Raw genomic sequence first — 567557 nt, forward strand, 5'->3', positions numbered from 1 at the left:
GTGTGACAACATGCTGCTGAGGCTGTCCTGTGGCCAAGGGATCTGTGCAGCATAGCATAGGTTTGATGGCCGTGCTGTACGTGCAGCACGGTGCAGTGCAGCCCTAAGAACTCGATGTTCAATATTTTTCTGGTCAGGACCAGTGTTCAGGTTTCCCTGTGAGAAGTGTGTGGTCCACTACACTGTCACAGCTGAGATGCTGTGGCCCAAATGCGCACTGCCAGGAGGACCTGGAGACCCATGGCTTGTCACAGAACCGTGATGTTTTTGTGACTTTTTTGGACCAGATGAGACGAGGTGGGACAGGTTGCTGAGCTGTGGTGCTGCAATGGAGGCATACAGGCTCTGCCCAGGGAGCAGCAGGGACGATGAGGAGTATCCCCCATGTATGAAAGGGAAGCTTGGATTTGTGGATGTCCTCTACGTGACAGACAACATGTTGGCCTAACTTTTGTCATTTAGGACCAGAGCAGGAGTCAGCAAGAGTGACCTTGTGTTTGCAGTTACAAGCTGCTTGCTCAGGGAGAGGAAACAGAAAAGGTCTTTTGTCATCAACCCCAGGAAGTCTCCAGGTTCATGAGCAGGTTCCTGTGGTGAACTTAAGTGCCCTGGCATTCCCTGGCAAAGCAAAGCAACAGGGTGCCAACAGCCTGAATCTGGCTTTTGGGACAACTTCTTCAGACAACTGCTAGGTGGGCCACCAAGGGTGATTCTCACCTGGACCTGATCCTGGCAAACAAGGAAAAGCTGGTTAAGGATGTGATGATATACAGTGTCAGCCTTGGCTGTCATGGCCATGAATTAGTGGGGGATGAGACACCAAAGGGCAGTGAGCAAGGCCAGCAGCAGAGCACAGACCTGGGACTCCAGAGGAGAAGACTTTGACACACTCAGGAGACTGAGACAAGTGGTGCCATGGGAAGCAGCTCTGAAGGGGGAAGCAGCATGGGAAATCTGATAGGCCATACAGGACAGCCTCCTGCAAGCACACAAAGGATCTCCCCAAATACCCATGAAGAGAAGCAACCATCTCAGGAGGCTGCTTGTGTGAACTGACTGAGCTCCAGGGCAAAATGGCAGCAGGCAGGAGGTGGAAGCAGGGAAAGCTGCCAACAGAATGTAGAAACCTTGTCCCAGGATGTAGGGTTGATGCCAAAGCCAAAGGTCCCATTGCCTTGAGAGATGCAGGGGAGGATAGAGGCAGCAAGATGAGCTGATACTGGTTCATTAACCGTAAAAGAATAGACAGGGATCATGTGGACCTGTTGCTGATTTTCCTAAGTTTAGGAAAAATAAGGCTGAGGAATTTAATGACTTCTCTGGCTGTGACATCTGCCAGGCCTTTGTGACTGTTGGCAGGACCCTGGAGGAAAAGAACCAGCAGTAAGTGGGGATCAAGTCAGAGGTTACTTGAGCAAACTCAGCCTTGAACAGCCCCTGGGAGCAGAGGGGAATCATCCAAGGCTGGAGAGGGAGCAAGCCAATTCCATAGCAAGGCTCACTCTGCACCTTTTTTGACAGATCATGAAGATCAGGACAAGTCCCTGATGGCTTCCAAAAAAGTTGACAGCTATCTTTCAACACAGGCCAGAGGATTACCAGGGGAGCAAAAGGCTGTTTAAGCTCCTATAGGAGAGCAGTGTGTCTCTGAGCATGTCCTCCTGGGTGATACTTCTGGGAAGATGAAGAGGAAGGTGACTGGGCATGGACAGCATGGATTTGTCCAGGGTGGATCACGAGAGACCAACCTCATGGCTTTCTAGGATGAAAGGGCTGGATTTCTGGATGAGGCTGGATGATCAGTGGTGTGTTTTATTATATGATTGCATATAGGACATCTGGAAGGATGGACGGAGGGAGGGAGGGAGGGATGGATGGATGGATGGATGGATGGATGAAGAGATGTGCAGAACTGGGACTGATGGTTCAGACTCAGAGGGTCATGAAATATGGCTCACGGTCTGCCTGGAGACCTGTAAGAAATGGGCACTTCAGAGGTGTGCATCTTGACTGCATGCCTCAGCCTGGGAGATGGGGATTGCCCTTGCTAGGGGGTGGCTCTGCCAATCCAGCCACATGGGTCTAGGTGGTGCAGACTCTACCTGAAGACATTCCTGTAACCCAAATACATTGGGGTGAATGCAGAATTGGCTATTCAAAATCAAGCATTTCTTACACTTGGTCTCTTTGCTTTGACACCTTCTCACTTTGACTACACTCCTGAAATCTCTCTAATTCACCACAGAAAAATTGAAGACTTGTATTGGGTCTGGCTGAGATGGACTTAATTCTCCCCATAGCAGCCCTCCTAGTGCTGTGCTCTGCATTGGTAGCTAGAAAGGTGTTGATAACACACCAGTGCTTTGGCTACTGCTGAGCAGTGCTGGCACAGCATCAAGGCTGTCTCTCCAACATTTTGCCCCCCCCTCAATGGCTGGCTGGGGCTGGGCAAGATCTTAGGAGGGGACATAACTAGGACAGCTGACCCAAAATAACCAAACAGATATTCCATATGATATGACGTTAGCTCGGCTATAAAAGCTGAGTAAAGGGAGATGGAAGGGGAACATTTTCGTCTTCTGGAGCAACCACTACACGTACTGAAGCCCTGCTTCCCAGGAAGTGGCCAGACATTGCCTGCTGATGGGAAGTAGAGAATAACATCAATTGTTTTACTTTGCTTTTGCACGCGAACTTTGCTTTCACTTTATTAAACCATCCTTATCTTGACCCACGGACCTTTTGTTATGTTTTCTCTCCCCTGTCCAGCTGAGGAGGGGGAACGATACAGTGGCTTTGGTGGGCACCTGGCGCCCAGCCAGGGTCAGCCTCCCACAAGACTAAAGGCAAATTATACCCAGACATGGCTCCTTGGGCTGTTTTGCATGTTAATGAGCCCTCTGGTGCCGAGTTCCTGAACTGCAGATCCTTAAAGACTGACCAAGCCTCTAGAGAAGTCCAAGTCAGAAGCAAACCTCCAGGTTTGTGAGGGTGTTAGCAGGCCCTGCTGAAGTCCGTCACTGAAGAGACCACGCAGGGAATGAGCAGACAAAGTTCTGCACGTGTGAGGTAGACGTTGACTCCCTGCCCTTGACCTGGGCTGCCTAGCCAAGCGGGCAGGGTATACCTGTCCTCCCTATTGGCAAGGGATTGGGAAAACATGGCTTCCCTAACCGCGCGGGTGGATTAGACCTAACCTCCCTAATCGCAAGAGCAGCGTAGACCTCGCCTCAAAACCGGCGCTGGTGGGGTAGACGTGGCCTCCCTAACTGTGCGGGTGGGGTTGACCTGGCCTCCCAAATGGCGCTGGTGCGGAGGAACTAGCCTCCCTGCTGGCGCCAGTGGGAAAGACCTGGCATCCCTAGTGGAGTACGCGGGCTAGACCAGGACACCATACAGGCAAGGGCGGGGTGGACCTGGACTCCCTGCCAGCGCCAGTCATGTAGACCTGGCCTCCCTACCTGTGCAGGCCGGGCAGACCAGGGCTCAGTAAATGCGCGGGCGGGCTAGTCCAGGCCTCCCTAACCGTGTGGAAGGTATAAACCTCGCCTCCTGACCAGCACCGGTCAGGTAGACCTGGCCTCCCTGCCTGCACGGGCCAGGTAGACCAGGCCTCCCTAACCGTGTGGGCGGGATAGACTGGGCCTCACTATCATCACCGGTGGGGTAGACCTGGCCTCCCTGCTGCACCGGTGGGGTAGACCTGGCCTCCCGAACGATGCCGGTAGGGTAGACCAGGCCTTCCTAACCACACGGGTCGGCTAGAGCTGGCCTCCCTGCCAGCACCAGCGGGGTAGACCTGGCCTCCCTAACCGAGTGGGCATGGTAGACCTGGTCAACCTACCCAAGCAGGCGGAGTAGACCAGGCCTCTCTAACCAAGCTGGCAGAGTAGACCTAGCCTCCATACCTGAGTGGCAGGGTAGACCAGGTCTCCCTAACCGCATGGGCGGGGCACGCCTGGCCTCCCCATCAGTACCGGTGGGTAGGCCTGGCCTCCCTAACCACGCTTAGCGGCGTAGACCTGGCCTCCCAACTGGTCGAGTGGGGTAGACCTGGCCTCCCTAACTGCGCGGGCGGGGTAGAGCTGGCCTCCCTACCAGCAAGGGCGGTATAGACGTGGCCTACCAAGCGGAGCGGGCAGGGTAGACCTGGCCTCCATACCTGAGTGGTGGGGTAGACCAGGCAAACCTAACTGCGTGGGCGTGGTAATCTTGGCCTCCCTAGTGGCAACGGTGGGGTAGACATGGTCTCACTACCCGCAGCATCTGGATAGACCAGGCCACTGTACTGGCAAAGGCGGGGTACACCTGACCTCCCTAATACCACGGGTGGGGTAGACCTGGCCTCCCTAGCCGAGCGGGCGGTGTAGACCAGGAGTCCCTACTGGCGAGAGTGGGGTAGACCTTGACTCCGTAACTACGCAGGCAGCACAGACCTGGCCTAACGAGTGGCACCAGTGGCGTAGACCTGGCCTTCCTAGCAGTGAGATCCGGGTACACCAGTCCTTCCTAAATGTGCGGGTGGGGTAGACCTGGCCTCCCTACTGACGCCCATGGGGTAGACCTGGACTCACTACCAGTGCTGGTAGGGTAGACCTGGCCTTTCTGCTGCACCAGTGGGGTAGACCTGGCCTCCCTGCTACACCGACAGGGTAGACCTGACCTCACTAACAGAGTGAGCAGGGTAGACCTGGCCTCCATACCTGAGTGTCGGGGTAGACCGGGCATACCTAACCGCGTGGGCGTGGTAAACTTGGCCTCCCTAGTGGCAACGGTGGGGTAGACATGGTCTCACTGCCCACAGCGTCTGGGTAGACCAGGCTGCCGGACCGGCAAACGCGGGGTACACCTGACCTCCCTAACACCACGGGTGGGGTAGACCTGGCCTCCCTAGCCGAGCAGGCAGTGTAGACCAGGAGTCCCTACCGGCAAGAGTGGGGTAGACCTTGACTCCCTAACTACGCAAGCGGCGTAGACCTGGCCTAACGAGCGGCACCAGTGGCGTAGACCAGGCCTCCCTACCGGCAAGTGCGAGGTAGACCTGGCCTCCCTATAGGCATCGGTGAGGTAGATGTGCACTAACTAGTCGTGAGGGCGGGGTAGACATGGCCTCCCCAACCATGCGGGCAAGGTAGACCTGGCCTCCCGACCTGCGCGAGTGGGGTAGACCTGGCATCCCTAAACGCACGGGAGGGGTAGATCTGGCCTCCGTAACCGCATGGGCGGGGTAGACCTGGCATCCAGACCGGTGTTGGTGGAGTAAATCTGGCCTCCGAACCCGCGCAGGCAAGGTAGATCATGCCTCCCTAACCGCGCGGGCGGGGTAGACGTAGTCTCCCTACCCAAGTGGGCAGGGTAGATTTGGCCTCCCAAACGGCATGGGCGGGGTACACCTGGACTCCCTACCAGTGCTAGTGATGTAGACATGGTCTTCCTACCTGAGCGGGCGGGTAGACCAGGCCTCCCTAGCCACGCGGGTGGGATAGACCAGGCCTCTACACCTGCAAGGGCAGGGTAGATCAGGCATCCCTGCCAGTGCTGTGGGGTAGACCTGGCCTCTCTACCACCGCGGGCCGGGATGATTAGGCCTCCCTAACCGCGTGGGTGGGGTGGACCTGGCCTCCCTACCCGAACGGGCACGGTAGACCTGGCCTCCCTAACCACGCAGGCAGGGTAGACCAGGCCTCCCTACCGGCACTGTTGGGGTAGACCTGGCCTCCCTATCAAGTGGGCTGAAAGACATGGACTCCCTGACCGCACGGGTGGGGTAGACATGGCCTGCCTACCCGCGCAGATATGGATGACCAGGCCTCCCTAACCACGCAGGTGGGGTAGACCAGGCCTCCCTAGCCACACGAGTGGGGTAGACCTGCCATCCAGATGGGAGCCAGTGGGGTAGACCGGGCCTCCCTAACCATGCAAGCAGGGTATACCTTGGGCCGCCCTACTGGCGGGGGCCGGGGAGACCAGGCCTCCCTAACAGGCTCCTAGCAGACCTACTGATCACTGTGCCCTGGTACACAGCCCCCTGGGGCAGAGGGACCCTGCTCTAAAGCACAGCTCGGGGGGGGGGTGCCCTGCACAAATGCCTTCACAACCCTGCAGCCGTCCCCAGAAAAAGGTAGCTGTCATGCCCTGTCCTTCTGAGGGTGCAGCAGGGAATTCCTGCTCTGGACTACATCCTTCTTGTCTACTGTAGAGAAACTGTGAGTTTTACTTACAGAGCTCACAAGCTGTGGATTGTGCCAGCTTTTGGAGATCCCTTCAGGATACTCTTGTGCATTGCCCTGCCGTCAGAGACCTACCATGTGAAGATCTGTCCTGCAACAAGCCCTCCTTTGTCCTCCAACTGCTGACTGCCTTTAACCTCCCTCTTCCTCACTTCTCTCCCCTTGGCGCCTGCAGGCAGTGCCCTCAGCCCTGCTGCGCTTTGCAGAGGAGCTGCTCCTGGGCAGAGCTGTCTCTCGGCAGTGCTGCCTGCTTGTAATGAGCTCGCTCCATCCCAGGAGCCCAGCCCAGCCCAGCAGCAGAGGACCAGCCCAAGGCAGCACTTTCCTCTGCCTGCTCTGGGCTCCCTGAAGATGTCTCTGGAGCTCTGGGGCTGACAGCTCCTGAAAGGCACCGGGTTCACCCCTGGGGAGCATGCTGCAAAATCACCTGAAGTAATCACCAACAGTAGAGAGAGAGATTGATTCCAGCAGCATGGTTTGCCCTGCCAGAGTGCGGTTCTCTGTGACAGGTGTCAACATTACCCTCTGGACATCGATATTCTTCACCCACAAGAAAAGGGACACACAGACAGGGCCACGGAGGGGCTTGGCTTCCCTTGTGCAGGCCAGGGATTCAGCTGAGGCAATGCAGGCTTCTCATCCTGACCAGGAAGCCCTTGGGTTGAAGCAGGACTCAGCTCCCTGCTTTGACTCCACAGTCCCAGCGGAGCTGGGAATCCTCCTGCTTCAGTTCAGGTGTGCACAAAAGAATTGCCAGTGTGTGAGCCCTGCTCTGAGCCCCTTACCTTAAGTCCGTGGGGACTCAGGTGCTCACATACAGATACTTTGTGATGACTGAGGTGCCAGAGGTGGCCCAAGCCATGTGCAAGTGTTTGCAAGCCCTGATGGAAAATCTCTGAGGATACCCACCTCCTCCCTGAGCATCAGCTGAGGGCCAGAGGGGGAATGGAGAGATCTTGGCCACCCACAATGACATCAGATGTTTAGGGCACCTGAACGTGCCTTGTAAAATATCTGAAAAGCCTCTAGTGCCATGCCAGGTGCCTGCGTGCCAAACACAACTCCACTCAGTAAGCAAACACAGCACCCAACGTCCAGGAAAGCCATGCCCTCTTAGAGCTGGTGGGGGGCAGACACCCCAGGGCCTCCCAAAGGGGTCCGGTGGCTATGTGCCACTACCTGAATGACAGCACCACGGCACTGATGCAAGGCCATGCCACCTACACCCGTGGTGATGCGGGGCTGGGAAGCAGATCCCAGCAGGGTGACCTCCCCTGTGCCTCTCTTCTCAGCCCTGGACTACCCTCCTCTCTCTGAACCTCTACTCACCTGCCTGATACTAAGAGGGAAGCTGATAATAATAGAATCAGAGACTCATAGGATCATAGAATCATAGAATGGTTTTGGTTGGAAAGGAACCTTTAAAGACCATCTAGTTCAAACCCCTTGCCGTGGGCAGGGACATCTTTCACTAGATCAGGTTGCTCAAAGCCCCATCCAACTTGACCCTGAACACTGACAATGATGGGGCATCCACAACTTCTCTGGGCAACCTGTCCCAATGTCTCACCACCCTCACCATAAAAATTTTCTTCTTACATCCAATCTACCCTCTTTAGTTTTGAAACCCTTACCCCTTGTCCTGTCACTACAGACCTTGGTAAAAAGTCTCTCTCCATCTTCTTAAAAGCCTCCTTTATATATTGTATGGCTGCACTAAGGTCTCCTGTCACAGATCCTGATTTAAAGTTCTGCCAAGCACACCAGTATGTCGCAGACAGGCGATTTAGACTGCTTAAAGAACCACTGCCAGAGGTATCAGCAAAAGTGGTTTTCTTGGAACTTAGCAAAGTTTGATGGCAAGGTTCACTCTATCAATTACTGCACAAAAGATATAAAAATGATTCAAAGTTACCAACACAGAATCAAACGTACCAATACAAAATCTGTATAGAGCACTATCATACAAGGTAATATGTGATATTGGTCATTTCCGAAAGATCTGCAGAAGGTAAGAAGCCTCTCAGCCTCAAGAACCTTGAGAGATGTCCCAGCTCAAGGGGAGATCCCTGCCGTGCAGCCAGCTGCTTAGCAGGGAGCGCTCAAAAAAGGCTCACTTAGGGTGTCATATTTATGGAATAAAGTGGTTGGCTTGCAGTCAAATTGCATGCAATGGAGAAGGTATGCATGAGACTCCTTGTACCCACAACTTTCTTTGTTCCTTGACAAACGAGCCTCGGAGGAACCACCTGCTAGTTGTGTGTTAATCGCATGCTTGCTGTTCCAGTTTCCAAGCCCATATGCATCAATGTTCACCATGTCACTCTCTTCCTGTGTGGGTTTCCAGAGATAGCTTGGAACTAGAGAGGTTCTTAGTCCTGTTATACCTAGGCCTCTACCTCCTTTGGACCCTGAACTGAACTACCACTAGTTTGGCCGAAGAGCCGAGTGCATCCATCCCAGGGACTCAGCTCCCTCCAACTCCTGCCGCAAACCAATGGGTGGTGGGAATCCTCTCGCCTCAGTTCAGGTGTGCACACAATACAGTCCTCTGGAGACTGGAAGAAATCACATGTCCCTCCTATCTCCAGGAAGGACCCAGGGAACTGCAGGCCAATCAGCCTTACTTCTCTCCCTGGGAAGGTAATGGAGTAGCTTAAGCCTGGAAATATTTCCAGGCACATTGTACTGGTTTTGGCTGGGGTGGAGTTGATTTTCTTCATGGGGCTCCCTATGGTGCTATGTCTGGGATCTGTGACCAAAAGAATGTTGTCAACACACCAATGTTATAGCTATTGCTGAACCATGTTTGCACAGCATCAAGGCCCTCTCTGTTCTCTCTCTTCCTCCCCAGCGAGTAAACTGTATTTCTTGGTGAGGGAAGAGCAGGCGATGTCATTTAGCCGGTCAAAGGTTTACACTGTCTATTGGTGTCCATGTCCATGTCTTGGTAGCGGGGGCGGGGTGTGCAGTGAAGGCCCCTGTGAGGAGAGACCAGGGGCTGCCCCATGCCCGACACATCTGGTTCCAGCTGGCTCCAAAATGCACCCACCACTGGCCAAAACCTGAGCCCATCAGCAAAGCTGGGAGAACCTCTGTAAAGGTATATTTAAGAAAGGACACAACTGCTAGAGTGGGAGAGGAGCGAGGAGAAAAAAGTGTGAGAAACAGCCCTGCAAACACCAAGGTCAGTGAAGAAGGAGGGAGAGGAAGTGCTCCAGGTGCCAGAGCAGATGGTCTCCTGCAGCCCATGGACAAGACCCCAGTGGAGAAGGTAATCCCTGCAGCTTGTGGATGACCCAACACTGGAGACATTGGATAATTCCTGAAAGAAGGGTGGCTTGAGGAGAGCCCAAGCTGGAGAGGTTTATGTCAAAGGACTGTAGCCCATAGGAGAGACTGCATGGGAAAAGTGTTAGAAGGAAGGAGCAGCAAAGAGGAACTGGTATGGACTGACCACAACCCCCCATTCCCCACCCCCTGCACTGCTCACAGGGGGAGGAGGTAGAAGAGCTGTGAGCTAAGGCGGGAAGTTGAGCAAGGGAGAAAAGGGTGGGGAGAGGCCTTCCTTGGGGAAGGAGATAAGGTCTGTCTTATCTCCACCAGCCCCACACTTCTTCCACCCTCAGCCTTTGCAACTGCACATGCCTGGTCTGCCCACGTAGCTTTGCCACTGTCACGTTTGTACGAGGCCCACGCACATCTTGGCACACCCAAGTGTAAGCTGGCCTCCACCAAACCTGGAGCCCAGCTGGCCTTGGAGACAGGGAGGGCCCAGGTCCCCCCTGCCCAGGGCTGGGCACAGCTTTTCCCTGGGAACCTCCCTGAGGAGCTCTCCTCCTGTCTGTCAGCCTGTGGCCTGGCACGGGTGGCACAGGGACAAGGGCTGCTGGGGCAGGGCTGAAGTAGCTCAGCTGGGAGAGCATTAGACTGAAGATCTAAAGCTCCCTGGTTCAACCCCGGGCTTCAGCAGTGATTTGCTCCCTTTCATTTTTGCAGAGCCCATCTGCTGCCTTCCAGCCTGCCCCAGCCCTGCTTGCTCCTTCATCCCTTGTCAGAGCACTGTCCCTGCCTTGTAGCTGCAGATCTGTGGCTAAGAAGGAGCCTTCCTCCAGCACCAACAGTCCCCAGCCTCCCCCTGGGCAGGACTCTCCATTCAGTGCTCCTCTGGGCTGCTCTCCAGCTGTCCCTCCTTCCCTGCTCCACACGGATTGGGATCTTTCCTCTGCGGGGTCTCTGCAAAGACCTCCTCTCTCTCCTGCTTGTCATTCTCGATGGTGCACAGGCTGCTCCCATCCTCATACACCTCCTCCACCTGGTCCTCAGTTCCCAGACCTGAGGCCATGTCGTGGTTTAACCCCAGCCAGCAACTAAGCACCACGCAGCCGCTCACTCACTCCCCCCCCACACCCAGTGGGATGGGGGAGAAAATCAGGAAAAGGAGTAAAACTCCTGGGTTGAGATAAGAACGGTTTAATAGAACAGAAAAGAAGAAACTAATAATGATAATGATAACACTAATAAAATGACAGCAGTAGTAATAAAAGGATTGAAATGTACAAATGATGCGCAGGGCAACTGCTCACCACCCTCCGACCGACACCCAACCAGTCCCCCAGCGGCGAAATCCCTGCCCCCCCACTTCCGAGTTCGTAAACGAGGTGGGACATCACATGGTATGGAATACACCGTTGGCCAGTTTGGGTCAGGTGCCCTGGCAGGGCATGAGAAGCTGAAAAATCCTTGGCTATAGTCTAAACACTACTGGGCAACTGAAAACATCAGTGTTATCAGCATTCTTCACATACTGAACTCAAAACATAGCACTGTACCAGCTACTAGGAAGACAGTTAATTCTATCCCAGCTGAAACCAGGACAGGCCACCATCCCCCCAGTCCCAGGGAGAGGCACTCCCTGGAGCTGAGGCCTCAATGGCAGCATCCTCCCTCCGGAGGTCTGTCACAGCGAGACCTCTGATGTGCCCAGGACATCTGACAAAGCTGTGCTGAGGATCAGCCACTGTAGAAACTCTTGAGCAGAGTTTCTTGGCCCCCGCTGCAATGACTGATGAAACACCGATGTGCTCCTCCCTGGGCATCAGCAGGGAGATACAGAGCACAGGGGGATCCCTCCGGGGCCACACATGAACATCACTCTGTATCAGTCCATGCCTGCTGCGAGGGCACAAGTTGGGACACAAATGCCAGCAGTGGCTCCCCTGCGGTCCAGCATGGAAGGTCACCAACTCTCACACCGTGTCTTCACAACAGCCCCAGCTCAACCACTCCACGTTATTTTTACTCTCCAAATTTACCCTCTTCTGCATGTCCTGGCATCACATACACTTCTGTGTTCTCCATCCCCCCAGCACCAGACCCAGGGCCCACAGCACAGTGTCTCAGTAGTCCCCAGTTCCCTTACTCAAACCTGCTCACCCACCAGACTGCATTCCCCAGCCCAGCTTCAGCCCCTCACAGCCCTCAGTCCCTGCCCAGAAAAAGAAAGAGCTGCTCATGCGCGCCAACAAGCTGCTGGGCTCCCCCCTTGCAACTTCTTGCTGCTACGGAACCCTGCTCGCCCATCAGGAACACAGTGATGGCTGCAACACAGGACATCCCTGTCTCCAGCTGATAGCATATTTCCATACATTCTGTATGGTATGTCTAAATGTTTTGATGGTTTTAATATTTTGTACCAGCCGTGGAAACTGGTTTGCTGCTAGGTGACTGTAAAAGTGAGATTTGGTAAATAAGTATTAGAAATCTTATACTAACACTATGATTGAAACAATAGCCAAAAGTAGAGCCAAGCAATTAACTAGTAGAGGTAGTTGCTCCTAAGTTTTGCAGTTCTTTGCTCTTAGGACTAGATGTTCCTGTACGCTACATGAGAACAATGTTGAGACTGACCACATGTGATTGAAGCTGCGTTAAGCTTCAAGATCAAAGAACAAAGACAAGAATAAAGACTTCAAGGACAGCCAGCAAGAACTTCAATGGGTCGGTGGTCGCAAAAGCAGCCCTTCGACTCAAATGGATCCTTCATTGAGCGTGATTGGATGCAGGCAGTACTAAGATAATCAGTTGCAAGCATTTTTATGTACGTGTATACTAATCTGATTACAATGCAATTAGTTATTCTAACTAACCTGTTAGTGCTGAAGCTGCGGCATGCATGCGAGGTGGAACTATCCCCCGTGCATCCAGCGCTGCAATAAAGAATGCCTGCTTTCTAAAACTCCAAAACGAGTCTTGGACGGTGTCTTCGACCGGCTTTTTGGTATCACTCACTAGAGCCCTGGTAAGAACCTCTTTCCTGCTGTGCCTTCAAAACACCGGCTGCCCCCATGGCTGGCACCGTCTGCCCCTCGCCTCTCCCAGCCTCCTGGGGGGACACTCCAGGTTGCCCTTATCTGGGGGCACATGGTGGGTGGGAAGGGGACACCCCAGGTGCCCGCGCTCCCTCAGCCACTCTGCTCATCATGGTGGTGCAGCCAGAGAGGACCCAGGCATCTGGGCACTGGCCAAGGAGACGGGACATGGACGCAGGCGCGCGCACACACACACACACACACGCAGAGTGTAGCTTTGCTGAAGGGGTTTATTGATCATGAGAGGGAAATGGCCCAGGGCTCCCAGGGGATCAGGTGGGGTCATCCAGGGATGATCATCTCCTCATGCCGCTGGAGGGGGACAGGACAGGGCTGTCACCATCACTTGAGGACCTGCAAGAGAGAGCCCAAATTGTGACACAGCCCCCCAGTGTCCCCTGGGACATGAGAGGGGCCTTGTCCCCACCACCTCTCTCTGCAGAGACCTGGGGAAGGAGAAGGGAATTGGAGCCCTCAGTCTACCCAGGACAGGACTTGGCTCACCTGAGATCCAGATGGCACCCAGAGCCCCCTACCCCAGGATGCCCTCTATCTCCCAGAAGCCTGCCCAGCCCTCACAGTGATCCGGGGGGGTCTGTATGGCACAGACCCCCTGCCTGGCCTGCACAGTGACCTTCTGGCTCCATGGAGCCCTCCTGCATGCAAGGAAAGGCATGGGGGCAGCTCTGTCCAGCTCACCCTGGGACATGCATCAGGGACAGTCCCCTCTCTTTCCTTCTGCCATACCCAAGGTCTGCCCACCCCAGAGGGCTCAGGGATCCCCCTGGGGCCCAGGATCCTTTGTGGGGCTGCAGACACCCTGATGTTGCTCACCTGGGCATTAGCAGCTACAGGCACGCTTCTCCGCTGCAGAAGAAGTCTTAGCTCCTTTTCGGTCAGAGGAGCCTGGGGAGAAAGGGAAGGTTAGGGACATGCTTGGGTGCACTGGGGTGTACTGGGAGGCAGGGGAAAGCAAAGCGATCCTTGGGGAAGGTGCCTCTGGGGAGAAATGGGCTACATGAGCTCGTATGGTGGTGCACAGAAAGCAGTGGGGGTGCTGGGGAGGGGGCCCACCTGGGTGTGTGGCTGTGTACTGGGGTGTGCTGGGTTGTAATGGGATGGATGGGAATGCAATGGGGGCCCTGGGGAAGGGGCCCTCCCTGGGAAAGCACTGTGGTGCAGGGGTGTTCTCTGGGGTTGCACTGGGGTTGTAGTGGGGTGTACTGGGGCACACTGGGATGCCCCGAAGTGTCGTGGCCATAGAGGGAGAAGGTCTGGGGCCAGCAGAAGTGGTCTAGTTCAGTTCAGTGAACCTTGTTCCTAAATCCGACTGACTCCTCTTGTAGAGAGAGCATGAAAGCTCACTGGGATGTCCCCAGTCCCAGCAGGGGATGGGAGCACCAAAGTGCCCTCCAGTTCCCCAGACTGGAGGCCCTCCAAGTCCTCCCCACTACTTACCCTCATCTCAACTTCTCCACTTCCTTCCAGGAGTGCCTAGGGAAGGAGAGCAAAGGAGTGATCTGGATTGGACCTTGATGGGGCTGTAGGTGGGGCACAGGTGTCCCCAGCCCCCCCCAGGACCATGGCTTCCCCCTGGTCTGAGTGGGAAAATCCCTTCTGCTCCCCCCAGCCCCATTCCCCCCGGGATACCTGTTCAGGCAGGGACCAGGGGTGGGGATGGAGACAAGGATAGTGTGGGGAATTCAGGGTCTCCAAAGAGGATGGGGGTGAGGTTGAGGGGGGGCCCCCAGACAGTGCACTGGGGTGAATTAGTGGACCCCAAGGGGCTGGGCTGGGGGTGCTGAAGGAGCAGGCCTGCGTGGGATTCAAGTGGAGGGGACACAGGGACTTCAAACGAGGTGGGTGGTGGGAGCAGAAGGAAGATGGCTGCAGAGGACAGAAACGAGGGGATTGGAAGAATGTTTGGCAGTGGGGGTTCAAGGAAGGGGGTCTGGGGACGATACCGCGGTGGACAGGATGAAAGGCAAAGGACTGAGGGGAAAGGCTGAAAGAAAGGCGTTGGGAACAATCAACGGGAGGGCGTTTGGGGACCCTAGATAGGACACAGAGGAGATCCCAGGGAGGAGATGTCTGAGGGCACCAAGAGGATGGGATGGGGAGGCCCAAAAGGGAGAGATGGGGGGGGCACCAAGTCAAGACACTGGTGGGGGTCCTCACAGGAGTTTGTGGTGAACCTTCCCAAGGAACTCGGGCTCTGGGCACAAGAAGATTAATTGCGGGGGAAGTGGAGGGAAGAGATGGAATTGTGGGAGGGAGAAAGCTGCATTGCCCAGGGCTGGAGGTGAGGGGAGCCTGGGGATGCTCCATGCTTGGGAAAGGGAGAGGCCAAGTCAAGGGGTTTTGTGCTCACCACGATAATTTTGTTCTGCAGGAGAGCTGATGTCCTGCAGCCAAGACCCCTCCCCAGCCTTGAGCCTCTCCCCGTGGCATTGAGGACTCACCTGAGCATCTTCTGGCATGCACAGCAGGATGGTGAAGAGCAGGGCCAGGCTGAGCACGGCGACCTTCATCTTCCTCTGTGGTGTGGCGAGTGCTGGGTGAAGCTGCAGAAGGTGAGGGGCAGATTTATCCCTCCCGGGACTCCTCCTTTCCCCCCTCCCTGAGAGCCCCCAGGGCAAAGCCAGGCTTGGCAGAGACACCAGCCCTGGCAAGGAGCCTGCCCCTGGCACAGAGTTGCCCCCACCTTCGGCACTGATCCAGCCACCTTCCCTGGCATCGGTCCGGCTTCCCGCATGGGGCAGCTGCATGTGGAAGGGCCCAGGCACCTGGGGGTGGTGAGGGGGGGGCAGCCAGTCAGCCTCTCACAGCCGGACACCCTACAGTGACAACCCACTGCTCCAGCGCAAAACCATCCTCCCAACAGCCCCCCAAAGCCAGATCTCCCCATCTCCCAGTGCCCCTCACCTCCCAGCACTGCCATCTCCCAGTGCCGCTCCCCTCCCAGGCCAGCCTTTCCCTCTGGGACTCCCCCAGAGATGAGGACAACCTCAAACCAGGGGTCTCTAGGAGTCATCTCTGACCCCTCTCCAGCCCCTTGGGTAAACAGGGGGCTGGGACTGACCCCTCTTCTTGGGGCACCAGGGACCCCGGGGTTTGGGAACACCAGGAGGCGGGAGGACAACTGGGGGCATGGGCAATGGGGACAGCCAGATGGCTGGGATCTTCAGTCACTGGAGGCAATGGGGAGCACTGGTGAATGTTGGGCACTGGGAGATGAGAGTGAGGCTTGGGGGAAGGGCTGGGGTGGTCACAGTGCCCAGCTCCAGCCCACCCCATTTCCCTTGCACTACAGGCCCCAAACTGGTCCAGTCCCCAGCCACGGCCCCCCCAGAGCAGAGATCAGACAGGACTAACGACCACCCTGGCCCTCACCCTGCCACTGCCTGGGGCCGCTGTGCCCACCAAGACCACCTGGGTCCCACTTCTGCAGAGTTGCCCGCAGCCGGTGGGTCCCAGTAACCCTGTCCCCAACAAGGCTCTGGCTCCAGACCTCTTCCTGGCTGGCACTTGGCCACAGCTCACCAAATGTCCCTTCAATGCCCTCATCCTTGGCCCAGGACAGTGCTGTCCCTGAGCAGGACGCGGCTGTCCAGAGGGACACAATGAAGCGGACGCTAATTGTGGGGACAGAGCTGCCCTGGCAAGAGGAGGGATGTTTGTCCCTGCAGCATCTCTGATAAGCCGTGTTTGCCCAGGGCCCGTGGCACCAGGAACCCGTTCTGCAAGCTTGGTCTTCACGAGAGTGCCCGATCAGGGAGACTCTGGTGGGGGTTAAAGCAGCCTGGACGCCTGGGCTCCCCTCCAGCCCCAGCAGCTGGCAGAGGTGGGCAGTGCTGGGGGACCGGGCAGGAGCAAGTCCTGGGGCACCCTGCACACCTGGGGCTCTCCTGCTGCCCTGGGGACAAGCTGGAGCCCAGAGGCAGGGGCATTCCCAGGGAACAGCCTGACCACCGGGGTGTTGCTCTCCTTTGGGAAAGCCTGGTGGCACAGCAGTCCTGCTGGAGTGGGGCTTAGAGCAGCCTGCGTGATGGAGCTGCCTCCGCAGGGGCACTGCATCCCTTTCCCTCTCTCCCCCTGCCTGCCCTGCAGCTATCCCTGGCTTTCCAGGGTGGCTCCTTCACAACACTCCTGTCCCAAACATCACCATCCTGGGGGCCCGGGGCAGCACCCTTTGCCCAGTGTGGGGTCGGGGCAGCGTGGGATTGTACGCAAGTGGTTCAGCTCTCCCCTCCGAGTGGGGAGAGCCAGTGGGTGAAGCTGCTGGCCTGGCTCGCACAAGCCGAGCAAGAACTTTTCCAGCAATCCGGAATTGATGGACCTGTCCTTTCCAGTCGTGACGCTCACACGATCTGCCATCACTGCTGTCTTCAAGGATGCAAGTGCCCCAAACAGCAGAGGGAATGGCTGGTACCTCTGTTAGCAGGGACATACTCATAATGAAGATGGGCATATTTTGGATCAACAGGCTCCGGCACCCCTGTTTTGCCTCCCTGTAGGTGCCCACAGCTATGAGAAGAGATAGATAACAGGAGAGATATTTATTTATGTCTGCATAATGAGAAGACCAGCATTTTTACTGGTGGTGTGAGCTAGCACTGGGAGGAGACAGGGCCAGTAAGTTCTCAACCGGGAGACGCAGCACATATTTACTTGTCTCTTTAGGTAGCTGATAGTCAGAAGTAACCACACGTAATGACCAGCAAACCCACTAGCCACACGGAGCAAGGGCAGCATTGAATGCATTGGACTCATTGCCCATCCAGAGTTCGTGGGACATCAACATTACGACAGCAGACCCATGAATACTTGGTAAGGCTGTCACGTTCCTCTGTAAACTCATCCTCTGTTTATTATGTGCCGCAGTAATTCAAGCACCCACACTGTGCTTCCCAATCACCATTCACTTCCAAAACCATCCAGCAGCCCACGTCACATGTCTCAGAGTTAAATAGTGCTCTATTTTAGTCCTCTGTCTATGAAGATGTGAGGAAAATCTGTTTCTATGAGACACAAGATGAGAATCAAAGGCTGGTGGTAAAAGTCTGGTTTAGGTTTTGAAGTCAGTGCGAGGTTTGACTGAGTTTCAGTGAAGCCAAGGTGTGACGGCCTTTGTTCCCATGATGATACAGACTCCTGTCACGGCTGCAAAGAAAGCCTGTCTGATTTTATCCACATGAAAAGAGGTAAATAAAAATACACTGATAAGTAGTGCATGAGAACTGTACATGGCTCAGATCCTTCATTGACAAGATGTGTCATTTTTTAAGGGTGATGGTTATATCTTTACGGGACACTAACTACAAATAAGAGATGTGTTGTGGATCAGTTGTGAAAAGACTTAAGGCAACTGACTTGAATATTTGCTTTGGAAAGTGCCCAAAGAGCAGGCAGTCAGTCACCTGGAGGATTTTCATTTTGACCGCTTCTGCTTTCTGCGCTATTTATTAGATAGCTAAGTTACACAGTGTTGAATTGGAGAGCATATTTAAGTATGCTGTGACGTTATTTGTATTCTGAAGTGATTTTGCAAAGAATCAATGAATTGTACGCACTGTTATAACTGAGGGATATTGACTTAGGAGAGGTCAAGGCTGCCTTTGAGCTAAATGCACAGCAGGTGGGCGGCATTTGATTGCCACTTAACATGAAAGGTACAATTCAGGAATAACCCATCTGCTGGTTTAATGGTCTCCAAAAAGACATGCTCATATTTTTGTAACACTAGCGTAATTAAAAAAGTAAAATGTCATGCGTTTGCCCGTTTGACAAAGAGATGGACAAGAGACTTTACAAGGTTGGTCTAAAGTGTAGCTACTCCTACTTGTGCTGTCTCCCTCCACCTTCTCCGAGCAGGGCTGAGAGCACTTCTGAATTTTCTCTGTTTTTTCTTGCAGTCTTTTCTGTGAGGCAGTGGAATTTTTACCACATTTATTTTCCCGATAAAGTTTTAGCATGGTTGTTCTCCTCAGGCTTTGAGCTGCAGTGAGGTATCCTGTTGTTGTACAGAGGGAAAGGGGACAAAAAGAAAAGTGCCTATACTACCTCTTCTTTGGTGGACACACTTGTTTTATCTGTTCATCTTGCATACGTGTATAGGGTTGAAGCCTCAGCATTCACCCCAGCTCTCCCCTCTACCATTTGCAGATGCATTTTCCCCAACCTCATTGTCGGAAACCCAGGGATGGAGGCAGGGATGGAGAGAGAATCCAACCGAGGCAGGTACAAAAGGGGAAGAGAAGGGATGGGGCTGGGGAAAGGAGAGGCAGAGGCAGTGCTGCAGCACTGGCAGGTGTGTTAGTGGCAACAGATGGAGAGTGGGCGTCCTGTTTTCCCCACCGTTACGTCTTGTGTCCCATCTCCCAGTACCCTCGAGGTTCCCAGTGGCCCTTAGTACCTGCGGAAGGTGGGGGGAAGGACAGGGCTCAGCAGGGCGTCTCTGTCCTGCTGTACTGCTTTTGGCTGGGGTAGAGTTAACAGCAGAGCTGACCAGAGCATATTAGGTGGAACTGATAACTGTGATTTCTGTTCAGCAGTTGCTGGTCATGGTATTGACTTAACTGTTGTCACCATTAGTTTATCTGATCCGTGCCATGCTCCTTTTTGCTGTACATGTTAAAGGTTGGGTTTGCCTTTTGCAGTTTGCTGTGGTCTGTAGCACTTGGTGGCGTTTTGCCTGGGGGTTTATTACAAAAGCACTGGCCTTGATCTTAATCAGGTATTTGAGCTCTGCACTGATGCCATTACTCTGAGAATCATCTCATGGAGACAATTAACAATTACACCATTTTCCTTTTCTCCTCTGAGAGTTTTTGGGGGAAGGAAACACAGAATGGCACCTTCACCACCACCTTCTGCGTGGCAGATGTTTTCTCCCTCGTTACAATAACTCTGCAGTATCTTGACCATCCTTGGGTAACCAAAATACTCCTTACTGGTACTTCTCAAGAGATTTTGTTCTGCTTTCTCTAGGGTTAACCAACTATTTAGGAATACCACCTAGGGATATACCCAAGGCAGTGTGGTTATGGGTGGCAAGGCATGCAGGGGAATACAGGCAGGTACCTAGGATGGTTGTCACCTCCAAGGGTCTGAGACTTCAACCCAGATGAGCGCGGGATCCTGATGAAGTGACAGAATGTTTGCAAAAAGGGTGCCCTGGTGCTGGCTATGCCAAAGAGACACAGCTTGTCGCGCTGCGCTGGGGCCTGCCCTTCGTCTACTGAGCACTATTCAACACTGTTCAGCACCCTCAAGGGGAAGAGAGGGTCTCTGGATTTAAAGACATACAAAGAGACACTGTGGCTGAACCAGAGACCCAGGCCTCAACTATGCCAGTCGCCCCTATAGGCAAGAAGGAACAATGGAAGCTGAGGTCAGCTTGGCAGATATGCAAACAGATTTCAGCCATCATCCAGGTGAACAAATTATCAGGTGGCTGCTCTGATGCTGGGATACTGGGGCCAAGGGTCAGGAATTAGAGGGTAAGGAAGCCCGGCAGCTGGGATCCCTTGCTAGGGCTAAGGCCGTTGACAAAGGGATTGGAAAAGGGGCAGCAGTCCTCAGCCTCTGGAGGCGAGTCCTGTCGAGTGTGAAGGACAGGTATCCCTTCAAGGAAGATCTTGCAAATTCCCAAAGAAGTGGACCACCACTGAGGGAGGTGTCCAGTATCTGAGGGAATTAGCCATGGTGGAGGTGCATTACAGCAACCTAGACAACAACCAGGCATCCAAAGACCTGAATGAAATCCAGTGCACGTGGTCCATGTGGCAAAAGTTTATATGAAATGCTCCGACGTCATATGCCAACACCCTGGCGATAATGAGCTGGAGAGACACGGAGGCACCAGCTATGGTTTGGGCAGACAACTCCGAGAATACAAAGATAACCTTGCTTCCTCCCTAGGGGCCTCTGTCTAGGCTCTGGAGAAACTGACCCCCAAATTGTCCGAGCAATCTGAGAAGGATAGCTCTTCCTCACCCACACCAACCAAGGTCCCAGCCATTAAGAGCCAGCCTTCTTCTGTTCAAGGGAGAGGGTACTGGTGGTGCACACCACGTGCAACCCTGTGGTTCTCCCTGCGTGACCGGGGGAAGGACATGAGGCAGTGGGATGGTGAACCTACCTGGAGACTAGAAACTCGGGTACAGAAACCGCAAGGAAAAACAACAGACAGAAGGCATCTATCCAGGAAAATTACTGCTCCAAGGTCTGTGGGTCAGCGTAGAAGGGCTGATCTAGCTTTTGACCTTGTTGAAGGGACTTGTGCTTTGCAGTTACAAAACCCAAGTGATGAAGACTCTGGCCAGGAAGAGAGGGGCCCTGCCTTTGGCCAGGCAGAGGAAAGGGACAGCCGGGTTTACTGGACTGTGTGGGTTTGATGGCCTGGCACATCAGCCCCACAGGAGTATAAAGCTCTAGTGGACACCAGTGCAGAGGCTACTCTAATGCCATCAGATTACAAAGGGGCGAAATCCATCTGCATTTCTGGAGTGATGGGAGGATCCCACAAAGTGTCTGTGTTGGGGGCTGAGGTAAGCCTACCTGGGAAAGGTATTGTGACTGGTCCAGAGGCTCCATGTATTCTTGGCAGAGACTACCTCAGGAGAGGGTACTTCAAAGGCCTAAAAGGGTACTGGTGGTCTTTGGGTATAGCTGCCTTGAGTCCAGAGAATATTAAGCAGCTGTTTACCTTGCCCAGTCCCTCAGCAGATCCTTCTGTTGTGGGGTTGCTGCAGGTTAAGGAACAGCAGGTGACATTTTCTCCCGTGACTGTGCACCAGGAACAGTATCGCACCAACTGAGACTCCCTGGTTCCCATCCATAAGCTGATTCAGCACCTGGAGAGTCAAGGAGTGGTCAGAAAGACTCACTCACCCTTTAATAAACCCATATGGCCACTCATTTCCAAAACAACCTCATAGACACCTTACCCCTCTTCCTTGACCATCACCAACAGGATGAGGAGTGCATATGTCCAGCTTGGACTTGGACCCCCTGCACTTACATTGCAGTGAGAGGCTCCTAAAAGAAACTGTGATTCATCTCTCTTGTCCGTAGGAGCAACAGCACAAATGTCTGTGCCCACTGGGCCTTCTTCTCCTGCCTTCCCAGCCAGGGCAGAGGCAGGTGGTTCTCACAAGCTGTACATCAAACAGGACTGGAAGGAGTCATGCCCACTTGCTCCCGTTGGCTAGCAAAGGAGCAAGGGAGGCCCCTGTGCACCTCCCATGCTGGAGAAGGGAATCCTCTCTGGAAGGCTCTGCTGCCTTCAGCTCCCCACAAGCCAGGCCCCTCTGCCTCAGAAGCTCTGAGGCTTTCTAATTCTATGTGAGTTGATGAAGATGCAGTCATCTGAAGGGAAGTGAGGTAAATGCCATTCCTGGGGACTTTCCTGCCCTGTTCACCAAAGTCTGAGATGTCCCTGGTTCAGTTGCCCTCCCTCGGTTTACATCATGTTCCTGGGGGTTCAGCACTGCCTGGAGCTGTTGACGCAGTCCCCACCACCTCAGAGCTTCCATCCCACCAGGGAGTCAATTATACTGTTTTTACTCTCTGCAAATCCTCAGGAGGGACACGCTGCAGCAGGAACCTTTAGAGTCTTGTTTCTGCTATAAACCCTGGGACACTTGAGAGAGCAGGGAGCCTTGAGGTGCTGCTGGAGACTCACCTTAGGAGCTTCTGGCAGAGGAGGGCAAGGGCAGAGTAAGGAATGAGCCCTGGTTCGGGGCTTGCAGTGCGGTCCAAGAAGTGAAGGACGTGGTAGGGAAGAGGCAGAAGGTAAGACCCTAACCTTGGACTTCATTGCCATGATCCATTCAGAGCAGATATCACTGCTTCATGATGAGGACTGTAGGTTTGTGTTGGATGTGCTGAGGGCGAGTGAATGCTGGGTCTTATTACTCAATCTGCTGGGTCTTTAAACGGAAGAAACGAGAGCATAGAGACCTGAGTCTCAGCCTTGTCCTTTCCTGCACGTCTTCTCACCCCAGCTCCCCACTTCTCCTAGACTCTCCTGAGCCCCTGGCGCTGCACAGTGAAATCCCAGGGAGAGCCCTGGGACACTCTCCCACCTTGGCTGGGCAGCGGGGGAGCATTTGGGCAGGCTGTGTGGGGCCAGATAGCCTGTGCCCTTCACTTCATCATTCACAGGGCTATTTCAATTGTCTCTTGGTTTGTTTTTCTTTTTTGTTGTGGCTGGCTTTTGCTTGCTTTCTCACTCTCAGAATGATGATGATGTAGGATTTGTTCTGCAATGCTCAGCTTTCTCAGTCCCATGCAGTGGAGATGGCTGGGGGTATACGTTATTCTGAGTAGCTTTTGGCAAACTCTCAGAAGAGTTCCTGTGATGATCAGCACCGGAAGAAACGCATTCCAGCCCAAGAGGTGGTTGTGAGACACTTGGAAGGAACTGCTCTTGCAGAGAGCTGTGTTTCTCGGGCATGAGCTTTCTCCAATCACGCGCTGAGGCATGTCCCTGACATTGTCTGTGCCCCTGACCCTGATGCTGTCCCACCTCACCCCCAGGCCTCCTGGGGAGGCCCTGCTCAGTGTCCTACTTTTTCACTTGTGCCCCACAAGCACAGCTGGCCATGCTGGGGTCCTGCTGCTGGGCTGGGATTTGCAAGCAGGCAGCCTCAAAGCCCTCAGGAACCACTGCTCAGGAGGGAAAAAATGGAAAGCAGCTTTCAATCACAGAATCATGGAGCAGCTCAGCTTGGCAGCCACCCCAGGATATCATCCAGTCCAACCGCCCCTTCTTGAAAGCAGGGTCAGCTAGAGCATGTGTCTCGGGACCATGTCCCGTCAAGTTTTTAATTCCCACAAGGATGGAGCCTCCGTAACCTCTCTGGGCAACCTGTTCCAGTGTTTGACCACCCTATCTTTAAATGGAATTTCCTGTATTTCCATGTGTCCTTTCTTCATGGCACCACTGAAAAAAGCCTGGGATTTTTCTCCTTAATCCTTCTCGTTACTCCTCCCTTCACAACTTCTCCCATGTGGCTTGGTTACCTCAGTTACCCCTTCCCTATCTTCTTTTTGGTCCTCTCCTGGTCACTTTTTATGCTGCATTTTGACCTACAAAGTGGGCTTTAGCATGCTCTCTGGCAGTTCCACAGCACAGTCCCTTGCTCGCCTGAAGCAGTAACTCCTCATCTGCCCTTTCCCAAGGGGCACCTCTGTGGTGGTGGGGAAGGAGTGGGGTGGGAATCCTTTCCTCCTCATGTGGGTGTTTCAGAGAGCTGTGACCACTCACCCTATGATGTGCCCATCCCTTGCTTTGGACGAAGGACAGCATCTGGCATGACATTACACACAATGGGGTTTTTTGGAGAGTGGGGTTTGTTTTTTATGGCACACTTTTTCTTTCCTGAGAGTGGAAGGGTGTAGATCCTCAACACCTGTTTCTTGTTTTCCAGGTCATACCCACAGGCATATGAAAGTTGTCTGTTTCTGTGTGAGCAAATGCACATCACAGATTTATCCTGCAATGAGAAAGAAGAACTTGCGTTGGGCAGCTTCCCTCTAGAGTCTGTGGTGGGTCTGCTGGGATGAGTGTTCTTAACCCATCAGGAAGAACATTTTTTTCTGCTTTCATTATGCAAGAAACACGTAAATCTAATGTGAAAAGAACAATGTCCTACACACAAAAAAATATTGAAGGTATATGCTGAAATGTGTTTCTTTCTTGTAGCCCCTCTTTGTGGCAACTGGGGAAATAAAAGACAAACAACATTGCATGGCTGAACGGGAAAATGACAACCGGACATCATCCACGGATTTTGTGCTGCTGGGAATAAGTGATGTCCCCATACTCCAGAACCTGCTCTTTCTTCTCTTGCTTATGGTCTACTCAGTCACCATGGTTGGGAACATCCTCATTGTTGTGCTAGTGGTGGCAGACCGGCATCTCCACACCCCCATGTACTTCTTCCTGGGCAATCTGTCCTCCTTAGAGACCTGCTACAGCTCCACCATCCTGCCACGGTTGCTGGCCAGCTTCTTGACTGGGGACAAGACCATCTCTGCACATGGCTGCATGGCTCAGTTCTACTTCTTTGCTTCCTTTGCAACTACCGAGTGTTACCTGCTGGCAGCCATGTCCTATGATCGGTACTTGGCCATATGCCAGCCCTTGCTCTATGCAAGCCTCATGACCTGGAAGGTCTCTTTCCATCTTGCAGCTGCATCTTGGCTAGGGGGTTCACTGCTGCTGCTGGTAGTCACAGTTGTCTTCTCCCAGTTGCAGTTCTGTGGCCCCAAGTCCATTGACCACTTCTTCTGTGAGTTTTCACCATTGCTGGAGCTTGCCTGCAGTAACACCAGGGTGTTCACGCTCGTTGTGTTCATCTTCGCCTTCCTGGACCTAATCTGTCCATTCCTGTTCACGTTGGCCTCCTACGTGTGCATCATAGCTGCCATCCTGAGGATCCCATCCAGCACGGGCAGACGGAAGGCCTTCTCTACCTGCTCCTCTCACCTCACCATTGTCACTGTTTTCTATGGCACCCTCTTTGTTGTCTACATGCTGCCCAGAACAGCCCCACTGAGGCAGCTCAACAAAGTCTTCTCCTTTTTCTACACTATCCTCACGCCCTTGGTCAATCCCCTCATCTACAGCCTGCGGAACAGGGAGGTCAGGGAGGCCCTCAGCAGAATGATCAGGAAAGCCACGACCTGCACCCACAGCTACGTTGGTGACACAGGCAAAAGACACTTCTTGTTCCTTTGAATAGGAAAGGTCTAGATACCAATGGGGTCTTCAGATGTGCACGCCACTGAGACTGTTTGTGAGGCAGCAAGGGGAAGAAAGCAGAAGGTCCTGGTAGAGAAATGTTGTTTAGAAAGCAATGCTGACAAGGTCATGGGTTTGCTTTTCCCGTGATAATAAACATCTTGGTAGGCTTACAAGTGGGAACTGTTGAAGTATCAAGGTTTTCTTTTCTGGAGGAGATAAGAAAGCGTACTTGGCCTCATACGAGAATATTTTCCAAGGGCCACCATGAGGGCATCTTTCTCACTGTGGGTTCTCAGGGTGGGAGTCATCTTCCCCTCTGGTACACATTTCAGGGGCATGAAGCTCACATGTCAGCCATGAATGAAGGTCTACTTTCACTGCACTGCCAAGGGAAAATGGGCCATTTCTATTGGGTGGCTCACGTAGGTAACACCCACACACCCCTCTTCCCTTGTCTGGCCAGGCCCTGTTGCAGGCATGCCTCAGAAACCAGCTGGAGACTGCAGCAGCTGAGCAGCTGAGTAAGAAGCCTTTGCTTCTCCTGCTGCGAGGGGAGGTGGAGAGGTTGGAGTAAGAGGAGCAGTTCCTCTTTCTGAGGACTACAACAAGATCCTCACCCAGATCTCCCTCCCCCCACCTTTCCCTCCCCTGTTCCCAGGGAAATGAGCAAGTCCCTGCTCCAGCCATGCTCCTCTGGCTCCAGATAAAGCTCCTCTTCTCTGTTCACCCTACGTCTTGGACAGAGACTGAGACACCCACTCCCTTGCCCCAGCCCCTTCACCCCTGGATCAGGCTTTCCAGCTCGGCCCTCCTTCCCCACTAGAAATCTTTGACCCAATGTACTGGATCTGGATGGGATGAAGTTATTTTTCATAGCAGCCCATAAGGTGCTGGGCTTTGGATTAGTGACAAAAACAGTGCTGATAACACATCAGTGATTTTGCTGTTGCTGAAAGGTGTCTGCACAGCATCAGGGTCTTCTCTGTTTCTCACTCTGACCCCCAGTGAATAGGCTGGGGGTGTGCAAGATATCGGGAGGGGACACAACCAGGAAAGGTGACTGGAACTGACCAAACAGATATTCCATGCCATATGGCATCATGCTCAGCAATAAAGATGGAGGGGAGGGTGTTTTCTGGGTGGGTGGCCACTGCTTGGGGACTGGCTGGGCATCAGTGTACTTGTGGAAGGTGGTGAGTGATTGCCTTTGCATCACTTATTATTTTGGGGGCTTGGGTTTTTTCTTTCTTCCTTCTTCCTCTTTCCTCCCCTTATTAAATTATTTTTATCTTCACCCATGACTTTCCTCACGTTCGCTCTTCCTATTCTCTGCCCCTATCCCACTGGGGTGTGGGGTGTGTGAGGCTTCACTGGCAGCCAGGGTCAACCCACTCCCCCCAGTCGATGCAGGGCCCAGGGCAGGGTTGGTCCTTGAGACCTGGTTCTCCTCAGGTCTCCATTTCTTCAGTGGTCTGTGAACCACTGTGAGCAGCGGGCCCACAATTTTTTGCCACCTTCTGGCTGACAACACACTTGCTGAAGCCCTTCTTGCACCATCTGCATCACACAAACAGTGTCCAGCCTGGGGGAAGCTCTGCTCTGCACATAGGGAGAGTAGAGGGACGAGGATCGGGGAAAGTTGGAAGAAGTCAGAGCAGCTCTTGAAAAGCCAAGGGGAACACATTGCTGAAGCTGGGGCTTGAACCTGTGGGTTGTCAGTCCAAGCCTCTCCCAGGTGAGCTACTTCAGCCCTGCCCCAGGAGCCCTTGCCCTGGTGCCAGCCCTTCCTGAGCGCAGCCTGGAGCGCAAGAGGTGTGCTCTGCAGGGAGGTACCTGTGACCAGTCCCAGCCCAACCCCACCGGTGGGACCTGCCTGCTCCCTGCCCAGGCCTGCCATCCTGGCTGTGCCAAGAGCCCATCCCTGGTCACCCCACCTCAGCCTGCGCCTGAAGGGCTTGCTCATCCCTCCAAGGGAGCTGGAGCTGCCTCGGGCTCAGGCCATCTTGCACACCTCTCTTGGGATTTTAAATGCCACCATCTCCTGTTCACTGCAGCCTCTGTGGAAGAGCTCATGTACCCATGGTCCCACAGTGCTTGTGGGTCTCTCTCAAATATTCGCTCCAGAAGGCAACAATGTCCAGCAGGGCCTCCTCCCACGTCAACCCCCTCACCTAGCTGAGTCCATTCCCAGAGGAAAAGACAAGTGGCGGGATCTGACTGTCCTCTTTGCAGTGCTGAGGCAGGCATTGGGAAAGCACCGTGCTTCCCCTTGCATCAGCACCTTCATCTGCCTCAGAGGTGAGTGCAAGCCAAGCAAACCCCCATGTGGAATTTGACTGGGATGGAAAGGGACAGGCACAACAAGGAAAAGGAAATGCAGATGAAGAAACAGAAAACTAAAAAGAAAATGGAAAGTTAAAAGGGGGCACACCCCTCCCCCACAACAAGGCTAGAAAAGGCATGTGCCATGGCCTGGGAAACTAAACCCCTCCAGGACAGCAGAGGACATAATGCAGGACAAAGAGGACAAAGGCTAGGATTTTTCTAGAAACTCATACATGGCATACAAGCACGAGATCTTGAATTCAGGATGGGAGGGGGATTGTCATCAAGGGGTTTGCTCTCGTGGGTGTTGTCAGAGGTGGGAGCATACCAGTGGCTCTCTGTTTTCTCCAAGAGCCCTGGCATTCCCTTCCTGCCTCTTCCCAGACCCCTGTCTCTCCCTGTCTGCTCTGGGAAGCCCAGCTCTGCCCCTCTTTACCTGCCTGTTCCATGCACCCTCTTCAGGAGCTTTTCTCCCACCAGCTTGTCACCAGGGCTGGGCATGCTGCTCTGTGAGGCTGTCTGTGTGCATGTGTGTGAACACATGTTTTTCCCGTACAAATTGTGTCTCTCCTCTCCACCCCCTCGCCCCTCAATAAAACCTTGTTGAAAGTGAACACCATTTGGCAAGGTGGGGTAGTTTGGACAACAGAGGGAATCAACCCCGGTCCCTCATACCCCACAGCCAAGCTGTGCAGATGTGACTGGCACCAATTTGGTTTCTTCTTTCTGTGGCCACCTCCCACTCCTTCCAGCTCACATTTGGCTTCTCCCCACATCTTCGTCTCATGGGCCATGTTGTGACAGGTGCTCACTCGTTCAGGAAAGCTCACCGCATGCACGGGCAATGGAAACACATCTGCTTTGGTCTGCAACAAGCTCTGCCTTTACCTGGGAGGCCTTTGTAAGAGCAGCAGCTGGTGTGCTGTGGCCGACCTCAGGGCTACTCTGATAGTTGGCGAGAGGGAAATGGAGCTCCCTGTTTTCAGGGACAGTGTTCTGCACGGGGACACTGCCAAGCCCCAAAGATGCAAGTACCCAACTGCTTCCAGTTTTTATGGCTGTGTTAGCAGCAATATCATCATGGCACTACTTCAGATTTTCCTGCTGAATCCATAGGACCAGCAATATTGAGGTCTGAGAGACTTTCCAGGATCCATCCCTGCCTGGGATCCTGGCCACATTTCCAGAATCCATCCTGAGAGCAGCAGGTCTGCAGTCGGGGACTCTCCCCTTGGATCGGGATGCCACCCTAGGTAACTCCTTGAGGTTGAGAGCCCTCATCTTATAGGTAAGTGATATGCTCATTTTGAGTCATTGTTTTTAAACCTTAAGAATTCTAAAGTCCGCTGTGTAGTACTAATTTCCCCTTACATCGTTGAGCTTGTGGTTCACTAATCGGAGTTCTAAGGAACTTTTTGATTGAAGAATAAATCTGATTTTTAACACCTGTTGGGTTTGATTGTGTGAGCCTCTGTAACACTCCCTCCAGTCCTGTTGGATGTGCAGTTTGTGAGAGCCACCTGCCTCTGCCCTGGCTGGGAAGGCAGGAGAAGGAAGCCCAGTGGGCACAGACATTTGTGCTGTTGCTCCTATAGACAAGAGAGATGAATCACAGTTTCTCTTAGGAGCCTTGCACTGCAATGTAAGTGCTGGGGGTCCTAGTCCAAGCTGGACATGTACACTCCTCATCCTGTCGGTGATGATCAAGGAAGAGGGGCAACTCTTTGCCAGCACAGTGTATGTCCTTTCTTTGGACATTGAATCCTTTTGGAATGTTTCTCTGCTCCACACAAATGTTGCAGGTACCCAAAGGCATCGGCAGCAGCTCCAGGAACCCACATCCAGGCTATCCCATCCCATTTCTGTTTGTTGACTCCGATCTGTATGGTGTTTACCCTCCACCCTTGCCCACTCATTCAGTTACCAATGAAGCCCTCCATGGGCTGCGTCAGCTCACTGCTTTGGCAACTTGACCACACAGGCTGCGCTCAGGTCATTGTGCACGGTGGCAATGGAGACAAGCTTCTTTCCTGCGTGTGCCTCCCACCCAGCTGTCTCATCTGGAGGAAAGTCCACCTGACGAGCTACAGGCCTGAGAAAGTGGCATCTGCTCCCACTGAACATACCAGGTCCTCTGACCATATGATATATGGAAAGGAGTAAAAGTTTTATTTAATCTCAGCTGTAATTTTTATTTAAGGTACTAATTTTAACTTGGGCACTAATTTAAGGTGCCACTTACATTCTTTGAATGTACCAGTATTCTTTGGCTGGCTATATCAAAAATATATGATGTTCTTTGAAATATTACAAGTATACTTGAAGTACTTTAATATCCTTGACATGTTATAGCAGAGCATACGTATACACACACACACACACACACACATAGATATAAAGAATATACACGGTTATGTTATATTCTTTGTTCTGTTCCCAGTCTCTAAATATTAACTGTCATTACCCCAGGCATCCCCAGCTGTCAGGAGGAAATACATGGACTGAAGCCAGCTCCAATCTGTCACACTCTTTCAACCTTCAACAATAGGACCCTTGCCTATTCTGTCACTGTTGAGGGAAGGGGATCAGGCCGAAGGCATACACCTAAGTCCATGGGGCCTGATGGGTTGTATCCACAGATGCCAAGGGAGCTGGCTGATGCCATTGCAAGGTCACTCTCAATTATCTTTGAACAGTCATGTCCAGTGGGAGAGGTTCCTGAAGACTGGAAGACAGTAAATGCCACTCTTGTCTTCACAAAGGGCAAAAAGGAAGATCCTGTGAACTACAGGCCAGTCAGGCTCACCTCCATCCCTAGAAGGCGATGGAGAAAATCCTCTCAGAAAGCATTTGCAACCATTTGAAGGACAAGAAGGTGATTTGAGTAGCCTTTTACGATGAGGTGGCTGGCTTGCTAGACAAGGGGGCAGCAGTGGATATTGTTCATCTCGACTTCAGTCAGGTCTTTGATCCTCACAGACAAGCTGACAAAGTATGGGTTAGATAAGTAGACAGTGTAGTGCACTGAAAGCTGGCTGAACAGCTGGACCCAGAGAACTGTGATGAGGAGCTAAAAGTCCAGCCAAGGGCGAGTCACTTGTCTTGTACCCAGGGCTTGATGTTTGGCATAATAATTTTTAGTTCTTTGTTCGTGGCCTGTGCTGCTTTAAGGTGGGATAGAGTTAATTTTCTTCACAGTAGCTTGTATGGGGCAATGTTTTGGATTTGCGAGGAAAACAGGGTTGGTAACACAGGGATGTTTCAGCTCCTGCTGAGCAGTGCTTACACAGAGTCAAGGCCTTTTCTGCTTCTCACCCCACCCCACCAGCGAGTAGGCTGGGGGTGCACAAGAAGTTGGCAGGGGCCACAGCTGGCCCCTGGGGACAGCTGACCCCAACTGGCCAAAGGGATATTGCAGGGATATTGCATACAGTATGACATCATGCTCAGCAATGAAAGTGGTGGGGAAGGAGGTTTGCCAGTGCTGCCATTTCTCAGGGACTGGCTAAGCATGGGTCAGTTGGTGTTGAGCAATTGAGGGTTTCTTTGCATCACTTGTTTGTCTTGGTTTTGATTCTTTTCCTGTTTTATTTTCTCTTTGTTTGGTTTGGTTTTGTTTCATTTTTAATTATTAAACTGTCTTTATCTCAACCCATGGGTTTTCCCACATTTACCTTTCCGATTCTCTCCCTTACCCCACTGGGTGGGGGAGTGAGAGAGCAGCTGTGTTGTGCTTGGCCTTTACCAGAGTTTAATCACGACAGTCTTTTTTAGTGCCCAACATGGGGCTCAAAGGATTTGAGATAATGACAGATTTGTCCAGAGCATATTAGAGAGAACTTATAATGGTATCTGTTAGACTGCTGCTGGTCATGATATTGCCTTACCTGTTCTCGATATTGGTTTACCTGATCTGTGCCATGCTCCCTTTTGTGCTAAAGACATGCTAAAGACTGGTTTTGGCTTTGCCAGTTTGCTGTGCTCTGTAGTGCCTGGTGATGCTCTGCTTGGGAGAACTATGATAAAAAACACTGGCCTTGAGCTTAATCTGGGATTTGGGCTCTGCATTGATGTCATCCCTCTACTTTGGGAACCATTTCATGGAGACAATTGACAGCTTCTTTTTTCCCTTTTCTCCACCAAAAGCCAATCAGTAGAAGAAACACAGAAAAGCACCTTCACCACCTCCTCCGGTGTGGTAGATATTTTCTCCCTTGCCTTCAGTACCTTGAATATCTTTGGGCAACCAAATACTCCTATTGGCACTTCTCAAGAATATTTTTTCAGCCTTCTCTGAGGTTAACCAACTACTTAGCACTGCCACGCATGGATACGCCCTGAGGCAGTGAGGTTATGGGTGGCAAGGCATGTGGGAGAATATGGGCAGGTACCTAGAGTGGTTGTCACCTCCAATGGTCTGGGACTTCAACCCAGACAAGTGCGGGATCCTGATGAAGTGACAGAATGTTTGCAAAAAGGGTGCCCTGGTGCTGGCTATGCCAAAGAGACACAGCTTGTCGCGCTGTGCTGGGGCTTGGCCTTCGCCTACTGAGCACTGTTCAGCACTGTTCAGCACTGTTCAGCACCCTCAAGGGGAAGAGAGGGTCTCTGGATCTAAAGACATACAAACAAAGACACTGTGGCTAACCCAGAGATTCAACCCTCAACCATATCAGTTGCTCCTATAGTCAAGAAGAAACAAGGGAAGCTGAGGTCAGCTTGTTTATTAAGGGAGGAAGAAGGTTCTCCTAAGAGGGAACAGGAGGCAGAATCAGAAGAGGCAGCCTGTTCTGCAGCTGAGCAGTCACAAGAGCAAGAGGGGGAGGAGAGTGAAATCATAAATGAGTCCGAAACCACCCGATCCCTACCCCTAAGTGAGCGGGGAGCTTTCAGCCATCATCCAGATGAACAAATTATCAGCTGGCTGCTCCAATGCTGGCATACTGGGGCCGATAGTCAGGAATTAGAGGATTAGGAAGCCTGGCAGTTGGGATCCCTTGCTAGGGCTAAGGCCATTGACAAAGGGATTGGAAAAGGGGCAGCAGTCCTCAGCCTCTGGAGGCGAGTCCTGTCAAGTGTGAAGCACAGGTATCCATTCAAGGAAGATCTTGGAAATTCCCAAGGGAAGTGGACCACAGTTGAGGGAGGTATCCAATATCTGAGGGAATTAGCTGTGGTGGAGGTGTTGTCCAGCAGCCTGGTGTACTGGGTTTATATGGCAAGGCTTTGGTAGCGGGGGAGGCTGCAGGGGCGGCCTCTGTCAGAAGGTACCAGAAGCTGCCCCCGGGTCTGACAGAGCCAGTTCCAGCCAGCTCCAGGATGGACCTGCCGCTGGCCAAAGCTGAGCCTGTGAGCGACGTTGTAGCACCTCTGTGATAACAGATTGAAGAAAAAGTAAAATACTGCTGTACAACAGCAGCTGGGAGAGATGAGATGATAGAATGTGTGAGAGAAGCAACTCTGCGGACACCAAGGTCAGTGAAGAAGGATGGGGAGGAGGTGCTCCAGGTGCCAAAGCACACGTTCCCCTGCAGCCCATGGTGAGGACCGTGGTGAAGCAGGCTGTTCCCCTGCATCCCATGGAGGACCCAATACCGGAGCAGGTGGATGTGCCCTGCAGCCCTGTGGAAAGAGCCTGCGCTGGAGCAGGTTTCTGGAAAGAATTGCAGCCCGTGGAGAGGAGTCCACAAAAGAGCAGGTTCTCTGGCAGCACCTGTGGCCCCCTGGAGAGGATCCCAGGCTAGAGCAGGTTCTCTGGCAGGACCCGTATCCCTGTGGGGGACCCACACTGGACAGACTGTTCCTGAAGGACTGCATCCCATGGAAAGGACCTATGCTGGGGCATTTAATGAAGAACTGCAGCCCCTGGACTTGGAGAAGTTCATGGAGAACTGTCTCCCATGGAAGGGATCCCACACTGGTGCAGGGGAAGAGCATGAGGAAGGAGTGGCAGAAACAAAGCCCTATGAAATGACCACAACCCCCATCCTCCACCCACCTGCATCGATCAGGGGGAGGAGGTAGAGACATCGGGAGTGAAGTTGATCCTGGGAAGAAGGGAGGGGTGGAGGGATGTGTTTTTATATTTTGTTCCTATTTCTCCCTAGACTACTATCCTGGTTTCAGCTGGGATAGAGTTAAGTTTCTTCCTAGTAGCTGGTATAGTGTTATCATTTTGCCCTTGAAACCATGGATCAATAAACCTTTCTGAGGTGCAGTATCTCGGGCCTTTTCCTGACACAAGGTTTGGAAAAACAGCCCTACCATCAGGCAGTGCACAGGGAAGATCCCTTTTCATTACAGGGATGCTACGAGGGAGTCAGCTTGGACCCAGTGTTACAAAGACAGATTTTTATATGATCTTCCAGGTGAGACAGAAGAAGTCCATGCTTCACATGAAGTACGGAAAGTCCAAGTATTGGTCTACGAACATGAAACCCCAAAGACCAATAACAAGAATGATAATAAAACAAAGCATGGGCCTAGTATGGCAGTCACTTGTGGAAAAAGACTGGAAGTTTACCGGTATTGAATAATGTCTGCGAAATCACTTTCCTCAGGGCATTTTTGAGCTCCCTGTTCCTCATGCTATAGATGAGAGGGTTCACAACTGGAGGCACCAGTGAGTACAGCACTGCCACCACCAGATCCAGGGATGGGGAGCAGATGGAGGGGGTGTTCACATAGGCAATCATGCCAGGGCTGACATACATGGAGACCACTCAGCCCACAAGTCAGCAGCCCTAGCCAAGAGAACAAGGACCTCAGTTCTGGGTCCCAGCCCTACCAAAGCCCTTGGCTTTCCCCACCACAGGCTGTCCTATACTGGCCTATGTCAGTGATCGTTTCTCTGCAGATTTTAACTCTCCACTCTGCAGATTTTAACTCTCCCCGGCACTGCTCCTCCCCAGGCCCTGAGGGCCTGCCCTGCCCACCCAGGGCTTGGCTGTGACGTGGGCAGGGCTGTGGGAGGGCTGTGTGGGCTGCCTCTGCTGAGCCCTTTCTTGGAGGAGAAGCAGGCAGCTGTGCTGGACCTGAGCCCAGGTCACTGCCCTGAATCCTAGACCCACCCCACCCACCATCCAGGGACAATGCTTGGCAGCAGAGTGTGCCTGGGAGGAGACCTCAGGGAAGGGATAGACAGCAGCAGCACGCTAAGGAATCCTTTCTGGTTGTACTGGGAGATGTGGTGTGAGGGTGCTGGCCTAGCCTAGTTGTCCTTTGGGATAAGAGCCTGTCCTGGTTTCAGCCAGGATGGAGTTAACTGTCTTCCTAGTAGCTGGTACAGTGCTATGTTTTGAGTTCAATATGTGAAGAATGTTGATAACACTGATGTTTTCAGTTGCCCAGTAGTGTTTAGACTATAGTCAAGGATTTTTCAGCTTCTCATGCCCAGCCAGGGCACCTGACCCAAATTGGCCAACGGTGTATTCCATACCATGGGACGTCCCATCTAGTTTAGGAACTGGGAAGGGGGGGGCAGGGATTCGCCGCTTGGGGACTGGCTGGGTGTCAGTCGGCGGGTGGTGAGCAATTGCCCTGCGCATCATTTGTACATTCCAATCCTTTTATTACTACTGCTGTCATTTTATTAGTGTTATCATTATCATTATTAGTTTCTTCTTTTCTGTTCTATTAAACCGTTCTTATCTCAACCCAGGAGTTTTACTCCTTTTCCTGATTTTCTCCCCCATCCCACTGGGTGTGGGGGGGGAGTGAGTGAGCGGCTGCGTGGTGCTTAGTTGCTGGCTGGGGTTAAACCACGACATGGCCTCAGGTCTGGGAACTGAGGACCAGGTGGAGGAGGTGTATGAGGATGGGAGCAGCCTGTGCACCATCGAGAATGACAAGCAGGAGAGAGAGGAGGTCTTTGCAGAGACCCCGCAGAGGAAAGATCCCAATCCGTGTGGAGCAGGGAAGGAGGGACAGCTGGAGAGCAGCCCAGAGGAGCGCTGAATGGAGAGTCCTGCCCAGGGGGAGGCTGGGGACTGTTGGTGCTGGAGGAAGGCTCCTTCTTAGCCACAGATCTGCAGCTACAAGGCAGGGACAGTGCTCTGAGACAAGGGGTGAAGGAGCAAGCAGGGCTGGGGCAGGCTGGAAGGCAGCAGATGGGCTCTGCAAAAATGAAAGGGAGCAAATCACTGCTGAAGCCCGGGGTTGAACCAGGGACCTTTAGATCTTCAGTCTAACGCTCTCCCAGCTGAGCTACTTCAGCCCTGCCCCAGCAGCCCTTGTCCCTGTGCCACCCGTGCCAGGCCACAGGCTGACAGACAGGAGGAGAGCTCCTCAGGGAGGTTCCCAGGGAAAAGCTGTGCCCAGCCCTGGGCAGGGGGGACCTGGGCCCTCCCTGTCTCCAAGGCCAGCTGGGCTCCAGGTTTGGTGGAGGCCAGCTTACACTTGGGTGTGCCAAGATGTGCGTGGGCCTCGTACAAACGTGACAGTGGCAAAGCTACGTGGGCAGACCAGGCATGTGCAGTTGCAAAGGCTGAGGGTGGAAGAAGTGTGGGGCTGGTGGAGATAAGACAGACCTTATCTCCTTCCCCAAGGAAGGCCTCTCCCCACCCTTTCCTCCCTTGCTCAACTTCCCGCCTTAGCTCACAGCTCTTCTACCTCCTCCCCCTGTGAGCAGTGCAGGGGGTAGGGAATGGGGGGTTGTGGTCAGTCCATACCAGTTCCTCTTTGCTGCTCCTTCCTTCTACCACTTTTCCCATGCGGTCCCTCCTATGGGCTACAGTCCTTTGACATAAACCTCTCCATCTTGGGCTCTCCGCAAGCCACCCTTCTTTCAGGAATTATCCAATGTCTCCAGTGTTGGGTCATCCACAGGCTGCAGGGATTACCTTCTCCACTGGGGTCTTGTCCATGGGCTGCAGGAGACCATCTGCTCTGGCACCTGGAGCACTTCCTCTCCCTCCTTCTTCACTGACCTTGGTGTTTGCAGGGCTGTTTCTCACACTTTTTTCTCCTCGCTCCTCTCCCACTCTAGCAGTTGTGTCCTTTCTTAAATATACCTTCACAGAGGTTCCCCCAGCTTTGCTGATGGGCTCAGGTTTTGGCCAGTGGTGGGTGCATTTTGGAGCCAGCTGGAACCAGATGTGTCTGGCATGGAGGCAGCCCCTGGTCTCTCCTCACAGGGGCCTTCACTGCACACCCCGCCCCCGCTACCAAGACATGGACATGGACACCAATAGACAGTGTAAACTTTGACTGGCTAAATGACATCCCCTGCTCTTCCCTCACCAAGAAATACAGTTTACTCGCTGGGGAGGAAGAGAGAGAACAGAGAGGGCCTTGATGCTGTGCAAACATGGTTCACCAATAGCTATAACATTGGTGTGTTGCCAACACAGTTTGGTCACAAATCCCACATCGTAGCACCACAGGGACCCCCATGAAGAAAATTAACTCCACCCCAGCCAAAACCAGTACAATGTGCCTGGAAATATTTCCAGGCTTAGCTACTCCATTACCTTCCCAGGGAGAGAGGTAAGGCTGATTGGCCTGCAGTTCCCTGGGTCCTTCTTGGAGATAGGAGGGACATGTGATTTCTTCCAGTCTCCAGAGGACTGTATTGTGTGCACACCTGAACTGAGGCGAGAGGATTCCCACCACCCATTGGTTTGCGGCAGGTGTGGGAGGGAGCTGAGTCCCTGGGATGGATGCACTCGGCTCTTCGGCCAAACTAGTGGTAATTCGGTTCAGGCTCCAAAGGAGGTAAAAGCCTAGGTATAACGCGGCAAGAACCTCTCTAGTTCTAAGCTGTTCTCTGGAAACCCACACAGGAAGAGAGTGACATGGTGAACATTGATGCATATGGGCTTGGAAACTGGAAGAGCAAGCATGCGATTAACCCATGAATAGCAGGTGTTTCCTCCAAGACTCGTTTGTCAAGGAACAAAGAAAGTTGTGGGTACAAGGAGTCTCATGCATACCTTCTCCATTGCATGTAATTTGACTGCGAGCCAACCACTTTATTCCATAAATATGACACCCTAAGTGAGCCTTCTTTGAGCACTCCCTGCTAAGCAGCTGGCTGCACGGCAGGGATCTCCCCTTGAGCTGGGACATCTCTCAAGGTTCTTGAGGCTGAGAGGCTTCTTACCTTCTGCAGATCTTTGGGAAATGACCAATATCACGTATTACCTTGTATGATAGTGCTCTATACAGATTTTGTATTGGTACCTTTGATTCTTTGAATCATTTTTATATCCTTTGTGCAGTAAGTGATAGAGTGAACCTTGCCATCAAACTTTGCTAAGTTCCAAGAAAACCACTTTTGCTGATACCTCTAGCAGTGGTTCTTTAAGCAGTCTAAATCACCTGTCTGCGACATACTGGTGTGCTTGGCAGAACTCTAAATCAGGATCTGTGACAGGAGACCTTAGTGCAGCCATACACTATATAAAGGAGGCTTTTAAGAAGATGGAGAGAGACTTTTTACCAAGGTCTGTAGTGACAGGACAAGGGGTAAGGGTTTCAAAACTAAAGAGGGTAGATTGGATGTAAGAAGAAAATTTTTATGGTGAGGGTGGTGAGACATTGGGACAGGTTGCCCAGAGAAGTTGTGGATGCCCCATCATTGTCAGTGTTCAGGGTCAAGTTGGATGGGGCTTTGAGCAACCTGATCTAGTGAAAGATGTCCCTGCCCACGGCAAGGGGTTTGAACTAGGTGGTCTTTAAAGGTTCCTTTCCAACCAAAACCATTCTATGATCCTATGAGTCTGTGATTATTATCAGCTTCTGTCTTCTTAGTATCAGGCAGGTGAGTAGAGCTTCAGAGAGAGGAGGGCAGTCCTGAGAACAGAGGCACAGGGGAGGTCACCCTGCTGGGATCTGCTTCCCAGCCCCGCATCACCACGGGTGTAGGTGGCATGGCCTTGCATCAGTGCCGTGGTGCTGTCATTCAGGTAGTGGCACATAGCCACCGGTCCCCTTTGGGAGGCCCTGGGGTGTCTGCCCCCCACCAGCTCTAAGAGGGCATGGCTTTCCTGGAGGTTGGGTGCTGTGTTTGCTTACTGAGTGGAGTTGTGTTTGGCATGCAGGCACCTGGCATGGCACTAGAGGTTTTTCAGATATTTTACAAGGCACGTTCAGGTGCCCTAAACATCTGATGTCATTGTGGGTGGCCAAGATCTCTCCATTCCCCCTCTGGCCCTCAGCTGATGCTCAGGGAGGAGGTGGGCATCCTCAGAGATTTTTCATCAGGGCTTGCAAACACTTGCACATGGCTTGGACCACCTCTGGCACCTCAGTCATCACAAAGTATCTGTATGTGAGCACCTGCGTCCCCACTGACTAAAGGTAAGGGGCTCAGAGCAGGGCTCACACACTGGCAACTCTTTTGTGCACACCTGAACTGAAGCAGGAGGATTCCCAGCTCCGCTGGGACTGTGGAGTCAAAGCAGGGAGCTGAGTCCTGCTTCAACCCAAGGCCTTCCTGGTCAGGATGAGAAGCCTGCATTGCCTCAGCTGAATCCCTGGCCTGCACAAGGGAAGCCAAGCCCCTCCCTGGCCCTGTCTGTGTGTCCTTTTTCTTGTGGGTGAAGAATATCGATGTCGAGAGGGGCACGTTGACACCTGTCACAGAGAACCGCACTCTGGCAGGGCAAACCATGATGCTGGAATCAATCTCTCTCTCTACTGTTGGTGATTAATTCAGGTGATTTTGCGGTATGTTCCCCAGGGGCGACCCCGGTGCCTTTCAGGAGCTGTCAGCCCCAGAGCTCCAGAGACATCTTCAGGGAGCCCAGAGCAGGCAGAGGAAATGGTGCCTTGGGCTGGTCCTCTGCTGCTGAGCTGGGCTGGGCTCCTCGGATGGAGTGAGTTCATTACAAGCAGGCAGCACTGCAGAGAGACAGCTCTATCCAGGAGCAGCTCCTCTGCAAAGTTCAGCAGGGCTGAGGGCACTGCCTGCAGGCACCGAGGGGAGAGGAGGGAAGGGAGAGGGAGGTTAAAGGCAGTCAGCAGTTGGAGGACAAAGGAGGGCTTGTTGCAGGACAGATCTTCACACGGTAGGTCTCTGACGGCAGGGCAATGCACAAGAGTATCCTGATGGGATCTCCAAAAGCTGGCACAATCCGCAGCTTATTAGCTCTGTAAGTAAAACTCACAGTTTCTCTACAGTGGACAAGAAGGATGTAGTCCAGAGCAGGAATTCCCTGCTGCACCATCAGAAGGAAAGTGCATGACAGCTACTTTTTTCTGGGGACGACTGCAGGGCTGTGAAGGCATTTGTGCAGGGCACCCCCCCCTGCCCCGAGCTGTGCTTTAGAGCAGGGTCCCTCTGCCCCAGGGGGCTGTGTACCAGGGCACAGTGATCAGTAGGTCTGCTAGGAGCCTGTTAAAGTGCATGGAGCCACTGCCCTGCCTATGGACAGCACCCCCTTTTCTGGACCCATCAGGGTTGTTCTGAGCTGCCCTTTTGCACCTGCAAAGAGGAACATGCACCCAGCCAGTGCTCTGCAAACAGACAGGTTTCTGTAGGTCCAAGATGGGTGTGCAAAGGTTGGGATGGGGTCTGTGAGTGCTGACAGGGAAAAGAAATGGGATAGGAAAACATCTGCCAGGAAAAGTCTCCAGGCAACAGGAATATGATCAGGGTATGAGAGGAAACAAAGCTCAGAAATGCTGTGGGAGACAGAATTCAGAAAACTCTGTATGATCTCCTCCAGTGCAGACCCATTCCTCTGAGCAAGCCCCTTTGGTTCCCCTCCTTCCCAGCAAAGCCTTTGCCCTCAGAGCTGGGGGGTCCAAGGCATGACCCATCTCCTCAGCAGCCAGAGCTCCAGCAGAGCCGTGGGTGCAGCTCTCCAGCCACGTGCCCATTTCCCTCTGCAGAGCTCAGGGCTGAGAGCATCTGTTGGTGTCTGGGAGGAGGTCTGAACAGCTGGGTAAGGGTAATGCTTCCTGACTGTCCGGCTGCCTCTATGCTTGCCTCTCTCAGCCATACCCTCACTGTATTTTCCCATGTTTCTCCAGTTGTTTGTGTTGATTTTAGTGTTATTTCATTCTTGCTGCCAGGCTCTCTGGGAATGGGAGTTTCAGCTGCAGAGTCACACTCTGACCTTGTGGGTCCTCCTATGCAGATGTGTTCCTGGAAATGAGGTGTCCCAGCTTTCACCTGTGGGGCTGTAGGCAATGCATTCTGTGGGGCTGGGGAATGAGCTGGTTTTCCCTGGATTAGATGTAATCATTAGGACATTGGCTTTAAGTCTTTGGAGTGGCTTTCCAAGCTGTGAGCTGTCCTTAAGCAAGGAAATCTTTCACATAGCATCTTTCTGTTATCTGAAAGCCCACAAAGACAGGTGCAGAGTTGCTATCTATAACTGAGGAAATGCTGTTGGGTTGATGAAATGAGCCGTGTGTGTCCTTTTGTAGAAAGAGGGTGCTGAGACCTTGAGAAAGGGTGAGACATTTAGTGGTCTGCAGTGGGTCCCTCTCCTTTCAGTAGTGTCTGGTGGCTTTTACTGGTACCACAGGAGTGTGATCACCCTCCATCTGAGAAAACTGCAAGCACAGGGCAGCTGGGAACAAGCCCAACCAGTTCCATTCACTCCTCACTAAGCCACAGTGAATCTCTCTGACTCTCATGTCTCATCTCATGATTTCTGATTTCAGAGAACACTCACATGGAAGGATGGGGGAAGTACTTACCCCCCCCCCCCAAACTTCTTTCTGCCACCCACATTCTTTAACACTGGGAGTGCAGATGCTGACAAGCCCTCCTGTGTTAGGAGTGATTTTATCTGACATATTCTGAATATCAAACCCAGCCCCCCTGCCACGTTCCCATCTACCCACTGCAGCGGGGCTGGGTCGACTCCTCAAGAGACAACGGGCAGAGGCCCTGCTCCAGCACACAGAGCCACAGAAAATGAAGCTGAAGAGCAGAGGCAGAATGAAAGATTCTCCTGAGGAAGCGAAAAGGGTGCATATGTGTCAGGGGGAGGGTGTATGAGACATATCTTTGGTTTTACTCAGAGATGTTTGTGGTAACTTGTCACTGCCTTTTCCTCCTTGGACAGTGCCCCGTGTCCAGAGGACGCATATGCCCAACAGCAGTTCCATGACTGAGTTCCTCCTCCTGGCATTTTCAGACAGACGGGAGCTGCAGCTGTTGCACTTCTGGCTCTTCCTGGGCATCTACCTGGCTGCCCTCCTGGGAAATGGCCTCGTCATCACCACTGTAGCCTGCGACCACCACCTCCACACACCCATGTACTTCTTCCTCCTCAACCTCTCCTTCCTCGACCTGGGTGCCATCTCCAACACTGTCCCCAAATCCATGGCCAATTCCCTGTGGGACACCAGGGCCATTTCCCACCCAGGATGTGCTGCACAGGTCTTTCTGTTAGTCTTTTTGATGTCAGCAGAGTGTTTCCTTCTCACTGTCATGGCCTATGACCGCTACGTTGCCATCTGCAAACCCCTGCACTATGGGACCCTCCTGGGCAGCAGAGCTTGTGTCCACATGGCAGCAGCTGCCTGGGGCTGTGGGTTTCTCCATGCTGCGCTGCACACTGCCAATACATTTTCACTACCCCTCTGCCAAGGCAATGCTGTGGACCAGTTCTTCTGTGAAATCCCCCAGATCCTCAAGCTCTCCTGCTCAGGTGCCTACCTCAGGGAAGTTGGGGTAATTGCAGTTGGTGTCTGTTTAGCATTTGGGTGTTTTGTTTTCATTGTACTGTCCTATGGGCAGATCTTCAGGGCTGTGCTGAGGATTCCCTCCGAGCAGGGACGGCACAAAGCCTTTTCCACGTGCCTCCCTCACCTGGTTGTGGTCTCCCTGTTTATCAGCACTGCCATATTTGTCTACCTGAAGCCCCCCTCCATCTCGTCCCCATACCTGGACCTCGTGCTGTCAGTTCTGTGCTCGGTGGTGCCTCCAGTTGTGAACCCCCTCATCTACAGCATGAGGAATCAGGACCTCAGAGATGGCATTAGGAAACTGATTACATGGGCTCCTATTTTGCACCGAGAAACTTCCCATCTCTCCACAAATGACTGCCAGGGTATTCCACACCAGTCCTGATTTTGTTGTTGTGGTAGTTGTTCTCTTTCTTCTTCTTCTTCTTCCTCTTCTTATCATTATTATTATTATAATTTTCTTTCTTAATTTATAATGTTCCTACAGTAATGTTTGTTTTCCTTTTACATCTAAAGAGGTATGAACCCCCTCTGTCTTACCTGGAGCCTCTATAAAGGTGTCTAATGCTTGTTGAGAGCTGAACACATTACAACTTCTGTGTAATAAAATGAGATCTCTTCTGTGCTGCGCATGAACACTGGGCTTGTCTTCCAATGCCAGAGTCAGGAGTTGCTCAGGGTTCTGCACGACTGCAGGAGCAAAAGCCTCTCAGTCACCTTGTGACCATGTAGAGATCAAGGATTGGATTTAGGGCTCACCTGTCAGTGTCTAGTGACAGTGGAGGCCATGGCTGGTCACTGAGTGACATACCCAAGGCTGTCACATGTCAGACAGGGCAGACAACGTCATTCTCAAGGGGAAACTGGAGCTGCCTGGAGATCCCCCAGGCTCTCCAGGGATAGAGTGTGCTTGAGATGGGCAGTGAATGGAGCCCCACAAAGTGAGAGAGCACCCAAGGTGGAGTCACCGAAGGTAAAGGGCCAAATTGGTGTATCCACAGGGAAACAAGGACTCTGCAATCCCAGAGGAGGCAGCAGGGACCCCACAGCATGGGTGAAGGAGTCTGGAGAGTGATCAGTGTCACCCCCATTCAGTGGAGGCCCACTCATCCCTAGTGTTGATGCAGAGGAAGGCTGTGGGTCACTCAGAATTGCTCTGTCATTGCTTGCAGGCACTTGGACGTGTCTCGGACACCCCGGCACTGCAAATGCAGCAGGCCACACAAAAGTGTGAGTAACTAACTGCCACCCTCCATCCCCACTGGTTAGAGAAGGAGCTCAGACCAGGTACTTGCATGCAGGAGCTTCTTTTGTGCACATCTGCACTGCAGCAAGAGGGTGGGTCTGTGGGGTGCATGGGGGAGCTGAATGCCCATCCCCTCCGAGGGTTTCTAACCAGAGGCTGGATATCTGCGCTGGCTCAGCGGAGTCACTGCCCTACAGAAGGGGAAATGGACCTCTTGCTGTCACTGCCTAGGGACAGAAATGGGGGTTAACAGAGGGGGAAATCTCCATCTCTTTTAGACACCTGCTCTCGGTGAAATCATGCTCTTGGAGTTAGCTCCCCTCCACTCTTTGGAGAGGGAATTCAAGGAAGCAGTGAGAAAATTGGTTTCAGAGCTATTTTTCATCTGGAATACCTTGCCCAGCCCTATGCAGTCATGGCACCCATGGTATCTAAGGGCAGGTCTGCAGTCTGCTTGGTTTTTCTTGTTGCTGTCTCTGTCACACTTGCAATCCTACAGAAATGTTTGGATTCATCCCAGCTCTGCTAATGGTGAAACCTGCTGTGTGTGACCTAGAAGCATTCTGTACATGCTTACAACACTATCACAGCTGGCTCACCAGTGCTATGTCTTTAAAAAGTGTCATCTCACCACCACAGAGACCTTCAGTGCAGGTCCTGAAGACCGAGCTATAATTCAAACGATCATGAAAGGACATTGTCAAATGTCAGTTCAAATGTGATTTTAGCAAAAGCCAGACACAGGAAACTATGAAGGCCAAGGGTTGAAAAAGAAGTGTGGGGCTGTAGGAAAGCGAGGTCTCAGAGAATGCAATGTCTGTGTTGGTTCCATGGCTCCCTTGCTTTACTCTTGCAGGAGCAAGACTCTTTTGGTCAAAGGGAGGAGATGACAGGCAGGGGGGAAGAAGACTTGAATACCTCCAAGAATAGGGAGGACACAGCCTCTTTTGGCAGCTGACTTCATGGTGAAAACACTTCTTGTTGCCTGGTGCCTTCTCTGCCCCAGGCTGAACAAGCTTTACTCCCTCAGTCTTGCCTTAGACGGCAAATGCTCCAGCCTGCCCCCAACCCAACAGTCTCATAGCCCTCTGCTGAGCCTGCTCCAGCTCATCAGTGTCTTGCCTACACCAGGATGGGGGATGGGGCGCAGGAGACCAAAGCTGGACACAGTGTTGTCTAGGTTGTCTAAGAAGCTCTGAGGAGAGAGAGATAAACACTTTCTCTCATCTTCTCGCTGTGTACCTCTTCATACAGCCCAGAATGCTGTTGGTTTTCTTGGCTGACAAGGCACACTGCTGGTTTACGTGCAGTTTGCCATCTACCAAGACCTCCAGGTCATTAATAAAGCTATCAAGCAGAAGAGCTCCCAGGACAGGACAGACCTTTGCAGTACTTCACTTGGTCCTGGCTCCAGGCAGAGTGCTACCTGTTCAGGAGGATGCCCTGTCCTCTCTCAGCAGCTGTGGATGAAGCCCCACAGATTTGTATGGGTCAAGTTCTCTCCTCGATCCTTGTGCACTGTTGGCATTTCCTCTCCTCCTTGTACAAATTTTGAAGAATTTAAAGGTATTTCATAAGAGGAGAGAGTCAGACCTGAAACTGAGAAGAAAACTACCTTGTCCAAAAAGCTGGAGCTTCCAGGAAGCTTCCAGTTTTAAGGAAATTTTTCAGGAATGGCCACCGGCTCAGTCATGAGGTACAGTTATTGTCTGCTGTACTGACCGAGCTTTGCTGGAGCTCCTTTCAGGTGTAGGGGGCTGGAGGCAAGGAGTTTTTCCTTTCCCCATGTCCTCCAGTCAGTTCGCGGTGGTGCATGGAGGGAGGACAAGAGATTGACACAAGAAAAGTTCACACCAGAGACAAGGGAAAGCTTTTTCCTCATGAGGACAGCCAAGCATAGGAAGTGGCTGCCCACAGAAATAATCCCATTTCCATTCTTGGAGGTTTTCAAGTCGTAACTTGGATCAAGTGCTGAGCAACCAGCTCCTAACCCAGAGTTGCCCCTGCTGAGCTGGAGACCTCCTGAGGTCCTTTCCAACCTGAGTGTACTGGTTTTGGCTGGGACAGAGTTACATTTCTTCACAGTAACTTGTATGGGGCTGTGTTTTGGATTTGTGCTGAAAACAGGGTTAATAACACACTGATGATGTAGTTATTGCTGAGCAGCCTTTGCACAGCATTAAGGCTTTTTCTGCTCCTCACGCTGCCCTGCCAGCGAGTAGGCTGTGGGTGCACAAGAAGTTGGGAGGGAACACAGCCGGGACAGCTGGCCCCAACTGACCAAAGGGATATTCCATACCATGTGATGTCATGCTCAGAAATAAAACTGGGGAGGTAGAGGTTGGAAGCAGCTGCTGTTGCTTGGGGATTGGCTGGGCATTGGTGAGCAATTGTCTTCTTTTGCATCACTTGTTTTTCTTGGGTTTTATTTTCCACTTTCTTTGAGGGGTTTTTTGGTTGTTTTTTTTTTCTTTTTTTTTTTAGCAAGTTCATCACCAAGCTTGTCATGTAGAGACAACAGCGTGGAGAGAGGGCAGAGGAAAAGTCCAGCATGCTGGTTGGTTGCTCCTTGTGAGGCCTTGTCAGCTGTAGCAAAGTGAGAGTCTGTCAGGACAATGGGCATCGTGAAGCCATCAAGTCAACCAGAGCATAGGGGAGGGCAGTGGAGATGCAGGTAATGGTGACATGATTGGGACCTCAGCTCTGTTAGGGGGCAGCGAGGGACAAGTGCTCTGGAAGGCAGAGCTAGCTGGGAAGTGAGGGGTATCCCCAGGTGAGCAGGGAGGGGGCCTCACCAGCCTGAGCTGCCACCAAGGGAGCAGGGCAGGCCAGGGGGCTGGCAGCTGGAGGCAGTTCAGAGTCCAGGTCATCTGGCGAGGTTCTGATGATGGAGCAGGTCCAGGGTCAAGCCAGGAAGTTGATGCACAGCTTGGGGTCAGGATGAGGCCTGGTAAGCGTTACCTGAGGGGTCAAGCACAGCCCAGAGCTGTCTCCTCTGCAGCAGGACCTCAAGTAGAGGAGCATATCGCCTGCATCTCTCCCCCATTGTGCACGTTCCCCTCTGCCGGAGAAAGGGGCTGAAAGAGACTGCCCTGTGATGCTGCTGCTGGCAGGATGTGGGGGCGGGATGTACTGCCACATCCTAACTGCGCAGGCAGGGTATACCTGGCCTCCCTACCGGCGCCGGTGGGGTAGACATGGCCTCCTTACCCAAGCGGGCGGGGTAGATTTGGCCTCCCTAACTGTGCAAGTGTCGTAGACCTGGCCTCCCTTACCGCGCGGCAGGGCTAGATCTGGCATCCCTGCCACCACCGACGGGGTAGACCTGGCCTCTCTAGCCAAGCGGGCGGTGTAGACCAGGACTCCCTACCGGCAAGGGCGGGGTAGACCTGGACTCCCTACCAGCAAGGGCGGGGTAGACCTGGCTTCCCTATCAGCTCCTGTGGTGTAGAGCTGGCCTCCCTAGCAGAGCGGGCAGGGAAGACCTGGTCCCCTACCTGAGCAGGTGGGCTAGATTTGGCCTTCGTACTGGCGCTGGTGGGGTATACATGGCATCCCTGCTGTACAGGCGGGGTACACCAGGCCTCCCTACCAGCAAGGGCAGGGTAGACGTGGCCTCTGTAACCATGTGGGCCAGGTAGACCTGGCCTCCTAAACGGTTCCGATGGGGTAGACCAGGCTTTCCTAACCAAGGAGGCAGGGTAGACCTGGCCTACGTACCGGCGCCGGCGGGGTAGGCCTGGCCTCCCTAGCCGAGCAGGTGGAGTAGACCAGGAGTCCCTACCGGCAAGAGTGGGGTAGACCATGACTCCCTAACTATACAAGCGGCATAGACCTGGCCTAACGAGCGGCGCCATTGGGGTAGACCAGGCCTCCCTGCAGGCGCCGGTGGTGTAGACAAGGCCTCCCTAACAGCATGGTTAGGATAGACCTGGCCTCTTTACCCACGTGGGCTGGGTAGACCAGGCCTCACTAACCGCACAGGTGGGTTAGACCTAGTCTCCCTACCAGAGTGGGCGGGGTAGATTTGGCCTCCCAAATGGCACGAGCAGGGTAGACCAGGCCTCCCTACACATACAGATGGGGTAGACCTGGCCTCCCTACCAGCAAGGGTGGGGTAGACATGGCCTCCCTAATTGCACAGGTGTGGTAGACTTGGCCTCCCTGCCAGCAAGGGCGGGGTAGACGTGGCCTCCCTAGCTGAGTGGACAGGGTATAACCAGTCTCCCTACAGGCAAGGGATGCATAGACCTGGCCTCCCTACCCGCACAGGAGGTGCAGACCATGCCTCCCTACCGGCAAGGGTGGGGTACACCTGGCCTCCCTAACTGTGTGGGTGTGGTAGACTTGGCCTCCCTAACCGCGAAGGTGGGGTAGACCTGAACTCTATACCTGCGCGGACCTGGTAGACCAGGCCTCCATAACCATGCGGGCGTGGTAGACCTGGCCTCCATACCAGCAAGGGCAGGGTAGACCTGGCCTCCAATATGCCTCCCAATCATGCAGTGCCCCTTGCTGTAGGCAAGATGGACCTTGCCATAATGCTGGCATTCAGGTGCTGGCAAAATGGCACCAGCCCTCTTGGAAGGTCATGGTGTGTTTTCCCACCTCCGTCTCCAGTGGAACATGGCTTTTCTGGACATCCTGTGACATATTTGCCAGCGCATGCAATTGCACTAGGTGCGCCAGGCATGGCACTAGAGGCCATTCTTATGCCATTTAGAAGAGAGCCTTGACATTATATCACTGCCTGCAATGCAGGGGTGTGCTCATGTCTGAGTTTTACAGTGAGCTGAGCAATAGTGAGTGCAGCGGGGGGTGCCTAGACAGGGGTCTGACCATCCTTCTGGTGCACGCTTCCTTTTGGTCAGCTGAAACACCAGTGGCTGCCATGGAAATGTGAGTCTAACTGACACTCAAGTGCCCTAAACTGTGGGTGTAATCTGAGGTCACCAAGGGACCCCTCTCCACAACCCCACAGCTGATACCCAGGCAGTTGTGGGTGTCCCAGGTATGCTCCACCAGAGCCTGAAGACACGTTTTTGTCTGCAAAACACAAGTTTTTGACCACTCCTGGCACCTCAAATGCTGCCAGGTGTTTGTGTGTGAGCAGCTGACAGCTACCCTGCATCCGCATGGATCCCATCAGGAGCTCACCCTGCAGGCACCTGTTTTGCACAAACTGCACTGGAGCAAGGTTGTAAAAGACCTTTAAGATCATTGAGTCTAACCATAAACCTAACCCTGCCAAGTCCACCACTAAACCATGGCCCTAAGTGCCACATCACATCTAGATGTGTTTTAAATAACTCCAAGGATGGTGAATCAACCACTTCCCCAGGCAGCCTATTCCAATGATTGATGGCTTTTTCAGTGAAGAAATTTTTCCTAGTATCCAGTCTCGGAATATTGATTTTTGTCAGGAGGTCCTTTCTCATCCATACCAGCCTCCTGCAAGATTGCTTGACTTCCTGCCTGTCTGGGTGTACTGTTCTGGTGCTTGAAGAGGACAGCCTTGACCATCAAAGAGCTCTCCCCTCTTCTCTGCAGGACCATATCCCATGGGATTCTGTAAAGGATGTCCCTTGGCAGACCAAAGCCTGCTCTCCTGAAGTCCTGCTCTTTGCCTCTCAGGAACCTCAACTCTACTTTCTCACCCCTGACTATTACACCCCTGACCAGCTCTTCCTTGTTTCCAAGGATGTCGTCCTGCAGGACACTCCCCTTCACTGGTTCCTCAGGCACCCTTGCCACGAGGATGCTGTCAATGAACTCCAAACACCTCCTGGATGGCTTTCACCTCGCTGTGTTGCTCCTTCAGCAAATTTCAGGGCAATTTCAGTCTGCCATGAGGAGCAGGGCCTGCAAACAGGAGGCTTCTTCCAGTTGTCTGAAGAAGGCCTCACCTGCTTTTCCTTCCTGTTCAGGAGGTCTGCAGCACACAGCCACCCACCACAATGTTGCTTATGTTGTTCTGGCCTCTCATGCAGACTGTCCAACTGTCCCTATTCAGCAGTGCTCCATGCACGCCTGCTGCTCTCTCACATAAAGGGCAACTTCCCTTCCATATCGAGACCGATGGCTTTATCAGTACCTGACCCCCCCAAACCCCTCACTTTCTCCAGGAGGTGGTTTGGGCCACAGTATCCATCCAGTAGCCAACTCACAGACTCTCAGGGCTCTCCAATATCCAGTCCAGGCTTATGGTCTCTAAAATAACTGGCTCTCAGGCCTCTTTTTATACTTGCTGCCTGCTTTGGTTTGATATTTGCTAGTGGTTTCCCCCACTGACATACACACCGACATCTCCTATTTTCCCCCACAACCACAGCAGGAAGCTGAGAGCACAGACCCCGGAAAGCACCTTTCCTCCCAAGTAGCCCCTGCCTTGATGTGCTTCTGGAAAAGTCCCCCTGGGCATGCCCTGGGGTGATCTGGAGCTGTGAGCAGCCCTGACCTATGCAGCACCCTCTCAACAGCAGAAAGACCCTGCCTTGCTCTGCCAGCAGGTTGCTCCGTCCACCCACAGCTTCTCCCCATGGAGCCATGGAGAGATCCCTGGGCAGGCTGAGTGCTGACCCTGGCAGGCGGCAGAGTCCCTGCCCCAGCACACAGCCCCCCACGGTGCAGGGACCCTGCTCAGAAGGACAGCCCTGGGCACCCCTGGCTGCACACCCACCTTCACACTCTGCAGCCATCCCCAGGAGAGGGCAGCCTCATGCCCTGTCCCTCTGAGGGTGCAGCAGGCAAGCCCTGCTCTGGAGCATGTCCTCCTCCACACTAAAGAAACCCTGAGCGCTGTCCTGCCATATCCTAGGCACTGCAGCAAGGTGTGCCATTTCTGGGAAACCTAAAGTGAAAATTCAGGTAGTGACTGCTCAGCAGTGGTAATTTGTGACCAAGGATTTATCTGGCATGGAGGGCAAGAAGTCCCAACTGCAGAAGGGTTTAAACTGGCTGGAAGCAGGAATGCCAGAGAGAGGAGGACTCCCTGTCAGGGAGTGGTTTCCCTTGGTGATGAGATAAGGAGCAGCCACAGTATTGTCTTGTAGCCATCCTGAAATGGGACGCTCAGGGGAAGAAGCTGAGCCTGGGAAAAAAAGGGGAAAGGGGAGGTGCTGTTGTAGTATTTAACTTTTCTTCTCGCTATCCAACTGCCCTGCCTGCAGGTGGGACAGAATTAATTTTCAAAGGAACCTGGGAGGGGGCACAGCCAGGACAGCTGATCTGTAGTAGCAAAGGAGCTATTCCATACCATGTGACATCATGCTCAGTATATAAATGGGGAATGGGCTGCGTGGGGGCCTCTCAGCTTTTGGTGGGGGAAGTGGCAGAGCATCAGGTTCCAGGTGGTGAGCAGTTGCACTGTGCATCACTCATATTAGTATATTCTTTTATTAGTTCCATTGTTGTTGTAACTACTCTATTTGTGTTGTCCCAGTAAATTGTCCTTATCTCAACCCACAAGATTCCATTTATTTTCTTTTCTCCTTTCTGATTCTCCTCCCAGTCCCACCGGAGGGGGGGCAGGAGGAGTGAGCGAGTGGCTGCGTGGTCCTTTGTTATCAGCTGGGCTGAAACCATGACACCAACCCTATTTGAATTGGTAATAAAATAAGTTAATTTTCCTCCTGTTGAGCCTGTTTTGCTCATGACTAATTGGGAAGTGATGTCCCTGATTTCAGAACAAGCAATTCAGCATTTTTTTCCTTTTTTCTCTTTCTGTACTGTTGAGGAGGAGGAGTGAGAGAGTGGCTGGCTAGGCATCTGGCCGCTGGGCATCTGGCTGCCAGCTAAGGTCAACCCACCACACAGTCTCCCAGATGGACAGCCTTAGCCATCTCCCCCCGCTCACATCTCTCCCAGCCCCGCTCTGCCATTTCTCTCCTCACCCCATCACTACCTCCCCCCGCCTCTGGGCTCTCTCCACCCCTTGCTGCTGGTGCCCCATGGCCAGGCACTCAATGGGGTGGTGCATCGGACAGGTGGCAGCACACGGTCTCATGCCCCCAACTCTGCCTGTGCCCCTCACTGACACCCTGCAGCCCTTCCCGGAGGTATCATCTCCCCCTGGGACCGCTGTGGAAAGACCAACCTCTGCGCCCAGCCCTGGTGCTTAGTGCTTGCCCAGCCAGGAGGGCCAGGAGAAGGCAGAGAAGGGCCCCCAGGATGATGCAGATGATGATGGGCACTGAGACTCTCCCGCTGCCACTCAGACGGCCCCGGGGGGAATCTGTGTGGGCAAGAATATGGAAAGGCCAGCACCAGGCCTGGGTGAGGTGGGAAAAGCACCATTCCTGACCCCCATCACACAAGGCAGAAGGGCGTGGAGGGCCCCAGGGATGAGCGATGGAGAAGCTTCTACCCCGATGAGTAAATGACAACCTTCCCTACCCCCCTCACCACCAGACCAGTGCCTTCTCCTGGGAGTTTCACACCCCAGCAAGGAGCCCCTTCCACCCAGCTGTGGGTCACAGTCTTGCCCTGGGGATACCCAGCCGCAGGGGCAAGACAAGTTACCTGCTCGGGGTGGGACTGCTGCTGTCCTGGGTGTAGCTGCAGAGGAGGAAAAGGAGAGCTGGGCTGAGAGGGTGGGTGTGCGGGTAGCGGGGAGCCTCTCCCCCAACACAGCGTGTGTGTGTCTGTGGATGTCCCTGACACATCCCACCCAAATTGCCTCTCCTGCGGTGCTAGAAAGAGAGGCTGGGATAGGGCTCAGTGCCTCTGCTGCGGGTGGCAGGCAGGATGGCACAGGCAGCCCAGGGGATATCCCTGGGGCTGCAGGGCCCCACGGACAAAGGCCAGAAGACATCCAGTTCCACCGAGGCTGCTCCCCACTTGGCACCAGGCTCCTGCACTCCGCAGAAATGTTCTTCCTCTTGGGAGGTCAGGGGCCATGCCAGGACCAAGGGCGCAAAAGGCTTTCCCCCTGAGAAAGGGGTCCCAGACCTGCCACTCACCTGAGCAGTTCACAGCAGCATCTTCCTTGTGCCGGCAAGCACCGCCATCCCCAGGCCGGGCCCAGCAGTCCTGCAGAGACGGCTCTGTCCCACGGCACTCCACCTGCTCCAGCCAGATGGGGCCCGTCCCCTCCCCAAACGCAGCCTCATGCAGGGCAGACACCGCGGGGCCACAGCCCAGCTGCCTGCACGCCACCTCGGCATCCCGCATGTCCCAGGAGTCGTCGCACACCGTCCCCCAAGAGCCACGGTGCCAGACCTCCACTCTGCCCGAGCACCTGTCCTCACCTCCCACGGCACGAATCTTCTCCCTGTCTGGAGAAGGCAAAGACCTCCCGTGGCACGGAGACAGCAGGCAGAGCCCTGCCAGACAAGAAGCATCCACAGACGAGCAGCTCCCTACCTGTGCACGTCGTGGAGTTGGGGCACGGGGACAACGGGATAGAGGGGGTTTCTGGGCGTCTCCCTGAAGAAGGAAACACTGTGGTGAAAGGGCTGGTTTGGGAGATCGTGCAGAAGAGAGCAGGGCTGAGCTCTGCTTGTGCCTCCCTCTGCCATCTCGATCACGGCAGCAACTGAACCCTGGTCATTGAGGGGACACGCACAGGACTGTGGGGGGACCCCGACTGCTCAGCCCCAAAAGGTCCCTGTTTAACAGAGCAGCAGGAGCGTGTCTGTGGAGGGGAGGCTCTCCTGAACCCTGTCTGGTCTCTTCTGAGACCTCACCTGGAGATGCTTCTGCCTCCCCAAGGTGCTGCTGGCAACTGCTGCTGGACGTGTGTGGCTTTGATCACTTTTCTGCCACCAGCAGCAGAAGGGACTGACATGGAAAGGAAAAGCCCCTCCAAGTTCCTCCTCTGCATTTGGTCATACCCAGCAGGGAACAAGAGCTGGGGTGATACTGGGGTGCCCAGGTGGCTCAGAGTTACCATTGCAGGTGATGTGGGTCTCCTCTCGCAGGTCTTCACATGACTGTGGGTTCCAGGGAGCAGAGGGACACTGCCAGAAGGAGCTGGTTTTCTCCCCGCACTGCACGTAATCCAGCCAGGTAGGGCCAGACACCCTTCCAAAAGGCAGCTGTGTTTCCAGGGATCCTCCATCCCCGCAGCCCAGCTCCTTGCATGCCGGAGACACCGTGGCGAGAGTCATCGAGTTGGAGCAAATGCTGCCCCATGTCCCATTGTAGAAAACCTGCAGGCGCCCGGAACAGCCATCACTGTTTTCCAGCCTCAGGGCCACCAACTCTGGGAGGAAAGGCACCAAGGGGGAACAGGCTGGTCTGGGGCAGTGCGAGCCAGGACACTTCTGCACCCCCCAGGCCCTTATCCGGGCAGGGCCAGGGCCAGCATGTCCCCCTTGCACCCAAGGGCAGAGAGAAGTCCCTGATGGACAGACACCCCTGCCCTTCCTGATAACCCTTGGGGACGACTGAGATCCCCAGGGACCCGCAGTGGGACTGACGGTACCCGTGCACGGGTGTCCACAGGACATGCTTGGGCAGGAGCTCAGAGGCAGCCAGGGACAGCCTTGGCCATGCCCGTCTCTCCTTGTGTCCTGGCCTCTGCAAAAGCCAGGCTCCCACTACAGGTCCCACCACAGACCTGAGCAGATGACTCCCGCGTCCTCTTTGTGCCCGCAGTTGTGCTGCCCCCAGGGCCTGGCAGGACAGTCCCAGAGAGCAGCTTCGGCCCCAGAGCAGTTCACGCCATCCAGCCAGATCTGCCCGGAGCCTGCCCCAAACTGAGCAGAGCCGGCTGCCTCCACTGCCCCTCCACAGCCCAGCTGGTGGCAAACGACGGCGGCATCAGACAGGTCCCAGCCATCGTCACAGACAGTCCCCCAGATGCCCTGGTAGTAGACCTCCACTCTCCCAGCACAGCGCCCAGACCCGTTCACCAGCCGGACCCTCTGGCTCCCTGTAGTGGGCAGAAACCCCAGTTGCTGTCAGGGGCCGGCTGCCCACCCACCCCATCACCTGGGGGGCCCGTGCAGCGCCGCTCACCCCAGCAAATGACTCCCACGTCCTCCGCAACCCCTGCTGCCGGTGCACTCTCGGGCAGGGAGGTGTTGCAGAGGGCCAGGTTGGCCTCGTGCCCTGCACACCGGACCCCTCGCAGCCCCACGGGACCCGTCCCTCGCTCAGGCTTCGGGGGGTTGTAGGCTGTCCCTGCCTCTCCGCACTGCAGCTGCCGGCACACCACGCTGGCCTCCTGCACGTCCCACTGGTCGTCCAGGACTCTGCCCCACGTCCCATTCTGGAAGATCTCCACTCGCCCGTCGCACCGGCTCCCTCCACCCACCAGCCGCAGGGATGCAAAGCCGGCTGAGCCTGGGGAGAGCAGAGATGCCACAGCTCCCTTTAGGGAGCAGGGCGAGGGGGGATTTTCTGACCAAACATGACAAGATTGAGCCTTTTGCTGATGAGAAGTGAGGGCAAAACCCGGGCCCTCTCTGCAGCTCACACCCAGGTCTGATTCTGTTGGGGGCACCCAGGCACCTGCTGCCTGGGTGGTGGGATGGGGCTCTGCAAAGCTCTCTCTGGGGATGGGATGCAGTTTTCTGCAGCCAGAAAGGTGGAGCACAGCCCTGCATCCCTGCTCTGGGCTTGTCCCACAGTAGGAGAATGGAGGAGCCCCGGCCTGGTGGTGGTGCTGGAGCCTAAGCCACTGCCCTGGGGGCAGATGCCTGCCTCCATTCAGCCCTCAGCTCTGCCAAAGTAGAGCGCTCACTCTGAGCAGGCAAAGCCCTCCAGATGGCTCAGGGGGAAGCCAGGGTTTCTCCAGGGAGAAATTCAGCCTGGTACTGCAGTGGGATCCCTGGTTTGGGTGGCCACATCACACACAAATGGCAAATGGAGTTAATGCAGCATTTTTCCAGCACTCACCTGAGCAAACAACAGCAGCGTTGTTCCCGTGGGAGCATGGTGAGGCTCCCAGGGTGATCACTGGGCACTGTCCCAGGTGGGCTTCTGTCCCGTCACAGTGGAATGAGTCTCTCCAGACAGGGCCAGTCCCTCTCCCAAAATGCTCTCCTTCAGGAATGGACTCAGCAAACCCACAGTTGAGTTGATGACAGAGAACGTGGGCATCCGAGAGATCCCAGTGGGAGGCACAGAGGGTCCCCCAGGTCTCTGACACCTGGACCTCTACCCTCCCTGCACACGCTGTGCTGCCGTTCACCAGCCTGAATCTTGTGTATTCTGGGGACAGAGGAGGAGGAGAGGGTGGATTGGTGCTCGTGTACCCGCAGTAGCAGGCAGAGAGTCCAGAGGGACAGCATGCCTTTCTTCTCCTTCTGCACTATTTTCATGCTGCAGACAATCCCATCATCCCTCCTGTCCTCACACCTGGCCCAGCACGGTCCTTGCTCTGTTCCCCAACCCCTGGCACAGCCCTGGTGTTCAACACCTCCCTGAGTCCTTACGTGTGCAGGTGACAACAGCGCTGTTCGCGTGGGTGCAGGGCTGCTCCCTGGAGGACCCTCTGCAGCAGAACATGAGGCGGGATTCATTCCCCACACACTGCAGCTCTCCATCCCAGATGGGACTGACCCCTTCTCCAGAGTGAGCTGGCCCAGCGACAGGCAGGGCCACGCCGCACTGCAAATCCCTGCAGACCACATCAGCAGCTTTGGGACTAAAATGTGAATCACAAACAGTTTTCCACTGGTCCCCGTCATGGATCTCCACACGTCCTGAGCAGTGGCTCTTCCCTTCCACCAGCCGGACAAATCCTGGAAAAAAAACATAAAACCTGGGAGTTCCCAGAGCCCTCTGACAGTGAAATGCCCATGCCCTACATCACCTCCCAGCAAGCTGTGACCAAACTCCGCATTGCACATCCCAGAGGAAGTTGTTGGGGGAGTGTTGCTGACACAGGCACATCCAGACCCCCACGCACCCCATCTCTACACCATCAGAGCACTTGAGGGTGCATGTCTGTCGCAGACTCACAGCCACAGGTACTGCTCAGACAAACTGCTGCACACAAGGTCCCCTGAGCAGCCTGGCATGGTCCCTCCAGCACTGCAGTAGTGTGAGCAGTTTGGATCCAGGAGAACTGGCCCAGATGATAATGACTGCTGCAGCCTGCTCAGCCCCTGTACAGCTTGGGGCCAGGCAGGACCATCACCCTGATGCAACCAGAAGCACCCTCTGATCCCAGGGGTGTTCCTGGGGTGTTGGAAGGTTCATTTTAGGTGGAAGATGTTACAGAGCACGGAAACGGGGCAGCTGCTATCATGCCTGGTGCCTGTGAACATCCCTCTGACGTCTGCTCGTGGGGAGGGTGTCCTCAGCCAGGGACACAGTGCTCTGCCTGGAGGTGTTCACAACCCAGATGGATGGCGAGACAGAGGGGCAGGAGACTCCCACTGGGCCCATGCCAGCTCTCAGAGAACAGCAGGCACAGAGGAGGGTCAGTAACTGCTGCCAAAGACCCTGTGTCATGGGGCAGTGTGGGGAACCATGGGCAGGCAGGAGGGCTTGGGCAGTGGGTCAGTGCTGCCTACGTGCGGCTATGCCCCTACAGGGCTGTCACAGCCCCAGGGATATATCCCAGTGCCAGCCTGTGACTGTGGTGATGCAGGAGGGAGCAGCCAGGGTCAAGCAGCTGCCAAGCCCCTAACCCTTGCAAATGCTGGTCCACACAGCCAAGCCCTGGGCACAGGCAGCGAAGGGCTTTGTGGCCACCCTGCTCCATTCCCCAGGGCCCAGCACTCATCCTCTCTGAAAAGCCCATTTGATTCAGGTGAGGTAACCATGTCTACAAAGGGGAATGACCCAGGAGGATCAGCCATCTCATGCCGTTCCTCCAAGGCGTGGAGTGCCGAGTAAGTGCCCCTGGGTGTTTCCAGCACAGGGACCCTCAGCATAGTTGGCTGCAAACTGGCAGAATGGGTGGAGATCGATGAAGCCCAATGGACACCCCAGGGAAGGGATGGAGGATTCATCTGCAGTCCAAGACACTGACTGAGGGTGACTGAGACACTCTGGCAAGGTCAGATCACCCTGGGGTAGGATCCCTCTGGGCCTTCCCCAAGGACTGGGGACATCAGCAATGACAGTCCCAGCTTGGCAGTTAGACAAGTATCGCCAGGCCCTGCTCTGGTGTCCACTTGTTGCTACCTGACGGCACAGCCACAGTCCCTTCCCCCATCCCAGATCCAGAGGTAGGCAGCAGGATGTCTCCTTACCTGAACACGTCACTCCAGCATCCTCACTGTGGTCACAGTAATTTTTACCCCATCCTCTGTGTCTGCAGTCAGACAGGGCAGACTCAGTGCCTTTACAGCCAACATCATCCATCCAAATGGGGCCAGGTCCTGCCCCAAAGTGTGCTTCCTTATGAGCTTCAACAGCAGACCCACAGCCCAGCTGCTTACAAACCACTGCCGCATTGTTCATGCTCCAGCCGTCATCACATACAGTCCCCCACTCATCATTGTGTTTCACCTCCACTCTTCCAGCACAGTGACTGCCACCATTCACCAGCCTCACCTCCACAGCACCTTCAAACACCAGCATGGGATGGGTCAGGAGAGTGCCAAACCCCAGCACTGCAGGTCTGGGGGAACCCCCTACCTGGGCCAAATCACATGTACTGGGGTTGGAGCCCTCTCCCCTCCAGGCTGTCCCCAGATCAGTGGAGGGGTCCCTTCTATCCCTACGGGCTGCACAAGGCTGTGGGTGCCCAGTTCCAGCCCAGCTGGGTCACTCACCATCCCACTGCACAAGGCAGCTCTTCCCACCCCAACAGCCACCTGCCCCCCACCCACACCCACCCACACACTGCCCAGCGCTGCACTGGGCACCCTCTACTCCCAAGCCCAGCACCCCCTCAACAGCTCCTTGTACCCAGGCCTGCAGCTTCCAGCACCAGCCTGCACCTGCCTCAGCATCATCCAAACCCACCCCCACCCCAGGGCTTTTCACGTTCCTCACCCCTGGTATCAGCCCAGTCCATGCCCTGGGCCAAGCTCCCCAGGAAGGATGTCTCTCTACTGTAGATGCCCCGGTCCCCTTCTCTCTGTGGAGTCCAAACCGCTCTCATGGGGTCAGGGGGCCCCTGAACCAAAGGGGCAGTGAGCAGCACACAAACCCTCCAAGGTACCCTAGAGCTCCGCAGTGCCCTGGGCATCTGTGGGTGCTGCCATCACCAGCTAGGCCACCACCAGCTCCAGAGGTACAGTGCTGGGGAACAGGGGATCCCAAAGGGGTACCCCAGGACAGGGTGTCTATAAATCGAGCCAGGAACAGGCTGCCCTGAACACTGGAGCCCTGGAAAAGGAGCTATTCTTGCCAACCCACCCAGATGGGCACAGGGAAAGGCACAGGGTCCATGGACCTGAGCACCTTCTGCCCCTCATCTCCGTAGCACCTGCAAAGAAACCCCATTCCCAGACAAATCCCAATGACCACACTGGTACCTGCTGGCCCTGGGCTGTGGGACAAGGGAGGCAGCACTTACCCCTGCACAGCTGTACCCAGAGGAGCAGCCACAGCACCTGAGGGGACAGGAGTCTCTCGGTGCCCATCCTGAGAGTCCTGCCCTGCCGGCGCAGCCCTGCTGCACCCCACTCCCTGTCACGGCTCCCGGGAACTCACAGGGACAACAGCAATGGGAGGGTTATATATCTCTGCAGATGCCAACCCAGCTACAGGAGGAGCCAATTGAAACAGCAGCACCTTTTTAGACATTATCGGGAACCATCTCCCCTCCGACACAGCCCAGCCCTCCAATGAAATTCTCCAGCGCCATTCATGACCATATATGAGAGATGGCTCCGCTACAGGTGTCACGTCACTGTGGTGGGGGGCTGTCACAAGACAGGGCCAGTTGGGGGGGGGGAACAGGTTTTTCACCCCCTGAACTGTGCCGTGTGGACTAGGAGCACTGAGCATCTCCTGCACTGGGCACATCCAAGAGCCCCAGGTGCGAGTGTCCAGCCACCCCTGTGCCATGGGAATCACAGGGCTGAGACTGCACCGGGGGCTGTGTCAGGAAGGGAAGGAAACAGCCCCTGACCCTGCTTCAGACCCCGCTCTGCTGGGAGCAGCAGCTGGGAAAGGTCCTTGGCCAGGGGAAGAGCTCCATTTCACGAGTGTCGACTCATTCGTCCCTCTCCGGAGAGCCCCATGGTGGGTCCCTTGCAGAAGCCGGAGACGGAGCTGGGACATGTCCCTGCCCAGCAGCAGACATGCAGCCCAGAGGCTCAAATGTGTCCCTGACTCTCGGCATGTCACCGAGGGGCCGTTATTCCCCGCGGGTGGCTCGGGAGCTGCAGCCTGCAGGTGCACAAACCACAGCCCACGTGACCTCGCAGAGCTCCCCGCGCTCCGGAGGAAGTCTGTGGTTTTCTCCTGGCGCCGTGCCCAGGCACATCCCTGCGGTGCCCCCGAGCTACCCCTACCCCGACTGCTCCAGCCAGGGCTGCAGGGGCTGCTCCTTCGGCCTCGCAGAGACGGGGCCGGGCGCATCCCGTCCCCTCTGATGCCCTTGTGACAGCACACGACCGCTCTGCACCGAGCCCTGCAGCCATGGGGTGCCATCGGTGACGTGAACACTGCCATCCTCCCACGGCCACCCTGCGTGCTCATGATTTATACTGACGGTCACTGCACACCCCTCCTACTGCCACCACTGCATGTGCCTGAGTTACAGTGCCACACGTGTGGGCGCGGTGGATGGACTTCTGCTAACGACGGTTCTTCTAAAATGCCGTGTTTCATTGTGGTCTGAATATTATTTTGGTGACACCAGAAGCACCTGCCCAAGCTATGTGCCAGGTCCTGACCTATCAGCTCTCCAGGCAGCAGTGACATCACAAGTTCATCCATACACAGCCACGTGCATACTCCTAGCCTATCTGCTACTCAGCCACAGGTGACGTCATACTGTCTGCATCTGACATGGGCCTGCTCCTGGCCTATCAGCTATTCAGACACCAATGACCTCAAAAACACCGACAGAAACTAGGGGCCTGCTCCTGCCCTATCAGCTACTCAGGCAGCAGTGACATTAGAAGCACCTACACGTGCCATTGGCCTACTCCAGGCCTATGAGCTACTCAGGCAGGAGTGACCTCATGAGCACAGACACAAGCCATGGGCCAGCTCCTGCTCTATCAGCTACTCAGGCACCAGTGACCTCAAAACAACCTACACATACCTGTCGCGGTTTAACCCCGGCTGGTAGCTAAGTTCCACACAGTCGCTTGCTCACTATTTCACTAAAAAAAAAGTTACTTCTATCCCAGCCAAAACCAGTACAATGCGAGATCCCTGCTCCTGCCCTATCAGCTTTATTAGTGTTATCTTTATCATTATTAGTTTCTTCTTTTCTGTTCTATTAAGCTGTTCTTATCTCAACCCACGAGTTTTACTTCTTTTCCTGAATTTTTCCCTCGTCCCACTGGGTGTGGGGGGGAGTGAGTGAGCGGCTGTGTGGTGCTTAGTTGCTGGCTGGGGTTAAACCACGACACTCCCTCTTACCTATCAGCTACTCAGGCACCAGTGAGCTGGCCACCACATAGCCACCTACTTGCTATCTGCTTGCCTGTGAGATGCAAAGGCACAAGTGACCTCGCAAGCTCTGACTCAAGCCACGCCCCTACTCTTGGCCTATCAGCTACTCAGGTATCAGTAATCTCACAACCACTTACACAAGCCACCTGCCAGCTCCCAGCCTATGATCTACTCAGGCACCACTGACCTTACAAGCCCATACCAACCTATTTTCTATGTGCTCGTCTGGTGGGGTCACCCCATGTGGCAGCCCCCACCCAGTCACTTGCTCACTCCCCACCAGGGGCATGGGGGAGGAAAGTGGAAGGACAAAAGTGAGAAAACAAATCTCATGGGTCAAGATAAAGACAGTTTAATAACTGGATTACCTCTTTTAATTTGAAGAACGCCCAGCACTCCCCTAGTTCTATTGCTGACTACAATGGCATATCGTGTGGAATATCCCTTTGGTCCGTTGGTGCCAGCTGTTCTGACTTTGTCCCCTCCCAGCTTCTTGCCACCCTCAGCCTCCTCGCTGTCAGGGCAGAGTGAGAAACAGAGAAGGCCTTGATGCTGTGCAAGCGCTGCTCAGCAGTAGCTACAATGTCAGTTATCAGTCAACACTCTTGAGCACCAAGGCAAAGCTCGGCACCACAGGGGCTGCTAACAAGAAAACTAACACCATTCCAGCCAGACTCAGTACAATCTTCACACCTTGTTCCCTCCCATTTACATCCTGCTCAGGTCCTACAGGATTCAATACATTTACATCCACCATCACCACCCCCTTCCCCATCCTTTGACAGGACGTACACACAGCATACTGGATTTGGCTGGTGTGGCTCAGGTGGACCTGCACAAGTGCCAGCACACTCCTGACCTCTCCCCTCTCTCAGTCAGCCAGAGCTGTTCGAAACATTCAATCAGGTTATCAGCCTAAGGACAAGGAAATGTGTATAGCACCAGTCTGCACCCCACAGTGCTCTTACAAGTAGCTGTGAGATCCCCCACAATCCCATGGGGAAAGGGAGTTCCCCACTACCACCCTCCCTCTCTGCTTGGAACCTCGAAAGCCACTTTGCAGTTCCTGGGCTCACTGGCTAGTTCCTCTCGTCCACATGGTCTCTTTTGAGATACTCTTTGGGTCTTTTCCGTATTGCCCCCAAGCATGTATTCTTCTGAAGTTGGCACTTTGTCCTGCTTTTCCATGTTTGCAGATGGCATTGCCTGTGTCTTGCAGCACTGAGGAAAGCTCAGAGTCTGCCCCAGTAACCCTGCATGGCCATCCTGCTGGGCTGGGCTGGGCTGTGGGGGCCTCCCAGGCTGGTTAACAGGATATCGGCGTAACCGTCAGCAGCATTCAGTCAGCGGTGAGGCCACCAGAGGCAACAGTAAGTTGGTGGCTAAGTGCTGGATTGAGGTGGACTGGGAGGTTCATGAGGCCCAGGACCCTCAGGGAAGAGTAGAGGGACCATCGAGAGCTGGCAGCTCTCACGAGAGAGTCTTACGCAGCGTGGGCGTTGCCAGGAGGGACCATGGGAGATTTAAACGTCCCTGAGGAGTGCCAGTGACCAGGACCACGGCGAACAGGGCGAGCAAACAGGGCGTGGCGCGTCAGAAAGGGAATGGCACCGCAGTTCGTGCAGGCAGGGCATGCAGGTAGGGCTTAGCCCCCCCCTCTTCCCAGCTCGAGAAGGCTACTCAAGCGGTGGGCATCGGCCCAGAGGGAGACCCAGGTATGGTTGCCACTCGGGTGAAAGCCATTGCTAGGAAAAATGTGGTGATGCAGACAGAGCTGCTGTGTAAACATGCATCTGTCCAGGTCTCTGGCTTCAGGGAGTGCCTGAGTCTATCACTGATGACGGATGGCAGCGGGGACAGCTCTTGTGTGAGGTGTGACCAGGTGGATGATCTGCTCAGCCTGGTGGTAGAGCTGAAGGAGGAAGTGGAAAGGTTGAGGAGTATCAGGGAGTGTGAGAGGGAGATGGATTGGTGGGCCCACACCCTACCATCCCTGAGGCAGAGGCAGCAGATGGAGGCTCCATAAAAAGCAGAGGTTTCCCTGCCCTCTTGCCACCAGGCAGGAGGGGACCTGGATACAGGATGCAGGGGAATGGATACAGGCAAATCCCCTCCCGGTCTCCCTCACCTTCCCAGTTGCTCCTACACAACAGGTATGGGGCTCTGGAACTTGAGGACCAGGTCAGTGAAGATCAGGGTGTCGATGAAGCCCTATCTAGGGAGGTGCCTAGGCTCAGTCGGGCAGCCCCACGCATTCTCACAGCCTCTGAAAAAAGAGAAAGGAGGGTAATTGCCATAGGCAACTCCCTTCTGAGGGGGACAGAGGGCCCAATATGCAGAGCTGACCCATCCCACAGGGAAGTCTGCTGCCTCCCTGGGGCCCGGGTAAAAGACATTACCAGGGAGATCCCTGGTCTGGTTTGGACCTCTGATTATTACCCATTGCTGGTTGTGCAGGTTGGCAGTGATGAGATTGCAGAGAAAAATCCAAAGGCAATCAAAAGGGATTTCAGGGCACTGGGGCAATTAGTGGAAGGATCGAGAGCACAGGTAGTGTTTTCCTACCTGTTTGTGTATTTTAAGAATCCTTGAGATTTAAAAGTGATGACTCAAAATGCGTCTATCACTCACCTCAAAGCTGAGGGCTCTCTCCCTTGAGGAGTTACCTCAGGCGGTGCCCCGACCCAAGGGGCAGTCCCCGACTGCAGACCTGCTGCTCCGAGGAGGACTGATTCCAACATGTCCTCCGGCGGGACCCTATTTATAGCCTTGTCGAATCCGACCTGTGGTCATTTAATCCCTGTTGGCCAAGAGGGTCACCTCAGTGTACCTGGCATGTCTTGATTGGCCAGTTCAAATTTCAACCTGCAGCCTCCAGGGTTTAGTTTGTTTGTTTTTTTTCCTTCCCTTTCTCCCTGCCTGGAGTAGTTTTGTTTTCTGCTTGCAGGATGGTGGGGGGGGAAGTGTACTGCCACAGGCATCCACAACTTCTGTGGGCAACCTGTTCCAGTGCCTCACCACCCTCCCAGTGAAGAAATTCTTCCTTACTTCTAATGTAAAACTACCCCCTTTCGGTTTAAAGCCATTACCCCTTGTCATGTCACTACATGTGCTTGTAAAAAGCCCCTGCCCAGCTTTCCTGTAGGCCCCTTTAAGTACTGGAAGGCTGCTATAAGGTCTCCCCAGAGCCTTCTCTTCTCCAGGATGAACAACCCCAACGCTCTCAGCATGTCTTCATAGGGGAGGTACTCAAGCCCTCTCATCATCTTCATGGCCCTCCTCCTGACTCACTCCAACAGGTCCATGTCCTTCTTGTGTTGGGGGCCCCAGAGATGAAGGTGGTTCTCCAGGTGGAGTCTCATGAGAGCTGGGTAGAGGAGGAGAATCACCTCCCTTGACCTGCTGCTTATGCTTCTTTTGATGCAGCTGAGGATATGGTTGGTTTCCTGGCCTGCAAGTGCACATGGCTGGGTTACGTTGAGCTCCTCATCAACCAGTACCCCCAAGTACTTCTCTGCAGGGTTTCTTTCAATCTAATCATTGCCAAACCTAGATTTATGCTTGGGATTGCCTTGACCCATGTGTAGCACCTTGCACTTGGCCTGTGTGAACTTCATGAGGTTCACACAGGCCCACTTCTCAAGCCTGTCAAGGTCCCTCTGGATGGCATCCCTTCCCTCCAGCATGGCAACTGCACCACACAGCTGGGTGTCATTGGCAAACTTGCTGAGGGTGCACTCAATCCCACTGTCCATGTAGCCAAGAAAGATATTAAACAGGGCCGGTTCCAATACCAGCCCCTGAGGAATGCCACTCGTCACTGCTCTCCACTTGGACATCCAGCCGTTCACCGCAACTCTTTGAGTGCGACCATCCTGCCAGTTCTTTATCCACCAAGTGGTCCGTCTGTCAAATACATGTTTCTCCAATTTAGAGACAAGGATGTCGTACGGGACAGTGTGTGTTTTGTTTTCATTTTGGTATCCTATGCATGGATCTTCAGGGCTGTGCTGAAGTTCCCTTCTGAGCAGGCACAAAGCCTTTTCCACTTGCCTCCCTCACCTGGCCATGGTCTTCCTGTTTATCAGCACTGCTGTGTTTGACTACCTGAAGCCCCCCTCCATCTCCTCCCCATCTCGGTACCTGGTGGAAGCAGTGCTATACCCAGTGGTTTCTTCAGCAGTGAAGCCCCTTATTTACAGCTTGAGGAACCAGGAGCTCAAGGATGCCCTTAAGAAAGTGATTTCATTCACATTTTGCAGTAGTAAGAATATTAACATCTCTCTCTGCAAATGATTCCCAGACTATCTGATTCGAGGGGTTTTTTGTTGCTTTTGTTTGTTTGTTTGTTGTGGCTTTTTGTGTTGCTTTTTTTTCTTTTTCTTTTTTAATGTCATTATAATTATCATTATTGCTGCTGTTATTTTTTATTCATGGTTTTTATGTGTCTACACAAATATTTGTATTTGCATCACTATATCTGAGTCATGTACCTACTTTGCCTGCATAAGTGCACCTGGTGCCCTTATCAAAGTATGTTTAACACTGGCTCAGAGTTAGCCTCTCTCGTAGCAGCTCTGTAATCAAATGGGATCTTCCTGGTGCTGTGCTTTCATGCCAGGCTCTTTCTCCAAAGAGGCCTGAGGAACTGCACCCCTGAAATTCCTCTTCCTCCATGTGTTCAGGACTAAAAAGGTTAGTGTCTGTTTGTGAGCTTTAACAGACACAGGACTGGATTTAGGAGTCACCGGTTGGTGTCTGATGACAGGCGAGATGGTGAGTGTAATTGAGGGATGTACCCAGGGCTTTCCACAGGTAACATTAAGGACACTCATCCTCTAGAAGGGGAATCTGGAGCTGCCTGGAGAGCACAGTGGTTCTTCAGGGACAGCATGTTCCCAGGGTTGAGTGGGTAGAGAAGAGCTCTGCATAGACGGGGTTTGGGGCCTGAAGAACAGGAAAAATGCAGACCTCCTCTGGGCACTCTCCAGTTCCTCCCCTCTGTCTACAGCAGGAATTCCCACCGAGGGACACACTAGTCTAGGTGTGGCCACACTGCGGCTCCCTGAAGGGGGATGAGAACTCCAGATGTCTGGAGTGGCCACGCTCCTCCTAATGCAGCCCCATATGCAGTTGATCTTGTTCATGGTGAGCATGCACCACTGGCTTGTATGGTGTCCCTTGTAGTGCGCAGGTCCTTCTCATGGGGGTCACTGCTCAGCCAGTGTGGACCCAGCCTGCCCTGATATCTGGGGTTACTCTTCCCCCTGACGTAGGACTGGCCACTTCTCCTTGAAAAACTTGAGAAGTTTCTGTTGGCCAAATCCCAGAGTTTCTCAAGGTCCCCCTGGAGTGAAGCTCCATTTTGCCAGCTGTTAATATTTGTGTGCAGATGGCTCACCCTGATTGTGGTGAGCCATCAACACAAGATCACAGCGTGAGAAGTTGCAGGACACTACAGCTACTAAAAGGAGGTACTGGGTTTGTACTGACCAATGTAGGAATCACCACAGCAACCATCTTAGAAACACCACACGAGGGTACAAAGCCAGAACAGCCAGGGCCAGAGGGGAAGGAGCAGAGTTGGGCTGTTTGTAGAGGAATGTGTGAGGATGATCAGAAGAGAACTTGGGAGGGAAAAGAAGGAAAAAGAAAACCAGAGGTTAAGCTCAGCTATGATGAGGCCTGCTTGGGGTTACCTGCCTAGCAGCCCTGCATCCATGACTTCAGTGGGACAAAAAAGCCACAGCTGATCACTCCAAACTTAAGTCTGCTTACTTCCATGGTCACAGGGAACCTGAGTGCTCTCCCTACCATCATCAAGGGAAGACGTGGTGGAGGAAAATGCACAATCGTTCGTCCTGGAAAGGATCTCGGGAGGTCTGTAAGCCAAGCAAAACCACTGTCAGTGGAGAAAAGAGAAACGAGGGCTGGGCTGTTTGTCTGCTAGTCTCTGTTAGTGGAAAACTTAGGCGTCTATAGACATACATAACAGTAGTGATCTCTCCAGGAGCTGATCTGAGGGTCTCCATTGAACCAGGAGCTGGCCTTGGGATCCCCTCATCCTTCCAGTTCCCCCACACACAAACACACACACACGGCTCTCTACAGCACAGAATCACAGAACCACTGAGGCTGGAAGGTAGCCAGCTTCCACCTTCTCTGTGCTTCCTCTTCATGCTTGATTTTTGTCTGAAGCTCCTTTCTCACCCACACCAGCCTCCTGCAATGTTGCTTGACTTCCTGCATGTCCCAGTGTACTGTTCTGGAGCTTGAAGAGGACAGCCTTGACCATCAAACAGCTCTTCCCTCTTCTCTGCAGGACCATATCCCATGGGATACTGTCAAGGATGTCCCTTGGCAGACCAAAGCCTGCTCTCCCAAAGTCCTGCTCTTTGTCTTGTTCCCTTTTCTCAGGAACCTCAGGTCTACTTTCTCACCCCAGACTGTCACACCCCTGACCAGCTCTTCCTTGTTTCCAAAGATGACGTCCTGCAGGACATTCCCCTTCACTGGCTCCTCAGGCACCCTTGCCAGGAGGATGCTGTCAATGAACTCCAAACACCTCCTGGATGGCTTTCACCTTGCTGTGTTGCCCGGAGCGTGGGCTACCCAGACAACCTGAGTTGTCATGCCCCTCAACTCAGCCCTGGTGTGACCCACACACATGGGTGTGTCCCAGGGTGATGCTCCCCGTTTTGGAGAAGTAGGGAGGAACCACAGAGTGTGGAGTGGAGGTCTGCCAAGGTGGGGTTTGGGACCCAGTGCACATGGCCTGTGTGGAGTGGCTGAGGGACCTGGAGTTCTTTGGCCCAGTGGTGTGGCAGCACCAGAGAGTGTAGGAGTAGCCTGAGTGTGCTACCAGGGTGGTTTCAGAGATGGTGGAGGTTTTCTTTGTAGTAAGAGACAGCATGAGAAAGAACTAGTGGCACAAAGGGAAGCTGAGGAGGCCCAGACTGAACACAAAGAAATGTCCCTCAAAGGGCAGTGCTGTGGTGTAAGAAGTCACCCAGAGGGAGACTGGATCAGCCCAAGGCTTTGTGTTTCAAGGAACAGCCAGTGAAAGTGGAGAGACATCAGTGAAGATACAGAAATGCTGGGCTGAGAGCCAGGTGGGAAATCAAGATGGGTGTCTGCAGCCTGAAGGGAAAGAGGTGCAGGCATTGGACAGTGTAGGGCAGGCTGCAATAGAGATGGCCAAGGGCTCTGGCAAGGCTGAATGGCCCAAAGTCTTTGTCCCCTTGGCTACGGCAGTTGCCTCTGCCACCGAGGCCTACCAGGAGGAACTATCTTGAGGCTCTGGACTGACAATGCTGAAAAGCTTTTTGATGTCACAAAATTGGATTTAATCTTAGAAGTGACTGAGTCCCTACTTACCCATTGCTGTAAGGCAGGAGTGACTCCTGCAGAGCCCACAGCAGAGCCCCCCTGCTCCCTGGAGCACCCTTAGCCAGCACCAGCCACAGCCCATGAAAGGGACCCGCCACAGGTCTTCCTGAAACAGGAGAGGCAATATCAGTGGGATTTCTGTGAGACATGCATCAGGTTTTGCTTAGAGAAGTCTCTTCAAACTTGTCACTGTCTTTTGCCTCTTGGACAGTCCCCCATGCCCAAAGGAAGTTAATGTCCAACTGCAGCTCCATCACTGAGTTCCTCCTCCCGGCATTTGCCAACATGCAGGAGCTGCAGCTCTTGCACTTCTGGCTCTTGCTGGGCATCTACCTGGCTGCCCTCCTGGGAAATGGCCTCATCATCATGCCACTGCCTGCGACCACCACCTACACACTCCCATGTTTTTCCTCCTCCTAAACCTCTGTTTTCTTTACCTGGGGTCCAACTTCAGTACGCTCCCCAATTCCCTCTACGCCAATGGCCTATTCCCATGGCCAATTCCCTCTAGGACATCAAAAGCCATCTCCTACTTGGGATGTGCTGCCCAGGTCGTTCTGTTAGTCTTTTTGATCTCAGCAGACTATTTCCTTCTCACTGTCATGGCCTATTGACCTGGTTTCAGCTGGGATAGAGTTGATTGTCTTCCTAGTAGCTGGTACGGTGCTATGTTTTGAGTTCACTATGCGGAGAATGTTGATAACACTGATGTTTGCAGTTGTTGCTCAGTAGTGTTTAGACTATAGTCAAGGATTTTTCAGCTTCTCAAGCCCAGCCAGTGAGAAAGCTGGAGGGGCACAAGAAGTTGGCACAAGACACAGCCAGGGCACCTGACCCAAACTGGCCAACGGTGTATTCCATACCGTGTGACGTCCCATCTAGTTTAGGAACTGGGGGGAGTGGGGGCGGGGAATCACCTCTCGGGGACTAGCTGCGTGGTGAGCAATCACACTGCTCATCATGTGTACATTCCAATCCTTTTATTACTACTGTTGTCATTTTATTAGTGTTATCATTATCATTATTAGTTTCTTCTTTTCTGTTCTATTAAATCATTCTTATCTCAACCCATGGGGTTTGCTTCTTTTCCCGCTTTTCTCCCCCATCCCACTGGGTGGCGGGGGAGTGAGTGAGCGGCTGCATGGTGTTCAGTTGCTGGCTGGGGTCAAACCATGACAGTCCATATTGGAGCCCAATGTGGGGCCCAAAGGGTTGAGATGATGACAAACCTGACCAGAGCTTGTTAAAACAAATTTGTTATAAGCATTCATTATATTGGTCTAATAGTCCCTGGTCATTATGTTGATTTATGTGTTCTTAGAGTTGTTGCTCTGGTTTAAAAGTTCTGTTATGTATCACCTCGCTTGCTGTATGTAGTCCCTCTTCTGCTGCTTATCATCCTTGGGAGGTAGATTAAGGTTTTTGCTTTGATGTATTGTATAACACTGGTTTATGGTATGGTGGAATCGATTGCCCCAGGGGTGGAAACACAGCCCCACCATTTGCCATGGACTAATCCAGACTGCACTGGAAAAAGGTGAAGCTCTGGAACATCTGCAATACATTGATGACATCATCGTATGGGGCAACACGGCAGAAGAAGTCTTTGAGAAAGGGAAGAAAATAATCCAAATCCTTCTGAATGCCGGTTTTGCCATAAAAGAAAGTAAGGTGAAGGGACCTGCACAGGAGATCCGGCTTTTAGGAATAAAATGATAAGATGGACGTCGTCAGATCTCAATGGACGTGATTAACAAAATAGCAGCTATGTCTCCACTGACTAATAAAAAGGAAACACAGGCCTTCTTAGGTGTTGTGGGGTTTTGGAGAATGCATATTCCAAATTACAATTTGATTGTAAGCCCTCTCTATCAAGTGACCCGGAAGAAGAAAGATTTTAGATGGGGTCCTGAACAACAACAAGACTTTGAACAAATTAAACGGGAGATTGTTCATGCAGTAGCCCTTCGGGCGGTGTTAAAAATGTGCTCTGTACTGCAGCTGGGGAGAATGGCCCTACCTGGAGCCTCTGGCAGAAAGTACCTGGGGAGACCCGAGGCCGACCCCTGGGGTTTTGGAGTCGGGGATATCAAGGATCCGAGCCTTGTTACACTCCAACTGAAAAAGAGATATTGGCGGCATATGAAGGAGTTCGAGCCGCCTCAGAAGTGGTTGGTACTGAGACACAGCTCCTCTTAGCACCCCAACTGCCAGTGCTGGGCTGGATGTTCAAAGGGAGGGTCTCCTCTACACATCACGCGACTGACGCCACATGGAGTAAGTGGATCGCACTGATCACACAACGGCCTCACAGAGGAAACCCCAGTTGCCCAGGAATTTTGGAAGTGATCACGGACTGGCCAGAAGGCAAAGATTTTGGAATGTCGCCAGAGGAGGAGGTGGCACGTGCTAAAGAGGCCCCACTGTATAATAAACTGCCAGAAAATGAGAGGCAAAATGCCCTGTTCACTGACAGATCCTGTCGCATTGGGGGAAAGCATCGAAGGTGGAAAGCTGCTGTATGGAGTCCTACATGACAAGTTGCAGAAACTGCTGAAGGAGAGGGTGAATTGAGTCAGTTTGCAGAGGTGAAAGCCATCCAGCTAGCACTAGACGTTGCTGAAAGAGAAGAGTGGCCAGTGCTTTATCTCTATCCTCACTCATGGATGGTGGCAAATGCCCTGTAGGGGTGGTTACAGCAATGGAAGCAGAGCAACTGGCAGCACAGAGGTAAACCCATTTGGGGTACCGCACTGTGGCAAGATATTGCATCCCGGCTAGAGAATCTGGTTGTGAAAGTAAGTCATGTAGATGCTCACGTACCCAAGGGTCGGGCCACTGAAGAACATCGGAACAACGAACAGGTGGATCAGGCTGCCAAGATTGAAGTGGCTCAGGTGGACCTGGACTGGCAACATAAGGGTGAGCTATTTATGGCTCGGTGGGCCCATGATACCTCAGGCCATCAGGGAAGAGATGCAACATAGAGATGGGCTCGTGACTGAGGGGTGGACTTGACCATGGACACTATTGCACAAGTTATCCATGAATGTGAAACATGTGCTGCAATTAAGCAAGCCAAGTGGTTAAAGCCGCTGTGGTATGGAGAGCGATGGCTGAAATAGAAATATGGGGAAGCCTAGCAGATTGACTATATCACACTCCCACAAACTCGCCAAGGCAAGCGCTATGTGCTTACAATGGTGGAAGCAACCACCAGGTGACTGGAAACACACCCGGAACACTCTCCTAGTGTTGCCTTGAAAAGCAGGTGTAGTGGCGACACGACACCCCAGAAAGAATTGAGTCAGACAATGGGACTCATTTCTGAAAACCTCATAGACACCTGGGCCGAAGAGCATGGCATTGAGTGGGTGTATCATATCCCCTATCATGCACCAGCCTCTGGGAAAATTGAGCAATACAATGGACTGTTAAAGACTACATTGAGAGCAATGGGGGGTGGAACCTTCAAACACTGGGATACACCTTTAGCAAAAGCCACCTTGGTTAGTCAACACCAGAGGATCTGCCAATTGGGGTGGCCCTGCCCAATCAGAAATTCTACATACTGTAGAAGGGGTTAAGTCCCTGTAGTGCACATGAAAAATATGTTAGGGAAGACAGTCTTGGATACTCCTGCCTCAGGCACTAGTAAACGCATTTGTGGGATTGCTTTTGCTCAAGGGCCTGGGTGCACTTGGTGGGTGATGCAAAAAGATGGGGAAGTCCAATGTGTGCCTCAAGGGGATTTGATTTTAGATGAGAATAGCCAGAATTAAACTGTATGATATTAGTTCCTGTATAACCCTGCTACTGTATGTTATCACTACTGTAATTGTTATATGCATGAATTGTTATATGCATATCTTATATATATGTTATATGCCACATGAGCCAGTGGGCCTCCCATTTCAAAAGGAGAGTGGGGAAACTGGAGAAGGTCCGGAGGAGGTCTACCAAGGTGGAGTGGAGGGGCTTAAGGCATGAGCTGTGAGGAGAGTCTGAGGGAACTCAGCCTCTCTAGCCTGCTGAAAGAGGCATGGGGCCACCTAAGAAGAGTCTACAGCTACCTGGAGAGATGATGGAGCCAAGCTCTCTTCTGCAGTGGCCAATGATATGACAGAGGCAACAGCCACAAATTGCCTCTTGGGAGCTTTAGGCTGAGCCTGAGGAATAAGAAAATGGACTAGGAGGAGTGTTGTTGTGATCTCCACCTTTGGAGGTCTTCCTTGCTCCTCAAAGTCACAGCCAGCCTGGAGGTTGGACTACAGACTCCCCAACACTCTCTTGCCCACCAACCCTTCCAGGAGCCTGTGCCTTGCCACACGCTCTACAAGAAGAGATAAAGTTGGAGGCAAGGGTCTCTACATCACACACTGATCAGAAAATTCAGGGTAGAAGGGAGCTCAGGTGGCCTGTAGTCCAATCCTCAGCTCCAAGCAGGGCCAGCCCTGAGGTCAGACCAGGTTGCTCAGTTAGTGTCGGCATCCACAGAGAGAGCTGACACATGAACCAGGCATCTAGGCCACCATTACAGAAATGGAGATGAGGCATTTGACCTGAGCACAGCTATGGGTATGCCACGCCTCCTGAGATTCCTGGGAACATCCACCTTCTTGTCCACAGGAGTGGGTTCCTTATGCAAGTCTCCTGGCATATCTGCAGAACAATGGGGTGCTTTAGTCTGCAAAGAGAATTGAAAGAAAGCCTGTGACTGGGGCACTATCAGCTTGCTTGCTACAAGAGAAGGAGATGGAGGGATCTCAGAGCTGCCAGGTTCCTGCTGAAGATTTAAGGCCTCTGAGATAGCAGCAGAAGATACTAGTTTTGAACTGGCACAGCCTTTAGATCATTTCACATGTGATGGCTCTGCTCCCCCATTTCAATCATTGGCACCTCGAAACCACCCCAGCTTTTCCTTCCTCTCCTCCCAAAACCTGACCAAGGGATGACAGGAAGAAAGGAAGCAGAAAGGCCCTAGGCCTCCATGACTCAGCTGGGCTCTGACACTTGGAGGGCCACAGGGTCCTTCCATTGTGCATCCCATAAAGATCAAGCTGGGAAGTGAGCCTGCAAGTCCGAATCAACAAGGTCCATGGACAGGCAGGGCTGTGTCTCTGGCTGTGTCTGGAGACCAGTAGCCCTACAGCATAGATCAAGCTGGGGCTGAAACTCAGGCCTAGGCTTCAATGGTCTCCTGGGCCCATGGACAGAGGTGTGGGTGGAGGCCGCAGGTGATGCTGCTCAGGGCCCTGACACTGCCATCCTAGACCCCACCTGCCAGTGCCCTCAATAGGCCAAATTCTCATTCCCTGATGGGCAGGGTCTGCTCTCTGCTACTCTCCTTCTTCCCATCCCTGGGGATCTGGGACACCCCAATTTCATGGTCACTATGGCCAAGGCTGACACCAGTCTTCACATCCCTGACCAGCTCTTCCTCTTCTGGGAGTTCCAGGTCCAGGTGAGCATCAGACTGGATGGCCTATTCAGAAGCTGAGCCACACAGAAGCTCCCACCTCATCAGTTGCCTGTCCCATAGAGAATGTCCACACTTATCTGAGCTGCCCTGACATCACACAAGGCATCCCCCACTTCTCACCTTCTGTGTCGGTCTCTCTTAAACATGTTGTGCCTCCATTCACCAAATAACCCGTGGGAGCTGTCCTTCCTCACCTCAGCTTATTCCACTCATGTCACAGCTCTGCCGTGCTATGCAGTGCTCCCGCTGTCCACACCCCAGGCGGTGGGATTTGATGCCCATGAGGACTGCAGCACCTCAGATGTGGCTCCAGGGCCAAGGGCAGGCTTGTAACAAGGAAAGCTTCTACCAAGTGATGGGAGCCCTTGTCTAGAAAGACTTGGCTTCTGAGCAGAGGCATGCTGGAGTAGATGGCAGGTGGCAACATCATGATGAATGAGGTTCCCATCAAGAGCAAAAGCTGCAGTCCCCAAGGCCAGAGAGAAAGAGGCCTGGGCTGTGCAGCCCTGGCAGGAGAGGGGTTTGCTGTCCCAGGTGACTCTGCAGCACTGTGGGACCTGTGTCAGAGGTGAAGCTCATCTTCAAGAAGGACAAGTCCCTGGGGGAGGACAGCCTGTGACCCAACCCCACTGTGGACGTCATGCTGGGGGTCGACCAGCTAGATAGCAGCTCCACAGGGAAGGACCCTGAGGTCCCAGAGGGCAAGCAGCTGAGCATGAGCGAGCAATGCACCCTCACGGCAAAGGCCAACAGCCTCCTGGGCTGCATTAGGAGAAGCCTTGCTGGCAGAGGGAGGGAGGTGATCCTTCCCCTCTACTCAGCACTGCTGAGGCCACAGCTGGAGTGCGGTGTCAAGTGCTGCGCTGCCCAGTGCATCATACTTGTTGACCTACTCAAGCAAGTGCAGCAAAGGGCCACAAAGCTGGTTTAAGGACTGGAGAATCCTTCAGAGGACAAAAGGCTGAGAGATGTGGGACTGTTCAGTCTGGAGAAGAAAAGTCTTGGAGGCATATTATTAATGTGTATAAAATTTCATCTGAACCCAAGAAAACACTGTTCCACTCTGTGAATGGTTAAACACTGGAAGAGGCTGCCTGGAGAGGTTGTGGAGTCCCCATCCACGCGGGTACTCCATACCCATGTAGATAAGGTGCTGAGAAACATACTCTAGCTGAGCCTTCCTCAGCTGAGGGGGTTGAACCGGATGGTCTCCAGCGGTACCTTCCAATCGCATCATGTCTGTGATTCTGTGAGTATAAAGGAGAAAGGTAAGACAGAAAGAAATGAACACCACATAGCCTTGACCACAAATATTGTAGGATCCCATGGAGGAGACCCAAGCTGGAACAGGGTAGAAGTGTGAGGAGGAAGGAGCAGCAGAGTAGTTCTGTACTGACTGTTAAATACCTCTTCACCATCTCCCATGCTCCTCATGGGGTTGTGATGAGTAGAATAATTTGGAGCAAGGAAATAATTTGAGCCTGGGTGTACGTGTGAGGGCAAAGGACTTGAATAATTTTGTCATTGTTTCTCACAATCCACACCTTTTTACTTGGCATAAATTAAATTGGTCTTCCCCAAGCCAAGGCTTCTTTGCCTGTGACAGTAATTAGTAAGTGATCTCCCTGTCTTTATTGTGACCCATGAGCTATTCCATCTTATTTTCTCCCTTGTCCTTTTGAGTTGGAGGTGTGACTGGGCAGCTGGGTGGATGTCTGGGTGTTGGGCAAGGCTAACCCTCTATAGGACGACCACCTCAGGACTGCTGTGTCTGGTATGGGGCTCACCAGCACAAGGAAGACCCCGACAGACTGGAGAGAGGGAAAGTTGCAGAGGCCAGAAGGATGGCTGGGGCCTGGAGCACATTGTCCGACCCAGTGTGGGTCGAGCAGTGGCCCCTATCGAAGCCTCGAATGGATGCTCTTCTTGAGCTAGTTGACCGCGAACTGCAGTGAGGTCACATAGAGCCTTCCACTAGCCCAGATGGCATCGCAGAGAGTGCGATTTGGTGCCTGTGTGGCTTTAACTGATGCCATCAGTCAGAGGCATCAGTCATCAGATGCCGTCAGAGATGCAAGGTCTGACCCTTCTCCACCCAAGAGCAGCTGCTGGCATTGCATGAACATGAAGCATGTCGCACAGGGGTTTTTACTCACTCCCTTGATACAATCAAAGAAAAGACTAAGAATTTTCAGAGTGTTCCTGGATACATCTTGTCTTCAAGGACAGCATTCTCCAAGCACAGCAATGGTCCATATCAAAACTCAGTAGAAACTCAGAAAGGAATTCAAGGGCACCAAGATGAACTTTTGGTACTTCAGGAAGTGTTAAAGAAGAAGAAAAAGAGATAAGGTAGGACCACTGCTGAAATGTGTAAAAGTAGGTGTAGATAGATCTGAGTTGCTCTACGTCACAGCCTCGGTTAATACCAGCCAGGTCTCCCAGGCCATTGAGCTGTGAGGCAGGACTCTGGAGGAGAACAACCAGCAGTTGACCGACAGCATCATTCATTCACACTGGAAGGGACCTTGGCAGGTGTCTTGACCAACCTCCTGCACAAAGCAGGGTCAGACCACGTCATTCAGGTCTTTATGTAAACATCTCTTCATCACTTTCCAGGATCAAGCCTTTGCATATTCTCTGGAAAACAGCTTCCAGCGCTTCACTCTCCTCGTGTTGGAAAAGTTTCTCCCTGTATGTGGCCTGACCATCTCTTTTTCCAGCCCATTGCCTCTTGTCCTTGTGTCTTGTACCACGGACATAAGCCTGACTCAGCCTTACTAGGACCAGTGCCATGATGCTTGCAGGTTCCCCCCTCACCTTCCTTTCTCCCAGCTGAACAAGCCCAGCTCTTTTAACTTCTTCTCACATGACAAGTGCTTCAGCCCTCGTCACCTTGGTGGCCCTCATCTGACCTGGATCCAGTTTGCCAGTGTCTCTTTGGCACTACAGGGGGCTCAAAGCCTCGGGAATTCTTCTGGATATGATGTAAAATGTTCTGAGGAGAGAGGGATAATCAATTTCCTTGGCTGTGCTGCTGCTCATGCAGCCCTTGATTCTGTTGGTCGTCTTTGCTGCTGGTTCATCTTTTGCCTCATGGCACCCAAGGACCACCAGAGCCTTTCCCACAGAGCTGCTGCCCAGCCATGCAGCCCCTTGCCTCCCTCATTGCAGGGGCTTGGTCTGCTTTAGGGGCAGGACTCTGGATTTGTCCTTACTGGATAGCACGCAGTTCTCTTTTGGCCCATCCCTCCAGAATGCCTATGTCCTTTGGGAAGGCAGCCCTGCCCTCCAGTGCAGTGTCTGCTCTCCTCAGTGTGGTGGTGTCCTGGTTTGGCTGGGATAGATTTCTTCTTCCTAGCAGCTGGTACAGTGTTATGTTTGGGCTTCAGTATGAGAAGAATGTTGATAAGCCACTGATGTTTTCAGCTATTGCTAAGTAATGTTTAGTCTAAAGTCAAGGATTTTTCAGCTTCTCAAGCCCAGCCAGCAAGAAGGCTGGAGTGGTGCAAGAAGTTGTGAGGGGACACAGCCAGGGCAGCTGACCCAAACTGGCCAAAGGGTTATTCCATACCATGTGACATCATGTCTAGTATATAAACTGGGATGAGTTGGCCTGGGTGGGTGTTATGGATGCAGGACTAACCAAATCCAGCAGGTGTTAAAACTCAGATTTATTCTTCAGCAAAATTTAGTTAGAAGTCCACATGCTCAATGATGTAAAGAGAATTAATACTACATGGCTGACTTAAGTATCGCCAAGATTTAAAGTGATGGCTCAAAATGCGCACCTAAAAGCTGAGGGCTCTCTCCCTTGAGGAGTTACCTCGGGCGGTGCCCTGACCCGAGAGGGAGTCCCCAACTGCTGACCTGCTGCCCCAAGGAGGACTGCCAACATGTCCTCTGGCAGGACTCTGTTTATACCGCTGTTGAATCTGACCTGTGGTCATTTAATTCTATTGGCTAGGAGGGTCACCTCAGTGTACCTGGCACATCTCGATTAGCCAGTTCAAATTTCAAACTGCAGCCTCCAGGGTTTCCTTCCCCTTCTCCCTTCCTGGAGTTTTGTTTCCTGCTGGCAGGATGGAGGGGAGGGATGTACTGCCACATCCTTAACCGCACGAGTGGGCTAGACCTGGCCTCCCTAACCGTGCGGGAGGGGTAGAGCTGGCTTCACTGCCGGTGCCGGTGGGGTAGAACTGGCCTCTCTAGCCTAGCGGGTGGGGTAGACCAGGTCTCACTACCGGCAAGAGCAAGGTAGATTTGGCCTCCCTACTGGCAAGGGTGTGGTAGACCTGGCCTCCCTGCCAGCGCTGGTGGGGTAGACATGGTCTCCCAACCTGAGTGGACAGGGTAGTCCTGGACTCCAGATTGATGCCGGTTGGGTAGACCTGGCCACCCTGCCAGCGTTGGTGGGGTAGACATTGTCTCCCTACCTGAGCTGGCGGGGTAGACCTGGCCTCCCTACCGGTGCCAATGGGGTAGATATGGTCTCCCTACCGGCTATGGCAGGGTACACCTGGCCTCCCTGCTGGCAAGGGTGGTGTAGACATGGCCTCCCTACTGGCATCGGTGGGGTAGACCAGGCCTCCCTAACCACGTGGGTGGGGTAGACCTGGCCTCTCTTCCAGCGCGGGCAGTTTAGACCTGGCCATTCTACCCGCGCGTGCAGAGCAGACCAGGCCTCCCTAACTGCGCGGGCGTGGTAGAACTGGCCTCCCTACTGGCAAGAGTGGGGTAGAACTGGACTTCCTGATGGCAATGTTGGTGTAGTCCTGGCCTTCCTATCTGCGTGGGAGCGGTAGACCTGGTCTCCCTACCCGACCGGGCAGGATAGACCTGGCCTCCTGACTGTGCCACTGGGGTACACCTGGTCTTTCTACCCGAGCGGGAGGGGTAGATTTGTCCTCCATGTCCACACGAGAAAGGTAGACCTGGCCTCCCTAACTGTGCGGGCATGGTAGACCTGGGATCCCGACTGGCACCGGTGTGGTAGACCTGGTCTCCCTATCCACACAGGTGGGGTAGACCTGGCCTCCCTGCTGCACTGGTGGGGTAGACCTAGCCTCCCTACCTGCACTGGCCGGCTACACCGAGCCTCCCTGCCGTGCTGGCAGGGTAGACCTGGCTGCGCTAGCTTAGTGGGCGGGGTAGACCAGGATACATACCAGCAAGGGCAGGGTAGACCTGGCCTCCTGAACAGCGCCAGTGGGGTAGACTGGGCCTCCCTACCCATGCGGGTGGGGTTGACCAGGCCTCCCTAACCCCATGGGTGGGGTAGACCTGGCCTCCCGAATGGTGCAGTTGAGGCAGACCTGGCCTTTCTAAATGCGCATGTGAGGTAGATCAGGACTCCCTGCTGGCACCGGCGGGGTAGACCTGGGCTCCCTAGCCAAGCGGGCGGGGTAGACCACGCCTCCCTATCGGCAAGGGAGGCGCTAAACATGTCCTCCTTAACCGTGCAGGCAGATTAGACCTGGCTTCCCTAACTGCGCGGGTGGGGTAGACCTGGTCTCCCTAACGAGCTGGCGGTCTAGATTTGGCCTCCCTACTGGCACCGGTGGGGTAGACCTAGCCTCCCTGCTGGTGCTGGCAGGGTAGACCTGGCCTCCCTAGCCTAGCAGAAAGGGTAGACCTGGCCTCCAGACTGGCGCCAGTTGGGTAGACGTGGCCTCACTAAGCATGTGAGTGGTGTAGACCTGGCCTTACTACCGGCAAGGGCAGGGTAGACATGGCCTGCCTAGCCGAGAGGACGAGGTAGAGCAGGACTCCATAAATGTGCGGGCGGGGTAGACCTGGCCTCCTGAAGGGCACCGGTGGGGTAGACCTGGCCTTTCTAAACGCACGTGTGAGGTAGACCTTGACTCCCTGCTGGCACCGGCGGGGTACACCTGGGCTGCCTAGCCAAGTGGGCAGGGTATACCTGACCTCCCTGTTGGCAAGGGAGTGGGAAAACGTGGCTTCCCTAACTGCGTGGGTGGATTAGACCTAGCCTCCTTATCCGTGAGAGCAGCGTAGACCTCGCCTCAAAACCGGCGCTGGTGGGGTAGACATTCCTCCCTAACTGTGCGGGCAGGGTTGACCTGGCCTCCCTGCCGGCGCCGGTGGTGTAGACCTGGCCTCCCTACCTGCGCGGGCTGGGTAGACCAGGGCTCAGTAAATGCGCGGGCAGGGTAGTCCAGGCCTCCCTAACCATGTGGAAGGTGTAAACCTAGCCTCCCGACCGGCACCGGTCAGGTAGACCAGGCCTCCCTACCAACGCTGGTGGGGTAGACCTGGCCTCCCTACTGCACTGATGGGGTAGACCAGGCCTCCCGAACGATGCTGGTAGAGTAGACCAGGCCTTCCTAACCGCACAGGTCGGCTAGACCTGGCCTCCCTGCTGGCACCGGCGGGATAGACCTGGCCTCCCTAACCGAGCGGGCAGGGTAGACCTGGCCTCCATACCTGGGCAGAGGGGTAGACCAGGTATCCCTAACCGCATGGGCAGGGCACGCCTGGCCTCCCCACCGGTACCAGTGGTAGGCCTGGCCTCCCTAACCACACTTAGCAGCGTAGACCTGGCCTCCCAACTTGCACGAGTGGGGTAGACCTGGCCTCCCTATCTGCGTGGGCGGGGTAGACCTGTCCTCCCTAACCACGCGGGCGGGTTAGGCCTGGCCTCCCTAACTGCGTGGGTGGGGTAGAGCTGGCCTCCCTACCGGCAAGGGCGGTATAGACGTGGCCTACCGAGCGGAGTGGGCCGGGTAGTCCATAACCACGCAGGCAGGGTAGAACTGGCCTCCCTACCAGTGCTGGTGTGGTAGATCAGGCCTCCCTATCCATGCGGGTGGGATACACCTGGCCTCTCTACTGGCGCCGGTGTGGTAGATCTGGCCTCCCTAAACGCATGAGTGGGGTAGATGTGACCTCCCTAACCTCACGGGCGGGGTAGATCTGGCCTCCCGACCAGCACCAGTGGGGTAGACCTGGCATTCCTAGCAGCGAGATCCGGGTAGACCAGTCCTTCCTAAATGTGCAGGCGGGGTAGACCTGGCCTCCCTACAGACACCCATGGGGTAGACCTGGACTCCCTACCGATGCTGGTAGGGTAGACCTGGCCTTCCTGCTGCACCAGTGGGGTAGACCTGGCCTCCCTGCTGCACCGGTGGGGTAGACCTGGCCTCCCCAACCATGCGGGCAGGTAGACCTGGCCTCCCGACCTGCACAGGCCGGGTAGACCTGGCATCCAGACTGGCGCTGGTGGAGTAAATCTGGCCTCCGAACCCACGCAGGCAAGGTAGATCACGCCCCCCTAACCACGTGGGCGGGGTATACATAGTCTCACTACCTGAGTGGGCAGGGTAGATTTGGCCTCCCAAATGGCACGAGCGGGGTGGACCTGGCCTCCCTACCAGCGCCAGTGATTTAGACATGGTCTCCCTACCTGAGCGGGCGGGTAGACCAGGCCTCCATACCGGCAAGGGCAGGGTAGACCAGGCCTCCCTGCCAGTGCTGTGGGGTAGACCTGGCCTCTCCACCAGCGCGGGCCAGGATAATTATGCCTCCCTAACAGTGTGGGTGGGGTGGACCTGGCCTCCCTCCCCGAACGGGTGCAGTAGACCTGGCCTCCCTAACCACGCAGGCTGGGTAGACCAGGCCTCCCTACCGGCGATGGTGGGGTAGACCTGGCCTCCATAAGCGTGTGTGGGGGGGGGGTAGACCTGGCCTCCCTACCAGCAAGGGCAGGGTAGACCTGGCCTCCCGACCACCACCAATATGCCTCCCAATCATGCAGTGCCCCTTGCTGTAGACAAGATGGACCTTGCCATAATGCTGGCATTCAGGTGCTGGCAAAATGGCGCCAGCCCTCTTGGAAGGTCATGGTGTGTTTTCCCACCTCCATCTCCAGTGGAACATGGCTTTCCTGGACATGCTGTGCCATATTTGCTAGCCACATGCCATTGCACTAGGTGCCCCAGGCACGGCACTAGTGGCCATTCTTAAGCCATTTAAAAGAGAGCCTTGACATTATATCACTGCCTGCAATGCAGGGGTGTGCTCATGTCTGAGTTTTGCAGTGAGCTGAGCAATACTGAGTGCAGCGGGGGGGTGCCTAGACAGGGGTCTGACCATCCTTCTGGTGCACGCTTCCTTTTGGTCAGCTGAAAGACCAGCAGCTGCAATAGAAATGTGAGTCTAACTGACATTCAGGTGCCCTAAACTGTGGGTGTAATCTGAGGTCACCAAGGGACCCCTCTCCACAATCCCACAGCTGATACTCAGGCAGTTGTGGGTATCGCAGGTATGCTCCACCAGAGCCTGAAGACACGTTTTTGTCTGCAAAACACAAGTTTTTGACCACCCCTGGCACCTCAAATGCTACCAGGTGTTTGTGTGTGAGCAGCTGACAGCCAGCCTGCATCGGCATGGATCCCAGCAGAAGCTCAGGGCAGGGGCTGGCCTGCAGGCACCTCTTTTGCACAAACTGCACTGGAGCAAGGTTGTGAAAGACCTTTAAGATCATTGAGTCTAACCATAAACCTAACACTGCCAAGTCTACCACTAAACCATAGCCCTAAGTGCCACATCTAGACGTGTTTTAAATAACGCCAAGGATGGTGAGTCAACCACTTCCCTGGGCAGCCTGTTCCCATGCTTGATGACCCTTTCGGTGAAGACATTTTTTCCTAATATCCAGTCTCGGAATATTGATTTTTGTCAGGAGGTCCTTTCTCATCCATACCAGCCTACTGCAAGATTGCTTGACTTCCTGCCTGTCTGGGTGTACTGTTCTGGTGCTTGAAGAGGACAGCCTTGACCATCAAAGAGCTCTCCCCTCTTCTCTGCAGGACCATATCCTATGGGATATTGTCAAGGATGTCCCTTGGTGGACCAAAGCCTGCTCTCCTGAAGTCCTGCTCTTTGCCTCTCAGGAACCTCAACTCTACTTTCTCACCCCTGACTATTACACCCCTGACCAGCTCTTCCTTGTTTCCAAGGATGACGTCCTGCAGGACACTCCCCTTCACTGGCTCCTCAGGCACCCTTGCCACGAGGATGCTGTCAATGAACTCCAAACACCTCCTGGATAGCTTTCACCTCGCTGTGTTGCCCCTTCAGCAAATCTCAGGGCAGTTTCGGTCTGCCATGAGGAGCAGGGCCTGCAAGCAGGAGGCTTCTTCCAGTTGTCTGAAGAAGGCCTCACCTGCTTTTCCTTCCTGTTCAGGAGGTCTGCAGCACTCAGCCACGCACCACAATGTTGCTTATGTTGTTCTGGCCTCTCATGCGGACTGTCCAACTGTCCCTATGCAGCAGTGCCCCATGCACGCCTGCTGCTCTCTCACATAAAGGGCAACTTCCCTTCCAGGTCCAGACCAATGGCTTTATCAGTACCTGACCTCCCCAAAATCGTCACTTTCTCCAGGAGGTGGTTTGGGCCACAGTATCCATCCAGCAGCCAACTCACAGACTCTCAGGGCTCTCCAATATCCACTCCAGGCTTATGGTCTCTAAAACAAATGGATCTCAGGCCTCTTTTTGTACTTGCTGCCTGCTTTGGTTTGATATTTGCTAGTGGTTTCCCCCACTGACATACACACCGACATCTCCTATTTTCCCCCACAACCACAGCAGGAAGCTTAGAGCACAGACCCTGGAAAGCACCTTTCCTCCCAAGTAGCCCCTGCCTTGATGTGCTTCTGGAAAAGTCCCCCTGGGCATGCCCTGGGGTGATCTGGAGCTGTGAGCAACCCTGACCTATGCAGCACCCTCTCAACAGCAGAAAGACCCTGCCTTGCTCTGCCGACAGGTTGCTCCGTCCACCCACAGCTTCTCCCCACGATGCCACGGGGATATCCCTGGGCAGGCTGAGTGCTGACCCTGGCAGGCGGCAGAGTCCCTGCCCCATCACACAACCCCCCACGGTGCAGGGACCCTGCTCAGAAGGACAGCCCTGGGCACCCCTGGCTGCACACCCACCTTCACAGCCCTGCAGCCATCCCCAGGAGAGGGCAGCCTCATGCCCTGTCCCTCTGAGGGTGCAGCAGGCAAGCCCTGCTCTGGAGCATGTCCTCCTCCACACTAAAGAAACCCTGAGTGCTGTCCTGCCAGATCCTAGACACTGCAGCAAGGTGTGCCATTTCTGGGAAACCTAAAGTGAAAAGTCAGGTAGTGACTGCTCAGCAGTGGTAATCTGTGACCAAGGATTTATCTGGCATGGAGGGCAAGAAGTCCCAACTGCAGAAGGGTTTAAACTGGCTGGAAGCAGGAATGCCAGAGAGAGGAGGACTCCCTGTCAGGGAGTGGTTTCCCTTGGTGATGAGATAAGGAGCAGCCACAGTATTGTCTTGTAGCCATTCTGAAATGGGAGGCTCAGGGGACACTTTGGGCAGCAGAGCTGGGCTGGGCAAGGGACCGAAAGCCAGGCTGAGGTGTTGTCCTGGTTTCAGCTGGGATAGAGTTAAGTGTCTTCCTAGTAGCTGGTACACTGCTATGTTTTTGAGTTTGGTATGAAAAAAATGTTGATAACACACTGATGTTTTCAGTTGTTGCTAAGGAATATTTAGTCTCAAGTCAAGAATTTTTCAGCTTCTCATGCCCAGCCAGCGAGAAAGCTGGAGGGGCACAAGAAGTTGGGAGAGGACACAGCCAGGGCAGCTGACCCAAAGTGGTCAAAAGGGTATTCCATACCATATGACGTCCCATCTAGAATATAAACTGCGGGGAATGGGGGTGGGGGATCACTGCTGGGGGACTAACTGGGCGTCGATCAGCGGGGTGGTGAGCATTTACATTGTGCATCATTTGTATATTCCAATCCTTTTATTATTACAATTATTGTCATTTTATTAGTGCTATTATTATCATTATTAGTTTCTTCCTTTCTGTTCTACTAAACTGTTCTTATCTCAACCCGCGGGTTTTACCTTTTTTCCCAATTCTCTCCCTGATCCCACTGGGTGGAGGGGGAGTCAGTGAGTGGCTGCGTGGTGCTTAGTTGCTGGCTGGGGTTAAACCGTGACAGGTGTCCTGTGCTGACCCTCACAGTATTGGTGCTGGTGCAAGTGTGTATGAGGAATCACCTTGGGACGCATCTTTGCAGCCGCCTTGTAGAACTGCTTACAGTACTAGGACTCTGCCCAAAGTAGTGTTCATTAAGTTATGTTTTTAATATACTCAAACAAAAACATGTCTTTAATTCACCTCAGGGGGTACACTAAAACTTCCCCAACTGTTCTTGACTTCTGTATATGTTCATCCTTCATGAAGAAAGGCTCAGGAACAACATCAATCAGAGACTGCTGATATCACTTCTTCTGTAAGCAGGAAAAATCGGAGCACTAGAAAAATCCTTCCTAATTGTTCTTTATTTTTGAAATCTTTTCACTTTGACTGCACTCCTGAAACTGCTCTCAATAACCACACAGGAACTGAGGAATTAAGAAAAATTTTGCCCAGAGACTTGGCTTGCTAGGGTGCTTTGCATATCAATGAGCCCTCTGGTGCCAAGTTCCTGAATTGCAGGTGCTGGGTGACTGAAGGAACCTCTGGAGAAGTAAAGGTCAGCAGCAAAGCTCCAAGACTCTGAGCGTGTTAGCGGGCTCCACTGAGGACCATCACTGAAAGACCAGCGAGGTAATGACCAGAAGAGGCGGCTGTCCCTGGGGGCTGGTGAAGGAGGAAATCAGAGGCACTGGTGAGAGGTGCAAAATATTGGGGGCGGGATGGGGACCCAGTCCGACCAAGGCCCTTGTTTGCCCCTGCCACCTACACTCTCCTATGCCTGTACTGTTTCCCTGCACATTTTAACCACTCCCTGCTTCCCTAACTCACTCTGATCCCCATGATGCCCCAAGCTTTACTGATGTCTCTCTGGCTGTTGCTTCAAACACAAATCAGTGGTTACTGTAGGATTGGCCAATGCCTGGGAGTTCCCCAAAACCTGTCCAGTTCTTCCAAAGCCTTGTGAATGCTCCTCTGTCATCCAAGATGTCCCAGCTCAAACCTCAAGTCCTCACTCCACATCCCAGCACTGAAAGGCATGTCCTCCTTCTCCTGCTGCCTCAAAATCAAAACTCCACCTATTTCACTTTAGAATCACACCTCCCTCCCAGTTCAGATCCTCTTTCTGCCTTTAACACACTCCCTGCTACACCCCACCCCACCCTCTCCCTGCAGTCCCGTGTGGCTCACAAACCCTTCCCTCCTCCCCCGCAGTGATGGGACTTAACTCCAGGAGCTTCATACCTCCTTCAGGATCCTGAGGCCCATCCAAGTTGGGGACTGAAGGAGAGGAAGAGAGCAAGGTCAGCTCGTGGGGCATGACTGGGCACAGCCACCCTCAGCAGTAAGGATTAACCGTCTCCTAGGCATGCACACAACATGGAAAAAATCTCTTTCATCGCTGACTTGCAGAAGAGGCGTCTTCCTTCCTGACATCTTCCCAGGACACACCTCCTGCTCTTCCCCATCCACAGACATCCACTGCTTGCCATTTCTGGGCTCATAGAGGGTTTCAGGATTTGCTAAAGCCATCAGCCACCTCCTTGTTTCTCACTGACATCCCTCGACCCTCTCTCTGAGCCCTACACACGGCCAACCACTGCTGTTCAGAGCCACTCACTCTTCAGCAAAGGACTTGAGATTCCTGCATATTCCTCGTGCTTAGTAACTATCTACCTGGCTCTCTCCAGAGCTCATGGCAAACATTGCTGTCTACAACAGGGCCCTTATGACCATCATTTATGAAATCACTGTCTTTTTAAGATCTTCTCTGCAGAAAGAGTAGCCACAGAAAAGCACCAAAGCCACCACAACACAGTGTGAGTGAAGTGCCAGCAAGAAGCAGCTGAGCAACACCCAAGGCTCTGGCTTCCTGGCAAGGAGTGTCTCCTGTTTGTCACCTTTCCTCATGAAAGGAGCAGGAAAACTGTCCATCCCATGGAGCTCTGCAGAAGGAAGATGGAGCTGTACGTTGTGTGAGGTGATACAAGCAGCATCAGCAGGTAGAAAAGACTTTTGTAGGAAAGGCTTTATGAGGGAGTACCCTGACTTCACCCAGATAAAATGGAGACCGGGCAGTGTGCTGACATGATGGTTAGAAGTGTCCTGGGGTAAAAGAATGTGGATGAGAGAAAGTGGGAGAGATTTGGTTTGCAGAGATTTGAGTCAGTACTTTGAGTGTCTTAGCAGCCTGACGTTTGGAGCTGAGGAAAAATACAGAAGATCTCAAGGATGTTTTGGAATTAGCGGTATAACAGTAATAACAGTAACAGGACAGTGCTGTAAGGGAACTCTTTTGTATGCATGATGAACTAAAGCTCTTTCATTTTGTTTTTACTTGACAATATAGGTACAAGTTCTTAGTGATTAGCCTCTGGCATGCAATTCTTTGAACAGTGCTTTTCCTCTCACTGCTAACTCTTTGCTATCATTTAAAGATTACACCTCTTAGACGGAATTACCCTTAAATCAGCACTGCTCCATTTATTTCTCATAATTTTCATCAGGATGGGGAGGTGGAATAGGGGAGTTGTTTTGGTTTTAGCCAAAGGCGGCCAAGGGACAGATCCCAGGTTAGTGAAAAGGCACAAAGGCAGGCAAAACCTGGATGTGGTGTGCACTGACACAACACTGTTACCTGCTGTTCCAGGCTCTGAAGTCCTAACTGTGCAGCAGGGAGCCTGGAAGCTCTGAGCTGCCTTCATCTCCCCTGCATTTCAGTATGTAAAATGAAGCTAGCCTACTCCTAAAGTTGGTTTTGATTCTCTCCGGAGCCTAAAGCACCACATGGGTCAAGAGATTGGCCAGGACACTTGAAGAGGAATCACACTTCTCTGGACAAAAGCTTAGGTGTTCCCAGGAATCTCAGGTGGCAGGGCATGCTGGTTCCTAGGTTCAAGGACCTGGACAACTGCCTTGTCTCCACATCTGTAATGGTGGCCTCCCACCAAAGGCTGGGCTATCACCAACACCAGGGTCAAGCTGGCTGTGGAGCTGAAACATGAAAACCTCCAAACATGGAAGTGAAAGATGCTTTCTGAATGTCCTGCTGCAGTGCAGCACCACCTGCCTTTTCCTTTTTTTCATAAGGCCCAGTGTGAAGCTGCCAGGAAGAAGTTTCTGCCTCTTGCCTCTGCCATAACATTTGGCACTGCAGAAGGGTTTGGCTTGACCATCTCTCCAGGTAGGGGTCACCTGCTTTTAGCCTGCCCTGTGCTTCCCCTGCAGCACACTGAGTAGGACTACTGCCCTCAACCTCTCCACACAGCTCATGTGCTTTAGGCCCCTCTCCCCAACATGACAGACCTCTTCTGGACCTTCTCCAGTTTCCCCATCCTCCTTTCAAAACGGGAAGCCCACTGGCTGCCATGGCATCCATCATAACCCCCATGCCCTTCTCCGCATGGATCTCCACATCCAGTCATGTCACATCCTGTCCTGATCCACAAGGTTTTTCTGCCCCAGTGCAGACCTTGCCCCCTTTCCCCTGTAAAACTTCTGGGGGTTTCTGTTGGCCAAATCCATAAGTGTGTCAAGGTCCCTCTAGGTTGAAACTCCAACAGATCAGCCTTTAAGTTTTGCGGGCCAGTGCATCAAAGAAAACAACAACATGGGGAACTGCAGCACAATACAAGTAATGAAAAAGAATGATGTGATTAACGGAGCTGCTACCCAAAGTTGAAAATACCACAGCAACCATCTCAGAAATAGGATACGAAACAAGAAATGCAAGACCAATGTGGAAAGGATTAAGAGGGTAGGCTGTTCTTTTTGGCAGGTTTTGCAACAGTAAAAGAGAAGAGCTTGGGTGGGGGGAGTAAAGAGAGAAACAAATGACATGGCCAAGGTAGTTTGGTGTCAACTGTGAAGCAGCTCTGCACCTGATGTGAATTATTTCTGTTTTGAGGGAGAACCTGAGAGATTTCCCCCATTTGAAAACATGAAGGGGAAGGAAGGACAGCATCAATTAGGATGGAAGGGACCTCAGGAGGTTTCTGGAAAAACCTGCTGCTCAAAGCAGGCCCAGACCAGATTACTCAGAGCTTTATCCAAAGACGCCTTGGTCACATTCTGGGATAGACCCCACACAATCTCCCTGGGAAACAGCTTCCAGCATTTGGCTATCCTCATGTTGAAAACACGTCTCCATACGTACACTAACCACCTTCTTTCAGCGCATTGCCTCTTGTCCTTGTGTCTCCTACCATGGACATGAGCCTGACTCAGTCTTCCTGGGAACACTGCAATGCTGCTACATGTTGTGCCCAAATTCTTCCTTTCTCCAGGCTGGACAAGCCCAGCCCCCTCCGCCTCTCCTCACAGGTAAAGTGTTCCTGCCTCAGACCATTATGGGGGCCATTTGCTAAAGTTGTTCCAGCTTGCCAACATCTTTCCTGTACTGGGACCTGAAAACTGGACAGTGTTAGGTATAATCTCTTCCCTCAATCACCTGGCCATGCTCCTGTTTGTATAGCACAGGGTCCTCCTGTCCTTCCTTGTTTCCAAGGCACACAGCTGCGTCCTGTCCATCTCACTGTCCACCAAGACCTTTCCAAAATGCCTCCTTCCAGTCAGGCAGCCCCCCACCCTTGCTATTGCCACATTTAGTCCCCTGCAAGGACAGAAACTGGCATCACTCCTTGCGGGATTTCCTGACTTTCATGCCAATGCATGCTCTCCTCTTCCTTGAAGCCTTTCCCTGAGCACAGGGGCCTGGAGACCATTTCAGGAAAGACTCAGGCACAGCAGGCATTCATTCCTTCAGCCCCAGCTGTGCCTGCTGTTATTAAATCACCTTCCCCATTCAGCAGCAGCCCTGCATTTTCATTATTCAGCCTTGGTCTCTCAGATGTGACCAAAGGTCTTCTGTTTGCTTTTGACTTCCCTTGCCACCAGCATCTCCAGGTGAGCTTTTCTTTTCCTACACACATACCTCCACAACAAAGGCAACAGAAATTCCTGCTTTGTACCTGTCCTTGATGACACCTCCTGGCAGCTTTTTCGTGGCCCTTGTCAGTGGCCTGTCCATGTGCTGTCCTAGCCCCATTGCCCAAACACGGTTCAACAGCTCCACTCTGCAGGCACAGCACGGGAAAGGGTACAGTCAGGGATGGGGAAAGTTCCCCCATTGTGATCCCAATGGCAGCCTTCAGATCACAGTTGCCCCATGACTTTCCTACTTCCCCAGTACCCAACGCATGACCTGCTGAAGCCTTGTCCCACGTTGGGCTTTGCAGACAGCTCTGCTCTAGGGTCTGCCAGGGTCTGTGGAGAGAGAGAGGTTGAGCAGGGCTGTCCATTTACAAAACCAGCCCTTGGCCCAGCAGGAAGGTGGAGATGGCCTCGAAGCAAATCTCACCCTTAAATATAGGGTAACCAGGAACCACTGGAAATGGCCAATGAGAGACACTGGGAGTGACGAAGACACTGAGCCACCTTCCTCATCTGTCCATGGCACTAGGGGCACAGACCGTCCTCCTCCTCTCCTCTGCACCTGCATGTCTTCACTATTTTCCACAAGCCCTAGCCCTGCATGGTCACACAGTAGAAGCTCTACACAGATTTTTTTTTCTCCCCTGGGCACTTTCTAGCACAGACCAGCTCCCCCTAAACACTTCCCAGTTCCCTTGACCTCCCTCCACCTCTCCTGCCCTCTCCCCAGCACAGCCCAGTCTGGCATGGCCCCACAGCAGTGCCCACCACAGGGTGTGGCAGAGCTCTGGGCACTCACCCCACAGCCCCAGACCCTCTGAAGGGCACAGCAGCTCCTCGGGGGTGGAGAGGGCTGAGCCCCAGGGGTGGGGGGCAGGTGTGGGGGCATCTGCGGCACAAGGCCTGAGGAGATCCCCTTGTATGATGGAAATGCTGCTATGGAGGCCAGCTCTGTCACACAAGTGCCCATTACCTGTCCTTGCCTATGGCCACAGCCCTTACACACACAAGGACTCTAACCAAGCTTGAAGAGCACTCAGGCCTTCCTCCAACCCAAGGGTTCAGAAGGAAAGCATGGAAGTGGGAAGAAAGCAGCTCAGGAAAGACCAAGCGTTGGTGATCCCTGGCACTGCTGCTGTGCTGGGACTCTTTTCTTCTTCCCATCTGCACACAGACAATGCTCCCTGCAGCTGCAGAGAAAGTCTTGGAGGAAGGATCTCAGAAGAACAAGTCATTGGAGGGCCCTTTATTTTGTTTAAACACACAGAAGGAACAGTTCCTCATTTCCACAACCTCCCGGCCACACAAAATCTGGATAGACTGTGAATTAGAAAGCTGAGGAATAAACACGTTTCTTTGTGGAAAGCATTCAGATAAGTAAAACAAAGCAAAAGAGCAATCAAAAATCACACTCAAACCCGAAAATCGCCCTATAAAAAATCACCAGTATGAATAAATCCATGCTGGCCATGCCCAGTCACCTTCCTCTTCATCTTCCCAGAAATATCATCCAGGAGGACATGCTCAGGGACACACTGCTCTCCTATAGGGGGTTAAACAGCCTTTTGCTCCCCTGGTAATCCTCTGGCCTGTGTTGGAAGACAGGTGTCAACTTTTTTGGAAGCCATCAGGGACTTGTCCTGATCTTCATGATCTGTCAAAAGTGATGCAGAGTGAGTCTTGCTATGAAATTGGCTTGCTCCCTCTCCAGCCTTGGATGATTCCCCTCCGCTCCCAGGGGCTGTTCAAGGCTGAGTGTACTCAAGTAACTTCTGACTTGATCCCCACTTACTGCTGGTTCTTTTCCTCCAGGGTCCTGTCGCCAGTCACAAAGGCCTGGCAGAAGGCACAGCCAAAGAAGTCATTAAGTTCCTCATCCTTACCTGCTCCTACACTTAGGAGGTTCAGCAGCAGGCCCACATGATCCCTGTCTATTCTTTTACGGTTAATGAACCAGTATCAGCGCACCTTGCTGCCTCTATCCTCCCCTGCATCTCTCAAGTCAATAGGACCTTTGGCTTTGGCATCACCCCTAGATCCTGGGACAAGGTTTCTACATTCTGTTGGCAGCTTTCCCTGCTTCCACCTCCTGCCTGCTGCCTTTTTGCCCTGGAGCTCAGTCGGTTCACACAAGCAGCCTCCTGAGATGGTTGCTTCTCTTCACAAGTATTTGGGGAGATCCTTCGTGTGCTTGCAGGAGGCTGTCCTGTAAGCCCTACCACATTTCCCATGCTGCTTCCCCCTTCAGAGCTGCTTCCCATGGCACCACTTGTCTCAGTCTCCTGAATGTGTCCAAGTCTTCTCCTCTAGAGTCCCCGGTCTGTGCTCTGCTGCTGGCCTTGCTCACTGCCCTTTGGTGTCTCATCCCCCACTAATTCATGGCCATGACAGCCAAGACTGACACTGAACATCATCACATCCTTAGCCAGCTGTTCCTTGTTGGCCACAATCAGGTCCAGGTAAGAATCACCCTTGGTGGCCCACCTGGCAGCTGTCTGAAGAAGTTGTCCCAACAGCCTTCAGGCTGTTGGCACCCTGTTGCTTTGCCTTGCCAGGGAATGCCAGGGCACTTAAGTTCACCACAGGAACCTGCTCATGAACCTGGAGACTTCCTGGGGTTGATGACAAAACACCTTTTCCATTTCCTTTCCCTGAGCAAGCAGTTTTTGTAACTGCAAACACAAGGTCACTCTTGCTGACTCCTGCTCTGATCCTAAATGACAAAAGCTAGTCCAACCTGTTGTCTGTCACAGAGAGGACCTCCACAAATCCAAGCTTCCCTTTCATACATGGAGGATACTCCTCATCATCCCTGCTGCTCCCTGGGCAGAGCCTGTATCCCTCCATTGCAGCACCACAGCTCAGCAACCTGTCCCACCACCTCTTGTTTAATCCAAAACTGTCAGATTTCTGTGACAAGCTATGGGTCTTCAGCTCCTCCTGGCAGTGCAGATTTGGGCCACAGCATTTCAGCTCTGACAGCGTTATGGAGCACAGACTTCTCAAAGGGAAACCTGAACACTGGTCCTAACCAGAAAAATATTGAACATCAAGTTCTTAGGGCTGCACTGCACCGTGCTGCACATACAGCACAGCCATCAAACCTGTTCTTTGCTGCACAGATCCCTTGGCCACAGGACAACCTCAGCAGCAGGTTGTCACACAAGAGCCTGCAGGCAGGTCCCACTCTGTACTGGACATTACGTCTCCTGCTTGGCCTTGACTCTATCTAACCGTGCAGCAAGATGTTCTCATGAAAACATTGTTTCTCTTTGACTGTTGAGATGATGAGTAGAGTTGTTTCTTTTGTAAGAAAACCCCACAGTAGCTTGAATGACCAAAACAGGAGACTGTCTTCTATGGATGGGGTCTGCATGCTTTGCTGCATTTGGGCCAAAGGCCTGTTCAATGCTACACCACCTGGGAGTCCCACCATCTAAAGGGACTGAAGATGATCTGCATGATTCTCTCCTTACAGTGTTAACGATGATGAACAAAATTTTAAAAGGTAGCTCACAGTGTCCGAATCCCTTTCTTACTGGGGTCATAACAGACCAGCACCTCCTAGAGAAGAAAACACTCTCTCAGCACCCTTGGATGCAGCCCCTGTGGTTCCCATAGACTGGTAAGGGTGTTGTTTCCTTGAGTAACCCCAGGCTTGATCCCCATCCACTGCTGGTTGTTCTCCTCCAGAGTCCTGCCTCACAGCTCAAAGGCCTGGGAGACCTGGCTGGTTTTAACCGAGGCTGTGACATAGAGTACCGCAGATCTATCTACACCTACTTTTACACAGTTCAGCAGTGGTCCTACCTTATCTCTTTTTCTTCTTTAACACTTCCTGAGGTACCAAAAGTTCATCTTGGTGCCCTTGAATTTCTTCCTGAGTTTCTACTGAGTTTTGATATGGACCATTTCTGTGCTTGGAAGATGCTATCCTTGAAGACAAGATGTATCCAGGAACACTCTGAAAATTCTTGGTCTTTTCATTGAGTGGATCATCAAGGGAGTGAGTAAAAACCCCTGTGCGACTTTGCTTCATGTTCAGGAAATGCCTGCATCTCTTGGGTAGGGAAGGGACAGACCTTGCCTCTCTGATGGCATCTGATGACTGATGCCTCTGTCTGATGGCATCAGTGAAAGGCACACAGGCACCAAATCGCACTCTCTGCAAAGCCGTCTGGAGTGTCTGTGATGTACCAGCCTGAATGGGAATTGCTTTCCTGTAGGTCCTGTGAGGTCCATGCCAGCCTTGGCATCTGGTGCAGTTCTGTGGTCCTGGATCTGGACATTAAATAGACTACCTGTCCTGAATTCTGTTAGGCAATGTGGGGACGAACATGGGACACATGCCATCATAGTCATTGGAGGTATGGTAAACTCAGCTGATGGAAAAGACAGAGACCCAGTTTTCACTATGCTACATGACTGCAATCATTCATATGAATACCTGTATAAACTGCCATGGAGATAAGGAGTAGGAAAAGGTTCTTTTGGCCTTTATTTGGGCATAAGCAGTCATGTCACTTGGCTAAAGGAATTTCCCACCAGGCTCATACATGATTCCCGAGATGTTGCCCTGTCCCTATGAACTTCTCCATTACAGTTTGCTGTTACCTACATGTATCTTGGACCACCTCTGGCAACTCAGATGTCACCAGGTATTTGCATCTGAGCACCTGACTCCTGCCTTCCATCTCCATTAATTCAGAAGGGAGCTGAGAGAAGGAGCTCCCATGCAGGTGCCTATTTTGTGCCCACCTGAAAAGAGTCAAGAGGAATCCCACCTCCTGTGGCTTTGTGGAGTGCATGGGAGAGAGCTGAGTCTCCTTCAAATGCCATGAATAGAAACGCAGATGAAACACCACCATTGACCAAGAGATCGCTTCTGCCTGTAGGTGTAAAGGAGATCCCTGCCTTTCACTGTCTGAGTATCATGTCTAAAAAACAACACAAAAAAAGTGGTACATTAAAAGTAACTCTGAGAGAAGGATTATATTTCTGGAAAGAAAAAAAAGGTCACATGTAGATGTAACTTTGTCTCTGAGTGGAAAACTTTATTTCATTAAAGAAGTGGCTCTCCCTAGCTGAGGGTGGGAACATCAGTGATTGCCTCAGCCTGTTTCCCAGCAGGTTCCCCTGGAGCCCCAGGGACACCTGGAGGGAGCCCAGAGGGAGCAGAGAAAGGGCTGCCTTGGCTGCTCCTCTGCTGCTGAGCTGGGCTGGGCTCCTGGGCTGGAGGGAGCTCATGGCAAGCAGGCAGCACTGCCGAGAGACAGCTCTGCCCAGGAGCAGCTCCTCTGCAAAGTGCAGCAGGGCTGAGGGCACTGCCTGCAGGCACCGAGCGGAGAGGAGTGATGCAGAGAGAGTTTAAAGGTGGTCTGGGGTGAGAGGATGCAGAGAGCTGACTCAAAGAGAATTCTTCACAGCCCTCTGCACAGTAAGTCTCTGGGTGCAGGGAAAAGCTGTGTGCTGGGGCAGGGACTCTGCCGCTGGTCAGGGTAAGGACTCAGCCTGCCTGGGGAACTGTAACAGCAGAGTGGGGAGAAGCTGTAGGTGGAAGAAACAGCTCGCAGCAGGGCAGGGTCCTTCTGCTGACAAGAAGGTGCTGTGTGGGTCAGGGCAGCTCACAGCTCCAGATCATCCCCAGGACATTTCCAAGGGCACTTTTCAAGAGGAAGATCAAAGCAGGGATTTCTATAAAGTTTAGGAGCTTTCCAGAGTCTGTGTTTTCTCTTCCCTAGTCTTGGGGAATTTTGGGGAGAAATGGAAAAGGAGCTGTCATGCTTGAACCAGTCCCTGAGACTCCTGAGCTGTAACTTGGAGTGATCAGTAATTCTGAGAGGAGCCTCCTGAAGTAGAGCACAGGGACTGAGAACAACTGCCTGGCTGTGCTGGTGTCTGGGAGGTGGCATGCACAGCTGGGTAAGGGTAACTCTTTCCTGAGACTGCCGCTGCATTTCCCCTTGCTTCTCTGAGCCAGTTGATCTCTGCTCTTTTCCTTGGTTCTCCACTTGTCTCTGTTACTGTCATTTTCTTGCTGCTGTCTGTTTCTCTGGGGATGGGAGTTTCAGCTGCAGAGTCACACACTGATCTTGTGGGTCCTCCCATGCAGGTGTGTCCATGGGAAAAAGTGTCCCAGCTTTCCTATCATCTGAGGGGTTATGCTCAATGGTGTCTGTGGGGCTGGGGAATGAGCTGATTCTCCCTTACAGAGATGCCATCACATCAGGTCACTTGGCTATCGCCTCCGAGTGTCCTTCCAAGCTGTTAGCTGCCCTGCAGGATGCAAACCTGTCTCACAGCAGCTTTCTGTTATCTGAAAGACCCATGGAGAAGCACAGAGATGCTAGGACTGAGGAAATGCTCTTGGGTTGGTGAAATGAGCCTGGTGTGTCCTTGGTTAGACGCAGGGTGCTGAGTCTTTGAGAAAGGGGGAGACATTTGGTGGTCTGCAGTGCATGTCTCTGCTCTCAGCAGTGCCTGGTGGCTTTTCAGAGTAAAACAGGGGAGCGTGATCACCCTCCATCCCAGAAAGGTGCAAGCACAGTGCAAGTGGGAACTAGACAGAAGGGCAGAGCAGGTCCCCCTCTCTCTGCACTAAGCCACAGGCAATCCTCTTGACTTGCCTGGCTCACACTGTTCTGCCGGAGTGAAGCAGAAATGCTGAAGGCTCCCGAGATCTAAGAAAACTCCCCAGGGGCCATGTGCGCATCTGTAAAAACCCCTAGAACTCTTAAATTACTTTAACCCACCTGATTCCTTAGCACTGGGAGTGCAGATTCTGACATGTCCTTGTGCATTAGGAGTGGTTTCAGCTGACAAAGTCAAACACCAGACTGGCCCCTGTCCGCACCGATCCCATGAACCCACTGCTGCAGAGCAGGGCTGGCTTTTCAAGAGCCCATGGTCAGAGGTCCAGCTCTTCATTGCACACTCAGCCAGCACCAAGCTGGGCTCCAGCCACAGACATAAAGGAAGGTCTCCTGGAAAAGGAAAAGTGTGTGTGTGTGTGAGAGTGGGAGGGTCTATGGGAAATGGCTTTGATATTGCTCAGAGAATAATGCCCTGACTCTTCAGTGTCTTTTTTCTACTTTGACAGCACCCCATTCCCAGAGGAAGAAAATGTCCAATGGAAGCTCCATCACCCAGTTCCTTATCCAGGCGTTTGCAGACACAAGGGAGCTGCAGCTCTTGCACTTCTGGCTCTTCCTGGGCATCTACCTGGCTGCCCTCCTGGGAAATGGCCTTGTCATCACTGCCATAGCCTGTGACCACCACCTCCACACACCCATGTACTTCTTCCTCCTCAACCTCTCCCTCCTTGACCTTGGCTCCATCTCCACCACTGTCCCCAAAGCCATGGCCAACTCCCTCTGGAACAACAGGGCCATCTCCTATGCAGGATGTGCTGCCCAGGTCTTTCTGTTTCTCTTTTTGATCTCAGCAGAGTATTTCGTTCTCACTGTCATGGCCTATGACCGCTACGTTGCCATCTGCAAACCCCTGCACTATGGGACCCTCCTGGGCAGCAGAGCTTGTGTCCACATGGCAGCAGCTGCCTGGGGCTGTGGGTTCCTCAATGCTGTGCTGCACACTGCCAATACTTTTTCACTACCCCTCTGCCAAGGCAATGTTGTGGACCAGTTCTTCTGTGAAATGCCCCAGATCCTCAAGCTCTCCTGCTCAGATGCCTACCTCAGGGAAGTTGGGGTACTTGCAGTTGGTGTCTGTTTAGCATTTGGATGTTTTGTTTTCATTGTGCTGTCCTATGTGCAGATCTTCAGGGCCGTGCTGAGGATCCCCTCCAAGCAGGGATTGCACAAAGCCTTTTCCACGTGCCTCCCTCACCTCACTGTGGTCTCCTTGTTTATAAGCACTGCCAGTTTTGCATACCTGAAGCCCCCCTCCATCTCCTCCCCATCCCTGGATCTGGTGGTGGCAGTTCTGTACTCGGTGGTGCCTCCAGCCGTGAACCCCCTCATTTACAGCATGAGAAACCACGAGATCAAAGGTTCCCTGAGAAAACTAATGACTGGATGCTTTTTAGAAGGAATAAACTGCCTGTTTTCTTCTGCATAGTACTTATATCACATTAGAGACCCAACCTGTCTTTTGGTTGTCTTTCTAAGGTGATTTTGGGTGTGGTTTTACTCCTTCTCTTTCACTTTGTTTTACTTATCTGAATGCTCTCCACAAAGAAATGTCTTTATTCCTCTGGTTTCTAATTCACAGTCTATCCAGCTTCTGTGTGCCCTGCAGGCTTTGCAAATGAGCTGTTCCTTCTGTGTGTTTAAAGAAAATAAGGGGCCCTCCAGTGACTTGGTTTTTTTGAGATCCTTCCTCCAAGACCTTCTCTGCAGCTGCAGGGAGCAGTGCCTGTGTGCAGAGGGGAAGAAGAAAAGAGTCCCGGCACAGCAGCAGTGCCAGAGATCACCAGCGCTTGGTCTTTCCTGAGCTGCTCTCTTCCCACTTCCATGCTTTCCTTCTGAACCCTTGGTTTGGTGGAAGGCCTGAGTGCTCTTCAAGCCTGGTTAGAGTCCTTGTGTGTGTAAGGGCTGTGGCCATAGGCAAGGACAGGTAATGGGCACTTGTGTGACAGAGCTGGTCTCCACTGCGGCATTTCCATCATACAAGGGGATCTCCTCAGGACTTGTGCCACAGATGCCCCCCACCCCTGGGGCTCACCCCTCTCCACCCCCAAGGAGCTGCTGTGCCCTTCAGAGGGTTTGGGGCTGTGGGGTTGTCACGGTCCACTTGGTGGACTTGTGATGGTTCGTTTGCTATGATCTTGAAAGTCCAAAATTAAGGTGACCAACACCAAAGAGGATAACAGTAATCACACAGTAAAACTTTATTGTATTGTCTGTGGGGAGGCAGGCGATAGTTAAAGATGTGTGAAAGAAAGGAGAAAAGTAAAGTAAAGTTTAGAGAGAGGAGAAAGAGAGGTTATAGCTACCACCGCTGATCTCAAGATGTCCTAATGGTCCCAGATCGAGCTGATGCTGTGTCATCAATCATCGTGGTCCTTGGTGGGGAAGCTTCAAACTTCCGTTGTTCAGAAGTCATCTTTTATGCTTACTAACACACCTTGCTCCACCTCTGCCTCAGGAGTCTCCACCCTTCTCAGAATACAATTATCATATCTCCTCCCTTCTCGAGCGAGGCTATCACGCAGGTGTGGGGTCAGTGTCTGAGGCATGGTAAGTCTTGGAGGCAGGCAGCCTTCCACCAGGAGGGCTGTTTTGGTATTATAATGAAGCAAAGTTTGTCTAAAGTTCATGATTTCTTCATCGATGTTATGGCAACGGTTGCAATCCATCCTTTTTGACAGTAGCTATGCAGTTATTTCTAACGGTTCCAGCCAGGTACCTTCCAGGAACCTTGTACCGCACGTTCCATCCTTGGGACCAGCCGCTGCACTCCAAACAGGCCGTTGTCAGGTAGCGTACTGTTCATGTTCCTGATGACAATGTTGAGACAATGCTGATTTTCTGACCGACTCTTACAGGGGAGAGTGCCCAGAGCTCTGCCGCACCCTGTGGTGGGCACTGCTGTGGGGCCATGCCAGACTGGGATGCACTGGGGAATGTTGAGGGGGGGTGGAGAGAGGTCAAGGGGAGTGGAGAGAGTTTAGAGGGAGCTGATCTGGGCTGGAAAGTGCCCAGGAGAGAAAAAAAACACCTGTGTAGAGCTTGTACTGTGTGACCATGCAGGGCAAGGAGTCACACTGGGTGTTTGTGGTGCTGAGTCAGGGCTTGTGGAAAACAGTGGAGACATGCAGGTGCAGAGGAGAAGAGGAGACTGGTCTGTGCCCCTGGTGCCATGGACAGATGAGGAAGGTGGCTCAGTGTCTTTGTCACTCCCAGTGCCTCTCATTGGCCATTTCCAGCACTTGCTGGTCACCCTAGGTTTATGGGTGAGTTTTGCTGTAGGGTTCAATTATATGGAACTTAGTTATCGGGCCTGAAAGTAGCTCATGGTCACAAGAGTGTTCCAGACATGGAACTTAGTTATCGGGCCTGAAAGTAGCTCATGATCACAAGAGTGTTCCAGACGCCTTTAGAAGGCCTTGAACAGAATAAACAAGAAGATAGAAAAAGAAAGATCCCAGTTAGAAAAACACAGGTGCACATTCCATGATAAAGGGAACTTGGCACAAACAACCTCAATTCAGGGCTTATCTCGACCAATTGGACTAAGACAAGTTTTGCATGCTCTAACTAACATAGCCAATTATGTCCTGTGTTTATGCGGGTCTACAGAGTGAGTATAACTAACTTTATCTTATGTTTATACGCGTGGACAGTATCGATGTAACCAATCACCACTTATGCTTGTGCACGTGGACACCAAATGCTTGCATGCAGCAGCCAATCAAAGCTTCTAAACAACTTAGAGAATTGTATAAGAATGATCAGCTAAGCTCAATAAAGTGGCGACTTTAATTATCATATTGGTGTTCTATCGTCTGGGCCCCACACGGAATAAACCGTAAACCCTACATTTGGTGACCTCAGCCGTGATCTGAAGAGGAACAAGAGGCAACGCTACTGAAAAGGCAGGGGAATTGCCACGGATTACAGTGGCTTGAAAGAAAGCGCCAGACTGCTCGAGAGAGGCAGGACTGCTCGAGAGAGGCAGGTAAATCGTAAGCTTACGTTGGTAAAAAGGGCGGCATGGGTATTGCAGCATGTCGTGGTTTAACCCCAGCCAGCAACTAAGCACCACGCAGCCGCTCACTCACTCCCCCCCCACACCCAGTGGGATGGGGGAGAAAATCAGGAAAAGAAGTAAAACTCCTGGGTTGAGATAAGAATGGTTTAATAGAACAGAAAAGAAGAAACTAATAATGATAATGATAACACTAATAAAATGACAGCAGTAGTAATAAAAGGATTGAAATGTACAAATGATGCGCAGGGCAATTGCTCACCACCCGCCGACCGACACCCAGCCAGTCCCCCAGCGGCGAATCCCTGCCCCCCCCTTCCCAGTTCCTAAACTAGATGGAACGTCACATGGTATGGAATACACCGTTGGCCAGTTTGGGTCAGGTGCCCTGGCTGGGCATGAGAAGCTGAAAAATCCTTGACTATAGTCTAAACACTACTGAGCAACAACTGAAAACATCAGTGTGTTATCAACGTTCTTCACATACTGAACACAAAACACAGCACTGCACCAGCTACTAGGAAGACAGTTAACTCTATCCCAGCTGAAACCAGGACAGTATCCACCCCTTATTCTATACCATTGACGTCATGCTCAGTTCCCATACCTTTAGTTACACTCTGAACAATCATCACCACCTTTCCATCTCTTTGAGACATATGAACAATGATGTATATATATATATATAAAAAAGTATATACACACAGAGATATCAGTTCTTTAGTTCATGGGTTATGTTCATAAAACGTTTGTTGAGTTCATTTAGTTTCCGACTCTGGGCTCCATCTGTCATACCAGTCTGTCTGGGCGGAAGGGATGGTACAAAGTCCTCTCAGTTGGTAGAGCAGAATTGGGCTTCTGTGCGGTGTGAGGAGCAGATGACATTTGACGCAGCAGGAGGATGGTGTGCACCGTTGGATTGTTGCATGCTGGAGTCAGTTCTGGTTCCACCTCTACGGCGCTTTGCTCAGTTTTATCACGGTTCTTTCTTGCTTGATCCAAGTGATTCTTACTATAGTACTATGGATATAGCATATAACAATTATAGTAATGATAACGTACAGTAGCAGGGTTATATAGCAACTAATATCACACAGTTTAATTCTGGCTATTTTCACCTAAAGTCAAATCCCCTTGAGGCACACATCGGACTTCTCCGTCTTTTCGCATCACCCACCAAGTGCACCCAGGCCCTTGAGCAAAAGCAATCCCACGAATGGGTTTACCTTTGCCTGAGGCAGGAGTAACCCAGACTGTTTTCCCTAACATGTTTTTCATGTGCACTACAGGGACTTTATCCCCTTCTACAGTATGTAAATATTCTGATTGGGCAGGGCCACTCCGACTGGCAGATCCTCTGGTGTTGACTAACCAGGTGGCTTTTGCTAAATGTGTATCCCAATGTTTGAAGGTTCCACCCCCCATTGCTCTCAATGTAGTCTTTAACAGTCCATTGTATCGCTCAATTTTCCCAGAGGCTGGTGCATGATAGGGGATATGATACACCCACACAATGCCATGCTCTTTGGCCCAGGTGTCTATAAGGTTGTTTCGGAAATGAGTCCCATTGTCTGACTCAATTCTTTCTGGGGTGCCATGTCGCCACAAGACCTGCTTCTCAAGGCCCAGGATAGTGTTCCGGGCAGTGGCATGGGGTACAGAGTATGTTTCCAGCCATCCGGTGGTTGCTTCCACCATTGTCAGCACATAGCGCTTGCCTTGGCGAGTTTGTGGGAGTGTGATAGAGTCAATCTGCCAGGCTTCCCCAAATTTATATTTCAGCCATCGCCCTCCATACCACAGGGGCTTTAACCGCTTGGCTTGCTTAATTGCAGCACATGTTTCACATTCATGGATAACCTGTGCGATAGCGTCCATGGTCAGGTCCACCCCTCAGTCTCGAGCCCATCTATATGTTGCACCTCTTCCCTGATGGCCTGAAGTATCATGGGCCCACCGAGCCATAAATAGCTCACCCTTATGTTGCCAGTCCAGGTCCACCTGAGCCACTTCAATCTTGGCAGCCTGATCCACCTGTTCGTTGTTTCGATGTTCTTCAGTGGCCCGACCCTTGGGTACGTGAGCATCTACATGACGTACTTTTACAACCAGATTCTCTAGCCAGGACGCAATATCTTGCCACAGTGCAGCAGCCCAAATTGGTTTACCTCTGCGCTGCCAGTTGCTCTGCTTCCATTGCTGTAACCACCCCCACAGGGCATTTGCCACCATCCATGAGTCAGTATAGAGATAAAGCACTGGCCACTCTTCTCTTTCAGCAACGTCTAATGCTAGCTGGATGGCTTTCACCTCTGCAAACTGACTCGATTCACCCTCTCCTTCAGCAGTTTCTGCAACTTGTCATGTAGGACTCCATACAGCAGCTTTCCACCTTCGATGTTTTCCCACAATGCGACAGGACCCATCAGTGAACAGGGCATATTGCCTCTCATTTTCTGGCAGTTTATTATGCAGCGGGGCTTCTTCAGCACGTGCCACCTCCTCCTCTGGCGACATTCCAAAATCTTTGCCTTCTGGCCAGTCCGTGATCACTTCTAAAATTCCTGGGCGACTGGGGTTTCCTATGCAAGCCCGTTGTGTGATCAGCACAATCCACTTACTCCACGTGGCGTCAGTCGCGTGATGTGTAGAGGAGACCCTCCCTTTGAACATCCAGCCCAGCACTGGCAGTTGGGGTGCTAAGAGGAGCTGTGTCTCAGTACCAACTACTTCTGAGGCGGCTCGAACTCCTTCATACGCTGCCAATATCTCTTTTTCAGTTGGAGTATAGTGAGCCTCGGATCCTCGATATCCTCGACTCCAAAAGCCCGGGGGTCAGCCTCGGGTCGCCCCAGGTGCTTTCTGCCAGAGGCTCCAGGTAGGGCCATTCTCCCCAGCTGCAATATAGAGCACGTTTTTAACATCTTGTCCTGTCCAGACTGGCCCAAGGGCTACGGCATGAACAATCTCCCGTTTAATTTGTTCAAAGGCTTGTTGTTGTTCAGGGCCCCATTTAAAATCATTCTTCTTCCGGGTCACTTGATAGAGAGGGCTTACAAACAAACTGTAATTTGGAATATGCATTCTCCAAAACCCCACGACACCTAAGAAGGCCTGTGTGTCCTTTTTATTAGTCGGGGGAGACATAGCTGCTATTTTATTAATCACATCCATTGGGATCTGACGACGTCCATCTTGCCATTTTATTCCCAGAAACTGGATCTCCTGTTCAGGTCCCTTGACCTTACTTTCTTTTATGGCAAAACCGGCATTCAGAAGGATTTGGATTATTTTCTTCCCTTTCTCAAAGACTTCTTCTGCCATGTTGCCCCATACGATGATGTCATCAATGTATTGCAGGTGTTCCGGAGCTTCACCTTTTTCCAGAGCAGTCTGGATCAGTCCATGGCAAATGGTGGGGCTGTGTTTCCACCCCTGGGGCAATCGATTCCAAGTGTACTGGACACCCCTCCAAGTAAAGGCAAATTGTGGACGACACTCTGCTGCCAGAGGGATTGAGAAAAACGCATTAGCAATGTCAATTGTGGCATACCACTTGGCTGCCTTTGACTCTAGTTCGTATTGAAGTTCTAGCATATCTGGAACGGCAGCACTCAGCGGTGGTGTAACTTCATTCAGGCCGCGATAGTCGACTGTTAGTCTCCACTCCCCATTAGACTTCTGCACTGGCCATATGGGACTGTTAAAGGGTGAGCGAGTTTTGCTGATCACTCCTTGGCTCTCCAGTTGGCGAATCAACTTGTGGAAGGGAATCAGAGAGTTTCGGTTGGTGCATATTGCTGCCGGTGCACCATCGTGGTAGCAATTGGCACTTGTTGTTCTTGAACCTTGAGCAACCCCACAATCGAAGGGTCTTGAGAGAGACCAGGCAGGGTAGAGAGCTGTTCAATGCCCTCCGTCTCCAAGGCAGCTATACCAAAAGCCCATCGATACCCCTTCAGGTCCTTAAAATACCCCCTCCTGAGGTAGTCTATGCCAAGGATACACGGAGCCTCTGGACCAGTCACAATGGGGTGTTTCTGCCATTCCTTTCCAGTTAGGCTTACTTCAGCTTCCAATACAGTTAACTCTTGGGATCCCCCTGTCACACCAGAAATACAAATGGATTCTGTCCCTTTATAACTTGATGGCATTAGAGTGCACTGTGCGCCGGTGTCTACTAGAGCCTTATACTCCTGTGGGTCTGACGTGCCAGGCCATCGAATCCACACAGTCCAATAGAACCAGTTATGCCTTTCCTCCACCTGGCTGGAGGCAGGGCCCCTCTAATTCTGGTCAGAGTATCCAGTATTCACTTCTCATAAAATTGGCTCAGAAGTTCCTTCAAGAGGATCGGAAATAAGATCAGCCCTTCTACTCTGTTTGGAAACTGGAGCGGCATTTTTCCTGGTAGAATCCCCTTTTGTGGTGGTTTTTCCTCGCAGCTCGCGTACCCGTGCATTTAGGACCGAGGTAGGTTTTCCGTCCCATTTCCTCATGTCCTCTCCCTGATCACATAGGTAAAACCACAGGGCACCTTGCGGTGTGTACCTTCTATATTCTCTCTCTTGGGCAGAGGAACGCTCGCTCCTAATAGCTGAGACATTGGTCCTTACACGTGTGGAGTAGGACATATCCTCTTTGAATTGCTGGAAATCCTCGGACAGCTTCTCCACAGCCGCAATGCAAGCTTGTAGGGAGGAGGAGAGATTTTCTTCGTATTGACGGAGTTGGCGAGCCACTTCCTCCACTGTCGGTGCCTCTTCATCCTTCTAGGCCATTATTGCCAATGCATTGGCATAGGACGATGGTGCGCTCCGTACAAACTTCCGCCACATGGGTCATGTGCATTGGACTTCGTCTGGATCTTTGGGTAATTGTGGGTTGTCCGGGTCATGATGAACCGTCTCTAGCACAGCTAATTCCCTCAGATATTGAATACCTTTTTCCATGGTGGTCCACTTGCTTGATTGACATATAACATCTTCCTTAAAGGGGTACCTTTCCTTCACACTTGACAGGAGTCGCCTCCAGAGGCTGATGGCTTGTGTCCCTCTTCCAATTGCCTTGTCAATGCCACCTTCCCTGGCAAGCGATCCCAGTTGCTTGGCTTCCCTACCTTCTAATTCCAAGCTATTAGCCCCATTGTCCCAGCATCGGAGGAGCCAGGTGATAATATGCTCACCTATACGGCGGCCAAAGTCTTTTCGCAAATCCCGCAGCTCACTCAAGGATAGGGACCAGGTTATTACCTCTGGTTCTGCCTCCTCCTCCGGTTCCCGTGATGACCCTGGTTCATCTTCATCCTTCGCTAAGCGAACTGATTTTTTTGTATATTTCTTTTTCTGTACGGGGGCAACTGATGCTGGTGCAGGTTGGTCCGCTGGTTCAGTTGCAGTATCGCTCACCAGGTTTTGGATAACCGCAGTGTCTGTCGATGAGGTTTGGGTAGCAGCAGTGCTCGTCGCTGGGGTTGGAGGGACTGCAGTGCCCGTCGCCGAGGTTTGGGTAGCTGCTGTGCTCCTTGCCGGGGCTGGAGGGGCTGCAGTGCCTGTTGTTGAGGTTTGGGTAGCCCGAGTTCTCATCGCCAGGGCTGGAGGGGTCATGGTGCCTGTCGCCAAGGTCTGGGTGCCTGCAATGCTCCTTGTCGGGGCTGGAGGGGCCGCAGCGCCTGTTGCCAAGGTTTGGGTGGCCGCGGTGCTCATAATATTGTTGTTAGGTCCAGAGACTTTCTCTTCCCCTTGAGGGTACTGAATGGTGTCAAACAGGGCTCGATAGGCATGGGCCAGGCCCCAGCACGTTGCAGTGATTTGTATCTCTCTGGAGCTGCCAGGGTGACAGCATACCTTTTCCAAATATTTTACTAGTTCTTCTGGATCCTGCACTTGTTCAGGGGTGAATTTCCAAAACATTGGAGGTGCCCACTTTTCCAGGTACCTGCCCATACTACCCCACACACCCTGCCACTCATAATTATCCAGCCTTGGGGCACACCTCTGGGTGATCTTCTTAAATAGCTGTTTAACCTTAAACGAGAGCTGAACCACATTCAGAAGTATGCTAATTCCTAGCAGTAGGGCTAGGACCGTGCTAGTCCCAACACTCCAGGAGTATTCAAATTTCTCAAAATTCTCAAACACCATTGTAACTGGACTGAAGGAGAAAGGAGAGGGGAAGAAAGGTACCCCACCCATAGACTGGTTTTCCATGGAGGAAAGGTAAATGGTATAATTATTAATAGTTTCCCACAAATGGCTCCTGCAGTATAAAGGTGACAATGCTAAGTGCAAATACCGGATTAATCCCACAGCTGATGACTTTATCATACCATAAACCAGAGTTATACCATACATCAAAGCGAAAACCTTAATCCACCTCCCACGGATGATAAGCAGTAGAAGAGGAACTACATACAGCAAGCGAGGAGATACATAACAGAGCCTTAAAAACCAGAGCAACAACTCTAATACATAAATCAACATAGTGAATGCTTAGAACAAATCTGTTTTAACGAGCTCTGGTCAGGTTTGTCGTTATCTCAACCCTTCGTGCCCCACGTTGGGCGCCAAAAGGACTGTCGTGGTTTAACCCCAGCCAGCAACTAAGCACCACGCAGCCGCTCACTCACTCCCCCCGCACCCAGTGGGATGGGGGAGAAAATCAGGAAAAGAAGTAAAACTCCTGGGTTGAGATAAGAACGGTTTAATAGAACAGAAAAGAAGAAACTAATCATGATAATGATAACACTAATAAAATGACAAAAGTAAGTAATAAAAGGATTGAAATGTACAAAGGATGCACAGGGCAATTGCTCACCACCCGCCGACCGACACCCACCCAGTCCCCGAGCGGCCAAAAACCCTCCCCCCCCCCCCCCCTTCCCAGTTCCTAAACTAGATGGGACGTCACATGGTATGGAATACACCGTTGGCCAATTTGGGTCAGGTGCCCTGGCTGGGCATGAGAAGCTGAAAAATCCCCAACCATAGTCTAAACACTACTGAGCAACAACTGAAAACATCAGTGTTATCAACATTCTTCACATACTGAACTCAAAACATAGCACTGTACCAGCTACTAGGAAGACAGTTAACTCCATCCTGGCTGAAACCAGGACAATGGGAAACCCACTGGCTTACATGGCATCCATCATAACCCCCATGCCCTTCTCCGCATGGAACTCCACAGCCAGTCAAGTCACATCCTGTCCTGATCCACGAGGTTTTTCTGCCCCAGTGCAGACCTTGCCCCCTTTCCCCTGTAAAACTTCTGGGGGTTTCTGTTGGCCAAATCCATAAGTGTGTCAAGGTCCCTCTAGGTTGAAACTCCAACAGATCAGCCTTTAAGTTTTGCGGGCCAGTGCATCAAAGAAGACAACAATATGGGGAATTGCCGCACAATACAATTAATGAAAAAGAATGATGTGATTAACGGAGCTGCTACCCAAAGTTGAAAACACCACAACAACCATCTCAGAAATAGGATACGAAACAAGAAATACAAGACCAATGTGGAAAGGATTAAGAGGGTAGGCTGTTCTTTTTGGCAGTTTTTGCAACAGTAAAAGAGAAGAACTTGGGTGGGGGGAGTAAAGAGAGAAGCAAATGACATGGCCAAGGTTGTTTGGTGTCAACTGTGAAGCAGCTCTGCACTTGATGCAAATTATTTCTGTGGTCAGGGAGAACCTGAGAGATTTCCCTCATTTGAAAACATGAAGGGGAAGGAAGGACAGCCTCTTTCAGCATGGAAGGGACCTCAGGAGGTTTGGGGAAAAAACTCCTGCTTAAAGCAGGCCCACACCAGATTACTCAGGGCTTTATCCAAAGACACCTTGGTCACTTTCTGGGATAGACCCCGCACAATCTCCCTGGGAAACAGCTTCCAGCATTTGACTATCCTCATGCTGGCAATGTATTTCTCTATATGTACACTAACCCCCTTCTTTGAGAGCCCATTGCCTCTTGTCCTTGTGTCTCCTACCATGGACATGAGCCTGACTCAGTCTTCCTGGGAACACTGCAATGCTGCTACATGTTTCGCCCAAGATCTTCCTTTCTCCAGGCTGGACAAGCCCAGCCCCCTCCGCCTCTCCTCACAGGTAAAGTGTTCCTGCCTCGGACCATTATGGGGGCCCTTTGCTAAACTGGCTCCACCTTGCCTACACATTTCCTGTACTGGGATCTGAAATCTGGACACAGTGTTCTGTATAATCTCTTCCCTCAGTCACCTGGCCGTGCTCCTGTTCGTACAGCCAACGGTGCAGCTGTCCTTCCTTGCTTCCAAGGCACACGGCTGCAACCTGTCCATCTCGCTGTCCACCAAGACCTTTCCAAAACACCTCCTTCCAGCCAGGCAGTACCCCGCCTGTGCCATTGCCAGGGTTAGTCTCCTGCAGAGACAGAAACTGGCATCACTCCTTGCGGGATTTCCTGACTTTCATGCCAATGCATGCTCTCCTCTTCCTTGAAGCCCTTCCCTGAGCACAGGGGCCTGGAGACCATTTCAGGAAAGACTCAGGCACAGCAGGCATTCATTCCTTCAGCCCCAGCTGTGCCTGCTGTTATCAAATCACCTTCCCCATTCAGCAGCAGCCCTGCATTTCTCTTGTTCAGCCTTGGTCTCTCCAGAAGTGACCGAAGGTCTTCTGTTTGCTTTTGACTTCCCTTGCAACCAGCATCTCCAGGTGAGCTTTTCTTTTCCTACACTCATGCCTCCACAACAAAGGCAACAGAAATTCCTGCTTTGCACCTGTCCTTGCTGACACCTCCTGGTCGCTGCTTCGTGGCCCTTGTCAGTGGCCTGTCTATGTGCTGTCCCAGCCCCATTGCCCAAACACGGTTCCACAGCCCCACTCTGCAGGCACAGCACGGGAAAGGGTACAGTCAGGGATGGGGAAAGTTCCCCCCATTGTGATCCCAATGGCAGCCTTCAGATCACAGTTCCCCCATGACCTTCCTACTTTTGCAGCTTCCCCAGCACCCAACCCATGCCCTGCTGAAACCTTGTCCCACATGGGGCTTTGCAGATAGCTCTGCTCCAGGATCTGCCAGGGTCTGCAGAGAGAGAGAGGTTGGGCAGAGCTGTCCATTTACAAAACCAGCCCTTGGCCCAGCAGGAAGGTGGAGATGGCCTCACAGCAAATCTCACCCTTAAATATAGGGTAACCAGGAAGCGCTGGAAATGGCCAATGAGAGACACTGGGAGTGACGAAGACACTGAGCCATCTTCCTCATCTGTCCATGGCACTAGGGGCACAGACCGTCCTCCTCCTCTCCTCTGCACCTGCATGTCTTCACTATTTTCCACAAGCCCTAGCCCTGCATGGTCACACAGTAGAAGCTCTACACAGATTTTTTTTTCTCCACTGGGCACTTTCATCACAGACCAGCTCCCCCTAAACACTTCCCAGTTCCCTTGAACTCTTTCCACCCCCCCTGTCATCGCCCCAGCACAGCCCAGTCTGGCATGGCCCCACAGCAGTGCCCACCACAGGGTGCGACAGAGCTCTGGGCACTCACCCCACAGCCCCAGACCCTCTGAAGGGCACAGCAGCTCCTCGGGGGTGGAGAGGGATGAGCCCCAGGGGTGGGAGGCATCTGCCGCACAAGGCCTGAGGAGATCCCCTTGTATGATGGAAATGCTGCTACGGAGGCCAGCTCTGTCACACAAGTGCCCATTGCCTGTCCTTGCCTGCAGCCACAGCCCTTACACACACAAGGACTCTAACCAAGCTTGAAGAGCACTCAGGCCTTCCTCCAACCCAAGGGTTCAGAAGAAAAGCATGGAAGTGGGAAGAGAGCAGCTCGGGAAAGACCAAGCGCTGGTGCTCCCTGGCACTGCTGCTCTGCTGGGACTCTTTTCTTCTTCCCCTCTGCACACAGGCACTGCTCCCTGCAGCTGCAGAGAAGGTCTTGGAGGAAGGATCTCAAAAAAAACAACTGACTGCAGGGCCCCTTATTTTGTTTAAACACACAGAGGGTATGGCTCCTCTTTTGCACAGCCTGCAGGGCACAGGAAGCCTGGATAGACTGTGAATTAGAAACTGGAGGAATAAAGACATTTCTTTGTGGAGAGCATTCAGATAAGTAAGATAAAGCAAAAGAGCAATCAAAACTCGCACTCAAAACCCAAAATCATCCTAAAAAACCCACCAGCATGGATAAATCCATGCTGGCCATGCCCAGTCACCTTCATCTTCCCAGAAATATCATGCAGGAGGACATGCTCAGGGACACACTGCTCTCCTATAGGAGGTCAAACAGCCTTTTCTTCCCCTGGTAATCCTCTGGTCTGTGTTGAAAGACAGCTGTCAACTCTTTTGGAAGCCATCAGGGACTTGTCCTGATCTTCATGATCTGTCAGAAGTGATGCAGGGTGAGTCTTGCTATGAAATTGGCTTGCTCCCTCCCCCGCCTTGGATGATTCCCCTCTGCTCCCAGGGGCTGTTCGAGGCTGAGTGTACTCAAGTAACCTCTGACTTGATCCCCACTTACTGCTGGTTCTTTTCCTCCAGGGTCCTGCCACCAGTCACAAAGGCCTGGCAGAAGGCGCAGCCAAAGAAGTCATTAAATTCCTCAGCCTTACCTGCTCCTACACTTAGGAGGTTCAGCAGCAGGCCCACATGATCCCTGTCTATTCTTTTATGCTAATGAACCCTGTCATTTCTTTTACGGTTAATGAACCAGTATCAGCTCATCTTGCTGCCTCTATCCTCCCCTGCAACTCTCAAGGCAATGGGACAATGGGGCTTTGGCATCTTCCCTACATCCTGGGACAAGGTTTCTACATTCTCTCTGCAGCTTTCCCTGCTCCCACCTCCTGCCTGCTGCCTTTTTGCCCTGGAGCTCAGTCAGTTCACACAAGCAGCCTCCTGAGATGGTTGCTTCTCTTCAAGGGTGTTTGGGGAGATCCTTCTTGTGCTTGCAGGAGGCTGTCCTGTATGGCCTATCAGATTTCCCATGCTGCTTCCCCCTTCAGAGCTGCTTCCCATGGCACCACTTGTCTCAGTCTCCTGAGTGTGACAAAGTCTTCTCCTCTGGAGTCCCAGGTCTGTGCTCTGCTGCTGGCCTTGCTCACTGCCCTTTGGTGTCTCATCCCCCACTAATTCATGGCCATGACAGCCAAGGCTGACACTGTACATCATCACATCCTTAACCAGCTTTTCCTTGTTTGCCAGGATCAGGTCCAGGTGAGAATCACCCTTGGTGGCCCACCTAGCAGTTGTCTGAAGAAGTTGTCCCAAGAGCCAGATTCAGGCTGTTGGCACCCTGTTGCTTTGCTTTGCCAGGGAATGCCAGGGCACTTAAGTTCACCATAGGAACCTGCTCATGAACCTGGAGACTTCCTGGGGTTGATGACAAAAGACCTTTTCTGTTTCCTCTCCCTGAGCAAGCAGCTTGTAACTGCAAACACAAGGTCACTCTTGCTGACTCCTGCTCTGGTCCTAAATGACAAAAGTTAGGCCAACATGTTGTCTGTCACGTAGAGGACGTCCACAAATCCAAGCTTCCCTTTCATACATGGGGGATACTCCTCATCGTCCCTGCTGCTCCCTGGGCAGAGCCTGTATGCCTCCATTGCAGCACCACAGCTCAGCAACCTGTCCCACCTCGTACCATCTGGTCCAAAAAAGTCACAAAAACATCACGGTTCTGTGACAAGCCATGGGTCTCCAGGTCCTCCTGGCAGTGCGCATTTGGGCCACAGCATCTCAGCTGTGACAGTGTAGTGGACCACACACTTCTCACAGGGAAACCTGAACACTGGTCCTGACCAGAAAAATATTGAACATCGAGTTCTTAGGGCTGCGCTGCACCGTGCTGCACGTACAGCACGGCCATCAAACCTATGCTATGCTGCACAGATCCCTTGGCCACAGGACAGCCTCAGCAGCAGGTTGTCACACAAGAGCCTGCAGGCAGGTCCCACTCTGTGCTGGACATTACGCCTCCTGCGTGGCCTTGCCTGTATCTAACCGTGCAGCAAGATGTTCTCATGAAAACATCGTTTCTGTTTCACTGTTGAGATGATGAGTTGTTTCTTTTGTAAGAAAATCCTATAGCAGCTTGAATGACCAAAACAGGAGACTGTCTTCTATGGATGGGGTCTGCATGCTTTGCTGCATTTGGGCCAAAGGCCCGCTCAATGCTACACCACCTGGGAGTCCCCCCATCTAAAGGGACCGAAGATGATCTGCATGATTCTCTCCTTAGAGTGTTAACGATGATGAACATAACTTTAAAAGGTAGTTCACAGTGTCCGAATCCCTTTCTTATTGGGGTCATAACAGACCAGCACCTCCTAGGGAAAAAAACACTCTCAGCACCTTTGGATGCAGCCCCTGTGGTTCCCATAGACTGGTAAGGGTGTAGTTTGCTTGAGTAACCCCATCCACTGCTGGTTGTTCTCCTCCAGAGTCCTGCCTCACAGCTCAAAGGCCTGGGAGATCTGCCTGGTAGTAACCGAGGCCATGACATAGAGTACCTCAGATCTATCTAGACCTAATCTTTCTCAATTCGCCAGTGGTCCTACCTTATCTTTTTTTCTCCTGTAACAGTTCCTGAAGTACCAAAAGTTCATCTTGGTGCCCTTGAATTCCTTTCTGAGTTTCTACTGAGTTTTGATATGGACCATTGGTGTGCTTGGAGAATGCTGTCCTTGAAGACAAGATGTATCCAGGAACACTCTGAAAATTCTTGGTCTTTCCGTTGATTGGATGATCAAGGGAGTGAGTAAAAACCCCTGTGCGACTTTGCTTCATGTTCATGCAATGCCAGCAGCTCCTGGGTGGGAAAGGGACAGACCTTGCCTGTCTGATGGCATCTGATGACTGATGCCTCTGTCTGATGGCATCAGTCAAGGGCACACAGGCACCAAATCGCACTCTCTGCGATGCCGTCTGGAGTGTCTGTGATGTACCACCCTGAATGGGAATTGCTTTCCTGTAGGTCCTGTGAGGTCCATGCCAGCCTTGACATCTGGTGCAGCTCTGTGGCCCAGGAGTTGGACATTAAATAGAGTACCTGTCCTGAATTCTGTTAGGCAATGTGGAGACGAACATGGGTCACATGCCGTTCTAGTCAGTGGAGGTATAGTAAATTCAGCTGATGGAAAAGAGGGAGACCCAGCTCTAGCTATGCTACATGACTGCAGTCATTCATATGAATACCTGTATAAACTGCCATGAAGAGAAGGAGTAGGAAAAGGTTCTTTTGGCCTTTATTTGGGCTTAAGCTGTCATGTCACTTGGCCATAGGAATTTCCCACCAGGCTCATACAGGATTCCTGAGATGTTGCCCTGTAGGGTTTAGGGTTTACTTCCGCGGGGTCCGGACGATAGAACACCAATATGATGATTAAAGTTGCCCCCTTTATTGAGCCTAGCTGATCATTCTTATACAATTCTCTAAGTTGTTTAGAAACTCTGATTGGTTGCTGCATGCAAGCATTTGGTGTCCACGCGCACGAGCATAAACTGTGATTGGTTACATCGGTACTGTCCATGCACACAAACGTAAGATAAAGTAAGTTATACCCGCTCTGTACACGCGCATAAACATAGGACATAATTGGCCATATTAATTAGAGCATGCAAGACTTGTCTTAGTCCAATTGGTCAAGATAAGCCCCTGAACTGAGGTTGTTTGTGCCAAGTTCCATTTATCGTGGAATACACATCTGTGTTCTTCTAATTGGCATCTTTCTTTTTTTGTCTTCTTGTTTATTCTGTTCAAGGCCTTCTAAAGGCTTCTGGAATGCTCCTGTGACTGTGAGCTACTTTCAGGCCCGATAACTAAGTTCCATATAATTGAACCCTACATTGCCCTGTCGCTATGAACTTCTCCATTACAGTTTGCTGTTACCTACATGTACCTTGGTCCAGCTCTGGCAACTCACATGTAACCAGGTATTTGTGACTGAACACCTGACTCCTGCCTTCCATCTCCATTAATTCAGAAGGGACCTGAGAGAAGGAGCTCACATGCAGGTGCCTATTTTGTGCCCACCTGAAAAGAGTCAAGAGGAATCCCACCTCCTGTGGCTTTGTGGAGTGCATGGGAGAGAGCTGAGTCTCCTCCAAATGCCATGAGTAGAAATGCAGATGAAACCCCTCCATTGACCAAGAGATCGCTTCTGCCTGTAGGTGTAAAGGAGATCCCTGCCTTTCACTGTCTGAGTATCATGTCTAAAAAATAACACAAAAAAAGTGGTACATTAAAAGTAACTCAGAGAGAAGGATTATATTTTTGGAAAGAAAAAAAATGTCACATGTAGATGTAGATTTTTCTCTGAGTGGAAAATTTTATTTCATTAAAGAAGTGGCTCTCTGCCGCTGAGGGAGGGAACATCAGTGATTGCCTCAGCCTGTTTCTCAGCAGGTTCCCCTGGAGCCCCAGGGACACCTGGAGGGAGCCCAGAGGGGGCAGAGAAAGGGCTGCCTTGGGCTGCTCCTCTGCTGCTGAGCTGGGCTGGGCTCCTGGGCTGGAGGGAGCTCATGGCAAGCAGGCAGCACTGCCGAGAGACAGCTCTGCCGAGGAGCAGCTCCTCTGCAAAGCGCAGCAGGGCCGAGGGCACTGCCTGCAGGCACCGAGCGGAGAGGAGTGATGCAGAGAGATTTTAAAGGCGGTCTGGGGTGAGAGGATGCAGAGAGCTGACTCAAAGAGAATTCTTCACAGCCCTCTGCACAGTAAGTCTCTGGGTGCAGGAAAAGCTGTGTGCTGGGGCAGGGACTCTGCCGCTGGTCAGGGTAAGGACTCAGCCTGCCTGGGGAACTGTAACAGCAGAGTGGGGAGAAGCTGTGGGTGGAAGAAACAGCTCGCAGCAGGGCAGGGTCCTTCTGCTGACAAGAAGGTGCTGTGTGGGTCAGGGCAGCTCACAGCTCCAGATCATCCCCAGGACATTTCCAAGGGCACTTTTCAAGGGGAAGGTCAAAGCAGGGTTTGCTATAAAGTTAAGGGGCTTTCCAGAGTCTGTGTTTTCTGTTTCCTAGTCTTGGGGAATTTGGGGGGAGAAATGCAGAAGGATGTGTCTTGCTTGAACCAGTCCCTGAGACTCCTGAGCTGTAACTTGGAGTGATCAGTAATTCTGAGAGGAGCCTCCTGAAGTAGAGCACAGGGACTGAGAACAACTGCCTGGCTGTGCTGGTGTCTGGGAGGTGGCATGCACAGCTGGGTGAGGGTAACTCTTTCCTGAGACTGCAGCTGCCTCTCCCCTTGCCTCTCTGAGCCAGTCAATCTCTGCTCTTTTCCTTGGTTCTCACTTGTCTGTGTTACTGTTATCTTGGTGCTGCTGTCATGTTCTCTGGGAATGGGAGTTTCAGCTGCAGAGTCACACACTGATCTTGTGGGTCCTCCCATGCAGGTGTGACCATGGGAACAAGTGTCCTAGCTTTCCTATCATCTGAGGGGTTATGCTCAATGGTGTCTGTGGGGCTGGGGAATGAGCTGATTCTCCCTTACAGAGATGCCATCACATCAGGTCACTTGGCTATCAGGTCCGAGTGTCCTTCCAAGCTGTTAGCTGCCCTGCAGGATGCAAACCTGTCTCAGAGCATCTTTCTGTTATCTGAAAGACCCATGGAGAAGCACAGAGATGCTAGGACTGAGGAAATGCTGTTGGTTGGTGAAATGAGTCCGGTGTGTTCTTGGCTAGAAGCAGGGTGCTGAGACTTTTAGAAAGGGAGAGACATTTGGTGGTCTGCAGTGGATGTCTCTGCTCTCAGCTGTGTCTGGTGGCTTTTCAGGGTAAAACAGGGGAGCGTGGTCACCCTCCGTCTCAGAAAGGTGCAAGCACAGTGCAAGTGGGAACTAGACAGAAGGACAGAGCAGCTCCCCCTCTCTCTGCACTAAGCCACAGGCAATCCTCTTGAGTTGCCTGGCTCACGTTGTTATCCCAGAGTGCAGCAGAAATGCTGAAGGATCTCGAGATCTTAGAAAACTCCCCAGGGGCAATGTTGGCAGCTGTAAAAAACCCTAGAATGCTTCAACTGCTTTTACCCTCGTGCTTCTTTAGCACTGGGAGTGCAGATGCTGACAAGCCCTTCCGCGCTAGGAGCGGTTTCAGCTGACAAAGTCAAACACCAGACTGGCCCCTGCCTGCAATGATCCCATGAACCCACTGCTGCAGAGCAGGGCTGGCTTTTCACGAGCCCATGGGCAGAGGTCCTGCTCTTCATTGCACACTCAGCCAGCACCAAGCAGGGCTCAAGCCACAGGCCTGAAGGAAGGTCTCCGGGAAAAGGAAAAGGGTCTGTGTGTGTGAGAGTGGGAGGGTCTATGGGAAATGGCTTTGATATTGCTCCGAGAATAATGCCCTGACTCTTCACTGTCTTTTTTCTACTTTGACAGCACCCCATTCCCAGAGGATGAAAATGTCCAACAGCAGCTCCATCACCCAGTTTCTCCTCCTGACATTTGCAGACAGACGGGAGCTGCAGCTCTTGCACTTCTGGCTCTTCCTGGGCATCTACCTGGCTTCTGTCCTAGGAAACGGCCTCATCATCACTGCCATAGCCTGTGACCACCACCTCCACACACCCATGTACTTCTTCCTCCTCAACCTCTCCCTCCTCGACTTGGGCTCCATCTCCACCACTGTCCCTAAAGCCATGGCCAACTCCCTCTGGAACAACAGGGCCATCTCCTATGCAGGATGTGCTGCCCAGGTCTTTCTGTTTGTCTTTTTGATCTCAGCAGAATATTTTCTTCTCACTGTCATGGCCTATGACCGCTACGTTGCCATCTGCAAACCCCTGCACTACGGGACCCTCCTGGGCAGCAGAGCTTGTGTCCACATGGCAGCAGCTGCCTGGGGCACTGGTTTCCTCAATGCTGTGCTGCACACTGCCAGTACATTTTCACTACCCCTCTGCCAAGGCAATGCTGTGGACCAGTTCTTCTGTGAAATCTCCCAGATCCTCAAGCTCTCCTGCTCAGATGCCTACCTCAGGGAAGTTGGGGTACTTGTGGTTAGTGCCTGTTTAGCATTTGGGTGTTTTGTTTTCATTGTGCTGTCCTATAGGCAGATCTTCAGGGCTGTGCTAAGGTTCCCTTCTGAGCAGGGACAGCACAAAGCCTTTTCCACGTGCCTCCCTCACCTGATTGTCGTCTCCTTGTTTTTAAGCACTGCCATGACTGCCTACCTGAAGCCCCCCTCCATCTCCTCCCCATCCCTGGACCTGCTGGTGGCAGTTCTGTACTCGATGGTGCCTCCAGCCGTGAACCCCGTCATCTACAGCATGAGAAGCCATGAGATCAAGGATGCCCTGAGAAAATTAATCACTGGATGCTTTTTAGAAGGAATAAACTGCCTCTTGTCTTCTGCATAGCAGAATGTCTTTTGCTGGTCTTTTTATGGTGATTTTGGGTGTGGTTTTATTCCTTCTCTTTCACTTTGTTTTACTTACCTGAATGCTTTCCACAAAGAAGTGTCTTTATTCCTCTGGTTTCTAATTCACAGTCTATCCAGCTTTTTTGTGCCCTGGAGGCTGTGCAAATGAGGAGCCATAAGCTCTGTGTGTTTAAACAAAATAAGGGGCCCCGCAGTGACTTGGTTTTCCAAGTTTCTTCCTCCAATACCTTCTTTGCAGCTGCAGGGAGCAGTGCCTGTGTGCAGAAGGGAGGAGGAAAAGAGTCCTGGCACAGCAGCACCAGGGATCAGCAGCGCTTGGTCTTTCCCGAGCTGCTCTCTTCCCACTTCCATGCTTTCCTTCTGAACACTTTGGTTGGTGGAAGGCCTGTGCAGGTTACAGTCCTGCTGTGTGTCAGGCCTGTGGCTGCAGGCAAGGACAGGCAATGGGCACTTGTGTGACAGAGCTGGCCTCCATAGCAGCATTTCCATCATACAAGGGGATCTCCTCAGGCCTTGTGCGGCAGATGCCTCCCACCCCTGGGGCTCAGCCCTCTCCACCCCTGAGGAGCTGCTGTGCCCTTCAGAGGGTCTGGGGCTGTGGGGTGAGTGCCCAGAGCTCTGCTGCACCCTGTGGTGGGCACTGCTGTGGGGCCATGCCAGACTGGGCTGCACTGGGGAGAGGGCAGGAGAGGTGGAGGGAGATCAGGGGAGGTGGGGTAAGTTTAGGGGGAGCTGGTCTGTGCTGGAAAGTGCCCAGGAGAGAAAAATATCAGTGTATAGCTTTTAGTGTGTGACCACGCAGGGCAAGGACTGACGCTGGGAGTTTGTGGTGCAGAGGCAGGGCTTGTGGCAAGCATGGAAGACATGCAGGTGCAGGGGAGAGGAGGATTCTGGTCTGTGCCCTTGTTGGTCAGACTGCGAAGGTGGGTCAGGGCCTTTGTCACCCTCAGCATCTCTCATTGGCCATTTCCAGCACTTGCTGGTCACCTCAGTTTTACAGGTGAGTTTTGCTGTGAGGCCACCTTCCTCTTCCTGCTGGGCCAAAGGCTGGTTTGGGGGAACAGACAGCCCTGCCCAGCTTCTCTCCTTCCCCAGACCCTGGCAGAACCTGGAGCAGAGCTGTCTGCAAAACCCCATGTAGGACAAGGCTGTGGCAGGGCAGGGTTTGGGTGCTGGGGAAGCTGCAAAAGTAGGAAGGTCATGGTGGAACTGTGATCTGAAGGCCATCTTTGCGATTGCAGTGGGGAAACGGCCCCACCCTTGACTCTCCCCTTTCCCATGCTGTGCCTGCAGAGTGGAGCCGTGGGACCGTGTGTGGGCAGTGGAGCTGGGCCTGCCCAGGGACAGGCCACTGACAGGGGCCTGAAGCAGCTGCCAGGAGGTGCCATCATGGACACTTGTTCCAAGAATTGTATACCAGAGGCTAATCCCTGAGAACTCATAGCTATTTTTGTCATGTAAAATGAAAAATGAGAGGGCTTTATTTCATCATCATGAGTACAGAATAGTTCCCTTGCAGCACTGTCCTGTTACTGTTATTACTGATAGTGCCACTAATTCCAAAACATCCTTGAGAGCTTCTATATTATTCCTCGGCTCCAAACCTCAGGCTGCTCAGACACAGAAAGTACCACCTCTAAATCTCTGCAAACTAAATCTTTTGCCCCAGGACACTTCTAGCCATCATATCAGCACACTGCCTGGTCTCCATTTTTTATCTGGGTGAAGTCAGGGTGCTCTCTCGCAAAGCCTTCCCTACAAAAGTCTTTTCTACCTGCTGATCCTGCTTGTATCACCTCACACAACATACAGCTCCATCTTCCTTCTGCAGAGCTCCATGGGATGGACAGTTTTCCTGCTCCTTTCATGAGAAAAGTTGAAAAACAGGAGACACTCCTTGCCAGGAAGCCAGAGACTTGGGTGTTGCTCAGCTGCTTCTTACTGGCACTTCATTCAGACTCTGTTGTGGTGTGTTTGGTGCTTTTCTGTGGCTACTCTTTCTGCAGAGAAGATCTTAAAAAGACAATGATTTCATACAAGATGGTCATAAAGGCCCTGTTGTAGACAGCAACGTTTGCCATGAGCTCTGGAGAGAGCCAGGAAGATAGTTAATAAGCACCAGGAATATGCAGGAATGTCAAGGTCTCTGCTGAAGAGTGAGTGGCTCTGAGCAGCAGTGATTGGCCGTGTGTAGGGCTCAGAGAGAGGGTCAAGGGATGTCAGTGAGAAACAAGGAGGTGGCTGATGGCTTTAGCAAATCCTGAAACTGTATCTGAGCCCAGAAATGGCAAGCAGTGGATGCCTGTGGATGGGGAAGAGGAGGAGGTGTGTCCTGGGAAGACGTCAGGAAGGAAGACACCTCTTCTGCAAGTCAGGGATGAAAGAGATTATTCTATGACAATGTGCATGCCTAGAAAATGGAGAAGGCCCACTGCTGAGGGTGGCTATCATGCCAAATGAACTGACCTTGCTCTTTTCCTGCTTCACTTCCCATACTTGGATGGACCTCAGGAACCATCTGTGAGTGTGGAGGATGCACAGACCTCCTGGGGTGAAGTTTCATCACTGCAGGGGAAGAGGGAAGGGTTTGTGAGACACGTTGTAGTGCAGGGAGAGAGCAGTGCATGTAAGAATTCAAGCGAGCCTGGGGCTCGAGGAGCACATCTTGGGTGCTAGAGGAACATAAACAAGGCTTTGAAAGAAGCCAGATGGGTTGCAGGGAACTCAGAGACATTGCCTAACCCTCAGAAAACTACAGCTTTTTGTTTGAAGAACAGTGAGGACAGAGAGTTATCAGTAAACGTTGGGATATCATGGGCTCAGAGTGAGTTGGGGAAGCAGGGTGGAGAGTTAAAATCTGCAGAGATACGATCACTGACATAGGCCAGTATAGGACAGCCTGTGGTGGGGAAAGCCAAGGGCTTTGGTAGGGCTGGGACCCAGAACTGAGGTCTTTGTTCTCTTGGCTAGAGCTGTTGTCTTGTGGGCTGAGTGGACTCCATGTATGTCAGCCCTGGCATGATTGCCTATGTGAATCCCCCCTCCATCTGCTCCCCCTCCCTGGATCTGGTGGTGGCAGTGCTGTGCTCACTGGTGCCTCCAGTTGTGAACCCTCTCATCTATAGCATGAGCAACAGGAAGCTCAAAAAAGCCCCGAGGAAAGTGATTTCATGGACATTTTTCAATACCGGTAAACTTCCAGTCTTTTTCGACAAGTGATTCCCATACTAGGCCCATGCTTTGTTGTATTATCATTGTTGTTATTGCTCTTTGGGGTTTCATGTTCATAGACCAATATTTGGACTTCCCATACTTCATGTGAAGCATGAACTTCCGCTGTCTCACCTGGAGGACCATATAAAAATGTGTCTTTGTAACACTGCGTCCAAGCTGACTCCCTCGTAGCATCTCTGTAATGAAAAGGGATCTTCCCTGTGCACTGCCGTATGGTAGGGCTATTTTTCCAAGCCTTGTGTCAGGAACAGGCCTGAGATACTGCACCTCAAAATGGTTTATTGATCCATGGTTTTAAGGGCAAAGAGCTCATTGTCATCTTGTGACCTGCTAGAGGGGTGGACTTAGGACTCACCTGTTGGTGCCTGGTGACAGTGGAGATGAGGAGTGGTCACTGAGGTACAAACCCAGTCCTTTCCCACATGTGACAGGGCAGAAGATGTCTTCCAGGAGGGGAATCTGTAGCTGTCTGGATATCCCAAGGGATCTCCATGGGCAGCGTGTGCCTGGGATGTGACTAGAGCTCCACAAAGTGAGAGATTGCCCAGGTGGACTTATGCAAAAGTGTTAATTCCAGGTATTGACAGGGAAAGGAGGACTCTGCAATCACAGGGCAGGCAGTGGGAACCCAGCTGGCATGGGGGAAGGGGGCTGGAGAGATGCAAGAGCTGGCTGAGGAGCTCCAGGGCCAGGACTGTCATGCTGCCCTGGGGCATGGGGCTGGTGGGGGCAGAGAAGGGGCAAATGCAGTCAGTGTTGGGGATCACCTATCATATGAACACAGAAGAGCCAGAGAGTGAGTGGCCATACAGCCCAACCCTGAGGAAGGACCTTTGCTGCATGGTCACCCCTGTCGTCCTCCAGGTCTCTAGGATACCCAGCTCTGCTGCCATTACTAATACAAAGGGAACCAGTTTCATACCAACACTCGTTACACATCAAGTCCCATAGCTCTTGCCACAGCCAGACTCTCAGCCAAGCCCATTCTCAGACACCTCCAGCTAGATCAGGTGCTTGTCTCCACAGATTTTGAAAATCTCCACTGATAGAGATCTCACCAGCTGGCCTGGGTCCTTGCTCCAGTGTTTGGCTCTGAGGCTTTTTTCCTAGCCATGGCTTTCTCAGCCTCTCCTTGTGCACAATGTGCTCCAGGCCCCAACCATCCTTCTGGCCTCTGCAACTTTCTCTCCAGTCTGTCAGGGTCTTCCTTGTGCTGGTAAGCCCCATACCAGACACAGCAGTCCTGAGGTGGTCATCCTGTAGTGGGTTAGCCTTGCCCAACACCCAGACACCCACCCGGCTGCCCACTCACACCTCCAACTCAAAAGGACAAAGGGAGAAAATAAGATGGAATAGCTCATGGGTCATAGTAAAGACAGGGAGATCACTTACTAATTACTGTCACAGGCAAAGAAGCCTTGGCTTGGGGAAGACCAATTTAATTTATGCCAAGTAAAAAAGGTGTGGATTGTGAGAAACAATGACAAAATTATTCAAGTCCATTGCCCTCACACTTTCCCCCAAGCTCAAATTACTCCCTTGCTCCAGGTTCTTCTACTTGGGAGATCCCAAGGTCGGGGTGAGGTGGGGAAACAGGAGGAGGCAGCTAAAGTCTGCAGGGAAACTGGCACAGGCATAGGACAGTGTAGGACTGTCTGTGGTGCAAACACGGCCTTTGTGCTGCTGCCTTCCTCCCTTTTGCCAACACAACTGAAGTCCTTGTCATCTCCACGGTGGCGGCTGTCTCTTCCACTGAAGCCCATGCAAGGACACCGGTTCCTTACAGCCCCAGGCCCTTGTTCCCTCCTCACCGACTCCCAAAACTGCCTGGGAGGTGTCCTACCACTGTCCTTCACTCGGCATCACACCCCCCACACACATCAAACTGCTTCCAAGAAGAGCTGTAAGCGTCCCATGAAGGAAAGGATCCCCCTTCCAGGGGGATGGGGCTCAGGGCTTGGCCATGCTGCTTGGTGAAACACATTTAGGGCTTTCACAGCCACCTCCACAACTGATCTTCCACCTGTAACCAGTGTCTCCGACTTCCTGTTTCACCAGCCCCCAGGGACAGTCTCCTTGTCTGGTCATTCCCTTCACGGTCTCTTCAGTGATGTTCCTCAGTGGCGCCCACTAACACCCTCCGAAACTTGGAAGTTTGCTGCTGGATTTTACTTCCTGAAAGGCTTGTTCAGTCTTTCAGGATCTGCAGTTCAGGAACTTGGCACCAGAGGGCTCATTAACATGCAAACTCCCTAACGAGCCAAGGCTCTGTGCATAGTTTTCCTTTAGGTCTTCAATTCTTATGTGGTTAATTAGAGAGATTTCAAGAGTGTAGCCAAAGTGGAAAGATTTTAATACTAAACAATAAGAAAGAATTCTTTTTCCCCCCTACTTTTCTTTATTTTTCTGCTCAGGCAGCATGTGATATCAGAAATCCTCAATTCATATTGATCCTCCTAATGGAGTTTGAATGATTACAAAAATCAAGACCCTTTCCGTCTTAACAATCTATGGTCATTCTTCATCCCTAGCCCCAGCCCCACCTTTTCCCTCAACCACCTGGCACTTACAGCAGCCTTGTTCAAATCTGAGCTTTCTTCACTGAAGTCTGTAGCTGCATGCTTCAGCCCGTGGGCACCAACTCCCTCCTGCTTGGAGACCGAGCTGCACACAGACACGCAGTGATGTAATACACTCAACGGCTGTATATTAAGTCCACGTTACCTCCTCTGAAGTCCACTTCCTACAGCAGATAGCCTTAGGCGAACAAAAACCACATTTTTGTGTAAGCAGAGATCCCAGGACCCCCCAAAACACTCCCTGCCCTGGACTCTGTCTGTCCATGTCCGCTCTTTGCACACAGCAAGTCACACATTGAAGTCACGAGCTCCCCTGATTGACAGAAGGGAAAAAAGAGACAAAGTGCATGAAATGCTCTCTTTTGAAGAGCCAAACAGGCACTAAGCCCAATGTATCTGGGACAGAGGAGCGTCTTCAAGCAGACTCTGCAATACCTAGACCCAGGCATTTTTCATTCCCTGCAGGGTAAAGTACCTGTGGCTCCATTTTCAGTGAAGGCAGGGATGAGAGTGATCCCCTCTAATGTTGGGCACCTTGGGTACTGTTGCCCAGGCTTCTTTTTCTACCCGTATTAGGTAGTCATCCATTATGGTCCAAAAACCCCCATGGCACTATGTCTAGTTGAGGCTTGACTATCTCCATTGTGGAGATCCCACAGCCTTCCTGGGTGCACGTTCCCAGTGCCAGACAGACCTTATAGTGCAGATTCTTTTGCTTTTAAGCCTAGTCAGAATTTCCCATGGCCCAACTTTTTCCCACGGCTTCTCATCCTCCCACTGTGCCCACCTGGGAAGAGTCTGACTCATCCTCATCTGCACCATCTCAAAAGCTAGCCAGAGACAGTGACAGTATCATCTTCCTTAGGCCAGCCTTGAATTTCTGACATCCTTCTCTTTGGCCCAGTGATATCGACCGGTCTTCAGCAGACTCCCCATTTCCAGCAGTTGGAGGTTGTTGCACTTGTGGGCCTAAACCCATGTCTATAACCGCCATGCTGATCCCCACCAGGTCCCACTCAAGCTTCAGGAGATAACTAGGGATGTCCTCACACCAGTGTATTGTCTGTACCGTTTCTGCAGTCACTCCATGGGGAATGGAGGTGAGCAGCTTTGATGCACATGTGCATCCACAGAGGCAGCTCCTCACACGCTCTTCTCTACAAAACAGACTGTGGCAGAGGGGCCTAGTTCTACCTTTAATTACTTATGAGATGCCCCCATCACCCTGGGAAGGTGTTTTCTGCAGGGGTAGAAATCATTTCCGTTGCTCTCAGTGAAAGTAGTGACCCATGGAGGTGTAATGACTGTCAGCTAAATGGCAGTCATACTTGTGAGTTACCCACCAAAAAAGAAACTGTACTGTGCTAAAAAAGGAGGAGTGCAGTTTCAAAGTGCAGATCTCCCTAAGTCCTCTGCCTTTCTTAGCCCAGATGTGGAGAAAGTGACAAAGGAGGTGTGATGCATAAGTATCCTGACTCGGATGACCAAACCAAGGACTCTCTGATACCACGACGGTATCACAGATATCCCAAAGGGAGAGCTGTGCCTTGCTGGAGGGCAACCTACAGCCTGGCAGGACTCCCGTTAGAGGACAATAACACAGTGTTGGTTTAAAGAAGACGTGGGACTCATAGCCATATGATGTAGGCTATAGACGTAGGCGCATGACGTACATTGCCTGGAGCCCCACAGGTTAGAAGGGGTCTTGGGCACCTCCATGCAGACACTTCCATGCCAGGACCAACAGGGTCAAGTGTCTGAAATGCAACTGAATGCCCCGTCCCAAGGAGCCTGGGAGCTAGAACAGGAGCAGCAGGCACAGATGGGGAAAACAAGGAGCAACAGTGTCATCCTCCTGCCGAGGGACAGACAGATGGGCAGCCAGGAGACCCTCCACCTTACCCAGCTGTGCACACCACCTTCCACAGCAGCATCACAGGGCAGTCTCTTTCAGCCCCTTTCTCCGGCAGAGGGGAACGTGCACAATGGGGGAGAGATGCAGGTGATATGCTCCTCTACTTGGGGTCCTGCTGCAGAGGAGACAGCTCTGGGCTGTGCTTGACCCCTCAAGTAACCCTTACCAGGCCTCATCCTGACCCCAACCTGTGCATCAACTTCCTGGCTTGACCCTGGACCTGTCCATCATCAGAACCTCGCCAGATGACCTGGACTCTGAACTGCCTCCAGCTGCCAGCCCCCTGGCCTGCCCTGCTCCCTTGGTGGCAGCTCAGGCTGGTGAGGCCCCCTCCCTGCTCACCTGGGGATACCCCTCACTTCCCAGCTAGCTCTGCCTTCCAGAGCACTTGTCCCTCGCTGCCCCCTAACAGAGCTGAGGTCCCGATCATGTCACCATTACCTGCATCTCCACTGCCCTCCCCTATGCTCTGGTTGACTTGATGGCTTCACGATGCCCATTGTCCTGACGGACTCTCACTTTGCTACAGCTGACAGGGCCTCACAAGGAACAACCCACCAGCATCCTGACCTTTCCCCCTGACCTCTCTCCATGCTCTTCTCTCTACTTGGCAAGCTTAGTGATGAACTTGCTGCAAAAAAAAAAAAATTGAAAAAAAAGAAAAAACAACCAAAAAAACCCTCAAAGGAAGAGGAAAATAAAACCCAAGAAAAAGAAGTGATGCGAAAGAAGACTATTGCTCACCACCAACCAATCAATGCCCAGCCAATCCCAAGCAACGGCAGCTGCTTCTGATCTCTACCTCCCCAGTTTTATTTCTGAGCATGACATCACATGGTATGCAATATCCCTTTGGTCAGTTGGGGCCAGCTGTCCCGGCTGTGTCCCCTCCCAAATTCTTCTGCACCCACAGCCTACTTGCTGGCAGGGCAGTGTGAGGAGCAGAAAAAGACTTAATGCTGTGCAAATGCTGCTCAGCAGTAACTACATCATCAGTGTGTTATTAACCCTGTTTTCAGCACAAATCCAAAACACAGCCCCATACAAGTTACTGTGAAGAAAAGTAACTCTGTCCCAGCCAAAACCAGTACACTCAGGTTGGAAAGGACCTCAGGAGGTCTCCAGCTCAGCAGGGGCAACTCTGGAGTAAGAGCTGGTTGCTCAGCACTTGATCCAAGTTACGACTTGAAAACCTCCAAGAATGGAAATGGGATTATTTCTGTGGGCAGCCACTTCCTGTGCTTGGCTGTCCTCATGAGGAAAAAGCTTTCCCTTGTCTCTAGTGTGAACTTTTCTTGTGTCAATCTCTTGTCCTCCCTCCATGCACCACCGTGAACTGACTGGAGGACATGGGGAAAGGAAAAACTCCTTGCCTCCAGCCCCCTACACCTGAAAGGAGCTCCAGCAAAGCTCGGTCAGTACAGCAGACAATAACTGTGCCTCATGACTGAGCCGGTGACCATTCCTGAAAAATTTCCTTCAAACTGGAAGCTTCCTGGAAGCTCCATATTTTTGCACAATGTAGTTTTCTTCTCAGTTTCAGGTCTGACTGTCTCCTCTTATGAAATACCTTTAAATTCTTCTTAACCTGGAAAGGAGGGGAAGAAATCCCTGCAGTGCACAAGGATCAAGGAGAGAACTTGACCCATACAAATCTGTGGGGCTTCATCCACAGCTGCTGAGAGAGGACAGGGCATCCTCCTGAACAGGTAACACTCTGCCTGGAGCCAGGAGCAAGTGAAGTTCTGCTAAGGTCTGTCCTGTCCAGGGAGCTCTTCTGCTTGATAGCTTTATTAATGACCTGGAGGTCTTGGTAGATGGCAAACTGCATGTGAACCAGCAGGGTGCCTTGTCAGCCAAGGCGGCCAACAGCATTCTGGGCTGTATGAAGAGGACCATAGCCAGAAGAGGAGGGAAGGTGTTTATCCCTCTCTCCTCAGAGCTTCTTAGACCACCTGGACAACACTGTGTCCAGCTTTGGTCTCTTGTGTCCCCTCACCCATCCTGGTGCAGACAAGACCCTGATGAGCTGGAGCAAGCTCAGCAGTGGGCTATGACAGGGTTGGGTTTGTTGGTTGCCATCTAAGGCAAGACTGAGTTAGCAAAGCTTGTTCAGCCTGGAGAAGAGAACGTACCAGGCGATAGGGAGAATTATTTTCACCATGAGGTCAGTTACCAAGAGATGCTGTGTCCTCCCTATTCTTGGAGGTATTCAAGTCTTCTTCCCCCCTGCCTGTCATCTCCTCCCTTTGACCAAAACAGTCTTGCTCCTGCAAGAGTAAAGCAAGAGAGCCATGGAACCAACACAGACTCTGCATGCCCTGAGACCTCGCTTCCCTACAGCGAAGAAGAGAGCTCTTTCATCAGCCCCACACTTCTTTTTCCACCCTCAGCCTTCGTAGTTGCATGTATCTGGCTTTTGCTAAGATCCCATTTGAACTGGAAGCCCGCAAGACTCCTGGAACTCCTAACATCAACCTGGCATTCACCACAATCCTGGGTCCCAGCTGGCCATGAAGGCGTCAGTCATCCAGCGCCTCAGGTGTGCTGCCCAGGGCAGGTTTTGTCACGCCACTGTCAGCCCCGCTGATGCTGTGCCCATGTCCCGTCCTTCTGCCACAGACTGCCCATGATCCCCAAACAGCCCCAGCTGCCTCGGGGGCTACGATGAAACATTTCAGGAGTGGGCTGAGGTGGGTTGGCAAGAGATGGACCCTTGGCGCTGCCTGGCTTGCAGCTCCCCCTGCCAGGGCTAGGAACAGTTTTTCCCAGGAACTTCCCTGAGGAACACGTCTTCTGTATCTCTCCATGCCCTTGCATGGCTGGCATGGGGACTAGGGCTCCTGGGGCAGAGCTGAAGAAGCTCAGCTGGGAGAGTGTTGGAGTGAAGACCTAAAGGTCCCTGGCTCAAGCCCAGGCTTTGACAATGTTTTCCCTCGGGCTTTTGCAGAGCCTCTTGCTCTTCTTCCAGCCTACCCCTGCCCTCCTGCCACTGCCTTCCTCATGCTCAGGGCAGAGTTTCCCCGGGGCTGGGCACAGCTTTTCCCTGGGGAGCTCCCTCCGGAGCTGCTCCTGGTGATCCTCCACCTCTACCCTGGCAGGAGCACCTGAGCTCAGGCTGCTGGGTGGATGTGCACAGGCAAGTGAAAGAGGGTCAGGCTGCCCAGGGGGAACGCAGAGACTGTGTCTGTGCATGCAGGGGTAGAGTCAGGGCAACTCTAGTTAGAGCTCAGCTGGAGCTGGAACCAGCAAGGGGTGGGTAGCCAGAACAGCTTCTTTAAGTCAGTCCATAGCAAAAGCTACGATAGGAGCTAAGGAAAATGTGTACCTGCTGCTCAGTGGGGCAGGGGACCTTGTAGCCAAGGGCATGTACAGACCTGAGGTATTCAGCACCTTTTTCCTCTGCCTGATGCTTCCCAGTTTCCCAAGCCTCCTAACAGAAACTGGGGGACCTGAGCACCCAGTCCCTGCCAACCCCAGCTGCATCTCACATGGGCATGAGGACACAGCCATCTTCCAGGACCTCTTGGATTTTAGTCCAGAAGACAAGCCATGCTGGGCTGGCCTTTTTTCCTTAGTCAAGAGGTATCCTCAGAGATTTTCCATCAGGACTTGCAAACACTTGCACATGGCTTGGGCCACCTCTGGCACCTCAGTCATCACAAAGTATCTGTATGTGAGCACCTGCGTCCCCACTGACTAAAGGTAAGGGGCTCAGAGAAGGGCTCACACACTGGCAACTCTTTTGTGCACACCTGAACTGAAGCAGGAGGATTCCCAGCTCCGCTGGGTCTGTGGAGTCAAAGCGGGGAGCTGAGTCCTGCTTCAACCCAAGGGCTTCCTGGTCAGGATGAGAAGCCTGCATTGCCTCAGCTGAATCCCTGGCCTGCACAAGGGAAGCCAAGCCCCTCCCTGGCCCTGTCTGTGTGTCCTTTTTCTTGTGGGTGAAGAATATCGATGTCGAGAGGGGCACGTTGACACCTGTCACAGAGAACCGCACTCTGGCAGGGCAAACCATGTTGCTGGAATCAATCTCTCTCTCTACTGTTGGTGATTAATTCAGGTGATTTTGCGGTATGTTCCCCAGGGGCGACCCCGGTGCCTTTCAGGAGCTGTCAGCCCCAGAGCTCCAGAGACATCTTCAGGGATCCCAGAGCAGGCAGAGGAAAGTGCTGCCTTGGGCTGGTCCTCTGCTGCTGGGCTCAACGAGTGAGCACCTGTCACAACATGGCCCATGAGACGAAGATGTGGGGAGAAGCCAAATGTGAGCTGGAAGGAGTGGGAGGTGGCCACAGAAAGAAGAAACCAAATTGGTGCCAGTCACATCTGCACAGCTTGGCTGTGGGGTATGAGGGACCGGGGTTGATTCCCTCTGTTGTCCAAACTACCCCACCTTGCCAAATGGTGTTCACTTTCAATAAGGTTTTATTGAGGGGCGAGGGGGTGGAGAGGAGAGACACAATTTGTACGGGAAAAACATGTGTTCACACACATGCACACAGACAGCCTCACAGAGCAGCATGCCCAGCCCTGGTGACAACCTGGTGGGAGAAAAGCTCCTGAAGAGGGTGCATGGAACAGGCAGGTAAAGAGGGGCAGAGCTGGGCTTCCCAGAGCAGACAGGGAGAGACAGGGGTCTGGGAAGAGGCAGGAAGGGAATGCCAGGGCTCTTGGAGAAAACAGAGAGCCACTGGTATGCTCCCACCTCTGACAACACCCACGAGAGCAATCCCCTTGATGACAATCCCCCTCCCATCCTGAATTCAAGATCTCGTGCTTGTATGCCATGTATGAGTTTCTAGAAAAATCCTAGCCTTTGTCCTCTTTGTCCTGCATTATGTCCTCTGCTGTCCTGGAGGGGTTTAGTTTCCCAGGCCATGGCACATGCCTTTTCTAGCCTTGTTGTGGGGGAGGGGTGTTCCCCCTTTTAACTTTCCATTTTCTTTTTAGTTTTCTGTTTCTTCATCTGCATTTCCTTTTCCTTGTTGTGCCTGTCCCTTTCCATCCCAGTCAAATTCCACATGGGGGTTTGCTTGGCTTGCACTCACCTCTGAGGCAGATGAAGGTGCTGATGCAAGGGGAAGCACGGTGCTTTCCCAATGCCTGCCTCAGCACTGCAAAGAGGACAGTCAGATCCCGCCACTTGTCTCTTCCTCTGGGAATGGACTCAGCTAGGTGAGAGGGTTGACGTGGGAGGAGGCCCTGCTGGACATTGTTGCCTTCTGGAGCGAATATTTGAGAGAGACCCACAAGCACTGTGGGACCATGGGTACATGAGCTCTTCCACAGAGGCTGCAGTGAACAGGAGATGGTGGCATTTAAAATCCCAAGAGAGGTGTGCAAGATGGCCTGAGCCCGAGGCAGCTCCAGCTCCCTTGGAGGGATGAGCAAGCCCTTCAGGCGCAGGCTGAGGTGGGGTGACCAGGGATGGGCTCTTGGCACAGCCAGGATGGCAGGCCTGGGCAGGGAGCAGGCAGGTCCCACCGGTGGGGTTGGGCTGGGACTGGTCACAGGTACCTCCCTGCAGAGCACACCTCTTGCGCTCCAGGCTGCGCTCAGGAAGGGCTGGCACCAGGGCAAGGGCTCCTGGGGCAGGGCTGAAGTAGCTCACCTGGGAGAGGCTTGGACTGACAACCCACAGGTTCAAGCCCCAGCTTCAGCAATGTGTTCCCCTTGGCTTTTCAAGAGCTGCTCTGACTTCTTCCAACTTTCCCCGATCCTCGTCCCTCTACTCTCCCTATGTGCAGAGCAGAGCTTCCCCCAGGCTGGACACTGTTTGTGTGATGCAGATGGTGCAAGAAGGGCTTCAGCAAGTGTGTTGTCAGCCAGAAGGTGGCAAAAAATTGTGGGCCCGCTGCTCACAGTGGTTCACAGACCACTGAAGAAATGGAGACCTGAGGAGAACCAGGTCGCAAGGACCAACCCTGCCCTGGGCCCTGCATCGACTGGGGGGAGTGGGTTGACCCTGGCTGCCAGTGAAGCCTCACACACCCCACACCCCAGTGGGATAGGGGCAGAGAATAGGAAGAGCAAACGTGAGGAAAGTCATGGGTGAAGATAAAAATAATTTAATAAGGGGAGGAAAGAGGAAGAAGGAAGAAAGAAAAAACCCAACCCCCCAAAATAATAAGTGATGCAAAGGCAATCACTCACCACCTTCCACAAGTACACTGATGCCCAGCCAGTCCCCAGGCAGTGGCCACCCACCCAGAAAACACCCTCCCCTCCATCTTTATTGCTGAGCATGATGCCATATGGCATGGAATATCTGTTTGGTCAGTTCCAGTCACCTTTCCTGGTTGTGTCCCCTCCCGATATCTTGCACACCCCCAGCCTATTCACTGGGGGTCAGAGTGAGAAACAGAGAAGACCCTGATGCTGTGCAGACACCTTTCAGCAACAGCAAAATCACTGATGTGTTATCAGCACTGTTTTTGTCACTAATCCAAAGCCCAGCACCTTATGGGCTGCTATGAAAAATAACTTCATCCCATCCAGATCCAGTACATTGGGTCAAAGATTTCTAGTGGGGAAGGAGGGCCGAGCTGGAAAGCCTGATCCAGGGGTGAAGGGGCTGGGGCAAGGGAGTGGGTGTCTCAGTCTCTGTCCAAGACGTAGGGTGAACAGAGAAGAGGAGCTTTATCTGGAGCCAGAGGAGCATGGCTGGAGCAGGGACTTGCTCATTTCCCTGGGAACAGGGGAGGGAAAGGTGGGGGGAGGGAGATCTGGGTGAGGATCTTGTTGTAGTCCTCAGAAAGAGGAACTGCTCCTCTTACTCCAACCTCTCCACCTCCCCTTGCAGCAGGAGAAGCAAAGGCTTCTTACTCAGCTGCTCAGCTGCTGCAGTCTCCAGCTGGTTTCTGAGGCATGCCTGCAACAGGGCCTGGCCAGACAAGGGAAGAGGGGTGTGTGGGTGTTACCTACGTGAGCCACCCAATAGAAATGGCCCATTTTCCCTTGGCAGTGCAGTGAAAGTAGACCTTCATTCATGGCTGACATGTGAGCTTCATGCCCCTGAAATGTGTACCAGAGGGGAAGATGACTCCCACCCTGGGAACCCACAGTGAGAAAGATGCCCTCATGGTGGCCCTTGGAAAATATTCTCGTATGAGGCCAAGTACGCTTTCTTATCTCCTCCAGAAAAGAAAACCTTGATACTTCAACAGTTCCCACTTGTAAGCCTACCAAGATGTTTATTATCACGGGAAAAGCAAACCCATGACCTTGTCAGCATTGCTTTCTAAACAACATTTCTCTACCAGGACCTTCTGCTTTCTTCCCCTTGCTGCCTCACAAACAGTCTCAGTGGCGTGCACATCTGAAGACCCCATTGGTATCTAGACCTTTCCTATTCAAAGGAACAAGAAGTGTCTTTTGCCTGTGTCACCAACGTAGCTGTGGGTGCAGGTCGTGGCTTTCCTGATCATTCTGCTGAGGGCCTCCCTGACCTCCCTGTTCCACAGGCTGTAGATGAGGGGATTGACCAAGGGCGTGAGGATAGTGTAGAAAAAGGAGAAGACTTTGTTGAGCTGCCTCAGTGGGGCTGTTCTGGGCAGCATGTAGACAACAAAGAGGGTGCCATAGAAAACAGTGACAACGGTGAGGTGAGAAGAGCAGGTAGAGAAGGCCTTCCGTCTGCCCGTGCTGGATGGGATCCTCAGGATGGCAGCTATGATGCACACGTAGGAGGCCAACGTGAACAGGAATGGACAGATTAGGTCCAGGAAGGCGAAGATGAACACAATGAGCGTGAACACCCTGGTGTTACTGCAGGCAAGCTCCAGCAATGGTGAAAACTCACAGAAGAAGTGGTCAATGGACTTGGGGCCACAGAACTGCAACTGGGAGAAGACAACTGTGACTACCAGCAGCAGCAGTGAACCCCCTAGCCAAGATGCAGCTGCAAGATGGAAAGAGACCTTCCAGGTCATGAGGCTTGCATAGAGCAAGGGCTGGCATATGGCCAAGTACCGATCATAGGACATGGCTGCCAGCAGGTAACACTCAGTAGTTGCAAAGGAAGCAAAGAAGTAGAACTGAGCCATGCAGCCATGTGCAGAGATGGTCTTGTCCCCAGTCAAGAAGCTGGCCAGCAACCGTGGCAGGATGGTGGAGCTGTAGCAGGTCTCTAAGGAGGACAGATTGCCCAGGAAGAAGTACATGGGGGTGTGGAGATGCCGGTCTGCCACCACTAGCACAACAATGAGGATGTTCCCAACCATGGTGACTGAGTAGACCATAAGCAAGAGAAGAAAGAGCAGGTTCTGGAGTATGGGGACATCACTTATTCCCAGCAGCACAAAATCCGTGGATGATGTCCGGTTGTCATTTTCCCGTTCAGCCATGCAATGTTGTTTGTCTTTTATTTCCCCAGTTGCCACAAAGAGGGGCTACAAGAAAGAAACACATTTCAGCATATACCTTCAATATTTTTTTGTGTGTAGGACATTGTTCTTTTCACATTAGATTTAGGTGTTTCTTGCATAATGAAAGCAGAAAAAAATGTTCTTCCTGATGGGTTAAGAACACTCATCCCAGCAGACCCACCACAGACTCTAGAGGGAAGCTGCCCAACGCAAGTTCTTCTTTCTCATTGCAGGATAAATCTGTGATGTGCATTTGCTCACACAGAAACAGACAACTTTCATATGCCTGTGGGTATGACCTGGAAAACAAGAAACAGGTGTTGAGGATCTACACCCTTCCACTCTCAGGAAAGAAAAAGTGTGCCATAAAAAACAAACCCCGCTCTCCAAAAAACCCCATTGTGTGTAATGTCATGCCAGATGCTGTCCTTCGTCCAAAGCAAGGGATGGGCACATCATAGGGTGAGTGGTCACAGCTCTCTGAAACACCCACATGAGGAGGAAAGGATTCCCACCCCACTCCTTCCCCACCACCACAGAGGTGCCCCTTGGGAAAGGGCAGATGAGGAGTTACTGCTTCAGGCGAGCAAGGGACTGTGCTGTGGAACTGCCAGAGAGCATGCTAAAGCCCACTTTGTAGGTCAAAATGCAGCATAAAAAGTGACCAGGAGAGGACCAAAAAGAAGATAGGGAAGGGGTAACTGAGGTAACCAAGCCACATGGGAGAAGTTGTGAAGGGAGGAGTAACGAGAAGGATTAAGGAGAAAAATCCCAGGCTTTTTTCAGTGGTGCCATGAAGAAAGGACACATCGAAATACAGGAAATTCCATTTAAAGATAGGGTGGTCAAACACTGGAACAGGTTGCCCAGAGAGGTTACGGAGGCTCCATCCTTGTGGGAATTAAAAACTTGACGGGACATGGTCCCGAGACACATGCTCTAGCTGACCCTGCTTTCAAGAAGGGGCGGTTGGACTGGATGATATCCTGGGGTGGCTGCCAAGCTGAGCTGCTCCATGATTCTGTGATTGAAAGCTGCTTTCCATTTTTTCCCTCCTGAGCAGTGGTTCCTGAGGGCTTTGAGGCTGCCTGCTTGCAAATCCCAGCCCAGCAGCAGGACCCCAGCATGGCCAGCTGTGCTTGTGGGGCACAAGTGAAAAGGTAGGACACTGAGCAGGGCCTCCCCAGGAGGCCTGGGGGTGAGGTGGGACAGCATCAGGGTCAGGGGCACAGACAATGTCAGGGACATGCCTCAGCGCGTGATTGGAGAAAGCTCATGCCCGAGAAACACAGCTCTCTGCAAGAGCAGTTCCTTCCAAGTGTCTCACAACCACCTCTTGGGCTGGAATGCGTTTCTTCCGGTGCTGATCATCACAGGAACTCTTCTGAGAGTTTGCCAAAAGCTACTCAGAATAACGTATACCCCCAGCCATCTCCACTGCATGGGACTGAGAAAGCTGAGCATTGCAGAACAAATCCTACATCATCATCATTCTGAGAGTGAGAAAGCAAGCAAAAGCCAGCCACAACAAAAAAAGAAAAACAAACCAAGAGACAATTGAAATAGCCCTGTGAATGATGAAGTGAAGGGCACAGGCTATCTGGCCCCACACAGCCTGCCCAAATGCTCCCCCGCTGCCCAGCTAAGGTGGGAGAGTGTCCCAGGGCTCTCCCTGGGATTTCACTGTGCAGCGCCAGGGGCTCAGGAGAGTCTCGGAGAAGTGGGGAGCTGGGGTGAGAAGACGTGCAGGAAAGGACAAGGCTGAGACTCAGGTCTCTATGCTCTCATTTCTTCCGTTTAAAGACCCAGCAGATTGAGTAATAAGACCCAGCATTCACTCGCCCTCAGCACATCCAACACAAACCTACAGTCCTCATCATGAAGCAGTGATATCTGCTCTGAATGGATCATGGCAATGAAGTCCAAGGTTAGGGTCTTACCTTCTGCCTCTTCCCTACCACGTCCTTCACTTCTTGGACCGCACTGCAAGCCCCGAACCAGGGCTCATTCCTTACTCTGCCCTTGCCCTCCTCTGCCAGAAGCTCCTAAGGTGAGTCTCCAGCAGCACCTCAAGGCTCCCTGCTCTCTCAAGTGTCCCAGGGTTTATAGCAGAAACAAGACTCTAAAGGTTCCTGCTGCAGCGTGTCCCTCCTGAGGATTTGCAGAGAGTAAAACCAGTATAATTGACTCCCTGGTGGGATGGAAGCTCTGAGGTGGTGGGGACTGCGTCAACAGCTCCAGGCAGTGCTGAACCCCCAGGAACATGATGTAAACCGAGGGAGGGCAACTGAACCAGGGACATCTCAGACTTTGGTGAACAGGGCAGGAAAGTCCCCAGGAATGGCATTTACCTCACTTCCCTTCAGATGACTGCATCTTCATCAACTCACATAGAATTAGAAAGCCTCAGAGCTTCTGAGGCAGAGGGGCCTGGCTTGTGGGGAGCTGAAGGCAGCAGAGCCTTCCAGAGAGGATTCCCTTCTCCAGCATGGGAGGTGCACAGGGGCCTCCCTTGCTCCTTTGCTAGCCAACGGGAGCAAGTGGGCATGACTCCTTCCAGTCCTGTTTGATGTACAGCTTGTGAGAACCACCTGCCTCTGCCCTGGCTGGGAAGGCAGGAGAAGAAGGCCCAGTGGGCACAGACATTTGTGCTGTTGCTCCTACGGACAAGAGAGATGAATCACAGTTTCTTTTAGGAGCCTCTCACTGCAATGTAAGTGCAGGGGGTCCAAGTCCAAGCTGGACATATGCACTCCTCATCCTGATGGTGATGGTCAAGGAAGAGGGGTAAGGTGTCTATGAGGTTGTTTTGGAAATGAGTGGCCATATGGGTTTATTAAAGGGTGAGTGAGTCTTTCTGACCACTCCTTGACTCTCCAGGTGCTGAATCAGCTTATGGATGGGAACCAGGGAGTCTCAGTTGGTGCGATACTGTTCCTGGTGCACAGTCACGGGAGAAAATGTCACCTGCTGTTCCTTAACCTGCAGCAACCCCACAACAGAAGGGTCTTCTGAGGGACTAGGCAAGGTAAACAGCTGCTTAATATTCTCTGGACTCAAGGCAGCTATACCCAAAGACCACCAGTCCCCTTTTAGGCCTTTGAAGTACCCTCTCCTGAGGTAGTCTCTGCCAAGAATACATGGAGCCTCTGGACCAGTCACAAAACCTTTCCCAGGTAGGCTTACCTCAGCCTCCAACACAGACACTTTGTGGGATCCTCCCATCACTCCAGAAATGCAGATGGATTTCGCCCCTTTGTAATCTGATGGCATTAGAGTAGCCTCTGCACTGGTGTCCACTAGAGCTTTATACTCCTGTGGGGCTGATGTGCCAGGCCATCGAACCCACACAGTCCAGTAAACCCGGCTGTCCCTTTCCTCTGCCTGGCCAAAGGCAGGGCCCCTCTCTTCCTGGCCAGAGTCTTCATCACTTGGGTTTTGTAACTGCAAAGCACAAGTCCCTTCAACAAGGTCAAAAGCTAGATCAGCCCTTCTACGCTGACCCACAGACCTTGGAGCAGTAATTTTCCTGGATGGACGCCTTCTGTCTGTTGTTTTTCCTTGCGGTTTCTGTACCCGAGTTTCTAGTCTGCAGGTAGGTTCACCATCCCACTGCCTCATGTCCTTCCCCCGGTCACGCAGGGAGAACCACTGGGTTGCACGTGGTGTGCACCACCGGTACCCTCTCCCTTGAACAGAAGAAGGCTGGCTCTTAATGGCTGGGACCTTGGTTGGTGTGGGTGAGGAAGAGCTATCCTTCTCAGATTGCTCGGACAATTTGGGGGTCAGTTTCTCCAGAGCCTAGACAGAGGCCCCTAGGGAGGAAGCAAGGTTATCTTTGTATTCTCGGAGTTGTCTGCCCAAACCATAGCTGGTGCCTCCGTGTCTCTCCAGCTCATTATCGCCAGGGTGTTGGCATATGACGTCGGAGCATTTCATATAAACTTTTGCCACATGGACCACGTGCACTGGATTTCATTCAGGTCTTTGGATGCCTGGTTGTTGTCTAGGTTGCTGTAATGCACCTCCACCATGGCTAATTCCCTCAGATACTGGACACCTCCCTCAGTGGTGGTCCACTTCTTCGGGGAATTTGCAAGATCTTCCTTGAAGGGATACCTGTCCTTCACACTCGACAGGACTTGCCTCCAGAGGCTGAGGACTGCTGCCCCTTTTCCAATCCCTTTGTCAACGGCCTTAGCCCTAGCAAGGGATCCCAGCTGCCGGGCTTCCTTACCCTCTAATTCCTGACCCTTGGCCCCAGTATCCCAGCATCAGAGCAGCCACCTGATAATTTGTTCACCTGGATGATGGCTGAAATCTGTTTGCATATCTGCCAAGCTGACCTCAGCTTCCATTGTTCCTTCTTGCCTATAGGGGCGACTGGCACAGTTGAGGCCTGGGTCTCTGGTTCAGCCACAGTGTCTCTTTGTATGTCTTTAGATCCAGAGACCCTCTCTTCCCCTTGAGGGTGCTGAACAGTGTTGAATAGTGCTCAGTAGACGAAGGGCAGGCCCCAGTGCAGCGCGACAAGCTGTGTCTCTTTGGCATAGCCAGCACCAGGGCACCCTTTTTGCAAACATTCTGTCACTTCATCAGGATCCCGCGCTCATCTGGGTTGAAGTCTCAGACCCTTGGAGGTGACAACCATCCTAGGTACCTGCCTGTATTCCCCTGCATGCCTTGCCACCCATAACCACACTGCCTTGGGCATATCCCTGGGTGGTATTCCTAAATAGTTGGTTAACCCTAGAGAAAGCAGAACAAAACCTCTTGAGAAGTACCAGTAAGGAGTATTTTGGTTACCCAAGGATGGTCAAGATACTGCAGAGTTATTGTAACGAGGGAGAAAACATCTGCCACGCAGAAGGTGGTGGTGAAGGTGCCATTCTGTGTTTCCTTCCCCCAAAAACTCTCAGAGGAGAAAAGGAAAATGGTGTAATTGTTAATTGTCTCCATGAGATGATTCTCAGAGTAATGGCATCAGTGCAGAGCTCAAATACTTGATTAAGATCAAGGCCAGTGCTTTTGTAATAAACCCCCAGGCAAAACGCCACCAAGTGCTACAGACCACAGCAAACTGCAAAAGGCAAACCCAACCTTTAACATGTACAGCAAAAAGGAGCATGGCACGGATCAGATAAACTAATGGTGACAACAGTTAAGTCAATACCATGACCAGCAACTGCTGAACAGAAATCACAGTTATCAGTTCCACCTAATATGCTCTGGTCAGCTCTGCTGTTAACTCTACCCCAGCCAAAAGCAGTACAGCAGGACAGAGACGCCCTGCTGAGCCCTGTCCTTCCCCCCACCTTCCGCAGGTACTAAGGGCCACTGGGAACCTCGAGGGTACTGGGAGATGGGACACAAGACGTAACGGTGGGGAAAACAGGACGCCCACTCTCCATCTGTTGCCACTAACACACCTGCCAGTGCTGCAGCACTGCCTCTGCCTCTCCTTTCCCCAGCCCCATCCCTTCTCTTCCCCTTTTGTACCTGCCTCGGTTGGATTCTCTCTCCATCCCTGCCTCCATCCCTGGGTTTCCGACAATGAGGTTGGGGAAAATGCATCTGCAAATGGTAGAGGGGAGAGCTGGGGTGAATGCTGAGGCTTCAACCCTATACACGTATGCAAGATGAACAGATAAAACAAGTGTGTCCACCAAAGAAGAGGTAGTATAGGCACTTTTCTTTTTGTCCCCTTTCCCTCTGTACAACAACAGGATACCTCACTGCAGCTCAAAGCCTGAGGAGAACAACCATGCTAAAACTTTATCGGGAAAATAAATGTGGTAAAAATTCCACTGCCTCACAGAAAAGACTGCAAGAAAAAACAGAGAAAATTCAGAAGTGCTCTCAGCCCTGCTCGGAGAAGGTGGAGGGAGACAGCACAAGTAGGAGTAGCTACACTTTAGACCAACCTTGTAAAGTCTCTTGTCCATCTCTTTGTCAAACGGGCAAACGCATGACATTTTACTTTTTTAATTACGCTAGTGTTACAAAAATATGAGCATGTCTTTTTGGAGACCATTAAACCAGCAGATGGGTTATTCCTGAATTGTACCTTTCATGTTAAGTGGCAATCAAATGCCGCCCACCTGCTGTGCATTTAGCTCAAAGGCAGCCTTGACCTCTCCTAAGTCAATATCCCTCAGTTATAACAGTGCGTACAATTCATTGATTCTTTGCAAAATCACTTCAGAATACAAATAACGTCACAGCATACTTAAATATGCTCTCCAATTCAACACCGTGTAACTTAGCTATCTAATAAATAGCGCAGAAAGCAGAAGCGGTCAAAATGAAAATCCTCCAGGTGACTGACTGCCTGCTCTTTGGGCACTTTCCAAAGCAAATATTCAAGTCAGTTGCCTTAAATCTTTTCACAACTGATCCACAACACATCTCTTATTTGTAGTTAGTGTCCCGTAAAGATATAACCATCACCCTTAAAAAATGACACATCTTGTCAATGAAGGATCTGAGCCATGTACAGTTCTCATGCACTACTTATCAGTGTATTTTTATTTACCTCTTTTCATGTGGATAAAATCAGACAGGCTTTCTTTGCAGCCGTGACAGGAGTCTGTATCATCATGGGAACAAAGGCCGTCACACCTTGGCTTCACTGCAACTCAGTCAAACCTCGCACTGACTTCAAAACCTAAACCAGACTTTTACCACCAGCCTTTGATTCTCATCTTGTGTCTCATAGAAACAGATTTTCCTCACACCTTCATAGACAGAGGACTAAAATAGAGCACTATTTAACTCTGAGACATGTGACGTGGGCTGCTGGATGGTTTTGGAAGTGAATGGTGATTGGGAAGCACAGTGTGGGCGCTTGAATTACTGCGGCACATAATAAACAGAGGATGAGTTTACAGAGGAACGTGACAGCCTTACCAAGTATTCATGGGTCTGCTGTCGTAATGTTGATGTCCCACGAACTCTGGATGGGCAATGAGTCCAATGCATTCAATGCTGCCCTTGCTCCGTGTGGCTAGTGGGTTTGCTGGTCATTACGTGTGGTTACTTCTGACTATCAGCTACCTAAAGTGGCAAGTAAATATGTGCTGCGTCTCCCGGTTGAGAACTTACTGGCCCTGTCTCCTCCCAGTGCTAGCTCACACCACCAGTAAAAATGCTGGTCTTCTCATTATGCAGACATAAATAAATATCTCTCCTGTTATCTATCTCTTCTGATAGCTGTGGGCACCTACAGGGAGGCAAAACAGGGGTGCCGGAGCCTGTTGATCCAAAATATGCCCATCTTCATTATGAGTATGTCCCTGCTAACAGAGGTACCAGCCATTCCCTCTGCTGTTTGGGGCACTTGCATCCTTGAAGACAGCAGTGATGGCAGATCGTGTGAGCGTCACGACTGGAAAGGACAGGTCCATCAATTCCGGATTGCTGGAAAAGTTCTTGCTCGGCTTGTGCGAGCCAGGCCAGCAGCTTCACCCACTGGCTCTCCCCACTCGGAGGGGAGAGCTGAACCACTTGCGTACAATCCCACGCTGCCCCGACCCCACACTGGGCAAAGGGTGCTGCCCCGGGCCCCCAGGATGGTGATGTTTGGGACAGGAGTGTTGTGAAGGAGCCACCCTGGAAAGCCAGGGATAGCTGCAGGGCAGGCAGGGGGAGAGAGGGAAAGGGATGCAGTGCCCCTGCGGAGGCAGCTCCATCACGCAGGCTGCTCTAAGCCCCACTCCAGCAGGACTGCTGTGCCACCAGGCTTTCCCAAAGGAGAGCAACACCCCGGTGGTCAGGCTGTTCCCTGGGAATGCCCCTGCCTCTGGGCTCCAGCTTGTCCCCAGGGCAGCGGGAGAGCCCCAGGTGTGCAGGGTGCCCCAGGACTTGCTCCTGCCCGGTCCCCCAGCACTGCCCACCTCTGCCAGCTGCTGGGGCTGGAGGGGAGCCCAGGCGTCCAGGCTGCTTTAACCCCCACCAGAGTCTCCCTGATCGGGCACTCTCGTGAAGACCAAGCTTGCAGAACGGGTTCCTGGTGCCACGGGCCCTGGGCAAACACGGCTTATCAGAGATGCTGCAGGGACAAACATCCCTCCTCTTGCCAGGGCAGCTCTGTCCCCACAATTAGCGTCCGCTTCATTGTGTCCCTCTGGACAGCCGCGTCCTGCTCAGGGACAGCACTGGCCTGGGCCAAGGATGAGGGCATTGAAGGGACATTTGGTGAGCTGTGGCCAAGTGCCAGCCAGGAAGAGGTCTGGAGCCAGAGCCTTGTTGGGGACAGGGTTACTGGGACCCACCGGCTGCGGGCAACTCTGCAGAAGTGGGACCCAGGTGGTCTTGGTGGGCACAGCGGCCCCAGGCAGTGGCAGGGTGAGGGCCAGGGTGGGCGTTAGTCCTGTCTGATCTCTGCTCTGGGGGGGCCGTGGCTGGGGACTGGACCAGTTTGGGGCCTGTAGTGCAAGGGAAATGGGGTGGGCTGGAGCTGGGCACTGTGACCACCCCAGCCCTTCCCCCAAGCCTCACTCTCATCTCCCAGTGCCCAACATTCACCAGTGCTCCCCATTGCCTCCAGTGACTGAAGATCCCAGCCATCTGGCTGTCCCCATTGCCCATGCCCCCAGTTGTCCTCCCGCCTCCTGGTGTTCCCAAACCCCGGGGTCCCTGGTGCCCCAAGAAGAGGGGTCAGTCCCAGCCCCCTGTTTACCCAAGGGGCTGGAGAGGGGTCAGAGATGACTCCTAGAGACCCCTGGTTTGAGGTTGTCCTCATCTCTGGGGGAGTCCCAGAGGGAAAGGCTGGCCTGGGAGGGGATTGGCACTGGGAGATGGCAGTGCTGGGAGGTGAGGGGCACTGGGAGATGGGGAGATCTGGCTTTGGGGGGCTGTTGGGAGGATGGTTTTGCGCTGGAGCAGTGGGTTGTCACTGTAGGGTGTCCGGCTGTGAGAGGCTGACTGGCTGCCCCCCCCCACCACCCCCAGGTGCCTGGGCCCTTCCACATGCAGCTGCCCCATGCGGGAAGCCGGACCGATGCCAGGGAAGGTGGCTGGATCAGTGCCGAAGGCGGGGGCAACTCTGTGCCAGGGGCAGGCTCCTTGCCAGGGCTGGTGTCTCTGCCAAGCCTGGCTTTGCCCTGGGGGCTCTCGGGGAGGGGGGAAAGGAGGAGTCCCGGGAGGGATAAATCTGCCCCTCACCTTCTGCAGCTTCACCCAGCACTCGCCACACCACAGAGGAAGATGAAGGTCGCCGTGCTCAGCCTGGCCCTGCTCTTCACCATCCTGCTGTGCATGCCAGAAGATGCTCAGGTGAGTCCTCAATGCCACGGGGAGAGGCTCAAGGCTGGGGAGGGCTCTTGGCTGCAGGACATCAGCTCTCCTGCAGAACAAAATTATCGTGGTGAGCACGAAACCCCTTGACTTGGCCTCTCCCTTTCCCAAGCATGGAGCATCCCCAGGCTCCCCTCACCTCCAGCCCTGGGCAATGCAGCTTTCTCCCTCCCACAATTCCATCTCTTCCCTCCACTTCCCCCGCAATTAATCTTCTTGTGCCCAGAGCCCGAGTTCCTTGGGAAGGTTCACCACAAACTCCTGTGAGGACCCCCACCAGTGTCTTGACTTGGTGCCCCCCCCATCTCTCCCTTTTGGGCCTCCCCATCCCATCCTCTTGGTGCCCTCAGACATCTCCTCCCTGGGATCTCCTCTGTGTCCTATCTAGGGTCCCCAAACGCCCTCCCGTTGATTGTTCCCAACGCCTTTCTTTCAGCCTTTCCCCTCAGTCCTTTGCCTTTCATCCTGTCCACCGCGGTATCGTCCCCAGACCCCCTTCCTTGAACCCCCACTGCCAAACATTCTTCCAATCCCCTCGTTTCTGTCCTCTGCAGCCATCTTCCTTCTGCTCCCACCACCCACCTCGCTTGAAGTCCCTGTGTCCCCTCCACTTGAATCCCACGCAGGCCTGCTCCTTCAGCACCCCCAGCCCAGCCCCTTGGGGTCCACTAATTCACCCCAGTGCACTGTCTGGGGGCCCCCCCTCAACCTCACCCCCATCCTCTTTGGAGACCCTGAATTCCCCACACTATCCTTGTCTCCATCCCCACCCCTGGTCCCTGCCTGAACAGGTATCCCGGGGGAAACTTGGGGGAATGGGGCTGGGGGGAGCAGAAGGGATTTTCCCACTCAGACCAGGGGGAAGCCATGGTCCTGGGGGGGGCTGGGGACACCTGTGCCCCACCTACAGCCCCATCAAGGTCCAATCCAGATCACTCCTTTGCTCTCCTTCCCTAGGCACTCCTGGAAGGAAGTGGAGAAGTTGAGATGAGGGTAAGTAGTGGGGAGGACTTGGAGGGCCTCCAGTCTGGGGAACTGGAGGGCACTTTGGTGCTCCCATCCCCTGCTGGGACTGGGGACATCCCAGTGAGCTTTCATGCTCTCTCTACAAGAGGAGTCAGTCGGATTTAGGAACAAGGTTCACTGAACTGAACTAGACCACTTCTGCTGGCCCCAGACCTTCTCCCTCTATGGCCACGACACTTCGGGGCATCCCAGTGTGCCCCAGTACACCCCACTACAACCCCAGTGCAACCCCAGAGAACACCCCTGCACCACAGTGCTTTCCCAGGGAGGGCCCCTTCCCCAGGGCCCCCATTGCATTCCCATCCATCCCATTACAACCCAGCACACCCCAGTACACAGCCACACACCCAGGTGGGCCCCCTCCCCAGCACCCCCACTGCTTTCTGTGCACCACCATACGAGCTCATGTAGCCCATTTCTCCCCAGAGGCACCTTCCCCAAGGATCGCTTTGCTTTCCCCTGCCTCCCAGTACACCCCAGTGCACCCAAGCATGTCCCTAACCCTCCCTTTCTCCCCAGGCTCCTCTGACCGAAAAGGAGCTAAGACTTCTTCTGCAGCGGAGAAGCGTGCCTGTAGCTGCTAATGCCCAGGTGAGCAACATCAGGGTGTCTGCAGCCCCACAAAGGATCCTGGGCCCCAGGGGGATCCCTGAGCCCTCTGGGGTGGGCAGACCTTGGGTATGGCAGAAGGAAAGAGAGGGGACTGTCCCTGATGCATGTCCCAGGGTGAGCTGGACAGAGCTGCCCCCATGCCTTTCCTTGCATGCAGGAGGGCTCTATGGAGCCAGAAGGTCACTGTGCAGGCCAGGCAGGGGGTCTGTGCCATACAGACCCCCCCGGATCACTGTGGGGGCTGGGCAGGCTTCTGGGAGATAGAGGGGCATCCTGGGGTAGGGGGCTCTGGGTGCCATCTGGATCTCAGGTGAGCCAAGTCCTGTCCTGGGTAGACTGAGGGCTCCAATTCCCTTCTCCTTCCCCAGGTCTCTGCAGAGAGAGGTGGTGGGGACAAGGCCCCTCTCATGTCCCAGGGGACACTGGGGGGCTGTGTCACAATTTGGGCTCTCTCTTGCAGGTCCTCAAGTGATGGTGACAGCCCTGTCCTGTCCCCCTCCAGCGGCATGAGGAGATGATCATCCCTCCCTGGATGACCCCACCTGATCCCCTGGGAGCCCTGGGCCATTTCCCTCTCATGATCAATAAACCCCTTCAGCAAAGCTACACTCTGCGTGGGTGTGTGTGTGTGTGTTTGTGCGCGCCTGCGTCCATGTCCCGTCTCCTTGGCCAGTGCCCAGATGCCTGGGTCCTCTCTGGCTGCACCACCATGATGAGCAGAGTGGCTGAGGGAGCGCGGGCACCTGGGGTGTCCCCTTCCCACCCACCATCTGCCCCCAGATAAGGGCAACCTGGAGTGTCCCCCCAGGAGGCTAGGAGAGGCGAGGGGCAGACGGTGCCAGCCATGGGGGCAGCCGGTGTTTTGAAGGCACAGCAGGAAAGAGGTTCTTACCAGGGCTCTAGTGAGTGATACCAAAAAGCCGGTCGAAGACACCGTCCAAGACTCGTTTTGGAGTTTTAGAAAGCAGGCATTCTTTATTGCAGCGCTGGATGCACGAGGGATAGTTCCACCTCGCATGCATGCCGCAGCTTCAGCACTAACAGGTTAGTTAGAATAACTAACTGCATATGAATCAGATTAGTATACACGTACATAAAAATGCTTGTAACTGATTATCTTAGTACTGCCTGCATCCGATCACGCTCAATGAAGGATCCATTTGAGTCGAAGGGCTGCTTTTGCGACCACCGACCCATTTGAAGTTCTTGCTGGCTGTCCTTGAAGTCTTTATTCTTGTCCTTGTTCTTTGATCTTGAAGCTTAACGCAGCTTCAATCACATGTGGTCAGTCTCAACATTGTTCTCATCTAGCGCACAGGAACATCTAGTCCTAAGAGCAAAGAACTGCAAAACTTAGGAGCAACTACCTCTACTAGTTAATTGCTTGGCTCTACTTTTGGCTATTGTTTCAATCATAGTGTTAGTATAAGATTTCTAATACTTATTTTCCAAATCTCACTTTTTCAGTCACCTAGCAGCAAACCAGTTTCCACGGCTGGTACAAAATATTAAAACCATCAAAATATTTAGACATACCATACAGGATGTATGGAAATATGCTATCAGCTGGAGACAGGGATGTCCTGGTTTGCAGCCATCACTGTGTTCCTGATGGGCAAGCAGTGTTCCATAGCAGCAAGGAGTTGCAAGGGGGGAGCCCAGCAGCTTGTTGGCGCGCATGAGCAGCTCTTTCTTTTTCTGGGCAGGGACTGAGGGCTGTGAGGGGCTGAAGCTGGGCTGGGGAGTGCAGTCTGGTGGGCGAGCAGGTTTGAGTAAGGGAACTGGGGACTACTGAGACACTTGTGCTGTGGGCCCTGGGTCTGGTGCTGGGGGAATGGAGAACACAGAAGTGTATGCGATGCCAGGACATGCAGAAGAGGGTAAATTTGGAGAGTAAAAATAACGTGGAGTGGTTGAGCTGGGGCTGTTGTGAAGACACGGTGTGAGAGTTGGTGACCTTCCATACTGGACCGCAGGGGAGCCACTGCTGGCATTTGTGTCCCAACTTGTGCCCTCGCAGCAGGCATGGACTGATGCAGAGCGATGTTCATGTGGGGCCGCGGAGGGATCCCCCTGTGCTCTGTATCTCCCTCCTGATGCCCAGGGAGGAGCACATCTGTGTTTCATCAGTCATTGCAGCGGGGGCCAAGAAACTCTGCTCAAGAGTTTCTACAGTGGCTGATCCTCAGCACAGCTTTGTCAGATGTCCTGGGCACATCAGAGGTCTCGCTGTGACAGACCTCCGGAGGGAGGATGCTGCCATTGAGGCCTCAGCTCCAGGGAGTGCCTCTCCCTGGGACTGGGGGCATGGTGGCCTCGGGTCTGGGAACTGAGGACCAGGTGGAGGAGGTGTATGAGGATGGGAGCAGCCTGTGCACCATCGAGAATGACAAGCAGGAGAGAGAGGAGGTCTTTGCAGAGACCCCGCAGAGGAAAGATCCCAATCCGTGTGGAGCAGGGAAGGAGGCCAACCAGCCACCTCCTTCTTCCGCACTGACATCCCTCGACCCTCCCTCTAATCCCACACACGGTCAATCAATCAGTACTTCTTAGAGCCACTCACTTTTCAGCAGTGGCCTTGACATTCCTGCATATTCCTGGTGCTTATTAACTATCTTCCTGGCTCTCTCCAGAGCTCATGGCAAACATTGTTGTCTACAACAGGGCCTTTATGACCATCTTCTATGAAATCATTGTCTTTTTAAGATCTTCTTTGCAGAAAGAGTGGCCACAGAAAAGCACCAAACACACCAAAACAGAGTGTGAGTGAAGTGCCAGTAAGAACCAAGTGAGCAACACCCAAGGCTCTGGTTTCCTGGGAAGAAGTGTCTCCTGTTTGTCACCTTTTCTCATGAACGGAGCAGGAAAACTGTCCATCCCATGGAGCTCTGCAGAAGGAAGATTGAGCTGTACATAGCATAAGGCAATACAAGTGGCATCAGCAGGTAGAGAAGACTTCTGTAGGCAACGCTTTGCAAGGGAGCACCCTGACTTCACCCAGATAAAAAAGAGACCAGGCAGTGTGCTGATGTGATGGGGAGAAGTATCCTGGGGTGAAAGAGCAGGTGGGAGAGATTTGGTTTGCAGAGATTTGAGGTGGTACTTTCCGTGTCTGAGCAGCCTGAGGTTTGGAGCCGAGGAAAAATACAGAAGCTCTCAAGGACGTTTTGGAATCAGTGGTACTATCAGTAATAACAGTAGCAGGACAGTGCTGCAAGGGAACTATTCTGTACTCATGATGATGATGAACTAAAGCTCTCTCATTTTTCATTTTACATGACAAAAATAGCTAGGAGTTGTCAGTGATTAGCCTCTGGTATACAATTCTTGGAACAAGTGTCCATGATGGCATCTCCTGGCAGTTGCTTCATGGCCCCTGTCAGTGGCCTGTCCCTGTGCTGGCCCAGCCCCACTGGCAATACACTGTGCCATGGCCCCACTCTGCAGGCACAGCAAGGGAAAGGGGAGAGTTGTTGTGAAATTCCATGCGGGGACGGATGACAGGACACCAGTATGATGATCAAAGTCGCCAGTTTATTGAGCATAGCTGATCATTCTTATACAATTCTCTAAGTTCCTTAAAAGCTTTGATTGGTTGCTGCATGCAAGCACATAGTGTCCATGCACAGAAGCATAAAATAGGATTGGTTATATCGACACTGTACACGCATATAAACACAAGATATAAATGGTTATGCTAACTCTGTACACTCGCATAAACATAGGACATAATTGGTTATATCAACTAAAACGTGCGAAATTTGTCTCAGTCTAATTGGTCAAGATAAACTGCCGAATTGAGGTTCTTTGTGCCAAGTTCCTTTTATCGTGGAATGAGCACCTGTGTTCTTCTAATTGGCATCTTTCTTTTTTTTGTCTTCTTGTTTATTCTGTTCAAGGCCTTCTAAAGGTGTCTGGAATGCTCTTGTGACCGTTAGCTAAATATGTGTCCACAGAGAGTCATGGGTGGGGATCTTCCCCCCATTGCAATACCAAAGATGTCCTTCAGATCACAGTTCCCCCATGACCTTCCTACTTTTGCAGCTTCCCCAGCACCTGACCCATGCCCCGCCCCAGCCCTGTCCTACATGGGGTTTTGCAGACAGCTCTACTCCAGGGTCCGCCAGGGTCTGGGGAAAGAGAGAAGTTGAGCAGGGCTGTCCATTCCCCCAAACCAGCCTTTGGCCCAGCAGGAAGATGAAGGTGGCCTCACAGCAAAACTCACCCGTAAACCTGCGTTGACCGGCAAGGGCTGGAAATGGCCAATGAGAGATGCTGGGGGTAACAAAGGCCATGAGCCACCTTCGCAGTCTGTCCACACCAACAAGGGCACAGACCACACTCCTCCTCTCCCCTACACCTACATATCTTCCATGCTTGCCACAAGCCCCGTCCCTGCACCACAAGTGCCTGGTGTCAGTCTTTGCCCTGCATGGTCACACACTGCAAACTCGACACTGATATTTTTCTCTCCCGGGCACTTTCCAGCACAGACCAGCTCCCCCTAAACTCTCCCCACCTCCCTTGACCTCCCTCCACCTCTCCTGCCCTCTCCCCAGCACAGCCCAGTCTGGCATGGCCCCACAGCAGTTCCCACCACAGGGTGCGGCAGAGCTCTGGGCACTCACCCCACAGCCCCAGACCCTCTGAAGGGCACAGCAGCTCCTCGGGGGTGGAGAGGGCTGAGCCCAGGGGTGGGGGGCATCTGTGGCACAAGGCCTGAGGAGATCCCCTTGTATGATGGAAATGCTGCTATGGAGGCCAGCTCTGTCACACAAGTGCCCATTGCCTGTCCTTGCCTGCAGCCACAGGCCTGACACACAGCAGGACTCTAACCAAGCTTGAAGAGCACTCAGGCCTTCCTCCAACCCAAGGGTTCAGAAGGAAAGCATGGAAGTGGGAAAACAGCAGCTCGGGAAAGACCAAGCGCTGGTGCTCCCTGGCACTGCTGCTGTGCCAGGACTCTTTTCTTCTTCCTCTCTGCACACAGGCACTGCTCCCTGCAGCTGCAGAGAAGGTCTTGGAGGAAGGATCTCAGAAAAAAAAGACACTGCAGGGCCCTTTATTTTGTTTAAACACACAGAAGGGCACAGCTCTGCAAAGCCTGCAGGGCACACAGAAGCTGGATAGACTGTGAATTAGAAACAGAAGGAATAAAAAAATTCTTTGTGGAAAGTATTCAGATAAGTAAAACAAAGCGAAACACAAGGAGTAAACCCACACATAAAATCACCATAAAAAGACCAGCAAAAGACAGGTTGGGTCTCTAAAGAAATGTAAGTACTATGCAGAAGACAAGAGGCAGTTTTTTCCTTCTGAAAAGCATCCAGTCATTAGTTTTCTCAGGGCATCCTTGATCTCATGGTTTCTCATGCTGTAGATGAGGGGGTTCACGGCTGGAGGCACCATCGAGTACAGAACTGCCACCAGCAGGTCCAGGGATGGGGAGGAGATGGAGGGGGGCTTCAGGTAGGCAAAACTGCCAGTGCTTATAAACAAGGAGACCACAGTGAGGTGAGGGAGGCACGTGGAAAAGGCTTTGTGCCTGCCCTGCTCGGAGGGAACCCTCAGCACGGCCCTGAAGATCTGCACATAGGACAGCAAAATGGAAACAAAACACCCAAAGACTAAACAGGCACTAACCACAAGTACCCCAACTTCCCTGAGGTAGGCATCTGAGCAGGAGAGCTTGAGGATCTGGGGGATTTCACAGAAGAACTGGTCCACAGCATTGCCTTGGCAGAGGGGTAGTGAAAATGTACTGGCAGTGTGCAGCACAGCATTGAGGAACCCACAGCCCCAGGCAGCTGCTGCCATGTGGACACAAGCTCTGCTGCCCAGAAGGGTCCCGTAGTGCAGGGGTTTGCAGATGGCAACGTAGCGGTCATAGGCCATGACAGTGAGAAGGAAACACTCTGCTGACAGCAAAAAGTCTAACAGAAATGCCTGGGTAGCACATGCTGGGTAGGAGATGGCCCTGGTGTACCAGAGGGAATTGGCAATGGATTTGGGGACAGTGGTGGAGATGGAGCCAAGGTCAAGGAGGGAGAGGTTGAGGAGGAAGAAGTACATGGGTGTGTGGAGGTGGTGGTCGCAGGCTATGGCAGTGATGATGAGGCCGTTTCCCAGGATGGAAGCCAGGTAGATGCCCAGGAAGAGCCAGAAGGGCAAGAGCTGCAGCTCCCATGTGTCTGCAAATATCAGGAGAAAGAAATAGGTGATGGAGCTGCCGTTGGACATTTTCTTCCTCTGGGAATGAGGCGCTGTCAAAGTAGAAAAAAGACAGTGAAGAGTCAGGGCATTATTCTCTGAGCAATATCAAAGCCATTTCCCATAGACCCTCCCACTCTCACACACACAGACCCTTTTCCTTTTCCCGGAGACCTTCCTTCAGGCCTGTGGCTGGAGCCCTGCTTGGTGCTGGCGGAGTGTGCAATGAAGAGCAGGACCTCTGCCCATGGGCTCTTGAAAAGTCAGCCCTGCTCTGCAGCAGTGGGTTCATGGGATCGGTGCGGACAGGGGCCAGTCTGGTGTTTGACTTTTTCAGCTGAAAATGCTCCTAACGCAGAAGGGCTTGTGAGCATCTGCACTCCCAGTGCTAAGGAACCAGGAAGGTAAAAGAAGTTTAAGAGTTCTAGGGTTTTTTACAGATGCCCACATCGCCCCTGGGGAGTTTTCTTACATCTCGGGAACCTTCAGCGTTTCTGCTGCACTCCGGGAGAACAGCGTGAGCCAGGCAAGTCAAGAGGATTGCCTGTGGCTTAGTGCAGAGAGGGGGAGCTGCTCTGTCCTTCTGTCTAGTTCCCACTTGCACTGTGCTTGCACCTTTCTCAGATGGAGGGTGATCACGCTCCCCTGTTTTACCCTGAAAAGCCACCAGACACTGCTGAGAGCAGAGACATCCACTGCAGACCACCAAATGTCTCCTCCTTTCTCAAAGTCTCAGCACCCTGCTTCTAGCCAAGGACACACCAGGCTCATTTCACCAACATAAGAGCATTTCCTCAGTCCTGTCATCTCTGTGCTTCTCCATGGGTCTTTCAGATCACAGAAAGCTGCTATGAGACAGGTTTGCATCCTGCAGGGCAGCTAACAGCTTGGAAGGACACTCGGAGGCGATAGCCAAGTGACCTGATGTGATGGCATCTCTGTAAGGGAGAATCAGCTCATTCCCCAGCCCCACAGACACCATTGAACATAACCCCTCAGATGATAGGAAAGCTAGGACACTTGTTCCCATGGTCACAGCTGCATGGGAGGACCCACAAGATCAGTGTGTGTGTAACTCTGCAGCTGAAACTCCCATCCCCAGAGAAACAGACAGCAGCAACAAGATAACAGTAACACAGACAAGTGGAGAGCCAAGGAACAGAGCAGAGATTGACTGGCTCAGAGTGGCAAGGGGAGAGGCAGCTGAAGTCTCAGGAAAGACTTACCCTTACCCATTTGTGCATGCCACCTCCCAGACACCAGCACAGCCAGGCAGTTGTTCTCAATCCCTGTGCTCTACTTCAGGAGGCTCCTATCAGACTTACTGATCACTCCAATTCACAGCTCAGGAGTCTCAGGGACTTGTTCCAGCATGACAGCTCCTTTTCCATTTCTCCCCAAAATTCCCAAGACTATGAATGAGAAATCACAGACTCAGGAAAGCTCCTTAACTTTATAGAAATCCCTGCTTTGATCTTCCTCTTGAAAAGTGCCCTTGGAAACGTCCTGGGGGTGATCTGGAGCTGTGAGCAGCGCTGACCCACACAGCACCCTCTTGTCAGCAGAAGGACCCTGCCCTGCTGCGAGATGCTTCTTCCACCCACAGCTTCTCCCCACTCTGCTGTTGGAGTTCCCAGGCAGGCTGAGTACTTACCCCGACTAGCAGCAGAGTCCCTGCCCCAGCACACAGCCCCCCACGGTGCAGGGACCCTGCTCAGAAGGACATTCCTGGGTACCCCTGGCTGCACACCCACCTTCACCCTCTGCAGCCATCCCCAGGTGAAGGCAGCTGACATGCCCTGTCCCTCTGAGGGTGCAGCAGGGAAGCTGTGCTCCAAAGCACGGCCTTTTTCTCTGCACTGCAGAAACTGTGAGAGTCCCTCTGACAGATCCCATAGGCTGTGGGATGTGCCAGCTTTAGGAGGTCATTCCAGGAACCACAGCTGCATTGCTCTGCAGCCAGAGACTTACCCTGTGAAGGGCTCTGAAGATTTTTCTACAAGTCAGCTCTCTCCTCTCTCCTCCCACCCCAGACTTCCTTTAAACTCTCTCTGCATCACTCCTCTCACCTGGTGCCTGCAAGCAATGCCCTCAGCCCTGCTGCGCTTTGCAGAGGAGCTGCTCCTGGGCAGAGCTGTCTCTCAGCAGTGCTGCCTGCTTGCCATGAGCTCCCTCCAGCCCAGGAGCCCAGCCCAGCTCAGCAGCAGAGGAGCAGCCCAAGGCAGCCCTTTCTCTGCCCCCTCTGGGCTCCCTCCAGGTGTCCCTGGGGCTCCAGGGGAACCTGCTGGGAAACAGGCTGAAGCAATCACTGATGTATATTCCCTCAGCTCAGGAGAGCCACTTCTTTCCTGAAATAAAATTTTCCACTCACAGACAAAGTAACATCTACATGCAACTATTTTTCTTTCCAGAAATATAATCCTTCTCTCAGAGTTACTTTTAATGTACCACCTCTTATGAAATGGTTGTCTTTTTATGATCATCTGTGCAGAAGGCGTAGTCACACAAAAGTACCAAATCTATCAAAACGGGTGCTGCGTGAAGTGTCAGTAAGAACCAGCTGAGCCACCCCCATGCCTGTGGCTTCCTGGAAAGGCATCTGTGCTGAGAATCAGATCCAGCCTCTGCCACTCTCTGGAGAGGAAAACCAGCAGTGTCCAGGACACCTGGGGAACATAAAGGGCGACCTTTTGCAAGACCACCCTTCATCTGAAGTGCTTTGGATGTGTCCCTGAGGATGGGCTATCATGCCTTATATGGCAGACACTGATTCAGCTGGCATTACCCGGAGGGGCTGACACAGATGTAGACTGCTACGTTGCAGATATTTACATTTAGGCAGGTTAATTTTTTTTGGGGGTAGATACTGAGACTCCGAGGGAAATCACACAAACACGTGAAGGATTATTGAAGGACTTTCTCCAGTTTCCCCATCCTCCTTAGGAATGGGAAACCCACTGGCTCACATGGCATCCATCATAACCCCCATGACCTTCCCCCCAGGCAACTCCTCAGCCAGTCATGTCACAGCCTATCCCAGTGCAAAAGGTTTTTCTGAGCCAGTGCAAACCTTGTCCCCTTTGCCTTGCAAAACTTCTGGAGGTTTCTTTGGCCAAATCCACAAGTGTCTCAAGAGCTCTCTGGGCTGAAAATACACCACCTCAACATGTAAGGTCTGTGGGCCACTGCCTCAAGCAGTGGATGAATATGGCGAATTACAGGACACTGCAGGTGATGAAAGAGAACGATGCGCTTCATGGAGTTGCCTACCAAGGTGCAAAATGCCACAGGAACCCTCTCAAAAACACCAGAAGAGCCTACAAAAGAAGTAATGTATCGCCAATGGGGAAAAGATTAGCAGGGTAAGCTGTTCTTTTTGTATGGTGTTATGATAATAAAACAGGAGCACTTGTAGTTTCAGGGAAGTAAAATGGAAGCAAAGAATGTGGTCAGGGCTGTTTGGGGTCACCTGCAAAGCAGCCCAGCACCTGATGTGAATGACTTCTGTGGCCAGGGAGAACCTGAGAGCTTTCCCTCACTGGAAGACATGAAGGGGAGGGAAGGACAGCATCGTTCATTCACGCTGAAATAAAATTTTCCACTCAGAGACAAAGTTGCATCTACATGTGACCTTTTTTTTCTTTCCAGAAATATAATCCTTCTCTCAGAGTTACTTTTAATGTACCACTTTTTTTGTATTAATTTTTAGACACGATACTCAGACAGTGAAAGGCAGGGATCTCCTTTACACCTACAGGCAGAAGCGATCTCTTGGTCAATGGTGGTGTTTCATCTGCGTTTCTATTCATGGCATTTGAAGGAGACTCAGCTCCCTCCCATGCACTCCACAAAGCCACAGGAGGTGGGATTCCTCTTGACTCTCTTCAGGTGGGCACAAAATAGGCACCTGCATGGGAGCTCCTTCTCTCAGGTCCCTTCTGAATTAATGGAGATGGAAGGCAGGAGTCAGGTGTTCAGATGCAAATACCTGGTGACATCTGAGTTGCCAGAGGTGGTCCAAGATACATGTAGGTAACAGGAAACTGTAATGGAGAAGTTCATAGAGACAGGGCAACATCTCGGGAATCATGTATGAGCCTAGTGGGAAAATCCTTTGGCCAAGTGACATGACACTCTATGACCAAATGAAGGCCAAAAGAACCTTCTCCTACTCCTTATCTTCATGGTAGTTTATACAGGTATTCATTCAGAGGAACGATTGCAGTCATGTACCATAGCGAGAGCTGGGTCTCTCTCTTTTCCATCAGCTGAATTTACTATACCTCCACTGGCTCTAATGGCATGTGTCCCATGTTTGTCCCCACATGGCCTAACACAATTCAGGACAGGTACTCTATTTAATGTCCAGATCCAGGGCCACAGAGCTGCACCAGATGCCAAGGCTGGCATGGACCTCACAGGACCTACAGGAAAGCAATTCCCATTCAGGCTGGTACACCACAGACACTCCAGATGGCATCGCAGAGAGTGCGATTTGGTGCCTGTGTGGCTTTAACTGATGCCATCAGTCAGAGGCATCAGTCATCAGATGCCGTCAGAGATGCAAGGTCTGACCCTTCTCCACCCAAGAGCAGCTGCTGGCATTGCATGAACATGAAGCATGTCGTACAGGGGTTTTTACTCACTCCCTTGATACAATCAAAGAAAAGACCAAGAATTTTCAGAGTGTTCCTGGATACATCTTGTCTTCAAGGACAGCATTCTCCAAGCACAGCAATGGTCCATATCAAAACTCAGTAGAAACTCAGAAAGGAATTCAAGGGCACCAAGATGAACTTTTGGTACTTCAGGAAGTGTTAAAGAAGAAGAAAAAGAGATAAGGTAGGACCACTGCTGAAATGTGTAAAAGTAGGTGTAGATAGATCTGAGTTGCTCTACGTCACAGCCTCGGTTAATACCAGCCAGGTCTCCCAGGCCATTGAGCTGTGAGGCAGGACTCTGGAGGAGAACAACCAGCAGTTGACCGACAGCATCATTCATTCACACTGGAAGGGACCTTGGCAGGTGTCTTGACCAACCTCCTGCACAAAGCAGGGTCAGACCAGGTCATTCAGGTCTTTATGTAAACATCTCTTCATCACTTTCCAGGATCAAGCCTTTGCATATTCTCTGGGAAACAGCTTCCAGCGCTTCACTATCCTCGTGTTGGAAAAGTTTCTCCCTGTATGTGCCCTGACCATCTCTTTTTCCAGCCCATTGCCTCTTGTCCTTGTGTCTTGTACCACGGACATAAGCCTGACTCAGCCTTACTAGGACCAGTGCCATGATGCTGCAGGTTCCCCCATGACATTCCTTTCTCCCAGCTGAACAAGCCCAGCTCTTTTAACTTCTTCTCACACGACAAGTGCTTCAGCCCTGGTCACCTGGGTGGCCCTCATCTGACCTGGATCCAGTTTGCCAGTGTCTCTTTGGCACTACAGGGGGCTCAAAGCCTCGGGAATTCTTCTGGATATGATGTAAAATGTTCTGAGGAGAGAGGGATAATCAATTCCATTGGCTGTGCTGCTGCTCATGCAGCCCTTGATTCTGTTGGTCGTCTTTGCTGCTGGTTCATCTTTTGCCTCATGGCACCCAAGGACCACCAAAGCCTTTCCCACAGAGCTGCTGCCCAGCCATGCAGCCCCTTGCCTCCCTCATTGCAGGGGCTTGGTCTGCTTTAGGGGCAGGACTTTGGATTTGTCCTTACTGGATAGCATGCAGTTCTCTTTTGGCCCACCCCTCCAGCATGCCTATGTCCTTTGGGAAGGCAGCCCTGCCCTCCAGTGCAGTGTCTGCTCTCCTCAGTGTGGTGGTGTCCTGGTTTGGCTGGGATAGCTTTCTTCTTCCTAGCAGCTGGTACAGTGTTATGTTTGGGCTTCAGTATGAGAAGAATATTGATAAGCCACTGATGTTTTCAGCTGTTGCTAAGGAATGTTTAGTCTCAAGTCAAGGATTTTTCAGCTTCTCAAGCCCAGCCAGCAAGAAGGCTGGAGTGGTGCAAGAAGTTGTGAGGGGACACAGCCAGGGCAGCTGACCCAAACTGGCCAAAGGGTTATTCCATACCATGTGACATCATGTCTAGTATATATACTGGGGGGAGTTGTCCTGGGTGGGTGTTATGGATGCAGGACTAACCAAATCCAGCAGGTGTTAAAACTCAGATTTATTCTTCAGGAAAAGTTAGTTAGAAGTCCACATGCTCAATGATGTAAAGAGAATTAATACTACATGGCTGACTTAAGTATCGCCAAGATTTAAAGTGATGGCTCAAAATGCGCACCTAAAAGCTGAGGGCTCTCTCCCTTGAGGAGTTACCTCGGGCGGTGCCCTGACCCGAGAGGGAGTCCCCAGCTGCTGACCTGCTATTCCGAGGAGGACTGCCAACATGTCCTCTGGCAGGACTCTGTTTATACCGCTGTCGAATCTGAACTGTGGTCATTTAATTCTATTGGCTAGGAGGGTCACCTCAGTGTACCTGGCACATCTCGATTAGCCAGTTCAAATTTGAAACTGCAGCCTCCAGGGTTTCCTTCCCCTTCTCCCTTCCTGGAGTTTTGTTTCCTGCTGGCAGGATGGGGGGGCGGGATGTACTGCCACATCCTTAACCGCACGAGTGGGCTAGACCTGGCCTCCCTAACCGCGTGGGAGGGGTAGAGCTGGCTTCACTGCCGGTGCCGGTGGGGTAGACCTGGCCTCTCTAGCCTAGCGGGTGGGGTAGACCAGGTCTCACTACCGGCAAGAGCAAGGTAGATTTGGCCTCCCTACTGGCAAGGGTGTGGTAGACCTGGCCACCCTGCCAGCGTTGGTGGGGTAGACATTGTCTCCCTACCTGAGCGGGCGGGGTAGACCTGGCCTCCCTACCGGTGCCAATGGGGTAGATATGGTCTCCCTACCGGCTATGGCAGGGTACACCTGGCCTCCCTGCTGGCAAGGGCGGTGTAGACATGGCCTCCCTACTGGCATCGGTGGAGTAGACCAGGCCTCCCTAACCACGTGGGTGGGGTAGACCTGGCCTCTCTTCCAGCGCGGGCAGTTTAGACCTGGCCATTCTACCCGCGCGTGCAGAGCAGACCAGGCCTCCCTAACTGCGCGCGCGTGGTAGAACTGGCCTCCCTACTGGCAAGAGCGGGGTAGAACTGGACTTCCTGATGGCAATGTTGGTGTAGTCCTGGCCTTCCTATCTGCGCGGGAGCGGTAGACCTGGTCTCCCTACCCAACCGGGCAGGATAGACCTGGCCTCCTGACTGTGCCACTGGGGTAGACCTGGTCTTTCTACCCGAGCGGGAGGGGTAGATTTGTCCTCCATGTCCACACGAGAAAGGTAGACCTGGCCTCCCTAACTGTGTGGGCAGGGTAGACCTGGCATCCTGACTGGCACTGGTGTGGTAGACCTGGTCTCCCTATCCACACGGGTGGGGTAGACCTGGCCTCCCTGCTGCACTGGTGGGGTAGACCTAGCCTCCCTACCTGCACTGGCCGGCTACACCGAGCCTCCCTGCCGGTGCCGGCAGGGTAGACCTGGCTGCCCTAGCTTAGTGGGCGGGGTAGACCAGGATACATACCAGCAAGGGCAGGGTAGACCTGGCCTCCTGAACAGTGCCGGTGGGGTAGACTGGGCCTCCCTACCCATGCGGGTGGGGTTGACCAGGCCTCCCTAACCCCACGGGTGGGGTAGACCTGGCCTCCCGAATGGTGCAGTTGAGGTAGACCTGGCCTTTCTAAATGCGCATGTGAGGTAGATCAGGACTCCCTGCTGGCACTGGTGGGGTAGACCTGAGCTCCCTAGCCAAGCGGGCGGGGTAGACCACGCCTCCCTATCAGCAAGGGAGGGGCTAAACATGTCCTCCTTAACCGTGCAGGCAGATTAGACCTGGCTTCCCTAACTGCACGGGCGGGGTAGACCAGGCCTCCCTACCGGGAATGGCGGGGTAGACGTGGCCTCCCCAACCGCGCAAGCGGCGTAGACCTTGCCTCCCTAAACATGCGGGCGGGGTAGACCTGGCCTCAAGACCGGTGCCAGTGGGGTAGACATGGCCTCCCTAACTGTGCGGGTGGGGTAGACCTGGTCTCCCTAACGAGCTGGCGGTCTAGATTTGGCCTCCCTACTGGCACCGGTGGGGTAGACCTAGCCTACCTGCCGGTGCTGGCAGGGTAGACCTGGCCTCCCTAGCCTAGCAGAAAGGGTAGACCTGGCCTCCAGACTGGCGCCAGTTGGGTAGACGTGGCCTCACTAAGCATGTGAGTGGTGTAGACCTGGCCTTACTACCGGCAAGGGCAGGGTAGACATGGCCTGCCTAGCCGAGAGGACGAGGTAGAGCAGGACTCCATAAATGTGCGGGCGGGGTAGACCTGGCCTCCTGAAGGGCACCGGTGGGGTAGACCTGGCCTTTCTAAACGCACGTGTGAGGTAGACCTTGACTCCCTGCTGGCACCGGCGGGGTACACCTGGGCTGCCTAGCCAAGTGGGCAGGGTATACCTGACCTCCCTGTTGGCAAGGGAGTGGGAAAACGTGGCTTCCCTAACTGCGTGGGTGGATTAGACCTAGCCTCCTTATCCGTGAGAGCAGCGTAGACCTCGCCTCAAAACCGGCGCTGGTGGGGTAGACATTCCTCCCTAACCGTGCGGGCAGGGTTGACCTGGCCTCCCTGCCGGCGCCGGTGGTGTAGACCTGGCCTCCCTACCTGCGCGGGCTGGGTAGACCAGGGCTCAGTAAATGCGCGGGCAGGGTAGTCCAGGCCTCCCTAACCATGTGGAAGGTGTAAACCTAGCCTCCCGACCGGCACCGGTCAGGTAGACCAGGCCTCCCTACCAACGCTGGTGGGGTAGACCTGGCCTCCCTGCTGCACTGATGGGGTAGACCAGGCCTCCCGAACGATGCTGGTAGAGTAGACCAGGCCTTCCTAACCGCACAGGTCGGCTAGACCTGGCCTCCCTGCTGGCACCGGCGGGATAGACCTGGCCTCCCTAACCGAGTGGGCGGGGTAGACCTAGCCTCCATACCTGAGCAGTGGGGTAGACCAGGTCTCCCTAACCGCATGGGCGGGGCACGCCTGGCCTCCCCACCGGTACCAGTGGTAGGCCTGACCTCCCTAACCACACTTAGCAGCATAGACCTGGCCTCCCAACTGGCGCGAGTGGGGTAGACCTGGCCTCCCTATCTGCGTGGGTGGGGTAGACCTGTCCTCCCTAACCACGCGGGCGGGTTAGGCCTGGCCTCCCTAACTGCGTGGGTGGGGTAGAGCTGGCCTCCCTACCGGCAAGGGCGGTATAGACGTGGCCTACCGAGCGGAGTGGGCCGGGTAGTCCATAACCATGCAGGCAGCGTAGAACTGGCCTCCCTACCAGTGCTGGTGTGGTAGATCAGGCCTCCCTATCCATGCGGGTGGGATACACCTGGCCTCTCTACTGGCGCCGGTGTGGTAGATCTGGCCTCCCTAAATGCATGAGTGGGGTAGAAGTGACTTCCCTAACCTCACGGGCGGGGTAGATCTGGCCTCCCGACCAGCACCAGTGGGGTAGACCTGGCATTCCTAGCAGCGAGATCCGGGTAGACCAGTCCTTCCTAAATGTGCAGGCAGGGTAGACCTGGCCTCCCTACTGACGCCCATGGGGTAGACCTGGCCTCCCTACCAGTGCTGGTAGGGTAGACCTGGCCTTCCTGCTGCACCAGTGGGGTAGACCTGGCCTCCCCAACCATGCGGGCAAGGTAGACCTGGCCTCCCGACCTGCACAGGCCGGGTAGACCTGGCATCCAGACCAGCGCTGGTGGAGTAAATCTGGCCTCCGAACCCACGCAGGCAAGGTAGATCACGCCCCCCTAACCACGTGGGCAGGGTATACATAGTCTCACTACCCGAGTGGGCAGGGTAAATTTGGCCTCCCAAATGGCACGAGCGGGGTAGACCTGGCCTCCCTACCAGCGCCAGTGATTTAGACATGGTCTCCCTACCTGAGCGGGCGGGTAGACCAGGCCTCCATACCGGCAAGGGCAGGGTAGACCAGGCCTCCCTGCCAGTGCTGTGGGGTAGACCTGGCCTCTCTACCAGCGCGGGCCAGGATAATTATGCCTCCCTAACAGTGTGGGTGGGGTGAACCTGGCCTCCCTCCCCGAACGGGTGCAGTAGACCTGGCCTCCCTAACCACGCAGGCCGGGTAGACCAGGCCTCCCTACCGGCGATGGTGAGGTAGACCTGGCCTCCATAAGCATGCGGACAGGGTAGACCTGGCCTCCCTACCAGCAAGGGCAGGGTAGACCTGGCCTCCCGACCACCACCAATATGCCTCCCAATCATGCAGTGCCCCTTGCTGTAGACAAGATGGACCTTGCCATAATGCTGGCATTCAGGTGCTGGCAAAATGGCACCAGCCCTCTTGGAAGGTCATGGTGTGTTTTCCCACCTCCGTCTCCAGTGGAACATGGCTTTCCTGGACATGCTGTGCCATATTTGCTAGACACATGCCATTGCACTAGGTGCCCCAGGCACGGCACTAGTGGCCATTCTTATGCCATTTAAAAGAGAGCCTTGACATTATATCACTGCCTGCAATGCAGGGGTGTGCTCATGTCTGAGTTTTGCAGTGAGCTGAGCAATACTGAGTGCAGCAGGGAGTGCCTAGACAGGGGTCTGACCATCCTTCTGGTGCACGCTTCCATTTGGTCAGCTGAAAGACCAGCAGCTGCAATGGAAATGTGAGTCTAACTGACATTCAGGTGCCCTAAACTGTGGGTGTAATCTGAGGTCACCAAGGGACCCCTCTCCACAACCCCACAGCTGATACTCAGGCAGTTGTGGGTATCGCAGGTATGCTCCACCAGAGCCTGAAGACACATTTTTGTCTCCAAAACACAAGTTTTTGACCACCCCTGGCACCTCAGATGCTACCAGGTGTTTGTGTGTGAGCAGCTGACAGCCAACCTGCATCGGCATGGATCCCAGTGGAAGCTCAGGGCAGGGGCTGGCCTGCAGGCACCTCTTTTGCACAAACTGCACTGGAGCAAGGTTGTGAAAGACCTTTAAGATCATTGAGTCTAACCATAAACCTAACCCTGCCAAGTCTACCACTAAACCATAGCCCTAAGTGCCACATCTAGACGTGTTTTAAATAACTCCAAGGATGGTAAGTCAACCACTTCCCCGGGCAGCCTGTTCCAATGCTTGATGACCCTTTCGGTGAAGACATTTTTCCTAATATCCAGCCTTGGAATATTGATTTTTGCCAGGAGGTCCTTTCTCATCCATACCAGCCTCCTGCAAGATTGCTTGACTTCCTGCCTGTCTGGGTGTACTGTTCTGGTGCTTGAAGAGGACAGCCTTGACCATCAAAGAGCTCTCCCCTCTTCTCTGCAGGACCATATCCCATGGGATTCTGTAAAGGATGTCCCTTGGCAGACCAAAGCCTGCTCTCCTGAAGTCCTGCTCTTTGCCTCTCAGGAACCTCAACTCTACTTTCTCACCCCTGACTATTACACCCCTGACCAGCTCTTCCTTGTTTCCAAGGATGACGTCCTGCAGGACACTCCCCTTCACTGGCTCCTCAGGCACCCTTGCCACGAGGATGCTGTCAATGAACTCCAAACACCTCCTGGATGGCTTTCACCTCGCTGTGTTGCCCCTTCAGCAAATTTCAGGGCAGTTTCAGTCTGCCATGAGGACCAGGGCCTGCAAGCAGGAGGCTTCTTCCAGTTGTCTGAAGAAGGCCTCACCTGCTTTTCCTTCCTGTTCAGGAGGTCTGCAGCACTCAGCCACCCACCACAATGTTGCTTATGTTGTTCTGGCCTCTCATGCGGACTGTCCAACTGTCCCTATCCAGCAGTGCTCCATGCACGCCTGCTGCTCTCTCACATAAAGGGCAACTTCCCTTCCAGGTCCAGACCGATGGCTTTATCAGTACCTGACCTCCCCAAAATCGTCACTTTCTCCAGGAGGTGGTTTGGGCCACAGTATCCATCCAGCAGCCAACTCACAGACTCTCAGGGCTCTCCAATATCCACTCCAGGCTTATGGTCTCTAAAACAACTGGATCTCAGGCCTCTTTTTGTACTTGCTGCCTGCTTTGGTTTGATATTTGCTAGTGGTTTCCCCCACTGACATACACACTGACATCTCCTATTTTCCCCCACAACCACAGCAGGAAGCTGAGAGCACAGACCCTGGAAAGCACCTTTCCTCCCAAGTAGCCCCTGCCTTGATGTGCTTCTGGAAAAGTCCCCCTGGGCATGCCCTGGGGTGATCTGGAGCTGTGAGCAGCCCTGACCTATGCAGCACCCTCTCAACAGCAGAAAGACCCTGCCTTGCTCTGCCAGCAGGTTGCTGCATCCACCCACTTCTCCCCACGGTGCCATGGAGACATCCCTGGGCAGGCTGAGTGCTGACCCTGGCAGGCGGCAGAGTCCCTGCCCCAGCACACAGCCCCCCACGGTGCAGGGACCCTGCTCAGAAGGACAGCCCTGGGCACCCCTGGCTGCACACCCACCTTCACACTCTGCAGCCATCCCCAGGAGAGGGCAGCCTCATGCCCTGTCCCTCTGAGGGTGCAGCAGGCAAGCCATGCTCTGGAGCATGTCCTCCTCCACACTAAAGAAACCCTGAGCGCTGTCCTGCCAGATCCTAGACACTGCAGCAAGGTGTGCCATTTCTGGGAAACCTAAAGTGAAAATTCAAGTAGTGACTGCTCAGCAGTGGTAATTTGTGACCAAGGATTTATCTGGCATGGAGGGCAAGAAGTCCCAACTGCAGAAGGGTTTAAACTGGCTGGAAGCAGGAATGCCAGAGAGAGGAGGACTCCCTGTCAGGGAGTGGTTTCCCTTGGTGATGAGATAAGGAGCAGCCACAGTATTGTCTTGTAGCCAACCTGAAATGGGAGGCTCAGGGGACCCAGCTGGGCTGGGCAAGGGACCCAAAGCCAGGCTGAAGTGTTGTCCTGTTTCAGCTGGGATAGAGTTAATTGTCTTCCTACTAGCTGGAACACTGCTACGTTTTTTGAGTTTGATATGAGAAAAATGTTGATAACACACTGATGTTTTCACTTGTTGCTAAGGAATGTTTAGTCTCAAGTCAAGGATTTTTCAGCTTCTCATACCCAGCCAGCAAGAAAGCTGGAGCGGCACAAGAATTTGGCTGTGGACACAGCCAGGGCAGCTGACCCAAAGTGGTCAACGGGGTATTCTGTACCATGTGACGTCCCATCTAGTATATAAACTGGTGAGAGAGGGGGTGGGGGATCGCCACTGGGGGACTAATTGGGCGTCGATCAGCGGGGTGGTGAGCAATTGCATTGTGCATCATTTGTATATTCCAATCCTTTTATTATTAAAAATATTGTCATTTTATTAATGTTATTATTATCATTATTAGTTCTTTTCCTTTCTGTTCTATTAAACTGTTCTTATCTCAACCCAAGTGTTTTACTTTTTTCCCAATTCTCTCCATGATCCCACTGGGTGGGGGGGGAGTGAGTGAGTGGCTGCGTGCTGCTTAGTTGCTGGCTGGGGTTAAACCGTGACAGGTGTCCTGTGCTGACCCTCACAGTATTGGTGCTGGTGCAAGTGTGTATGAGGAATCAGCTTGGGATGCATCTTTGCAGACGCCTTGTAGAACCGCTTACAGTACTAGGACTCTGCCCAAAGTAGTGTTCATTAAGTTATGTTTTTAATATACTCAAACAAAAACATGTCTTTAATTCACCTCAGGGGGTACACTAAAACTTCCCCAACTGTTCTTGACTTCAGTATATGTTCATACTTCATGAAGAAAGTCTCAGGAACAACATCAATCAGAACTGCTGATATCACTTCTTCTGTAAGCAGGAAAAATCGGAGCACTAGAAAAATCCTTTCTTTTTGTTCTTTATTTTTGAAATCTTTTCACTTTGACTGCACTCCTGAAACTGCTCTCAATAACCACACAGGAACTGAGGAATTAAGAAAAATTTTGCCCAGAGCCTTGGCTTGCTAGGGTGCTTTGCATATCAATGAGCCCTCTGGTGCCAAGTTCCTGAATTGCAGGTGCTGGGAGACTGAACAAACCTCTGGAGAAGTAAAAGTCAGCAGCAAACCTCCAAGATTCTGAGGGTGTTAGCGGGCCCCACTGAGGACCATCACTGAAGAGAGCAGCGAGGTAATGACCAGAAGAGGCGGCTGTCCCTGGGGGCTGGTGAAGGAGGAAATCAGAGGCCCTGGTGAGATGTGCAAAATATTGGGGGTGGGACGGGGACCCAGCCCCACCAAGGCCCTTGGTTGCCCCTGCCACCTACACTCTCCTATGCCTGTACTGTTTCCCTGCACATTTTAACCACCCTGTGCTTCCCTAACTCGCTCTGACCCCCATGATGCCCCAAGCTTTCCTGATGTCTCTCTGGTTGTTGCTTCAAACACAAATCAGTGGTTACTGTAGGATTGGCCAATGCCTGGGAGTTCCCCACAGCCTGTCTAGTTCTTCCAAAGCCTCGTGAATGCTCCTCTGTCATCCAAGATGTCCCAGCTCAAAACTCAAATCCTCACTCCACATCCCAGCGCTGAAAGGCATGTCCTCCTTCTCCTGCTGCCTCAAAATCAAAACTCCACCTATTTCACTTTAGAATCACACCTCCCCCCCCAGTTCAGATCTTCTTTCTGCCTTTAACACACTCCCTGCTACACCCCACCTCACCCTCTCCCTGCAGTCCCGTGTGGCTCCCAAACCCTTCCCTCTTCCCCCGCAGTGATGGGACTTAACTCTAGAAGGTTCATGCCTCCTTCAGGATCCTAAGGCCCATCCAATTTGGGGAGTGAAGGAGGGGAAGAGAGCAAGGTCAGCTCGTGAGGCATGACTGGGCACAGCCACCCTCAGCAGTGAGCATTAACCATCTCCTAGGCATGCACACAACATGGAAAAAATCTATTTCATCGCTGACTTGCAGAAGAGGCGTCTTCCTTCCTGACATCTTCTCAGGACACACCTCCTCCTCTTCCCCATCCACAGACATCCACTGCTTGCCATTTCTGGCCTCAGAGAGGGTTTCAGGATTTGCTAAAGCCATCAGCCACCTCCTTGTTTCTCACTGACATCCCTTGACCCTCTCTCTGAGCCCTACACACAGGCAATCAATCAGTGCTGCTCAGAGCCACTCACATTTCAGAAGAGGCTTTCAGATTCTTACATATTCCTGGTGCTTATTAACTATCTTCCTGGCTCTCTCCAGAGCTCATGGCAAACATTGTTGTCTACAACAGGGCCTTTATGACCACCTTTTATGAAATCATTGCCTTTTTAAGAACTTCTCTGCAGAAAGAGTAGCCACAGAAAAGCACCAAAGCCACCACAACAGAGTGTGAGTGAAGTACCAGCAAGAAGCAGCTGAGCAACACCCAAAGCTCGGGCTTCCTGGCAAGGAGTGTCTCCACTCAGTTTTGATATAGGTCATTTCTGTGCTTGGAGGATGCTGTCCTTGTAGAGCAATGTTTGAAGCTTTGCTGCTTTGCAGTGCTGAATGACCGTGGGACCCCACTAAAACTCCCCAGAATAGGCCAAAGTCTGGTCCTTTAATGTCCAGCATCTGTAGTCTTCTGTTTTTCTTCCTCAATCCCCTCGGGAGCTGGGACCTCACTATTTCATTTTCATGACAGAAAAGGCTTACACTGACCTTCACTTCCCTGGCCAGCTCTGCCTTGCTGGCAAGTATCAGATCTGGGTTTGCATTACCCTTGTTGGCCAATCTGGCAGCTGTGTGAAGATGTTCCCCCAAGACACTCCAGAAACGGCCAATCTGGCAGCTGTGTGAAGATGTTCCCCCAAGACACTCCAGAAATGGCCTGGACTGTTTGCATGCCGCTGTGTTCCCCTTCCAGAAAATGCCAGGGTCGTTGAAGTCCCCAGTGAGGCTCAGGCTTCTACATCCAGAGACTTCCTTGGGGTGCTTAGAAAAGACCATGCCCACTGCTCCAACCTGACTGCAGCTTCCTCAACTCCCACCTTGATGTCACATTTGCTGGCCCCTCCTCTGACCCTCACTCACAAGGGCTGACCCAACTTCTCCACTGGCCCCAGTAAGGAGCTCCATGCATCCAAACTACTTCTTCACTTTAAGGGAACCCCACTCCTGATCCTTCCAGCCTGTCTCTCCTGAGGACCAGTACCCATCCATTGCAGCACCCCAAGCTGTGTCCCTTGTCCCACCATGCCTTGGCAGTTCCTTTATGGATGTCAAAAAGCTCAGTCTCCAGCTCGTCCTTGCTATGCCCCTGGCTGAGGGCATCAGTGCACATTTGGGTTGTAGCACCTCAGCTGTAACACCAGGCCAGGCTCTGACTTGTCTTCGGGAAGTTGGTCCAAACATCTAAGACCCCGTGTGTGCAAAGGCTTGGCTTCAGAGCCATGCCGGAGTGGTTGGCAGATGGAAACATAAAGCTGAAATTGAATGCCAAGACAGTGAGCAAACTCTGCTCTCCCCAAGGACAGAAAGAAGGGCTGGGAAGGGCAGCCCTGCCAGGGAATGGGGTTTTTGTCAGTGGTGGCTCTGCTGCCCCTGAGGGCCTTTGGTGGAGCTGAAGTTGATCTCTAGGAATGACAAGGTGCTACTGACAGGCCCACTGTGAAAACTCTTGGTCATTTCCTTGACTATGTAATCAAGGGGGTGAGTAGAGGCAGGTGGAAAGGAAAAAACAGAATTTTGAAACTGTAGTGTCATGGTTTAACCCCAGCCAGCAACTAAGCACCACGTAGCCGCTCACTCACTCCCCCCCCATCCAGTGGGATGGGGGAGAAAATTGGGAAAAGAAGTAAAACTCCTGGGTTGAGATAAGAACGGTTTAATAGAACAGAAAAGAAGAAACTAATCATGATAATGATAACACTAATAAAATGACAACAGGAGTAATAAAAGGATTGAAATGGACAAATGATGCGCAGGGCAATTGCTCACCACCCGCCGACCGACACCCAGCCAGTCCCTGAGCGGCCAGATCACTGCCCCCCCCCTTCCCAGTTCCTAAACTAGATGGGACGTCACATGGTATGGAATACACCGTTGGCCAGTTTGGGTCAGGTGCCCTGGCTGGGCATGAGAAGCTGCAAAATCCTTGACTTTAGTCTAACCACTAGTGAGCAACAACTGAAAACATCAGTGTTATCAGCATTCTTCACATACTGAACTCAAAACATAGCACTGTACCAGCTACTAGGAAGACAGTTAACTCCATCCCAGCTGAAACAAGGACGTGTAGGCATAGGAGTGGAAACCCCAGTGTCATGTGCTTCATGTCTAAAAATGGGAGAAAGAAAAATGATTCTTAGACCTCACTCTTTCAGATGGGAGAAATGTCGCTGCTGAAAGAAGTGGCTCTGCCCAGCTGAGGGATGGAACATCAGTGATTGCCTCAGCCTGTTTCGCAGCAGGTTCCCCTGGAGCCCCAGGGACACCTGGAGGGAGCCCAGAGGGGGCAGAGAAAGGGCTGCCTTGGGCTGCTCCTCTGCTGCTGAGCTGGGCTGGGCTCCTGGGCTGGAGGGAGCTCATGGCAAGCAGGCAGCACTGCCGAGAGACAGCTCTGCCCAGGAGCAGCTCCTCTGCAAAGTGCAGCAGGGCTGAGGGCACTGCCTGCAGGCACCGACCGGAGAGGAGTGATGCAGAGAGAGTTTAAAGGCAGTCTGGGGTGGAAGGAGAGAGGAGAGCTGACCTGGAGAAAAATCTTCACAGCCCTTGACAGGGTAAGTCTCTGGCTGCAGGGCAATGCAGCTGTGGTTCCTGGAATGAGCTCCTAAAGCTGGCACATCCCACAGCCTATGGGATCTGTCAGAGGGACTCTCACAGTTTCTGCAGTGCAGAGAAAAAGGCCGTGCTTTGGAGCACAGCTTCCCTGCTGCACCCTCAGAGGGACAGGGCATGTCAGCTGCCTTCACCTGGGGATGGCTGCAGAGTGTGAAGGTGGGTGTGCAGCCAGGGGTGCCCAGGGCTGTCCTTCTGAGCAGGGTCCCTGCACCGTGGGGGGCTGTGTGCTGGGGCAGGGACTCTGCCCCCGGTCAGGGTAAGGACTCAGCCTGCCTGGGGAACTGTAACAGCAGAGTGGGGAGAAGCTGTGGGTGGAAGAAACAGTTCACAGAATTACAGGGTCCTTCTGCTGGCAAGAGGGTGCTGTGTGGGTCAGGGCAGCTCACAGCTCCAGATCATCCCCCAGGATGTTTCCGAAGGCACTTTTCAAGGGGAAGATCAAAGCAGGGATTGCTATAAAGTTAAGGAGCTTTCCAGAGTCTATGTTTTCTGTTTCCTAGTCTTAGGGAATTTGGGGGGAGAAATGGAAAAGGAGCTGTCCTGCTGGAACAAGTCCCTGAGACTCCTGAGCTGTGAATTGGAGTGATCAGTTGGTCTGATAGGAGCCACCTAAAGTGCCTTCAGCTAATCCTCTGCCTGTGGACAGCACCAGCATCACCCTTGCTGGATCCAGCAGGGTTGTTCTAACCTGCCCTTTTCCACCTGCAACAGGAACATGGGCCCAGCCGGTGCCCGGCAAGCAGGCAGGTTTCTGTGGAGCTGAGGAGAGTGCACAGAGGTTGGGATAGGGTGTCTGAGAAGTGACAGGGAAACACCTCCCAGGAAGAAAATCTTCTGGCAGCAGGGGATTGACCAGGGAATGAGAGGAAACTAAAACCAGAAATGCTGTGGGAGGGAGAATTCAGAAATCTCTCTATCATCCCCACCAACGCAGACCCATTCCTGTGAGCAACCCCCCTTGCCTCCTCTCCCACCCAGCAAAGCCTCTGCCCTCAGGGCTGGGGGGTCCAAGACACGAACCACCTCCTCAGCAGCCAGAGATCCAGCCGAGCCACAGGGCAGCTCTCCAGCCACGTGCCCAGTTCCCTCTGCAGAGCCCAGGGGCTGAGAGCAACTGCCTGGCTGTGCTGGTGTCTGGGAGGTGGCATGTACAGCTGGGTAAGGGTAACTCTTTCCTGAGACTGCAGCTGCCTCTCCCCTTGCCTGTCTGAGCCAGTCAATCTCTGCTTTTTACTTGGTTCTCCACTCGTCTGTGTCATTGCTATCGTTATCATGTTCTTGCCGTCAGGTTCTCTGGGGATGGGAGTTTCAGCTGCAGAGTCACACTCTGACCTTGTGGGTCCTCTTCTGCAGCTGTGTCCATGGCGACAAGTGTCCCAGCTTTCCTATCATCTGAGGGGTTATGCTCAATGGTGTCTGTGGGGATGGGGAATGAGCTGATTCTCCCTTATGTCCTGGTTTCAGCTGGGATAGAGTTAACTGTCTTCCTAGTAGCTGGTACAGTGCTATGTTTTGAGTTCAGTATGTGAAGAATGCTGATAACACACTGATGTTTTCAGTTGTTGCTCACTAGTGGTTAGACTAAAGTCAAGGATTTTGCAGCTTCTCATGCCCAGCCAGGGCACCTGACCCAAACTGGCCAACGGTGTATTCTATACCATGTGACGTCCCATCTAGTTTAGGAACTGGGAAGGGGGGGGCAGGGATTCGCCGCTCGGTGACTGGCTGGGTGTCGGTCGGCGGGTGGTGAGCAATTGCCCTGCGCATCATTTGTACATTTCAATCCTTTTATTACTCCTGTTGTCATTTTATTAGTGTTATCATTATCATTATTAGTTTCTTCTTTTCTGTTCTATTAAACCGTTCTTATCTCAACCCAGGAGTTTTACTTCTTTTCCCGATTTTCTCCCCCATCCCACTGGGTGGGGGGGGAGTGAGTGAGCGGCTGCGTGGTGCTTAGTTGCTGGCTGGGGTTAAACCACGACACTTTACAGAGGTGCCATCACATCAGGTCACTTGGCTATCACCTCCGGGTGTCCTTCCAAGCTGTCAGCTGCCCTGCAGGATGCAAACCTGTCCTCTAGCAGCTTTGTGTTATCTGAAAGCCCCATGGAAAACCACAGAGAGGCTCTGACCGAGGAAATGCTGTTAGGTTTGTGAAATGAGCCATGTGTGCCCTTGGCTTGAAGCAGGGTTCTGAGACCCATAGAAAGGGGGAGACATTTGGTGGTCTGCAGTGGGTGTCTTTGCTCTCAGCAGTGTCTGGCGGCTTTTCAGGGTAACATGGGATTGTGATCACCCTCCATCTCTGAATGGTGAAAGCACAGCGCAACTGGGAACTAAAGGGAGGGACAGACCAGCTCCCTTTCCTCTGCACTAAGCCACAGGCAATCCTCTTGCCTCGCAGGACTCACTCTGTTCTCACTGAGTGCAGCAGAAATGCTGAAGGTTCCCGAGATCTAAGAAAACTCCCCAGGGGCCATGGGGGGAGCTGTAAAAAAAACCCTAGAACTCTTAAACTTCTTTTACCACTGTGGTTCCTTAGCACTGGGATGGCAGACTGGCCCCTGCCCGCACCGATCCCATGAACCCACTGCTGCTGAGCAGGGCTGACTTTCCAAGAGCCCATGGGCAGAGGCCCTGCTCTTCATTGCACGCTTGGCCAGCACCAACCAGGGCTCAAACCACAGAGCTGAAGGAAGGTCTCCCAGAAAAAGAAAAGGGTCTGTGTGTGTGGGAGGGGGAGGGCCTGTGGGAAATGTCTTTGATGTTGTTCAGAGCAGTCTCCCATAACTTGGTGCTGTCTTTCTCTCCTGTGACAGGTCCCCCTGCCCCGAGGAAGAAAATGTCCAACGGCAGTTCCATGACTGAGTTCCTCCTCTTGGCATTTGCAGACAGACGGGAGCTGCAGCTCTTGCACTTCTGGCTCTTCCTGGGCATCTACCTGGCTGCCCTCCTGGGAAATGGCCTCGTCATCACAGCCATAGCCTGCGACCACCGCCTCCACACACCCATGTACTTCTTCCTCCTCAACCTCTCCCTTCTCGACTTGGGCTCCATCTCCACCACTGTCCCCAAATCCATGGCCAATTCCCTCCAGGACACCAGGGGCATTTCCTTCTTGGGATGTGCTGCCCAGGTCTTCTTTGTATTCTTCTTGTTTGGTGCAGAGTACTCTCTCCTCACTGTCATGGCCTATGACCGCTACGTTGCCATCTGCAAACCCCTGCACTATGGGACCCTCCTGGGCAGCAGAGCTTGTGTCCACATGGCAGCAGCTGCCTGGGGCTGTGGGTTCCTCAATGCTGCACTGCACACTGCCAATACATTTTCACTACCCCTCTGCCAAGGCAATGCTGTGGACCAGTTCTTCTGTGAAATCCCCCAGATCCTCAAGCTCTCCTGCTCACACTCCTACCTGAGGGAAGCCAGGCTTCTTTCGGTCAGTGCCTGTTTAGCATTTGGGTGTTTCGTTTTCATTGTGCTGTCCTATGGGCAGATTTTCAGGGCTGTGTTGAAGTTCCCCTCTAAGCAGGGACGGCACAAAGCCTTTTCCACGTGCCTCCCTCACTTGGCCGTGGTCTCCCTGTTTATCAGCACTGGCATATTTGCCCACCTGAAGCCCCCCTCCATCTCCTCCCCGTCCCTGGACCTGGTGGTGGCAGTTCTGTACTCGGTGCTGCCTCCAGCAGTGAACCCCCTCATCTACAGCATGAGGAACCAGGAGCTCAAGGCTGGCATTAGGAAAGTGATTTCAGGGATGTTTCTCAATAGGGATAAACTTTCTGTGTCTCTCCACAAATGACTCCCATGTTTTCCCATTGCAGGCCTGTACTTTGTTTCTTACAATTGTTAATTTTTTTTGCATTGTTATTTCTTGCTATTATGTTCCTGCATAAATTTCTGTATTTATCTCACTCTCCAGAGGAATGAACCTTCTCTGTCTCACATTTAAACTGTATAAGATTGTGTCTAACACTGGGTCAGAGTTGACTCTCTCATAGCATCTCTGTAACGAAATATCATATTCCCAGTGCAGTTCCTCAAGATGGAGCCGTCCTTCCTGAGCTGATGTCAACAGTAGTTCGAAGGAATTTCATGCCAAGAGGGCCTGTTGCTCCTTGGATTTCAAAGAGAAAAGCTCATGGCATGCCAAGAGGGTCTGTTGTTTCAAAGAGAAAAGCACATGGTCATGTAGGTAGCTGTTGGAGATCAAGGGTAGGATTTCTGACCTTCCCACTGGTGTGTGGTGACAGTGGAGATGGTGAGTTGTCACTGTGGTACATACCCAGGGTTTCCGCACACATGACAGGGCAGAGGACATCCCCCAGGAGTGTGGAGATGTCTGGAGAGCCTGGGGGATCTCCAGGAACCGAATGTGCCTGGGGTGGGCAGTGACTGTGTAAGAGACTGAATTGTTATCTTGAAGCATTTGCCTCAAAGGTTGTTAGGTGTGAGGGACTGGGCTGTCATCTCAAGGAACTGTGAACTGCTTATCTCGAGCCCTTTGTCTCCGAGATGATCTGTTTGAGCAGGACACTCCTCTGTCCATAAGGACGATTACCAGGCCATTGAGGCATCCAGGGGAGGAAACGGGGCTGGAGCTGATAAGATACTGGTTTCTGGTGTCGATCACGCGAAGGTCCTGCGATAGACAAAACCTGCAGCGCATGACATTATCGAAATATGCCCTATAAAAGCCTGTAGAGACAAGCTGTAGCGGCCTTTTTTACCACCAAAGAATTGAAGATTGAGGACCAACAGGATGCCCCTGGATCCGTGGTAGTGACTGTCCTTGCAATCCTATCCCAACTGCTTGCTTCATTTCTACCTTTTCTTCCATTCTATCCTATCGCCACCATTTTCCACATTTGATACTTTTGATAATAAAAGCTCTTCTGGGTATACGGCCTTTGACCTCGTTTGTGTCTTAATCTCGCTCTTGGGATCATATCGAAACCTTCCCTGACATTGGATCGGGACATTTAAATTGGCGTCACGGACAGGATTCCTTGAGATGAGAGTGCCGTACTGTTTCCCAAATACATGAGACGTCTCAGGAACGTAAGGGGGGCAGGCTTGTGGTGTTTGAAACTTTACGTGCTGCCTTCCTGAGACTACTGTTTCCCCTCTTTCTGTAAGATGAGTGATGTTACCAATATTTAATAAAAGTTGAAATTTCACTTAAGTCAGGTTTGGTTAAAAGGGTAAAGATTGTAGAAAATAGGGGTTTGAAGCTCACAATAGCTATAGAAACTTAGGAACATACAAAATGTGCTGTATACAGTCATAAGAAAATAAGTATTGTCTAAAATCAGTTAAGCATAGAAACTTTGACCGATTTGTTAGTTTGTAGTGTTTTGTCCTAAGAAACTAAGAGAGATCGTTATGGACCTTAGTTCTGTTGCTTAGAAACCCCACTTGGATCAAGATTCCAGTTAGTGGAATTAAGTAAGATTAACCAATGAATGTTTTAGTATAAGAGTATTGATAAGGTGGTGTGACTGAGGGCCAATCACTAAAAACGTTAAATTTAAGAATTAACATTGAATGTACTTTTTATGTAATCTAATACATGATGGCAAAAATCGTACTGCGCAGAATCACATAAGAGAGGTCAACTATCGGACAAAGTGAGGAAGACTATGGAAGACCACCAGAGGGCTTCTGAAGACCACCAGAGACTTCACTGTGCCTGCGTAGAGCGACATTTACATATGCTAATGATTTATCGGACAATTGATGATCATGTATGGCATTTCCCAGAAATCTAGTGACTATGTATAACAGGTGTGTATTTAACCTGCATGATTAAACCAGACAGGTGCACACACGAGGTGGAGTGATCCCCTGTGTGCCCAGCGCTGCAATAAAGAAGTGCCTGCTCCTTAACTTCTCATTGCCGTTAAGGAGTTTTATTCCAGATTTCGGCAACAGTGACCGGCTTATCAGCACAAGGTAGAAGGAAGAAGTCTCCGTGCTGTGCGATGCCTAAGGAGGAAACCGAGTGGTGAAATGGAAACTCCCTTCAAGAATTCCTCTCCATTTTTGCTGCTATCAAACAAAATTAATTCCAGTTTCTCTTCAGGGAAGGGCAGCAACAGTAAGAGGTAACTTGCAAAGTACTCGCCAGGCTCATGTTCCAAGGGTCTTTGCTTTGTGCTGCTAGAAACACCTCTCACTTTTGGTGAAAATAGAAAAACTCTACAATTGTGGTGTTACATTTTATTTTCTTAAGGGAAGACATTTTCCACGTGTCCAAGAACCCAGATTTTGCTGTGGTGTCGATGAAGGTGCTTTACAATCGAGACCTCTTTCATCATGTCTCACATAACAAGATCATGCTCACCCCCAACACATAATTTCTTTCTAATTCAAGACAAAAAACTTTCTACATTCACATATAAAGCTGAATTTTCTTGTTATTTGCTTCCTTGTTCAAGGCAGAACCATCAAGGGAATCTACCTGTTATCTACTGAACACCATAAATGTGATTTACGACTGTTTAATTTCTAACAGTAAAAAACTTATTTAGAACTTACACTTGGAAGAACAAGGTTAAGATCTTTGAAATCAGGTGATAACATTTTGCATTCAATACTCTATTTCCTAAGCATTGATTTCTGCATATATGCTGTGAATAGGTTTCTTTTGTACTCTTTGTGAAGCTGATGGTAACATTAAGACTTAGAATACATGGAAAAGGAGGTGAACCTTTGCATGCTGATTGGAAGGAATTTAATTAAATCTTGACTTTTGCGGTAAGAGGTGCACTGAAGCTTCCTCTCTCTTGCTCTCTCTCAGTTTATTTTTGGAAGGCCCAAGAAAAAAGGGTTGTTAACTTATTGATAGATTTATTATATGGTAGAAGCACACATAAAAAAATTTAACGTTAGCTCGAAAAGTATCTGATTATTAATTGTGAGGATAAACTGACTCCCCTCATCTTTTTGTTTTTTTTTTTTTTTAGCTCGTACTGATCCAGATCCAAAAGCTCCTGCAAGCAAAGTTTTTACTAAATTAATTGTGGAAGCAAACAGCCCTGGAATCCAAATTGGAAGAAAGATGAAGTGTATGCCTCTTATTTGACAAGCCAGGAATTACTATTTGCTGCTAAACCAATAATGCAACAAATTGCCATGAAAGAAAAAAGGCTGTGAAGCAACAGAGCATTTTCAATGATCTTTTCATTTTCACAGCATACAGACGCTATTCATAAGACGTACTTAATAATTATATTTTTATTCATTCAGATAAGGAACTCTGCCGAATGGTCTAAAGTAAGGCGACTTTGCACAGCTGCAAAAGAACGTTTGAGAACCGTTTAATCGACAAGTGCCAATTAACGTGAACTAGCGTGCCTAGTAAGAAGTAAGAAGCAAGGTGGAAAACTTTAACCCTAAACACACAATATGCTTTAATTTTAGCTCCTCCTGCTCAAGGAACAGCCCTCGGAGACACTGGTGCTAATTCTCTTTTGGCTGGGGACGGGGAGGAAAGAAAGAAAACAAAGAAAGAACTAAAGTACTGGTTTTAGTAGCAGGCAAAACTAGACATTGAAAATTAGGAAAGGAGTCTGAAAGCTTGAAAAATCTCATTTATTTATTTGTTTGTTTGTAGTACAGCTGTATTCCACTACTGCCTGCATGTTAGGTTCTTTGCTTTCTCCTCTCCCATCTCAAAGGATACAGATGAACTAGAAAAAGACAAAAGAGTGATTACAGCTACAGAATTGATTCCACATACAGAGAAAGTAAACTGCCCAGCTGTGAGAAATTAAGGGCATGCTGGTCTGTAAATGCAAAACTGTTGTTTGTTGTAGATATGGTGATTTTCGGATAAAAATAAAGGGGTTTTGGGGGGAAAAAAAAGGCTTATTTTATGCTTTGAGTAAACTAAAGAATGAAAATGGAATGGATATTGGAAGAACCCAACTTAGTTGCACCTCTGTGAACTTCCCTTTTTGGGAAATGAACGTGGGTCAGCACTGCGCTGATACCAGAGGTATTGTCTTTGAAGATGTACGAGTTCCAAAAGAACCAATTGTTGAAGTTAAATATATAAAAATAAATATATCCAAACCCCATGTTTTCATACCAGATGTACTACTAGAGCATTTTCAAGGTTGTTCCTTGACATTTAGGATGTGCGATTGATTATATCTCTTGGGTTTTCAAGCATACAGCTCAGCACTAAGTAAATCTAGCTATGCAGTAAATCCTGGGATTCTTCTAGAACTTACTGGTGATAACAGTAAAATCTCAAAGAAAACTCCACCCAAACCCCTGAAACTCACGTCCTGTCAAGACAGACTTAAGTTCTTCAACTTTAATGAACAGGGATTTTCAGGGAAGGAAAAAACCTCTGTGAGGGACGTGAAATAAGACTCACGGTATTAATATGAGCAGAAAACATTGCCAATCACGCCACTTAGCAGGTTTTAAGAAATACAAATAAACAGCAAGCTAAGAACAGATCTCATGAAAAGTAAAGCACAACTTCAAAATTCAATACTTAATCCCTGTGCCTAAGTGGATTTTAGAATTAAAAAACTGAAAGTCTAATTCAACTTACAGTTGAGAACCTGATCCAAGTTATGGAGAATTTCTCAAGTAAAATTTCCTGAGTGTGCTGGCTTTGCAAAGTAAGAAATTAAGATGACTACATTCTTCTTGGATGTCATAGAATTTTAAGCTGGCAAAGATTAACTTAGTTTATTTCGTCATTCTTGGCACTACGCTTCCATTGCAAAGGCATTCGTGGGTGATGTTGCAAACCAAGTAGCTACAGACGCAGGGCAGATTTTTGGAGGAAATGGATTTAATACTGAATATCCTGTAGAAAAACTCATGAGAGATGCTAAAATCTACCAGGTGAGTAAAAGAGAGAATGTGACCTTCACAGCCACGCAAACATTTTCTATCAAATAAACTTAAAGGCTACTTAGTTGAAATCGTGATGTACACATACTAAAAAAAAAAAAAATGGAGAATGAGAGGAATAATCCTTCCATTTAAAGAAAGGGCATGCAAATCAGGCAAATTCTTGCACACAAAACTCTTTGCATTCAATCAACAACTTGACCTACGCAAGAGGAAGAAACTTACTGGTGTGGTTTTGCTTTTCTGATGTGGTAACTGTTTGAAATTCTTGGAGTCTTCATTTTGAAGCTTTGGAACTCTTAGAAAAAAGCGCTGTAGAAAACAGTGATCAAAATACCGAGGCTTGCTTTGGTATTCTGGAGGTAGAAGTAGATGGTTTACGTGTGATGCTGTTCTCTTCATCACTTCTTGCTGTGCTCTAAACTTTCCGTCTGAAACTTTGGTATCCTAAACTGGGCAGATTACATCACCAGCACTGAGTATCATGGATTAATTATCTTGCGCATGTTGTATTAACAGAAGTTTGGCACAGCCTGGAGTGATCAGCTCCCCTCCTCAACCCCTCAAAAAAAAAAAAAAAAACCACAAACAAACATGCTCACATTTATTCACATTTAGCCCATAGTCACCCATAATCCACGTATCTTTTTCTGCAGTATTATGACCAAGAAATTATTCCATGTCGTAATTCTTCTCTTAGCATGCACTATGCTACTGTTCTTTATTAAGCAAGAATCTTTTAATTGTGTTTAGCAAAACCAGTAATCTTTATCTTTTCACTTCTGACATTAATAATGACCCGATAAAACGTTTCAGAAAAGGTATCAAGAAATGCAGCTGCTAAGTTTCCAGGTAGTTGAAGCTTCTCTTACAGCTGACTTTAAAATTAAAACTATTCTCACTAGCCAAGAATTCTTCCTCTATCTAAGGATAGAACATTACTGCTTTGGAATCTAAAGGTTCTTAGTCCTCATTGCACTCCTGCAAGTGAGGAAATGAATGACTAATTGAATTTTGTTACGGTTGGGCTTTTTTCCTGGCAGGTGCCATGGTTTTCTAGAGAAAAAGGGTGGGAGGCTTAGAAGTTTATGTGAAAGTTGACACTGATTATACAGGATCCCAGTTATTTAGATTTTTCCATTGCACTGACCCATCATGAATGCATGGCTAGGTAGACTTTTTTTTTTTTTTTAATTTTTCAAATTGATCAGACTTATTATTAGATTTGGGGTGCTTTTTCTGCTCCCCTTCATCCCCAAAAGAACACAAGAAAGGCTTCTGTCTTTACAATTATTTCATCCAACGTCTCTTGGTTACACTTCCCTATATTACTGCCCAACTCCAGACAGTATATGCTTTTGGCCATTTGTTTCACGTACAGAAACTTTGTTTTCCACCGGTTCTTTTCTTCCGTATAGTTGATATTTCTCAGTATGACACAGTTCTGCTCCTGTGTTGACTGGTAACATTCTTAGACGTCCATGCTTTGCTCTGGGTTTCTGCCTGGCTACAAATCTAGGCTACTATGATAGAAACTCTAACTTAATTTCTCAGATTCGGAAAACTTCCTTTCTTTAATTGTCAATGATGCTTGACACTACTCCCGTTGACTTGTAAACCAAAACCTTTCTCGTGGTCACTTCAGAAAGCTCTGGGGTTTGATGTCTTTATGCTTCAGTTTCACGGCTCTCTTCATCAGCAAGTAATTTAGACATGGGGTAAGCAGCAGCAGCCAAAGAATCCGCTTTGAGAATTAACAATTTCCTCTGAGCCAAAACACCAGCGTGACCACAGGTCTTTATTTTTGAAAAATTAACAATTTCCTCTGAACCAAAACACCAGCATGACCACAGGTCTTTATTTTTGAAAAATTAACAAGTTCCTCTGAGCCAAAACACCAGCGTGACCACAGGTCTTTCTTTTTGAAAAACTTTGTAAGGTCCTTGGGAAGATTACCCCTCTTTTATGATGACAGAGAAAAGTGAATTTGCATGCAGCGGAGCAATTTGCCAAAGCAAGTTTTGGCAGAACTGGGAGCTGAAAGACTTAAACCCCTAAATTATGTTGCCCTTGAATCATGTTGCACTGTACCTGCGGAGTTTACGACCTTCCTTCTGCGTTAGACCCATATTCATTTTTTGTTGTGTATCTGTGACTTTGGTCCCAGCAAGCCAAACAGGACAGAGGGACGATGCAGAATGTTTCTAGAGAAAAATGCAAGAATACATGGTTAAAAAAAAAAAAAAAAAGAAAGAAAAAAAGAAATAGTCTGCTGAAGAGTGTACCATTTAAGAAGGAGCAGTGGGAAAAAATGGATGAAAGTGAACATTCGCTATGGCCTTGAAAGGCCAGTCAAAGAAAATAAAACATTTTCAGCACAGGTCACCTCCTCCCCTGCACCCGCTCTTTCAAAACCTACTTTGTAAAACCTAAATTATGTATTTTCTTCACCAGCTAAGACATTTTCCCCATCCTTCTGCACCCACTGTGTCTGTTAATTTCATGAGAACCTTACTGAGTTTTGATGAGAGCATCGGAGAGAACAAGACTGTCTCTCAGTACCTTGAATGTGGTTTATTGCGTTTAGCCCACTGTAGTTAATCAAGTCCCACTCGAATTTTTTTCAGTTGACTCTGGTCTTTCTGCACATCTTAATCCACACTGGATTAGTGCTATGAAGATGTACAAGCATAGAGAGATCTGTTAAAATATTGCAAAAAAATGATCAGCTGACATTATTGCCATCCTTCTTTTCAGATTTATGAGGGAACTGCTCAGATTCAAAGGATGATCACAGCTCCTGAAGATGTTGGCAAATAAAAAACTTAAAGAAATGTATCAAGCACGTCTGGCACTGCTGCAGCATTCTCGTGGAAGAGGATTTTAGTGCATTTCTCAATACAGTTAGAAAAGCATGAAAAAAAACCCCTTTTCCTTCAAAACCTTTTTATTGTGCACACGATTACGCACTAGTTCTGTCCTCCCCGTCCATTGCTTCTGACTAACAAAAGTTGGTCTTTTCTAAATGTTTCTGAATTCCAAAGCGATTGGTTGTCGTCTTTCCCCGCTCTCTCTCTTTCACTCAGTATCATTGGTTTTTGGCCGGAGAAGAGGTAAAAACCTGCCCTGTAAAATTTGTAGGATCAAAAAAGTGAACAAAATTCTGAATTTTTAACTTTGGGGGGCGGGCCGTGCATTCAGCCTGTAACAAGGAATTGGATTTTTGGTGTTTCTGTCTTGTTTATAATGATACAGATTTGTTCCCACTGTTTTATCATCAGGCTTTGGATGGGTATAAAATCAGTAAATCCCAGCGAAATTTAAAAAAGCTATTCTGCTTCCGCAGGAATACCATGTTGCAGCAGGTGGTCTCTAGGTCACCACTTGCTAAAATAAATACGCTAACAGTGTGGTTTTGTGGCCTTTAGAAACTGCCCTTTTTTAAAAAAATTGAAAGTGAGTACATACTGGCTTCTGGACCTTTCAAAAAACATACATTCTCATCAGTTACAACACAGATTGGTGTTAGTTTTCTCAAACTGCGGCTGGATCACTACTTGCACTTTGTCTATATTTTCCATGCCTTCATGATTCAGTATGAACAAAAACTAGTTTTCATTTCCATAGGGCTTCTGTTCAGCGACTTAACCATTTTATTCACCTGAACCTAGCAAAGACAGAAATTGCCATTTAATGCGTTTATCTCCGTGCCTCACGGGAACCTGTAACATTTATGAGGAAAAGACTTGTTTTCTTGTGCTTTAAGCAAGACTTCTTCTTTACGGATGAACGTTAAGTCCAGCTCTTGAGAAATACAGGTGCGTGGTTTTATCATAGTGGGGGGAAAAAAAGAACTATGATTGTTCAATTTTAATCATGTTTTCATTTTAACTGACACCATGCGAAAGAACCTGTAAGAAACTGCCTTATTTTCAGTTTTAACAATGCTGTTCTAAACGTGGCTATTACCCCAAAAACACAGTAAAAAGGGCAGAAATGAGAATCCCACAACACAACGGGTTTTCACTGTAATATTAGATTATCAAAACGTTACTTCTGACAGTCACCGCTGCATTCTGATTAAAAAAACCCCGATGTATAAGCAGAGAGGCGTGGTTGCTTTTATTCCCTTCGCTCGTCACATCATTTAAATTGTCTTTCAGGTAAGTTGTCCTGAAGGATATTACGGATGGGCTGTGGTTCTCCCTACAGCCCTTCCAGCTCACCGATACCAAGACCTGCGTCATGTGTCAGGTTGAAGGATTTAGATATTACCCAGTCGTAACGGAGTATCAGCTTTGGAGAGCGTGGTCTTTTTCACTACTACGCGTCTTAAGCAAGTAAATATTCCGTTAGGGTGATTCAAGTGAAAGCGTGCAGCTTTGCCTTAAGAACGACTTACAGCATCGCTGTATTGGGTCTGGCTGAGATGGAGTTAATACTCCCCACAGCAGCCCTCATAGCACTGTGCCCTGCATCAGTAGCTAGAAAGGTGTTGATAGCATACCAGTGTTTTGGCTACTGCTGAGCAGTGCTGGCACAGCATCAAGGCTGTCTCCCCAACATTTTTGCCCTCCCCTCAATGGCAGGCTGGGGCAGGACAAGATCTTGGGAGGGGACACAATCAGGACAGCTGACCTAAACTAACCAAACAGATATTCCATACCATATGACGTCAGCTCAGATATAAAAGCTAAGTAAAGGAAGACAGAGGGGGGGCATTTTGTCTTCCGGAGCAACCACTACGCGTACTGAAGCCCTGCTTCCCGAGAAGCGGCTAGACATCGCCTGCTGATGGGAAGTAGAGAATAACATCATTTGTTTTTTTTCCTTTGCTTTCGCACGCGCGACCTTTGCTATCACTGTATTAAACTGTCCTTATCTTGACCCACGAGCCTTTTGTTATATTTTCTCCCCCCCCAGCTGAGGAGGGGGAGTGATAGAGCGGCTTTGGTGGGCACCTGGCATCCAACCAGGGTTTTTTCTAGTGCTCCGATTTTTCCTGCTTACACAAGAAGTGATATCAGCAGTCTCTGATTGATGTTGTTCCTGAGACTTTCTTCATGAAGGATGAACATATTCAGAAGTCAAGAACGGTTGGGGAAGTTTTAGTGTACCCCCTGAGGTGAATTAAAGACATGTTTTTGTTTGAGTATATTAAAAACATAACTTAATGAACACTACTTTGGGCAGAGTCCTAGTACTGTAAGCAGTTCTACAAGGCGGCTGCAAAGATGCGTCCCAAGGTGATTCCTCATACACACTTGCACCAGCACCAATACTGTGAGGGTCAGCACAGGACACCTGTCACGGTTTAACCCCAGCCAGCAACTAAGCACCACGCAGCCACTCACTGACTCCCCCTCCACCCAGTGGGATCAGGGAGAGAATTGGGAAAAAAGGTAAAACCCGCGGGTTGAGATAAGAACAGTTTAGTAAAACAGAAAGGAAGAAACTAATAATGATAATAATAGCACTAATAAAATGACAATAATTGTAATAATAAAAGGATTGGAATATACAAATGATGCACAATGCAAATGCTCACCACCCTGCTGATCGACGCCCAGTTAGTCCCCCAGCGGCGATCCCCCACCCCCATTACCTGCAGTTTATATTCTAGATGGGACGTCACAGGGTATGGAATACCCTTTTGACCACATTAGGTCAGCTGCCCTGGCTGTGTGTGCTTCCAAATTCTTGTGCCCCTCCAGCTTTCTCACTGGCTGGGCATGAGAAGCTGAAAAATCCTTGACTTGAGACTAAATATTCCTTAGCAACAACTGAAAACATCAGTGTGTTATCAACATTTTTTTTCATACCAAACTCAAAAACATAGCAGTGTACCAGCTACTAGGAAGACACTTAACTCTATCCCAGCTGAAACCAGGACACCACCTCAGCCTGGCTTTGCGTCCCTCCCCCAGCCCAGCTCTGCTGCCCAAAGTGTCCCCTGAGCCTCCCATTTCAAGATGGCTACAAGACAGTGCTGTGGCTGCTCCTTATCTCATCACCAAGGGAAACCACTCCCTGACAGGGAGTCCTCCTCTCTCTGGCATTCCTGCTTCCAGCCAGTTTAAACCCTTCTGCAGTTGGGACTTCTTGCCCTCCATGCCAGATAAATCCTTGGTCACAAATTACCACTGCTGAGCAGTCACTACCTGACTTTTCACTTTAGGTTTCCCAGAAATGGCACACCTTGCTGCAGTGTCTAGGATCTGGCAGGACAGCGCTCAGGGTTTCTTTAGTGTGGAGGAGGACATGCTCCAGAGCAGGGCTTGCCTGCTGCACCCTCAGAGGGACAGGGCATGAGGCTGCCCTCTCCTGGGGATGGCTGCAGGGCTGTGAAGGTGGGTGTGCAGGCAGGGGTGCCCAGGGCTGTCCTTCTGAGCAGGGTCCCTGCACCGTGGAGGGCTGTGTGCTGGGGCAGGGACTCTGCCGCCTGCCAGGGTCAGCACTCAGCCTGCCCAGGGATCTCTCCATGGCACCGTGGGGAGAAGCTGTGGGTGGACGGAGCAACCTGTCGGCAGAGCAAGGCAGGGTCTTTCTGCTGTTGAGAGGGTGCTGCATAGGTCAGGGTTGCTCACAGCTCCAGATCACCCCAGGGCATGCCCAGGGGGAATTTTCCAGAAGCACATCAAGGCAGGGGCTACTTGGGAGGAAAGGTGCTTTCCAGGGTCTGTGCTCTCAGCTTCCTGCTGTGGTTGTGGGGGAAAATAGGAGATGTCAGTGTGTATGTCAGTGGGGGAAACCACTAGCAAATATCAAACCAAAGCAGGCAGCAAGTACAAAAAGAGGCCTGAGATCCAGTTGTTTTAGAGACCATAAGCCTGGAGTGGATATTGGAGAGCCCTGAGAGTCTGTGAGTTGGCTGCTGGATGGATACTGTGGCCCAAACCACCTCCTGGAGAAAGTGACGATTTTGGGGAGGTCAGGTACGGATAAAGCCATCGGTCTGGACCTGGAAGGGAAGTTGCCCTTTATGTGAGAGAGCAGCAGGCGTGCATGGGGCACTGCTGCATAGGGACAGTTGGACAGTCCGCATGAGAGGCCAGAACAACATAAGCAACATTGTGGTGGGTGGCTGAGTGCTGCAGACCTCCTGAACAGGAAGGAAAAGCAGGTGAGGCCTTCTTCAGACAACTGGAAGAAGCCTCCTGCTTGCAGGCCCTGGTCCTCATGGCAGACTGAAACTGCCCTGAAATTTGCTGAAGGGGCAACGCAGCGAGGTGAAAGCCATCCAGGAGGTGTTTGGAGTTCATTGACAGCATCCTCGTGGCAAGGGTGCCTGAGGAGCCAGTGAAAGGGAGTGTCCTGCAGGACGACATCCTTGGAAACAAGGAAGAGCTGGTCAGGGGTGTAATAGTCAGGGGTGAGAAAGTAGAGTTGAGGTTCCTGAGAGGCAAAGAGCAGGACTTCAGGAGAGCAGGCTTTGGTCTGCCAAGGGACATCCTTGACAGTATCCCATAGGATATGGTCCTGCAGAGAAGAGGGGAGAGCTCTTTGATGGTCAAGGCTGTCCTCTTCAAGCACCAGAACAGTACACCCAGACAGGCAGGAAGTCATGCTATCTTGCAGGAGGCTGGTATGGATGAGAAAGGACCTCCTGGCAAAAATCAATATTCCGAGGCTGGATATTAGGAAAAATGTCTTCACCGAAAGGGTCATCAAGCATTGGAACAGGCTGCCCGGGGAAGTGGTTGACTTACCATCCTTGGAGTTATTTAAAACACGTCTAGATGTGGCACTTAGGGCTATGGTTTAGTGGTAGACTTGGCAGGGTTAGGTTTATGGTTAGACTCAATGATCTTAAAGGTCTTTCACAACCTTGCTCCAGTGCAGTTTGTGCAAAAGAGGTGCCTGCAGGCTAGCCCCTGCCCTGAGCTTCTGCTGGGATCCATGCGGATGCAGGTTGGCTGTCAGCTGCTCACACACAAACACCTGGTAGCATTTGAGGTGCCAGGGGTGGTCAAAAACTTGTGTTTTGCAGACAAAAACATGTCTTCAGGCTCTGGTGGAGCATACCTGCGATACCCACAACTGCCTGAGTATCAGCTGTGGGGTTGTGGAGAGGGGTCCCTTGGTGACCTCAGATTACACCCACAGTTTAGGGCACCTGAATGTCAGTTAGACTCACATTTCCATTGCAGTTGCTGGTCTTTCAGCTGACCAAATGGAAGCGTGCACCAGAAGGATGGTCAGACCCCTGTCTAGGCACTCCCTGCTGCACTCAGTATTGCTCAGCTCACTGCAAAACTCAGACATGAGCACACCCCTGCATTGCAGGCAGTGATATAATGTCAAGGCTCTCTTTTAAATGGCTTAAGAATGGCCACTAGTGCCGTGCTTGGGGCACCTAGTGCAATGGCATGTGGTTAGCAAATATGGCACAGCATGTCCAGGAAAGCCATGTTCCACTGGAGACGGAGGTGGGAAAACACACCATGACCTTCCAAGAGGGCTGGTGCCATTTTGCCAGCACCTGAATGCCAGCAGTATGGCAAGGTCCATCTTGTCTACAGCAAGGGTCACTGCATGATTGGGAGGCATATTGGTGGTGGTCGGGAGGCCAGGTCTACCCTGTCCGCACGCTTATGAAGGCCAGGTCTACCCCACCATCGCCGGTAGGGAGGCCTGGTCTACCCGGCCTGCGTGGTTAGGGAGGCCAGGTCTACTGCACCCGTTCGGGGAGGGAGGCCAGGTCCACCCCACCCACACTGTTAGGGAGGCATAATTATCCTGGCCCGCGCTGGTAGAGAGGCCAGGTCTACCCCACAGCACTGGCAGGGAGGCCTGGTCTACCCTGCCCTTGCCGGTATGAAGGCCTGGTCTACCCGCCCGCTCAGGTAGGGAGACCATGTCTAAATCACTGGCGCTGGTAGGGAGGCCAGGTCTACCCCGCTCGTGCCATTTGGGAGGCCAAATCTACCCTGCCCACTCGGGTAGTGAGACTATGTATACCCCGCCCACGTGGTTAGGGGGGCGTGATCTACCTTGCCTGCGTAGGTTCGGAGGCCAGATTTACTCCACCAGCGCCAGTCGGGAGGCCAGGTCTACCTTGCCCGCATGGTTGGGGAGGCCAGGTCTACCCCACCGGTGCAGCAGGGAGGCCAGGTCTACCCAACTGGTGCAGCAGGAAGGCCAGGTCTACCCTACCAGCATTGGTAGGGAGGCCAGGTCTACCCTGCCTGCACATTTAGGAAGGACTGGTCTACCCGGATCTCGCTGCTAGGAATGCCAGGTCTACCCCACTGGTGCTGGTCGGGAGGCCAGATCTACCCCGCCCGTGAGGTTAGGGAGGTCACATCTACCCCACTCATGCGTTTAGGGAGGCCAGATCTACCACACCGGCGCCAGTAGAGAGGCCAGGTGTATCCCACCCGCATGGATAGGGAGGCCTGATCTACCACACCAGCACTGGTAGGGAGGCCAGTTCTACCCTGCCTGCGTGGTTATGGACTACCCGGCCCACTCCGCTCGGTAGGCCACGTCTATACCGCCCTTGCTGGTAGGGAGGCCAGCTCTACCCCACCCACGCAGTTAGGGAGGCCAGGCCTAACCCGCCCGCGTGGTTAGGGAGGACAGGTCTACCCCGCCCACGCAGATAGGGAGGCCAGGTCTACCCCACTCACGCCAGTTGGGAGGCCAGGTCTACGCTGCTAAGTGTGGTTAGGGAGGCCAGGCCTACCACTGGTACCGGTGGGGAGGCCAGGCGTGCCCCGCCCATGCGGTTAGGGAGACCTGGTCTACCCCACTGCTCAGGTATGGAGGCTAGGTCTACCCCGCCCGCTCGGTTAGGGAGGCCAGGTCTATCCCGCCGGTGCCAGCAGGGAGGCCAGGTCTAGCCTACCTGTGCAGTTAGGAAGGCCTGGTCTACTCTACCAGCATCGTTCGGGAGGCCTGGTCTACCCCATCAGTGCAGTAGGGAGGCCAGGTCTACCCCACCAGCGTTGGTAGGGAGGCCTGGTCTACCTGACCGGTGCCGGTCGGGAGGCTAGGTTTACGCCTTCCACATGGTTAGGGAGGCCTGGACTACCCTGCCCGCGCATTTACTGAGCCCTGGTCTACCCAGCCCGCGCAGGTAGGGAGGCCAGGTCTACACCACCGGCGCCAGCAGGGAGGCCAGGTCAACCCTGCCTGCACGGTTAGGGAGGAATGTCTACCCCACCAGCGCCGGTTTTGAGGCGAGGTCTACGCTGCTCTCACGGATAAGGAGGCTAGGTCTAATCCACCCGCGCAGTTAGGGAAGCCACGTTTTCCCACTCCCTTGCCAATAGGGAGGTCAGGTATACCCTGCCCACTTGGGTAGGCAGCCCAGGTATACCCCGCCGGTGCCAGCAGGGAGTCAAGGTCTACCTCACACGTGCGTTTAGAAAGGCCAGGTGTACCCCACCGGTGCCCTTCAGGAGGCCAGGTCTACCCCGCCCGCACGTTTATGGAGTCCTACTCTACCTCGTCCTCTCAGCTAGGCAGGCCACGTCTACCCTGCCCTTGCCGGTCGTAAGGCCAGGTCTACACCACTCACATGCTTAGTGAGGCCACGTCTACCCAACTGGCGCTGGTCTGGAGGTCAGGTCTACCCTTTCTGCTAGGCTAGGGAGGCCAGGTCTACCCTGCCAGCACCGGCAGGGAGGCTAGGTCTACCCCACCGGTGCCAGTAGGGAGGCCAAATCTAGACCGCCAGCTCATTAGGAAGGCCAGGTCTACCCCACCCACACAGTTAGGGAGGCCATGTCTACCCCACTGGCACCGGTCTTGAGGCCAGGTCTACCCTGCCCTTGCTGGTATGTATCCCGGTCTACCCCGCCCACTAAGCTAGGGCAGCCAGGTCTACCCTGCCGGCACCGGCAGGAAGGCTCGGTGTAGCCGGCCAGTGCAGGTAGGGAGGCTAGGTCTACCCCACCGGTGCAGCAGGGAGGCCAGGTCTACCTCACCAGTGCTGGTCGGGAGGCCAGGTCTATGCTGCTCGCACGGTTAGGAAGGCCTGGTCTACCTTGCCCGCATGGGGTCGGAGGCCTGGTCTACCCCACCCGTGTGGATAGGGAGACCAGGTCTACCACACTGGTGCCAGTCGGGATGCCAGGTCTACCCTGCCCGCACAGTTAGGGAGGCCAGGTCTACCTTTCTCGTGTGGACATGGAGGACAAATCTACCCCTCCCACTCGGGTAGAAAGACCAGGTGTACCCCAGTGGCACAGTCAGGAGGCCAGGTCTATCCTGCCCAGTTGGGTAGGGAGACCAGGTCTACCGCTCCCGCGCAGATAGGAAGGCCAGGACTACACCAACATTGCCATCAGGAAGTCCAGTTCTACCCCGCTCTTGCCAGTAGGGAGGCCAGTTCTACCACGCCCGCGCAGTTAGGGAGGCCTGGTCTAGCCCACTCGTGCGGTTAAGGATGTGGCAGTACATCCCGCCCCTCCATCCTGCCAGCAGGAAACAAAACTCCAGGAAGGGAGAAGGGGAAGGAAACCCTGGAGGCTGCAGGTTGAAATTTGAACTGGCTAATCGAGATGTGCCAGGTACACTGAGGTGACCCTCCTAGCCAATAGAATTAAATGACCACAGGTCAGATTCAACAGTGGTATAAACAGAGTCCTGCCAGAGGACATGTTGGCAGTCCTCCTCGGAGCACCAGGTCAGCAGTTGGGGACTCCCTCTCGGGTCAGGGCACCGCCTGAGGTAACTCCTCAAGGGAGAGAGCCCTCAGCTTTTAGGTGCGCATTTTGAGCCATCACTTTAAATCTTGGCGATACTTAAGTCAGCCATGTAGTATTAATTCTCTTTACATCATTGAGCATGTGGACTTCTAACTAAATTTTGCTGAAGAATAAATCTGAGTTTTAACACCTGCTGGATTCCATAACACCCACCCAGGCCAACTCCCCCCAGTTTATATACTAGACATGATGTCACATGGTATGGAATAACCCTTTGGCCAATTTGGGTCAGCTGCCCTGGCTGTGTCCCCTCACAACTTCTTGCACCACTCCAGCCTTCTTGCTGGCTGGGCTTGAGAAGCTGAAAAATCCTTGACTTTAGACTAAACATTACTTAGCAATAGCTGAAAACATCAGTGGCTTATCAATATTCTTCTCATAGTGAACCCCAAACATAACACTGTACCAGCTGCTAGGAAGAAGAAATCTATCCCAGCCAAACCAGGACACCACCACACGGAGGAGAGCAGACACTGCACTGGAGGGCAGGGCTGCCTTCCCAAAGGACATAGGCATTCTGGAGGGATGGGCCAAAAGAGAACTGCGTGCTATCCAGTAAGGACAAATCCAAAGTCCTGCCCCTAAAGCAGACCAAGCCCCTGCAATGAGGGAGGCAAGGGGCTGCACGGCTGCATAGCAGCTCTGTGGGAAAGGCTCTGGTGGTCCTTGGGTGCCATGAGGCAAAAGATGAACCAGCAGCAAAGATGACCAACAGAATCAAGGGCTGCATGAGCAGCAGCACAGCCAATGGAATTGATTATCCCTCTCTCCTCAGAACATTTTACATCATATCCAGAAAAATTCCCGAGGCTTTGAGCCCCCTGTAGTGCCAAAGAGACACTGGCAAACTGGATCCAGGTCAGATGAGGGCCACCAAGGTGACCAGGGCTGAAGCACTTGTCGTGTGAGAAGAAGTTAAAAGAGCTGGGCTTGTTCAGCTGGGAGAAAGGAAGGTCATGGGGGAAACTGCAAGCATCATGGCACTGGTCCTAGTAAGGCTGAGTCAGGCTTATGTCCGTGGTACAAGACACAAGGACAAGAGGCAATGGGCTGGAAAAAGAGATGGTCAGGCCACATACAGGGAGAAACTTTTGCAACACGAGGATAGTGAAGCGCTGGAAGCTGTTTCCCAGAGAATATGCAAAGGCTTGATCCTGGAAAGTGATGAAGAGATGTTTACATAAAGACCTGAATAACCTGGTCTGACCCTGCTTTGTGCAGGAGGTTGGTCAAGACACCTGCCAAGGTCCCTTCCAGTGTGAATGAATGATGCTGTCGGTCAACTGCTGGTTGTTCTGCTCCAGGGTCCTGCCTCACAGCTCAATGGCCTGGGAGACCTGGCTGGTATTAAGCGAGGCTGTGACGTAGAGCAACTCAGATCTATCTACACCTACTTTTACACAGTTCAGCAGTGGTCCTACCTTATCTCTTTTTCTTCTTCTTTAACACTTCCTGAAGTACCAAAAGTTCATCTTGGTGCCCTTGAATTCCTTTCTGAGTTTCTACTGAGTTTTGATGTGGACCATTGCTGTGCTTGGAGAATGCTGTCCTTGAAGACACGATGTATCCAGGAACACTATGAAAATTCTTGGTCTTTCATTGATTGGATCATCAAGGGAGTGAGTAAAAACCCCTGTGTGACTTTGCTTTATGTTCATGCAATGCCAGCAGCTGCTCTTGGGTGGGGAAGGGACAGACCTTGCATCCCTGATGGCATCTTATGACGATGGCTCTGACTGATGGCATCAGTCAAGGGCACACAGGCACCAAATCGCACTCTCTGCGATGCCGTCTGGAGTGTCTGTGATGTACCAGCCTGAATGGGAATTGCTTTCCTGTAGGTCCTGTGAGGTCCATGCGAGCCTTGGCATCTGGTGCAGCTCTGTGGCCCTGGATCTGGACATTAAATAGAGTACCTGTCCTGAATTGTGTTAGGCCATGTGGGGACAAACATGGGACACATGCCATTAGAGCCAGTGGAGGTATAGTAAATTCAGCTGATGGAAAAGAGAGAGACCCAGCTCTCGCTATGGTACATGACTGCAATCGTTCCTATGAATGAATACCTGTATAAACTACCATGAAGATAAGGAGTAGGAGAAGGTTCTTTTGGCCTTCATTTGGTCATAGAGTGTCATGTCACTTGGCCAAAGGATTTTCCCACTAGGCTCATACATGATTCCGGAGATGTTGCCCTGTCTCTATGAACTTCTCCATTACAGTTTGCTGTTACCTACATGTATCTTGGACCACCTCTGGCAACTCAGATGTCAACAGGTATTTGCATCTGAACACCTGACTCCTGCCTTCCATCTCCATTAATTCAGAAGGGAGCTGAGAGAAGGAGCTCTCATGCAGGTGCCTATTTTGTGCCCACCTGAAGAGAGTCAAGAGGAATCCCACCTCCTGTGGCTTTGTGGAGTGCATGGGAGAGAGCTGAGTCTCCTTCAAATGCCATGAATAGAAACGCAGATGAAACACCACCATTGACCCAAGGATCCCTTCCCTCAGTAGGTGTAAAGAAGATCCCTGCCTTACACTCTCTGAGTATCCTGTCTAAAAAACAACACGAAAAAAGTGGTACATTACAAGTAACTCTGAGAGAATGATTATATTTCTGGAAAGAAAAAAACAGGTGGCATGTAGATGTAACTTTGTCTCTGAGTGGAAAATTTTATTTCATTAAAGAAGTGGCTCTCTGCCGCTGAGGGAAGGATCATCAGTGATTGCTCCAGCCTGTTTCCCAGCAGGTTCCCCTGGAGCCCCAGAGACACCTGGAGGGAGCCCAGAGGGGGCAGAGAAAGGGCTGCCTTGGGCTGCTCCTCTGCTGCTGAGCTGGGCTGGGCTCCTGGGCTGGAGGGAGCTCATGGCAAGCAGGCAGCACTGCCAAGAGACAGCTCTGCCCAGGAGCAGCTCCTCTGCAAAGCGCAGCAGGGCTGAGGGCACTGCCTGCAGGCACTGAGCGGAGAGGAGTGATGCAGAGAGAGTTTAAAGGCAGTCTGGGGTGGGAGGAGAGAGGAGAGCTGACCTGGAGAAAAATCTTGACAGCCCTTGACAGGGTAAGTCTCTGGCAGCAGGGCAATGCAGCTGTGGTTCCTGGAATGACCTCCTAAAGCTGGCACATCCCACAGCCTATGGGATCTGTCAGAGGGACTCTCACAGTTTCTGCAGTGCAGAGAAAAAGGCCGTGCTTTGGAGCACAGCTTCCCTGCTGCACCCTCAGAGGGACAGGGCATGTCAGCTGCCTTCACCTGGGGATGGCTGCAGAGTGTGAAGGTGGGTGTGCAGCCAGGGGTGCCCAGGGCTGTCCTTCTGAGCAGGGTCCCTGCACTGTGGGGGCTGTGTGCTGGGGCAGGGACTCTGCTGCTGGTCGGGGTAAGTACTCAGCCTGCCTGGGAACTCCAACAGCAGAGTGGGGAGAAGCTGTGGGTGGAAGAAGCATCTCGCAGCAGGGCAGGGTCCTTCTGCTGGCAAGAGGGTGCTGTGTGGGTCAGGGCTGCTGACAGCTCCAGATCACCCCCAGGACGTTTCTGAGGGCACTTTTCAAGGGGAAGGTCAAAGCAGGGATAGCTATAAAGTTAAGGAGCTTTCCAGAGTCTGTGTTTTCTGCTTCCTAGTCTTGGGGAATTTGGGAGGAGAAATGCAGAAGGATGTGTCTTGCTTGAACCAGTCCCTGAGACTCCTGAGCTGTGAATTGGAGTGATCAGTAAGTGTGATAGGAGCCTCCTGAAGTAGAGCACAGGGACTGAGAACAACTGCCTGGCTGTGCTGGTGTCTGGCAGGTGGCATGCACAGCTGGGTAGGACTAACTCTTTCCTGAGACTTCAGATGCGTCTCCCCTTGCCTCTCTGATCCCAACCATCACTGTGTTTTTCCTTGTTTCCGCACTTGTCAGTGTTATTGTTATTGTTAACTTGTTCTTGCTGTCAGGCTCTCTCGGGATGGGAGTTTCAGCTGCAGAGTCACACAGTGATCCTGTGGGTCCTCTCATGCAGTTGTGTCCATGGGAACAAGGTTACATGTGTCCAAGTTTTCCTCCATGCTGTGGGGCTGTGGGCATTGCAGCCTGTGTCATCCCCTGGAAAATGAGTTGACTCTCCCTTCTTGAGATACCATTGTCAGGACATTTGGCTACCTCCTTTGGGTGTCCTTCCAAGCTGTGAGCTGCCCTCCAGGATGCAGATTTGTCCCATTTGGTGTTTCTGAATGCCCCATGGAGAAGCACAGAGATGCCATGACTGAGGAAATGCAGTTGGGTTTGTGATATGAGCCATGTGTGTTCTTGGCAAGAGGTGGGTTTTGGGGACCTTGAGAAAGGGGGAGACACTTGGTGTTGGACAGTGGATCTCTCTGCTCTCAGTAGTGGCTGGAGCCTTTTCAGGTTAATATGGGGGTGTGATTACACTCCATCTCAGAAAGGTGCAAGCTCAGGGTAGTTGTTACAACACAGAGTGACAGACCAGCTCCCCTCTCTCTGCACTAAGCCACAGGCAATCCTCTTGCCTCACAGGACATACTTTATTTTCTCTGAGTGAAGCAGAAAGGACACGGGTTTCTGAAATCCAAGATAATCAACAGGTGAGATGGGGGAGAGCTCTAAAAACCCTTCTGTCACTCAAACACTGTTTTGATTGTGATTTCTTATCCCTGGGAGGGCAGATGCTGACAAGAACTTTTACCTTAGGAGCGGTTTCATCTGACCAATTCAAACACCAGGACTAACTCACTGACTGACACCATTCCAAGAACCACACTCCTGCAGAGCAGGGCTAACCCCTTGGCAGCCAGTGGGTAGAGGTCCTGCTTCTCATGGCACACTCAGCCAGCAACAACCAGAGTTCGATCCACAGAGTTGAACAGAGATATTGCTGAAATGGAAAAAATGCAGTGAACATGTTTTACGAGAAATAGCTTTGATTTTGATCAGAGAATACTGTCCTAACTTGTCACTGCCCTTGCCTCCTTGTTCAGTGCTCCACACCCAGAGGCAGCAGATGTCCAACAGCAGCTCCATCACCGAGTTCCTCCTCCTGGCGTTTGCCAACGTTAGGGAGCTGCAGCTCTTGCACTTCTGGCTCTTCCTGGGCATCTACCTGGCTGCTCTCCTGGGAAACGGCCTCGTCGTCACCACCATAGCCTGTGACCACCACCTCCACACACCCATGTACTTCTTCCTCCTCAACCTCTCCCTTCTCGACTTGGGCTCCATCTCCACCACTGTCCCTAAAGCCATGGCCAACTCCCTCTGGGACAACAGGGCCATCTCCTACCCAGGATGTGCTGCCCAGGTCTTTCTGTTAGTCTTTTTGATCTCAGCAGAGTGTTTTCTTCTCACTGTCATGGCCTATGACCGCTACGTTGCCATCTGCAAACCCCTGCACTATGGGAACCTCCTGGGCAGCAGAGCTTGTGTCCGCATGGCAGCAGCTGCCTGGGGCTGTGGGTTCCTCTATGCTGTGCTGCACACGGCCAGTACATTTTCACTACCCCTCTGCCAAGGCAATGCTGTGGACCAGTTCTTCTGTGAAATCCCCCAGATCCTCAAGCTCTCCTGCTCAAATGCCTACCTCAGGGAAGTTGGGGTACTTGTGGTTAGTGTCAGTTTAGTCTTTGGGTGTTTTGTTTTCATTGTGCTGTCCTATGTGCAGATCTTCAGGGCCGTGCTGAGGATCCCCTCCGAGCAGGGACGGCACAAAGCCTTTTCCACGTGCCTCCCTCACCTGGCTGTGGTCTCCTTGTTTGTAAGCACTGGCATGATTGCCTACCTGAAGCCCCCCTCCATCTCCTCCCCATCCCTGGACCTGCTGGTGGCAGTTCTGTACTCGGTGGTGCCTCCAGTCGTGAACCCCCTCATCTACAGCATGAGAAACCATGAGATCAAGGATGCCCTGAGAAAACCAATGACTGGATGCTTTCAAAAGCAATAAATTTCCTGTTGTCTTCTGCATAGCACTCATGTATCATTACAGGCCCAGCCTGTCTTCTCGTGTTTTTTAGGGAGATTTTGGGTTTTAAGTGAGATTTTTGATTGCTCTTTTTGCTTTGTTTTACTTATCTGAATGCTGTCCACAAAGCAGTGTCTTTATTCCTCCAGTTTCTAATTCACAGTCTATCCAGGCTTTCTGTGTCATGTGTTTAAACAAAATAAAGACCCCTGCAGTGACTTGTTTTACCAAGTTTCTTCCTCCAAGACCTTCTCTGCAGCTGCAGGGAGCAGAGCCTGTGTGCAGAGGGGAAGAAGAAGAGTCCTGGCACAGCAGTAGTGCCAGAGAGCACCAGCGCTTGGTCTTTCCCGAGCTGCTCTCTTCCCACTTCCATGCTTTCCTTCTGAACCCTTGGGTTGGTGGAAGGCCTGAGTGCTCTTCAAGCTTGGTTAGAGTCCTGCTGTGTGTCAGGCCTGTGACCGCAGGCAAGGACAGGCAATGGGCACTTGTGTGACAGAGCTGGCCTCCATAGCAGCATTTCCATCATACAAGGGGATCTCCTCAGGCCTTGTGCCACAGATGCCCCCACACCTGCCCCCCACCCCTGGGGCTCAGCCCTCTCCACCCCCGAGGAGCTGCTGTGCCCTTCAGAGGGTCTGGGGCTGTGGGGTGAGTGCCCAGAGCTCTGCTGCACCCTGTGGTGGGCACTGCTGTGGGGCCATGCCAGACTGGGCTGTGCTGGGGAGATGGCAGGGGGGGTGCGAAGAGTTCAAGGGAAGTGGGAAGAGTTTAGGGGGAGCTGTGCTGGGCTGGAAAGTGCCCAGGAGAGAAAAATATCAGTGTATAGCTTTTAGAGTGTGACCACGCAGGGCAAGGACTCACACTGGGGTTTTGTCGTTCAGAGCTAGGGCTTGTGGCAAGCATGGAAGACATGCAGGTGTAGGGGAGAGGGGGAGTCTGGTCTGTGCCCTTGGTGGTGTGGACAGACTTCAAAGGTGACTCAGGGACTTTGTCACCCTCAGCATCTCTCATTGGCCATTTCCAGCACTTGCTGGTCACCCCAGGTTTACGGGGGAGTTTTGATGTGAGGCCACCTCCATCTTCCTGCTGGGCCAAGGGCTGGTTTGGGGAACAGACAGCCCTGCCCAGTCCCTCTCCTTCCCCAGACCCTGGCAGACCCTGGAGCAGAGCTGTCTAAAAAGCCTCACATGGGACAAGGCTTCAGCAGGACGTGGGTCAGGTGCTGGGGAAGCTGCAAAAGTAGGAGGGTCATGGTAGAACTGTGATCTGAAGGCTGCCATAGGGATCACAATGGGGGGAAGGTCCTCAACCCTGACTCTCCACTTTCCCATGCTGTGCCTGCACAGTGGGTCTGTGGGACCGTGTATGGGCATTGGGGATGGGACAGCACAAGGACAGGCGCCATGAAGCACCTGCCAGGAGGCAGGGTCATATTACTCCCTTGCTCCAAACTCTTTTAAGCATCCCAACCCAAAGAGGAGCATGGGGGACGGTGAAGAGGGGGTTAACAATCAGTACAGAACAACTCTGCTCCTCCTTCCTTCTGACACTTTTTCCCTCTTCCAGCTTGGGTCTCCTCCGTGGGATCCCACAATATTTGTTGTCAAGGCTATGTGGTGTTCATTTCTTTCTGTCTTAGCTTTCTCCTTTATACTCACAGAATCACAGACATGTTGAGTTTGGAAGGGACCTCTGGAGACCATCCGGTTCAACCCCCTCAGCTGAGGAAGGCTCAGCTAGAGTATGTTGCTCAGCACCTTCTCTAGGTCGGTATGGAGTACCTCCATGGATGAGGACTCCACAACCTCTCTGGCAGCCTGTTCCAGTGTTTAACCACTCACAGAGCGGAATGGTGTTTTCTTGGGTTCATATAGAATTTTATACACATTAATAATATGCCTCCAAGACTTTTCTTCTCCAGACTGAACAGTCCCATATCTCTCAGACTTTGTCCTCTGAAGGATTCTCCAGTCCCTTAAACCAGCTTTGTGGCCCTTTGCTGGACTTGCTTGAGTAGGTCAACAAATATGATGCACTGGGCAGCGCAGCACTTGACACAGCACTCCAGCTGTGGCCTCAGCAGTGCTGAGTAGAGGGGAAGGATCACCTCCCTCCCTCTGCCAGCAAGGCTTCTCCTAATGCAGCCCAGGAGGCTGTTGGCCTTTGCCATGAGGGTGCATTGCTCGCTCATGCTCAGCTGCTTGCCCTCTGGGACCTCAAGGTCCTTCCCTGTGGAGCTGCTATCTAGCTGGTCGACCCCCAGCATGACATCCACAGTGGGGTTGGGTCACAGGCTGTCCTCCCCCAGGGACTTGTCCTTCTTGAAGATGAGCTTCACCTCTGACACAGGTCCCACAGTGCTGCAGAGTCACCTGGGACAGCAAACCCCTCTCCTGCCAGGGCTGCACAGCCCAGGCCTCTTTCTCTCTGGCCTTGGGGACTGCAGCTTTTGCTCTTGGTGGGAACCTCTTTCATCATGATGTTGCCACCTGCCATCTACTCCAGCATGCCTCTGCTCAGAAGCCAAGTCTTTCCAGACAAGGGCTCCCATCGCTTGGTAGAAGCTTTCCTTGTTACAAGCCTGCCCTTGGCCCTGGACCCACATCTGAGGTGCTGCAGTCCTCATGGGCATCAAAGCCCACCACCTGTGGAGCGGACAGCGGGAGTGCTGCGGACCATGGCAGAGCTGTGACATGAGTGGAATAAGCTGAGGTGAGGAAGGACAGCTCCCACAGGTTATTTGGTGAATGGAGGCACAACATGCTTAGGAGAGACCGACACAGAAGGTGAGAAGTGGGGGATGCCTTGTGTGATGTCAGGGCAGCTCAGATATATGTGGACATACTCTATGGGACAGGCAGCTGATGAGGTGGGAGCTTCTGCGTGGGTCAGCTTCTGAATAGGCCATCCAGTCTGATGCTCACCTGGACCTGGAACTCCCAGAAGAGGAAGAGCTGGTCAGGGATGTGAAGACTGGTGTCAGCCTTGGCCATAGTGACCATGAAATTGGGGTCTCCCAGATCCCCAGGGATGGGAAGAAGGAGAGTAGCAGAGAGCAGACCCTGCCCATCAGGGAATGAGAATTTGGCCTATTGAGGGCACTGGCAGGTGGGGTCTAGGATGGCAGTGTCAGGGCCCTGAGCAGCATCACCTGCGGCCTCCACACACACCTCTGTCCATGGGCCCAGGAGACCATTGAAGCCTAGGCCTGAGTTTCAGCCCCAGCTTGATCTATGCTGTAGGGCTACTGGTCTCCAGACACAGCCAGAGACACAGACCTGCCTGTCCATGGACCTTGTTGATTCGGACTTGCAGCCTCACTTCCCAGCTTGATCCTTTATGGGATGCACAATGGAAGGACCCTGTGGCCCTCCAAGTGTCAGAGCCCAGCTGAGTCATGGAGGCCTAGGGCCTTTCTGCTTCCTTTCTTCCTGTCATCCCTTGGTCAGGTTTTGGGAGGAGAGGAAGGAAAAGCAGGGGTGGTTTCCAGGTGCCAATGATTGAACTGGGGGAGCAGAGTCATCACATGTGAAAAGATCTAAAGGCTATGCCAGTTCAAAACTGGTATCTTCTGCTGCTATCGCAGAGGCCTTAAATCTTCAGCAGGAACCTGGCAGCTCTGAGATCCCTGCATCTCCCTCTCTTGTAGCAATTAATCTGATAGTACCCCAGTCACAGGCTTTCTTTCAATTCTCTTTGCAGCCTAAAGCACCCCATTGGTCTGCAGATATGCCAGGAGACTTGCATAAGGAACCCACTCCTGTGGACAAGAAGGTGGATGTTCCCAGGAATCTCAGGAGGCATGGCATACCCCTAGCTGTGCTCAGGGAGCTGGTCAAATGCCTCGTCTCCATTTCTGTAATGGTGGCCTAGATGCCTGGTTCATGTGTCAGCTCTCTCTGTGGATGCTGACATTTACTGAGCAACCTGGTCTGACCTCAGAGCTGGCCCTGCTTGCAGCTGGGCATTGGACTACAGACCACCTGAGCTCCCTTCCACCCTGAATTATCCAATAAGCGTATGATGTAGAGACCCTCGCCTCCAATTTGATCTCTTCTTGTACAGCGTGTGGCAAGGCACAAGCTCCTGGAAGGGCTGGTGGGCAAGAGACTGTTGGGGAGTCTGTAGTCCAGCCTCCAGGCTGGCTGTGACTTTGAGGAGCAAGGAAGATCTCCAAAGGTGGACATCATAACAACACTCCTCCTAGTCTATTTTATTTTTCCCTAAGGCTCAGCCTAAAGCTCCCAAGACGCAATTTGTGGCTGTTGCCTCTGTCATATCATTGGCCACTGCAGAAGAGAGCTTGGCTCCACCACCTCTCCAGGTAGCTGTAGGCTCTTATGAGGTGGCCCCAGGCCTCCTTCAGCAGCCTAGAGAGGCCAAGTTCCCTCAGACTCTCCTCACAGCTCGTGCCTTAAGTCCCTCACTCCACCTTGGCAGACCTCCTCTGGACCTTCTGCAGTTCCTCCACTCTCCTTTTGAAATTGGAGGCCCACTGGCTCATATGGCATCATCCTGCTGCCCAGGCCCTTCTCCTCAGAGCACTCCTTAGCCGGCTACGTCTCTACCCATGCTGCTGCATGGAGTTGTTGTGCAGCTTTTGGGTTGGGACAAAAACAGATAATAGTTGTATGAGAAAAGATTAAAACAAATATAAAGCCAACCCAACAGGCAATGCAAAGGCAATCACTTGCCACCTCCCACAAGCAGAGTGACACCCAGCCAGTCTCCCTTCAACAGACACCTTGAACGACAGGAAACTCCACCTTCTTCGTCCTCTGCCCGAGCTTTTATTGCTGAGCTTGACGTCATATGGTATGGAATATCCCTTTGGTCAGATGGGGTCAGCTTGCCTGGCTGTGTCCCATTCTGTCCCAGCTTCTCTCCCACCCCCAGCCTACTCGCTAGGAGGGAGCAGAGTCAGAAACAGAGAAGGCCTTGACACTGTGCAAACACTATTCAGCAACAGCTAAAATGCTGGTGTGTTATCAACACTGTTTCAGGCACCAATGCAAAACATAACACCATAGGGGCTGCTACAAAGGAAGTGAACCCCACCCCAGCCAGACCCAGGACACTTGAACCAGGGTCCCAAAACTGGACACAGTAGTGTACAGGTGGTTTGACAAGTGATGGGCAGGGGACACAATAATTTCCCTCACTCTTTTGGAGAGGCTCTTCTTGCTACACTCCAGGACACTGCTGGCCACCTCTGCTACCAGGTAGCCCTGAATCATGTGGATCACTGCTGGATCGTGTTTTGCCTTCTGTCCCCCAGCACCACCAGGGCTGTTTCCTCAGAGACGCTCTCTGGCCAGGCAGTCCCCTTCCCCTGCCACTGCAGGCTGTTTGTCTATCCCAGGCGCAGGATCTGGCCTTTGTCTTTCTTGTATCTCACAAAGTCCCTGACAGGACAGTCCTTCTGCCTGTTAGGTTCCCCTGAATGGCATCCCAAGGCACAGGAATGCTCCTCCCAATATAGTGCCATCAACAAACGTGGTGAGAATTGTGTCCTCTGGGTCATGCTTACAGGTGTTAAACTGCACAGCGTCCAGGAGACTCCCCTGTGCAGCCCCACAGTGCCCCAATATATCCCCTGGCCTCCAGGTAGGGTATGGCCTCTTCACCACTGTCATCTCAGCATCATCATCCAACTGGTGTTTTGCCCATCTCTTTGTCTATCCATCCAGACCATAAAGTCCTAACTTGAGTAGAAGAATATTGAGGGAGACCTTGCCAAAAGTCTTGCTGAAGTGGAGGTAAACAACACCCACTGTGCTCCCCTCATGCACAAATGCACTTCGTCATGATGGCAATCATGTTGGCAAGGCCTGTTTTACCCTTGGGAAGTCCATGCCAATGTTGTCCTTTCTTAGGTGCCCAGAAATGTCACCCATGAGGAGTCACTCAATGGCACGTTCCTCATCAAAGTGACCTTGTACAGCCTGCGGTTCCCTGGGTTGCACTTTTGGCCTCTTTAGAAGATGGGCACAACGTTGGGTTGTGTTCAGTCTGAAGAGACCCCTACCAATTCCATGACACTTTAAAGAGGATGTTCCAAAGAAGTAACCATCTTCCCCTGTAACTTCGTTGCCACTATTCTGCCTGTCCTACGGTGTATTTAGTTGCTCTAGTCCTTCACGTAGTTACACGTGTCCTGACACAATGACCATTTCTGAAAGTCATCTTTTCAGATGCAGACTGCCTGGGCAAAGGCCCTTTCCATGATGCTCCACTGCTCTCCTTCCCTTACTCTTTGATCATCAAGATACCTCTCCCCTATGCAGCTGCTTTGAGCTTCAGGGAGCTAAGAGCTTGCCTGTCTTCCAGTAGCCTAATTGCCTCTTTAGCCAATTCCTTAATTGTGTTTATCTCTAACTTTTTAGTATCTGTCACAAACATTTCTCATAAGACTATCCCTTGTAGGAAGGCAGCCTCATTAGCAGCAGCTTGTACTTCACATGTGGTTGACAAGTGTGACTTATTGTTTATGAAACTTCATCATGGTTTTCTTTGCTTTGCTTGCAAATACGAAAAATTCTTCTGGGCCTGTGTGCAGCCAGTTCTCTAAGGAGAGCAGGGGGGAGATGATGCAATGGAGCTGTAACCTCCAGCTGTAGAGATCAGTGGAGAAGCCTGAGGCAAGGGACAGAGATGTAAGCCCCCAGGTGGCCAATGTCAGAAGTGCTGAGGTTTGAGCGGTGAGGAGCAAGGGTGTCCATACAGTGTCAGACCTCAAGGGACTGCTTTTCCCAGCTGTCCAGACCTCCAGAGGAGACACTCTGGATCATTATCACTTGGAGAATGCTTCTATCACCTCTTCTCCAAACGGAAAAGTAAGACAAACTACCCTTTAAAAGAAAAAAATCATGGGTATAGGTGCACTTTGAAATCTTCCTCCTTAACTACACTAGGAAGTTTTTCTAATTAGCTATACAAGTCTTGCAGACTTTGAGATAATTGCAGGAAGACACAAGGCTCGTTAGGGCTTTCTGTATTTTAATGAGCCCCATGGTGTGTTTGAGGCTCAGCCCATGAACCTCAGCTACTGAGAGCAGACTGAAAGAAACTTCTCAAGAAGTCAAAGTCAGAAGCAAAGTACCTTGAAGCAGTAATGGGCCCCACTGAGGGCCATTCCTGGCAAAGCCTCCCCAGGGACTCGTTAGAGCAGAAAACTGGAGGCTGTGATTGCAGGTAGGCAAAAGCACTGTGCAGGTGGCTGTAGTGCTGAGAAAACCCTTGCTTTGTTTTATGCAGCAGAAAGGCCAAGCCCTGATCCCCAGGCCCTGGGAAGGCAGATCCTGTCCCTCATGCATGGCTCAGGCCTCTTCCTGGGTCAGCAGGATGTGAGGGTGAGCAATGCCAAGTGTAGGGAAACTGTGCAACACCTCCCAGCCTCCCCAAGCAGGGGTGAGGAAGGAACTACGTCCAGAGCCTCAAAACCAGTTTTGCCTGGTAGGCCTTGGTGGCAGAGGCAGCTGACAAAGCCAGGACAACAAATACCTTGGACCTGTTCTGCCTTTCAGCCTTGCCAGAGCACTTGGCCATCTCTACTGCAGGCTGTCATAACCTGTCCCATGCCTTATCTCTTTCCCTTCAGGCTGTTGACATCCACCTTGCTTTCCCACCTAGCTCTCACCCCAGCATTTCTATTCCTTCACTGATGTCTCTCCAGCCTGGCTGGGTTTTGACGGGAGAGGGCTATTTAGACCTGGCCTAACTAACCGAGCGGGCAGGGTCGACCAGGAGTTCCTACTGCAAAGGACGAGGTAGACCTGGCCTCCCTAATGGCACCATTGGAGTAGACCAGGCCTCCCTAACTGCGCAGGCTGGGTAGACCTGGCCTCCCTACTCGCGCAGGCAGAGTTAGACCAGGTCTCTTAGCTGGTGCCGGTGGGGTAGACCTGGCCTCCCTAAACGCACGGAAGGGGTAGACCTGGCCTCCCTACACATGTGGGTTGGGTAGATCTAACCTCCCTAACCGCTTAGGTGGGGTAGACCAGGCCTCCTGACCGGCGCCGGTGGGGTAGACATGGTCTCCCTACCTGAGCAGGCGGAGTAGACCTGGCCTCCCTGATGCGTGGAATAAACTTTACAACTCGGAGAGTTATAAAGCAGGCATGGTTATTTCAGCACCGGGTACACGGGGGACTGCACCACCTGTCGTGCACACCGTCAAGCTCTTTAGTGAAGTTTAAATACCTGTGTGATATAAATATTAATTATATTTCCCGGAAACCTTATACATATTCATTACATTTCAGAGAAAACATTAACATATGCAAATGCCCTTTGCGCAGTCGCATTTGTAGCCTTGGGTGGTTGTCGGGTGTTCTTTGGGGGTCTTATCATCCTCTTCCTTGCTTAACCGTTCTTTACTGTTGTGGAGGATCTACAGGGGTCATCACACACAGGCCGATGTGATCAAGTGAAGTCCATTTACTACAACGTTTGATACAGTTATATACCTTATGCGCTTGTGCACGCGCCTTATACAATACTCTAATTGGTACAATACCCCGTTTCACGCGACACTATCTTATTCTGTATTGGCTGCGCAAGCTTCTTCACGAGGTGTCCAGCAGTCACTTATCTCATTCTTCAGCATCCAGGTGTTGTTTGCCAGGCTCTTCTTATCTTCTTTTTTCCCAGCGTACAAGGACACAGCGTCCTTGTCTGCTCCAGCGTTTTGTAAACTTACGCTTCGTTCCCACATAATGGCTGGATTGCTCACATGCCTTTCTCCAGCTGAGAAATCCTCAACAATTCCCCCTTTTTGGTTTTGAGCAATCCAAGCTTACTTAATAATTTGGGATGCCATTTTTCCTTAACAAGCTGAACAAGGTAAAATTATTGCAATAGCTAAAATCACAATAACTACAATAATGCCCATAATTCTTTGAGCCAACCCATTACCCCTAATGACCCAGACCATGAGGACTATGAGGAAGATGAACCATCCATACATTCTTGTGCCATCTTGCTCCGCGAACTCAGCCCAGCAATCGGTAGGTGCCAGCTTTCCGTGGGCATCCCCACAGAGGCAACGATGGCCTCACCGCACAGCAGCCCGATGCTCTTCGGAAAATCCCGGTTTCTATACATTTGCAGAGGAACAGGTTTCAGCACACGTGGCCAGCGGGTGCCAAAAGTCCGCCTCGCTTGCAATCTATGACGCATGCACTCGCTGGCCAGGTGCGCTGCACGAGTCATAGTCATCTTGTCTATTGGTTCATAGGCTTTACGATGCAGTAGCAATGCACAGAGAATCTTGACCTATTATGTTATCCAAGGTGACCTATACATTAGTTTTCGGTTGAGGTGGTATTCATGTTGCCACATCATCTATGATGCTCCAGATGATGATGGTCGTGCAAATCGAACAGGAGTCCGTCGTGGGTCTGTATCTGTGGAAACACAATCAACCTTGTTCCCAGGTTATTAATGGAAATAGACCTTACCCCTAATGTTGGCTCTAACTTTTGCGTTTACCCCACACTGTCTTCCCGTAATCACACTATGTTTAATCAAATTATGCTTAACACACCTCTTTACCTAAAGCAAGTTCTACATACAATAAGGCACACTGTTCTAAAAACCTCTCTGAAGGACTCAACGTCCGCTAGTCCTCTAAAGTGTAATACTCTATTAGTCAGAATCTGTTGGATCAGTGGCTCCAGCACCCGCCGGTGCCGCGCCAGTTGCCGCTGGGACGATTCCGGGTCCTTATACATTACCGTGATTCCTGTACTTTGTTGTGTCCTTTCTGCCTGTGAAAGAGCATGATGCACTACCATTCGTGGGTCTTTGTGATCACCTGTCAATCTAAGATAATCTAGCACAAAAAAGGCTTTGGCCAATCGTTCCTCTGGGAGTAAGCCCTGGGTTCCCCCCTTTTGTTTTTGCAGCATGCTCTTTAGGATCTGGTTGGCCCGTTCGACAATAGCCTGTCCTGTGGGAAGATGAGGAATACCTGTACCATGGTCAATCCCCCACAAATTACAAAATCAAGCAAATCGTATAGGACCATAGGCCGGGCCGTTGTCCATCTTAATTTCTTTAGGCACACCCAGCACTGCAAGAGAAGCGTGAAGATGTCATTCAATATGTAAGGCCTTTTCTCCAGTTTGTACCGTGGCCCACATGGCAGCAGGATAGGTATCAATCTGCACGTGCGCTCGTACCCAAGAGTTCTACCGGAGGGGCCATATCGTTATTAGTGATACCGCAAAGATTCCGCACCCACTGGCTATCTCCCACAAGCTTCTGGACATCATGTACTGTTGAAATTTCTAACATTGCTAGCATCTATGTGCCACCCCAAACACTTCCAAGGTGCTGCCTTTTGCACCTTTTCAGGAGTAATTATTACTCCGCGATGGCTTGAGATGTCCTGCAATTGAGTTAAAATTTCATCCTGTGGCAAGTTCCTTCCCGCCATCAAAATGTAACTGAGGAAACTGCTTCCTTACAGGCTTTAATGCCCAGGCCACATATACCTGACACGTAGTGGGGGAATTGCACATTCCTTGCGGTAACACGACCCAATGGTATCTCTTATAGGGCTCTGCCTTGTTAATCGATGGTACCGAAAAGGCAAACCGTTCAGCGCCACCTGGGTGCAAGGGAATGGTGAAAAAACAATCCGTTAGATCTATAATTAACAAATCCCATTCTTCTGGAAGCATAACTGGAAACGGCAAACCTGGCTGCAGGGCTCCCATACTGTGCATCACTGCATTCACAGCTCTGAGACCATGTAACAGTCTCCATTTCCCAGTTTTCTTGGGAATGGTAAATATTGGTGTATGCCATGGACCAGTAGAAGGAACAACATGTCCCGCTCTCAATTGGTCCTCAACTAACTCTTGTATTTGTAGCAGCCTTTCAGAATTTAGTGGCCACTGATCAATCCAAACAGGTTCATCTGTTTTCCAGCTAATTTTCAGGATTGGCCGCCCCCAGTGACTGCTCCTAAAAAGGATGGGTCACTAACATTGCCTTCATTTGGCTCAATAAATCACGGTCTATGAGGCCAAACAATTCAGTTGGGGTAGTCATGACATACGGACGCGTCGTAACGTTTTCACCGTAGGGGAACACAAATGTAATCGGAAGCTGACTTACTAAGGTGGCTTGTGTGCCCCCTATCCCTGCAATGCCAAAATTTGGATCGATCAGTGGCCATGATGGAGGCCAAATATATCGTGAAATAATCGTAACATCACCTCCTGTAGCGATTGTCATCAGTTTCTTGACGATAACGCCGTCAGGCCCTTCCAATTGCACTACCTTTTCTGGTTTACCGGTTGTTATGTCCATGGCAAGGTATACCTGTGGTTTCCCTGTGGAGCCAAATCCACCATCCCCATGTTGTACTTCACCTGGATTTGGAACACACGACCTGAATGGAACTAATTGTGCTATTCTGGTACCTTTAGGAATAGAAACAAGAGGGATTAAAACAAGAATCATAATGTTCACAGTCCCACAAAAATCTGCATCAATAAGCCCTGGGACTACCAAAATTCCTTTTAGAGCTGTTGAAGATCATCCCATTAAAAAGGCACTAAGCCCGAACCCCAGAGGCCTCTTTATGTTGCTATCCACCAAGTGTACCCCTGTGTCCATCAACGTAATGTCTACTGCGGTTTCCACATCCACGCCGGAGCTCCCTGCAGCGGTGGATCTGGTGGTCACGAGGCTGCCTGAGGGCTGGCAGCCCAAGATCCTTGCGTTTGTGTCGTTGTGCAAGGGGCCGTCACGGTCGGTGTAAAGTTTCCCTTCTTCCTGTATTCTTGGTGGTATTGTCATCTTTCTTAGCAGAAGCTGTACATTTGCTCCTAATGTGTCCACGTTTGCCACAGTTAAAACACTTGACCAAGGGTGTCTTACTGGCCTTGTGCTTCTTTGTAGCTCCTCGTGGAGCTGCGACAACATAGGCTGTTTTCTGTGAGTCCACAGCTCGATCCATGTATTCTAGCATATCAACGATGGCCGCATTTCTCGGCAAATTACACAATGCTCTGCGCGTCTTCTCATTAGCATTTTCGAAAGCGAGCATTTTGAACATGTTTTCTTTCATTTGCTCGGTCATGTCAGGGTGGGCATAGATTGCCCTATGCAGACTATTAATAGACTGTGCGAAAGGTTCATTATGCTCCTGTTTCACCTGAGTAAAAGTATGGTTTCGAATATTGTCTGGTATGGAAAGAAAAGCTTGATAGGCCAAGAGCTGTGGTAGGTGATGAACTGCAGTGATACATTTTAACTGGGCGTTCCCTGATGCGAAGGGTCCAGTACCCATCAGCATCTGTGTCGTTACTCCCTATAAGGGATCTGTTCGTTGTCGTGGCGTTGCTTGTTCCCGATCACAGAACGTCTCCGACTGCTGGAAAAACACCAACATTTGGGCGGGCTCCAAAACCAAATGTGCTAGCTGTTTAACATCTTGAGGTATCAGCGTATCAGAAGAAAAAATGAATTGCAGCAATTGTTGAGCTAACACAGACTTAATACCATTCTGACTCACAGCATTCCTTAATCTCTCAATGACCTTCCAGTCAAACGCCTCCCATTTTTTCTGTCCATTTAATGCAATAACTGGGAATGCTTGGAGCATAGTCCCTTTATAATGGCATCTCTTATTATTCCCCTCCAATGCCTCTGCCTTTCTTCTGCAGAGGCTACTGCAGGCGACTCCGCGCCTATCGCGGGCGCAGTCGGTTTCACCGTCTCGGATTCCGAAAGGCGGGATGGATGAACGGGCGGTGGCGGGGGCGCGGATAGGCCTGCCCGGGGACCGGCCACGGCCACGGCTGGCGTCGGCCAGTGCATGGCCGGCTGACACGGGCCGCTGTCAATGGGCGGGGGGGGCGGAAAGGTAGGGGAGGAAGGAGAGGGCAGGGGGAGGGGGGCAGGAGAGGGCGGGGGGAGGGGGGCAGGAGGGGGCAGGGGGAGGGGGGCAGGAGGGGGCGTGGGGAGGGGGGCAGGGGCCGAGGGAGGTGTCGGAGGGGGCGGCGAGAAGAGGGCGGGAGGGGGAAGCGGGGCCGGTATAAGGTGAGAATCTTCGCTCTCTTGCCCTCTCAGTCCATCCTTTCGGGAGGATGACCGTTTCTCCCTCACTTCTGGTTCTTCCGACCGTACTGTCAGTTTTTGTAATTGGTACACCACCTCCCTCAGGAGCTCTTCAGACCGTACTGTCAGTTCTTATAGTTGGTTCACCACCTCCCTCAGCTCTTCCATCGCACCACCTGATAGAGATGGTTCCCTGTCCCCCGCAATCCGTTTATCTGCATTAGTCACCCCCGAGTCTTTCGGCTTCGGATCTGTCAGGCGACAATCGGCCCCCCCTAATTCCCCTGTTTCTTGCGGAGTAACAGACGGGGGAATTTTTTCGGCACCAACGACCTGGCTGGGTATAGGCAAAGGCTGTGTCTGTGCAGGCGTCTCAGCGTTAACGGAGATGGATGTAGATATATTGTCAAGTAAAAACAAAATAAAAGAGCTTTAGTTCATCATCATGCATACAAAAGAGTTCCCTTACAGCACTGTCCTGATACTGTTATTACTGTTATACCGCTAATTCCGAAACTTCCTTGAAAGCTTCTATATTATTCGTCAGCTCCAAACCTCAGGCTTCTAAGACACACAAAGTACTAACTCAAATCTCTGCAAACCAAATCTCTCCCACTTTCTTTGTCATTGTGACAGTTACACGACCGGACTTCGAGTGCTGAATTGGACATTACTCAGAAACTAAACCTAGCCACCCCCAGTGCCTCTGACATCTGAGGATAAGCTGGAACGCCAGGGGGGTTATTTTCTGCCAAATTCCTTTATCCTTTACCGCAACAGTGACTCCAGGAACAACCCCCACTATCCCAGTGAGATTCATCTCACTTGTCTCAGAAAGGCTCATTGCCAGTTCCTCTGTCTGCTGTGATACCCATCCTTGGCTTTCTGGCCTGTGCCTTCAAATACACAGTATGGAAGAAGCGTGCCTGTGGAACATCTCACTTGTGTAGTCAGAAGGGGTTCTGTAAGCATCAGCAACATTGCCCTCTAGAAGAAGGCATTTCTCCCCTTTCAGAAGGCACAGAGCACATCTAGGGACTCTTAATACACTCAGAAGCACACCCCTCCATGTTTCACCTCTCTGAACTTCCTTCACCATTTCTTTCAGCAATGACCAAAGAAGAAAAAGGTTCTTCCTCATAGGTGTCCTACCAGGAGAGAGTGGAAAAGAAGGACCTTAGCCTCCCACAGTGTCACAGAAGAGCGGAATGCACCTCATTCAAAAGAGACCAGCAGCAGTATGTTGTAGTGAGGTAAAATAATAATTTGACAGAGTTCAGTAAGTTCAATGGAATTTAACAAAGTTTTAACACTGGTTTGACAAGGCTCAGTAAGTTTGATGGCAAGGTTCACCTTACTATTTATATATAGAGAGAGAACATTTATAAAGCTATAGAAATCAGATTAATATAGCCACAAAAGCATAGGTATGAAATGGATAAAACCTCCTTTAATAAGATCTAATGGATCGAAGAATTATAAGTGTGAACAGAAACAAAAGGAAAAGGCCAGGCTGGGGTCGCCCACTTCACCAGGCTGCAGAATAAGCCCTGACTAGCCTGATATGTGTGTGGGGAGACTTCAAGAGGGTGGAAGGCTGCCTGAAAGGTGGTGGGGCATGGACAAGCTGGAACATGCCCAAAGACTATGGCCCCTTTCTAGGACGCCTCTAAGGAGCCCCCATAACAAATCCTGTCACGTGCAAAGAAGGGTCCAGTCCTATGAGCCAGACTGGGAGGCTCCCACATCCCAGCCCAGCCCTGCAGGGTGGCCATACAGGGTTACTGGGGCAAAGTCTGGGCTTTGCACGGTGCAGCAAGACACAGGCCTTGTGAGCTGTGAAAATAGAAAACCAGGACCAAATGCCAACCTCAGAAGAACATGTGCATGGGGACAAAGAGGAAAAGACCTGAAGGGAATGCCCAGAAAGAACCATATGAACAAGAAAAAACAGCCAATGGGCCTATGAACTGCAAATTTCATTTTGAGGTATCGCACTCAGAAGATGAGTGGTGGTGGTGGTGGTGGTGGTGAGCTCCCTTTCCCCATGGTTGTAAGGGATCTCAGAGCTACCTGCAAGACTCCTGCGGGGTACAGTCGGGTGCTACATGTTTTGCCTCGTCCTTAGGTTGATGACCTGATTGGATGTTTCAAAAAACTCCAGATGACTGAGGGAGGGGAGAGATCAGGAGTGGGCTGGGACTTGCCTGGGTCCACCTGAGCCACACCAGCCAAACCCAGTACACTCTGTTTATATCATGTCAAAGGATGGGGAAGGGGGTGGTGGTGGTTGACGGAAATGCATTGAATACTGCAGGACCTGAGCAGGATGCAAATGGTATGGAAGAAGGGGTGGAGATTGTCCTGGGTCTGGCTGGGATGGAGTTCATTTTATGGTGCCATGTTTTGTGCTGATGGCTAAACCAGCATTGATAACACACTGGTGTTGTAGCTATTGCTGATCAGTGCTGGCATAATGCCACGGCCTTCTCTGTTTCACGTTCTGACCCCCCAGCGAGGAGGCTGGGGCTGGGCAAGAGGCTAGGAGGGGACAAAGTCAGGAGAGCTGACCCCAACCGACCAGAGAGGTATTCCGTGCCATATGGTGTCTTGTTGAGAGATAAAACTGGGAGGAGACTTTCTCCAAAGTAGCCATTGCTGAGAGATTGCTGGGCCTCAGTCTGCTGCTGTGAATGATTGCTTCTCCATCCCTTGTTTCATTTCCTTTTTTCCCCTCCACTTACTAAACTATGTTTCTCATCAGCCATGAGTTTTGCTCGCACTTTTGCCCTCCCAGTTTTCTCCCCCACCCTGCTGTGGGGGAGTGAGTGAGTGACTGGGTGGGGGTTTAGCTGCTGGCTGGGGTCACTGCACCACATGAGCACATAGCAAACAGGCTAGTATGAGCTTGTGAGGTCACTGCTGCCTGAGTAACTGAGAGGCCAAGAGTAGGCTCATGGCTTGTGAAGGAGCTTGTGAGGTCACTCTTGGCAAAGTAGCTGATAGGCCAGGACCAGGTGCAAAGCTTGTATAGGTGCTTGTGAGGTCACTGGAGACTGAATACCTCAACTACCAGTAGATGGCAAATAGGGGGATATGTGCTTGTGAGGTCACTCTTGGCTAGAGTAGCTGATAGGCCCAGAGCAGGCCCGTGGACTGTGTAGGTTCTTGTGAGGTCACTGCTTCCTGAATAGCTGACAGGGCTGGAGCAGGAACGTGGATGAGAGGAAATGCCCTCAAGTTACGGCAAGGGAGATTTAGGTTAGGTATTATGAAAAATTTCTTTACCGAGAGGGTTGTCAGACATTGTTATAGGCTGCCCAGGGAAGTGGTTGAGTCACCATCCCTGGAGGTATTCAAAAAGCAAGTGGACGGGGTACTTCAGGACATGGTTTAGTGGGCATGGCTGGTAGTTGGACTCGATGGTCTTGAAGGTCTTTTCCAACCTAAATGATTCTATGTGGTTTGTGCGGGTGGCTGTGAGGTCACTGAATCCCAAGTAGCTGATAGGCCAGGCAAAGGCCAAAAGCTTGTGTAGGGCGTTGGGAGATCATAGTGCCTGAATGCTTCATAGGCCGGGAGAAGGCCCATGGTTTGTACAGGTTCTTATAAGGTCACTCATGCCTGAAGTAGCTAATAGGCCAGGGCCAGGCTTATAGATTGTGTAGGTGCTTGTGAGGCTACTGGTGCCTGAGCAGATGATAGGCCAGGAGCTGGCACATGGCTCGTGAACGTCTTTGTGATGTCAGCGGTGCCTGAATACCTGACAAGCCAGAAGGAGGTAAGTGGCAGTTGTAGATGACATCATTGTGGCTGAGTGGCAGATGGACCAGGAGCAGGCACATGGCTTGTGTAAGAGCTTGGGATTTCACCGGTGCTGGAGTAGCTTTTAGGCAAAGAGCTGGCATATGGCTTGTGTGGGAGCTTCTGTCGTCATCAAAATAATATTTAGGCCCCACCAAAATGCAGCTTTTTGGAAGAACCATCATCAGTGGAAGCCCATACACAGCGCACGCATACACGTGTGTGACAGTGTAAATTGTGAGTGCACAGCGATGACCATGGGAGGGTGTGAGGTCACATCCCCAATGGCACCCCATGGCCGTGGGGCTCAGTACAGAGCGGCCGCATGCATCAAAGGGGCATCATGAGGGACGGGATGCGCCCGGCCCCGTCTCTGCGAGGCCGAAGGAGCAGCCCCTGCAGCCCTGGCTGGAGCAGTCGGGGTAGGGGTGGCTCGGGGGCACCGCAGGGATGTGCCTGGGCACGGCGCCAGGAGAAAACCACAGACTTCCTCCGGAGCGCGGGGAGCTCTGCGAGGTCACGTGGGCTGTGGTTTGTGCACCTGCAGGCTGCAGCTCCCGAGCCACCCGCGGGGAATAACGGCCCCTCGGTGACATGCCGAGAGTCAGGGACACATTTGAGCCTCTGGGCTGCATGTCTGCTGCTGGGCAGGGACATGTCCCAGCTCCGTCTCCGGCTTCTGCGAGGGACCCACCATGGGGCTCTCCGGGGAGGGACGAATGAACCAGCACTCGTGGAATGGAGCTCTTCCCCTGGCCAAGGACCTTTCCCATCTGCTGCTCCCAGCAGAGCGGGGTCTGAAGCAGGGGCAGGGGCTGTTTCCTTCCCTTCCTGACACAGCCGCCGGTGCAGTCTCAGCCCTGTGATTCCCATGGCACAGGGGTGGCTGGACACTCGCACCTGGGGCTCTTGGATGTGCCCAGTGCAGGAGATGCTCAGTGCTCCTAGTCCACATGGCACAGTTCAGGGGGTGAAAAAACTGTTCCCCCCCCACAACTGGTCCTGTCTTGTGACAGCCCCCCACCACAGTGACGTGACACCTGTAGCGGAGCCATCTCTCATATATGGTCATGAATGGCGCTGGAGAATTTCATTGGAGGGCTGGGCTGTGTCGGAGGGGAGATGGTTCCCGATAATGTCTAAAAAGGTGCTGCTGCTTCAATTGGCTCCTCCTGTAGCTGGGTTGGCATCTGCAGAGATATATAACCCTCCCATTGCTGTTGTCCCCGTGAGTTCCCGGGAGCCGTGACAGGGAGTGGGGTGCAGCAGGGCTGCGCCGGCAGGGCAGGACTCTCAGGATGGGCACTGAGGGACTCCTGTCCCCTCAGGTGCTGTGGCTGCTCCTCTGGGTACAGCTGTGCAGGGGTAAGTGCTGCCTCCCTTGTCCCACAGCCCAGGGCCAGCAGGTACCAGTGTGGTCATTGGGATTTGTCTGGGAATGGGGTTTCTTTGTAGGTGCTACTGAGATGAGGGGCAGAAGGTGCTCAGGTCCATGGACCCTGTGCCTTTCCCTGTGCCCATCTGGGTGGGTTGGCAAGAATAGCTCCTTTTCCAGGGCTCCAGTGTTCAGGACAGCCTGTTCCTGGCTCAATTTATAGACACCCTGTCCTGGGGTACCCCTTTGGGATCCCCTGTTCCCCAGCACTGTACCTCTGGAGCTGGTGGTGGCCTAGCTGGTGATGGCAGCACCCACAGATGCCCAGGGCACTGCGGAGCTCTAGGGTACCTTGGAGGGTTTGTGTGCTGCTCACTGCCCCTTTGGTTCAGGGGCCCCCTGACCCCATGAGAGCAGTTTGGACTCCACAGAGAGAAGGGGATCGGGGCATCTACAGTAGAGAGACATCCTTCCTGGGGAGCTTGGCCCAGGGCATGGACTGGGCTGATACCAGGGGTGAGGAACGTGAAAAGCCCTGGGGTGGGGGTGGGTTTGGATGATGCTGAGGCAGGTGCAGGCTGGTGCTGGAAGCTGCAGGCCTGGGTACAAGGAGCTGTTGAGGGGGTGCTGGGCTTGGGAGTAGAGGGTGCCCAGTGCAGCGCTGGGCAGTGTGTGGGTGGGTGTGGGTGGGGGGCAGGTGGCTGTTGGGGTGGGAAGAGCTGCCTTGTGCATTGGGATGGTGAGTGACCCAGCTGGTCTGGAACTGGGCACCCACAGCCTTGTGCAGTCCATGGGGATAGAAGGGACCCCTCCACTGATCTGGGGACAGCCTGGAGGGGAGAGGGCTCCTACCCCAGTACATGTGATTTGGCCCAGGTAGGGGGTTCCCCCAGACCTGCAGTGCTGGGGTTTGGCACTCTCCTGACCCATCCCATGCTGGTGTTTGAAGGTGCTGTGGAGGTGAGGCTGGTGAATGGTGGCAGTCACTGTGCTGGAAGAGTGGAGGTGAAACACAATGGCGAGTGGGGGACTGTATGTGATGACGGCTGGAGCATGAACAATGTGGCAGTGGTTTGTAAGCAGCTGGGCTGTGGGTCTGCTGTTGAAGCTCATAAGGAAGCACACTTTGGGGCAGGACCTGGCCCCATTTGGATGGATGATGTTGGCTGTAAAGGCACTGAGTCTGCCCTGTCTGACTGCAGACACAGAGGATGGGGTAAAAATTACTGTGACCACAGTGAGGATGCTGGAGTGACGTGTTCAGGTAAGGAGACATCCTGCTGCCTACCTCTGGATCTGGGATGGGGGAAGGGACTGTGGCTGTGCCGTCAGGTAGCAACAAGTGGACACCAGAGCAGGGCCTGGCGATACTTGTCTAACTGCCAAGCTGGGACTGTCATTGCTGATGTCCCCAGTCCTTGGGGAAGGCCCAGAGGGATCCTACCCCAGGGTGATCTGACCTTGCCAGAGTGTCTCAGTCACCCTCAGTCAGTGTCTTGGGCTGCAGATGAATCCTCCATCCCTTCCCCGGGGTGTCCATTGGGCTTCACCCATCTCCACCCATTCTGCCAGTTTGCAGCCAACTATGCTGAGGGTCCCTGTGCTGGAAACACCCAGGGGCACTTACTCGGCACTCCACGCCTTGGAGGAACAGCATGAGATGGCTGATCCTCCTGGGTCATTCCCCTTTGTAGACATGGTTACCTCACCTGAATCAAATGGGCTTTTCAGAGAGGATGAGTGCTGGGCCCTGGGGAATGGAGCAGGGTGGCCACAAAGCCCTTCGCTGCCTGTGCCCAGGGCTTGGCTGTGTGGACCAGCATTTGCAAGGGTTAGGGGCTTGGCAGCTGCTTGACCCTGGCTGCTCCCTCCTGCATCACCACAGTCACAGGCTGGCACTGGGATATATCCCTGGGGCTGTGACAGCCCTGTAGGGGCATAGCCGCATGTAGGCAGCACTGACCCACTGCCCAAGCCCTCCTGCCTGCCCATGGTTCCCCACACTGCCCCATGACACAGGGTCTTTGGCAGCAGTTACTGACCCTCCTCTGTGCCTGCTGTTCTCTGAGAGCTGGCATGGGCCCAGTGGGAGTCTCCTGCCCCTCTGTCTCGCCATCCATCTGGGTTGTGAACACCTCCAGGCAGAGCACTGTGTCCCTGGCTGAGGACACCCTCCCCACAAGCAGACGTCAGAGGGATCTTCACAGGCACCAGGCATGATAGCAGCTGCCCCGTTTCTCTGCTCTGTGACATCTTCCACCTAAAATGAACCTTCCAACACCCCAGGAACACCCCTGGGATCAGAGGGTGCTTCTGGTTGCATCAGGGTGATGGTCCTGCCTGGCCCCAAGCTGTACAGGGGCTGAGCAGGCTGCAGCAGTCATTATCATCTGGGCCAGTTCTCCTGGATCCAAACTGCTCACACTACTGCAGTGCTGGAGGGACCATACCAGGCAACACAGGGAACCTTGTGTGCAGCAGTTTGTCTGAGCAGTACCTGTGGCTGTGAGTCTGCGACAGACATGCACCCTCAAGTGCTCTGATGGTGTAGAGATGGGGTGCGTGGGGGTCTGGATGTGCCTGTGTCAGCAACACTCCCCCAACAACTTCCTCTGGGATGTGCAATGAGGAGTTTGGTCACAGCTTGCTGGGAGGTGATGTAGGGCATGGGCATTTCACTGTCAGAGGGCTCTGGGAACTCCCAGGTTTTATGTTTTTTTTCCAGGATTTGTCCGGCTGGTGGAAGGGAAGAGCCACTGCTCAGGACGTGTGGAGATCCATGACGGGGACCAGTGGAAAACTGTTTGTGATTCACATTTTAGTCCCAAAGCTGCTGATGTGGTCTGCAGGGATTTGCAGTGCGGCGTGGCCCTGCCTGTCGCTGGGCCAGCTCCCTTTGGACAAGGGGTCAGTCCCATCTGGGATGGAGAGCTGCAGTGTGTGGGGAATGAATCCCGCCTCATGTTCTGCCGCAGAGGGTCCTCCAGGGACCAGGCCTGCACCCACGCGAACAGCGCTGTTGTCACCTGCACACGTAAGGACTCAGGGAGGTGTTGAACACCAGGGCTGTGCCAGGGGTTGGGGAACAGAGCAAGGACCGTGCTGGGCCAGGTGTGAGGACAGGAGGGATGATGGCATTGTCTGCAGCATGAAAATAGTGCAGAAGGAGAAGAAAGGCATGCTGTCCCTCTGGACTCTCTGCCTGCTACTGAGGGTACACGAGCACCAATCCACCCTCTCCTCCTCCTCTGTCCCCAGAATACACAAGATTCAGGCTGGTGAACGGCAGCACAGCGTGTGCAGGGAGGGTAGAGGTCCAGGTGTCAGAGACCTGGGGGACCCTCTGTGCCTCCCACTGGGATCTCTCGGATGCCCACGTTCTCTGTCATCAACTCAACTGTGGGTTTGCTGAGTCCATTCCTGAAGGAGAGCATTTTGGGAGAGGGACTGGCCCTGTCTGGAGAGACTCATTCCACTGTGACGGGACAGAATCCCACCTGGGACAGTGCCCAGTGATCACCCTGGGAGCCTCACCATGCTCCCATGGGAACAACGCTGCTGTCGTTTGCTCAGGTGAGTGCTGGAAAAATGCTGCATTAACTCCATTTGCCCTTTGTGTGTGATGTGGCCACGCAAACCAGGGATCCCACGACAGTGCAAGGCTGAATTTCTCCCTGGAGAAACCCTGGCTTCCCCAGGAGCCATCTGCAGGGCTTTGCCTGCTTAGAGTGACAGCTCTACTTTGGGAGAGCTGAGGGATGAACGGAGGCAGGCATCTGCCCCCAGGGCAGTGGCTTAGGTCCTAGGACCACCACCAGGCCAGGGCTCCTCCATTCTCCTACTGTGGGACAAGCCCAGGACAGGGATGCAGGGCTGTGCTCCACCTTTCTGGCTGCAGAAAACTGCATCTCATCCCCAGAGAGAGCTTTGCAGAGCCCCATCCCACCACCCAGGCAGCAGGTGCCTGGGTGCCCCCAACAGCATCAGACCTGAGTGTGAGCTGCAGAGAGGGCCCGGGTTTTGCCCTCACTTCTCATCAGCAAAAGGCTCAATCTTGTCATGTTTGGTCAGAAAATCCCCCCTCGCCCTGCTCCCTAAAGGGAGCTGTGGCATCTCTGCTCTCCCCAGGCTCAGCTGGCTTTGCATCCCTGCGGCTGGTGGGTGGAGGGAGCCGGTGCGACGGACGAGTGGAGATCTTCCAGAATGGGACGTGGGGCAGAGTCCTGGACGACCAGTGGGACTTGCAGGAGGCCAGCGTGGTGTGCCGGCAGCTGCGGTGCGGAGAGGCAGGGACAGCCTACAACCCCCCGAAGCCTCAGAGAGGGATGGGTCCCGTGGGGCTGCGAGGGGTCCAGTGTGCAGGGCATGAGGCCAACCTGGCCCTCTGCAACACCTCCCTGCCCAAGAGTGCACCATCAGCAGGGGTTGCAGAGGACGTGGGAGTCATTTGCTGGGGTGAGCGGCGCTGCACGGGCCCCCCAGGTGATGGGGTGGGTGGGCAGCCGGCCCCTGACAGCAACTGGGGTTTCTGCCCACTACAGGGAGCCGGAGGGTCCGGCTGGTGAACGGGTCTGGGCGCTGTGCTGGGAGAGTGGAGGTCTACTACCAGGGCATCTGGGGGACTGTCTGTGACGATGGCTGGGACCTGTCTGATGCCGCCGTCGTTTGCCACCAGCTGGGCTGTGGAGGGGCAGTGGAGGCAGCCGGCTCTGCTCAGTTTGGGGCAGGCTCCGGGCAGATCTGGCTGGATGGCGTCAACTGCTCTGGGGCCGAAGCTGCTCTCTGGGACTGTCCTGCCAGGCCCTGGGGGCAGCACAACTGCGGGCACAAAGAGGACGCGGGAGTCATCTGCTCAGGTCTGTGGTGGGAGCTGTAGTGGGAGCCTGGCTCTTGCAGAGGCCAGGACACAAGGAGAGACGGGCATGGCCAAGGCTGTCCCTGGCTGGCTCTGAGCTCCTGCCCGAGCATGTCCTGTGGACACCCATGCACGGGTACCGTCAGTCCCACTGCGGGTCCCTGGGGATCTCAGTCGTCCCCAAGGGTTATCAGGAAGGGCAGGGGTGTCTGTCCATCAGGGGCTTCTCTCTGCCCTTGGGTGCAAGGGGGAAGTGCTGGCCCTGGCCCTGGCCCTGCCCAGATAAGGGCCTGGGGGGTGCAGATGTGTCCTGACTCCCGCTGCCCCAGACCAGCCTGTTCCCCCTTGGTGCCTTTCCCCCCAGAGTTCGTGGCCCTGAGGCTGGAGAACAGTGATGGCTGTTCCGGGCGCCTGCAGGTTTTCTACAATGGGACGTGGGGAAGCATTTGCTCCAACTCGATGACTCTCGCCACGGTGTCTCTGGCATGCAAGGAGCTGGGCTGCGGGGATGGAGGATCCCTGGAAACACAGCTGCCTTTTGGAAGGGTGTCTGGCCCTACCTGGCTGGATTACGTGCAGTGCGGGGAGAAAACCAGCTCCTTCTGGCAGTGTTCCTCTGCTCCCTGGAACCCACAGTCATGTGAAGACCTGCGAGAGGAGACCCACATCACCTGCAATGGTAACTCTGAGCCACCTGGGCACCCCAGTGCCACGCCAGCTCTTGTTCCCTGCTGGGTATGGCCAAACGTAGAGAAAGAGCTTGGAGGGGCTTTTCCTTTCCATGTCAGTCCCTTCTGCTGCTGGTGGCAGAAAAGTGATCAAAGCCACACACGTCCAGCAGCAGTTGCCAGCAGCACCTTGGGGAGGCAGAAGCATCTCCAGGTGAGGTCTCAGAAGAGACCAGACAGGGTTCAGGAGAGCCTCCCCTCCACAGACACGCTCCTGCTGCTCTGTTAAACAGGGACCTTTGGAGGCTGAGCAGTCGGGGTCCCCCCACAGTCCTGTGCTTGTTCCCTCAATGACCAGGGTTCAGTTGCTGCCGCGATCGAGATGGCAGAGGGAGGCACAAGCAGAGCTCAGCCCTGCTCTCTTCTGCACGATCTCCCAAACCAGCCCTTTCACCACAGTGTTTCCTTCTTCAGGGAGACGCCCAGAAACGCCCTCGATCCCGCTGTCCCCGTGCCCCAACTCCACGAGCTGCACAGGTAGGGAGCTGCTCCTCTGTGGATGCTTCTTGTCTGGCAGGGCTCTGCCTGCTGTCTCCGTGCCACGGGAGGTCTTTGCCTTCTCCAGACAGGGAGAAGATTCGTGCCGTGGGAGGTGAGGACAGGTGCTCGGGCAGAGTGGAGGTCTGGCACCGTGGCTCTTGGGGGACGGTGTGCGACGACTCCTGGGACATGCGGGATGCCGAGGTGGCGTGCAGGCAGCTGGGCTGTGGCCCCGCGGTGTCTGCCCTGCATGAGGCTGCGTTTGGGGAGGGGACGGGCCCCATCTGGCTGGAGCAGGTGGAGTGCCGTGGGACAGAGCCGTCTCTGCAGGACTGCTGGGCCCGGCCTGGAGATGGCGGTGCTTGCCGGCACAAGGAAGATGCTGGTGTGAACTGCTCAGGTGAGTGGCAGGGCTGGGACCCCTTGCTCAGGTATTGGCAGGGTGCCGGGGAAGGCCTTTTGCCCCCTTCGTCCTGGCATGGCCCCTGACGTCCCAAGAGGAAGAACATTTCTGCGGAGTGCAGGAGCCTGGTGCCAAGTGGGGAGCAGCCTCGGTGGAACTGGATGTCTTCTGGCCTTTGTCCGTAGGGCCCTGCAGCCCCAGGGATATCCCCTGGGCTGCCTGTGCCATCCTGCGTGCCACCCGGAGCAGAGGCACTGAGCCCTATCCTGCCCTCTCTTTGTAGCACCACAGGAGAGCCAACTTGGGTGGGATGTGCCAGGGACATACACAGACACACATGTGCTGTGTTGGGGTAGAGGCTCCCCGCTACCCGCACACCCACCCTCTCAGCCCAGCTCTCCTTTTCCTCCTCTGCAGCTACACCCAGGACAGCAGCAGTCCCACCCCGAGCAGGTAACTTGTCTTCCCCCCCTCTGCTGGGTATCCCCAGGGCAAGACTGTGACCCACAGCTGGGTGGAAGGGGCTCCTTGCTGGGGTGTGAAACTCCCAGGAGAAGGCACTGGTCTGGTGGTGAGGGGGGTAGGGAAGGTTGTCATTTACTCATCGGGGTAGAAGCTTCTCCATCGCTCATCCCTGGGGCCCTCCACCCCCTGCTGCCTTGTGTGATGGGGGTCAGGAATGGTGCTTTTCCTACCTCACCCAGGCCTGGTGCTGGCCTTTCCATATTCTTGCCCACACAGATTCCCCCCGGGGCCGTCTGAGTGGCAGCGGGAGAGTCTCAGTGCCCGTCATCATCTGCATCATCCTGGGACCCTTCTCTGCCTGCTCCTGGCCCTCCTGGCTGGGCAAGCACTGAGCACCAGGGCTGGGCGCAGAGGTTGGTCTTTCCACAGCGGTCCCAGGAGGAGATACCTCCAGGAAGGGCTGTGGGGTGTCAGTGAGGGGCACAGGCAGAGTTGGGGGTAAGAGACCGTGTGCTGCCACCTGTCCCATGCACCACCCCATTGAGTGCCTGGCTGTGGGGCACCAGCAGCAAGGGGTAGAGAGAGCCCAGAGGCAGAGGGAGGTAGCAATGGGGTGAGGAGAGAAATGGCAGAGCGGGGCTGGGAGAAATGTGAGCAGGGGGGAGATGGCCAAGGCTGGCAATGCTCTGGGTAGTGCTGGGGGGGGACTCTGGGACAAGGGAGATGATGGGAGGAGTGCAGGGCAGAAGGGTCCATCCCCGTGGTGTCAGGCCCCCAGGCTGTCCCCTCTGCCCAGTCCTGACCACCCCCTGGCTGCTCTAGACCCGTGGGGCAGACAGGGGAAAGCTCCAGGTGGAAGAAACATGGGAGCTGCTCCAGGGTCAGGCAAGGGGTGCATGACCCTGGGGCCAGAGGGGCATGAGCGCTGTCTCCGATGGGATGATGCGAGGGTGACGCTGCCCCAGATAATCTCCACGGCGATGTTGCCCTCACTGGGGATGTGGCAGCTGTGCCTGGACAGTGCAGTGGGGCTGTGCCGTCGGGCCAGTCCTGGGCTGGCCCAAGAAACAGGTTTGGGGCAGGGCAGTGTGATCCCATTGCCCCTCTGCCTGTCCCTCTGCCAGCCCTACCTCTGTCCCCAGGCTCCAGGAGTGCTCAGGAGCCCTTCCCTGAGGCCCTGTACGAGGAGATCGGTTACAGCCCAGTGTGGGAGAAGCAGGCGAGGTTTGGTCGCTCAGGTGGGTGTGGGTCCTCCCTGGAGGCACATCTGCAGGACCCTTTCCCCTGGCCCCAACCCTGGGCTGATTCCCTGAAGCCCCCCAGCCCATGGTCCTTGTGACACTGGGGCCACGTGGTCTGTGGGGAGACCATCCAGGTCCTGGGCCTGGAAGGGGAGCTTTCTCCCAAACAGCTTTGCCTGTCCCAGCTGGACATCCCCTCTCTTCCTGCCCCTGCACCCCAAGTGACAGCCACGGAGTGAGGGAAGGGGCTGTCCTAGGGCAGCTCTGGGAGCACCTTTGAGACAGGGTTTGCCCCAGGGAGGCAGGGTGATTTCCCAGCCCTCCTCCCCACGCAGCCCCAGCTCTGTGGGTCCCCCTTCCCCAGCAGCACTGACCACGAGCCAGGTCAGTGGGGCTCACTTCATTATAGCCACCGTGCATCTCTGCAGGCTCCTATTCAGAAGAGTCCCTGACCCAGCTGCAGCCCTACCCTGGGGTCAGCGAGGAGGAGGATGGTCTGGGCTCAGCACCAGGTAACAGAGGCAAGAAGGAGTTGATCTCCCTGAAGACCTGTGATGGACAGAGGTGTCACTCCGTGTCACCGCTGGAGATGGGGAGGACATGGGGGTCTCCTGTGGTGCTGCCAATACCCGTGTCTCAGCCCTGTGTCCCTGTGCATTGTCGCTCTGCTCTGCAGGATGTATCTTCTCACTGTAGCCAGCTCCCCTCTCTTTTCAGATGTTCTTGTCCCACCCGGAGGTGACCCAGCAGATGGTTATGATGATGCCAGGGAGGTTTCTGATCCTGTGGAGGATGTTGCCCCTGGGCAGGGAGAGAAGGAAATGCCCAGGGAGCCAGAGGAGGGAGCAGAGCCCAGGGATGCACCCGGAGGTGAGAGGGAAATTTAGCACTGCTGGTTCCTGGGGTGCCACCCCTGGTGCCACCCAAGTCACTGCTGTCCTGAGACCCCAGCCTCCTGTCCCAGGAGTTTTCCTTGGAGTGTCTAGGGGTAGGAGAAGGAGCTGAATGTGGTGAGGAGCAGGGAGGAAGATGATCTACAGACCCCATGGGCCAAACTGCATTGTCCTGCCTTGCTGCTTGCAGGGGCCAGCCTGCGCTCCTGGAGAAGTGCTGGGGTCCCTGGAGCTAAAGGAGACACGTGGCCCCTGTCCCTGGGGAGCATGGGCTATGATGATGCTGAAGAGGTGTCTCTGGCACATCCCCCTGAGGACACAACGGCTGTGACACCGGAGCTCTGTGCACAACAGTCCCAGAGCCCCAGGCCGTGAGAGCCCATCCCTGCTGTGCAGCTGGGTGCAGCCAGGAGGGAGAAGAGGTCTGTGGAGCTGGCAGAGCCGTGAGCACCTGGGAACCATGTCCCTTGGCCCATGGGCAACAGAAACCACCTGGAGTTTCCTCTATTTTTATTCCCATTTTTATGCTGTGCATCATCTTTGTTCTCAATAAAAGTCTCTGGGGGCTTTGACACGGAGCTGGTGCTTGCCTGCCCAAGTGTCAGGGCATCTTCCTGAGACTGATCAGGAGGAGCAGAGAACAAAGTCATGGAGGTGGGGAAATGGGCATGTCTCAGGGACAGCAGTCTTGGGGTCAGGCTGTGGAGCAGCGAGAGCCCATGGTCCCTGGGGAATAATCCTGCTGACAGAGACATTTCCATCCTACTGGCCACAGGCAGTTTCTAGTCAAAATGGCTCTCTGGTAGGTCCCGTGATGCACCGCAGTGGGAGCACCCATTTCCTCACTCTAGGGTTTCCCAGCTGCTCTTTTCCTCAGGCAGGGCCTGGGCCATGCTGGTCCCACAGTGCAGAGGCCATGACAGAGCTGCCGTGTCAGGGTAAGCCCTGGGCTGTGGCCCCACAGAAGTGAGCCCTGAGGTGGCTGCAGTGCCCTGAACACCCCAGCCAGCCCCAGGGGGGAAGATGGCCCATGGATTACCTCCCACCATGGTTAGGAGGCAGCTCTGCTCCCCACTGCCTCAGCACAGGCTGCAGAGCCGCTTTCTGGGACACACGGGGCTGGGATTCCCTCTCCTCATGCTCTGCCAGGACCCCAGTCTCCATGAGCTGTTCCTGCTGTTATAAACGCTCGTGATAAATTGGAGGAGCCAATTTGTATTAAATAAAAGATCGAATTTATTAGCAAGCAATAAAAGAGCAAAACAGCGCTGGGCGACCGGGGAGACAGTGCTCCGCCACAAGCTCCCACCGAAACTGGGGAAGTGTCTCTTTATTTATACAGTCTTTTAGTCCCTGATACATGAGGGCTGGCTGGTATCTTCGGTATCTTGTGCCATCAGTTGTTAGGTGGTCGCAATCTGCCTTCTGGTGGTTGTTGGGATGAAGGCCGAAGTCTTCCTCAGCTGTTCTTTAGGTGACTCTAGTCCCATTCATGCTAATCATCAGTATGTACTTGTCTACTCAACTGGATACTTATGGTCTTAGATAAGTGAAGAATGTCCCTACCTTTACAGGTTTTAGATAAGCGAAGAATGTCCCTACTCCCACATGCGATTTCATGAACAAAGTTAACCCGTTCATTACAGGGGGGATGGGGGCACCTTTCCCTCAGCGCTGTTGGAGAGCTGGGAGGATGGAGAAAGTATCCCCAAGAGATGTGTGCTGCAGCCAGAAGCCATGGTCCTGTCCCTGGCCTGGAGAAGGGCTCATCTGGGAGGATGCTCACGTGTGCACATTTCCATGTCCGAGGAGATTTTGTGTCCCTCCCCTAAAAGAGGCACTGCTGAGAGCTGAGCCAGGGTCCCTCTCCCTCGGCTGTGGCTTTCACCTGCCCCAGCACCCATGGGCAGAGAAACCTCTTATGCAGGAACCGGGCGGGGAGAAGGGTTTGACACCTGGGCAGGACCTGGTGCCCAAACTGCTCTCCCTGGTCATCCTGGTGGGTCTCCACACCCCTCTGACACTTCCCAAAGGGCTCCTCTGCTGAGGGCTGGAAGGTGCATTGGCTTTCTGTGGCAGGGTTCCCTGCAGTGCTGGAGCTCAGTACTGCTGCAGGCAGCAGGATCTGGCCCTAGAGGAGAAAGGGGGAGGAGGCGGCTGTCACCAACATCCTCTCCCACTTCAGCATTGCCCCATTCCCTGCCGGGAGCTCCTCCACCCCTGGGGTGATCCTGGGGAGATCTGGGAGAAGCCCAGGCACACACATGCCTCGAGCCCCGTACCCCAGAGCCTTCCTGCTGGCAGACCCCATGGGAGAGCAGCATTCCCAAAGTGAGACACCCACGGTGATGGGTGACATACGTGGGCACTGCAAACACAGCCTCCATCCCCTGGAAAACTCCGATGGGGGCAAGCTCCAGCCCTGCATCTCAGAGAAGTAAGGTACAAAAGTGAAGTGAAGAAGGGGGGAGTGTTATCTTCTGAACGCGGGATGGTGGGGGCTATGGGCAGTATGGACACTGATGTGTAGACTCAAGGAGCCCCAAGTGGGGACTGGGGAGAGGAACCCAGTGCCTGTCCTGTGCCACCTTGCTGCCAGCTCTGCCCTCCCACAGGGGTAATATTTCTCCCTTACTCTGGCACCTGGCAGGCATTTTCCTCTTCCTCCTTGGGGAGATGAGCCACAGGCCTGTGTGTGCTTGAGGGGGCAGCACGCCTGAGCTGGAAGAGCCTGTTTCATGGCATTTAGGGACCTGAACAGTCTGGCCCTGCAGGCTGGGTCCATTCTCTGCAGCAAAGCAAGATTGTCCCAAATCTGTGGTTGTTCCTGCAGTTCCTGAGGACCTGCCTGAGGGGGGTCACAGTAAGACCCCAAGTCTCAGCACTGCAGCCCTCATGCTGGGCAGAGCTTGGCTGTTTAAAGCCCATAGGAGAGCAGCCTTATTCCTCTGAGTTTCGGCTCACCAGGGTGCTGGGCACCCTGCAGTGAAACTCCATGTCTCATGCCCCATTTTGGTTGTGGGTGTTATTGCCAGGGGAGCAGCCAAGGCACCATCTCCTGGCCCTCCCTGCCTGTGCATGGCTGTGGACAGACCTGTGACTCCATGATCCTACCAGCACAGTAGTTATGGAGTATTGACGGAGTCACCAAACACCCCAGGAACAAGAGGTGGGCACCAGCCTCACCAGTCCCACCTCTGCAGGGCTGTGCCTGACCTCAGCAGATCCAGGTTCCCTGAGCTGAGGCTCTGCTCAAGCCAGCGGCAATGGTGGAAGGATGGTGGAAGGAAAACTCCAGCTGGGAGTCCCACAGCCCTGCCCATGCTTGTCCAGCCCAGACACCCTTACCTGCTGGCACAGAGTGCTTCCCAGGTGGTATGGGATCTCCACCTGGAGTGGAGACAGGACAATCTCAGCCCCTTAGCCCTGGAAAGCCACAAGGGCAGTGTGGCTCTGGTCACAAAGGACACCTGGGCTGGGCCAGCACCCTCACACCACATCTCCCAGTGCAGCCAGAAAGGATTCCTTAGCGTGCTGCTGCTGTCTATCCCCTCCCTGAGGTCTCCTCCCAGGCACACTCTGCTGCCAAGCATTGTCCCTGGATGGTGGGTGGGGTGGGTCTAGGATGCAGGGCAGTGACCTGGGCTCAGGTCCAGCACAGCTGCCTGCTTCTCCTCCAAGAAAGGGCTCAGCAGAGGCAGCCCACACAGCCCTCCCACAGCCCTGCCCACGTCACAGCCAAGCCCTGGGTGGTCAGGGCAGGCCCTCAGGGCCTGGGGAGGAGCAGTGCCGGGGAGAGTTAAAATCTACAGAGAAACGATCACTGACATAGGCCAGTATAGGACAGCCTGTGGTGGGGAAAGCCAAGGGCTTTGGTAGGGCTGGGACCCAGAACTGAGGTTCTTGTTCTCTTGGCTAGGGCTGCTGACTTGTGGGCTGAGTGGTCTCCATGTATGTCAGCCCTGGCATGATTGCCTATGTGAACACCCCCTCCATCTGCTCCCCATCCCTGGATCTGGTGGTGGCAGTGCTGTACTCACTGGTGCCTCCAGTTGTGAACCCTCGCTTCTATAGCATGAGGAACAGGGAGCTCAAAAATGCCCTGAGGAAAGTGATTTCGCAGACATTATTCAATACCGGTAAACTTCCAGTCTTTTTCCACAAGTGACTGCCATACTAGGCCCATGCTTTGTTTTATTATCATTGTTGTTATTGGTCTTTGGGGTTTCATGTTCGTAGACCAATACTTGGACTTTCTGTACTTCATGTGAAGCATGGACTTCTTCTGTCTCACCTGGAAGATCATATAAAAATGTGTCTTTGTAACACTGGGTCCAAGCTGACTCCCTCGTAGCATCTCTGTAATGAAAAGGGATCTTCCCTGTGCACTGCCTGATGGTAGGGTTGTTTTTCCAAGCCTTGTGTCAGGAACAGGCCCGAGATACTGCACCTCAAAATGGTTTATTGATCCATGGTTTTAAGGGCAAAAAGCTCATTGTCATCTTGTGACCTGCTAGAGGGGTGGACTTAGGACTCACCTGTTGGTGCCTGGTGACAGTGGAGATGAGGAGTGGTCACTGAGGTACAAACCCAGTCCTTTCCCACATGTGACAGGGCAGAAGACACCTTCCAGGAGGGGAATCTGTAGCTGCCTGGATATCCCAGGGTATCTCCATGGGCAGCGTGTGTCTGGAGTGTGACTGGAGCTCCACAAAGTGAGAGATTGCCCAGGTGGACTTATGCAAAAGTGTTAATTCCAGGTATTGACAGGGAAAGGAGGACTCTGCAATCACAGGGCAGGCAGTGGGAACCCAGCTGGCATGGGGGAAGGGGGCTGGAGAGATGCAAGAGCTGGCTGAGGAGCTCCAGGGCCAGGACTGTCATGCTGCCCTGGGGCATGGGGCTGGTGGGGGCAGAGAAGGGGCAAATGCAGTCAGTGTTGGGGATCACCTATCATATGAACACAGAAGAGCCAGAGAGTGAGTGGCCATACAGCCCAACCCTGAGGAAGGACCTTTGCTGCATGGTCACCCCTGTCTTCCTCCAGGTCTCTAGGATACCCAGCTCTGCTGCCATTACTAATACAAAGGGAACCAGTTTCCTACCAACACTCGTTACACATCAAGTCCCATAGCTCCTGCCACAGCCAGACTCTCAGCCAAGCCCATTCTCAGACACCTCCACCTAGATCAGGTGCTTGTCTCCACAGATTTTGAAAATCTCCACTGATAGAGATCTCACCAGCTGGCCTGGGTCCTTGCTCCAGTGTTTGGCTCTGAGGGATTTTTTCCAAACCCCGGCTTTCTCAGCCTCTCCTTGTGCACAATGTGCTCCAGGCCCCAGCCATCCTTCTGGCCTCTGCAACTTTCTCTCCAGTCTGTCAGGGTCTTCCTTGTGCCTGGTGAGCCCAATACTGGACACAGCAGTCATGCGGTTGCTGTCCTGTAGTGGGTTAGCCTTGCCCAACACCCAGACACCCACCCAGCTGCCCACTCACACCTCCAGCTCAAAAGGACAAAGGGAGAAAATAAGATGGGATAGCTCATGGGTCACGATAAAGACAGGGAGATCACTTCCTAATTACTGTCATAGGCAAAGAAGAGTGCACTTGGGGAAGACCAATTTAATTTATGCCAAGTAAAAAAGGTTTGGATTTAAACAATGACAAAATTATTCAAGTCCATTGCCCTCACACTTTCCCCCAGGCTGAGATTACTCCTTTGTTCCAATTTCTTCTACCTGGGAGATCCCAATGTCAGGGTGAGGTGGGGAAACAGGGGGAGGCAGCTAAAATCTGCAGGGTCACTGGCACAGGCATAGGACAGTGTAGGACTGTCTGTGGTGCAAACAGGGCCTTTGTGCGGCTGCCCCCTCCTCCCCACCAACACAACTGAAGTCCTTGTCATCTCCACGGTGGCTGCTGTCTCTTCCACTGAAGCCCATGTGAGGACACTGGTTCCTTACAGCCCCTGACCCTTGTTCCCTCCTCACCGACCCCCAAAACTGCCTGGGAGGTGTCCTACTGCTGTCCTTCACTCGGCATCACCCCCCCATCAAACTGCTTCCAAGAAGAGCTGTAAGCATCCCATGAAGGAAAGGATCCCCCTTCCCAGGGGGATGGAGGCCAGGGCTTGGCCATCCTGCTTGGCGAAGCACATTTAGGGCTTTCACAGCCACCTCCACAACAAGTAGTGGGATTAAAAGCACAACTTGAAGCAGAAAAGAACCAAGTGAAACATTTGCAAATTGCTCTTAAGGAGCAGGTCCTTGCGGGTACTGTCCATGAGGAAATTCCTCCAAGATAAAAAATTGGCTACCCCGTTAAGGACCTGCAGGCAGCAAAAGAGAGAGTGGAGAAGTTGGAGCTGCCTTCATTGCGACCCTTAGTCAAAACTGAATATATTTATGATGATGAGCAGGACCAGTTCCTGATACTGAAAAAGCCGGTTGAAGAAACTCTCTAAGACTCGTTTTGGAGTTTTAGAAAGCAGGCATTCTTTATTGCAGCGCTGGATGCACGGGGGATAATTCCACCTAGCGTCCATACCACAGCTTTAGCACTAACAGGTTATATAGAATAACTAATTGCATATTAATCAGATTAGTATACATATACGTAAAAATGATTGCAACTGATTATCATAGTACTGCCTACATCCGATCATGCGCAATGAAGGATCCATTTGAGTCGAAGGGCTGCTTTTGCGACCAGCGACCCATTGAAGTTCTTGCTGGCTGTCCTTGAAGTCTTTATTCTTGTCCTTGTTCTTTGATCTTGAAGCTTAACGCAGCTTCAATCACATGTGGTCAGTCTCAACGTTGTTCTCATCTAGTGTACAGGAACATCTCATCATAAGAGCAAAGAACTGCAAAACTTATGAATAATTACTAGTTAATCACTTGACTAGACTTGGTAATTATCACCCCGGTTACCCTTTGTCCATTGTTTTAACCATAGCGTTAATATATATCATTTATCAAAGCTCACTTGCACAGTCAATGTTACAAATATTCTGATAAGTTAAAATTTTATATAAGCTGGGTTTGATCAAAAGGTAAAGATTGTAGAATATAGGGGTTTGAAGCTCCCAATATAGTCATAGAAACTTAGGAACATACAAAATGTGCTGTATACAGTCATAAGAAAATAAGTATTGTCTAAAATCAGTTAAGCATAGAAACTTTGACCGATTTGTTAGTTTGTAGTGTTTTGTCCTAAGAAACTAAGAGAGATCGTTATGGACCTTAGTTCTGTTGCTTAGAAACCCCACTTGGATCAAGATTCCAGTTAGTGGAATTAAGTAAGATTAACCAACGAATGTTTTAGTATAAGAGTATTGATAAGGTGGTGTGACTGAGGGCCAATCACTAAAAACGTTAAATTTAAGAATTAACATTGAATGTACTTTTTATGTAATCTAATACATGATGGCAAAAATCGTACTGCGCAGAATCACATAAGAGAGGTCAACTATCGGACAAAGTGAGGAAGACTATGGAAGACCACCAGAGGGCTTCTGAAGACCACCAGAGACTTCACCGTGCCTGCGTAGAGCGACATTTACATATGCTAATGATTTATCGGACAATTGATGATCATGTATGGCATTTCCCAGAAATCTAGTGACTATGTATAACAGGTGTGTATTTAACCTGCATGATTAAACCAGACAGGTGCACACACGAGGTGGAGTGATCCCCTGTGTGCCCAGCGCTGCAATAAAGAAGTGCCTGCTTCTTAACTTCTCATTGCTGTTAAGGCGTTTTATTCCAGATTTCGGCAACAGTGACCGGCTTATCAGCACAAGGTAGAAGGAAGAAGTCACCGTGCTGTGCGATGCCTAAGGAGGAAACCGAGTGGTGAAATGGAAACTCCCTTCAAGAATTCCTCTCCATTTTTGCTGCTATCAAACAAAATTAATTCCAGTTTCTCTTCAGGGAAGGGCAGCAACAGTAAGAGGTAACTTGCAAAGTACTCGCCAGGCTCATGTTCCAAGGGTCTTTGCTTTGTGCTGCTAGAAACACCTCTCACTTTTGGTGAAAATAGAAAAACTCTACAATTGTGGTGTTACATTTTATTTTCTTAAGGGAAGACATTTTCCACGTGTCCAAGAACCCAGATTTTGCTGTGGTGTCGATGAAGGTGCTTTACAATCGAGACCTCTTTCATCATGTCTCACATAACAAGATCATGCTCACCCCCAACACATAAATTCTTTCTAATTCAAGACAAAAAACTTTCTACATTCACATAAAAAGCTGAATTTTCTTGTTATTTGCTTCCTTGTTCAAGGCAGAACCATCAAGGGAATCTACCTGTTATCTACTGAACACCATAAATGTGATTTACGACTGTTTAATTTCTAACAGTAAAAAACTTATTTAGAACTTACACTTGGAAGAACAAAGTTAAGATCTTTGAAATCAGGTGATAACATTTTGCATTCAATACTCTATTTCCTAAGCATTGATTTCTGCATATATGCTGTGAATAGGTTTCTTTTGTACTCTTTGTGAAGCTGATGGTAACATTAAGACTTAGAATACATGGAAAAGGAGGTGAACCTTTGCATGCTGATTGGAAGGAATTTAATTAAATCTTGACTTTTGCGGTAAGAGGTGCACTGAAGCTTCCTCTCTCTTGCTTTCTCTCAGTTTATTTTTGGAAGGCCCAAGAAAAAAGGGTTGTTAACTTATTGATAGATTTATTATATGGTAGAAGCACACATAAAAAAATTTAACGTTAGCTCGAAAAGTATCTGATTATTAATTGTGAGGATAAACTGACTCCCCTCATCTTTTTGGTTTTTTTTTTTTTTTAGCTCGTACTGATCCAGATCCAAAAGCTCCTGCAAGCAAAGTTTTTACTAAATTAATTGTGGAAGCAAACAGCCCTGGAATCCAAATTGGAAGAAAGATGAAGTGTATGCCTCTTATTTGACAAGCCAGGAATTACTATTTGCTGCTAAACCAATAATGCAACAAATTGCCATGAAAGAAAAAAGGCTGTGAAGCAACAGAGCATTTTCAATGATCTTTTCATTTTCACAGCATACAGACGCTATTCATAAGACGTACTTAATAATTATATTTTTATTCATTCAGATAAGGAACTCTGCCGAATGGTCTAAAGTAAGGCGACTTTGCACAGCTGCAAAAGAACGTTTGAGAACCGTTTAATCGACAAGTGCCAATTAACGTGAACTAGCATGCCTAGTAAGAAGTAAGAAGCAAGGTGGAAAACTTTAACCCTAAACACACAATATGCTTTAATTTTAGCTCCTCCTGCTCAAGGAACAGCCCTCGGAGACACTGGTGCTAATTCTCTTTTGGCTGGGGACGGGGAGGAAAGAAAGAAAACAAAGAAAGAACTAAAGTACCGGTTTTAGTAGCAGGCAAAACTAGACATTGAACATTAGGAAAGGAGTCTGAAAGCTTGAAAAATCTCATTTATTTATTTGTTTGTTTGTAGTACAGCTGTATTCCACTACTGCCTGCATGTTAGGTTCTTTGCTTTCTCCTCTCCCATCTCAAAGGATACAGATGAACTAGAAAAAGACAAAAGAGTGATTACAGCTACAGAATCGATTCCACATACAGAGAAAGTAAACTGCCCAGCTGTGAGAAATTAAGGGCATGCTGGTCTGTAAATGCAAAACTGTTGTTTGTTGTAGATATGGTGATTTTCGGATAAAAATAAAGGGGTTTTTGGGGAAAAAAAAAGGCTTATTTTATGCTTTGAGTAAACTAAAGAATGAAAATGGAATGGATATTGGAAGAACCCAACTTAGTTGCACCTCTGTGAACTTCCCTTTTTGGGAAATGAACGTGGGTCAGCACTGCGCTGATACCAGAGGTATTGTCTTTGAAGATGTACGAGTTCCAAAAGAACCAATTGTTGAAGTTAAATATATAAAAATAAATATATCCAAACCCCATGTTTTCATACCAGATGTACTACTAGAGCATTTTCAAGGTTGTTCCTTGACATTTAGGATGTGCGATTGATTATATCTCTTGGGTTTTCAAGCATACAGCTCAGCACTAAGTAAATCTAGCTATGCAGTAACTCCTGGGATTCTTCTAGAACTTACTGGTGATAACAGTAAAATCTCAAAGAAAACTCCACCCAAACCCCTGAAACTCACGTCCTGTCAGGACAGACTTAAGTTCTTCAACTTTAATGAACAGGGATTTTCAGGGAAGGAAAAAAACCTCTGTGAGGGATGTGAAATAAGACTCACGGTATTAATATGAGCAGAAAACATTGCCAATCACGCCACTTAGCAGGTTTTAAGAAATACAAATAAACAGCAAGCTAAGTACAGATCTCATGAAAAGTAAAGCACAACTTCAAAATTCAATACTTAATCCCTGTGCCTAAGTGGATTTTAGAATTAAAAAACTGAAAGTCTAATTCAACTTACAGTTGAGAACCTGATCCAAGTTATGGAGAATTCCTCAAGTAAAATTTCCTGAGTGTGCTGGCTTTGCAAAGTAAGAAATTAAGATGACTACATTCTTCTTGGATGTCATAGAATTTTAAGCTGGCAAAGATTAACTTAGTTTATTTCGTCATTCTTGGCACTACGCTTCCATTGCAAAGGCATTTGTGGGTGATGTTGCAAACCAAGTAGCTACAGACGCAGGGCAGATTTTTGGAGGAAATGGATTTAATACTGAATATCCTGTAGAAAAACTCATGAGAGATGCTAAAATCTACCAGGTGAGTAAAAGAGAGAATGTGACCTTCACAGCCACGCAAACATTTTCTATCAAATAAACTTAAAGGCTACTTAGTTGAAATCGTGATGTACACATACTAAAAAAAAAAAATGGAGAATGAGAGGAATAATCCTTCCATTTAAAGAAAGGGCATGCAAATCAGGCAAATTCTTGCACACAAAACTCTTTGCATTCAATCAACAACTTGACCTACGCAAGAGGAAGAAACTTACTGGTGTGGTTTTGCTTTTCTGATGTGGTAACTGAAATTCTTGGAGTCTTCATTTTGAAGCTTTGGAACTCTTAGAAAAAAGCGCTGTAGAAAACAGTGATCAAAATACCGAGGCTTGCTTTGGTATTCTGGAGGTAGAAGTAGATGGTTTACGTGTGATGCTGTTCTCTTCATCACTTCTTGCTGTGCTCTAAACTTTCCGTCTGAAACTTTGGTATCCTAAACTGGGCAGATTACATCACCAGCACTGAGTATCATGGATTAATTATCTTGCGCATGTTGTATTAACAGAAGTTTGGCACAGCCTGGAGTGATCAGCTCCCCTCCTCAACCCCTCAAAAAAAAAAAAAAAAAAACCACAAACAAACATGCTCATATTTATTCACATTTAGCCCATAGTCACCCATAATCCACGTATCTTTTTCTGCAGTATTATGACCAAGAAATTATTCCATGTCGTAATTCTTCTCTTAGCATGCACTATGCTACTGTTCTTTATTAAGCAAGAATCTTTTAATTGTGTTTAGCAAAACCAGTAATCTTTATCTTTTCACTTCTGACATTAATAATGACCCGATAAAACGTTTCAGAAAAGGTATCAAGAAATGCAGCTGCTAAGTTTCCAGGTAGTTGAAGCTTCTCTTACAGCTGACTTTAAAATTAAAACTATTCTCACTAGCCAAGAATTCTTCCTCTATCTAAGGATAGAACATTACTGCTTTGGAATCTAAAGGTTCTTAGTCCTCATTGCACTCCTGCAAGTGAGGAAATGAATGAGTAATTGAATTTTGTTAAGGTTGGGCTTTTTTCCTGGCAGGTGCCATGGTTTTCTAGAGAAAAAGGGTGGGAGGCTTAGAAGTTTATGTGAAAGTTGACACTGATTATACAGGATCCCAGTTATTTAGATTTTTCCATTGCACTGACCCATCATGAAGGCATGGCTAGGTAGACTTTTTTTTTTTTTTTTAATTTTTCAAATTGATCAGACTTATTATTAGATTTGGGGTGCTTTTTCTGCTCCCCTTCATCCCCAAAAGAACACAGGAAAGGCTTCTGTCTTTACAATTATTTCATCCAACGTCTCTTGGTTACACTTCCCTATATTACTGCCCAACTCCAGACAGTATATGCTTTTGACCATTTGTTTCACGTACAGAAACTTTGTTTTCCACCGGTTCTTTTCTTCCGTATAGTTGATATTTCTCAGTATGACACAGTTCTGCTCCTGTGTTGACTGGTAACATTCTTAGACGTCCATGCTTTGCTCTGGGTTTCTGCCTGGCTACAAATCTAGGCTACTATGATAGAAACTCTAACTTAATTTCTCAGATTCGGAAAACTTCCTTTCTTTAATTGTCAATGATGCTTGACACTAATCCCGTTGACTTGTAAACCAAAACCTTTCTCGTGGTCACTTAAGAAAGCTCTGGGGTTTGATGTCTTTATGCTTCAGTTTCACGGCTCTCTTCATCAGCAAGTAATTTAGACATGGGGTAAGCAGCAGCAGCCAAAGAATCTGCTTTGAGAATTAACAATTTCCTCTGAGCCAAAACACCAGCGTGACCACAGGTCTTTATTTTTGAAAAATTAACAATTTCCTCTGAACCAAAACACCAGCATGACCACAGGTCTTTATTTTTGAAAAATTAACAATTTCCTCTAAGCCAAAACACCAGCGTGACCACAGGTCTTTCTTTTTGAAAAACTTTGTAAGGTCCTTGGGAAGATTACCCCTCTTTTATGATGACAGAGAAAAGTGAATTTGCATGCAGCGGAGCAATTTGCCAAAGCAAGTTTTGGCAGAACTGGGAGCTGAAAGACTTAAACCCCTAAATTATGTTGCCCTTGAATCATGTTGCACTGTACCTGCGGAGTTTACGACCTTCCTTCTGCGTTAGACCCATATTCATTTTTTGTTGTGTATCTGTGACTTTGGTCCCAGCAAGCCAAACAGGACAGAGGGACGATGCAGAATGTTTCTAGAGAAAAATGCAAGAATACATGGTTAAAAAAAAAAAAAAAAGAAAGAAAAAAAGAAATAGTCTGCTGAAGAGTGTACCATTTAAGAAGGAGCAGTGGGAAAAAATGGATGAAAGTGAACATTCGCTATGGCCTTGAAAGGCCAGTCAAAGAAAATAAAACATTTTCAGCACAGGTCACCTCCTCCCCTGCACCCGCTCTTTCAAAACCTACTTTGTAAAACCTAAATTATGTATTTTCTTCACCAGCTAAGACATTTTCCCCATCCTTCTGCACCCACTGTGTCTGTTAATTTCATGAGAACCTTACTGAGTTTTGATGAGAGCATCGGAGAGAACAAGACTGTCTCTCAGTACCTTGAATGTGGTTTATTGCATTTAGCCCACTGTAGTTAATCAAGTCCCACTCGAATTTTTTCCAGTTGACTCTGGTCTTTCTGCACATCCTAATCCACACTGGATTAGTGCTCTGAAGATGTACAAGCATAGAGAGATCTGTTAAAATATTGCAAAAAAATGATCAGCTGACATTATTGCCATCCTTCTTTTCAGATTTATGAGGGAACTGCTCAGATTCAAAGGATGATCACAGCTCCTGAAGATGTTGGCAAATAAAAAACTTAAAGAAATGTATCAAGCACGTCTGGCACTGCTGCAGCATTCTCGTGGAAGAGGATTTTAGTGCATTTCTCAATACAGTTAGAAAAGCATGAAAAAAACCCCCTTTTCCTTCAAAACCTTTTTATTGTGCACACGATTACGCACTAGTTCTGTCCTCCCCGTCCATTGCTTCTGACGAACAAAAGTTGGTCTTTTCTAAATGTTTCTGAATTCCAAAGCGATTGGTTGTCGTCTTTCCCCGCTCTCTCTCTTTCACTCAGTATCATTGGTTTTTGGCCGGAGAAGAGGTAAAAACCTGCCCTGTAAAATTTGTAGGATCAAAAAAGTGAACAAAATTCTGAATTTTTAACTTTGGGGGGCGGGCCGTGCATTCAGCCTGTAACAAGGAATTGGATTTTTGGTGTTTCTGTCTTGTTTATAATGATACAGATTTGTTCCCACTGTTTTATCATCAGGCTTTGGATGGGTATAAAATCAGTAAATCCCAGCAAAATTTAAAAAAGCTATTCTGCTTCCATAGGAATACCATGTTGCAGCAGGTGGTCTCTAGGTCACCACTTGCTAAAATAAATACGCTAACAGTGTGGTTTTGTGGCCTTTAGAAACTTCCCTTTTTTAAAAAAATTGAAAGTGAGTACATACTGGCTTCTGGACCTTTCAAAAAACATACATTCTCATCAGTTACAACACAGATTGGTGTTAGTTTTCTCAAACTGCGGCTGGATCACTACTTGCACTTTATCTGTATTTTCCATGCCTTCATGATTCAGTATGAACAAAAACTAGTTTTCATTTCCATAGGGCTTCTGTTCAGCGACTTAACCATTTTATTCACCTGAACCTAGCAAAGACAGAAATTGCCATTTAATGCGTTTATCTCCGTGCCTCACGGGAACCTGTAACATTTATGAGGAAAAGACTTGTTTTCTTGTGCTTTAAGCAAGACTTCTTCTTTACGGATGAACGTTAAGTCCAGCTCTTGAGAAATACAGGTGCGTGGTTTTATCATAGTGGGGGGAAAAAAAGAACTATGATTGTTCAATTTTAATCATGTTTTCATTTTAACTGACACCATGCGAAAGAACCTGTAAGAAACTGCCTTATTTTCAGTTTTAACAATGCTGTTCTAAACGTGGCTATTACCCCAAAAACACAGTAAAAAGGGCAGAAATGAGAATCCCACAACACAACGGGTTTTCACTGTAATATTAGATTATCAAAACGTTACTTCTGACAGTCACCGCTGCATTCTGATTAAAAAAACCCCGATGTATAAGCAGAGAGGCGTGGTTGCTTTTATTCCCTTCGCTCGTCACATCATTTAAATTGTCTTTCAGGTAAGTTGTCCTGAAGGATATTACGGATGGGCTGTGGTTCTCCCTACAGCCCTTCCAGCTCACCGATACCAAGACCTGCGTCATGTGTCAGGTTGAAGGATTTAGATATTACCCAGTCGTAACGGAGTATCAGCTTTGGAGAGCGTGGTCTTTTTCACTACTACGCGTCTTAAGCAAGTAAATATTCCGTTAGGGTGATTCAAGTGAAAGCGTGCAGCTTTGCCTTAAGAACGACTTACAGCATCGCTGTATTGGGTCTGGCTGAGATGGAGTTAATACTCCCCACAGCAGCCCTCATAGCACTGTGCCCTGCATCAGTAGCTAGAAAGGTGTTGATAGCATACCAGTGTTTTGGCTACTGCTGAGCAGTGCTGGCACAGCATCAAGGCTGTCTCCCCAACATTTTTGCCCTCCCCTCAATGGCAGGCTGGGGCAGGACAAGATCTTGGGAGGGGACACAATCAGGACAGCTGACCTAAACTAACCAAACAGATATTCCATACCATATGACGTCAGCTCAGATATAAAAGCTAAGTAAAGGGAGACAGAGGGGGGGGCATTTTGTCTTCCGGAGCAACCACTACGCGTACTGAAGCCCTGCTTCCCGAGAAGCGGCTAGACATCGCCTGCTGATGGGAAGTAGAGAATAACATCATTTGTTTTTTTTCCTTTGCTTTCGCACGCGCGACCTTTGCTATCACTGTATTAAACTGTCCTTATCTTGACCCACGAGCCTTTTGTTATATTTTCTCCCCCCCCAGCTGAGGAGGGGGAGTGATAGAGCGGCTTTGGTGGGCACCTGGCATCCAACCAGGGTCAACCCACCACAGTCCTTTTTGGCGCCCAACGTGGGGCATGACAACGGCAGTTCTGCATTAAGCGTTCTATAGCTAGTTATTAAGTGGCAAGCTCCTGTGCAGGTCACCGAGCTTGTTAGCTGCTTGCTTATCTCTAGCTTGCTGAGTTTGGGAACATGTTAATGCAAATAATGGCTGCGTGCTTTGTCCTGGCGCTGATGGCTCTGTTGTGCTGTGGGAGCTATCTTGTGGGGAGAACGAAGGAACGCGGGAACGTGCTAATACAAATAATGTCTATGTGTTTTGTCCTGGCGCTGATGGCTTTGCTGTGTTGTGGGAGCTATCTTGTGGAGGAGATGAGAGAACACATCTCCCTCTCCCTACCAGGCATTGATGTGAATGGTTTTATTATGCAGGCTCCCGAGGTCCTTGTTCACCCCTATGTGAGCTGTTTAATACTAATAATTAATACTGGTGGCATATTATGGGTATTGTGGAATCTGGTCTCATCCTGGTATAAGAGAAGGCAAGTTTTAGGTGAGGCAATACTGAAATGTGCCCTCAAGCGACCGGTCCCTGGGTGGCAGGGTATATGGAAGGATTTGGGCAGATTCCTAGGACGGTTATCACCTCCCATAACCTGGGACTTTACATCTGAACAGGCAAGTAACCCTGGCAAACTGACACGCCACCTGATAGAAGGGTGCCTTGCTTATCCCAATGAAAACCAGCAGCTTCTTGCACTGTACTGGGGCCTGGCCTATGCCTACCGAGCCATAGTTCAACACTGTCAGAGGACCATGGTTGAGGCAGGGACCCAGACTGCATCTGAGGACACCATGCTCGAGATAGGGACCCAAACAACAACAACTACGGTAATTGCCCCAGTAGTGAAAAGGAAGCAGTGGACAAGGAGATCAACGGGTCCATACCATCGATTAGTGAGGGAAGAAGAAGAAGAGGAAAGGTTTGATCTAGAAGCTGGTCCTTCAACAAAGAAATTGGAGGAAGGAGTGAGGGAGCTTAAACAGGAAGCGGAAACTACCCGGTCCCTGACGTCCTCAGAACTTCGGGACTTGCGGAAAGATTACAGCCGCCAGCCAGGTGAGCGGATTGCTGCCTGGCTGCTCCGATGCTGGGATAACGGGGCTGATAGTCAGCAACTGGAAGGCAAGGAAGCCCAACAACTGGGATCCCTCGCTAGAAACCGGGGAATTGAAAGAGGAATTGGAAAAGAGGCAGCAGTTTGCAGTCTCTGGAGCCGGCTCCTCTCAAGTGTGAGGGCAAGATACCCATTCAAGGAAGATCTTGTGAATTCCTCAGAAAAGTGGACTACTGCAGATGAAGGCATCCAGTACCTGAGAGAGTTAGCAGTGGTGGAAGTCATCTACAGTGATCTAGATGATGAGGAAGTCTCCAAAGATCCAGAGGATGTCCTGTGCACACGGGCTATGTGGCAAAAGGTGATTCAAGGTGCCCCAGCATCGTATTCTAACAGCTTGGCAGCAATGTATTGTCCAGATATGGAAACACCAACTGTGGAGAAAGTGTCATCTTGGCTCCAAAACTTTGAGGAAAATCTCTGTGCTTCCTCATCCCTACAGGACAGTGCCTTGGCTGTTAGGGATGCTCCAAGAAATCAGTCCTCTCCTGCCCAAGTCAGAGGGAAAGGGAGCCCAAGGCGTATGCCACGTGGTACACTCTGGTTCTTCCTGCGTGACCAAGGGGAGGACACGAGGAAGTGGGATGGTGAACCCACCTTTAAGCTGGAAGCCCGCGTACGTGAACTGAGAGGGAAGACAGCTGTTAAGAAGGGGTCACCCAAGAAGAAGGCTGTCAGCATCGTTGCTGTAGAGGCCCAAGAAAGCACTCAGCGATCCTCCAAGCGCAGAAGAACTGAAACCACCTCCCTTGATTCTGGTGAGGGGACTTCTGGTCTGGTACCGCAAGGATCGGACAGTGAATATTCTGATGAGGAACAGCAATAGAGGGTCCCTGCCTTCGGCCAGGAGGAGGAAAGGGATGACCGGATATACTGGACTGTGTGGATTCGATGGCCTGGCACATCAGACCCACAGAAGTATAAAGCTTTGGTAGACACTGGTGCACAGTGTACACTGATGCCATCAGGGTACAGGGGCACAGAACCCATCTGGATCTCGGGAGTGACAGGGGGATGCCAAGAATTGACTATGCTGGAGGCTGAAGTGAGCTTGACAGGGGACAAGTGGGAAAAGCACCCCATTGTGACCGGCCCAGAGGCCCCTTGTATCCTTGGCATAGACTACCTCAAGAGAGGGTACTTCAAGGACCCAAAGGGGTACCGATGGGTTTTTGGTGTAGCCACTGTAAATGCAGAGAAGATCAAACAGCTATCTACCCTGCCTGGCCTCTCGGAAGATCCCTTCACTGTGGGATTGCTGCAAGTTGAAGAACAGCAGGTGCCAATCGCTACCAGGACAGTGCACCAGCGGCAATATCGGACAAACCGAGACTCCCTGGCTCCCATCCATGAGCTGATTCATCACCTAGAGAGCCAAGGAGTCATCAGTAAGACTCATTCACCTTTTAATAGTCCTATATGGCCAGTGCAAAAGTCTGATGGAGGATGGAGGTTAACAGTAGATTATCGCGGCCTGAATGAAGTGACACCGCCACTGAGTGCTGCTGTACCGGACATGTTAGAGCTCCAATATGAACTGGCATCAAAGGCAGCCACATGGTATGCTACAATTGATATTGCCAATGCATTTTTCTCCATTCCTTTGGCAGCAGAATGCAGGCCACAGTTTGCTTTCACATGGAGAGGTGTCCAATACACCTGGAATCGACTGCCCCAGGGGTGGAAGCACAGCCCTACCATTTGTCACGGATTAATCCAAATGGCACTGGAACAAGGCGATGCCCCTGAACATTTACAATACATAGATGACATCATCGTGTGGGGCAACGAGGCAGAAGAAGTGTTTGAGAAGGGAAAAAGAATAATTCAGATTCTTCTGAAAGCTGGTTTCGCCATAAAGAAAAGTAAGGTCAAGGGACCTGCACAGGAGATTCAATTCTTGGGAATAAAATGGCAGGATGGACGCCGTCATGTCCCAATGGATGTGGTTAACAAGATAGCATCTATGTCTCCACCAGCCAACAAGAAAGAAACACAAGCTTTCCTAGGCCTTGTGGGGTTCTGGAGAATGCATATTCCAGGTTATAGTCAGCTTGTGAGCCCTCTCTATCGAGTAACGCGGAAAAAGAACTGTTTTGAATGGGGCCCTGAACAACAACAAGCCTTTGAGCATATCAGACAGGAAATAGCTCGTGCAGTAGCTCTTGGGCCTGTCCGGACAGGACCAGATGTCCAAAATGTACTCTACACTGCAGCTGGGGAGCATGGTCTCACCTGGAGCCTGTGGCAGAAAACACCAGGAGAAACCCGAGGTCGACCATTAGGGTTTTGGAGTCGGGGGTACCGAGGATCAGAAGCCCACTACACCCCGACTGAAAAAGAGATACTAGCAGCATATGAGGGGGTTCGAGCCGCTTCAGAAGTTGTTGGTACAGAAGCATATCTCCTCTTGGCACCACGATTGCCCGTGCTACACTGGACGTTCAAAGGAAACATCCCCTCTACACATCATGCAACCAGCGCTACATGGAGTAAGTGGATAGCATTGATCACGCAACGAGCTCGACTGGGGAAATCTAACCGCCCAGGAATTCTGGAAGAGATCATGGACTGGCCAGAAGGCAGAGATTTTGGAGCATCACCTGAGGAGGTGGCTCGTGCCCAAGAGGCACCACCATATAATGAGCTATCAGAAGACGAAAGGTGTTACGCTTTGTTTACTGATGGATCCTGTCGTGTGGTAGGGAACCATCGGAAGTGGAAAGCTGCTGTGTGGAGTCCCACACGACAAGTCGTTGAGGCCACTGAAGGAGAAGGCGAGTCAAGTCAGTTTGCAGAAGTGAAAGCCATCCAACTAGCCCTAGACATTGCTGAACGAGAAAAGTGGCCGGTACTCTACCTCTATACTGACTCCTGGATGGTGGCTAATGCCCTATGGGGGTGGCTACAGCAGTGGAAGAAGACCAATTGGCAACGCAGGGGTAAACCCATCTGGGCAGCAGCATTGTGGCAGGACATTGCTGCCCGTGTAGAACACGTGACTCTAAAGGTACGTCATGTAGATGCTCACGTGCCCAAAAGCCGTGCCACTGAAGAACATCGAAATAATGAACAGGTAGACAAGGCTGCCAAAATAGAAATAGCTCAGGTGGACCTGGAGTGGGAGCGTAAGGGTGAGCTATTTGTAGCTCGATGGGCCCATGAGACATCAGGACATCTAGGGAGAGATGCAACATATAGGTGGGCTCGTGATTGAGGGGTGGACCTGACCATGGAGGCCATCACACAGGTCACTCATGAATGTGAAACATGTGCTGCAATCAAATGAGCGACCAGAGTAAAGTCTCCCTGGAACAGAGGGCGGTGGCTGGGCTTTCGATATGGCGAGGCCTGGCAAATTGACTACGTTGGACCACTGCCACGAACACACCAAGGCAAGCGCTACATACTCACCATGGTGGAAGCAACTACTGGTTGGCTAGAAACAGATCCTGTAAACCATGCCACTGCCCGAAACACCATCTTAGGCCTCGAAAGGCAAATTTTATGGCGACACGGTACCCCAGAAAGGATTGAATCAGACAATGGGACTCATTTCCGAAATAACCTCATAAGCTCCTGGGCAAAGAAACATGGCATTGAGCGGGTGTACCACATACCCTATCACCCGCAAGCATCCGGAAAAATTGAGAGATATAATGGACTGTTGAAGACTATGTTGAGAGCGCTAGGCAATGGGACATGGAAGCATTGGGATACAAATTTAGCAGAAGCCACTTGGCTAGTTAACACCAGAGGATCTGCTAACCGTCCTGGTCCTGCCCAAACAAAACCCCTACATACTGTGGGAGGAGATAAGGTCCCCGTAGTGCACATGGGGAAGTGGCTGGGGAAGGCAGTGTGGATTGCACCTCCCATGGGAAAAGGCAAACCCATTCGTGGGATTGTCTTTGCTCAGGGACCTGGGTGTACTTGGTGGGTAATGCGGAAGGATGGGGAGACCCAGTGTGTGCCTCAAGGACATTTAACCTTGGGGGAAAAATAATCTGTGATGTGAGTTGTATGTTGTAGGAAGTAACGTAGCAGGAATGACCTGAACTGCAGAGGAGTGAACTTCGCAAGGAACCAGACAAGTGCATCGGTGACCCAAACCAAGCCGGTGTTGGTGCCCAGCATTCGAACATACTGCTTTTCCTGTCCTGACCACTCATCTTGATGGATGGGGCCTAAGTCATAACCTGAGTGTGAACATCTGGAGGAGTGGAAGAAGCCCATGGAATATCTATCTCTTAAAGGACAGGGGATAGTAATTAATAAGAATGTATAAATCTGTACATTGGGTATAAAAGTGGTTTCAGTATGTAGTTCCAGCTGTAAGTGTTGGTAAGAAAGGATTTCAGGAATGAGAATTAAATACAATAGTATGGTTAGAAGATATCTGTATTAAATTATGTGGGACCTGAGCAGGACGCAAATGGTATGGAATAAGGGGTGGAGATTGTATTGGGTCTGGCTGAGATGGAGTTAATACTCCCCACAGCAGCCCTCATAGCACTGTGCCCTGCATCAGTAGCTAGAAAGGTGTTGATAGCATACCAGTGTTTTGGCTACTGCTGAGCAGTGCTGGCACAGCATCAAGGCTGTCTCCCCAACATTTTTGCCCTCCCCTCAATGGCAGGCTGGGGCAGGACAAGATCTTGGGAGGGGACACAATCAGGACAGCTGACCTAAACTAACCAAACAGATATTCCATACCATATGACGTCAGCTCAGATATAAAAGCTAAGTAAAGGGAGACAGAGGGGGGGGCATTTTGTCTTCCGGAGCAACCACTACGCGTACTGAAGCCCTGCTTCCCGAGAAGCGGCTAGACATCGCCTGCTGGTGGGAAGTAGAGAATAACATCATTTGTTTTTTTTTCTTTGCTTTCGCACGCGCGACCTTTGCTATCACTGTATTAAACTGTCCTTATCTTGACCCATGAGCCTTTTGTTATATTTTCTCCCCCCCCAGCTGAGGAGGGGGAGTGATAGAGCGGCTTTGGTGGGCACCTGGCATCCAGCCAGGGTCAACCCACCACACAGGTCTACCCCACTCGACCAGTTGGGAGGCCAGGTCTACGCCGCTAAGCGTGGTTAGGGAGGCCAGGCCTACCCACCGGTACTGATGGGGAGGCCAGGCGTCCCCCGCCCATGCGGTTAGGGAGACCTGGTCTACCCTGCCACTCAGGTACGGAGGCTAGGTCTACTCTGCCAGCTCGGTTAGAGAGGCCTGGCCTACTCCGCCTGCTTGGGTAGGTTGACCAGGTCTACCATGCCCACTCGGTTAGGGAGGCCACGTCTACCCCGCTGGTGCTGGCAGGGAGGCCAGGTCTAGCCGACCCATGTGGTTAGGAAGGCCTGGTCTACCCTACCGGTGCTGATAGTGAGGCCCAGTCTATCCCGCCCACACGGTTAGGGAGGCCTGGTCTACCTGGCCCGTGCAGGCAGGGAGGCCAGGTCTACCTGACCGGTGCTGGTCAGGAGGCGAGGTTTATACCTTCCACACAGTTAGGGAGGCCTGGACTAGCCCGCCCGCGCATTTACTGAGCCCTGGTCTGCCCGGCCTGCACAGGTAGGGAGGCCAGGTCTACATGACTGGCGCTGGCAGGGAGTCCAGGTCCACCCCGCCCTTGCCTGTATGGTGTCCTGGTCTAGCCCGCGTACTCCACTAGGGATGCCAGGTCTTTCCCACTGGCGCCAGCAGGGAGGCTAGTTCCTCCGCACCAGCGCCATTTGGGAGGCCAGGTCAACCCCACCCGCACAGTTAGGGAGGCCACGTCTACCCCACCAGCGCCGGTTTTGAGGCGAGGTCTACGCTGCTCTTGCGATTAGGGAGGTTAAGTCTAATCCACCCGCGCGGTTAGGGAAGCCATGTTTTCCCAATCCCTTGCCAATAGGGAGGACAGGTATACCCTGCCCGCTTGGCTAGGCAGCCCAGGTCAAGGGCAGGGAGTCAACGTCTACCTCACACGTGCGGAACTTTGTCTGCTCATTCCCTGCGTGGTCTCTTCAGTGACGGACTTCAGCAGGGCCTGCTAACACCCTCACAAACCTGGAGGTTTGCTTCTGACTTGGACTTCTCTAGAGGCTTGGTCAGTCTTTAAGGATCTGCAGTTCAGGAACTCGGCACCAGAGGGCTCATTAACATGCAAAACAGCCCAAGGAGCCAAGTCTGGGTATAATTTGCCTTTAGTCTTGTGGTAGGCTGACCCTGGCTGGGCGCCAGGTGCCCACCAAAGCCACTGTATCGTTCCCCCTCCTCAGCTGGACAGGGGAGAGAAAACATAACAAAAGGTCCGTGGGTCAAGAAAAGGATGGTTTAATAAAGTGAAAGCAAAGGTCGCGTGCAAAAGCAAAGTAAAACAATTGATGTTATTCTCTACTTCCCATCAGCAGGCAATGTCTGGCCACTTCCTGGGAAGCAGGGCTTCAGTACGTGTAGTGGTTGCTCCAGAAGATGAAAATGTTCCCCTTCCATCTCCCTTTACTCAGCTTTTATAGCCGAGCTAACGTCATATCATATGGAATATCTGTTTGGTTATTTTGGGTCAGCTGTCCTAGTTATGTCCCCTCCTAAGATCTTGCCCAGCCCCAGCCAGCCATTGAGGGGGGGGCAAAATGTTGGAGAGACAGCCTTGATGCTGTGCCAGCACTGCTCAGCAGTAGCCAAAGCACTGGTGTGTTATCAACACCTTTCTAGCTACCAATGCAGAGCACAGCACTAGGAGGGCTGCTATGGGGAGAATTAAGTCCATCTCAGCCAGACCCAATACAAGTCTTCAATTTTTCTGTGGTGAATTAGAGAGATTTCAGGAGTGTAGTCAAAGTGAGAAGGTGTCAAAGCAAAGAGACCAAGTGTAAGAAATGCTTGATTTTGAATAGCCAATTCTGCATTCACCCCAATGTATTTGGGTTACAGGAATGTCTTCAGGTAGAGTCTGCACCACCTAGACCCATGTGGCTGGATTGGCAGAGCCACCCCCTAGCAAGGGCAATCCCCATCTCCCAGGCTGAGGCATGCAGTCAAGATGCAAACGTCTGAAGTGCCCATTTCTTACAGGTCTCCAGGCAGACCGTGAGCCATATTTCATGACCCTCTGAGTCTGAACCATCAGTCCCAGTTCTGCACATCTCTTCATCCATCCATCCATCCATCCATCCATCCATCCCTCCCTCCCTCCCTCCCTCCCTCCCTCCGTCCATCCTTCCAGATGTCCTATATGCAATCATATAATAAAACACACCACTGATCATCCAGCCTCATCCAGAAATCCAGCCCTTTCATCCTAGAAAGCCATGAGGTTGGTCTCTTGTGATCCACCCTGGACAAATCCATGCTGTTCATGCCCAGTCACCTTCCTCTTCGTCTTCCCAGAAGTATCACCCAGGAGGACATGCTCAGAGACACACTGCTCTCCTATAGGAGCTTAAACAGCCTTTTGCTCCCCTGGTAATCCTCTGGCCTGTGTTGAAAGATAGCTGTCAACTTTTTTGGAAGCCATCAGGGACTTGTCCTGATCTTCACGATCTGTCAAAAAAGGTGCAGAGTGAGCCTTGCTATGGAATTGGCTTGCTCCCTCTCCAGCCTTGGATGATTCCCCTCTGCTCCCAGGGGCTGTTCAAGGCTGAGTTTGCTCAAGTAACCTCTGACTTGATCCCCACTTACTGCTGGTTCTTTTCCTCCAGGGTCCTGCCAACAGTCACAAAGGCCTGGCAGATGTCACAGCCAGAGAAGTCATTAAATTCCTCAGCCTTATTCTTCCTAAACTTAGGAAAATCAGCAACAGGTCCACATGATCCCTGTCTATTCTTTTACGGTTAATGAACCAGTATCAGCTCATCTTGCTGCCTCTATCCTCCCCCGCATCTCTCAAGGCAATGGGACCTTTGGCTTTGGCATCAACCCTACATCCTGGGACAAGGTTTCTAAATTCCTGTCAGCAGCTTTCCCTGCTTCCACCTCCTGCCTGCTGCCTTTTTGCCCTGGAGCTCAGTCAGTTCACACAAGCAGCCTCCTGAGATGGTTGCTTCTCTTCATGGGTATTTGGGGAGATCCTTCTTGTGCTTGCAGGAGGCTGTCCTGTTAGCCCTACCAGATTTCCCATGCTGCTTCCCCCTTCAGAGCTGCTTCCCATGGCACCACTTGTCTCAGTCTCCTGAGTGCGTCAAAGTCTTCTCCTCTGGAGTCCCAGGTCTGTGTTCTGCTGCTGACCTCACTCACTGCCCTTTGGAGACTGATAACCCCTAATTCATGACCATGACAGCCAAGACTGAATATCGTCACACCCCCAGCCAGCTCTTCCTTGTTGGCCAGGATCAGGTCCAGGTGAGAATCACCCTTGGAGGCCCACCTGCCAGCTGTCTGAAGAAGTTGTCCCAAGAGCCAAATTCAGGCTGTTGGCACCCTGTTGCTTTGCCTTGCCAGGGAATGCCAGGGCACTTAAGTTCACCACAGGAACCTGCTCATGAACCTGGAGACTTCCTGGGGTTGATGACCAAAGACGTTTTCTGTTTCCTCTCCCTGAGCAAGCAGTTTGTAACTGCAAACACAAGGTCACTCTGGCTGGCTCCTGCTCTGATCCTAAATGACAAAAGCTAGTCCAACCTGTTGCCTGTCACGTAGAGGACATCCACAAATCCAAGCTTCCCTTTCATACAGGAAGCGTAGTTCTCATCCTCCCTGCTGCTCCCTGGGCAGAGCCTGTATCCCTCCATTGCAGCACCACAGCTCAGCAATGTGTCCCACCACGTCTCATTAGTCCAAAAACGTCACAGTTCTGTGAGAAGCCATGGGTCTCCAGGTCCTCCTGGCCATGCACATTTGGGTTACAGCACATCAGCTGTGGCACCGTAGAGGAGCACAGACTTCTCACAGGGAAACCTGGACACTGGTCCTGATCAGGAAAATATTGAACATCGAGTTCTTAGGGCTGCGCTGCACCGTGCTGCACATACAGCACAGCCATCAAACCTGTTCTTTGCTGCACAGATCCCTTGGCCACAGGACAACCTCAGCAGCAGGTTGTCACACAAGAGCCTGCAGGCAGGTCCCACTCTGTGCTGGACATTATGCCTCCTGCGTGGCCTTGCCTGTACCTAACTGTGCAGCAAGATGTTCTCATGAAAACATCATTTCTGTTTGACTGTAGAGACAATGAGTAGAGTTGTTTCTTTTGTAAGAAAATCCTACAGTAGCTTGAATGACCAAAACAGGAGACTGTCTTCTATGGATGGGGTCTGCATGCTTTGCTGCATTTGGGCCAAAGGCCCGCTCAATGCTACACCACCTGGGAGTCCCCCCATCTAAAGGGACCGAAGATGATCTGCATGATTCTCTCCTTAGAGTGTTAACGATGATGAGCGCAACTTTAAAAGGTAGTTCACAGTGTCCGAATCCCTTTCTTATTGGGGTCATAACAGACCAGGACCTCCTGGGGAAAAAACCACTCTCAGCACCCTTGGATGCAGCCCCTGTGTTTCCCATGGACTGGTAAGGGTATAGTTTGCTTGAGTAACCCCATCCACTGCTGGTTGTTCTCCTCCAGAGTCCTGCCTCACAGCTCAAAGGCCTGGGAGACCTGGCTGGTAGTAACCGAGGCCATGACATAGAGTACCTCAGATCTATCTAGACCTAATCTTACTCAATTCGCCAGTGGTCCTACCTTATCTCTTTTTCTTCTTCTTTAACACTTCCTGAAGTACCAAAAGTTCATCTTGGTGCCCTTGAATTCCTTCCTGAGTTTCTACTGAGTTTTGATATGGACCATTGCTGTGCTTGGAGGATGCTGTCCTTGAAGACAAGATGTATCCAGGAACACTCTGAAAATTCTTGGTCTTTTCGTTGATTGGATCATCAAGGGAGTGAGTAAAAACCCCTGTGCGACTTTGCTTTATGTTCATGCAATGCCAGCAGCTGCTCTTGGGTGGAGAAGGGTCAGACCTTGCCTGTCTGATGGCATCTGATGACTGATGCCTCTGTCTGATGGCATCAGTCAAGGGCACACAGGCACCAAATCGCACTCTCTGCAATGCCGTCTGGAGTGTCTGTGATGTACCACCCTGAATGGGAATTGCTTTCCTGTAGGTCCTGTGAGGTCCATGCCAGCCTTGGCATCTGGTGTAGCTCTGTGGCCCAGGAGTTGGACATTAAATAGAGTACCTGTCCTGAATTCTGTTAGGCAATGTGGAGACGAACATGGGTCACATGCCGTTATAGTCAGTGGAGGTATACTAAATTCAGCTGATGGAAAAGAGGGAGACCCAGCTCTAGCTATGCTAAATGACTGCAGTCGTTCATATGAATACCTGTATAAACTGCCACGAAGAGAAGGAGTAGGAAAAGGTTCTTTTGGCCTTTATTTGGGCATAAGCTGTCATGTCACTTGGCCATAGGAATTTCCCACCAGGCTCATACATGATTCCCGAGATGTTGCCCTGTTGCTATGAACTTCTCCATTACAGTTTGCTATTACCTACATGTACCTTGGACCACCTCTGGCAACTCACATGTCACCAGGTATTTGCATCTGAACACCTGACTCCTGCCTTCCATCTCCATTAATTCAGAAGGGACCTGAGAGAAGGAGCTCCCATGCAGGTGCCTATTTTGTGACCACCTGAAAAGAGTCAAGAGGAATTCCACCTCCTGTGGCTTTGTGGAGTGCATGGGAGAGAGCTGAGTCTCCTTCAAAAGCCATAAATAGAAACACAGATGAAAGGCCACCACTGACCCAAGGATCCCCTCCCTCAGCATATGTAAAGGGGATCCCTGTCTGTCACTCTCTGAGTATCCTGTCTAAAAAATAACACGAAAAAAGTGGTACATTAAAAGTAACTCTGCAAGAAGGATTATATTTCTGGAAAGAAAAAAATGTCACATGTAGATGTAGATTTTTCTCTGAGTGGAAAATTTTATTTCAGGAAAGAAGTGGCTCTCCCTAGCTGAGGGAAGGATCAGAACTGATTGCCTCAGCCTGTTTCGCAGCAGGTTCCCCTGGAGCCCCAGGGACACCTGGAGGGAGCCCAGAGGGGGCAGAGAAAGGGCTGCCTTGGGCTGCTCCTCTGCTGCTGAGCTGGGCTGGGCTCCTGGGCTGGAGGGAGCTCATGGCAAGCAGGCAGCACTGCCGAGAGACAGCTCTGCCCAGGAGCAGCTCCTCTGCAAAGCGCAGCAGGGCTGAGGGCACTGCCTGCAGGCACTGAGCGGAGAGGAGTGATGCAGAGAGAGTTTAAAGGCAGTCTGGGGTGGGAGAGTGCTGAGAGTTCACTGATGACAAAATCTTCACAGCCCTTGACAGGGTAAGTCTCTGGCAGCAGGGCAATGCAGCTGTGGTTCCTGGAATGAGCTCCTAAAGCTGGCACATCCCACAGCCTGTGGGATCTGTCAGAGGGACTCTCACAGTTTCTGCAGTGCAGAGAAAAAGGCCGTGCTTTGGAGCACAGCTTCCCTGCTGCACCCTCAGAGGGACAGGGCATGTCAGCTGCCTTCACCTGGGGATGGCTGCAGAGTGTGAAGGTGGGTGTGCAGCCAGGGGTGCCCAGGGCTGTCCTTCTGAGCAGGGTCCCTGCACCGTGGGGGGCTGTGTGCTGGGGCAGGGACTCTTCCACCGGTCAGGGTAAGGACTCAGCCTGCCTGGGGAAGTCCAACAGCAGAGTGGGGAGAAGCTGTGGGTGGAAGAAACAGTTCACAGAATTGCAGGGTCCTTCTGCTGACAAGAAGGTGCTGTGTGGGTCAGGGCAGCTCACAGCTCCAGACCATCCCTCAGGATGTTTCCAAAGGAACTTTTCAAGGGGAAGATCAAAGCAGGGTTTGCTATAAAGTTAAGGGGCTTTCCAGAGTCTGTGTTTTCTGTTTCCTAGTCTTGGGGAATTTGGGGGGAGAAATGCAGAAGGATGTGTCTTGCTTGAACAAGTCCCTGAGACTCCTGAGCTGTAACTTGGAGTGATCAGTAAGTCTGAGAGGAGCCTCCTGAAGTAGAGCACAGGGACTGAGAACAACTGCCTGGCTGTGCTGGTGTCTGGGAGGTGGCATGCACAGCTGGGTAAGGGTAACTCTTTCCTGAGACTGCAGCTGCCTCTCCCCTTGCCTCTCTGAGCCAGTCAATCTCTGCTCTTTTCCTTGGTTCTCACTTGTCTGTGTTACTGTTATCTTGGTGCTGCTGTCATGTTCTCTGGGAATGGGAGTTTCAGCTGCAGAGTCACACACTGATCTTGTGGGTCCTCCCATGCAGGTGTGACCATGGGAACAAGTGTCCTAGCTTTCCTATCATCTGAGGGGTTATGCTCAATGGTGTCTGTGGGGCTGGGGAATGAGCTGATTCTCCCTTACAGAGATGCCATCACATCAGGTCACTTGGCTATCACCTCCGAGTGTCCTTCCAAACTGTTAGCTGCCCTGCAGGATGCAAACCTTTCTCACAGCATCTTTCTGTTATCTGAAAGACCCATGGAGAAGCACAGAGATGCTAGGACTGAGGAAATGCTGTTGGGTTGGTGAAATGAGTCCGGTGTGTTCTTGGCTAGAAGCAGGGTGCTGAGACTTTTAGAAAGGGAGAGACATTTGGTGGTCTGCAGGGGATGTCTCTGCTCTCAGCTGTGTCTGGTGGCTTTTCAGGGTAAAACAGGGGAGCGTGGTCACCCTCCGTCTCAGAAAGGTGCAAGCACAGTGCAAGTGGGAACTAGACAGAAGGACAGAGCAGCTCCCCCTCTCTCTGCACTAAGCCACAGGCAATCCTCTTGAGTTGCCTGGCTTACGCTGTTATCCCAGAGTGCAGCAGAAATGCTGAAGGATCTCGAGATCTAAGAAAACTCCCCAGGGGCAATGTTGGCAGCTGTAAAAAACCCTAGAATGCTTCAACTGCTTTTACCCTCGTGCTTCTTTAGCACTGGGAGTGCAGATGCTGACAAGCCCTTCCGCGCTAAGAGCGGTTTCAGCTGACAAAGTCAAACACCAGACTGGCCCCTGCCCGCACCAATCCCATGAACCCACTGCTGCAGAGCAGGGCTGACTTTTCAAGAGCCCATGGGCAGAGGCCCTGCTCTTCATTGCACACTCCGCCAGCACCAAGCTGGGCTCCAGCCACAGGCCTGAAGGAAGGTCTCCGAGAAAAGGAAAAGGGTCTGTGTGTGTGAGAGTTGGAGGGTCTATGGGAAATGGCTTTGATATTGCTCAGAGAATAATGCCCTAACTCTTCACTGTCTTTTTTCTACTTTGACAGCACCCCATTCCCAGAGGATGAAAATGTCCAACAGCAGCTCCATCACCCAGTTTCTCCTCCTGACATTTGCAGACAGACGGGAGCTGCAGGTCTTGCACTTCTGGCTCTTCCTGGGCATCTACCTGGCTTCTGTCCTAGGAAACGGCCTCATCATCACTGCCATAGCCTGTGACCACCACCTCCACACACCCATGTACTTCTTCCTCCTCAACCTCTCCCTCCTCGACTTGGGCTCCATCTCCACCACTGTCCCTAAAGCCATGGCCAACTCCCTCTGGGACAACAGGGCCATCTCCTATGCAGGATGTGCTGCTCAGGTCTTTCTGTTTGTCTTTTTGATCTCAGCAGAATATTTTCTTCTCACTGTCATGGCCTATGACCGCTACGTTGCCATCTGCAAACCCCTGCACTACAGGACCCTCCTGGGCAGCAGAGCTTGTGTCTGTTGCCGAAATCTGGAATAAAACGCCTTAACAGCAATGAGAAGTTAAGAAGCAGGCACTTCTTTATTGCAGCGCTGGGCACACAGGGGATCACTCCACCTAGTGTGTGCACCTGTCTGATTCAATCATGCAGGTTAAATACACACCTGTTATACATATTCACTAGATTTCTGGGAAATGCCATACATAATCATCAATTGTCCGATAAATCATTAGCATATGTAAATGTCCTTTTACGCAGGCGTGGTGAAGTCTCTGGTGGTCTTCAGAAGCCCTCTGGTGGTCTTCCATAGTCTTCCTCACCTTGTCCGATAGTTGACCTCTCTTATGTGATTCTGCGCAGTACGATCTTGCCATCATGCATTAGATTTACATAAAGTACATTCAATGTTAATTCTTACACTTAATGTTTCTAGTGATTGGCCCTCAATCACATCACCTCATCAATATTCGTATCTTATAACATTCATTGGTTAATCTTACTTAATTCCACTAACTGGAATCTTGATCAAAGTGGGGTTTCTAAGCAACAGAACTAAGGTCCATAACGATCTCTCTTAGTTTCTTAGGACAAAACACTACAAACTAACAAATCGGTCGAAGTTTCTATGGTTAACTAATTTTAGACAATACTTATTTTCTTATGACTGTATACAGCACATTTTGTATGTTCCTAAGTTTCGATGACTACATTGCGAGCTTCAACTACAATCTTTACCTTTTGATCAAACCCAGCTTATATATAAAATTTTAACTTATGAGAATATTTGTAACATTTCCCCCCTTTGAAAGTTTTGAAAATCATTTCAATACTTTCACTATAATTTTATTAATTACAAATTCTGGGATTGTTTGTCTATCTTACTGTCTTGTAACAGCTTGGATGATTATAGTTTTATGATTGATTTTCTTCTTAAAAAAAAATTAGACAAATCACACAAATTGTACCTTTTCTTTTGTTTGTTTAAATTAATCTCTTGGTCAGAAGGGATGGGCTGTTTTATCTAATTCTAAGGATCCAGCTGTGGAGACATACTGACACAGTTCTTAAAAAGAATTTCTTAAAGAAATCCTAACACTCTTTTTTAAAAAAAAAAAAACAACATATTTCCAAAGGTACTCAAAATACTTAAAACATAAGACTCTTATGGGTAATGTGAGTGAGGTTTCTTAACAAATTTTGCTCAACTGTTGTTTAAGGGTATATTTTTTCTCTTTTTTTTTTTTTTTTTTTTTCTTTGCTTGTGGTCTATATGGGGTGTGATAGTCTCAATCTATAGGTAATACTTTGCTCAACTTGTTTCATAATCTTTGTTATAAAATGAGGGCCATTGTCGGATGACATTCTTACAGGCACTCTAAATTTTGGTATTGTCTCTTTGAGTAAGACTTTAACTATTTTTCTCGTTTTGTTGGTGCAACAAGGGAAAGCCTCAGGCCACTTAATAAAATATCAACTAAAACTAGGATATATCTTTCTTTTTAAGACAATTTTATAAAATCAATTTGCTAATATTCTCTTAAAAATAATTCCTTATTTAATAATTCCAAAGATAATCTTATTACTCATTTGGGGATAATTTTATATATAAATTTTATATCTGCTTATAATTGTTTAAACAATCTTTGTCATATTTCACTTTCTGTTCATTAATATACTTTGTTATGTTCAGCTAGGGCAATTTTTCTTATTATCGTGGGTGGGACTATTATTTGACTTATCAGTGTTATAGCCTATCCTATTTTATTTTGTTAGTCTGTAATTTAATAATTAATTCTTCATCTTTTTTCATTATTATTTGGAACTTCTTTAGACAATTTTACACTTTTCTCTGAAACTAGTGCTAGGATGTCTTTTTCTGTAGCCTCTTTAGCAGCTTTATTAGCCAATCGGTTACCTCTTTCAGGAACAGTCTTACTTAACTCATGTGTTTTACAGTATATTATAGTGACTGTTATTGGTTTTCGGATGGCTTTTAACAATTTCAGTATTTGTTCTGCATGTTGAATGGTGGCTCCTTGTGTAGATAACAGTCCTCTTCCTCTCCATATTGTTTCATGTGTATGTATTATTCCAAAAGCACTTTGCATTTGTTCAAATGTTGACTCGTTTTTCTTGACTTAGTTCCAGTGTTTAAGTAAGAGCCATCAATTCAGTCTTTTGGGCAGATATTTGAAGGCAAAGCTTATGATTCAATTACCTCCTCAGTAGTAGTTATTGCATATCTTGATAAACGCTTTCTTTCATGGATGAAACTGTTTCCATTAGTATACAGTTCCCAATCTGTTTCTTCCAGTGGTGCATCTCAGAGATCCGGTCGGCTGGAGTAAACTCCTTCGATTGTCTGCAAGCAGTCATGTTCTAGTTCTCCTTTAACTTGATTAGTTGTTGAAAACACAGCAGGGTTAACGATGGTAGTAGTTTTAAGTAAACATCACGTTGTTCTAGTAACACCACTTGGTATTTCAGCATTCTATTGGGGATAACTAATGCCCCCTTTCTGTTTTAACACAATAGTTATCATATGGGGAACATACGCAGTAATCCTTTGTCTTCAGGTGAACTTATAAGCTTTCTGGATCAGTAGCACAGTTGCAGCAACGGCTCTCAGACAACCAGGCTATTCCAGACTCACACTGTCTAATTGTTTCAAGAAGTAGGTCACAGCTCGCCGACTTGGTCCCAGATATTGGACTAGGACACTCAGAGTTATACTTCTTCTTTCATGAGTAAAGAGTTCAAATGTCTTTGTGAGATCTGGCAGGCCTAGGGCTGGCGCCTCTATTAAAGCCTGTTTTAGTTGTTTAAAAGCAACTTTCCCGGCATCAGTCCAATCTATAAATCCATTGTTTGAGGTTTTGAGCTGCTCATATAAAGGTCGGACCAGCAAGCCATAATTTGCAATTCACAAGTGACACCACCCAACCATTCCCAGAAATGTTCACAATTCTTTTAGAGTCTTAGGTTCAGGGAGATGACAAATTGTTTCTTTTCTCTCAGTTTCTAATTGTCTCTGTTTTTTTTTCAGGATTTAAAAACCCAAATAAGTTACTTTTCTCTGGGTTATTTGGGCGTTTTCTTTTGACACTCGATATCTACTGATATTCAAAAAGTTCAAAAAGTTAATAGTTAACTTTGTGCATTGTTTTTCCGTCTCAGCTGTAATTAATAAATCATCTACATATTGCAACAGGATTCTTTGATTATTTTCTTTTTTCTAAATTTCTAATTCTTGTGCCAATTGATTTCCAAAAATGATAGAGCTGTTCTTAAAGTCTTGAGGCAAGACTGTCCATGTATATTGCATTTTTCCCAGTCTCAGGATTTTTTTTCATTCAAAAGCAAAAGCTCTTGACTATTGGAATCCAAGGGAATACAGAAAAAGACATCTTTTAAGTTTAACACTGTGAACCATTCTTGTTTCTCTGTTAGGGTTGTTAACAAAGTATTAGGATTTGCTACTACCGGATGCATATCTTGTACTATTTGATTTATTGTTCTAAGGTCTTGAACCAGCCTGTAATCTTTTCCATTAGCCTTTTTAACAGGCAAAATTGGGGTATTATATTTGGATTCACATTCTATTAACAATTTGTACTTTAGAAATTTTTGTATTATTGGTACTAACTCTTTCCGACTTTCCAGTTTTAGGGAGTATTGTTTAATTCTTACCGGACTCGATCCTGGCTTTAAATCAATTCTCACAGGCTCTGTTCTTTTGGATTTACCAGGAACTTCCTCAGCCCAGACGACTAGAATTACAGCATTATTTACTGTGACTGGTATGATCCTCTGCTTTCGGTGACCGTCCTGCAACAACAAAGCCACTGCTTCGATATGTTTAGTTTCTGGAATTAAAATTTTAATTTCTCCATTTTAACATTTAATTTCTGCCTCTAAATTCTCAAATAAATCTCTCCTTAGCAGGAGTTTAAGAGAAATTGTCACATACAAAAACTGTTGAGTGACCCATTGCTTTTTTAATTTCATTGTTAAAGATTTAAAAGGGTCTAGTTTCTCATTCACTTGTTGCACCAACACCACCAATTTCTTCAGAACTTAATTCTCCCTCTAAGGTATTTAAAGCTGAAAAGGTGACTCTAGTGTCAATTCAAATTCAATTTTCTGTTCTACCAGTTTAGTTGTAACCAGAGGTTTTACTGGGAGACTCCCCTCTGGTCCTCTTCAGATACTTTCACTTGAAAAAAAATCTACATATGGCCCTTTATTTCATTTACTCTCTTCTACAAAATAACATTAACTGTAATATAGTATTATAGCTTAAAGTTCCATTTGTTGGTCACTTTTCCTGATCTTCCAAAACATACAAGGGCCACCAATGATTATAATATTCAATCATTTGATTTTTATATAAGTCATTATGTAATTCACTCCAATGTGCCAACAAACATCCCAACAGAGATGTTTTTGGTATCTTTCCATCAGTGGATAAATTTCCCATACTCTTACTCTTAAATAATTTGGCTAATGTCATTATGTTTATATATCAGATACCAAATATCTATTAAATATACATATCAAATATCAAGTATCAAATGTCAATAATTAAATATCAAATGTCAAATACCAAACCAAGTATCAAGTACAAAGTTTCAAATACCAAATGCATGTATCAAATACCAGATATCAAACAAATGTAAATAACAATTGTTGCCAGGTAATGGAGTCCACCTACTTGTCCAGGGCACGGATAAAGCCGACTTCCCTAGGCAAGAGCCATAACCAATATCCCCTGGCAAAATTACTAATCAGCAAAATATACTCACACTTAAAACTTCCAACCTCAGTTGGAGGTACTAAAATTGTTGCCAGGTAATGGAGTCCACCTACTTGTCTAGGGCACGGACAGAACCGAATTCCCTAGGCAAGAGTCATAACCAATATCCCCTGGCAAGATTATTAATCAGCAAAATATACTCAGACTTAAAACTTCCAACCGCAGTCGGAAGCACCACAATTGTTGCCAGGTAATGGAGTCCACCTGCTTGTCTAGGGCACGGACAGAACCGAATTCCCTAGGCAAGAGTCATAACCAATATCCCCTGGCAAGATTATTAATCAGCAAAATATACTCAGACTTAAAACTTCCAACCGCAGTCGGAGGTACTACCTTTGAGAACTCTATAGCATATAGGTTCCCTTGTTCCCCAAAATTGTCCAACCCTGCAATAGCTTTCGCTTATGACTTACGGGCAGACGCCTAGGCTACTACACAAACGGGTACCCTCTCAGCCCCAACCCTGCGAAGCTTTCGCCGCGCCTTACGGGCAGGCTATCCAAACAAGTTTCAAAGAAGAAGTGCCTTACCCTTTTTCCAGGGAACGTTGCGAGGAGCTTTATGAGTCGAGAGCGATGGTTCTCCCCGAGAATCCCTCGGTGCCGGCCGGAGCTCGATCAACACTCGATCTCGTCCAGTCTCACTCGCAAGGTCCCATCTGGGTCGCCAAAACTGTTGCCGAAAACCGGAATAAAACTCCTTAACAGCAATGAGAAGTTAAGAAGCAGGCACTTCTTTATTGCAGCGCTGGGCACACAGGGGATCACTCCACCTAGTGTGTGCACCTGTCTGATTCAATCATGCAGGTTAAATACACACCTGTTATACATATTCACTAGATTTCTGGGAAATGCCATACATAATCATCAATTGTCCGATAAATCATTAGCATATGTAAATGTCCTTTTACGCAGGCGTGGTGAAGTCTCTGGTGGTCTTCAGAAGCCCTCTGGTGGTCTTCCATAGTCTTCCTCACCTTGTCCGATAGTTGACCTCTCTTATGTGATTCTGCGCAGTACGATCTTGCCATCATGCATTAGATTTACATAAAGTACATTCAATGTTAATTCTTACACTTAATGTTTCTAGTGATTGGCCCTCAATCACATCACCTCATCAATATTCGTATCTTATAACATTCATTGGTTAATCTTACTTAATTCCACTAACTGGAATCTTGATCAAAGTGGGGTTTCTAAGCAACAGAACTAAGGTCCATAACGATCTCTCTTAGTTTCTTAGGACAAAACACTACAAACTAACAAATCGGTCGAAGTTTCTATGGTTAACTAATTTTAGACAATACTTATTTTCTTATGACTGTATACAGCACATTTTGTATGTTCCTAAGTTTCGATGACTACATTGCGAGCTTCAAACCCCTATATTCTACAGTCTTTACCTTTTGATCAAACCCAGCTTATATATAAAATTTTAACTTATGAGAATATTTGTAACATGTCCACATGGCAGCAGCTGCCTGGGGCTGTGGGTTTCTCAGTGCTGTGCTGCACACTGCCAATACATTTTCACTACCCCTCTGCCAAGGCAATGCTGTGGACCAGTTCCTCTGTGAAATCCCCCAGATCCTCAAGCTCTCCTGCTCAGATGCCTACCTCAGGGAAGTTGGGGTACTTGTGGTTAGTGCCTGTTTAGCATTTGGGTGTTTTGTTTTCATTGTGCTGTCCTATAGGCAGATCTTCAGGGCTGTGCTGAGGTTCCCTTCTGAGCAGGGACAGCACAAAGCCTTTTCCACGTGCCTCCCTCACCTGATTGTCGTCTCCTTGTTTTTAAGCACTGCCATGACTGCCTACCTGAAGCCCCCCTCCATCTCCTCCCCATCCCTGGACCTGCTGGTGGCAGTTCTGTACTCGATGGTGCCTCCAGCCGTGAACCCCCTCATCTACAGCATGAGAAACCATGAGATCAAGGATGCCCTGAGAAAATTAATCACTGGATGCTTTTTAGAAGGAATAAACTGCCTCTTGTCTTCTGCATAGCAGAATGTCTTTTGCTGGTCTTTTTATGGTGATTTTGGGTGTGGTTTTATTCCTTCTCTTTCACTTTGTTTTACTTACCTGAATGCTTTCCACAAAGAAGTGTCTTTATTCCTCTGGTTTCTAATTCACAGTCTATCCAGCTTTTTTGTGCCCTGGAGGCTGTGCAAATGAGGAGCCATAAGCTCTGTGTGTTTAAACAAAATAAGGGGCCCCGCAGTGACTTGGTTTTCCAAGTTTCTTCCTCCAAGACCTTCTTTGCAGCTGCAGGGAGCAGTGCCTGTGTGCAGAAGGGAGGAGGAAAAGAGTCCTGGCACAGCAGCACCAGGGATCAGCAGCGCTTGGTCTTTCCCGAGCTGCTCTCTTCCCACTTCCATGCTTTCCTTCTGAACACTTTGGTTGGTGGAAGGCCTGTGCAGGTTACAGTCCTGCTGTGTGTCAGGCCTGTGACCGCAGGCAAGGACAGGCAATGGGCACTTGTGTGACAGAGCTGGCCTCCATAGCAGCATTTCCATCATACAAGGGGATCTCCTCAGGCCTTGTGCCACACCTGCCTCCCACCCCTGGGGCTCATCCCTCTCCACCCCCGAGGAGCTGCTGTGCCCTTCAGAGGGTCTGGGGCTGTGGGGTGAGTGCCCAGAGCTCTGCTGCACCCTGTGGTGGGCACTGCTGTGGGGCCATGCCAGACTGGACTGTGCTGGGGAGAGGGCAGGAGAGGTGGAGGGAGATCAGGGGAGGTGGGGTAAGTTTAGGGGGAGCTGGTCTGTGCTTGAAAGTGCCCAGGAGAGAAAAATATCAGTGTAGAGCTTTTAGTGTGTGACCACGCAGGGCAAGGACTGACGCTGGGAGTTTGTGGTGCAGAGGCAGGGCTTGTGGCAAGCATGGAAGACATGCAGGTGCAGGGGAGAGGAGGATTCTGGTCTGTGCCCTTGTTGGTCAGACTGCGAAGGTGGGTCAGGGCCTTTGTCACCCTCAGCATCTCTCATTGGCCATTTCCAGCACTTGCTGGTCACCTCAGTTTTACAGGTGAGTTTTGCTGTGAGGCCACCTTCCTCTTCCTGCTGGGCCAAAGGCTGGTTTGGGGGAACAGACAGCCCTGCCCAGCTTCTCTCCTTCCCCAGACCCTGGCAGAACCTGGAGCAGAGCTGTCTGCAAAACCCCATGTAGGACAAGGCTGTGGCAGGGCAGGGTTTGGGTGCTGGGGAAGCTGCAAAAGTAGGAAGGTCATGGTGGAACTGTGATCTGAAGGCCATCTTTGCGATTGCAGTGGGGAAACGGCCCCACCCTTGACTCTCCCCTTTCCCATGCTGTGCCTGCAGAGTGGAGCCGTGGGACCGTGTGTGGGCAGTGGAGCTGGGCCTGCCCAGGGACAGGCCACTGACAGGGGCCTGAAGCAGCTGCCAGGAGGTGCCATCATGGACACTTGTTCCAAGAATTGTATACCAGAGGCTAATCCCTGAGAACTCATAGCTATTTTTGTCATGTAAAATGAAAAATGAGAGGGCTTTATTTCATCATCATGAGTACAGAATAGTTCCCTTGCAGCACTGTCCTGCTACTGTTATTACTGATAGTGCCACTAATTCCAAAACATCCTTGAGAGCTTCTATATTATTCCTCGGCTCCAAACCTCAGGCTGCTCAGACACAGAAAGTACCACCTCTAAATCTCTGCAAACTAAATCTTTTGCCCCAGGACACTTCTAGCCATCATATCAGCACACTGCCTGGTCTCCATTTTTTATCTGGGTGAAGTCAGGGTGCTCTCTCGCAAAGCCTTCCCTACAAAAGTCTTTTCTACCTGCTGATCCTGCTTGTATCACCTCACACAACATACAGCTCCATCTTCCTTCTGCAGAGCTCCATAGGATGGACAGTTTTCCTGCTCCTTTCATGAGAAAAGTTGAAAAACAGGAGACACTCCTTGCCAGGAAGCCAGAGACTTGGGTGTTGCTCAGCTGCTTCTTACTGGCACTTCATTCAGACTCTGTTGTGGTGTGTTTGGTGCTTTTCTGTGGCTACTCTTTCTGCAGAGAAGATCTTAAAAAGACAATGATTTCATACAAGATGGTCATAAAGGCCCTGTTGTAGACAGCAACGTTTGCCATGAGCTCTGGAGAGAGCCAGGAAGATAGTTAATAAGCACCAGGAATATGCAGGAATGTCAAGGTCTCTGCTGAAGAGTGAGTGGCTCTGAGCAGCAGTGATTGGCCGTGTGTAGGGCTCAGAGAGAGGGTCAAGGGATGTCAGTGAGAAACAAGGAGGTGGCTGATGGCTTTAGCAAATCCTGAAACTGTATCTGAGCCCAGAAATGGCAAGCAGTGGATGCCTGTGGATGGGGAAGAGGAGGAGGTGTGTCCTGGGAAGACGTCAGGAAGGAAGACACCTCTTCTGCAAGTCAGGGATGAAAGAGATTATTCTATGACAATGTGCATGCCTAGAAAATGGAGAAGGCCCACTGCTGAGGGTGGCTATCATGCCAAATGAACTGACCTTGCTCTTTTCCTGCTTCACTTCCCATACTTGGATGGACCTCAGGAACCATCTGTGAGTGTGGAGGATGCACAGACCTCCTGGGGTGAAGTTTCATCACTGCAGGGGAAGAGGGAAGGGTTTGTGAGACACGTTGTAGTGCAGGGAGAGAGCAGTGCATGTAAGAATTCAAGCGAGCCTGGGGCTCGAGGAGCACATCTTGGGTGCTAGAGGAACATAAACAAGGCTTTGAAAGAAGCCAGATGGGTTGCAGGGAACTCAGAGACATTGCCTAACCCTCAGAAAACTACAGCTTTTTGTTTGAAGAACAGTGAGGACAGAGAGTTATCAGTAAACGTTGGGATATCATGGGCTCAGAGTGAGTTGGGGAAGCAGGGTGGAGAGTTAAAATCTGCAGAGATACGATCACTGACATAGGCCAGTATAGGACAGCCTGTGGTGGGGAAAGCCAAGGGCTTTGGTAGGGCTGGGACACAGAACTGAGGTCTTTGTTCTCTTGGCTAGAGCTGTTGTCTTGTGGGCTGAGTGGACTCCATGTATGTCAGCCCTGGCATGATTGCCTATGTGAATCCCCCCTCCATCTGCTCCCCCTCCCTGGATCTGGTGGTGGCAGTGCTGTGCTCACTGGTGCCTCCAGTTGTGAACCCTCTCATCTATAGCATGAGCAACAGGAAGCTCAAAAAAGCCCCGAGGAAAGTGATTTCATGGACATTTTTCAATACCGGTAAACTTCCAGTCTTTTTCGACAAGTGATTCCCATACTAGGCCCATGCTTTGTTGTATTATCATTGTTGTTATTGCTCTTTGGGGTTTCATGTTCATAGACCAATATTTGGACTTCCCATACTTCATGTGAAGCATGAACTTCCTCTGTCTCACCTGGAGGACCATATAAAAATGTGTCTTTGTAACACTGCGTCCAAGCTGACTCCCTCGTAGCATCTCTGTAATGAAAAGGGATCTTCCCTGTGCACTGCCTGATGGTAGGGCTATTTTTCCAAGCCTCGTGTCAGGAACAGGCCCGAGATACTGCACCTCAAAATGGTTTATTGATCCATGGTTTCAAGGGCAGAAAGCTCATTGTCATCTTGTGACCTGCTAGAGGGGTGGACTTAGGACTCACCTGTTGGTGCCTGGTGACAGTGGAGATGAGGAGTGGTCACTGAGGTACAAACCCAGTCCTTTCCCACATGTGACAGGGCAGAAGATGTCTTCCAGGAGGGGAATCTGTAGCTGTCTGGATATCCCAAGGGATCTCCATGGGCAGCGTGTGCCTGGGATGTGACTAGAGCTCCACAAAGTGAGAGATTGCCCAGGTGGACTTATGCAAAAGTGTTAATTCCAGGTATTGACAGGGAAAGGAGGACTCTGCAATCACAGGGCAGGCAGTGGGAACCCAGCTGGCATGGGGGAAGGGGGCTGGAGAGATGCAAGAGCTGGCTGAGGAGCTCCAGGGCCAGGACTGTCATGCTGCCCTGGGGCATGGGGCTGGTGGGGGCAGAGAAGGGGCAAATGCAGTCAGTGTTGGGGATCACCTATCATATGAACACAGAAGAGCCAGAGAGTGAGTGGCCATACAGCCCAACCCTGAGGAAGGACCTTTGCTGCATGGTCACCCCTGTCGACCTCCAGGTCTCTAGGATACCCAGCTCTGCTGCCATTACTAATACAAAGGGAACCAGTTTCCTACCAACACTCGTTACACATCAAGTCCCATAGCTCTTGCCACAGCCAGACTCTCAGCCAAGCCCATTCTCAGACACCTCCACCTAGATCAGGTGCTTGTCTCCACAGATTTTGAAAATCTCCACTGATAGAGATCTCACCAGCTGGCCTGGGTCCTTGCTCCAGTGTTTGGCTCTGAGGCTTTTTTCCTAGCCATGGCTTTCTCAGCCTCTCCTTGTGCACAATGTGCTCTAGGCCCCAACCATCCTTCTGGCCTCTGCAACTTTCTCTCCAGTCTGTCAGGGTCTTCCTTGTGCTGGTAAGCCCCATACCAGACACAGCAGTCCTGAGGTGGTCATCCTGTAGTGGGTTAGCCTTGCCCAACACCCAGACACCCACCCGGCTGCCCACTCACACCTCCAACTCAAAAGGACAAAGGAAGAAAATAAGATGGAATAGCTCATGGGTCATAGTAAAGACAGGGAGATCACTTACTAATTACTGTCACAGGCAAAGAAGCCTTGGCTTGGGGAAGACAAATTTAATTTATGCCAAGTAAAAAAGGTGTGGATTGTGAGAAACAATGACAAAATTATTGAAGTCCATTGCCCTCACACTTTCCCCCAGGCTCAAATTACTCCCTTGCTCCAGGTTCTTCTACTTGGGAGATCCCAAGGTCGGGGTGAGGTGGGGAAACAGGAGGAGGCAGCTAAAGTCTGCAGGGAAACTGGCACAGGCATAGGACAGTGTAGGACTGTCTGTGGTGCAAACACGGCCTTTGTGCTGCTGCCTTCCTCCTCTTTGCCAACACAACTGAAGTCCTTGTCATCTCCACGGTGGCGGCTGTCTCTTCCACTGAAGCCCATGCAAGGACACCGGTTCCTTACAGCCCCAGGCCCTTGTTCCCTCCTCACCGACTCCCAAAACTGCCTCGGAGGTGTCCTACCGCTGTCCTTCACTCGGCATCACAACCCCCCCCCCCCCAACAAACTGCTCCCAGGAAGAGCTGTAAGCATCCCATGAAGGAAAGGATCCCCCTTCCAGGGGGATGGGGCTCAGGGCTTGGCCATGCTGCTTGGTGAAACACATTTAGGGCTTTCACAGCCACCTCCACAACTGATCTTCCACCTGTAACCAGTGTCTCCGACTTCCTGTTTCACCAGCCCCCAGGGACAGTCTCCTTGTCTGGTCATTCCCTTCACGGTCTCTTCAGTGATGTTCCTCAGTGGCGCCCACTAACACCCTCAGAAACTTGGAAGTTTGCTGCTGGATTTTACTTCCTGAAAGGCTTGTTCAGTCTTTCAGGATCTGCAGTTCAGGAACTTGGCACCAGAGGGCTCATTAACATGCAAACTCCCTAACGAGCCAAGGCTCTGTGCATAGTTTTCCTTTAGGTCTTCAATTCTTATGTGGTTAATTAGAGAGATTTCAAGAGTGTAGCCAAAGTGGAAAGATTTCAATACTAAACAATAAGAAAGAATTCTTTTTCCCCCCTACTTTTCTTTATTTTTCTGCTCAGGCAGCATGTGATATCAGAAATCCTCAATTCATATTGATCCTCCTAATGGAGTTTGAATGATTACAAAAATCAAGACCCTTTCCGTCTTAACAATCTATGGTCATTCTTCATCCCTACCCCCAGCCCCACCTTTTCCCTCAACCACCTGGCACTTACAGCAGCCTTGTTCAAATCTGAGCTTTCTTCACTGAAGTCTGTAGCTGCATGCTTCAGCCTGTGGGCACCAACTCCCTCCTGCTTGGAGACCGAGCTGCACACAGACACGCAGTGATGTAATACACTCAACGGCTGTATATTAAGTCCACGTTACCTCCTCTGAAGTCCACTTCCTACAGCAGATAGCCTTAGGCGAACAAAAACCACATTTTTGTGTAAGCAGAGATCCCAGGACCCCCCAAAACACTCCCTGCCCTGGACTCTGTCTGTCCATATCCGCTCTTTGCACACAGCAAGTCACACATTGAAGTCACGAGCTCCCCTGATTCACAGAGGGGAAAAAAGAGACAAAGTGCATGAAATGCTCTCTTTTGAAGAGCCAAACAGGCACTAAGCCCAATGTATCTGGGACACAGGAGCGTCTTCAAGCAGACTCTGCAATACCTAGACCCAGGCATTTTTCATTCCCTGCAGGGTAAAGTACCTGTGGCTCCATTTTCAGTGAAGGCAGGGATGAGAGTGATCCCCTCTAATGTTGGGCACCCTGGGTACTGTTGCCCAGGCTTCTTTTTCTACCCGTATTAGGTAGTCATCCATTACGGTCCAAAAACCCCCATGGCACTATGTCTAGTTGAGGCTTGACTATCTCCATTGTGGAGATCCCACAGCCTTCCTGGGTGCACGTTCCCAGTGCCAGACAGACCTTATAGTGCAGATTCTTTTGCTTTTAAGCCTAGTCAGAATTTCCCATGGCCCAACTTTTTCCCATGGCTTCTCATCCTCCCACTGTGCCCACCTGGGAAGAGTCTGACTCACCCTCATCTGCACCATCTCAAAAGCTAGCCGAAGACAGTGACAGTATCATCTTCCTTAGGCCAGCCTTGAATTTCTGACATCCTTCTCTTTGGCCCAGTGATATCGACCAGTCTTCAACAGACTCCCCATTTCCAGCAGCTGGAGGTTGTTGCACTTGTGGGCCTAAACCCATGTCTATAACCGCCGTGCTGATCCCCACCAGGTCCCACTCAAGCTTCAGGAGATAACTAGGGATGTCCTCACACCAGTGTATTGTCTGTACCGTTTCTGCAGTCACTCCATGGGGAATGGAGGTGAGCAGCTTTGATGCACATGTGCATCCACAGAGGCAGCTCCTCACACGCTCTTCTCTACAACACGGACTGTGGCAGAGTGGCCTAGTTCTACCTTTAATTACTTATGAGATGCCCCCATCACCCTGGGAAGGTGTTTTCTGCAGGGGTAGAAATCATTTCCGTTGCTCTCAGTGAAAGTAGTGACCCATGGAGGTGTAATGACTGTCAGCTAAATGGCAGTCATACTTGTGAGTTACCCACCAAAAAAGAAACTGTACTGTGCTAAAAAAGGAGGAGTGCAGTTTCAAAGTGCAGATCTCCCTAAGTCCTCTGCCTTTCTTAGCCCAGATGTGGAGAAAGTGACAAAGGAGGTGTGATGCATAAGTATCCTGACTCGGATGACCAAACCAAGGACTCTCTGATACCACGACGGTATCACAGATATCCCAAAGGGAGAGCTGTGCCTTGCTGGAGGGCAACCTACAGCCTGGCAGGACTCCCGTTAGAGGACAATAACACAGTGTTGGTTTAAAGAAGACGTGGGACTCATAGCCATATGATGTAGGCTATAGACGTAGGCGCATGACGTACATTGCCTGGAGCCCCACAGGTTAGAAGGGGGCTTGGGCACCTCCATGCAGACACTTCCATGCCAAGACCAACAGGGTCAAGTGTCTGAAATGCAACTGAACACCGGGTCCCAAGGAGCCTGGGAGCTAGAACAGGAGCAGCAGGCACAGATGGGGAAAACAAGGAGCAACAGTGTCATCCTCCTGCCGAGGGACAGACAGATGGGCAGCCAGGAGACCCTCCACCTTACCCAGCTGTGCACACCACCTTCCACAGCAGCATCACAGGGCAGTCTCTTTCAGCCCCTTTCTCCGGCAGAGGGGAACGTGCACAATGGGGGAGAGATGCAGGCGATATGCTCCTCTACTTGAGGTCCTGCTGCAGAGAACACAGCTCTGGGCTGTGCTTGACCCCTCAGGTAACGCTTACCAGGCCTCATCCTGACCCCAACCTGTGCATCAACTTCCTGGCTTGACCCTGGACCTGCTCCATCATCAGAACCTCGCCAGATGACCTGGACTCTGAACTGCCTCCAGCTGCCAGCCCCCTGGCCTGCCCTGCTCCCTTGGTGGCAGCTCAGGCTGGTGAGGCCCCCTCCCTGCTCACCTGGGGATACCCCTCACTTCCCAGCTAGCTCTGCCTTCCAGAGCACTTGTCCCTCACTGCCCCCTAACAGAGCTGAGGTCCCAATCATGTCACCATTACCTGCATCTCCACTGCCCTCCCCTATGCTCTGGTTGACTTGATGGCTTCACGATGCCCATTGTCCTGATGGACTGTCACTTTGCTACAGCTGACAGGGCTTCACAAGGAACAACCCACCGGCATCCTGACCTTTCCCCCTGACCTCTCTCCATGCTGTTGCCTCTACTTGGCAAGCTTAGTGATGAACTTGCTAGGAAAAAAAAAAAAAATATTATTGAAAAAAAACCCCAAATGACCAAAAAAACCCTCAAAGGAAAAGGAAAATAAAACCCAAGAAAAACAAGCCATGCAAAAGACATTTGCTCACCACCGACCAATCAATGCCCAGCCAACCCCCAAGCAACAGCAGCTGCTTCCAACCTCTACCTCCCCAGTTTTATTTCTGAGCATGACATCACATGGTATGGAATATCCCTTTGGTCAGTTGGGGCCAGCTGTCCCAGCTGCATCCCCTCCCAACTTCTTGTGCACCCACAACCTACTCACTGGCAGGGCAGTGTAGGAGCAGAAAAGGCCTTAATGCTGTGCAAGCACTTCTCAGCAATAACTACATCATCGGTGTGTTATCAACCCTGTTTTCAGCACAAATCCAAAACGCAGCCCCATACAAGCTACTGTGAAGAAATTTAACTCTGTCCCAGACAAAACCAGTACACTCAGGTTGGAAAGGAACACAGGACGTGTCCAGCTCAGCAGGGGCAACTTTGGGGTTAAGAGCTGGTTGCTCAGGACTTGATCCAAGTTACGACTTGAAAACCTCCAAGAATGGAAATGGGATTATTTTTCCAGGCAGCCGCTTCCCGTGCTTGGCTGTCCTCATGAGGAAAAAGCTTTCCCTTGTCTCTGGTGTGAACTTTTCTTGTGTCACTCTCTTGGCCTCCCTCCATGCACCACAGTGAACTGACTGGAGGACATGGGGAAAGGAAAAACTCCTTGCCTCCAGCCCCCTACACCTGAAAGGAGCTCCAGCAAAGCTCGGTCAGTACAGCAGACAATAACTGTGCCTCATGACTGAGCCGGTGACCATTCCTGAAAAATTTCTTTCAAACTGGAAGCTTCCTGGAAGCTCCAGCTTTTTGGACAAGGTAGTTTTCTTCTCAGTTTCAGGTCTGACTCTCTCCTCTTATGAAATACCTTTAAATTCTTCTTAACTTGGAAAGGAGGAGAAAAAATCCCTGCAGTGCACAAGGATCAAGGAGAGAACTTGACCCATACAAATCTGTGGGGCTTCATCCACAGCTGCTGAGAGAGGACAGGGCATCCTCCTGAACAGGTAACACTCTGCCTGGAGCCAGGAGCAAGTGAAGTTCTGCTAACGTCTGTCCTGTCCGGGGAGCTCTTCTGCTTGATAGCTTTATTAATGACTTGGAGGTCTTGGTAGACGGCAAACTGCACGTGAACCAGCAGTGTGCCTTGTCAGCCAAGAAGGCCAACAGCATTCTGGGCTGTATGAAGAGGACCATAGCCAGAAGAGGAGGGAAGGTGTTTATCCCTCTCTCCTCAGAGCTTCTTAGACCACCTGGACAACACTGTGTCCAGCTTTGGTCTCCTGTGCCCCGTCCCCCATCCTGGTGCAGGCAAGACCCTGATGAGCTGGAGCAAGCTCAGCAGAGGGCTATGAGAGGGTTGGGTTGGGGGCAGGCTGGAGCACTTGCCATCTAAGGCAAGACTGAGTTAGCAAAGCTTGTTCAGCCTGGATCAGAGAAGGCACCAGGCGATAAGGAGAAGTGTTTTCACCATGAAGTCAGTTGCCAAGAGAGGCTGTGTCCTCCCTATTCTTGGACGTATTCAAGTCTTCTTCCCCCCTGCCTCTCATCTCCTCCCTTTGACCAAAACAGTCTTGCTCCTGCAAGAGTAAAGCAAGAGAGCCATGCAACCAACACAGACTCTGCATGCCCTGAGACCTCGCTTCCCTACAGCGAAGAAGAGAGCTCTTTCATCAGCCCCACACTTCTTTTTCCACCCTCAGCCTTCGTAGTTGCATGTATCTGCCTTTTGCTAAGATCCCATTTGAACTGGAAGCCCGCAAGACTCCTGGAACTCCTAACATCAACCTGGCATTCACCACAAACCTGGACCCCAGCCGGCCATGAAGGCATCAGTCATCCAGCGCCTCAGGTGTGCTGCCCAGGGCAGGTTTTGTCACGCCACTGTCAGCGCCGCTGATGCTGTGCCCATGTCCCGTCCTTCTGCCACAGACTGCCCATGATCCCCAAACAGCTCCAGCTGCCTCGGGGGCTGTGATGAAACATTTCAGGAGTGGGCTGAGGTGGGTTGGCAGGAGATGGACCCTTGGCGCTGCCTGGCTTGCAGGCCTGGGCAGGAAGAAGCCAGCTCCCCCCTGCCAGGGCTGGGAACAGTTTTTCCCAGGAACTTCCCTGAGGAACACGTCTTCTGTATCTCTCCATGCCCTTGCATGGCTGGCATGGGGACTAGGGCTCCTGGGGCAGAGCTGAAGAAGCTCAGCTGGGAGAGTGTTGGAGTGAAGACCTAAAGGTCCCTGGCTCAAGCCCAGGCTTTGACAATGTTTTCCCTCGGGCTTTTGCAGAGCCTCTTGCTCTTCTTCCAGCCTACCCCTGCCCTCCTGCCACTGCCTTCCTCATGCTCAGGGCAGAGTTTCCCCGGGGCTGGGCACAGCTTTTCCCTGGGGAGCTCCCTCCGGAGCTGCTCCTGGTGATCCTCCACCTCTACCCTGGCAGGAGCACCTGAGCTCAGGCTGCTGGGTGGATGTGCACAGGCAAGTGAAAGAGGGTCAGGCTGCCCAGGGGGAACGCAGAGACTGTGTCTGTGCATGCAGGGGTAGAGTCAGGGCAACTCTAGTTAGAGCTCAGCTGGAGCTGGAACCAGCAAGGGGTGGGTAGCCAGAACAGCTTCTTTAAGTAAGTCCATAGCAAAAGCTACGAATGTGTACCTGCTGCTCAGTGGGGCAGGGGACCTTGTAGCCAAGGGCATGTACAGACCTGAGGTATTCAGCACCTTTTTCCTCTCCCTGATGCTTCCCAGTTTCCCAAGCCTCCTAACAGAAACTGGGGAACCTGAGCACCCAGTCCCTGCCAACCCCAGCTGCATCTCACATGGGCATGAGGACACAGCCATCTTCCAGGACCTCTTGGATTTTAGTCCAGAAGACAAGCCATGCTGGGCTGGCCTTTTTTCCTTAGTCAAGATATGCAGACGTGTGGGAGGATGGAGCTGGCCATGTACCACCTCACAGCCGGGCTGAGCAGCCAGCACTGGAGACGAGTGATGTGAGGGGCTGCCCTGTGACAAGTGTCCCATAACAGCTTCTCCTTGTGTCCAGGGAGCAAGGGATCAGACCGAGCTTTTCTTCTGCACCTTCTACACTTGGTTTCTCTCCAGAAATTGCTGGCTCTGCACCATGAGTACAATGCTGTTAGCCCACCCTCCCCAGTCATACTGAAGAGCTCGATGCTCATCTCCATTTTTCAGACAAGCTCAGCCCCATTCCCGGCTCTCCCTGGTACCTGCCACAGGGAGCTGCAGAGCTCTGGGATCTCCCACCAAAGCCCGAGCTCCTTTGAAGGGAACAGCAGTCCCAGGAAGATGGGGAGGAGGGGCATCAGGGAGGAGGGCACGTCAGCTCCCCTGTCAGCCCCAAACTGCAGGCCAGCAATGGCATGAGGAAATGGAGGCCAGTGACTCCCTTGTATCCAGGAAAGTCCTCACCAAGACAGACTTTGCCTTCCCCCCATTCCCACTGCCAGCCCCACTCACCAGGACAGCATGAAAACGCTGGTCCTGGGGATCCTGGGACCCCTCCATCAGCTCCTGCTGCTCCAGCCATAGAGCAGTCAGCCCTGAACTGGCATGTGCAGAAATGGATTACTCTTTCTTATTTAATCCAGAAGCACGAGAGGTGTTTGGGTGCTACACTAGATCCAGGCCAAGTTTTTTTTTTCTGAAGGTGCATGAATCACTCTCCAGCATCCCTCCCTGTGCCTGCTGGGTCCCTGCTGCCTCTCCTGGGATTGCAGAGCCCTCCATTACCTTCTCACACTTGGATCTAGTGTTTTCCCTTTTTATGACCATGCCTTGGGTGGTGTCTCATCTTGTGAAGCTCCCCACTCACTCCTGGGCACACGCTGTGCCTTCAGATCCCCTGAGCTCTCCCGATTCACCTCCAGGAAGGATGAGTGTTGGCCATTAGCCCGTGTGGCCGCCCAAGGCAGGTAAGCATGAGACAACTCTCCAACTCTGTTTGCGCTAGGCACTGACACCTGAGCCCTGGATCCAGACATGGGTCCCCAACAGATCACACTGGGGTGCTGAGCTCATCCTCTACGTCAGTGGGGAACTTAGTGAAAGCTAGAGGATCTTTTAGGATGCAGCTGAATGACAATGTCCTTTCATGATCTTTTGAGTTACAGTCCAGTCTGCAGGACCTGCACTGAAGGTCTCTCTGGTGGTGAGACGCCACTTTTTAAAGGCATAGCATTGGGGAGCCAGCTGTGAGAGCGCTGTAAGCATTTACAGAATGCTTCTAGGTCACACACAGCAGGTTTAACCATTAGCACAGCTGGGATGGATCCAAACATTTCTGTAGGATCGCAAGTATGACAGAGACAGCAACAAGAAAAACCAAGCAGATTGCAGACCTGCCCCTAGATACCATGGGCGCCATGACTGCATAGGGCTGGGCAAGGCATTCTAGATGAAAAATGGCTCTGAAATCAATTCTCTCACTGCGTTCTTGAATTCCCTCTCCAAAGAGTGGAGGGCAGCTAATTCCAAGAGCATGATTTCACAGAGAGCAGGTGTCTAAAAGAGATGGAGATTTCCCCCTCTGTTAACCCCCATTTCTGTCCCTTGGCAGTGACAGCAAGAGGTCCATTTCCCCTTCTGTAGGTCAGTGACTCCGCTGAGCCAGCGCAGATATCCAGCCTCTGGTTAGAAACCCTCAGAGGGGATGGGCATTCAGCTCCCCCATGCACCCCACAGACCCACCCTCCTGCTGCAGTGCAGATGTGCACAAAAGAAGCTCCTGCATGCGAGTACCTGGTCTGAGCTCCTTCTCTAACCAGTGGGGATGGAGGGTGGCAGTTAGTTACTCACACTTTTGTGTGGCCTGCTGCATTTGCAGTGCCGGGGTGGTCTGAGACACGTCCAAGTGCCTGCAAGCCCTGACAGAGCAATTCTGAGTGACCCACAGCCTTCCTCTGCATCAACACTAGGGATGAGTGGGCCTCCACTGAATGGGGGTGACACTGATCACTCTCCAGACTCTTCACCCATGCTGTGGGGTCCCTGCTGCCTCCTCTGGGATTGCAGAGTCCTTGTTTCCCTGTGGATACACCAATTTGGCCCTTTACCTTCGGTGACTCCACCTTGGGTGCTCTCTCACTTTGTGGGGCTCCATTCACTGCCCATCTCAAGCACACTCTATCCCTGGAGAGCCTGGGGGATCTCCAGGCAGCTCCAGTTTCCCCTTGAGAATGACGTTGTCTGCCCCGTCTGACATGTGACAGCCTTGGGTATGTCACTCAGTGACCAGCCATGGCCTCCACTGTCACTAGACACTGACGGGTGAGCCCTAAATCCAATCCTTGATCTCTACATGGTCACAAGGTGACTGAGAGGCTTTTGCTCCTGCAGTCATGCAGAACCCTGAGCAACTCCTGACTCCGGCATTGGAAGACAAGCCCAGTGTTCATGCGCAGCACAGAAGAGATCTCATTTTATTACACAGATGTTGTAATGTGTTCAGCTCTCAACAAGCATTAGACACCTTTATAGAGGCTCCAGGTAACCCTCCAGAGGGGGTTCATACCTCTTTAGAAGTGAAAGGAAACCAAATGTTACTGTAGGAACATTATAAATGAAAAATAATAATTACAGTAACAATAAAGAGAACAACAACAACAACAGGTCAGGACTGGTGTGGAATACCCTGGCAGTCATTTGTGGAGAGATGGGATGTTTCTTGGTGCTAAATAGGAGTCCATGTAATCAGTTTCCTAATACCATTCTTGATCTTTTGGTTCCTCATGCTGTAGATGAGGGGGTTCACTGCCGGAGGCACCACTGAGTACAGAACTGCAAGCACCATGTCCAGGGATGGGGATGAGATGGAGGGGGGCTTCAGGTAGGCAATCATGCCAGTGCTTACAAACAAGGACACCACAGCCAGGTGGGGGAGGCACGTGGAAAAGGCTTTGTGCCGTCCCTGCTTGGAGGGGATCCTCAGCACAGCCCTGAAGATCTGCCCATAGGACAGCACAATGAAAACAAAACAATAGAAGTGCACAAAGACACTAACCACAAGTACTCCAGCTTCCCTGAAGAAGGAGTCCAAGCAGGCGAGCTTGAGGATCTGGGGCATTTCACAGAAGAACTGGTCCACAGCATTGCCCTTGCAGAATGGTAGTGAAAATGTATTGGCAGTGTGCAGCACAGCATGGAGAAACCCACAGCCCCAGGCAGCTGCTGCCATGTGGACACAAGCTCTGCTGCCCAGGAGGGTGCCATAGTGCAGGGGTTTGCAGATGGCAACGTAGCGGTCATAGGCCATGACAGTGAGGAGATACAATTCTGCTGACATCAAAAAGGTAAACAGAAAGACCTGGGCAGCACATCCTGGGTGGGAAATGGTCCTGGTGTTCCAGAGGGAATTGGCCATGGATTTGGGGACAGTGGTGGAAATGGCACCCAGGTCGAGGAAGGAGAGGTTGAGGAGGAAGAAGTACATGGGTGTGTGGAGGCGGTGGTCGCCGGCTACGGTGGTGATGATGAGGCCATTTCCCAGATGGGCAGCCAGGTAGATGCCCAGGAAGAGCCAGAAGTGCAAGAGCTGCAGCTCCCGTGTGTCTGCAAATTCCAGGAGGCAGAACTCAGTCATGGAACTGCTGTTGGGCATATGCTTCCTCTGGACACGGGGGACTGTCCAAGGAGGAAAAGGCAGTGACAAATTACCAGAAACATCTCTGAGCAAAACCAAAGATATGTCTCATACACCCTCCTCCTCTCACACACGCTACCTTTTCCCTTCCTCAGGAGAAACTTTCATTCTGCCTCTGGTCTTCAGCTTCATATTCTGTGGCTCTGTGTGCTGGAGCAGGGCCTCTGCCCGTTGTCTCTTGAGGAGTCGACCCAGCCCCATTGCAGTGGGTAGATGGGAACGTGGCGGGGGGCTGGGTTTGATAGTCAGAATATGTCAGATAAAATCACTCCTAACACAGGAGGGCTTGTCAGCATCTGCAGTCCCAGTGTTAAAGAATGTGGGTGCAGAAAGGAGATTTAGGGGGGCTGCGTTTTTTTACCTCTTTCCCCCATCCTGCCCTGGGAGTGTTCTCTGAAATCAGAAATCATGAGCATTTCTACTGCACTCAGAGAGACCAGCTGTGAGAGATGAGAGGCAAAGGGATTCACTGTGGCTTAGTGAGGAGTGAATGGAACTGGTTGGGCTTGTTCCCAGCTACCCTGTGCTTGCAGTTTTCTTCAGATGGAGGGCGATCACACTCCTATGGTACCAGTAAAAGCCACCAGACACTACTGAAAGGAGAGGGACCCACTGCAGACCACTAAATGTCTCACCCTTTCTCAAGGTCTCAGCACCCTCTTTCTACAAAAGGACACACACGGCTCATTTCATCAACCCAACAGCATTTCCTCAGTTATAGATAGCATCTCTGCACCTCTCTCTGTGGGCTTTCAGATAACACAAAGATGCTTATGTGAACAACTTCCCTGCTTAAGGACAGCTCACAGCTTGGAAAGCCACCCCAAAGAGATAGCCAATGTCCTAATGATTACATCTAATCCAGGGAAAACCAGCTCATTCCCCAGCCCCACAGACTGCATTGCCCACAGCCCCACAGGTGAAAGCTGGGACACCTCATTTCCAGGGACACACCTGCATAGGAGGACCCACAAGGTCAGTGTGTGACCCTGCAGCTAAAACTCCCATTCCCAGAGGGCCTGACAGCAAGAATGAAATAACAATAAAAACAACACAGACAACTGGAGAAACATGGGAAAATACAGTGAGGGTCTGGCTGGGAGAGGCAGCCGGGCACTCAGGAAAGTTCTGCTTACTCAGCTGTTCAGACCTCCTCCCAGACACCAACAGTGCCAGGCAGATGCTCTCAGCCCTGAGCTCTGCAGAGGGAAATGGGCACGTGGCTGGAGAGCTGCACCTACGGCTCTGCTGGAGCTCTGGCTGCTGAGGAGATGGGTCATGCCTTGGACCCCCCAGCTCTGAGGGCAGAGGCTTTGCTGGGAGGGAGAGGAGCCAAAGGGGCTCGCTCAGAGGAAGGGGTCTGCACTGGAGGAGATCATACAGAGTTTTCTGAATTCTCTCTCCCACAACATTTCTGCGTTTTGTTTCCTCTGATCTCATTCCCTGATTATATTCTTGCTGGCTGGAGATTTTCCTCCTGGGAGGTGTTTCCCTGTGCCTTTTCTTTTCCCTGTCAGCACTCACAGATCCCATCCCAATCTCTGTGCGCTCCCCCTGGCCCTACAGAAACATGCCTGTTTGCAGGGCACTGGCCAGGCACATGCTCCTTTTTGCAGGTGGTAAAGGGCAGATCAGAACAACCCTGAGAGGTGCAGCAGAGGTGATTCTGGTGATGCCCATAGGCAGGGGAGTGGCTGAAGGCATTTTAGGAAGCTCTTGGCAGACCTACTGATCACTCAAAGTTGCAGTTCAGGAGTCTCAGGGACTTGTTGAAATTTGAGTGTTCCTTTTCCACTTCTCCTTGTCTCTCCTCCCTCCTTACCCCTCTGGAATTGGAAACTGAGAAGATAGACACAGGAAAGCTCCTTATCTTTATAATAATCCCTGCCTTGTTCTTCTGCTTGAAACATCCTGTTTGAAATATTCTGGGGGTGATTGGGAGCTCTGAGCATCCCTGACCCACGCAGCATCTTCTTGGTAGCAGAATAACCCTGCCCTGCCCTGCCCCACCAAGGGTTGCTCCTTCCACCCACAGCTTCTCCCCACTGTTGCAGTTCCCCAGGCAGGCTGAGTCCTTACCCTGACCAGCAGCAGAGTCCCTGCCCCAGCACACAGCTTTTCCCTGCACCCAGAGACTTACCGTGCAGAGGGCTGTGAAGAATTCTCTTTGAGTCAGCTCTCTGCATCCTCTCACTCCAGACCGCCTTTAAACTCTCTCTGCATCACTCCTCTCCGCTCGGTGCCTGCAGGCAGTGCCCTCAGCCCTGCTGCGCTTTGCAGAGGAGCTGCTCCTGGGCAGAGCTGTCTCTCGGCAGTGCTGCCTGCTTGCCATGAGCTCCCTCCAGCCCAGGAGCCCAGCCCAGCTCAGCAGCAGAGGAGCAGCCCAAGGCAGCCCTTTCTCTGCCCCCTCTGGGCTCCCTCCAGGTGTCCCTGGGGCTCCAGGGGAACCTGCTGGCAAACAGGCTGAGGCAATCACAGATGTATATTTCCTCAGCTATGGAGAGCCACATCTTCATGAAATAAAACTTTCTACTCAGAGACAAAGTTACATCTACATGTGACCATTTTTTCTTTCCAGAAATATAATCCTTCTCTCAGAGTTACTTGTAATGTACCACTTTTTTTGTGTTATTCTTTAGACAGGATACTCAGAGAGTGGAAGGCAGGGTTCTCCTTTACACCTGCTGAGGGAAGGGATCCTTGGGTCAATGGTGGGGTTTCATCTGCGTTTCTATTCATGGCATTTGGAGGAGACTCAGCTCTCTCCCATGCACACCACAAAGCCACAGGAGGTGGGATTCCTCTTGACTCTTTTCAGGTGGGCACAAAATAGGCACCTGCATGGGAGCTCCTTCTCTCAGCTTCCATCTGAATTAATGGAGATGAATCACAGGAGTCAGGTGTTCAGACGCAAATACCTGTTGACATCTGAGTTGCCAGAGGTGGTCCAAGATACATGTAGGTAACAGGAAACTGTAATGGAGAAGTTCATAGGACAGGGCAACATCTCGGAAATCATGTATGAGCCTGGTGGGAAATTCCTTTGGCCAAGTGACATGACACTCTATGACCAAATGAAGGCCAAAAGAACCTTTTTCTACTCCTTATCTTCATGGTAGTTTATACAGGTATTCATATGAACGATTGCAGTCATGTACCATAGCGAGAGCTGGCTCTCTCTCTTTTCCATCAGCTGAATTTACTATACCTCCACTGGCTATAATGGCATGTGTCCCATGTTTGTCCCCACATTGCCTAACAGAATTCAGGGCAGGTACTCTATTTAATGTCCAGATCCAGGGCCACAGAGCTGCACCAGATGCCAAGGCTGGCATGGACCTCACAGGACCTACGGGAAAGCAATTCCCATTCAGGGTGGTACATCACAGACACTCCAGACGGCATCGCAGAGGGTGCGATTTGGTGCCTGTGTGGCTTTAACTGATGCCATCAGTCAGAGGCATCAGTCATCAGATGCCATCAGAGAGGCAAGGTCTGACCCTTCTCCACCCAAGAGCTGCAGGCATTGCATGAACATGAAGCATGTCGCACAGGGGTTTTTACTCACTCCCTTGATACAATCAACGGAAAGACCAAGAATTTTCAGAGTGTTCCTGGATACATCTTGTCTTCAAGGACAGTATCCTCCAAGCACAGCAATGGTCCATATCAAAACTCAGTAGAAACTCAGGAAGGAATTCAAGGGCACCAAGATGAACTTTTGGTACTTCAGGAACTGTTACAGGAGAAAAAAAGATAAGGTAGGACCACTGGCGAATTGAGTAAGATTAGGTCTAGATAGATCTGCGGTACTCTACGTCACAGCCTTGGTTAATACCAGCCAGGTCTCCCAGGCCTCTGTGCTGTGAGGCAGGACTCTGGAGGAGAACAACCAGCAGTGGATGGGGATCAAGCCCGGGGTTACTCAACCAAACTACACCCTTACCACTCCATAGGAACCACAGGGGCTGCATCCAAGGGTGCTGAGAGTGGTTTTTTCCCCAGGAGGTCCTGGTCTGTTATGACCCCAATAAGAAAGGGATTCGGACACTGTGAACTACCTTTTAAAGTTGCGCTCATCATCGTTAACACTCTAAGGAGAGAATCATGCAGATCATCTTCGGTCCCTTTAGATGGGGGGACTCCCAGGTGGTGTAGCATTGAGCGGGCCTTTGGCCCAAATGCAGCAAAGCATGCAGACCCCATCCATAGAAGACAGTCTCCTGTTTTGGTCATTCAAGCTACTGTAGGATTTTCTTACAAAAGAAACAACTCTACTCATTGTCTCTACAGTCAAACAGAAATGATGTTTTCATGAGAACATCTTGCTGCACAGTTAGGTACAGGCAAGGCCACGCAGGAGGCATAATGTCCAGCACAGAGTGGGACCTGCCTGCAGGCTCTTGTGTGACAACCTGCTGCTGAGGTTGTCCTGTGGCCAAGGGATCTGTGCAGCAAAGAACAGGTTTGATGGCTGTGCTGTATGTGCAGCACGGTGCAGCGCAGCCCTAAGAACTCGATGTTCAATAGTCTTCTGGTCAGGACCAGTGTTCAGGTTTCCCTGTGAGAAGTCTGTGCTCCATAACACCGTCACAGCTGAGATGCCGTGGACCAAATGTGCACTGCCAGGAGGAGCTGAAGACCCATAGCTTGTCACAGAACTGTGACGGTTTTGGACTAAATGAGACGTGGTGGGACAGGTTGCTGAGCTGTGGTGCTGCAATGGAGGGATACAGGCTCTGCCCAGGGAGCAGCAGGGACGATGAGGAGTATCCCCCATGTATGAAGGGGAAGCTTGGGTTTGTAGAGGTCCTCTACATAACAGGCAACAGGTTGGACTAGCTTTTGCCATTTAGGATCAGAGCAGGAGTCAGCAGGAGTGACCTTGTGTTGGAAGTCACAAACTGCTTGTTCAGGGAGACGAAACAGAAAAGGACTTTTGTCATCAACCCCAGGAAGTCTCCAGGTTCATGAGCAGGTTCCTGTGGTGAACTTAAGTGCCCTGGCATTCCCTCGCAAGGCAAAGCAACAGGGTGCCAACAGCCTGAAGGCTTTTGGGACAACTTCTTCAGACAGCTGCTAGGTGGGCCACCAAGGGTGAATCTCAACTGGACCTGATCCTGGCCAACGAGGAAAAGCTGGTTAAGGATGTGATGATGTTCAGTGTCAGTCTTGGCTGTCATGGCCATGAATTAGTGGGGGATGAGACACCAAGGGGCAGTGAGCAAGGCCAGCAGCAGAACACAGACCTGGGACTCCAGAGGACAAGAGTTTGACACACTCAGGAGACTGAGACAAGTGGTGCCATGGGAAGCAGCTCTGAAGGGGGAAGCAGCATGGGAAATCTGATAGGCCATACAGGACAGCCTCCTGCAAGCACAAGAAGGATCTCCCCAAATACCCTTGAAGAGAAGCAACCATCTCCAGAGGCTGCTTGTGTGAACCGACTGAGCTCCAGGGCAAAAAGGCAGCAGGCAGGAGGTGGAAGGAGGGAAAGCTGCCGACAGAATGTAGAAACCTTGTCCCAGGATGTAGGGAAGATGCCAAAGCCAAAGGTCCCGTTGCCTTGAGAGATGCAGGGGAGGATAGAGGCAGCAAGATGAGCTGATACTGGTTCATTAACCGTAAAAGAATAGACAGGGATCATGTGGACCTGTTGCTGATTTTCCTAAGTTTAGGAAAAATAAGGCTGAGGAATTTAATGACTTCTCTGGCTGTGACATCTGCCAGGCCTTTGTGACTGTTGGCAGGACCCTGGAGGAAAAGAACCAGCAGTAAGTGGGGATCAAGTCAGAGGTTACTTGAGCAAACTCAGCCTTGAACAGCCCCTGGGAGCAGAGGGGAATCAATTCCCAGTTTTCTTGGGAATGGTAAATATTGGTGTATGCCATGGACTAGTAGAAGGAACAACATGTCCCGCTCTCAATTGGTCCTCAACTAACTCTTGTATTTGTAGCAGCCTTTCAGAATTTAGTGGCCACTGATCAATCCAAACAGGCTCTTCTGTTTTCCAGCTAATTTTCAGGATTGGCTGCCCCCAGTGACTGCTCCTAAAAAGGATGGGTCACTAACATTCCCTTCATTTGGCTCAATAAATCACGGCCTATGAGGCCAAACAATTCAGTTGGGGTAGTCATGACATACGGACGCGTCGTAACGTTTTCACCGTAGGGGAACACAAATGTAATCGGAAGCTGACTTACTAAGGTGGCTTGTGTGCCCCCTATCCCTGCAATGCCAAAATTTGGATCGATCAGTGGCCATGATGGAGGCCAAATATATCGTGAAATAATCGTAACATCAGCTCCTGTAGCGATTGTCATCAGTTTCTTGACGATAACGCCGTCAGGCCCTTCCAATTGCACTACCTTTTCTGGTTTACCCGTTGTTATGTCCATGGCAAGGTATACCTGTGGTTTCCCTGTGGAGCCGAATCCACCATCCCCACGTTGTACTTCACCTGGGTTTGGAACACATGACCTGAATGGAAATAATTGTGCTATTCTGGTACCTTTAGGAATAGAAACAAGAGGGATTAAAACAAGAATCATAATGTTCACAGTCCCACAAAAATCTGCATCAATAAGCCCTGGGACTACCAAAATTCCTTTTAGAGCTGTTGAAGATCGTCCCATTAAAAAGGCACTGAGCCCGAACCCCAGTGGTCTCTTTATGTTGCTATCCACCAAGTGTACACCTGTGTCCATCAACGTAATGTCTACTGCAGTTTCCACATCCACGCCGGAGCTCCCTGCAGCGGTGGATCTGGTGGTCACGAGGCTGCCTGAGGGCTGGCAGCCCAAGATCCTTGCGTTTGTGTCGTCGTGCAAGGGGCCGTCACGGTCGGTGTAAAGTTTCCCTTCTTCCTGTATTCTTGGTGGTATTGTCATCTTTCTTAGCAGAAGCTGTACATTTGCTCCTAATGTGTCCACGTTTGCCACAGTTAAAACACTTGACCAAGGGTGTCTTACTGGCCTTGTGCTTCTTTGTAGCTCCTCGTGGAGCTGCGACAACATAGGCTGTTTTCTGTGAGTCCACAGCTCGATCCATGTATTCTAGCATATCAACGACGGCCGCATTTCTCGGCAAATTACACAATGCTCTGCGCGTCTTCTCATTAGCATTTTCGAAAGCGAGCATTTTGAACAAGTTTTCTTTCATTTGCTCGGTCATGTCAGGGTGGGCATAGATTGCCCTATGCAGACTATTAATAGACTGTGCGAAAGGTTCATTATGCTCCTGTTTCACCTGAGTAAAAGTATGGTTTCGAATATTGTCTGGTATGGAAAGAAAAGCTTGATAGGCCAAGAGCTGTGGTAGGTGATGAACTGCAGTGATACATTGTAACTGGGCGTTCCCTGATGCGAAAGGTCCAGTACCCATCAGCATCTGTGTGGTTACTCCCTATAAGGGATCTGTTCGTTGTCGTGGCGTTGCTTGTTCCCGATCACAGAACGTCTCCGACTGCTGGAAAAACAACGTTTGGGCGGGCTCCAAAACCAAATGTGCTAGCTGTTTAACATCTTGAGGTATCAGCGTATCAGAAGAAAAAATGAATTGCAGCAATCGTTGAGCTAACGCAGACTTAATACCATACTGACTCACAGCATTCCTTAATCTCTCAATGACCTTCCAGTCAAACGCCTCCCTTTTTTTCTGTCCATTTAATGCAATAACTGGGAATGCTTGGAGCATAGTCCCTTTATAATGGCATCTCTTATTATTCCCCTCCAATGCCTCTGCCTTTCTTCTGCAGAGGCTACTGCAGGCGACTCCGCGCCTATCGCGGGCGCAGTCGGTTTCACCGTCTCGGATTCCGAAAGGCGGGATGGATGAACGGGCAGTGGCGGGGGCGCGGATAGGCCTGCCCGGGGACCGGCCACGGCCACGGCTGGCGTCGGCCAGTGCATGGCTGGCTGACACGGGCCGCTGTCAATGGGCGGAAGGGGGGGCGGAAAGGTAGGGGAGGAGGGAGGGGGTGGGGGGAGGGGGGCAGGAGAGGGCGGAGGGATGGGGGCGGGAGGGGGCGGGGGGAGGGAGGCAGGAGAGGGCGGGGGGAGGGGGGCAGGACAGGGTGGGGGGAGGGGGGCAGGAGGGGGCGGGGGGAGGGGGGCAGGGGCCGAGGGAGGTGCTGGAGGGGGTGGCGAGAAGGGGACGGGAGGGGGAAGCGGGGCCGGTATACGGTGAGAATCTTCGCTCTCTTGCCCTCTCGGTCCATCCTTTCGGGAGGATGACCTTTTCTCCCTCACTTCTGGTTCTTCCGACCGTACTGTCAGTTTTTGTAATTGGTACACCACCTCCCTCAGGAGCTCTTCAGATCATACTGTCAGTTCTTGTAGTTGGTTCACCACCTCCCTCAGGAGCTCTTCAGACCGTACTGTCAGTTCTTGTAGTTGGTTCACCACCTCCCTCAGCTCTTCCATCGCACCACCTGATAGAGATGGTTCCCTGTCCCCCGTCCCCCGCAATCCGTTTATCTGCATTAGTCATCCCCGAGTCTTTCGGCTTCAGATCTGTCAGGCGACAATCGCCCCCCCCTAATTCCCCTGTTTCTTGCGGAGTAACAGACAGGGGAATTTTTTCGGCACCAACGACCTGGCTGGGTATAGGCAAAGGCTGTGTCTGTGCAGGCGTCTCAGCGTTAACGGAGATGGATGTAGATATATTGTCAAGTAAAAACAAAATAAAAGAGCTTTAGTTCATCATCATGCATACAAAAGAGTTCCCTTACAGCACTGTCCTGATACTGTTATTACTGTTATACCGCTAATTCCGAAACTTCCTTGAAAGCTTCTATATTATTCGTCAGCTCCAAACCTCAGGCTTCTAAGACACACAAAGTACTACCTCAAATCTCTGCAAACCAAATCTCTCCCACTTTCTTTGTCATTGTGACAGTTACACGACCGGACTTCGAGTGCTGAATTGGACATTACTCAGAAACTAAACCTAGCCACCCCCAGTGCCTCTGACATCTGAGGATAAGCTGGAACGCCAGGGGGGTTATTTTCTGCCAAATTCCTTTACCCTTTACCGCAACAGTGACTCCAGGAACAACCCCCACTATCCCAGTGAGATTCATCTCACTTGTCTCGGAAAGGCTCATTGCCAGTTCCTCTGTCTGCTGTGATACCCATCCTTGGCTTTCTGGCCTGTGCCTTCAAATACACAGTATGGAAGAAGCGTGCCTGTGGAACATCTCACTTGTGTAGTCAGAAGGGGTTCTGCAAGCATCAGCAACATTGCCCTCTAGAAGAAGGCATTTCTCCCCTTTCAGAAGGCACAGAGCACATCTAGGGACTCTTAATACACTCAGAAGCACACCCCTCCATGTTTCACCTCTCTGAACTTCCTTCACCATTTCTTTCAGCAATGACCAAAGAAGAAAAAGGTTCTTCCTCATAGGTGTCCTACCAGGAGAGAGTGGAAAAGAAGGACCTTAGCCTCCCACAGTGTCACAGAAGAGCGGAATGCACCTCATTCAAAAGAGACCAGCAGCAGTATGTTGTAGTGAGGTAAAATAATAATTTGACAGAGTTCAGTAAGTTCAATGGAATTTAACAAAGTTTTAACACTGGTCTGACAAGGATCAGTAAGTTTGATGGCAAGGTTCACCTTACTATTTATATATATAGAGAGAACATTTATAAAGCTATAGAAATCAGATTAATATAGCCACAAAAGCATAGGTATGAAATGGATAAAACCTCCTTTAATAAGATCTAATGGATCGAAGAATTATAAGTGTGAACAGAAACAAAAGGAAAAGGCCAGGCTGGGGTCGCCCACTTCACCAGGCTGCAGAATAAGCCCTGACTAGCCTGATATGTGTGTGGGGAGACTTCAAGAGGGTGGAAGGCTGCCTGAAAGGTGGTGGGGCATGGACAAGCTGGAACATGCCCAAAGACTATGGCCCCTTTCTAGGACGCCTCTAAGGAGCCCCCATAACAAATCCTGTCACGTGCAAAGAAGGGTCCAGTCCTATGAGCCAGACTGGGAGGCTCCCACATCCCAGCCCAGCCCTGCAGGGTGGCCATACAGGGTTACTGGGGCAAAGTCTGGGCTTTGCACGGTGCAGCAAGACACAGGCCTTGTGAGCTGTGAAAATAGAAAACCAGGACCAAATGCCAACCTCAGAAGAACATGTGCATGGGGACAAAGAGGAAAAGACCTGAAGGGAATGCCCAGAAAGAACCATATGAACAAGAAAAAACAGCCAATGGGCCTATGAACTGCAAATTTCATTTTGAGGTATCGCACTCAGAAGATGAGTGGTGGTGGTGGTGGTGGTGGTGAGCTCCCTTTCCCCATGGTTGTAAGGGATCTCAGAGCTACCTGCAAGACTCCTGCGGGGTACAGTCGGGTGCTACATGTTTTGCCTCGTCCTTAGGTTGATGACCTGATTGGATGTTTCAAAAAACTCCAGATGACTGAGGGAGGGGAGAGATCAGGAGTGGGCTGGGACTTGCCTGGGTCCACCTGAGCCACACCAGCCAAACCCAGTACACTCTGTTTATCATGTCAAAGGATGGGGAAGGGGGTGGTGGTGGTTGACGGAAATGCATTGAATACTGCAGGACCTGAGCAGGATGCAAATGGTATGGAAGAAGGGGTGGAGATTGTCCTGGGTCTGGCTGGGATGGAGTTCATTTTATGGTGCCATGTTTTGTGCTGATGGCTAAACCAGCATTGATAACACACTGGTGTTGTAGCTATTGCTGATCAGTGCTGGCATAATGCCACGGCCTTCTCTGTTTCACGTTCTGACCCCCCAGCGAGGAGGCTGGGGCTGGGCAAGAGGCTAGGAGGGGACAAAGTCAGGAGAGCTGACCCCAACCGACCAGAGAGGTATTCCGTGCCATATGGTGTCTTGTTGAGAGATAAAACTGGGAGGAGACTTTCTCCAAAGTAGCCATTGCTGAGAGATTGCTGGGCCTCAGTCTGCTGCTGTGAATGATTGCTTCTCCATCCCTTGTTTCATTTCCTTTTTTCCCCTCCACTTACTAAACTATGTTTCTCATCAGCCATGAGTTTTGCTCGCACTTTTGCCCTCCCAGTTTTCTCCCCCACCCTGCTGTGGGGGAGTGAGTGAGTGACTGGATGGGGGTTTAGCTGCTGGCTGGGGTCACTGCACCACATGAGCACATAGCAAACAGGCTAGTATGAGCTTGTGAGGTCACTGCTGCCTGAGTAACTGAGAGGCCAAGAGTAGGCTCATGGCTTGTGAAGGAGCTTGTGAGGTCACTCTTGGCAAAGTAGCTGATAGGCCAGGACCAGGTGCAAAGCTTGTATAGGTGCTTGTGAGGTCACTGGAGACTGAATACCTCAACTACCAGTAGATGGCAAATAGGGGGATATGTGCTTGTGAGGTCACTCTTGGCTAGAGTAGCTGATAGGCCCAGAGCAGGCCCGTGGACTGTGTAGGTTCTTGTGAGGTCACTGCTTCCTGAATAGCTGACAGGGCTGGAGCAGGAACGTGGATGAGAGGAAATGCCCTCAAGTTACGGCAAGGGAGATTTAGGTTAGGTATTATGAAAAATTTCTTTACCGAGAGGGTTGTCAGACATTGTTATAGGCTGCCCAGGGAAGTGGTTGAGTCACCATCCCTGGAGGTATTCAAAAAGCAAGTGGACGGGGTACTTCAGGACATGGTTTAGTGGGCATGGCTGGTAGTTGGACTCGATGGTCTTGAAGGTCTTTTCCAACCTAAATGATTCTATGTGGTTTGTGCGGGTGGCTGTGAGGTCACTGAATCCCAAGTAGCTGATAGGCCAGGCAAAGGCCAAAAGCTTGTGTAGGGCGTTGGGAGATCATAGTGCCTGAATGCTTCATAGGCCGGGAGAAGGCCCATGGTTTGTACAGGTTCTTATAAGGTCACTCATGCCTGAAGTAGCTAATAGGCCAGGGCCAGGCTTATAGATTGTGTAGGTGCTTGTGAGGCTACTGGTGCCTGAGCAGATGATAGGCCAGGAGCTGGCACATGGCTCGTGAACGTCTTTGTGATGTCAGCGGTGCCTGAATACCTGACAAGCCAGAAGGAGGTAAGTGGCAGTTGTAGATGACATCATTGTGGCTGAGTGGCAGATGGACCAGGAGCAGGCACATGGCTTGTGTAAGAGCTTGGGATTTCACCGGTGCTGGAGTAGCTTTTAGGCAAAGAGCTGGCATATGGCTTGTGTGGGAGCTTCTGTCGTCATCAAAATAATATTTAGGCCCCACCAAAATGCAGCTTTTTGGAAGAACCATCATCAGTGGAAGCCCATACACAGCGCACGCATACACGTGTGTGACAGTGTAAATTGTGAGTGCACAGCGATGACCATGGGAGGGTGTGAGGTCACATCCCCAATGGCACCCCATGGCCGTGGGGCTCAGTACAGAGCGGCCGCATGCATCAAAGGGGCATCATGAGGGACGGGATGCGCCCGGCCCCGTCTCTGCGAGGCCGAAGGAGCAGCCCCTGCAGCCCTGGCTGGAGCAGTCGGGGTAGGGGTGGCTCGGGGGCACCGCAGGGATGTGCCTGGGCACGGCGCCAGGAGAAAACCACAGACTTCCTCCGGAGCGCGGGGAGCTCTGCGAGGTCACGTGGGCTGTGGTTTGTGCACCTGCAGGCTGCAGCTCCCGAGCCACCCACGGGGAATAACGGCCCCTCGGTGACATGCCGAGAGTCAGGGACACATTTGAGCCTCTGGGCTGCATGTCTGCTGCTGGGCAGGGACATGTCCCAGCTCCGTCTCCGGCTTCTGCGAGGGACCCACCATGGGGCTCTCCGGGGAGGGACGAATGAGCCAGCACTCGTGGAATGGAGCTCTTCCCCTGGCCAAGGACCTTTCCCAGCTGCTGCTCCCAGCAGAGTGGGGTCTGAAGCAGGGGCAGGGGCTGTTTTCTTTCTTCCTGACACAGCCCCCGGTGCAGTCTCAGCCCTGTGATTCCCATGGCACAGGGGTGGCTGGACACTCGCACCCGGGTCTCTTGGATGTGCCCAGTGCAGGAGATGCTCAGTGCTCCTAGTCCACATGGCACAGTTCAGGGGGTGAAAAACCTGTTCCCCCCCCACAACTGGCCCTGTCTTGTGACAGCCCCCCACCACAGTGACGTGACACCTGTAGCGGAGCCATCTCTCATATATGGTCATGAATGGCACTGGAGAAGTTCATTGGAGGGCTGGGCTGTGTCGGAGGGGAGATGGCTCCCGATAATGTCTAAAAAGGTGCTGCTGCTTCGATTGGCTCCTCCTGTAGCTGGGTTGGCATTAGCAGAGATATATAACCCTCCCATTGCTGTTGTCCCCGTGAGTTCCCGGGAGCCGTGACAGGGAGTGGGGTGCAGCAGGGCTGCGCCGGCAGGGCAGGACTCTCAGGATGGGGACAGAGGGACTGGTGTTCCCGCAGGTGCTGTGGCTTCTCCTCTGGGTCCAGTTGTGCAGGGGTAAGTGCCGGTTCCCTCATCCCACTTCCTGGGCCCAGTGGGGTCATGGGGATCCCACTGGGAACGCGGTTCCTTTCCAGGCTTCCCTGAGACAAGGGTCAGAAGGTGTTCAAGCCCATGGACCTTCTGCCTTTCCCTGGGCCTGTCTGCATTTATGGCAGCCCGTGCCTGGCTGCATTTATAGACACCCCATCCTGGGTTACCCTTTTGGGACCCCTTGTTCCCCAGTGCTTTACCCTTGAGGCTGGTGGTTTCCCAGCTGGTGATGGCAGCACTCAGTGATCCCCAGGGCACAGTCAATCTCTAGGGTGCCCTGGAGGGTTTGTGTGCTGCTCGCTGCCCCCAGGCTGCAGGGGAGCCCCGACCCCAGGAAGGCAGTTTGTGCCCCACGGAGAGAAGGGGACAGGGCTGTCTGCACCCACAGGTGGCAGAGAAGTTTCCTTCCTAGGGGCCTTGGCCAAGCATGGGGGCTGGGCTGATGCCAGGGGCGAGGAGGGGACATGCGTTGGGGTTATCCTTGGGGTTGTCTCGGTGCTCCCTGAGGACATGGAAAGCTCGGGGTGTGGTGTGGGTTTGGGTTGTGCCAGTGCAGGTGGTGGGCAGGGGAAGGTGTGGGCCTGGGGGCACGGGGCTGTGCAGGGTGTGCTGGGCTGGGGAGGAGATGGTGCCCTGGGCAGGGCCTGGGGGCACAGTGTGGAGGTGAACATGGGCATGGGGCTGTTGGAGTGGAAGGAGGTGCCAAGGGCTGTGAGATGGTGAATGGCCCAGCAGGGCTGGCGTTGGGCACTCCCAGCCTGCACAGCCCGTGGGGAGAGCAGGGGCTCCCACAGTTGCCCGGGGACAGCGTGGAAGGGGGAGGGCTCCCATGCCGGTGCCTGTGACTCCGTGTGGGAAGGGGGGCTCCCAGACCTGCAGTCTGGGGCTCGATGCTCTTCTGACTGCTCCCATGTTGGTGTTTGAAGGAGCTGCGGAGGTGAGGCTGGAGGGTGGCAGCTGGCGCTGTGCTGGAAGAGTGGAGGTGAAACAACAGGGCCAGTGGGGGACCGTGTGTAGTGGTTACTTATGGGACATGAAGGATGCTGCAGTGGTTTGTAAGCAGCTGGGCTGTGGATCTGCTCTTGAAGCTCATGGGGAAGCACACTTTGGGCCAGGATCTGGCCCCATTTGGATGTCTGGTGTAGAGTGTGATGGCACCGAGTCTGCCCTGTCTGACTGCAGAGACACAGAATGGATTCGAGAGTACTGTGATCACGGTTTGGATGTTGGAGTGACGTGTTCAGGTAAGGGGCCAGCCCATTGCCTACCTTTGTGGCCAGGATGGGGGAAGGGACCTGGCTGCACCCTCAGGGAACAACGGAGGGGTACTGGAGCAGGTCCTGGTGTGGCCAGGCACACTGCCGAGCTGTGACAGTCATTGCTGGTTTCCCTGGTCCCTGAGGAAAGCCCCAGGTGAACTCTCCACTGCCTGGCCTGGGCCGTGGTTCAGCCCACCCTCCATCGGAGCCTCCGGCTGGGAGATGAATGCCATGCCCTGCTCCGCAGTCTCCTTTGGTTCCCATCTTTCTCCTCCCATTCAGCCAGGACCTGTCTGGCAGCACCGAGGACCAGGTCTCACCATGGCAGAGGCGGTGAGAGCAGCTCACATGGCCACCCACAGTCCTGAGGAAAGGCCCAAGGTGGCCGGGGACTTTTGGGTTGTGTCCCCTGGCAGACATGAGTTCCCCAAAGCAGAGGGGCTGCTTAGAGGGGAGGAGTGCTGGGCTGGGGCAGAAGAACAGGGTGGCCCATGGCCACTTCATTCCTCTTCCAGGCTCACCCCATGAGAGCCAGCCCACAGGGAAACAACCCTGTGCAGACAGTGTTGACCTGCTGCCCAGTTTCTCCTGCCTACCCCAGCCCCTGGCTGCCCTGTGCCACAGGGGATTTGCCAGCACTTTCTGGTTCTCCTTGGTGCCCGTCCTTGCACTGGGAGCTTGTGTCAACCCAGGGCTGCTCCTTCACCCACTCTCCTGCCCTCTACCCAGCTGTTGGCAGGGGATGTGCACACCTGGCAGTGTACTCTGGCCCTGGCTGAGGACCCCCTCCCCAGTCAGGTGCTGGAGCTGGGGGCTGGTGAAGACAGCGACAGCAGGTACACCTGCACCGCCTCTGTGCCCTGTCCCCTCTAATAGCAGTGCCCCAATGGCCCGAGAACCACCTGGGAATGGGGTGCATTTCCAGTGGCTCCAAGGGGTTCCTGAGCCTGGCTCCAAGCTTGGTGGGGCAGAGCAGGCTGTGGCAGCCATCAGTGCCTCGGCCCACCTCCTTGGGCTCAAGTGCTCTGGGTGCTGCAGTGTCTGGGGCCGGTGCCAGGCAGCCCAGGGTCTGCAGGATGGCACCAGTTTGTATGAGCGGTTCCTGCAGCTGGGAGTTTGGGAGAGGAGGCAGCCCCCGAGAGCCGTGCTAATGCCTGAGGAGCAGCAGGAGGGCTCTGGTGTGTTTGTGCCATCGGCACCCAGTGGGAGCTGCTGGGATGGTTGTGGGGCTCTTTGCCTGCAGCCACTTTGGAGATTAGGTGGTCTGTGGTCAGGTAACTAACTGCCAGAGGCCTCTGGGAACTCACGGGGTCTTTGGTTGCTACAGGATTTGTCCAGCTGGTTGGAGGCGACAGCCCCTGCTCAGGACGAGTGGAGATCCGTGACGGGGACCAGTGGAAAACCGTCTGTGACTCAGACTTTGGTCCCAAAGCTGCCATCGTGGTCTGCAGGGAGCTGCAGTGTGGCACAGCCCTGCCTGTCGCTAGGGCAGCTCACTTTGGAGAAGGGGATGGTCCCATCTGGGACAGAGAGCTGCAGTGTGTGGGGAATGAATCCCTTCTTGCTTCCTGCCCCAGGGGATCCCCAAGGGATGAGCCCTGCTCCCATGCAAAGGATGCCGGTGTCGCCTGCACACGTAAGGACTCAGGGTGGGGTGTTCAACACGGGGGGTGTGCTGAGGATGGGAGAGCAGGGCAAGGACTGTGCTGGAAGGGAGGACAGAAGGGGTGATCATAAAATTATGGGGTGGTTTGGGTTTGAAGGGATCTTTAAAGTTCATCTAGTCCAGCCACCCCTGGAATGAGCAGGGACATCTTCACCTAGATCAGGTTGCTCAGAGCCCCATTAGACCTGACCTTGAATATTTGTCTGCAGCCCTAAAATTGTGCAGAAGGAGGAGAAAGGAAAGGCGTCCATTTGGCCTCTCCTCTACCTCCCGAGGGAGCAAAAGCACAAGTCTGTCCTTTCTCACCCTTCTCTGTTCCCACAGTTCACAGGGTTCAGGCTGGTGAATGGCAGCACAGCGTGTGAGGGGAGGGTGGAGGTCCAGGTGCTGGGGACCTGGGGCTCCCTCTGTGCCTCCCACTGGGACCTCTTGGACGCCCACGTTCTCTGTCGTCACCTTGACTGCGGGTTTGCCGAGTCCATTCCCAGGCCAGGTCATTTTGGGAGAGCCACCCACCCCTTCTGGAGAGACTCATTTCACTGTGATGGGACTGAAGGCCACCTGGCGCAGTGCCCGGTGACTGCTCTGGGGGCCTTGTGCTCCCATGGGAACGATGCTGCTGTCATTTGCTCAGGTGAGTGCTGCTCAGGGAAAATGCTGCCTTAACTCCATTTGCCCCTTGGGTGTGACGTGGCCACCCAAAGCAGGGGACCCCATGGCAGCGTGAGTGTGAATTTCTCCCTGGAGAAACCCTGGCTTCACCAGCAGTGATCTGGAGAGCTTTGTCTGCTCAGACTGACTGCTCTGATGTGGGAGAGCCGAGTGCTGAATTGGGAGAGGTGTCTCTGGCCCCTGGGGCAGCAGCTCACGCCTCGGGGCCACTGCCAGGCCTGGGCTCCTCTGCTCTTGTGCTGCAGGACAGGTCAAGGACAGGGCTGTGGGGCTCTGCTCCATGCCTCTGGCTGCAGACAGCCCTGTCCTAGCCCCACAGAGTCCTTCTCAGAGCCCAATCCCACACCCGCAGGGGCTGCTCGGGTGCCCCCAGCAGCAGCGGCAGCAGCAGCAGCAGCAGACCTGGGACATGAGCTGTAGAGCAGGGTTGGGCCCTTGCTTCTAGTCGGCGCAAGTCCCAGACTTGTCCTGTTTGATCGGAAAGGCCCCTCTCGCTCTGCTCCCTGCCAGGGACACAGGCTCCCAGCCCATGATCCCCAGGGATGCAGAGGGGCAGAGATGTGTGTGCCGTGCCCTGTGTCTCAACGGTGTCGGTGTCAGCGCTGAGGTTCGGCAAGGCTTTTCCTGGCACTGCCTGTCCCTGGGCAGCTGCACTGGTTGCTTCTCCCTCCTGTGGGAGCTGCCCCATCTGCCTCAGCAGGGACGTGTTGAGTGGCTCTACCCCACCAAAAGCAAAGACAGTGTCTTGCTCAGGGACTGGGAAACAAATCCTGTGGAAACCTGCTCCTGAAGCTCACTGCAGAGGGCTGGGGCCAGGCGGGTGAGCTTCAGGACACTGTGAGGTCCCACAGCTTTGAGAGGCACTGCAGGTTTCTGGGTTCTCTGGTGCTGCTGAGGCTTGGGGCATGGCTGTTCTCCCCAGGCCCAGCTGAATCTGCATCCCTGCGGCTGGTGGGCGGAGGGAGCCGGTGCGACGGACGAGTGGAAATCTTCCAGAATGGGACGTGGGGCAGAGTCCTGGACGACCTGTGGGACGTGCAGGAGGCCAGCGTGGTGTGCCGGCAGCTGCAGTGCGGAGAGGCAGGGACAGCCTACAACCCCCCGAAGCCTCAGAGAGGGACGGGTCCCGTGGGGCTGCGAGGGGTCCGGTGTGCAGGGCACGAGGCCAACCTGGCCCTCTGCAACACCTCCCTGCTCGAGAGTGCACCGGCGGCAGGGGTTGCGGAGGACGTGGGAGTCATTTGCTGGGGTGAGCGGCGCTGCACGGGCCCCCCAGGTGATGGGGTGGGTGGGCAGCCGGCCCCTGACAGCAACTGGGGTTTCTGCCCACTACAGGGAGCCGGAGGGTCCGGCTGGTGAACGGGTCTGGGCGCTGTGCTGGGAGAGTGGAGGTCTACTACCAGGGCATCTGGGGGACTGTCTGTGACGATGGCTGGGACCTGTCTGATGCCGCCGTCGTTTGCCACCAGCTGGGCTGTGGAGGGGCAGTGAAGGCAGTCGGCTCTGCTCAGTTCGGGGAAGGCTCCGGGCAGATCTGGCTGGATGGCGTCAACTGCTCTGGGGCCGAAGCTGCTCTCTGGGACTGTCCTGCCAGGCCCTGGGGGCAGCACGACTGCGGGCACAAAGAGGACGCGGGAGTCATCTGCTCAGGTCTGTGGTGGGAGCTGTAGTGGGAGCCTGGCTCTTGCAGAGGCCAGGACACAAGGACAGACGGGCATGGCCAAGGCTGTCCCTGGCTGGCTCTGAGCTCCTGCCCGAGCATGTCCTGTGGACACCCATGCACGGGTACCGTCAGTCCCACTGCGGGTCCCTGGGGAGCTCAGTCATCCCCAAGGGTTAGCAGGAAGGACAGGGGTGTCTGTCCATCAGGGGCTTCTCTCTGCCCTTGGGTGCAAGGGGGACGTGCTGGCCCTGGCCCTGCCCGGATAAGGGCCTGAGGGGTGCAGATGTGTCCTGGCTCCCACTGCCCCAGACCAGCCTGTTCCCCCTTGGTGCCTTTCCCCCCAGAGTTCGTGGCCCTGAGGCTGGAGAACAGTGATGGCTGCTCTGGGCGCCTGCAGGTTTTCTACAACGGGACATGGGGAAGCATTTGCTCCAACTCGATGACTCTCGCCACGGTGTCTCTGGCATGCAAGGAGCTGGGCTGCGGGGACGGAGGATCCCTGGAAACACAGCTGCCTTATGGAAGGGTGTCTGGCCCTACCTGGCTGGATTACGTGCAGTGTGGGGAGAAAACCAGCTCCTTCTGGCAGTGTTCCTCTGCTCCCTGGAACCCACAGTCATGTGAAGACCTGCGAGAGGAGACCCACATCACCTGTAATGGTAACTCTGAGCCACCTGGGCACCCCAGTGCCACCCCAGCTCCTGTTCCCTGCTGGGTATGGCCAAACGTAGAGAAAGAGCTTGGAGGGGCTTTTCCTTTCCATGTCAGTCCCTTCTGCTGCTGGTGGCAGAAAAGTGATCACAGCCACACACGTCCAGCAGCAGTTGCCAGCAGCACCTTGGGGAGGCAGAAGCATCTCCAGGTGAGGTCTCAGAAGAGACCAGACAGGGTTCAGGAGAGCCTCCCCTCCACAGACACGCTCCTGCTGCTCTGTTAAACAGGGACCTTTTGGGGCTGAGCAGTCGGGGTCCCCCCACAGTCCTGTGCTTGTCCCCTCAATGACCAGGGTTCAGTTGCTGCCGTGATCGAGATGGCAGAGGGAGGCACAAGCAGAGCTCAGCCCTGCTCTCTTCTGCACGATCTCCCAAACCAGCCCTTTCACCACAGTGTTTCCTTCTTCAGGGAGACGCCCAGAAACGCCCTCGATCCCGCTGTCCCCGTGCCCCAACTCCACGAGCTGCACAGGTAGGGAGCTGCTCCTCTGTGGATGCTTCTTGTCTGGCAGGGCTCTGCCTGCTGTCTCCGTGCCACGGGAGGTCTTTGCCTTCTCCAGACAGGGAGAAGATTCGTGCCGTGGGAGGTGAGGACAGGTGCTCGGGCAGAGTGGAGGTCTGGCACCGTGGCTCTTGGGGGACGGTGTGCGACGACTCCTGGGACATGCGGGATGCCGAGGTGGCGTGCAGGCAGCTGGGCTGTGGCCCCGCGGTGTCTGCCCTGCATGAGGCTGCGTTTGGGGAGGGGACGGGCCCCATCTGGCTGGAGCAGGTGGAGTGCCGTGGGACAGAGCCGTCTCTGCAGGACTGCTGGGCCCGGCCTGGGGATGGCGGTGCTTGCCGGCACAAGGAAGATGCTGCTGTGAACTGCTCAGGTGAGTGGCAGGTCTGGGACCCCTTGCTCAGGGGGAAGGCCTTTTGCCCCCTTGGTCCTGGCATGGCCCGTAACCTCCCAAGAGGAAGAACATTTCTGCAGAGTGCAGGAGCCTGGTGCCAAGTGGGGAGCAGCCTCGGTGGAACTGGATGTCTTCTGGCCATTGCCCATGGGGCCCTGCAGCCCCAGGGATATCCCCTGGGCTGCCTGTGCCATCCTGCCTGCCACCCGCAGCAGAGGCACTGAGCCCTATCCTGCCCTCTCTTTGTAGCACCACAGGAGAGCCAACTTGGGTGGGATGTGCCAGGGACATCCACAGACACACACACGCTGTGTTGGGGGAGAGGATCCCCGCTACCCGCACACCCACCCTCTCAGCCCAGCTCTCCTTTTCCTCCTCTGCAGCTACACCCAGGACAGCAGCAGTCCCACCCCGAGCAGGTAACTTGTCTTCCCCCCCTCTGCTGGGTATCCCCAGGGCAAGACTGTGACCCACAGCTGGGTGGAAGGGGCTCCTTGCTGGGGTGTGAAACTCCGAGGAGAAGGCACTGGTCTGGTGGTGAGGGGGGTAGGGAAGGTTGTCATTTACTCATTGGGGTAGAAGCTTCTCCATCGCTCATCCCTGGGGCCCTCCACCCCCTGCTGCCTTGTGTGATGGGGGTCAGGAATGGTGCTTTTCCTACCTCACCCAGGCCTGGTGCTGGCCTTTCCATATTCTTGCCCACACAGATTCCCCCCGGGGCCGTCCGAGTGGCAGCGGGAGAGTCTCAGTGCCCGTCATCATCTGCATCATCCTGGGGGCCCTTCTCTGCCTGCTCCTGGCCCTCCTGGCTGGGCAAGCACTGAGCACCAGGGCTGGGCGCAGAGGTTGGTCTTTCCACAGCGGTCCCAGGAGGAGATACCTGTGGGAAGGCCTGCGGGCTGTCAGTGAGGGGCACAGGCAGAGTTGGGGGTTGAGACCGTGTGCTGCCACCTGTCCCATGCACCACCCCATTGAGTGCCTGGCTGTGGGGCACCAGCAGCAAGGGGTGGAGAGAGCCCAGAGGCGGGGGGAGGTAGTGATGGGGTGAGGAGACAAATGGCAGAGCGGGGATGGGAGAGATGTGAGCAGGGGGGAGATGGCCAATGCTGGCAATGCTCTGGGTAGTGCTGGGGGGGACTCTGGGACAAGGGAGATGATGGGAGGAGTGCAGGGCAGAAGGGTCCATCCCCGTGGTGTCAGGCCCAGATAATCTCCACGGCGATGTTGCCCTCACTGGGGATGTGGCAGCTGTGCCTGGACAGTGCAGTGGGGCTGTGCCGTTGGGCCAGTCCTGGGCTGGCCCAAGAAACAGGTTTGGGGCAGCGCAGTATGATCCCATTGCCCCTCTGCCTGTCCCTCTGCCAGCCCTACCTCTGTCCCCAGGCTCCAGGAGTGCTCAGGAGCCCTTCCCTGAGGCCCTGTACGAGGAGATCGGTTACAGCCCGGTGTGGGAGAAGCAGGCGAGGTTTGGTCGCTCAGGTGGGTGTGGGTCCTCCCTGGAGGCACATCTGCAGGACCCTTTCCCCTGGCCCCAACCCCAGGCTGATTCCCTGAAGCCCCCCAGCCCATGGTCCTTGTGACACTGGGGCCACGTGGTCTGTGGGGAGACCATCCAGGTCCTGGGCCTGGAAGGGGAGCTTTCTCCCAAATAAACAGCTTTGCCTGTTCCAGCGGGACAGCCCCTCTCTTCCTGCCCCTGCACCCCAAGTGAAACCTGTGGAGTGAGGGAAGGGGCTGTCCTAGGGCAGCTCTGGGAGCACCTTTGAGACAGGGTTTGCCCCAGGGAGGCAGGGTGATTTCCCAGCCCTCCTCCCCACGCAGCCCCAGCTCTGTGGGTCCCCCTTCCCCAGCAGCACTGACCATGAGCCAGGTCAGTGGAGCTCGCTTCATAATAGCCACCGTGCATTTCTGCAGGCTCCTATTCAGAAGAGTCCCTGACCCAGCTGCAGCCCTACCCTGGGGTCAGCGAGGAGGAGGATGGTCTGGGCTCAGCACCAGGTAACAGAGGCAAGAAGGAGTTGATCTCCCTGAAGACCTGTGATGGACAGAGGTGTCACTCAGTGTCACCGCTGGAGATGGGGAGGACATGGGGGTCTCCTGTGGTGCTGCCAATACCCGTGTCTCAGCCCTGTGTCCCTGTGCATTGTCGCTCTGCTCTGCAGGATGTATCTTCTCACTGTCACCAGCTCCCCTCTCTTTTCAGATGTTCTTGTCCCACCCAGAGGTGACCCAGCAGATGGTTATGATGATGCTGGGGAGGTTTCTGATCCCGTGGAGGATGTTGCCCCTGGGCAGGGAGAGAGGGAAATGCCCAAGGAGCCAGAGGAGGGAGCAGAGCCCAGGGTTGCACCTGGAGGTGAGAGGGAAATTTAGCACTGCTGGTTCCTGGGGTGCCACCCCTGGTGCCACCCAAGTCACTGCTGTCCTGAGACCACAGCCTCCTGTCCCAGGAGTTTTCCTTGGAGTGTCTAGGGGTAGGAGAAGGAGCTGAATGTGGTGAGGAGCAGGGAGGAACATGCTGTACAGACCCCATGGGCCAAACTGCATTGTCCTGCCTTGCTGCTTGCAGGGGCCAGCCTGCACTCCTGGAGAAGTGCTGGGGTCCCTGGAGCTGAAGGAGACACGTGGCCCCTGTCCCTGGAGAGCATGGGCTATGATGATGTTGAAGAGGTGTCTCTGGCACATCCCCCTGAGGACACAAAGGCTGTGACACCGGAGCTCTGTGCACAACAGTCCCAGAGCCCCAGGCCATGAGAGCCCATCCCTGCTGTGCAGCTGGGTGCAGCCAGGAGGGAGAAGAGGTCTGTGGAGCTGGGAGAGCCGTGAGCACCAGGGAACCATGTCCCTTGGCCCATGGGCAACAGAAACCGCCTGGAGTTTCCTCTATTTTTATTCCCATTTTTATGCTGTGCATCATCTTTGTTCCTAATAAAAGTCTCTGGGGGCTTTGACCTGGAGCTGGTGCTTGCCTGCCCAAGTGTGAGAGCATCTTCCTGACGCTGATCAGGAGGAGCAGAGAACAAAGTCATGGAGGTGGGGAAATGGGCATGTCTCAGGGACAGTCTCAGCAGTCTTGGGGTCAGGCTGTGGAGCAGCGAGAGCCCATGGTCCCTGGGGAATAATCCTGCTGACAGAGACATTTCCATCCTACTGGCCACAGGCAGTTTCTAGTCAAAATGGCTCTCTGATAGGTCCCATGATGCACGGCAGTGGGAGCACCCATTTCCTCACTCTAGGGTTTCCCAGCTGCTCTTTGCTCCAGGCAGGTCCTGGGCCATGCTGGTCCCACAGTGCAGATGCCATGACAGAGCTGCCGTGTCAGGGTAAGCCCTGGGCTGTGGCCCCACAGAAGTGAGCCCTGAGGTGGCCGCAGTGCCCTGAACACCCCAGCCAGCCCCAGGGGGGAACATGGCCCATGGATTACCTCCCACCATGGTTAGGAGGCAGCTCTGCTCCCCACTGCCCCAGCACAGGCTGCAGAGCCGCTTTCTGGGACACACGGGGCTGGGATTCCCTCTCCTCATGCTCTTCCAGGACCCCAGTCTCCATGAGCTGCTCCTGCTGCCTTGGGCCCTCGCAGACCCTGAGCACTCTTGTCAAGGCCCTGAGCTGCCTCCTTCCTGAGCAGAGGCTGTAAGGCCCCACGGCAGCCCTGGGACCCCCTCCTCCTGCTCTCCTCCAGCCCCCACCCCTGCCCTCCTGCTGCCTCACCAGGGATGTCAGTATGGATTCGTGTCAGGGCGGTACTTGTGTGCAGGTACAAGAGGGGTGGGAGCAGGTGGGATGGGGCACCTTTCCCTCAGCACTGTTGGAGGGCTGGGAGGATGGAGAAAGTATCCCCAAGAGATGTGTGCTGCAGCCAGAAGCCATGGTCCTGTCCCTGGCCTGGAGAAGGGCTCATCTGGGAGGATGCTCACGTGGGCACATTTCCATGGCCGAGGAGATTTTGTGTCCCTCCCCTAAAAGAGGCACTGCTGGGAGCTGAGCCAGGGTTCCTCTCCCTCGGCTTTGGCTTTCACCTGCCCCAGTGCCCATGGGCAGAGAAACCTCTTATGCAGGAACCGGGCAGGGAGAAGGGTTTGACACCTGGGCAGGACCTGGTGCCCAAACTGCTCTCCCTGGTCCTGCTGGTGGGTCTCCACACCCCTCCGGCACTTTCCAAAGGGCTCCTCTGCTGCGGGCTGGAAGGTGCATCGGCTTTCTGTGGCAGGGTTCCCTGTGGGGAGGTGCTGGAGCTCAGTAGTGCTGCAGGCAGCAGGATCTGGCCCTAGAGGAGAAACGGGGAGGAGGCGGCTGTCACCAACATCTTCTCCCACTTCAGCATTGCCCCATTCCCTGCTGGGAGCTCCTCCACCCCTGGGGTGATCCTGGAGGGATCTGGGAGAAGCCCAGGTACACACATCCCTCTGCCCCATACCCCAGAGCCTTCCTGCTGGCAGACCCCATGGGAGAGCAGTGTTCCCAGGGTGAGAACCCCACGGTGATGGGTGACATACATGAGCACTGCAAACACAGCCTCCATCCCCTGGAAAACTCCTGTGGGGGCAAGCTCCAGCCCTGCATCTCAGAGAAGGAAGGTACAAAAGTGAAGTAAAGAAGGGGGGAGTGTTATCTTCTGAACGCGGGATGGTGGGGGCTATGGGCAGTATGGACACTGACGTGTAGACTCAAGGAGCCCCAAGTGGGGACTGGGGAGAGGAACCCAGTGCCTGTCCTGTGCCACTTCGCTGCCAGCTCTGCCCTCCCACAGGGGTAATATTTCTCCCTTACTCTGGCACCTGGCAGGCATTTTCCTCTTCCTCCTCGGGGAGATGAGCCACAGGCCTGTGTGTGCTTGAGGGGGCAGCACGCCTGAGCTGGAATAGCCTGTTTCATGGCATTTGGGGACCTGAGCAGTCTGGCCCTGCAGGCTGGGTCCATTCTCTGGAGCAAAGCAAGATTGTCCCAAATCTGTGGTTGTTCCTGCAGTTCCTGAGGACCTGCCTGAGGGGGGTCACAGTAAGACCCCAAGTCTCAGCACTGCAGCCCTCATGCTGGGCAGAGCTTGGCTGTTTAAAGCCCATAGGAGAGCAGCCTTATTCCTCTGAGTTTCGGCTCACCAGGGTGCTGGGCACCCTGCAGTGAAACTCCATGTCTCATGCCCTATTTTGGTTGTGGGTGTTATTGCCAGGGGAGCAGCCAAGGCACCATCTCCTGGCCCTCCCTGCCTCTGCATGGCTGTGGACAGACCTGCGACTCCATGATCCTACCGGCACAGTAGTTATGGAGTATTGACGGAGTCACCAAACACCCCAGGAACAAGAGGTGGGCACCAGCCCCACCAGTCGCACCTCTGCAGGGCTGTGCCTGACCTCAGCAGATCCAGGTTCCCTGAGCTGAGGCTCTGCTCAAGCCAGCGGCAATGGTGGAAGGATGGTGGAAGGAAAACTCCAGCTGGGAGTCCCACAGCCCTGCCCATGCTTGTCCAGCCCAGACACCCTTACCTGCTGGCACAGAGTGCTTCCCAGGTGGTATGGGATCTCCACCTGGAGACAGGACAATCTTAGACCCTTAGCCCTGGAAACCCACAAGGGCAGTGTGGCTCTGGTCACAAAGGACACCTGGGCTGGGCCAGCACCCTCACACCACATCTCCCAGTGCAGCCAGAAAGGATTCCTTAGCGTGCTGCTGCTGTCTATCCCCTCCCTGAGGTCTCCTCCCAGGCACACTCTGCTGCCAAGCATTGTCCCTGGATGGTGGGTGGGGTGGGTCTAGGATTCAGGGCAGTGACCTGGGCTCAGGTCCAGCACAGCTGCCTGCTTCTCCTCCAAGAAAGGGCTCAGCAGAGGCAGCCCACACAGCCCTCCCACAGCCCTGCCCACGTCACAGCCGAGCCCTGGGTGGGCAGGGGAGGCCCTCAGGGCCTGGGGAGAAGCAGTGCCTGGGGAGAAGCGGGGAGAGTTAAAATCTGCAGAGAAACGATCACTGACATAGGCCAGTATAGGACAGCCTGTGGTGGGGAAAGCCAAGGGCTTTGGTAGGGCTGGGACCCAGAACTGAGGTCCTTGTTCTCTTGGCTAGGGCTGCTGACTTGTGGGCTGAGTGGTCTCCATGTATGTCAGCCCTGGCATGATTGCCTATGTGAACACCCCTTCCATCTGCTCCCCATCCCTGGATCTGGTGGTGGCAGTGCTGTACTCACTGGTGCCTCCAGTTGTGAACCCTCGCTTCTATAGCATGAGGAACAGGGAGCTCAAAAATGCCCTGAGGAAAGTGATTTCGCAGACATTATTCAATACCGGTAAACTTCCAGTCTTTTTCCACAAGTGACTGCCATACTAGGCCCATGCTTTCTTTTATTATCATTGTTGTTATTGCTCTTTGGGGTTTCATGTTCGTAGACCAATACTTGGACTTTCCGTACTTCATGTGAAGCATGGACTTCTTCTGTCTCACCTGGAAGATCATATAAAAATGTGTCGTTGTAACACTGCGTCCAAGCTGACTCCCTCGTAGCATCTCTGTAATGAAAAGGGATCTTCCCTGTGCACTGCCTGATGGTAGGGTTGTTTTTCCAAACCTCGTGTCAGGAAAAGGCCCGAGATACTGCACCTCAGAAAGGTTTATTGATCCATGGTTTCAAGGGCAGAAAGCTCATTGTCATCTTGTGACCTGCTAGAGGGGTGGACTTAGGACTCACCTGTTGGTGCCTGGTGACAGTGGAGATGAGGAGTGGTCACTGAGGTACAAACCCAGTCCTTTCCCACATGTGACAGGGCAGAAGACATCTTCCAGGAGGGGAATCTGTAGCTGCCTGGATATCCCAGGGGATCTCCATGGGCAGCGTGTGCCTGGAGTGTGACTGGAGCTCCACAAAGTGAGAGATTGCCCAGGTGGACTTATGCAAAAGTGTTAATTCCAGGTATTGACAGGGAAAGGAGGACTCTGCAATCACAGGGCAGGCAGTGGGAACCCAGCTGGCACAGGGGAAGGGGGCTGGAGAGATGCAAGAGCTGGCTGAGGAGCTCCAGGGCCAGGACTGTCATGCTGCCCTGGGGCGTGGGGCTGGTGGGGGCAGAGAAGGGGCAAATGCAGTCAGTGTTGGGGATCACCTATCATATGAACACAGAAGAGCCAGAGAGTGAGTGGCCATACAGCCCAACCCTGAGGAAGGACCTTTGCTGCATGGTCACCCCTGTCGTCCTCCAGGTCTCTAGGATACCCAGCTCTGCTGCCATTACTAATACAAAGGGAACCAGTTTCCTACCAACACTCGTTACACATCAAGTCCCATAGCTCCTGCCACAGCCAGACTCTCAGCCAAGCCCATTCTCAGACACCTCCACCTAGATCAGGTGCTTGTCTCCACAGATTTTGAAAATCTCCACTGATAGAGATCTCACCAGCTGGCCTGGGTCCTTGCTCCAGTGTTTGGCTCTGAGGGATTTTTCCAAAGCCCTGGCTTTCTCAGCCTCTCCTTGTGCACAATGTGCTCCAGGCCCCAGCCATCCTTCTGGCCTCTGCAACTTTCTCTCCACTCTGTCAGGGTCTTCCTTGTGCCTGGTGAGCCCAATACTGGACACAGCAGTCCTGCGGTTGCTGTCCTGTAGTGGGTTAGCCTTGCCCAACACCCAGACACCCACCCAGCTGCCCACTCACACCTCCAGCTCAAAAGGACAAAGGGAGAAAATAAGATGGGATAGCTCATGGGTCACGATAAAGACAGGGAGATCACTTCCTAATTACTGTCACAGGCAAAGAAGAGTGCACTTGGGGAAGACCAATTTAATTTATGCCAAGTAAAAAAAGGTTTGGATTTAAACAATGACAAAATTATTCAAGTCCATTGCCCTCACACTTTCCCCTAGGCTCAGATTACTCCTTTGCTCCAAGTTCTTCTACTTGGGAGATCCCAATGTCAGGGTGAGGTGGGGAAACAGGGGGAGGCAGCTAAAATCTGCAGGGTCACTGGCACAGGCATAGGACAGTGTAGGACTGTCTGTGGTGCAAACACGGCCTTTGTGCGGCTGCCCCCCTCCTCCCCACCAACACAACTGAAGTCCTTGTCATCTCCACGGTGGCGGCTGTCTCTTCCACTGAAGCCCATGCAAGGACACCGGTTCCTTACAGCCCCTGGCCCTTGTTCCCTCCTCACCGACCCCCAAAACTGCCTGGGAGGTGTCCTACTGCTGTCCTTCACTCGGCATCACACCCCATCCAACTGCTTCCAAGAAGAGCTGTAAGCATCCCATGAAGGAAAGGATCCCCCTTCCCAGTGGGATGGAGGCCAGGGCTTGGCCATCCTGCTTGGTGAAACACATTTAGGGCTTTCACAGCTACCTCCACAACTGATCTTCCACCTGTAACCTGTGTCTCCGACTTCCTGGTTCACCAGCCCCCAGGGACGGTCTCCTTGACTGGTCATTCCCTCCACGGTCTCTTCAGTGATGTTCCTCAGTGGCGCCCACTAACACCCTCCGAAACTTGGAAGTTTGCTGCTGGCTTTTACTTCTTGAGAGGCTTGTTCAGTCTTTCAGGATCTGCAGTTCAGGAACTTGGCACCAGAGGGCTCATTAACATGCAAACTCCCTAACGAGCCAAGGCTCAGTGCAGAGTTTTCCTTTAGGTCTTCAATTCTTATGTGGTTAATTAGAGAGATTTCAGGAGTGTAGCCAAAGTGGAAAGATTTCAATACTAAACAATAAGAAAGAATTCTTTTTTTCCTCCACTTTTCTTTATTTTTCTGCTCAGGCACCATGTGATACCAGAAATCCCCAATTCATATTGATCCTCCTAATGGAGTTTGAATGATTACAAAAATCAAGACCCTTTCTGTCTTAACAATCTATGGTCATTCTTCATCCCTACCCCCATCCCCACCTTTTCCCTCAACCACCTGGCACTTACAGCAGCCTTGTTCAAATCTGAGCTTTCTTCACTGAAGTCTGTAGCTGCATGCTTCAGCCCATGGGCACCAACTCCCTCCTGCTTGGAGACCGAGCTGCACACAGACACACAGTGATGTAATACAGTCAATGGCTGTGTATTAAGTCCACATTACCTCCTCTGAAGTCCACTTCCTACAGGGGATAGCCTTAGATGAACAAACCCCACATTTTTGTGTAAGTACAGATCCCAGGACCCCCAAAACACTCCCTGCCCTGGACTCTGTCTGTCCATGTCCGCTCTTTGCACACAGCAAGTCACACGTTGAAGTCACGAGCTCCCCTGATTGACAGAAGGGAAAAAACAGACAAAGTGAATGAAATGCTCTCTTTTGAATTGCCAAACGGACACTAAGCCCAGTGTATCTGGGACAGAGGAGCGTCTTCAAGCAGACTCTGCAATACCAACCCACTCATTTTTCATTCCCTGCAGGGTATAAAGTACATGTGGCTGTATTATCGTTGAAGGCAGGGATGAAAGTGATCCCCTCTAATGTTGGGCGCCTCAGCTGCCATGGCCCAGGCTTCCTTTTCTACTCAAGGGGGAGAAATCAGTAGTCTCAACGGAGATGCTTGGACACACCCTGTCTGGTGACCAGCTCCTGCTCCAGAAGTGCTCCTGTAGGTCATTTCCCAGTCCCACGTGGGGGCTTCAGCCACCCCTGGGTGTCTTGGAGGCAGCAGCAACCTCTGTGCTGGCAACTGAGTCAACCCCGGAATGAAGATGTTAGGCAAAAGTAGAAACATATGCAGGAAAGTACTTGGGGTAATAAGTGTGTAAAAAGTTACTTTTCAGCACTTTGATACTGGTCTGCAAATTCTCATGAATTTTTTCATAGGCCATGGACATGGACCAGCAAGATGATGACACCTTCTCTCCCTCTATGTAAATAGAGATTTATACAGCCATTTCCAAAAATGTATTTCCTCCCAGCACTTTGAATGGAGAACTGCATTCTGGTGACACGTTTATATTGTCATATTGTACATCCACATTTCCTATCTGTAGGTAATTAAGGCTTGGCGGTCGGAAGATCTCGCGTTGTACGGAAAGTTAGAGCCCTCTCCTAATGACCAATAGTGTTTAATTTACGATGTAAGCAGACGGAAGTGGCGTCGTAAACCAAAGGTATATAACACTGTGTCGACCACTAATAAACGCCATTTGCTGTCCACCACATTGGTGTCCGCAAGCTGATGGACGGGGGTCGCCGTTCCTGAACCAGGTCGCCACGCCTGCATGCCAGGCGACAAGTGGTGCCGAAACCCGGGAAGATCGCCTGGACGGGTGAACGGTCAGACGGGCTGCTGGACCAGCTCGACGGGAAGAGGTCGAGGGGGGACGCTCCCGGACCAGGACCAACAAGGAGGATGGAAGCCCTTGTGAAGGTCGTATCCCAATTACATAAACAGTGGGGGATTGAGTGTAGGCCCAAAGATTTTACCCTTGCTATTGCGAGGCTTTTGGAAATTGGAGCCATTGATCAGCCAGTAGATATACTCCACCCTGAGGTGTGGGATAAGTGCACTAAAGCGTTAGCCGAGGAGACAAAGTCCTCGGGTCGCGGAAAAAACCTTAAAGCGTGGGGAAAAGTTGAACAGGCTTTGCAAAAAGCCATACAAGAGCAGGAAACCTGGAGGGCTGCAAGAGACTGCCTGTTGGTCACCCCGAAATTGGGAGTCGGGGCAGCCACACAGACTCAGTGCCCCCCAGGTGACGGCAATTCTGCCGAGTTGGAACACCCATGGGAGGGCGGCGCGTCCCCAAAATCCCCAAGCCCCGTTCCGCTCGCGGAGGCAAAAGATCAAGCAAAATCCTTCTGGGGAGGGTTAGCTGAGGAAGCTAGGACCGCCGCGGAGAGATCACAGTCAGAAAATATCCGGGCTAAACCACCGCCCTATGCGCCCCAAGATGGCGCCGAGCCCCTAGGGGAAAGGCGGGGCGAGAATGCCCCCGGCGAGAACAAAGACAAAGCGCTAGAACTAACAAGCGCACACAAAAGAGAAGGGGAGGGGAAGGAGAAGGAGAAAGGTGATGGGAGTGACCGACACAGAGGGGGGAGTGCGGGTGAGGGGCGGAGAGCCAATCGTAGCGGCCATTTGAAAAAACGGCCGACCACCCCCCCCCCCCCCCCCCCCGAACAGAAGGCGGGGTGAGCCTAGGGGGAGGGAACGGCCCACCCATAGGGGGCGGAGCCGGAGCCCAACAAAAAGGTACCGGAGCCGGAAATGACTAGTCAGTCGAGTTCCGACTCCGGGTCAGACACTTCCTGGGACGAGCGGCTCACAACCGATCTAACTTCAGAGGAGGAGGAGGAGGTAAACAAGATTAAAAGTCAACATACCCCTTTTCGCTATAAAGAAAAAACGCGAGAAGGAGAAATTCCCCTTACGGATTGGAAAAAGATACAAATTGCATGCGCCGATTGGGCCTCACCGGCCACGCTAGCGTTCCCAGTCCGAGTAGCGGACGGGGGACAAAGGATTTATTCACCAATAAACCCTAAGGATGTGCAAGCAATTGTTAAAGCGATCGTGGAGAAAGGGCTTAATTCTGCCATGGTCTCCACCCTCATAGATGGAATTTTCGGGGGAGATGACATGCTCCCATTCGATATAAAGCAAACTTGTAGACTGATTTTTGATGGGGCGGGGATGATTGTTTTTAAACAAGAATGGGAAGAGAACTGTGCAAGGCAGCTAGCCCAAGCAGCAGGAGCAGACCACCCGCTCCATGGCTCTAACCTACAGCGACTAATGGGTACAGATCCAACAATGATCACCCCCCAGGCACAAGCCCAAGGCTTGCGAGCCCATGAAGTTATGACAACCACTCGTGCAGCTAGAGAAGCTATTCGTACAGTCTCTAGAATCATTGCTAAGCCATCACCATGGTCCACAATAAAGCAAAGTGAAAGTGAGAGTTTTACACAATTTGTAGACCGCCTCCAAGCGGCAGTTGATTCCTCATCCCTGCCTTCAGAGGCAAAAGGCCCCGTTGTCGCAGACTGTTTACGCCAACAATGTAATTCAAAACCCAAAGAAGTCCTGCGGTCGCTACCGGCGGGGTCAAGTATCGCAGACATGATCAAGCATGTTGTGAGTGAAGAACATCTAACCCCGATTCAGGCGGCTGTTCGTACCGCAATAGCCGATGTGATGGCATGTTTTAAATGCGGTCAGGAAGGCCATGTTGTTATGAACTGCCCTCAACTAGGGAACTTGCTAACTGCGTACCCCCCACGCCAAATTCAGCCTAGAGGGCCGTGTTGGGTTTGTGGAAAGAAAGGACATTTTGCTAAGGACTGTAGGTTTAAAAATCAGGGAAACGGAAGGGGGAGAGGGCACCCGGGCCGCGCACAGCCTTCTCCCACTTGGGATGTGAGGCGGCCCAATTATGCAAATCCAAGTTGGGGCGAGGTGCTTCTGAACCCGCTGCCCCCTTGAAGAGCTACCGATTTTGTGGCCCAACCTGTCAACCAACCGAATTTGCCCCCATCTCAGGGACAGCAAAGACCATCCCCTGGGAGCGAGACCCCTGGGTGGCCTTGGCGGTAGCGTGTGATAGCCCGCCAGTGGTGTGGGGAATTTGTTCCCTCTATAATGCCCCAAATGACACCACCATTAGTGTCCCCTTTTTGATCGATACCGGAGCAGACGTCACAGTTATCCCCGAAACGAATTGGCCCCCACGTTGGAAGCTGGAGGACGCCCCCATGGTAGGCGGAGTCGGGGGACTAACCCGAGCTCGGAAGAGCGCCCACTTGGTAGCAATCACACTTCACACCGAAAAGGGACCAGAGGAAACTATCACTCTCTTTCCATATGTCATGTCAGGGGTCCCACCCCTGTTGGGAAGGGACGCTCTATCCCTATTAAAAATCAGGATGACAAATTTACCCTAAGGGCCACTGCCGTACACCCGCCTCCACCAATTAGATTGACGTGGAAATCATCCGATCCAGTGTGGGTTGAGCAGTGGCCCCTGTCAAAGCCTCGAATGGATGCCCTCCTTGAGCTACTTGACCGCGAACTACAGAGAGGTCATATAGAGCCTTCTACTAGCCCGTGGAACACCCCAGTTTTTGTAATACCCAAACAGACTGGCGAAGGGTTTCGTCTCCTCCATGACCTGCGTGAAGTAAACAAAATAATCCAACCAATGGGTCCCGTCCAAACACTATTGCCCATGAACTCTATGATACCGGAAGGGCAACCTTGTGCCGTCCTTGATATTAAAGACTGTTTTTTCTCAATACCCCTGCATGAAGACGACAAAGAGCGGTTTGCTTTTTCCGTAGTGTTTCCAAACAGCCAGTGTCCTAACTTACGTTTTCAGTGGAAAGTGTTGCCCCAAGGAATGATCAACTCGCCCACCATCTGCCAGATCACAGTAGATCGAGCATTGGCACCGGTCCGGTGTAGTGACCCGACTGCAACTATCATCCAATACATGGACGACATTTTGATCTCTGCACCGTCAGGAAATCAAGTGGACCAGCTGGTGTCAACAATTTCAGAAACTCTAAAAACGAACGGGTTCGAAATCGCGAACGCAAAAATTAAAAGAGGTCCATGTGTAAGTTTCCTGGGAGTGGAGATCACAGATCTCTACATAACCCCCCCCCAAGTAAAAATCCACCGAAATATTAAGACACTCCATGATATGCAACAGTTAGTGGGGTCTTTGCAATGGCTACACAATATCGTCCTAATCCCTCCTGAAATTATGACCCCTCTGTATGATCTTTTGAAAGGAAAAAACCCATGGGAACAAAAAACCCTGACAACAGAAGCAATGAACTCTCTTGATTTTATAGAACAACAAACGTCATCAAGCACGCTTGCCAGGTGGAACCCAAATATACCACTTGATCTGTACGTGCATTTCACCGAAAAGGGAGGGGTAGGAGCACTAGCCCAAGGTCCCCCAGAAAAAGCCCAGCCAATACAATGGATAGTCTTAGGAAAAACATCTCGTGCCTTTTCTCCAGGAGTCGAGTGTCTCAGTAACCTCATTATGAAAGGCAGGAAACTCGCCCTAAGACATCTAGGCACCGAACCCACCAGAATATACTTACCCTTCCGCAAACAGCTCCCAATGCAGTCAGTGGCAATATCAGAGTATTTGGCCATAGCTCTCACCGGGTTTGGCGGAGAAGTCCGGTACGCAACGAAGCCCCCTTGGACTCAAATGCTAACAATCGTCAACATCGACCTTCCAGAAAAGGTCATGGACCGACCTCAACCAGGACCAACAGTCTTCACTGACGCATCTTCAGCGACCTCAACCGCGGCAGTAGTATGGCAATCAGAAGAACAATGGACCGGATCATCGGACGCCCCCATGATCCATACTTCCCGATGGCAACAGAAAGTGACGAGCCGGCAAGCGTCCCGTCCGAACCTGAAGATTCCGCACCGGCGGAGCCCGGACAACATCTGAGCAACCCCGGCAAGGGAAAATTCCGATGCTTTTGTGTAATCCTGATTTTAAAGCTTATCATTGCAGGAAAGGCAGAACCAGATTACAATCCCCATCGGCCATTCAGGTGGGTCCTACAAGACCTCACCAGCGATCGAGTGATAGCGGTAAACGTGACAGCAGGCCCCCCAACTTTCGTGGTAACTAATTTCGAGTTGTTCCCTAAACGTGGAGGTCCTAAATCAATATGGGGAACGTATTGGTGTCCTAGTTCAAACCCAGGGAAGAGTTACTGTAACTATCCAGGACGCTGGTTTTGTGGGTACTGGGGATGTGAAACCATCGTGACAAGCAATAGATGGAAACCAGAAAGAGAGGACAAAAATTTGCAAGTAGAATGGGGACCAAACGGGTGCAATCATCCAAAATTCACATCCAATGGGCTGTTAACCAACAAAGGTACCTGTTCCCATCTAGTTTTGAAGATCCAAAACCCGGCTAATACGGGTTGGGTCGTGGGAAGGAGGTGGTCAGTATTCATTCACAGCGCTTTCAAAGATCCAGGAATAGTGATACAAATCCTTAAGACAATCCCACAAACACCCCAAGCGATCGGGCCTAATCCAGTTCTTAACCCACCAACATCGACATATAGCAACACACACGATATCGAAGTTACAACCCCCGATAACGCCCAAATCCCTTACAAAAATCTTCTTTGGAAAATAATGCAAGCTAGCTTCCAAGTATTGAACGAGACAAATCCAAATCTTACAGAGCATTGCTGGTTATGTTACGGAATAAGACCACCCTTTTATGAGGCCATAGGAGTAAGTGACCTACCCATGCAGACAAATGATGCAAACCCGGCCCAGTGTATATGGGACACAGAAAAACAAGGCATTACGTTGTCACAGGTGGTAGGGAAAGGAGTGTGTGTAGGCAAAGTCCCAGAGCATAGAGAACAACTGTGTGTCAATAAGATGCTGAGTAAAGCCTCTACCAAATGGTTAATACCAACCAAAAATGCCAAGTGGGTCTGTTCTACTACTGGAGTTACGCCTTGTTTGTCATTAGAAAGCCTTGTTAAGTCCTCAGAACATTGTATCCAAGTGTCCATAGTCCCAAAAATTTTCTACCATCCCGAAGAATTTGTCTATAACTCTCAAGCTACCCCAGAACATCATTTGATGAAACGAGAACCCTTTACAGCAGTAACGGTAGCCACCTTAATGATCTTAGGAACAGCAGGAGTAAGTACGGGAGTAACATCCTTGGTACACCAAAGCAAAGGATTCAGCGCCCTAAGAGTAGCAGTAGACGAAGACCTAGCAAGGATTGAACGATCAATAAGTGCATTAGAACAATCAGTTAGATCACTATCTGAAGTAGTGTTACAAAATCGAAGGGGATTGGACCTAATGTTCTTACAGCAGGGAGGAGTGTGTGTTGCACTGAGGGAAGAGTGTTGTACATATGCGGATCACACCGGAATAGTGAGAGACACCATGGCTAAACTGCGAGAAGGACTGGAAAAGCGAAAAAGAGAACGGGACGCGCAACAAAACTGGTACGAATCATGGTTCAACCGTTCGCCGTGGTTAACCACCCTGATATCCTCCTTGATAGGGCCAGTCACGATAATTCTGCTGACATTGATTTTCGGACCTTGTATACTGAAAAAACTCGTGTCGTTTGTCAAAAAACGACTACAAAGCGTTAACATCAAGTTTGTAGAGCACCAACAAATGCTTTAAGAATATATTTAACATTGTCCCTAATAATTTCCTGACTTACCCCTTAACTTCCTTACTTACCTACCTTAACTAACTAATTTATGGTGTTTATAGTTTTTAATATAGTTTTCTACTTAGATTTATAATATATTACATATATTTTTTAAGACTTTTTATAAAACTAAAAATTTTTTGCTAATTATATTAATATAATTTTTATAACTAATTTACTTAATTTAACTAATTTAACGATGCATAGGGAGGGGGGGAAATGTAGGTAATTAAGGCTTGGCGGTCGGAAGATCTCGCGTTGTACGGAAAGTTAGAGCCCCTCTCCTAATGACCAATAGTGTTTAATTTACGATGTAAGCAGACGGAAGTGGCGTCGTAAACCAAAGGTATATAACACTGTGTCGACCACTAATAAACGCCATTTGCTGTCCACCACATTGGTGTCCGCAAGCTGATGGACGGGGGTCGCCGTTCCTGAACCAGGTCGCCACGCCTGCATGCCAGGCGACACCTATCTACAGGGTGCTTGGAGCAATGATGGTTGGAGCAGTTGGACATATCACCCTATATTTCTTTGCCAACAAGAAATGGACACACCTGCTATCACTTCCATTGCATCATCTGTTTTTTCTGATCTGGCCACATCTTTATGGAATGTACAATGGCCATAATACCATGACCCGCCAATGCCAGACCTCAAGTGATACACAGAGGCCTAGAGCACAGACATATAAAGAGCCCCAGAGCAGAGATGTGGAAAGCAAATGTCACTCGTGTCTTCAAGAAAGAAAAGAAGGACGACCCAGGGAACTACAGGCAAGTCAGACTCACCTCCACCCCTTGGAAGATGATGGAGCAGGTAGTCATGGAAAGCATTTCCAGGCACATGAATGATAAGAAAGTAGTAAAGGTGCATAGGACATACCTATGTATGTCCAGTTTGCCAAAGTCTTCCCTGATCTGATCCTCTTCCACCAAGGCAGATGTCCATGCTTTCCCCCTGTCTCTGGCAGCTGGGATTTCTGAAGGCCGGTCTTGCTAGCAGCTACTGAGGCAATGAAGGCATTCTGTGCCTCAGCCTTTCCCACGTCCTGTGTCATCAGGTCCCCAGTCTCACTGAGCAACGGGCCCACATTTTCCCTCATTTCCCTTTTGTTACCTGTCTACTTATAGAAGCCCTTCTTGTTTTCTTTGACATCCCTCACCAAATTCCATGCCATTTGGACTTTACCTTTCCTATCTTTGCCCCTGCATGCTCAGACAACATCTCTGTGTTCCTCCCAGGTTACCTGTCCTTGTTGCCACCCTCTGAATGCTTCCTTTTTGTGTTTGAGTTTGGCCAGGAGCGACTTGTTCATCCACACAGCCCTCTAGGCATTTTTGCCCGATAACATATTTGATGGGCTGCAGCCCTCTTGAGCTTGGAGGAGGTGATCCTTGAATATTAACCAGCTTTCTCGGGCCCGCCTTTCCTCCGGGGCCACATCCTATGGGGCTCTTCCAAGCAGATACTTGAAGAGGCCGAACTCTACTCTCCTTAAATCTGGCGTTCTGAGATAGCTTTTTACCTTCCTCTTTCCCTTCAGGATCCTGAACTCCACCATCTCGTGGTCACTACAGCCCCATCTCATGGTCACAAGGCCGTCTTTGACCTTCACATCCTCAACAAGCCCCTCCTTGTTGGTGAGGAGGAGGTCCAGCACAGCACGTCTCCTCGTTGGCTCCTCTATCACTTGGGTGAAGAATTTATCATCAATGCACTCCACAGACCTCCTGGAGTGCTTATACCCTGCTGTGTTGTCCTTTGAGCAGCTATTGGGGTGGTTGAAGTCTCCCATGAGGACCAGGGCCTGCCAATGTGAGGCTGCTCCTACATGTCCATTGAGGACCACATATACTTCTTCTTCCTAGTCCGGTGGCCTACAGCAGACCCACTATAACACCACCCTTTCCTGTTCTCTCCTTAATCCTCACCATAATGATCTCCATTGGCTCCCTATCCATCCCCAGACAGAGCGCCATGTCCTCCAGCTGCTCTCTCACACAAAGGGCAACTCTCCATCCCTGCCTTCCCATCCTCTCCTTCCTCAAGAACCTGTATCTTTCCTTTTCAACACTCTACCAGGTCTCCATGGTCGCAATAAGATTGCTGCCCAGCAACTGCACACAGATCTCTAAATCCTCGTGGTTATGCCCCGTACTGCATGCATTAGAGTACAGGCACTTTAGAGAGGCAGCCCAGCATGTTGAGTTCTTGGAGAGGGTGTGAGAGATTTCTCCACCATGGTGCTTTGTAGGCATTTCCTTGCTTACATGTAAGTGCTGGAGTTGACCCCACTTAGGCACCATTTTGCTGATTTTGTGATCCCTTCCCATCACATCACCCCATGCCCTTTGCTCAGTGATCCTATCTATCACTCCCTTAGAGGACTGCTGGTTACTCCCTCCCTCCCCCATCCTTCTTAGTTTACAGCCCTGCTTATGAGGTCAGCCAGCCTGTTGGCAAAAACAGCTTTGCCTTGCTTAGAGAGGTGGATCCCATCTCTCCCAAGCAGATGGTGGCCTGCAAACAGGGTGCCATGGGCACAAAACCCAAAACCATGTCCCCTACACCTATTCTGCAGTTAATTATTAACTTGTCCTATTAGTGCCTTTCTCCCAACACCCTTTCCCCTCACCAACAAGGTTGAGGAGAACACTATCTGGGCCCCCATGCCCTTCACTATCACCCCCCAGAGCCCTGTAGTCATATCTGATACTGTCACTTCTTTCCCCTGGCAGTGTGATTTGTGCCCACTTGGAATAAGAGCAGGAGGTAGTAGTCAGAGGGCCGGATGAGCTTTGGACGTCCCACCACAACAACCTGGATCCTGGTCCCCAGCAAGGAGCAAACCTTTCTAGGTGGTTGGTTGGGATGACAGATGGGTGCCTCTCTGCCCCGTATTAGGTAGTCATCCATTACGATCCAAAAACCCCCATGGCACTACGTCTAGTTGAGGCTTGACTATCTCCATTGTGGAGATCCCACAGCCTTTCTGGGTGCATGTTCCCAGTGCCTGACAGACCTTATAGTGCAGATTCTTTTCTCTTAAGCCTAGTCAGAACTTCCCATGGCCCAACTTTTTCCCATGGCTTCTCATCCACCCACTGTGCCCACCTGGGAAGAGTCTGACTCATTCTCCTCTGCACCCATAAGCTAGCTGTAGACAAAGACAGTATCATCTCCCCTAGGCCAGCCTTGAATTTCTGACATCCTTCTCTTTGGCCCAGTGATATCGACCGGTCTTCAGCAGACTCCCCATTTCCAGCAGCTGGAGGTTGTTGCACTTGTGGGCCTAAACCTGTGTCTATAACCGCCGTGCTGATCCCCACCAGGTCCCACTCAAGCTTCAGGAGATAACTAGGGATGTGAAGTCAGGGGTCACCCACCCCATTCCAGGGGTCTTCATTCCAATGAGACAGAACCCGTCCTCACACCAGTGTATTGTCTGTACCGTTTCTGCAGTCACTCCATGGGGAATGGAGGTGAGCAGCTTTGATGCACATGTGCATCCACAGAGGCAGCTCCTCACACGCTCTTCTCTACAACACGGACTGTGGTAGAGGGGCCTAGTTCTACCTTAAATTACTTATGAGATGCCCCCATCACCCTGGGAAGGTGTTTTCTGCAGGGGTAGAAAACCTTTCCGTTGCTCTCACTGAAAGTAGTGACCCATGGAGGTGTAATGACTGTCAGCTAAATGGCAGTCATACTTGTGAGTTACCCACCAAAAAAGAAACTGTACTGTGCTAAAAAAGGAGGAGTGTAGCTTTAAAGTGCAGATCTCCCAAGTCCTCTGCCTTTCTTAGCCCAGATATGGAGAAAGTGACAAAGGAGGTGTGATGCATAAGTATCCTGACTCGGATGACCAAACCAAGGACTCTCTGATACCACGATGGTATCACAGATATCCCAAAGGGAGAGCTGTGCCTTTCTGGAAGGCAACCTACAGCCTGGCAGGACTCCCGTTAGAGGACAATAACACAATGTTGGTTTAAAGAAGACGTGGGACTCATAGCCATATGATGTAGGCTATAGACGTAGGCGCATGACGTACATTGCCTGGAGCCCCACAGGTAAGAAGGGGGCTTGGGCACCTCCATGCAGACACTTCCATGCCAAGACCAACAGGGTCAAGTGTCTGAAATGCAACTGAACGCCGGGTCCCAAGGAGCCTGGGAGCTAGAACAGGAGCAGCAGGCACAGATGGGTAAAACAAGGAGCAACAGTGTCATCCTCCTGCCGAGGGACAGACAGATGGGCAGCCAGGAGACCCTCCACCTTACCCAGCTGTGCACACCACCTTCCACAGCAGCATCACAGGGCAGTCTCTTTCAGCCCCTTTCTCCGGCAGAGGGGAACGTGCACAATGGGGGAGAGATGCAGGCGATATGCTCCTCTACTTGAGGTCCTGCTGCAGAGAACACAGCTCTGGGCTGTGCTTGACCCCTCAGGTAACACTTACCAGGCCTCATCCTGACCCCAACCTGTGCATCAATTTCCTGGCTTGACCCTGGACCTGCTCCATCATCAGAACCTCGCCAGATGACCTGGACTCTGAACTGCCTCCAGCTGCCAGCCCCCTGGCCTGCCCTGCTCCCTTGGTGGCAGCTCAGCCTGGTGAGGCCCCCTCCCTGCTCACCTGGGGATACCCCTCACTTCCCAGCTAGCTCTGCCTTCCAGAGCACTTGTCCCTCGCTGCCCCCTAACAGAGCTGAGGTCCCAATCATGTCACCATTACCTGCATCTCCACTGCCCTCCCCTATGCTCTGGTTGACTTGATGGCTTCACGATGCCCATTGTCCTGATGGACTCTCACTTTGCTACAGCTGACAGGGCTTCACAAGGAACAACCCACCGGCATCCTGACCTTTCCCCCTGACCTCTCTCCATGCTGTTGCCTCTACTTGGCAAGCTTAGTGATGAACTTGCTAGGAAAAAAAAAAAAAAAATTATTGAAAAAAAGCCCCAAATGACCAAAAAAACCCTCAAAGGAAAAGGAAAATAAAACCCAAGAAAAACAAGCCATGCAAAAGACATTTGCTCACCACCGACCAATCAATGCCCAGCCAACCCCCAAGCAACAGCAGCTGCTTCCAACCTCTACCTCCCCAGTTTTATTTCTGAGCATGACATCACATGGTATGGAATATCCCTTTGGTCAGTTGGGGCCAGCTGTCCCAGCTGCATCCCCTCCCAACTTCTTGTGCACCCACAACCTACTCACTGGCAGGGCAGTGTAGGAGCAGAAAAGGCCTTAATGCTGTGCAAGCACTTCTCAGCAATAACTACATCATCGGTGTGTTATCAACCCTGTTTTCAGCACAAATCCAAAACGCAGCCCCATACAAGCTACTGTGAAGAAAAGTAACTCTGTCCCAGCCAAAACCAGTACACTCAGGTTGGAAAGGAACACAGGACGTGTCCAGCTCAGCAGGGGCAACTTTTGGGTTAAGAGCTGGTTGCTCAGGACTTGATCCAAGTTACGACTTGAAAACCTCCAAGAATGGAAATGGGATTATTTTTCCAGGCAGCCGCTTCCCGTGCTTGGCTGTCCTCATGAGGAAAAAGCTTTCCCTTGTCTCTGGTGTGAACTTTTCTTGTGTCACTCTCTTGGCCTCCCTCCATGCACCACAGTGAACTGACTGGAGGACATGGGGAAAGGAAAAACTCCTTGCCTCCAGCCCCCTACACCTGAAAGGAGCTCCAGCAAAGCTCGGTCAGTACAGCAGACAATAACTGTGCCTCATGACTGAGCCGGTGACCATTCCTGAAAAATTTCTTTCAAACTGGAAGCTTCCTGGAAGCTCCAGCTTTTTGGACAAGGTAGTTTTCTTCTCAGTTTCAGGTCTGACTCTCTCCTCTTATGAAATACCTTTAAATTCTTCTTAACTTGGAAAGGAGGAGAAGAAATCCCTGCAGTGCACAAGGATCAAGGAGAGAACTTGACCCATACAAATCTGTGGGGCTTCATCCACAGCTGCTGAGAGAGGACAGGGCATCCTCCTGAACAGGTAACACTCTGCCTGGAGCCAGGAGCAAGTGAAGTTCTGCTAACGTCTGTCCTGTCCGGGGAGCTCTTCTGCTTGATAGCTTTATTAATGACTTGGAGGTCTTGGTAGACGGCAAACTGCACGTGAACCAGCAGGGTGCCTTGTCAGCCAAAAAGGCCAACAGCATTCTGGGCTGTATGAAGAGGACCATAGCCAGAAGAGGAGGGAAGGTGTTTATCCCTCTCTCCTCAGAGCTTCTTAGACCACCTGGACAACACTGTGTCCAGCTTTGGTCTCCTGTGCCCCGTCCCCCATCCTGGTGCAGGCAAGACCCTGATGAGCTGGAGCAAGCTCAGCAGAGGGCTATGAGAGGGTTGGGTTGGGGGCAGGCTGGAGCACTTGCCATCTAAGGCAAGACTGAGGGAGCAAAGCTTGTTCAGCCTGGGGCAGAGAAGGCACCAGGCGATAAGGAGAAGTGTTTTCACCATGAAGTCAGTTGCCAAGAGAGGCTGTGTCCTCCCTATTCTTGGACGTATTCAAGTCTTCTTCCCCCCTGCCTGTCATCTCCTCCCTTTGACCAAAAGAGTCTTGCTCCTGCAAGAGTAAAGCAAGAGAGCCATGCAACCAACACAGACTCTGCATGCCCTGAGACCTCGCTTCCCTACAGCGAAGAAGAGAGCTCTTTCATCAGCCCCACACTTCTTTTTCCACCCTCAGCCTTCGTAGTTGCATGTATCTGGCTTTTGCTAAGATCCCATTTGAACTGGAAGCCCGCAAGACTCCTGGAACTCCTAACATCAACCTGGCATTCACCACAAACCTGGACCCCAGCCGGCCATGAAGGCATCAGTCATCCAGCGCCTCAGGTGTGCTGCCCAGGGCAGGTTTTGTCACGCCACTGTCAGCGCCGCTGATGCTGTGCCCATGTCCCGTCCTTCTGCCACAGACTGCCCATGATCCCCAAACAGCTCCAGCTGCCTCGGGGGCTGCGATGAAACATTTCAGGAGTGGGCTGAGGTGGGTTGGCAGGAGATGGACCCTTGGCGCTGCCTGGCTTGCAGGCCTGGGCAGGAAGAAGCCAGCTCCCCCCTGCCAGGGCTGGGAACAGTTTTTCCCAGGAACTTCCCTGAGGAACACGTCTTCTGTATTTCTCCATGCCCTTGCATGGCTGGCATGGGGACTAGGGCTCCTGGGGCAGAGCTGAAGAAGCTCAGCTGGGAGAGTGTTGGAGTGAAGACCTAAAGGTCCCTGGCTCAAGCCCAGGCTTTGGCAATGTTTTCCCTCGGGCTTTTGCAGAGCCTCTTGCTCTTCTTCCAGCCTACCCCTGCCCTCCTGCCACTGCCTTCCTCATGCTCAGGGCAGAGGTTCCCCGGGGCTGGGCACAGCTTTTCCCTGGGGAGCTCCCTCCGGAGCTGCTCCTGGTGATCCTCCACCTCTACCCTGGCAGGAGCACCTGAGCTCAGGCTGCTGGGTGGATGTGCACAGGCAAGTGAAAGAGGGTCAGGCTGCCCAGGGGGAATGCAGAGACTGTGTCTGTGCATGCAGGGGTAGAGTCAGGGCAACTCTAGTTAGAGCTCAGCTGGAGCTGGAACCAGCAAGGGGTGGGTAGCCAGAACAGCTTCTTTAAGTAAGTCCATAGCAAAAGCTACGATAGGAGCTAAGGAAAATGTGTACCTGCTGCTCAGTGGGGCAGGGGACCTTGTAGCCAAGGGCATGTACAGACCTGAGGTATTCAGCACCTTTTTCCTCTGCCTGATGCTTCCCAGTTTCCCAAGCCTCCTAACAGAAGCTGGGGGACCTGAGCACCCAGTCCCTGCTGACCCCAGCTGCATCTCACAACTGCATCTCACATGGGCATGAGGACACAGCCATCTTCCAGGACCTCTTGGATTTTAGTCCAGAAGACAAGCCATGCTGGGCTGGCCTTTTTTCCTTAGTCAAGGTATGCAGACATGTGGGAGGATGGAGCTGGCCATGTACCACCTCACAGCTGGGCTGAGCAGCCAGCACTGGAGACGAGTGATGTGAGGGGCTGCCCTGTGACAAGTGTCCTGTAGCAGCTTCTCCTTGTGTCCAGGGAGCAAGGGATCAGACCGAGCTTTTCTTCTGCACCTTCTACACTTGGTTTCTCTCCAGAAATTGCTGGCTCTGCACCATGAGTACAATGCTGTTAGCCCACCCTCCCCAGTCATACTGAAGAGCTCGATGCTCATCTCCATCTTTCAGACAAGCTCAGCCCCATTCCCGGCTCTCCCTGGTACCTGCCACAGGGAGCTGCAGAGCTCTGGGATCTCCCACCAAAGCCCGAGCTCCTTTGAAGGGAACAGCAGTCCCAGGAAGATGGGGAGGAGGGGCATCAGGGAGGAGGGCACGTCAGCTCCCCTGTCAGCCCCAAACTGCAGGCCAGCAATGGCATGAGGAAATGGAGGCCAGTGACTCCCTTGTATCCAGGAAAGTCCTCACCAAGACAGCCTTTGCCTTCCCCCCATTCCCACTGCCAGCCCCACTCACCAGGACAGCATGAAAACGCTGGTCCTGGGGATCCTGGGACCCCTCCATCAGCTCCTGCTGCTCCAGCCATAGAGCAGTCAGCCCTGAACTGGCATGTGCAGAAATGGATTTCTCTTTCTTATTTAATCCAGAAGCACGAGAGGTGTTTGGGTGCTACACTAGATCCAGGCCAAGTTTTTTTTTTCTGAAGGTGCATGAATCACTCTCCAGCATCCCTCCCTGTGCCTGCTGGGTCCCTGCTGCCTCTCCTGGGATTGCAGAGCCCTCCATTACCTTCTCACACTTGGATCTAGTGTTTTCCCTTTTTATGACCATGCCTTGGGTGGTGTCTCATCTTGTGAAGCTCCCCACTCACTCCTGGGCACACGCTGTGCCTTCAGATCCCCTGAGCTCTCCCGATTCACCTCCAGGAAGGATGAGTGTTGGCCATTAGCCCGTGTGGCCGCCCAAGGCAGGTAAGCATGAGACAACTCTCCAACTCTGTTTGCGCTAGGCACTGACACCTGAGCCCTGGATCCAGACATGGGTCCCCAACAGATCACACTGGGGTGCTGAGCTCATCCTCTACGTCAGTGGGGAACTTAGTGAAAGCTAGAGGATCTTTTAGGGTGCAGCTGAATGACAATGTCCTTTCATGATCTTTTGAGTTACAGTCCGGTCTGCAGGACCTGCACTGAAGGTCTCTCTGGTAGTGAGACGCCACTTTTTAAAGGCATAGCATTGGGGAGCCAGCTGTGAGAGCGCTGTAAGCATTTACAGAATGCTTCTAGGTCACACACAGCAGGTTTAACCATTAGCACAGCTGGGATGGATCCAAACATTTCTGTAGGATCGCAAGTATGACAGAGACAGCAACAAGAAAAACCAAGCAGATTGCAGACCTGCCCCTAGATACCATGGGCGCCATGACTGCATAGGGCTGGGCAAGGCATTCTAGATGAAAAATGTCTCTGAAATCAATTCTCTCACTGCGTTCTTGAATTCCCTCTCCAAAGAGTGGAGGGCAGCTAATTCCAAGAGCATGATTTCACAGAGAGCAGGTGTCTAAAAGAGATGGAGATTTCCCCCTCTGTTAACCCCCATTTCTGTCCCTTGGCAGTGACAGCAAGAGGTCCATTTCCCCTTCTGTAGGTCAGTGACTCCGCTGAGCCAGCGCAGATATCCAGCCTCTGGTTAGAAACCCTCGGAGGGGATGGGTATTCAGCTCCCCCATGCACCCCACAGACCCACCCTCTTGCTGCAGTGCAGATGTGCACAAAAGAAGCTCCTGCATGCGAGTACCTGGTCTGAGCTCCTTCTCTAACCAGTGGGGATGGAGGGTGGCAGTTAGTTACTCACACTTTTGTGTGGCCTGCTGCATTTGCAGTGCCGGGGTGGTCTGAGACACGTCCAAGTGCCTGCAAGCCCTGACAGAGCAATTCTGAGTGACCCACAGCCTTCCTCTGCGTCAACACTAGGGATGAGTGGACCTCCACTGAATGGGGGTGACACTGATCACTCTCCAGACTCTTCACCCATGCTGTGGGGTCCCTGCTGCCTCCTCTGGGATTGCAGAGTCCTTGTTTCCCTGTGGATACACCAATTTGGCCCTTTACCTTCGGTGACTCCACCTTGGGTGCTCTCTCACTTTGTGGGGCTCCATTCACTGCCCATCTCAAGCACACTCTATCCCTGGAGAGCCTGGGGGATCTCCAGGCAGCTCCAGTTTCCCCTTGAGAATGACGTTGTCTGCCCCGTCTGACATGTGACAGCCTTGGGTTTGTCACTCAGTGACCAGCCATGGCCTCCACTGTCACTAGACACTGACGGGTGAGCCCTAAATCCAATCCTTGATCTCTACATGGTCACAAGGTGACTGAGAGGCTTTTGCTCCTGCAGTCATGCAGAACCCTGAGCAACTCCTGACTCCGGCATTGGAAGACAAGCCCAGTGTTCATGCGCAGCACAGAAGAGATCTCATTTTATTACACAGATGTTGTAATGTGTTCAGCTCTCAACAAGCATTAGACACCTTTATAGAGGCTCCAGGTAACCCTCCAGAGGGGGTTCATACCTCTTTAGAAGTGAAAGGAAACCAAATGTTACTGTAGGAACATTATAAATGAAAAATAATAATTACAGTAACAATAAAGAGAACAACAACAACAACAGGTCAGGACTGGTGTGGAATACCCTGGCAGTCATTTGTGGAGAGATGGGATGTTTCTTGGTGCTAAATAGGAGTCCATGTAATCAGTTTCCTAATACCATTCTTGATCTTTTGGTTCCTCATGCTGTAGATGAGGGGGTTCACTGCCGGAGGCACCACTGAGTACAGAACTGCAAGCACCATGTCCAGGGATGGGGATGAGATGGAGGGGGGCTTCAGGTAGGCAATCATGCCAGTGCTTACAAACAAGGACACCACAGCCAGGTGGGGGAGGCACGTGGAAAAGGCTTTGTGCCGTCCCTGCTTGGAGGGGATCCTCAGCACAGCCCTGAAGATCTGCCCATAGGACAGCACAATGAAAACAAAACAATAGAAGTGCACAAAGACACTAACCACAAGTACTCCAGCTTCCCTGAAGAAGGAGTCCAAGCAGGCGAGCTTGAGGATCTGGGGCATTTCACAGAAGAACTGGTCCACAGCATTGCCCTTGCAGAATGGTAGTGAAAATGTATTGGCAGTGTGCAGCACAGCATGGAGAAACCCACAGCCCCAGGCAGCTGCTGCCATGTGGACACAAGCTCTGCTGCCCAGGAGGGTGCCATAGTGCAGGGGTTTGCAGATGGCAACGTAGCGGTCATAGGCCATGACAGTGAGGAGATACAATTCTGCTGACATCAAAAAGGTAAACAGAAAGACCTGGGCAGCACATCCTGGGTGGGAAATGGTCCTGGTGTTCCAGAGGGAATTGGCCATGGATTTGGGGACAGTGGTGGAAATGGCACCCAGGTCGAGGAAGGAGAGGTTGAGGAGGAAGAAGTACATGGGTGTGTGGAGGCGGTGGTCGCCGGCTACGGTGGTGATGATGAGGCCATTTCCCAGGAGGGCAGCCAGGTAGATGCCCAGGAAGAGCCAGAAGTGCAAGAGCTGCAGCTCCCGTGTGTCTGCAAATTCCAGGAGGCAGAACTCAGTCATGGAACTGCTGTTGGGCATATGCTTCCTCTGGACACGGGGGACTGTCCAAGGAGGAAAAGGCAGTGACAAATTACCAGAAACATCTCTGAGCAAAACCAAAGATATGTCTCATACACCCTCCTCCTCTCACACACGCTACCTTTTCCCTTCCTCAGGAGAAACTTTCATTCTGCCTCTGGTCTTCAGCTTCATATTCTGTGGCTCTGTGTGCTGGAGCAGGGCCTCTGCCCGTTGTCTCTTGAGGAGTCGACCCAGCCCCATTGCAGTGGGTAGATGGGAACGTGGCGGGGGGCTGGGTTTGATAGTCAGAATATGTCAGATAAAATCACTCCTAACACAGGAGGGCTTGTCAGCATCTGCAGTCCCAGTGTTACAGAATGTGGGTGCAGAAAGGAGATTTAGGGGGGCTGCGTTTTTTTACCTCTTTCCCCCATCCTGCCCTGGGAGTGTTCTCTGAAATCAGAAATCATGAGCATTTCTACTGCACTCAGAGAGACCAGCTGTGAGAGATGAGAGGCAAAGGGATTCACTGTGGCTTAGTGAGGAGTGAATGGAACTGGTTGGGCTTGTTCCCAGCTACCCTGTGCTTGCAGTTTTCTTCAGATGGAGGGCGATCACACTCCTATGGTACCAGTAAAAGCCACCAGACACTACTGAAAGGAGAGGGACCCACTGCAGACCACTAAATGTCTCACCCTTTCTCAAGGTCTCAGCACCCTCTTTCTACAAAAGGACACACACGGCTCATTTCATCAACCCAACAGCATTTCCTCAGTTATAGATAGGATCTCTGCACCTCTCTCTGTGGGCTTTCAGATAACACAAAGATGCTTATGTGAACAACTTCCCTGCTTAAGGACAGCTCACAGCTTGGAAAGCCACCCCAAAGAGATAGCCAATGTCCTAATGATTACATCTAATCCAGGGAAAACCAGCTCATTCCCCAGCCCCACAGAATGCATTGCCCACAGCCCCACAGGTGAAAGCTGGGACACCTCATTTCCAGGGACACACCTGCATAGGAGGACCCACAAGGTCAGTGTGTGACCCTGCAGCTAAAACTCCCATTCCCAGAGGGCCTGACAGCAAGAATGAAATAACAATAAAAACAACACAGACAACTGGAGAAACATGGGAAAATACAGTGAGGGTCTGGCTGGGAGAGGCAGCCGGGCACTCAGGAAAGTTCTGCTTACTCAGCTGTTCAGACCTCCTCCCAGACACCAACAGTGCCAGGCAGATGCTCTCAGCCCTGAGCTCTGCAGAGGGAAATGGGCACGTGGCTGGAGAGCTGCACCCACGGCTCTGCTGGAGCTCTGGCTGCTGAGGAGATGGTTCATGCCTTGGACCCCCCAGCTCTGAGGGCAGAGGCTTTGCTGGGAGGGAGAGGAGCCAAAGGGGCTTGCTCAGAGGAAGGGGTCTGCACTGGAGGAGATCATACAGAGTTTTCTGAATTCTCTCTCCCACAACATTTCTGCGTTTTGTTTCCTCTGATCTCATTCCCTGATTATATTCTTGCTGGCTGGAGATTTTCCTCCTGGGAGGTGTTTCCCTGTGCCTTTTCTTTTCCCTGTCAGCACTCACAGATCCCATCCCAATCTCTGTGCGCTCCCCCTGGCCCTACAGAAACATGCCTGTTTGCAGGGCACTGGCCAGGCACATGCTCCTTTTTGCAGGTGGTAAAGGGCAGATCAGAACAACCCTGAGAGGTGCAGCAGAGGTGATTCTGGTGGTGCCCATAGGCAGGGGAGTGGCTGAAGGCATTTTAGGAAGCTCTTGGCAGACCTACTGATCACTCAAAGTTGCAGTTCAGGAGTCTCAGGGACTTGTTGAAATTTGAGTGTTCCTTTTCCACTTCTCCTTGTCTCTCCTCCCTCCTTACCCCTCTGGAATTGGAAACTGAGAAGATAGACACAGGAAAGCTCCTTATCTTTATAATAATCCCTGCCTTGTTCTTCTGCTTGAAACATCCTGTTTGAAATATTCTGGGGGTGATTGGGAGCTCTGAGCATCCCTGACCCACGCAGCATCTTCTCGGTAGCAGAATAACCCTGCCCTGCCCTGCCCCACCAAGGGTTGCTCCTTCCACCCACAGCTTCTCCCCACTGTTGCAGTTCCCCAGGCAGGCTGAGTCCTTACCCTGACCAGCAGCAGAGTCCCTGCCCCAGCACACAGCTTTTCCCTGCACCCAGAGACTTACCGTGCAGAGGGCTGTGAAGAATTCTCTTTGAGTCAGCTCTCTGCATCCTCTCACTCCAGACCGCCTTTAAACTCTCTCTGCATCACTCCTCTCCCCTCGGTGCCTGCAGGCAGTGCCCTCAGCCCTGCTGCGCTTTGCAGAGGAGCTGCTCCTGGGCAGAGCTGTCTCTCGGCAGTGCTGCCTGCTTGCCATGAGCTCCCTCCAGCCCAGGAGCCCAGCCCAGCTCAGCAGCAGAGGAGCAGCCCAAGGCAGCCCTTTCTCTGCCCCCTCTGGGCTCCCTCCAGGTGTCCCTGGGGCTCCAGGGGAACCTGCTGGGAAACAGGCTGAGGCAATCACAGATGTATATTTCCTCAGCTATGGAGAGCCACATCTTCATGAAATAAAACTTTCTACTCAGAGACAAAGTTACATCTACATGTGACCATTTTTTCTTTCCAGAAATATAATCCTTCTCTCAGAGTTACTTGTAATGTACCACTTTTTTTGTGTTATTCTTTAGACAGGATACTCAGAGAGTGGAAGGCAGGGTTCTCCTTTACACCTGCTGAGGGAAGGGATCCTTGGGTCAATGGTGGGGTTTCATCTGCGTTTCTATTCATGGCATTTGGAGGAGACTCAGCTCTCTCCCATGCACACCACAAAGCCACAGGAGGTGGGATTCCTCTTGACTCTTTTCAGGTGGGCACAAAATAGGCACCTGCATGGGAGCTCCTTCTCTCAGCTTCCATCTGAATTAATGGAGATGAATCACAGGAGTCAGGTGTTCAGACGCAAATACCTGTTGACATCTGAGTTGCCAGAGGTGGTCCAAGATACATGTAGGTAACAGGAAACTGTAATGGAGAAGTTCATAGGACAGGGCAACATCTCGGAAATCATGTATGAGCCTGGTGGGAAATTCCTTTGGCCAAGTGACATGACACTCTATGACCAAATGAAGGCCAAAAGAACCTTTTTCTACTCCTTATCTTCATGGTAGTTTATACAGGTATTCATATGAACGATTGCAGTCATGTACCATAGCGAGAGCTGGCTCTCTCTCTTTTCCATCAGCTGAATTTACTATACCTCCACTGGCTATAATGGCATGTGTCCCATGTTTGTCCCCACATTGCCTAACAGAATTCAGGGCAGGTACTCTATTTAATGTCCAGATCCAGGGCCACAGAGCTGCACCAGATGCCAAGGCTGGCATGGACCTCACAGGACCTACGGGAAAGCAATTCCCATTCAGGCTGGTACATCACAGACACTCCAGACGGCATCGCAGAGGGTGCGATTTGGTGCCTGTGTGGCTTTAACTGATGCCATCAGTCAGAGGCATCAGTCATCAGATGCCATCAGAGAGGCAAGGTCTGACCCTTCTCCACCCAAGAGCTGCAGGCATTGCATGAACATGAAGCATGTCGCACAGGGGTTTTTACTCACTCCCTTGATACAATCAACGGAAAGACCAAGAATTTTCAGAGTGTTCCTGGATACATCTTGTCTTCAAGGACAGTATCCTCCAAGCACAGCAATGGTCCATATCAAAACTCAGTAGAAACTCAGGAAGGAATTCAAGGGCACCAAGATGAACTTTTGGTACTTCAGGAACTGTTACAGGAGAAAAAAAGATAAGGTAGGACCACTGGCGAATTGAGTAAGATTAGGTCTAGATAGATCTGCGGTACTCTACGTCACAGCCTTGGTTAATACCAGCCAGGTCTCCCAGGCCTCTGTGCTGTGAGGCAGGACTCTGGAGGAGAACAACCAGCAGTGGATGGGGATCAAGCCCGGGGTTACTCAACCAAACTACACCCTTACCACTCCATAGGAACCACAGGGGTTGCATCCAAGGGTGCTGAGAGTGCTTTTTTCCCCAGGAGGTTCTGGCCTGTTATTACCCCAGTAAGAAAGGGATTCAGACACTGTGAACTACCTTTTAAAATTATGTTCATCATCGTTAACACTCTAAGGAGAGAATCATGCAGATCATCATTGGTCGCTTTAGATGGTGGGAACCCCAGGTGGTGTAGTGTTGAACAGGCCTTCGGCGCAAATGCAGCAAAGCATGCAGAGCCCATCCATAGAAGACAGTCTCCTGTTTTGGTCATTCAAGCTACTGTAGGGTTTTCTTACCAAAAATCCCAACTCTACTTATTGTCTCGACAGTCAAACAGAAACGATGTTTTCCTGAGAACATCTTGCTGCACGGTTAGACACAGTCAAGGCCACGCAGGAGACGTAATGTCCAGTACAGAGTGGGACCTGCCTGCAGGCCCTTGTGTGACAACCTGCTGCTGAGGTTGTCCTGTGGCCAAGGGATCTGTGCAGCAAAGAACAGGTTTGATGGCTGTGCTGTATGTGCAGCACGGTGCAGCGCAGCCCTAAGAACTCGATGTTCAATAGTCTTCTGGTCAGGACCAGTGTTCAGGTTTCCCTGTGAGAAGTCTGTGCTCTATAACACCGTCACAGCTGAGATGCCGTGGACCAAATGTGCACTGCCAGGAGGAGCTGAAGACCCATAGCTTGTCACAGAACTGTGACGGTTTTGGACTAAATGAGACGTGGTGGGACAGGTTGCTGAGCTGTGGTGCTGCAATGGAGGGATACAGGCTCTGCCCAGGGAGCAGCAGGGACGATGAGGAGTATCCCCCATGTATGAAGGGGAAGCTTGGGTTTGTAGAGGTCCTCTACATAACAGGCAACAGGTTGGACTAGCTTTTGCCATTTAGGATCAGAGCAGGAGTCAGCAGGAGTGACCTTGTGTTGGAAGTCACAAACTGCTTGTTCAGGGAGACGAAACAGAAAAGGACTTTTGTCATCAACCCCAGGAAGTCTCCAGGTTCATGAGCAGGTTCCTGTGGTGAACTTAAGTGCCCTGGCATTCCCTGGCAAGGCAAAGCAACAGGGTGCCAACAGCCTGAAGGCTTTTGGGACAACTTCTTCAGACAGCTGCTAGGTGGGCCACCAAGGGTGAATCTCACCTGGACCTGATCCTGGCCAACGAGGAAAAGCTGGTTAAGGATGTGATGATGTTCAGTGTCAGTCTTGGCTGTCATGGCCATGAATTAGTGGGGGATGAGACACCAAGGGGCAGTGAGCAAGGCCAGCAGCAGAACACAGACCTGGGACTCCAGAGGACAAGAGTTTGACACACTCAGGAGACTGAGACAAGTGGTGCCATGGGAAGCAGCTCTGAAGGGGGAAGCAGCATGGGAAATCTGATAGGCCATACAGGACGGCCTCCTGCAAGCACAAGAAGGATCTCCCCAAATACCCTTGAAGAGAAGCAACCATCTCCAGAGGCTGCTTGTGTGAACTGACTGAGCTCCAGGGCAAAAAGGCAGCAGGCAGGAGGTGGAAGCAGGGAAAGCTGCCGACAGAATGTAGAAACCTTGTCCCAGGATGTAGGGAAGATGCCAAAGCCAAAGGTCCCGTTGCCTTGAGAGATGCAGGGGAGGATAGAGGCAGCAAGATGAGCTGATACTGGTTCATTAACCGTAAAAGAATAGACAGGGATCATGTGGACCTGTTGCTGATTTTCCTAAGTTTAGGAAAAATAAGGCTGAGGAATTTAATGACTTCTCTGGCTGTGACATCTGCCAGGCCTTTGTGACTGTTGGCAGGACCCTGGAGGAAAAGAACCAGCAGTAAGTGGGGATCAAGTCAGAGGTTACTTGAGCAAACTCAGCCTTGAACAGCCCCTGGGAGCAGAGGGGAATCAATTCCCAGTTTTCTTGGGAATGGTAAATATTGGTGTATGCCATGGACTAGTAGAAGGAACAACATGTCCCGCTCTCAATTGGTCCTCAACTAACTCTTGTATTTGTAGCAGCCTTTCAGAATTTAGTGGCCACTGATCAATCCAAACAGGCTCTTCTGTTTTCCAGCTAATTTTCAGGATTGGCTGCCCCCAGTGACTGCTCCTAAAAAGGATGGGTCACTAACATTCCCTTCATTTGGCTCAATAAATCACGGCCTATGAGGCCAAACAATTCAGTTGGGGTAGTCATGACATACGGACGCGTCGTAACGTTTTCACTGTAGGGGAACACAAATGTAATCGGAAGCTGACTTACTAAGGTGGCTTGTGTGCCCCCTATCCCTGCAATGCCAAAATTTGGATCGATCAGTGTCCATGATGGAGGCCAAATATATCGTGAAATAATCGTAACATCAGCTCCTGTAGCGATTGTCATCAGTTTCTTGACGATAACGCCGTCAGGCCCTTCCAATTGCACTACCTTTTCTGGTTTACCCGTTGTTATGTCCATGGCAAGGTATACCTGTGGTTTCCCTGTGGAGCCGAATCCACCATCCCCACGTTGTACTTCACCTGGGTTTGGAACACATGACCTGAATGGAAATAATTGTGCTATTCTGGTACCTTTAGGAATAGAAACAAGAGGGATTAAAACAAGAATCATAATGTTCACAGTCCCACAAAAATCTGCATCAATAAGCCCTGGGACTACCAAAATTCCTTTTAGAGCTGTTGAAGATCGTCCCATTAAAAAGGCACTGAGCCCGAACCCCAGTGGTCTCTTTATGTTGCTATCCACCAAGTGTACACCTGTGTCCATCAACGTAATGTCTACTGCAGTTTCCACATCCACGCCGGAGCTCCCTGCAGCGGTGGATCTGGTGGTCACGAGGCTGCCTGAGGGCTGGCAGCCCAAGATCCTTGCGTTTGTGTCGTCGCGCAAGGGGCCGTCACGGTCGGTGTAAAGTTTCCCTTCTTCCTGTATTCTTGGTGGTATTGTCATCTTTCTTAGCAGAAGCTGTACATTTGCTCCTAATGTGTCCACGTTTGCCACAGTTAAAACACTTGACCAAGGGTGTCGTACTGGCCTTGTGCTTCTTTGTAGCTCCTCGTGGAGCTGCGACAACATAGGCTGTTTTCTGTGAGTCCACAGCTCGATCCATGTATTCTAGCATATCAACGACGGCCGCATTTCTCGGCAAATTACACAATGCTCTGCGCGTCTTCTCATTAGCATTTTCGAAAGCGAGCATTTTGAACATGTTTTCTTTCATTTGCTCGGTCATGTCAGGGTGGGCATAGATTGCCCTATGCAGACTATTAATAGACTGTGCGAAAGGTTCATTATGCTCCTGTTTCACCTGAGTAAAAGTATGGTTTCGAATATTGTCTGGTATGGAAAGAAAAGCTTGATAGGCCAAGAGCTGTGGTAGGTGATGAACTGCAGTGATACATTGTAACTGGGCGTTCCCTGATGCGAAGGGTCCAGTACCCATCAGCATCTGTGTGGTTACTCCCTATAAGGGATCTGTTCGTTGTCGTGGCGTTGCTTGTTCCCTATCACAGAACGTCTCCGACTGCTGGAAAAACAACATTTGGGCGGGCTCCAAAACCAAATGTGCTAGCTGTTTAACATCTTGAGGTATCAGCGTATCAGAAGAAAAAATGAATTGCAGCAATCGTTGAGCTAACGCAGACTTAATACCATACTGACTCACAGCATTCCTTAATCTCTCAATGACCTTCCAGTCAAACGCCTCCCATTTTTTCTGTCCATTTAATGCAATAACTGGGAATGCTTGGAGCATAGTCCCTTTATAATGGCATCTCTTATTATTCCCCTCCAATGCCTCTGCCTTTCTTCTGCAGAGGCTACTGCAGGCGACTCCGCGCCTATCGCGGGCACAGTCGGTTTCACCGTCTCGGATTCCGAAAGGCGGGATGGATGAACGGGCAGTGGCGGGGGTGCGGATAGGCCTGCCCGGGGACCGGCCACGGCCCCGGCTGGTGTCGGCCAGTGCATGGCCGGCTGACACGGGCCGCTGTCAATGGGCGGAAGGGGGGGCGGAAAGGTAGGGGAGGAGGGAGGGGGTGGGGGGAGGGGGGCAGGAGAGGGCGGAGGGATGGGGGCGGGAGGGGGCGGGGGGAGGGAGGCAGGAGAGGGCGGGGGGAGGGGGGCAGGGGCCGAGGGAGGTGCTGGAGGGGGTGGCGAGAAGGGGATGGGAGGGGGAAGCGGGGCCGGTATACGGTGAGAATCTTCGCTCTCTTGCCCTCTCGGTCCATCCTTTCGGGAGGATGACCTTTTCTCCCTCACTTCTGGTTCTTCCGACCGTACTGTCAGTTTTTGTAATTGGTACACCACCTCCCTCAGGAGCTCTTCAGATCATACTGTCAGTTCTTGTAGTTGGTTCACCACCTCCCTCAGGAGCTCTTCAGACCGTACTGTCAGTTCTTGTAGTTGGTTCACCACCTCCCTCAGCTCTTCCATCGCACCACCTGATAGAGATGGTTCCCTGTCCCCCGTCCCCCGCAATCCGTTTATCTGCATTAGTCACCCCCGAGTCTTTCGGCTTGAGATCTGTCAGGCGACAATCGCCCCCCCCTAATTCCCCTGTTTCTTGCGGAGTAACAGACAGGGGAATTTTTTCGGCACCAACGACCTGGCTGGGTATAGGCAAAGGCTGTGTCTGTGCAGGCGTCTCAGCGTTAACGGAGATGGATGTAGATATATTGTCAAGTAAAAACAAAATAAAAGAGCTTTAGTTCATCATCATGCATACAAAAGAGTTCCCTTACAGCACTGTCCTGATACTGTTATTACTGTTATACCGCTAATTCCGAAACTTCCTTGAAAGCTTCTATATTATTCGTCAGCTCCAAACCTCAGGCTTCTAAGACACACAAAGTACTACCTCAAATCTCTGCAAACCAAATCTCTCCCACTTTCTTTGTCATTGTGACAGTTACACGACCGGACTTCGAGTGCTGAATTGGACATTACTCAGAAACTAAACCTAGCCACCCCCAGTGCCTCTGACATCTGAGGATAAGCTGGAACGCCAGGGGGGTTATTTTCTGCCAAATTCCTTTACCCTTTACCGCAACAGTGACTCCAGGAACAACCCCCACTATCCCAGTGAGATTCATCTCACTTGTCTCGGAAAGGCTCATTGCCAGTTCCTCTGTCTGCTGTGATACCCATCCTTGGCTTTCTGGCCTGTGCCTTCAAATACACAGTATGGAAGAAGCGTGCCTGTAGGACATCTCACCTGTGTAGTCAGAAGGGGTTCTGCAAGCATCAGCAACATTGCCCTCTAGAAGAAGGCATTTCTCCCCTTTCAGAAGGCACAGAGCACATCTAGGGACTCTTAATACACTCAGAAGCACACCCCTCCGTGTTTCACCTCTCTGAACTTCCTTCACCATTTCTTTCAGCAATGACCAAAGAAGAAAAAGGTTCTTCCTCATAGGTGTCCTACCAGGAGAGAGTGGAAAAGAAGGACCTTAGCCTCCCACAGTGTCACAGAAGAGCGGAATGCACCTCATTCAAAAGAGACCAGCAGCAGTATGTTGTAGTGAGGTAAAATAATAATTTGACAGAGTTCAGTAAGTTCAATGGAATTTAACAAAGTTTTAACACTGGTTTGACAAGGCTCAGTAAGTTTAATGGCAAGGTTCACCTTACTATTTATATATAGAGAGAGAACATTTATAAAGCTATAGAAATCAGATTAATATAGCCACAAAAGCATAGGTATGAAATGGATAAAACCTCCTTTAATAAGATCTAATGGATCGAAGAATTATAAGTGTGAACAGAAACAAAAGGAAAAGGCCAGGCTGGGGTCGCCCACTTCACCAGGCTGCAGAATAAGCCCTGACTAGCCTGATATGTGTGTGGGGAGACTTCAAGAGGGTGGAAGGCTGCCTGAAAGGTGGTGGGGCATGGACAAGCTGGAACATGCCCAAAGACTATGGCCCCTTTCTAGGACGCCTCTAAGGAGCCCCCATAACAAATCCTGTCACGTGCAAAGAAGGGTCCAGTCCTATGAGCCAGACTGGGAGGCTCCCACATCCCAGCCCAGCCCTGCAGGGTGGCCATACAGGGTTACTGGGGCAAAGTCTGGGCTTTGCATGGTGCAGCAAGACACAGGCCTTGTGAGCTGTGAAAATAGAAAACCAGGACCAAATGCCAACCTCAGAAGAACATGTGCATGGGGACAAAGAGGAAAAGACCTGAAGGGAATGCCCAGAAAGAACCATATGAACAAGAAAAAACAGCCAATGGGCCTATGAACTGCAAATTTCATTTTGAGGTATCGCACTCAGAAGATGAGTGGTGGTGGTGGTGGTGGTGGTGAGCTCCCTTTCCCCATGGTTGTAAGGGATCTCAGAGCTACCTGCAAGACTCCTGCGGGGTACAGTCGGGTGCTACATGTTTTGCCTCGTCCTTAGGTTGATGACCTGATTGGATGTTTCAAAAAACTCCAGATGACTGAGGGAGGGGAGAGATCAGGAGTGGGCTGGGACTTGCCTGGGTCCACCTGAGCCACACCAGCCAAACCCAGTACACTCTGTTTATCATGTCAAAGGATGGGGAAGGGGGTGGTGGTGGTTGACGGAAATGCATTGAATACTGCAGGACCTGAGCAGGATGCAAATGGTATGGAAGAAGGGGTGGAGATTGTCCTGGGTCTGGCTGGGATGGAGTTCATTTTATGGTGCCATGTTTTGTGCTGATGGCTAAACCAGCATTGATAACACACTGGTGTTGTAGCTATTGCTGATCAGTGCTGGCATAATGCCACGGCCTTCTCTGTTTCACGTTCTGACCCCCCAGCGAGGAGGCTGGGGCTGGGCAAGAGGCTAGGAGGGGACAAAGTCAGGAGAGCTGACCCCAACCGACCAGAGAGGTATTCCGTGCCATATGGTGTCTTGTTGAGAGATAAAACTGGGAGGAGACTTTCTCCAAAGTAGCCATTGGTGAGAGATTGCTGGGCCTCAGTCTGCTGCTGTGAATGATTGCTTCTCCATCCCTTGTTTCATTTCCTTTTTTCCCCTCCACTTACTAAACTATGTTTCTCATCAGCCATGAGTTTTGCTCGCACTTTTGCCCTCCCAGTTTTCTCCCCCACCCTGCTGTGGGGGAGTGAGTGAGTGATTGGGTGGGGGTTTAGCTGCTGGCTGGGGTCACTGCACCACATGAGCACATAGCAAACAGGCTAGTATGAGCTTCTGAGGTCACTGCTGCCTGAGTAACTGAGAGGCCAAGAGTAGGCTCATGGCTTGTGAAGGAGCTTGTGAGGTCACTCTTGGTAAAGTAGCTGATAGGCCAGGACCAGGTGCAAAGCTTGTATAGGTGCTTGTGAGGTCACTGGAGACTGAATACCTCAACTACCAGTAGATGGCAAATAGGGGGATATGTGCTTGTGAGGTCACTCTTGGCTAGAGTAGCTGATAGGCCCAGAGCAGGCCCGCGGACTGTGTAGGTTCTTGTGAGGTCACTGCTTCCTGAATAGCTGACAGAGCTGGAGCAGGAACATGGATGAGAGGAAATGCCCTCAAGTTACGGCAAGGGAGATTTAGGTTAGATATTATGAAAAATTTCTTTACCGAGAGGGTTGTCAGACATTGTTATAGGCTGCCCAGGCAAGTGGTTGAGTCACCATCCCTGGAGGTATTCAAAAAGCAAGTGGACGGGGTACTTCAGGACATGGTTTAGTGGGCATGGTCGGTAGTTGGACTCGATGATCTTGAAGGTCTTTTCCAACCTAAATGATTCTATGTGGTTTGTGCGGGTGGCTGTGAGGTCACTGAATCCCAAGTAGCTGATAGGCCAGGCAAAGGCCAAAAGCTTGTGTAGGGCGTTGGGAGATCATAGTGCCTGAATGCTTCATAGGCTGGGAGAAGGCCCATGGTTTGTACAGGTTCTTATAAGGTCACTCATGCCTGAAGTAGCTAATAGGCCAGGGCCAGGCTTATAGATTGTGCAGGTGCTTGTGAGGCTACTGGTGCCTGAGCAGATGATAGGCCAGAAGCTGGCACATGGCTCGTGAACGTATTTGTGATGTCAGCAGTGCCTGAATACCTGACAAGCCAGGAAGAGGTACGTGGCAGTCGTAGATGCTGTGACATCACCTGTGGCTGAGTGGCAGATGGACCAGGAGCAGGCACATGGCTTGTGTAAGAGCTTGGGATTTCACTGGTGCCGGAGTAGCTTTTAGGCAAAGAGCTGGCATATGGCTTGTGTGGGAGCTTCTGACGTCATCGAAATAATATTTAGGCCCCACCAAAATGCAGCTTTTTGGAAGAACCATCATCAGTGGAAGCCCATACACAGCGCACGCATACACGTGACACCATGTTTAGACACCATGGCTAAACTGCGAGAAGGACTGGAAAAGCGAAAAAGAGAACAGGAGACGCAACAAAACTGGTACGAATCATGGTTCAACCGTTCGCCGTGGTTAACCACCCTGATATCCTCCTTGATAGGGCCAGTCACAATAATCCTGCTGACATTGATTTTCGGACCCTGTATACTGAATAAGCTCGTGTCGTTTGTCAAAAAACGACTACAAAGCGTTAACATCATGTTTGTAGAGCACCAACAAATGCTTTAACAATGTATTTATTTAACATTGTCCCTAATAATTTCCTGACTTACCCCTTAACTTCCTTACTTACCTGCCTTAACTAACTAATTTATGGTGTTTATAGTTTTTAATATAGTTTTCTACTTAGATTTATAATATATATTACATATATTTTTTAAGACTTTTTATAAAACTAAAAATTTTTGCTAATTATATTAATATAATTTTTATAACTAATTTAATTAATTTAACTAATTTAACGACGCATAGGGAGGGGGGAAATGTAGGTAATTAGGGCCTGGCGGTTGGAAGATCTCGCGTTGTACGAAAAGTTAGAGCCCCTCTCCTAATGACCAATAGTGTTTAATTTACGATGTAAGCAGACGGAAGTGGCGTCGTAAACCAAAGGTATATAACACTGTGTCGACCACTAATAAACGCCATTTGCTGTCCACCACATTGGTGTCCGCAAGCTGATGGACGGGGGTCGCCGTTCCTGAACCAGGTCGCCACGCCTGCACGCCAGGCGACACGTGTGTGACAGTGTAACTTGTGAGTGCACAGCGATGGCCATGGGAGGGTGTGAGGTCACATCCCCAATGGCACCCCATGGCCGTGGGGCTCAGTACAGAGCGGCCGCATGCATCAAAGGGGCATCATGAGGGACGGGATGCGCCCAGCCCCGTGTCTGCGAGGCCGAAGGAGCAGCCCCTGCAGCCGTGGCTGGAGCAGTCGGGGTAGGGGTGGCTCGGGGGCACCGCAGGGATGTGCCTGGGCATGGCGCCAGGAGAAAACCACAGACTTCCTCCGGAGCGCGGGGAGCTCTGCGAGGTCACGTGGGCTGTGGTTTGTGCACCTGCAGGCTGCAGCTCCCGAGCCACCCGCGGGGAATAACGGCCCCTCGGTGACATGCCGAGAGTCAGGGACACATTTGAGCCTCTGGGCTGCATGTCTGCTGCTGGGCAGGGACATGTCCCAGCTCTGTCTCCGGCTTCTGTGAGGGCCCCACCATGGGGCTCTCTGGGGAGGGACGAACGAGCCGGCACTCGTGGAACGGAGCTCTTCCCCTGGCCAAGGACCTTTCCCAGCTGCTGCTCCCAGCAGAGCAGGGTCTGAAGCAGGGGCAGAGGCTGTTTTCTTCCTTCCTGACACAGCCCCCAGTGCAGTCTCAGCCCTGTGATTCCCATGGCACAGGGGTGGCTGGACACTCGCACCTGGGGCTCTTGGATGTGCCCAGTGCAGGAGATGCTCAGTGCTCCTAGTCCACACGGCACAGTTCAGGGGGTGAAAAACCTGTTCCCCCCCCACAACTGGCCCTGTCTTGTGTCGGCCTCCCACCACAATGACGTGACACCTGTAGCGGAGCCATCTCTCATATATGGTCATGAATGGCGCTGGAGAAGTTCATTGGAGGGCTGGGCTGTGTCGGAGGGGAGATGGTTCCCGATAATGTCTAAAAAGGTGCTGCTGTTTCAATTGGCTCCTCCTGTAGCTGGGCTGGCATCTTCAGAGATATATAACCCTCCCATTGCTGTTGTCCCTGTGAGTTCCCAGGAGCCGTGACAGGGAGTGGGGTGCAGCAGGGCTGTGCCGGCAGGGCAGGACTCTCAGGATGGGGACAGAGGGACTGGTGTTCCCACAGGTGCTGTGGCTTCTCCTCTGGGTCCAGTTGTGCAGGGGTAAGTGCCGATTCCCTCATCCCACTTCCTGGGCCCAGTGGGGTCTTGGGGATCCCACTGGGAACGTGGTTCCTTTCCACGCTTCCCTGAGACAAGGGTCAGAAGGTGTTCAAGCCCATGGACCTTCTGCCTTTCCCTGGGCCTGTCTGCATTTATGGCAGCCTAGCCTCCCTACCTGCACTGGCCGGCTACACCGAGCCTCCCTGCCGGTGCCGGCAGGGTAGACCTGGCTGCCCTAGCTTAGTGGGCGGGGTAGACCAGGATACATACCAGCAAGGGCAGGGTAGACCTGGCCTCCTGAACAGCGCCGGTGGGGTAGACTGGGCCTCCCTACCCATGCGGGTGGGGTTGACCAGGCCTCCCTAACCCCACGGGTGGGGTAGACCTGGCCTCCCGAATGGTGCAGTTGAGGTAGACCTGGCCTTTCTAAATGCGCATGTGAGGTAGATCAGGACTCCCTGCTGGCACTGGTGGGGTAGACCTGAGCTCCCTAGCCAAGCGGGCGGGGTAGACCACGCCTCCCTATCAGCAAGGGAGGGGCTAAACATGTCCTCCTTAACCGTGCAGGCAGATTAGACCTGGCTTCCCTAACTGCGCGGGCGGGGTAGACCTGGTCTCCCTACCGGCAATGGCGGGGTAGACGTGGCCTCCCCAACCGCGCAAGCAGCGTAGACCTTGCCTCCCTAAACATGCGGGCGGGGTAGACCTGGCCTCAAGACTGGTGCCAGTGGGGTAGACATGGCCTCCCTAACTGTGCGGGTGGGGTAGACCTGGTCTCCCTAACGAGCTGGCGGTCTAGATTTGGCCTCCCTACTGGCACCGGTGGGGTAGACCTAGCCTACCTGCCGGTGCTGGCAGGGTAGACCTGGCCTCCCTAGCCTAGCAGAAAGGGTAGACCTGGCCTCCAGACTGGTGCCAGTTGGGTAGACGTGGCCTCACTAAGCATGTGAGTGGTGTAGACCTGGCCTTACTACCGGCAAGGGCAGGGTAGACATGGCCTGCCTAGCCGAGAGGACGAGGTAGAGCAGGACTCCATAAATGTGCGGGCGGGGTAGACCTGGCCTCCTGAAGGGCACCGGTGGGGTAGACCTGGCCTTTCTAAACGCACGTGTGAGGTAGACCTTGACTCCCTGCTGGCACCGGCGGGGTACACCTGGGCTGCCTAGCCAAGTGGGCAGGGTATACCTGACCTCCCTGTTGGCAAGGGAGTGGGAAAACGTGGCTTCCCTAACTGCGTGGGTGGATTAGACCTAGCCTCCTTATCCGTGAGAGCAGCGTAGACCTCGCCTCAAAACCGGCGCTGGTGGGGTAGACATTCCTCCCTAACCGTGCGGGCAGGGTTGACCTGGCCTCCCTGCCGGCGCCGGTGGTGTAGACCTGGCCTCCCTACCTGCGCGGGCTGGGTAGACCAGGGCTCAGTAAATGCGCGGGCAGGGTAGTCCAGGCCTCCCTAACCATGTGGAAGGTGTAAACCTAGCCTCCCGACCGGCACCGGTCAGGTAGACCAGGCCTCCCTACCAACGCTGGTGGGGTAGACCTGGCCTCCCTGCTGCACTGATGGGGTAGACCAGGCCTCCCGAACGATGCTGGTAGAGTAGACCAGGCCTTCCTAACCGCACAGGTCGGCTAGACCTGGCCTCCCTGCTGGCACCGGCGGGATAGACCTGGCCTCCCTAACTGAGCGGGCGGGGTAGACCTAGCCTCCATACCTGAGCAGTGGGGTAGACCAGGTCTCCCTAACCGCATGGGCGGGGCACGCCTGGCCTCCCCACCGGTACCAGTGGTAGGCCTGACCTCCCTAACCACACTTAGCAGCGTAGACCTGGCCTCCCAACTGGCGCGAGTGGGGTAGACCTGGCCTCCCTATCTGCGTGGGTGGGGTAGACCTGTCCTCCCTAACCACGCGGGCGGGTTAGGCCTGGCCTCCCTAACTGCGTGGGTGGGGTAGAGCTGGCCTCCCTACCGGCAAGGGCGGTATAGACGTGGCCTACCGAGCGGAGTGGGCCGGGTAGTCCATAACCATGCAGGCAGCGTAGAACTGGCCTCCCTACCAGTGCTGGTGTGGTAGATCAGGCCTCCCTATCCATGCAGGTGGGATACACCTGGCCTCTCTACTGGCGCCGGTGTGGTAGATCTGGCCTCCCTAAATGCATGAGTGGGGTAGAAGTGACTTCCCTAACCTCACGGGCGGGGTAGATCTGGCCTCCCGACCAGCACCAGTGGGGTAGACCTGGCATTCCTAGCAGCGAGATCCGGGTAGACCAGTCCTTCCTAAATGTGCAGGCAGGGTAGACCTGGCCTCCCTACTGACGCCCATGGGGTAGACCTGGACTCCCTACCAGTGCTGGTAGGGTAGACCTGGCCTTCCTGCTGCACCAGTGGGGTAGACCTGGCCTCCCTGCTGCACCAGTGGGGTAGACCTGGCCTCCCCAACCATGCGGGCAAGGTAGACCTGGCCTCCCGACCTGCACAGGCCGGGTAGACCTGGCATCCAGACCAGCGCTGGTGGAGTAAATCTGGCCTCCGAACCCACGCAGGCAAGGTAGATCACGCCCCCCTAACCACGTGGGCAGAGTATACATAGTCTCACTACCCGAGTGGGCAGGGTAAATTTGGCCTCCCAAATGGCACGAGCGGGGTAGACCTGGCCTCCCTACCAGCGCCAGTGATTTAGACATGGTCTCCCTACCTGAGCGGGCGGGTAGACCAGGCCTCCATACCGGCAAGGGCAGGGTAGACCAGGCCTCCCTGCCAGTGCTGTGGGGTAGACCTGGCCTCTCTACCAGCGCGGGCCAGGATAATTATGCCTCCCTAACAGTGTGGGTGGGGTGAACCTGGCCTCCCTCCCCGAACGGGTGCAGTAGACCTGGCCTCCCTAACCATGCAGGCCGGGTAGACCAGGCCTCCCTACCGGCGATGGTGAGGTAGACCTGGCCTCCATAAGCATGCGGACAGCGTAGACCTGGCCTCCCTACCAGCAAGGGCAGGGTAGACCTGGCCTCCCGACCACCACCAATATGCCTCCCAATCATGCAGTGACCCTTGCTGTAGACAAGATGGACCTTGCCATAATGCTGGCATTCAGGTGCTGGCAAAATGGCACCAGCCCTCTTGGAAGGTCATGGTGTGTTTTCCCACCTCCGTCTCCAGTGGAACATGGCTTTCCTGGACATGCTGTGCCATATTTGCTAGACACACGCCATTGCACTAGGTGCCCCAGGCACGGCACTAGTGGCCATTCTTATGCCATTTAAAAGAGAGCCTTGACATTATATCACTGCCTGCAATGCAGGGGTGTGCTCATGTCTGAGTTTTGCAGTGAGCTGAGCAATACTGAGTGCAGCAGGGAGTGCCTAGACAGGGGTCTGACCATCCTTCTGGTGCACGCTTCCATTTGGTCAGCTGAAAGACCAGCAGCTGCAATGGAAATGTGAGTCTAACTGACATTCAGGTGCCCTAAACTGTGGGTGTAATCTGAGGTCACCAAGGGACCCCTCTCCACAACCCCACAGCTGATACTCAGGCAGTTGTGGGTATCGCAGGTATGCTCCACCAGAGCCTGAAGACACATTTTCGTCTCCAAAACACAAATTTTTGACCACCCCTGGCACCTCAGATGCTACCAGGTGTTTGTGTGTGAGCAGCTGACAGCCAACCTGCATCGGCATGGATCCCAGTGGAAGCTCAGGGCAGGGGCTGGCCTGCAGGCACCTCTTTTGCACAAACTGCACTGGAGCAAGGTTGTGAAAGACCTTTAAGATCATTGAGTCTAACCATAAACCTAACCCTGCCAAGTCTACCACTAAACCATAGCCCTAAGTGCCACATCTAGACGTGTTTTAAATAACTCCAAGGATGGTAAGTCAACCACTTCCCCGGGCAGCCTGTTCCAATGCTTGATGACCCTTTCGGTGAAGACATTTTTCCTAATATCCAGCCTCGGAATATTGATTTTTGCCAGGAGGTCCTTTCTCATCCATACCAGCCTCCTGCAAGATTGCTTGACTTCCTGCCTGTCTGGGTGTACTGTTCTGGTGCTTGAAGAGGACAGCCTTGACCATCAAAGAGCTCTCCCCTCTTCTCTGCAGGACCATATCCCATGGGATTCTGTAAAGGATGTCCCTTGGCAGACCAAAGCCTGCTCTCCTGAAGTCCTGCTCTTTGCCTCTCAGGAACCTCAACTCTACTTTCTCACCCCTGACTATTACACCCCTGACCAGCTCTTCCTTGTTTCCAAGGATGACGTCCTGCAGGACACTCCCCTTCACTGGCTCCTCAGGCACCCTTGCCACGAGGATGCTGTCAATGAACTCCAAACACCTCCTGGATGGCTTTCACCTCGCTGTGTTGCCCCTTCAGCAAATTTCAGGGCAGTTTCAGTCTGCCATGAGGACCAGGGCCTGCAAGCAGGAGGCTTCTTCCAGTTGTCTGAAGAAGGCCTCACCTGCTTTTCCTTCCTGTTCAGGAGGTCTGCAGCACTCAGCCACCCACCACAATGTTGCTTATGTTGTTCTGGCCTCTCATGCGGACTGTCCAACTGTCCCTATCCAGCAGTGCTCCATGCACGCCTGCTGCTCTCTCACATAAAGGGCAACTTCCCTTCCAGGTCCTGTCGCCTGGGGTGCAGGCGTGGCGACCTGGTTCAGGAACGGCGACCCCCGTCCATCAGCTTGCGGACACCAATGTGGTGGACAGCAAATGGCGTTTATTAGTGGTCGACACGGTGTTATATACCTTTGGTTTACGACGCCACTTCCGTCTGCTTACATCGTAAATTAAACACTATTGGTCATTAGGAGAGGGGCTCTAACTTTCCGTACAACGCGAGATCTTCCGACCGCCAGGCCCTAATTACCTACATTTCCCCCCTCCCTATGCGTCGTTAAATTAGTTAAATTAATTAAATTAGTTATAAAAACTATATTAATATAATTAGCAAAAATTTTTAGTTTTATAAAAAGTCTTAAAAAATATATGTAATATATATTATAAATCTAAGTAGAAAACTATATTAAAAACTATAAACACCATAAATTAGTTAGTTAAGGCAGGTAAGTAAGGAAGTTAAGGAGTAAGTCAGGAAATTGTTAGGGACAATGCTGGGCAAACACATTCTTAAAGCAGTTGTCGGTGCTCTACAAACATGATGTTAACGCTTTTTAGTCGGTTTTTGACAAACGACACGAGCCTGTTCAGTATACAGGGTCCAAAAATCAGTGTCAGCAGGATTATTGTGATCGGCCCGATCAAGGAGGATATCAGGGTGGTTAACCACAGTGACTGGTTTTGTTGCGTCTCCCGTTCTCTTTTTCGCTTTTCCAGTCCTTCTCGCAGTTTAGTCATGGTGTCTCTCACTATTCCGGTGTGGTCTGCATATATACAACATTCTTGTGTCATCTTGTTCCGCAAACTCAGCCCAGCAATCGGTAGGTGTCAGCTTTGCGTGGGCGTCCCCACGGAGGCAACGATGGCCTTGCTGCACACCAGCCCGATGCTCTTCGGAAAATCCCGGTATTTATACATTTGCAGAGGAACAGGTTTTAGCACACGTGGCCAGCGGGTGCCAAAAGTCTGCCTCGATTGCAGTCTATGACACATGCGCCTGCTGGCCAGGCACGCTGCACGAGTCATAGCCATCTTGTCTCTTGGTTCATGGGCTTTATGATGAGGTTGCGGTGCACAGAGATCTTGACCTGTTAAGACCTATGCATTAGTTTTTGATTGAGGTGGTATTCATATTGCCACATCATCTATGATGCTTCAGATGATGATGATCGTACAAATTCAACAGGAGTCCGTCGTGGGCCTGTATCTGTGGAAACACAATCAACCTTGTTCCCAGGTTATTAATGGAAATAAACTTTACCTTTAACTTTGGCTTTAACTAACTTTTACGTATACCCCACACTGTCTTCTCATAGTCACACTATGTTTAACCAAATTATGCTTACTGCTGGTCCGCATCATTTCCCGGACTCTGGGTCCTTATACATTACCATGATTCCTGTGCTTTGACGCGTCCTTTCCGCCTGTAAAAGAGCATGATGCACTACCATTGGTGGGTCTTTGTGATCACTTGTCAATCTAAGATAATTTAGCACAAATAAGGCTTTGGCCAATCGTTCCGCTTGGAGTAAGCCCTGGGTTCCCCTCTTTTTGTTTTGCAGCATGCTCTTTAGGGTTTGGTTGGCCTGTTTGACAATAGCTTGTCCTGTGGGAAGATGTAGAATACCCGTACCATGGTGAATTTTCCACAAATTATAAAATTGAGCAAATTGTGTAGAACCATAGACCAGGCCGTTGTCTGTCTTAATTTCTTTAGGCACACCCAGTACTGCAAACGAAGTGTGAAGATGTCATTCAATATGTAAGGCCTATTCTCTAGTTTGTACCGTGGTCCACATGGCAGCAGGATAGGTATCAATATACACGTGGACTCGAACTCAAGAGTTCTACCAGAAGGGCCCTATTGTTATTAGTGATACCGCAAAGATTTCGTACTCACTGGATGTCTCCCACAAGCTTCTGGGTATCATGTACCATTGAAATTTCTAACATTGCTAGCATCTATGTGCCACCCGAAATACTTCCAAGGTGTTGCCTTTTGTACCTTTTCAGGAGTAATTGTTACTCCACAATGGCTTGAGATGTCCTGCAATTGAGTTAAAATTCTATCCTGTGGCAAGTTCCTTCCTGCTATCAAAATGTAACCAAGGAAACTGCTTTCTTACAGGCTCTAATGCCCAGGCTGCATATACCTGACACATAGTTGGGGGAATTGCACATTCCTTGCGGTAACACGACCCAATGGTATCTCTTATAGGGCTCTGTCTTGTCAATCAATGGTACCGAAAAGGCGAACCATTCGATGTCATCTGGGTGCAAGGGAATGGTGAAAAAACAATCCTTTAGATCTATAATTAACAAATCCCATTATTCTGGAAGCATAACTGGAGATGGCAAACCTGGCTGCAGGGCTCTCATACTGTGCATCATTGCATTCACATTCTGAGATCATGTAACAGTCTCCATTTCCTAGTTTTCTTGGGAATGGTAAATATTGGTATGTTCCATGGACTAGTAGAAGGAACAACATGTGTCGTTCTCAATTGGTCCTTAACTAACTTTTGTATTTTTAGCAGCTTTTCAAAATTTAGCGGCTATTGATCAATCCAAACAGGCTCATCTGTTTTTTAGTTAATTTTCAGGATTGGCTGCCCCTCAGTGACTGCTTCTAAAAAGGATGGGTCACTAACATTGCCTTCATTTGGCTCAATACATCGCGGCTTATGAGGCTAAACAATTCAGTTGGGGTAGTCATGACATATGGACGTGTCGTAACGTTTTCATTGTAGGGGAACACAAATGTAATCGGTAGCTGATTTACTAAGGTGGCTCGTGTGCCCCCTATCCCTGCAATGCCAAAATTTGGATTGACCAATGGCCATGATGGAGGCCAAATATATATCGTGAAATAATTGTAACATCAGCTCCTGTATCGATTGTCGTCAGTTTCTTGACAATAACTCCGTCAGTCCCTTCCGATTGCATTACCTTTTCTGGTTTACCTTTTGATATGTCCATGGCAAGGTATACCTGTGATTCCCCTGTGGAGCCGAATCCACCATCTCCATGTTGTTCTTCACCCGGGTTTGGAACACACAACCTGAATGGAACTAATTGTGTTATTCTGGTACCTTTAAGAATAGAAACAGGAGGGATTAAAACATGAATCATAATTTTCACAGCCCCACAAAAATCTGCATCAATAAACTCTGGGACTACCAAAATTCCTTTTAGAGCTGTTGAAGATCACCCTATCACAAATGCACTAAGCCCAAACCCCAATAGTCCCTTTATGTTGAATGTGTACTGCGGTTTCCACGTCCACTCCTGAGCTCCCTGCAGTGGCGGATCTGGTGGTTGTGAGGCTGCCTGAGGGCTGGCAGCCCAAGCTCCTTGTGTTTGTGTTATCGCGCAAGGGGTCTTCGTGCTCGGTGTAAAGTTTTCCCTTCTTCCTGTATTCTTGGTGGTATTGTCATCTTTCTCAGCAGGAGCTGTGCATTTGCTCCTAATGTGTCCACGTTTGCCACAGTTAAAACACTTGACCAAGGGTGTCTTACTGGCCTTGTGCTTCTTTGTAGCTCCTTGTGGAGCTGCATGTTTTCTTTCATGCCTTGTTCATGTCATGGTGGTCGTAGATTGTCCTATGCAGTCTATTAATAAACTGTGTGAAAGGTTCGTTAGGCTCCTGTTTCACCCGAGTAAAAGCATGGCTTTGCATATTGTCTGGTATGGAAAGAAAAGCTTAATATGCCAAGATCTGTGATAGGTGATGAACCTCAGTGATACATTGTAACTGAGCGTTCCCTGATGTGAAGGGTCTAGTGCTCATCAGCATCTGTGTGGTTACTCTCCATAAGGGATCTGTTTGTTGTGGTATTGCTTGTTCCAGATCACAGAGCGTCTCCCACTGCCGGAAAAACACTAACTTTGGAGGGCTCTAAAACTAACCGTGCTATCTGTTTAATATCTTGAGGTATCAGGGTATCAGCAGAAAAAGTGAATTGCAGTATTTGTTGAGCTAACGCAGATTTGATTCTGTACTGACTTACCGCATTCTTTAATTTCTCAATGACATTCCAGTCAAATGCTTCCCATTTTTTCTGCCCATTTAATGCAATAACTGGGAATGCTTGGAGCATAGTCCCTTCTATAATGGCATCTTTTATTACTCCTCTCCAATGTCTCTGTTTCTTGTCCGCAGCGGCTACTGCAGGCGACTCCGCGTCTATCGCGGGCGCAGTTGGTTTCACCGTCTCCGGTTCCGAGAGGCGGGATGGATGAATGGGCGCGGATGGTTCTGCCCGGGGGCCGGCCGCGACAGCGCCAGGCGGCGGCCGCTCCATGGCCGGCTGACACGGGCCGCTGCAAGGCGGCGGAGGAGGGGGGCGGAAAAGAAAGGGAGGAGGAAGCGCCGGAAGGGGTGCAGGTGACGGCTCGGCAGGCATAGGCTCAGGCAAAGATTCAGGAGGCTCAGTTCGCTCTCCCGGCAAGGGCACCTGATTTCCCCAGCGGGGAGGTGTTTCATCCTCTGAAGTTGGATCGGCTGCGAGCGACCGGAGTCGGAACTCGACTGACTGGTCACTTCCGGGCTCCAGTACCTTTCTGTTGGGCTCCGGCCCCGCCCCCTGTGGGTGGGCCGTTCCCTCCCTCTAGGCTCGCCCCGCCTTCTGTTCGGGGGGGGGTGGTCGGCCGTTTTTTCAAATGGCCGCTACGATTGGCTCTGCGCCCCTCACCTGCACTCCCCCCTCTGTGTCGGTCACTCCCATCGCCTGCCTCCTTCTCGTTCCCCTCCCCTTCTCTTTTGTGTGCGCTTGTTAGTTCTAGCGCTTTGTCTTTGTTCTCGCCGGGGGCATTCTCGCCCCGCCTTTCCCCTAGGGGCTCGGCGCCATCTTGGAGCGCATAGGGCGGTGGTTTAGCCCGGATATTTTCTGACTGTGATCTCTCCGCGGCGGTCCTAGCTTCCTCAGCTAACCCTCCCCAGAAAGATTTCGCTTGATCTTTTGCCTCCGTAAGCGGAACGGGGCTTGGGGATTTTGGGGACGCGCCGCCCTCCCGCGGGTGTTCCAACTCGGCAGAATTGCCGTCACCTGGGGGGCACAGAGTCTGTGTGGCTGCCCCGACTCCCAATTTCGGGGTGACCAGCAGGCAGTCTCTTGCAGCCCTCCAGGTTTCCTGCTCTTGTATGGCTTTTTGTAAAGCCTGTTCAACTTTTCCCCACGCTTTAAGGTTTTTTCCGCTGCCCGAGGACTTCGTCTCCTCGGCTAACGCTTTAGTGCACTTATCCCACACCTCAGGGTGGAGTATATCTACTGGCTGATCAATGGCTCCAATTTCCAAAAGCCTCGCAATAGCAAGGGTAAAATATTTGGGCCTACACTCAATCCCCCACTGTTTATGTAATTGGGATACGACCTTCACAAGGGCTTCCATCCTCCTTGTTGGTCCTGGTCCGGGAGCGTCCCCCCTCGACCTCTTCCCGTCGAGCTGGTCCAGCAGCCCGTCTGACCGTTCACCCGTCCAGGCGATCTTCCCGGGTTTCGGCACCACTTGTCGCCTGGCATGCAGGCGTGGCGACCTGGTTCAGGAACGGCGACCCCTGTCCATCAGCTTGCGGACACCAATGTGGTGGACAGCAAATGGCGTTTATTAGTGGTCGACACGGTGTTATATACCTTTGGTTTACGACGCCACTTCCGTCTGCTTACATCGTAAATTAAACACTATTGGTCATTAGGAGAGGGGCTCTAACTTTCCGTACAACGCGAGATCTTCCGACTGCCAGGCCCTAATTACCTACAAGGTCCAGACCGATGGCTTTATCAGTACCTGACCTCCCCAAAATCGTCACTTTCTCCAGGAGGTGGTTTGGGCCACAGTATCCATCCAGCAGCCAACTCACAGACTCTCAGGGCTCTCCAATATCCACTCCAGGCTTATGGTCTCTAAAACAACTGGATCTCAGGCCTCTTTTTGTACTTGCTGCCTGCTTTGGTTTGATATTTGCTAGTGGTTTCCCCCACTGACATACACACTGACATCTCCTATTTTCCCCCACAACCACAGCAGGAAGCTGAGAGCACAGACCCTGGAAAGCACCTTTCCTCCCAAGTAGCCCCTGCCTTGATGTGCTTCTGGAAAAGTCCCCCTGGGCATGCCCTGGGGTGATCTGGAGCTGTGAGCAGCCCTGACCTATGCAGCACCCTCTCAACAGCAGAAAGGTCCTGCCTTGCTCTGCCAGCAGGTTGCTGCATCCACCCACTTCTCCCCACGGTGCCATGGAGACATCCCTGGGCAGGCTGAGTGCTGACCCTGGCAGGCGGCAGAGTCCCTGCCCCAGCACACAGCCCCCCACGGTGCAGGGACCCTGCTCAGAAGGACAGCCCTGGGCACCCCTGGCTGCACACCCACCTTCACGCTCTGCAGCCATCCCCAGGAGAGGGCAGCCTCATGCCCTGTCCCTCTGAGGGTGCAGCAGGCAAGCCATGCTCTGGAGCATGTCCTCCTCCACACTAAAGAAACCCTGAGCGCTGTCCTGCCAGATCCTAGACACTGCAGCAAGGTGTGCCGTTTCTGGGAAACCTAAAGTGAAAATTCAAGTAGTGACTGCTCAGCAGTGGTAATTTGTGACCAAGGATTTATCTGGCATGGAGGGCAAGAAGTCCCAACTGCAGAAGGGTTTAAACTGGCTGGAAGCAGGAATGCCAGAGAGAGGAGGACTCCCTGTCAGGGAGTGGTTTCCCTTGGTGATGAGATAAGGAGCAGCCACAGTATTGTCTTGTAGCCAACCTGAAATGGGAGGCTCAGGGGACCCAGCTGGGCTGAGCAAGGGACCCAAAGCCAGGCTGAAGTGTTGTCCTGTTTCAGCTGGGATAGAGTTAATTGTCTTACTACTAGCTGGAACACTGCTACGTTTTTTGAGTTTGATATGAGAAAAATGTTGATAACACACTGATGTTTTCACTTGTTGCTAAGGAATGTTTAGTCTCAAGTCAAGGATTTTTCAGCTTCTCATACCCAGCCAGCAAGAAAGCTGGAGCGGCACAAGAATTTGGCTGTGGACACAGCCAGGGCAGCTGACCCAAAGTGGTCAACGGGGTATTCTGTACCATGTGACGTCCCATCTAGTATATAAACTGGTGAGAGAGGGGGTGGGGGATCGCCACTGGGGGACTAATTGGGCGTCGATCAGCGGGGTGGTGAGCAATTGCATTGTGCATCATTTGTATATTCCAATCCTTTTATTATTAAAAATATTGTCATTTTATTAATGTTATTATTATCATTATTAGTTCTTTTCCTTTCTGTTCTATTAAACTGTTCTTATCTCAACCCAAGTGTTTTACTTTTTTCCCAATTCTCTCCATGATCCCACTGGGTGGGGGGGGAGTGAGTGAGTGGCTGCGTGCTGCTTAGTTGCTGGCTGGGGTTAAACCGTGACAGGTGTCCTGTGCTGACCCTCACAGTATTGGTGCTGGTGCAAGTGTGTATGAGGAATCAGCTTGGGATGCATCTTTGCAGACGCCTTGTAGAACCGCTTACAGTACTAGGACTCTGCCCAAAGTAGTGTTCATTAAGTTATGTTTTTAATATACTCAAACAAAAACATGTCTTTAATTCACCTCAGGGGGTACACTAAAACTTCCCCTACCGTTCTTGACTTCTCTATATGTTCATCCTTCATGAAGAAAGTCTCAGGAACAACATCAATCAGAACTGCTGATATCACTTCTTGTGTAAGCAGGAAAAATCGGAGCACTAGAAAAATCCTTTCTTTTTGTTCTTTATTTTTGAAATCTTTTCACTTTGACTGCACTCCTGAAACTGCTCTCAATAACCACACAGGAACTGAGGAATTAAGAAAAATTTTGCCCAGAGCCTTGGCTTGCTAGGGTGCTTTGCGTATCAATGAGCCCTCTGGTGCCAAGTTCCTGAATTGCAGGTGCTGGGCGACTGAAGAAACCTCTGGAGAAGTAAAAGTCAGCAGCAAACCTCCAAGATTCTGAGGGTGTTAGCGGGCCCCACTGAGGACCATCACTGAAGAGAGCAGCGAGGTAATGACCAGAAGAGGCGGCTGTCCCTGGGGGCTGGTGAAGGAGGAAATCAGAGGCCCTGGTGAGATGTGCAAAATATTGGGGGTGGGACGGGGACCCAGCCCCACCAAGGCCCTTGGTTGCCCCTGCCACCTACACTCTCCTATGCCTGTACTGTTTCCCTGCACATTTTAACCACCCTGTGCTTCCCTAACTCGCTCTGACCCCCATGATGCCCCAAGCTTTCCTGATGTCTCTCTGGTTGTTGCTTCAAACACAAATCAGTGGTTACTGTAGGATTGGCCAATGCCTGGGAGTTCCCCACAGCCTGTCTAGTTCTTCCAAAGCCTCATGAATGCTCCTCTGTCATCCAAGATGTCCCAGCTCAAAACTCAAATCCTCACTCCACATCCCAGCGCTGAAAGGCATGTCCTCCTTCTCCTGCTGCCTCAAAATCAAAACTCCACCTATTTCACTTTAGAATCACACTCCCCCCAGTTCAGATCTTCTTTCTGCCTTTAACACACTCCCTGCTACACCCCACCTCACCCTCTCCCTGCAGTCCCGTGTGGCTCCCAAACCCTTCCCTGTTCCCCCACAGTGATGGGACTTAACTCTAGAAGGTTCATGCCTCCTTCAGGATCCTAAGGCCCATCCAATTTGGGGAGTGAAGGAGGGGAAGAGAGCAAGGTCAGCTCGTGAGGCATGACTGGGCACAGCCACCCTCAGCAGTGAGCATTAACCATCTCCTAGGCATGCACACAACATGGAAAAAATCTATTTCATCGCTGACTTGCAGAAGAGGCGTCTTCCTTCCTGACATCTTCTCAGGACACACCTCCTGCTCTTCCCCATCCACAGACATCCACTGCTTGCCATTTCTGGGCTCATAGAGGGTTTCAGGATTTGCTAAAGCCATCAGCCACCTCCTTGTTTCTCACTGACATCCCTTGACCCTCTCTCTGAGCCCTACACACAGGCAATCAATCAGTGCTGCTCAGAGCCACTCACATTTCAGAAGAGGCTTTCAGATTCTTACATATTCCTGGTGCTTATTAACTATCTTCCTGGCTCTCTCCAGAGCTCATGGCAAACATTGTTGTCTACAACAGGGCCTTTATGACCACCTTTTATGAAATCATTGCCTTTTTAAGAACTTCTCTGCAGAAAGAGTAGCCACAGAAAAGCACCAAAGCCACCACAACAGAGTGTGAGTGAAGTACCAGCAAGAAGCAGCTGAGCAACACCCAAAGCTCGGGCTTCCTGGCAAGGAGTGTCTCCACTCAGTTTTGATATAGGTCATTTCTGTGCTTGGAGGATGCTGTCCTTGTAGAGCAATGTTTGAAGCTTTGCTGCTTTGCAGTGCTGAATGACCGTGGGACCCCACTAAAACTCCCCAGAATAGGCCAAAGTCTGGTCCTTTAATGTCCAGCATCTGTAGTCTTCTGTTTTTCTTCCTCACTCCCCTCGGGAGCTGGGACCTCACTATTTCATTTTCATGACAGAAAAGGCTTACACTGACCTTCACTTCCCTGGCCAGCTCTGCCTTGCTGGCAAGTATCAGATCTGGGTTTGCATTACCCTTGCTGGCCAATCTGGCAGCTGTGTGAAGATGTTCCCCCAAGACACTCCAGAAACGGCCAATCTGGCAGCTGTGTGAAGATGTTCCCCCAAGACACTCCAGAAATGGCCTGGACTGTTTGCATGCCGCTGTGTTCCCCTTCCAGAAAATGCCAGGGTCGTTGAAGTCCCCAGTGAGGCTCAGGCTTCTACATCCAGAGACTTCCTTGGGGTGCTTAGAAAAGACCATGCCCACTGCTCCAACCTGACTGCAGCTTCCTCAACTCCCACCTTGATGTCACATTTGCTGGCCCCTCCTCTGACCCTCACTCACAAGGGCTGACCCAACTTCTCCACTGGCCCCAGTAAGGAGCTCCATGCATCCAAACTACTTCTTCACTTTAAGGGAACCCCACTCCTGATCCTTCCAGCCTGTCTCTCCTGAGGACCAGTACCCATCCATTGCAGCACCCCAAGCTGTGTCCCTTGTCCCACCATGCCTTGGCAGTTCCTTTATGGATGTCAAAAAGCTCAGTCTCCAGCTCGTCCTTGCTATGCCCCTGGCTGAGGGCATCAGTGCACATTTGGGTTGTAGCACCTCAGCTGTAACACCAGGCCAGGCTCTGACTTGTCTTCGGGAAGTTGGTCCAAACATCTAAGACCCCGTGTGTGCAAAGGCTTGGCTTCAGAGCCATGCCGGAGTGGTTGGCAGATGGAAACATAAAGCTGAAATTGAATGCCAAGACAGTGAGCAAACTCTGCTCTCCCCAAGGACAGAAAGAAGGGCTGGGAAGGGCAGCCCTGCCAGGGAATGGGGTTTTTGTCAGTGGTGGCTCTGCTGCCCCTGAGGGCCTTTGGTGGAGCTGAAGTTGATCTCTAGGAATGACAAGGTGCTACTGACAGGCCCACTGTGAAAACTCTTGGTCATTTCCTTGACTATGTAATCAAGGGGGTGAGTAGAGGCAGGTGGAGAGGAAAAAACAGAATTTTGAAACTGTAGTGTCATGGTTTAACCCCAGCCAGCAACTAAGCACCACGTAGCCGCTCACTCACTCCCCCCCCATCCAGTGGGATGGGGGAGAAAATTGGGAAAAGAAGTAAAACTCCTGGGTTGAGATAAGAACGGTTTAATAGAACAGAAAAGAAGAAACTAATCATGATAATGATAACACTAATAAAATGACAACAGTAGTAATAAAAGGATTGAAATGGACAAATGATGCGCAGGGCAATTGCTCACCACCCGCCGACCGACACCCAGCCAGTCCCTGAGCGGCCAGATCACTGCCCCCCCCCTTCCCAGTTCCTAAACTAGATGGGACGTCACATGGTATGGAATACACCGTTGGCCAGTTTGGGTCAGGTGCCCTGGCTGGGCATGAGAAGCTGAAAAATCCTTGACTATAGTCTAACCACTACTGAGCAACAACTGAAAACATCAGTGTTATCAGCATTCTTCACATACTGAACTCAAAACATAGCACTGTACCAGCTACTAGGAAGACAGTTAACTCCATCCCAGCTGAAACAAGGACGTGTAGGCATAGGAGTGGAAACCCCAGTGTCATGTGCTTCATGTCTAAAAATGGGAGAAAGAAAAATGATTCTTAGACCTCACTCTTTCAGATGGGAGAAATGTCGCTGCTGAAAGAAGTGGCTCTGCCCAGCTGAGGGATGGAACATCAGTGATTGCCTCAGCCTGTTTCTCAGCAGGTTCCCCTGGAGCCCCAGGGACACCTGGAGGGAGCCCAGAGGGGGCAGAGAAAGGGCTGCCTTGGGCTGCTCCTCTGCTGCTGAGCTGGGCTGGGCTCCTGGGCTGGAGGGAGCTCATGGCAAGCAGGCAGCACTGCCGAGAGACAGCTCTGCCCAGGAGCAGCTCCTCTGCAAAGCGCAGCAGGGCTGAGGCACCGAGGGGAGAGGAGGGAAGGAAGACAGAGGTTAAAGGCAGTCTGGGGTGGGAGGAGAGAGGAGAGCTGACCTGGAGAAAAATCTTGACAGCCCTTCACAGGGTAAGTCTCTGGCTGCAGGGCAATGCAGCTGTGGTTCCTGGAATGAGCTCCTAAAGCTGGCACATCCCACAGCCTATGGGATCTGTCAGAGGGACTCTCACAGTTTCTGCAGTGCAGAGAAAAAGGCCGTGCTTTGGAGCACAGCTTCCCTGCTGCACCCTCAGAGGGACAGGGCATGTCAGCTGCCTTCACCTGGGGATGGCTGCAGAGTGTGAAGGTGGGTGTGCAGCCAGGGGTGCCCAGGAATGTCCTTCTGAGCAGGGTCCCTGCACCGTGGAGGGTTGTGTGATGGGGCAGGGACTCTGCCACCGGTCAGGGTAAGGACTCAGCCTGCCTGGGGAAGTCCAACAGCAGAGTGGGGAGAAGCTGTGGGTGGAAGAAACAGTTCGCAGAATTGCAGGGTCCTTCTGCTGGCAAGAGGGTGCTGTGTGGGTCAGGGCAGCTCACAGCTCCAGATCATCCCCCAGGATGTTTCCGAAGGCACTTTTCAAGGGCAAGATCAAAGCAGGGTTTGCTATAAAGTTAAGGAGCTTTCCAGAGTCTATGTTTTCTGTTTCCTAGTCTTAGGGAATTTGGGGGGAGAAATGGAAAAGGAGCTGTCCTGCTGGAACAAGTCCCTGAGACTCCTGAGCTGTGAATTGGAGTGATCAGTTGGTCTGATAGGAGCCACCTAAAGTGCCTTCAGCTAATCCTCTGCCTGTGGACAGCACCAGCATCACCTTTGCTGGATCCAGCAGGGTTGTTCTAACCTGCCCTTTTCCACCTGCAACAGGGACATGGGCCCAGCCGGTGCCCTGCAAGCAGGCAGGTTTCTGTGGAGCTGAGGAAAGTGCACAGAGGTTGGGATAGGGTGTCTGAGAAGTGACAGGGAAACACCTCCCAGGAAGAAAATCTTCTGGCAGCAGGGGATTGACCAGGGAATGAGAGGAAACTAAAACCAGAAATGCTGTGGGAGGGAGAATTCAGAAATCTCTCTATCATCCCCACCAACGCAGACCCATTCCTGTGAGCAACCCCCATTGCCTCCTCTCCCACCCAGCAAAGCCTCTGCCCTCAGGGCTGGGGGGTCCAAGACACGAACCACCTCCTCAGCAGCCAGAGATCCAGCCGAGCCACAGGGCAGCTCTCCAGCCACGTGCCCAGTTCCCTCTGCAGAGCCCAGGGGCTGAGAGCAACTGCCTGGCTGTGCTGGTGTCTGGGAGGTGGCATGTACAGCTGGGTAAGGGTAACTCTTTCCTGAGACTGCAGCTGCCTCTCCCCTTGCCTGTCTGAGCCAGTCAATCTCTGCTTTTTACTTGGTTCTCCACTCGTCTGTGTCATTGCTATTGTTATCATGTTCTTGCCGTCAGGTTCTCTGGGGATGGGAGTTTCAGCTGCAGAGTCACACTCTGACCTTGTGGGTCCTCTTATGCAGCTGTGTCCATGGGGACAAGTGTCCCAGCTTTCCTATCATCTGAGGGGTTATGCTCAATGGTGTCTGTGGGGCTGGGGAATGAGCTGATTCTCCCTTATGTCCTGGTTTCAGCTGGGATAGAGTTAACTGTCTTCCTAGTAGCTGGTACAGTGCTATGTTTTGAGTTCAGTATGTGAAGATTGTTGATAACACTGATGTTTTCAGTTGTTGCTCAGTAGTGTTTAGACTATAGTCAAGGATTTTGCAGCTTCTCATGCCCAGCCAGGGCACCTGACCCAAACTGGCCAACGGTGTATTCCATACCATGTGACGTCCCATCTAGTTTAGGAACTGGGAAGGGGAGGGCAGGGATTCACCGCTCAGGGACTGGCTGGGTGTCGGTCGGCGGGTAGTGAGAATTGCCCTGCGCATCATTTGTACATTTCAATCCTTTTATTACTACTGCTGTCATTTTATTAGTGTTATCATTATCATTATTAGTTTCTTCTTTTCTGTTCTATTAAACCGTTCTTATCTCAACCCAGGAGTTTTACTTCTTTTCCCGATTTTCTCCCCCATCCCACTGGGTGGGGGGGGAGTGAGTGAGCGGCTGCGTGGTGCTTAGTTGCTGGCTGGGGTTAAACCACGACACTTTACAGAGGTGCCATCACATCAGGTCACTTGGCTATCACCTCCGGGTGTCCTTCCAAGCTGTCAGCTGCCCTGCAGGATGCAAACCTGTCCTCTAGCAGCTTTGTGTTATCTGAAAGCCCCATGGAAAACCACAGAGAGGCTCTGACCGAGGAAATGCTGTTAGGTTTGTGAAATGAGCCATGTGTGCCCTTGGCTTGAAGCAGGGTTCTGAGACCCATAGAAAGGGGGATACATTTGGTGGTCTGCAGTGGGTGTCTTTGCTCTCAGCAGTGTCTGGCGGCTTTTCAGGGTACCATGGGATTGTGATCACCCTCCATCTCTGAATGGTGAAAGCACAGCGCAACTGGGAACTAAAGGGAGGGACAGACCAGCTCCCTTTCCTCTGCACTAAGCCACAGGCAATCCTCTTGTCTCGCAGGACTCACTCTGTTCTCACTGAGTGCAGCAGAAATGCTGAAGGTTCCCGAGATCTAAGAAAACTCCCCAGGGGCCATGGGGGGAGCTGTAAAAAAAACCTAGAACTCTTAAACTTCTTTTACCACTGTGGCTCCTTAGCACTGGGATGGCAGACTGGCCCCTGCCCGCACCGATCCCATGAACCCACTGCTGCTGAGCAGGGCTGACTTTCCAAGAGCCCATGGGCAGAGGCCCTGCTCTTCATTGCACGCTTGGCCAGCACCAACCAGGGCTCAAACCACAGAGCTGAAGGAAGGTCTCCCAGAAAAAGAAAAGGGTCTGTGTGTGTGGGAGGGGGAGGGCCAGTGGGAAATGTCTTTGATGTTGTTCAGAGCAGTCTCCCATAACTTGGTGCTGTCTTTCTCTCCTGTGACAGGTCCCCCTGCCCCGAGGAAGAAAATGTCCAACGGCAGTTCCATGACTGAGTTCCTCCTCCTGGCATTTGCAGACATGCAGGAGCTGCAGCTCTTGCACTTCTGGCTCTTCCTGGGCATCTACCTGGCTGCCCTCCTGGGAAACGGCCTCGTCATCACAGCCATAGCCTGCGACCACCGCCTCCACACACCCATGTACTTCTTCCTCCTCAACCTCTCCCTTCTCGACTTGGGCTCCATCTCCACCACTGTCCCCAAATCCATGGCCAATTCCCTCCGGGACACCAGGGGCATTTCCTTCTTGGGATGTGCTGCCCAGGTCTTCTTTGTATTCTTCTTGTTTGGTGCAGAGTACTCTCTCCTCACTGTCATGGCCTATGACCACTACGTTGCCATCTGCAAACCCCTGCACTACAGGACCCTCCTGGGCAGCAGAGCTTGTGTCCACATGGCAGCAGCTGCCTGGGGCTGTGGGTTCCTCAATGCTGCGCTGCACACTGCCAATACATTTTCACTACCCCTCTGCCAAGGCAATGCTGTGGACCAGTTCTTCTGTGAAATCCCCCAGATCCTCAAGCTCTCCTGCTCACACTCCTACCTGAGGGAAGCCAGGCTTCTTTCGGTCAGTGCCTGTTTAGCATTTGGGTGTTTCGTTTTCATTGTGCTGTCCTATGGGCAGATTTTCAGGGCTGTGTTGAAGTTCCCCTCTAAGCAGGGACGGCACAGAGCCTTTTCCACGTGCCTCCCTCACTTGGCCGTGGTCTCCCTGTTTATCAGCACTGCCATATTTGCCCACCTGAAGCCCCCCTCCATCTCCTCCCCGTCCCTGGACCTGGTGGTGGCAGTTCTGTACTCGGTGCTGCCTCCAGCAGTGAACCCCCTCATCTACAGCATGAGGAACCAGGAGCTCAAGGCTGGCATTAGGAAAGTGATTTCAGGGATGTTTCTCAATAGTGATAAACTTTCTGTGTCTCTCCACAAATGACTCCCATGTTTTCCCATTGCAGGCCTGTACTTTGTTTCTTACAATTGTTAATTTTTTTTGCATTGTTATTTCTTGCTATTATGTTCCTGCATAAATTTCTGTATTTATCTCACTCTCCAGAGGAATGAACCTTCTCTGTCTCACATTTAAACTGTATAAGATTGTGTCTAACACTGGGTCAGAGTTGACTCTCTCATAGCATCTCTGTAACGAAATATCATATTCCCAGTGCAGTTCCTCAAGATGGAGCCGTCCTTCCTGAGCTGATGTCAACAGTAGTTCGAAGGAATTTCATGCCAAGAGGGCCTGTTGCTCCTTGGATTTCAAAGAGAAAAGCTCATGGCATGCCAAGAGGGTCTGTTGTTTCAAAGAGAAAAGCACATGGTCATGTAGGTAGCTGTTGGAGATCAAGGGTAGGATTTCTGACCTTCCCACTGGTGTGTGGTGACAGTGGAGATGGTGAGTTGTCACTGTGGTACATACCCAGGGTTTCCGCACACATGACAGGGCAGAGGACATCCCCCAGGAGTGTGGAGATGTCTGGAGAGCCTGGGGGATCTCCAGGAACCGTATGTGCCTGGGGTGGGCAGTGACTGTGTAAGAGACTGAATTGTTATCTTGAAGCATTTGCCTCAAAGGTTGTTAGGTGTGAGGGACTGGGCTGTCATCTCAAGGAACTGTGAACTGCTTATCTCGAGCCCTTTGTCTCCGAGATGATCTGTTTGAGCAGGACACTCCTCGGTCCATAAGGACGATTACCAGGCCATTGAGGCATCCAGGGGAGGAAACGGGGCTGGAGCTGATAAGATACTGGTTTCTGGTGTCGATCACGCGAAGGTCCTGCGATAGACAAAACCTGCAGCGCATGACATTATCGAAATATGCCCTATAAAAGCCTGTAGAGACAAGCTGTAGTGGCCTTTTTTACCACCAAAGAATTGAAGATTGAGGACCAACAGGATGCCCCTGGATCCGTGGTAGTGACTGTCCTTGCAATCCTATCCCAACTGCTTGCTTAATTTCTACCTTTTCTTCCATTCTATCCTATCGCCACCATTTTCCACTTTTGATACTTTTGATAATAAAAGCTCTTCTGGGTATACGGCCTTTGACCTCGTTTGTGTCTTAATCTCGCTCTTGGGATCATATCGAAACCTTCCCCGACATTGGATCGGGACATTTAAATTGGCGTCACGGACAGGATTCCTTGAGATGAGAGTGCTGTACTGTTTCCCAAATACATGAGACGTCTCAGGAACGTAAGGGGGGCAGGCTTGTGGTGTTTGAAACTTTACGTGCTGCCTTCCTGAGACTACTGTTTCCCCTCTTTGTGTAAGATGAGTGATGTTACCAATATTTAATAAAAGTTGAAATTTCACTTAAGTCAGGTTTGGTTAAAAGGGTAAAGATTGTAGAATACAGGGGTTTGAAGCTCACAATAGCTATAGAAATTTAGGAACATACAAAATGTGCAGTATGCAACCATAAAAGAATAAGTATTGTCTAAGATCGGTTAACCATAGAAATTTTGGCAATTTGTTAGATTATAGCGTTTTTGTCTTAATGAACTAAGAGAGAGATCGTTATGGACTTTAGTTCTGTGGTTTAGAAACACCACTTTGATCAAGAGACCAGTTAGTGGAATTAGGTAAGATTAACCAATGAATGTTATAGTATAAGAATATTGATGAGGTGATGTGATTGAGGGCCAATCACTAGAAACGTTAAGTGTAAGAATTAACATTGAATGTACTTTTATGTAAATCTAATACATGATGGCAAAATCGTACTGCGCAGAATCACATAAGAGAGGTCAACTATCGGACAAGGTGAGGAAGACTATGGAAGACCACCAGAGGGCTTCTGAAGACCACCAGAGACTTCACCACGCCTGCGTAAAAGGACATTTACATATGCTAATGATTTATCGGACAGTTGATGATCATGTATGGCATTTCCCAGAAATCTAGTGACTATGTATAACAGGTGTGTATTTAACCTGCATGATTAAACCAGACAGGTGCACACACGAGGTGGAGTGATCCCCTGTGTGCCCAGCGCTGCAATAAAGAAGTGCCTGCTTCTTAACTTCTCATTGCTGTTAAGGAGTTTTATTCTGGTTTTCGGAGACAGTGATAGTAAAATTGCCCCTTTGGGGAAAGAAGTTTTGTTTGGTTTTTTAGAAAAACATAAAGCGTGACCCTCTGTGCTTGGGATAGACTGGGCTCAGGGAAATTGGCATAGTCTGCAGAGCGTTGTTGATCGGATGGTGGCTTTACAAAAAGACACTAGAGTGCAATCAGGGAAAAGAAAAGCAATTGTCTTGTGCCGTTCTCGGTGCCAGTCTGGCTGCAGCAGTGGGGGATAGGGATTGCCACCTCACTGCAGAATCTCAGATTATTGAATCCCTCCAAAATCTTGTTCAGTCCCTTCTGGGACAAGTGGTGGGATTAAAAGCACAACTTGAAGCAGAAAAGAACCAAGTGAAACATTTGCAAATTGCTCTTAAGGAGCAGGTCCTTGCGGGTACTGTCCATGAGGAAATTCCTCCAAGATAAAAAATTGGCTACCCCTTTAAGGACCTGCAGGCAGCAAAAGAGAGAGTGGAGAAGTTGGAGCTGCCTTCATTGCGACCCTTAGTCAAAACTGAATATATTTATGATGATGAGCAGGACCAGTTCCTGATACTGAAAAAGCCGGTTGAAGAAACTCTCTAAGACTCGTTTTGGAGTTTTAGAAAGCAGGCATTCTTTATTGCAGCGCTGGATGCACGGGGGATAATTCCACCTAGCGTCCATACCACAGCTTTAGCACTAACAGGTTATATAGAATAACTAATTGCATATTAATCAGATTAGTATACATATACGTAAAAATGATTGCAACTGATTATCATAGTACTGCCTACATCCGATCATGCGCAATGAAGGATCCATTTGAGTCGAAGGGCTGCTTTTGCGACCAGCGACCCATTGAAGTTCTTGCTGGCTGTCCTTGAAGTCTTTATTCTTGTCCTTGTTCTTTGATCTTGAAGCTTAACGCAGCTTCAATCACATGTGGTCAGTCTCAACGTTGTTCTCATCTAGTGTACAGGAACATCTCATCATAAGAGCAAAGAACTGCAAAACTTATGAATAATTACTAGTTAATCACTTGACTAGACTTGGTAATTATCACCCCGGTTACCCTTTGTCCATTGTTTTAACCATAGCGTTAATATATATCATTTATCAAAGCTCACTTGCACAGTCAATGTTACAAATATTCTGATAAGTTAAAATTTTATATAAGCTGGGTTTGATCAAAAGGCAAAGATTGTAGAATATAGGGGTTTGAAGCTCACAATATAGTCATAGAAACTTAGGAACATACAAAATGTGCTGTATACAGTCATAAGAAAATAAGTATTGTCTAAAATTAGTTAAGCATAGAAACTTTGACCGATTTGTTAGTTTGTAGTGTTTTGTCCTAAGAAACTAAGAGAGATCGTTATGGACCTTAGTTCTGTTGCTTAGAAACCCCACTTGGATCAAGATTCCAGTTAGTGGAATTAAGTAAGATTAACCAATGAATGTTTTAGTATAAGAGTATTGATAAGGTGGCGTGACTGAGGGCCAATCACTAAAAACGTTAAATTTAAGAATTAACATTGAATGTACTTTTTATGTAAATCTAATACTTGATGGCAAAAATCGTACTGCGCAGAATCACATAAGAGAGGTCAACTATTGGACAAAGTGAGGAAGACTATGGAAGACCACCAGAGGGCTTCTGAAGACCACCAGAGACTTCACTGTGCCTGCGTAGAGCGACATTTACATATGCTAATGATTTATCGGACAATTGATGATCATGTATGGCATTTCCCAGAAATCTAGTGACTATGTATAACAGGTGTGTATTTAACCTGCATGATTAAACCAGACAGGTGCACACACGAGGTGGAGTGATCCCCTGTGTGCCCAGCGCTGCAATAAAGAAGTGCCTGCTTCTTAACTTCTCATTGCTGTTAAGGCGTTTTATTCCAGATTTCGGCAACAGTGACCGGCTTATCAGCACAAGGTAGAAGGAAGAAGTCTCCGTGCTGTGCGATGCCTAAGGAGGAAACCGAGTGGTGAAATGGAAACTCCCTTCAAGAATTCCTCTCCATTTTTGCTGCTATCAAACAAAATTAATTCCAGTTTCTCTTCAGGGAAGGGCAGCAACAGTAAGAGGTAACTTGCAAAGTACTCGCCAGGCTCATGTTCCAAGGGTCTTTGCTTTGTGCTGCTAGAAACACCTCTCACTTTTGGTGAAAATAGAAAAACTCTACAATTGTGGTGTTACATTTTATTTTCTTAAGGGAAGACATTTTCCACGTGTCCAAGAACCCAGATTTTGCTGTGGTGTCGATGAAGGTGCTTTACAATCGAGACCTCTTTCATCATGTCTCACATAACAAGATCATGCTCACCCCCAACACATAAATTCTTTCTAATTCAAGACAAAAAACTTTCTACATTCACATATAAAGCTGAATTTTCTTGTTATTTGCTTCCTTGTTCAAGGCAGAACCATCAAGGGAATCTACCTGTTATCTACTGAACACCATAAATGTGATTTACGACTGTTTAATTTCTAACAGTAAAAAACTTATTTAGAACTTACACTTGGAAGAACAAAGTTAAGATCTTTGAAATCAGGTGATAACATTTTGCATTCAATACTCTATTTCCTAAGCACTGATTTCTGCATATATGCTGTGAATAGGTTTCTTTTGTACTCTTTGTGAAGCTGATGGTAACATTAAGACTTAGAATACATGGAAAAGGAGGTGAACCTTTGCATGCTGATTGGAAGGAATTTAATTAAATCTTGACTTTTGCGGTAAGAGGTGCACTGAAGCTTCCTCTCTCTTGCTCTCTCTCAGTTTATTTTTGGAAGGCCCAAGAAAAAAGGGTTGTTAACTTATTGATAGATTTATTATATGGTAGAAGCACACATAAAAAATTTAACGTTAGCTCAAAAAGTATCTGATTATTAATTGTGAGGATAAACTGACTCCCCTCATCTTTTTGGGTTGTTTTTTTTTTTAGCTCGTACTGATCCAGATCCAAAAGCTCCTGCAAGCAAAGTTTTTACTAAATTAATTGTGGAAGCAAACAGCCCTGGAATCCAAATTGGAAGAAAGATGAAGTGTATGCCTCTTATTTGACAAGCCAGGAATTACTATTTGCTGCTAAACCAATAATGCAACAAATTGCCATGAAAGAAAAAAGGCTGTGAAGCAACAGAGCATTTTCAATGATCTTTTCATTTTCACAGCATACAGACGCTATTCATAAGACGTACTTAATAATTATATTTTTATTCATTCAGATAAGGAACTCTGCCGAATGGTCTAAAGTAAGGCGACTTTGCACAGCTGCAAAAGAACGTTTGAGAACCGTTTAATCGACAAGTGCCAATTAACGTGAACTAGCGTGCCTAGTAAGAAGTAAGAAGCAAGGTGGAAAACTTTAACCCTAAACACACAATATGCTTTAATTTTAGCTCCTCCTGCTCAAGGAACAGCCCTCGGAGACACTGGTGCTAATTCTCTTTTGGCTGGGGACGGGGAGGAAAGAAAGAAAACAAAGAAAGAACTAAAGTACCGGTTTTAGTAGCAGGCAAAACTAGACATTGAACATTAGGAAAGGAGTCTGAAAGCTTGAAAAATCTCATTTATTTATTTGTTTGTTTGTAGTACAGCTGTATTCCACTACTGCCTGCATGTTAGGTTCTTTGCTTTCTCCTCTCCCATCTCAAAGGATATAGATGAACTAGAAAAAGACAAAAGAGTGATTACAGCTACAGAATCGATTCCACATACAGAGAAAGTAAACTGCCCAGCTGTGAGAAATTAAGGGCATGCTGGTCTGTAAATGCAAAACTGTTGTTTGTTGTAGATATGGTGATTTTCGGATAAAAATAAAGGGGTTTTTGGGGAAAAAAAAAGGCTTATTTTATGCTTTGAGTAAACTAAAGAATGAAAATGGAATGGATATTGGAAGAACCCAACTTAGTTGCACCTCTGTGAACTTCCCTTTTTGGGAAATGAACGTGGGTCAGCACTGCGCTGATACCAGAGGTATTGTCTTTGAAGATGTACGAGTTCCAAAAGAACCAATTGTTGAAGTTAAATATATAAAAATAAATATATCCAAACCCCATGTTTTCATACCAGATGTACTACTAGAGCATTTTCAAGGTTGTTCCTTGACATTTAGGATGTGCGATTGATTATATCTCTTGGGTTTTCAAGCATACAGCTCAGCACTAAGTAAATCTAGCTATGCAGTAACTCCTGGGATTCTTCTAGAACTTACTGGTGATAACAGTAAAATCTCAAAGAAAACTCCACCCAAACCCCTGAAACTCACGTCCTGTCAAGACAGACTTAAGTTCTTCAACTTTAATGAACAGGGATTTTCAGGGAAGGAAAAAACCTCTGTGAGGGACGTGAAATAAGACTCACGGTATTAATATGAGCAGAAAACATTGCCAATCACGCCACTTAGCAGGTTTTAAGAAATACAAATAAACAGCAAGCTAAGTACAGATCTCATGAAAAGTAAAGCACAACTTCAAAATTCAATACTTAATCCCTGTGCCTAAGTGGATTTTAGAATTAAAAAACTGAAAGTCTAATTCAACTTACAGCTGAGAACCTGATCCAAGTTATGGAGAATTCCTCAAGTAAAATTTCCTGAGTGTGCTGGATTTGCAAAGTAAGAAATTAAGATGACTACATTCTTCTTGGATGTCGTAGAATTTTAAGCTGGCAAAGATTAACTTAGTTTATTTCGTCATTCTTGGCACTACGCTTCCATTGCAAAGGCATTCGTGGGTGATGTTGCAAACCAAGTAGCTACAGACGCAGGGCAGATTTTTGGAGGAAATGGATTTAATACTGAATATCCTGTAGAAAAACTCATGAGAGATGCTAAAATCTACCAGGTGAGTAAAAGAGAGAATGTGACCTTCACAGCCACGCAAACATTTTCTATCAAATAAACTTAAAGGCTACCTAGTTGAAATCGTGATGTACACATACTAAAAAAAAAAAATGGAGAATGAGAGGAATAATCCTTCCATTTAAAGAAAGGGCATGCAAATCAGGCAAATTCTTGCACACAAAACTCTTTGCATTCAATCAACAACTTGACCTACGCAAGAGGAAGAAACTTACTGGTGTGGTTTTGCTTTTCTGATGTGGTAACTGTTTGAAATTCTTGGAGTCTTCATTTTGAAGCTTTGGAACTCTTAGAAAAAAGCGCTGTAGAAAACAGTGATCAAAATACCGAGGCTTGCTTTGGTATTCTGGAGGTAGAAGTAGATGGTTTACGTGTGATGCTGTTCTATTCATCACTTCTTGCTGTGCTCTAAACTTTCCGTCTGAAACTTTGGTATCCTAAACTGGGCAGATTACATCACCAGCACTGAGTATCATGGATTAATTATCTTGCGCATGTTGTATTAACAGAAGTTTGGCACAGCCTGGAGTGATCAGCTCCCCTCCTCAACCCCTCAAAAAAAAAAAAAAAAACACAAACAAACATGCTCATATTTATTCACATTTAGCCCATAGTCACCCATAATCCACGTATCTTTTTCTGCAGTATTATGACCAAGAAATTATTCCATGTCGTAATTCTTCTCTTAGCATGCACTATGCTACTGTTCTTTATTAAGCAAGAATCTTTTAATTGTGTTTAGCAAAACCAGTAATCTTTATCTTTTCACTTCTGACATTAATAATGACCCGATAAAACGTTTCAGAAAAGGTATCAAGAAATGCAGCTGCTAAGTTTCCAGGTAGTTGAAGCTTCTCTTACAGCTGACTTTAAAATTAAAACTATTCTCACTAGCCAAGAATTCTTCCTCTATCTAAGGATAGAACATTACTGCTTTGGAATCTAAAGGTTCTTTGTCCTCATTGCACTCCTGCAAGTGAGGAAATGAATGAGTAATTGAATTTTGTTACGGTTGGGCTTTTTTCCTGGCAGGTGCCATGGTTTTCTAGAAAAAAAGGGTGGGAGGCTTAGAAGTTTATGTGAAAGTTGACACTGATTATACAGGATCCCAGTTATTTAGATTTTTCCATAGCACTGACCCATCATGAATGCATGGCTAGGTAGACTTTTTTTTTTTTTTTTAATTTTTCAAATTGATCAGACTTATTATTAGATTTTGGGTGCTTTTTCTGCTCCCCTTCATCCCCAAAAGAACACAGGAAAGGCTTCTGTCTTTACAATTATTTCATCCAACGTCTCTTGGTTACACTTCCCTATATTACTGCCCAACTCCAGACAGTATATGCTTTTGACCATTTGTTTCACATACAGAAACTTTGTTTTCCACCGGTTCTTTTCTTCCGTATAGTTGATATTTCTCAGTATGACACAGTTCTGCTCCTGTGTTGACTGGTAACATTCTTAGACGTCCATGCTTTGCTCTGGGTTTCTGCCTGGCTACAAATCTAGGCTACTATGATAGAAACTCTAACTTAATTTCTCAGATTCGGAAAACTTCCTTTCTTTAATTGTCAATGATGCTTGACACTACTCCCGTTGACTTGTAAACCAAAACCTTTCTCGTGGTCACTTCAGAAAGCTCTGGGGTTTGATGTCTTTATGCTTCAGTTTCACGGCTCTCTTCATCAGCAAGTAATTTAGACATGGGGTAAGCAGCAGCAGCCAAAGAATCTGCTTTGAGAATTAACAATTTCCTCTGAGCCAAAACACCAGCGTGACCACAGGTCTTTATTTTTGAAAAATTAACAATTTCCTCTGAGCCAAAACACCAGCGTGACCACAGGTCTTTCTTTTTGAAAAACTTTGTAAGGTCCTTGGGAAGATTACCCCTCTTTTATGATGACAGAGAAAAGTGAATTTGCATGCAGTGGAGCAATTTGCCAAAGCAAGTTTTGGCAGAACTGGGAGCTGAAAGACTTAAACCCCTAAATTATGTTGCCCTTGAATCATGTTGCACTGTACCTGCGGAGTTTACGACCTTCCTTCTGCGTTAGACCCATATTCATTTTTTGTTGTGTATCTCTGACTTTGGTCCCAGCAAGCCAAACAGGACAGAGGGACGATGCAGAATGTTTCTAGAGAAAAATGCAAGAATACATGGTTAAAAAAAAAAAAAAAGAAAGAAAAAAAGAAATAGTCTGCTGAAGAGTGTACCATTTAAGAAGGAGCAGTGGGAAAAAATGGATGAAAGTGAACATTCGCTATGGCCTTGAAAGGCCAGTCAAAGAAAATAAAACATTTTCAGCACAGGTCACCTCCTCCCCTGCACCAGCTCTTTCAAAACCTACTTTGTAAAACCTAAATTATGTATTTTCTTCACCAGCTAAGACATTTTCCCCATCCTTCTGCACCCACTGTGTCTGTTAATTTCATGAGAACCTTACTGAGTTTTGATGAGAGCATCGGAGAGAACAAGACTGTCTCTCAGTACCTTGAATGTGGTTTATTGCATTTAGCCCACTGTAGTTAATCAAGTCCCACTCAAATTTTTTCCAGTTGACTCTGGTCTTTCTGCACATCCTAATCCACACTGGATTAGTGCTATGAAGATGTACAAGCATAGAGAGATCTGTTAAAATATTGCAAAAAAATGATCAGCTGACATTATTGCCATCCTTCTTTTCAGATTTATGAGGGAACTGCTCAGATTCAAAGGATGATCACAGCTCCTGAAGATGTTGGCAAATAAAAAACTTAAAGAAATGTATCAAGCACGTCTGGCACTGCTGCAGCATTCTCGTGGAAGAGGATTTTAGTGCATTTCTCAATACAGTTAGAAAAGCATGAAAAAAAACCCCTTTTCCTTCAAAACCTTTTTATTGTGCACACGATTACACACTAGTTCTGTCCTCCCCGTCCATTGCTTCTGACTAACAAAAGTTGGTCTTTTCTAAATGTTTCTGAATTCCAAAGCGATTGGTTGTCGTCTTTCCCCGCTCTCTCTCTTTCACTCAGTATCATTGGTTTTTGGCCGGAGAAGAGATAAAAACCTGCCCTGTAAAATTTGTAGGATCAAAAAAGTGAACAAAATTCTGAATTTTTAACTTTGGGGGGCGGGCCGTGCATTCAGCCTGTAACAAGGAATTGGATTTTTGGTGTTTCTGTCTTGTTTATAATGATACAGATTTGTTCCCACTGTTTTATCATCAGGCTTTGGATGGGTATAAAATCAGTAAATCCCAGCGAAATTTAAAAAAGCTATTCTGCTTCCGCAGGAATACCATGTTGCAGCAGGTGGTCTCTAGGTCACCACTTGCTAAAATAAATACGCTAACAGTGTGGTTTTGTGGCCTTTAGAAACTTCCCTTTTTTAAAAAAATTGAAAGTGAGTACATACTGGCTTCTGGACCTTTCAAAAAACATACATTCTCATCAGTTACAACACAGATTGGTGTTAGTTTTCTCAAACTGCGGCTGGATCACTACTTGCACTTTATCTATATTTTCCATGCCTTCATGATTCAGTATGAACAAAAACTAGTTTTCATTTCCATAGGGCTTCTGTTCAGCGACTTAACCATTTTATTCACCTGAACCTAGCAAAGACAGAAATTGCCATTTAATGCGTTTATCTCCGTGCCTCACGGGAACCTGTAACATTTATGAGGAAAAGACTTGTTTTCTTGTGCTTTAAGCAAGACTTCTTCTTTACGGATGAACGTTAAGTCCAGCTCTTGAGAAATACAGGTGCGTGGTTTTATCATAGTGGGGGGAAAAAAAGAACTATGATTGTTCAATTTTAATCATGTTTTCATTTTAACTGACACCATGCGAAAGAACCTGTAAGAAACTGCCTTATTTTCAGTTTTAACAATGCTGTTCTAAACGTGGCTATTACCCCAAAAACACAGTAAAAAGGGCAGAAATGAGAATCCCACAACACAACGGGTTTTCACTGTAATATTAGATTATCAAAACGTTACTTCTGACAGTCACCGCTGCATTCTGATTAAAAAAACCCCGATGTATAAGCAGAGAGGCGTGGTTGCTTTTATTCCCTTCGCTCGTCACATCATTTAAATTGTATTTCAGGTAAGTTGTCCTGAAGGATATTACGGATGGGCTGTGGTTCTCCCTACAGCCCTTCCAGCTCACCGATACCAAGACCTGCGTCACGTGTCAGGTTGAAGGATTTAGATATTACCCAGTCGTAACGGAGTATCAGCTTTGGAGAGCGTGGTCTTTTTCACTACTACGCGTCTTAAGCAAGTAAATATTCCGTTAGGGTGATTCAAGTGAAAGCGTGTAGCTTTGCCTTAAGAGCGACTTACAGCATCGCTGTATTGGGTCTGGCTGAGATGGAGTTAATACTCCCCACAGCAGCCCTCATAGCACTGTGCCCTGCATCAGTAGCTAGAAAGGTGTTGATAGCATACCAGTGTTTTGGCTACTGCTGAGCAGTGCTGGCCCAGCATCAAGGCTGTCTCCCCAACATTTTTGCCCTCCCCTCAATGGCAGGCTGGGGCAGGACAAGATCTTGGGAGGGGACACAATCAGGACAGCTGACCTAAACTAACCAAACAGATATTCCATACGACATGACGTCAGCTCAGATATAAAAGCTAAGTAAAGGGAGACAGAGGGGGGAACATTTTGTCTTCCGGAGCAACCACTACGCGTACTGAAGCCCTGCTTCCCGAGAAGTGGCTAGACATCGCCTGCTGATGGGAAGTAGAGAATAACATCATTTGTTTTTTTTCCTTTGCTTTCGCACGCGCGACCTTTGCTATCACTGTATTAAACTGTCCTTATCTTGACCCATGAGCCTTTTGTTATATTTTCTTCCCCCCCAGCTGAGGAGGGGGAGTGATAGAGCGGCTTTGGTGGGCACCTGGCATCCAACCAGGGTCAACCCACCACAGTCCTTTTTGGCGCCCAACGTGGGGCACGACAACGGCAGTTTTGCATTAAGCGTTCTATAGCTAGTTATTAAGTGGCAAGCTCCTCTGCAGGTCACCGAGCTTGTTAGCTGCTTGCTTATCTCTAGCTTGCTGAGTTTGGGAACATGTTAATGCAAATAATGGCTGCGTGCTTTGTCCTGGCACTGATGGCTCTGTTGTGCTGTGGGAGCTATCTTGTGGGGAGAACGAAGGAACGTGGGAACGTGCTAATACAAATAATGTCTATGTGTTTTGTCCTGGCGCTGATGGCTTTGCTGTGTTGTGGGAGCTATCTTGTGGAGGAGATGAGAGAACACATCTCCCTCTCCCTACCAGGCATTGATGTGAATGGTTTTATTATGCAGGCTCCCGAGGTCCTTGTTCACCCCTATGTGAGCTGTTTAATACTAATAATTAATACTGGTGGCATATTATGGGTATTGTGGAATCTGGTCTCATCCTGGTATAAGAGAAGGCAAGTTTTAGGTGAGGCAATACTGAAATGTGCCCTCAAGCGACCGGTCCCTGGGTGGCAGGGTATATGGAAGGATTTGGGCAGATTCCTAGGACGGTTATCACCTCCCATAACCTGGGACTTTACATCTGAACAGGCAAGTAACCCTGGCAAACTGACACGCCACCTGATAGAAGGGTGCCTTGCTTATCCCAATGAAAACCAGCAGCTTCTTGCACTGTACTGGGGCCTGGCCTATGCCTACCGAGCCATAGTTCAACACTGTCAGAGGACCATGGTTGAGGCAGGGACCCAGACTGTATCTGAGGACACCATGCTCGAGATAGGGACCCAAACAACAACAACTACAGTAATTGCCCCAGTAGTGAAAAGGAAGCAGTGGACAAGGAGATCAACGGGTCCATACCATCGATTAGTGAGGGAAGAAGAAGAAGAGGAAAGGTTTGATCTAGAAGCTGGTCCTTCAACAAAGAAATTGGAGGAAGGAGTGAGGGAGCTTAAACAGGAAGCGGAAACTACCCGGTCCCTGACGTCCTCAGAACTTCGGGACTTGCGGAAAGATTACAGCCGCCAGCCAGGTGAGCGGATTGCTGCCTGGCTGCTCCGATGCTGGGATAACAGGGCTGATAGTCAGCAACTGGAAGGCAAGGAAGCCCAACAACTGGGATCCCTTGCTAGAAACCGGGGAATTGAAAGAGGAATTGGAAAAGAGGCAGCAGTTTGCAGTCTCTGGAGCCGGCTCCTCTCAAGTGTGAGGGCAAGATACCCATTCAAGGAAGATCTTGTGAATTCCTCAGAAAAGTGGACTACTGCAGATGAAGGCATCCAGTACCTGAGAGAGTTAGCAGTGGTGGAAGTCATCTACAGTGATCTAGATGATGAGGAAGTATCCAAAGATCCAGAGGATGTCCTGTGCACACAGGCCATGTGGCGAAAGGTGATTCAAGGTGCCCCAGCATCGTATTCTAACAGCTTGGCAGCAATGTATTGTCCAGATATGGAAACACCAACTGTGGAGAAAGTGTCGTCTTGGCTCCAAAACTTTGAGGAAAATCTCTGTGCCTCCTCATCCCTACAGGACAGTGATTTGGCTGTTAGGGATGCTCCAAGAAATCAGTCCTCTCCTGCCCAAGTCAGAGGGAAAGGGAGCCCAAGGCGTATGCCACGTGGTACACTCTGGTTCTTCCTGTGTGACCAAGGGGAGGACATGAGGAAGTGGGATGGTGAACCCACCTTTAAGCTGGAAGCCCGCGTACGTGAACTGAGAGGGAAGACAGCTGTTAAGAAGGGGTCACCCAAGAAGAAGGCTGTCAGCATCGTTGCTGTAGAGGCCCAAGAAAGAACTCAGCGATCCTCCAAGCACAGAAGAACTGAAACCGCCTCCCTTGATTCTGGTGAGGGGACTTCTGGTCTGGTACTGCAAGGATCGGACAGTGAATATTCTGATGAGGAACAGCAATAGAGGGTCCCTGCCTTCGGCCAGGAGGAGGAAAGGGATGACCGGATATACTGGACTGTGTGGATTCGATGGCCTGGCACATCAGACCCACAGAAGTATAAAGCTTTGGTAGACACTGGTGCACAGTGTACACTGATGCCATCAGGGTACAGGGGCACAGAACCCATCTGGATCTCGGGAGTGACAGGGGGATGCCAAGAATTGACTATGCTGGAGGCTGAAGTGAGCTTGACAGGGGACAAGTGGGAAAAGCACCCCATTGTGACCGGCCCAGAGGCCCCTTGTATCCTTGGCATAGACTACCTCAAGAGAGGGTACTTCAAGGACCCAAAGGGGTACCGATGGGTTTTTGGTGTAGCCACTGTAAATGCAGAGAAGATCAAACAGCTATCTACCCTGCCCGGCCTCTCGGAAAATCCCTTCACTGTGGGATTGCTGCAAGTTGAAGAACAGCAGGTGCCAATCGCTACCAGGACAGTGCACCGGTGGCAATATCGGACAAACCGAGACTCCCTGGCTCCCATCCATGAGCTGATTCATCACCTAGAGAGCCAAGGAGTCATCAGTAAGGCTCATTCACCTTTTAATAGTCCTATATGGCCAGTGCAAAAGTCTGATGGAGGATGGAGGTTAACAGTAGATTATCGCGGCCTGAATGAAGTGACACCGCCACTGAGTGTTGCTGTACCGGACATGTTAGAGCTCCAATATGAACTGGCATCAAAGACAGCCACATGGTATGCTACAATTGATATTGCCAATGCATTTTTCTCCATTCCTTTGGCAGCAGAATGCAGGCCACAGTTTGCTTTCACATGGAGAGGTGTCCAATACACCTGGAATCGACTGCCCCAGGGGTGGAAGCACAGCCCTACCATTTGTCACGGATTAATCCAAATGGCACTGGAACAAGGCGATGCCCCTGAACATTTACAATACATAGATGACATCATCGTGTGGGGCAACGAGGCAGAAGAAGTGTTTGAGAAGGGAAAAAGAATAATTCAGATTCTTCTGAAAGCTGGTTTCGCTATAAAGAAAAGTAAGGTCAAGGGACCTGCACAGGAGATTCAATTCTTGGGAATAAAATGGCAGGATGGACGCCGTCATGTCCCAATGGATGTGGTTAACAAGATAGCATCTATGTCTCCACCAGCCAACAAGAAAGAAACACAAGCTTTCCTAGGCCTTGTGGGGTTCTGGAGAATGCATATTCCAGGTTATAGTCAGCTTGTGAGCCCTCTCTATCGAGTAACGCGGAAAAAGAACTGTTTTGAATGGGGCCCTGAAGAACAACAAGCCTTTGAGCATATCAGACAGGAAATAGCTCGTGCAGTAGCTCTTGGGCCTGTCCGGACAGGACCAGATGTACAAAATGTACTCTACACTGCAGCTGGGGAGCATGGTCTCACCTGGAGCCTGTGGCAGAAAACACCAGGAGAAACCCGAGGTCGACCATTAGGGTTTTGGAGTCGGGGGTACCGAGGATCAGAAGCCCACTACACCCCGACTGAAAAAGAGATACTAGCAGCATATGAGGGGGTTCGAGCCGCTTCAGAAGTTGTTGGTACAGAAGCATATCTCCTCTTGGCACCACGATTGCCCGTGCTACACTGGATGTTCAAAGGAAACATCCCCTCTACACATCATGCAACCAGCGCTACATGGAGTAAGTGGATAGCATTGATCACGCAACGAGCTCGACTGGGGAAATCTAACCGCCCAGGAATTCTGGAAGAGATCATGGACTGGCCAGAAGGCAGAGATTTTGGAGCATCACCTGAGGAGGTGGCTCGTGCCCAAGAGGCACCACCATATAATGAGCTATCAGAAGACGAAAGGTGTTACGCTTTGTTTACTGATGGATCCTGTCGTGTGGTAGGGAACCATCGGAAGTGGAAAGCTGCTGTGTGGAGTCCCACACGACAAGTCGTTGAGGCCACTGAAGGAGAAGGCGAGTCAAGTCAGTTTGCAGAAGTGAAAGCCATCCAACTAGCCCTAGACATTGCTGAACGAGAAAAGTGGCCGGTACTCTACCTCTATACTGACTCCTGGATGGTGGCTAATGCCCTATGGGGGTGGCTACAGCAGTGGAAGAAGACCAATTGGCAACGCAGGGGTAAACCCATCTGGGCAGCAGCATTGTGGCAGGACATTGCTGCCCGTGTAGAACACGTGACTCTAAAGGTACGTCATGTAGATGCTCACGTGCCCAAAAGCCGTGCCACTGAAGAACATCGAAATAATGAACAGGTAGACAAGGCTGCCAAAATAGAAATAGCTCAGGTGGACCTGGACTGGGAGCGTAAGGGTGAGCTATTTGTAGCTCGATGGGCCCATGAGACATCAGGACATCTAGGGAGAGATGCAACATATAGGTGGGCTCGTGATCGAGGGGTGGACCTGACCATGGAGGCCATCACACAGGTCACTCATGAATGTGAAACATGTGCTGCAATCAAATGAGCGACCAGAGTAAAGTCTCCCTGGAACAGAGGGCGGTGGCTGGGCTTTCGATATGGCGAGGCCTGGCAAATTGACTACGTTGGACCACTGCCACGAACACACCAAGGCAAGCGCTACATACTCACCATGGTGGAAGCAACTACTGGTTGGCTAGAAACATATCCTGTAAACCATGCCACTGCCCGAAACACCATCTTAGGCCTCGAAAGGCAAATTTTATGGCGACATGGTACCCCAGAAAGAATTGAATCAGACAATGGGACTCATTTCCGAAATAACCTCATAAGCTCCTGGGCAAAGAAACATGGCATTGAGTGGGTGTACCACATACCCTATCACCCGCAAGCATCCGGAAAAATTGAGAGATGTAATGGACTGTTGAAGACTATGTTGAGAGTGCTAGGCAATGGGACATGGAAGCATTGGGATACAAATTTAGCAGAAGCCACTTGGCTAGTTAACACCAGAGGATCTGCTAACCGTCCTGGTCCTGCCCAAACAAAACCCCTACATACTGTGGGAGGAGATAAGGTCCCCGTAGTGCACATGGGGAAGTGGCTGGGGAAGGCAGTGTGGATTGCACCTCCCATGGGAAAAGGCAAACCCATTCGTGGGATTGTCTTTGCTCAGGGACCTGGGTGTACTTGGTGGGTAATGCGGAAGGATGGGGAGACCCAGTGTGTGCCTCAAGGACATTTAACCTTGGGGGAAAAATAATCTGTGATGTGAGTTGTATGTTGTAGGAAGTAACGTAGCAGGAATGACCTGAACTGCAGAGGAGTGAACTTCGCAAGGAACTAGACAAGTGCATCGGTGACCCAAACCAAGCCGGTGTTGGTGCCCAGCATTCGAACATGCTGCTTTTCCTGTCCTGACCACTCATCTTGATGGATGGGGCCTAAGTCATAACCTGAGTGTGAACATCTGGAGGAGTGGAAGAAGCCCATGGAATATCTGTCTCTTAAAGGACAGGGGATAGTAATTAATAAGAATGTATAAATCTGTACATTGGGTATAAAAGTGGTTTCAATATGTAGTTCCAGCTGTAAGTGTTGGTAAGAAAGGATTTCAGTAATGAGAATTAAATACAATAGTATGGTTAGAAGATATCTGTATTAAATTATGTGGGACCTGAGCAGGATGCAAATGGTATGGAATAAGGGGTGGAGATTGTATTGGGTCTGGCTGAGATGGAGTTAATACTCCCCACAGCAGCCCTCATAGCACTGTGCCCTGCATCAGTAGCTAGAAAGGTGTTGATAGCATACCAGTGTTTTGGCTACTGCTGAGCAGTGCTGGCCCAGCATCAAGGCTGTCTCCCCAACATTTTTGCCCTCCCCTCAATGGCAGGCTGGGGCAGGGCAAGATCTTGGGAGGGGACACAATCAGGACAGCTGACCTAAACTAACCAAACAGATATTCCATACCATATGACGTCAGCTCAGATATAAAAGCTAAGTAAAGGGAGACAGAGGGGGGGGCATTTTGTCTTCCGGAGCAACCACTACGCGTACTGAAGCCCTGCTTCCCGAGAAGCGGCTAGACATTGCCTGCTGATGGGAAGTAGAGAATAACATCATTTGTTTTTTTTTCTTTGCTTTCGCACGCGCGACCTTTGCTATCACTGTATTAAACTGTCCTTATCTTGACCCACGAGCCTTTTGTTATATTTTCTTCCCCCCCAGCTGAGGAGGGGGAGTGATAGAGCGGCTTTGGTGGGCACCTGGCATCCAACCAGGGTCAACCCACCACACAGGTCTACCCCACTCGACCAGTTGGGAGGCCAGGTCTACGCCGCTAAGCGTGGTTAGGGAGGCCAGGCCTACCCACCGGTACTGATGGGGAGGCCAGGCGTCCCCCGCCCATGCGGTTAGGGAGACCTGGTCTACCCTGCCACTCAGGTATGGAGGCTAGGTCTACTCTGCCGGCTCGGTTAGAGAGGCCTGGTCTACTCCGCCTGCTTGGGTAGGTTGACCAGGTCTACCATGCCCACTCGGTTAGGGAGGCCAGGTCTACCCCGCTGGTGCTGGCAGGGAGGCCAGGTCTAGCCGACCCGTGTGGTTAGGAAGGCCTGGTCTACCCTACCGGCATCGTTCGGGAGGCCAGGTCTACCCCACCAGCGTTGGTAGGGAGGCCAGGTCTACCCCGCCCGCAGAGTTAGGGAGGCCTGTTCCAACCCACTCACATGGTAAGGCAGGCCAGGTCTACCCCACCGGTGATGATAGTGAGGCCCAGTCTATCCCGCTCACACGGTTAGGGAGGCCTGGTCTACCTGGCCCGTGCAGGCAGGGAGGCCAGGTCTACCTGACCGGTGCTGGTCAGAAGGCGAGGTTTATACCTTCCACACAGTTAGGGAGGCCTGGACTAGCCCGCCCGCGCATTTACTGAGCCCAGGTCTGCCCGGCCTGCACAGGTAGGGAGGCCAGGTCTACATGACTGGCGCTGGCAGGGAGTCCAGGTCCACCCCGCCCTTGGCTGTACGGTGTCCTGGTCTAGCCCGCGTACTCCACTAGGGATGCCAGGTCTTTCCCACTGGCGCCAGCAGGGAGGCTAGTTCCTCCGCACCAGCGCCATTTGGGAGGCCAGGTCAACCCCACCCGCACAGTTAGGGAGGCCATGTCTACCCCACCAGCGCCGGTTTTGAGGCGAGGTCTACGCTGCTCTTGCGATTAGGGAGGTTAGGTCTAATCCACCCGCGTGGTTAGGGAAGCCATGTTTTCCCACTCCCTTGCCAATAGGGAGGCCAGGTATACCCTGCCCGCTTGGCTAGGCAGCCCAGGTCAAGGGCAGGGAGTCAACGTCTACCTCACACGTGCGGAACTTTGTCTGCTCATTCCCTGCGTGGTCTCTTCAGTGACGGACTTCAGCAGGGCCTGCTAACACCCTCACAAACCTGGAGGTTTGCTTCTGGCTTGGACTTCTCTAGAGGCTTGGTCAGTCTTTAAGGATCTGCAGTTCAGGAACTCGGCACCAGAGGGCTCATTAACATGCAAAACAGCCCAAGGAGCCAAGTCTGGGTATAATTTGCCTTTAGTCTTGTGGGAGGCTGACCCTGGCTGGGCGCCAGGTGCCCACCAAAGCCACTGTATCGTTCCCCCTCCTCAGCTGGACAGGGGAGAGAAAACATAACAAAAGGTCCGTGGGTCAAGATAAGGATGGTTTAATAAAGTGAAAGCAAAGGTCGTGTGCAAAAGCAAAGTAAAACAATTGATGTTATTCTCTACTTCCCATCAGCAGGCAATGTCTGGCCACTTCCTGGGAAGCAGGGCTTCAGTACGTGTAGTGGTTGCTCCAGAAGACGAAAATGTTCCCCTTCCATCTCCCTTTACTCAGCTTTTATAGCCGAGCTAACGTCATATCATATGGAATATCTGTTTGGTTATTTTGGGTCAGCTGTCCTAGTTATGTCCCCTCCTAAGATCTTGCCCAGCCCCAGCCAGCCATTGAGGGGGGGGCAAAATGTTGGAGAGACAGCCTTGATGCTGTGCCAGCACTGCTCAGCAGTAGCCAAAGCACTGGTGTGTTATCAACACCTTTCTAGCTACCAATGCAGAGCACAGCACTAGGAGGGCTGCTATGGGGAGAATTAAGTCCATCTCAGCCAGACCCAATACAAGTCTTCAATTTTTCTGTGGTGAATTAGAGAGATTTCAGGAGTGTAGTCAAAGTGAGAAGGTGTCAAAGCAAAGAGACCAAGTGAAAGAAATGCTTGATTTTGAATAGCCAATTCTGCATTCACCCCAATGTATTTGGGTTACAGGAATGTCTTCAGGTAGAGTCTGCACCACCTAGACCCATGTGGCTGGATTGGCAGAGCCACCCCCTAGCAAGGGCAATCCCCATCTCCCAGGCTGAGGCATGCAGTCAAGATGCAAACGTCTGAAGTGCCCATTTCTTACAGGTCTCCAGGCAGACCGTGAGCCATATTTCATGACCCTCTGAGTCTGAACCATCAGTCCCAGTTCTGCACATCTCTTCATCCATCCATCCATCCATCCCTCCCTCCCTCCCTCCGTCCATCCTTCCAGATGTCCTATATGCAATCATATAATAAAACACACCACTGATCATCCAGCCTCATCCAGAAATCCAGCCCTTTCATCCTAGAAAGCCATGAGGTTGGTCTCTCGTGATCCACCCTGGACAAATCCATGCTGTCCATGCCCAGTCACCTTCCTCTTCATCTTCCCAGAAGTATCACCCAGGAGGACATGCTCAGAGACACACTGCTCTCCTATAGGAGCTTAAACAGCCTTTTGCTCCCCTGGTAATCCTCTGGCCTGTGTTGAAAGATAGCTGTCAACTTTTTTGGAAGCCATCAGGGACTTGTCCTGATCTTCATGATCTGTCAAAAAAGGTGCAGAGTGAGCCTTGCTATGGAGTTGGCTTGCTCCCTCTCCAGCCTTGGATGATTCCCCTCTGCTCCCAGGGGCTGTTCAAGGCTGAGTTTGCTCAAGTAACCTCTGACTTGATCCCCACTTACTGCTGGTTCTTTTCCTCCAGGGTCCTGCCAACAGTCACAAAGGCCTGGCAGATGTCACAGCCAGAGAAGTCATTAAATTCCTCAGCCTTATTTTTCCTAAACTTAGGAAAAACAGCAACAGGTCCACATGATCCCTGTCTATTCTTTTACGGTTAATGAACCAGTATCAGCTCATCTTCATGCCTCTATCCTCCCCTGCATCTCTCAAGGCAACGGGACCTTTGGCTTTGGCATCAACCCTACATCCTGGGACAAGGTTTCTAAATTCCTGTCAGCAGCTTTCCCTGCTTCCACCTCCTGCCTGCTGCCTTTTTGCCCTGGAGCTCAGTCAGTTCACACAAGCAGCCTCCTGAGATGGTTGCTTCTCTTCATGGGTATTTGGGGAGATCCTTCTTGTGCTTGCAGGAGGCTGTCCTGTAAGCCCTACCACATTTCCCATGCTGCTTCCCCCTTCAGAGCTGCTTCCCATGGCACCACTTGTCTCAGTCTCCTGAGTGCGTCAAAGTCTTCTCCTCTGGAGTCCCAGGTCTGTGTTCTGCTGCTGACCTCACTCACTGCCCTTTGGAGACTGATAACCCCTAATTCATGACCATGACAGCCAAGACTGAATATCGTCACACCCCCAGCCAGCTCTTCCTTGTTGGCCAGGATCAGGTCCAGGTGAGAATCACCCTTGGAGGCCCACCTGCCAGCTGTCTGAAGAAGTTGTCCCAAGAGCCAAATTCAGGCTGTTGGCACCCTGTTGCTTTGCCTTGCCAGGGAATGCCAGGGCACTTAAGTTCACCACAGGAACCTGCTCATGAACCTGGAGACTTCCTGGGGTTGATGACAAAAGACGTTTTCTGTTTCCTCTCCCTGAGCAAGCAGTTTGTAACTGCAAACACAAGGTCACTCTGGCTGGCTCCTGCTCTGATCCTAAATGACAAAAGCTAGTCCAACCTGTTGCCTGTCACGTAGAGGACATCCACAAATCCAAGCTTCCCTTTCATACAGGAAGCGTAGTTCTCATCCTCCCTGCTGCTCCCTGGGCAGAGCCTGTATCCCTCCATTGCAGCACCACAGCTCAGCAATGTGTCCCACCACGTCTCATTAGTCCAAAAACGTCACAGTTCTGTGAGAAGCCATGGGTCTCCAAGGTCCTCCTGGCCATGCACATTTGGGTTACAGCACATCAGCTGTGGCACCGTAGAGGAGCACAGACTTCTCACGGGGAAACCTGAACACTGGTCCTGACCAGAATAATATTGAACATCGAGTTCTTAGGGCTGCGCTGCACCGTGCTGCACATACAGCACGGCCATCAAACCTGTTCTTTGCTGCACAGATCCCTTGGCCACAGGACAACCTCAGCAGCAGGTTGTCACACAAGAGGGCACTTGAGGGTGCATGTCTGTCACAGACTCACAGCCACAGGTACTGCTCAGACAAACTGCTGCACACAAGGTCCCCTGAGCAGCCTGGCATGGTCCCTCCAGCACTGCAGTAATGTGAGCAGTTTGGATCCAGGAGAACTGGCCCAGATGATAATGACTGCTGCAGCCTGCTCAGCCCCTGTACAGCTTGGGGCCAGGCAGGACCATCACCCTGATGCAACCAGAAGCACCCTCTGATCCCAGGGGTGTTCCTGGGGTGTTGGAAGGTTCATTTTAGGTGGAAGATGTTACAGAGCACAGAAACGGGGCAGCTGCTATCATGCCTGGTGCCTGTGAACATCCCTCTGACGTCTGCTCGTGGGGAGGGTGTCCTCAGCCAGGGACACAGTGCTCTGCCTGGAGGTGTTCACAACCCAGATGGATGGCGAGACAGAGGGGCAGGAGACTCCCACTGGGCCCATGCCAGCTCTCAGAGAACAGCAGGCACAGAGGAGGGTCAGTAACTGCTGCCAAAGACCCTGTGTCATGGGGCAGTGTGGGGAACCATGGGCAGGCAGGAGGGCTTGGGCAGTGGGTCAGTGCTGCCTACATGCGGCTATGCCCCTACAGGGCTGTCACAGCCCCAGGGATATATCCCAGTGCCAGCCTGTGACTGTGGTGATGCAGGAGGGAGCAGCCAGGGTCAAGCAGCTGCCAAGCCCCTAACCCTTGCAAATGCTGGTCCACACAGCCAAGCCCTGGGCACAGGCAGCGAAGGGCTTTGTGGCCACCCTGCTCCATTCCCCAGGGCCCAGCACTCATCCTCTCTGAAAGGCCCATTTGATTCAGGTGAGGTAACCATGTCTACAAAGGGGAATGACCCAGGAGGATCAGCCATCTCATGCCGTTCCTCCAAGGCGTGGAGTGCCGAGTAAGTGCCCCTGGGTGTTTCCAGCACAGGGACCCTCAGCATAGTTGGCTGCAAACTGGCAGAATGGGTGGAGATCGATGAAGCCCAATGGACACCCCGGGGAAGGGATGGAGGATTCATCTGCAGTCCAAGACACTGACTGAGGGTGACTGAGACACTCTGGCAAGGTCAGATCACCCTGGGGTAGGATCCCTCTGGGCCTTCCCCAAGGACTGGGGACATCAGCAATGACAGTCCCAGCTTGGCAGTTAGACCAGCATCACTTGGCTGTACTCCAGTGTCCACTTGTTGCTCCCTGAGGGCACAGCCACAGTCCCTTCCCCCATCCCAGATCCAGAGGTAGGCAGCAGGCTGTCCCCTTACCTGAACAGATCACTCCAGCATCCTCACTGTGGTCACAGTTATGTTCACCCCATCCTCTGTGTCTGCAGTCAGACAGGGAAGACTCGGTGCCTTTACAGCCAACATTATCCATCCAAATGGGACCAGATCCTGCCCCAAAGTGTCCATACTGAGGAGCTTCAACAGCAGACCCACAGCCCAGCTGCTTACAAACCACTGCCGCATTGTTCATGCTCCAGTCGTCATCACATACAGTCCCCCACTCGCCATTGTGTTTCACCTCCACTCTCCCAGCACAGCGACTGCTGCCATCTGCCAGCCTCACCTCCACAGCACCTTCAAACACCAGCATGGGATGGGTCAGGAGAGTGCCAAACCCCAGCACTGCAGGTCTGGGGGAACCCCCTACCTGGGCCAAATCACATGTACTGGGGTAGGAGCCCTCTCCCCTCCAGGCTGTCCCCAGATCAGTGGAGGGGTCCCTTCTATCCCCATGGACTGCACAAGGCTGTGGGTGCCCAGTTCCAGACCAGCTGGGTCACTCACCATCCCACTGCACAAGGCAGCTCTTCCCACCCCAACAGCCACCTGCCCCCCACCCACACCCACCCCCACACTGCCCAGCGCTGCACTGGGCACCCTCTACTCCCAAGCCCAGCACCCCCTCAACAGCTCCTTGTACCCAGGCCTGCAGCTTCCAGCACCAGCCTGCACCTGCCTCAGCATCATCCAAACCCACACCCACCCCAGGGCTTTTCACGTTCCTCACCCCTGGTATCAGCCCAGTCCATGCCCTGGGCCAAGCTCCCCAGGAAGGATATTTCTCTACTGTAGATACCCCGGTCCCCTTCTCTCTGTGGAGTCCAAACCGCTCTCATGGGGTCAGGGGGCCCCTGAACCAAAGGGGCAGTGAGCAGCACACAAACCCTCCAAGGTACCCTAGAGCTCCGCAGTGCCCTGGGCATCTCTGAGTGCTGCCATCACCAGCTAGGCCACCACCAGCTCCAGAGGTACAGTGCTGGGGAACAGGGGATCCCAAAGGGGTACCCCAGGACAGGGTGTCTATAAATCGAGCCAGGAACAGGCTGCCCTGAACACTGGAGCCCTGGAAAAGGAGCTATTCTTGCCAACCCACCCAGATGGGCACAGGGAAAGGCACAGGGTCCATGGACCTGAGCACCTTCTGCCCCTCATCTCAGTAGCACCTACAAAGAAACCCCATTCCCAGACAAATCCCAATGACCACACTGGTACCTGCTGGCCCTGGGCTGTGGGACAAGGGAGGCAGCACTTACCCCTGCACAGCTGTACCCAGAGGAGCAGCCACAGCACCTGAGGGGACAGGAGTCCCTCAGTGCCCATCCTGAGAGTCCTGCCCTGCCGGCGCAGCCCTGCTGCACCCCACTCCCTGTCACGGCTCCCGGGAACTCACGGGGACAACAGCAATGGGAGGGTTATATATCTCTGCAGATGCCAACCCAGCTACAGGAGGAGCCAATTGAAGCAGCAGCACCTTTTTAGACATTATCAGGAACCATCTCCCCTCCGACACAGCCCAGCCCTCCAATGAAATTCTCCAGCGCCATTCATGACCATATATGAGAGATGGCTCCGCTACAGGTGTCACGTCACTGTGGTGGGGGGCTGTCACAAGACAGGGCCAGTTGTGGGGGGGGAACAGGTTTTTCACCCCCTGAACTGTGCCATGTGGACTAGGAGCACTGAGCATCTCCTGCACTGGGCACATCCAAGAGCCCCAGGTGCGAGTGTCCAGCCACCCCTGTGCCATGGGAATCACAGGGCTGAGACTGCACCGGGGGCTGTGTCAGGAAGGGAAGGAAACAGCCCCTGCCCCTGCTTCAGACCCCGCTCTGCTGGGAGCAGCAGCTGGGAAAGGTCCTTGGCCAGGGGAAGAGCTCCATTCCACGAGTGCTGGTTCATTCGTCCCTCCCCGGAGAGCCCCATGGTGGGTCCCTCGCAGAAGCCGGAGACGGAGCTGGGACATGTCCCTGCCCAGCAGCAGACATGCAGCCCAGAGGCTCAAATGTGTCCCTGACTCTCGGCATGTCACCGAGGGGCCGTTATTCCCCGCGGGTGGCTCGGGAGCTGCAGCCTGCAGGTGCACAAACCACAGCCCACGTGACCTCGCAGAGCTCCCCGCGCTCCGGAGGAAGTCTATGGTTTTCTCCTGGCGCCGTGCCCAGGCACATCCCTGCGGTGCCCCCGAGCCACCCCTACCCTGACTGCTCCAGCCAGGGCTGCAGGGGCTGCTCCTTCGGCCTCGCAGAGACGGGGCCGGGCGCATCCCGTCCCCTCTGATGCCCTTGTGACAGCACACGTCCGCTCTGCACCAAGCCCTGCAGCCATGGGGTGCCATCGGTGACGTGAACACTGCCATCCTCCCACGGCCACCCTGCGTGCTCATGATCTATACTGACGGTGACCGCACACCCCTCCTACTGCCACCACTGCATGTGCCTGAGTTACAGTGCCACACATGTGGGCGCGGTGGATGGACTTCTGCTAACGACGGTTCTTCTAAAATGCCGTGTTTCATTGTGGTCTGAATATTATTTTGGTGACACCAGAAGCACCTGCCCAAGCTATGTGCCAGCTCCTGGCCTACCAGCTATCCAGGCACGAGTGACATCACAAGTTCATCCATACACAGCCACACGCATACTCCTAGCCTATCTGCTATTCAGCCACAGGTGACGTCATACTGTCTGCATCTGACATGGGCCTGCTCCTGGCCTATCAGCTATTCAAACACCAATGACCTCAAAACCACCGACACCAACTAGGGGCCTGCTCCTGCCCTATCAGCTACTCAGGCAGCAGTGACATTAGAAGCACCTACACGTGCCATTGGCCTACTCCAGGCCTATGAGCTACTCAGGCAGGAGTGACCTCATGAGCAGAGACACAAACCATGGGCCTGCTCCTGTTCTATCAGTTACTCAGGCACCAGTGACCTCAAAACAACCTACACATACCTGTCGCGGTTTAACCCCAGCTGGCAGCTAAGTTCCACACAGTTGCTAGCTCACTATTTCACTAAAAAAAAAGTTACTTCTATCCCAGCCAAAACCAGTACAATGCGAGATCCCTGCTCCTGCCCTATCAGCTTTATTAGTGTTATCATTATCATTATTAGTTTCTTCTTTTCTGTTCTATTAAGCTGTTCTTATCTCAACCCACGAGTTTTACTTCTTTTGCTGAATTTTTCCCTCGTCCCACTGGGTGTGGGGGGGAGTGAGTGAGCGAGCGGCTGTGTGGTGCTTAGCTGCTGGCTGGGGTTAAACCATGACACTCCCTCTTACCTATCAGCTACTCAGGCACCAGTGAGCTGGCCACCACATAGCCACCTACTTGCTGTCTGCTTGCCTGTGAGACGCAAAGGCACAAGTGACCTCACAAGCTCTGACTCAAGCCACGCCCCTACTCTTGGCCTATCAGCTACTCAGGTATCAGTAATCTCACAACCACTTATACAAGCCACCTGCCAGCTCCCAGCCTATGATCTACTCAGGCACCACTGACCTCACAAGCCCATACCAACCTATTTTCTATGTGCTTGTCTGGTGGGGTAACTCCATGTGGCAGCCCCCACCCAGTCACTTGCTCACTCCCCACCAGGGGGATGGGGAAGGAAAGTGGAAGGACAAAAGCAAGAAAAAAATCTCATGGGTCGAGATAAAGACAGTTTAATAACTGGATTACCTCTTCTACACCCATCACTCCCTTAGTTCTATAGCTGACTCTGACGTCATATGGTGTGGAATATCCCTTTGGTCCGTTGGTGCCAGCTGTTCTGACTTTGTCCCCTCCCAGCTCCTTGCCACCCTCAGCCTCCTCGCTGTCAGGGCAGAGTGAGAAACAGAGAAGGCCTTGATGCTGTGCAAGTGCTGCTCAGCAGTAGCTACAATGTCAGTGTGTTATCAGCCAACACTCTTTTGACCACCAAGGCAAAGCTTGGCACCACAGGGGCTGCTAACAAGAAAACTAACGCCATCCCAGCCAGACCTAGCACAATCTTCACACCTCGTTCCCTCCCGTGTACATCCTGCTCAGGTCCTACAGGATTCAATACATTTACATCCACCATCACCACCCCTTTCCCCATCCTTTGACATGACACACACACACAGCATACTGGATTTGGCTGGTGTGGCTCAGGTGGACCTGCACAAGTGCCAGCACACTCCTGACCTCTCCCCTCTCTCAGTCAGCCAGAGCTGTTTGAAACATTCAATCAGGTTATCAACCTAAGGACAAGGAAATGTGTATAGCACCAGTCTGCACCCCACAGTGCTCTTACAGGTAGCTGTGAGATCCCCCACAACCCCATGGGGAAAGGGAGTTCCCCACTATCACCCTACCTCTCTGCTTGGAACCTCGAAAGCCACTTTGCAGTTCCTGGGCTCACTGGCTAGTTCCTCTTGTCCACATGGTCTCTTTTGAGATCCTCTTTGGGTCTTTTCCGGATAGCCCCCAAGCACGTATTCTTCTGAAGTTGGCACTTTGTCCTGCTTTTCCATGTTTGCAGATGGCGTTGCCAGGGAGGCCAGGTCTACCATGCTTGTGTGGTTAGGGAGGCCAGATTTAGCCCACCTTTTCAGGTAGGGAGGCCTGGTCTACCGGGCTGTACAGGTAGGGAGGCCTGGTCTACCCTGCCTGCGCGGGTAGGGAGGCCAGTTCTACCCCACCCACGTGATTAGGGAGGCCCGGTCTACCCTGCCGGTGCCGATAGGGAGGTGAGGTCTACCCCACTGCAAAATTAGGGAGGCCTGGTCTACCCTGCCGTGCAGTTAGGGAGGCCAGGTCTACCCCACCCGTGCAGTTAGGGAGGCCTGGTCTACACCACCAGCACCAGCAGGGAGTCCAGGTCTACCCCTCCCGTTGGGTAGGGAGACCATATCTACCCCACTGTTGCCGGTAGGGAGCCCAGGTCTACCCCGCTCTTGCCGGTAGGGAGTTCTGGTCTAGCCCGCCCGCGTGGGTAGGGAGACCAGGTATACCCCACCGGAGGCAGTGGGGAGGCCTGGTCTACCCATCCCATGCAGGTAGGGACGCCAGGCCAACCCCACCGGCGCCAGCAGGGAGGCCAGGTCTACCCCTCTCTCTCAGGTAGGGAGACCATGTCTACACCACCAGCACCCGTATGGAGGCCAGATCTACTCCGCCTTTACCGGTAGGGAGGACTGGTCTAACCCGCCCGTGTGGGTAGTGAGACCAGGTCTACCCCACCGGAGCCATTAGGGAGGCTTGGTCTACACCACCCGCGTGGTTAGAGAGGCCAGGTTACCTGTACGCATGGATAGGGAGGCCAGGTCTACCCCACCGGCGCCAGTCGAGAGGCCTGGACTACCTTGCCCGTGCAGTTAGGGAGGCCATGTCTACCCCGCCCGCGCATTTAGGAAGGCCCGGTCTACCCAGCCCTGGCTGGTAGGCAGGCCTGGTCAGCCCCACCCATGTGGGTTGGGAGGCCAGGTCTACCCCACCCGCTCGGGGAGGGACACCATGTCTATCCCATCGTCGCCACTAGGGAGGCCATGTTTACCCCACCCGCAAAGTTATGTATGCCTCATCTACCCCGCCCGCATGTGTAGGGAGGCCAGGTCTATGCCACCCAATCGGGTAGGGAGACCAGGTCTACCCTGCCCACTTGGGTAGGGAAACCATATCTACCCACCGGCACCTATAAGGAGGCCAGGTCTATCCCGCCCACGTGGCTAGGGAGGCCTGCTCTACCCCACCTGAGCAGGTAGAGAGGCCAGGTCTACCCCACCCGTGTGTTTAGGGAGGCCTGGTCTACCCCACTCGTGCCAGTTGGGAGGCCTGGTCTGCACCGCTTGTGCAGTTAGGGAGGCCAGGTCTACCCAAACTGAGCAGATAGGGAGGCCAGGTCTACCCCACCGGCACCGTTTGGGAGACCAGGCCTACCCGCTCAGGAGGTTAGGGAGGTCATTTCTACCCCAGACATGAGACTAGGGAGGCCAGGTCAACCCCGCCCGCTCAATTAGGAAAGCCAAGTCTACCCTGCCCATGCAGCTAGGGAGGCCTGCTCTACCCCACCTGTGCTGGTAAGGTGGCCAGACCTACCCCGCCCACGGGGTGATGGTGGTTAATTCTACCCTGCCCGCGCAGTTAGGGAGACCAGGTCTACCCCACCGGCACAGGTAGGGAGGTCTGGTCTGCCCTGCCTGCTTGGCTAGGGAGGCAACATCTACCCCGCCTTTGCCGGTAGGGAGGCCAAGTCTACCCCACCTGCGCGATTAGGGAAGCCTGGTTTACCCTGCCTGCTCAGCTAGGGAGGCAACGTCTACCCTGCCCTTGCCGGCACGGAGGCCTGGTCTACGCCACCCGCATGGGTAGGGATGATATATGGTAGTTGATATATATTCCAGATGTCAATTATATTTTGAAGTTTGCAAGCAATAAGTAGGTACAAGTAGAATATATGGTTTCCTGTAATGACATAAGACATTCTGTAGCTCAAGGAATTAAAGGATGTGTAGAATCTAAGAATGCAAGTAAGAAGGTAAGGGATGGGTTTTTGGCATGAGAACAGCACTTTGGAGGTCAAAGATTATTTGGCATGAAAGATACAAGAAGAATTAAGGAAAAACAGAAGTTTAATATCAAAATATTGAAAAGGGGAAAGTGTTGAGGATTTCTCGGCTGGAGAAAGGCATGTGAGCAATCCAGCCATTATGTGGGAACGAAGCATAAGTTTACAAAATGCTGGAGCAGACAAGGACGCTGTGTCCTTGTACGCTGGGAAAAAAGAAGATAAGAAGAGCCTGGCAAACAACACCTGGATGCTGAAGAATGAGATAAGTGACTGCTGGACACCTCGTGAAGAAGCTTGCGCAGCCAATAGAAAATAAGATAGTGTCGCATGAAACCTGGTATTGTACCAATTAGAGTATTGTATAAGGCGCGTGCACAAGCGCATAAGGTATATAACTGTATCAAACGTTGTAGTAAATGGACTTCACTTGATCACATTGGCCTGTGTGTGATGACCCCTGTAGATCCTCCGCAACAATTGGCGCCCGAACAGGGACCCTCAGATCAGCACTTATCATCTCTACAAGAATCTCTGGTGCAGCTGAACCGACGAGGGAGCGTAGGAGCCGGCCGAGAGTGTTCCTGCTGCCCCAGCAGGACGGCATGAGCTTCAACTGAGCTGGGACGCACGTAAGTTTGAATCTCGCCCTGAGCTGGGAAAACGAGGAGACGCGTGAAAACTTGAATCTCGCCCTGATCAGGTGAGCGGTCGGAGAAGGAGATGGGTTTGGACAAAGAGCAGAAAGCAGTCCTAAAGCTCCTTTGTAATTTTATCTCCGAGAGAGGACTGAAATTCGATAATTCTGTGTTAAAGGGGTTACTTTTATGGGCCTGAAAGAAAGAACTTATCCCGAGTGTAAATGTCGCGTTTGAAGAAGCGACCTGGGATGATATAGGCAAGGCGCTGTGGGACGCTACTAGCTGTAGGGGGGGTAAGGTAAAGGAGATGAAAAAATATGCAGAGCACTGGAAAGTAATTTGAGACATGTTGGAGACAATGAGGGCAGACCGGCAGGCAGCCGCTGCTCTCTGCGCGGCGGTGACCCCCTCTGCTGCCTCCACGGCTGCCGCGTCAGCCTACCCCGCTGGAGTTGGGGGGATATTCTCTACACAACTATCTCCACCCCTCCTAACATCCATCTCCGTTAACGGTGAGACACCTGCACAGACACAGCCTTTGCCTATACCCAGCCAGGTCGTTGGTGCCGAAAAAATTCCCCCGTCTGTTACTCCGCAAGAAACAGGGGAATTAGGGGGGGCCGATTGTCGCCTGACAGATCCGAAGCCAAAAGACTCGGGGGTGACTAATGCAGATAAACAGATTGTGGGGGACAGGGAACCATCTCTATCAGGTGGTGCGATGGAAGAGCTGAGGGAGGTGGTGAACCAACTATAAGAACTGACAGTACGGTCTGAAGAGCTCCTGAGGGAGGTGGTGTACCAATTACAAAAACTGACAGTACGGTCGGAAGAACCAGAAGTGAGGGAGAAACGGTCATCCTCCCGAAAGGATGGACCGAGAGGGCAAGAGAGCGAAGATTCTCACCTTATACCGGCCCCGCTTCCCCCTCCGCCCTCTTCTCGCCGCCCCCTCCGACACCTCCCTCGGCCCCTGCCCCCCTCCCCACGCCCTCTCCTGCCCCCCTCCCCCTGCCCTCTCCTTCCTCCCCTACCTTTCCGCCCCCCCCGCCCATTGACAGCGGCCCGTGTCAGCCGGCCATGCACTGGCCGACGCCAGCCGTGGCCGTGGCCGGTCCCCGGGCAGGCCTATCCGCGCCCCCGCCACCGCCCGTTCATCCATCCCGCCTTTCGGAATCCGAGACGGTGAAACCGACTGCGCCCGCGATAGGCGCGGAGTCACCTGCAGTAGCCTCTGCAGAAGAAAGGCAGAGGCATTGGAGGGGAATAATAAGAGATGCCATTATAAAGGGACTATGCTCCAAGCATTCCCAGTTATTGCATTAAATGGACAGAAAAAATGGGAGGCGTTTGACTGGAAGGTCATTGAGAGATTAAGGAATGCTGTGAGTCAGAATGGTATTAAGTCTGTGTTAGCTCAACAATTGCTGCAATTCATTTTTTCTTCTGATACGCTGATACCTCAAGATGTTAAACAGCTAGCACATTTGGTTTTGGAGCCCGCCCAAATGTTGGTGTTTTTCCAGCAGTGGGAGACGTTCTGTGATCGGGAACAAGCAACGCCACGACAACGAACAGATCCCTTATAGGGAGTAACCACACAGATGCTGATGGGTACTGGACCCTTCGCATCAGGGAACGCCCAGTTACAATGTATCACTGCAGTTCATCACCTACCACAGCTCTTGGCCTATCAAGCTTTTCTTTCCATACCAGACAATATTCGAAACCATACTTTTACTCAGGTGAAACAGGAGCATAATGAACCTTTCGCACAGTCTATTAATAGACTGCATAGGGCAATCTATGCCCACCCTGACATGACCGAGCAAATGAAAGAAAACATGTTCAAAATGCTCGCTTTCGAAAATGCTAATGAGAAGACGCGCAGAGCATTGTGTAATTTGCCGAGAAATGCGGCCGTCGTTGATATGCTAGAATACATGGATCGAGCTGTGGACTCACAGAAAACAGCCTATGTTGTCGCAGCTCCACGAGGAGCTACAAAGAAGCACAAGGCCAGTAAGACACCCTTGGTCAAGTGTTTTAACTGTGGCAAACGTGGACACATTAGGAGCAAATGTACAGCTTCTGCTAAGAAAGATGACAATACCACCAAGAATACAGGAAGAAGGGAAACTTTACACCGACCGTGACGGCCCCTTGCGCGACGACACAAACGCAAGGATCTTGGGCTGCCAGCCCTCAGGCAGCCTCGTGACCACCAGATCCACCGCTGCAGGGAGCTCCGGCGTGGATGTGGAAACCGCAGTAGACATTACGTTGATGGACACAGGGGTACACTTGGTGGATAGCAACATAAAGAGGCCTCTGGGGTTCGGGCTTAGTGCCTTTTTAATGGGACGATCTTCAACAGCTCTAAAAGGAATTTTGGTAGTCCCAGGGCTTATTGATGCAGATTTTTGTGGGACTGTGAACATTATGATTCTTGTTTTAATCCCTCTTGTTTCTATTCCTAAAGGTACCAGAATAGCACAATTATTTCCATTCAGGTCGTGTGTTCCAAACCCAGGTGAAGTACAACGTGGAGATGGTGGATTCGGCTCCACAGGGAAACCACAGGTATACCTTGCCATGGACATAACAACCGGTAAACCAGAAAAGGTAGTGCAATTGGAAAGGCCTGACGGCGTTATCGTCAAGAAACTGATGACAATCGCTACAGGAGGTGATGTTACGATTATTTCACGATATATTTGGCCTCCATCATGGCCACTGATCGATCCAAATTTTGGCATTGCAGGGATAGGGGGCACACAAGCCACCTTAGTAAGTCAGCTTCCGATTACATTTGTGTTCCCCTACAGTGAAAACGTTACGACGCGTCCGTATGTCATGACTACCCCAACTGAATTGTTTGGCCTCATAGACCGTGATTTATTGAGCCAAATGAAGGCAATGTTAGTGACCCATCCTTTTTAGGAGCAGTCACTGGGGGCGGCCAATCCTGAAAATTAGCTGGAAAACAGATGAACCTGTTTGGATTGATCAGTGGCCACTAAATTCTGAAAGGCTGTTACAAATACAAGAGTTAGTTGAGGACCAATTGAGAGCGGGACATGTTGTTCCTTCTACTAGTCCATGGCATACACCAATATTTACCATTCCCAAGAAAACTGGGAAATGGAGACTGTTACATGGTCTCAGAGCTGTGAATGCAGTGATGCACAGTATGGGAGCCCTGCAGCCAGGTTTGCCGTTTCCAGTTATGCTTCCAGAAGAATGGGATTTGTTAATTATAGATCTAACGGATTGTTTTTTCACCATTCCCTTGCACCCAGGTGGCGCTGAACGGTTTGCCTTTTCGGTACCATCGATTAACAAGGCAGAGCCCTGTAAGAGATACCATTGGGTCGTGTTACCGCAAGGAATGTGCAATTCCCCCACTACGTGTCAGGTATATGTGGCCTGGGGATTAAAGCCTGTAAGGAAGCAGTTTCCTCAGTTACATTTTGATGGCGGGAAGGAACTTGCCACAGGATGAATTTTTAACTCAATTGCAGGACATCTCAAGCCATCGCGGAGTAATAATTACTCCTGAAAAGGTGCAAAAGGCAGCACCTTGGAAGTGTTTGGGGTGGCACATAGATGCTAGCAATGTTAGAAATTTCAACAGTACATGATGTCCAGAAGCTTGTGGGAGATAGCCAGTGGGTGCGGAATCTTTGCGGTATCACTAATAACGATATGGCCCCTCTGGTAGAACTCTTGGGTACGAGCGCACGTGCAGATTGATACCTATCCTGCTGCCATGTGGGCCACGGTACAAACTGGAGAAAAGGCCTTACATATTGAATGACATCTTCACGCTTCTCTTGCAGTGCTGGGTGTGCCTAAAGAAATTAAGATGGACAACGGCCCGGCCTATGGTCCTATACGATTTGCTTGATTTTGTAATTTGTGGGGGATTGACCATGGTACAGGTATTCCTCATCTTCCCACAGGACAGGCTATTGTCGAACGGGCCAACCAGATCCTAAAGAGCATGCTGCAAAAACAAAAGGGGGGAACCCAGGGCTTACTCCCAGAGGAACGATTGGCCAAAGCCTTTTTTGTGCTAGATTATCTTAGATTGACAGGTGATCACAAAGACCCACGAATGGTAGTGCATCATGCTCTTTCACAGGCAGAAAGGACACAACAAAGTACAGGAATCACGGTAATGTATAAGGACCCGGAATCGTCCCAGCGGCAACTGGCGCGGCACCGGCGGGTGCTGGAGCCACTGATCCAACAGATTCTGACTAATAAAGTATTACACTTTAGAGTACTAGCAGACGTTGAGTCCTTCAGAGAGGTTTTTAGAACAGTGTGCCTTATTGTATGTAGAACTTGCTTTAGGTAAAGAGGTGTGTTAAGCATAATTTGATTAAACATAGTGTGATTACGGGAAGACAGTGTGGGGTAAACGCAAAAGTTAGAGCCAACATTAGGGGTAAGGTCTATTTCCATTAATAACCTGGGAACAAGGTTGATTGTGTTTCCACAGATACAGGCCCACGACGGACTCCTGTTCGATTTGCACGACCATCATCATCTGGAGCATCATAGATGATGTGGCAACATGAATACCACCTCAACCGAAAACTAATGTATAGGTCACCTTGGATAACATAATAGGTCAAGATTCTCTGTGCATTGCTACTGCATCGTAAAGCCTATGAACCAATAGACAAGATGACTATGACTCGTGCAGCGCACCTGGCCAGCGAGTGCATGCGTCATAGATTGCAAGCGAGGCGGACTTTTGGCACCCGCTGGCCACGTGTGCTGAAACCTGTTCCTCTGCAAATGTATAGAAACCGGGATTTTCCGAAGAGCATCGGGCTGCTGTGCGGTGAGGCCATCGTTGCCTCTGTGGGGATGCCCACGGAAAGCTGGCACCTACCGATTGCTGGGCTGAGTTCGCGGAGCAAGATGGCACAAGAATGTATGGATGGTTCATCTTCCTCATAGTCCTCATGGTCTGGGTCATTAGGGGTAACGGGTTGGCTCAAAGAATTATTGGCATTATAGTAGTTATTGTGATTTTAGCTATTGCAATAATTTTACCTTGTTCAGCTTGTTAAGGAAAAATGGCATCCCAAATTATTAAGTAAGCTTGGATTGCTCAAAACCAAAAAGGGGGAATTGTTGAGGATTTCTCGGCTGGAGAAAGGCATGTGAGCAATCCAGCCGTTATGTGGGAACGAAGCGTAAGTTTACAAAATGCTGGAGCAGACAAGGACGCTGTGTCCTTGTACGCTGGGAAAAAAGAAGATAAGAAGAGCCTGGCAAACAACACCTGGATGCTGAAGAATGAGATAAGTGACTGCTGGACACCTCGTGAAGAAGCTTGCGCAGCCAATGGAGAATAAGATAGTGTCGCGTGAAACGGGGTATTGTACCAATTAGAGTATTGTATAAGGCGCGTGCACAAGCGCATAAGGTATATAACTGTATCAAACGTTGTAGTAAATGGACTTCACTTGATCACATCGGCCTGTGTGTGATGACCCCTGTAGATCCTCCACAACAGTAAAGAACGGTTAAGCAAGGAAGAGGATGATAAGACCCCCAAAGAACACCCGACAACCACCCAAGGCTACAAATGCGACTGCGCGAAGGGCATTTGCATATGTTAATGTTTTCTCTGAAATGTAATGAATATGTATAAGGTTTCCGGGAAATATAATTAATATTTATATCACACAGGTATTTAAACTTCACTAACGAGCTTGACGGTGTGCACGACAGGTGGTGCAGTCCCCCGTGTACCCGGCGCTGAAATAACCATGCCTGCTTTATAACTCTCCGAGTTGTAAAGTTTATTCCGCTCATCAGCGAGGCCAGGTCTACTCCGCCTGCTCAGGTAGGGAGACCATGTCTACCCCACCGGCGCCAGTCAGGAGGCCTGGTCTACCCCACCTAAGCGGTTAGGGAGGCTAGATCTACCCAACCCACGCGTGTAGGGAGGCCAGGTCTACGCCTTCCGTGCGTTTAGGGAGGCCAGGTCTACCCCACCGGCACCAGCTAAGAGACCTGGTCTAACTCTGCCTGCGCGAGTAGGGAGGCCTGGTCTACTCCAATGGTGCCATTAGGGAGGCCAGGTCTACCTCGTCCTTTGCAGTAGGAACTCCTGGTCGACCCTGCCCGCTCGGTTAGTTAGGCCAGGTCTAAATAGCCCTCTCCCGTCAAAACCCAGCCAGGCTGGAGAGACATCAACAAAGGAATAGAAATGCTGGGGTGAGAGCTAGGTAGGAAAGCAAGGTGGATGTCAACAGCCTGAAGGGAAAGAGATAAGGCATGGGACAGGTTATGACAGCCTGCAGTAGAGATGGCCAAGTGCTCTGGCAAGGCTGAAAGGCAGAACAGGTCCAAGGTATTTGTTGTCCTGGCTTTGTCAGCTGCCTCTGCCACCAAGGCCTACCAGGCAAAACTTGTTTTGAGGCTCTGGACGTAGTTCCTTCCTCACCCCTGCTTGGGGAGGCTGGGAGGTGTTGCACAGTTTCCCTACACTTGGCATTGCTCACCCTCACATCCTGCTGACCCAGGAAGAGGCCTGAGCCATGCATGAGGGACAGGATCTGCCTTCCCAGGGCCTGGGGATCAGGGCTTGGCCTTTCTGCTGCATAAAACAAAGCAAGAGTTTTCTCAGCATTACAGCCACCTGCACAGTGCTTTTGCCTACCTGCAATCACAGCCTCCAATCTTCTGCTCTAACGAGTCCCTGGGGAGGCTTTGCCAGGAATGGCCCTCAGTGGGGCCCATTACTGCTTCAAGGTACTTTGCTTCTGACTTTGACTTCTTGAGAAGTTTCTTTCAGTCTGCTCTCAGTAGCTGAGGTTCATGGGCTGAGCCTCAAACACACCATGGGGCTCATTAAGATACAGAAAGCCCTAACGAGCCTTGTGCCTTCCTGCAATTATCTCAAAGTCTGCAAGACTTGTATAGCTAATTAGAAAAACTTCCTAGTGTAGTTAAGGAGGAAGATTTCAAAGTGCACCTATACCCATGATTTTTTTCTTTTAAAGGGTAGTTTTTCTTACTTTTCAGTTTGGAGAAGAGGTGATAGAAGCATTCTCCAAGTGCTAATGATCCAGAGTGTCTCCTCTGGAGGTCTGAACAGCTGGGAAAAGCAGTCCCTTGAGGTCTGACACTGTATGGACACCCTTGCTCCTCACCGCTCAAACCTCAGCACTTCTGACATTGGCCACCTGGGGGCTTACATCTCTGTCCCTTGCCTCAGGCTTCTCCACTGATCTCTACAGCTGGAGGTTAAAGCTCCATTGCATCATCTCCCCCTGCTCTCCTTAGAGAACTGGCTGCACACAGGCCCAGAAGAATTTTTCGTATTTGCAAGCAAAGCAAAGAAAACCATGATGAAGTTTCATAAACAATAAGTCACACTTGTCAACCACATGCGAAGTACAAGCTGCCCCTAATGAGGCTGCCTTCCTACAAGGGATAGTCTTATGAGAAATGTTTGTGACAGATACTAAAAAGTTAGAGATAAACACAATTAAAGAATTGGCTAAAGAGGCAATTAGGCTACTGGAAGACAGGCAAGCTCTTAGCTCCCTGAAGCTCAAAGCAGCTGCATAGGGGAGAGGTATCTTGATGAACAAAGAGTAAGGGAAGGAGAGCAGTGGAGCATCATAGAAAGGGCCTTTGCCTAGGCAGTCTGCATCTGAAAAGATGACTTTCAGAAATGGTCATTGTGTCAGGACACGTGTAACTACGTGAAGGACTAGAGCAACTAAATACACTGTAGGACAGGCAGAATAGTGGCAACGAAGTTACAGGGGAAGATGGTTATTTCTTTGGAACGTCCTCTTTAAAGTGTCATGGAATTGGTAGGGGTCTCTTGAGAGTGAACACAACCCAACGTTGTGCCCATCTTCTAAAGAGGCCAAAAGTGCAACCCAGGGAACCGCAGGCTGTACAAGGTCACTTTGATGAGGAACGTGCCATTGAGTGACTCCTCATGGGTGACATTTCTGGGCACCTAAGAAAGGACAACATTGGCATGGACTTCCCAAGGGTAAAACAGGCCTTGCCAACATGATTGCCATCATGACGAAGTGCATTTGTGCATGAGGGGAGCACAGTGGGTGTTGTTTACCTCCACTTCAGCAAGACTTTTGGCACGGTCTCCCTCAATATTCTTCTACTCAAGTTAGGACTTTATGGTCTGGATGGATAGACAAAGAGATGGGCAAAACACCAGTTGGATGATGATGCTGAGATGACAGTGGTGAAGAGGCCGTACCCTACCTGGAGGCCAGGGGATATATTGGGGCACTGTGGGGCTGCACAGGGGAGTCTCCTGGGCGCTGTGCAGTTTAACACCTGTAAGCATGACCCAGAGGACACAATTCTCACCACGTTTGTTGATGGCACTATATTGGGAGGAGCATTCCTGTGCCTTGGGATGCCATTCAGGGGAACCCTAGCAGGCAGAAGGACTGTCCTGTCAGGGACTTTGTGAGATACAAGAAAGACAAAGGCCAGATCCTGCGCCTGGGATAGACTAACAGCCTGCAGTGGCAGGGGAAGGGGACTGCCTGGCCAGAGAGCATCTCTGAGGAAACAGCCCTGGTGGTGCTGGGGGACAGAAGGCAAAAAACGATCCAGCAGTGATCCACATGATTCAGGGCTACCTGGTAGCAGAGGTGGCCAGCAGTGTCCTGGAGTGTAGCAAGAAGAGCCTCGCCAAAAGAGTGAGGGAAATTATTGTGTCCCCTGCCCATCACTTGTCAAACCACCTGTACACTACTGTGTCCATTTCTGGGACCCTGGTTCAAGTGTCCTGGGTCTGGCTGGGGTGGGGTTCACTTTCTTCGTAGCAGCCCCTATGGTGTTATGTTTTGCATTGGTGCCTGAAACAGTGTTGATAACACACCAGCATTTTAGCTGTTGCTGAATAGTGTTTGCACAGTGTCAAGGCCTTCTCTGTTTCTGACTCTGCACCCTCCTAGCGAGTAGGCTGGGGGTGGGAGAGAAGCTGGGACAGAACGGGACACAGCCAGGCAAGCTGACCCCATCTGACCAAAGGGATATTCCATACCATATGACGTCATGCTCAGCAATAAAAGCTTGGGCAGAGGACGAAGAAGGTGGAGTTTCCTGTCGTTCAAGGTGTCTGTTGAAGGGAGACTGGCTGGGTGTCACTCTGCTTGTGGGAGGTGGGAAGTGATTGCCTTTGCATTGCCTGTTGGGTTGGCTTTATATTTGTTGTAATCTTTTCTCATTCAACTATTATCTGTTTTTGTCCCAACCCAAAAGCTGCACAACAACTCCATGCAGCAGCATGGGTAGAGACGTGGCCGGCTAAGGAGTGCTCTGCGGAGAAGGGCCTGGGCAGCAGGATGATGCCATATGAGCCAGTGGGCCTCCCATTTCAAAAGGAGAGTGGAGGAACTGGAGAAGGTCCAGAGGAGGTCTGCCAAGATGGAGTGAGGGACTTAAGGCACGAGCTGTGAGGAGAGACTGAGGGAACTTGGCCTCTCTAGCCTGCTGAAGGAGGCCTGGGGCCACCTAACAAGAGCCTACAGCTACCTGGAGAGATGGTGGAGCCAAGCTCTCTTCTGCAGTGGCCAATGATATGACAGAGGCAACAGCCACAAATTATGTCTTGGGAGCTTTAGGCTGAGCCTTAGGGAAAAATAAAATAGACTAGGAGGAGTGTTGTTATGATGTCCACCTTTGGAGGTCTTCCTTGCTCCTCAAAGTCACATCCAGCCTGGAGGCTGGACTACAGACTCCCCAACACTCTCTTGCCCACCAACCCTTCCAGGAGCCTGTGCCTTGCCACACGCTGTACAAGAAGAGATCAAATTGGAGGTGAGGGTCTCTACATCATACGCTGATCAGACAATTGAGGTTGGAAGGGAGCTCAGGTGGTCTGTAGTCCAATGCCCAGCTGCAAGCAGGGCCAGCTCTGAGGTCAGACCAGGTTGCTCAGTAAATGTCGGCATCCACAGAGAGAGCTGACACATGAACCAGGCATCTAGGCCACCATTACAGAAATGGAGACGAGGCATTTGACCAGCTCCCTGAGCACAGCTAGGGGTATGCCATGCCTCCTGAGATTCCTGGGAACATCCACCTTCTTGTCCACAGGAGTGGGTTCCTTATGCAAGTCTCCTGGCATATCTGCAGACCAATGGGGTGCTTTAGGCTGCAAAGAGAATTGAAAGAAAGCCTGTGACTGGGGTACTATCAGATTAATTGCTACAAGAGAGGGAGATGCAGGGATCTCAGAGCTGCCAGGTTCCTGCTGAAGATTTAAGGCCTCTGAGATAGCAGCAGAAGATACCAGTTTTGAACTGGCATAGCCTTTAGATCTTTTCACATGTGATGACTCTGCTCCCCCAGTTCAATCATTGGCACCTGGAAACCACCCCTGCTTTTCCTTCCTCTCCTCCCAAAACCTGACCAAGGGATGACAGGAAGAAAGGAAGCAGAAAGGCCCTAGGCCTCCATGACTCAGCTGGGCTCTGACACTTGGAGGGCCACAGGGTCCTTCCATTGTGCATCCCATAAAGGATCAAGCTGGGAAGTGAGCCTGCAAGTCTGAATCAACAAGGTCCGTGGACAGGCAGGGCTGTGTCTCTGGCTGTGTCTGGAGACCAGTAGCCCTACAGCATAGATCAAGCTGGGGCTGAAACTCAGGCCTAGGCTTCAATGGTCTCCTGGGCCCATGGACAGAGGTGTGGGTGGAGGCCGCAGGTGATGCTGCTCAGGGCCCTGACACTGCCATCCTAGACCCCACCTGCCAGTGCCCTCAATAGGCCAAATTCTCATTCCCTGATGGGCAGGGTCTGTCTGCTCTCTGCTACTCTCCTTCTTCCCAACCCTGGGGAACTGGGACACCCCAATTTCATGGTCATTATGGCCAAGGCTGACACCAGTCTTCACATCCCTGACCAGCTCTTCCTCTTCTGGGAGTTCCAGGTCCAGGTGAGCATCAGACTGGATGGCCTATTCAGAAGCTGAGCCACGCAGAAGCTCCCACCTCATCAGTTGCCTGTCCCATAGAGAATGTCCACACTTATCTGAGCTGCCCTGACATCACGCAAGGCATCCCCCACTTCTCACCTTCTGTGTCGGTCTCTCCTAAGCATGTTGTGCCTCCATTCACCAAAAAACCCGTGGGAGCTGTCCTTGCTCACCTCAGCTTATTCCACTCATGTCACAGCTCTGCCATGGTCCGCAGCGCTCCCGCTGTCCACACCCCAGGCGGTGGGCTTTGATGCCCATGAGGACTGCAGCACCTCAGATGTGGCTCCAGGGCCAAGGGCAGGCTTGTAACAAGGAAAGCTTCTACCAAGCGATGGGAGCCCTTGTCTAGAAAGACTTGGCTTCTGAGCAGAGGCATGCTGGAGTAGATGGCAGGTGGCAACATCATGATGAAAGAGGTTCCCACCAAGAGCAAAAGCTGCAGTCCCCAAGGCCAGAGAGAAAGAGGCCTGGGCTGTGCAGCCCTGGCAGGAGAGGGGTTTGCTGTCCCAGGTGACTCTGCAGCACTGTGGGACCTGTGTCAGAGGTGAAGCTCATCTTCAAGAAGGACAAGCCCCTGGGGGAGGACAGCCTGTGACCCAACCCCACTGTGGACGTCATGCTGGGGGTCGACCAGTTAGATAGCAGCTCCACAGGGAAGGACCTTGAGGTCCCAGAGGGCAAGCAGCTGAGCATGGGCAAGCAATGCACCCTCATGACAAAGGCCAACAGCCTCCTGGGCTGCATTAGGAGAAGCCTTGCTGGCAGAGGGAGGGAGGTGATCCTTCCCCTCTACTCAGCGCTGCTGAGGCCACAGCTGGAGTGCTGTGTCAAGTGCTGCGCTGCCCAGTGCATCATATTTGTTGACCTACTCAAGCAAGTTCAGCAAAGGGCCACAAAGCTGGTTTAAGGGACTGGAGAATCCTTCAGAGGACAAAGTCTGAGAGATGTGGGACTGTTCAGTCTGGAGAAGTCTTGGAGGCATATTATTAATGTGTATAAAATTCTATATGAACCCAAGAAAACACCGTTCCACTCTGTGAGTGGTTAAAAACTGGAACAGGCTGCCCGGAGAGGTTGTGGAGTCCTCATTCGTGGAGGTACTCCATACCGACCTAGAGAAGGTGCTGAGCAACATACTCTAGCTGACCCTTCCTCAGCTGAGGGGGTTGAACTGGATGGTCTCCAGCGGTACCTTCCAATCGCAACATGTCTGTGATTCTGTGAGTATAAAGGAGAAAGGTAAGACAGAAAGAAATGAACACCCCATAGCCTTGACAACAAATATTGTGGGATCCCATGGAGGAGACCCAAGCTGGAAGAGGGGAGAAGTGTGAGAAGGAAGGAGCAGCAGAGTTGTTCTGTAGTGATTGTTAACCCCCTCTTCACCGTCCCCCATGCTCCTCTTTGGGTTGGGATGAGTAAAAGAGTTTGGAGCAAGGGAGTAATATGACCCTGCCTCCTGGCAGCTGCTTCATGGTGCCTGTCCTTGTGCTGTCCCAGCCCCAATGCACATACAGGGTCCCACAGACCCACTGTGCAGGCACAGCATGGGAAAGGGGAGAGTCAGGGTTGGGGACCTTCCCCCCATTGTGATCCCAATGGCAGCCTTCAGATCACAGTTCTACCATGACCCTCCTACTTTTGCAGCTTCCCCAGCACCTGACCCATGTCCCGCTGAAGCCTTTTCCCATGTGAGGCTTTTTAGACAGCTCTGCTCCAGGGTCTGCCAGGGTCTGGGGAAGGAGAGGGACTGGGCAGGGCTGTCTGTTCCCCAAACCAGCCCTTGGCCCAGCAGGAAGATGGAGGTGGCCTCACAGCAAAACTCACCCGTAAACCTGGGGTGACCAGCAAGTGCTGGAAATGGCCAGTGAGAGATTCTGAGTGACAAAGTCCCTGAGCCACCTTTGAAGTCTGTCCACACCACCAAGGGCACAGACCAGACTCGCCCTCTCCCCGACACCTGCATGTCTTCCATGCTTGCCACAAGCCCTAGCTCTGAACGACAAAACCCCAGTGTGAGTCCTTGCCCTGCGTGGTCACACTCTAAAAACTATACACTGATATTTTTCTCTCCTGGGCACTTTCCAGCCCAGCACAGCTCCCCCTAAACTCTTCCCAGTTCCCTTGAACTCCTTCCACCCCCACTGCCATCTCCCCAGCACAGCCCAGTCTGGCATGGCCCCACAGCAGTGCCCACCACAGGGTGCAGCAGAGCTCTGGGCACTCACCCCACAGCCCCAGACCCTCTGAAGGGCACAGCAGCTCCTCGGGGGTGGAGAGGGCTGAGCCCAGGGGTGGGGGGCAGGTGTGGGGGCATCTGTGGCACAAGGCCTGAGGAGATCCCCTTGTATGATGGAAATGCTGCTATGGAGGCCAGCTCTGTCACACAAGTGCCCATTGCCTGTCCTTGCCTGCGGTCACAGGCCTGACACACAGCAGGACTCTCACCAAGCTTGAAGAGCACTCAGGCCTTCCTCCAACCCAAGGGTTCAGAAGGAAAGCATGGAAGTGGGAAGAGAGCAGCTCAGGAAAGACCAAGCGCTGGTGCTCCCTGGCACTGCTGCTGTGCCAGGACTCTTTTCTTCTTCCCCTCTGCACACAGGCACTGCTCCCTGCAGCTGCAGAGAAGGTCTTGGAGGAAGAAGCTTGGAAAAACAAGTCACTGCAGGGGTCTTTATTTTGTTTAAACACATGACACAGAAAGCCTGGATAGACTGTGAATTAGAAACTGGAGGAATAAAGACACTGCTTTTTGGAGAGCATTCAGATAAGTAAAACAAAGCAAAAAGAGCAATCAAAAATCTCACTTAAAAACCAAAATCTCCCTAAAAACCACGAGAAGACAGGCTGGGCCTGTAATGATACATGAGTGCTATGCAGAAGACAACAGGAAATTTATTGCTTTTGAAAGCATCCAGTCATTGGTTTTCTCAGGGCATCCTTGATCTCATGGTTTCTCATGCTGTAGATGAGGGGGTTCACGACTGGAGGCACCACCGAGTACAGAACTGCCACCAGCAGGTCCAGGGATGGGGAGGAGATGGAGGGGGGCTTCAGGTAGGCAAAACTGCCAGTGCTTATAAACAAGGAGACCACAGCCAGGTGAGGGAGGCACGTGGAAAAGGCTTTGTGCCGTCCCTGCTCGGAGGGGATCCTCAGCACAGCCCTGAAGATCTGCACATAGGACAGTACAATGAAAACAAAACACCCAAAGACTAAACTGACACTAACCACAAGTACCCCAGCTTCCCTGAGGTAGGCATCTGAGCAGGAGAGCTTGAGGATCTGGGGGATTTCACAGAAGAACTGGTCCACAGCATTGCCTTGGCAGAGGGGTAGTGAAAATGTATTGGCAGTGTGCAGTGCAGCATTGAGGAACCCACAGCCCCAGGCAGCTGCTGCCATGTGGACACAAGCTCTGCTGCCCAGGAGGGTCCCGTAGTGCAGGGGTTTGCAGATGGCGACGTAGCGGTCATAGGCCATGACAGTGAGAAGAAAACACTCTGCTGAGATCAAAAAGACTAACAGAAAGACCTGGGCAGCACATCCTGCATAGGAGATGGCCCTGTTGTTCCAGAGGGAGTTGGCCATGGCTTTAGGGACAGTGGTGGAGATGGAGCCCAAGTCGAGGAGGGAGAGGTTGAGGAGGAAGAAGTACATGGGTGTGTGGAGGTGGTGGTCACAGGCTATGGTGGTGATGACGAGGCCGTTTCCCAGGAGGGCAGCCAGGTAGATGCCCAGGAAGAGCCAGAAGTGCAAGAGCTGCAGCTCCCTAACGTTGGCAAACGCCAGGAGGAGGAACTCGGTGATGGAGCTGCTGTTGGACATCTGCTGCCTCTGGGTGTGGAGCACTGAACAAGGAGGCAAGGGCAGTGACAAGTTAGGACAGTATTCTCTGATCAAAATCAAAGCTATTTCTCGTAAAACATGTTCACTGCATTTTTTCCATTTCAGCAAGATCTCTGTTCAACTCTGTGGATCGAACTCTGGTTGTTGCTGGCTGAGTGTGCCGTGAGAAGCAGGACCTCTACCCACTGGCTGCCAAGGGGTCAGCCCTGCTCTGCAGGAGTGTAGTTCTTAGAATGGTGTCAGTCAGTGAGTTAGTCCTGGTGTTTGAATTGGTCAGATGAAACCGCTCCTAAGGTAAAAGTTCTTGTCAGCATCTGCCCTCCCAGGGATAAGAAATCACAATCAAAACAGTGTTTGGGTGACAGAAGGGTTTTTAGAGCTCTTCCCCATCTCACCTGGTGATTACCTTGGATTTCAGAAACCCGTGTCCTTTCTGCTTCACTCAGAGAAAATAAAGTATGTCCTGTGAGGCAAGAGGATTGCCTGTGGCTTAGTGCAGAGAGAGGGGAGCTGGTCTGTCACTCTGTATTGTAACCACTACCCTGAGCTTGCACCTTTCTGAGATGGAGTGTAATCACACCCCCATATTAACCTGAAAAGGCTCCAGCCACTACTGAGAGCAGAGAGACCCACTGTCCAACACCAAGTGTCTCCCCCTTTCTCAAGGTCCCCAAAACCCACCTCTTGCCAAGAACACACATGGCTCATATCACAAACCCAACTGCATTTCCTCAGTCATGCCATCTCTGTGCTTCTCCATGGGGCATTCAGAAACACCAAATGGGGCAAATCTGCATCCTGGAGGGCAGCTCACAGCTTGGAAGGACACCCAAAGGAGGTAGCCAAATGTCCTGATAATGGTATCTCAGGAAGGGAGAGTCAGCTCATTTGCCAGGGGATGACACAGACTGCACTGCCCAAAGCCCCACAGCATGGAGGAAAACTTGGACACATGTAACCTTGTTCCCATGGACACACCTGCATGAGAGGACCCACAGGATCACTGTGTGACTCTGCAGCTGAAACTCCCATCCCCAGAGAACCTGACAGTAAGAACAAGTTAACAATAACAATAACACTGACAAGTGCGGAAACAAGGAAAAACACAGTGATGGTTGGGATCAGAGAGGCAAGGGGAGACGCATCTGCAGTCTCAGGAAAGAGTGACCACTACCCAGCTGTGCATGCCACCTGCCAGACACCAGCACAGCCAGGCAGTTGTTCTCAGTCCCTGTGCTCTACTTCAGGAGGCTCCTCTCAGACTTACTGACCACTCCAAGTTACAGCTCAGGAGTCTCAGGGACTTGTTTCAGCATGACAGCTCCTTTTCCATTTCTCCCCCAAATTCCCCAAGACTAGGAAGCAGAAAACACAGACTCAGGGAAGCTCCTTAACTTTATAGAAATCCCTGCTTTGATCTTCCTCTTGAAAAGTGCCCTTGGAAACTTCCTGGGGGTGATCTGGAGCTGTGAGCAGCCCTGACCCACACAGCACCCTCTTGTCAGCAGAAGAACCGTGCCCCGTTGCGAGATGCTTCTTCCACCCACAGCTTCTCCCCACTCTGCTGTTACAGTTCCCCAGGCAGGCTGAGTCCTTACCCTGACCGGTGGCAGAGTCCCTGCCCCAGCACACAGCCCCCCACGGTGCAGGGACCCTGCTCAGAAGGACAGCCCTGGGCACCCCTGGCTGCACACCCACCTTCACACTCTGCAGCCATCCCCAGGTGAAGGCAGCTGACATGCCCTGTCCCTCTGAGGGTGCAGCAGGGAAGCTGTGCTCCAAAGCACGGCCTTTTTCTCTGCACTGCAGAAACTGTGAGAGTCCCTCTGACAGATCCCATAGGCTGTGGGATGTGCCAGCTTTAGGAGCTCATTCCAGGAACCACAGCTGCATTGCCCTGCAGCCAGAGACTTACCCTGTCAAGGGCTGTCAAGATTTTTCTCCAGGTCAGCTGTCCTCTCTCCTCCCACCCCAGACTGCCTTCAACCTCTGTCTTCCTTCCCTCCTCTCCCCTCGGTGCCTCAGCCCTGCTGTGCTTTGCAGAGGAGCTGCTCCTGGGCAGAGCTGTCTCTCGGCAGTGCTGCCTGCTTGCCATGAGCTCCCTCCAGCCCAGGAGCCCAGCCCAGCTCAGCAGCAGAGGAGCAGCCCAAGGCAGCCCTTTCTCTGCCCCCTCTGGGCTCCCTCCAGGTGTCCCTGGGGCTCCAGGGGAGCCTGCTGGGAAACAGGCTGAGGCAATCACTGATGATCCTTCCCTCAGCTCAGGAGAGCCACTTCTTTCCTGAAATAAATTTTTCCACTCAAAGACAAAGTTACATCTACATGTGACCTTTCTTTCTTTCCAGAAATATAATCCTTCTCTCAGAGTTACTTTTAATGTACCACTTTTTTCATGTTATTCTTTAGACAGGATACTCAGAGAGTGGAAGGCAGGGATCTCCTTTACACCTACAGAGAGAAGGCATCCTTGGGTCAATGGTGGCATTTCATCTGCGTTTCTATTCATGGCATTTGGAGGAGACTCAGCTCTCTCCCATGCACTCCACAAAGCCACAGGAGGTGGGATTCCTCTTGACTCTCTTCAGGTGGGCACAAAATAGGCACCTGCATGGGAGCTCCTTCTCTCAGCTCCCTTCTGAATTAATGGAGATGGAAGGCAGGAGTCAGGTGTGCAGACGCAAATACCTGGTGACATCTAAGTTGCCAGAGGTGGTCCAAGATACATGTAGGTAACAGCAAACTGTAATTGAGAAGTTCATAGAGGCAGGGCAACATCTTGGGAATCATGTATGAGCCTGGTGGGAATTTCCTTTGGAATGTGCACTGCCAGGAGGAGCTGAAGACCCATAGCTTGTCACAGAAACGTGACATTTTTGGACTAAATGAGACGTGGTGGGACAGGTTGCTGAGCTGTGGTGCTGCAATGGAAGGATACAGGCTCTGCCCAGGGAGCAGCAGGGAGGATGCGGTGTGTTCCCCCTTTATGAAAGGGAAGCTTGGATTTGTGGAGGTCTGCTCTGTGACAGACAACAGGTTGGACTAGCTTTTGCCATTTAGGATGAGAGCAGGAGTCAGCAAGAATGACCTTGTGTTGGAAGTTACAAACTGCTTGCTCAGGGAGAGGAAACAGAAAAGGTTTTTGTCAGCAGCCCCAGGAAGTCTCCAGGTTCATAAGCAGGTTCCTGTGGTGAACTTAAGTGCCCTGGCATTCCCTGGCAAAGCAAAGCAACAGGGTGCCAACAGCCTGAATTTGGCTCTTGGGACAACATCTTCTTGGGACAGCTGCCAGGTGGGCCACCAAGGGTGATTCTCACCTGGACCTGATTGTGGCCAACAAGGAACAGCTGGTTAAGGATGTGATGATGTTCAGTGTCAGCCTTGGCTGTCATGGCCATGAATTAGTGGGGGATGAGACACCAAAGGGCAGTGAGTAAGGCCAGCAGCAGAACACAGACCTTGGACTCCAGAGGAGAAGACTTTGTCACACTCAGGAGACTGAGACAAGTGGTGCCATGGGAAGCAGCTCTGAAGGGGGAAGCAGCATGGGAAATCTGGTAGGGCTAACAGGACAGCCTCCTGCAAGCACATGAATGATCTCCCCAAATACCCTTGAAGAGAAGCAACCATCTCCAGAGGCTGCTTGTGTGAACCGACTGAGCTCCAGGGCAAAAAGGCAGCAGGCAGGAGGTGGAAGCAGGGAAAGCTGCCGACAGAACGTAGAAACCTTGTCCCAGGACCTAGGGGTGATGCCAAAGCCAAAGGTCCCATTGCCTTGAGAGATGCAGGGGAGGATAGAGGCAGCAAGATGAGCTGATACTGGTTCATGAACTGTAAAAGAATAGACAGGGATCATGTGGGCCTGCTGCTGAGCTTCCTAAGTGTAGGAGCAGGTAAGGATGAGGAACTTAATGACTTCTTTGGCTGTGCCGTCTGCCAGGCCTTTGTGACTGGTGGCAGGACCCTGGAGGAAAACAACCAGAAGTAAGTGGGGATCAAGTCAGAGGTTACTTGAGTACACTCAGCCTCGAACAGCCCCTGGGAGCAGAGGGGAATCATCCAAGGCTGGAGAGGGAGCAAGCCAATTCCATAGCAAGGCTCACCCTGCATCACTTTTGACAGATCATGGAGATCAGGACAAGTCCCTGATGGCCTCCAAAAATTTGACAGCTGTCTTCCAACAAAGGCCAGAGCATTACCAGGGGAATGAAAGGCTGTTTAACCTCCTATAGGAGAGCAATGTGTCCCTGAGCATGTCCTCCTGGATAGTATTTCTGGGAAGATGAAGATGAAGGTGAATGGGCATGGCCAGCATGGATTTATCCATGCTGGTGTTTTTTTAGTGTGATTTTGGGTTTTGAGTGTGATTGTTGATTGCTCTTTTTGCTTTGTTTTACTTATCTGGATGCTCTCCACAAAGCAATGTCTTTATTCCTCCAGTTCCTAATTCACATTCTATCCAGGCTTCCTGTGCCCTGGAGGCTGTGCAAAAGAGGAGCCATACCCTCTGTGTGTTTAAACAAAATAAAGGGCCCTGCAGTGACTTGTGTTTTTTTGAGATCCTTCTCCAAGACCTTCTCTGCAGCTGCAGGGAGCAGTGCCTGTGTGCAGAGGGGAAGAAGAAAAGAGTCCTGGCACAGCAGCAGTGCCAGGGAGCACCAGCGCTTGGTCTTTCCTGAGCTGCTCTCTTCCCACTTCCATGCTTTCCTTCTGAACCCTTGGGTTGGAGGAAGGCCTGAGTGCTCTTCAAGCTTGGTGAGAGTCCTGCTGTGTGTCAGGCCTATGACCGCAGGGAACGACAGGCAATGGGCACTTGTGTGACAGAGCTGGCCTCCATAGCAGCATTTCCATCATACAAGGGGATCTCCTCAAGCCTTGTGCCGCAGATGCCCCCCACATGCCCCCCACCCCTGGGCTCAGCCCTCTCCACCCCTGAGGAGCTGCTGTGCCCTTCAGAGGGTCTGGGGCTGTGGGGTGAGTGCCCAGAGCTCTGCTGCACCCTGTGGTTGGCACTGCTGTGGGGCCATGCCAGACTGGGCTGTGCTGGGGAGACAGCAGGGGAGGTGGCGGGAGGTCAGGGGAAGTAGGAAGAGTTTAGGGGGAGCTGGTCTGGGCTGGAAAGTGCCCAGGAGACAAAAAAACCATCTGTGTACAGGTTGTAGTGTGTGACCATGCAGGGCAAGGACTCACACTGGGTGTTTGTGGTGCAGAGGCAGGACTTGTGGAAAACTGTGAAACATGCAGGTGCAGCGGAGAGGAGGAGGCCAGTCTGTGCCCCTGGTGCCATGGATAGATGAGGAAGGTGGCTCAGGGCCCTTGTCACCCCCAGCATCCCTCATTGGCCATTTCCAGCACTTGCTGGTTACCCTATATTTAAGAGTGAGATTTGCTTCGAGGCCATCTCCATTTTCCCGCTGGGCTAAGGGCTGGTTTTGTAAATGGGCAGCCCTGCCCAGCCTCTCTCTCTCCACAGACACTGGCAGACCCTGGGGCAGAGCTGTCTGCAAAGCCCCACATGGGACAAGGCTTCAGCAGGGCATGCGTTGGGTGCTGGGGAAGCTGCAAAAGTAGGAAGGTCATGGGGGAACTGTGATCTGAAGGCTGCCATTGGGATCACAATGGGGGGATCTTTCCCCATCCCTGACTGTACCCTTTCCCGTGCTGTGCCTGCAGAGTGGGGCTGTGGAACCGTGTTTGGGCAATGGGGCTGGGACAGCACATGGACAGGCCACTGACAAGGGCCGTGACGCAGCTGCCAGGAGGTGTCAGCAAGGACAGGTACAAAGCAGGAATTTCTGTTGCCTTTGTTGTGGAGGCATGAGTGTAGGAAAAGAAAAGCTCACCTGGAGATGCTGGTTGCAAGGGAAGTCAAAAGCAAACAGAAGACCTTTGGTCACTTCTGGAGAGACCAAGGCTGAACAAGAGAAATGCAGGGCTGCTGCTGAATGGGGAAGGTGATTTGATAACAGCAGGCACAGCTGGGGCTGAAGGAATGAATGCCTGCTGTGCCTGAGTCTTTCCTGAAATGGTCTCCAGGCCCCTGTGCTCAGGGAAGGGCTTCAAGGAAGAGGAGAGCATGCATTGGCATGAAAGTCAGGAAATCCCGCAAGGAGTGATGCCAGTTTCTGTCTCTGCAGGGGACTAACCCTGGCAATGGCACAGGCGGGGTACTGCCTGGCTGGAAGGAGGCATTTTGGAAAGGTGTTGGTGGACAGTGAGATGGACAGGTTGCAGCCGTGTGCCTTGGAAGCAAGGAAGGACAGCTGCACCGTTGGCTGTACAAACAGGAGCACGGCCAGGTGACTCAGGGAAGGGATTATACAGAACACTGTGTCCAGATTTCAGACCCCAATATAGGAAAGGTGTAAGCAAGCTGTAGCCAGTTTAGCAAAGGGCCCCCATAATGGTCCGAGGCAGGAACACTTTACCTGTGAGGAGAGGCGGAGGGGGCTGGGCTTGTCCAGCCTGGAGAAAGGAAGATCTTGGGCGAAACATGTAGCAGCATTGCAGTGTTCCCAGGAAGACTGAGTCAGGCTCGTGTCCACGATCCAAGACACAAGGACAAAAGACAATGGGCTGAAACAAGGGAGTTGCTGTACATATAGAGGAATACATTTCCAACATGAGGATAGCCACATGCTGGAAGCTGTTTCCCAGGGACTTTGTGTGGGCTTTATCTCAGAAAGTGACCAAGGTGTCTTTGGATAAAGCCCTGAGTAATCTCGTCTAGCCCTGCTTTGAGCAGCAGGAGTTTTTTCCAGAAACCTCCTGAGGTCCCTTGCAGCCTGAAAGATCCTGTCCATCCTTCCCCTTCGTGTTTTCAAATGAGGGAAAGCTCTCAGCTTCTCCCTCACCACAGAAGTAATTCACATCAGGTGCAGGGCTGATTATACGTGCGCCCATACCTACAGCCCTGACCGTATCAAGAATACTTCAGTAGGTGTTTGTGTGATTTCCCCAGGACTATCAGTATCTATTAAAAAAAAAGAAACAACAACAATCCCCCCAAAACCAAGAAAGCAAAAGAAAAACAAGTCATTCATCTTCCAAAACATAAATGTATGCAACACAGCATTCTGCATCTATGGTAGCAGACTTGAAGTCGTGGAAGGGGTAGCAGGGCTTCCCGTTGAAGTGAAATAAGTTAAGTTTTGATTTTGAGGTGGCAGAAGGAGGACATGTATTTCAGGGCTGGCATACAGAGAGAAATAGAAGATTCAAGCAAGTGTGGGGCTGTGATAGTTTGGGTGCGAGAAGAGCATGATGAGGGTATTGGAAGAAGGCAGACAGGTTGTGGGGCACTCACAGGCCTTGACCAATCCTTGCTTGACCACAGTGTGTGTTTGAAGCAACAGCCAGTAAGGACAGAAGGGCATCAGTATGGCTTGGGAGATCCCAAGGCCTGAGTGCGTTGGGGAAAAGGGGACGTAGCTAATGTCTGCAGGGAAACCAGCACAGGCATAGGACAGTGTAGGACAGCCTGCAATGGGGATGACTGAGGGCATTGCAGCAGGTGAGACCACCAGGAGCCAACACAATTGAGATCCTTATCCTCTCCACCCTGGCTGCTGTCTCTTCCACTGAGGCCCATGAGAAGACACCAGGTCCTTACAGCCCCAGGGCATTGTTGCCTCCTCACCCACCCTCTGTGGATCCTGTCCTGCACTCAGCATTGCACACTCCCACATCTTACTGCTCCTTGGAAGAGTCCCAAACATCCCCTGAGGTAACAGATCCCTTTCCCAGAGGATGGGGGTCAGGGCTTGACTGTCCTGCTTGGTGGAACACATCACGGGTTTTTCACAGCCACATTCCACACTTGGTTTTCCACCTCTATCAGTGCCTTTGACTTCCTGCTTCAGCAGCCCCCAGTGACGGTCCCTTTTCTGGTCATTCCCTCCACATCCTTTTCAGGGAGGACCCTCAGTGGGGCCCAGTAACACTCTTGCAAACATGGAGGCTTGCTGCTGACTTTTACTCCTCTAAGGGCTTCTTCAGTCTTTCAGGATCTGCAGTTCAGGAAGTCAGCACCAGAGGGCTCATTAACATGCCAAACACCCTCACAAGTCAAGTCACTGTGCATCATTTTCCTTTAAGCCTTCGATTCTGATGTGCTTAATTAGAGCAGTTTCAGGAGTGTAATCAAAGTGAAATGAGATGAACACTAAACAACAACAAGAAAGGGTTTCTTTTTCTCCACGTTATTTCTCTGCTTATACATGAATTGATATCAGCAATCTCTAATTGATATTGATCCTGGGCATCTGCCAATGCAGTCCGAATAGATATGAAAATCCAGAGCCTTTATGTTCCACAACCTATGGTCAGTCTTCATCCCTACCCTCAACCTACCATGGCTCTCATCAGCCACCTGGGACTTGGAGCAGCCCTGTTCCGATCTGGGCGCTCTCCACTGAAGTCTGTAGCTGTGTGTTTAAGCCCATGGGCACCAATTCCCACCTGTTTTACTTGGAGTATGAGTGGCACACAGACACAGAAGGGTGTTTCTCAATTGCCAACATATGAAAACAAAGGAAGGCAGAATTCAATAAAAAATAAAAGACATTCCTCAGCTAGGTGTTAAGTCCACATTACCTCCTCTGAAACCTGCTTCTTACAGAGGATAACTTTAGACGAAGAGAAAACACATTTTGTGCTTAGTCACAGATCCCAACATGTCCCAAAACATTCCCTGTCCTGGACTTTGTTTCTCCATATTCGCTCTTTTGCACACAGCGTGTCACACACTGAAGTCACGATCTGCCTTGATTCGCAGAGGGGAGCAAGGATACAAAGGGAATGAAATGCTCCCTTTTGAATAGCCAAATCTGCACTAACCCCAACATATCTGGGTTACAGGAACGTCTTCAAGCAGACTCTGCATCATCTAGACACACTGATTTTTCATTCGCTGCTTGGAAAATCACAGGTGTCTCCATTGTAGGTGAAGGGTGGGATGAGAGTGATCACCTCTAACACTAGACACCTTGGGTGCAATTGCCCAGGCTTCCCTTTCTAGTCAAGGGAGTGAAATCACTTGTCTCAGCCTAGCAGCTTTGACACACCCTGCCTGTCCACCAGCTCATGCTCCAGAAGTTCTGCCATTGGTCCTGCTGCACATTTCTCAGTCCCACATGAGGTGCTCAGCTACCTCAGAGTATCTTGGAGGCAGTGGTCACACCCGTGTGGGCAACTGCATCAACCCTTCAGTGGAGATGATACGTACACGTTGAGAAATATGCAGAAAAGGGCTGAGAGTAATAAGTGTGTAAGAAGTCTTCATTTTCAGAGTTTTGAGGGTTTTCTATAAATCCTCAGGATTGCTTTCTCTATTGGCCATTGACATGGAACAGCAAGCTGATCACACTTTCTCTCCCTCTACATAAACCTAGATTTATACAGCCATTTCTGAAATGCATTACCTATGAACTTGTTAAATGGAGAAACTGTTCTCAGGAGAAATTTACATTACAACATTTGACGTCTGCATTTCATATCTAAACAGAGCTGAGAGCGATGCAGGTTGGAGAGGTTGGATAGACCCCACTATTATTTCTTTGCTATCAAGCAATGTCCAGAATTGGTAGCACTTCCCTCCTAACATCCCTTTTTTAAGATGGCCAAATCTTTATGGGCTCTACAATGGCATAACATCATGGCCCTCCAAGTGCCAGACCCCAGCCGACACACCACAGAGGCCCAGAGGACAGCTGATGAAAGGAAATGCCATTCCTATTTGACAACCTGATAAACTTCTCCAATGAAATGGCTGCCTTGGTAGATGAGTAAAGCTGTCGACACTCACTCCCATAAAATCCTCATAGAGAAGCTGTTGAAGCAGAGGCTGGATGAGCAGAGAGTGAGGGGGATTGAAAACTGGCTGAATGGCCGGGCCCATAGGATGGTGATCAGTGGCACGAGGTCTCGCTGGAGGTCAGTCACCAGTGGTGCACTGCAGGGGTCAATACTGGGTCCAGTCCTGTCCCTTCAAACCTCTACTGTAGTTTTGTGGTCCTGTGATATCCTTCAGGGAATTCAGTGCTGCCTGGCACCTCTCTGAAGTGTCAGTGCACTGATGTGCACAGCGTGCTGAACAAAGAGGAGGAATTAGATGTCTGTGTGTGGTTACAGTGAGCGGCAGTCTCATGTGGAAAGCAGAGACGGTGTGAGATAGCACACAGCAGGAGTGCGGCCAGGGATGGACAGGCTTGTAAGGCAAGGAGGGGGAGATGCCCTTTACGATAGAGAGAGCAGTGGGGATGCATGGATCTCTGCCTTGGGACAGGTGATGGGCCTTCTGTGAGCTCACAGGTCAGGATCAGCAGGCAGACCAGCACTGTCCCGAGTGAGCACCGTAACAGACAGAACCCAAGGCATGGACTGAATGAACTCAATGGACATTTTGTGGCCATTTTGCAGGGTTGATCCATAGAGTAAGGGAATGATATCTGTGTTTAAATGAAAGGCTGGGAAGGGGGTGATGGTTACTGAGGCTGTATTGGATACTGTGAGACCTGAGCATGCAGTAAGCAGTATGGAATACGAGGGGGAGCTTGTCCTTTTTGGGGTTGGGATGGAGTTAATTTTCTTCATAGCAGCTCATATGGGGCTGTGTGTTTTGGATTTGTGACCAAAACAGTGTTGATAACACAGGGATGTGTTAGTTATTGCCGAGCAGTGCTTGCGCACTATCCAGGACTTTTCAGCTTCTCACACCACACAACCAGTGAGGTGGCTGGGGGTGCACAAGAATTTGGCAGAGGACACAGCTGGGACAGCTGACCCCAGCTAACCAAAGGGATATTCCAGTCCATTAGATGTCACGCTCAGCAGTAAAAACTGGAGAAAGGAGGAGGAAGGGGGGACATTCAGCGTTACAGTGTTTGCCTTCCTAAGTAACCGTTACACCTGATGGATCTCTGCTTTCCTGGAGATGGCTGAACATCTGCTGAACATCTGAAACATACTCTAGCTGAGCCTTCCTCAGCTGAGGGGGTTGAACCGGATGGTCTCCAGCGGTACCTTCCAATCGCATCATGTCTGTGATTCTGTGAGTATAAAGGAGAAAGGTAAGACAGAAAGAAATGAACAGCACATAGCCTTGACCACAAATATTGTAGGATCCCATGGAGGAGACCCAAGCTGGAACAGGGTAGAAGTGTGAGGAGGAAGGAGCAGCAGAGTTGTTCTGTACTGACTGTTAAACACCTCTTCACCGTCTCCCATGCTCCTCATGGGGTTGTGATGAGTAGAATAATTTGGAGCAAGGAAATAATTTGAGCCTGGGTGTACGTGTGAGGGCAAAGGACTTGAATAATTTTGTCATTGTTTCTCACAATCCACACCTTTTTACTTGGCATAAATTAAATTGGTCTTCCCCAAGCCAAGGCTTCTTTGCCTGTGACAGTAATTAGTAAGTGATCTCCCTGTCTTTATTGTGACCCATGAGCTATTCCATCTTATTTTCTCCCTTGTCCTTTTGAGTTGGAGGTGTGACTGGGCAGCTGGGTGGATGTCTGGGTGTTGGGCAAGGCTAACCCTCTATAGGACGACCACCTCAGGACTGCTGTGTCTGGTATGGGGCTCACCAGCACAAGGAAGACCCCGACAGACTGGAGAGAGGGAAAGTTGCAGAGGCCAGAAGGATGGCTGGGGCCTGGAGCACATTGTCCGACCCAGTGTGGGTCAAGCAGTGGCCCCTATCGAAGCCTCGAATGGATGCTCTTCTTGAGCTAGTTGACCGCGAACTGCAGTGAGGTCACATAGAGCCTTCCACTAGCCCGTGGAACACCCCAGTTTTAGTAATACCCAAAATTACAAATAAATATTAATACCCTGGTTTTCCTAAGACTATCCATTGTATTGGCTGGGCTTTTTCTGGGGGGGCCTGGGCTAGTGCTCCTACTCCCCCTTTTTCATTGAAGTGCACATACAGATCAAGCGGTATGTTCGGGTTCCACCTGGTAAGCGTGCTTGATGACACCTGTTGTTCGATAAAGTCAAGAGAGGTCATTGCTTCTGTCGTCAGAGTTTTTTGTTCCCATGGGTTTTTTCCTTTCAAAAGATCATGCAGGTGGGCCATGATTTCGGGAGGGATTAGGACAATGTTGCGGAGCCATTGCAAGGACCCCACTAGCTGTTGCATATCATGGAGTGTCTTAATGTTCCGGCGGATTTTTATTTGGGGGGGGGTTACGTAGAGACTTGTGATCCCCACTCCCAAAAAACTTACACATGGTCCTCTTTTGATTTTTGCGCTCGCAATTTCGAACCTGTTTGCTTTTAGAGTTTCTGAAACCGTTGACACCAGCTGGTCCACTTGACTTCCTGACGGTGCAGCGATTAGAATATCATCCATATATTGAATGATAGTCGCAGTCGGGTCACTACACTGGACCGGTGCCAATGCTCGATCCACCATGATCTGGCAGATAGTAGGTGAGTTGATCATTCCTTGGGGCAGCACTTTCCACTGGAAGCATAGGTTGGGACGTTGGCTGTTTGGAAACACGACAGAAAAAGCAAATTGCTCCTTGTCCTCCTCATGCAGGGGTATTGAAAAGAAACAGTCCTTAATATCAAGGACAGCACAAGGTTGTCCTTCCGGTATCATAGAGTTCATGGGCAACAGTGTTTGGACAGGACTCATCGGTTGGATTGTCTTGTTTACTTCATGCAGGTTATGGAGGAGACGAAACCCCTCGCCAGTTCGTTTGGGTATTACAAAAACTGGGGTGCTCCATGGGCTAGTGGAGGGCTCTATGTGACCTTGCTGCAGTTCGCGGTCAACTAGCTCAAGAAGAGCATCCATTCGAGGCTTCGATAGGGGCCACTGCTTGACCCACACTGGGTCGGACAATTTCCACATCAGTCTAATTAGTGGAAGTGGGTGTGCGGTAGTGGCCCTTAGGGTAAATTTGTCACCCTGGCTTTTAATAGGGTTAGAGCGTCCCTTCCCAACAGGGGTGGGACCCCTGACATGACATATGGAAAAAGAGTGATAGTTTTCTCTGGTCCCTTTTCAGTGTGAAGCGTGATTGCTACCAATTGAGCACTCCTCCGAGCTCGGGTTAATCCCCTGACTCCACCCACCATGGGGGCATCTTCCAATTTCCAGCGTGGGGGCCAATTTGTTTCAGGAATAACTGTAACATCTGCCCCGGTATCGATCAAAAAGGGGACACTAATGGTGGTGTCATCTGAGGTATTATAGAGGGAACAGATCCCCCACACTACTGGCGGGTTGTCACACGTTACTGCCAGGGCCACCCTGGGGTCTCACCCCCAAGGGGTGGTCTTTGCTGTCCCTGAGATAGGGGCAGATTCGGTTGGGCCGTTGGTTGGACCATGAAGTTGGTCACTTCTCGAGGGGGCAGCGGGTTTGGGAGCGCTTCGCCCCATCCGGGGTTGGCATAGTTGGGCCACCTCATGTCCCAAGTGGGAGAGGGCTGTGCGCGGCCCAGGTGCCCTCTCCCCCTCCCGTTTCCCTGATTTTTAGATCTGCATTCCTTAGCAAAATGTCCTTTCTTTCCGCAGGTCCAACACGGCCCTCTAGGTCAGTTCTGGCGCCGGGGGAGCGCTGCTGGCGGGTCCCCCAACCGAGGGCAGTTTGTGACAACGTGGCCCACCTGACCACATTTAAAACATGCCATCACATCAGCTATTGCGGTGCAAACAGCCACCTGAATCGGGGCTAGATGTTCTTCATTCGTGACATGCTTAATCATGTCCGCGATACTTGACCCTGCCGGCAGTGATCGGAGGACTTCTTTGGTTTTTGAATTACATTGTTGATGTAAACAGTCTGCGACAACTGGGGCCTTGGCCTCTGCGGGCAGGGTCGAGGAATCAACCGCTGCTTGGAAGCGATCCACGAATTGTGTAAAACTCTCATTTTCATTTTGCTTTATTGTGGACCGTGGTGATGGCTTGGCGATAACTCTAGGGACTGTGCGAATAGCTTCTCTAGCTGCACGAGTAGTTGTCATAACTTCGTGGGCCCGCAAGCCTTGGGCTTGTACCTGGGGGGTAATCATTGTTGGGTCTGTACCCATTAGTCACTGCAGGCTGGAGCCATGGAGCGGGTGGTCCGCCCCAATTACTCGGGCTAGTTGCCTCGCACAGTTGTCCTCCCATTCTTGTTTAACAACGATCATCCCCGCCCCATCAAAAATCAATCTACAAGTTTGTTTTATATCGAATGGGAGCATGTCATCTCCCCCCGAAAACCCCATCTATGAGGGTGGAGACCATGGCAGAATTAAGCCCTTTGTCCGCGATTGCTTTAACAATCGCTTGTATATCCTTGGGGTTTATTGGCGAATGGATCCTTTGTCCCCCGTCCGTCACCCGGACCGGGAACGCAAGCGGGGCCGATGGGGCCCAATCGGCACTCGCGATTTTTATTTTCCGCCAATCCGTGAGAGGAATTTTTCCCCTTCGCATTTTCTTTTCATAGCGAATGGGGATATTTTGGCCTTTAATCCTGTTTACCTCCTTTTCCTCCTCTGAAGTTGGATCGGTTGCGAGCCACTTGTCCCCGGAAGCGTCTGACCCGGAGTTGGAACTCGACTGACTGGTTACTTCTGGGCTCCAACACTTTTTCGTTGGGCTCCGGCCCTGCCCACTTCCTTTGTGGGCCATTCTCCCACTCTTGGCTCGCCCCACCTTCTCCTCGGGGGGTGGTGGTGTGTGTTTGCCCCATGAGGGCATTTTTTCAAATGGCTGCTCTGATTGGCTCTCCGCCCCTCCCTATCCCGGTCGCTCCCACCACCTTTCTCCTTCTCGTTCTCCTCCCCCCCCTTTTTGTGTGTGCTTGTTAGATCTAGCGCTTTGTCCCTGTTCCCGCCGAGGACATCCTCGCCCTGCCCCTCCCCTTGCCGCTCAGCGCCATCTTGGGGCGCATAGGGTGGTGGTCTAGCCCAGGCGTTCTCAGACTCTGATTTCTCTGCGGCACCCCTGGCCTCCTCGGCTAACCCACCCCAGAAGGATTTTGCTTGATTCTGTCCCTCCGTGAGTGGGTCGGGGTTTGGGGATTTTGGGGACGTATCGCCCTCCCGCGGGTATTCTGGATCGGCAGAATTGCCATCGTCTGGGGGGTGCGGAGTCTGTGTGGCCGCCCCGACTCCCAATTTTGGGGTGACCAACAGACAGTCCCTTGCCGCCCTCCAGGTTTCCTGCTCTTGTATGGCCTTCTGCAAAGCCTGTTCAACTTTTCCCCATGCCTTAAGGTGTTTCCCGCAACCCGAGGACTTTGTCTCCTCGGCTAGCGCACTAGTGCATTTATCCCACACCTCTGGGTGGAGAATATCTACCAGCTGGTCAATGACCCTGATATGTAAAAGCCTCGCAACTGCGAGAGTAAAATCTTTGGGCTTACAATCAATCCCCCACTGTTTATGTAATTGGGATACGACCTTCACAAGGGCTTCCATCGTCCTTGTTGGTCCTGGTCCGGGAGCGTCCTCCCTCGACCTCCCCCGCCGGGCTGGTCCAGCAGCCCGTCCGGCCGTTCACCCGTCCAGGCAATTTCCCGGGTTTCGGCACCACTTGTTGCCTATTACAAGCGTAGCGACCTGGTTCAGGAACGGCGAGCTCCGTCCATCAGCTTGCGGACACCAATGTGGTGGACAGCAAATGGCGTTTATTGGTGATCGACACAGCATTATATAGCTTGGGTTTACAACGTCACTTCCGTCTGCTTACATCATAAGATAAACGCTATTGGCTATTAGGAGGGGGGCCCTATCTTTCCATACAACGTGATATCTTCTGGCCGTCAGACCCTAATTACCTACAGATAGGGAGGCCAGGTCTACCCCACTGGCGCCAGTCGAGAGGCCTGGACTACCTTGCCCGTGCGGTTTGGGAGGCCAGGTCTACCCTGCCTCCGTGTTTAGGGTTGCCAGGTCTACCCAGCCCTGGCCGGTAGGCAGGCCTGGTCTAACACGCCTGTGCAGGTAGGGAGGACATGTCTACCCTGCCCGCGCATTTAGGAAGGCCTGGTCTACCCAGCCCTTGCCGGTAGAGAGGCTTGGTCAACCCCACCCACGTGGGTTGGGAGGCCAGGTCTACCCCACCCGCTCGGGTAGGGAGACCATGTCTCTCCCATCGTTGCCACTAGGGAGGCCATGTTTACTCCACCCGCAAAGTTATGTATGCCTCGTCTACCCCACCCGCATGCGTAGGGAGGCCAGGTCTACGCCACCCGATCGGGTAGGGAGACCAGGTCTACCCTGCCCACTTGGGTAGGGAAACCATGTCTACCCACCGGCGCCTGTAAGGAGGCCAGGTCTACCCCGCCCGCGTGGCTAGGGAGGCCTGCTCTACCCCACCAGGGCAGGTAGGGAGGCGAGGTCTACCACGCCCTTGCCGGTAGGGAGACATGGTCTAGGCTCCCCACTCGGCTAGGGAGGCCAGGTCTACCTGACCCGCACGGGTAGGGAGGCCAGGTCTACCCCACCAGCACTGTTCGGGAGGCCTGGTCAACCCCACTGGCACCAGGTCCACCCCGCCCACGCGTTCAGGGAGGCCTGGTATAGCCATCCCTTGCAAGACCCCACCGCACGGTTGGGGAAGCCAGGTCTACCCTGCATGCGAAGTTAGGGAGGCTTGCTGTCCTGCACTGGCGCCAGCAGGGAGGTCAGGTCTACTCTGCCCTTGCCAGGAGGGAGGCCTGGTCTACCAGGCCCGCGTGTCTAGGGAGGCCAGGTCTAGCCCAGCAGCACTGGTCAGGAGTCCTGGTCTACCCCGCCCTTGAGGTAAGAGAGGCCTGGTCTACCCAGACCTTGCCAGTAGGGAGGCCTGTTATAGCCCGCCCACTACAGTAGGGAGGCCAGTCCTGCTGTGACATTGCCGGTAGGCTGGCCAGGTCTACCCCACCCACACGGTTAGGGAGGCCTGGTCTACCCACGGGTGCAGCAGGGAGGCCAGGTCTACCCCACCAGCGCCGGTAGGGAGGTCTGGTCTGCCATACCTGGTCAGCTAGGGAGGCAACGTCTACCGTGCCCTTGCTGGTAGGGAGGCCAGGTCTACCCCACCCACATGGGTAGGGATGATATATGGTAGTTGATATATATTCCAGATGTCAATTATATTTTGAAGTTTGCAAGCCATAAGTAGGTACAAGTAGAATATATGGTTTCCTGTAATGACACAAGACATTCTGTAGCTCAAGGAATTAAAGGATGTGTAGAATCTAAGAATGCAAGTAAGAAGGTAAGGGATGGTTTTTTGGTATGAGAACAGCACTTTGGAGGTCAAAGATTATTTGGCATGAAAGATACAAGAAGAATAAAGGAAAAACAGAAGTTTAATATCAAAATATTGAAAAGGGTAAAGAACAGTTAAGCGAGGAAGAGGATGATAAGACCCCCGAAGAACACCCGACGACCACCCAAGGCTACAAATGCGACTGCGCAAAGGGCATTTGCATATGTTAATGTTTTCTCTGAAATGTAATGAATATGTATAAGGTTTCTGGGAAATATAATGAATATTTATATCACACAGGTATTTAAACTTCACTAACGAGCTTTACGGTGTGCACGACAGGTGGTGCGATCCCCCATGTATGCGGCACTGAACTAACTATGCCTGCTTTATAACTCTCTGAGTTGTAAAGTTTGTTCCGTGCGTCAGGGAGGCCAGGTCTACTCCGCCTGCTCAGGTAGGGAGATCATGTCTACCCCACCAGCGCCAGTAGGGAGGCCAGCTCTGCGCCACGCGCGTGGCTAGGGAGGCCACGTCTACCACACCCGTGCGGTTAGGGAGGCCTGTTCTACCCTACCGGTGCCGTTTAGGAGGCCTGGTCTACCCTGCCCACGTGGTTAGAGAGGCCAGGTCTACCCGGCCTGTGCTGATAGGGAGGCCAGGTCTACCCCGCCAGCGCCGGTCAGGAGGCCAGGTCTACGCCGCTGGCGTGGTTAAGGAGGAGGTCTATGCCACCAGCTTCAGTCAGGAGGCCAGGTCTTCCCTGCTCATGTGGTTAGGGAGGCCCGGTCCATCCTGCCCGCTCAGGTAAGGAGATCATGTCTACGCCATCATCGATGGTAAGGAGGCCAGGTTTACCCCACCCGTGCAATTAAGTATGCCTGGTCTACCCTGCCCGCATGGGTAGGGAGGCCAGGTCTACCCCACTGGCGCCGTTCAAGAGGCCAGATCTACCCCACCCCTGTGGTTAGGGAGTCCAGGTCTACCATGCCTGCGCAGTTAGGGAGACCATGTCTACCCCACCAGCTCCAGTAGGGAGGCCTGGTCTACCCAAGCAGCTCCTTTTGGGAGGCCAGGCCTACCACGACTATGCGGTTAGGGACGCCAGGTCTACCCTGCCCACACCATTAGAGAGGTTTGGTCTAGCCCACCAGTGCGGGTAGGGAGGACAGGTCTACTACGCTTGCGCTTTTAGGAAAGCATGGTCTATTCTATTGGCACCAGTCGGGAGGCCAGGTCTATGCCACTCGCGTGGTTAGGCAGGAGGTCTACCTCACCGGTGCCAGTCGGGAGGCTAGGTCTACCCAGCCCGCTCGGGTAAGGAGGCCAGTTGTACCCCACCCCTCGGTTAGTGAGGCCTGGTCTACCCCACCGGTGCTGGTCAGGAGGCCTGGTCTACCCCGCCTAAGCGGTTAGGGAGGCCAGATCTACCCAACCCACGCATGTAGGGAGGCCTGGTCTACCCCTTCTGCGCATTTAGGGAGGCCAGGTCGACCCCTCTGGCACCAGCTGGGAGGCAAGTTTAACCCTGCCTGTGCTATTTAGTGAGGCCAGGTCTTCCTTGCCTGCATGGTTAGGGAGGCCTGATCTACCCCACTGGCGCTGGTCGGGAGACCATGTCTAACCCACCTGCACAGTTATGGGTGCCAGGTCTACCCCGCCCGTGGGGTTAGGGAGGCCAGGTCTACCCCACCAGCTTGGGTAGGGAGCCCAGCTCTACCCCGCCCTTGCCGGTAGGGAGTCCTGGTCTACCCGGACAGCATGCCGATGTTAGGGGTGGATTCGATCACCCAGCTCAAATGCATCTACACCAATGCACACAGCATGGGCAATAAACAGGAGGAGCTGGAAGCCATCGTGCAGCAGGATAGATATGACTTAGTCACCATCACGGAAACATGGTGGGATGAGTCCCATGACTGGAGTGCTGCAATGGATGGCTACAAGCTCTTCAGAAGGGATAGGCAAGGTAGGAGAGGTGGTGGGGTGGCTCTCTATGTTAGGGAATGTTTTGACTGTACAGAGCTACACGATTCTGATGACAAGGTGGAGTACTTATGGGTGAGGATGAGAGGGAAAGCCAATAAGACAGATATTGTGCTGGGAGTCTGTTATAGACCACCCAAACATGTTGAAGAGACGGATGAATTGTTCTACAAGCAGCTGGCAGTAGTCTCAGAATCGTGTGCCCTTGTCCTTGTGGGGGACTTTAACTTTGCAGACGTCTGCTGGAAATACAACACAGCAGTGAGTAAACAATCTAGGAGGTTCCTGGAGTGTGTGGAAGATGACTTCTTGTCACAGCCTGGTGGGTGAGCCAACCAGGGGAGCAGCCTTGCTAGATCTGTTGTTTACGCACAGGGAAGGATTGGTGGGAGGTGTGATGGTACAGGCCGTCTTGGGCTTAGCAACCATGAAATGATAGAATTCTCAATCCTTGATGAGGCAAAGAAGGTGGTCAGCAAAACCACCACTATGGACTTCCGGAGGGCTGACTTTGGCCTCTTCAAGGCACTGGTTGAAAGAGTCCCTTGGGAGACGGTCCTGAAGGGCAAAGTGGTCCAGGAGGGATGGACATTCTTTAAGAAGGAAATCTAAATGGCTCAGGACCAGGCTATTCCCACATGCCGCAAGTTGAACCGCCGAGGAAAATGACCGGCCTGGCTGAATGGGGAGCTTTTGCTAGGACTCAAAAAAAAAAAAAGGAGAGTTTATCATCTCTGGAGGAAAGGGCGGGCAACTTGGGAGGAGTACAGGGATCTTGTTAGATCATACAGAGAGAAAATTAGAAAGGCAAAAGCTCAGCTAGAACTCAATCTGGCCACTATTGTAAGGGACAACAAAAAATGTTTTTACAAATATGTTAACAGTAAAAAGAATCCCAAGGAGAATATTTTTCCTATAATGGATACAGAAGGGAAAGTAGCAACCAGTGATGAGGAAAAGGCCGAGGTACTTAATGCCTTCTTTGCTTCAGTCTTTAATAAGGAGACCAGTCATCCTCAGGGTACTCCACCCCCTGAGCTGGAAGGTAAGGATGTAGAGCATAACATACCCCCTTTAATCCAGGAGGAAATAGTTATGGACCTACTACACCATCTGGACACTCACAAATCCATGGGACTTGATGGGATCCATCCAAGAGTACTGAGGGAACTGGCAGAGGTCTTTGCCAAGTCACTCCCCATCATTGATCAGCGATCCTGGTCAACAGGGGAGGTCCCAGAGGACTAGAGGCTTGCCAATGTGACTCCCATTTATAAGAAGGGTTGGAGGGAGGATCCGGGGAACTACAGGCCTGTCAGCCTGACCTCGGTACAGGGGAAGATTATGGAACAGTTTGTCTTGTGAGTGCTCACGTGGCAAGCCCAGGATAAGCAGGGGATTGGGCCCAGTCAGAATGGGTTTACAAAAGGCAGGTCCTGCTTGACCAACCTGATCTCCTTCTATGACCAGGTGACCCGCCTAGTGGATGAGGGAAAGGCTGTGGATGTTATCTACCTCAACTTCAGCAAGGCCTTTGACACTGTCTCTCGTGGCATACTCCTTGAGAAACTGGCGTCTCGTGGCCTGGATAAGTGCACCTTTCACTGGGTGAAAAACTGGCTGGATGGCCGAGCCCAGAGGGTAGTGGTGAATGGGGTGAAATCCAGTTGGCAGCGGGTCACAAGTGGTGTTCCCCAGAGCTCGGTGTTGGGCCCCGTTCTGTTTAATGTCTTTATTGATGATTTGTATGAGGGGATTGAGTGCACCCTCAGCAAGTTTGCAGACGCCACCAAGTTGGGAGGCATGGTTGACCTACTTGAGAGTAGGGAAGCTCTACAAAGAGATCTGGACAGGCTGGATCAATGGGCTGAGGCCAATCTTATGAAGTTCAATAAGGCCAAGTGCCAGGTCCTGTACTTTGGTCATGGCAACCCCATGCAGTGCTACAGGCTTGGAGGAGAGTGGCTGGAAAGCTGCCCGGCAGAGAAAGACCTGGGCATGCTGGTTGACAGCTGGCTGAATATGAGCCAGCAGTGTGCCCAGATGGCCAAGAAGGCCAATCGCATCCTAGCCTGTATCAGAAATAGTGCGGCCAACAGGAACAGGGAGGTGATTGTTCCCCTGTACTCGGCACTGGTGAGGCCGCACCTTGAGTCCTGTGTTCAGTTATTGGCCCCTCACTACAGGAAAGACATTGAGTTGCTGGAGCGTGTCCAGAGAAGGGCAACCAAGTTGGTGAGGGGCCTGGAGCACAAGTCTTATGAGGAGCGGCTGAGGGAACTGGGGCTGTTTAGTCTAGAAAAGAGAAAGCTGACGGGAGACCTTATCGCTCTCTACAACTACCTGAAAGGGGGTTGTAGTGAGGTGGGTGTTGGTCTCTTCTGTCAGGTGGCTGGAGATGGAACAAGAGGAAATGGCCTCAAGTTGAGGCAAAGGAGATTTAGGTTAGATATTAGGAAATTTTTTTTTACTGAGATGGTTGTCAAACTTTGGAAGGGGCTGCTCAGGGAAGTGGTTGAGTCACCATCCCTGGAGATATTCAAAAAGCGAGTGGAGAGGGTACTTCAGGACATGGTTTACTGGGCATGGTTAATGGTTGGACTCGAAGATCTTGAAGGTCTTTTCCAACCTAAATGATTCTATGATTCTATGATCTGCCAAGAGGGGCATTGGGGCCTCTTTGGAGAGGCTGAGGGACTTGGGCTTCTTCAGCCTGGTGAAGTGGAGGCTCAGGGCACTATGGTAGTAGAGTGCACCTGCCTGAAGGGTGGCTTCAGAGATGATGGAGCTTTTCTTGGTGAAGTGTGAAGAGAAGGAAACCTGCACAAAGCGCAGCTTGGAAGGTTCAGACTGGACGTGTTGAGAAAGAAATGTCACTCAGAGGGTAGCCTTGTGGTGCAAGAGGTCACCCAGAGAGAGCCCCGGTCAGCCCACAGCGTTGTGTTTCAAGGAAAACCCAGCCAGGCGGGAGAGACATCAAAGAAGGAATAGAAATGCTGGGGTGAGAGCTAGGTGGGAAAGCAAGATGGACGTCAACAGCCTGAAGGGAAAGAGATAAGGCATGGGGCAGGTTATGACAGCCTGCAGTAGAGATGGCCAAGTGCTCTGGCAAGGCTGAAAGGCAGAACAGGTCCAAGGTATTTGTTGTCCTGGCTTTGTCAGCTGCCTCTGCCACCAAGGCCTACCAGGCAAAACTTGTTTTGAGGCTCTGGACTTAGTTCCTTCCTCACCTCTGCCTGGGGAGGCTGGGAGGTGTTGCACAGTTTCCCTACACTTGGCATTGCTCACCCTCACATCCTGCTGACCCAGGAAGAGGCCTGAGCCATGCATGAGGGACAGGATCTGCCTTCCCAGGGCCTGGGGATCAGGGCTTGGCCTTTCTGCTGCATAAAACAAACCAAGGGTTTTCTCAGCATTACAGCCACCTGCACAGTGCTTTTGCCTCCCTGCAATCACAGCCTCCAATTATCTTCTCTAACGAGTCCCTGGGGAGGCTTTGCCAGGAATGGCCCTCAGTGGGGCCCATTAATGCTTCAAGGTACTTTGCTTCTGACTTTGACTTCTTGAGAACTTCATTTCAGTCTGCTCTCAGTAGCTGAGGTTCATGGGCTCAGCCTCAAACACACCATGGGGCTCATTAAGATACAGAAAGCCCTAACGAGCCTTGTGTCTTCCTGCAATTTTCTTCAAGCCTTCAAGACTTATACAGCTAATTAGAAAAACTTCCTAGTGTAGTTAAGGTGAAAGATTTCAAAGTGCACCTATACACATGATTTTTTTCTTTTAAAGGATATTTTTTCTTACTTTTCAGTATAGAGAAGAGGTGATAGAAGCATTCTCCAAGTGCTAATGATCCAGAGTGTCTCCTCTGGAGGTCTAGACAGCTAGGAAAAGCAGTCCCTTGAGGTCTGACACTGTATGGACACCCTTGCTCCTCACCTCTCAAACCTCAGCACTTCTGACATTGGCCACCTGGGGGCTTACATCTCTGTCCCTTGCCTCAGGCTTCTCCACTGATCTCTACAGCTGGAGGTTACAGCTCCATTGCACCATCTCCCCCCTGCTCTCCTTAGAGAGCTGGCTGCACACAGGCCCAGAAGAATTTTTCCTATCTGCAAGCAAAGCAAAGAAAATCATTATGAAGTTTCATAAACAATAAGTCACACTTCTTAACCACATGCCAAGTACCAGCTGCCCCTAATGAGGCTGCCTTTCTACAAGGGATAGTCTTATGAGAAATGTTTGTGACAGACACTAAAAAGTTAGAGATAAACACAATTAAAGAATTGGCTAAAGAGGTAATAAGACTACTGGAAGACAGGCAAGCTCTTAGCTCCCTGAAGCTCAAAGCAGCTGCATAGGGGAGAGGTATCTTGATGAACAAAGAGTAAGGGAAGGAGAGAAGTGGAGCATCAAGGAAAGGGCCTTTGCCTAGGCAGTCTGCATCTGAAAAGATGACTTTCAGAAATGGTCGTTGTGTCAGGACAGGTGTAACTATGTGAAAGACTAGAGCAACTAAATACACTGTAGGACAGGCAGAATAGTGGCAATGAAGTTACAGGGGAAGATGGTTATTTCTTTGGAATGTCCTCTTTAAAGTGTCATGGAATTGGTAGGGGTCTCTTCAGACTGAACACAACCCAACATTGCGCCCATCTTCTAAAGAGGCCAAAAGTGCAACCCAGGGAACCGCAGGCTGTACAAGGTCACTTTGATGAGGAACGTGCCGTTGAACGTGACATTTCTGGGTACCTAAAAAAGGACAACATCGGCATGGACTTTCCAAGGGTAAATCAGGCCTCGCCAAGCTGATTGCCATCATGATGAAGGAAGTGCATTTGTGCATCAGGGGAGCATGATGGATTTTGTTTACCTCCACTTCAGCAAGACTTTTGGCACGGTCTCCCTCAATATTTTTCTACTCAAGTTAGGACTTTATGGTCTAGATGGAAAGACAGAGAGACGGGCAAAACACCAGTTGGATGATGATGCTGAAAGCGCAGTGGTGAAGGGGCCGTACCCTACCTGGAGGCCAGTGGGACATACTGGGGCATTGTGGGGCTGCACAGGGGAGTCTCCTGGGCGCTGTGCAGTTTAACACCTGTATGCATGATCCGGAGGAGGCAACTCTCACCACGTTTGTTGATGGCACTATACTGGGAGGACCTTTCCTGTCCCTTGGGATGCCATTCAGGGGAACCGTAGCAGGCAAAGGACTGTCCTGTCAGGGACTTTGTGAGATACAAGAAAGACAAAGGCCAGATCCTGCGCCTGGGACGGACTAACAGCCTGCAGTGGCAGGGGAAGGGGACTGCCTGGCCAGAGAGCATCTCTGAGGAAACAGCCCTGGTGGTGCTGGGGGACACAAGGAAAAAAACAGTCCAGCAGTGTTGGATGATCCAGGGCTACCTGGTAGCAGAGGTGGCCAGCAGTGTCCTGGAGTGTAGCAAGAGGAGCCTCTCCAAAAGAGTGAGGGAAATTTTTGTCTCCCCTGCCCATCACTTGTCAAACCACCTGTACACTCCTGTGTCCATTTCTGGGACCCTGGTTCAAGTGTCCTGGGTCTGGCTGGGGTGGGGTTCACTTCCTTCGTAGCAGCCCCTATGGTGTTATGTTTTGCATTGGTGCCTGAAACAGTGTTGATAACACATCAGCATTTTAGCTGTTGCTGAATAGTGTTTGCACAGTGTCAAGGCCTTCTCTGTTTCTGACTCTGCTCCCTCCCAGCAAGTAGGCTGGGGGTGGGCGAGAAGTTGGGACAGAATGGGACACAGCCAGGCCAGCTGACCCCATCTGTCTAAAGGGATATTCCATACCATATGACGCCATGCTCAGCAATAAAAGCTTGGGCAGAGGAAGAAGTCCGTGGAGTTTCCTGTCGTTCAAGGTGTCTGTTGAAGGGAGACTGGCTGAGTGTCAGTCTGCTTGTGGGAGGTGGCCAGTGATTGCCTTTGCATTGCCTGTTGGGTTGGGTTTATATTTGTTTTAATCTTTTTTCTTTCACCTATTATCTGTTTTTGTCCCAACCCATCAGCTGCAAAACAACCCCATGCAGCAGCATGGGTAGAGACGTGGACGGCTAAGGAGTGCTCTGAGGAGAAGGGCCTGGGCAGCAGGATGATGCCGTATGAGCCAGTGGGCCTCCCACTTCAAAAGGAGAGTGGAGGAACTGGAGAAGGTCCAGAGGAGGTCTGCCAAGGTGGAGTGGAGGGGCTTAAGGCACCCTCTGTGAGGGTGAGCTGTGAGGAGAGTCTGAGGGAACTGGGCCTCTCCAGCCTGCTGAAGGAGGCCTGGGGCCACCTCATAAGAGCCTACAGCTACCTGGAGAGATGATGGAGCCAAGCTCTCTTCTGCAGTGGCCAATGATATGACAGAGGCAACAGCCACAAATTGCCTCTTGGGAGCTTTAGGCTGAGCCTGAGGAACAATAAAATGGACTAGGAGGAGTGCTGTTGTGATCTCCACCTTTGGAGGTCTTCCTTGCTCCTCAAAGTCACAGCCAGCCTGGAGGCTGGACTACAGACTCCCCAACAGTCTCTTGACCACCAGCCCTTCCAGGAGCCTGTGCCTTGCCACACGCTGTGAAAAAGAGATGAAGCTGGAGGCAAGGGTCTCTGCATCATACTCTTATTGGACAATTCAGGGTGGAAGGGAGCTCAGGTGGCCTGTAGTCCAATCCTCAGCTCCAAGCAGGGCCAGCTCTGAGGTCAGACCAGGTTGCTCAGTAAAAGTCACATCCACAGAGAGAGCTGACACATGAACCAGGCATCTAGGCCACTATTACAGAAATGGAGAGGAGGCAGTTGACCAACTCCCTGAACACAGGGTGTGTTCAGCTCTGGGTATGCCATATCTCCTAGACATTCCTGGGAACATCAAACTTCTTGTCCACAGGAGTGGGTTCCTTATGCAAGTCTCCTGACATATCTGCAGACCAATGGGGTGCTTTAGGCTGCAAAGAGAATTGAAAGAAAGCCTGTGACTGGGGTACTATCAGCTTAATTGCTACAAGAGAGGGAGATGGAGGGATCTCAGAGCTGCCAGGTTCCTGCTAAAGATATAAGGCCTCTGAGATAGCAGCAGAAGATACCAGTTTTGAACTGGCATAGCCTTTAGATCATTTCACATGTGATGGCTCTACTCCCCCATTTCAATCATTGGCACCTGGAAACCACAGCTGCTTTTCCTTCCTCTCCTCCCAAAAACTGACATTCTACTATGAAGAAGAAAACAGAAACTTCATTCCTTCTGAAAAGCATCCGGTGATTAGTTTTCTCAGAGCATCCTTGATCTCTTGGTTTCTCATGCTGTAGATGAGGGGGTTCAAGGCTGGAGGCACCACCGAGTACAGAACTGCCACCAGCAGGTCCAGGGATGGGGAGGACATGGAGGGGGGCTTCAGGTAGGCAATCATGCCAGTGCTTACAAACAAGGAGACCACAGCCAGGTGAGGGAGACATGTGGAAAAGGCTTTGTGCCGTCCCTGCTCGGAGGGGATCCTCAGCACAGCCCTGAAGATCTGCCCATACGACAGCAAAATGGAAACAAAACAAACAGAGAATAAACAGGCACTAACCACAAGTACCCCAAACTCCCAGAGGTAGGCATCTGAGCAGGAGAGCTTGAGGATCTGGGGGATTTCACAGAAGAACTGGTCCACAGCATTGCCTTGGCAGAGGGGTAGTGAAAATGTATTGGCAGTGTGCAGCACAGCATAGAGGAACCCACAGCCCCAGGCAGCTGCTGCCATGTGGACACAAGCTCTGCTGCCCAGGAGGGTCCCATAGTGCAGGGGTTTGCAGATAGCAACGTAGCGGTCATAGGCCATGACAGTGAGAAGAAAATATTCTGCTGAGATCAAAAAGACTAACAGAAAGACCTGAGCAGCACATCCTGGGTAGGAGATGGCCCTGTTGTTCCAGAGGGAATTGGCCATGGCTTTAGGGACAGTGGTGGAGATGGAGCCCAAGTCGAGGAGGGAGAGGTTGAGGAGGAAGAAGTACATGGGTGTGTGGAGGTGGTGGTTGCAGGCTACGGCGGTGACAACGAGGGCATTTCCCAGGAGGGCAGCCAGGTAGATGCCCAGGAAGAGCCAGAAGTGCAAGAGCTGCAGCTCCCGCGTGTCTGCAAACGCCAGGAGGAGGAACTGGGTGATGGAGCTGCTGTTGGACATTTTCTTCCTGTGGGAATGTGTTGCTGTCAAAGCAGAAAAAAGACACTGAAGAGTCAGGGCATTATTCTCGGAGCAATATCAAAGGCATTTCCCATAGACCCTCCCACTCTCACACACACAGAACCTTGTCCTTTTCCTGGAGACCTTCCTTCAGGTCTGTGGCTGGAGCCCTGCTTGGTGCTGGCCGAGTGTGCAATGAAGAGCAGGGCCTCTGCCCATGGGCTCTTGGAAAGTCAGCCCTGCTCTGCAGCAGTGGGTTCATGGGATCAGTGCGGGCAGGGGCCAGTCTGGTGTTTGACTTTGTCAGCTGAAACCGCTCCTAATGCACAAGGGCTTGTCAGCATCTGCACTCCCAGTGCTAAGGAATCAGGTGGGTTAAAGTAGTTTAAGAGTTCTAGGGTTTTTTACAGATGCCCACATCGCCCCTGGGGAGTTTTCTTAGATCTCGGGAACCTTCAGCATTTCTACTGCACTCCAGGAGAACAGCGTGAGCCAGGCAAGTCAAGAGGATTGCCTGTGGCTTAGTGCAGAGAGAGGGGGAGCTGCTCTGTCCTTCTGTCTAGTTCCCACTTGTACTGTGCTTGCACCTTTCTGAGATGGAGGGTGATCACGCTTCGATGTTTTACCCTGAAAAGCCACCAGACACTGCTGAGAGCAGAGACATCCACTGCAGACCACCAAATGTCTCACCTCGTCTCAAAGTCTCAGCACCCTGCTTCTAGCCAAGGACACACCAGGCTCATTTCACCAACACAAGAGCATTTTCTCAGTCAGAGCATCTCTGTGCTTCTCCATGGGGCTTTCAGATCACAGAAAGATGCTATGAGACAGGTTTGCATCCTGCAGGGCAGCTGACAGCTTGGAAGGACTCTCGGAGGTAATAGCCAAGTGACCTGACATGGTGGCATCTCTGTAAGGGAGAATCAGCTCATTCCCCAGCCCCACAGACACCATTGAGCATAGCCCCTCAGACGATAGGAAAGCTGGGACACTTGTTGCTATGGACACAGCTGCATGGCAGGACCCACAAGATCAGTTTGTGTGTAACTCTGCAGGTGAAAGTCCCATCCCCAGAGAACCTGACAGCAGCAGCAAGATAACAGTAACACAGACAAGTGAGAACCAAGGAAAAGAGCAGAGATCGACTGGCTCAAAAAGGCAAGGGGAGAGGCAGCTGCAGTCTCAGGAAAGAGTTACCCTCACCCATTTGTGCATGCCACCTCCCAGACACCAGCACAGCCAGGCAGTTGTTCTCAGTCGCTGTGCTCTACTTCAGGAGGCTCCTCTCAGACTTACTGATCACTCCAAGTTACAGCTCAGGAGTCTCAGGGACTTGTTCCAGCATGACAGCTCCTTTTCCATTTCTCCCCCCAAATTCCCTAAGACTAGGAAACAGAAAACATAGACTCTGGAAAGCTCCTTAACTTTATAGCAGTTGATCTGCTTTGATCTTCCCCTTGAAAAGTTCCTTCGGAAACATCCTGAGGGATGATCTGGAGCTGTGAGCTGCCCTGACCCACACAGCACCCTCTTGCCAGCAGAAGGACCCTGCAATTCTGCGAGCTGTTTCTTCCACCTACAGCTTCTCCCCACTCTGCTGTTACAGTTCCCCAGGCAGGCTGAGTCCTTACCCTGACCGGTGGCAGAGTCCCTGCCCCAGCACACAGCCCCCCACGGTGCAGGGACCCTGCTCAGAAGGACAGCCCTGGGCACCCCTGGCTGCACACCCACCTTCACCCTCTGCAGCCATCCCCAGGTGAAGGCAGCTGACATGCCCTGTCCCTCTGAGGGTGCAGCAGGGAAGCTGTGCTCCAAAGCACGGCCTTTTTCTCTGCACTGCAGAAACTGTGAGAGTCCCTCTGACAGATCCCACAGGCTGTGGGATGTGCTAGCTTTAGGAGGTCATTCCAGGAACCACAGCTGCATTGCCCTGCTGCCAGAGACTTACCCTGTGAAGGGGTGTGAAGAATTTGTCATCAGTGAACTCTCAGCACTCTCCCACCCCAGACTGCCTTTAAACTCTCTCTGCATCACTCCTCTCCGGTCGGTGCCTGCAGGCAGTGCCCTCAGCCCTGCTGCGCTTTGCAGAGGAGCTGCTCCTGGGCAGAGCTGTCTCTCGGCAGTGCTGCCTGCTTGCCATGAGCTCCCTCCAGCCCAGGAGCCCAGCCCAGCTCAGCAGCAGAGGAGCAGCCCAAGGCAGCCCTTTCTCTGCCCCCTCTGGGCTCCCTCCAGGTGTCCCTGGGGCTCCAGGGGAACCTGCTGGGAAACAGGCTGAGGCAATCACTGATGATCCTTCCCTCAGCTAGGGAGAGCCACTTCTTTCATGAAATAAAACTTTCCACTCAGAGACAAAGTTACATCTACATGTGACCATTTTTTCTTTCCAGAAACATAATTCTTCTCTCAGAGTTACTTGTAATGTACCACTTTTTTCATGTTATTTTTTAGACATGATACTCAGACAGTGAAAGGCAGGGATCTCCTTTACACCTACAGGCAGAAGTGATCTCTTGGTCAATGGAGGGGTTTCATCTGCGTTTCTATTCATGGCATTTGAAGGAGACTCAGCTCTCTCCCATGCACTCCACAAAGCCACAGGAGGTGGGATTCCTCTTGACTCTTTTCAGGTGGGCACAAAATAGGCACCTGCATGGGAGCTCCTTCTCTCAGGTCCCTTCTGAATTAATGGAGATGGAAGGCAGGAGTCAGGTGTTCAGATGCAAATACCTGGTGACATCTGAGTTGCCAGAGGTGGTCCAAGATACATGTAGGTAACAGCAAACTGTAATGGAGAAGTTCATAGAGACAGGGCAACATCTCGGGAATCATGTATGAGCCTGGTGGGAAATTCCTTTAGCCAAGTGACATGACTGCTTATGCCCAAATAAAGGCCAAAAGAACCTTTTCCTACTCCTTATCTCCATGGCAGTTTATACAGGTATTCATATGAACGATTGCAGTCATGTAGCATAGTGAAAACTGGGTCTCTGTCTTTTCCATCAGCTGAGTTTACTATACCTCCAATGACTATGATGGCATGTGTCCCATGTTCGTCCCCACATTGCCTAACAGAATTCAGGACAGGTAGTCTATTTAATGTCCAGATCCAGGGCCACAGAGCTGCACCAGATGCCAAGGCTGGCATGGACCTCACAGGACCTACAGGAAAGCAATTCCCATTCAGGCTGGTACATCACAGACACTCCAGACGGCTTTGCAGAGAGTGCGATTTGGTGCCTGTGTGCCTTTCACTGATGCCATCAGACAGAGGCATCAGTCATCAGATGCCATCAGAGAGGCAATGTCTGTCCCTTCCCTACCCAAGAGATGCAGGCATTGCCTGAACATGAAGCAAAGTCACACAGGGGTTTTTACTCACTCCCTTGATGATCCACTCAATGAAAAGACCAAGAATTTTCAGAGTGTTCCTGGATACATCTTGTCTTCAAGGATAGCATCTTCCAAGCACAGCAATGGTCCATATCAAAACTCAGTAGAAACTCAGGAAGAAATTCAAGGGCACCAAGATGAACTTTTGGTACCTCAGGAAGTGTTAAAGAAGAAAAAGAGATAAGGTAGGACCACTGCTGAACTGTGTAAAAGTAGGTGTAGATAGATCTGCGGTACTCTATGTCACAGCCTCGGTTAAAACCAGCCAGGTCTCCCAGACCTTTGAGCTGTGAGGCAGGACTCTGGAGGAGAACAACCAGCAGTGGATGGGGATCAAGCCTGGGGTTACTCAAGCAAACAACACCCTTACCAGTCTATGGGAACCACAGGGGCTGCATCCAAGGGTGCTGAGAGAGTGTTTTCTTCTCTAGGAGGTGCTGGTCTGTTATGACCCCAGTAAGAAAGGGATTCGGACACTGTGAGCTACCTTTTAAAATCATGTTCATCATCGTTAACACTGTAAGGAGAGAATCATGCAGATCATCTTCAGTCCCTTTAGATGGTGGGAACCCCAGGTGGTGTAGCATTGAACAGGCCTTTGGCCCAAATGCAGCAAAGCATGCAGACCCCATCCATAGAAGACAGTCTCCTGTTTTGGTCATTCAAGCTACTGTGGGGTTTTCTTACAAAAGAAACAACTCTACTCATCATCTCAACAGTCAAAGAGAAACAATGTTTTCATGAGAACATCTTGCTGCATGGTTAGATAGAGTCAAGGCCAAGCAGGAGACGTAATGTCCAGTACAGAGTGGGACCTGCCTGCAGGCTCTTGTGTGACAACCTGCTGCTGAGGTTGTCCTGTGGCCAAGGGATCTGTGCAGCAAAGAACAGGTTTGATGGCTGTGCTGTATGTGCAGCATGGTGCAGTGCAGCCCTAAGAACTCCATGTTCAATATTTTTCTGGTTAGGACCAGTGTTCAGGTTTCCCTTTGAGAAGTCTGTGCTCCATAACGCTGTCAGAGCTGAAATGCTGTGGCCCAAATCTGCACTGCCAGGAGGAGCTGAAGACCCATAGCTTGTCACAGAAATCTGACAGTTTTGGATTAAACAAGAGGTGGTGGGACAGGTTGCTGAGCTGTGGTGCTGCAATGGAGGGATACAGGCTCTGCCCAGGGAGCAGCAGGGATGATGAGGAGTATCCTCCATGTATGAAAGGGAAGCCTGGATTTGTGGAGGTCCTCTCTGTGACAGACAACAGGTTGGACTAGCTTTTGTCATTTAGGATCAGAGCAGGAGTCAGCAAGAGTGACCTTGTGTTTGCAGTTACAAAAACTGCTTGCTCAGGGAAAGGAAATGGAAAAGGTGTTTTGTCATCAACCCCAGGAAGTCTCCAGGTTCATGAGCAGGTTCCTGTGGTGAACTTAAGTGCCCTGGCATTCCCTGGCAAGGCAAAGCAACAGGGTGCCAACAGCCTGAAGGCTCTTGGGACAACATCTTCTTGGGACAGCTGCCAGGTGGGCCACCAAGGGTGATTCTCACCTGGACCTGATTGTGGCCAACAAGGAACAGCTGGTTAAGGATGTGATGATGTTCAGTGTCAGTCTTGGCTGTCATGGCCATGAATTAGTGGGGGATGAGACACCAAGGGGCAGTGAGCAAGGCCAGCAGCAGAGCACAGACCGGGGACTCCAGAGGAGAAGACTTGGACACATTCAGGAGACTGAGACAAGCGGTGCCATGGGAAGCAGCTCTGAAGGGGGAAGCAGCATGGGAAATCTGATCGGCCATACAAGACAGCCTCCTGCAAGCACACGAATGATCTCCCCAAATACTTGTGAAGAGAAGCAACCATCTCAGGAGGCTGCTTGTGTGAACCAACTGAGCTCCAGGGCAAAAAGGCAGCAGGCAGGAGGTGGAAGCAGGGAAAGCTGCCGACAGAATGTAGAAACCTTGTCCCAGGATCTAGGGGTGATGCCAAAGCCAAAGGTCCCATTGCCTTGAGAGATGCAGGGGAGGATAGAGGCAGCAAGGTGCGCTGATACTGGTTCATTAACCGTAAAAGAATAGACAGGGATCATGTGGGCCTGCTGCTGAACCTCCTAAGTGTAGGAGCAGGTAAGGATGAGGAACTTAATGACTTCTTTGGCTGTGCCTTCTGCCAGGCCTTTGTGACTGGCGACAGGACCCTGGAGGAAAACAACCAGCAGTAAGTGGGGATCAAGTCAGAAGTTACTTGAGTACACTCAGCCTTGAACAGCCCCTGGGAGCGGAGGGGAATCATCCAAGGCTTGGGAGGGAGCAAGCCAATTTCATAGCAAGACTCACTCTGCATCACTTTTGACAGATCATGAAGATCAGGACAAGTCCCTGATGGCTTCCAAAAAAGTTGACAGCTATCTTTCAACACAGGCCAGAGGATTACCAGGGGAGCAAAAGGCTGTTTAACCCCCTATAGGAGAGCAGTGTGTCCCTGAGCATGTCCTCCTGGATGATATTTCTGGGAAGATGAAGAGGAAGGTGACTGGGCGTGGCCAGCATGGTTTTATTCATACTGGTGATTTTTTATAGGGCAATTTTCGGGTTTGAGTGTGATTTTTGATTGCTCTTTTGCTTTGTTTTACTTATCTGAATGCTTTCCACAAAGAAACGTCTTTATTCCTCAGCTTTCTAATTCACAGTCTATCCAGATTTTGTGTGGCCAGGAGGCTGTGGAAATGAGGAACTGTTCCTTCTGTGTGTTTAAACAAAATAAAGACCCCTGCAGTGACTTGTTCTTCTGAGATCCTTCCTCCAAGACTTTCTCTGCAGCTGCAGGGAGCATTGTGTGTGTGCAGAGGGGAAGAAGAAAAGAGTCCCAGCACAGCAGCAGTGCCAGGGATCACCAACGCTTGGTCTTTCCTGAGCTGCTTTCTTCCCACTTCCATGCTTTCCTTCTGAACCCTTGGGCTGGTGGAAGGCCTGAGTGCTCTTCAAGCTTGGTTAGAGTCCTGCTGTGTGTCAGGCCTGTGGCTGCAGGCAACGACAGGCAATGGGCACTTGTGTGACAGAGCTGGCCTCCGTTGCAGCATTTCCATCATACAAGGGGATCTCCTCAGGCCTTGTGCCGCAGATGCCCCCCACCCCTGGGCTCAGCCCTCTCCACCCCCGAGGAGCTGCTGTGCCCTTCAGAGGGTCTGGGGCTGTGGGGTGAGTGCCCAGACCTCTGCCACACCCTGTGGTGGGCACTGCTGTGGGGCCATGCCAGACTGGGCTGTGCTGGGGAGAGGGCAGGAGAGGTGGAGGGAGGTCAAGGGAACTGGGAAGTGTTTAGGGGGAGCTGGTCTGTGCTAGAAAGTGCCCAGTGGAGAAAAAAAAATCTGTGTAGAGCTTCTACTGTGTGACCATGCAGGGCTAGGGCTTGTGGAAAATAGTGAAGACATGCAGGTCCAGAGGAGAGGAGGAGGACGGTCTGTGCCCGTAGTGCCATGGACAGATGAGGAAGGTGGCTCAGTGTCTTCGTCACTCCCAGTGTCTCTCATTGGCCATTTCCAGGGGTTCCTGGTTACCCTATATTTAAGGGTGAGATTTGCTGTGAGGCCATCTCCACCTTCCTGCTGGGCCAAGGGCTGGTTTTGTAAATAGACAGCCCTGCTCAACCTCTCTCTCTCCACAGACCCTGGCAGACCCTAGAGCAGAGCTGTCTCCAAAGCCCCACATGGGACAAGGCTTCAGCAGGTCATGCGTTGGGTGCTGGGGAAGCTGCAAATGTAGGAAGGTCATGGGGCAACTGTGATCTGAAGGCTGCCATTGGGATCACAATGGGGGGAACTTTCCCCATCCCTGACTGTACCCTTTCCCGTGCTGTGCCTGCAGAGTGGGGCTGTTGAACCGTGTTTGGGCAATGGGGCTGGGACAGCACATGGACAGGCCACTGACAAGGGCCACGAAAAAGCTGCCAGGAGGTGTCATCAAGGACAGGTACAAAGCAGGAATTTCTGTTGCCTTTGTTGTGGAGGTATGTGTGTAGGAAAAGAAAAGCTCACCTGGAGATGCTGGTTGCAAGGGAAGTCAAAAGCAAACAGAAGACCTTTGGTCACTTCTGGAGAGACCAAGGCTGAACAAGAGAAATGCAGGGCTGCTGCTGAATGGGGAAGGTGATTTGATAACAGCAGGCACAGCTGGGGCTGAAGGAATGAATGCCTGCTGTGCCTGAGTCTTTCCTGAAATGGTCTCCAGGCCCCTGTGCTCAGGGAAAGGCTTCAAGGAAGAGGAGAGCATGCATTGGCATGAAAGTCAGGAAAACCCGCAAGGAGTGATGCCGGTTTCTGTCCCTGCAGGGGACTAACCCTGGCAATGGCAAGGGAGGGGGGCTCCCTGGCGGGAAGGAGGCATTTTGGAAAGGTCTTGGTGGACAGTGAGATGGACAGGACGCAGCTGTGTGCCTTGGAAACAAGGAAGGACAGGAGGACCCTGTGCTATACAAACAGGAGCATGGCCAGGTGATTGAGGGAAGAGATTATACCTAACACTGTCCAGTTTTCAGGTCCCAGTACAGGAAAGATGTTGGCAAGCTGGAACAACTTTAGCAAAGGGCGCCCATAATGGTCCGAGGCAGGAACACTTTACCTGTGAGGAGAGGTGGAGGGGGCTGGGCTTGTCCAGCCTGGAGAAAGGAAGAATTTGGGCGCAACATGTAGCAGCATTGCAGTGTTCCCAGGAAGACTGAGTCAGGCTCATGTCCATGGTAGGAGACACAAGGACAAGAGGCAATGCGCTGAAAGAAGGTGGTTAGTGTACGTATGGAGACGTGTTTTCAACATGAGGATAGCCAAATGCTGGAAGCTGTTTCCCAGGGAGATTGTGTGGGGTCTATCCCAGAATGTGACCAAGGCGTCTTTGGATAAAGCTCTGAGTAATCTGGTCTGGGCCTGCTTTGAGCAGCAGGTTTTTCCAGAAACCTCCTGAGGTCCCTTCCATCCTAATTGATGCTGTCCTTCCTTCCCCTTCATGTTTTCAAATGGGGGAAATCTCTCAGGTTCTCCCTCAAAACAGAAATAATTCACATCAGGTGCAGAGCTGCTTCACAGTTGACACCAAACTACCTTGGCCATGTCATTTGTTTCTCTCTTTACTCCCCCCACCCAAGCTCTTCTCTTTTACTGTTGCAAAACCTGCCAAAAAGAACAGTCTACCCTCTTAATCCTTTCCACATTGGTCTTGCATTTCTTGTTTTGTATCCTATTTCTGAGATGGTTGCTGTGGTATTTTCAACTTTGGGTAGCAGCTCCGTTAATCACATCATTCTTTTTCATTACTTGTATTGTGCTGCAGTTCCCCATATTGTTGTCTTCTTTGAGGCACTGGCCCGCAAAACTTAAAGGCTGATCTGTAGGAGTTTCAACCTAGAGGGACCTTGACACACTTATGGATTTGGCCAACAGAAACCCCCAGAAGTTTTACAGGGGAAAGGGGGCAAGGTCTGCACTGGGGCAGAAAAACCTTGTGGATCAGGACAGGATGTGACTTGACTGGATGTGGAGATCCCTGCGGAGAAGGGCATGGGGGTTATGATGGATGCCATGTAAGCCAGTGGGTTTCCCAATTTGAAGGGAGGATGGGGAAACTGGAGAAGGTCCAGAAGCGGTCTGTCATGTTGGGGAGAGGGGCCTAAAGCACATGAGCTGTGTGGAGAGGTTGAGGGCAGTAGTCCTACTCAGTGTGCTGCAGGGGAAGCACAGGGCAGGCTAAAAGCAGGTGACCCCTACCTGGAGAGATGGTCAAGCCAAACCCTTCTGCAGTGCCAAATGTTATGGCAGAGGCAAGAGGCAGAAACTTCTTCCTGGCAGCTTCACACTGGGCCTTATGAAAAAAAGGAAAAGGCAGGTGGTGCTGCACTGCAGCAGGACATTCAGAAAGCATCTTTCACTTCCATGTTTGGAGGTTTTCATGTTTCAGCTCCACAGCCAGCTTGACCCTGGTGTTGGTGATAGCCCAGCCTTTGGTGGGAGGCCACCATTACAGATGTGGAGACAAGGCAGTTGTCCAGGTCCTTGAACCTAGGAACCAGCATGCCCTGCCACCTGAGATTCCTGGGAACACCTAAGCTTTTGTCCAGAGAAGTGTGATTCCTCTTCAAGTGTCCTGGCCAATCTCTTGACCCATGTGGTGCTTTAGGCTCCGGAGAGAATCAAAACCAACTTTAGGAGTAGGCTAGCTTCATTTTACATACTGAAATGCAGGGGAGATGAAGGCAGCTCAGAGCTCCCAGGCTCCCTGCTGCACAGTTAGGACTTCAGAGCCTGGAACGGCAGGTAACGGTGTTGTGTCAGTGTACACCACATCCAGGTTTTGCCTGCCTTTGTGCCTTTTCACTAACCTAGCATCTGTCCCTTGGCCACCTTTGGCTAAAACCAAAAAAACTCCCCTATTCCACCTCCCCATCCTGATGAAAATTGTGAGAAATAAATGGAGCAGTGCTGATTTAAGGGTAATTCCGTCTAAGAGGTGTAATCTTTAAATGATAGCAGAGAGTTAGCAGTGAGAGGAAAAGCACTGTTCAAAGAATTGCATGCCAGAGGCTAATCACTAAGAACTTGTACCTATATTGTCAAGTAAAAACAAAATGAAAGAGCTTTAGTTCATCATCATGCATACAAAAGAGTTCCCTTACAGCACTGTCCTGTTACTGTTATTACTGTTATACCGCTAATTCCAAAACATCCTTGAGATCTTCTGTATTTTTCCTCAGCTCCAAACGTCAGGCTGCTAAGACACTCAAAGTACTGACTCAAATCTCTGCAAACCAAATCTCTCCCACTTTCTCTCATCCACATTCTTTTACCCCAGGACACTTCTAACCATCATGTCAGCACACTGCCCGGTCTCCATTTTTTTATCTGGGTGAAGTCAGGGTACTCCCTCATAAAGCCTTTCCTACAAAAGTCTTTTCTACCTGCTGATGCTGCTTGTATCACCTCACACAACGTACAGCTCCATCTTCCTTCTGCAGAGCTCCATGGGATGGACAGTTTTCCTGCTCCTTTCATGAAGAAAGGTGACAAACAGGAGACTCTCCTTGCCAGGAAGCCAGAGCCTTGGGTGTTGCTCAGCTGCTTCTTGCTGGCACTTCACTCACACTGTGTTGTGGTGGCTTTGGTGCTTTTCTGTGGCTACTCTTTCTGCAGAGAAGATCTTAAAAAGACAGTGATTTCATAAATGATGGTCATAAGGGCCCTGTTGTAGACAGCAATGTTTGCCATGAGCTATGGAGAGAGCCAGGTAGATAGTTACTAAGCACGAGGAATATGCAGGAATCTCAAGTCCTTTGCTGAAGAGTGAGTGGCTCTGAACAGCAGTGGTTGGCCGTGTGTAGGGCTCAGAGAGAGGGTCGAGGGATGTCAGTGAGAAACAAGGAGGTGGCTGATGGCTTTAGCAAATCCTGAAACCCTCTATGAGCCCAGAAATGGCAAGCAGTGGATGTCTGTGGATGGGGAAGAGCAGGAGGTGTGTCCTGGGAAGATGTCAGGAAGGAAGACGCCTCTTCTGCAAGTCAGGGATGAAAGAGATTTTTTCCATGTTGTGTGCATGCCTAGGAGACAGTTAATCCTTACTGCTGAGGGTGGCTGTGCCCAGTCATGCCCCACGAGCTGACCTTGCTCTCTTCCCCTCCTTCAGTCCCCAACTTGGATGGGCCTCAGGATCCTGAAGGAGGTATGAAGCTCCTGGAGTTAAGTCCCATCACTGCGGGGGAGGAGGGAAGGGTTTGTGAGCCACACGGGACTGCAGGGAGAGGGTGGGGTGGGGTGTAGCAGGGAGTGTGTTAAAGGCAGAAAGAGGATCTGAACTGGGAGGGAGGTGTGATTCTAAAGTGAAATAGGTGGAGTTTTGATTTTGAGGCAGCAGGAGAAGGAGGACATGCCTTTCAGTGCTGGGATGTGGAGTGAGGACTTGAGGTTTGAGCTGGGACATCTTGGATGACAGAGGAGCATTCACAAGGCTTTGGAAGAACTGGACAGGCCGTGCGGAACTCCCAGGCATTGGCCAATCCTACAGTAACCACTGATTTGTGTTTGAAGCAACAGCCAGAGAGACATCAGGAAAGCTTGGGGCATCATGGGGGTCAGAGTGAGTTAGGGAAGCAGGGGGTGGTTAAAATGTGCAGGGAAACACCACAGGCATAGGAGAGTGTAGGTGGCAGGGGCAGCCAAGGGCCTTGGTCGGACTGGGTCCCCATCCCGCCCCCAATATTTTGCACCTCTCACCAGTGCCTCTGATTTCCTCCTTCACCAGCCCCCAGGGACAGCCGCCTCTTCTGGTCATTACCTCGCTGGTCTTTCAGTGATGGTCCTCAGTGGGGCCCGCTAACACGCTCAGAGTCTTGGAGCTTTGCTGCTGACCTTTACTTCTCCAGAGGTTCCTTCAGTCGCCCAGCACCTGCAATTCAGGAACTTGGCACCAGAGGGCTCATTGATATGCAAAGTACACTAGCAAGCCAAGTCTCTGGGCAAAATTTTTCTTAATTCCTCAGTTCCTGTGTGGTTATTGAGAGCAGTTTCAGGAGTGCAGTCAAAGTGAAAAGATTTCAAAAATAAAGAACAATAAGGAAGGATTTTTCTAGTGCTCCGGTTTTTCCTGCTTACAGAAGAAGTGATATCAGCAGTCTCTGATTGATGTTGTTCCTGAGACTTTCTTCATGAAGGATGAACATATACAGAAGTCAAGAACGGTTGGGGAAGTTTTAGTGTACCCCCTTGAGGTGAATTAAAGACATGTTTTTGCTTGAGTATATTAAAAACATAACTTAATGAACACTACTTTGGGCAGAGTCCTAGTACTGTAAGCAGTTCTACAAGGCGGCTGCAAAGATGCGTCCCAAGGTGATTCCTCATACACACTTGCACCAGCACCAATACTGTGAGGGTCAGCACAGGACACCTGTCACGGTTTAACCCCAGCCAGCAACTAAGGACCACGCAGCCGCTCACTGACTCCCCCTCCACCCAGTGGGATCAGGGAGAGAATTGGGAAAAAAGGTAAAACCCGCGGGTTGAGATAAGAACAGTTTAGTAGAACAGAAAGGAAGAAACTAATAATGATAATAATAGCACTAATAAAATGACAATAATTGTAATAATAAAAGGATTGGAATATACAAATGATGCACAATGCAAATGCTCACCACCCCGCTGATCGACGCCCAGTTAGTCCCCCAGCGGCGATCCCCCACCCCCATTCCCCGCAGTTTATATTCTAGATGGGACGTCACAGGGTATGGAATACCCTTTTGACCACTTTAGGTCAGCTGCCCTGGCTGTGTGTGCTCCCAAATTCTTGTGCCCCTCCAGCTTTCTCACTGGCTGGGCATGAGAAGCTGAAAAATCCTTGACTTGAGACTAAATATTCCTTAGCAACAACTGAAAACATCAGTGTGTTATCAACATTTTTCTCATACCAAACTCAAAAACATAGCAGTGTACCAGCTACTAGGAAGACACTTAACTCTATCCCAGCTGAAACCAGGACAACACCTCAGCCTGGCTTTGGGTCCCTCCCCCAGCCCAGCTCTGCTGCCCAAAGTGTCCCCTGAGCCTCCCATTTCAGAATGGCTACAAGACAATACTGTGGCTGCTCCTTATCTCATCACCAAGGGAAACCACTCCCTGACAGGGAGTCCTCCTCTCTCTGGCATTCCTTCTTCCAGCCAGTTTAACCCCTTCTGCAGTTGGGACTTCTTGCCCTCCATGCCAGATAAATCCTTGGTCACAGATTACCACTGCTGAGAAGTCACTACCTGACTTTTCACTTTAGGTTTCCCAGAAATGGCACACCTTGCTGCAGTGTCTAGGATCTGGCAGGACAGCACTCAGGGTTTCTTTAGTGTGGAGGAGGACATGCTCCAGAGCAGGGCTTGCCTGCTGCACCCTCAGAGGGACAGGGCATGAGGCTGCCCTCTCCTGGGGATGGCTGCAGGGCTGTGAAGGTGGGTGTGCAGGCAGGGGTGCCCAGGGCTGTCCTTCTGAGCAGGGTCCCTGCACCGTGGGGGGTTGTGTGATGGGGCAGGGACTCTGCCGCCTGCCAGGGTCAGCACTCAGCCTGCCCAGGGATATCCCCATGGCACCGTGGGGAGAAGCTGTGGGTGGACGGAGCAACCTGTCGGCAGAGCAAGGCAGGGTCTTTCTGCTGTTGAGAGGGTGCTGCATAGGTCAGGGTTGCTCACAGCTCCAGATCACCCCAGGGCATGCCCAGGGGGACTTTTCCAGAAGCACATCAAGGCAGGGGCTACTTGGGAGGAAAGGTGCTTTCCAGGGTCTGTGCTCTCAGCTTCCTGCTGTGGTTGTGGGGGAAAATAGGAGATGTCGGTGTGTATGTCAGTGGGGGAAACCACTAGCAAATATCAAACCAAAGCAGGCAGCAAGTACAAAAAGAGGCCTGAGATCCAGTTGTTTTAGAGACCATAAGCCTGGAGTGGATATTGGAGAGCCCTGAGAGTCTGTGAGTTGGCTGCTGGATGGATACTGTGGCCCAAACCACCTCCTGGAGAAAGTGACGATTTTGGGGAGGTCAGGTACTGATAAAGCCATCGGTCTGGACCTGGAAGGGAAGTTGCCCTTTATGTGAGAGAGCAGCAGGCGTGCATGGGGCACTGCTGCATAGGGACAGTTGGACAGTCCGCATGAGAGGCCAGAACAACATAAGCAACATTGTGGTGGGTGGGTGTGTGCTGCAGACCTCCTGAACAGGAAGGAAAAGCAGGTGAGGCCTTCTTCAGACAACTGGAAGAAGCCTCCTGCTTGCAGGCCCTGGTCCTCATGGCAGACTGAAACTGCCCTGAAATTTGCTGAAGGGGCAACACAGCGAGGTGAAAGCCATCCAGGAGGTGTTTGGAGTTCATTGAGAGCATCCTCGTGGCAAGGGTGCCTGAGGAGCCAGTGAAGGGGAGTGTCCTGCAGGATGTCATCCTTGGAAACAAGGAAGAGCTGGTCAGGGGTGTAATAGTCAGGGGTGAGAAAGTAGAGTTGAGGTTCCTGAGAGGCAAAGAGCAGGACTCCAGGAGAGCAGGCTTTGGTCTGCCAAGGGACATCCTTGACAGTATCCCATGGGATATGGTCCTGCAGAGAGGAGGGGAGAGCTGTTTGATGGTCAAGGCTGTCCTCTTCAAGCACCAGAACAGTACACCCAGACAGGCAGGAAGTCAAGCTATCTTGCAGGAGGCTGCTATGGATGAGAAAGGACCTCCTGACAAAAATCAATATTCCGAGACTGGATATTAGGAAAAAATGTCTTCACCGAAAGGGTCATCAAGCATTGGAACAGGCTGCCCAGGGAAGTGGTTGACTCACCATCCTTGGCGTTATTTAAAACACGTCTAGATGTGCAACTTAGGGCTTTGGTTTAGTGGTAGACTTGGCAGTGTTAGGTTTATGGTTAGACTCAATGATCTTAAAGGTCTTTCACAACCTTGCTCCAGTGCAGTTTGTGCAAAAGAGGTGCCTGCAGGCCAGCCCCTGCCCTGAGCTTCCGCTGGGATCCATGCGGATGCAGGTTGGCTGTCAGCTGCTCACACACAAACACCTGGTAGCATTTGAGGTGCCAGGGGTGGTCAAAAACTTGTGTTTTGCAGACAAAAACATGTCTTCAGGCTCTGGTGGAGCATACCTGGGATACCCACAACTGCCTGAGTATCAGCTGTGGGATTGTGGAGAGGGGTCCCTTGGTGACCTCAGATTACACCCAATGGTTAGGGCACCTGAATGTCTGTTAGACTCATATTTCCATGGCAGTTACTGGTGTTTCAGCTGACCAAAAGGAAGCGTGCACCAGAAGGATGGTCAGACCCCTGTCTAGGCACTCCCTGCTGCACTCAGTATTGCTCAGCTCACTGTAAAACTCAGACATGAGCACACCCCTGCATTGCAGGCAGTGATATAATGTCAAGGCTCTCTTTTAAATGGCATAAGAATGGCCACTAGTGCCGTGCCTGGGGCACCTAGTGCAATGGCATGTGGCTAGCAAATATGGCACAGGATGTCCAGGAAAGCCATGTTCCACTGGAGACGGAGGTGGGAAAACACACCATGACCTTCCAAGAGGACTGTCGCCATTTTGCCAGCACCTGAATGCCAGCATTATGGCAAGGTCCATCTTGTCTACAGCAAGGGGCACTGCATGATTGGGAGGCATATTGGTGGTGGTCGGGAGGCCAGGTCTACCCTGCCCTTGCTGGTAGGGAGGCCAGGTCTACCCTGTCCGCACGCTTATGGAGGCCAGGTCTACCCCACCATCGCCGGTAGGGAGGCCTGGTCTACCCGGCCTGCGTGGTTAGGGAGGCCAGGTCTACTGCACCCGTTCGGGGAGGGAGGCCAGGTCCACCCCACCCACACTGTTCGGGAGGCATAATTATCCTGGCCCGCACTGGTAGAGAGGCCAGGTCTACCCTACCAGCACTGGTAGGGAGTCCAGGTCTACCCCATGGGCGTCTGTAGGGAGGCCAGGTCTACCCCACCTGCACATTTAGGAAGGACTGGTCTACCCGGATCTCTCTGCTAGGAATGCCAGGTCTACCCCACTGGCGCTGGTCGGGAGGACAGATCTACCCCGCCCGTGAGGTTAGGGAAGTCACGTCTACCCCACTCATGCGTTTAGGGAGGCCAGATCTACCACACCGGCGCCGGTAGAGAGGCCAGGTGTATCCCACCCGCATGGATAGGGAGGCCTGATCTACCACACCAGCACTGGTAGGGAGGCCAGTTCTACCCTGCCTGCGTGGTTATGGACTACCCGGCCCACTCCGCTCGGTAGGCCACGTCTATACCGCCCTTGCTGGTAGGGAGGCCAGCTCTACCCCACCCACGCAGTTAGGGAGGCCAGGCCTAACCCGCCCGCGTGGTTAGGGAGGACAGGTCTACCCCGCCCACGCAGATAGGGAGGCCAGGTCTACCCCACTCACGCCAGTTGGGAGGCCAGGTCTACGCTGCTAAGTGTGGTTAGGGAGGCCAGGCCTACCACTGGTACCGGTGGGGAGGCCAGACGTGCCCTGCCCATGCGGTTAGGGAGACCTGGTCTACCCCTCTGCCCAGGTATGGAGGCCAGGTCTACCCTGCCCGCTAGGTTAGGGAGGCCAGGTCTATCCCGCCGGTGCCAGCAGGGAGGCCAGGTCTAGCCGACCTGTGCGGTTAGGAAGGCCTGGTCTACTCTACCAGCATCGTTCGGGAGGCCAGGTCTACCCCACCAGCGTTGGTAGGGAGGCCTGGTCTACCTGACCGGTGCCGGTCGGGAGGCTAGGTTTACACCTTCCACATGGTTAGGGAGGCCTGGACTACCCTGCCCGCGCATTTACTGAGCCCTGGTCTACCCAGCCCGCGCAGGTAGGGAGGCCAGGTCTACACCACCGGCGCCGGCAGGGAGGCCAGGTCAACCCTGCCCGCACGGTTAGGGAGGAATGTCTACCCCACCAGCGCCGGTTTTGAGGCGAGGTCTACGCTGCTCTCATGGATAAGGAGGCTAGGTCTAATCCACCCGCGCAGTTAGGGAAGCCACGTTTTCCCACTCCCTTGCCAATAGGGAGGTCAGGTATACCCTGCCCGCTTGGCTAGGCAGCCCAGGTGTACCCCGCCGGTGCCAGCAGGGAGTCAAGGTCTACCTCACACATGTGTTTAGAAAGGCCAGGTCTACCCCACCGGTGCCCTTCAGGAGGCCAGGTCTACCCCGCCCGCACATTTATGGAGTCCTGCTCTACCTCTTCCTCTCGGCTAGGCAGGCCACGTCTACCCTGCCCTTGCCGGTAGTAAGGCCAGGTCTACACCACTCACATGCTTAGTGAGGCCACGTCTACCCAACTGGCGCCAGTCTGGAGGCCAGGTCTACCCTTTCTGCTAGGCTAGGGAGGCCAGGTCTACCCTGCCAGCACCAGCAGGGAGGCTAGGTCTACCCCACCGGTGCCAGTAGGGAGGCCAAATCTAGACCGCCAGCTCGTTAGGGAGACCAGGTCTACCCCACCCGCGCAGTTAGGGAAGCCAGGTCTAATCTGCCTGCACGGTTAAGGAGGACATGTTTAGCGCCTCCCTTGCCGATAGGGAGGCGTGGTCTACCCCGCCCGCTTGGCTAGGGAGCCCAGGTCTACCCTGCCGGTGCCAGCAGGGAGTCCTGATCTACCTCACATGCGCATTTAGAAAGGCCAGGTCTGCCTCAACTGCACCATTCGGGAGGCCAGGTCTACCCCACCCGTGGGGTTAGGGAGGCCTGGTCAACCCCACCCGCATGGGTAGGGAGGCCCAGTCTACCCCACTGGCGCTGTTCAGGAGGCCAGGTCTACCCTGCCCTTGCTGGTATGTATCCTGGTCTACCCCGCCCACTAAGCTAGCGCAGCCAGGTCTACCCTGCCAGCACGGCAGGGAGGCTCGGTGTAGCCGGCCAGTGCAGGTAGGGAGGCTAGGTCTACCCCACCAGTGCAGCAGGGAGGCCAGGTCTACCCCACCTGTGTGGATAGGGAGACCAGGTCTACCACACCGGTGCCAGTCGGGATCCCAGGTCTACCATGCCCGCACAGTTAGGGAGGCCAGGTCTACCTTTCTCGTGTGGACATGGAGGACAAATCTACCCCTCCCACTCGGGTAGAAAGACCAGGTGTACCCCAGTGGCACAGTCAGGAGGCCAGGTCTATCCTGCCCGGTTGGGTAGGGAGACCAGGTCTACCGCTCCCACGCAGATAGGAAGGCCAGGACTACACCAACATTGCCATCAGGAAGTCCAGTTCTACCCCGCTCTTGCCAGTAGGGAGGCCAGTTCTACCACGCCTGCGCAGTTAGGGAGGCCTGGTCTGCTCTGCACGCGCGGGTAGAATGGCCAGGTCTAAACTGCCCACGCTGGAAGAGAGGCCAGGTCTACTCCACCCACGTGGTTAGGGAGGCCTGGTCTACCCCACCGATGCCAGTAGGGAGGCCATGTCTACACCACCCTTGCCAGCAGGGAGGCCAGGTGTACCCTGCCATAGCCGGTAGGGAGACCATATCTACCCCATTGGCACCGGTAGGGAGGCCAGGTCTACCCCGCCCGCTCAGGTAGGGAGACAATGTCTACCCCACCAACGCTGGCAGGGTGGCCAGGTCTACCCAACCGGCATCAATCTGGAGTCCAGGACTACCCTGTCCACTCAGGTTGGGAGACCATGTCTACCCCACCAGCGCTGGCAGGGTGGCCAGGTCTACCACACCCTTGCCAGTAGGGAGGCCAAATCTACCTTGCTCTTGCTGGTAGTGAGACCTGGTCTACCCCACCCGCTAGGCAAGAGAGGCCAGGTCTACCCCACCGGCACCGGCAGTGAAGCCAGCTCTACCCCTCCCGCGCGGTTAGGGAGGCCAGGTCTAGCCCACTCGTGCAGTTAAGGATGTGGCAGTACATCCCTCCCCTCCATCCTGCCAGCAGGAAACAAAACTCCAGGAAGGGAGAAGGGGAAGGAAACCCTGGAGGCTGCAGTTTGAAATTTGAACTGGCTAATCGAGATGTGCCAGGTACACTGAGGTGACCCTCCTAGCCAATAGAATTAAATGACCACAGGTCAGATTCAACAGCAGTATAAACAGAGTCCTGCCAGAGGACATGTTGGCAGTCCTCCTTGGAGCAGCAGATCAGCAGTTGGGGACTCCCTCTCGGGTCAGGGCACCGCCCGAGGTAACTCCTCAAGGGAGAGAGCCCTCAGCTTTTAGGTGCGCATTTTGAGCCATCACTTTAAATCTTGGCGATACTTAAGTCAGCCATGTAGTATTAATTCTCTTTACATCATTGAGCATGTGGACTTCTAACTAAATTTTGCTGAAGAATAAATCTGAGTTTTAACACCTGCTGGATTTGGTTAGTCCTGCATCCATAACACCCACCCAGGCCAACTCATCCCAGTTTATATACTAGACATGATGTCACATGGTATGGAATAACCCTTTGGCCAGTTTGGGTCAGCTGCCCTGGCTGTGTCCCCTCACAACTTCTTGCACCACTCCAGCCTTCTTGCTGGCTGGGCTTGAGAAGCTGAAAAATCCTTGACTTTAGACTAAACATTACTTAGCAATAGCTGAAAACATCAGTGGCTTATCAACATTCTTCTCATACTGAAGCCCAAACATAACACTGTACCAGCTGCTAGGAAGAAGAAATCTATCCCAGCCAAACCAGGACACCACCACACGGAGGAGAGCAGACACTGCACTGGAGGGCAGGGCTGCCTTCCCAAAGGACATAGGCATTCTGGAGGGATGGGCCAAAAGAGAACTGCGTGCTATCCAGTAAGGACAAATCCAAAGTCCTGCCCCTAAAGCAGACCAAGCCCCTGCAATGAGGGAGGCGAGGGGCTGCATGGCTGGGCAGCAGCTCTGTGGGAAAGGCTCTGGTGGTCCTTGGGTGCCATGAGGCAAAAGATGAACCAGCAGCAAAGATGACCAACAGAATCAAGGGCTGCATGAGCAGCAGCACAGCCAATGGAATTGATTATCCCTCTCTCCTCAGAACATTTTACATCATATCCAGAAAAATTCCCGAGGCTTTGAGCCCCCTGTAGTGCCAAAGAGACACTGGCAAACTGGATCCAGGTCAGATGAGGGCCACCAAGGTGACCAGGGCTGAAGCACTTGTCGTGTGAGAAGAAGTTAAAAGAGCTGGGCTTGTTCAGCTGGGAGAAAGGAAGGTCATGGGGGAACCTGCAAGCATCATGGCACTGGTCCTAGTAAGGCTGAGTCAGGCTTATGTCCGTGGTACAAGACACAAGGACAAGAGGCAATGGGCTGGAAAAAGAGATGGTCAGGGCACATACAGGGAGAAACTTTTCCAACACGAGGATAGTGAAGCGCTGGAAGCTGTTTCCCAGAGAATATGCAAAGGCTTGATCCTGGAAAGTGATGAAGAGATGTTTACATAAAGACCTGAATGACCTGGTCTGACCCTGCTTTGTGCAGGAGGTTGGTCAAGACACCTGCCAAGGTCCCTTCCAGTGTGAATGAATGATGCTGTCGGTCAACTGCTGGTTGTTCTCCTCCAGAGTCCTGCCTCACAGCTCAATGGCCTGGGAGACCTGGCTGGTATTAACCGAGGCTGTGACGTAGAGCAACTCAGATCTATCTACACCTACTTTTACACAGTTCAGCAGTGGTCCTACCTTATCTCTTTTTCTTCTTCTTTAACACTTCCTGAAGTACCAAAAGTTCATCTTGGTGCCCTTGAATTCCTTTCTGAGTTTCTACTGAGTTTTGATATGGACCATTGCTGTGCTTGGAGAATGCTGTCCTTGAAGACAAGATGTATCCAGGAACACTCTGAAAATTCTTAGTCTTTTCTTTGATTGTATCAAGGGAGTGAGTAAAAACCCCTGTACGACATGCTTCATGTTCATGCAATGCCAGCAGCTGCTCTTGGGTGGAGAAGGGTCAGACCTTGCATCTCTGACGGCATCTGATGACTGATGCCTCTGACTGATGGCATCAGTTAAAGCCACACAGGCACCAAATCGCACTCTCTGCGATGCCATCTGGGCTAGTGGAAGGCTCTATGTGACCTCACTGCAGTTCGCGGTCAACTAGCTCAAGAAGAGCATCCATTCGAGGCTTCGATAGGGGCCACTGCTCGACCCACACTGGGTCGGACAATGTGCTCCAGGCCCCAGCCATCCTTCTGGCCTCTGCAACTTTCCCTCTCTCCAGTCTGTCGGGGTCTTCCTTGTGCTGGTGAGCCCCATACCAGACACAGCAGTCCTGAGGTGGTCGTCCTATAGAGGGTTAGCCTTGCCCAACACCCAGACATCCACCCAGCTGCCCAGTCACACCTCCAACTCAAAAGGACAAGGGAGAAAATAAGATGGAATAGCTCATGGGTCACAATAAAGACAGGGAGATCACTTACTAATTACTGTCACAGGCAAAGAAGCCTTGGCTTGGGGAAGACCAATTTAATTTATGCCAAGTAAAAAGGTGTGGATTGTGAGAAACAATGACAAAATTATTCAAGTCCTTTGCCCTCACACGTACACCCAGGCTCAAATTATTTCCTTGCTCCAAATTATTCTACTCATCACAACCACATGAGGAGCATGGGAGATGGTGAAGAGGTATTTAACAGTCAGTACAGAACTACTCTGCTGCTCCTTCCTCCTCACACTTCTACCCTGTTCCAGCTTGGGTCTCCTCCATGGGATCCTACAATATTTGTGGTCAAGGCTATGTGGTGTTCATTTCTTTCTGTCTTACCTTTCTCCTTTATACTCACAGAATCACAGACATGATGCGATTGGAAGGTACCGCTGGAGACCATCCGGTTCAACCCCCTCAGCTGAGGAAGGCTCAGCTAGAGTATGTTTCTCAGCACCTTATCTACATGGGTATGGAGTACCCGCGTGGATGGGGACTCCACAACCTCTCCAGGCAGCCTCTTCCAGTGTTTAACCACTCACAGAGTGGAACAGTGTTTTCTTGGGTTCAGATGAAATTTTATACACATTAATAATATGCCTCCAAGACTTTTCTTCTCCAGACTGAACAGTCCCACATCTCTCAGCCTTTTGTCCTCTGAAGGATTCTCCAGTCCTTAAACCAGCTTTGTGGCCCTTTGCTGCACTTGCTTGAGTAGGTCAACAAGTATGATGCACTGGGCAGCGCAGCACTTGACACCGCACTCCAGCTGTGGCCTCATCAGTGCTGAGTAGAGGGGAAGGATCACCTCCCTCCCTCTGCCAGCAAGGCTTCTCCTAATGCAGCCCAGGAGGCTGTTGGCCTTTGCCGTGAGGGTGCATTGCTTGCCCATGCTCAGCTGCTTGTCCTCTGGGACCTCAAGGTCCTTCTCTGTGGAGCTGCTATCTAGCTGGTCGACCCCCAGCATGACGTCCACAGTGGGGTTGGGTCACAGGCTGTCCTCCCCCAGGGACTTGTCCTTCTTGAAGATGAGCTTCACCTCTGACACAGGTCCCACAGTGCTGCAGAGTCACCTGGGTCAGCAAACCCCTCTCCTGCCAGGGCTGCACAGCCCAGGCCTCTTTCTCTCTGGCCTTGGGGACAGCAGCTTTTGCTCTTGATGGGAACCTCATTCATCATGATGTTGCCACCTGCCATCTACTCCAGCATGCCTCTGCTCAGAAGCCAAGCTTTTCTAGACAAGGGCTCCCATCACTTGGTAGAAGATTTCCTTGTTACAAGCCTGCCCGTGGCCCTGGAGCCACATCTGAGTGTTGCAGTCCTCATGGGCATCAAATCCCACCGCCTGGGGTGTGGACAGCGGGAGCACTGCATAGCACGGCAGAGCTGTGACATGAGTGGAATAAGCTGAGGTGAGGAAGGACAGCTCCCACGGGTTATTTGGTGAATGGAGGCACAACATGTTTAAGAGAGACCGACACAGAAGGTGAGAAGTGGGGGATGCCTTGTGTGATGTCAGGGCAGCTCAGATAAGTGTGGACATTCTCTATGGGACAGGCAACTGATGAGGTGGGAGCTTCTGTGTGGCTCAGCTTCTGAATAGGCCATCCAGTCTGATGCTCACCTGGACCTGGAACTCCCAGAAGAGGAAGAGCTGGTCAGGGATGTGAAGACTGGTGTCAGCCTTGGCCATAGTGACCATGAAATTGGGGTCTCCCAGATCCCCAGGGATGGGAAGAAGGAGAGTAGCAGAGAGCAGACCCTGCCCATCAGGGAATGAGAATTTGGCCTATTGAGGGCACTGGCAGGTGGGGTCTAGGATGGCAGTGTCAGGGCCCTGAGCAGCATCACCTGCGGCCTCCACCCACACCTCTGTCCATGGGCCCAGGAGACCATTGAAACCTAGGCCTGAGTTTCAGCCCCAGCTTGATCTATGCTGTAGGGCTACTGGTCTCCAGACACAGCCAGAGACACAGCCCTGCCTGTCCATGGACCTTGTTGATTCGGACTTGCAGGCTCACTTCCCAGCTTGATCTTTATGGGATGCACAATGGAAGGACCCTGTGGCCCTCCAAGTGTCAGAGCCCAGCTGAGTCATGGAGGCCTAGGGCCTTTCTGCTTCCTTTCTTCCTGTCATCCCTTGGTCAGGTTTTGGGAGGAGAGGAAGGAAAAGCAGGGGTGGTTTCCAGGTGCCAATGAAAGAAATGGGGGAGGAGAGCCATCACATGTGAAATGATCTAAAGGCTATGCCAGTTCAAAACTGGTATCTTCTGCTGCTATCTCAGAGGCCTTAAATCTTCAGCAGGAACCTGGCAGCTCTGAGATCCCTCCATCTCCTTCTCTTGTAGCAAGCAAGCTGATAGTGCCCCAGTCACAGGCTTTCTTTCAATTCTCTTTGCAGCCTAAAACACCCCATTGGTCTGCAGATATGCCAGGAGACTTGCATAAGGAACCCACTCCTGTGGACAAGAAGGTGGATGTTCCCAGGAATCTCAGGAGGCGTGGCATACCCATAGCTGTGCTCAGGTCAAATGCCTCGTCTCCATTTCTGTAATGGTGGCCTAGATGCCTGGTTCATGTGTCAGCTCTCTCTGTGGATGCCGACAGTTACTGAGTAACCTGGTCTGACCTCAGGGCTGGCCCTGCTTGGAGCTGGGCATTGGACTACAGACCACCTGAGCTCCCTTCTACCCTGAATTGTCTGATCAGTGTGTGATGTAGAGACCCTTGCCTCCAACTTTATCTCTTCTTGTACAGCGTGTGGCAAGGCACAGGCTCCTGGAAGGGTTAGTGGGCAAGAGACTGTTGGGGAGTCTGTAGTCCAGCCTCCAGGCTGGCTGTGACTTTGAGGAGCAAGGAAGATCTCCAAAGGTGGACATCATAACAATACTCCTCCTAGTCCATTTTCTTATTCCTCAGGCTCAGCCTAAAGCTCCCAAGAGGCAATTTGTGGCTGTTGCCTCTGTCATATCATTGGACACTGCAGAAGAGGGCTTGGCTCCACCATCTCTCCAGGTAGCTGTAGACTCTTTTTAGGTGGCCCCAAGCCTCTTTCAGCAGGCTAGAGAGGCCCAGTTCCCTCAGACTCTCCTCACAGCTCATGCCTTAAGCCCCTCACTCCACCTTGGTAGACCTCCTCCAGACCTTCTCCAGTTTCCCCACTCTCCTTTTGAAGTGTGAGGCCCACTGGCTCATGCGGCATATAACATATATATAAGATATGCATATAACAATTCATGCATATAACAATTACAGTAGTGATAACATACAGTAGCAGGGTTATACAGGAACTAATATCATACACTTTAAATCTGGCTATTCTCATCTAAAATCAAATCCCCTTGAGGCACACATTGGACTTCCCCATCTTTTTGCATCACCCACCAAGTGCACCCAGGCCCTTGAGCAAAAGCAATCCCACGAATGCGTTTACCTTTGCCTGAGGCAGGAGTATCCAAGACTGTCTTCCCTAACATATTTTTCACGTGCACTACAGGGACTTATCCCCTTCTACAGTATGTAGAAGTTCTGATTGGGCAGGGCCACTCCGATTGGCAGATCCTCTGGTGTTGACTAACCAGGTGGCTTTTGCTAAAGGTGTATCCCAGTGTTTGAAGGTTCCACCCCCCATTGCTCTCAGTGTAGTCTTTAACAGTCCATTGTATTGCTCAATTTTCCCAGAGGCTGGTGCATGATAGGGGATATGATACACCCACACAATGCCATGCTCTTCGGCCCAGGTGTCTATGAGGTTTTCAGGAATGAGTCCCATTGTCTGACTCAATTCTTTCTGGGGTGTCATGTCGCTACTACACCTGCTTTTCAAGGCAACACTAGGAGAGTGTTCCGGGTGTGTTTCCAGTCACCCGGTGGTTGCTTCCACCATTGTCAGCACATAGCGCTTGCCTTGGCGAGTTTGTGGGAGTGTGATATAGTCAATCTGCTAGGCTTCCCCATATTTCTATTTCAGCCATCGCTCTCCATACCACAGGGGCTTTAACCGCTTGGCTTGCTTAATTGCAGCACATGTTTCACATTCATGGTTAACTTGTGCAATAGTGTCCATGGTCAAGTCCACCCCTCGGTCACGAGCCCATCTATATGTTGCACCTCTTCCCTGATGGCCTGAGGTATCATGGGCCCACCGAGCCACAAATAGCTCACCCTTATGTTGCCAGTCCAGGTCCACCTGAGCCACTTCAATCTTGGCAGCCTGATCCACCTGTTCGTTGTTTCGATGTTCTTCAGTGGCCCGACCCTTGGGTACGTGAGCATCTACATGACTTACTTTCACAACCAGATTCTCTAGCCGGGATGCAATATCTTGCCACAGTGCGGCACCCCAAATGGGTTTACCTCTGTGCTGCCAGTTGCTCTGCTTCCATTGCTGTAACCACCCCTACAGGGCATTTGCCACCATCCATAAGTGAGGATAGAGATAAAGCACTGGCCACTCTTCTCTTTCAGCAACGTCTAATGCTAGCTGGATGGCTTTCACCTCTGCAAACTGACTCAATTCACCTTCTCCTTCAGCAGTTTCTGCAACTTGTCGTGTAGGACTCCATACAGCAGCTTTCCACCTTCGATGCTTTCCCACAATGCGACAGGATCTGTCAGTGAACAGGGCATTTTGCCTCTCATTTTCTGGCAGTTTATTATACAGTGGGGCCTCTTTAGCATGTGCCACCTCCTCCTCTGGTGACATTCCAAAATCTTTGCCTTCTGGCCAGTCCGTGATCACTTCCAAAATTCCTGGGCGACTGGGGTTTCCTCTGTGAGGTCGTTGTGTGATCAGTGCGATCCACTTACTCCATGTGGCGTCAGTCGTGTGATGTGTAGAGGAGACCCTCCCTTTGAACATCCAGCCCAGCACTGGCAGTTGGGGTGCTAAGAGGAGCTGTGTCTCAGTACCAACCACTTCTGAGGCAGCTCGAACTCCTTCATATGCCGCCAATATCTCTTTTTCAGTTGGAGTGTAACAAGGCTCGGATCCTTGATATCCCCGACTCCAAAACCCCAGGGGTCGGCCTCGGGTCTCCCCAGGTACTTTCTGCCAGAGGCTCCAGGTAGGGCCATTCTCCCCAGCTGCAGTACAGAGCACATTTTTAACACCGCCCCAAGGGCTACTGCATGAACAATCTCCCGTTTAATTTGTTCAAAGTCTTGTTGTTGTTCAGGACCCCATCTAAAATCTTTCTTCTTCCGGGTCGCTTGATAGAGAGGGCTTACAATCAAACTGTAATTTGGAATATGCATTCTCCAAAACCCCACAACACCTAAGAAGGCCTGTGTTTCCTTTTTATTAGTCAGTGGAGACATAGCTGCTATTTTGTTAATCACGTCCATTGAGATCTGACGACGTCCATCTTATCATTTTATTCCTAAAAGCCGGATCTCCTGTGCAGGTCCCTTCACCTTACTTTCTTTTATGACCCCTTGCTCAGGGGGAAGGCCTTTTGCCCCCTTGGTCCTGGCATGGCCCGTAACCTCCCAAGAGGAAGAACATTTCTGCAGAGTGCAGGAGCCTGGTGCCAAGTGGGGAGCAGCCTCGGTGGAACTGGATGTCTTCTGGCCATTGCCCATGGGGCCCTGCAGCCCCAGGGATATCCCCTGGGCTGCCTGTGCCATCCTGCCTGCCACCCGCAGCAGAGGCACTGAGCCCTATCCTGCCCTCTCTTTGTAGCACCACAGGAGAGCCAACTTGGGTGGGATGTGCCAGGGACATCCACAGACACACATGTGCTGTGTTGGGGGAGAGGATCCCCGCTACCCGCACACCCACCCTCTCAGCCCAGCTCTCCTTTTCCTCCTCTGCAGCTACACCCAGGACAGCAGCAGTCCCACCCCGAGCAGGTAACTTGTCTTCCCCCCCTCTGCTGGGTATCCCCAGGGCAAGACTGTGACCCACAGCTGGGTGGAAGGGGCTCCTTGCTGGGGTGTGAAACTCCCAGGAGAAGGCACTGGTCTGGTGGTGAGGGGGGTAGGGAAGGTTGTCATTTACTCATTGGGGTAGAAGCTTCTCCATTGCTCATCCCTGGGGCCCTCCACCCCCTGCTGCCTTGTGTGATGGGGGTCAGGAATGGTGCTTTTCCTACCTCACCCAGGCCTGGTGCTGGCCTTTCCATATTCTTGCCCACACAGATTCCCCCCGGGGCCGTCCGAGTGGCAGCGGGAGAGTCTCAGTGCCCGTCATCATCTGCATCATCCTGGGGGCCCTTCTCTGCCTGCTCCTGGCCCTCCTGGCTGGGCAAGCACTGAGCACCAGGGCTGGGGGCAGAGGTTGGTCTTTCCACAGCGGTCCCAGGAGGAGATACCTGTGGGAAGGCCTGCGGGCTGTCAGTGAGGGGCACAGGCAGAGTTGGGGGTTGAGACCGTGTGCTGCCACCTGTCCCATGCACCACCCCATTGAGTGCCTGGCTGTGGGGCACCAGCAGCAAGGGGTGGAGAGAGCCCAGAGGCGGGGGGAGGTAGTGATGGGGTGAGGAGACAAATGGCAGAGCGGGGATGGGAGAGATGTGAGCAGGGGGGAGATGGCCAATGCTGGCAATGCTCTGGGTAGTGCTGGGGGGGACTCTGGGACAAGGGAGATGATGGGAGGAGTGCAGGGCAGAAGGGTCCATCCCCGTGGTGTCAGGCCCAGATAATCTCCACGGCGATGTTGCCCTCACTGGGGATGTGGCAGCTGTGCCTGGACAGTGCAGTGGGGCTGTGCCGTTGGGCCAGTCCTGGGCTGGCCCAAGAAACAGGTTTGGGGCAGCGCAGTGTGATCCCATTGCCCCTCTGCCTGTCCCTCTGCCAGCCCTACCTCTGTCCCCAGGCTCCAGGAGTGCTCAGGAGCCCTTCCCTGAGGCCCTGTACGAGGAGATTGGTTACAGCCCGGTGTGGGAGAAGCAGGCGAGGTTTGGTCGCTCAGGTGGGTGTGGGTCCTCCCTGGAGGCACATCTGCAGGACCCTTTCCCCTGGCCCCAACCCCAGGCTGATTCCCTGAAGCCCCCCAGCCCATGGTCCTTGTGACACTGGGGCCACGTGGTCTGTGGGGAGACCATCCAGGTCCTGGGCCTGGAAGGGGAGCTTTCTCCCAAATAAACAGCTTTGCCTGTTCCAGCGGGACAGCCCCTCTCTTCCTGCCCCTGCACCCCAAGTGACAGCCACGGAGTGAGGGAAGGGGCTGTCCTAGGGCAGCTCTGGGAGCACCTTTGAGACAGGGTTTGCCCCAGGGAGGCAGGGTGATTTCCCAGCCCTCCTCCCCACGCAGCCCCAGCTCTGTGGGTCCCCCTTCCCCAGCAGCACTGACCATGAGCCAGGTCAGTGGAGCTCGCTTCATAATAGCCACCGTGCATTTCTGCAGGCTCCTATTCAGAAGAGTCCCTGACCCAGCTGCAGCCCTACCCTGGGGTCAGCGAGGAGGAGGATGGTCTGGGCTCAGCACCAGGTAACAGAGGCAAGAAGGAGTTGATCTCCCTGAAGACCTGTGATGGACAGAGGTGTCACTCAGTGTCACCGCTGGAGATGGGGAGGACATGGGGGTCTCCTGTGGTGCTGCCAATACCCGTGTCTCAGCCCTGTGTCCCTGTGCATTGTCGCTCTGCTCTGCAGGATGTATCTTCTCACTGTCACCAGCTCCCCTCTCTTTTCAGATGTTCTTGTCCCACCCAGAGGTGACCCAGCAGATGGTTATGATGATGCTGGGGAGGTTTCTGATCCCGTGGAGGATGTTGCCCCTGGGCAGGGAGAGAGGGAAATGCCCAAGGAGCCAGAGGAGGGAGCAGAGCCCAGGGTTGCACCTGGAGGTGAGAGGGAAATTTAGCACTGCTGGTTCCTGGGGTGCCACCCCTGGTGCCACCCAAGTCACTGCTGTCCTGAGACCCCAGCCTCCTGTCCCAGGAGTTTTCCTTGGAGTGTCTAGGGGTAGGAGAAGGAGCTGAATGTGGTGAGGAGCAGGGAGGAACATGCTGTACAGACCCCATGGGCCAAACTGCATTGTCCTGCCTTGCTGCTTGCAGGGGCCAGCCTGCACTCCTGGAGAAGTGCTGGGGTCCCTGGAGCTGAAGGAGACACGTGGCCCCTGTCCCTGGAGAGCATGGGCTATGATGATGTTGAAGAGGTGTCTCTGGCACATCCCCCTGAGGACACAAAGGCTGTGACACCGGAGCTCTGTGCACAACAGTCCCAGAGCCCCAGGCTTTGAAAGCCCATCCCTGCTGTGCAGCTGGGTGCAGCCAGGAGGGAGAAGAGGTCTGTGGAGCTGGGAGAGCCGTGAGCACCTGGGAACCATGTCCCTTGGCCCATGGGCAACAGAAACCGCCTGGAGTTTCCTCTATTTTTATTCCCATTTTTATGCTGTGCATCATCTTTGTTCCTAATAAAAGTCTCTGGGGGCTTTGACCTGGAGCTGGTGCTTGCCTGCCCAAGTGTGAGAGCATCTTCCTGACGCTGATCAGGAGGAGCAGAGAACAAAGTCATGGAGGTGGGGAAATGGGCATGTCTCAGGGACAGTCTCAGCAGTCTTGGGGTCAGGCTGTGGAGCAGCGAGAGCCCATGGTCCCTGGAGAATAATCCTGCTGACAGAGACATTTCCATCCTACTGGCCACAGGCAGTTTCTAGTCAAAATGGCTCTCTGGTAGGTCCCATGATGCACCGCAGTGGGAGCACCCATTTCCTCACTCTAGGGTTTCCCAGCTGCTCTTTGCTCCAGGCAGGTCCTGGGCCATGCTGGTCCCACAGTGCAGAGGCCATGACAGAGCTGCCGTGTCAGGGTAAGCCCTGGGCTGTGGCCCCACAGAAGTGAGCCCTGAGGTGGCCGCAGTGCCCTGAACACCCCAGCCAGCCCCAGGGGGGAACATGGCCCATGGATTACCTCCCACCATGGTTAGGAGGCAGCTCTGCTCCCCACTGCCCCAGCACAGGCTGCAGAGCCGCTTTCTGGGACACACGGGGCTGGGATTCCCTCTCCTCATGCTCTTCCAGGACCCCAGTCTCCATGAGCTGCTCCTGCTGCCTTGGGCCCTCGCAGACCCTGAGCACTCTTGTCAAGGCCCTGAGCTGCCTCCTTCCTGAGCAGAGGCTGTAAGGCCCCACGGCAGCCCTGGGACCCCCTCCTCCTGCTCTCCTCCAGCCCCCACCCCTGCCCTCCTGCTGCCTCACCAGGGATGTCAGTATGGATTCGTGTCAGGGCGGTACTTGTGTGCAGGTACAAGAGGGATGGGAGCAGGTGGGATGGGGCACCTTTCCCTCAGCACTGTTGGAGGGCTGGGAGGATGGAGAAAGTATCCCCAAGAGATGTGTGCTGCAGCCAGAAGCCATGGTCCTGTCCCTGGCCTGGAGAAGGGCTCATCTGGGAGGATGCTCACGTGGGCACATTTCCATGGCCGAGGAGATTTTTTGTCCCTCCCCTAAAAGAGGCACTGCTGGGAGCTGAGCCAGGGTTCCTCTCCCTCGGCTTTGGCTTTCACCTGCCCCAGTGCCCATGGGCAGAGAAACCTCTTATGCAGGAACCGGGCAGGGAGAAGGGTTTGACACCTGGGCAGGACCTGGTGCCCAAACTGCTCTCCCTGGTCCTGCTGGTGGGTCTCCACACCCCTCCGGCACTTTCCAAAGGGCTCCTCTGCTGCGGGCTGGAAGGTGCATCGGCTTTCTGTGGCAGGGTTCCCTGTGGGGAGGTGCTGGAGCTCAGTAGTGCTGCAGGCAGCAGGATCTGGCCCTAGAGGAGAAACGGGGAGGAGGCGGCTGTCACCAACATCTTCTCCCACTTCAGCATTGCCCCATTCCCTGCCCGGAGCTCCTCCACCCCTGGGGTGATCCTGGAGGGATCTGGGAGAAGCCCAGGTACACACATCCCTCTGCCCCATACCCCAGAGCCTTCCTGCTGGCAGACCCCATGGGAGAGCAGTGTTCCCAGGGTGAGAACCCCACGGTGATGGGTGACATACATGAGCACTGCAAACACAGCCTCCATCCCCTGGAAAACTCCTGTGGGGGCAAGCTCCAGCCCTGCATCTCAGAGAAGGAAGGTACAAAAGTGAAGTAAAGAAGGGGGGAGTGTTATCTTCTGAACGCGGGATGGTGGGGGCTATGGGCAGTATGGACACTGACGTGTAGACTCAAGGAGCCCCAAGTGGGGACTGGGGAGAGGAACCCAGTGCCTGTCCTGTGCCACTTCGCTGCCAGCTCTGCCCTCCCACAGGGGTAATATTTCTCCCTTACTCTGGCACCTGGCAGGCATTTTCCTCTTCCTCCTCGGGGAGATGAGCCACAGGCCTGTGTGTGCTTGAGGGGGCAGCACGCCTGAGCTGGAATAGCCTGTTTCATGGCATTTGGGGACCTGAGCAGTCTGGCCCTGCAGGCTGGGTCCATTCTCTGCAGCAAAGCAAGATTGTCCCAAATCTGTGGTTGTTCCTGCAGTTCCTGAGGACCTGCCTGAGGGGGGTCACAGTAAGACCCCAAGTCTCAGCACTGCAGCCCTCATGCTGGGCAGAGCTTGGCTGTTTAAAGCCCATAGGAGAGCAGCCTTATTCCTCTGAGTTTCGGCTCACCAGGGTGCTGGGCACCCTGCAGTGAAACTCCATGTCTCATGCCCTATTTTGGTTGTGGGTGTTATTGCCAGGGGAGCAGCCAAGGCACCATCTCCTGGCCCTCCCTGCCTCTGCATGGCTGTGGACAGACCTGCGACTCCATGATCCTACCGGCACAGTAGTTATGGAGTATTGACGGAGTCACCAAACACCCCAGGAACAAGAGGTGGGCACCAGCCCCACCAGTCGCACCTCTGCAGGGCTGTGCCTGACCTCAGCAGATCCAGGTTGCCTGAGCTGAGGCTCTGCTCAAGCCAGTGGCAATGGTGGAAGGATGGTGGAAGGAAAACTCCAGCTGGGAGTCCCACAGCCCTGCCCATGCTTGTCCAGCCCAGACACCCTTACCTGCTGGCACAGAGTGCTTCCCAGGTGGTATGGGATCTCCACCTGGAGACAGGACAATCTTAGACCCTTAGCCCTGGAAAGCCACAAGGGCAGTGTGGCTCTGGTCACAAAGGACACCTGGGCTGGGCCAGCACCCTCACACCACATCTCCCAGTGCAGCCAGAAAGGATTCCTTAGCGTGCTGCTGCTGTCTATCCCCTCCCTGAGGTCTCCTCCCAGGCACACTCTGCTGCCAAGCATTGTCCCTGGATGGTGGGTGGGGTGGGTCTGGGATTCAGGGCAGTGACCTGGGCTCAGGTCCAGCACAGCTGCCTGCTTCTCCTCCAAGAAAGGGCTCAGCAGAGGCAGCCCACACAGCCCTCCCACAGCCCTGCCCACGTCACAGCCAAGCCCTGGGTGGGCAGGGCAGGCCCTCAGGGCCTGGGGAGAAGCAGTGCCGGGGAGAGTTAAAATCTGCAGAGAAACGATCACTGACATAGGCCAGTATAGGACAGCCTGTGGTGGGGAAAGCCAAGGGCTTTGGTAGGGCTGGGACCCAGAACTGAGGTCCTTGTTCTCTTGGCTAGGGCTGCTGACTTGTGGGCTGAGTGGTCTCCATGTATGTCAGCCCTGGCATGATTGCCTATGTGAACACCCCTTCCATCTGCTCCCCATCCCTGGATCTGGTGGTGGCAGACCTGTACTCACTGGTGCCTCCAGTTGTGAACCCTCGCTTCTATAGCATGAGGAACAGGGAGCTCAAAAATGCCCTGAGGAAAGTGATTTCGCAGACATTATTCAATACCGGTAAACTTCCAGTCTTTTTCCACAAGTGACTGCCATACTAGGCCCATGCTTTCTTTTATTATCATTGTTGTTATTGCTCTTTGGGGTTTCATGTTCGTAGACCAATACTTGGACTTTCCGTACTTCATGTGAAGCATGGACTTCTTCTGTCTCACCTGGAAGATCATATAAAAATGTGTCTTTGTAACACTGCGTCCAAGCTGACTCCCTCGTAGCATCTCTGTAATGAAAAGGGATCTTCCCTGTGCACTGCCTGATGGTAGGGTTGTTTTTCCAAACCTCGTGTCAGGAAAAGGCCCGAGATACTGCACCTCAGAAAGGTTTATTGATCCATGGTTTCAAGGGCAGAAAGCTCATTGTCATCTTGTGACCTGCTAGAGGGGTGGACTTAGGACTCACCTGTTGGTGCCTGGTGACAGTGGAGATGAGGAGTGGTCACTGAGGTACAAACCCAGTCCTTTCCCACATGTGACAGGGCAGAAGACATCTTCCAGGAGGGGAATCTGTAGCTGCCTGGATATCCCAGGGGATCTCCATGGGCAGCGTGTGCCTGGAGTGTGACTGGAGCTCCACAAAGTGAGAGATTGCCCAGGTGGACTTATGCAAAAGTGTTAATTCCAGGTATTGACAGGGAAAGGAGGACTCTGCAATCACAGGGCAGGCAGTGGGAACCCAGCTGGCACAGGGGAAGGGGGCTGGAGAGATGCAAGAGCTGGCTGAGGAGCTCCAGGGCCAGGACTGTCATGCTGCCCTGGGGCGTGGGGCTGGTGGGGGCAGAGAAGGGGCAAATGCAGTCAGTGTTGGGGATCACCTATCATATGAACACAGAAGAGCCAGAGAGTGAGTGGCCATACAGCCCAACCCTGAGGAAGGACCTTTGCTGCATGGTCACCCCTGTCGTCCTCCAGGTCTCTAGGATACCCAGCTCTGCTGCCATTACTAATACAAAGGGAACCAGTTTCCTACCAACACTCGTTACACATCAAGTCCCATAGCTCCTGCCACAGCCAGACTCTCAGCCAAGCCCATTCTCAGACACCTCCACCTAGATCAGGTGCTTGTCTCCACAGATTTTGAAAATCTCCACTGATAGAGATCTCACCAGCTGGCCTGGGTCCTTGCTCCAGTGTTTGGCTCTGAGGGATTTTTCCAAAGCCCTGGCTTTCTCAGCCTCTCCTTGTGCACAATGTGCTCCAGGCCCCAGCCATCCTTCTGGCCTCTGCAACTTTCTCTCCACTCTGTCAGGGTCTTCCTTGTGCCTGGTGAGCCCAATACTGGACACAGCAGTCCTGCGGTTGCTGTCCTGTAGTGGGTTAGCCTTGCCCAACACCCAGACACCCACCCAGCTGCCCACTCACACCTCCAGCTCAAAAGGACAAAGGGAGAAAATAAGATGGGATAGCTCATGGGTCATAGTAAAGACAGGGAGATCACTTACTAATTACTGTCACAGGCAAAGAAGAGTGCACTTGGGGAAGACCAATTTAATTTATGCCAATTAAAAAAAGGTTTGGATTTAAACAATGACAAAATTATTCAAGTCCATTGCCCTCACACTTTCCCCTAGGCTCAGATTACTCCTTTGCTCCAAGTTCTTCTACTTGGGAGATCCCAATGTCAGGGTGAGGTGGGGAAACAGGGGGAGGCAGCTAAAATCTGCAGGGTCACTGGCACAGGCATAGGACAGTGTAGGACTGTCTGTGGTGCAAACAGGGCCTTTGTGCGGCTGCCCCCCTCCTCCCCACCAACACAACTGAAGTCCTTGTCATCTCCACGGTGGCGGCTGTCTCTTCCACTGAAGCCCATGCAAGGACACCGGTTCCTTACAGCCCCTGGCCCTTGTTCCCTCCTCACCGACCCCCAAAACTGCCTGGGAGGTGTCCTACTGCTGTCCTTCACTCGGCATCACACCCCATCCAACTGCTTCCAAGAAGAGCTGTAAGCATCCCATGAAGGAAAGGATCCCCCTTCCCAGTGGGATGGAGGCCAGGGCTTGGCCATCCTGCTTGGTGAAACACATTTAGGGCTTTCACAGCTACCTCCACAACTGATCTTCCACCTGTAACCTGTGTCTCCGACTTCCTGGTTCACCAGCCCCCAGGGACGGTCTCCTTGACTGGTCATTCCCTCCACGGTCTCTTCAGTGATGTTCCTCAGTGGCGCCCACTAACACCCTCCGAAACTTGGAAGTTTGCTGCTGGATTTTACTTCTTGAGAGGCTTGTTCAGTCTTTCAGGATCTGCAGTTCAGGAACTTGGCACCAGAGGGCTCATTAACATGCAAACTCCCTAACGAGCCAAGGCTCAGTGCAGAGTTTTCCTTTAGGTCTTCAATTCTTATGTGGTTAATTAGAGAGATTTCAGGAGTGTAGCCAAAGTGGAAAGATTTCAATACTAAACAATAAGAAAGAATTCTTTTTTTCCTCCACTTTTCTTTATTTTTCTGCTCAGGCACCATGTGATACCAGAAATCCCCAATTCATATTGATCCTCCTAATGGAGTTTGAATGATTACAAAAATCAAGACCCTTTCTGTCTTAACAATCTATGGTCATTCTTCATCCCTACCCCCATCCCCACCTTTTCCCTCAACCACCTGGCACTTACAGCAGCCTTGTTCAAATCTGAGCTTTCTTCACTGAAGTCTGTAGCTGCATGCTTCAGCCCGTGGGCACCAACTCCCTCCTGCTTGGAGACCGAGCTGCACACAGACACACAGTGATGTAATACAGTCAACGGCTGTATATTAAGTCCACATTACCTCCTCTGAAGCCCACTTCCTACAGCGGATAGCCTTAGATGAACAAACCCCACATTTTTGTGTAAGTACAGATCCCAGGACCCCCAAAACACTCCCTGCCCTGGACTCTGTCTGTCCATATCCGCTCTTTGCACACAGCAAGTCACACGTTGAAGTCACGAGCTCCCCTGATTGACAGAAGGGAAAAAACAGACAAAGTGAATGAAATGCTCTCTTTTGAATTGCCAAACGGACACTAAGCCCAGTGTATCTGGGACAGAGGAGCGTCTTCAAGCACAATCTGCAATACCAACCCACTCATTTTTCATTCCCTGCAGGGTATAAAGTACATGTGGCTGTATTATCGTTGAAGGCAGGGATGAAAGTGATCCCCTCTAATGTTGGGCGCCTTGGCTGCCATGGCCCAGGCTTCCTTTTCTACTCAAGGGGGAGAAATCAGTAGTCTCAACGGAGATGCTTGGACACACCCTGTCTGGTGACCAGCTCCTGCTCCAGAAGTGCTCCTGTAGGTCATTTCCCAGTCCCACGTGGGGGCTTCAGCCACCCCTGGGTGTCTTGGAGGCAGCAGCAACCTCTGTGCTGGCAACTGAGTCAACCCCGGAATGAAGATGTTAGGCAAAAGTAGAAACATATGCAGGAAAGTACTTGGGGTAATAAGTGTGTAAAAAGTTACTTTTCAGCACTTTGATACTGGTCTGCAAATTCTCATGAATTTTTTCATAGGCCATGGACATGGACCAGCAAGATGATGACACCTTCTCTCCCTCTATGTAAATAGAGATTTATACAGCCATTTCCAAAAATGTATTTCCTCCCAGCACTTTGAATGGAGAACTGCATTCTGGTGACACGTTTATATTGTCATATTGTACATCCACATTTCCTATCTGTAGGTAATTAAGGCTTGGCGGTCGGAAGATCTCGCGTTGTACGGAAAGTTAGAGCCCTCTCCTAATGACCAATAGTGTTTAATTTACGATGTAAGCAGACAGAAGTGGCGTCGTAAACCAAAGGTATATAACACTGTGTCGACCACTAATAAACGCCATTTGCTGTCCACCACATTGGTGTCCGCAAGCTGATGGACGGGGGTCGCCGTTCCTGAACCAGGTCGCCACGCCTGCATGCCAGGCGACAAGTGGTGCCGAAACCCGGGAAGATCGCCTGGACGGGTGAACGGTCAGACGGGCTGCTGGACCAGCTCGACGGGAAGAGGTCGAGGGGGGACGCTCCCGGACCAGGACCAACAAGGAGGATGGAAGCCCTTGTGAAGGTCGTATCCCAATTACATAAACAGTGGGGGATTGAGTGTAGGCCCAAAGATTTTACCCTTGCTATTGCGAGGCTTTTGGAAATTGGAGCCATTGATCAGCCAGTAGATATACTCCACCCTGAGGTGTGGGATAAGTGCACTAAAGCGTTAGCCGAGGAGACAAAGTCCTCGGGTTGCGGAAAAAACCTTAAAGCGTGGGGAAAGGTTGAACAGGCTTTGCAAAAAGCCATACAAGAGCAGGAAACCTGGAGGGCTGCAAGAGACTGCCTGTTGGTCACCCCGAAATTGGGAGTCGGGGCAGCCACACAGACTCAGTGCCCCCCAGGTGACGGCAATTCTGCCGAGTTGGAACACCCACGGGAGGGCGGCGCGTCCCCAAAATCCCCAAGCCCCGTTCCGCTCACGGAGGCAAAAGATCAAGCTAAATCCTTCTGGGGAGGGTTAGCTGAGGAAGCTAGGACCGCCGCGGAGAGATCACAGTCAGAAAATATCCGGGCTAAACCACCGCCCTATGCGCCCCAAGATGGCGCCGAGCCCCTAGGGGAAAGGCGGGGCGAGAATGCCCCCGGCGAGAACAAAGACAAAGCGCTAGAACTAACAAGCGCACACAAAAGAGAAGGGGAGGGGAAGGAGAAGGAGAAAGGTGATGGGAGTGACCGACACAGAGGGGGGAGTGCGGGTGAGGGGCGGAGAGCCAATCGTAGCGGCCATTTGAAAAAACGGCCGACCACCCCCCCCCCCCCCCCGAACAGAAGGCGGGGTGAGCCTAGGGGGAGGGAACGGCCCACCCATAGGGGGCGGGGCCGGAGCCCAACAAAAAGGTACCGGAGCCGGAAACGACTAGTCAGTCGAGTTCCGACTCCGGGTCAGACACTTCCTGGGACGAGCGGCTCACAACCGATCTAACTTCAGAGGAGGAGGAGGAGGTAAACAAGATTAAAAGTCAACATACCCCTTTTCGCTATAAAGAAAAAACGCGAGAAGGAGAAATTCCCCTTACGGATTGGAAAAAGATACAAATTGCATGCACCGATTGGGCCTCACCGGCCACGCTAGCGTTCCCAGTCCGAGTAGCGGACGGGGGACAAAGGATTTATTCACCAATAAACCCTAAGGATGTGCAAGCAATTGTTAAAGCGATCGTGGAGAAAGGGCTTAATTCTGCCATGGTCTCCACCCTCATAGATGGAATTTTCGGGGGAGATGACATGCTCCCATTCGATATAAAGCAAACTTGTAGACTGATTTTTGATGGGGCGGGGATGATTGTTTTTAAACAAGAATGGGAAGAGAACTGTGCAAGGCAGCTAGCCCAAGCAGCAGGAGCAGACCACCCGCTCCATGGCTCTAACCTACAGCGACTAATGGGTACAGATCCAACAATGATCACCCCCCAGGCACAAGCCCAAGGCTTGCGAGCCCATGAAGTTATGACAACCACTCGTGCAGCTAGAGAAGCTATTCGTACAGTCTCTAGAATCATTGCTAAGCCATCACCATGGTCCACAATAAAGCAAAGTGAAAGTGAGAGTTTTACACAATTTGTAGACCGCCTCCAAGCGGCAGTTGATTCCTCATCCCTGCCTTCAGAGGCAAAAGGCCCAGTTGTCGCAGACTGTTTACGCCAACAATGTAATTCAAAACCCAAAGAAGTCCTGCGGTCGCTACCGGCGGGGTCAAGTATCGCAGACATGATCAAGCATGTTGTGAGTGAAGAACATCTAACCCCGATTCAGGCGGCTGTTCGTACCGCAATAGCCGATGTGATGGCATGTTTTAAATGCGGTCAGGAAGGCCATGTTGTTATGAACTGCCCTCAACTAGGGAACTTGCTAACTGCGTACCCCCCACGCCAAATTCAGCCTAGAGGGCCGTGTTGGGTTTGTGGAAAGAAAGGACATTTTGCTAAGGACTGTAGGTTTAAAAATCAGGGAAACGGAAGGGGGAGAGGGCACCCGGGCCGCGCACAGCCTTCTCCCACTTGGGATGTGAGGCGGCCCAATTATGCAAATCCAAGTTGGGGCGAGGTGCTTCTGAACCCGCTGCCCCCTCGAAGAGCTACCGATTTTGTGGCCCAACCTGTCAACCAACCGAATTTGCCCCCATCTCAGGGACAGCAAAGACCATCCCCTGGGAGCGAGACCCCTGGGTGGCCTTGGCGGTAGCGTGTGATAGCCCGCCAGTGGTGTGGGGAATTTGTTCCCTCTATAATGCCCCAAATGACACCACCATTAGTGTCCCCTTTTTGATCGATACCGGAGCAGACGTCACAGTTATCCCCGAAACGAATTGGCCCCCACGTTGGAAGCTGGAGGACGCCCCCATGGTAGGCGGAGTCGGGGGACTAACCCGAGCTCGGAAGAGCGCCCACTTGGTAGCAATCACACTTCACACCGAAAAGGGACCAGAGGAAACTATCACTCTCTTTCCATATGTCATGTCAGGGGTCCCACCCCTGTTGGGAAGGGACGCTCTATCCCTATTAAAAATCAGGATGACAAATTTACCCTAAGGGCCACTGCCGTACACCCGCCTCCACCAATTAGATTGACGTGGAAATCATCCGATCCAGTGTGGGTTGAGCAGTGGCCCCTGTCAAAGCCTCGAATGGATGCCCTCCTTGAGCTACTTGACCGCGAACTACAGAGAGGTCATATAGAGCCTTCTACTAGCCCGTGGAACACCCCAGTTTTTGTAATACCCAAACAGACTGGCGAAGGGTTTCGTCTCCTCCATGACCTGCGTGAAGTAAACAAAATAATCCAACCAATGGGTCCCGTCCAAACACTATTGCCCATGAACTCTATGATACCGGAAGGGCAACCTTGTGCCGTCCTTGATATTAAAGACTGTTTTTTCTCAATACCCCTGCATGAAGACGACAAAGAGCGGTTTGCTTTTTCCGTAGTGTTTCCAAACAGCCAGTGTCCTAACTTACGTTTTCAGTGGAAAGTGTTGCCCCAAGGAATGATCAACTCGCCCACCATCTGCCAGATCACAGTAGATCGAGCATTGGCACCGGTCCGGTGTAGTGACCCGACTGCAACTATCATCCAATACATGGACGACATTTTGATCTCTGCACCGTCAGGAAATCAAGTGGACCAGCTGGTGTCAACAATTTCAGAAACTCTAAAAACGAACGGGTTCGAAATCGCGAACGCAAAAATTAAAAGAGGTCCATGTGTAAGTTTCCTGGGAGTGGAGATCACAGATCTCTACATAACCCCCCCCCAAGTAAAAATCCACCGAAATATTAAGACACTCCATGATATGCAACAGTTAGTGGGGTCTTTGCAATGGCTACGCAATATCGTCCTAATCCCTCCTGAAATTATGACCCCTCTGTATGATCTTTTGAAAGGAAAAAACCCATGGGAACAAAAAACCCTGACAACAGAAGCAATGAACTCTCTTGATTTTATAGAACAACAAACGTCATCAAGCACGCTTGCCAGGTGGAACCCAAATATACCACTTGATCTGTACGTGCATTTCACCGAAAAGGGAGGGGTAGGAGCACTAGCCCAAGGTCCCCCAGAAAAAGCCCAGCCAATACAATGGATAGTCTTAGGAAAAACATCTCGTGCCTTTTCTCCAGGAGTCGAGTGTCTCAGTAACCTCATTATGAAAGGCAGGAAACTCGCCCTAAGACATCTAGGCACCGAACCCACCAGAATATACTTACCCTTCCGCAAACAGCTCCCAATGCAGTCAGTGGCAATATCAGAGTATTTGGCCATAGCTCTCACCGGGTTTGGCGGAGAAGTCCGGTACGCAACGAAGCCCCCTTGGACTCAAATGCTAACAATCGTCAACATCGACCTTCCAGAAAAGGTCATGGACCGACCTCAACCAGGACCAACAGTCTTCACTGACGCATCTTCAGCGACCTCAACCGCGGCAGTAGTATGGCAATCAGAAGAACAATGGACCGGATCATCGGACGCCCCCATGATCCATACTTCCCGATGGCAACAGAAAGTGACGAGCCGGCAAGCGTCCCGTCCGAACCTGAAGATTCCGCACCGGCGGAGCCCGGACAACATCTGAGCAACCCCGGCAAGGGAAAATTCCGATGCTTTTGTGTAATCCTGATTTTAAAGCTTATCATTGCAGGAAAGGCAGAACCAGATTACAATCCCCATCGGCCATTCAGGTGGGTCCTACAAGACCTCACCAGCGATCGAGTGATAGCGGTAAACGTGACAGCAGGCCCCCCAACTTTCGTGGTAACTAATTTCGAGTTGTTCCCTAAACGTGGAGGTCCTAAATCAATATGGGGAACGTATTGGTGTCCTAGTTCAAACCCAGGGAAGAGTTACTGTAACTATCCAGGACGCTGGTTTTGTGGGTACTGGGGATGTGAAACCATCGTGACAAGCAATAGATGGAAACCAGAAAGAGAGGACAAAAATTTGCAAGTAGAATGGGGACCAAACGGGTGCAATCATCCAAAATTCACATCCAATGGGCTGTTAACCAACAAAGGTACCTGTTCCCATCTAGTTTTGAAGATCCAAAACCCGGCTAATACGGGTTGGGTCGTGGGAAGGAGGTGGTCAGTATTCATTCACAGCGCTTTCAAAGATCCAGGAATAGTGATACAAATCCTTAAGACAATCCCACAAACACCCCAAGCGATCGGGCCTAATCCAGTTCTTAACCCACCAACATCGACATATAGCAACACACACGATATCGAAGTTACAACCCCCGATAACGCCCAAATCCCTTACAAAAATCTTCTTTGGAAAATAATGCAAGCTAGCTTCCAAGTATTGAACGAGACAAATCCAAATCTTACAGAGCATTGCTGGTTATGTTACGGAATAAGACCACCCTTTTATGAGGCCATAGGAGTAAGTGACCTACCCATGCAGACAAATGATGCAAACCCGGCCCAGTGTATATGGGACACAGAAAAACAAGGCATTACGTTGTCACAGGTGGTAGGGAAAGGAGTGTGTGTAGGCAAAGTCCCAGAGCATAGAGAACAACTGTGTGTCAATAAGATGCTGAGTAAAGCCTCTACCAAATGGTTAATACCAACCAAAAATGCCAAGTGGGTCTGTTCTACTACTGGAGTTACACCTTGTTTGTCATTAGAAAGCCTTGTTAAGTCCTCAGAACATTGTATCCAAGTGTCCATAGTCCCAAAAATTTTCTACCATCCCGAAGAATTTGTCTATAACTCTCAAGCTACCCCAGAACATCATTTGATGAAACGAGAACCCTTTACAGCAGTAACGGTAGCCACCTTAATGATCTTAGGAACAGCAGGAGTAAGTACGGGAGTAACATCCTTGGTACACCAAAGCAAAGGATTCAGCGCCCTAAGAGTAGCAGTAGACGAAGACCTAGCAAGGATTGAACGATCAATAAGTGCATTAGAACAATCAGTTAGATCACTATCTGAAGTAGTGTTACAAAATCGAAGGGGATTGGACCTAATGTTCTTACAGCAGGGAGGAGTGTGTGTTGCACTGAGGGAAGAGTGTTGTACATATGCGGATCACACCGGAATAGTGAGAGACACCATGGCTAAACTGCGAGAAGGACTGGAAAAGCGAAAAAGAGAACGGGACGCGCAACAAAACTGGTACGAATCATGGTTCAACCGTTCGCCGTGGTTAACCACCCTGATATCCTCCTTGATAGGGCTAGTCACGATAATTCTGCTGACATTGATTTTCGGACCTTGTATACTGAAAAAACTCGTGTCGTTTGTCAAAAAACGACTACAAAGCGTTAACATCAAGTTTGTAGAGCACCAACAAATGCTTTAAGAATATATTTAACATTGTCCCTAATAATTTCCTGACTTACCCCTTAACTTCCTTACTTACCTACCTTAACTAACTAATTTATGGTGTTTATAGTTTTTAATATAGTTTTCTACTTAGATTTATAATATATTACATATATTTTTTAAGACTTTTTATAAAACTAAAAATTTTTTGCTAATTATATTAATATAATTTTTATAACTAATTTACTTAATTTAACTAATTTAACGATGCATAGGGAGGGGGGGAAATGTAGGTAATTAAGGCTTGGCGGTCGGAAGATCTCGCGTTGTACGGAAAGTTAGAGCCCCTCTCCTAATGACCAATAGTGTTTAATTTACGATGTAAGCAGACGGAAGTGGCATCGTAAACCAAAGGTATATAACACTGTGTCGACCACTAATAAACGCCATTTGCTGTCCACCACATTGGTGTCCGCAAGCTGATGGACGGGGGTCGCCGTTCCTGAACCAGGTCGCCACGCCTGCATGCCAGGCGACACCTATCTACAGGGTGCTTGGAGCAATGATGGTTGGAGCAGTTGGACATATCACCCTATATTTCTTTGCCAACAAGAAATGGACACACCTGCTATCACTTCCATTGCATCATCTGTTTTTTCTGATCTGGCCACATCTTTATGGAATGTACAATGGCCATAATACCATGACCCGCCAGTGCCAGACCTCAAGTGATACACAGAGGCCTAGAGCACAGACATATAAAGAGCCCCAGAGCAGAGATGTGGAAAGCAAATGTCACTCGTGTCTTCAAGAAAGAAAAGAAGGACGACCCAGGGAACTACAGGCAAGTCAGACTCACCTCCACCCCTTGGAAGATGATGGAGCAGCTAGTCATGGAAAGCATTTCCAGGCACATGAACGATAAGAAAGTAGTAAAGGTGCATAGGACATACCTATGTATGTCCAGTTTGCCAAAGTCTTCCCTGATCTGATCCTCTTCCACCAAGGCAGATGTCCATGCTTTCCCCCTGTCTCTGGCAGCTGGGATTTCTGAAGGCCGGTCTTGCTAGCAGCTACTGAGGCAATGAAGGCATTCTGTGCCTCAGCCTTTCCCACGTCCTGTGTCATCAGGTCCCCAGTCTCACTGAGCAACGGGCCCACATTTTCCCTCATTTCCCTTTTGTTACCTGTCTACTTATAGAAGCCCTTCTTGTTTTCTTTGACATCCCTCACCAAATTCCATGCCATTTGGACTTTACCTTTCCTATCTTTGCCCCTGCATGCTCAGACAACATCTCTGTGTTCCTCCCAGGTTACCTGTCCTTGTTGCCACCCTCTGAATGCTTCCTTTTTGTGTTTGAGTTTGGCCAGGAGCGACTTGTTCATCCACACAGCCCTCTAGGCATTTTTGCCCGATAACATATTTGATGGGCTGCAGCCCTCTTGAGCTTGGAGGAGGTGATCCTTGAATATTAACCAGCTTTCTCGGGCCCGCCTTTCCTCCGGGGCCACATCCCATGGGGCTCTTCCAAGCAGATACTTGAAGAGGCCGAACTCTACTCTCCTTAAATCTGGCGTTCTGAGATAGCTTTTTACCTTCCTCTTTCCCTTCAGGATCCTGAACTCCACCATCTCGTGGTCACTACAGCCCCATCTCATGGTCACAAGGCCGTCTTTGACCTTCACATCCTCAACAAGCCCCTCCTTGTTGGTGAGGAGGAGGTCCAGCACAGCACGTCTCCTCGTTGGCTCCTCTATCACTTGGGTGAAGAATTTATCATCAATGCACTCCACAGACCTCCTGGAGTGCTTATACCCTGCTGTGTTGTCCTTTGAGCAGCTATTGGGGTGGTTGAAGTCTCCCATGAGGACCAGGGCCTGCCAATGTGAGGCTGCTCCTACATGTCCATTGAGGACCACATATACTTCTTCTTCCTAGTCCGGTGGCCTACAGCAGACCCACTATAACACCACCCTTTCCTGTTCTCTCCTTAATCCTCACCATAATGATCTCCATTGGCTCCCTATCCATCCCCAGACAGAGCGCCATGTCCTCCAGCTGCTCTCTCACACAAAGGGCAACTCTCCATCCCTGCCTTCCCATCCTCTCCTTCCTCAAGAACCTGTATCTTTCCTTTTCAACACTCTACCAGGTCTCCATGGTCGCAATAAGATTGCTGCCCAGCAACTGCACACAGATCTCTAAATCCTCGTGGTTATGCCCCGTACTGCATGCATTAGAGTACAGGCACTTTAGAGAGGCAGCCCAGCATGTTGAGTTCTTGGAGAGGGTGTGAGAGATTTCTCCACCATGGTGCTTTGTAGGCATTTCCTTGCTTACATGTAAGTGCTGGAGTTGACCCCACTTAGGCACCATTTTGCTGATTTTGTGATCCCTTCCCATCACATCACCCCATGCCCTTTGCTCAGTGATCCTATCTATCACTCCCTTAGAGGACTGCTGGTTACTCCCTCCCTCCCCCATCCTTCTTAGTTTACAGCCCTGCTTATGAGGTCAGCCAGCCTGTTGGCAAAAACAGCTTTGCCTTGCTTAGAGAGGTGGATCCCATCTCTCCCAAGCAGATGGTGGCCTGCAAACAGGGTGCCATGGGCACAAAACCCAAAACCATGTCCCCTACACCTATTCTGCAGTTAATTATTAACTTGTCCTATTAGTGCCTTTCTCCCAACACCCTTTCCCCTCACCAACAAGGTTGAGGAGAACACCATCTGGGCCCCCATGCCCTTCACTATCACCCCCCAGAGCCCTGTAGTCATATCTGATACTGTCACTTCTTTCCCCTGGCAGTGTGATTTGTGCCCACTTGGAATAAGAGCAGGAGGTAGTAGTCAGAGGGCCGGATGAGCTTTGGACGTCCCACCACAACAACCTGGATCCTGGTCCCCAGCAAGGAGCAAACCTTTCTAGGTGGTTGGTTGGGATGACAGATGGGTGCCTCTCTGCCCCGTATTAGGTAGTCATCCATTACGATCCAAAAACCCCCATGGCACTACGTCTAGTTGAGGCTTGACTATCTCCATTGTGGAGATCCCACAGCCTTTCTGGGTGCATGTTCCCAGTGCCTGACAGACCTTATAGTGCAGATTCTTTTCTCTTAAGCCTAGTCAGAACTTCCCATGGCCCAACTTTTTCCCATGGCTTCTCATCCACCCACTGTGCCCACCTGGGAAGAGTCTGACTCATTCTCCTCTGCACCCATAAGCTAGCTGTAGACAAAGACAGTATCATCTCCCCTAGGCCAGCCTTGAATTTCTGACATCCTTCTCTTTGGCCCAGTGATATCGACCGGTCTTCAGCAGACTCCCCATTTCCAGCAGCTGGAGGTTGTTGCACTTGTGGGCCTAAACCTGTGTCTATAACCGCCGTGCTGATCCCCACCAGGTCCCACTCAAGCTTCAGGAGATAACTAGGGATGTGAAGTCAGGGGTCACCCACCCCATTCCAGGGGTCTTCATTCCAATGAGACAGAACCCGTCCTCACACCAGTGTATTGTCTGTACCGTTTCTGCAGTCACTCCATGGGGAATGGAGGTGAGCAGCTTTGATGCACATGTGCATCCACAGAGACAGCTCCTCACACGCTCTTCTCTACAACACGGACTGTGGTAGAGGGGCCTAGTTCTACCTTAAATTACTTATGAGATGCCCCCATCACCCTGGGAAGGTGTTTTCTGCAGGGGTAGAAAACCTTTCCGTTGCTCTCACTGAAAGTAGTGACCCATGGAGGTGTAATGACTGTCAGCTAAATGGCAGTCATACTTGTGAGTTACCCACCAAAAAAGAAACAGTACTGTGATAAAAATGGAGGAGTGTAGCTTTAAAGTGCAGATCTCCCAAGTCCTCTGCCTTTCTTAGCCCAGATATGGAGAAAGTGACAAAGGAGGTGTGATGCATAAGTATCCTGACTCGGATGACCAAACCAAGGACTCTCTGATACCACGATGGTATCACAGATATCCCAAAGGGAGAGCTGTGCCTTTCTGGAAGGCAACCTACAGCCTGGCAGGACTCCCGTTAGAGGACAATAACACAATGTTGGTTTAAAGAAGATGTGGGACTCATAGCCATATGATGTAGGCTATAGACGTAGGCGCATGACGTACATTGCCTGGAGCCCCACAGGTAAGAAGGGGGCTTGGGCACCTCCATGCAGACACTTCCATGCCAAGACCAACAGGGTCAAGTGTCTGAAATGCAACTGAACGCCGGGTCCCAAGGAGCCTGGGAGCTAGAACAGGAGCAGCAGGCACAGATGGGGAAAACAAGGAGCAACAGTGTCATCCTCCTGCCGAGGGACAGACAGATGGGCAGCCAGGAGACCCTCCACCTTACCCAGCTGTGCACACCACCTTCCACAGCAGCATCACAGGGCAGTCTCTTTCAGCCCCTTTCTCCGGCAGAGGGGAACGTGCACAATGGGGGAGAGATGCAGGCGATATGCTCCTCTACTTGAGGTCCTGCTGCAGAGAACACAGCTCTGGGCTGTGCTTGACCCCTCAGGTAACACTTACCAGGCCTCATCCTGACCCCAACCTGTGCATCAATTTCCTGGCTTGACCCTGGACCTGCTCCATTATCAGAACCTCGCCAGATGACCTGGACTCTGAACTGCCTCCAGCTGCCAGCCCCCTGGCCTGCCCTGCTCCCTTGGTGGCAGCTCAGGCTGGTGAGGCCCCCTCCCTGCTCACCTGGGGATACCCCTCACTTCCCAGCTAGCTCTGCCTTCCAGAGCACTTGTCCCTCGCTGCCCCCTGACAGAGCTGAGGTCCCAATCATGTCACCATTACCTGCATCTCCACTGCCCTCCCCTGTGCTCTGATTGACTTGATGGCTTCACGATGCCCATTGTCCTGATGGACTGTCACTTTGCTACAGCTGACAGGGCTTCACAAGGAACAACCCACCGGCATCCTGGCCTTTCCCCCTGACCTCTCTCCATGCTGTTGCCTCTACTTGGCAAGCTTAGTGATGAACTTGCTAGGAAAAAAAAAAAAAAAAATTGAAAAAAACCCCCAAACAACCAAAAAAACCCTCAAAGGAAAAGGAAAATAAAACCCAAGAAAAACAAGCCATGCAAAAGACATTTGCTCACCACCAACCAATCAATGCCCAGCCAACCCCCAAGCAACAGCAGCTGCTTCCAACCTCTACCTCCCCAGTTTTATTTCTGAGCATGACATCACATGGTATGGAATATCCCTTTGGTCAGTTGGGGCCAGCTGTCCCAGCTGCATCCCCTCCCAACTTCTTGTGCACCCACAACCTACTCACTGGCAGGACAGTGTGAGGAGCAGAAATGGCCTTAATGCTGTGCAAGCACTTCTCAGCAGTAACGACATCATCGGTGTGTTATCAACCCTGTTTTCAGCACAAATCCAAAACGCAGCCCCATACAAGCTACTGTGAAGAAATTTAACTCTGTCCCAGACAAAACCAGTACACTCAGGTTGGAAAGGAACACAGGACGTGTCCAGCTCAGCAGGGGCAACTTTGGGGTTAAGAGCTGGTTGCTCAGGACTTGATCCAAGTTACGACTTGAAAACCTCCAAGAATGGAAATGGGATTATTTTTCCAGGCAGCCGCTTCCCGTGCTTGGCTGTCCTCATGAGGAAAAAGCTTTCCCTTGTCTCTGGTGTGAACTTTTCTTGTGTCAATCTCTTGGCCTCCCTCCATGCACCACCACAAACTGACTGGATGACATGGGGAAAGGAAAAACTCCTTGCCTCCAGCCCCCTACACCTGAAAGGAGCTCCAGCAAAGCTCGGTCAGTACAGCAGACAATAACTGTGCCTCATGACTGAGCCGGTGACCATTCCTGAAAAATTTCTTTCAAACTGGAAGCTTCCTGGAAGCTCCAGCTTTTTGGACAAGGTAGTTTTCTTCTCAGTTTCAGGTCTGACTCTCTCCTCTTATGAAATACCTTTAAATTCTTCTTAACTTGGAAAGGAGGAGAAGAAATCCCTGCAGTGCACAAGGATCAAGGAGAGAACTTGACCCATACAACTCTGTGGGGCTTCATCCACAGCTGCTGAGAGAGGACAGGGCATCCTCCTGAACAGGTAACACTCTGCCTGGAGCCAGGAGCAAGTGAAGTTCTGCTAACGTCTGTCCTGTCCGGGGAGCTCTTCTGCTTGATAGCTTTATTAATGACTTGGAGGTCTTGGTAGATGGCAAACTGCACGTGAACCAGCAGGGTGCCTTGTCAGCCAAGAAGGCCAACAGCATTCTGGGCTGTATGAAGAGGACCATAGCCAGAAAAGGAGGGAAGGTGTTTATCCCTCTCTCCTCAGAGCTTCTTAGACCACCTGGACAACACTGTGTCCAGCTTTGGTCTCCTGTGCCCCGTCCCCCATCCTGGTGCAGGCAAGACACTGATGAGCTGGAGCAAGCTCAGCAGAGGGCTATGAGAGGGTTGGGTTGGGGGCAGGCTGGAGCACTTGCCATCTAAGGCAAGACTGAGTTAGCAAAGCTTGTTCAGCCTGGATCAGAGAAGGCACCAGGCGATAAGGAGAAGTGTTTTCACCATGAAGTCAGTTGCCAAGAGAGGCTGTGTCCTCCCTATTCTTGGAGGTATTCAAGTCTTCTTCCCCCCTGCCTGTCATCTCCTCCCTTTGACCAAAAGAGTCTTGCTCCTGCAAGAGTAAAGCAAGAGAGCCATGGAACCAACACAGACTCTGCATGCCCTGAGACCTCGCTTCCCTACAGCGAAGAAGAGAGCTCTTTCATCAGCCCCACACTTCTTTTTCCACCCTCAGCCTTTGTAGTTGCATGTATCTGCCTTTTGCTAAGATCCCATTTGAACTGGAAGCCCGCAAGACTCCTGGAACTCCTAACATCAACCTGGCATTCACCACAAACCTGGACCCCAGCCGGCCATGAAGGCATCAGTCATCCAGCGCCTCAGGTGTGCTGCCCAGGGCAGGTTTTGTCACGCCACTGTCAGCGCCGCTGATGCTGTGCCCATGTCCCGTCCTTCTGCCACAGACTGCCCATGATCCCCAAACAGCCCCAGCTGCCTCGGGGGCTGCGATGAAACATTTCAGGAGTGGGCTGAGGTGGGTTGGCAGGAGATGGACCCTTGGCGCTGCCTGGCTTGCAGGCCTGGGCAGGAAGAAGCCAGCTCCCCCCTGCCAGGGCTGGGAACAGTTTTTCCCAGGAACTTCCCTGAGGAACACATCTTCTGTATCTCTCCATGCCCTTGCATGGCTGGCATGGGGACTAGGGCTCCTGGGGCAGAGCTGAAGAAGCTCAGCTGGGAGAGTGTTGGAGTGAAGACCTAAAGGTCCCTGGCTCAAGCCCGGGCTTTGACAATGTTTTCCCTCGGGCATTTGCAGAGCCTCTTGCTCTTCTTCCAGCCTACCCCTGCCCTCCTGCCACTGCCTTCCTCATGGTCAGGGCAGAGGTTCCCCGAGGCTGGGCACAGCTTTTCCCTGGGGAGCTCCCTCCGGAGCTGCTCCTGGTGATCCTCCACCTCTACCCTGGCAGGAGCACCTGAGCTCAGGCTGCTGGGTGGATGTGCACAGGCAAGTGAAAGAGGGTCAGGCTGCCCAGGGGGAATGCAGAGACTGTGTCTGTGCATGCAGGGGTAGAGTCAGGGCAACTCTAGTTAGAGCTCAGCTGGAGCTGGAACCAGCAAGGGGTGGGTAACCAGAACAGATTCTTTAAGTAAGTCCATAGCAAAAGCTATGATAGGAGCTAAGGAAAATGTGTACCTGCTGCTCAGTGGGGCAGGGGACCTTGTAGCCAAGGGCATGTACAGACCTGAGGTATTCAGCACCTTTTTCCTCTGCCTGATGCTTCCCAGTTTCCCAAGCCTCCTAACAGAAACTGGGGGACCTGAGCACCCAGTCCCTGCCAACCCCAGCTGCATCTCACATGGGCATGAGGACACAGCCATCTTCCAGGACCTCTTGGATTTTAGTCCAGAAGACAAGCCATGCTGGGCTGGCCTTTTTTCCTTAGTCAAGATATGCAGACGTGTGGGAGGATGGAGCTGGCCATGTACCACCTCACAGCCGGGCTGAGCAGCCAGCACTGGAGACGAGTGATGTGAGGGGCTGCCCTGTGACAAGTGTCCCATAACAGCTTCTCCTTGTGTCCAGGGAGCAAGGGATCAGACCGAGCTTTTCTTCTGCACCTTCTACACTTGGTTTCTCTCCAGAAATTGCTGGCTCTGCACCATGAGTACAATGCTGTTAGCCCACCCTCCCCAGTCATACTGAAGAGCTCGATGCTCATCTCCATTTTTCAGACAAGCTCAGCCCCATTCCCGGCTCTCCCTGGTACCTGCCACAGGGAGCTGCAGAGCTCTGGGATCTCCCACCAAAGCCCGAGCTCCTTTGAAGGGAACAGCAGTCCCAGGAAGATGGGGAGGAGGGGCATCAGGGAGGAGGGCACGTCAGCTCCCCTGTCAGCCCCAAACTGCAGGCCAGCAATGGCATGAGGAAATGGAGGCCAGTGACTCCCTTGTATCCAGGAAAGTCCTCACCAAGACAGACTTTGCCTTCCCCCCATTCCCACTGCCAGCCCCACTCACCAGGACAGCATGAAAACGCTGGTCCTGGGGATCCTGGGACCCCTCCATCAGCTCCTGCTGCTCCAGCCATAGAGCAGTCAGCCCTGAACTGGCATGTGCAGAAATGGATTTCTCTTTCTTATTTAATCCAGAAGCACGAGAGGTGTTTGGGTGCTACACTAGATCCAGGCCAAGTTTTTTTTTTCTGAAGGTGCATGAATCACTCTCCAGCATCCCTCCCTGTGCCTGCTGGGTCCCTGCTGCCTCTCCTGGGATTGCAGAGCCCTCCATTACCTTCTCACACTTGGATCTAGTGTTTTCCCTTTTTATGACCATGCCTTGGGTGGTGTCTCATCTTGTGAAGCTCCCCACTCACTCCTGGGCACACGCTGTGCCTTCAGATCCCCTGAGCTCTCCCGATTCACCTCCAGGAAGGATGAGTGTTGGCCATTAGCCCGTGTGGCCGCCCAAGGCAGGTAAGCATGAGACAACTCTCCAACTCTGTTTGCGCTAGGCACTGACACCTGAGCCCTGGGTCCAGACGTGTGTCCCCAACAGATCACACTGGGGTGCTGAGCTCATCCTCTACGTCAGTGGGGAACTTAGTGAAAGCTAGAGGATCTTTTAGGGTGCAGCTGAATGACAATGTCCTTTCATGATCTTTTGAGTTACAGTCCGGTCTGCAGGACCTGCACTGAAGGTCTCTCTGGTGGTGAGACGCCACTTTTTAAAGGCATAGCATTGGGGAGCCAGCTGTGAGAGCGCTGTAAGCATTTACAGAATGCTTCTAGGTCACACACAGCAGGTTTCACCATTAGCACAGCTGGGATGGATCCAAACATTTCTGTAGGATCGCAAGTATGACAGAGACAGCAACAAGAAAAAACAAGCAGATTGCAGACCTGCCCCTAGATACCATGGGCGCCATGACTGCATAGGGCTGGGCAAGGCATTCTAGATGAAAAATGTCTCTGAAATCAATTCTCTCACTGCGTTCTTGAATTCCCTCTCCAAAGAGTGGAGGGCAGCTAATTCCAAGAGCATGATTTCACAGAGAGCAGGTGTCTAAAAGAGATGGAGATTTCCCCCTCTGTTAACCCCCATTTCTGTCCCTTGGCAGTGACAGCAAGAGGTCCATTTCCCCTTCTGTAGGTCAGTGACTCCGCTGAGCCAGCGCAGATATCCAGCCTCTGGTTAGAAACCCTCGGAGGGGATGGGTATTCAGCTCCCCCATGCACCCCACAGACCCACCCTCCTGCTGCAGTGCAGATGTGCACAAAAGAAGCTCCTGCATGCGAGTACCTGGTCTGAGCTCCTTCTCTAACCAGTGGGGATGGAGGGTGGCAGTTAGTTACTCACACTTTTGTGTGGCCTGCTGCATTTGCAGTGCCGGGGTGGTCTGAGACACGTCCAAGTGCCTGCAAGCCCTGACAGAGCAATTCTGAGTGACCCACAGCCTTCCTCTGCGTCAACACTAGGGAGGAGTGGGCCTCCACTGAATGGGGGTGACACTGATCACTCTCCAGACTCTTCACCCATGCTGTGGGGTCCCTGCTGCCTCCTCTGGGATTGCAGAGTCCTTGTTTCCCTGTGGATACACCAATTTGGCCCTTTACCTTCGGTGACTCCACCTTGGGTGCTCTCTCACTTTGTGGGGCTCCATTCACTGCCCATCTCAAGCACACTCTATCCCTGGAGAGCCTGGGGGATCTCCAGGCAGCTCCAGTTTCCCCTTGAGAATGACGTTGTCTGCCCCGTCTGACATGTGACAGCCTTGGGTTTGTCACTCAGTGACCAGCCATGGCCTCCACTGTCACTAGACACTGACGGGTGAGCCCTAAATCCAATCCTTGATCTCTACATGGTCACAAGGTGACTGAGAGGCTTTTGCTCCTGCAGTCATGCAGAACCCTGAGCAACTCCTGACTCTGGCATTGGAAGACAAGCCCAGTGTTCATGCGCAGCACAGAAGAGATCTCATTTTATTACACAGATGTTGTAATGTGTTCAGCTCTCAACAAGCATTAGACACCTTTATAGAGGCTCCAGGTAACCCTCCAGAGGGGGTTCATACCTCTTTAGAAGTGAAAGGAAACCAAACGTTACTGTAGGAACATTATAAATGAAAAATAATAATTACAGTAACAATAAAGAGAACAACAACAACAACAGGTCAGGACTGGTGTGGAATACCCTGGCAGTCATTTGTGGAGAGATGGGATGTTTCTTGGTGCTAAATAGGAGTCCATGTAATCAGTTTCCTAATACCATTCTTGATCTTTTGGTTCCTCATGCTGTAGATGAGGGGGTTCACTGCCGGAGGCACCACTGAGTACAGAACTGCAAGCACCATGTCCAGGGATGGGGATGAGATGGAGGGGGGCTTCAGGTAGGCAATCATGCCAGTGCTTACAAACAAGGACACCACAGCCAGGTGGGGGAGGCACGTGGAAAAGGCTTTGTGCCGTCCCTGCTTGGAGGGGATCCTCAGCACAGCCCTGAAGATCTGCCCATAGGACAGCACAATGAAAACAAAACAATAGAAGTGCACAAAGACACTAACCACAAGTACTCCAGCTTCCCTGAAGAAGGAGTCCAAGCAGGCGAGCTTGAGGATCTGGGGCATTTCACAGAAGAACTGGTCCACAGCATTGCCCTTGCAGAATGGTAGTGAAAATGTATTGGCAGTGTGCAGCACAGCATGGAGAAACCCACAGCCCCAGGCAGCTGCTGCCATGTGGACACAAGCTCTGCTGCCCAGGAGGGTGCCATAGTGCAGGGGTTTGCAGATGGCAACGTAGCGGTCATAGGCCATGACAGTGAGGAGATACAATTCTGCTGACATCAAAAAGACTAACAGAAAGACCTGGGCAGCACATCCTGGGTGGGAAATGGCCCTGGTGTTCCAGAGGGAATTGGCCATGGATTTGGGGACAGTGGTGGAAATGGCACCCAGGTCGAGGAAGGAGAGGTTGAGGAGGAAGAAGTACATGGGTGTGTGGAGGCGGTGGTCGCCGGCTGCGGTGGTCGCCGGCTACGGTGGTGATGATGAGGCCATTTCCCAGGAGGGCAGCCAGGTAGACGCCCAGGAAGAGCCAGAAGTGCAAGAGCTGCAGCTCCCGTGTGTCTGCAAATTCCAGAAGGCAGAACTCAGTCATGGAACTGCTGTTGGGCATATGCTTCCTCTGGACACGGGGGACTGTCCAAGGAGGAAAAGGCAGTGACAAATTACCAGAAACATCTCTGAGCAAAACCAAAGATATGTCTCATACACCCTCCTCCTCTCACACACGCTACCTTTTCCCTTCCTCAGGAGAAACTTTCATTCTGCCTCTGGTCTTCAGCTTCATATTCTGTGGCTCTGTGTGCTGGAGCAGGGCCTCTGCCCGTTGTCTCTTGAGGAGTCGACCCAGCCCCATTGCAGTGGGTAGATGGGAACGTGGCGGGGGGCTGGGTTTGATAGTCAGAATATGTCAGATAAAATCACTCCTAACACAGGAGGGCTTGTCAGCATCTGCAGTCCCAGTGTTAAAGAATGTGGGTGCAGAAAGGAGATTTAGGGGGGCTGCGTTTTTTTACCTCTTTCCCCCATCCTGCCCTGGGAGTGTTCTCTGAAATCAGAAATCATGAGCATTTCTACTGCACTCAGAGAGACCAGCTGTGAGAGATGAGAGGCAAAGGGATTCACTGTGGCTTAGTGAGGAGTGAATGGAACTGGTTGGGCTTGTTCCCAGCTACCCTGTGCTTGCAGTTTTCTTCAGATGGAGGGCGATCACACTCCTATGGTACCAGTAAAAGCCACCAGACACTACTGAAAGGAGAGGGACCCACTGCAGACCACTAAATGTCTCACCCTTTCTCAAGGTCTCAGCACCCTCTTTCTACAAAAGGACACACACGGCTCATTTCATCAACCCAACAGCATTTCCTCAGTTATAGATAGGATCTCTGCACCTCTCTCTGTGGGCTTTCAGATAACACAAAGATGCTTATGTGAACAACTTCCCTGCTTAAGGACAGCTCACAGCTTGGAAAGCCACCCCAAAGAGATAGCCAATGTCCTAATGATTACATCTAATCCAGGGAAAACCAGCTCATTCCCCAGCCCCACAGACTGCATTGCCCACAGCCCCACAGGTGAAAGCTGGGACACCTCATTTCCAGGGACACACCTGCATAGGAGGACCCACAAGGTCAGTGTGTGACCCTGCAGCTAAAACTCCCATTCCCAGAGGGCCTGACAGCAAGAATGAAATAACAATAAAAACAACACAGACAACTGGAGAAACATGGGAAAATACAGTGAGGGTCTGGCTGGGAGAGGCAGCCGGGCACTCAGGAAAGTTCTGCTTACTCAGCTGTTCAGACCTCCTCCCAGACACCAACAGTGCCAGGCAGATGCTCTCAGCCCTGAGCTCTGCAGAGGGAAATGGGCACGTGGCTGGAGAGCTGCACCCACGGCTCTGCTGGAGCTCTGGCTGCTGAGGAGATGGTTCATGCCTTGGACCCCCCAGCTCTGAGGGCAGAGGCTTTGCTGGGAGGGAGAGGAGCCAAAGGGGCTTGCTCAGAGGAAGGGGTCTGCACTGGAGGAGATCATACAGAGTTTTCTGAATTCTCTCTCCCACAACATTTCTGCGTTTTATTTCCTCTGATCTCATTCCCTGATTATATTCTTGCTGGCTGGAGATTTTCCTCCTGGGAGGTGTTTCCCTGTGCCTTTTCTTTTCCCTGTCAGCACTCACAGATCCCATCCCAATCTCTGTGCGCTCCCCCTGGCCCTACAGAAACATGCCTGTTTGCAGGGCACTGGCCAGGCACATGCTCCTTTTTGCAGGTGGTAAAGGGCAGATCAGAACAACCCTGAGAGGTGCAGCAGAGGTGATTCTGGTGGTGCCCATAGGCAGGGGAGTGGCTGAAGGCATTTTAGGAAGCTCTTGGCAGACCTACTGATCACTCAAAGTTGCAGTTCAGGAGTCTCAGGGACTTGTTGAAATTTGAGTGTTCCTTTTCCACTTCTCCTTGTCTCTCCTCCCTCCTTACCCCTCTGGAATTGGAAACTGAGAAGATAGACACAGGAAAGCTCCTTATCTTTATAATAATCCCTGCCTTGTTCTTCTGCTTGAAACATCCTGTTTGAAATATTCTGGGGGTGATTGGGAGCTCTGAGCATCCCTGACCCACGCAGCATCTTCTCGGTAGCAGAATAACCCTGCCCTGCCCTGCCCCACCAAGGGTTGCTCCTTCCACCCACAGCTTCTCCCCACTGTTGCAGTTCCCCAGGCAGGCTGAGTCCTTACCCTGACCAGCAGCAGAGTCCCTGCCCCAGCACACAGCTTTTCCCTGCACCCAGAGACTTACCGTGCAGAGGGCTGTGAAGAATTCTCTTTGAGTCAGCTCTCTGCATCCTCTCACTCCAGACCGCCTTTAAACTCTCTCTGCATCACTCCTCTCCCCTCGGTGCCTGCAGGCAGTGCCCTCAGCCCTGCTGCGCTTTGCAGAGGAGCTGCTCCTGGGCAGAGCTGTCTCTCGGCAGTGCTGCCTGCTTGCCATGAGCTCCCTCCAGCCCAGGAGCCCAGCCCAGCTCAGCAGCAGAGGAGCAGCCCAAGGCAGCCCTTTCTCTGCCCCCTCTGGGCTCCCTCCAGGTGTCCCTGGGGCTCCAGGGGAACCTGCTGGGAAACAGGCTGAGGCAATCACAGATGTATATTTCCTCAGCTATGGAGAGCCACATCTTCATGAAATAAAACTTTCTACTCAGAGACAAAGTTACATCTACATGTGACCATTTTTTCTTTCCAGAAATATAATCCTTCTCTCAGAGTTACTTGTAATGTACCACTTTTTTTGTGTTATTCTTTAGACAGGATACTCAGAGAGTGGAAGGCAGGGTTCTCCTTTACACCTGCTGAGGGAAGGGATCCTTGGGTCAATGGTGGGGTTTCATCTGCGTTTCTATTCATGGCATTTGGAGGAGACTCAGCTCTCTCCCATGCACACCACAAAGCCACAGGAGGTGGGATTCCTCTTGACTCTTTTCAGGTGGGCACAAAATAGGCACCTGCATGGGAGCTCCTTCTCTCAGCTTCCATCTGAATTAATGGAGATGAATCACAGGAGTCAGGTGTTCAGACGCAAATACCTGTTGACATCTGAGTTGCCAGAGGTGGTCCAAGATACATGTAGGTAACAGGAAACTGTAATGGAGAAGTTCATAGGACAGGGCAACATCTCGGAAATCATGTATGAGCCTGGTGGGAAATTCCTTTGGCCAAGTGACATGACACTCTATGACCAAATGAAGGCCAAAAGAACCTTTTTCTACTCCTTATCTTCATGGTAGTTTATACAGGTATTCATATGAACGATTGCAGTCATGTACCATAGCGAGAGCTGGCTCTCTCTCTTTTCCATCAGCTGAATTTACTATACCTCCACTGGCTATAATGGCATGTGTCCCATGTTTGTCCCCACATTGCCTAACAGAATTCAGGGCAGGTACTCTATTTAATGTCCAGATCCAGGGCCACAGAGCTGCACCAGATGCCAAGGCTGGCATGGACCTCACAGGACCTACGGGAAAGCAATTCCCATTCAGGCTGGTACATCACAGACACTCCAGACGGCATCGCAGAGGGTGCGATTTGGTGCCTGTGTGGCTTTAACTGATGCCATCAGTCAGAGGCATCAGTCATCAGATGCCATCAGAGAGGCAAGGTCTGACCCTTCTCCACCCAAGAGCTGCAGGCATTGCATGAACATGAAGCATGTCGCACAGGGGTTTTTACTCACTCCCTTGATACAATCAACGGAAAGACCAAGAATTTTCAGAGTGTTCCTGGATACATCTTGTCTTCAAGGACAGTATCCTCCAAGCACAGCAATGGTCCATATCAAAACTCAGTAGAAACTCAGGAAGGAATTCAAGGGCACCAAGATGAACTTTTGGTACTTCAGGAACTGTTACAGGAGAAAAAAAGATAAGGTAGGACCACTGGCGAATTGAGTAAGATTAGGTCTAGATAGATCTGCGGTACTCTACGTCACAGCCTTGGTTAATACCAGCCAGGTCTCCCAGGCCTCTGTGCTGTGAGGCAGGACTCTGGAGGAGAACAACCAGCAGTGGATGGGGATCAAGCCCGGGGTTACTCAACCAAACTACACCCTTACCACTCCATAGGAACCACAGGGGTTGCATCCAAGGGTGCTGAGAGTGCTTTTTTCCCCAGGAGGTTCTGGCCTGTTATTACCCCAGTAAGAAAGGGATTCAGACACTGTGAACTACCTTTTAAAGTTATGTTCATCATCGTTAACACTCTAAGGAGAGAATCATGCAGATCATCGTTGGTCGCTTTAGATGGTGGGAACCCCAGGTGGTGTAGTGTTGAACAGGCCTTCGGCGCAAATGCAGCAAAGCATGCAGAGCCCATCCATAGAAGACAGTCTCCTGTTTTGGTCATTCAAGCTACTGTAGGGTTTTCTTACCAAAAATCCCAACTCTACTTATTGTCTCGACAGTCAAACAGAAACGATGTTTTCCTGAGAACATCTTGCTGCACGGTTAGACACAGTCAAGGCCACGCAGGAGACGTAATGTCCAGTACAGAGTGGGACCTGCCTGCAGGCCCTTGTGTGACAACCTGCTGCTGAGGTTGTCCTGTGGCCAAGGGATCTGTGCAGCAAAGAACAGGTTTGATGGCTGTGCTGTATGTGCAGCACGGTGCAGCGCAGCCCTAAGAACTCGATGTTCAATAGTCTTCTGGTCAGGACCAGTGTTCAGGTTTCCCTGTGAGAAGTCTGTGCTCCATAACACCGTCACAGCTGAGATGCCGTGGACCAAATGTGCACTGCCAGGAGGAGCTGAAGACCCATAGCTTGTCACAGAACTGTGACGGTTTTGGACTAAATGAGACGTGGTGGGACAGGTTGCTGAGCTGTGGTGCTGCAATGGAGGGATACAGGCTCTGCCCAGGGAGCAGCAGGGACGATGAGGAGTATCCCCCATGTATGAAGGGGAAGCTTGGGTTTGTAGAGGTCCTCTACATAACAGGCAACAGGTTGGACTAGCTTTTGCCATTTAGGATCAGAGCAGGAGTCAGCAGGAGTGACCTTGTGTTGGAAGTCACAAACTGCTTGTTCAGGGAGATGAAACAGAAAAGGACTTTTGTCATCAACCCCAGGAAGTCTCCAGGTTCATGAGCAGGTTCCTGTGGTGAACTTAAGTGCCCTGGCATTCCCTGGCAAGGCAAAGCAACAGGGTGCCAACAGCCTGAAGGCTTTTGGGACAACTTCTTCAGACAGCTGCTAGGTGGGCCACCAAGGGTGAATCTCAACTGGACCTGATCCTGGCCAACGAGGAAAAGCTGGTTAAGGATGTGATGATGTTCAGTGTCAGTCTTGGCTGTCATGGCCATGAATTAGTGGGGGATGAGACACCAAGGGGCAGTGAGCAAGGCCAGCAGCAGAACACAGACCTGGGACTCCAGAGGACAAGAGTTTGACACACTCAGGAGACTGAGACAAGTGGTGCCATGGGAAGCAGCTCTGAAGGGGGAAGCAGCATGGGAAATCTGATAGGCCATACAGGACAGCCTCCTGCAAGCACAAGAAGGATCTCCCCAAATACCCATGAAGAGAAGCAACCATCTCAGGAGGCTGCTTGTGTGAACTGACTGAGCTCCAGGGCAAAAAGGCAGCAGGCAGGAGGTGGAAGGAGGGAAAGCTGCCGACAGAATGTAGAAACCTTGTCCCAGGATGTAGGGAAGATGCCAAAGCCAAAGGTCCCGTTGCCTTGAGAGATGCAGGGGAGGATAGAGGCAGCAAGATGAGCTGATACTGGTTCATTAACCGTAAAAGAATAGACAGGGATCATGTGGACCTGTTGCTGATTTTCCTAAGTTTAGGAAAAATAAGGCTGAGGAATTTAATGACTTCTCTGGCTGTGACATCTGCCAGGCCTTTGTGACTGTTGGCAGGACCCTGGAGGAAAAGAACCAGCAGTAAGTGGGGATCAAGTCAGAGGTTACTTGAGCAAACTCAGCCTTGAACAGCCCCTGGGAGCAGAGGGGAATCAATTCCCAGTTTTCTTGGGAATGGTAAATATTGGTGTATGCCATGGACTAGTAGAAGGAACAACATGTCCCGCTCTCAATTGGTCCTCAACTAACTCTTGTATTTGTAGCAGCCTTTCAGAATTTAGTGGCCACTGATCAATCCAAACAGGCTCATCTGTTTTCCAGCTAATTTTCAGGATTGGCTGCCCCCAGTGACTGCTCCTAAAAAGGATGGGTCACTAACATTCCCTTCATTTGGCTCAATAAATCACGGCCTATGAGGCCAAACAATTCAGTTGGGGTAGTCATGACATACGGACGCGTCGTAACGTTTTCACCGTAGGGGAACACAAATGTAATCGGAAGCTGACTTACTAAGGTGGCTTGTGTGCCCCCTATCCCTGCAATGCCAAAATTTGGATCGATCAGTGGCCATGATGGAGGCCAAATATATCGTGAAATAATCGTAACATCAGCTCCTGTAGCGATTGTCATCAGTTTCTTGACGATAACGCCGTCAGGCCCTTCCAATTGCACTACCTTTTCTGGTTTACCGGTTGTTATGTCCATGGCAAGGTATACCTGTGGTTTCCCTGTGGAGCCGAATCCGCCATCCCCACGTTGTACTTCACCTGGGTTTGGAACACATGACCTGAATGGAAATAATTGTGCTATTCTGGTACCTTTAGGAATAGAAACAAGAGGGATTAAAACAAGAATCATAATGTTCACAGTCCCACAAAAATCTGCATCAATAAGCCCTGGGACTACCAAAATTCCTTTTAGAGCTGTTGAAGATCATCCCATTAAAAAGGCACTGAGCCCGAACCCCAGTGGTCTCTTTATGTTGCTATCCACCAAGTGTACCCCTGTGTCCATCAACGTAATGTCTACTGCAGTTTCCACATCCACGCCGGAGCTCCCTGCAGCGGTGGATCTGGTGGTCACGAGGCTGCCTGAGGGCTGGCAGCCCAAGATCCTTGCGTTTGTGTCGTCGCGCAAGGGGCCGTCACGGTCGGTGTAAAGTTTCCCTTCTTCCTGTATTCTTGGTGGTATTGTCATCTTTCTTAGCAGAAGCTGTACATTTGCTCCTAATGTGTCCACGTTTGCCACAGTTAAAACACTTGACCAAGGGTGTCTTACTGGCCTTGTGCTTCTTTGTAGCTCCTCGTGGAGCTGCGACAACATAGGCTGTTTTCTGTGAGTCCACAGCTCGATCCATGTATTCTAGCATATCAACGACGGCCGCATTTCTCGGCAAATTACACAATGCTCTGCGCGTCTTCTCATTAGCATTTTCGAAAGCGAGCATTTTGAACATGTTTTCTTTCATTTGCTCGGTCATGTCAGGGTGGGCATAGATTGCCCTATGCAGTCTATTAATAGACTGTGCGAAAGGTTCATTATGCTCCTGTTTCACCTGAGTAAAAGTATGGTTTCGAATATTGTCTGGTATGGAAAGAAAAGCTTGATAGGCCAAGAGCTGTGGTAGGTGATGAACTGCAGTGATACATTGTAACTGGGCGTTCCCTGATGCGAAGGGTCCAGTACCCATCAGCATCTGTGTGGTTACTCCCTATAAGGGATCTGTTCGTTGTCGTGGCGTTGCTTGTTCCCGATCACAGAACGTCTCCGACTGCTGGAAAAACAACGTTTGGGCGGGCTCCAAAACCAAATGTGCTAGCTGTTTAACATCTTGAGGTATCAGCGTATCAGAAGAAAAAATGAATTGCAGCAATCGTTGAGCTAACGCAGACTTAATACCATACTGACTCACAGCATTCCTTAATCTCTCAATGACCTTCCAGTCAAACGCCTCCCTTTTTTTCTGTCCATTTAATGCAATAACTGGGAATGCTTGGAGCATAGTCCCTTTATAATGGCATCTCTTATTATTCCCCTCCAATGCCTCTGCCTTTCTTCTGCAGAGGCTACTGCAGGCGACTCCGCGCCTATCGCGGGCGCAGTCGGTTTCACCGTCTCGGATTCCGAAAGGCGGGATGGATGAACGGGCAGTGGCGGGGGTGCGGATAGGCCTGCCCGGGGACCGGCCACGGCCCCGGCTGGTGTCGGCCAGTGCATGGCTGGCTGACACGGGCCGCTGTCAATGGGCGGAGGGGGGGGCGGAAAGGTAGGGGAGGAGGGAGGGGGTGGGGGGAGGGGGGCAGGAGAGGGCGGAGGGATGGGGGCGGGAGGGGGCGGGGGGAGGGAGGCAGGAGAGGGCGGGGGGAGGGGGGCAGGACAGGGTGGGGGGAGGGGGGCAGGAGGGCGCGGGGGGAGGGGGGCAGGGGCCGAGGGAGGTGCTGGAGGGGGTGGCGAGAAGGGGACGGGAGGGGGAAGCGGGGCCGGTATACGGTGAGAATCTTCGCTCTCTTGCCCTCTCGGTCCATCCTTTCAGGAGGATGACCTTTTCTCCCTCACTTCTGGTTCTTCCGACCGTACCGTCAGTTTTTGTAATTGGTACACCACCTCCCTCAGGAGCTCTTCAGATCATACTGTCAGTTCTTGTAGTTGGTTCACCACCTCCCTCAGGAGCTCTTCAGACCGTACTGTCAGTTCTTGTAGTTGGTTCACCACCTCCCTCAGCTCTTCCATCGCACCACCTGATAGAGATGGTTCCCTGTCCCCCGTCCCCCGCAATCCGTTTATCTGCATTAGTCACCCCCGAGTCTTTCGGCTTCAGATCTGTCAGGCGACAATCGCCCCCCCCTAATTCCCCTGTTTCTTGCGGAGTAACAGACAGGGGAATTTTTTCGGCACCAACGACCTGGCTGGGTATAGGCAAAGGCTGTGTCTGTGCAGGCGTCTCAGCGTTAACGGAGATGGATGTAGATATATTGTCAAGTAAAAACAAAATAAAAGAGCTTTAGTTCATCATCATGCATACAAAAGAGTTCCCTTACAGCACTGTCCTGATACTGTTATTACTGTTATACCGCTAATTCCGAAACTTCCTTGAAAGCTTCTATATTATTCGTCAGCTCCAAACCTCAGGCTTCTAAGACACACAAAGTACTACCTCAAATCTCTGCAAACCAAATCTCTCCCACTTTCTTTGTCATTGTGACAGTTACACGACCGGACTTCGAGTGCTGAATTGGACATTACTCAGAAACTAAACCTAGCCACCCCCAGTGCCTCTGACATCTGAGGATAAGCTGGAACGCCAGGGGGGTTATTTTCTGCCAAATTCCTTTACCCTTTACCGCAACAGTGACTCCAGGAACAACCCCCACTATCCCAGTGAGATTCATCTCACTTGTCTCGGAAAGGCTCATTGCCAGTTCCTCTGTCTGCTGTGATACCCATCCTTGGCTTTCTGGCCTGTGCCTTCAAATACACAGTATGGAAGAAGCGTGCCTGTGGAACATCTCACCTGTGTAGTCAGAAGGGGTTCTGCAAGCATCAGCAACATTGCCCTCTAGAAGAAGGCATTTCTCCCCTTTCAGAAGGCACAGAGCACATCTAGGGACTCTTAATACACTCAGAAGCACACCCCTCCATGTTTCACCTCTCTGAACTTCCTTCACCATTTCTTTCAGCAATGACCAAAGAAGAAAAAGGTTCTTCCTCATAGGTGTCCTACCAGGAGAGAGTGGAAAAGAAGGACCTTAGCCTCCCACAGTGTCACAGAAGAGCGGAATGCACCTCATTCAAAAGAGACCAGCAGCAGTATGTTGTAGTGAGGTAAAATAATAATTTGACAGAGTTCAGTAAGTTCAATGGAATTTAACAAAGTTTTAACACTGGTTTGACAAGGCTCAGTAAGTTTGATGGCAAGGTTCACCTTACTATTTATATATAGAGAGAGAACATTTATAAAGCTATAGAAATCAGATTAATATAGCCACAAAAGCATAGGTATGAAATGGATAAAACCTCCTTTAATAAGATCTAATGGATCGAAGAATTATAAGTGTGAACAGAAACAAAAGGAAAAGGCCAGGCTGGGGTCGCCCACTTCACCAGGCTGCAGAATAAGCCCTGACTAGCCTGATATGTGTGTGGGGAGACTTCAAGAGGGTGGAAGGCTGCCTGAAAGGTGGTGGGGCATGGACAAGCTGGAACATGCCCAAAGACTATGGCCCCTTTCTAGGACGCCTCTAAGGAGCCCCCATAACAAATCCTGTCACGTGCAAAGAAGGGTCCAGTCCTATGAGCCAGACTGGGAGGCTCCCACATCCCAGCCCAGCCCTGCAGGGTGGCCATACAGGGTTACTGGGGCAAAGTCTGGGCTTTGCACGGTGCAGCAAGACACAGGCCTTGTGAGCTGTGAAAATAGAAAACCAGGACCAAATGCCAACCTCAGAAGAACATGTGCATGGGGACAAAGAGGAAAAGACCTGAAGGGAATGCCCAGAAAGAACCATATGAACAAGAAAAAACAGCCAATGGGCCTATGAACTGCAAATTTCATTTTGAGGTATCGCACTCAGAAGATGAGTGGTGGTGGTGGTGGTGGTGGTGAGCTCCCTTTCCCCATGGTTGTAAGGGATCTCAGAGCTACCTGCAAGACTCCTGCGGGGTACAGTCGGGTGCTACATGTTTTGCCTCGTCCTTAGGTTGATGACCTGATTGGATGTTTCAAAAAACTCCAGATGACTGAGGGAGGGGAGAGATCAGGAGTGGGCTGGGACTTGCCTGGGTCCACCTGAGCCACACCAGCCAAACCCAGTACACTCGGTTTATATCGTGTCAAAGGATGGGGAAGGGGGTGGTGGTGGTTGACGGAAATGCATAGAATACTGCAGGACCTGAGCAGGATGCAAATGGTATGGAAGAAGGGGTGGAGATTGTCCTGGGTCTGGCTGGGATGGAGTTCATTTTATGGTGCCATGTTTTGTGCTGATGGCTAAACCAGCATTGATAACACACTGGTGTTGTAGCTATTGCTGATCAGTGCTGGCATAATGCCACGGCCTTCTCTGTTTCACATTCTGACCCCCCAGCGAGGAGGCTGGGGCTGGGCAAGAGGCTAGGAGGGGACAAAGTCAGGAGAGCTGACCCCAACCGACCAGAGAGGTATTCCGTGCCATATGGTGTCTTGTTGAGAGATAAAACTGGGAGGAGACTTTCTCCAAAGTAGCCATTGGTGAGAGATTGCTGGGCCTCAGTCTGCTGCTGTGAATGATTGCTTCTCCATCCCTTGTTTCATTTCCTTTTTTCCCCTCCACTTACTAAACTATGTTTCTCATCAGCCATGAGTTTTGCTCGCACTTTTGCCCTCCCAGTTTTCTCCCCCACCCTGCTGTGGGGGAGTGAGTGAGTGACTGGGTGGGGGTTTAGCTGCTGGCTGGGGTCACTGCACCACATGAGCACATAGCAAACAGGCTAGTATGAGCTTGTGAGGTCACTGCTGCCTGAGTAACTGAGAGGCCAAGAGTAGGCTCATGGCTTGTGAAGGAGCTTGTGAGGTCACTCTTGGTAAAGTAGCTGATAGGCCAGGACCAGGTGCAAAGCTTGTATAGGTGCTTGTGAGGTCACTGGAGACTGAATACCTCAACTACCAGTAGATGGCAAATAGGGGGATATGTGCTTGTGAGGTCACTCTTGGCTAGAGTAGCTGATAGGCCCAGAGCAGGCCCGTGGACTGTGTAGGTTCTTGTGAGGTCACTGCTTCCTGAATAGCTGACAGAGCTGGAGCAGGAACGTGGATGAGAGGAAATGCCCTCAAGTTACGGCAAGGGAGATTTAGGTTAGATATTATGAAAAATTTCTTTACCGAGAGGGTTGTCAGACATTGTTATAGGCTGCCCAGGCAAGTGGTTGAGTCACCATCCCTGGAGGTATTCAAAAAGCAAGTGGACGGGGTACTTCAGGACATGGTTTAGTGGGCATGGTCGGTAGTTGGACTCGATGATCTTGAAGGTCTTTTCCAACCTAAATGATTCTATGTGGTTTGTGCGGGTGGCTGTGAGGTCACTGAATCCCAAGTAGCTGATAGGCCAGGCAAAGGCCAAAAGCTTGTGTAGGGCGTTGGGAGATCATAGTGCCTGAATGCTTCATAGGCTGGGAGAAGGCCCATGGTTTGTACAGGTTCTTATAAGGTCACTCATGCCTGAAGTAGCTAATAGGCCAGGGCCAGGCTTATAGATTGTGCAGGTGCTTGTGAGGCTACTGGTGCCTGAGCAGATGATAGGCCAGGAGCTGGCACATGGCTCGTGAACGTATTTGTGATGTCAGCAGTGCCTGAATACCTGATAAGCCAGGAAGAGGTACGTGGCAGTCGTAGATGCTGTGACATCACCTGTGGCTGAGTGGCAGATGGACCAGGAGCAGGCACATGGCTTGTGTAAGAGCTTGGGATTTCACTGGTGCCGGAGTAGCTTTTAGGCAAAGAGCTGGCATATGGCTTGTGTGGGAGCTTCTGACGTCATCGAAATAATATTTAGGCCCCACCAAAATGCAGCTTTTTGGAAGAACCATCATCAGTGGAAGCCCATACACAGCGCACGCATACACGTGTGTGACAGTGTAACTTGTGAGTGCACAGCGATGGCCATGGGAGGGTGTGAGGTCACATCCCCAATGGCACCCCATGGCCGTGGGGCTCAGTACAGAGCGGCCGCATGCATCAAAGGGGCATCATGAGGGACGGGATGCGCCCAGCCCCGTGTCTGCGAGGCCGAAGGAGCAGCCCCTGCAGCCGTGGCTGGAGCAGTAGGGGTAGGGGTGGCTCGGGGGCACCGCAGGGATGTGCCTGGGCACGGCGCCAGGAAGAAACCACAGACTTCCTCCGGAGCACGGGGAGCTCTGCGAGGTCACGTGGGCTGTGGTTTGTGCACCTGCAGGCTGCAGCTCCCGAGCCACCCGCGGGGAATAACGGCCCCTCGGTGACATGCCGAGAGTCAGGGACACATTTGAGCCTCTGGGCTGCATGTCTGCTGCTGGGCAGGGACATGTCCCAGCTCCGTCTCCGGCTTCTGCGAGGGACCCACCATGGGGCTCTCCGGGGAGGGACGAATGAGCCGGCACTCGTGGAATGGAGCTCTTCCCCTGGCCAAGGACCTTTCCCAGCTGCTGCTCCCAGCAGAGTGGGGTCTGAAGCAGGGGCAGGGGCTGTTTTCTTTCTTCCTGACACAGCCCCCGGTGCAGTCTCAGCCCTGTGATTCCCATGGCACAGGGGTGGCTGGACACTCGCACCCGGGTCTCTTGGATGTGCCCAGTGCAGGAGATGCTCAGTGCTCCTAGTCCACATGGCACAGTTCAGGGGGTGAAAAACCTGTTCCCCCCCCACAACTGGCCCTGTCTTGTGACAGCCCCCCACCACAGTGACGTGACACCTGTAGCGGAGCCATCTCTCATATATGGTCATGAATGGCGCTGGAGAAGTTCATTGGAGGGCTGGGCTGTGTCGGAGGGGAGATGGCTCCCGATAATGTCTAAAAAGGTGCTGCTGCTTCGATTGGCTCCTCCTGTAGCTGGGTTGGCATTAGCAGAGATATATAACCCTCCCATTGCTGTTGTCCCCGTGAGTTCCCGGGAGCCGTGACAGGGAGTGGGGTGCAGCAGGGCTGCGCCGGCAGGGCAGGACTCTCAGGATGGGGACAGAGGGACTGGTGTTCCCGCAGGTGCTGTGGCTTCTCCTCTGGGTCCAGTTGTGCAGGGGTAAGTGCTGGTTCCCTCATCCCACTTCCTGGGCCCAGTGGGGTCATGGGGATCCCACTGGGAACGCGGTTCCTTTCCAGGCTCCCCTGAGACAAGGGTCAGAAGGTGTTCAAGCCCATGGACCTTCTGCCTTTCCCTGGGCCTGTCTGCATTTATGGCAGCCCATGCCTGGCTGCATTTATAGACACCCCATCCTGGGTTACCCTTTTGGGACCCCTTGTTCCCCAGTGCTGTACCCTTGAGGCTGGCGGTGGCCCAGCTGGTGATGGCAGCACTCAGCGATCCCCAGGGCACAGCCAATCTCTAGGGTGCCCTGGAGGGTTTGTGTGCTGCTCGCTGCCCCCAGGCTGCAGGGGAGCCCCGACCCCAGGAAGGCAGTTTGTGCCCCACGGAGAGAAGGGGACAGGGCTGTCTGCACCCACAGGTGGCAGAGAAGTTTCCTTCCTAGGGGCCCTGGCCAAGCATGGGGGCTGGGCTGATGCCAGGGGCGAGGAGGGGACATGCGTTGGGGTTATCCTTGGGGTTGTCTCGGTGCTCCCTGAGGACATGGAAAGCTCGGGGTGTGGTGTGGGTTTGGGTGGTGCCAGGGCAGGTGGTGGGCAGGGGAAGGTGTGGGCCTGGGGGCACGGGGCTGTGCAGGGTGTGCTGGGCTGGGGAGGAGATGGTGCCCTGGGCAGGGCCTGGGGGCACAGTGTGGAGGTGAACATGGGCATGGGGCTGTTGGAGTGGAAGGAGGTGCCATGGGCTGTGAGATGGTGAATGGCCCAGCAGGGCTGGCGTTGGGCACTCCCAGCCTGCACAGCCCGTGGGGAGAGGAGGGGCTCCCACAGTGGCCAGGGGACAGCATGGAAGGGGGAGGGCTCCCATGCTGGTGCCTGTGACTCCATGTGGGAAGGGGGGCTCCCAGACCTGCAGTCTGGGGCTCGGTGCTCTTCTGACTGGTCCCATATTGGTGTTTGAAGGATCTGCGGAGGTGAGGCTTGAAGGTGGCAGCTGGCGCTGTGCTGGAAGAGTGGAGGTGAAACAACAGGGCCAGTGGGGGACTGTGTGTGGTTTTTACTTATGGGACATGAAGGATGCTGCAGTGGTTTGTAAGCAGCTGGGCTGTGGATCTGCTCTTGAAGCTCATGGGGAAGCACACTTTGGGCCAGGATCTGGCCCCATTTGGATGTTTGGTGTAGACTGTGATGGCACCGAGTCTGCCCTGTCTGACTGCACAAACACAGAATGGATTCGAGAGTACTGTGATCACAGTGTGGATGCTGGAGTGACGTGTTCAGGTAAGGGGCCAGCCCATTGCCTACCTTTGTGGCCAGGATGGGGGAAGGGACCTGGCTGCACCCTCAGGGAACAACGGAGGGGTACTGGAGCAGGTCCTGGTGTGGCCAGGCACACTGCCGAGCTGTGACAGTCATTGCTGTTTTCCCTGGTCCCTGAGGAAAGCCCCAGGTGAACTCTCCACTGCCTGGCCTGGGACGTGGCTCAGCCCACCCTCCATCGGAGCCTCCGGCTGGGAGATGAATGCCATGCCCTGCTCCGCAGTCTCCTTTGGTTCCCATCTTTCTCCTCCCATTCAGCCAGGGCCTGTCTGGCAGCACCGAGGACCAGGTCTCACCATGGCAGAGGCAGTGAGAGCAGCTCACATGGCCGCCCACAGTCCTGAGGAAAGGCCCAAGGTGGCCGGGGACTTTTGGGTTGTGTCCCCTGGCAGACATGAGTTCCCCAAAGCAGAGGGGCTGCTTAGAGGGGAGGAGTGCTGGGCTGGGGCAGAAGAACAGGGTGGCCCATGGCCACTTCATTCCTCTTCCAGGCTCACCCCATGAGAGCCAGCCCACAGGGAAACAACCCTGTGCAGACAGTGTTGACCTGCTGCGCAGCCTCTCCTGCCTACCCCAGCCCCTGCCTGCCCTGTGCCACAGGGGATTTGCCAGCACTTTCTGGTTCTCCTTGGTGCCCGTCCTTGCACTGGGAGCTTGTGTCAACCCAGGGCTGCTCCTTCACCCGCTCTCCTGCCCTCTACCCAGCTGTTGGCAGGGGATGTGCACACCTGGCAGCGTACTCTGGCCCTGGCTGAGGACCCCCTCCCCAGTCAGGTGCTGGAGCTGGGGGCTGGTGAAGACAGCGACAGCAGGTACACCTGCACCGCCTCTGTGCCCTGTCCCCTCTAATAGCAGTGCCCCGATGGCCCAAGAACCACCTGGGAATGGGATGCATTTCCCGTGGCTCCAAGGGGTTCCTGAGCCTGGCTCCGAGCTTGGTGGGGCAGAGCAGGCTGCAGCAGTCATTATCATCTGGGCCAGTTCTCCTGGATCCAAACTGCTCACACTACTGCAGTGCTGGGGAGACCATGCCAGGCAACACAGGGAACCTTGTGTGGTAGCAGTTTGTCTGAGCAGTACCTGTGGCTGTGAGTCTGCGACAGACATGCAGACTCAAGTGCTCTGATGGTGTAGAGATGGGGTGCGTGGGGGTCTGGATGTGCCTGTGTCAGCAACTCTCCCCCAACAACTTCCTCTGGGATGTGCAATGCGGAGTTTGGTCATGGCTTGCTAGGAGGTGATGTAGGGCATGGGCATTTCACTGTCAGAGGGCTCTGGGAACTCCCAGTTGTTATGGTTTTTTCCCAGGATTTGTCCGGCTGGTGGAAGGGAAGAGTCACTGCTCAGGACGTGTGGAGATCCATGACGGGGACCAGTGGAAAACTGTTTGTGATTCACATTTTAGTCCCAAAGCTGCTGATGTGGTCTGCAGGGAGTTGCAGTGCGGCGTGGCCCTGCCTGTAGCTGGACCAGCTCACTTTGGAGAAGGGGTCAGTCCCATCTGGGATGGAGAGCTGCAGTGTGTGGGGAATGAATCCCACCTCATCTCCTGCCGCAGAGGTTCCTCCAGGGACCAGGCCTGCACCCACGCGAACAGTGCTGTTGTCACCTGCACACGTAAGGACTCAGGGAGGTGTTGAACACCAGGGCTGTGCCAGGGGTTGGGGAACAGAGCAAGGACCGTGCTGGGCCAGGTGTGAGGACAGGAGGGATGATGGGATTGTTTGCAGCATGAAGATAGTGCAGAAGGAGAAGAAAGGCATGCTGTCCCTCTGGACTCTCTGCCTGCTACTGAGGGTACACGAGCACCAATCCACCCTCTCTCCTCCTCCTCTGTCCCCACAATACACAGGATTCAGGCTGGTGAACGGCAGCACAGCGTGTGCAGGAAGGGTAGAGGTCCAGGTGTCAGGGACCTGGGGGACCCTCTGTGCCTCCCACTGGGATCTCTTGGATGCCCACGTTCTCTGTCGTCAACTCAACTGTGGGTTTGCTGAGTCCATTCCTGGAGGAGAGCATTTTGGGAGAGGGACTGGCCCTGTCTGGAGAGACTCATTCCACTGTGACGGGACAGAAGCCCACCTGGGACAGTGCCCAGTGATCACCCTGGGAGCCTCACCATGCTCCCACGGGAACAACGCTGCTGTTGTTTGCTCAGGTGAGTGCTGGAAAAATGCTGCATTAACTCCATTTGCCATTTGTGTGTGATGTGGCCACCCAAAGCAGGGATCCCATTGCAGTACCAGGCTGAATTTCTCCCTGGAGAAACCCTGGCTTCCCCAGGAGCCATCTGGAGGGCTTTGCCTGCTCAGAGTGAGCGCTCTACTTTGGCAGAGCTGAGGGCTGAATGGAGGCAAGTATCTGCCCCCAGGGCAGTGGCTTAGGCTCCAGCACCACCACCAGGCCTGGGCTCCTCCATTCTCCTACTGTGGGACAAGCCCAGGACAGGGATGCAGGGCTGTGCTCCACCTTTCTGGCTGCAGAAAACTGCATCCCATCCCCAGAGAGAGCTTTGCAGAGCCCCATCCCACCACCCAGGCAGCAGGTGCCTAGGTGCCCCCAACAGCATCAGACCTGAGTGTGAGCTGCAGAGAGGGCCCGGGTTTTGCCCTCACTTCTCATCAGCAAAAGGCTCAATCTTGTCATGTTTGGTCAGAAAATCCCCCCTCGCCCTGCTCCCTAAAGGGAGCTGTGGCATCTCTGCTCTCCCCAGGCTCAGCCGGCTTTGCATCCCTGCGGCTGGTGGGCGGAGGGAGCCGGTGCGACGGACGAGTGGAGATCTTCCAGAATGGGACGTGGGGCAGAGTCCTGGACGACCAGTGGGACGTGCAGGAGGCCAGCGTGGTGTGCCGGCAGCTGTGGTGCGGAGAGACAGGGACAGCCTACAACCCCCCGAAGCCTGAGCGAGGGACGGGTCCCGTGGGGCTGCGAGGGGTCCGGTGTGCAGGGCACGAGGCCAACCTGGCCCTCTGCAACACCTCCCTGCCCGAGAGTGCACCGGCGGCAGGGGTTGCAGAGGACGTGGGAGTCATTTGCTGGGGTGAGCGGCGCTGCACGGGCCCCCCAGGTGATGGGGTGGGTGGGCAGCCGGCCCCTGACAGCAACTGGGGTTTCTGCCCACTACAGGGAGCCGGAGGGTCCAGCTGGTGAACGGGTCTGGGCGCTGTGCTGGGAGAGTGGAGGTCTACTACCAGGGCATCTGGGGGACTGTCTGTGACGATGGCTGGGACCTGTCTGATGCCGCCGTCGTTTGCCACCAGCTGGGCTGTGGAGGGGCAGTGGAGGCAGCCGGCTCTGCTCAGTTTGGGGCAGGCTCCGGGCGGATCTGGCTGGATGGCGTCAACTGCTCTGGGGCCGAAGCTGCTCTCTGGGACTGTCCTGCCAGGCCCTGGGGGCAGCACGACTGCGGGCACAAAGAGGACGCGGGAGTCATCTGCTCAGGTCTGTGGTGGGACCTGTAGTGGGAGCCTGGCTCTTGCAGAGGCCAGGACACAAGGAGAGACGGGCATGGCCAAGGCTGTCCCTGGCTGCCTCTGAGCTCCTGCCCGAGCATGTCCTGTGGACACCCATGCACGGGTACCGTCAGTCCCACTGCGGGTCCCTAGGGATCTCAGTCGTCCCCAAGGGTTAGCAGGAAGGACAGGGGTGTCTGTCCATCAGGGGCTTCTCTCTGCCCTTGGGTGCAAGGGGGACGTGCTGGCCCTGGCCCTACCCAGCTGTGGGTGTGGGGGGTGCAGAAGTGTCCTGGCTCCCACTGCCCCAGACCAGCCTGTTCCCCCTTGGTGCCTTTCCTCCCAGAGTTGGTGGCCCTGAGGCTGGAGAACAGTGATGGCTGTTCCGGGCGCCTGCAGGTTTTCTACAATGGGACATGGGGAAGCATTTGCTCCAACTCGATGACTCTCGCCACGGTGTCTCTGGCATGCAAGGAGCTGGGCTGCGGGGATGGAGGATCCCTGGAAACACAGCTGCCTTTTGGAAGGGTGTCTGGCCCTACCTGGCTGGATTACGTGCAGTGCGGGGAGAAAACCAGCTCCTTCTGGCAGTGTTCCTCTGCTCCCTGGAACCCACAGTCATGTGAAGACCTGCGAGAGGAGGCCCACATCACCTGTAACGGTAACTCTGAGCCACATGGGCACCCCAGTGCCACCCCAGCTCCTGTTCCCTGCTGGGTATGGCCAAACGTAGAGAAAGAGCTTGGAGGGGCTTTTCCTTTCCATGTCAGTCCCTTCTGCTGCTGGTGGCAGAAAAGTGATCAAAGCCACACACGTCCAGCAGCAGTTGCCAGCAGCACCTTGGGGAGGCAGAAGCATCTCCAGGTGAGGTCTCAGAAGAGACCAGACAGGGTTCAGGAGAGCCTCCCCTCCACAGACACGCTCCTGCTGCTCTGTTAAACAGGGACCTTTGTGAGCTGAGCAGTCGGGGTCCCCCCACAGTCCTGTGCTTGTCCCCTCAATGACCAGGGTTCAGTTGCTGCCGCGATCGAGATGGCAGAGGGAGGCACAAGCAGAGCTCAGCCCTGCTCTCTTCTGCACGATCTCCAGAACCAGCCCTTTCACCACAGTGTTTCCTTCTTCAGGGAGACGCCCAGAAACACCCTCGATCCCGCTGTCCCCGTGCCCCAACTCCACGACGTGCACAGGTAGGGAGCTGCTCGTCTGTGGATGCTTCTTGTCTGGCAGGGCTCTGCCTGCTGTCTCCGTGCCACGGGAGGTCTTTGCCTTCTCCAGACAGGGAGAAGATTCGTGCCGTGGGAGGTGAGGACAGGTGCTCGGGCAGAGTGGAGGTCTGGCACCGTGGCTCTTGGGGGACGGTGTGCGACGACTCCTGGGACATGCGGGATGCCGAGGTGGCGTGCAGGCAGCTGGGCTGTGGCCCCGCGGTGTCTGCCCTGCATGAGGCTGCGTTTGGGGAGGGGACGGGCCCCATCTGGCTGGAGCAGGTGGAGTGCCGTGGGACAGAGCCGTCTCTGCAGGACTGCTGGGCCCGGCCTGGGGATGGCGGTGCTTGCCGGCACAAGGAAGATGCTGGTGTGAACTGCTCAGGTGAGTGGCAGGGCTGGGACCCCTTGCTCAGGTAATGCTGCTGTCCTTCCTTGCTTCCAAGGCACACGGCTGCATCCTGTCCATCTCGCTGTCCACCAACACCTTTCCAAAATGCCTCCTTCCCACCAGGCAGCCCCCCTCCCTTGCCATTGCCAGGGTTAGACCCCTGCAGGGACAGAAACTGGCATCTGTCCTTGTGGGATTTCCTGACTTTCATGCCAATGCATGCTCTCGTCGATATATAAAGGAGGCTTTTAAGAAGATGGAGAGAGACTTTTTACTAAGGTCTGTAGTGACAGGACAAGGGGTAAGGGTTTCAAAACTAAAGAGGGTAGATTGGATGTAAGAAGAAAATTTTTATGGTGAGGGTGGTGAGACATTGGGACAGGTTGCCCAGGGAAGTTGTGGATGCCCCATCATTGTCAGTGTTCAGGGTCAAGTTGGATGGGGTTTTGAGCAACCTGATCTAGTGAAAGATGTCCCTGCCCACGGCAAGGGGTTTGAACTAGGTAGTCTGTAAAGATTCCTTTCCAACCAAAACCATTCTATGATCCTATGATCCTATGAGTCTGTGATTATTATCAGCTTCCCTCTTCTTAGTATCAGGCAGGTGAGTAGAGGTTCAGAGAGAGGAGGGTAGTCCTGAGAACACAGACACAGGGGAGGTCACCCTGCTGGGATCTGCTTCCCAGCCCTGCATCACCACGGGTGTAGGTGGCATGGCCTTGCATCAGTGCCGTGGTGCTGTCATTCAGGTAGTGGCACATAGCCACCGGTCCCCTTTTGGAGGCCCTGGGGTGTCTGCCCCCCACCAGCTCTAAGAGGGCATGGCTTTCCTGGAGGTTGGGTGCTGTGTTTGCCTACTGAGTGGAGTTGTGTTTGGCACGCAGGCACCTGGCATGGCACTAGAGGCTTTTCAGATATTTTACAAGGCACGTTCAGGTGCCCTAAACATCTGATGTCATTGTGGGTGGCCAAGATCTCTCCATTCCCCCTCTGGCCCTCAGCTGATGCTCAGGGAGGAGGTGGGTATCCTCAGAGATTTTCCATCAGGGCTTGCAAACACTTGCACATGGCTTGGGCCACCTCTGGCACCTCAGTCATCACAAAGTATCTGTATGTGAGCACCTGAGTCCCCACGGACTAAAGGTAAAGGGGCTCAGAGCAGGGCTCACACACTGGCAACTCTTTTGTGCACACCTGAACTGAAGCAGGAGGATTCCCAGCTCCGCTGGGTCTGTGGAGTCAAAGCGGGGAGCTGAGTCCTGCTTCAACCCAAGGGCTTCCTGGTCAGGATGAGAAGCCTGCATTGCCTCAGCTGAATCCCTGGCCTGCACAAGGGAAGCCAAGCCCCTCCCTGGCCCTGTCTGTGTGTCCCTTTTCTTGTGGGTGAAGAATATCGATGTCAAGAGGGGCACGTTGACACCTGTCACAGAGAACCGCACTCTGGCAGGGCAAACCATGTTGCTGGAATCAATCTCTCTCTCTACTGTTGGTGATTAATTCAGGTGATTTTGCGGTATGTTCCCCAGGGGCGACCCCGGTGCCTTTCAGGAGCTCTCAGCCCCAGAGCTCCAGAGACATCTTCAGGGATCCCAGAGCAGGCAGAGGAAATGGTGCCTTGGGATGGTCCTCTGCTGCTGGGCTGGGCTGGGCTCCTGGGATGGAGCGAGTTCATTACAAGCAGGCAGCACTGCCGAGAGACAGCTCTATCCAGGAGCAGCTCCTCTGCAAAGCGCAGCAGGGCTGAGAGCACTGCCTGCAGGCACCGAGGGGAGAGGAGGGAAGGGAGAGGGAGGTTAAAGGCAGTCAGCAGTTGGAGGACAAAGGAGGGCTTGTTGCAGGACAGATCTTCACACGGTAGGTCTCTGACGGCAGGGCAATGCACAAGAGTATCCTGACGGGATCTCCAAAAGCTGGCACAATCCACAGCTTATGAGCTCTGTAAATAAAACTCACAGTTTCTCTACAGTAGACAAGAAGGATGTAGTCCAGAGCAGGAATTCCCTGCTGCACCATCAGAAGGAAAGTGCATGACAGCTACTTTTTTCTGGGGACGGCTGCAGGGCTGTGAAGGCATTTGTGCAGGGCACCCCCCCCTGCCCCGAGCTGTGCTTTAGAGCAGGGTCCCTCTGCCCCAGGGGGCTGTGTACCAGGGCACAGTGATCAGTAGGTCTGCTAGGAGCCTGTTAAAGTGCGTGGAGCCACTGCCCTGCCTATGGACAGCACCCCCTTTTCTGGACCCATCAGGGTTGTTCTGAGCTGCCCTTCTGCACCTGCAAAGAGGAACATGCACCCAGCCAGTGCTCTGCAAACAGGCAGGTTTCTGTAGGTCCAAGATGGGTGGGCAAAGGTTGGGATGGGGTCTGTGAGTGCTGACAGGGAAAAGAAATGGGATAGGAAAACATCTCCCAGGAAAAAGTCTCCAGGCAACAGGAATATGATCAGGGTATGAGAGGAAACAAAGCACAGAAATGCTGTGGGAGGGAGAATTCAGAAAACTCTGTATGATCTCCTCCAGTGCAGACCCCTTCCTCTGAGCAAGCCCCTTTGGTTCCCCTCCTTCCCAGCAAAGCCTTTGCCCTCAGAGCTGGGGGGTCCAAGGCATGAACCATCTCCTCAGCAGCCAGAGCTCCAGCAGAGCCGTGGGTGCAGCTCTCCAGCCACGTGCCCATTTCCCTCTGCAGAGCTCAGGGCTGAGAGCATCTGTTGGTGTCTGGGAGGAGGTCTGAACAGCTGGGTAAGGGTAATGCTTCCTGACTGTCCGGCTGCCTCTATGCTTGCCTCTCTCAGCCAGACCCTCACTGTATTTTCCCATGTTTCTCCAGTTGTTTGTGTTGGTTTTAGTGTTATTTCATTCTTGCTGCCAGGCTCTCTGGGAATGGGAGTTTCAGCTGCAGAGTCACACTCTGACCTTGTAGGTCCTCCTATGCAGGTGTGTCCCTGGAAATGAGGTGTCCCAGCTTTCACCTGTGGGGCTGTGGGCAATGCATTCTGTGGGGCTGGGGAATGAGCTGGTTTTCCCTGGATTAGATGTAATCATTAGGACATTGGCTTTAAGTCTTTGGAGTGGCTTTCCAAGCTGTGAGCTGTCCTTAAGCATGGAAATCATTCACATAGCATCTTTCTGTTGTCTGAAAGCCCACAGAGAGAAGTGCCGAGATGCTGCAACTGAGGAAATGCTGTTGGGTTGATGAAATGAGCCGTGTGTGTCCTTGGCTAGAAAGAGGGTGCTGAGACCTTGAGAAAGGGTGAGGCATTTAGTAGTCTGCAGTGTGTCCCCCTCCTTTCAGTAGTGTCTGGTGGCTTTTATTGGTAACATGGGCACCCTCCATTTCAGACAGTTGTAATCTCAGGGCAGCTGGGAACAAAACAGAGGGACAGACCAGCTCCCTTATTCTGCTCTAAGCCGCAGAGAATCCTCTTGCTTTGCAGGATTCACCCTGTTTTCCCTGAGTGCCACAGAAATGCTGAGGGTTTCTGATGTCCAAGAACACTTCCCAGGTGACATGGAGTAACTGTAAAAAATCCTGCCTTTGCCATTCCCATTCCTTTAGTACTGGGAGGTCTGATGCTGACAAGACCACCTGTGTTAGGAGCAGTTTCATCTAGCAAAGTTGAACTGTAGGACTGGCCCCTGCCCCCACAGTTCCCATGAACCCACTGCTGCAGAGCAGGACTGACTCCTCGGCATCCTGTGGGCAGAGGCCCTTCTCCTCACAGTACACTCAGCCAGCATCAACCAGGGCTCCATCCAGGGAGATGAGGAAGGTCTCCTGGAAAAAGAAAAGGGGGGATGTGTAGCAGGAGGAATATCTATGGGAAATGGTTTGGATTCTTCTCAGAGGAGTCTCCCCTACCTTACTGTGTTTTCCTCCTTGGACAGGTCCCTATGTCCAGTGGAAGCAGATGTCCAACGGCAGCTCCATCACAGAGTTCCTCCTCTTGACATTTGCAGACACAAGCGAGCTGCAGCTCTTGCACTTCTGGCTCTTCCTGGGCATCTACCTGGCTGCCCTCCTGGGAAACGGCCTCATCATCACAGCCATAGCCTGTGACCACCACCTCCACACCCCCATGTACTTCTTCCTCCTCAACCTCTCCCTCCTCGATCTGGGCGCCATCTCCACCATTGTCCCCAAATCCATGGCCAATTCCCTCTGGGACACCAGGGCCATCTCTTACACAGAATGTGCTGCTCAAGTTTCTCTCTTTTTATTTCTGATGTCAGCAGAGTATTTTCTTCTCACTGTCATGGCCTATGACCGCTACGTTGCCATCTGCAAACCCCTGCACTACGGGACCCTCCTGGGCAGCAGAGCTTGTGTCCACATGGCAGCAGCTGCCTGGGGCAGTGGGTTTCTCCATGCTGTGCTGCACACTGCCAATACATTTTCACTACCGTTCTGCAAGGGCAATGCTGTGGACCAGTTCTTCTGTGAAATCCCCCAGATCCTCAAGCTCTCCTGCTCAGACTCCTTCCTCAGGGAAGCTGGGCTTCTTATTTCAACTTCTTTTTTAGCTTTTGGGTGTTTTGTTTTCATTTTACTGTCCTATGTTCAGATCTTCAGGGCCGTGCTGAGGATCCCCTCTGAGCAGAGACGGCACAAAGCCTTTTCCACGTGCCTCCCTCACCTGGCTGTCGTCTCCCTGGTTATCAGCACTGGAGTGTTTTCTTGCCTGAAGCCTTCATCTACCTCCTCCCCATCCCTGGATGTGGTGTTAGCTGTTCTGTACTCAGTGGTTCCTCCAGCTCTGAACCCCCTCATCTACAGCATGAGAAACCAGGAGCTCAAGGATGCCCTGAGAAAACTGGTAACTGAATGGTTTTCAGCAGCCACAGTCTTCCTACGTTCCTCTGCAAGTGAATCCCAGTGTATGACATGACAGGCCAAGTCTGCCTTTCGTTCTTTACATCATTTTTCCCTTTTTCCCCTTTTGATGATGTTGTCTTCAAATAAATATAATTATTTATCCCCTTAAATATCCACCCACCTTGCATGACACAGACTTTGTAGAAACGGGAAAACATTTTATTTAAGCAAAATTAATGGGCCTGTAGCAACTTCTTTGTCTAAGACCCATCATTTATTAGTGCTAGCGTAATTGGTATGTACTTTTCCCACACAGAATCAGTACATGCTTGAGCTGTGCAGGTGATGTAGAAGTATGGTCAGTGGTGTGTTAATCGTCATTGTTCTAAACTGATGGCCAGTGCAGGTGGGGGATGTTTATCCTGGATTCTGGTCGATTGTGGTTCCTGCCTGCTTCATGGCTACATGCCTGTTTTTTTGAAAGGTAAATCTTCCATGCTTTTGTTGTCGTTATGGGGTGTTCTCAGTCATGAAGAGCTGGCTTAGGTTGGGTCTTCAGGTCATATTGACCCTGAAGTAAAAGCTCGTAGTGTCACATAAAGTTCATTCTCCTAAGCAAGTTGTACTGCAGCTAGCGTCTTGCCTTTCACAGGCATCAGTACAGCTTGGGAGATCCCAAGGTCAGGGTGAGGTAAGGAAACAGGGGGAGGCAGCTAAAGTCTGCAGGGAAACTGGCACAGGCATAGGACAGTGTAGGACTGTCTGTGGTGCAAACAGGGCCTTTGTGCGGCTGCCCCCCTCCTCCCTGCCAACAGAACTGAAGTTCTTGTCATCTCCATGGTGGCAGCTGTCTCTTCCACTGAAGCCCATGAGAGGACACTCATTCCTTACAGCCCCAGGCCCTTGTTCCCTCCTCACCAACCCCCAAAACAGTCTGGGAGGTGTCCTACCACTGTCCTTCACTCGTCATCACCCCCCACACACACACACACACATACTGCTCCCAGGAAGAGATGTAAGCATCCCATGAATGATAGGATCCCCCTTCCCAGGGGGATGGGGGTCTGGGCTTGGCCATCCTGCTTGGTGAAACACATTTAGGGCTTTCACAGCCACCTCCACAATTGATCTTCCACCTGTAACCAGTGTCTCCGACTTCCTGGTTCACCAGCCCCCAGGGATGGTCTTCTTGTCTGGTCGTTCCGTCCATGGTCTCTTCAGTGATGTTCCTCAGTGGCGCCCACTAACACCCTCAGAAACTTGGAAGTTTGCTGCTGGATTTTACTTCTTGAGAGGCTTGTTCAATCTTTCAGGATCTGCAGTTCAGGAACTTGGCACTAGAGGGCTCAATAACATGAAAATTCCCAAACAAGCCAAGGCTCTGTGCATAGTTTTCCTTTAGGTCTTCAATTCTTATGTGGTTCATTAGAGAGAATTCAGGAGTGTAGCCAAAGTGGAAAGATTTCAATACTAAACAATAAGAAAGAATTCTTTTTTTCCTCCACTTTTCTTTATTTTTCTGCTTAGGCATCATGTCACATCAGTAATCCCCAGTTCATATTGATCCTCCTAATGGAGTTTGAATGATTACAAAAAGCAAGACCCTTTCCGTCTTAACAGTCTATGGTCATTCTTCATCCCTACCCCCAGCCCCACCTTTTCCCTCAACCACCTGGCACTTACAGCAGCCTTGTTCAAATCTGAGCTTTCATCACTGAAGTCTGTAGCTGCATGCTTCAGCCCGTGGGCACCAACTCCCTCCTGCTTGGAGAACGAGCTGCACACAGACATGCAGTGATGTAATACACTCAATGGCTGTGTATTAAGTCCACATTACCTCCTCTGAAGTCCACTTCCTACAGCGGATAGCCTTAGATGAACAAACCCCACATTTTTGTGTAAGTACAGATCCCAGGACCCCCCAAAACACTCCCTGCCCTGGACTCTGTCTGTCCATGTCCGCTCTTTGCACACAGCAAGTCACACGTTGAAGTCACGAGCTCCCCTGATTGACAGAGGGGAAAAAAGAGACAAAGTGAATGAAATGCTCTCTTTTGAGTAGCCAAACGGGCACTAAGCCTAATGTATCTGGGACACAGGAGTGTCTTCAAGCAGACTCTGCAATACCTAGACCCACTCATTTTTCATTCCCTTGAGGGTAAAGTACCTGTGGTTCCATTGTCAGTGAAGGCAGGGATGAGTGATCCCCTCTAATGTTGGGCGCCTTGGGTGCCATGGCCCACGCTTCCTTTTTTACTCAAGGGGGAGAAATCAGTAGTCTCAACGGAGATGCTTGGACACACCCTGCCTGGTGACCAGCTCCTGCTCCAGAAGTGCTCCTGTAGGTCACTTCCCAGTCCCACATGGGGGCTTCAGCCACCCCTGGGTATCTTGGAAGCAGCGTCAACCTCTGTGTTGGCAACTGAGTCAACCCTGGAATGAAGATGTTAGGCAAAAGTAGAAACATATGCAGGAAAGAGTTTGGGGTAATAAGTGTGTAAAAAGTCACTTTTCAGCACTTTGATATTGGTCTGCAAATTCTCATGAATTTTTTCATAGGCCATGGACATGGACCAGCAAGATGATGACACTTTCTCTCCCTCTATGTAAATAGAGATTTATACAGCCATTTCCAAAAATGTATTTCCTCCCAACACTTTGAATGGAGAACTGCATTCTGGTGACACGTTTCTATTGTCATATTGTACATCCACATTTCCTATCTACAGGGAGCTTGGAGCAATGAAGGTTGGAGCAGTTGGACAGATCACCCTATATTTCTTTGCCAACAAGAAATGGACACACCTGCTATCACTTCCATCGCATCATCCCTTTTTTCTGCTCTGGCCACAACTTTATGGGATGTACAATGGCATAACACCATGGCCCGCCAATGCCAGACCTCAAGTGATACACAGAGGCCTAGAGCACAGACATATAAAGAGCCCCAGAGCAGAGATGTGGAAAGCAAATGTCACTCGTGTCTTCAAGAAAGAAAAGAAGGAAGACCCAGGGAACTACAGGCAAGTCAGACTCACCTCCACCCCTTGGAAGATGATGGAGCAGCTAATCATGGAAAGCATTTCCAGGCACATGAACGATAAGAAAGTAGTAAGGGCGCGGGGACCTATGTATGTCCAGTTTGCCAAAGTCTTCCCTGATCTGATCCTCTTCCACCAAGGCAGATGTCCATGCTCCATACTTTCCCCCTGGTCTCTGGCAGCTGGGATTTCTGAAGGCCAGTCTTGCTAGCAGCTACTGAGGCAATGAAGGCATTCTGTGCCTCAGCCTTTCCCACGTCCTGTGTCATCAGGTCCCCAGTCTCACTGAGCAATGGGCCCACATTTTCCGTCGTTTCCCTTTTGTTACCTGTCTACTTACAGAAGCCCTTCTTGTTTTCTTTGACATCCCTCACCAAATTCCATGCCATTTGGACTTTACCTTTCCTACCTTTGCCCCGGCATGCTCAGACAGCATCTCTGTGTTCCTCCCAGGTTACCTGTCCTTGTTGCCACCCTCTGAATGCTTCCTTTTTGTGTTTGAGTTTGGCCAGGAGCAACTTGTTCATCCACGCAGCCCTCTAGGCATTTTTGCCCAATATCATATTTGATGGGCTGCACCCCTCTTGAGCTTGGAGGTGGTGATCCTTGAATATTAACCAGCTTTCTCAGGCACACCTTCCCTCCAGGGCCACATCCCATGAGGCTCTTCCAAGCAGATACTTGAAGAGGCCAAACTCTACTCACCTTAAATCTGCCGTTCTGAGATTGTTTTTACCTTCCTCCTTCCCCTCAGGATCCTGAACTCCACCATCTCGTGGTCACTACAGCCCCATCTCATGGTCACAAGGCTGTCTTTGACCTTCACATCCCCAACAAGCCCCTCCTTGTTGGTGAGGAGGAGGTCCAGCAGAGCACCTCTCCTTATTGGCTCCTCTATCACTTGGGTGAGGAATTTATCATCATTGGACTCCACAGAACCTCCTGGGTTGCTTATACCCTGCTGTGTTGTCCTCTGAGCAGATATTGGGGTGGTTGAAGTCTCCCATGAGGACCAGGGCCTGCCAATGTGAGGCTGTTCCTACCTGTCCGTTGAGGACCACATATACTTCTTCTTCCTGGTCCAGTGGCCTATAGCAGACATCCACTATAACACCACCCTTTCCTGTCCTCTCCTTAATCCTCACCCTTAAGATCTCCATTGGCTCCCTATCCATCCCCAGACAAAGCGCCATGTCCTCCAGCTGTTCTCTCACACAAAGGGCAACTCTCCATCCTTGCCTTCCCATCCTCTCCTTCCTCAAGAACCTGTATCTCTCCATTTCAACACTCCAGGCATGGGAGCCATCCCACTATGTCTCCATGACCCCAACAAGATTGCTGCCCGGCAACTGCACACAGATCTCTAAATCCTCGTGGTTATGGCCCGTACTGCACGCATTAGAGTACAGGCACTTTAGAGAGGCAGCCCAGCATGTTGAGTTCCTGGAGAGGGTGTGAGAGATTTCTCCACCATGGTGCTTTGTAGGCATTTCCTTGCTTACATGTAAGTGCTGGAGTTGACCCCACTTGAGCCCCATTTTACTGATTTTGTGATCCCTTCCAATCACATCACCCCATGCCCTTTGCTCAGTGATCCTATCTATCACTCCCTTAGAGGACTGCTGGTTACTCCCTCCCTCCCCCATCCTTCTTAGTTTACAGCCCTGCTTATGAGGTCAGCCAGCCTGTTGGCAAAAACAGCTTTGCCCTGCTTAGAGAGGTGGATCCCATCTCTCCCAAGCAGATGCTGGTCTGTAAAGAGGGTGCCATGGGCACAGAACCCAAAACCATGTCCTCTACACCCGTTCTGCAGTTAATTATTAACTTGTCCTGTTAGTGCCTTTCTCCTCACACCCTTTCCCTTCACCAACAAGGTTGAGGAGAACACCATCTGGGCCCCCATGCCCTTCACTATCACCCCCCAGAGCCCTGTAGTCATATCTGATACTGTCACTTCTTTCCCCTGGCAGTGTGATTTGTGCCCACTTGGAATAAGAGCAGGGGGTAGTAGTCAGAGGGACGGATGAGCTTTGGACGTCCCACCACAACAACCTGGATCCTGGTCCCCAGCAAGGAGCAAACCTTTCTAGGTGGTTGGTTGGGATGACAGATGGGTGCCTCTCTGCCCCGTATTAGGTAGTCATCCATTACGATCCAAAAACCCCCATGGCACTACGTCTAGTTGAGGCTTGACTATCTCCATTGTGGAGATCCCACAGCCTTTCTGGGTGCATGTTCCCAGTGCCTGACAGACCTTATAGTGCAGATTCTTTTGCTCTTAAGCCTAGTCAGAACTTCCCATGGCCCAACTTTTTCCCATGGCTTCTCATCCTTCCACTGTGCCCACCTGGGAAGAGTCTGACTCATTCTCCTCTGCACCATCCCATAAGCTAGCTGTAGACAAAGACAGTATCATCTCCCCTAGGCCAGCCTTGAATTTCTGACATCCTTCTCTTTGGCCCAGTGATATTGCCCAGTCTTCAACAGACTCCCCATTTCCAGCAGCTGGAGGTTGTTGCACTCGTGGGCCTAAACCTGTGTCTATAACCGCCGTGCTGATCCCCACCAGGTCCCACTCAAGCTTCAGGAGATAACTAGGGATGTGAAGTCAGGGGTCACCCACCCCATTCCAGGGGTCTTCATTCCAATGAGACAGAACCCGTCCTCACACCAGTGTATTGTCTGTACCGTTCCTGCAGTCACTCCATGGGGAATGGAGGTGAGCAGCTTTGATGCACATGTGCATCCACAGAGGCAGCTCCTCACACGCTCTTCTCTACAACACGGACTGTGGCAGAGGGGCATAGTTCTACCTTTAATTACTTATGAGATGCCCCCATCACCCTGGGAAGGTGTTTTCTGCAGGGGTAGAAAACCTTTCTGTTGCTCTCACTGAAAGTAGTGACCCATGGAGGTGTAATGACTGTTCAGCTAAATGGCAGTCATACTTGTGAGTTACCCACCAAAAAAGAAACTGTACTGTGCTAAAAAAGGAGGAGTGCAGCTTCAGAGTGCAGATCTCCCAAGTCCTCTGCCTTTCTTAGCCCAGATATGGAGAAAGTGACAAAGGAGGTGTGATGCATAAGTATCCTGACTCGGATGACCAAACCAAGGACTCTCTGATACCACGATGGTATCACAGATATCACAAAGGGAGAACTGTGCCTTTCTGGAAGGCAACCTACAGCCTGGCAGGACTCCCGTTAGAGGACAATAACACAATGTTGGTTTAAAGAAGATGTGGGACTCATAGCCATATGATGTAGGCTATAGACGTAGGCGCATGACGTACATTGCCTGGAGCCCCACAGGTAAGAAGGGGGCTTGGGCACCTCCATGCAGACACTTCCATGCCAGGACCAACAGGGTCAAGTGTCTGAAATGCAACTGAACGCCCCTTCCCAAAGAGCCTGGGAGCTGGAACAGGAGCAGCAGGCACAGATGGGGAAAACAAGGAGCAACAGTGTCATCCTCCTGCCGAGGGACAGACAGATGGGCAGCCAGGAGACCCTCCACCTTACCCAGCTGTGCACACCACCTTCCACAGCAGCATCACAGGGCAGTCTCTTTCAGCCCCTTTCTCCGGCAGAGGGGAACGTGCACAATGGGGGAGAGATGCAGGCGATATGCTCCTCTACTTGAGGTCCTGCTGCAGAGGAGACAGCTCTGGGCTGTGCTTGACCCCTCAGGTAACCCTTACCAGGCCTCATCCTGACCCCAAGCTGTGCATCAACTTCCTGGCTTGACCCTGGACCTGTCCATCATCAGAACCTCGCCAGATGACCTGGACTCTGAACTGCCTCCAGCTGCCAGCCCCCTGGCCTGCCCTGCTCCCTTGGTGGCAGCTCAGGCTGGTGAGGCCCCCTCCCTGCTCACCTGGGGATACCCCTCACTTCCCAGCTAGCTCTGCCTTCCAGAGCAGTTGTCCCTCGCTGCCCCCTAACAGAGCTGAGGTCCCAATCATGTCACCATTACCTGCATCTCCACTGCCCTCCCCTATGCTCTGGTTGACTTGATGGCTTCATGATGCCCATTGTCCTGATGGACTGTCACTTTGCTACAGCTGACAGGGCTTCACAAGGAACAACCCACCGGCATCCTGACCTTTCCCCCTGACCTCTCTCCATGCTGTTGTCTCTACTTGGCAAGCTTAGTGATGAACTTGCTAGGAAAAAAAAAAAAAATTGAAAAAAACCCCAAACGACCAAAAAAACCCTCAAAGGAAAAGGAAAATAAAACCCAAGAAAAACAAGCCATGCAAAAGACATTTGCTCACCACCAACCAATCAATGCCCAGCCAACCCCCAAGCAAGAGCAGTTGCTTCCGACCTCTACCTCCCCAGTTTTATTTCTGAGCATGACATCACATGGTATGGAATATCCCTTTGGTCAGTTGGGGTCAGCTGTCCCAGCTGCATCCCCTCCCAACTTCTTGTGCACCCACAACCTACTCACTGGCAGGGCAGTGTGAGGAGCAGAAAAGGCCTTAATGCTGTGCAAGCACTTCTCAGCAGTAACGACATCATCGGTGTGTTATCAACCCTGTTTTCAGCACAAATCCAAAACACAGCCCCATACAAGCTACTGTGAAGAAATTTAACTCTGTCCCAGCCAAAACCAGTACACTCAGGTTGGAAAGGAACACAGGACGTGTCCAGCTCAGCAGGGGCAACTTTGGGGTTAAGAGCTGGTTGCTCAGGACTTGATCCAAGTTACGACTTGAAAACCTCCAAGAATGGAAATGGGATTATTTTTCCAGGCAGCCACTTCCTGTGCTTGGCTGTCCTCATGAGGAAAAAGCTTTCCCTTGTCTCTGGTGTGAACTTTTCTTGTGTCAATCTCTTGGCCTCCCTCCATGCACCACCGTGAACTGACTGGAGGACATGGGGAAAGGAAAAACTCCTTGCCTCCAGCCCCCTACACCTGAAAGGAGCTCCAGCAAAGCTCGGTCAGTACAGCAGACAATAACTGTGCCTCATGACTGAGCCGGTGACCATTCCTGAAAAATTTCCTTCAAACTGGAAGCTTCCTGGAAGCTCCAGCTTTTTGGACAAGGTAGTTTTCTTCTCAGTTTCAGGTCTGACTCTCTCCTCTTATGAAATACCTTTAAATTCTTCTTAACTTGGAAAGGAGGAGAAGAAATCCCTGCAGTGCACAAGGATCAAGGAGAGAACTTGACCCATACAACTCTGTGGGGCTTCATCCACAGCTGCTGAGAGAGGACAGGGCATCCTCCTGAACAGGTAACACTCTGCCTGGAGCCAGGAGCAAGTGAAGTTCTGCTAACGTCTGTCCTGTCCGGGGAGCTCTTCTGCTTGATAGCTTTATTAATGACTTGGAGGTCTTGGTAGATGGCAAACTGCACATGAACCAGCAGGGTGCCTTGTCAGCCAAGAAGGCCAACAGCATTCTGGGCTGTATGAAGAGGAGCATAGCCAGAAGAGGAGGGAAGGTGTTTATCCCTCTCTCCTCAGAGCTTCTTAGACCACCTGGACAACACTGTGTCCAACTTTGGTCTTTTGTGTCCCCTCACCCATCCTGGTGCAGGCAAGACACTGATGAGCTGGAGCAAGCTCAGCAGAGGGCTATGAGAGGGTTGGGTTGGGGGCAGGCTGGAGCACTTGCCATCTAAGGCAAGACTGAGGGAGCAAAGCTTGTTCAGCCTGGGGCAGAGAAGGCACCAGGCAACAAGGAGTAGTGTTTTCACCATGAAGTCAGTTGCCAAGAGAGGCTGTGTCCTCCCTATTCTTGGACGTATTCAAGTCTTCTTCCCCCCTGCCTGTCATCTCCTCCCTTTGACCAAAACAGTCTTGCTCCTGCAAGAGTAAAGCAAGAGAGCCATGGAACCAACACAGACTCTGCATGCCCTGAGACCTCGCTTCCCTACAGCGAAGAAGAGAGCTCTTTCATCAGCCCCACACTTCTTTTTCCACCCTCAGCCTTCGTAGTTGCATGTATCTGGCTTTTGCTAAGATCCCATTTGAACTGGAAGCCCGCAAGACTCCTGGAACTCCTAACATCAACCTGGCATTCACCACAAACCTGGACCCCAGCCGGCCATGAAGGCATCAGTCATCCAGCGCCTCAGGTGTGCTGCCCAGGGCAGGTTTTGTCACGCCACTGTCAGCGCCGCTGATGCTGTGCCCATGTCCCGTCCTTCTGCCACAGACTGCCCATGATCCCCAAACAGCTCCAGCTGCCTCGGGGGCTGTGATGAAACATTTCAGGAGTGGGCTGAGGTGGGTTGGCAGGAGATGGACCCTTGGCGCTGCCTGGCTTGCAGGCCTGGGCAGGAAGAAGCCAGCTCCCCCTGCCAGGGCTGGGCACAGTTTTTCCCAGGAACCTCCCTGAGGAACACGTCTTCTGTATCTCTTTGTGCCCTTGCATGGCTGGCATGGGGACTAGGGCTCCTGGGGCAGAGCTGAAGAAGCTCAGCTGGGAGAGTGTTGGAGTGAAGACCTAAAGGTCCCTGGCTCAAGCCCAGGCTTTGGCAATGTTTTCCCTCGGGCTTTTGCAGAGCCTCTTGCTCTTCTTCCAGCCTACCCCTGCCCTCCTGCACTGCTTTCCTCATGTTCAGGGAAGAGCTTCCCTAGGGCTGGGCACAGCTTTTCCCTGGGGAGCTCTGTCTGGAGCTGCTCCTGGTGATCCTCCACCTCTACCCTGGCAGGAGCACCTGAGCTCAGGCTGCTGGGTGGATGTGCACAGGCAAGTGAAAGAGGGTCAGGCTGCCCAGGGGGAACGCAGAGACTGTGTCTGTGCATGCAGGGGTAGAGTCAGGGCAACTCTAGTTAGAGCTCAGCTGGAGCTGGAACCAGCAAGGGGTGGGTAACCAGAACAGATTCTCTAAGTAAAGCCATAGCAAAAGCTACGATAGGAGCTAAGGAAAATGTGTACCTGCTGCTCAGTGGGGCAGGGGACCTTGTAGCCAAGGGCATGTACAGACCTGAGGTATTCAGCACCTTTTTCCTCTGCCCGATGCTTCCCAGTTTCCCAAGCCTCCTAACAGAAACTGGGGGACCTGAGCACCCAGTCCCTGCTGACCCCAGCTGCATCTCACAGCTGCATCTCACATGGGCATGAGGACACAGCCATCTTCCAGGACCTCTTGGATTTTAGTCCAGAAGACAAGCCATGCTGGGCTGGCCTTTTTTCCTTAGTCAAGGTATGCAGACGTGTGGGAGGATGGAGCTGGCCATGTACCACCTCACAGCTGGGCTGAGCAGCCAGCACTGGAGACGAGTGATGTGAGGGGCTGCCCTGTGACAAGTGTCCTGTAGCAGCTTCTCCTTGTGTCCAGGGAGCAAGGGATCAGACCGAGCTTTTCTTCTGCACCTTCTACACTTGGTTTCTCTCCAGAAATTGCTGGCTCTGCACCATGAGTACAATGCTGTTAGCCCACCCTCCCCAGTCATACTGAAGAGCTCGATGCTCATCTCCATCTTTCAGACAAGCTCAGCCCCATTCCCGGCTCTCCCTGGTACCTGCCACAGGGAGCTGCAGAGCTCTGGGATCTCCCACCAAAGCCCGAGCTCCTTTGAAGGGAACAGCAGTCCCAGGAAGATGGGGAGGAGGGGCATCAGGGAGGAGGGCACGTCAGCTCCCCTGTCAGCCCCAAACTGCAGGCCAGCAATGGCATGAGGAAATGGAGGCCAGTGACTCCCTTGTATCCAGGAAAGTCCTCACCAAGACAGACTTTGCCTTCCCCCCATTCCCACTGCCAGCCCTGCTTCCCAGGACAGTGCAAAATCCCTGGTCCTGGAGACCCTGGGACCCCTCCATCAGCTCCTGCTGCTCCAGCCATAGAGCAGTCAGCCCTGAACTTGCACGTGCAGAAATGGATTTCTCTTTCTTATTTAATTCAGAAGCACGAGAGGTGTTTGGGTGCTACACTAGATCCAGGCAAAGTTTTTTTTCCTGAGGGTGCATGAATCACTCTCCAGCCTCCCTCCCTGTGCCTGTGGGGTCCCTGCTGCCTCTCCTGGGATTGCAGAGCCCTCCATTACCTTCTCACACTTGGATCTAGTGTTTTTCCTTTTTATGACCATGCCTTGGGTGGTGTCTCATCTTGTGAAGCTCCCCACTCACTCCTGGGCACACGCTGTGCCTTCAGATCCCCTGAGCTCTCCCGATTCACCTCCAGGAAGGATGAGTGTTGGCCATTAGCCCGTGTGGCCGCCCAAGGCAGGTAAGCATGAGACAACTCTCCAACTCTGTTTGCGCTAGGCACTGACACCTGAGCCCTGGGTCCAGACGTGTGTCCCCAACAGATCACACTGGGCTGCCGAGCTCATCGTCCAGGTCAGTGGGGAACTTAGTGAAAGCCAGAGGATCTTTTAGGATGCAGCTGAATGACAATGTCCTTTCATGCTCTTTTGAATTATAGCCCGGTCTTCAGGACCTGCACTGAAGGTCTCTGTGGTGGGGAGACACCACTTTTTAAAGACATATAGCATTGGGGAGCCAGCTCTGATAGTGTTGAAAGCATTTACAGAATGCTTCTAGGTCAGACACAGCAGGTTTCACCATTAGCAGAGCTGGGATGAATCCAAACATTTCTGTAGGATCGCAAGTATGACAGAGACAGCAACAAGAAAAACCAAGCATACTGCAGACCTGCCCTTAGATACCATGGGTGCCATGACTGCAAAGGGCTGGGCAAGGCATTCTAGATGAAAAATGGCTCTGAAACCAATTATCTCACTGCGTTCTTGAATTCCCTCTCCAAAGAGTGGAGGGCAGGTAATTCCAAGAGCATGACTTCACCGAGAGCAGGTGTCTAAAAGAGATGGGGATTTCCCCCTCTGTTAACCCCCATTTCTGTCCCTCGGCAGTGACAGCAAGAGGTCCATTTCCCCTTCTGTAGGGCAGTGACTCCGCTGAGCCAGCGCAGATATCCAGCCTCTGGTTAGAAACCCTCGGAGGGGATGGGCATTCAGCTCCCCCATGCACCCCACAGACCCACCCTCTTGCTGCAGTGCAGATGTGCACAAAAGAAGCTCCTGCATGCGAGTACCTGGTCTGAGCTCCTTCTCTAACCAGTGGGGATGGAGGGTGGCAGTTAGTTACTCACACTTTTGTGTGGCCTGCTGCATTTGCAGTGCCGGGGTGGTCTGAGACACGTCCAAGTGCCTGCAAGCCCTGACAGAGCAATTCTGAGTGACCCACAGCCTTCCTCTGCATCAACACTAGGGATGAGTGGGCCTCCACTGAATGGGGGGTGACACTGATCACTCTCTAGACTCCTTCACCCATGCTGTGGGGTCCCTGCTGCCTCCTCTGGGATTGCAGAGTCCTTGTTTCCCTGTGGATACACCAATTTGGCCCTTTACCTTCGGTGACTCCACCTTGGGTGCTCTCTCACTTTGTGGGGCTCCATTCACTGCCCATCTCAAGCACACTCTATCCCTGGAGAGCCTGGGGGATCTCCAGGCAGCTCCAGTTTCCCCTTGAGAATGACGTTGTCTGCCCTGTCTGACATGTGACAGCCTTGGGTATGTCACTCAGTGACCAGCCATGGCCTCCACTGTCACTAGACACTGACAGGTGAGCCCTAAATCCAATCCTTGATCTCTACATGGTCACAAGGTGACTGAGAGGCTTTTGCTCCTGCAGTCGTGCAGAACCCTGAGCAACTCCTGACTCCAGCATTGGAAGACAAGCCCAGTGTTCATGCGCAGCACAGAAGAGATCTCATTTTATTACACAGATGTTGTAATGTGTTCAGCTCTCAACAAGCATTAGACACCTTTATAGAGGCTCCAGGTAAGACAGAGGGGGTTCATACCTCTTTAGAAGTGAAAGGAAACCAAACATTACTGTAGGAACATTATAAATTAAGAAAGAAAATGATAATAATAATAATGATAAGAAGAAGAAGAAGAAGAAGAAGAAGAAGAAGAAGAAGAAAGAGAACAACTACCACAACAACAAAATCAGGACTGGTGTGGAATACCCTGGCAGTCATTTGTGGAGAGATGGGAAGTTTCTCGGTGCAAAATAGGAGCCCATGTAATTAGTTTCCTAATGCCATCCCTGAGGTCCTGATTCCTCATGCTGTAGATGAGGGGGTTCACAACGGGAGGCACCACCGAGTACAGAACTGCCAGCACGAGGTCCAGGTATGGGGACGAGATGGAGGGGGGCTTCAGGTAGACAAATATGGCAGTGCTGATAAACAGGGAGACCACAGCCAGGTGAGGGAGGCACATGGAAAAGGCTTTGTGCCGTCCCTGCTTGGAGGGGATCTTCAGCACAGCCCTGAAGATCTGCCCATAGGACAGTACAATGAAAACAAAACACCCAAATGCTAAACAGACACCAACTGCAATTACCCCAGCTTCCCTGAGGTAGGTATTTGAGCAGGCGAGCTTGAGGATCTGGGGGATTTCACAGAAGAACTGGTCCACAGCATTGCCTTGGCAGAGGGGTAGTGAAAATGTATTGGCAGTGTGCAGCACAGCATGGAGAAACCCACTGCCCCAGGCAGCTGCTGCCATGTGGACACAAGCTCTGCTGCCCAGGAGGGTCCCATAGTGCAGGGGTTTGCAGATGGCAACGTAGCGGTCATAGGCCATGACAGTGAGGAGATACAATTCTGCTGACATCAAAAAGACTAACAGAAAGACCTGTGCAGCACATCCTGGGTGGGAAATGGCCCTGGTGTCCCACAGGGAATTGGCCATGGATTTGGGGACAGTGGTGGAGATGGCACCCAGGTCGAGGAAGGAGAGGTTGAGGAGGAAGAAGTACATGGGTGTGTGGAGGCGGTGGTCGCAGGCTATGGCTGTGATGATGAGGCCATTTCCCAGGAGGGCAGCCAGGTAGATGCCCAGGAAGAGCCAGAAGTGCAAGAGCTGCAGCTCCCGTCTGTCTGAAAATGCCAGGAGGAGGAACTCAGTCATGGAACTGCTGTTGGGCATATGCGTCCTCTGGACACGGGGGACTGTCCAAGGAGGAAAAGGCAGTGACAAGTTACCACAAACATCTCTGAGTAAAACCAAAGATATGTCTCATACACCCTCCCCCTGACACATATGCACCCTTTTTCCTTCCTCAGGAGAAACTTTCATTCTGCCTCTGCTCTTCAGCTTCATTTTCTGTGGCTCTGTGTGCTGGAGCAGGGCCTCTGCCCGTTGTCTCTTGAGGAGTTGACCCAGCCCCACTGCAGTGGGTAGATGGGAACGTGGCAGGGGGGCTGGGTATGATATTCAAAATATGTCAGATAAAATCACTCCTAACACAGGAGGGCTTGGCAGCATCTGCACTCCCAGTGTTAAAGAATGTGGGTGGCAGAAAGAAGTTTGGGGGGGGGGTAAGTACTTCCCCCATCCTTCCATGTGAGTGTTCTCTGAAATCAGAAATCATGAGCTGAGACATGAGAGTCAGAGAGATTCACTGTGGCTTAGTGAGGAGTGAATGGAACTGGCTGGGCTTGTTCCCAGCTGCCCTGTGCTTGCAGTTTTCTCAGATGGAGGGCGATCACACTCCTGTGGTACCAGTAAAAGCCACCAGACACTACTGAAAGGAGAGGGACCCACTGCAGACTACTAAATGTCTCACCCTTTCTCAAGGTCTCAGCACCCTCTTTCTACAAAAGGACACACACGGCTCATTTCATCAACCCAACAGCATTTCCTCAGTTATAGGTAGCATCTCTGCACCTGTCTTTGTGGGCTTTCAGATAACAGAAAGATGCTATGTGAAAGATTTCCTTGCTTAAGGACAGCTCACAGCTTGGAAAGCCACTCCAGAGAGTTAAAGCCAATGTCCTAATGATTACATCTAATCCAGGGAAAACCAGCTCATTCCCCAGCCCCACAGAATGCATTGCCCACAGCCCCACAGGTGAGAGCTGGGACACCTCATTTCCAGGGACACACCTGCATAGGAGGACCCACAAGGTCAGAGTGTGACTCTGCAGCTGAAACTCCCATTCCCAGAGAGCCTGACAGCAAGAATGAAATAATAATAAAACCAACACAGACAACTGGAGAAACATGGGAAAATACAGTGAGGGTCTGGCTGAGAGAGGCAAGCAGGGAGGCAGCTGGGCACTCAGGAAAGTTCTGCTTACTCAGCTGTTCAGACCTCTTCCCAGACACCAACAGTGCCAGGCAGATGCTCTCAGCCCTGAGCTCTGCAGAGGGAAATGGGCACGTGGCTGGAGAGCTGCACCCACGGCTCTACTGGAGCTCTGGCTGCTGAGGAGATGGTTCATGCCTTGGACCCCCCAGCTCTGAGGGCAGAGGCTTTGCTGGGAGGGAGAGAGCCAAAGGGGCTTGCTCAGAGGAAGGGGTCTGCACTGGAGGAGATCATACAGAGTTTTCTGAATTCTCCCTCCCACAACATTTCTGCGTTTTGTTTCCTCTCATGCCCTGATCATATTCCTGTTGCCTGGAGACTTTTTCCTGGGAGATGTCTTTCTATCCCATTTCTTTTCCCTGTCAGCACTCACAGACCCCATCCCAACCTTTGCCCACCCATCTTGGACCTACAGAAACCTGCCTGTTTGCAGAGCACTGGCTGGGTGCATGTTCCTCTTTGCAGGTGCAAAAGGGCAGCTCAGAACAACCCTGATGGGTCCAGAAAAGGGGGTGCTGTCCATAGGCAGGGCAGTGGCTCAAGGCACTTTAACAAGCTCCTAGCAGACCTACTGATCACTGTGCCCTGGTACACAGCCCCCTGGGGCAGAGGGACCCTGCTCTAAAGCACAGCTCGGGGGGTGCCCTGCACAAATGCCTTCACAGCCCTGCAGCCGTCCCCAGAAAAAAGTAGTTGTCATGCCCTGTCCTTCTGATGGTGCAGCAGGGAATTCCTGCTCTGGACTACATCCTTCTTGTCTACTGTAGAGAAACTGTGAGTTTTACTTACAGAGCTAATAAGCTGCGGATTGTGCCAGCTATTGGAGATCCCGTCAGGATACTCTTGTGCATTGCCCTGCAGTCAGAGATTGTCCTCCAACTGCTGACTGCCTTTAACCTCCCTCTGTCTTCCCTCCTCTCCCCTCGGTGCCTGCAGGCAGTGCTCTCAGCCCTGCTGCACTTTGCAGAGGAGCTGCTCCTGGATAGAGCTGTCTCTCTGCAGTGCTGCCTGCTTGTAATGAACTCGCTCCATCCCAGGAGCCCAGCCCAGCCCAGCAGCAGAGGACCATCCCAAGGCACCATTTCCTCTGCCTGCTCTGGGATCCCTGAAGATGTCTCTGGAGCTCTGGGGCTGACAGCTCCTGAAAGGCACCGGGGTCGCCCCTGGGGAACATACCGCAAAATCACCTGAATTAATCACCAACAGTAGAGAGAGAGATTGATTCCAGCAACATGGTTTGCCCTGCCAGAGTGCGGTTCTCTGTGACAGGTGTCAACGTGCCCCTCTTGACATCGATATTCTTCACCCACAAGAAAAGGGACACACAGACAGGGCCAGGGAGGGGCTTGGCTTCCCTTGTGCAGGCCAGGGATTCAGCTGAGGCAATGCAGGCTTCTCATCCTGACCAGGAAGCCCTTGGGTTGAAGCAGGACTCAGCTCCCTGCTTTGACTCCACAGACCCAGCGGAGCTGGGAATCCTCCTGCTTCAGTTCAGGTGTGCACAAAAGAGTTGCCAGTGTGTGAGCCCTGCTCTGAGCCCCTTTACCTTTAGTCAGTGGGGACTCAGGTGCTCACATACAGATACTTTGTGATGACTGAGGTGCCAGAGGTGGTCCAAGCCATGTGCAAGTGTTTGCAAGCCCTGATGGAAAATCTCTGAGGATACCCACCTCCTCCCTGAGCATCAGCTGAGGGCCAGAGGGGGAATGGAGAGATCTTGGCCACCCACAATGACATCAGATGTTTAGGGCACCTGAACGTGCCTTGTAAAATATCTGAAAAGCCTCTAGTGCCATGCCAGGTGCCTGCGTGCCAAACACAACTCCACTCAGTAGGCAAACACAGCACCCAACCTCCAGGAAAGCCATGCCCTCTTAGAGCTGGTGGGGGGCAGACACCCCAGGGCCTCCCAAAGGGGTCCAGTGACTATGTGCGACTACCTGAATGACAGCACCACGGCACTGATGCAAGGCCATGCCACCTACACCCGTGGTGATGTGGGGCTGGGAAGCAGATCCCAGCAGGGTGACCTCCCCTGTGCCTCTCTTCTCAGGACTACCCTCCTCTCTCTGAACCTCTACTCACCTGCCTGATACTAAGAAGAGGGAAGCTGATAATAATCACAGACTCATAGGATCATAGGATAATAGAATGGTTTTGGTTGGAAAGGAACCTTTAAAGACCACCTAGTTCAAACCCCTTGCCGTAGCAGGGGCATCTTTCACTAGATCAGGTTGCTCAAAGCCCCATCCAACTTGACCCTGAACACTGACAATGATGGGGCATCCACAACTTCTCTGGGCAACCTGTCCCAATGTCTCCCTACCCTCACCATAAAAATTTTCTTCTTACATCCAATCTACCCCCTTTAGTTTTGAAACCCTTGCCCCTTGTCCTGTCACTACAGACCTTGGTAAAAAATCTCCATCTTCTTAAAAGCCTCCTTTCTATATTGTATGGCTGCACTAAGGTCTCCTGTCACAGATCCTGATTTAGAGTTCTGCCAAGCACACCAGTTTGTTGCAGACAGGTGATTTAGACTGCTTAAAGAACCACTGCCAGAGGTATCAGCAAAAGTGGTTTTCTTGAAACTTAGCAAAGTTTGATGGCAAGGTTCACTCTATCACTTACTGCACAAAGGATATAAAAATGATTCAGTTACCAACACAGAATCAAAGGTACCAATACAAAATCTGTATAGAGCACTATCATACAAGGTAATACATGATATTGGTCATTTCCGAAAGATCTGCAGAAGGTAAGAAGTCTCTCAGCCTCAAGAACCTTGAGAGATGTCCCAGCTCAAGGGGAGATCCCTGCCGTGCAGCCAGCTGCTTAGCAGGGAGCGCTCAAAGAAGGCTCACTTAGGGTGTCATATTTATGGAATAAAGTGGTTGGCCCGCAGTCAAATTGCATGCAGTGGAGAAGGTATGCATGAGACTGCTTGTACCCACAACTTTCTTTGTTCCTTGACAAACGAGTCTTGGAGGAAACACCTGCTATTCATGGGTTAATCGCATGCTTGCTCTTCCAGTTTCCAAGCCCATATGCATCAATGTTCACCATGTCACTCTCTTCCTGTGTGGGTTTCCAGAGAATAGCTTGGAACTAGAGAGGTTCTTAGTCTGTTATATCTAGGCCTTTACCTCTTTTGGACCCTGAACCCAACTACCACTAGTGTGGCCGAAGAGCCGAGTGCATCCATCCCAGGGACTCAGCTCCCTCCCACTCCTGCCGCAAACCAATGGGTGGTGGGAATCCTCTCGCCTCAGTTCAGGTGTGCACACAATACAGTCCTCTGGAGACTGGAAGAAATCACATGTCCCTCCTATCTCCAGGAAGGACCCAGGGAACTGCAGGCCAATCAGCCTTACCTCTCTCCCTGGGAAGGTAATGGAGTAGCTAAGCCTGGAAATATTTCCAGGCACATTGTACTGGTTTTGGCTGGGGTGGAGTTGATTTTCTTCATGGGGGTCCCTATGGTGCTATGTCTGGGATCTGTGACCAAAAGAATGTTGACAACACACCAATGTTGTAGCTATTGCTGAACCATGTTTGCACAGCATCAAGGCCCTCTCTGTTCCCTCTCTTCCTCCCCAGCGAGTAAACTGTATTTCTTGGTGAGGGAAGAGCAGGGGATGTCATTTAGCCAGTCAAAGGTTTACACTGTCTATTGGTGTCCATGTCCACATCCTGGTAGCGGGGGCGGGGGGTGCAGTGAAGGCCCCTGTGAGGAGAGACCAGGGGCTGCCTCCATGCCAGACACATCTGGTTCCAGCTGGCTCCAACATGCACCCACCACTGGCCAAAACCTGAGCCCATCAGCAAAGCTGGGGGAACCTCTGTGAAGGTATATTTAAGAAAGGACACAACTGCTAGAGTGGGAGAGGAGCGAGGAGAAAAAACTGTGAGAAACAGCCCTGCAAACACCAAGGTCAGTGAAGAAGGAGGGAGAGGAAGTGCTCCAGGTGCCAGAGCAGATGGTCTCCTGCAGCCCATGGAGAAGACCCCAGTGGAGAAGGTAATCCCTGCAGCCTGTGGATGACCCAACACTGGAGACATTGGATAATTCCTGAAAGAAGGGTGGCTTGCGGAGAGCCCAAGCTGGAGAGGTTTATGTCAAAGGACTGTAGCCCATAGGAGAGACTGCATGGGAAAAGTGTTAGAAGGAAGGAGCAGCAAAGAGGAACTGGTATGGACTGACCACAACCCCCCATTCCCCACCCCCTGCACTGCTCACAGGGGGAGGAGGTAGAAGAGCTGTGAGCTAAGGCGGGAAGTTGAGCAAGGGAGAAAAGGGTGGGGAGAGGCCTTCCTTGGGGAAGGAGATAAGGTCTGTCTTATCTCCACCAGCCCCACACTTCTTCCAGCCTCAGCCTTTGCAACTGCACATGCCTGGTCTGCCCACGTAGCTTTGCCACTGTCACGTTTGTACGAGGCCCACGCACATCTTGGCACACCCAAGTGTAAGCTGGCCTCCCCCAAACCTGGAGCCCAGCTGGCCTTGGAGACAGGGAGGGCCCAGGTCCCCCCTGCCCAGGGCTGGGCACAGCTTTTCCCTGGGAACCTCCCTGAGGAGCTCTCCTCCTGTCTGTCAGCCTGTGGCCTGGCACGGGTGGCACAGGGACAAGGGCTGCTGGGGCAGGGCTGAAGTAGCTCAGCTGGGAGAGCGTTAGACTGAAGATCTAAAGGTCCCTGGTTCAACCCCGGGCTTCAGCAGTGATTTGCTCCCTTTCATTTTTGCAGAGCCCATCTGCTGCCTTCCAGCCTGCCCCAGCCCTGCTTGCTCCTTCACCCCTTGTCTCAGAGCACTGTCCCTGCCTTGTAGCTGCAGATCTGTGGCTAAGAAGGAGCCTTCCTCCAGCACCAACAGTCCCCAGCCTCCCCCTGGGCAGGACTCTCCATTCAGCGCTCCTCTGGGCTGCTCTCCAGCTGTCCCTCCTTCCCTGCTCCACACGGATTGGGATCTTTCCTCTGCGGGGTCTCTGCAAAGACCTCCTCTCTCTCCTGCTTGTCATTCTCGATGGTGCACAGGCTGCTCCCATCCTCATACACCTCCTCCACCTGGTCCTCAGTTCCCAGACCTGAGGCCATGTCGTGGTTTAACCCCAGCCAGCAACTAAGCACCACGCAGCCGCTCACTCACTCCCCCCCCACACCCAGTGGGATGGGGGAGAAAATCAGGAAAAGGAGTAAAACTCCTGGGTTGAGATAAGAACGGTTTAATAGAACAGAAAAGAAGAAACTAATAATGATAATGATAACACTAATAAAATGACAGCAGTAGTAATAAAAGGATTGAAATGGACAAATGATGCGCAGGGCAATTGCTCACCACCCTCCGACCGACACCCAACCAGTCCCCCAGCGGCGAAATCCCTGCCCCCCCACTTCCGAGTTCGTAAACGAGGTGGGACATCACATGGTATGGAATACACCGTTGGCCAGTTTGGGTCAGGTGCCCTGGCAGGGCATGAGAAGCTGAAAAATCCTTGGCTATAGTCTAAACACTACTGGGCAACTGAAAACATCAGTGTTATCAGCATTCTTCACATACTGAACTCAAAACATAGCACTGTACCAGCTACTAGGAAGACAGTTAATTCTATCCCAGCTGAAACCAGGACAGGCCACCATCCCCCCAGTCCCAGGGAGAGGCACTCCCTGGAGCTGAGGCCTCAATGGCAGCATCCTCCCTCCGGAGGTCTGTCACAGCGAGACCTCTGATGTGCCCAGGACATCTGACAAAGCTGTGCTGAGGATCAGCCACTGTAGAAACTCTTGAGCAGAGTTTCTTGGCCCCCGCTGCAATGACTGATGAAACACCGATGTGCTCCTCCCTGGGCATCAGCAGGGAGATACAGAGCACAGGGGGATCCCTCCGGGGCCACACATGAACATCACTCTGTATCAGTCCATGCCTGCTGCGAGGGCACAAGTTGGGACACAAATGCCAGCAGTGGCTCCCCTGCCGTCCAGCATGGAAGGTCACCAACTCTCACACCGTGTCTTCACAACAGCCCCAGCTCAACCACTCCACGTTATTTTTACTCTCCAAATTTACCCTCTTCTGCATGTCCTGGCATCACATACACTTCTGTGTTCTCCATCCCCCCAGCACCAGACCCAGGGCCCACAGCACAGTGTCTCAGTAGTCCCCAGTTCCCTTACTCAAACCTGCTCACCCACCAGACTGCATTCCCCAGCCCAGCTTCAGCCCCTCACAGCCCTCAGTCCCTGCCCAGAAAAAGAAAGAGCTGCTCATGCGCGCCAACAAGCTGCTGGGCTCCCCCCTTGCAACTTCTTGCTGCTACGGAACCCTGCTCGCCCATCAGGAACACAGTGATGGCTGCAACACAGGACATCCCTGTCTCCAGCTGATAGCATATTTCCATACATCCTGTATGGTATGTCTAAATGTTTTGATGGTTTTAATATTTAGTACCAGCCGTGGAAACTGGTTTGCTGCTAGGTGACTGTAAAAGTGAGATTTGGTAAATAAGTATTAGAAATCTTATACTAACACTATGATTGAAACAATAGCCAAAAGTAGAGCCAAGCAATTAACTAGTAGAGGTAGTTGCTCCTAAGTTTTGCAGTTCTTTGCTCTTAGGACTAGATGTTCCTGTACGCTACATGAGAACAATGTTGAGACTGACCACATGTGATTGAAGCTGCGTTAAGCTTCAAGATCAAAGAACAAAGACAAGAATAAAGACTTCAAGGACAGCCAGCAAGAACTTCAATGGGTCGGTGGTCGCAAAAGCAGCCCTTCGACTCAAATGGATCCTTCATTGAGCGTGATTGGATGCAGGCAGTACTAAGATAATCAGTTGCAAGCATTTTTATGTACGTGTATACTAATCTGATTACAATGCAATTAGTTATTCTAACTAACCTGTTAGTGCTGAAGCTGCGGCATGCATGCGAGGTGGAACTATCCCCCGTGCATCCAGCGCTGCAATAAAGAATGCCTGCTTTCTAAAACTCCAAAACGAGTCTTGGACGGTGTCTTCGACTGGCTTTTTGGTATCACTCACTAGAGCCCTGGTAAGAACCTCTTTCCTGCTGTGCCTTCAAAACACCGGCTGCCCCCATGGCTGGCACCGTCTGCCCCTCGCCTCTCCCAGCCTCCTGGGGGGACACTCCAGGTTGCCCTTATCTGGGGGCACATGGTGGGTGGGAAGGGGACACCCCAGGTGCCCGCGCTCCCTCAGCCACTCTGCTCATCGTGGTGGTGCAGCCAGAGAGGACCCAGGCATCTGGGCACTGGCCAAGGAGACGGGACATGGACGCAGGCGCGCACACACACACACACACACACACGCAGAGTGTAGCTTTGCTGAAGGGGTTTATTGATCATGAGAGGGAAATGGCCCAGGGCTCCCAGGGGATCAGGTGGGGTCATCCAGGGATGATCAACTCCTCATGCCGCTGGAGGGGGACAGGACAGGGCTGTCACCATCACTTGAGGACCTGCAAGAGAGAGCCCAAATTGTGACACAGCCCCCCAGTGTCCCCTGGGACATGAGAGGGGCCTTGTCCCTACCACCTCTCTCTGCAGAGACCTGGGGAAGGAGAAGGGAATTGGAGCCCTCAGTCTACCCAGGACAGGACTTGGCTCACCTGAGATCCAGATGGCACCCAGAGCCCCCTACCCCAGGATGCCCTCTATCTCCCAGAAGCCTGCCCAGCCCTCACAGTGATCCGGGGGGGTCTGTATGGCACAGACCCCCTGCCTGGCCTGCACAGTGACCTTCTGGCTCCATGGAGCCCTCCTGCATGCAAGGAAAGGCATGGGGGCAGCTCTGTCCAGCTCACCCTGGGACATGCATCAGGGACAGTCCCCTCTCTTTCCTTCTGCCATACCCAAGGTCTGCCCACCCCAGAGGGCTCAGGGATCCCCCTGGGGCCCAGGATCCTTTGTGGGGCTGCAGACACCCTGATGTTGCTCACCTGGGCATTAGCAGCTACAGGCACGCTTCTCCGCTGCAGAAGAAGTCTTAGCTCCTCTTCGGTCAGAGGAGCCTGGGGAGAAAGGGAGGGTTAGGGACATGCTTGGGTGCACTGGGGTGTACTGGGAGGCAGGGGAAAGCAAAGCGATCCTTGGGGAAGGTGCGTCTGGGGAGAAATGGGCTACATGAGCTCATATGGTGGTGCACAGAAAGCAGTGGGGGTCCTGGGGAGGGGGCCCACCCGGGTGTGTGGCTGTGTACTGGGGTGTGCTGGGTTTTAATGGGATGGATGGGAATGCAATGGGGGCCCTGGGGAAGGGGCCCTCCCTGGGAAAGCACTGTGGTGCAGGGTGTTCTCTGGGGTTGCACTGGGGCGCACTGGAGCACACTGGTATGGCCTGGAGTGTCGTGGCCATAGAGGAAGAAGGTCTGGGGCCAGCAGAAGTGGTCTAGTTCAGTTCAGTGAACCTTGTTCCTAAATCCGACTGACTCCTCTTGTAAAAAGAGCATGAAAGCTCACTGGGATGTCCCCGGTCCCAGCAGGGGATGGGAGCACCAAAGTGCCCTCCAGTTCCCCAGACTGGAGGCCCTCCAAGTCCTCCCCACTACTTACCCTCATCTTAACTTCTCCACTTCCTTCCAGGAGTGCCTAGGGAAGGAGAGCAAAGGAGTGGTCTGGATTGGACCTTGATGGGGCTGTAGGTGGGGCACAGGTGTCCCCAGCCCCCCCCCAGGACCATGGCTTCCCCCTGGTCTGAGCGGGAAAATCCCTTCTGCTCCCCCCAGCCTCATTCCCCCAAGTTTCACCTGGGATACCTGTTCAGGCAGGGACCAGGGGTGGGGATGGAGACAAGGATAGTGTGGGGAATTCAGGGTCTCCAAAGAGGATGGGGGTGAGGGTGAGGGGGGGCCCCCAGACAGTGCACTGGGGTGAATTAGTGGACCCCAAGGGACAGGGCTGGGGGTGCTGAAGGAGCAGGCCTGCGTGGGATGCAAGTGAGGGGTAAAGGAATTCAAGTGGAGGGGACACAGGGACTTCAAGCGAGGTGGGTGGTGGGAGCAGAAGGAAGAGGGCTGCAAAGGACGGAAACAAGGGGATTGGAAGAATGTTTGGCAGTGGGGGTTCAAGGAAGGGGGTCTGGGGACGATACCGCGGTGGACAGGATGAAAGGCAAAGGACTGAGGGGAAAGGCTGAAAGAAAGGCGTTGGGAACAATCAACGGGAGGGCGTTTGGGGACCCTAGATAGGACACAGAGGAGATCCCAGGGAGGAGATGTCTGAGGGCACCAAGAGGATGGGATGGGGAGGCCCAAAAGGGAGAGATGGGGGGGGCACCAAGTCAAGACACTGGTGGGGGTCCTCACAGGAGTTTGTGGTGAACCTTCCCAAGGAACTCGGGCTCTGGGCACAAGAAGATTAATTGCGGGGGAAGTGGAGGGAAGAGATGGAATTGTGGGAGGGAGAAAGCTGCATTGCCCAGGGCTGGAGGTGAGGGGAGCCTGGGGATGCTCCATGCTTGGGAAAGGGAGAGGCCAAGTCAAGGGGTTTCGTGCTCACCACGACAATTTTGTTCTGCAGGAGAGCTGATGTCCTGCAGCCAAGACCCCTCCCCAGCCTTGAGCCTCTCCCCGTGGCATTGAGGACTCACCTGAGCATCTTCTGGCATGCACAGCAGGATGGTGAAGAGCAGGGCCAGGCTGAGCACGGCGACCTTCATCTTCCTCTGTGGTGTGGCGAGTGCTGGGTGAAGCTGCAGAAGGTGAGGGGCAGATTTATCCCTCCCGGGACTCCTCCTTTCCCCCCTCCCCGAGAGCCCCCAGGGCAAAGCCAGGCTTGGCAGAGACACCAGCCCTGGCAAGGAGCCTGCCCCTGGCACACAGTTGCCCCTGCCTTCGGCACTGATCCAGCCACCTTCCCTGGCATCGGTCCGGCTTCCCGCATGGGGCAGCTGCATGTGGAAGGGTCCAGGCACCTGGGGGTGGTGAGGGGGGGGCAGCCAGTCAGCCTCTCACAGCCGGACACCCTACGGTGACAACCCACTGCTCCAGCGCAAAACCATCCTCCCAACAGCCCCCCAAAGCCAGATCTCCCCATCTCCCAGTGCCCCTCACCTCCCAGCACTGCCATCTCCCAGTGCCGCTCCCCTCCCAGGCCAGTCTTTCCCTCCGGGACTCCCCCACAGATGAGGACAGCCTCAAACCAGGGGTCTCTAAGAGTCATCTCTGACCCCTCTCCAGCCCCTTGGGTAAACAGGGGGCTGGGACTGACCTCTCTTCTTGGGGCACCAGGGACCCCGGGGTTTGGGAACACCAGGAGGTGGGAGGACAACTGGAGGCATGGACAATGGGGACAGCCAGATGGCTGGGATCTTCAGTCACTGGAGGCAATGGGGAGCACTGGTGAATGTTGGGCACTGGGAGATGAGAGTGAGGCTTGGGGGAAGCGCTGGGGTGGTCACAGTGCCCAGCTCCAGCCCACCCCATTTCCCTTGCACTACAGGCCCCAAACTGGTCCAGTCCCCAGCCACGGCCCCCACAGAGCAGAGATCAGACAGGACTAACGCCCACCCTGGCCCTCACCCTGCCACTGCCTGGGGCCGCTGTGCCCACCCAGACCACCTGGGTCCCATTTCTGCAGTGTTGCTCCCAGCCGGTGGGTCCCAGTAACCCTGTCCCCAACAAGGCTCTGGCTCCAGACCTCTTCCTGGCTGGCACTTGGCCACAGCTCACCAAATGTCCCTTCAATGCCCTCATCCTCGGCCCAGGACAGTGCTGTCCCTGAGCAGGACGCGGCTGTCCAGAGGGACACGATGAAGCGGACGCTTGTCTGCAGGCAGCCACTCAGAGCTAATTGTGGGGACAGAGCTGCCCTGGCAAGAGGAGGGATGTTTGTCCCTGCAGCATCTCTGATAAGCCGTGTTTGCCCAGGGCCCGTGGCACCAGGAACCCGTTCTGCAAGCTTGGTCTTCACGAGAGTGCCCGATCAGGGAGACTCTGGTGGGGGTTAAAGCAGCCTGGACGCCTGGGCTCCCCTCCAGCCCCAGCAGCTGGCAGAGGTGGGCAGTGCTGGGGGACCGGGCAGGAGCAAGTCCTGGGGCACCCTGCACACCTGGGGCTCTCCCGCTGCCCTGGGGACAAGCTGGAGCCCAGAGGCAGGGGCATTCCCAGGGAACAGCCTGACCACCGGGGTGTTGCTCTCCTTTGGGAAAGCCTGGTGGCACAGCAGTCCTGCTGGAGTGGGGCTTAGAGCAGCCTGCGTGATGGAGCTGCCTCCGCAGGGGCACTGCATCCCTTTCCCTCTCTCCCCCTGCCTGCCCTGCAGCTATCCCTGGCTTTCCAGGGTGGCTCCTTCACAACACTCCTGTCCCAAACATCACCATCCTGGGGGCCTGGGGCAGCACCCTTTGCCCAGTGTGGGGTCGGGGCAGCGTGGGATTGTACGCAAGTGGTTCAGCTCTCCCCTCCGAGTGGGGAGAGCCAGTGGGTGAAGGTGCTGGCCTGGCTCGCACAAGCCAAGCAAGACCTTTTCCAGCAATCTGGAATTGATGGACCTGTCCTTTCCAGTCGTGACGCTCACGCGATCTGCCATCACTGCTGTCTTCAAGGATGCAAGTGCCCCAAACAGCAGAGGGAATGGCTGGTACCTCTGTTAGCAGGGACATACTCATAGTGAAGATGGGCATATTTTGGATCAACAGGCTCCGGCACCCCTGTTTTGCCTCCCTGTAGGTGCCCACAGCTATCAGAAGAGATAGATAACAGGACAGACATTTATTTATGTCTGCATAACGAGAAGACCAGCATTTTTACTGGTGGTGTGAGCTAGCACTGGGAGGAGACAGGGCCAGTAAGTTCTCAACCGGGAGACGCAGCACATATTTACTTGCCACTTTAGGTAGCTGATAGTCAGAAGTAACCACACGTAATGACCAGCAAACCCACTAGCCACACGGAGCAAGGGCAGCATTGAATGCATTGGACTCATTGCCCGTCCAGAGTTCGTGGGACATCAACATTACGACAGCAGACCCATGAATACTTGGTAAGGCTGTCACGTTCCTCTGTAAACTCATCCTCTTTTTGTTATGTGCTGCAGTAATTCAAGCACCCACACTGTGCTTCCCAATCGCCATTCACTTCCAAAACCATCCAGCAGCCCACGTCACATGTCTCAGAGATAAATAGTGCTCTATTTTAGTCCTCTGTCTATGAAGGTGTGAGGAAAATCTGTTTCTATGAGACACAAGATGAGAATCAAAGGCTGGTGGTAAAAGTCTGGTTTAGGTTTTGAAGTCAGTGCGAGGTTTGACTGAGTTGCAGTGAAGCCAAGGTGTGACGGCCTTTGTTCCCATGATGATACAGACTCCTGTCACGGCTGCAAAGAAAGCCTGTCTGATTTTATCCACATGAAAAGAGGTAAATAAAAATACACTGATAAGTGGTGCATGAGAACTGTACATGGCTCAGATCCTTCATTGACAATATGCGTCATTTTTTAAGGGTGATGGTTATATCTTTACGGGACACTAACTATAAATAAGAGATGTGTTGTGGATCAGTTGTGAAAAGATTTACGGCAACTGACTTGAATATTTGCTTTGGAAAGTGCCCAAAGAGCAGGCAATCAGTCACCTGGAGGATTTTCATTTTGACCGCTTCTGCTTTCTGCACTATTTATTAGATAGCTAAGTTACACAGTGTTGAATTGGAGAGCATATTTAAGTATGCTGTATATTCTGAATTTGAATTCTTAAGTCAGCTTAATTCCCCTTACATCCTTGGGCCTGTGGTTCACAAATGTTACCGGAGTTCTAACAAACTTTTTACTGAAGAACAAATCTGAATTTTAACACCACTTGGATTTGATTGTGTGAGCCTCCTTAATAGATACCCAACTCTCTTTCTAATAAAAGAAATGCCACAGGACATAAGTCCCTCTGTAGCTGAGGGAAGAAACATCACTGATTGCCTCAGCCTGTTTCCCAGCAGGTTTCCCTGGAGCCCCAGGGACACCTGGAGGGAGCCCAGAGGGGGCAGAGAAAGGGCTGCCTTGGGCTGCTCCTCTGCTGCTGAGCTGGGCTGGGCTCCTGGGCTGGAGGGAGCTCATGGCAAGCAGGCAGCACTGCCGAGAGACAGCTCTGCCCAGGAGCAGCTCCTCTGCAAAGCGCAGCAGGGCTGAGGGCACTGCCTGCAGGCACCGAGCGGAGAGGAGTGATGCAGAGAGAGTTTAAAGGCAGTCTGGGGTGGGAGAGTGCTGAGAGTTCACTGATGACAAAATCTTCACAGCCCTTGACAGGGTAAGTCTCTGGCTGCAGGGCAATGCAGCTGTGGTTCCTGGAATGACCTCCTAAAGCTGGCACATCCCACAGCCTGTGGGATCTGTCAGAGGGACTCTCACAGTTTCTGCAGTGCAGAGAAAAAGGCCGTGCTTTGGAGCACAGCTTCCCTGCTGCACCCTCAGAGGGACAGGGCATGTCAGCTGCCTTCACCTGGGGATGGCTGCAGAGTGTGAAGGTGGGTGTGCAGCCAGGGGTGCCCAGGAATGTCCTTCTGAGCAGGGTCCCTGCACCGTGGGGGGCTGTGTGCTGGGGCAGGGACTCTGCCACCGGTCAGGGTAAGGACTCAGCCTGCCTGGGAACTCCAACAGCAGAGTGGGGAGAAGCTGTGGGTGGAAGAAGCATCTTGCAGCAGGGCAGGGTCCTTCTGCTGACAAGAGGGTGCTGTGTGGGTCAGGGCAGCTCACAGCTCCAGATCATCCCCCAGGATGTTTCCGAAGGTACTTTTCAAGGGGAAGATCAAAGCAGGGATTGCTATAAAGTTAAGGAGCTTTCCAGAGTCTATGTTTTCTGTTTCCTAGTCTTAGGGAATTTGGGGGGAGAAATGGAAAAGGAGCTGTCCTGCTGGAACAAGTCCCTGAGACTCCTGAGCTGTAACTTGGAGTGATCAGTAAGTCTGAGAGGAGCCTCCTGAAGTAGAGCACAGGGACTGAGAACAAGTGCCTGGCTGTGCTGGTGTCTGGCAGGTGGCATGCACAAATGGGTGAGGGTAAGTCTTTCCTGAGACTGCAGCTGCCTCTCCCCTTGCCTTTTTGAGCCAGTCGATCTCTGCTCTTTTCCTTGGTTCTCACTTGTCTGTGTTACTGTTATCTTGCTGCTGCTGTCAGGTTCTCTGGGGATGGGAGTTTCAGCTGCAGAGTTACACACACACTGATCTTGTGGGTCCTCCCATGCAGGTGTGTCCATGGGAACAAGTGTCCTAGCTTTCCTATCGTCTGAGGGGTTATGCTCAATGGTGTCTGTGGGGCTGGGGAATGAGCTGATTCTCCCTTACAGAGATGCCACCATGTCAGGTCACTTGGCTATTACCTCCGAGTGTCCTTCCAAGCTGTTAGCTGCCCTGCAGGATGCAAACCTGTCTCATAGCAGCTTTCTGTGATCTGAAAGCCCCATGGAGAAGCACAGAGATGCTAGGACTGAGGAAATGCTCTTGGGTTGGTGAAATGAGCCTGGTGTGTCCTTGGCTAGAAGCAGGGTGCTGAGACTTTGAGACGAGGTGAGACATTTGGTGGTCTGCAGTGGATGTCTCTGCTCTCAGCAGTGTCTGGTGGCTTTTCAGGGTAAAACATCGAAGCATGATCACCCTCCATCTGAGAAAGGTGCAAGCACAGTGCAAGTGGGAACTAGACTAGAGCAGCTCCCCCTCTCTCTGCACTAAGCCACAGGCAATCCTCTTGACTTGCCTGGCTCACGCTGTTCTCCCGGAGTGCAGTAGAAATGCTGAAGGTTCCCGAGATGTAAGAAAACTCCCCAGGGGCGATGTGGGCATCTGTAAAAAACCCTAGAACTCTTAAACTACTTTAACCCACCTGATTCCTTAGCACTGGGAGTGCAGATGCTGAGAAGCCCTTCTGCATTGGGAGCGGTTTCAGCTGACAAAGTCAAACACCAGACTGGCCCCTGCCCGCACTGATCCCATGAACCCACTGCTGCAGAGCAGGGCTGACTTTTCAAGAGCCCGTGGGCAGAGGCCCTGCTCTTCATTGCACACTCGGCCAGCACCAAGCAGGGCTCCAGCCACAGACCTGAAGGAAGGTCTCCGAGAAAAGGACAAGGGTCTGTGTGTGTGAGAGTGGGAGGGTCTATGGGAAATGGCTTTGATATTGCTCAGAGAATAATGCCCTGACTCTTCAGTGTCTTTTTTCTACTTTGACAGCAACACATTCCCACAGGAAGAAAATGTCCAATGGAAGCTCCATCACCCAGTTCCTCCTCCTGGCGTTTGCAGACAGACGGGAGCTGCAGCTCTTGCACTTCTGGCTATTCCTGGGCATCTACCTGGCTGCCCTCCTGGGAAATGGCCTCATCATCACTGCCATAGCCTGTGACCACCACCTCCACACACCCATGTACTTCTTCCTCCTCAACCTCTCCCTCCTCGACTTGGGGTCCATCTCCACCACTGTCCCTAAAGCCATGGCCAATTCCCTCTGGAACAACAGGGCCATCTCCTACCCACAATGTGCTGCCCAGGTCTTTCTGTTAGTCTTTTTGATCTCAGCAGAGTATTTCCTTCTCACTGTCATGGCCTATGACCGCTACGTTGCCATCTGCAAACCCCTGCACTACGGGACCCTCCTGGGCAGCAGAGCTTGTGTCCACATGGCAGAAGCTGCCTGGGGCTGTGGGTTCCTCTATGCTGTGCTGCACACTGCCAGTACATTTTCACTACCCCTCTGCCAAGGCAATGCTGTGGACCAGTTCTTCTGTGAAATCCCCCAGATCCTCAAGCTCTCCTGCTCAGATACCTACCTCAGGGAAGTTGGGGTAATTGTGGTTAGTGCCTGTTTAGTCTTTGGGTGTTTTGTTTCCATTTTGCTGTCCTATGGGCAGATCTTCAGGGCTGTGCTGAGGGTCCATTTCGAGCAGGGACGGCACAAAGCCTTTTCCACGTGCCTCCCTCACCTGGCCGTGGTCTCCTTGTTTATAAGCACTGCCAGTTTTGCATACCTGAAGCCCCCCTCCATCTCCTCCCCATCCCTGGATCTGGTGGTGGCAGTTCTGTACTCGGTGGTGCCTCCAGCCGTAAACCCCCTCATCTACAGCATGAGAAACCATGAGATCAAGGATGCCCTGAGAAAACTAATGACAGGATGCTTTTCAGAATCAAGAAACTGCCTGTTGTCTTCGGCATAGTACTCACATCTCATTGCAGGCTCTCCCTGTCTTCATGTGTGTTTTTTTAAGTCAATTTTATTTTTTTAGTCTTTTTTTCCTTTGTTTTATTTATCTGAATGCTTTCTGTAAAGAAATGTTCTTATTCCTCCAGTTTCTAATTCACAGTCTATCCAGATTTTGTGTGCCCTGGAGGCTGTGCAAATGCGCTGTTCCTTCTGTGTGTTTAAGCAAAATAAAGGGCCCTGCAGTGACTTGTTTTTCCAAGTTTCTTCCTCCAAGACCTTCTCTGCAGCTGCAGGGAGCAGTGCCTGTGTGCAGAGGGGAAGAAGAAAAGAGTCCTGGCACAGCAGCAGTGCCAGGGAGCACCAGCACTTGGTCTTTCCTGAGCTGCTCTCTTCCCACTTCCATGCTTTCCTTCTGAACCCTTGGGTTGGAGGAAGGCCTGAGTGCTCTTCAAGCTTGGTGAGAGTCCTGCTGTGTGTCAGGCCTGTGACCGCAGGCAAGGACAGGCAATGGGCACTTGTGTGACAGAGCTGGCCTGCACAGCAACATTTCCATCATACAAGGGGATCTCCTCAGGCCTTGTGCTGCAGATGCCCCCACACCTGCCCCGCAGCCCTGGGGCTCATCCCTCTCCACCCCCGAGGAGCTGCTGTGCCCTTCAGAGGGTCTGGGGCTGTGGGGTGAGTGCCCAGAGCTCTGCCACACCCTGTGGTGGGCACTGCTGTGGGGCCATGCCAGACTGGGCTGTGCTGGGGAGAGGGCAGGGGAGGTGAAGAGAGGTCAGGGTAGGTGGTGTTGCCGAAATCCGGAATAAAACTCCTTAACAGCAATGAGAATTTAAGAAGCAGGCACTTCTTTATTGCAGCGCTGGGCACACAGTGGATCGCTCCACCGCGTGTGTGCACCTGTCTAGTTCAATCATGCAGGTTAAATACACACCTGTTATACTTATTCACTAGATTTCTGGGAAATGTCATACATAATCATCAACTGTCCAATAAATCATTAGCATATGTCCTTCTACAAAGGTGTGGTGAAGTCTCTGGTGGTCTTCAGAAGCCCTCTGGTGGTCTACCATAGTGTTCCTCACTTTGTCCGATAGTTGACCTCTCTTATGTGATTCTGCACAGTACAATTTTACCATCATGTATTAGATTTACATAAAAGTACATTCAATGTTAATTCTTAAATTTAACGTTTCTAGTGATTGGCCCTCAGTCACATCACCTTATCAATATTCTTATACTATAACATTCATTGGTTAATCTTACCTAATTCCACTAACTGGTCTCTTGATCAAAGTGGGGTTTCTAAACCACAGAACTAAGGTCCATAACGATCTCTCAGTTCATTAAGACAAAACACTACAATCTAATAAATCTGTCAGAATTTCTATGGTTAACCGATCTTAGACAATACTTATTCTTTTTATGATTGCATACCACACATTTTGTATGTTCCTAAGTTTCTATAGCTATTGTGAGCTTCAAACCCCTGTATTCTACAATCTTTACCCTTTTAACCAAACCCGACTTATGTGAAATTTCAACTTTTATCAAATATTGATAACAGTGGGAAGAGTTTAGGGGGAGCTGGCCTGGGGTGGGAAAGTGCCCAGGAGAGAAAAATATCAGTGTATATCTTGCAGTGTGTCACCACGCAGGGCGAGGACTGACACCAGGGTTTTGTGATGTAGAGGCAGGGCTTGTGGAAAGTATGGAAGACATTCAGGTGCAGAGGAATTTATTGCAGAGGTTTATTTTTTATTGAACCATGCCTGCCTTTGGTTTTGTTTTTTGGCAATTGAGAAACACCCTTCTGTAACTGTGTGCAGCTTGTTCCCCAAGTGAAGCAGGTGGCCACTGGTGTCAATGGGCTGAAACATGCAACTCCTGACTGTAGTGGAGAAAGCTCAGAATTGAATAAAGGTGCTGTAAGTCCCAGGTGGCTGATGAGAGAAGTGGTGAGGTTGGAGGCAGGGACAAAGACTGCCCATAGAGTGTTTGACATACAGGGTCTTGGCTTCTCTGCATATTCAGAGTCCAATTAGGAGATGCTGAGAATCAGTATCAGTTGGAGTTTGCTGGTATCCCTTAATGTCTAAGCAGAAAAATAAGAAGCAGAATAAGAAACGGAAAAAGACGAAATTGTTTCTTACTGATATTTGGTATTGAAAACTTTTCACTTGGACTGCACTCCAGAAACCCCTCAAAGTAATCATGTAAGAACTAAGGAAGATAAGTTATGCGCAGAGGCTTGGCTTGTTAGGGCATTTGGCATGTAAATGAGCCCTCTGGTGCCAAGTTCCTGAACTGCAGATACTGAAAGAAGATTTCACTGGCCTCTAGAGAAGGGCAAGTCAGCAGCACATCTCCAAGTTTCTGAAGGTGGTATTCAGTCCCACTGAGGGCCATAGTTGAAGCGATCATGGAGGGAATGAGATGACAAGGTGACCGTCGCTGGGGCCTGGTGAAGCAGGGACGCAGAGGCACTGGTTACAGGTTGAAAATCAACCATGCAGGCAGCTGTGAGGGGCCTGGATGTGTTTCATCAAGCAGGATGTTCAAGCGCTGACCCCCATACCCTAGGAATGGGGACCCTTTCCCTCATGGCATGCTCAGGACTCTTCCAGGGAGCAGTGAGATGTGGGGCAGTTAGAAGATGTCGAGTGCAGGACACCAATAGGACTCCTCCCCGGTTCTATGGAGTGTGGATGAGGAGGCAACAAAGCACTGGGGTTGTAAGGAACTGGTGTCGTCTCAGCGGCTGCGGTGGAAAAGGCAGCAGCCATAGGCAAAAGGACAAGGATTTTAGTTCTGCTAGGGAATCCCTAACCCCACAAAGGGGCCATCCCCACCACAGCCTGTTTTACCCTGTTCTGTGCCTGTGTCTCTTTCTCTGCAGATTTTAACCACCACTCCTGCTTCCTTACCTCACTCTGACACCATGGTGTCCCAAGCTATATGGATGACTTTCTGTCCTCACCGACTATTTCTTCAAACACAAAGCTGTGGTTTTCTGAGGTTTTGCCAAAGGCTGTGCATTCTTGATTAGCTGTGCAGCTTCTTCCAAAGACCTGCTAATGCTTTTCAATCAGCCAAGAGTCCCAGCCCCCCCCCCCCCCCCCCCCCCCCCCGGCTCACTTGAATCCTCTGTTTATATCCACATCCCAACACTGAACTGCACGTCTTTTCTTCTGCTGCCTCAAATCACAAACTCAACCTATTTCACTTCAGCATGATACCCCCCAATATTTCAAGTCTTCTTCCTTCCTTTAATGCACTTACTGCTACACCTGCATGTCTCTCTCCCTGCATGCCCATGTGTCTCACAAACCCTTCTGCTTCCCCTGCACTCATGGGACCTTAGTCTGGGGTGTTTGTACATCCTCCAGACTGATAGATGTTTTCCTGAGGTCCATCCAAGTGTGGGGAGTGAAGGAAGGAAAGAGATCGAGGTCAGCTCATGGGGCATTACTAGGCACATTCACTCCCAGCAGTGGGCATTCCCCTTCTGCCAGGCTGAGCCATGCACACCAGATGGAAAAGTCTCTATCATCATCCCTGTTTGCACATGAAGGGCCTTTCTTCCTGCCATCTTCCCAGGACAATCCTCCTCTTCTTCCTCCTTGACACACAGACATCAACCCTTTCCATTTCTGGGCTCAGACATGATTGTAAGGATTTGCTAAAACCACCTGCCATCCCCTTGTTTCTCCCCGACAACCCTCTATTGACCCATGGATCCCTTCCCTCAGAGGGAGTAAAGAAGATCCCTACCTTTCACTCTAAGGGTATCCTGCCTAATTATAAGACCAAAAAAGTTGGCATGTAGATGTAACATTGTCTCTGAGAGCAGAATTTTATTTCTTGAAAGAAGTGTCTCTCCCCTGCTGAGGGAGGGAACATCAGTGATACCTTCAGCCTGTTTGCAAGCAGTTTCCCCCGTGTCATGACCCAGACTGGACAGACCAGGGTGTTGAAATTCCCTCAGGCTAAATTAAGGTGAAAGGGCACCAAACAATCAGTTAAAGATTTTATTCATCACAGAAGCAAACTGAACTGGTGAGGCGTGGTAGTAGGTGACAGGGTTTCTCACAACAGGAATTGGCATAAAACTTGTAAACCAGGGTAACCATATACATCAATTCAGGGAATAAGGAGATCCCTCCCCTTGAGCCACAAGGTTCAGAGCATCCACTCTTAGTCTCAGACTTGGTCAATGGTTTATGTCTTGAAACAGATGAGATGTAGGGATTGTGGAAAAGGAAAAGGAAAGAGAGAAGAAGACAGAGAGAGAAAAAGGAAGAGAGAAAGATTTCAGCGGTCCAGGGTCCAGCCTTGGTTCAGCCAGCTGAGGGTCCAGTTCCAGTGGGCTTGTGCACCTGGGGCTTCAGTTTGTGTCCTTCTATCATCCTTGCCCCTCCTTCAGGCGGGCACTCAAACTGGTCAGGCTAATGAGCAGTTTGTGAGCCTTTGGGCTTGGGGGTGCTTTGGGGAGTAACTTCTTCCCTGCAGACTTGGCCATTGTTTGATCTTTGTATCAGAACAGCTTATCAGAACAGGGAGCTGAGCACCCTGGGCAGGCCCTCTCTCTCCTGTTGCTGATCTCTGAGCTGATGGGCTTTTCACCTTGGTTCCTTGCTGTGCAGGCTTTGTCTTTAAGCAGCACTTGCCCCACCACAGTGTTTGAGACATTAACTCTTTCAGTTTCTCACACAGTACAAAACTAGTAACTCTTTTTATTGTAGTGCCCTGCAAGTCCTCATGCCTTTATCTTCTGGTGATGGATCACCACAACCAGGGTGAGCCATCTGCATGCAAACATTAAGACTGGACCAAATGGAACTTCAGTTCAGGGGAACCTTGAGAAACTCTGGGATTCAGCCAACAGAAACCTCTTCAGTTTTACAAGGAGAAATGACTGGTCCTGCATCTGGGGAAACATAACCCCATAAACCAGAGCCATCTGGAAACTGACTGGATGAGCAATGACCCTCCAGAGGATGGCCTGGGCACTAGAAGAGACACCATGCGAGCTAGTGGTGAGCGCTCACCGTGAACAAGGGCAGCTGAACAGGGGAGTGTAGTAGTGTTGCCGAAAACCGGAATAAAACTCCTTAACAGCAATGAGAAGTTAAGAAGCAGGCACTTCTTTATTGCAGCGCTGGGCACACAGGGGATCACTCCACCTAGTGTGTGCACCTGTCTGATTCAATCATGCAGGTTAAATACACACCTGTTATACATATTCACTAGATTTCTGGGAAATGCCATACATAATCATGAATTGTCCGATAAATCATTAGCATATGTAAATGTCCTTTTACGCAGGCGTGGTGAAGTCTCTGGTGGTCTTCAGAAGCCCTCTGGTGGTCTTCCATAGTCTTCCTCACCTTGTCCGATAGTTGACCTCTCTTATGTGATTCTGCGCAGTACGATCTTGCCATCATGCATTAGATTTACATAAAGTACATTCAATGTTAATTCTTACACTTAATGTTTCTAGTGATTGGCCCTCAATCACATCACCTCATCAATATTCGTATCTTATAACATTCATTGGTTAATCTTACTTAATTCCACTAACTGGAATCTTGATCAAAGTGGGGTTTCTAAGCAACAGAACTAAGGTCCATAACGATCTCTCTTAGTTTCTTAGGACAAAACACTACAAACTAACAAATCGGTCGAAGTTTCTATGGTTAACTAATTTTAGACAATACTTATTTTCTTATGACTGTATACAGCACATTTTGTATGTTCCTAAGTTTCGATGACTACATTGCGAGCTTCAAACCCCTATATTCTACAGTCTTTACCTTTTGATCAAACCCAGCTTATATATAAAATTTTAACTTATGAGAATATTTGTAACATTTCCCCCCTTTGAAAGTTTTGAAAATTATTTCAATACTTTCACTATAATTTTTATTAATTATAAATTCTGGGATTGTTTGTCTATCTTACTGTCTTGTAACAGCTTGGATGATTATAGTTTTATGATTGATTTTCTTCTTAAAAAAAAAATTAGACAAATCACACAAATTGTACCTTTTCTTTTGTTTGTTTAAATTAATCTCCTGGTCAGAAGGGATGGGCTGTTTTATCTAATTCTAAGGATCCAGCTGTGGAGACATACTGACACAGTTCTTAAAAAGAATTTCTTAAAGAAATCCTAACACTCTTTTTAAAAAAAAAAATATTTCCAAAGGTACTCAAAATACTTAAAACATAAGACTCTTATGGGTAATGTGAGTGAGGTTTCTTAACAAATTTTGCTCAACTGTTGTTTAAGGGTATATTTTTTTCTCTTTTTTTTTTTTTTTTTTTTTTTTTTCTTTGCTTGTGGTCTATATGGGGTGTGATAGTCTCAATCTATAGGTAATACTTTGCTCAACTTGTTTCATAATCTTTGTTATAAAATGAGGGCCATTGTCGGATGACATTCTTACAGGCACTCTAAATTTTGGTATCGTCTCTTTGAGTAAGACTTTAACTATTTTTCTCGTTTTGTTGGTGCAACAAGGGAAAGCCTCAGGCCACTTAATAAAATATCAACTAAAACTAGGATATATCTTTCTTTTTAAGACAATTTTATAAAATCAATTTGCTAATATTCTCTTAAAAATAATTCCTTATTTAATAATTCCAAAGATAATCTTATTACTCATTTGGGGATAATTTTATATATAAATTTTATATCCGCTTATAATTGTTTAAACAATCTTTGTCATATTTCACTTTCTGTTCATTAATATACTTTGTTATGTTCAGCTAGGGCAATTTTTCTTATTATCGTGGGTGGGACTATTATTTGACTTATCAGTGTTATAGCCTATCCTATTTTATTTTGTTAGTCTGTAATTTAATAATTAATTCTTCATCTTTTTTCATTATTATTTGGAACTTCTTTAGACAATTTTACACTTTTCTCTGAAACTAGTGCTAGGATGTCTTTTTCTGTAGCCTCTTTAGCAGCTTTATTAGCCAATCGGTTACCTCTTTCAGGAACAGTCTTACTTAACTGATGTGTTTTACAGTATATTATAGTGACTGTTATTGGTTTTCGGATGGCTTTTAACAATTTCAGTATTTGTTCTGCATGTTGAATGGTGGCTCCTTGTGTAGATAACAGTCCTCTTCCTCTCCATATTGTTTCATGTGTATGTATTATTCCAAAAGCACTTTGCATTTGTTCAAATGTTGACTCGTTTTTCTTGACTTAGTTCCAGTGTTTAAGTAAGAGCCATCAATTCAGTCTTTTGGGCAGATATTTGAAGGCAAAGCTTATGATTCAATTACCTCCTCAGTAGTAGTTATTGCATATCTTGATAAACGCTTTCTTTCATGGATGAAACTGTTTCCATCAGTATACAGTTCCCAATCTGTTTCTTCCAGTGGTGCATCTCAGAGATCCGGTCGGCTGGAGTAAACTCCTTCGATTGTCTGCAAGCAGTCATGTTCTAGTTCTCTTTTAACTTGATTAGTTGAAAACATAGCAGGGTTAACGATGGTAGTAGTTTTAAGTAAACATCACGTTGTTCTAGTAACACCACTTGGTATTTCAGCATTCTATTGGGGATAACTAATGCCCCCTTTCTGTTTTAACACAATAGTTATCATATGGGGAACATACGCAGTAATCCTTTGTTTTCAGGTGAACTTATAAGCTTTCTGGATCAGTAGCACAGTTGCAGCAACGGCTCTCAGACAACCAGGCTATTCCAGACTCACACTGTCTAATTGTTTCAAGAAGTAGGTCACAGCTCGCCGACTTGGTCCCAGATATTGGACTAGGACACTCAGAGTTATACTTCTTCTTTCATGAGTAAAGAGTTCAAATGTCTTTGTGAGATCTGGCAGGCCTAGGGCTGGCGCCTCTATTAAAGCCTGTTTTTTAGTTGTTTAAAAGCAACTTTCCCGGCATCAGTCCAATCTATAAATCCATTGTTTGAGGTTTTGAGCTGCTCATATAAAGGTCGGACCAGCAAGCCATAATTTGCAATTCACAGGTGACACCACCCAACCATTCCCAGAAATGTTCACAATTCTTTTAGAGTCTTAGGTTCAGGGAGATGACAAATTGTCTCTTTTCTCTCAGTTTCTAATTGTCTCTGGTTTTTTTTTTTTTTTTTTCAGGATTTAAAAACCCAAATAAGTTACTTTTCTCTGGGTTATTTGGGCGTTTTCTTTTGACACTCGATATCTACTGATATTCAAAAAGTTCAAAAAGTTAATAGTTAACTTTGTGCATTGTTTTTCCGTCTCAGCTGTAATTAATAAATCATCTACATATTGCAACAGGATTCTTTGATTATTTTCTTTCTTCTAAATTTCTAATTCTTGTGCCAATTGATTTCCAAAAATGATAGAGCTGTTCTTAAAGTCTTGAGGCAAGACTGTCCATGTATATTGCATTTTTCCCAGTCTCAGGATTTTTTTCATTCAAAAGCAAAAGCTCTTGACTATTGGAATTCAAGGGAATACAGAAAAAGACATCTTTTAAGTTTAACACTGTGAACCATTCTTGTTTCTCTGTTAGGGTTGTTAACAAAGTATTAGGATTTGCTACTACCGGATGCATATCTTGTACTATTTGATTTATTGTTCTAAGGTCTTGAACCAGCCTGTAATCTTTTCCATTAGCCTTTTTAACAGGCAAAATTGGGGTATTATATTTGGATTCACATTCTATTAACAATTTGTACTTTAGAAATTTTTGTATTATTGGTACTAACTCTTTCCGACTTTCCAGTTTTAGGGAGTATTGTTTAATTCTTACCGGACTCGATCCTGGCTTTAAATCAATTCTCACAGGCTCTGTTCTTTTGGATTTACCAGGAACTTCCTCAGCCCAGACGACTAGAATTACAGCATTATTTACTGTGACTGGTATGATCCTCTGCTTTCGGTGACCGTCCTGCAACAACAAAGCCACTGCTTCGATATGTTTAGTTCCTGGAATTAAAATTTTAATCTCTCCATTTTAACATTTAATTTCTGCCTCTAAATTCTCAAATAAATCTCTCCTTAGCAGGAGTTTAAGAGAAATTGTCACATACAAAAACTGTTGAGTGACCCATTGCTTTTTTTAATTTCATTGTTAAAGATTTAAAAAGGGTCTAGTTTCTCATTCACTTGTTGCACCAACACCACCAATTTCTTCAGAACTTAATTCTCCCTCTAAGGTATTTAAAGCTGAAAAGGTGACTCTAGTGTCAATTCAAATTCAATTTTCTGTTCTATCAGTTTAGTTGTAACCAGAGGTTTTACTGGGAGACTCCCCTCTGGTCCTCTTCAGATACTTTCACTTGAAAAAAAAATCTACATATGGCACTTTATTTCATTTACTCTCTTCTACAAAATAACATTAACTGTAATATAGTATTATAGCTTAAAGTTCCATTTGTTGGTCACTTTTCCTGATCTTCCAAAACATACAAGGGCCACCAATGATTATAATATTCAATCATTTGATTTTTATATAAGTCATTATGTAATTCACTCCAATGTGCCAACAAACATCCCAACAGAGATGTTTTTGGTATCTTTCCATCAGTGGATAAATTTCCCATACTCTTACTCTTAAATAATTTGGCTAATGTCATTATGTTTATATATCAGATACCAAATATCTATTAAATATACATATCAAATATCAAGTATCAAATGTCAATAATTAAATATCAAATGTCAAATACCAAACCAAGTATCAAGTACAAAGTTTCAAATACCAAATGCATGTATCAAATACCAGATATCAAACAAATGTAAATAACAATTGTTGCCAGGTAATGGAGTCCACCTACTTGTCCAGGGCACGGATAAAGCCGACTTCCCTAGGCAAGAGCCATAACCAATATCCCCTGGCAAAATTACTAATCAGCAAAATATACTCACACTTAAAACTTCCAACCTCAGTTGGAGGTACTAAAATTGTCGCCAGGTAATGGAGTCCACCTACTTGTCTAGGGCACGGACAGAACCGAATTCCCTAGGCAAGAGTCATAACCAATATCCCCTGGCAAGATTATTAATCAGCAAAATATACTCAGACTTAAAACTTCCAACCGCAGTCGGAAGCACCACAATTGTTGCCAGGTAATGGAGTCCACCTGCTTGTCTAGGGCACGGACAGAACCGAATTCCCTAGGCAAGAGTCATAACCAATATCCCCTGGCAAGATTATTAATCAGCAAAATATACTCAGACTTAAAACTTCCAACCGCAGTCGGAGGTACTACCTTTGAGAACTCTATAGCATATAGGTTCCCTTGTTCCCCAAAATTGTCCAACCCTGCAATAGCTTTCGCTTATGACTTACGGGCAGACGCCTAGGCTACTACACAAACGGGTACCCTCTCAGCCCCAACCCTGCGAAGCTTTCGCCGCGCCTTATGGGCAGGCTATCCAAACAAGTTTCAAAGAAGAAGTGCCTTACCCTTTTTCCAGGGAACGTTGCGAGGAGCTTTATGAGTCGAGAGTGATGGTTCTCCCCGAGAATCCCTCGGTGCCGGCCGGAGCTCGATCAACACTCGATCTCGTCCAGTCTCACTCGCAAGGTCCCATCTGGGTCGCCAAAACTGTTGCCGAAAACCGGAATAAAACTCCTTAACAGCAATGAGAAGTTAAGAAGCAGGCACTTCTTTATTGCAGCGCTGGGCACACAGGGGATCACTCCACCTAGTGTGTGCACCTGTCTGATTCAATCATGCAGGTTAAATACACACCTGTTATACATATTCACTAGATTTCTGGGAAATGCCATACATAATCATGAATTGTCCGATAAATCATTAGCATATGTAAATGTCCTTTTACGCAGGCGTGGTGAAGTCTCTGGTGGTCTTCAGAAGCCCTCTGGTGGTCTTCCATAGTCTTCCTCACCTTGTCCGATAGTTGACCTCTCTTATGTGATTCTGCGCAGTACGATCTTGCCATCATGCATTAGATTTACATAAAGTACATTCAATGTTAATTCTTACACTTAATGTTTCTAGTGATTGGCCCTCAATCACATCACCTCATCAATATTCGTATCTTATAACATTCATTGGTTAATCTTACTTAATTCCACTAACTGGAATCTTGATCAAAGTGGGGTTTCTAAGCAACAGAACTAAGGTCCATAACGATCTCTCTTAGTTTCTTAGGACAAAACACTACAAACTAACAAATCGGTCGAAGTTTCTATGGTTAACTAATTTTAGACAATACTTATTTTCTTATGACTGTATACAGCACATTTTGTATGTTCCTAAGTTTCGATGACTACATTGCGAGCTTCAAACCCCTATATTCTACAGTCTTTACCTTTTGATCAAACCCAGCTTATATATAAAATTTTAACTTATGAGAATATTTGTAACAGTAGGATGAGCGTGGCCACCCAGACATGTGGAGTTTTCGTCCCTCTCCAGGGAGCACTGGTGTGACCACACCTGGACTAGTGTGTCCTTTTGTGGGAATTCCTGCTGTAGGCAGGTGGGGAGGAACAGGAGAGTGCCCAGAGGAGGTCTGCACATGCCCTGCACTTTAGGCCCTGAACCCCACTTTTGAAGACCACTTCCATCTCCACACAACCCCAGGAACATGCTGACACTGGAGAATCACCATGCTTTCCAGACAGCTCCAGATTCCCCTCCTAGAGGATGGGTGTCTTCAGTGTCACCTGTGGGAAAGCCCTGGGTACATCCCTCAATTACACTCATCACCTTACGTGTCACCAGACACTGAATGCTGACTCCTAAATCCAGTCCTATGTCTCTAAAAGGCTTCAAACGCTGAGCTTTTTACTCCAGAAAACATGGAGGAAGAGGAACTTCGGAGGTGCAGTTCCTCAGGCCTCTTTGGGGAATGAGCCCCGACTGACAGCAGTGCACTGCAGGGATCCCATTTTCTTACCGAGATGCTATGAAAGAGGCCAGCTCTGAGCCACTGTTAGACACACTTTTATAAGGGAACCAGGTGAGACAAAGTAGGTTCATGCCTCCAATGAAGTGACACAAATCCAAACATTTGTGTAGTAACATAATAACCATGAATGACAGTAGCAGCAGCCATAATGATAATAATAATAATGATATTAAAAACAAAACAACAGAACAAAACAAACAAAAAGAACAAACCAAAAAATCCAACCCTAAACAAACAAATGAAAACAAAAAGAACCCAAACCAATCTGGAATCAGATACTTTGTGAATCATTTGTGAAGAGAGGTAGTAGCTTTCCACTATTGAAAAATGGGCATGAAATCAGTTTCTTAATGGCATCTTCGAGCTTCTTGTTCCTCATGCTGTAGATGAGGGGGTTCACTGCTGGAGGCACTACTGAGTACAGAAATGACACCACCAGGTCAATGGTTGGGGAGGAGATGGAGGGGGGCTTTGGGTAGGCAAATGTGCCAGTGCTGATAAAGAGGGAGACCACAGCCAGGTGAGGGAGGCATGTGGAAAAGGCTTTGTGCTGTCCTTGCTCAGAGGGGATCTTCAGCACAGCCCTGAAGATCTGCATGTAGGACAGCACAATGAAAACAAAACATCCAAAAGCAAAAATGGCACTAACCGTGAGAAGCCCAACTTCCCTGGGACAGAAGTAAGAACAAGAGAGCTTGAGGATCTGGGGGATTTCCCAGAAGAACTGGTCCAGAGCACTGCCTTGGCAGAGGGGTAGTGAAAATGTATTGGCTGTGTACAGCACAGCATAAAGGAAACTACTACCAAAGTGGCTGCTGCCATTTTGGCACAAGCTCTGCTGCCCAGGAGGGTCCCGTAGTGCAGGGGCTTGCAGATGGCAATGTAGCAGTCATAGGCCATGACGGTGAGAAGATAAAACTCTGCTGTAGCACAGAAAACAAACAAAAAAACCCACCTGGTCATCACACCCTTGGTAGGAGATGGCCCTGGTGTCCCACAGGGAATTGGCCATCGCTTTGGGGAGAGTGGTAGAGATGGAGCCCAGGTCGGGGAGGGAGAGGTTAAGGAGAAAGAAGTACATGGGCGTGTGGAGGTGGTGGTTGCAGACCACAGTGGTGATGATGAGGCTATTGCCCAGGAGGGCAGCCAGGTAGATGCACAGGAAGATCCAGAAGTGCAAGAGCTGCTGTAGTGGTTTAACCCCAGCCAGCAACTAAGCACCACGCAGCCGCTCACTCACTCCCTGCCCCCCCCCCCACTGCGATGGGGAGAAAGTTGGGAAAAGAAGTAAAACCCATGAGTTGAGATAAGAACGGTTTAATAGAACAGAAAAGAAGAAACTAATAATGATAACGCTAACAAAATGACAACAGTTAATAGTAAAAGGATTGGAATGTACAAATGATGCACAGTGCAATTGCTCACCACCCACCGACCGACACCCAGATGGTCCTCAAACGGCAATTCCCCCTGCCCCCAGTCCCCCCAGTTCCTATACTAGATGTGACGTCACACGATATGGAATACCCCATTGGCCACTGTGGGTCAGGTGCCCTGGCTGTGTCCTGTGCCAACTTCTTGTGCCCCTCCAGCTTTCTCACTGGCTGGGCTTGAGAAGCTGAAAAATCCTTGACTTTAGACTAAACACTGCTGAGCAACAACTGAAAACATCAGTGTGTTATCAACATTCTTCACATACTGAACTCAAAACATAGCACTGTACCAGCTACTAGGAAGGCAATTAACTCTATCCCAGATGAAATCAGGACAGTATCCACCGCTTATTCTATACCATTGACATTATGCTCAGTTCCCATACCTTCAGTTACATCCCGGTCTATCATCATCATCTTTTTCATCTTTTTGAGATATATAGACAATGAGATACATATATATATATATGTATACACACACACACAGATATAATTCCTTTAGTTTATGGGTTGTGTTCATAAAATGTTCATTGAGTTCATTTAGTTACCGACTCTGGGCTCCAGCTGTCATACCAGTCTTTCTGGCCAGGAGGGATGGTGCAAAGTCCTCTCAGTCAGTAGAGCAAGATTGGGCTTCAGTGCGGTGTGACGAGCAGGTGACATTGGACGTAGCACGAGGATGGTGTGCACCATTGGATTGTTGCATTCTGGTTCCATCACTACTGCACTTCGCTCAGTTTTATCATGGTTCATTCTTGTTTGATCTAAGTGATTCTTACTATAGTACTATGGATATAGCATATAACAATTACAGTACTGATAACGTACAGTAGCAGGGTTACATAGCAACTAATACCATACAGTTTAATTCTGGCTACTCTCACCTAAAAATCAAATCCCCTTGAGGCACACATCAGACTTCCCCATCTTTTCCCATCAACCACCAAGTGCACCCAGGCCCTTGAGCAAAACCAATCCCATGAATGGGTTTCCCACCTTTGCCTGAGGCAGAAGAAACCCAGACTGTCTTTCCTAACGTATTTTTATGTGCACTACAGGGACTTTATCCCCTTCTACAGTATGTAAAAATTCTGACTAGGCAGGGCCACTCTGATTGGCAGATACTCTGGTGTTGACCAACTAGGTGGCTTTTGCTAAATGTGTATCCCAATGTTTGAAAGTTCCACACCCCCATTGCTCTCAATGTAGTCTTTAACAGTCCATTGTATCGCTCAATTTTCCCTGAGGCTGGTGCATGATAGGGGATATGATACACCCACACAATGCCATGCTCTTCGGCCCAGGTGTCTATGAGGTTTTCAGAAATGAGTCCCATTGTCTGACTCAATTCTTTCTGGGGTGTCGTGTCGCCACTACACCTGCTTTTCAAGGCAACACTAGGAGAGTGTTCCGGGTGTGTTTCCAGTCACCCGGTGGTTGCTTCCACCATTGTCAGCACATAGCGCTTGCCTTGGCGAGTTTGTGGGAGTGTGATATAGTCAATCTGCCAGGCTTCCCCATATTTCTATTTCAGCCATCGCTCTCCATACCACAGGGGCTTTAACCGCTTGGCTTGCTTAATTGCAGCACATGTTTCACATTCATGGATAACTTGTGCAATAGTGTCCATGGTCAAGTCCACCCCTCGGTCACGAGCCCATCTATATGTTGCACCTCTTCCCTGATGGCCTGAGGTATCATGGGCCCACCGAGCCACAAATAGCTCACCCTTATGTTGCCAGTCCAGGTCCACCTGAGCCACTTCAATCTTGGCAGCCTGATCCACCTGTTCGTTGTTTCGATGTTCTTCAGTGGCCCGACCCTTGGGTACATGAGCATCTACATGACTTACTTTCACAACCAGATTCTCTAGCCGGGATGCAATATCTTGCCACAGTGCGGCACCCCAAATGGGTTTACCTCTGCGCTGCCAGTTGCTCTGCTTCCATTGCTGTAACCACCCCTACAGGGCATTTGCCACCATCCATGAGTCAGGATAGAGATAAAGCACTGGCCACTCTTCTCTTTCAGCAATATCTAATGCTAGCTGGATGGCTTTCACCTCTGCAAACTGACTCAATTCACCTTCTCCTTCAGCAGTTTCTGCAACTTGTCATGTAGGACTCCATACAGAAGCTTTCCACCTTCGATGCTTTCCCACAATGCGACAGGATCTGTCAGTGAACAGGGCATATTGCCTCTCATTTTCTGGCAGTTTATTATACAGTGGGGCCTCTTTAGAGAGGCACTTTAGAGAGGCAGCCCAGCATGTTGAGTTCCTGGAGAGGGTGTGAGAGATTTCTCCACCATGGTGCTTTGTAGGCATTTCCTTGCTTACATGTAAGTGCTGGAGTTGACCCCACTTGAGCCCCATTTTACTGATTTTGTGATCCCTTCCAATCACATCACCCCATGCCCTTTGCTCAGTGATCCTATCTATCACTCCCTTAGAGGACTGCTGGTTACTCCCTCCCTCCCCCATCCTTCTTAGTTTACAGCCCTGCTTATGAGGTCAGCCAGCCTGTTGGCAAAAACAGCTTTGCCCTGCTTAGAGAGGTGGATCCCATCTCTCCCAAGCAGATGCTGGTCTGTAAAGAGGGTGCCATGGGCACAGAACCCAAAACCATGTCCTCTACACCCGTTCTGCAGTTAATTATTAACTTGTCCTGTTAGTGCCTTTCTCCCAACACCCTTTCCCCTCACCAACAAGGTTGAGGAGAACACCATCTGGGCCCCCATGCCCTTCACTATCACCCCCCAGAGCCCTGTAGTCATATCTGATACTGTCACTTCTTTCCCCTGGCAGTGTGATTTGTGCCCACTTGGAATAAGAGCAGGAGGTAGTAGTCAGAGGGCCAGATGAGCTTTGGACGTCCCACCACAACAACCTGGATCCTGGTCCCCAGCAAGGAGCAAACCTTTCTAGGTGGTTGGTTGGGATGACGGATGGGTGCCTCTCTGCCCCATATTAAGTAGTCATCCATTACGATCCAAAAACCCCCATGGCACTATGTCTAGTTGAGGCTTGACTATCTCCATTGTGAAGATCCCACAGCCTTTCTGGGTGCACGTTCCCAGTGCCAGACAGACCTTATAGTGCAGATTCTTTGCTTTTAAGCCTAGCCAGAATTTCCCATGGCCCAACTTTTTCCCACGGCTTCTCAACTTTCCACTGTGCCCACCTGGGAAGAGTCTGACTCATTCTCCTCTGCACCATCCCATAAGCTAGCTGTAGACAATGACAGTATCATTTCCCCTAGGCCAGCCTTGAATTTCTGACATCCTTCTCTTTGGCCCAGTGATATCGACCGGTCTTCAGCAGACTCCCCATTTCCAGCAGTTGGAGGTTGTTGCACTTGTGGGCCTAAACCCATGTCTATAACAGCTGTGCTGATCCCCACCAGGTCCCACTCAAGCTTCAGGAGATAACTAGGGATGTGAAGTCAAGGGTCACCCACCCCATTCCAGGGGTCTTCATTCCAATGAGACAGACCCCGTCCTCACACCAGTGTATTGTCTGTACCGTTTCTGCAGTCACTCCATGGGGAATGGAGGTGAGCTGCTTTGATGCACATGTGCATCCACAGAGGCAGCTCCTCACACGCTCTTCTCTACAACATGGAATGCGGCAGAGGGGGCCTAGTTCTACCTTTAATTACTTATGAGATGCCCCCATCACACTGGGAAGGTGTTCTCTGCAGGGGTAGAAATCCTTTCCGTTGCTCTCACTGAAAATAGAGACCCATGGAGGTGTAGTTTCCTGCAGTCAGAAGTTGATCTGCCCATACGGCTTGTCCTGTGCTGCCATGTGCTCTCAGCTAAACAGCAGTCACACTTGTGAGTTACTCACCAGAAAAGAAACTGTACTGTGCTAAAAAAAGGAGAAGTGCAGTTTAAAAGTGCAGATCTCCCAACTCCTCTGCCTTTCTTAGCCTTGACATGGAGAAAGTAAGAAACAAGGTGTGATGCATAAGTAGCCTGACTTGGAGGACCAAACCAAGGACTCTCTGATACCATGATGCTATCACAGATATCACAAAGGGAGAGCTGTGCCTTACTGGAGGGCAACCTACAGCCTGGTAGGACTCCCACGAGAAAACAATAACACAGTGTTGGTTCGAAAAAGACGTAGGACCCATAGCCATATGATGTAGGCTATAGACGTAGGCCCCATGGTCTACATTGCCTGGAGCCCAACAGGTTAGAAGGGGACTTGGGCACCTCCATGCAGACACTTCCATGCCAAGATCAACAGGGTCAAGTGTCTGCAATGCAACTGAACGCCCCGTCCCAAAGAGCCTGGGAGCTGGAACAGGAGCAGCAGGCACAGATGGGGAAAACAAGGAGCAACAGTGTCATCCTCCTGCCGAGGGACAGACAGATGGGCAGCCAGGAGACCCTCCACCTTACCCAGCTGTGCACACCACCTTCCACAGCAGCATCACAGGGCAGTCTCTTTCAGCCCCTTTCTCCGGCAGAGGGGAAGGCGCACAATGGGGGAGAGATGCAGGCGATATGCTCCTCTACTTGAGGTCCTGCTGCAGAGGAGACAGCTCTGGGCTGTGCTTGACCCCTCAGGTAACGCTTACCAGGCCTCATCCTGACCCCAACCTGTGCATCAACTTCCTGGCTTGACCCTGGACCTGCTCCATCATCAGAACCTCGCCAGATGACCTGGACTCTGAACTGCCTCCAGCTGCCAACCCCCTGGCCTGCCCTGCTCCCTTGGTGGCAGCTCAGGCTGGTGAGGCCCCCTCCCTGCTCACCTGGGGATACCCCTCACTTCCCAGCTAGCTCTGCCTTCCAGAGCAGTTGTCCCTCGCTGCCCCCTAACAGAGCTGAGGTCCCAATCATGTCACCATTACCTGCATCTCCACTGCCCTCCCCTATGCTCTGGTTGACTTGATGGCTTCACGATGCCCATTGTCCTGACAGGCTCTCACTTTGCTACAGCTGACAAGGCCTCACAAGGAGCAACCCACCAGCATGCTGGACTTTTCCTCTGCCCTCTCTCCACGCTGTTGTCTCTACATGACAAGATTAGTGATGAACTTGCTAAAAAAAAAAAGAAAAAAAAAACAACCAAAAAACCCCTCAAAGAAAGTGGAAAATAAAACCCAAGAAAAAAAAGTGATGCAAAAGAAGACAATTGCTCACCAATGCCCAGCCAATCCCCAAGCAACAGCAGCTGCTTCCAACCTCTACCTCCCCAGTTTTATTTCTGAGCATGACATCACATCGTATGGAATATCCCTTTGGTCAGTTGGGGCCAGCTGTCCCAGCTGTGTTCCCTCCCAACTTATTGTGCACCCACAGCCTACTCGCTGGCAGGGCAGCGTGAGGAGCAGAAAAAGCCTTAATGCTGTGCAAAGGCTGCTCAGCAATAACTACATCATCAGTGTGTTATTAACCCTGTTTTCAGCACAAATCCAAAACACAGCCCCATACAAGTTACTGTGAAGAAATGTAACTCTGTCCCAGCCAAAACCAGTACACTCAGGTTGGAAAGGACCTCAGGAGGTCTCCAGCTCAGCAGGGGCAACTCTGGGGTAAGAGCTGGTTGCTCAGCACTTGATCCAAGTTACGACTTGAAAACCTCCAAGAATGGAAATGGGATTATTTCTGTGGGCAGCCACTTCCTGTGCTTGGCTGTCGTCATGAGGAAAAAGCTTTCCCTTGTCTCTGGTGTGAACTTTTCTTGTGTCACTCTCTTGTCCTCCCTCCATGCACCACCGTGAACTGACTGGAGGACATGGGGAAAGGAAAAACTCCTTGCCTCCAGCCCCCTACACCTGAAAGGAGCTCCAGCAAAGCTCGGTCAGTACAGCAGACAATAACTGTGCCTAATGACTGAGCTGGTGGCCATTCCTGAAGTTTCCTTAAACTGGAAGCTTCCTGGAAGCTCCATATTTTTGCACAATGTAGTTTTCTTCTCAGTTTCAGGTCTGACTGTCTCCTCTTATGCAATAGGCTTAAATTCTTCAAAATTTGTACAAGGAGGAGAGGAAATTCCAACAGTGCACAAGGATCAAGGAGAGAACTTGACCCATAGAAATCTGTGGGGCTTCATCCACAGCTGCTGAGAGAGGACAGGGCATCCTCCTGAACAGGTAACACTCTGCCTGGAGCCAGGAGCAAGTGAAGTACTGCAAAGGTCTGTCCTGTCCGGGGAGCTCTTCTGCTTGATAGCTTTATTAATGACCTGGAGGTCTTGGTAGATGGCAAACTGCACGTAAACCAGCAGTGTGCCTTGTCAGCCAAGAAAACCAACAGCATTCTGGGCTGTATGAGACTGTTGGGTTGGGGGCAGGCTGGAGCATTTGCCATCTAAGGCAAGACTGAGGGAGCAAAGCTTGTTCAGCCTGGGGCAGAGAAGGCACCAGGTAACAAGAAGTGTTTTCACCATGAAGTCAGTTGCCAAGAGAGGCTGTGTCCTCCCTATTCTTGGAGGTATTCAAGTCTTCTTCCCCGCTGCCTGTCACCTCCTCCCTTTGACCAAAATAGTCTTGCTCCTGCAAGAGTAAAGCAAGAGAGCCATGGAACCAACACAGACACTGCATTCTCTGAGACCTCGCTCTCCTACAGCCCCACACTTCTTTTTCAACCCTTGGCCTTCATAGTTTCCTGTGTCTGGCTTTTGCTAAAATCACATTTGAACTGACATTTGACAATGTCCTTTCATGATCGTTTGAATTATAGCTTGGTCTTCAGGACCTGCACTGAAGGTCTCTGTGGTGGTGAGATGACACTTTTTAAAGACATAGCACTGGGGAGCCAGCTGTGATAGTGTTGTAAGCATGTACAGAATGCTTCTAGGTCACACACAGCAGGTTTCACCATTAGCAGAGCTGGGATGAATCCAAACATTTCTGTAGGATCGCAAGTGTGACAGAGACAGCAACAAGAAAAACCAAGCAGACTGCAGACCTGCCCTTAGATACCATGGGTGCCATGACTGCATAGGGCTGGGCAAGGTATTCCAGATGAAAAATAGCTCTGAAATCAATTCTCTCACTGCGTCTTTGAATTCCCCCTCCAAAGAGTGGAGGGGAGCTAACTCCAAGAGCATGATTTCACCGAGAGCAGGTGTCTAAAAGAGATGGAGATTTCCCCCTCTGTTAACCCCCATTTCTGTCCCTAGGCAGTGACAGCAAGAGGTCCATTTCCCCTTCTGTAGGGCAGTGACTCCGCTGAGCCAGCGCAGATATCCAGCCTCTGGTTAGAAACCCTCGGAGGGGATGGGTATTCAGCTCCCCCATGCACCCCACAGACCAACCCTCTTGCTGCAGTGCAGATGTGCACAAAAGAAGCTCCTGTATGCGAGTACCTGGTCTGAGCTCCTTCTCTAACCAGTGGGGATGGAGGGTGGCAGTTAGTTACTCACACTTTTGTGTGGCCTGCTGCATTTGCAGTGCCGGGGTGTCCGAGACACGTCCAAGCGCCTGCAAGCCCTGACAGCAATTCTGAGTGACCCACAGCCTTCCTCTGCATCAACACTAGGGATGAGTGGGCCTCCACTGAATGGGGGTGACACTGATCACTCTCCAGACTCCTTCACCCATGCTGTGGGGTCCCTGCTGCCTCCTCTGGGATTGCAGAGTCCTTGTTTCCCTGTGGATACACCAATTTGGCCCTTTACCTTCGGTGACTCCACCTTGGGTGCTCTCTCACTTTGTGGGGCTCCATTCACTGCCCATCTCAAGCACACTCTATCCCTGGAGAGCCTGGGGGATCTCCAGGCAGCTCCAGTTTCCCCTTGAGAATGACGTTGTCTGCCCTGTCTGACATGTGACAGCCTTGGGTATGTCACTCAGTGACCAGCCATGGCCTCCACTGTCACTAGACACTGACGGGTGAGCCCTAAATCCAATCCTTGATCTCTACATGGTCACAAGGTGACTGAGAGGCTTTTGCTCCTGCAGTCGTGCAGAACCCTGAGCAACTCCTGACTCTGGCATTTGAAGACAAGCCCAGTGTTCATGCGCAGCACAGAAGAGATCTCATTTTATTACACAGATGTTGTAATGTGTTCAGCTCTCAACAAGCATTAGACACCTTTATAGAGGCTCCAGGTAAGACAGAGGGGGTTCATACCTCTTTAGATGTAAAAGGAAACCAAACATTACTGTAGGAACATTATAAATTAAGAAAGAAAATGATAATAATAATAATGATAAGAAGAAGAAGAAGAAGAAGAAGAAGGAGAAGAAAGAGAACAACTACCACAACAACAAAATCAGGACTGGTGTGGTATACCCTGGCAGTCATTTGTGGAGAGTTGGGAAGTTTCTCGGTGCAAAATAGTAGCCCATGTAATCAGTTTCCTAATGCCATCCCTGAGGTCCTGATTCCTCATGCTGTAGATGAGGGGGTTCACAACTGGAGGCACCACCGAGTACAGAACTGCCAGCACGAGGTCCAGGTATGGGGACGAGATGGAGGGGGGCTTCAGGTAGACAAATATGGCAGTGCTTATAAACAGGGAGACCACAGCCAGGTGAGGGAGGCACGTGGAAATGGCTTTGTGCCGTCCCTGCTCGGAGGGAATCCTCAGCACAGCCCTGAAGATCTGCCCATAGGACAGTACAATGAAAACAAAACACCCAAATGCTAAACAGACACCAACTGCAATTACCCCAACTTCCCTGAGGTAGGCATCTGAGCAGGAGAGCTTGAGGATCTGGGGGATTTCACAGAAGAACTGGTCCACAGCATTGCCTTGGCAGAGGGGTAGTGAAAATGTACTGGCAGTGTGCAGCACAGCATGGAGAAACCCACAGACCCAGGCAGCTGCTGCCATGTGGACACAAGCTCTGCTGCCCAGGAGGGTCCCGTAGTGCAGGGGTTTGCAGATGGCAACGTAGCGGTCATAGGCCATGACAGTGAGGAGATACAATTCTGCTGAGATCAAAAAGACTAACAGAAAGACCTGAGCAGCACATCCTGGGTAGGAGATGGCCCTGTTGTTCCAGAGGGAGTTGGCCATGGCTTTAGGGACAATGGTGGAGATGGCACCCAGGTCGAGGAAGGAGAGGTTGAGGAGGAAGAAGTACATGGGTGTGTGGAGGTGGTGGTCGCAGGCTACAGTGGTGATGACGAGGCCATTTCCCAGGAGGGCAGCCAGGTAGATGCCCAGGAAGAGCCAGAAGTGCAAGAGCTGCAGCTCCCGTCTGTCTGAAAATGCCAGGAGGAGGAACTCAGTCATGGAACTGCTGTTGGGCATATGCGTCCTCTGGACACGGGGCACTGTCCAAGGAGGAAAAGGCAGTGACAAGTTACCACAAACATCTCTGAGTAAAACCAAAGATATGTCTCATACACCCTCCCCCTGACACATATGCACCCTTTTCGCTTCCTCAGGAGAAACTTTCATTCTGCCTCTGCTCTTCAGCTTCATTTTCTGTGGCTCTGTGTGCTGGAGCAGGGCCTCTGCCCGTTGTCTCTTGAGGAGTCGACCCAGCCCCGCTGCAGTGGGTAGATGGGAATATGGCAGGGGGGCTGGGTATGATATTCAGAATATGTCAGATAAAATCACTCCTAACACAGGAGGGCTTGGCAGCATCTGCACTCCCAGTGTTAAAGAATGTGGGTGGCAGAAAGAAGTTTGGGGGGGGGTAAGTACTTCCCCCATCCTTCCATGTGAGTGTTCTCTGAAATCAGAAATCATGAGATGAGACATGAGAGTCAGAGAGATTCACTGTGGCTTAGTGAGGAGTGAATGGAACTGGTTGGGCTTGTTCCCAGCTGCCCTGTGCTTGCAGTTTTCTCAGATGGAGGGCGATCACACTCCTGTGGTACCAGTAAAAGCCACCAGACACTACTGAAAGGAGAGGGACCCACTGCAGACCACTAAATGTCTCACCCTTTCTCAAGGTCTCAGCACCCTCTTTCTACAAAAGGACACACACGGCTCATTTCATCAACCCAACAGCATTTCCTCAGTTATAGATAGCATCTCTGCACGTGTCTTTGTGGGCTTTCAGATAACAGAAAGATGCTATGTGAATGATTTCCATGCTTAAGGACAGCTCACAGCTTGGAAAGCCACTCCAAAGAGTTAAAGCCAATGTCCTAATGATTACATCTAATCCAGGGAAAACCAGCTCATTCCCCAGCCCCACAGAATGCATTGCCTACAGCCCCACAGGTGAAAACTGGGACACCTCGTTTCCAGGAACACATCTGCATAGGAGGACCCACAAGGTCAGAGTGTGACTCTGCAGCTGAAACTGCCATTCCCAGAGAGCCTGGCAGCAAGAATGAAATAACACTAAAATCAACACAAACAACTGGAGAAACATGGGAAAATACAGTGAGGGTCTGGCTGAGAGAGGCAAGCATAGAGGCAGCCGGACAGTCAGGAAGCATTACCCTTACCCAGCTGTTCAGACCTCCTCCCAGACACCAACAGATGCTCTCAGCCCTGAGCTCTGCAGAGGGAAATGGGCACGTGGCTGGAGAGCTGCACCCACGGCTCTGCTGGAGCTCTGGCTGCTGAGGAGATGGTTCATGCCTTGGACCCCCCAGCTCTGAGGGCAAAGGCTTTGCTGGGAAGGAGGGGAACCAAAGGGGCTTGCTCAGAGGAAGGGGTCTGCACTGGAGGAGATCATAAAGAGTTTTTTGAATTCTGTCTCCCACAGCATTTCTGCGCTTTGTTTCCTCTCATACCCTGATCATATTCCTGTTGCCTGGAGACTTTTTCCTGGGAGATGTTTTCCTATCCCATTTCTTTTCCCTGTCAGCACTCACAGACCCCATCCCAACCTTTGCACACCCATCTTGGACCTACAGAAACCTGCCTGTTTGCAGAGCACTGGCTGGGTGCATGTTCCTCTTTGCAGGTGCAGAAGGGCAGCTCAGAACAACCCTGATGGGTCCAGAAAAGGGGGTGCTGTCCATAGGCAGGGCAGTGGCTCCATGCACTTTAACAGGCTCCTAGCAGACCTACTGATCACTGTGCCCTGGTACACAGCCCCCTGGGGCAGAGGGACCCTGCTCTAAAGCACAGCTCGGGGCAGGTGGGGGTGCCCTGCACAAATGCCTTCACAGCCCTGCAGCCGTCCCCAGAAAAAAGTAGCTGTCATGCACTTTCCTTCTGATGGTGCAGCAGGGAATTCCTGCTCTGGACTACATCCTTCTTGTCTACTGTAGAGAAACTGTGAGTTTTATTTACAGAGCTCATAAGCTGTGGATTGTGCCAGCTTTTGGAGATCCCGTCAGGATACTCTTGTGCATTGCCCTGCAGTCAGAGACCTACCGTGTGAAGATCCGTCCTGCAACAAGCCCTCCTTTGTCCTCCAACTGCTGACTGCCTTTAACCTCCCTCTTCTTCACTCCTCTCCCCTCGGTGCCTGCAGGCAGTGTCCTCAGCCCTGCTGCGCTTTGCAGAGGAGCTGCTCCTGGATAGAGCTGTCTCTCTGCAGTGCTGCCTGCTTGTAATGAACTCGCTCCATCCCAGGAGCCCAGCCCAGCCCAGCAGCAGAGGACCAGCCCAAGGCAGCACTTTCCTCTGCCTGCTCTGGGCTCCCTGAAGATGTCTCTGGAGCTCTGGGGCTGACAGCTCCTGAAAGGCACCGGAGTCACCCCTGGGGAGCATGCTGCAAAATCACCTGAATTAATCACCAACAGTAGAGAGAGAGATTGATTCCAGCAGCATGGTTTGCCCTGCCAGAGTGCGGTTCTCTGTGATGGGTGTCAACGTGCCCCTCTCGACATCGATATTCTTCACCCACAAGAAAATGGACACACAGACAGGGCCAGGGAGGGGCTTGGCTTCCCTTGTGCAGGCCAGGGATTCAGCTGAGGCAATGCAGGCTTCTCATCCTGACCAGGAAGCCCTTGGGTTGAAGCAGGACTCAGCTCCCCGCTTTGACTCCACAGACCCAGCGGAGCTGGGAATCCTCCTGCTTTGATATCCTCCGGCTTTGATATTGCTCAGAGAATAATGCCCTGACTCTTCACTGTCTTTTTTCTACTTTGACAGCAACACATTCCCACAGGAAGAAAATGTCCAACAGCAGCTCCATCACCCAGTTCCTCCTCCTGGCGTTTGCAGACAGACGGGAGCTGCAGCTCTTGCACTTCTGGCTCTTCCTGGGCATCTACCTGGCTGCCCTCCTGGGAAATGGCCTTGTCAACCCACACAGTCCAGTAAACCCAGCTGTCCCATTCCTCCGCCTGGCTGAAGGCAGGGCCCCTCTCTTCCTGGCCAGAGTCTTCATCACTTGGGTTTTGTAGCTGCAAAGCACAAGTTCCTTCATCAAGGCTTAGCTACTCCATTACCTTCCCAGGGAGAGAGGTAAGGCTGATTGGCCTGCAGTTCCCTGGGTCCTTCTTGGAGATAGGAGGGACATGTGATTTCTTCCAGTCTCCAGAGGACTGTATTGTGTGCACACCTGAACTGAGGCGAGAGGATTCCCACCACCCATTGGTTTGCGGCAGGTGTGGGAGGGAGCTGAGTCCCTGGGATGGATGCACTCGACTCCTTGGCCAAACTAGTGGTAGTTCGGTTCAGGCTCCAAAGGAGGTAAAGGCCTAGGTATAATGAGGCCAAGAACCTCTCTAGTTCTAAGCTGTTCTCTGGAAACCCACACAGGAAGAGAGTGACATGGTGAACATTGATGCATATGGGCTTGGAAACCGGAAGAGCAAGCATGCGATTAACACATGAATAGCAGGTGTTTCCTCCAAGACTCGTTTGTCAAGGAACAAAGAAAGTTGTGGGTACAAGCAGTCTCATGCATACCTTCTCCATTGCATGTAATTTGACTGCGAGCCAACCACTTTATTCTATAAATATGACACCCTAAGTGAGCCTTCTTTGAGCGCTCCCTGCTAAGCAGCTGGCTGCACGGCAGGGATCTCCCCTTGAGCTGGGACATCTCTCAAGGTTCTTGAGGCTGAGAGACTTCTTACCTTCTGCAGATCTTTGGGAAATGACCAATATCATGTATTACCTTGTATGATAGTGCTCTATACAGATTTTGTATTGGTACCTTTGATTCTTTGAATCATTTTTATATCCTTTGTGCAGTAAGTGATAGAGTGAACCTTGCCATCAAACTTTGCTAAGTTTCAAGAAAACCACTTTTGCTGATACCTCTGGCAGTGGTTCTTTAAGTAGTCGAAATCGCCTGTCTGCAACAAACTGGTGTGCGTGGCAGAATTCTAAATCAGGATCTGTGACAGGAGACCTTAGTGCAGCCATACAATATATAAAGGAGGCTTTTAAGAAGATGAGGAGAGACTTTTTACTAAGGTCTGTAGTGACAGGACAAGGGGTAAGGGTTTCAAAACTAAAGAGGGTAGATTGGATATAAGAAGAAAACTTTTATGGTGAGGGTGGTGAGACATTGGGACAGGCTGCCCAGAGAAGTTGTGGATGCCCCATCATTGTCAGTGTTCAGGGTCAAGTTGGATGGGGCTTTGAGCAACCTGATCTAGTGAAAGATGTCCCTGCCCACGGCAAGGGGTTTGAACTAG

At 51.6% G+C, this 567557-nt stretch overlaps 22 protein-coding genes, 3 non-coding genes and 2 pseudogenes across 25 annotated transcripts; 15 read left to right on the top strand and 12 right to left on the bottom strand.

Moving 5' to 3' along the window:
* The first annotated feature begins 10129 nt into the window (after nt 1-10129).
* Nucleotides 10130-10202, top strand: TRNAF-GAA (transfer RNA phenylalanine (anticodon GAA)). The gene has a single exon. It is a non-coding gene; the product is annotated as a tRNA-Phe (tRNA).
* A 14157-nt stretch (nt 10203-24359) lies between these two features.
* LOC142025980 (olfactory receptor 5AP2-like) lies at nt 24360-25352 on the top strand. Its single transcript, XM_075018728.1, has one exon. It carries the CDS (start codon nt 24360-24362, stop codon nt 25350-25352), a length of 993 nt encoding a protein of 330 aa, XP_074874829.1.
* Nucleotides 25353-35825: 10473 nt separating this feature from the next.
* Nucleotides 35826-35898, bottom strand: TRNAF-GAA (transfer RNA phenylalanine (anticodon GAA)). Its single transcript has one exon. It is a non-coding gene; the product is annotated as a tRNA-Phe (tRNA).
* A 5766-nt stretch (nt 35899-41664) lies between these two features.
* LOC142025981 (olfactory receptor 14C36-like) lies at nt 41665-48793 on the top strand. The gene is made up of 2 exons (XM_075018729.1): nt 41665-42645; nt 48674-48793. The coding sequence occupies exons 1-2, from the start codon at nt 41731-41733 to the stop codon at nt 48791-48793; spliced, it is 1035 nt and encodes a 344-aa protein (XP_074874830.1). The 5' UTR covers nt 41665-41730.
* Nucleotides 48794-52268: 3475 nt separating this feature from the next.
* LOC142025982 (scavenger receptor cysteine-rich type 1 protein M130-like) lies at nt 52269-381278 on the bottom strand. The gene is made up of 12 exons (XM_075018730.1): nt 380948-381278; nt 347598-347618; nt 337778-337782; nt 57732-58035; nt 55962-56270; nt 55423-55737; nt 54541-54861; nt 54140-54454; nt 53468-53782; nt 52942-53004; nt 52539-52853; nt 52269-52456 (listed from the first exon to the last, which is right to left on the bottom strand). The coding sequence occupies exons 1-12, from the start codon at nt 381276-381278 to the stop codon at nt 52269-52271; spliced, it is 2802 nt and encodes a 933-aa protein (XP_074874831.1).
* LOC142026128 (olfactory receptor 14A16-like) lies at nt 96895-97927 on the top strand. The gene has a single exon (XM_075018964.1). It carries the CDS (start codon nt 96971-96973, stop codon nt 97925-97927), a length of 957 nt encoding a protein of 318 aa, XP_074875065.1. The 5' UTR covers nt 96895-96970.
* LOC142026119 (olfactory receptor 14A16-like) lies at nt 116889-121087 on the top strand. The gene is made up of 2 exons (XM_075018954.1): nt 116889-117784; nt 121024-121087. The coding sequence occupies exons 1-2, from the start codon at nt 116889-116891 to the stop codon at nt 121085-121087; spliced, it is 960 nt and encodes a 319-aa protein (XP_074875055.1).
* Nucleotides 132949-133941, bottom strand: LOC142025966 (olfactory receptor 5AP2-like). The gene has a single exon (XM_075018714.1). It carries the CDS (start codon nt 133939-133941, stop codon nt 132949-132951), a length of 993 nt encoding a protein of 330 aa, XP_074874815.1.
* LOC142025967 (olfactory receptor 14A16-like) lies at nt 150181-150969 on the bottom strand. The gene has a single exon (XM_075018715.1). The coding sequence runs from the start codon at nt 150967-150969 to the stop codon at nt 150181-150183; it is 789 nt and encodes a 262-aa protein (XP_074874816.1).
* On the top strand, nt 171696-172655 carry LOC142026103 (olfactory receptor 14A16-like). Its single transcript, XM_075018939.1, has one exon. The coding sequence runs from the start codon at nt 171696-171698 to the stop codon at nt 172653-172655; it is 960 nt and encodes a 319-aa protein (XP_074875040.1).
* Nucleotides 192193-195377, top strand: LOC142026125 (olfactory receptor 14A16-like). The gene is made up of 2 exons (XM_075018960.1): nt 192193-192319; nt 194422-195377. Exon 2 carries the CDS (start codon nt 194445-194447, stop codon nt 195375-195377), a length of 933 nt encoding a protein of 310 aa, XP_074875061.1. The 5' UTR covers nt 192193-192319; nt 194422-194444.
* Nucleotides 208151-298297, top strand: LOC142025968 (antigen WC1.1-like). The gene is given in 22 exon segments (XM_075018716.1): nt 208151-208278; nt 208485-208537; nt 214601-214915; nt 216377-216685; nt 216910-217224; nt 217786-218106; nt 218193-218507; nt 218871-219185; nt 219800-220114; nt 291189-291494; nt 291847-292161; nt 293122-293448; nt 293535-293849; nt 294207-294521; nt 294985-295047; nt 295136-295450; nt 295855-295890; nt 296179-296316; nt 296855-296950; nt 297386-297469; nt 297675-297827; nt 298041-298297. Coding segments are annotated over 22 exon segments (5106 nt in total).
* LOC142025969 (scavenger receptor cysteine-rich type 1 protein M130-like) lies at nt 214211-220974 on the top strand. Its single transcript, XM_075018717.1, is given in 9 exon segments — nt 214211-214439; nt 214442-214915; nt 216377-216685; nt 216910-217224; nt 217780-218106; nt 218193-218507; nt 218871-219185; nt 219752-220114; nt 220859-220974. Coding segments are annotated over 9 exon segments (2763 nt in total).
* On the top strand, nt 252809-263269 carry LOC142026120 (olfactory receptor 14C36-like; annotated as a pseudogene).
* LOC142025970 (olfactory receptor 14A16-like) lies at nt 274170-275096 on the bottom strand. Its single transcript, XM_075018719.1, has one exon. The coding sequence runs from the start codon at nt 275094-275096 to the stop codon at nt 274170-274172; it is 927 nt and encodes a 308-aa protein (XP_074874820.1).
* Nucleotides 322325-323251, bottom strand: LOC142025971 (olfactory receptor 14A16-like). The gene has a single exon (XM_075018720.1). The coding sequence runs from the start codon at nt 323249-323251 to the stop codon at nt 322325-322327; it is 927 nt and encodes a 308-aa protein (XP_074874821.1).
* Nucleotides 356524-358002, top strand: LOC142026104 (olfactory receptor 14J1-like). Its single transcript, XM_075018940.1, has one exon. It carries the CDS (start codon nt 356524-356526, stop codon nt 357481-357483), a length of 960 nt encoding a protein of 319 aa, XP_074875041.1. The 3' UTR covers nt 357484-358002.
* A 20765-nt stretch (nt 381279-402043) lies between the features above and the next one.
* On the bottom strand, nt 402044-405198 carry LOC142026126 (olfactory receptor 14A16-like). The gene is made up of 2 exons (XM_075018961.1): nt 405090-405198; nt 402044-402999 (listed from the first exon to the last, which is right to left on the bottom strand). Exon 2 carries the CDS (start codon nt 402974-402976, stop codon nt 402044-402046), a length of 933 nt encoding a protein of 310 aa, XP_074875062.1. The 5' UTR covers nt 402977-402999; nt 405090-405198.
* A 24206-nt stretch (nt 405199-429404) lies between these two features.
* Nucleotides 429405-430361, bottom strand: LOC142026114 (olfactory receptor 14A16-like). The gene has a single exon (XM_075018950.1). The coding sequence runs from the start codon at nt 430359-430361 to the stop codon at nt 429405-429407; it is 957 nt and encodes a 318-aa protein (XP_074875051.1).
* A 53512-nt stretch (nt 430362-483873) lies between these two features.
* LOC142025985 (olfactory receptor 14C36-like) lies at nt 483874-484455 on the bottom strand. Its single transcript, XM_075018732.1, has one exon. It carries the CDS (start codon nt 484453-484455, stop codon nt 483874-483876), a length of 582 nt encoding a protein of 193 aa, XP_074874833.1.
* Nucleotides 484456-499160: 14705 nt separating this feature from the next.
* LOC142025986 (antigen WC1.1-like) lies at nt 499161-508174 on the top strand. Its single transcript, XM_075018733.1, has 9 exons — nt 499161-499575; nt 500923-501228; nt 501455-501772; nt 502328-502654; nt 502741-503055; nt 503413-503727; nt 504191-504253; nt 504342-504656; nt 508092-508174. Exons 1-9 carry the CDS (start codon nt 499161-499163, stop codon nt 508172-508174), a joined length of 2457 nt encoding a protein of 818 aa, XP_074874834.1.
* An 85-nt stretch (nt 508175-508259) lies between these two features.
* Nucleotides 508260-509543, top strand: LOC142025987 (olfactory receptor 14A16-like). Its single transcript, XM_075018734.1, has one exon. It carries the CDS (start codon nt 508482-508484, stop codon nt 509541-509543), a length of 1062 nt encoding a protein of 353 aa, XP_074874835.1. The 5' UTR covers nt 508260-508481.
* Nucleotides 509544-522443: 12900 nt separating this feature from the next.
* On the bottom strand, nt 522444-523430 carry LOC142025988 (olfactory receptor 14A16-like). Its single transcript, XM_075018735.1, has one exon. It carries the CDS (start codon nt 523428-523430, stop codon nt 522444-522446), a length of 987 nt encoding a protein of 328 aa, XP_074874836.1.
* Nucleotides 523431-529238: 5808 nt separating this feature from the next.
* On the top strand, nt 529239-529311 carry TRNAF-GAA (transfer RNA phenylalanine (anticodon GAA)). The gene has a single exon. It is a non-coding gene; the product is annotated as a tRNA-Phe (tRNA).
* Nucleotides 529312-539782: 10471 nt separating this feature from the next.
* On the top strand, nt 539783-546183 carry LOC142025990 (olfactory receptor 14A16-like). The gene is made up of 3 exons (XM_075018736.1): nt 539783-540734; nt 544339-544400; nt 546160-546183. The coding sequence occupies exons 1-3, from the start codon at nt 539783-539785 to the stop codon at nt 546181-546183; spliced, it is 1038 nt and encodes a 345-aa protein (XP_074874837.1).
* A 6730-nt stretch (nt 546184-552913) lies between these two features.
* LOC142025991 (olfactory receptor 14C36-like) lies at nt 552914-553542 on the bottom strand (annotated as a pseudogene).
* An 8769-nt stretch (nt 553543-562311) lies between these two features.
* Nucleotides 562312-563298, bottom strand: LOC142025992 (olfactory receptor 14A16-like). Its single transcript, XM_075018737.1, has one exon. The coding sequence runs from the start codon at nt 563296-563298 to the stop codon at nt 562312-562314; it is 987 nt and encodes a 328-aa protein (XP_074874838.1).
* Between the last annotated feature and the right edge of the window lie 4259 nt (nt 563299-567557).

This window comes from Buteo buteo, chromosome 31 (genome assembly GCF_964188355.1).
Source record: "Buteo buteo chromosome 31, bButBut1.hap1.1, whole genome shotgun sequence".
NCBI classification, from domain to species: domain Eukaryota; kingdom Metazoa; phylum Chordata; class Aves; order Accipitriformes; family Accipitridae; genus Buteo; species Buteo buteo.

What these genes read in the sequence shown, in the direction of transcription:
- LOC142025980 (XM_075018728.1), top strand. Translation starts at nt 24,360, where the DNA reads ATGGCTGAACGGGAAAATGACAACCGGACATCATCCACGGATTTTGTG.
- LOC142025966 (XM_075018714.1), bottom strand. Translation starts at nt 133,941, where the DNA reads ATGGCTGAACGGGAAAATGACAACCGGACATCATCCACGGATTTTGTG.
- LOC142025988 (XM_075018735.1), bottom strand. Translation starts at nt 523,430, where the DNA reads ATGCCCAACAGCAGTTCCATGACTGAGTTCCTCCTCCTGGCATTTTCA.
- LOC142026128 (XM_075018964.1), top strand. Translation starts at nt 96,971, where the DNA reads ATGTCCAATGGAAGCTCCATCACCCAGTTCCTTATCCAGGCGTTTGCA.
- LOC142026126 (XM_075018961.1), bottom strand. Translation starts at nt 402,976, where the DNA reads ATGTCCAACAGCAGCTCCATCACCGAGTTCCTCCTCCTGGCGTTTGCC.
- LOC142025981 (XM_075018729.1), top strand. Translation starts at nt 41,731, where the DNA reads ATGCCCAACAGCAGTTCCATGACTGAGTTCCTCCTCCTGGCATTTTCA. An exon ending in TTAGGAAACTGATTACATGG is followed by an intron (nt 42,646 to 48,673) that starts GCTCCTATTTTG and finishes AAATGCTGCCAG; the next exon opens with GTGTTTGTGTGTGAGCAGCT.
- LOC142025986 (XM_075018733.1), top strand. Translation starts at nt 499,161, where the DNA reads ATGCTGGTGCCTGTGACTCCATGTGGGAAGGGGGGCTCCCAGACCTGC. An exon ending in CGTGGGAGTCATTTGCTGGG is followed by an intron (nt 502,655 to 502,740) that starts GTGAGCGGCGCT and finishes TGCCCACTACAG; the next exon opens with GGAGCCGGAGGGTCCAGCTG. An exon ending in CAACTCCACGACGTGCACAG is followed by an intron (nt 504,254 to 504,341) that starts GTAGGGAGCTGC and finishes TGCCTTCTCCAG; the next exon opens with ACAGGGAGAAGATTCGTGCC.
- LOC142025985 (XM_075018732.1), bottom strand. Translation starts at nt 484,455, where the DNA reads ATGGCCTATGACCGCTACGTTGCCATCTGCAAACCCCTGCACTATGGC.
- LOC142025970 (XM_075018719.1), bottom strand. Translation starts at nt 275,096, where the DNA reads ATGCCCAACAGCAGTTCCATGACTGAGTTCTGCCTCCTGGAATTTGCA.
- LOC142026114 (XM_075018950.1), bottom strand. Translation starts at nt 430,361, where the DNA reads ATGTCCAACAGCAGCTCCATCACCCAGTTCCTCCTCCTGGCGTTTGCA.
- LOC142025982 (XM_075018730.1), bottom strand. Translation starts at nt 381,278, where the DNA reads ATGCTGGTGTTTGAAGGTGCTGTGGAGGTGAGGCTGGCAGATGGCAGC. An exon ending in GACCCACATCACCTGCAATG is followed by an intron (nt 53,005 to 53,467) that starts GTAACTCTGAGC and finishes TTCCTTCTTCAG; the next exon opens with GGAGACGCCCAGAAACCCCC. An exon ending in TGCTGCTGTGAACTGCTCAG is followed by an intron (nt 52,457 to 52,538) that starts GTGAGTGGCAGG and finishes TGACCTCCCAAG; the next exon opens with AGGAAGAACATTTCTGCGGA.
- LOC142025992 (XM_075018737.1), bottom strand. Translation starts at nt 563,298, where the DNA reads ATGCCCAACAGCAGTTCCATGACTGAGTTCCTCCTCCTGGCATTTTCA.
- LOC142026119 (XM_075018954.1), top strand. Translation starts at nt 116,889, where the DNA reads ATGTCCAACAGCAGCTCCATCACCCAGTTTCTCCTCCTGACATTTGCA. An exon ending in CATGAGATCAAGGATGCCCT is followed by an intron (nt 117,785 to 121,023) that starts GAGAAAATTAAT and finishes CAAAAAAGCCCC; the next exon opens with GAGGAAAGTGATTTCATGGA.
- LOC142025971 (XM_075018720.1), bottom strand. Translation starts at nt 323,251, where the DNA reads ATGCCCAACAGCAGTTCCATGACTGAGTTCTGCCTCCTGGAATTTGCA.
- LOC142026125 (XM_075018960.1), top strand. Translation starts at nt 194,445, where the DNA reads ATGTCCAACAGCAGCTCCATCACCGAGTTCCTCCTCCTGGCGTTTGCC.
- LOC142025990 (XM_075018736.1), top strand. Translation starts at nt 539,783, where the DNA reads ATGTCCAATGGAAGCTCCATCACCCAGTTCCTCCTCCTGGCGTTTGCA. An exon ending in AAACTGCCTGTTGTCTTCGG is followed by an intron (nt 540,735 to 544,338) that starts CATAGTACTCAC and finishes CAGGACAATCCT; the next exon opens with CCTCTTCTTCCTCCTTGACA. An exon ending in TTCTGGGCTCAGACATGATT is followed by an intron (nt 544,401 to 546,159) that starts GTAAGGATTTGC and finishes GATTCTGCGCAG; the next exon opens with TACGATCTTGCCATCATGCA.
- LOC142026103 (XM_075018939.1), top strand. Translation starts at nt 171,696, where the DNA reads ATGTCCAACGGCAGTTCCATGACTGAGTTCCTCCTCTTGGCATTTGCA.
- LOC142025967 (XM_075018715.1), bottom strand. Translation starts at nt 150,969, where the DNA reads ATGTACTTCTTCCTCCTCAACCTCTCCCTCCTTGACCTTGGCTCCATC.
- LOC142026104 (XM_075018940.1), top strand. Translation starts at nt 356,524, where the DNA reads ATGTCCAACGGCAGTTCCATGACTGAGTTCCTCCTCCTGGCATTTGCA.
- LOC142025987 (XM_075018734.1), top strand. Translation starts at nt 508,482, where the DNA reads ATGGTTTGGATTCTTCTCAGAGGAGTCTCCCCTACCTTACTGTGTTTT.